Raw genomic sequence first — 576,716 nt, 5'->3', positions numbered from 1 at the left:
AGGTTCATAGTTCCTTGAAATTAGAGTCACAGATGGGATAGTGAAGAAGGTGGAGGTCGAGAGCGTGGTGTTGGAAAAGCACAGCAGGTCAGGCAGCATCCGAGGAGCAGGAGAATCAACGTTTTGGGCATAAGCCCTTCATCAGGAATGTTGCCCGAAGCATTGATTCTAATGCTGCCTGACGTGCTGTGCTTTTCCAGCACCAAGCTCTCGACTCTGATCTCCAGTATCTGCAGTCCTCACTTTCTTCTGGTGAAGATTGTGTTTGGTATGCTTGCTTGCATTAGTCTAGGAGTTAGGATGTCATGTTTTGGCTTTACAGGACATTGGTTTGGCCACTTTTGGAATACTGTGTTCAGTTCTAGTCTCCCTGGCATAAGAAAAATGTCGTTAAACTTGAAAGGGTTCAGAAAATGTTTACAAGGATGCTGCTAGGATTGCAGGGTTTGCACTAGGTGGAGGCTGAATAGGCTGGGGCTATGTTCCTTGGAGCATCGGAGGCTGAAGGTTGACCTTATAGAGGTTTATAAAATCATGAGGAACGTTGAGTGGGTGAATAGCCATGGCCTTTTCCCCAGGGTAGGGGAGTCCAAAACTAGAGGACATAGTTTTAAGATGAAAGCAGAAAGATTCAAAAAGGATCTAAGGGACAACTTTTTCACGCATGGGTGGTGCCTATATGGAATGAGCTGCCAGAGGAAGTGGTGGAGGCTGGTACAATTACAACATTTAAGAGGCATCTGGATAGGTACAGGAATAGGAAGAGTTTGGATGGAAATGGGCTAAATGCTGGCAAATGAAATGAGATTAATTTAGAATATCTAGTCGGCATGAACAAGTTGGACCAAAGTGTCTGTTTCCGTGCTGTACAACTCTAAGACTCTATAACTGGTGGGAGCAATCTGTCACCTTTTTGCTTTAGTCTTTCATGGAACATTGATTTTGCTGGTAATTTGTTACCCTCGATTACTGCTCTTGAACTGGCAGCGTTGCTCAGCAATTTCAGAGGATAGTTAAGATTTCAACATATTGTTGTGGATTTTGAGTCATATAAGCTGGACTGGGAAATGAGGCTAAGTTTCACTCCCCAAAACTGATTGATTGTTATTAAAAAACCATGAGAGTGTTATGGTCACCAGGACTGGGATTAGCTTTTAATTCCCAGGCTAAATACTGCTGTGGTTGGATTTGAACCTATGTCCACAAAGCATCCACTAGTCCATTGATATATCAATTAGATAGTTGTATGGTTGTGAGCAGGTTCTAGGGGAAAAAAACAGAAAAGAATAATTTTATCTCTGATAGAGAATCCAGCTTTATATTTTAAAATATTTCACTGCAACAATAAGTAAGATATTTATCAACCATTGAACTAGCATTACCTTAATTCTCCCAAGTGGGGACCACAGAACGAATAAGATAACTGTCTTGTCAGAGAGGTATTCACCTTTGCTGGTTTTCATCAGTCTAATTTTTACTTTGTGAAAGATCCTAAATGAACCAATGTTTCTGTTTGTTCCTAAATACTTTTAGAATGTTTTGAGTTATATAAATAATTTTATATATTTAGGAGTGGTTTCTTAATTGTAATTAGGTTCCTTCCAATTTATGCTCCAAATTTGGTTTTGATCATTGTTAACTCTACCTTTAAAAACATCCCTCCCTTATTCTAAGGACATTGATGTAACTGTCAATTTCTTGCATGTTCGCCTCTTTGATTTCCAGGACAGGAGAGTTAAGGGTAGACACTATGGCAGGCAATTAGCATCACCAAGAGAAGCAAGCAATTTGAGGATTCTGAGGCAGGCAACCAGCCTTATTGGGGAGGACAAAGCAAGGTGAAGACACCAAGACAGGCAGTCAGTGTCACTGAGTGGAGCAGGTCTGGAAAGAACCCTGCGACAGGCAATGAGAGGCAAAGTTAGAATCATTGGAGGTGATTAGAATTGCATCTTGTTTTATGACAGAGAAAGGAGCTAAATGTTCAATGAGTCTTTGCTAAGTGGTTAAGACTTATCCTATTCCTAAGTGTTAACATAGTAAACAAATTAGTGGTAAATTTAATGAAATTAATATATGGGTTGATAAATAAATAATTAATTAAAAATAATTAAGAATGACCAACTCAAGAGATGAGCCAAAGTTGCAGCACGTCGGAGTTCCTACATATCTAAATACATTTGAAGTCAATGTTTATTGACTTCAAAGGCTTAGAGTTTATGAACTGGACACTCTCCTTTATTTGGGGATGAATTGAACATAAAAGTAAAGGATGCAATGTTTCAGTTATGCAGGACATTGATGAGACCAGATTTTTAAAATTGTGTGCAGTTTGGACTTGTTAATTTGAGGAAGAATGTAAACGAGGTGTTTCAAAGGCAGTTTATTTGTTTGGTACTGGTACATGTCAGTTATCTTTTGAGGATAGGTTGGACAAGCTGGACCTGTTCCACTGGAGGTCAGAACCTGTGGAATTCTTTACTGCAAAGGGATGTTGAAGCTGTTAGGTCACCAAGGGAGAAAGGGAGAGATTTAGTCAGGAAGGGAATCAAGGTTAAGGGGGAAAAGGTAAGAAGCTGGATTTTAGGATTATCAGATCAATCACAACATGCCACACAGCAAATTTGAATCATAGAATCCCTACAGGGCATACAGAGGCCATTCAGCCCATTGAGTCTGCACCGACCCTCCAAACAGCATCCCACTCTATCCCCATAACCCCACATTTACTATAGTTAACCGTTCTTGGCTGCTCATTATGGGGTACTCTAGCATGGCCAATCCACCTGCATTTCATTGGACTGTGGAAAGGAACTGGAGCACCTGGAAGAAACGCAAAGATGGTGAAATGTGCAAACTCCATAAACTGTTGCTCAATGTTAGAATTAAGCTCATGTCCCTGGTGCTGTGAGGCAACCGTGCTAACTACCGTGCCACCATGTCATCCATAAAGAGGAGAAATGGATAGCCTATTTTTGGTTTTCTAAGTGAATAGGCAGAGGAATCAATGTTTATGAGTTTGAACAGAGAGGTGAGGTGAAAACGTGGAATTCAAAACACAAAACAGATCAGCCATGCTCTTATTAAATGGTAAAGCTGGCTCCAGGGGCTGAATGATCTCCTTACCCCATCTTGTATGTTCATAAGGATCTATGAGGTCAGTAATGTTGATTTTTTAGTGAAGGACATGCTTTGAAAGATTGCACATGGCTTTAGGCTGGAATAACTCCCTGCCATTTATAGTCCTCTTAGCTATTCCTACATTGTGCTGTCTTCCTGACATCATAAAATGAAAATGTGCTTGTGTAGTTTTTTTGGGCATGTGCCTTTATCAGTCGATCCTCATTGCTGTGAAAGATGACATCATTTTGGGTTTACCTGGATATATAACCGGATATTTGTAAACACTTCTTTTTCTTAAATAATGAGCTCTTTTGAATTATTTAAGGTTTGACTTACAAAAAAAATACATTTATCTGTCTTTATTATGGTTGTTTTGCACAATCCTTCACAAATCCTGGAGATCTGGCAAATCTACAGTAAGCAAGGTAAAGGAACTGTGTCAAGGTTTAGGGTGTATAGTTAAATCTGAAATTAGACCATATGTGAAATGATACATAATGTAGTACGTACTGAGAAAATAATCATAGAAGATGGGAAAAATATTGTTTAAACATAAAAATCTGAAAAAAAAGAGGTTAGAGAACAGAAAATGAAAAAGCAATTCAGAAGATTTCAATAAAAAGGATTTTAATTGTCACGTTAGTGAAAAAAACATGTCCGAACTTGAGGAATGTTTTACTTTCCGTTTCTCTTATCTCTCATCAGTCTGTACACTGCATTAGTCAACGTGCAACAAACATGATTTAACTATCTCATCACTCTTAATGGAGAAATGAATGTGAATGCTGTTCCACAACCAATCTAATTGCCTTCACCTCATGTTGCCTATCTGGACAGTAACACATGTGGGTCTTTCAGTCTGTCCATTGTAATGCTTATTGCCAAAAATGTGCAACACCAATTTGCTCAAGTTTACACAAAATGCAAATTTGCAGCTTCAAGGGCTTGAAATTTCACTACAATGAGACAGTGAGGGCAGCACATTGGTTCAGTGGTCAGCACTGCAATCTCATCGTGCGAGGGACCTCGGTTCAGTACTTGCATGTTCTCCCTGTGCCTTTGTGGATTTCCTCCCGATGATCCAAATTCCTCCCATAGTGCAAAGATGAGCAGATTAGTTGGATTAGCCATGGTAAACATAAGGTTCGGGGATAGGTTGAGGGAGCTAGGACTGAGTTGCTCTCCAAAGTGTCAGTGTAGACTTGATAGGCCAAATGGCCTCTATCAACACTGTAGGTTTTCTATGGTTCTACGAACTGTTCATACTCAGTATCCTGTCTTCACTAATGATTATAAAGAAATATAATGCTCAGCTTACAAAGTCAAATATCACACATTGCTACAAAAGGGAACCAGCAAGAATTCGAATAGGATTAAATTTCACTGAATTTGTTAAGTATGTGGATATTGGTCTGAATCTTCCAATTTGCAAAGAAACCTGCTGTGTTCTGAGACTAGGTGCAATACTCGTGTAGGTATTTATACATCCAATTTCCAGTTTTACCCTGCCCTGATCATTCTGCAATTGCAGAGACAGTAAAATGAGATGGCCAGAACCACAGAGGCCTGGGCTGCTTGCTGTGAACATGCCATGGTTGTTATGTGAATTTACTTGGAGATTTTCATAGCATGTTTAAAACCCGGGTGCACTTGACATAAATCAGCTGGCATGTTTGGCACAATGGCAATTGCAACAATACTCAACTCAACAGTATTCAAATCCTTCCTCTTCAAACCCAATAAGATTCAGCACCCTCACCCAACCATGTTGCTGCCCCCCCCAACCTCTGCTCCCGTCAAAATTCATTTTCCCAGACAATATTCATCCTTCCTGTCATCCCTGTCCCTATTTGGATGGGTCAGTATTGTTGGGTTGGAAGTGTGTGTGTATGTGGAGATCAGCGATGAAAGAATACGCAGTACCTGTATTGGGTGTTGACAGTTTCACTTCGTGTGGCTGGAATTGTTCTCAGCAATTGGTCTTCCAAATCTGTTTGTCCATATATTCCTGGTGGAGTCGGCATTGGAAGGGCAAAGACTCGAGCATTAGATGAATAAGTGGGCAGATTAAATTGTAGTGGCCATCAGATATGCCCTGCAAATGTTGATCATAAAATCTGGATTATTAATTTTTCAAAATTGGAAGTTGTGTTAATCTGGCAAAATGAATGGCTGCTATGCAATTTGGAATGCAGAGGAGGAAGTTCTGTAGTCAGCAATATGTTGGTGGTGGAAACCAGAGAAGACTATTCACTGTTGTTGCAGGGATGAAAGATCTCATGCCAGTGTGCCACAAGTGTCCTTTGCAGCCAACAGGGTTGTGAAAGGTTCCAACAGTTCCTGCATACTTCAGTTCTTCACAATGATATGAGCCTTTTTTGTGAAGTACTGGGTTTTAACATCCCCTCTGTACTTTCCAGTGTGAAAGCACCAGTTGAAAGCACCAGGGCTAAAGTAGCTCTGCTGTAGCACAGCACACAAACATTCCTGAGTTCCTTTATTCTTATAATGAAATCAAAATAGGGGGAAAGTTCCTAATGGAAAATACTGCGAGCACTTTCTAAAGTTAAGGAAGAGAAGTATGTTGAAGATTCTGTAAAGTTCTAACAATCATCATTGTATATGGCCATTTAGGATTTCCCATCCATTTCCTGCTGAGTTCCTGACTACCTTGGATATCTATTTTATATTAGAGTGGTGCTGGAAAAGCACAGCAGTTCAGGCAGCATCCGAGGAGTAGGAAAATCGATGCTTCGGGCCTGAAACGTCGATTTTCCTGCTCCTCGGATGCTGCCTGAACTGCTGTGCTTTTCCAGCACCACTCTAATCTAGAATCTGGTTTCCAGCATCTGCAGCCCTTGATTTTACCCTGTCTATTTTATATGAGTGTAATCCTGTTAGCACAAATTGGCCCTAATGTTTGTCATTGTGCAATATGTATTTGACATCCCACTGTCATTTTTTGGAAATCACCCTTTAGCCTATGCTTTGTTTTAAGCCAGTGCTGCTGATAACAAATATTGATGGAGAATGATGAGTCCCCACTAGTACTGCTTAAAGGGATCATGAAGTATTTACAGGTCAGTTGCCAGTTATTTATTTTGACTCCTGGTACAATTGGGATGTGCTTTCCTATACTTGTTTATGTTTTGATTTGTTGCCAGGAATTAGTCCGATCAGTGCTGAAAAATTGGTTTATAGATGTAAAATCTTGAGCTGAAATAAGTTTCTTCCAGTCATGAATGTACTGACCGGGCTTCCTCTGGGATTTGCACATGACTGGAGAATGAAAAGAGGGCATGTTAAGCAGGACAATCCGCAACAACAAAGGGGAGGAGGATAAGAAGGATTCTGAAGAGGGCATCATGTGGCAAGGATTTTAAGAAGCAGCTACATTGGTTAACAGAGTGAATGAAGGGTGTGACTCCCTAGAAATCCTTTTAAACATTGGTATCCAAGACCACAATGGCAGTAATTTGAAGTTTCAAAGCAACAGTCTGAGCTTCTGTTCCAGCACTCAAGACTTTAATGGAAGTTGCTTGTATCACAATGCAAACTGTAGCATTGTTTATCAATCAGTACATTATTATGCGATTTATTGGTATGCTGCTGGAGGTGACCAACCAATCCATCTAGGGAGAGAAGGGCTTCCAAGCTCTTCAGAAAGCCCAGTTATAACTTAGTGGCAGACTCAAAAAGCCTTGACATTGAACACAGAATTTTGACAGGGGGTCCAGTGTGCAAATATTTGGCTATGTATAGCCATCAGCTGCATTCTGTAGTATGTCTTTCTGCAACCTAACTAGTGTGCAGCCTTGCCCTGCTATGAGCTGGCCTCTTTTTGCACTACTCTGACTCTGCTCACTCTACCCAGTGATCTCACTGACTGCAGATCTCTCCTCCTACCCTAATCTGTAAAATACAGACAGCTCCCAGTTTTTATTCCGAGGTCAGGTACGCAGAGGTAAGATAAATTCAGGCTTTGTGAACACATGCTTTAAAAAAAGCCAACCTGAACTTCCCAGTTTTAGTCTAGGTCAGGAGGTGGGAACTGGTGGGCGAGTTGTGAGTTGGGCCAGATGACCCAGGAAGAGAGGAATTGGTTGTGGGTTCCTGAGGCAAGCTGGAAGAAAATGTGCAAGGGACTCCAGCACTATATTCAAAGTTTAAAAATAAAATTTGAAACATGGCAGAGTTAAGAGGTCCCACAGCCAATGGATCAGATCTAAGCTCCACTGAGCTGCCTCATCCAGCATCCAGTCATGCATGGTGATGGACAATTAAGCAACTCACTAAAAGAGGACACTCCACAAATATCCCAATTCTCAATGCTGGGTGAGTCCAATACATCTATGCAAAAGGTCATATTGAAGCATTTGCAAAAATCTTCAACCAGAAGTACCAAATAGATGATCCATCTCTACCTTCTTCAGAAATCCGCAATACCACAAATACTAATCTTCGGCCAATTTGATGCATACCTCGTGATATCAAGATATGGCTGAAGATAGTGGATATTGTAAAGGCTGTAGGTCCTAACGACATTCCAGCAATTGTATTGAAGACTTGTGCTCAAGAACAGGCTGTACCCTTACAAAGTTGTTGCAGTACAAATGCAACACAGGCATCGATCCGACAATGTGGAAACTTGCCCAGATATGTCCCTTGCATGAAAAGAGAACAAATCTAACCAGCCACTTAATGTCTTATCAGTCACCTCATGATCATCAGTAAAGTGATAAAAGGTGTTATCGACAGTGCTAATTGGCAGCATCTGTGATGTCAAGTTTGGATTCCACCAAGATCACTCAGCTCCTGACAACATCACAAGTTTGGTTCAAGCATGGAAATGAGCTGAATTTCTGAGGTGAGTATGACAGGCCTAAACATCAAGGCTACATTTAATTGGGTATGACATCAAGGAGCCCTAGCAAAACTGGAATTAATATGTATCGGGGGCCAATACCCAGATGGTTGGAGCCATACGGGACACAAAGGAAGATTGTTTTGGTTGTTGGAGATCAGTATCTCATTTCCAAGACACCACTACAGGAGTCCCTCAGGGCAATGTCCTAGGCTGAAACATCTTCAGCTGTTTCATCAATAAACCTCCGTCCATTGTAAGGTCAGAAGTAGGGATGTTCACTGATGATGGTACAATGTTCAGCACCATTCGCAACTCCTCAGATACTGAAGCAGTCAATGTTCAAATTCAACCAGGCCAAGACAAATTGTAGTTAATTAGAATGGGGAAAGATGTTTACTGATTGGAGTCGTATCTAGCAGAACAGAGGATGGTTATTGATTTTTAGGATCAGAACAACTTTCAGCCTTGAACCAATAAGTGGAAAGTAACAGTTGCACCCCAAAATTGCCAGATAATAACCATCAATGATTGGCATTCCATATATTACCATCGCTGTTTCCCCACTGTTGACATCCTAGGAAGTCAATGACCTGGACCAGCTACATATCTGGTGGAGCTACCTAAGGAAGGTCAGGGGCTCAAAATTCTTTTGCAAATAACTTTACTCTTGTGTTTCCAATGCCTGTTCATCATGTAATATGCACAAGGCAGGAGTTTGATGGAATGTCTCCACTTGTGAGAGTGGATGAAACTCAGCAATACTCAAGATGCTTGACATCATCCAGGACAGAGGAACACACTTATTTGGCACCACATTCACCAGCTTCGAAACTCATTTTCTTCACCAGAGATGCATTATGGTGGCAATGTGTACCATCTAAAACATGCACTGCCATAATTCACCAAGAATCATTTGAAAGCACCTTCCAAACTTGCAACCTCTACTACCTAGAAGGATGTGTGGGAACACCACCTGCAAGGTCTTCCTAAGTCTCTCACCCCACTGACTTGGAACAATATCAGTGTTCCTTCATTGCTGTTGGCTCAAAATCCTGATGCTCCGACTGGAACTGCAGATGTAGCTACACCCACAGACTGCTGTGGTTCAAAAAACCATCTTTACAGGGTAGTTAGGGATGGGCAATAAGGAAAGTACTATCCCACATCCAATGAATAAATAAAATTCATGTGTTTGTGCACTTTTATGTGTGAGCATACTTTTATTTCACAATTGCAAAGGATGCCTTACATCTTCGAAAGGATGGTTTTTAAAAAAATTCATTCATAAGGTGAGGCATCACTGGCTTGGCCAGCATTTATTGCAATCACTAATTGTTCACAGGGCAGGTAAGAGTCAGATAAGAATCAACCACATTGCTGGGGTCAGAAATCACATGTAGGCCAGACCAGGTAAGGATGGCAGTTCCCTGTTCTGAAAGACATTAGTGAACCAACGAGTTTTTCCATTGATTGACGTTAGTTTCTGGTCACCATTAAACTCATCATTATAGCCTTTCGTTATTGAGTTCAATAACCAGGTTATACTGGGCCTGGTTTTGGGAAATGAGCCAGACAGGTGAATGAAGTTTTAGTGGGGGAGCATTTCAGGAGTAGTGACCATAATACCCTGAGTTTTAAGATACCTCATGGCTAGGGATAACAGCAGTCCTCCGGTGAAGATGTTAAATTAAGGGATGAACTACAGCAATACTATGCAGGAACTGAAGAATTTTGATTGGAAGTGGCTGTTTGGGGGTAAATCGGACATGTGGGAGTATATCAAACGGCAGTTGATGAAAGTTCAGGAGCAAGCACGTTCCTGTGAGAATGAAGGAAAAGTATGACAAGTTATGTGAACCTTGGAAGACCAGGAATGTTATGACCTTGGTCAAAAAGAAAAAAAGAAGCATCAGTAAGGTCCTGAGGGTGGGAACTGACAAAGCCCATGAAGTAACTAAGGAAAATAGGAAAGAACTTAAACAAGGAATTAGAAGGACTAAAAGGTATCATGAAAAGTCAGTATCAAACAGGAATAAGGAAAATCTCAACGCTTTTTATACGTACATAAAAAGCAAGAGGTAGCCAGGGAAAGGGTTGGCCCACTTTATGTCGGTATTCACTGAGAGGTTAGGAAACTCGGGTTGTGTTCTCTGGAGTGGCAGAGGCTGAGGGGAGACTTGATAGAAGTCTCTAACATTATGAGATGCATAGATAGGGTTGAAGGTCAGAATCTTTCTCCCAGAGTTGAAATGTCTCATACTAGGAGCCATGCATTCAAGGTGAGAGGAGAAAAGTTCAAAGGAGATGTGAGGGGCAAGTCTTTTACACAGAGAGTGGCAGGAGTCTGTAACACACTGCCAGGAGTGGTGGGTAGAGGCAGATATGATAAGGGCATTTAAAGAACTTTTAGTTAAGCACATGAGTATTTATGGAATGGAGGGGTGTTAACCAAGGGCAGTAGAAGGGATTAGTTTAATTTAACATTATATTTGGCACAAAATCATAGGATGAAGGGACTGTTCCTGTGCAGATGCTGGAAATCTAGACTAAACATGTCTCACAGCATTTATGGAGAGAAAACAATTCATGTTTCAATCAAACTCATCTTTTCTTTGCAATAGAATAGTTGTCTTCATTAAGATGCTTTTAGCCCTGTCAGTGGTCAGAGTCTCAATTATGCCATTTCTCATGGTGATCAATACTGTCTCCTCTTTAAGGATTAAACATATAGGTGTGCTTGTTCACCTCCAATTCTTTCCTGTTGCCTGCACTTATATTCTATCCTTCTCTTGCAAGAAAGAATTGCATGAGTATATGACTGGCATTATGTTTGGTGATGTGGTTGTTGTTGTTGAATACATTGTGAGTGATCTAAGAGACTGCAATAATTCTAAACAGTGTGAGGGAGAGACAACATTAATGAATTTTAAGACCAAATGCTTATTGTTTAAAAATTACTTAAAGGTGAATGATGTTTGTGTATAGAACAGAGCAGCAGATTAATCTTGTGATGCAGTTCATAAAACATCCAATTTGAACTTGAGCTTGCTCTCACTTTGACCTACTCCTTGAACTGTACTGAGATTCATGGAACAACACAACACTGCTTGTATTGAAATGTTTAACATGCTAAAACTGCTCTCCAAGTTGTCATTGACCTTCTCCCCTCTTCTCAGCTGCATGGAGGGCCTCTCAACCTTCTGAGAATGCAAAGCATCTCTCTTCATTTTCCACACCTTGTACCATAACTTCCATGATTTGTTTAATGTCTGCAGTATCTACCCCTTCATGTATTTAGCCATTAGTCAAATTATCAATGACTTCTGAAAACATTTCACCAGCTCTTACTATCTTTAAGTTGGACTAATCATACACAGTATTGAGCGCCTTACAATGTAGTCAGAACTTGGAGGATAAACACAGCAATCATTTATAAGAACAGGCAGCATCAATTTAATTTGCTGTTTGTAAAACATTGCATTAATATGGATTAATAATATTCCCAGAGCTCCATGCCTAATTCTTGGAGTTAGGCTGTTTCTCCCCCAAGATATTCCCACTCTATATGCCTGCTAACAGAGCATCAACTTTATTCAATATGTTGGGTGCATTTACCTGCCCAGCACATTGGAAGTTCAATCGGTTGTTTAGCACACAAAAATGTGTAGAGTTTAGCTATATTCTGAGCCATCATGTCTCTTAGCATTACTACTTAATTTCAGTTGGAAGTGATGGAACAAAGTTAGGGTATGTTGAAATACATGAGTATTTTGCAAAATCAGTTTTTGTCTAACTTTCTACTCATTGATATTTCAAAACCAGATATAATGTGAAGAAAAATTTAGGATAAGGTTTTTAGCTTCCACACCATCCCACTCTTTCTTTTTCATACAACATCTTGATATATGGTTTCAGTGCAAAGTTCTATTTCAAAAGATTTTTATTTATTTGAAAGCACAGGAATTTGTACATTATACAATTGGTTGGTACAGAATGCAAGCATATGTCTCCAAAGGTCATTTCAGCAATGAAAGTGATTAAACCATTGTTCTAGTCATATATCTGTAAGACACAATGTTTAATTCAACTTGTCAGTATTATCAGGCAATACAGATTATGAAGTCAAGAACCCTGCAGCTCATTACTTCAGAACAAAAATCAGCACAGCAAAAACAGTAGGTATCTATTGTATGTGCTCTTTTAAAATGAGAGATAATGGGATTTGGAATCGAATGGTTTCATTCTCTCGGTCAATAAGATCAACCATGGACTATTTCATAACTTATTTGAAGATAGACTAAAACTCTACTTTTGGATTATCCTCCCTTTTATGTGATTCCAAAATTTGTTTTATTTTATTTGTTTTAAACAAAGTTGTGCTATTCTTAAAGGCTATGTTTTATAATTTGCTTTCCTTGCTTCCTCCTTTGACAGTTACCCATGAGTCCCTTAACATCATTCCTCTGTCAATCACTTCCAAATTCAGTTGCTATTTAACTGAACACAGGCATTACATTTCTGCTTTTAGCTTCTTTTCATCGATTTATATGATATCTACCCATTCATTTTTAATCACCTAATTCTCTGTATTATGCTGTCTTAGTGCTTTTGTCTCCATTTCTATACATTATTCAACCTAGGTATGATTATTCTTTTCAGGTGATAAGCTTAGGAATGGCAGATTGGGTTTGCCACCTTTCAAAGGATACAGTAGAATGTGGTAGGCATCACCCTTTATCTCTAGTGTACTATATACTGTCAGTCGGGATTAGCTGTCGGATTTTCCTGTTCAATACACAATTTGTATAATATTACAAGTGACTCAGCTAGTATATGACAACCAGCTTTTCACATTGAATGCAAGGCAGAAGTATCAATACAAAGCCTAAACTCTAATACCATGTTTCACAGAATATAAAATATTTGCAGGCTCCATTTCAATAGATAAAAAGCATCAACACACTAAACATTATTAAAAGTGCGCAAGGACTGCACATTTTTTGAACTGAGGGGTTACATACAGAATTTAAGGACTCTTGAAAAATTATAACCAATGCATCCCCTCCCACATTATCCTAGTCCCAAGCCTCCAATTGGCACCGCCCTCCCCTCTGACCTTTCACCTTCTCCCTCACCTTCATCCACTTGTTACTTTCCCAGGAACCTACCACCAAACCCACCCTGATGAAGGGCTTATGCCTGAAACGTTGATTCTCCTGCTCCTCGGATGCTGCCTGACCTGCTGTGCTTTTCCAGCAACACCCTCTCGACTCTGATCTCCAGCATCTGCATCCTCACTTTCTCCATCCTCTATCTTTCTAACCATAATATAGAAGTGTCAGAGTTGGACTGGGGTGGCCACAGTCAGAAGTTACACATCGCCAGGATATGGTCCAGCAGGTTTAGTTGAAATCACAAGCTTTCAGAGTGTCAGCTTTTCACCTGATGAAGGAGCAGCACACTGAAAGCTCATGATTTCAAATAAACCTATTGGATAACCTGGTGTTGTGTCCCTTCTGACTTTATCTTTACAGCCATCTCTTTTAAATCTCTAGGAACAGAACCTTACCAGACTGTGAGTAACGAGGGTTATAGTGAGATGAGTGGATGAATTAGGTGTTCAATGAGCCCTGTCTCTATGTTGAGGTCATCTCCTCACATTGAGTATACTTTTCTCAAGCAGCATGGCAAGATTCTCACTAGGCAGTGGCAAATTTCCTACCATGCTGGTGATTGCTGGTTAATCGTCTCGTTAACAGCCTTTTTTACTACGGAACCAGAGCGGATTCAAGTTGGGCTCCAAAATACTTCTATATTGGACATGAAAAACCACCTACCATCTTGGGTACGCCCATTAGGTACCGGCCATATGTGCCCCACACCCACGTACATCAACATTTGACATGTGCCAATGTATGAACTTTCATGGCACTCACCAATCCGCGAGTAGGATGATTTTCTTCTTCAATTTTGCACCTCAGACTCTACCAGCAACCATCATTGTGACACTGCAGCAAGCACACAGTGCACTCAGGGATACACATCCAGCTCATGGACCAGACCAGGCTGCATTTCTGGACTCATTACTTGCTGTTATAATGCTAACTCACTTGAGCCTACATGGATGCCTGTAACATCTCTGCTTGCATTGCTTTGCCTTTTTCCACATTGCTCCCTCAGAAGAGATATGAGGCTCGGATTACTATTGTCTTGTGGTGCACAGGCACAAAGTTAGGAAGTTTGCTGTAGTTTTCAGCTAGCTTCAGTCCAAACAAAGGCAATAACCTTCATTCAAGGTTCCTTACAAGTAAGTCTGTGCAAGTCCAGTCCCTACCTGGGGCAGTCAGCGTCAGGATCATTTGTTAATAAGAGGGTAAGGAACCAAATATTAGTCAATCCACAACCCATCTTGTGGATGTTTTGATTCCTAGAAAGAGAGAGAAGCAGGTATTATGGAAGATGAAAGCGAATGGCGTAGATATTGCTGTTGTTTCAAGTGTTTAGAGACAAAATACCTGCAGATGTTAGAATCCACGGGAGACAAGCAGGAGGCCGGAAGAACACAGCAAGCCAGGCAGCATCAGGAGGTGGAGAAGACAACATTTCAGGCATTGACTTCTCCACCTTCTGATGCTGCCTGGCTTGCTGTGTTCTTCCAGCCTCCTGCTGTCTATGTTTGTTCAAGTGGAGCAGTTTCCTGACTCAGTGAGTAGGCCTCAAAGAGGGCGTGCAGTTAGTGTTGTTCACTTGAGTAGTTGAGAGCAAATGGCAAACATGTGGCAGATACTATTGAGAATGGTGGAGCATGAGCTTTGGTGGGAAGTGAGACCAGTAGCAGAGACAATGCATGAGAGAGGCATAGCAGAGATGGTAGTCACATTTAAACTATAGAATCTGTCTTCCAGACTACTGGATATTCCTCCAGGAAGCTGCTTTAAGTTGGATGGCAACCTCAGATCAAGATGGCACAGTCTGGTGTTGTGACACCATTGCTCACCCTCTGGGAAGAATAAGTCCTGTATGTGCACCACGCCAGGTCAAAAGGACCTCCAGGACCATGTCTGCAAAGCAGGCACCAATTTTCACTGTCTGCCTGGACTGGAGTAAATGTCAAGAACCACACAGTGTAGCAGTGGACTGATAAATTGTCCAGACACACAATCGTCTTATAAATATGGCATAGACACCAGCGATGCCTGTCAATTTCGGATCTCTGGTAGGATGGGATAGAACTTGGATGTGACACTTGCTAACTGGGCTGAAACCTCAATTAAGGTGAGTTTGGTAAGATACAATGAGAAAACACACTTGGATTGGCACAGCAAGAATCGCTCGACCAACCTCAATGATGCAACTTCCAGTCTCCAAAAAAAGTCAGATTCAGCCTGAGGATGTATTCTATTTGGTCATCTTTAATTTTATTAGTCTTAGTACCTTTTCTTTTGTGATCATAGTTGTTTTAAGTTCTTTCCTCATTTTTGCATTAATAACTTGGCCTTTCTGTTCAGTTTTCTAAGTCTCCTTTTGCTGGAACTTTCCCCCTCACTACTACACTTAAAGCCCTCTCTATGTTTCTATGAATTGCAAGTACATTTATCCTAGTACAATTCAAGTAAAGACTTTTTGAATGGTACATCTCCAAATTACCCGGTAGTGGTGCCATTGTCACATGAGTCAAGATCTATTTTTACCACAGTAATCTTTGACCAATGCATTCAACTGTCAAAATCATGTTACCCTCTGCCAATTAATTTGAGGTTCAAGTAGTAATATCCTTTTGTTTTGAGAAAGCAAGTCTTCTTTATGAACCATTTTCAATATGGGGTGCTGATGATAAAGGACAGAAAATCACAATTGGTAATTAAAGTGATGAATAAACATCACAAAGGACAATACAACTAGCAAACAAAAAGTAAGCAGAAGAGATGAGAATAGGCCACTGTTAAATCAATACCAGTTTTTAAAAAAAATATATTGAGATGCTTTTTCTTCTTACTTCTGCAGCATTTAAGTTCCATTGTAGTCTCCTTGTCTGGAATTCTGTGCTGAATAAGCACTCTATGACTGTATGCATTCTGCTGAACATATAAACAAACCAATTCAAAAACACAGTTATTTTTACTGTAGAGTTCTGGTAATTCAAACATTCTACTGGATTGACTGAGTAAAGCAATTTTGAGCATCTTGATAAAGCACAGCTGCCTGCATAATTTTATCTGATGATCTGGACTCATATCAATGTAGTATCCCCTAACTTTAACTACAGAAAGCTATTGTCAAAAAGGACATGGGGCAGGGACAACCTAAAATTGATCTAAAACTAAGAATAGAAATGAATAATATCTCGGCTGTTCAAAGGAGTGTTCTGCTTATGCCTATCAAAATACAGAAACAATTTCATTGAATTTATATTATAAGCATTGGCAAAGCTGATCAGTATACATTGTCCATTGTTACATTCAGAATATCAATGTGCACAGATTCTCAGGATGACCTTTTCTAAAATGTTATTAATGTTTATTAATGCAGCTAATACAAAAATATACAGCTGATAAGAGCTAGTGTGAACATGAAAGCTTTAAATAATTTAAAAGAAAAGCAGAAATTGGTGGAAATACTCAGTAAATCTGGCAAATTTGAGCCATGTCACAATCATGGGGAAATGGAGTATTGATATTCAACATTCATTATTTGAAGTTAATCCCAAGATTTTAATGAACGAGGGATGGTTTTAAAAAGTGCATTAGTGACCTAAAATAGGGGCTGCAATCACCTGACAAGCCCAGGGAACTTGTGAAATATACAAAACTGGTTTCATTGGAATTACTCAATATAATCAAAAGGCTTCACTGTGTCTCACACCGGCACACACAGACACACACATATACACACACCATGGATGCTGGGGAAAATATAAGCACTACGGCAGTTAAGCGATAGTGTGGGGTTAAAGAAAGAGATATAACAAAAAGTAATCAAAAGGCATTGAAGCTCAATGTGGCATCAAGAAAGTTGTAAATTTGTTTTACTCTCACTTGTGTGGTAAATTCACATATTGAAGATGAAAGGGACTCTATAAATTTCCAGCTTGGAATGAGACAGAGATACCAGAATTGACAAAGAAATGGTATATTCACATCAGATTTTAAGCATTGAAACATAGAATCCCCAATATGGAAACAGGCTATTTGGCCCAAAAAAGTCCATAACAATTCTCCAGAGAGGATCTCATCTAGACTCATCCTCTCCCGTGCCCCCCCCACACACACGCACCTCCACCCTTTCCTATCCCTGCATTAAACATGGCTAATCCGCCTCACGTACACATCTTTGGGCAATGGGACAAAACCAGAGGACCCAAAAGAACCCCACACAGACACAGGGAGATCACACAAACTCCACCCAGACAATCACTTGAGGCTGTAATTGAATGCAGGCCCTTAATTTAGTGAGGCAGCTGTGCTAATCACTGAGCCACCATGCTGCCTGAGAAGGAAGGGGGGAAAACAACAAATGGACTGAAAACACCAAAGACTCTAAAAGCTCTTCTCCCTTCCTCTATCTCGATCTCAGAATATAATGCTGGTGAAAAACCAAGGAGAACTCAAGATTTTTTGCAAGTTCTGCCATTTTTGATGAAAATGGACAACAGATAAGCTTTTGGGATTCAGGTTTCACTTTTACAACGCAAACACTCATTTTAAAAAGGCAAGAGTGTAGTGCTGGAAAAGCACAGCAGGTCAGAAAGTATCCGAGGAGTAGGAGAATCTATGTTTTGGGCATAAGCCCTTCATCAGGAATGTGGCTTGTGGGCCGGGGCTGAGAGATAAATGGGAGGGGTTTGGGGATTGCGGAAAGGTAGCTGAAAAAGCGATAGGTTGATGAAAGTAAGGAAGAAGGCGATAGGTTAGAGGGGGCAGTGATGGCGGATCCACAGGGCTATACTGTGTTGGAGGTTTGGGACTGGGATAATGTGGGGGGGAGGGAAAATGAGGAAACTGTTGAAATAGATATTTATCCCGTGTGGTTGCAGAGTCTCAAGGCGGAATATGAGGCGTTCTTTTTCCAGGTGTCGGTTGGCGGTGGAGGAGGCCCAGGACCTGCTTGATGAAGTGGGAGGGGGAGTTGGCATGTCCAGTCATGGGATAGTGAGGTTGGTGGGTACGGGTGTCCCAGAGATGTTCTCTGAAGCTTTCACAAGAAAGCGTCCTGTCCCCCCGATGTAGAGGAGACCACACCGGGTGCAACGGATGACATTGGTAGAGATACAGCTAAATTTCTGATGGAAGGAAGGATCCCTTGGGGTGTTGGACATAGGTGAGGGGAGTGGTGTGGATGCAGGTTTTGCATTTCCTGCGGTGGAGTAACCAGGAGTGGGGTGTGGGCTGTAATTCTTTCTGACAGCAGCAGAGGAGGAGCAAGGAGGCAGATGCAACAGACAAAGGTGTTATTAATGGTGGTAAAGAGATGTTAAATGGGTGTACGTTAAGGTGTAAAAATGAAGACAATGTGTCCTCTCTACTAAAAGCAAAGTAAATAAGCCACAAACAAGACACGGCTGTGGAGGGGAGGGGGAGAGAACGTAACAAAAATGGTCAAACACACAGTCAGTTTCTGATGTTATGCAATTCAGTATTGAGTTCTCGAGGCTGTAAAGTATCTAAATGGAAAGTAAGGTGTTGTTCACTGAACTGGTGTCGCGCTCCATTGAAACATTGCAGCAAGCAATGGATGTGTAGATGGATTACACATTCATGGTGTAGGATTAGAAAACTGGAAATTGTGGAACCAACATAAAGTGTCGGAAGAATCTAAAATGAAAGTGGGGAGGGATTGAACAATAGGAGCAAAATAGAGACAAAATAGAAGAAAATGCATTCAGAGGGGCAGGAATAAACTGACATTGTATACCAAGGCAATCTGTTTGTGGATCTTGGGGAGGAGGTCGATAAGGCTATGTGTAGTTGGGGAAGTAGTGAGGAGCAGTTGGAAAATCTTCAGTAAGAATGAAACCCGTGATAGACCTGGAAACTACAACCCAATGTTCAGTGGTGAGGTCATTATCTGGGGTGAGATAGGAGGAGATAGAGTCATAGAGATGTATAGCATGGAAACAGACTCTTCGGCCCAACCCGTCCATGCCGACCAGATATCCCAACCCATTCTAGTCCCACCTGCCAGCACACGGCCCATATCCTTCCAAACCCTTCCTATTCATATACCCATCCAAATGCTTCTTAAATGTTGCAAGTGTACCAGCCTCCACCACATCCTCTGGCAGCTCATTCCATACACGTACCACTCTCTGCATGAAAAAGTTGTCCCTTAGGTCTCTTTTATATCTTTCCCCTCTCACCCTAAACCTGTGCCCTCTAGTTCTGGACTCCCCAACCCCAGGGAAGAGACTTGTCTATTTATCCTATCCATGTCCCTCATGATTTTGTAAACCTCTATAAGGTCACCCCTCGGCCTCTGACGCTCCAAGGAAAACAGCCCCAGCCTGTTCAGCCTCTCCCTGTAGCTCAGATCCTCCAACCCTGGCAGCATTCTTGTAAATCTTTTCTGAACCCTTTCAAGTTTCACAACATCTTTCCGATAGGAAGGAGACCAGATGTGCACGCAATATTCCAACAGTGGCCTAACCAATGTCCTGTACAGCTGCAACATGACCTCCCAACTCCTGTACTCAATACACTGACCAATAAAGGAAAGCATACCAAACGCCACCTTCACTATCCTATCTACCTGCGACTCCACTTTCAAGGAGTTATGAAGCTGTACTCCAAGGTCTCTTTGTTCAGCAATACTCCCTAGGACCTTACCATTAAGTGTATAAGTCCTGCTAAGATTTGCTTTCCCAAAATGAAGCACCTCGCATTTATCTGAATTAACCTCCATCTGCCACTTCTCAGCCCATTGGCCCATCTGGTCCAGATCATTCTGTAATCTGAGGTAACCCTCTTCACTGTCCACTGCACCTCCAATTTTGGTGTCATCTGCAAACTTACTAACTGTACCTCTTATGCTCGAATCCAAATCATTTATGTAAATGACAACAAGTAGAGGACCTAGCACTGATCCTTGTGGCACTCCACTGGTCACAGGCCTCCAGTCTGAAAAAACAACCCTCCATCACCACCCTCTGTCTTCTACCTTTGAGCCAGTTCAGTATCCAGATGGCTAGTTCTCCATGTATTCCATGAGATCTAACCATGCTAATCAGTCTCCCATGGGAAACTTTGTCGAATGCCTTACTGAAGTCCATATCGATCACGTCTACTGCTCTGCCCTCATCAATCTTCTTTGTTACTTCTTCAAAAAACTCAATCGAGTTTGTGAGACATGATTTCCCACACACAAAGCCATGTTGACTATCCTGAATCAGTCCTTGCCTTTCCAAATACATGTACATCCTGTCCCTCAGGATTCCCTCCGACAACTTGCCCACCACCGAGGTCAGACTCACCGGTCTATAGCTCCCTGGCTTGTCTTTACCGCCCTTCTTAAACAGTGGCACCACATTTGCCAACTTCCAGTCTTCCGGCACCTCACCTGTGACTATTGATGATACAAATATCTTAGCAAGAAGCCCAGCAATCACTGCTCTAGCTTCCCACAGAGTTCTCTGGTACACCTGATCAGGTCCTGGGAAATTATTCACTTTTAACCATTTCAAGACATCCAGCACTTCTCCTCTGTAATCTGGACATTTTGCAAGATGTCACCATCTATGTCCCTACAGTCAATATCTTCAATATCCTTTTCCACAGTAAATACTGATGCAAAATAATCATTTAGTGTCTCCCCCATTTTCTGTGGCTCTACGCAAAGGCTACCTTGATGATTTTTGAGGGGCCCTATTGTCTTCTAGGAGAAAGTGAGGACTGCAGATGCTGGAGATCAGAGCTGAAAATGTGTTGCTGGAAAAGCGCAGCAGGTCAGGCAGCATCCAAGGAGCAGGAGAATCGACGTTTCGGGCTTGAGCCCTTCTTCAGGAATGAGGAAGGTGTGCCAAGCAGGCTAAGATAAAAGGTAGGGAGGAGGGACTTGGGGGAGGGGCATTGGAAATGCGATAGGTGGAAGGAGGGTGATAGGCCGGAGTGGGGGTGGGGGTGGGGGCGGAGAAGTCAGGAAGAAGATTGCAGGTTAGGAAGGTGGTGCTGAGTTCGAGGGTTGGAACTGAGACAAGGTGGGGGGAGGGAAAATGAGGAAACTGGAGAAATCTGAGGGCCCTATTGTCTCCCTAGTTACCCTTTTGTCCTTAATATATTTGTAAAAACCCTTTCAATTCTCCCTAATTCTATTTGCCAAAGCTATCTCATGTCCCCTTTTTGCCCTCCTGATTTCCCTCTTAAGTATACTCCTACTTTCTTTATACTCTTCTAAGGATTCACTTGATCTATCCTGTCTATACCTGACATATGCTTCCTTCTGTTTCTTAACCAAACCCTCAACTTCTTTAGTCATCCAGCATTCCCTACACCTACCAGCCTTCCCTTTCACCCTGACAGGAATATACTTTCTCTGGATTCTTGTTATCTCATTTCTGAAGGCTTCCCATTTTCCAGCTGTCCCTTTACCTGCGAACATCTACCTCCAATCAGCTTTCGAAAGTTCTTGCCTAATACCGTCAAAATTGGCCTTTCTCTAATTTAGAACTTCAAACATCTGTTCCCTGACCGGGAATCGAACCCGGGCTGCGGCGGTGAAAGCGCCGAATCCTAATCATTTCTGAGAGTTAATCCTCAGCTTCTGCCAGGTAGAGGTCAGCCTGAGCAGATGACAGCCATGCCACTCTGAATGGCAAGTTTGATGATACTCATGATACGACCTGAAAGAATGGAGAGCAGTAGGTTCAGAGAGAGACAAGTTAGAGTGTGTGGGGGGAGCAGAAAAATAAAGGAGGTTGATGTCACGTTGATAGTTCTCAATGAAGGCATCAAATACAGGCAAAATGTCAGAGGGAGGGGTCCAGATGGAATATTGGAGATGGCTGAAAGTCCGTGTGGCAGGGAAAGATGGGCATAGAGTTGAAGACGACAGAAGTGTTCATGTCATGTGTGAAATTTAATGGGTGGAGACATAATGGGATTAAATGTAAATCCTTTGCTGATTTCTGATCATTCAGCATCAGAGAGGGGAAGGTCAGATGCTAATGTGAATGCATAGCAAGAAATCTGAATAGATGAAGAGATTGAGTTAGGGGGATGGGGAGAGGTAGAATGATCCAGAGTGTTATCAATACTGTTGAGATTTTGGAGAGGTGTTCCTAAACTGAAAGAAAGAGAAAAACTTTCTTGTTAATCCATTGGACATGGAGTGAGAACAAGATAGATTTGAGATAGCATGAGACAGTGCTGTGTGTGTGTTTTGTGTGTGTGTGTGTGTGTCGCAGCACATAATAGAGTGTAGCCCTCAAGATGTGGTGAGAACAGCTGTCTCAGCAATAGTATATGTCTCAGAGATATTTGTAAATCTGGGCAGAACTTCAGTTGGAATCCATACAGAGTAAGGTGCAGATGAAGATAGTCACTGACAAAAGAGATCTGGCTGCAAAAGTAAGTTTTAGCAACCAGTTATCCACTTTTTAAGGATGGTGATAGACAGCTGTGAAGGTGAACAAGCCAAAAGATTAAAATGGAAATCCCAAGGAGAAGAGTATACTTGGAAGAAGGAGAAATTTATTTGAAACTTGCATGACTGGTTAATAAATGTCAGCAGATCTGTTTAGAATAATATTCCACAACATCCCTCTTCCCCCACACTCTTATAAATGAGGTCTCACATATAATGGTTACATCTGAAGAGAGATTCAACCAAAAGTGCATTTTATTATTAATATGAAGACCAACAGTTTTGGTACAAATCTGCAGTTATCTTCTTTCTTTTAATCAAAGCTGAGTAGTTAGAAACATTATCCTTCAAAACAGACTTGTCCCGCTTACTGACATCAGGCCCCATTTTTCCTGGGTTTTAATTTTCAATATGCTTTGTGCCAAAGATATCAAATGCAAAATTCATACTCCTGATTTTTAGTCATGGAAGCTGTCAATTGTGACATGCCTATGCCCATTCAGACCAAAATGACACAATATTCATCATCACATCTCATCTGAATAATTTCTGCATTAGCTCCAATGCCTCCTGAATGACATGCTCCTCATCACTGCCAGAAAACTTTGTATAGGGCCCATTCAGCATTCTTGCAGGCCAGATGGTATAGCAGCCTGCTCTTTGTTAAAGACAGACACTTCGTAAAAGGGAAACTGCATAAAAAGGTTGCTCCAACGGAAAGTCTTTCTAATGATAACACCAGCCCAGATAAAGTATTCCACGTGAATGGCTATGTCACTAGAACCATTGTGTGAGCATCGATATGGGGAGAGACACCATGATCCCATGAGCAGACCCCACCACCAGGATCACCAAGGACCATTCCCAGAGGCAGAGAGGAACAGTTCATTAAGAAGATCAACTCCTGGAACCTGGACTTAATAACTAGACAGCAATGTTACAAGGTTTAATGGTCTCAAGGCTGACCAATGTTTAATGAAGTTAAAAATCACTCAACACCAGGTTATAGTCCAACAGGTTTAATTGGAAGCACACTAGCTTTTGGAGTGATGCTCCTTCATCAGGTGGTAGTGGAGGGCTCAATCCTAACACACAGAATTTATAGCAAAAACTTACAGTGTGATGTAACTGAAATTATACATTGAAAAATTGATTGTTAAGTCTTTCATCTGTTTGAATACCATGACAGTTTCACTTCTTCCATGTGTAAATCACAAAACCTTTTTTTAAAAAGTTGCATTCTCCGGTTAGCTGTTAACAATGGTGATAACTAGACAATATGTTGAAGGTGCTGGAAGAGCACAGCAGTTCAGGCAGCATCCCTGAACGGCTGTGCTCTTCCAGCACCACTAATCCGGAGTCTGGTTTCCAGCATCTGCAGTCATTGTTTTTACCTATGTTGAAGGTGTTAGCCCCCTGTGTTCTCTGTCTATGCCATGTTGTTTCGATTGATTCTAATCTAAAAAGAGAGTTAACGTAATTTTACATTAATCTATGCAGTGTTTGAGCTCAGAGTTCTACATGAATGCATGCAGCTTTTGAGCAAAGTACAATGTAACCCTGCAAGTACAAATTCACCCCACAAAATATATGTGTGCATGTGGGTCTTTGTCTGTGTGTCTGTCTGTCTGGGTTGGGGGTCGTGAGTATGAGAAAGTGTATGTATATGTAATAAGTGTAAAGTGTCTTAAGTCTGTGAGAGGGTGCATGTGAGAGTGTGGGAGTGTGTGTGTCTGTAAGGGTGTGTGTATGGGTGTTTGTGTGCGCATCTCTGTAGATGTGTGTCCGTGTATGTGTGTATAGGAGTGTGTGTGTGTGAGAGAGTGTGGGAGTGTAGGAGTGTGTGTGTGTGTATGTGTAGGAGTATCTGTGTGTGTGTAGTGCAATGGTAGTCACCTGTAATGTGGCATGAACCCAAGGTTCCGGTTGACGCCCTCCCTATGCGTACCGAACTTAGCTATCAGCCTCTGATCGGCCACTTTTCTCTGCTGCCTGTCCCGAAGTCCGCCTTGGAGGATGGTCACCTGAAGGTCTGAGGTCGAATATCCTGGACCACTGAAGTGTTCCCCAACTGTGAGGGAACTCTCCTGTCTGATGATTGATGTGCGGTGCCCATTCATCCGTTGTCATAGCTACGACAAAGGCTACAACAACGGATGAATGGGCACCGCACAACAATCATCAGACAGGAGTGTTCCCTCACAGTTGGGGATCACTTCAGTGGTCCAGGACATTCAGCCTCGGACCTTCGGGTGACCATCCTCCAAGGCGGACTTCGGGACAGGCAGCAGAGAAAAGTGGCCGAGCAGAGGCTGATAGCTAAGTTCCGTACCCATAGGGAGGGCCTCAACCAGGACCTTGGGTTCATGTCACATCACAGGTGACCACCATTGCACTACACACACACAGATACTCCTACCTACACACACACACACACACACACACACACACACACACACACACACACACACATACAAGGACACACATATACAGAGATGCGCACACAGACACCCACACACACACCCTTACAGACACATACACTCCCACACTCTCACATGCACCCTCTCACAGACTTAAGACACTCTACACTCACTACACACACACATACACTTTTTCACACTCACGACCCCCAACCCAGACAGACAGACACACACATACAAAAACCCACATGCACACATATATTTTGTGGGGTGAATTTGTACTTTCAGGGTTACATTGTACTTTGCTCAAAAACTGCATGCATTCATGTAGAACTCTGAGCTCAAACACTGTATGGATTAATGTAAACTGCGTTATCTCACCTTTTAGATTAGAATCAATCGAAACATCATGGCATAGACACAGAACACAGGGGGCTAACACCTTCAACATATTGTTCAGCTATCACCATTGTTAACAGCTAACCGGAGAATGCAACTTTTTAAAAAAGGTTTTGTGATTTACACATGAAAGAAGTGAAACAATCATGGCATTCAAACAGGTGAAAGATTTAACAGACAATCAATTTTTCAATGTATAATTTCAGTTACATCACACTGTAAATATTTGCTACAAATTCTGTGTGTTAGGATTGAGCCCTCCACTGCTACCTGATGAAGGAGCATTGCTCTGAAAGCTAGTGTGCTTCCAATTAAACTTGTTGGACTATTACCTGGTGTTGTGTGATTTTTAACTCTGTACACCCCAGTCCAACACCAGCATCTCCAAATCATAGTTTTATCAGTGACTCCTTGCCATGGGCCCAGAGGAAGAAAATGTCATCAATGTACCTGGTGTATAATGTTGTTTGGAGGTCCTACGTAGAGAAGAAGTCTTGTTCGAACCTGTGCATGAAGATGTTGGCATATTGGGCTGTAAATTGGGTCCCCACAGCTGTTCCATGTGTCTGAATGAAGAACTGTTTGTTAAAGGTGAAGATGTTGTGATTGAGGATAAAGTGGATGAGTTGTAGGATGGTGTTTGGGGATTGGCAGTTGTTGGTGTTGAGTACTGAGGCTGTTGCAGCGATGTCATCATTTTGGGGGATGCTGGTGTGGAGTGTGGAAATGTTCATTGTGATGAGGAATGTTCCTGGTTTGACTGGTCTGTGGGTGCTGAGTTTCTGTAAGAAATCCGTAGTGTCGCGACAGAAGCTGGGGATCCCTGTACAATAGGTTTCAAGATAGCTGGAGAGATTCTCACACAGGGTCTCATTGCCTGATACGATGGGACGTCCTGGTGTGTTGGCTTTGTGTATCTTTGGAAGGCAGTAGAAGTCACCTACACGAGAAGTACATGGGATGAGGTCACGTAGGGAACTCTGAAGGACTGGATCCAAAGTTCTGATCAGTGTGTTTAATTCACGGGTGTGTCTTTGGTTGGATCAGCTGGTAGTTGCCTGTAGTGTTCCTGGTTGTTCAGATGTTGGTACATCTCCTTGCAGTAATCTGTTCTATTCTGAATGACAATGGCACCTCCTTTATCTACTGGTTTGGTGACAATGTTGTGATTGGTTTTGAGAGCCTGGATGGCGTTGCATTGTGAGCGGGTGATGTTTTGCTCTACCTTGTGGGTACGGCTGAGGAATCTGGCATTTACAATTTTCCTGATGGTTTGAGCATACATGTCAAGCCCAGGGCAGCAACCCTCTGGTGGGGTCCATGTTGACACCTTCTTTGGTCACTCCTCTACAGATCCCTGTGATGACTGTTCCAGTTCATCAGTGGGCTCATTGGGATCACTGCTGGCACCTTAAGAATTCCTGGAGTCTCATTTGTCTGATGAACTCCTCCGTGTCTGCTCCAAGAACCAACAGGTCTATTTTGGTGATGGGGTAGAAGTTGCGACCCCTGCTTTGGACTTCAATCTCTTCTGGTCGAAGGTTGTGGTCCGACAAGTTGATAATAGACTTCCCCCCAGTGATAATGTTACCTACTGTGGTGCCAAGGTGGGCTTTGCTACTACTGGTGAGAATGCCAAGTTTCTCCAGTTTTTTGTTCTTGGTGTGCATGTAAGTGGTATAGTTTTGTCACCTTGTCTGTTTGGCAATGTCGCGTAATTGCACTGCTGTATCCTCAGTGCAGGATGAGAGTATGGACTCCATCTGAATTTCAGTTACATCACACTGTAAACTTTTGCTATAAATTCTGTGTCTTACAACTGTGTCCTCCACATTCACCTGATGAAGGAGCGTCGCTCTGAAAGCTAGTGTGCTTCCAATTAAACCTGTTGGACTATAACCTGGTGTTGTGTGATTTTTAACTTTGTACACCCCAGTCTAACACAGGTATCTCCAAATCAATGTTAATGAATGTATCTTTAAATGGCATTTCTACATCCAATTCCTGGCTCTCTTGGTTTCCCACTGCACCATACCCCAGTTAACTACTGGGCATTCAGGCCAATACTTAACATAGACATGCCACATTGCCTTCACACACCTAGCAATGTTGTCCCTCTCACATGAACAGCTCACTTTTTCCACATACCTCCATCTTTGCACCTGTGTCAGAAATATCGCCCAAAAGCAATGCTGCATAATCACTGACTTCCTTCCCTCAATCGTAGGGTAAGGTTACCCAAAATAGAAGGGAGGAGGCAGACCCAATATGAAACAAGGACACTTGCAACTTCTGAGTGTTAGTGAGGAGATGGTCATTGACAGCATGGAACCAGCTGCATTGGGGCCCACAGTATACAATGTCTGTGGATGCAGGCTACTTCCTCCTGAAAGACTCAACCCTAAGTTAAGCATAATCCTACTATCTGATCAGATGAACTTGGCTGCTAATGGTGTGGCTATAAATCCCATTCCCCTTCCCTCCCAAAAACATTCAGTCTTATATTTCCTACTGTCAGACTACCAATATTTGCCATCTGCATAGTCAGTACAGTCTGTAGAAGAAGAAAGTGAACAACAGAACAGGAGTAATAAAGATGCTTTGTCGCTTAATTACACTCTGAGCCACTAGTGCAGACAGTGCACCTATCTTGCACAGAAGTGTAGAGTTAGTGTCAGCATATGCCGGTTATCGAGCCAGAGGAAGAGGATGACTTACTTTCCAGCTCAAAGAAACAAGAGAGAGCAGACAAATACTACTCCAGGGGACTTAGTAGGTTAAATACTGAAATGCAGTGAACAGACATGCACAGGATGCTACGTGCATTTACTGGCCTTACCAAAGACCTCCAGTCATGGTCAAGAAATGAGGAAGAGTTGGTTTCAATCTAATAGGTGGCATGGTTTGGAGCTTGCCACCTGCGCAGCCTCTGTTCCCACCTTGTTGAAGTACTGACATTACTGCCTCCACACTTGATGCAACATACTTCTCTCCTGTTCCAAAGTGGAAGAAAGACAATTTTCTCTGACAAACACACAGGTTTACTCAAACAACTCCAAAGACTTCTGGAACGCTGTAACAAACAAAAAATCATTAATTTTTGTAAAGAAGGTGCATTTCTATTATAGGAATTATTATACAGTGTCATTTCTTTTCTCCAAGAATAGACATTACACATATTGTCAGGATCAGTATTGGCCCAATTTCAAATCAGGTAATTTAATTGGTCTGTATGATTTCAGGCTAGTGCTCAAGTTTATTGAATGTGCTTAACTGTAATCAGGGATACAGCCACGTGTCCATATCTCACTCCTTGTGCCTCCTCTAGTTGTATCTGCAATACAAAACTATAAACCATTAGAGGTATGTTGGATAGTTTTAAATAAGTAAGCCAGCAACCTATTGTACTTTAATTTTTATTTGCTTTGATGTTATGGGCTACCAAATCAGTATCACCAATTTCCACGAACATTCAATAAGAAGATGCAACCCTTAATTTCACTTATTTTTCCAGTTCTCCCACTCTTAAGAGCTTTAACTTGCATACTTTGATGCAATCATGACATTTTTTAAAAAAACCCTATTTAGCGAATTGATACACAGTGAAGTTATTCCGATCCAAAGGAAACCTTTACAGTATGTTTGACACGAATGCAACATGATTTAATTTTCTTTAATTTAGAAAAGTGATTACATGCTACTATGCTTGACCAAGAAGTGCATCCTCTGGAACATTGGACACTTTAGCAAGAGCACAATCTAGAGAAGTGCAAAAATAATCACAAAAACAGTTGGGGCGTGAGATCAAGAATAGTAAAGGGATATTATTATTGGCAATGCAGCAGTAAGAACATTTGTAATTTGCTGAATTTAATTGAATTTTGATATGCTGCAGGAAATTTTGAGATGATGATGGAAGATGGGAATGAACACTTCTGAGGCTAAATAACATCGAAGGTAGTTCAAATAAATGTGGGAGAACGTCATAGGAAACACAATTGTTGAAGCTCTAACTGTATTGCGCCAGTGGCTAAGAATTCAGGCATATTTTGTCTGGGGGTATCTGTTTTAAAACTTAGATAAACGCTAGGATGAACAACTGATAAAGTGTAAAAAATCAGATGATAGATTATTGGAAATATATTAATATGGTGATTTCCTATTATAAAAATTATACCTCTTCAAATTTTGAGAAACTGAGAAAGAAAATGAAGTAGTACAGGTGGTGTTTATTTTCCTGTCAATATACCTTTGAGACATGTCTATATCATCACTATTTCATATCACTGACCTGAAAGCATAGAGGTCCCCCATCTATCCTGGTGTATCCGAAAATGAAATGCTATTGGAACTACTCAATGCAGTTCTATTGTGATCCAAATACATAATGTTGTCTGGATTCTTATGTACCTGTAAATGAAATGTTTCGGTATAATAGATTGTATATTATAAACGTCTGTTAAATTATTCAATACTAGGACATCCACACCTACCTTATGCTGCTGGAATAACCTCTCCTGTTGGGGCAAAAATCATGTCAGTTGCAGCCAGGATTTAGGAAACAGACATTAGATGGTAAGATGAATCTGGGAATATTTGATAAGTACATGCTGAGGGAAAAAGATTCAAGTGCAATGTTAGAAGGAGCTTTGGATTGGAGAAATGTTTGCAGTTACTGTGAACTTCAAAGAACCAAAGTGAGAGCAGTGACAATTAAAATGAGGACTAAACACATACATTAGTTTCAAATAATTGAGTCCAGATGATTCTTTAGGAGTCACATCAGCTCTTTGATTGCAAAGTAATAAAAACAAGTAGTCTTTACAGATTACTGTCTATGAAGTTAGAGCTTAACACTTATGTTTTGCATGCAACATGGAATGCATGAGAGGTATGTCAAACTAGACAAATTACATTGTTTTTAACCTAGTTGATAGCCTGATCTTCGCAATGATTGGTACAAATTCTGACAGTTACTGTAGATAATGGGTTGAATTTTCAGACAAGTGGAAATCTCATGTCGATTGTCACTCTTCTTTTTTTTTAATGAAAGGAGAGCAATCCACATGATAGGAGATTTCAATCAGGACTCCTTCATAAATGCAGAGCCATACATTCATTCTGATAGTCCTTCCATAATGCAGAACGGTTAGTAGAAGACAAAACATGCCCGTTTTTGTCGTGGTCAGTTGCCTATTCTATTAAAGTCAGAATCACTGACAACAACTATCAAAGTGGCTGTCTAACAGTAAGTACATAAGGTAAGTACAAGTTTAAGGTGGTGTGATGGTAAAGTGCCAGATGAGTAAAAGATCGGTTACCATTGTGTGTCAGGTTGATATGGTGTCAGTACCTGGTAAGTAATGCCAGCAGGGTAGGCTGCCAAGTGATTAGGAGTTAGGGTGCTAGAGGTATTATGCCAGGTTCAGCTTGAGGAACAGTGGAACAAGTCCAGAGTGGGGCAAAAGGGTTGGCTTCCAGCTGAGTGAAAGGGGTTAGGTCTAGAGCAGGTGGAGATGAAAGTGATGACAGATTCTGAACAAAGGAGAAGATTTAGACCCGAGGTATAACACTCCAAATTCTCCAATTTAAAGATTTCTGGATTTGAGGAGTTGTGGAAATGTTCAGCAAAATCTTCAATTTCTGGGCAATTCCTTCAGAATTGCTCTGATGGGGATTCTTCAGAGTTCCCATGAGCAACACATGTCTGTGTTAGAATGGTGAGTTTATGACATTTGGAAAATCTGAGCTAAACGTAATCCTGGTGATTGTGAAATCTATCTTTATACCACATTAAACATGGAGCCTGAAATACTTGCACCTTGAATAAATGATTAAAATGCCATCAGATTAACTTTTGATATGAATGTTTACAGTAAACAGGAAAAAGGTTTAACAATTTTAATCTTAGTCCATTAATTTCTGTCTCATCTTGATTAGTTCAGAAGGTCAGATAACTTCATTACTTTAGGTGTTTGTGGGCTTACATTGATTACTCTGCTTAATAAACAATTAGATAGGTAAATGTTTTTGATGGCTGCTTTTTAAAAATTTCTGTATAATACTAATTTTTTTACTTTTTTTGTTTCTGGAGAGATCACTACTCCAGATTGATCTGAGTAACCTTGAGCCTGAACAGCTTAATTTGATCATTTCTGTACTGCAGTCACTATTTTGTCATGCTACTGAATGATTTTTGCTCTTTATTGTTTTGGATACGATCATTTATTATCGTGTCAGTTTGGTGTTGGCATTCATAAATTTATCATTGGCTAGTTGAGAATATGTTTTTGGAATGTTTTTAGTTATGCTGCTATCCAAGTTCTTTATCCTAGGTGAGCAACAATACAAAAGAAAGAGACAATACTGTTGCCAACAAGTGGAATAGAAATACTTAAAGTTCAAGTAAACCATTGTTCCATTCCTTGGGGCATTGATCACAGCTATTATCAGTCAACCATTATGCTCTTCAGCCATCTGCTCAAATGGAGTTGCCCTATTGTTGCTTGTCTACTTGATGAGAAAAGAAACTAAAATATTGGCCTTGCTGAATAATGTTTCATTTATCTGTTTCATGTAGATATGGAGGTCACATTGATTAATTCTGCTGATGACCTCTATGTGGAGTAAAGAGATAATAATTCTCTTTACTGCAAGAATACCTACTGGCCATGTGGAAAATTGAGCTGTGTGATCATAGTGTCAGATCACATGGAACTGAAATGTGTGTCTGGTGGATTGTGGAGATGGCATCTCTTGTGTACAGTCAAAAAAGCCTGAGTTGAAACCTAATCTTACTATGCAGTAACAATGATGACAGATTCATACAACCAGAAGCATAAGAACAAAATAGCATAAGAAATAGGAGTTAGAGTAGGCTATTCAGTCCCTCAAGCCTACCCCACTATTCTACACGATCTCTCTCCAAATAAACAATGGCCTGTCTTTTTGATTCTTCCTACCAATCTGCCACAATGTATTTAAGACTGTGATAGATAGGTTCTTGATTGTCAAGGGGATCAATGGTTATGGGGAGAAGGCGGGAGAATGGGGATGAGAAACTTATCAGCCATAATTGAATGGTGGAGCAGACTTGATAGGCTGAATGGTCTCATTTCTGCTCCGATGTCTTGGATTTTGCTCACTCACTCGATTCATCTATCGCCCCTTCCAAATTCCTTATATTCTCCTCATAATATGCCCTCTTATCTATTTCTGTATCATTAGCAAACTTGGATGCATTAGACTGTACCCTTCCTCCAAGTCACTAATATAGATAGTAAATAACTAAGGCCAAGAACTGAACTTTATAGCATTCCACTAGTTGTGTCTACCCTACCCATAAAAGATGCTATAGTCCTGTCTCTATCTTCCATATCATAACTAGCCCTCAATTCATGCTAATGCATTACTCCTGATACTGTGGGCTTCTATTTTGGGGGCAATACTAAAGGTCCTGCTATGTTTTCCTTAATAATGGATTCTAGCATCTTCCCAACAATTTAGTCAAGACTAAACATAGTTTTCTGTCCCTCTTCCTTCTGAAACAGCAATGTTACATTTGTGTTTTTTTAAAAGTTGTCAGAACCTACACAGAATCCCACGAATTCTAGAATAATTTGATCAGTACCACTATCTCTATAGTTACTTTTCTTTAAACCCTCAAATGCAGACTATCACATCCTGGCCACTTGTCTGCCTTCAATCCCATTAATGTGTCCAATATTTTGTTCCTCATGGCAGAGACTATTGAAAAACCTTTCTTCCAATGGGTATCTTGTTTATCTGTTAACCTTGGGATGTTTAGAGTACCTTCCATGATCAGAAGTGGATCATTTACCTGCCATTTCCATGTTTTTCATTACAAATTCCTCAGTCATGTACTGCAAGGCTCCTGCACTCACTTCAGCTACAATTTTACTTTTTATTCTGTAAAATCTCTAACTGTTGTTTTTTTTTACATATTTTGCCAATTTATTTTGTAATTAGTTTTTTATTAATAGTTTTCTTTAACCTTTTAGAGACAAATAGCAAAAAGCATCTGAAGTGAAAACTGGAAACAGTATAGTATGGAGGGGAAAGTGTTTTAACACCAGTTTGATCACATGACTAGCCTGGACAGGACTGACTTCAAAGCAGAAGAGCAAGGAATTTTGTCCTAAGCAAACTTAACCTTTTGGATGCCACATGGCACTATGCCAGGTTGTAAGATATCAGATCACTTGAATAAAATTCTGCTGCCAATGCCTAATGTGGCTCACAGATGCCTTGACTTGGTTATCTCGATCACGCAACACAATGGAGGTATCCTCTATGTGAAGATGAGATTTACTCCACAAGGACTGTATCGTTGTCACTCTCACTTATACCATCATGGATAAATGTAGCTATGTCAGGCAGATTAGTCATGGTGTTGTCAAGTATATTTTTTTCTTGTTGGTCCCCCATCACTGAAAGCTAAACCTGAGATCCCTGGTTTTGTGGGTGGGAGTTTGATCACACCCATTCAGGCTGCTTCTATTGTTCCAACCTTTATAAAAAAATACCCAAGGCTTCACAACTTGTTTATCTTCCCCTAGACTGCTTGTCACCTGTCCCTTAATCTCTCTCGCTAAAAGAAACAGGACAAAACATACCACAGCATCATCACAGGCTGAGCATCCTTACAGAAGCAATTTGGCATGGATAGCCCTGGAACTGACAACCGGAAGCGGCAGATACAAATCACTATAAATGCCGGAGGAAACATCACAGAAGCGCTTCACAGGAGGCTCCCAAGCACTGAGAATGTCACCTAGACAGGGGACGAAATGTCTGTAACACAAATTCCCAGCTCGGCGAGCAGAACCACGGCAACGAGCACCCGAGCTACAAATCTTATTGCTCAACCACCTGATTAAGGAGCAGAGCTCCGAAAGCTAGTATGTTTCCAATTAAACGTGTTGGACTCTAACCTGGTGTTGTGTGATTTTTAACTTTACTCAAGAATAACCACAAAGCACATGTGAAAAGACCTATATCACCTTAACATCAGTTCAAAAAGAATTGGAATCTTAAGGAATTCAAACCAAATCTTTCTCACCTTCCCTTGTGTATAGTTACGTTTACTAAAGCCTGTTAATTTTTACTCACCTTAGTGTAAGCTTGACAATAACATATTCTACATTAACCTGAATCAAGTCAGGTTTAATTGTCACGGGCATTTCAATGCAGTGCTCAAGATTGTCTGAAGAAAGGTTGCTGGACCAAAACATTAACTCTATTTTGTCTCCACAGATTCAGGCAGATCTGCAGAGTTCTATGGCAATTTCAATTTTTCTTTCTGATTTCCAGAATTTGCAATTCTTTGGGGTTTTTTTGCTCAAGGTTGTCTTCTGGTCTCCTTGCAGTTCATGAGCATATATCTAGCCCTGCTTCTGGACAAAACCTAAGCCATCAGAAGTAGTCCTGCCCAGCACTGTGTCCGGGCCTTCAATTATGATCGGTGACTATTAGCAGGTATGGCATCTTCACTGTGCCTATTCATCATTCTCCAAACTTTCAGGAGCATACATAATAACTCATTGTCATAAATATATTGATTACAAAAATGGGTTGATAGTGTTGCTATTGATTCAAACTCAGATGAGAAATATCTCATAATTTCTATAGTACATTCTAAGTGTAATGTAATGGAGCACTAAAAGTTTAGGCCCCTGTCATAATTTATCCTCCAATCTGCACGATCACTCGGTGTATGCTACCTAATCAAAAAATCTTGCACAAATTCACAATAGCTAAATAACACAGACTCAATAATCTTTTTCTTTCATTAAAATGCTTTATTAGAAACCAATGACATTTTAAGTTCATTGTTGATATAACTATACACAGTCAAAATTTCCTTTCCAGATCAGATCCTGATGACATTTATCACCTCTGAATGAATTTGCTTTGATCCATGTCAGATTTGTCATTTACCAAGAATTTAATGAAGCATGAAGAACTTCAACTCTTGACCCCAAAGTGTTACACAAGTACCACAATAATGCCTAACTTTCAAAGCTGCTGTAATGTTTTAAAAAATGCACTTCTAAGTTTGCGTGAATCTCAAGCAAACATTCATTTAAGGACAAATGGTATTACTGATTAATACTATGTTTCTTATAATTAATTTGGAAAAAAGCCAAAAAGGTAAAATAATGTGGACATTCAAGAGTTGTGAAGTAATAACTACCTTCTTGCCTGTAACCTTGCCTTATGGTTTGTGCCACGATTTGCTAATGTGTGATGTTACAGTGTGATGAATGGTCCATGATCTATTTATGGCAGTGAAGTCTTACCTTACTCTTATAACGTCTTAATTATTAGTTTACAGATGAAAGTAATTGTCTCTAAAAGCGATTAGGCTTGAGTGCCATACCTGCTCTTGAGTAACAAAAAAAGGTACTGTAGACAGCTAATTTGTAAAGAACAAATGTTTTTTTTTCTGAAATCAATTTGCAACTAAAACAGAGTCTTTGTACATATATGCATCATTTCTGTGATGATATCAGCTCTTTTGGACAGATTTCCAACATATACACAAAATTCAAATAGTGTAAATAATCGGAGGAGATTTTAATCACACCTCAAAATCCATAAAGTCACGTTAATGCAGGAAAATTATGCGCAATTAGCAACAACATTTTGGAAATCTGCCACCCATTGTGGATAACAATACTTCGAGAATAATACATAACATTATATTTAAAATAAAAAAATGTGGGTGTAACCGTTGTTACTGATTATTTTTTAATATTTATACTACTTGGGATGGATGAGGTATCTTGAAAAGTTGGCTTTTGACCATGATACAAATGTAATTATGTTCAAACCTTCCTATTGGAGGGATGTTGTGAAACTTAAAAGGGTTCAGAAAAGATTTACAAGGATGTTACCAGGGTTGGAGGATTTGAGCTATAGGGAGAGGCTGAACAGGCTGGGGCTGTTTTCCCTGGAGTGTCGGACACTGAGGGGTGACCCTACAGAGGTTTATAAAATCATGATGGGCATGGATAGGATAAATAAACAAAGTCTTTTCCTGGGGTGAGGGAGTGCAGAACTAGAGGGCATAGGTTTAGGGTAAGAGCGGAAAGATATATAAGAGACCTAAGGGGCAATGTTTTCACGCAGAGTGTGGTACGTGCTTTGAATGAGCTGCCAGAGGAAGTGGTGGAGGCTAGTACAATCACAACATTTAAAAGGCATCTGGATGGGTATATGAATAGGAAGGGTTTGGGGGGAGAATTGCTGGCTGCTGGCAGGTGGGACTAGATTGGGTTGGGATATCTGGTCGGCATGGACGAGCTGGACCGAAGGGTGTATTTCCATTCTATACATCTCTATGACTCTGAGACTCTATTTCCTAACCCGATTGCTACCTATTTGAGAACACATTCCTTTGGAACACCCAGTAACATTCATAATTTTGGGAACTATCTATTTCCCTTCATTTAAATGTTTTCAGAAAGGCTTACATATAGTAATTAGTGAATGGGTGTGTTCTCTTGTTTGGTGCCTACATTTCCATCTTTTTCCCCAGTCCAATACTAAATTATTGAAGAGTTGTTAAAGGCTAACTCCAGTTTCCAAGAGCTTACATCATATAATGAAAAGGGTGCAAATTGGGAGATTTATATCTATGACACAGGGTAAACCTTCCTGCTCAATTAACCCAGCAGCACAGAAAAAAATTTATCCTGTGCAGTAATTTGTGAAATTTTCAGAGGCCAAGAGCTATTCAAAGTAAAAATTAACAACTTTATTTCTTAAAATATAATAGAGAATAATTAACTCACAATTATTTGCACTTCTTCCTCTAACCTATCTTTTACCTTCACTTTCTACAATACTGGTCCAAGAAAGCCTCCCGATTAAGATTTATAAACAAAACTTCTTATCTCAAAACCAGGCAGCTTTTGGATCTTCTCTGTATTTTGGTCTTCTTTTCTTCTTGGGGATTCTGTTTCACAGGTTACTGATCGATAAAGGTACCTTTAAGAGAGCTATTTTTGAAGCAGTCTTTACATGCTGGTAGCTTAGCAGTTGTCCTCTCAACTGTTCACTTTTTCCCAGTCTTATACCCCAAAACATCGGATTGTGTCATTGGATTTTAAGATTGTCAATATACTCAATTCAAACTGGATTGGAGTTTAGTATTTTTGGGGTATAATTTAAACTGATTGGTCAAATTTGAATTTGTTTTTGTCTCATAGCAACTCAGCCAGTGCTGTCTGTTCTGAACCAAATGTTACATTTTAAAGTCTCCAGCACTCGGTGTGTTTGCCAAGTCCTTCACTCTCTTAAAGGTACAGTACACTTCTACATCTTCATATCACTATTTTAATTAATTTATTTTAGAATTTAGATTTGAGTGAATGGCATGTGGCTTTTGGTCAATGTATCTGAAGGGGTTTAATGATTACGTTGCAAGTATTTCTGTAGCCATGGTGATTTATTTTAACACAATATGAAAAAGGGAATTCCTGCTGTGTAATCATTTTTTTTCCATTGGGTTATATTGTACAAGTAAATAAAATTAATAGTTGTGCATCAGGCTTTCAGTTCAGAAGATCAGAGTTTTTTTTATCCTTTTGATTAAATGAAATGCTATAGCTTGTTAAAAAAAACTTTGGAGTTCAGTTTGTAGTTTAGTGAAAGTCTTGGTTGAAGCTAGATGTATAAAAAAGGTTGCTTCTAAAGAAGGAAAATAATTTAGAACTAAAACTAAACTCTTTATATACAGGTAAAACGTTTCAGACGAGAAATGTTTGGTTGAAACCCCAAAAGTGTTATTTGAAGCTGAAAATGTCTAAGGTCAATTGTACAAAGATTCAAGGAAGAGGATATCAGATTCTCGAGATGCAACAATGAAGCCAAAGCAAAACCAAGCCTTTTCAATGATAGAGTGTGAAATTCTCTTTGGAATAAATGATCTGGGAATTAATTGGAGTGTATTTTACTATGTGTTTTGAAATGTTAATTTTGTAAATGGTTTGTTTAATTCTATTTTAGCCTCATTTATTCTTTCTTACTTTTAATCCAAATTTGTAGTATAGTGTACTTTTGTTTCAATGAAAGGACAGCTCATTAAAGCAGAAAAAAAATCTATCAAGTCAGGTTTCAGACTGGAATCTGACTTAGCCAGTAATAGCATCAGCTAGGATCATAACAATTAAGAGCTGTGAAAATTATCATGTTAATAAATCTGCAAAACAGTTGACCCAATAAACCCTTTTTATATTATTGATTGGTTCAAGCCTCATGACCTAAAGTAGGTACAACTCAACCTTCAGAAATGCATAGTTTTTAATTCCCATTTCTGTTGCTATCATTATACAAGTTGCAACAATATAAATTCAGCAAATGTTTTACTAATCGGCAGAACTGTACTGATTGATCAAATATTGCAGTTGATCAAGAGGTCTACATAATCAATGTAAACATACACATTAAGTAATAGCTACATAATGCAGGGAGTATACACATCACTGCTTTACTTTATTTACAGCATAAATCACTTAAGTAATAATACAACTTTGCCTTAAATAAAACTTACCTTCTCACTCGCACCCTCAACTATTTCAGCATCACAATAATACTGTCAACCTCAGGTAAATATTTTTTGACAGCTCATTGAGAGTGCCGGTTAAAACAAACTTTGCTGCATCATGATTTGGAGATGCCGGTGTTGGACTAGGGTGTACAAAGTTAAAAATCACACAACACCAGGTTATAGTCCAACAGGTTTAATTGGAAGCACTAGCTTTCGGAGAAACGCTCCTTCATCAGGTGGTTGTGGAGGACACAATTGTAAGATACAGAATTTATAGCAAATGTTGACAGTGTGATGTAACTGAAACTATACATTGAAAAATCCCCTGATTGTTTGTTGAGTCTTTCATCTGTTAGAATACAATGATAGTTTCACTTCTTTGATATGTAAATCACAAAACTTTATTTTAAAAGTTACATTCTCAGGTTAACTGTAACAAGTGGTGTCAGTCAGATAATTTGTTGAAGGTGTTAGCCCCCTGTATTTCCTGTCTGTGCCATAATGTTTAGACTGATTCTAATCTAAAAAGTGAGTTAACAGAGTCTTGCATGGATTCATGCAGTTAATGAGCAAAGTACAATGTAACTCTGCAAGTACAAATTCAACCCCACAAACGTATATGTATATGTGTGCATGTGGTTTTCTGTGTGTGTCTGTCTGTCTGGGGTGGGGTGTTGTGAGCGTGACAGAGAGTGTATATGTGAGTGTAGAGAGTCTACGTCTGTGAGAGGATGTATGTGACGGTGTGTGTGTCTGTAGAGTGTGTGTGTGTGTCTGGGATGGGGGATTGTGAGTGTCTGTGAGAGAGAGTGTATATGTGTGTGTGTGTGAGTATAAAATGGTCTAAGTCTGTGAGAGGATGCATGTGGGAGTGTGTGTGTCTGTAGGAGTGTGTGTGAGTGTCTGTGCATGTCTGTGTATATGTATGTCTGTGTGTATACGGGTGTGTGTGTGTGTCGGAGTGTCTGTGTGTGTGTATAGTGCAGTGGTGACACCTGTGGTGTGACACTCACAACCCCCCAACCCAGACATACACACACACTCGTACAGACACACATACTCAGACATGCACCCTCTCACAGACTTAGACATTCTACACTCACATACACACACATATACACTCTCTCTCACACTCACAACCCCACCCCCACTCCAGACAGACAGACACACACTCACACAGAAACCCACATGCACACATATACGTTTGTGGGGTGAATTTGTATTTGCAGAGTTACATTGTACTTTGCTCATAAACTACATGAATCCATGCAAGACTCTGTTAACTCACTTTTGAGATTATATTCAGTCTAAACATTATGGCACAGACAGGGAACACGGGGGCAAACACCTTCAACATATTATCTGGCTGACACCAATTGTTACAGTTAACCTGAGAATGTAACTTTTAAAATAAAGTTTTGTGATTTACATATCAAAGAAGTGAAACTATCATTGCATTCTAACAGATGAAAGACTCAACAAACAATCAGGGGATTTTTCAATGTATAGTTTCAGTTACATCACACTGTCAACGTTTGCTATAAATTCTGTATCTTACAATTGTGTCCTCCACAACCACCTGATGAAGGAGCGTTTCTCCGAAAGCTAGTGCTTCCAATTAAACCTGTTGGACTATAACTTGGTGTTGTGTGATTTTTAACTTTGCTGCATCACTATACTATTTACTCAGCCTCTGGAGAAACTATCTGGGAGAATGGGTCCATGAGGATAGACAGATTGATGATGGCAAGAGCTTACTTTATGAAGCCTCCTTTGGTTTATTCCTGTTTCACTCACAATTTTACATTGTGTTTCTGGTTGGTACAGAATTATGTCATGCTTTCACCATTATGTCAGCATTTACACTGATGCTCATACTTCTGCTGGTCATTCTGATATGATCATTAAAACGTTGCTTGTATTGAGTAGCCATTCATTCGGTCAGTGAAGGGATACTGACCAGTTGAATCTCTTCTCTCCAGTAGACAGGATTTTTCTTCTGGTAAATCTTTTTCTCTATCTGCAATTAATCTGGCTCTGCCTTTCTTTATATGAACAAGGATTACCAGTAGGCCAATCAGCCCCTTGAGCCTGTCTCACTGTACAATTATGGCAGATCAGATTGTTATCTCAAATCCACATTCTCACCCAACTCTGAAATTCTTTACCACCTCACTTATCAATTCTATCTCAAAAAATATGCAGATTCCACTTCCACCACTTTTTTCATGACTCTCTGTAATAAAAGAAAGCAGTCTCGTTTCTGTTTTAAATCAGCAATCCCTTATTTTTGAACAGTGACCTCTCGTTCTAGATTCTGCCATTAGAGGAAATATCCTCTTCACTTGCTACTCTATTAGGACAATTTAAGGTTTCCTATGTTTCAATGAGGTTATTTAGAAGGACTTATTCTTCTAAACTTCAACCTGTATCAGCTGGTCTTGTCCAGCATTTCCTCATAATATAATCTCTACTGACATGATTTCCAATGTTGCATCAAAACTTATGGGTGAGATCTTAGAGGTATAAACAATGTGGGCTATGGTGAGACTTGTGGCAGAATTGGACAAGAAATCCAGCAGCCAGGGCTACCTTGCCATCGTAAGCATTTCACGCTTTTTTAATGCTTTTCATAAGCAGTGTTATAAATTGTTCACTCGGGAGATTATGGCTTTTTAAGCACCTTTGTTAATGACTCAACTCACCTCATTAATATTCAGCTTCCTAACCCACTAAAAACCTAACAAACAACTAGACTTTGAGAATGATTGACATGAAAATCACAACGCGTGCCTAACTTTAATTCAATTGCTGCTTGCACTTAAAAGACCTCCATGTTGAACCCTGCTCACCAACATCACAGGGCATACTCCTTGGGCACCAACTTCATGCACTCCACCTCCACGATCCTTGGCATCAGATATACGTCAGCATCTAGAAAACCATAATGCCACAACCTTGATCCATTTACAGGGTGCTTCTGCACTTTAATGCTGTAGCTTGGACAGGTATCACTGTAATGCTACAGTAAGGGCACTGTATTCAGGGACATATATCCAGCTCATTGACTGGGCCAGGCTGTATCACCAAGGCCTCCACTTTCTGTCATAGTGTTTGTTCACTCAGAGCATATCTGGATGGACAGAGCATCCCTGCCTTGTATTACTTTGTCATTAGGTACATTTCCTTCTCAGCCAGAGCTACTAGGTTCAAATTACTTCTGTTTTGTTGTACTACTTTTTGTTGAAACAAAGCCAGGAAGCTTGTCATGGTCACCAGAAGGCCTCAAAGTCTAAAGGAATAGCATATGTTCAAGGGTTTCCAGTACATTGAGACAAGGGCAGCCTCCAATATTAGTCCAGGGACTTAGACATGGCCAGCTAGCCACTCAAGGTAAGGATGCTGTCTAAATAAAGGATGAGGAGCCAAATATTGGGCAGTCCACCACCCACCTCAATGTTTTCAGTTCTATTGTGGGTTGTTTTCCTCATAGAATAAGAGATTGGCAAGAATTGCGGGTAATAAAAGTGGGTGGTTTAACAGTTACTTTCCATCAAAGTGGTGTGATGTCCTGAGTGAGTGAGTAGGCAGTGCAGAGGTCATGCAGGGATTGGGTGAGACCAAGTAGGGAAGCTGTTGCAGGCAATAGTAAGATCGTGATAGATCATGAGCATTGGCAGGGAGTGGGTGGAGTGTTGGAGATGGAGTGAATATGAGGTATTAAAGAGGAGTCGGCAGTACTTATGTTGGCCGAGTGGAGAAGGACATCAACATTCCTCCTACATTTTTAGGTATATTTCAGCAGGTGAGAATGCTTTGACTTGGATGAGAACCTTTGACGAACTGGTATAGTCTGGTGTCATGGATTCCCCTGCTGATCCTGGGGGAACAGGAAGGCCCAGCTCTGCACTATCCCAGTTCATACAATGTGGCACTTATTCCCCACTCCCTGTCGTGTCCAAGGCAAATGTAAAGAACTGTGCAGGGCAGCTCTATTAGGGCAATTTAGGGTCTCCTATGTGGTGGTTCAATTATACAACTGGCTTTCTAAGAAGGTTTACAATGCAAGGGATATCCTGACAGTGACAAGTTCTTCCAGAAATCGTAACATGGGCTGGAATCGAACTCAAGGGGCAATGTTTCCTCCGAGCTGCAGAGCTGCTAAAGGTCCATATCTATTAACTTCCACTTCTGGAATCTCTTCTACTCTCTTCTTCCCCTACCAGGGGAGGTCCACACAGCAGTAATAACACTTTGAGGGAACATTGATGAAGAATATTATTGGATGGAGTAGGTAGTTATTGAGTGAGTTTGGTAAGATATGACAAGCAAACCTTTTCGGTCATGTGGCAAAAACCCTCCAAACAAAACACTACAGGTCTTACTTTCAGGCTAAGGGCAAAATTTAGCCGAAAGTCTTTGGTAAGATGTGAAATTCTCTGAACATCCTTTTTCTGCCTTGCAATGAAAATTAATTATAAGCTTCAGGATATATGTTCTCTGCCTCTATTAACCGAAAAACATGCAGCCCTTTAATTCAGTGCAGTTTTTAAATTCTTGTAGCTAGATTTGATTCTCCTCCTTTGCAGTGAATTGGAGGTGAATCGTTCCTCAGTATAAATCCATCTGGAATAATACATTAGCTGAGATACCAAAGGGATAGCATAAGCATCAGAAATGTAAGCACAAGGGTTTGTACTGATTGGGGTGTACTGTGGTGCAATTACACACAGCCTTAAAGATATCATGACCATATGCTGTGGGCCTCTAAGCTTTGACACACACAGTGACCCTATTATTTCTGCTATAATTATAGAAGGTAAACAATTTATTATTGAGCAGTACAAGTTAAAGACTGTGAGCTGTTGCTTCATAAACTCCAGTTCAGCCACAAAGATACTCAATTGTATGTGACTAGTGGAGAGATGACCATTTAAGGAGCTTTTGTATCAATAAGTAATGAAGAGAATGTCTCAAAGCTCTTTAGCACTTCTTGAAAAACTACCTTCTGTGCTTTCTCAGTTCCTTTAATACCCATCCTATGCTAGGTTCCTATCTTATTCAACGCAATCATGTACCAACTCTCTGGACAACGTCCAAATGTACAAAACACTTCATTTGATTCAAATGCGTGTTTAATCATAATATTACTGATGCATCAACTAAACATGACTAAAAACGGTGACTTAAATACTTTCTTGTAAAAGGACTAAAAGTATTGTTTGGCTGGCTGTGCTGTGGCAGCCACATGGGATATCTATGTCTTTATACTGATTCTTAAAGCAGACATGTAACTTGGCTGAGCTCTGCCCTCTCTAGCTGTAACTGGCTTGTCCCACCTGCTTCTTGTCACAAATAGTGTTTTTTTTTGCATAGCAATGTTGAATAAAGTATGTGTGGATTCACATTCACAGGTGGCAGAATATGTTTACTTTATAAAGTGCCCTTATTGTACAAATCAGCCTAAGGCACATCAAAGTTGTAAAATGGATACTAGAACTTAGAAGGTCAAACTGCCAAGGTATGTTGAAACTTTTACATTTAGGGAAGAAGTAACAAGATGAAAATTTGGAGATGGGATGAGAGTTGTGGGCTGAGACTATGTGCGTTCCTTGAAAGTTACGAAAGTACACATTTAAAGGGCTTCACATGCTTTGTGTATACCATGCTGGGATACCACCTAGTAGTTATTTCTTAGGTCCATGAATCACTAGTTCCTCAAGGTTCTATATGTGCAATGATCGTCACATGTTGTTTTGCTATAATGCACATGTAAGGGTGGCATGATGGCTCAGTGGTTAGCACTGCTAACTTGCGGCACCAGGGACCCAGGTTTGATTCCAGCCTTGGGTGACGGTCTGTGTGGAGTTTGCACATTCTCCCTGTGTCTGCTGTTTCCTCCCACAATCCAAAGATGTGCAGATTAGATGAATTGGCCATGCTAAATTGCCCATAATATTCAGGGATGTGTAAGTTAGGGGTAAATGTAGAGTAGTAGGGGAATGGGTCTGTGTGGGTTACTCATTGATGGGTCGGTGTGGATTTGTTGAGCCAAATGGCCTGTTTACACACTTTGGGATTCTAAGTATTCTAACAAGGTTTGATGAAGCTCACAGGTCCAAAGTGTATACTCAAAAATTGACACATTTATGAGAACACCCAAACAAAACGAGACTCATGAAAGATGTGATCTTCTGCATGTATCAAGGAATTGGTGGATCGAATGATGGAGCAGACTCAGTGGGCCGAATGATCTAATGCTGTTCCTATACCTTATGGTACTACGGTTGAAATACTGAGCTTTCAATCAATTTTTTAGCCATGTGACAGAAAAGAGCATTGACAGCTGTAGTGTACAAATCAAAATCTAATGCAACTACAAAAAAATTCTTGTATCCCACCAGAGGTGATACATGAAATAATTAACAAACCGAAGTCTGACAATGTACGTGTTGATACAATGAATGATGAAAATGTTGTTTCACATTGTCTTCTCGTGAAAATAATGTTAACACGCCAGCTGATACGTTGGCAAAAAATTCAAAATCACTCGTCCTCAGAAAACTGGGAACTATTTGTTACTGGCCATAATTACGAAATAGCGGCAAATTCCTACCTACTAACATTGCAAGTTCTCCAAAACATGTACCCACTGATGAATATAAAATGTTCAGCATGCAACTGTTCACCAATCCAATTTTCTGAATCAATAGTACTGGAGTGTAAGTATAATTCAGATTAGAGTGGTGCTGGAAAAGCACAGCAGGTCAGGCAGCAGCTTAGGAGCAGGAACATTGATGTTTTGGGCAAAACTCCTTCATCAGGCATTCATTCCTGATGAAGGGCTTTTGCCTGAAATATCAATTTTCCTGCACCTTGGATGCTGCCTGATCAGCTTTGCTTTTCTAGCATGACTCTAATCTTGACTCTAATCTCCAGCATCTGCAATACCCACTTTTGTCTGTAAATGCAATCTGGTCCAGATATTCTAAATCTTTAATATTGCAACAACTACAACTATAGCCAGCAGTCAATGACCTCACATGGGTCACAACCTATGGAATCAGACATTAGAGACACAAAAGAAACTGGAGCAGAATATTCAAGACATGTGAAGACTGGAGTATGAAAGAAGAACAGAACATTTCATATCCTTTTGAATTTTTGGTGATAAAGTAGCTTTTTTGCTACTGTGAGAAAAATGAAACGTTAACGAAAAAATGCTGAACATCTAGCTCAGGATAAATCTACATTTGAAAAGAAAATCACACATTCTCTCAGCTTACAAACAATAATGAAAGATCTGCAAGAGAAAGGAGAAAAGCAGGATGAGGTATAATAAAACCAAGAATTACAGATGATGGAGATCTGAAACAAAATCAAAATTGCTGGAGTAACTCAGTAGGTCTGATGGCATCTGTCGAGAGAGAAACAGTTAATGTATCGAGTGCAGTGACCTTTGGCCGGCAAAGTTCGAGAGGAATGATGCTCTCATGAAAGATTTCAAGCAAAACAGAAGAAATGATACAGCCACTGTATTAGAAAACAAGAAGTCTATTAGCTTCAATAAAAAAAACAGAAATGGCTAGATAATTGTAATAACAGTAGGTATTATTAATATATAATTATTAACTAGGTTATGACAGTGAAAACAAACTGCACCAACAAAACATTAAAGTAGTTGATAGATAGTTCAGGATGTAATACTAGATGAAAACTAGATGCTTTAGAATAAACTGGAAGCTTTCAAGGAATTAAACAATAAATGCCAAGATAATGTGAACTACTCAGAAGATGAGTCAGTGGCTAATCTGGAATGACATTTGGCCATATCACATCAGGATAAGCAACCTCTGGGACAGCAGCTACAATCCTTGAAGGAAAGACTTGACAATAAAAACAAAAATAGAGAATGTCACAAATAAATGTAAAAAATCAATGAAACCTCTTGACAAAAATCACCACTTTTGAATTTGTATGGTGCATATTTCACATTATCCTGGAATGCAAAGGCACTTCAAAACAACAGTAGGAACTAGCTGTCTTACACACTAACTGAATGCTAATAACAAACAAAAAGACATTTTGCCTACCATATCATTGAATACTTACTGTTGTCAAATGATCAAGAAACAATCCTCATCATATTTTTACATTGCAATTATGGGTAACTTGAAGGTTAAAAAAAAGTAAATAAATGTCAATTTATAAAACGTTGAACTGTTTCTGTTTATGATATTCAATCCATCCCTAAGTACAATTCAAAGTCATTGTGACTTCAAGCCAAATAGGATATTGCAGAAATACAGTGTAAATATAAATCACTTCAGTATCCGTGAAGAAGTAAATGCAATGTTGATGAACTCAGTTAAACATGTGTGGCAATTAAGTTGCAACAGATCAAATGATTAATTTGTGAGCTTTAATCAAATCCACTGTGATTTGAGTCTCAGCGCCAAAAGCAAAGTAGTTTAATGTGATTGAATCCTGATGTTTTACTGAAACAGGATGTCCTTTTTGTTCTTTAATCACAAAGCATTTTTTGGAATATAAATGATCCAGCACATTCCAAACCTTTTAATAACCTAAACTTCATTTCCTCATTCATATGATGTATGAATCTCTGTGTTGGCACAATATTGGAAAAGATTTTAATATAGTAAGAGCAGTACACTTATGCTCAAGAAAGAAAACAATTAATTAGAGCATAAAAATGAGAATAGTCAATATTGATGCTGGAATCTATGCAGTACCATGGTCTCAGATGAAATATGGGGATGGAAAGCTTCTGTTGATTACCATTTACTGACCTCCACTCATCCACTCTCACTGTCCCAGTTGTGTGATGTAAATAGACAGTCTGGGTGATTTTTATCTCACATGGAAGGAACATTTGGAGTATCTATCAGAATGGTGCAATCGACTTCAGAAGACAATAGACCTATCTAAGAATGTGTTTGAAGAAGCCCAAGTCACATTCCCAGGCCATATCACTGAACATGGACAGATGGCCCCATAGGATGGGAAAGGAAATGTTAATGGGGAGTTTCCCAGATCATTGTCAAAAAAGAAGTACTATGATTCCTGGGACTGATGGTTTTTATTAGCAATTCGTACCAAAATTTAGCAGCATGGTTGCTCCACTGACTGACTTGTTGAAGAAGTACAGAACATTTCAGTGGATAGTGGACAGTCAGTAGGCATTTGACAGCCTGTAAGTTCTGTCCCAGTGTTAGCCACACCTAATTACACAAAGCCATTCAAAGTGACTATCAGTGCGAGTGATGTGGGTGTTGGTGCTATGTTCTTGCAAGAAGATGATGAGAAGGTGGACCTATTGGGAGTTTTGCCAGAAAGTTGAATATTCATCAACAGTGAGGTTTCACGATTGATGAGGAGATCTTGAGTTTGGTGTTGACATTGCAACATTTCAACATTTATGTTGCCAGTAATGTGACTGCGGTAGACAAGCAGGAGGCGAGAAGAACATAGCAAGGCAGGTAGCATCAGGAGGTGGAAATGTCATTGTTTTGGGTGTAACCCTGCTATAGGACTGGGAAGTAGGTGTAAGGGAAGCTGCAGATTAAGGGGGAAGGGGGATTGGAAGAGGTTTTTGTGTGGGGAGGGGGTTAGTGTGGTGAGGTAGGGATAGGTGAACACAAGTGGAGGGTGGGCAGCCTACAGCCCAGAGGACTCCACATTGAGTTCTCCAATTTCAAATAACCTCCCTTCCCATCTCCCAACTCCCTTCCCAGCCCCTTCCCCTCCCTTCCATTCTTCTGACCGACCCTTCCTTCCAGCTACCAACCGGATTCATTCCTCCCATTGACCAACCAGGTCGTACCCTCTACCTGTGTGCACCTATACCTATCCCATACCTCCCCCCCCCCCCCCCCCACCTTATCTGCAGCTCCCCTTGCATCCACCACCATTCCTGAAGAAGTGATACACTTGAAATGTTGACTTCTCCATCTCCTGATGCGGTCTGGCTTGCTGTGTTCTTCCAGCCCCCTGCTTGTCTACCTTGGATTACAGCATCTGCAGTTTGTTTTGTCTCAAATCGAGTAATGTGACTGAGACAATTGTATATACTGATCATAACCCTTAATGTCTTTGAAAAAATTGGAGACAAAAATAGCAGACTGTTTAAATGGAGCTTATTATTGCAGCTATTCAACTTAAAAATTATACGTATGGCAGGACAATGGAACGTAATTGCCAATGCGTTGTCACGATTTTGATGAATGAAAACTAATGAGCTAGTGGCGGAAGAAACGGATTGAAGTGGACTATGGTAGTGATTGACTCTCAGCATGCAGCCAATGTAATGTATACTTTTTGTAGTGTACTAATGGCATCAGACTAAAGGTTTTTAAAAATGAAGTTGTCTTTGAATGTTGATGGTTCTCACTTTTTAAGGGAGGGAGGAGTGACATTTACTATCGCTTTAAGAGGTATATTTTGTCCAGGTTTTTTTTAATGAAGGGAGTTTAGGACAATCTCTTCCAAGCCAATGTAGCAAACAGCTTGTGAGGCCTTGGGTTTTTTTAAAAAATGGAACAATAGAAACAGTGTGAATGGGTGGAGTCATGCTCCCACAGAACCAGGGTTTTAGTTTAGATTTCAGTTGTTGGAATTTTGAAGTTGATTGTAGAGCTGCCATATATCTCTTGCTCTCAGAATTTTCTTTCGGTATTCTTTCATTCTGCACTGGAGAAACATCACACGAGAGACAATTTATTTTACTGAGTTTACCTTTGCCAAGGATGTGTGTATGGATATTTTTATTGGAACAGTTGCTGTTTAGTAGTTAAATAACCTACTATTCTGTATAGTTTTCAAAAAGAATTTATATTATACCTTTTTTTCTTCCTTTTTTTGTATTTTAATTGTAGGCTCAGAACAAAGTGTGATTTGCTTAAAGCCAAGTAGTGTAACCAATCAAATTACATCCATAACACAGCACCTTACTTCTGCCTTTAAATAAGGTAAGAGTTAAGGTCTAGGATATCTCCTTGTTATCTCTGAAGGGGGATTGGTCTGGTCCATAGCAACTCCCTTTTACTTGCACTTGGTCCATAGCATGTTGAGGTATAAAGTACAAATGTAAAGAAGTTGCAGTTAAACCTAAAGATTTATAAGGGCCCTGTGAGGGACTTCTTGGGCCACCTTGGTACTGGCCGATTTAGCTTCGTTCTCGGAGGATACCTCCTACACATCTGTTCCTAACCAAAGGACACATTTTTTTTTAGTCAAGTTGTGGAAAAATCTACAAACCATCATGATGCAGCAACTCACCAGCCCAGGCATCTGAATCTCATCATCAGGTGCCCTATTAGTGGTCTAACCCTAATAACCCTTATAAAAGCATGCACAACATTACAGAGACATACAGCTTGGTAACAGACCCTTCGGTCCAACCACATTTCCCAAACTGAACTAGTCCCAATTGCCTGAGTTTGGTCCATATCCCTCTAAAGTTTCCTATTCATGTACCTATCCAAATGTTTTTTAAATGTTGTATCTGTACCTGCATCAACCACTTCTTCTGGCAGTTCATTCCACATACAAACCACCCTCTGTGTGAATAAGTTGCCCCTCCAGTCCCTTTTAAATCTTTCATCTCCATCCTTAAAAATATGCCCCTTAGTTTTTAACTCCCTTACCCTGGAGAAAAGACCTTTTCTCTTAATCTTATCTATGCCTCTCATGATGTTATAAACCTCCATAAGGTCACTTCTCAATCTCCTACACTCCAGTGAAAAAAGTCCTATACTATTGAGTGTCTCTCTATAACTCAAACCTTCCAGTCCCAGCAAATCTTGGTTAATCTTTTCTGAACCCTCTCCAATATAATAATATCCTTCTTGTAACAGGGTGACCAGAACAGTGCACAGTACTCCAAAAGTGGCCTCACCAATGTTTGGTATAACATCAACATAATGTCCCAACTCCGATACTCGATGGTCTGGGCAATGAAGGCGAGTGTGCTAAATGCCTTCTTAACCACTCTGTCTACCTGTGATACAAATTTCAAAGAATCATGTACCCTGAACCCCTCAGTCTCTCTGTTCAACAACACGACCGAGGGCTCCACCATTAATTCTGGAATTTCCTCCCTAATGGCATTGTGAGTCAACCCACAGCAGGTGGTCTGTAGGTACCTTCTTGAACCACTACCTTCTCAAAGGCAACTAGGGGCAGGCAATAAGCGCTGACCAGCCAGTGGCACATATATCCTTAAATGAATTTTTAAAAGTTATTTGTGCATTGTTTTCTTACAGGTAAACCATTTTGCAAAAAAGGGGTAAGATGTTTACTCATGGGATATTGCTCCAAATCATACTTCGTGGGCTAGCAAGTGCCACTGATGAAATGCACCATACTTTATCAGTGTTGTGTTTGTCAAGTTTGACATTCTGGGCACCGATAGCGAGCTCAACATTAATCACATTGAGACTCAATCAGGGAAAGGATGCAATAAGTGTTTGTGATTGATCCAAATATTTATATATGTATTGAATGTTTAAACAAGTATACATAGGAGGTGCACCGGTGTGGGCATTCATGACACTGGGATCAAGCTAAGTTTGGACATTCTGAGTTTGTCAACATGACAACATACACTAGGCTGGTTTGATAAGCGAAGGAAGATAATTTCACTGCCAAGATGGGCAAGTTAATGATAATGGCAGACTACTGGTCACTATCCCATGATCAATGCCTACCTGCCTGGCCACAATGATTGACATCCCAAGGTATCACAGGTAGACAGAGTGGTAAAGAAGGCATTTAGCACACTCGCCTTCATTGCCCAGACCAATTCACTTCTCTAAACCAAACAGAGGGACTAACTGTAATAAAAGAAATAAGATTTTATGAAAATGCATATCATGAATTTGTACCCATTGTGCGAAAGGTAAAAAAAAACAAATCTCTCAGATATAAATCTGTCACTCTGGGGTTCAAAAACACACTGTATCACAGTTTGATTATAGTGGAGCACTGATATGGGATAGCAGGGAGACCTCCAGGAAAGTGAGGAACAATTGACAAAACCAAAGCCTGGACCTTAACAATGTTGCAATATTACTCAACACCAAGTCCTCAGTTGTAAACACTGGTGATCTAATGAGCATCGTTACCCATTATGTGCTCAACTTAAAAAAGATATCAAAAGGACATCAGGCATACAGAATAAGCAATTACAGACCAAGCAAGATAAAGCTGGCCACAGCCATTGAAAGACATGTGCACGCTATTCAATGAGTTACAGGAGGAACAAAATGCCTCTAGAAAAATGTCTCAGAATGATGTACAGGTATACAATACCTACAGAGTGTGAGTGGTTGAGCAGATCAATTAATTTGGGTAAACTCCATGAAGGTGAGAGTTCTCTGTGCATAAGCACTGATCAACTGGCCTATTTGTCAAGATGGGATCTAACATTCTAGCTCTTGGGTCTAACTCATGTGAACTCAATTAATATTTGTTGCGGAGCTGACTTTGGGTAAGATGTTGGTCTGTTATGTTTAATTTCTCTGCTAACTTGATGACTGACAGAACATGTCCAACTCTTGTTTCTCAGTGAATCTAGAAGATTTCATACACTGTGTCAGCTTTGTCAGTTTTCTTCATACTGCATGCTTCTCTTGACAACATATATGTATTTATTCCTTGCTTGTACATCATATCCAGATGATTCTCTGAAATTGAAATAACGTTCTTTGCAGATGCTTTGAAAGAGATAAATGCAGATTGATTAAAAAAAAATATAGTGAATTTAGTTTTAGTTAAATTTCACTGGCAAGGTGGCAATGATGAAAAATGGCCAAAATTGGGAGACAGTGACATTATGGGCCAGTGATGTAAAATTCCAGGTTAATGTTCTCATGTGTTTGAATTCCACCATGATGGGTAGTTAAATTTGAGTTCCGTAAATGAAGAAAAAGTTAGCCTGATGGGAATTATGCTGTCTGTTGTTGTAAAAACATATCTGATTCACTTTACAGCTGGTGATGGCCTAGTGGTATTATTGTTGAGAGTGTCGTGCTGGAAAAGCACAGCAGGTCAGGCAGTATCTGAGGAGCAGGAGAATCGATGTTTCAGGCAAGAATGCTTCATCATTCCTGATGAAGATCACTTGCCAAAACGGTGATTCTCCTGCTCCTCAGATGCTGCCTGAGCTGCTGTATCTTTCCAGCACCACACTGTCGACTCTGATCTCTAGCATTTGCAGTCCTCACTTTCTCCTAGTGATACTATTAGTTGACTGTTAATCCAGAGATCTAGGTAATATTCTAGGGGCTTGGGTTCAAATCCAGCCATGGCAGATGATGGAATTTGAATTCAACTCTGAAGGAAGTCCAGCATGCACGCCTGCCCTTGAGAAAGCCCAGCACAGACTGCAGGCCTCAAGGTGAAACGCAGCACGTACTTCTGCCCTTGAGAAAGCTCAGCGCGGACTTCAGGCCTCGAGGTGATGCCCAGCACAGACTTCAGGCCTCAAGGTGAAGCCCAGCAGGGACTGTAGGCCTCAAGGTGAAACCCAGTGCAGGATCCCTGCCTCAATGAAACCTAATGTGGACTCCTTGCTTTAGAAGGACTGTAATACTGAACTTTTACCTTTTATTTATTTATTTTTCTAATTTATACTAAAGATTTTGTACCCAGATAACTTTTTACATAAGATGGTGCCAGTAATGGTGATTTTGTACTCTTTTCGTTGAACTCATGTATCTCTATACTTTAGTACATGCGACAGTAAATCTAATTTTAATTCTAATAATGATCATGAAACCATTGTAAATTGTTGGAAAAAAAGTCTGATTCATTCATGTCCTTTAGTGAAGGAAGCTGTCATCTTTACTTTGTCAGGACTACATGTGACTCCAAACCACCAGCAATGTGGTTGGCTCTTAACTGCTCTCTGGGCAATTAAGGTTGAGCAATAAATACTGGCCTAGTTAGTGATGTCCTCATCCAAATGAAGAATCTTTTTTTAAAAATAGTCCTTTAGGAGTAGACATCTGCCAACCTTACCTGGTCTAGCCTACATGTGAGTCCAGATCCCCAGCAATGTGGTTGACTCTTTTGTCATTTATATAAACGATTTGGACGTGAGCATAAGAGATATAGTTAGTAAGTTTTCAGATGACATCAAAATTGAAGGTGTAGTCGACAGCAAAGAAGGTTACATCAGATCTTGATCAGATGGGCTAATGGGCTGAGGATTGGCAGATGGAGTGTAAGTTAGATAAATGTGAGGTGCTACATTTTCAGAAAGCAAATCTTAGCAGGACTTATACACTTAATGGTAATGTCTTCGGGAATGTTGCTGAACAAAGAGACCTTGGAATGCAGATTCATAGCTCCTTGAAAGTAGAGTCATTGGTTAGGCCACTTCTGGATATTGTATGCAATTCTGGTCTCCTTCCTATCAGAAGGATGCTGTAAAACTTGAAAGGGTTCAGAAAAGATTTACAAGGACGTTGTCAGGGTTGGAGGATTTGAGTTACAGGGAGAGGTTGAATAGGCTGGGGCTGTTTTCCCTGGAGCGTCGGAGTCTGAGGGGTGACCTTAGAGAGGTTTATAAAATCATGAGGGGCATGGATAGGATAAATAGACAAAATCTCTTCCCTGGTGTGGGGGACTCCAGATCTAAAAGGCACAGGTTTAGGGTGAGAGGGTAAAGATATAAAAGAGAGCTAAGGGGCAACTTTGTCATGCAGAGGGTGGTACGTGTATGGAGTAAGCTGCCAGAGTTGGTGGTGGAGGCTAGTACAATTGCAACATTTAAAAGGCATGTGGATGGGTATATGAATGGGAAGGGTTTGGAGGGATGTGGGCCGGGTTCTGCAGGTGGGACTAGATTAGGTTGGGATATCTGGTCAGCATGGATGAGTTGGACCGAAGGGTCTGTTTCCATGCTGTATATCTCTATGACTCTATGACGTTGTAGGCAACTATGGAGGGCAACAAATTCTCGACTCACTGGTTTTGCTTACACCTCATGAACAAATAAAAACAATCGAAGAAAAGTAGCCAAGCAGCGAAAATAGCCAGACACCTGAGTGCAGCAGTATAAAGTTCATTAACACACTAGATGTGAGAGAGTGAGCACGTGGTACACAGAGCAAGAGAAAGAGAGAGAGATGCAAAGAGAACTTCAAACAACAGGCGTTCAAAGAGTGGAAAAGGCAACTGTTGTGACTAATAAAATATTTAGGAGCTGACAAAGCCCTGCTCAACATTTTCTCAGCCCCTGAAGATTGTGTCTAAACTGCAGATATATTGTATATTTCTCTTTGAAGAATGCATGTGGATAAGGTTTAAAAAAAAGTTTTAAATCCATTTGTGTGTGCTCATGAGAGTGAGTATTCTCAGGCCATTTAATGTGATATGTCCACTGCTCAGAAGAGCATCAATGCAGGTAGTGTGAAATAGTCAGTAATGCCCCTGGAGTGGAAGCTATTGCAGATGATCTACTGATCAATGAATGTGGAAAGAAAATGGTGGACCAAATAATGGAGGGTTGATGTGCTGTAAAAGATCACAGGTGAAGAAATATCCTGTAGTCACCATGAGGCTGCAGGTATAGGCTCTCTCTCATACAGAGTGCTGCAAACATATTAGAAAGGAAACAGGACAACAAAAGAACTCTCTCTCATCCTGAATGCTGGAGTTCAATTATGGTCAGAAAGAATAGGAATTCCCAAATTGCAACTTATCTGCAAAATTCAGAGACTGATTTTTTTTTTATTTCTACCTTTTCGGACTCAATTCCTATTTCTAATTTATGTGTGTGTGTATGTTACATTTCTAATTGTTCTTGTGCTTAGTAGTTAACAAAACTCATTCTTTGTTAACTCTAAAAACCTGTTTAAATTAGCCCCATTTAAAATTTGATCAAGAATAAAGTTGTGCACAATTTAAGGAATCATTCTTAAATGAACCTTGCTACAACCAACTGGAGGTTTGGATGAATAAATAAATAGTTCATGGCTCCTTAAATGAATTGTGGAATCTTTTCCATATCTGGTTACACTGCTCAATACCACTGCACACCCTTAACAGTAAGCTTCTATCTACATTCATACTTTGATGACAGATTACAGACAAGCACTGCTAGGCTTTTCACAAACTTCATAACTTGTTTAATCACATTTGTATATATTTGTCATTGTATGCCTGCTACAGCACTCACCTTGTTAGGATCTGGGCAAAATCATTTGATGTCAATAAATGAACTATGCGTTCGATTTCTAGCATCTACTATTGCATTTTTTTAAATGTTCAGTTTCAGGTTCATCTGTCAATTTCTGTAGTAGTTTCACTAAGATCTGTGATGACTTGTTCCATCGCTTTCTTCCACATCCATAGACCAGCAAATCATCAACAAAAGCTTCCACTTCAGAGAGCTCACTGACTATTTCACACTGTCTGCAATGATACATTTCAGGAGCATGGCAATATCAAATAGATTGCACAACCCCTAGATCTCCTGAATGGCATCCAGAATATCATCAGATAAGTGTTGCTTGCATCAGCTTTATTTGCCAGTAATCATCCTTCATATTAAAGGACAATAAAGAGCTTTGCCCTGGCAAGTGGTAGCAACTTTACTAAAATTGTTGGCAAAGTGTAGTGGGACCTCTCCAAAGTTTTGAAATCCTTTGTAACTAATACTAGTGCTGAGATGGTCTCATATGCTCATCTACTGAATCATAGCGTCATCATAGATTCCCTAAAGTGTGAAAGCAGGCCAAAACATTGATGACCTGTATAAGCATCTTTGTAATCTTCCATGATCTGTTCAACAGTCAATAGGTTAGTGGCCAGTGAAATACTGGAAGTCTCTTCCAAAACATGCAGTTATTTTTTTTCTCTCTTTAAACCTCCATGTCTCTCTAGCACTAAAAGTACTAGCACTGCCTATCAGGAGCAGTTCAACATTGAAATGAGAATAGTAGGATGAGTAATATACAATCATTTGGTTCTACCTTAACGTTGACAGCTTTATCTTTAATTAACTTTTTCAACATATTTCACACGTTGACTAAATTCATGATATTGTATCTAATTGGCACTTCACATTTACTTGGTGTTATCCTTCCACAATCATCATTCTAACAGTCACAAACCATTCACCACTGGTATGCAAACCTGTTGTATAGTATGGAACGATTCTGAATTGTCATACAGCGTCTTTTCAGCACTATATTTATGGTCTTGTTTTGTTTCTTTTGAGCTAAATGCATGTGTAAAAATCAATTCAGCTTCTTATATTTGGAGCACTGCACTCTCTGTGCTGGACTTTTATTTTCTTTTGTGGTGTCTTCCACAATTCTCACACCCTGTTCTCCTAACTTGAATCTCATACTGGCCCTTCTTCAAATATTCCATATTTTTTCCAACTTGGTGTGCTTGTTTGATCAAGAATGACTCAGCATAATGCAAACTCACATTTGTCTCCCAGACGAGCTGATGATTGAACTTGTTTGCCAGCTGGAGGTCAGGCCAAGATAACATGGCATTGCTTCTGTTAGTTTTTGTTTGAATACTGAATTCTTCTATTTAATTCTACTAAAGTTGCAATAAAACTTGTGAGATTGTTCAATTAGGTCTTTGGGGCCGACAATCCCTGGCAAGAGAGAACCCTGGTACATTTGCAAGCAGTCTGATTTTTTTTATTAAAGTAGAAGGATGGAGTCAATAGAGAGGGAATGAAATTTATGATGGGAGCAAAGGTGATAATTTTGAGATTTTCAAGCTTTAATTGGAGGAAGTCTCAAAACATCCAACATAAGCAGTCTGCCATTGCAAGCAGTGTTGAAGACAAAAGACATAAACTTCCAAATTTATCTCTACAGTTATTGGTGATTATGGACTGTGTATGTTTAGAGTTTGTGTGGATACTGAACTGATTTTTGCAGTGAATGTTACAAGTGGCAGGGACATTGGTGAACTAGTGGAGTGGGACAAAGTTGGTTCAAAAACAAAAGTAAGAATTTGGAAAGAGAAACAAAATAGATAAAGGTGAAAATCTAACCAGAACGAATCCTAAAATTTGAAATAAAGCTGAGAGGCATTAGAGGCAAATCTAGGAATTCTGTAATGCATGATTCACCCCCGATTCCTCAAATCCTATCCACCATCTATAAGGAATAAGTCTGTTGTGTGATAAAAATATTTCTGTTTGCTTGAATGAGGGTACAGTTCTGACAACAGTCAATAAGCAGATCAATGGAGATGGTTTCAGGTGGTATGTTTAATATGCTGAGAGGATTATTTTAACAAAAATGGATGAAATAAATTGTTAAAATGTTTGCTGTGCTGATAAAACCGTCTACTTGAAAATCTGGTTTGAACATACAAGTTAGGTATTGTTTAAATGGCAACCAATGAAGCTTTTCTTACCATATTGAGATGTGTGGGATCTTCATGTCAATTATTTTCAGGAAGGCATGAAGTGCCAATCAGGTACTGAGCGTTTTTTTTTTCCAAGGTCTTTCCTTGGATCAAGGATCCTGGAGGTAGAAGTCCAGTCTGTCAAAAACTGCTGAGCAATTGGAGGTCAACAGCTTTTCATTGCTCGGAGGTTCTATTGGTCTCAGTTGACAACAAGAAGGGAAAAATGCACAGATCACACCATCACAGGATTAACTGCGACATAATAGGCAAGAAGCTGGTGCCTCCTTTTCCCCCAGCTGCTGCCACGTCACACCGCCCCCCCACCCCGCAAAAAGAAAATTGTACCTTGCCAGGGGAAGAGTTTGAAATTTTAGATTCTGTTTGCTAATTGAACTTACATTGAGTTGCACTAATGGACATCTGCAAAATTATTGCTAAAGCATTGAATAGAGCAAGGCTTTAATTGTGGCTCCCTTGCACCCATGCAATGACTGTCCTGTCCATTTCTATTGAGACAGCTGGTGCTGCTCTATCTGCTGAGCAAGATGCAGATGATCAAGCACACCCTTTCTCCTTGTGACTCCTGTACTGTAGTGTAATCATCAGTAAAGTGACGTAAAGGTTATCAATAGTGCTTTCAAGTGTCATTTACTAAGCAATAGCCTGCTTACTGCTGCACAGCTTGGGTTTTGCCAGGCCACTCATCACCTGGCATTATTATAGCCTTTGTTATGAAGATGTGGGCGTACTGTACCTTTAAGAGAGTTAAAAGCTAGCAGAACTACTTGGCAGTAACAAGTGGTCTGAATAAGATACAATGTAATATGTGGTCCAGCAGCTCGTGTAGCCGGTTGTCTGGAGAAAAAAAACAAATTTGACTCAGGCCAATCAGTTTAAATTATAACCCAAAAAAAAACAAACTCCAATCAAGTTTGAATTTAGTATATTGACAACATTAAAAGCCAATGACACAATCTGATGCTTTGGGGGTATAAAACTGGGGAAAATTAAACAGTTGGAGGAGAACTGCCAAAAGACTAACAGACGTAGGCTGTTAGTTAGAACTCTCTGAGAGGTTCCTGTCTAGAGAAGGAGCTTGCACAGAGAAAAACATCAACACTGACCTGGAGAGCAAATCTACAGAGAAAGATATACAAAGAAAATTTGACAGCTGGCTGGTTTTGAAATTTAAATTTTTGGTAAATATTAATTGGGGGATTTTATCAGACTAGTATTATAGAAGAAAAAAATAAAATATAGGTTAGAGGAAGGAGTTGTAAATAATTGTTAGTTAATTGCTCTCTGTTATACTTTTTTAAAAAAAAGTTGGTAATTTTTATTCTTGGCCTCTCGAATTTTCACAGATTACTGCATGGGATAAATCTTTTCTGTGTTGCTGGTTTAAATGAGCAGGGGTGTTTACTCGTGCCACAACAGTTTGGGGGCTCATCGCTGGAATTTGAACTGGTTTAGACAGATTTGAATTAATTTGGGGGTATGAAAAATCCCAGCAGTCTTAAACATTTGCAGGTTAGTTACCTAAATAGAGTCATAGTAATAGAGATGTACAACACGGAAACAGACCCTTCGGTCCAACTCGTCCATGCCAACCAGACATCCCAACCCAATCTAGTCCCACCTACCAGTACCTGGCCCATATCCCTCCAAATGCTTCCTATTCATATACCCATCCAGATGCCTTTTAAATTTGCAATTGTACTAGCCTCCACCACTTCCTCTGGCAGCTCATTCCATACACATACCATCCTTTGCGTGAATAAGTTACCCCTTAGCTCTCTTTTATATCTTTCCCCTTTCACCCTAAACCTATGCCCTCTAGTTCTGGACTCCGCCCCCACCCCAGGGAAAAGACTTTGTTGATTTATCCTATCCATGCCCCTCATGATTTGATAGACCTCTATAAGGTCACCCCTTAGCCTCCGATGCTCCAGGTAAAACAGCCCTAGCCTACTCAACCTCTCCCTTCAAATAAAACATAGATGAGGCAATTTGTTTAATTTTGGAGACTTGCGGTTGATTAAATTAAAAGTGAGACAAATGGCTCTTAAAATTGCAAAAGTGGTTTTGGGATTTGAAGATGATTCTCAAATTTGCCAAGGAAGTTCAAAAGGAAAGAAAAAGACCATACTTTTAGAATTAGCAAATAAGTTAGATTTGGGTTTAACCAAGGACAAAAGTAAAGATGAAATTGTAAGGGAAGTACTCAAACAAATAGGTTTGTCAGAGAAACAGACAGGTGCAGTAGAGATAGAAAAACTTAAATTACATTTGAGGAAAATGGAGTTAGGAGATAAACAAAGGTAGAGAGAAAGAGAAACAGAGATAGGAGAGAGAGAGTGAAAGAGAATGAAAAGAGAGATATGGTTCTTAGCTGAGCAAAAGAATGAGAATTTGAACTTGAGAAGTTGAGACTTTGTCAGCCAAATCAAGTTAACAAGATGGAGATTAAAAAAGAAGGTAGTGATATATACAAATATGTCAAACCTCTGCCACGTTTTGATGAGAAAGATGTTGAAGCCTTCTTTATTTCTTTTGAAAAATTGGCTCAGCAGATGGAGTGGTCCGAGGATTTATGGGTAATGCTAATTCAGACTAAACTGGTAAGCAGAGCTAGTGAGGTATTTGCTGTGCTGTCAGATGAGGGGTCAAGAGATTATGAAGAGGTCAAACATGCTATTTTATGTGCTAATGAATTGGTACCAGAAGCATATAGACAGCCATTCAGAAACACAAAGAAGGAACCAGGTCAGACTTATGTTGAGTTTGAAATAATTAAACATAGTCATTTTGATATATGGGTCTGTGCTTTGAAAATAGATATTACCTTTGCGGTTCTACAAGAGATTATTATGCTGGAGGAGTTTAAAAACTCACTTCCAGAGATGGTAAAAATTCACGTGGAGGAACAAAAAGTTCAGGAAATGAAAAGGGCAGGAGAATTAGCAGATGACTACATGTTGGTGCATAAGAGAAGCTTCTGGCCAGAATTTCATCTTGTGAGGGATAGAAATTGGGAGAAGGGGTGATCCTACACTACGAAACCAAGAGTAGAGAGCACTGGTAAGAATTTACCACAGGACAAAAAAAAGGAAGCTGCAGAGGATGGAAAGGAGGTGAAAAGCCTCAGGTGTTTCCACTGTGGTAAAGTGGGACATGTAATGTCACAGTGCTGTACATTAAAGAAAGGCACTGTGGGAAAAGCTGTGGTCAAAGAAGCTAAGCTAGTGGCATTAGTGAAGGTAGTAAAGGACACCCCAAGAAGAGCTGAGGAGCTGCAGGAGAGTGCACAGCCTCCCCTCTGCTGTGTATGGTATTAGCATATGATCTCAATAAAGCATTTGCCTCTGTGGGGAAAGTTTACTCAGAAAGAACAGGAGGAGAAGGACAAGAAGTTATCATTTTGAGAGATATAGGATTTAACCAGTCGCTGAGAGTAAGAGTTGAGCAAATAAGCACTCTTTCTGATCTGTTACCCTAGAGTGTGGATAGATGGATAGAAATTTAGTGTTCCTCTATGTAAGATCAGGTTGAAGTGCGAACACAAAACTTGGTAGATACAGTGGGAGTGATTGACAGAGTGTCAGTTCCTGGAATTCAGTTTGTTCTTGGGAATGATTTGGCACGATACAAGGTGGGAATGACACTGCTTGTTGTGGGTAAACCCAAGGAAGACCCAGAAACTGAAGAATTAAAACAGAAATATCCTGGTATTTTCCCAGACTGTGTAGTAACAAGATCTCACTATCATAAGTCACAGCACGAAGCAAAAAGTAAAGAGAAAGATGAAGGAGTTGAGGTTCAATTAGTGGATACCCTGTTTGACATAATGGTGCAGGAACAACCTGAACAGGCAGAGGGTCTGACAGAAGTTTATCTCTGAAAGATAAGAGACTTGCAACAGCAAGACAAGACAATAAAATATCTATATGGGTGCCTACTCCGAAAAGGAGGCAGAGAATATTCTGGAGGGTTATTATCTCAAAGGTAGAATCCTAAGTGGAAATGGAGACCACGGCATGTTAGTGCAGAGGAGAAATGAGCTGAAGTACACCAGATTGTGTTGCCGGTAGCATACAGACACGAAGTATTATAGGGTAGCACATGAACTACCTGTAGGTGGTCACCTAAGGGTACAAAAGACTCAGGCTAAGGTACAAAAACATTCTTATTGGCCTGGAATGCACAGGGATGTGGTTAACTTTCTGCCATAAGTAGAATACATGTCAAATGGTAGGTAAGCCACAGGCGGTAATAAAACCAACACCTTTGTTGCCAATTCACACATTTGAAGAACCTTTCATGCGGGTTATAATTGATTGTGTAGGTCCTCTCCTGAGAACTATAAGTGGGAACCAGTACTTGTTAACCCTATAATGGATGTGTCTACCAGATTTCTGGAGGCAATTTCATTATGGAGTATTAAGGCAAAAAGATGGTAGTGGAGTTAATAGCTTTCTTCACATGGTATGGGTTCCCAGAGAGATTCAGTTAGAACAAGGGTCAAATTTTACTGCTAGGCAGTTCAAGGAGGTTATGGATAGCTTGGGATACAGTACTTTAAATCCAGTGCATATCATCCTGAATCCCAGGGAGCTTTAGAAGGGTGGCATCAGACCTTGACGACCATGTTGAGAGCATACTGTCAGGATTACCCGAATGATTGGGTTAAAGATATCCCATTCATATTGTTTGCAATTAGAGATGCCTCAAATGAATCTACTCAGTTCATTCCCTTTGAGTTAATGTTCAGGCATGAAATGAGAGGCCCTTTGAAATGAACTAAAGAAAAATTGACAGGACCAAATTTGGAGATCTCACACTTAGATTATGTATCAGAGGTGAGGGAGAGACTAAATCGAGTAGGTGAGTTAGCTTAACAGCACCTAAAGAGGTCACAGTGTAGAATGAAGCAAGTGGCAGATAAAAGCTCTGAAACTCAGACATTTTCGCGAGGGGATGATGTGTTAGTACCGTTACCAGTGATAGGAGAGCCCTTCAAAGCAAAGTTTAGTGGTCCCCATCAAATTGAGAAAAAGTTGAGTCAGGTGAACTATCTATGAAAGATGCCAGATAGAAAAAAATGGCATCGGGTATGTTACGTGAACACGTTGAAACAGTATTATCCTAGAGACAAAGAACTGGAGAAACGAGTGTTAGTTACTGCCCCGCAGAGTGAGAAATCAAATCCAGATATGTGGATTTTGAGGTTCCTCAAAATAAATTTAAAAATGAAGAAATCTTTGAGGAGTGGGATAGGTTAGTAAGCTTTTTAGATTAGATTAGATTACTTACAGTGTGGAAACAGGCCCTTCGGCCCAACAAGTCCACACCGCCCCGCCGAAGCGTAACCCACCCATACCCCTACATCTACATTTACCCCTTACCTAACACTATGGGCAATTTAGCATGGCCAATTCACCTGGCCTGCACATCTTTGGACTGTGGGAGGAAACCGGAGCACCCGGAGGAAACCCACGCAGACACGGGGAGAACGTGCAAACTCCACACAGTCAGTCGCCTGAGGCGGGAATTGAACCCGGGTCTCAGGCGCTGTGAGGCAGCAGTGCTAACCACTGTGCCACCGTGCCGCTTTCTGTCTCAGGAGCATAGAACGCAGTTGAAAAAATTATCAACACTGACCTGGAGAGCAAATCTACAGAGGAAGATATAAAAAGAAGATTCCACTGCTGGATGGTTTTGAAATTTGAATTTTTGGTAAATCTTAATCAGGGATTTTATTGGACTATTATTATAGAAGGGAAAGTAAAAGATAGATTAGAGGAAGGACTTGTAAATAGTTGTTAGTTAATTATTCTCTGTTATACTTTAAGAAATAAAGTTGTTAATTTTTTATTTTACATAGCTCTAGGCCTCTTGAATTTTCACAGATGACTGCATAGGATAAATCTTTTCTGTGTTGCTGGTTTAAATTAGGCAGGAGGGTTTTCCCCATGTCATAACACCTTGATCCAAACATGGACAAAAAAGCTCAGTTCAAGTGTTGAGGTGAGAGTGACTTCCCTTCATATAAAAGCAGCATTTGATCAAACATGGCATCAAGGAACCCGAAGAAAATTTGAAGCTAATAGAAATCTCTACTGGTTGGAGTCGCACCGAGCAAAAACAAAGTTGGTATTGTTTTTGTTGGAGATCAATCATCTCAGCCACAGAACATCACTGCATGAGTTCCTCAGGTAAAGTCCTCGACCTACCCATCTTCAGTTTTTTCATCAATGACCTTCTGTCCAACATATGATCAGATGTGGGGGTGCTCATTGCACAGTATTCAACATTATTCACACCCGCCTCAGTTACTGAAACAATACCTGTTCACATGCAGTGAGACCTGACAAATTTAAGCTACACTGATTAGTAATATTCATGCCACACATTCAGAGACCCCAAATACTACTTGACAGTCCATCGGATTATCATCACTGAATCTCTCAATATCAACATGCTAGTGTCAGCATTAACCAGACCTGTTCCTGCTATATTAATATATTAGGAAAGCAGGTCAGAGCCTGGGAATTCTGTTGTTAAAAGCTCCTGTTGTGACTCCTCAAAGCCTATCTGCAAGACACAATTCAGAAGTGTGACTAAAGATTTTCCACTGGCCCAGATGCAGCTTCAAGAAACTCAACACCATCCAGGACAAAGCAGTATGCTTAATTGGCACTCCATGCAACTGCTTGAAATGTTCATTCCTTCACCATGGATACATAAGTCTCTGCAGTATATACAAGATGTACTCCAGTAATTCACAATACAATGCCTACAACCTCTAGCTTTCAGAATGATAACGGGAAGCAGATAGATGGCATGTCACCACTTGCATGTTCCCTTTTAAGCCACATAGTATCCTGACTTGGAAATATAGATAGCTTCTCTCCAGCCCCACCCCCTCCCATTTATCTCTCCACCACCAAAGCTCCCAACCTCATTCCTGATGAAGGGCTCCTGCCTGAAACGTTGAGTTTCTGCTCCTCAGGTGCTGCCTGACCTGTTGTGCTTTTCCAGCACCACTCTAATCTTGACTTTAATCTCCAGCATCTGCAGTCCTCATTTTCACCTTGGAAATATAATTGCCATTCCTTCACAGTCAGAAGGTCAAAATTGAGGAATTCCATTCCTTACACTACTGCTGGTGTCCATACACCATATGAGACTCAGAAGTTCAAGAAGATAAGGCAGTACCATCTTCTCCAGGGCATTCAGGGTGGACAATAAACACTGGCCGAGGAGGAGAAGCCCGCAATTCCTGAGTGAATTAAAGAAATACATAGCACTTACTCATTTTTTGCTGAATTTTTTTCAGATAATTGCAAGGATATTAGTGAAACCTTGACAAGTTTGAGAAGAAAGTTTCAAATGTAATTTTCAAACTTTGAGAAGCAAATGAACAATAAAAGATGAGTATGCTTTAAGTATCACTTGAAATACTCAACAACATGTTATACTCAGTCAACTAGTCATTGTACAGGCAAGCGATTGTTAGCTCAAGTGTCAAACACCAAATGCTGTCCTGTTTTCTTAATGAGTGCTAGCAGGTAATTTAAGTCATAATAAACACCTTTATATTTTTTCTGATCACATGGACAGCCATTCCTAGGACATCTTTCACTTCCTTTACAAAAAATGTAATCTTCAGCAAAATGCAAACTAAACCTATGCTCCATCTTGGTCATTCTGGAGACTAAGCACATGTAATTAACTTCATCATCAACACCCTCAATTTATTTTGAATCGTCTGAAACTCTGGTATTATTTTGTCACACCATCATTTAGTCTTCCCTTTCTTGATTTCCAATATGACTCACTCTGTATTATACTCAGCAGTTTGGGAAAAAAAAAACTGGTTATAAAATGTGTGGGAGATATAAGTGATAATTCAAATGAGAATATACCCAAAATACCTTATATGTTTAGTTTTTATGTCCTAAATTTCATTTGACAAATAATTTTTTGTATTTCTGAAACATCTTTGGTCTAGAATTATTAATCTACACATGAATGCAATCTATTACTCTAATTATGACAGCAGGTCAGAACATTGTAGAACTTCGACATAGATATTATTCACTTCTGTATCAATATGCATATAATAATGTAACTCAGTAGGCAGTAGGTGATAGTTTCACTTTGTTTTAGAAACTCCAATTTAAACTGTTGGGTCATGACACTGAGTGCAAATAACAAAGTACTTCAGCATAAAGGAAGCCTTTGCAAAGCTGAAAGGGGAAGTCCTTCAAGTTGATTACAGATTATGTTGCAGAATATCAATGTGCATCCCTGCTTTAATGCTCTGATCCACTTTCAATGTTCTTCAGGTGCATTACACATAAAACACCCTTTACATTGAGTTACAGTGCAGAAGGCCCTGAATATGTTGCTGCATAAGTTTGCCAAACAGCTAATTCCCTGAAAAGAATTAGTTATATTTACAGATACAATTACAGCTAAAGGTGTTATCATACACATGCAGCCATTATATTTACATATCTTTTTAGAAATTGCTTTTATTGAGTTTGATGACTTTCAAAACTGATACTGAGAATTACCTGACCTTTTCCAACTGTATTTTACTCCACCCACTCTGTATGTAGTGGAAGCCATTCTGCCTCATTTTGATGCAGTTTTCTTTGGATCAAAGGTGGCAAGGTTTCAACTTGGAGATGAATGGCGATCCCCTCCCCCCCCATCCTCATTATCTTTTTTTCTCTTTCTGTCCCTCAATACTCAATGACATCTGGCACCATCTTTTTTTATCATCCCTTTTATAGCCATTAATGCCCCAGTTTATCCCCTTAGCGCATGGCTTTGCGAATTGTCATGCCTTTGTTAGCCATACACTCTCCCTATGCTGAGGCCAAAGTAATTGGCAATTGTGAAAAAAAAGCCTTCCCACAGCTCATTAATTTATTGTTGATGCAATCACAGCCTTTTATCCTCTTTCACTGTCATCCTTCACTTCGGAACTCAGTCCAATGAGCCAGATGTGAGTTCCCACTTCTCCCAGAACTCTGCAGCACTTTGATAAATGCACTAACAGTTAATACCCAGGTCCCAGGTTACTACAAAGGCTATGATGCAATCTGTGAAGTTGTATGAGGTGTCTGTGTGTGTTTTCCTAGATACAAAGTGACCTGACAGAAGCATGCAGTTCAGGTATTCTTGAACTCCAATGTGAAGTTCTGAAGGGCTGAAGTGGTGTGTGAGTTGAAGTGAAAGCCATTGTAATAATGTGTTGATGCTGGTGGTTGCATGAATGAAGGGTTAAAGAGAATGGTGTTCATGGATCATACTGGGACATGGTGGTGAAGTCAGAGTTGTCAGAAGGCCTGGAGAAATAGCAATGGGCTGCTGCCATTCTGACTTTCACATCAGGAATTGGTGCCCTCTGGGTTTCTCAGGAAGGAGAGGAGAATTGGAAGCTGCACAGAAATGAGGTGAATTTAGCTAATGATGACATGCAAACAGAGGTATCACCAATGTCCTGCACAGCCGCAACAAGATGTCCCAACTTCTAGATTAAATGAAAATAAGGTAGTCTCTGCTCATTAGTGAGGTTCAGAACTCATTATTTAAACTCTGAGAAGAAATCAGAATTTTTTTGTTAATGTGGAGAATCTGACTTTTTCATTTTCACTGTATTTTCCTAACTTTCTCACCATTGCCCATGCCACTCAAGTGAAGAGACAATACCCTCCATGGCCTGTTGTTATACCAGATCAATCGACTGAGAGGTCCAATAAATCTAATTCAAGTTGTCCCCTGAGGTGAGGGGCAGGTATAAGCAAACCAAAGCTGCGATGTTTATTGTTTAAGAACCAAGTCTCAGAGGCATATTGCCAGCAAGACCTGAATTCCCATTTAAAATTAAACACACAGGCCTATCTATACTTCAAAAGACTAAAGTAAATAGCTTTCAGCTGGTGTATGGGTCTATGCCTAAAAATGAGAACATAGTGATGAAATGATAAGGTGTTTAAAAAAGCACCTTAACAGAACTTTGATCAGATGGGTCAATGCGCCGAGGAGTGGCAGATGGAGTTTAATTTAGATAACTGTGAGGTGTTACATTTTGGAACAGCAAATCAGGGCAGAACTTATACACTTAATGGTAGGGTCCTGTGGAGTGTTACCAAACAAAGAGATTGTGGGGTGCAGGTTCATAGTTCCTTGAAAGTGGAGTCACCGGTGGTCAGGGTGGTGAAGAATGAGTTTGCACAATTACCTTCATTGATCAGTGCATTTAGTCTCGGAGTTGAGACTTCTTGTTGCGGCTGTGCAGGATATTGGTGATACCACTTTTAGAACACTGCACTCAGTTTTGGTCTCCCTGCTGTAGGAAAGATTTTGTTAAACTTGAAAGGGTTCAATAAAGATTTTCAAGGATGTTGCTGGGATTGGAGGGTTTGAGCCATGGGGAGAGGTTGAATAGGCTGAGGCTGTTTTCCCTGGAGTATCGGAGGCTGAGGGGTAACCTTATGGAGGTTTATAAAATCTTGAGGGGCATTGATAGGATAAATAGCAAGGTCTTTTTCCCAGGGTAGGGGTGTTCAAAACTAGAGAGCATGGGTTTAACATGAGAGGGGAAAAATTTAAAAGGGTCCTGAGGGGAATCTTCTTCATGCAGAGGGTGGTGTGTGTATGGAATGAGCTGCCAGAGGAAGTGGTGGAGACTGGTACAATTACAACATTTAACCGGCATCTGGATGGATATATGAATGGTATCATAGAATCTCTGCAGTGTAAAAACAGGCCATTTGGCCCAACAAGTTCACACCGACACTCCGAAGAGTAACCTACACAGATCCATTCCCCTACCTTATTATTGTCTAGTTGCCCCTGACTAATGCACCTAACCTACCCATCCCTGAACACTATGGGCAATTTGGCATGGTCAATTCACCTAACCTGCACATCTTTGGATTGTGGGAGGAAACTGGAGCACCCGGAGGAAACTCATGCAGACACAGGGAGAATGTGCAAACTCCACACAGACAGTCACCTGAGGCTGGAATCAAACCCAGGTCCCTGGAGATATGAGGCAGCAGTGCTAACCACTGAGACATTGAGTCACTGTCTGTGTGGAGTTTGCAAGTTCTCCCCGTGTCTGCGTGTTTCCTTCAGGTGCTCCAGTTTCCTCCCACAAACCAAAGATGTGCAGGTCAGGTGAATTGGTGGTGCTAAATTGCCCATAGTGTTCAGGGATGCATAGGCTAGGTGCATTAGTAAGGGATAAATAGGAAGGGTTTAAAGGGATATGGGTCAAATGCTGACAAATGTGACTAGATCAGTTTAGACTATTTGGTTGACATGGAAGGGTCTGTTTCCATGTTGTGTAACTCTGTGACAACTATGACATCTGGTGGGACAAAGAAACTGTATCATTCATGGCACTAGTAGTTGTGGCTGATGAATGCAAACTGACAAAGATACTTTTGATGCCTATGTTAGAGAGTTTGTATCAATAAAAAAAAGAGATTAAAAAGGAGAAAGCTGACATATCAAGATTGAGATCATATATATTAACTGGAAAAGCAAAACTCCAAATACAGACCTCTGGCAAACTCAATTATAAACTGTCCTCAGCACAAAAATATTACTATTACTCTATATTTTCGATCACACAGTCAATTTTGTATCCAGGTTGCTTCTGTAGTGACTGTAACAATGTCAGCCAGGAGAACCTCATAGAATATGAGTTCCCTGTTTGGGGCTGTTAGTCTGGTCCTATCAGTGAGCCCTTGCTGACAAATAACTACAGCTGTATTAGAGGTCCTGGGAGCTGGCTCTGAGGAAGCCAAGGGCTTTCCATGTTTTTAAAAAGGTGACATGGTGACTGGATACTGGCCTCTTTGGAGCTATTTCAGTGGTAATGAGAATAGGGGTAACGGTGTAACCATACAAAAGTGTCTACAAACTGAAGGCCAACTGGACTTCAAATAAATGCTATGACTGACTTTATCATTGGGAAATGCAGCAAATGGAGCATATATATTGCAGGGTATTCTGATGGAAGTGGACACCCTCGCCAGGCTGGCTGAGCTCGGGGAACACCACTTGAGTAAGGGCTATTGCATAGCCTCACTTAGGACGTATCCTGGACAGAGGGGGTCTAGGTAAAAACAATGACTGCAGATGCTGGAAACCAGATTCTGGATTAGTGGTGCTGGAAGAGCACAGCAGTTCAGGCAGCATCCAAGGAGCTTTGAAATCGACGTTTCAGGCAAAAGCCCTTCATCAGGAATTAAGGCAGTGAGCCTGAAGCGTGGAGAGATAAGCTAGAGGAGGGTGGGGGTGGGGAGAAAGTAGCATAGAGTACAATGGGTGAGTGGGGGAGGGGATGAAGGTGATAGGTCAGGGAGGAGAGGGTGGAGTGGATAGGTGGAAAAGAAGATAGGCAGGTAGGACAAGTCCGGACAAGTCATGGGGACAGTGCTGAGCTGGATGTTTAGAACTAGGGTGAGGTGGGGGAAGGGGAAATGAGGAAACTGTTGAAGTCCACATTGATGCCCTGGGGTTGAAATGTTCCGAGGCAGAAGATGAGGCGTTCTTCCTCCAGGCGTCTGGTAGTGAGGGAGTGGCGGTGAAGGAGGCCCAGGACCTCCATGTCCTCGACAGAGTGGGAGGGGGAGTTGAAATGTTGGGCCACGGGGCGGTGTGGTTGATTGGTGCGGGTGTCCCGGAGATGTTCCCTAAAGCGCTCTGCTAGGAGGCGCCCAGTCTCCCCAATGGAGAGGAGACCGGATCGGGAGCAACGGCTACAATAAATGATCTTAGTGGATGTGCAAGTAAAACTTTGATGGATGTGGAAGGTCCCTTTAGGGCCTTGGATAGAGGTGAGGGAGGAGGTGTGGGCGCAGGTTTTACAGTTCCTGCGGTGGCAGGAGAAAGTGCCAGGATGGGAGGGTGGGTTGTAGGAGGGCATGGACCTGACCAGGTAGTCACGGAGGGAACGGTCTTTGCGGAGGGCGGAAAGAGGTGGGGAGGGAACTATATCCCTGGTGGTGGGGTCTGTTTGGAGGTGATGGAAATGTCAGCGGATGATTTGGTTTATGTGAAGGTTGGTAGGGTGGAAGGTGAGCACCAGGGACGTTCTGTCCTTGTTATGGTTGGAGGGGTGGGGTCTGAGGACAGAGGTGCGGGATGTAGACGAGATGCGTTGGAGGGCATCTTTAACCACGTGGGAAGGGAAATTGTGGTCTCTAAAGAAGGAGGCCATCTGGGGTATTCTGTGGTGGAACTGGTCCTCCTGGGAGCAGATACGGCGGAGGCCGCCCCCAACGCCTCATCTTCACCATGGATATCCAATCCCTCTACACCTCCATCCGCCATGACAAGGGCCTCCAAGCCCTCCGTTTTTTCCTCTCCAGACGTCCCCAACAGTACCCTACCACTGACACTCTCATTCGTTTGGCCAAACTGGTCCTCACCCTTAACAATTTCTCCTTTGAATCCTCCCACTTCCTCCAGACCAAAGGGGTAGCCATGGGCACACGTATGGGCCCCAGCTATGCCTGTCTCTTTGTTGGCTATGTAGAACAGTTGATCTTCCATAATTACACCGGCACCACTCCCCACCTCTTCCTCCGCTACATTGATGACTGCACTGGCGCCACCTCGTGCTCCTGCGAGGAGGTTGAGTAATTCATCAACTTCACCAACACATTCCACCATGACCTTAAATTTACCTGGACCATCTCTGACACCGCCCTCCCCTTCCTGGACCTCTCCATCTCCATTAATGACAACCGACTTGACACTGACATTTTTTACAAACCCACCGACTCCCACAGCTACCTGGATTACACCTCTTCCCTCTCTACCTCTTGCAAAAATGCCATCCCAAATTCCCAATTCCTCCGCCTCCACCGGATCTGATCCCAGGAGGACCAGTTCCACCACAGAACACACCAGATGGCCTCCTTCTTTAGAGACTGCAATTTCCCTTCCCACGTGGTTAAAGATGCCCTCCAACGCATCTCGTCTACATCCCGCACCTCCGCCCTCAGACTCCACCCCTCCAAGCGTAACAGGGACAGAACGCCCCTTGTGCTCACCTTCCATCCTACCAACCTTCGCATAAACCAAATCATCCACCGACATTTCCGTCACCTCCAAACAGACCCCACCACCAGGGATATATTTCCCTCCCCACCCCTTTTTGCCTTCCGCAAAGACCGTTCCCTCCGTGACTACCTGGTCAGGTCCACGCCCCCCTACAACACACCCACCAATCCTGGCACTTTCCCCTGCAACCGCGGGAACTGTAAAACTTGTGCCCACACCTCCTCCCTCACCTCTATCCAAGGCTCTAAAGGAGCCTTCCACCTCCATCAAAGTTTTACTTGCACATCCACTCAGATCATTTATTGTATCCCGTTGCTCCCGATGCGGTCTCCTCTACTTTGGGGAGACTGGGTGTCTCCTAGCAGAGCGCTTTACAGAACATCTCCGGGACACCCGCACCAATTAACCACACCGCCCCATGGCCCAACATTTCAACTCCCCCTCCCACTCTGTCGAGAACATGGAGTTCCTGGGCCTCCTTCACTGCCACTCCCTCACTACCAGACACCTGGAGGAAGAACGCCTCATCTTCTGCCTCGGAACACTTCAACCCCAAGACATCAATGTGGACTTCAACAGTTTCCTCATTTCCCCTTCCCCCACCTCACCCTAGTTCTAAACTTCCAGCTCAGCACTGTCCCCATGACTTGTCCGGACTTGTCCTACCTGCCTATCTCCTTTTCCCCCTATCCACTCCACCCTCTCCTCCCTGACCTATCACCTTAATCCCCTCCCCCACTCACCCATTGTACTCTATGCTACTTTCTCCCCACCCCCACCCTCCTCTCGCTTATCTCTCCACGCTTCGGCCTCACTGCCTTAATTCCTGATGAAGGGCTTTTGCCCGAAACGCCGATTTCAAAGCTCCTTGGATGCTGCCTGAACTGCTGTGCTCTTCCAGCACCACTAATCCAGAGGAGCTCTAGGTCAGCCCACAGCAAAACCCCAAAACACAGCCAAGTCCCAGCTAAACAGTTAAAATTTTCTTCTGGATCTGGATCACCAAGCCATTTGCCAGTGCATGGACTCTAGGCAGCAGAAGAGTCTCATTGCATTTAAATTGAGCAAGGTCAGTGTCCATGGAATAATGAATACCCTTCAAAATCCACCTACACCTTGTTTGGAACAAATCAGAACCAATAAAAAAAACATTTGTTTAAATGGTCACCCAGTTCTAATGGAGGTCAATACCAGTGCGGTGGTTTCAGTGATCGCAAGGCCAGCCTTTTTTCAATAGATTTTAGATTATTTATCGTGTGGAAACAGGCCCTTTTGCCCAACAAGTCCACACCAACCCTCTGAAGAGCAACCCACCCAGACCCATTCCCCTATACCTAACACTATTGGCAATTTAGCATGGCCAATACACCTAACCTGCACATCTTTGTGACTGTGAGAGGAAACCTACGCAGACACAGGGAGAATGTGCAAACTCCACACAGACAGTTGCCCGAGGCAGGAATTGAACCCTGGTCTCTGGCGCTGTGAGGCAAATTTAACAAATTCATTTTGGATTCAAAGCCTTAAGTTAGTGCAAGCCCTTGGCGAGACTGAGAACCTGCACTGGGGAGCATTTACACATTAAGGTATAATTTTGTTTCCGGTTTGAGAAGCATCTGGTTCAGTTCCCACTGATTGTACTAAAAGTCCCAGGCCCAAGCTTGATGGGGTGAAATTGGTTGAGAAAGATTTACCTCGATTGGGTCAACATTTTTTGATTAGAAAATGGCTGACTGAGTAAATCCAAAGTAAATACCAGAAGTTTTTCAGAAAGATCTAGGGACTATCAACAGAGCAAGACCACCTGACATGTTGACCAGGAAACAAGACCACGATTCTGCAAGGCCTGCCCTGTGCCATTTGTCTCATGGGCAAAAATAGAACCAGAAATCAGGAAACTGGAAAGCGAAGGAAATAACAAACCAGTCCAATTTACAAATTGGGCAGCATTGCTCAGACCGAATATGAAGCCTGATGGCTCAGTTTGCCTTTGTGGGGATTTTAAACAACTTTAACAGCTGATAAATATCCAATCCTCGCATAGAGGATTTATATGCAAAGCTGACAGGGGGTCTATCCTTCACAAATTTGGACATAAGCCATGCGTACTTGCAATTGTGGTTCGATGAGGATTCTCAGAAGTATGTTATAATTAATACCCATGAGGGTTTTTATTAATATGCATTCTGCCCTTTGGGGTTTCATCAGCTTGTACAGTAAATGTTCGAGAACATTTGAAAAGGCCTGCCCCAGATCATTATTTATCTGGATGACATGCTAATAACAGAGAAGACCAATAAGGAGCACTTAGAGAACTTGGACTGAGCCAAGTGTGAAGTGTAAATAAAGAGTGACACGGTGAAGAGATACTGTCCTCTGTTGAGTTATTTCAGCCACTGTCCCTTTTATTCCACCAGTTATAACTTTTCTCACAAGTTTATTATGGAGCACTCTATTAAACACCTTCTGAAAGGCTACGTGAAGCCTATCAGCAGAATTACCCTCACCAACCCTCTCGTTACCTCTTCAAGGAATTCCAGCAAATTAATTAAGCACCATTTCCCCATTGGAAATATATCATGACTGTTCCTGATTAACCTACATTTTTTTTCCAAGTGACTACTAAGTTTATTTGTAGAAGCTACCTCACTGAAATTAAATGGACTTGTCTGTAATTGCTGTATTTATCGTTAAAACTTTTCTGAACAAGATGTTTGCAATTTATCATTCCTCTGGAATCTAGAGAAAACTAAAAGATTATGGCTAGTACCCCTGCAATTTCTGCTGTCTCTTTTCTTTCACTATTGTTAGATGCATCTCATCCAGTCTCAGAATCTTGTAAATTGTCCTTGCTTCTCCATCACCATGCCTCCATGATAGAGACAGATGCAAAGTATTCATTTCATGCCTAGACATGCTCTCTGCCTCCATATGTGATCCCTGTTTGACCCTTTATCAGTCCTCTTCTTTTTTACACACATTTACTATTTAAATGCCTTTCAAAATCTAATCTGTTGGCTGCCAGTGTTTTCTCATAAGTCCTGTCTGATTCGATAGCTTGATTTTTCATCTTCCTTATGAACATTCTATATCTGCTTGGTTCTGGATAGTGTTTTCAACCTGACAGCTGCCACATTTTATTCTTTATTCTTTCTCCTTTTGTCATTCAGGCAGCACTGGATTTATTTGTCCTATCTTTCCCTGCGGTGGGATGATACCCTAACTGTAGTGGTACTGTCTATTCTTTGAAGGAGCTCATTTCTCATTTACAGATTTTCCCAATTTTCATTCCAAACAATTTGGTCCAGTTCTGTTCTTGATCCATTGAAAATGGCTCTCTGGAAAAAGGTTGAAAAAAGCTAATTGGGTTTTGTAAAGTTGTGTAAAATCAAGATCTGTTCCAAGTGGTGTTCCAGGCAAAACAATCTGTAAGAACAGGAGTGGCGTTGTAGAGTTAAAAGAGGCAGTAACAATACATGGTGGCACAGTGGCTAGCACTGCTGCCTCACAGCATCAGGGTCCCAGGTTCGATTCTGGCCTCGGGTGACTGTCTGTGTGGAGTTTGCACATTCCCTCTGTGTGGATTTGTTCTGGTTTCCTCCCACAGTCCAAAGATGTGCAGGCCAGGAGAATTGGCCATGCTAAATTGCCTGTAGTGTTAGGTGCATTGGTTAGAGTGAAATGGGTCTGGGTGGGTTACTCTTTGGACGGTCGGTGTGGACTGGTTGGACCGAAGGGTCTGTTTCCACACTGTAGGGAATCTAATGTAATATCTGCAGAATTCCTATATTAAAAGTCATCACAGAAAGGACAGGGACAGAGGGTTAATGGTAATTAATTTTGGACTATTTGCTTTTTGCCTGTTCATCTTTAATTATTCAAGCATTTTTATTCTTTCAAAGAAAACCTTTGTTAAGTGTAAGACTTTGTTTGTTTTCTTAGCTTCTCATACTGCTCCAGTATTTTGTTTATTTTATGATAACCTGCTTCTTTGTATTGATCATTTATTCAGATCTGCTTATCTCTGTCTTGGGTTTTAAGATATTTCTTTAGTTAACTTATATTTGGTTTTTATATTAGGATACCAGAAATAGAAATGAAAACAACATGGCTGCTCTGATTCTTGACAGTTTTATGTTGTCATGCAAAGTCAAAGTTGAATCCAAAAGCTTTATTTCAATAGAGATAGGGTCTTTGACAGTTGAAATAAGGATGTTTGGAAAGGCTCCATTAGCTCTGTGAGGTTTTATATTTTGAGAAAATAGGTCAAGAGCCAAGACCCCTGCTGTAGGACACGACCAAGGTTGAAATATCGAGGAAAGGAAACAGAATAAATCAAAACATAAAACTTGACAGGTTCATCAATCTACTACCTGATCTAGTCACAAATCACGTTGATAGATGGGCTACTTCACTCCAAAGACTGACCCTGCAGAAGAACCTATAGTAACGTTTCATTTCGAAAGCTATCTAAGATTTAGCTGCAAATTTAATTCAGTGGAATGAAATGTCAAACATTTCTTATTGTGAAAACAAATTGCTATTATGAAAACTTGAATATAAATTATTTTTGCCACTTGTGTAAGTTAGTTTATGCATATTGTGTATCTTGCTACCACAATGAATAGTTGAAGCAATGGCATGAACACATTTAAATGGAAACTGGAAAGTATGTGAAGGTGAGAGGATTGGAAGGCTATGCTGATAGAGATGATGGACAGAAAAAGGAGACTCTTGTGGAGCATAAACTCCGACATAGAGGAATTGAGCTGCTTCTGTGCTGTAAATACAATTCATGCATTGTGTCTGGCTCAGTTTCAATTTCTGGATTGCAATAGCAGACTTTAATCCATATTTCCTTGAAATGTATGTGTTAGAAAGTAGCTTTTTTGTAGCTGATAGGTATTTTTTAAACACAATATGTGTTCATGATATATCTAGCTTTCTGATAAGGGTGAGGTTTTTGATGAAGCAAACAGCAGAATCTTGCTTGTAGTACAATTGGATCAGAAGTTCAGATCTCTAATATTCATCATTGATCCTTTGAATGGCAAATTTAAGATGGTTCTTTTATTTTGCTGGGCAAAACGTATCTCACTTTGTGCATGCAAACATTTCTTTAAAAGTTAATATTCAAAAACACTTTAAACATTTACATACTATTATGACTCACTTGTGAAAGAGCCCCATGACTCCCAATATCACCACAAAATTTAATGATTTAAACAAATGTATAACATCCTTAAATTTTGTCTATCTGATTTAATCAAGCCATTAGAAAACATTAACCAAGTTTGAGTATTTAACTACTGCTCATTACAAATAAGTAGATTCTAGCCACAGCTAAATAAATCTATGAACTATCAATCTATAGCTGTACCAATTGAAATTCCAATTCCCTTCTAAACCCTATCCTCACATGTAGACAGACAAAGACAAACAAAAAATGTTGGAGGGCAATATTTTGAGAAACACGGTTCACTAGCACCAGTCCAATGAAATGTTCATTTTGCTTCCCAGCCCTTCTGTTCTTGAATCTTTTTTCTCTTTTCATTTAACTTGTTTGCTGAAGGCATTGGGTGATTGGTACACAAAATAGAAAGTCTCTTAGTTGAAGACAATATCTTACAACAACTAATGGGAGAAATGGCTTTCTCAAGACTCCAAATGCTTCTACTGCATTGAAAAATAGAGACAAACTGTTTCTTCTATCTTCTGCCGCAATATCATTCATGCAACTTAAGAGCTGTTGTCAGGTGAATCAATTTTGTCCATAAGTTCATAAGACTATGAGTAATAGAAACAGACCTAGGCCATTCAGCCTCTTGAACCTGCTCCACCATTCAATATAATCATGGTTGACTTGATATTCATCATAGATTAGAGTGGTGCTGGAAAAGCACAGCAGGTCAGGCAGCATCTGAGGAGCAAGAAAATCAATGTTTCGGACAAAAGCCCTTCATCAGGAATGGAGGCAGGGAACCTCCAGGGTTGAGAGATAAATGGAGGAGGGAGTGGGGGGTGGGCTGGGGAGAAAGTAGCAAAGAGGACAATAGGTGAATGGGTGTGGGGATGGAGGTGATAGATCAGAGAGGAGGGTGGAGCAGATAGGTGGGAAGGGAGATTGGCAGGTAAGACAGGTCATGGGGATGGTGCTGAGCTGGAAGTTTGGAACTGGGGTAAGGTTGGGTGAGGGTAGATAAGGAAACTGGTGAAGTCTACATTGATGCCCTGGGGTTGAAGTGTTCTGAGGCTGAAGATGAGGCGTTCTTCCTCCAGGCGTCAGGTGATGAGGGAGTGGCAGTGGAGAAGGCCCAGGACCTGCGTGTCCTCAGCAGAGTAGAAGGGGGAGTTGAAATATTGGGCTACAGGACGGTGGGGTTGATTGGTGCGGGTGTCCAGGAGATGTTCCCTAAAGTGCTCTGCTAGGAGACGTCCAGTCTCCCCAATGTACAGGAGACTGCATCGGGAACAACGGATACAATAAGTGATATTGGTGGAAGTGCAGGTGAAACTTTGATGGATGTGGAAGGCTCCTTTGGGGCCTTGGATGGAGGTGAGGGAGGAGGTGTGGGCGCAGGCTTTGCAACTCCTGCGGTGGCAGGGGAGGGTGCCAGGAGGGGGGAGTGGATTGTTGGAGGGTGTTCAAACCTTTCCAGCTCAGCACCACCCACATGCCCTGTCCTACCTGCCAATCTCCCTTCCCACCTATCCGCTCCACCCTCCTCTCTGACCTATCACCTACATTCCCACCTCCATCCACCCATTGTACTCTTTGCTACCTTCCCCCAACATCCTCTCTGACCTATCGCCTCCATCCCCACCCCCATTTACCTATTGTGCTCTTCACTACCTTCTCCGTAGCAACCCCCCCACCTCAACATTTATCTGTCCATCCGGGAGGCTCCCTGCCTCTATTCCTGATGAAGGGCTTTTGCCTGAAATGCCAACTTTCCTGCTCCTCGAATACTGCCTGACCTGCTGTGTATTTCCAGCACCATTCTAATCTTGAGTCTAATCTTCAGCATCTGAGTCCTCACTTTCACCCTGTTTCCCATTTCCATCCACAATCAAAAGTAAAGAAAAATAGGAAGATGAAGTCTTTACAATACACTTTGTCTGCATTTTCTGCTTGTGGATTAAAATAGTTTTTAGTGGATAAGCTTCCATTTTTGATCAAAATGTTTTTTTAAACCTCTAACAATGCTTTTCAGCCTCATTCTTGGTTTTTATTGGATTTGACACAGTACCTTTTAAAGGCATGAAAATAATTACATCGCTGAGGATCTCTTCAAAACAAGGCCCATTTGCACCTCATCATTTTGGCTAAATTTAGTCTTCACAAGATTGCTACTGCAGAGTTGCTATGTCGGCACTTATCATCTAGAACGGAGGCACATTGTCCCTTAGAACTGAAGGCTACTATTGCCCTTGGTGCATTATTACAAGGCAACTTAAAAGACATCTGCCAAGCTATGTAATCTGCAGTAGAATCAAGTGTCTGTGAAGAGGCATATGCTGTGTTTGCAAGAGACAGCACTCTCATTACTTCTCTTGTGGAAAGGCAATGTCAGCTGGAAGGATGCGTAGCTCCCTCTGCATGATAGTTACCTTGCCTTCAAGAGGTCACAGGTAGGAACCATGTCAGCAAAACATCTGTTCATATCAATGCAATAACTTTCATCAAAATACAATTTTGCATTTGGTCATTGTCCAATAACATTGATACATGAGTAACCACGATCCAAGAAATTGGCATGGGGCAGGGAATTGCTGTTAGTAAGAAACTACTGTGCCATTGGTGCAAGGGCTGTGAGTTGTTACAAGGCCTTTGACCTGCCGGTTGCAGAGAAATCTCAATGCTGTACAAGATAAACATTGCCAGCACCCTTAGATAGATGATATCCAACTTCTGTCCAAACATTCACAGGAAGCCATGAACCACTGTTGAATATAAACTCAATTTAAGTATGCCACTACTAAGCTGCCGGTGTCAAATAGACTTACTGAACTCAGCAGGGCAAAAAATTGTCTTTCACTCTTGGCTCTTCGCATACAGAAATACATCTGAAAATGTTTTTGACCTTTTCTGAGCAGACTTCCAGCTATTCATTTCAGGACCATTCGTTAGATAACTGATACAAATGGGGCGAGTGCACTCTTCTTCCACTTGTATGTTGGATCATAGAATGTGCTCATTGTTGGCTAGGCCAGAAATCATTGTCTATCCCAAATTATCCTTGAACTAAAATGCTTGCAAAGCCATTTCAGAGGGCAGTCAAGAGTCATTATATTGCTTGAGGCTGGGGTTATATTCGGGTAAGGATGGCAGATTTCTTTCCTTTAAAAAGGACATTAGTGAACCACGATTTTTTTATAACGATCAATACATAGTTGCCATTAGGTGAGCTTTTAATTCCAGATTTTGTTTTTTTACAGTAGAGTTCAAATTTCACCATCTGCCATATCTCTAGAACATTTGCCTGAAGTTTTGGATTACTACTCTAGTGCTAGGACCATTACATCATCACCTCCCCACATTGAGATTCTGTAATCAATCGGGCCAATGCTATTTTTGTAAACTGTAAGGTTTGGACTGAGGAATTTTGACTCCAAAATTTGTAAAGTTTTATATTATCTACAATATAGGAAATAATGAAGAGATCGAGGCATATTTCAACAATAACAAGGCTGGCTAAATGAAAGACATATGAGCAGTACAATGTAATGTATATAATGTGAGGTGATGCACTCTGTGAGAAACAGAATAGAGAAGCAGTTATGACCCAATAGTACTATAAAAGATGGTTACAATAGTGGAGAGAAAGATCTTTGAAAATGACAGAACAAGTTGAACTTTTATTTGAAAAGCATTTAGAATACTTGGTTTCCTAAACCTGATCATTGAGCATTTAAGCAAGAAAGGCATGCTACAGATTTAAATATCAGCTAAAAAATTATATACAATTTCAGGCATAATACTGTAAGAATTAGATATTTCGGCCTGAAACAAAGAGCAGAGGAGGTTAATTAGAGTTATGTGGAGCATTTGGTGAAGATACTCTTGCTGCTGAATTTCTCCTCAGATAAGAGAAGGTAAAGTTGAAACTTAATAGACATTTTCTTAATTATAAGGGGTTTTGATATTGCAGTTACAGAAACCGGTTTCTCTGACAAATAGGTTGGTAAGCAGAGATCAGAGATTGAATATTAGAATTAGAATTAGTTTTCTTGTCACATGTACTCACACGAGTACAGTGAAATGTTTACGGGTCGACAATAATGGTGTCATCTTAGATATAAAGGAATTGAAGTGCAGATTGTTAAGTACAAATTCTCAGGAAATTATAAGAAAAATAAAGAAGTCCTTTATGCCATCTTAAGTACAAAAATACAAAATCAAGGAACAAATTAGAAAACTAAAGAAATTAAATATTCAGAATAACACTCCTTCCAACCAAGTCCACACCAGCCCTCTCCTCCAGTCCCTGCCAGGCTTCACCTTGAGTCTCTCGAAGCCAGGATTGCTGGAGGTCTGCTCTGGAACCACCTCAAGACCAGGAGTCCGCACTGAGGCCGGGAGTCCGCACTGAGGCCGGGAGTCCGCACTGAGGCCGGGAGTCCGCACTGAGGCCGGGAATCTGCACTGAGGCCGGGAGTCCGCACTGAGGCCGGGAGTCCGCACTGAGGCCGGGAGTCCGCACTGAGGCCGGGATGTCTGCACTGAGGCCACGAATCCGCACTGAGGCCGGGAATCTGCACTGGCTTCTCCTCAAGGCTCTTGTCAAAGGATTAAAGAAATCTACAATTTAGAAGTTATTTGCATGGAAAGTTGTTAAGGTCTGAAACACACTATCTGAAGGATTCTATAAAATTCCACCACATTATCACAAACATTTGACTCAATATTTGGAGAGGAGTATTTTTAAGGGTTATGGGAAAAATGATAGGGTGTGGGAATAAACTCAGCAGTTTTTTTCAAAAGGGTGAAACTGGTGTGATGGATCATATAATCTTTATATATGCTGTAAGATTCGATGAGCTTTAGTTTACATTTATTATGTTTCAGTAGACGGATGTCTAGTGGTCAGTGGGAAACCAAGAAGTCAGTACAGTCTATTTACGTGGAGGCACTGCCGAACTGTCTAATATTGTAGCTTCCAAACAATTAGAGTCATCAGTTGTGACGACCATGCATGTGATATGATTTCAACTAAGTATTTAAAGGGTTTGCAATTTGAAAGAGTATTGAGTAGGAGAGCAAAGAGAAGACAAAACATAATAGGGTTCAGACAGGCAAAGGCAGGACCTCTGCTCATTAGCACCTCCATGGTTATGTCACTGGGAGCCATGAGGACCTAGAGGGGCATGCTATTCCATGGCAATGGGAGGATGCAGCTGGCTGGGGTAACTTAGTTCACAGAGGGTGGTACGTGTATGGGATGAGCTGCCAGAGGATGTGGTGGAGGCTGGTACAATTGCAACATTTAAGAGGCATTTGGATGGGTATATGAACAGGAAGGGTTTGGAGGGATATGGGCCGGGTACTGGCAGGTGGGACTAGATTGGGTTGGGATATCTGGTTGGCATGGATGGGTTGGACTGAAGGGTCTGTTTCCGTGCTGTACATCTCAATGACTCTATGACTCTATGTCACAAAGTTCAGCAGAGGGGGTGTGGTGCTATGCCCATGGAAACAGTGTAAAAATGGTCAATTACTTGAGCAGCAGCAGCAGGAAAGATGAGCATGATTCTCTCCATCCTGATGTGACACTGGGTAAACCCCTTCTGCTAAGTAAACAAAATAAATTTGTTGAGAACCATCAGATTTGAGAACTAACACGATCGGCGAACTCCACTCACTCTGACATGGTTCAATGATATCTTTGTTGAGCATCCCCTCCACTTCTTTCTGGACCTGTCTGGTTTTGAAAGGATTAAGCCTGTAGGGGTGTTGTTTTATCGGAACAGCATTTCCCTAAGTTTGCCTCATGCACAATAGCATTTGTCCTCCCCATCTTCTTCCTGCATATGATCTCATTTTGCTGCAACAAACCTTTCAACTGTGTTCTTTGCTCCTGAGACAGAAAGTTTACTAACCTAGCCCACTCCTCAAGGACTTCCTCATTGTTTAACATACTTTGAGGCACATCAAACTCCACAACACCTGGATTTGATTCCTCACTCGACAGGGCGGTATCTACTAACACCTGTTTCTTCAGTTCCTTTCCATTATAATAAGATTTCAATATATTCACATGACATATGCGACACAGTTCTTTTCTATCCGGCATCTTTACTAGATAGTTTATCTAACTCAACTTTTTCTCAATTTGATAGGGGCCACTAAACTTGGTTTTGAAGGGATCTCTTACCACTGGTAACAATACAAGCATGTCATCCCCCTGTGTCTCAGAATTTTTATCTGCTACCTGCTTCGTTTTGTGCTGTGCCCTTTTTAGGTGCTGTTTAGCTAACTCACCGACTTGATTTAATTTCTCCCTTACCTCCGATACATAATCCAAGTGTGAAATCTCTGACTTTGGTCCTGTCAATTTTTCTCATTAATTTCAAAGGGCCTCTCACTTCATGCCCGAATATTAACTCAAAGGGATTGAACTGAGTAGATTCATTTGTGACATCTCTTATGGCAAACAATATGTATATCTTTATCCCAGTCATTCAGGTAATCCTGACAGTATGCTCTCAACATTGTCTTCAAGGTCTGATGCCACCTTTCGAAAGCTCCCTGGGATTCAGGATGATACGCACATGATTTAAAGCGCTGTATACCTAAGCTATCCATGACTTCCTTAAACAGCCTAGCAGTAAAATTAGACTCTTGATCAGACAAAATCTGTTTGGGTGACCCATACTGCCTAAAGAAAGCTATTAACTCCTCTACCACTCTTTTTGCCTTAATACTCCGTAATGAAATTGCCTCTGGAAATCTGGTAGACACATCCATTATGGTTAGCAAGTACTGGTATCCACTGTTAGTTTTAGGGATGGCACCTACACAATCAATCATTACCCATGTGAAATGTTCTTTGAATGTGGGAATTGGCAAACGGGTGCTGGTTTTATTTCCGCCTGTGTCTTACCTAATATTTGGCATGTTAGACACATACGTCAAAACTTAACAGCATCCTTGTATATTCCAAGCCAATAAAAATATTTTTGTACCTTAGCCTGAGTCTTTCATACACCTAGGTGACCTCCTACAGGTAGCTCATGTGCTAACCTGCCGTTGGCTCCATTTTTTTTAGATTACTTACTTTCATCTTAGGATTCTATTTTTTCAGATAATGACATTCCGGAATAATCTCTCTCTCCTTTTCTGAGTATGAATCAACACGTGTCTTCTTTTGTCTCGTCTTTCTGTTGCAAATTCATTAGCCTTTCAGGACAAATCACTTCTGCCTGATCTTTTGTCTGTTCAGGGTTTTCCTGAAATAGGGTGCCGGCTTTCTGAACCTCAACTCCTTCATAGAGTCATAGAGTCATACAGGTGTACAGCATGGAAACAGACCCTTCGGTCCAACCCGTCCATGCCGACCAGATATCCCAACCCAATCTAGTCCCACCTGCCAGCACCCGGCCCATATCCCTCCAAACCCTTACTATTCATATATCCATCCAAATGCCTCTTAAATGTTGCAATTGTACCAGTCTCCACGACATCCTCTGGCAGCTCATTCCATACATACTCTGCGTGAAAACGTTGTCCCTTATGTCTCTTTTATATCTTTCCCCTCTCACCCTTAATCTATGCCCTCTAGTTCTGGACTCCCCAACCCCAACAAAAAGACTTTGTCTATTTATCCTATCCATCCCCCTCATAATTTTGTAAACCTCTATAAGGTCACCCCTCAGTCTGATGCTCCAGGGAAAACAGCCCCAGCTTGTTCAGCCTCTTCCTGTAGCTCAGATCCTCCAACCCTGGCAGCATCCTTGTAAATCTTTTCTGAACCCCTTCAAGTTTCACAACATCTTTCTGATAGGAAGGAGACCAGAATTGTAAGCAATATTCCAACAGTGGCCTAACCAATGTCCTGTACAGCCGCAACATGACCTCCCAACTCCTTTACTCAATACTGTGACCAATAAAGGAAAGCTGGGCCTCTTGCTGAGATATTTGTATCATCAATAGTCACAGGTGAAGTGCTGGAAGACTGGAGGTTGGCAAACGTGGTACCACTGTTTAAGAAGGGCGGTAAAGACAAGCCAGGGAACTATAGACCGGTGAGCCTGACCTCAGTGGTGGGCAAGTTCTTCACTATCCTATCTACCTGCGACTCCACTTTCAAGGAGCTATGAACCTGCACTCCAAGGTCTCTTTGTTCAGCAACACTCTCTAGGACGTTACCATTAAGTGTATAAGTCCTGCTAAGATTTGCTTTCCCGAAATGTAGCACCTCGCACTTATCTGAATTAAACTCCATCTGCCACTTTCTGGATTAGTGGTGCTGGAAGAGCACAGCAGTTAAGGCAGCATCCGAGGAGCAGTAAAATTGATGTTTCGGGCAAAAGCCCTTCATCACAGCTGTATTCCTGATGAAGGGCCTTTGCCCAAAACATTGATTTTACTGCTCCTCGGATGCTGCCTGAACTGCTGTGCTCTTCCGCACCACTAATCCAGAATCTGGTTTCCAGCATCGGCAGTCATTGTTTTTATCCATCTGCCACTTCTCAGCCCATTGGCTCATCTGGTCCAAATCCTGTTGTAAGCTGAGGTAACCCTCTTCGCTGTCCACTACACCTCCAATTTTGGTGTCATCTGCAAACTTACTAACTGTACCTCTTATGCTCGCATCCAAATCATTTATGTAAATGACAAAAAGTAGAGGACCCAGCACCGATCCTTATGGCACTCCACTGGTCACATGCCTCCAGTCTGAAAAACAACCCTCCACCACCACCCTCTGTCTTTTACCTTTGAGTCAGTTCTGTATCCAAATGGCTAGTTCTCCCTGTATTCCATGAGATCTAACCTTGCTAATCAGTCTCCCATGGGGAACCTTGTCGAACGCCTTACTGAAGTCCATATAGATCACATCTACTGCTCTGCCCTCATCAATCTTCTTTGTTACTTCTTCAAAAAACTCAATCAATTTTGTGAGACATGATTTCCCACACACAAAGCCATGTTGACTATCCCGAATCAGTCCTTGCCTTTCTAACTACACGTACATCCTGTCCCTCAGGATTCCCTCCAACAACTTGCCCACCACTGAGGTCAGGCTCACCGGTCTATAGTTCCCTGGCTTGTCTTTACCGCCCTTCTTAAACAGTGGCACCACGTTTGCCAACCTCCAGTCTTCCAGCACTTCACCTGTGACTATTGATGATACAAATATCTCAGCAAGAGGCCCAGCAATCACTTCTCTAGCTTTCCACAGAGTTCTCGGGTACACCTGATCAGGTCCTGGGGATTTATCCACTTTTAACTGTTTCAAAGCATCCAGCAATTCCTCCTCTGTAATCTGGACATTTTGCAAGATGTTACCATCTATTTCCCTACAGTCTATATCTTCCATATCTTTTTCCACAGTAAATACTGATGCAAAATATTTTCATTTAGTATCTCCCCATTTTCTGTGGCTCCACGCAAAGGCCACCTTGCTGATCTTTGAGGGGCCCTATTCTCTCCCGAGTTACCCTTTTCTCCTGAATTTATTTGTAAAATTCCTTTGGATTCTCCTTAGTTCTATTTGCCAAAGCTATCTCATGTCCCCGTTTTGCCCTCCTGATTTCCCTTTTAATATACTCCTACTTTCTTTATACTCTTCTAAGGATTCACTCAAACCTGACATATGCTTCCTTCTTTTTCTTAACCAAACCCTCAATTTCTTTAGTCATCCAGCATTCACTATGGGGTAAAAACAATGGCTGCAGATGCTGGAAACCAGAATCTGGATTAGTGGTGCTGGAAGAGCACAGTAGTTCAGGCTCCTTGGGTGCTGCCTGAACTGCTGTGTTCTTCCAGCACCACTAATCCAGCATTCCCTATATCTACCAGCCTTCCCTTTCACCTGACAGGAATATACTTTCTCTGAATTCTTGTTATCTCATTTCTGAAGGCTTCCCATTTTCCAGCCGTCCCTTTACCTGCGAACATCTGCCTCCAATCAGCTTTCGAAAGTTCTTGCCTAATACTGTCAAAATTGGCCTTTCTCCAATTTAGGACTTCAACTTTTAGATCTGGTCTATCCTTTTCCATCATGATTTTAAAACGAAGAGAATTATGGTCGCTGGCCCCAAAGTGCTCCCCCTACTGACACCTCAGTCACCTGCTCTGCCTTATTTCCCAAGAGGAGGTGAAGTTTCCCACTTTCTCTAGTGGGTACATCCACATACTGAATCAGAAAATTGCCTTGTACACACTTAAGAAATTCCTCTCCATCTAAACCTTTAACATTATGACAGTCCCAGTCGATGTTTGGAAAGTTAAAATCCCCTACCATAACTACCCTATTATTCTTACAGATAGCTGAGATCTCCTTACAAGTTTGTTTCTCAATTTCCCTCTGACTATTGGGGGGTCTATAATACAATCCCAATAAGGTGATCATCCCTTTCTTATTTCTCAGTTCCACCCAAATAAGCTCCCTGGATGTATTTCCGGGAATATTCTCCCTCAGCATAGCTGTAATGCTATCCCTTATTAAAAATGCAACTCCCCCTCCTCTCTTGCCTCCCTTTCTATCCTTCCTGTAGCATTTGTATCCTAGAACATGAAGCTGCCAGTCCTGCCCATCCCTGAGCCATGCTTCTGTAATTGCTATGATATCCTAGTCCCATGTTCCTAACCATGCCCTGAATTCATCTGCCTTCCCTGTTAGGCCCCTTGTGTTGAAATAAATGCAGTTTAATTTATTAGTCCTACCTTGTCCCTGCCTGCCCTGACTGTTTGATTCACTTCTGTTCTCAACTGTACCAGTCTCAGATTGATCTCTTTCTTCACTATCTCCTTGGGTCTCACCCCCCTACCTTACTAGTTTAAACCCTCCCAAGCAGTTCTAGCAAATCTCCCTGCCAGTATATTAGTCCCCTTCCAATTTAGATGCAATCCGTCCTTCTTGTACAGGTCACTTCTACCCCAAAAGAGATTCCAATGATCCAAAAATGTGAATCCTTCTCCCATATACCAGCTCCTCAGCCATGCATTCATCTGCTCTGTCCTTCTATTCCTGCCCTCACTAGCTCGTAGCACTGGGAGTAATCCAGATATTACTACCCTTTAGGATGTCCTTTTTAAATTTCTGCCTAACTCTCTGTCATCTCCCTTCAGAATCTCAACCTTTTTCCTTCCTATATCATTGGTTCCAATGTGGACAATGACCTCCTGCTGGCCCCTCTCCCCCGTGAGAACATTCTACACCCTCTCTGAGACATCCTTGATCCTGGCACCAGGAAAACAACACACCATTCTGCTTTTTCTCTGCTGGCCACAGAAACATCTGTCTGTTCCTCGGACTACAGAATCCCCTAACACAATTGATCTCTTGGAAGCTGACGTACCCATCGTTGCATTAGAGCCAGTCTTAATACCAGAAACTTGGCTGTTTGTGCTACATTCCCCTAAGAATCCATCACCCCCTACATTTTCCAAAACAACATACCTGTTTGAAATGGGTATATCCACAAAAGACTCCTGCCCTAGGTGCCGACCGCTCTTACCTTTCCTGGAGTTATCCCATCTATGTGACTGTATCTGAGACTTTCCCCCCTTTCTATAACTGCCATCCATCACACACTGTTGCTGTTGCAAATTCCTCATTGCTTCTATCTGTCTCTCCAACCGATCTGATAAGATTCGCATCCAAGTGCATTTACAGCAGATATAATCCGCAGTAACCCTTAAACTCTCTTTAAACTCCCACATCCGACAAGAAGTACATATCACTACAAAGTCCATTTTTGCTCCTTCACAATCTACAGACCCAGAAAATAACACCGTCTTATTCCTCTACGGAACACTGCACCAGGTTAAATTAAGAGCTATGGCTTATATTTTAAGTTTAATCAAAAGACTTATCTCCAAAAACATATAATCAAGAAAGAACCCACTGTCGTCACAGCCTTTCTCTTGGACAGACTTAAAACAACAATTTACTTATCTGATTCTGTGTTGTGAACTTTGCCCAAACTGGATTCTCCAAGATTAGTTGTGATATTCACTGTTTGTTAATTTTCCCAGATGCACTCCGATGTCCAGCAACACATGAATTCAAAAACAGCAAAGGCAGTAACTGTGCAGGTTCTCTCTCTCTCTCTCTCTCTCTCTCTCTCTCTCTCTCTCTCTCTCCTGCACTGTCCTCACCATGTGGAGTCGCAGGTCGATAGGATAGTGAAGAAGGCGTTTGGTATGCTTTCCTTTATTGGTCAGAGTATTGAATACAGGAGTTGGGAGGTCATTGTTGGAATATTGCGTGCAATTCTGGTCTCCTTCCTATTGGAAAGACGTTGTGAAACTTGAAGGGGTTCAGAAAAGATTTACAAGGACATTGCCAGGGTTGGAGGATTTGAGCTACAGGGAGAGGCTGAACAGGCTCAAGCTGTTTTCCCTGGAGCGTCGGAGGCTGAGGGGTGACCTTATAGAGGTTTACAAAATTATGAGGAGCATGGATAGGATAAATAGACAAAGTCTTTTCCCTGGTGTGTGGGAGTCCAGAACTAGAGGGCATAGGTTTAGGGTGAGTTGGGAAAGATATAAAAGAGAATTAAGGGGCAACGTTTTCACGCAGAGGGTGGTACTTGTATGGAATGAACTGCCAGAGGATGTGGTAGAGGCTGGTACAATTGCAACATTTAAGAGGCATTTGGATGGGTATATGAATAGGAAGGGTTTGGAGGGATATGGGTCGGGTGCTGGCAGGTGGGACTTGATTGGGTTGGGATATCTGGTTGGCATGGATGGGTTGGACCAAAGGGTCTGTTTCCATGCTGTACATCTCTATGACTCATTCATGAAATATGGGTATCACTAACCAAGCCACCATTTAATGCCCATCCCTAACTATACTTGAAAAGGTGGTTCCAAGCTGCTTTCCTGAAACATTGCAGTCAATGGGATGTAGTTGTGCTTGCTGTGCTGTTAGGGAAGTGTTCCAGGATTTTACCCCAGCAACAATGAAGAAAAGATGAAATCATTCCAAGCCAGGATTGTGTGTCTTGGAGAGGAGCTTGCAGGTGGGGATACTCATATGTTAATCCTGGATATGTAAGTTGCTATTAAGGAAACTATGATGAGCTACTACAATGCATCTTGTGGATGATACACATTTCTGCCACAGTGTCTCAGTGATGAAGGGAATGGAATTTAAAGGTATTAGACAGAGTGCTAATCAAATTAGTTCCTTTATCCTTTTAGTGTTAAGCTTCTTGTGTGTTGTTGGAGCTGCACTCATCCAGGCAAGTATTTCATTCAAGAGAAAGCTAAATACAGCAGATGCTGCAAATCTAATCAACTCAGCACATCCAGCAGCATTTGTGAATAGAGAAACAGAGTTAACATTACAAATATAAAATTACTTTTCTTCAGAAATGGAGAAGAATAAGTTTTATCTGACTCAAAATTGTACCTTTCTCTCTCTCTTTTTCTCTCCACAGATACTGCTAGGTCTGCTGACTTTACCCAGCACTTCTGTTTTTGCATCATACTCCTGACTTGCACCTCAGAGATTGCCAATGGGGAGAGAGGAGGAAATTATTTGCTGCAGAATTCTCAATATGTGATGTTCTCTTCTTGCCAGGGTATTTCTATGGTTGGTTCAGTTCAGTTCAGTTTATGGCCAAAATCAGCTACCAGGATGTTGATTACAGGCCATTCAACAATAGTGATACTATTAATTTTTCAGTGGTGATGGGTAGCTTCTCTTTTGTTGGAGATTGTTATTGCCTGGCACTTAGGTAGGGTGATTGTTACTTGCCACTTGGTCAAATGCTGCCAAGGTGACTATTGCTGGCACTGCCACTTACTTCTGGAATTCAGATCTATTTTCCATTATGGACATATGCTGTAATAAGGTCAAAAGTTGAGTGAAACTGGCAGAATCAAGACTTAGCAATATTTCCTTGAAGCAGCACAGTTGCTCTGAGGGTCCGCTCATGCCTATCAAAATGTGGACGCTGTTCCCAGTCAAGACTTCCCATTTTGGAGATCATTGTCGTGCATGGACCTCTGAGATTCACACAGAAGAAAACAAAATGTGAGGGAGTGTAGCTGAGTAGGTTATTGCTCAGTGAGTTCCCTTGATAGTACCATCAACAATCTTTCTCATCACTTTTCTGACAAACTAGAGTAGACTAACAGGGCAAAAATTAATTGTATTGGATTTGTTGTGATTTCTCTGGACAGGACATATTTGGTAATTTTCCACATTGGCAGGTACATGTGAATGTTGGAGTTGTACACGAACTTGACTTAAGGTATAAAAGGTCCTGAAGCACAAATCTTCAATACTGTTCCAGAATGTTAGGAGAAAGTGAAGACTGCAGATTTTGGCAGATGTTCCAGAATGTTGGCCTGGGCTGCAGTCTATGCACTTTCCAGTGCTTTCAACCTTTTCTTGGTGTCATGTGAGTTGATCAGAAGCTGGTATATATATGTGATGCTGGGGACTTCAGGATGAGGCTGAGATGGATCATCCAATTGGCACTTCCAGCTGAAGATAGTATTAACCTACAATCAGTAACATCATGGCCTAGCATATCCCCACTCGATTAGGGCCATCAAACTAGGTGATCAATATTGGTCATTAAAGAGAGAAGAAACACATGATAGGAGCAATATCAAAATATCTCAAACTGAAGTGTCCATCCAATAAAACTGCAATGTATGGCTATTTGCATATCAAACAGGGGAAGCAGTATCCAACTGATAGAACAAATTTTAGCTCTGCAGACCTGCCACATTTGTCATGAATAGTGGTGGATTAAATATTCACATCCTCAATGATAGATGAGCTTGGCTCATCATTGCAAAATAGAAGGCTTCCTCCCAAATAAGAATTATGGTGCACCCAAAACATCAGCAGGTTTCTGTCTCCACAGAACTTGACATACCTGTTGAGGTTCTATAGGACTTCCCATTTTTATTTCTAACTTTCAGCATCCACTATCTTGCTTTTATGTTAGTTTGTCGATCGATTCATCTCCCAACTTTGGCACAAATCCCAAGTAAACCTTATAATTTCCTTTGCTTAGAGGGGTTAGTTAAAGGGAAGATACTTTGACAGAGTGGAAGCTATTGCTAATTGCCAGTATTGTGTTGGAGTTATTTAGAAACAAAGACAAGTACCAGGAACATTAATTTTGGAGGTTGAGAGGAGGAAAGAGGCTATGTTTCTGCCATCAAAGAACATCCACCAAAAGGAACGAAAATGTGTGGCCATGGTGTTTAATGCACAAAATCTGGGGCCCAGATGCTGGTACCAGAGCAGCAAAAACTATTCAATAATCTCATGCAGGCAGTGAAGGACAGTGAGTGCTTCTACAAAGCGAATTTCCAGCACTCCACCAACCTCTCATGCTGTTCAGTGCACTCCACTACCACCAAAACACCTAACTATCAGGAATAAAAACAGAAATTGCTGGAGAGACTCAAGCAGCATCTGAAAGAGAATGTAGAGTTAATGTTCCACATCCAGTGACCCTTCTTCACAATTGTTCTTAAGAAAGGTCACTAGACTTAAAACAGTAACACTGCTTTCTATCCACAGATGCTGCCAGGTAGGTTGAGTTTTTCCAGTAATTTCAGTTTTTGTTATGGATATGCAGCATTCACAGTTCTTTGTTTTATTCTAGATATCAGGATATTGCCTTAACATTCAAATACCTGACCCCATTCAGACACACTAACCAGAAAAAAAATAAAGGCTCTATATTTAAAAGAATATTTGTAGCTCAGGTTGAGGTTCAGGATGTAGGTTTGCTCGCTGAGCTGGAAGGTTCATTTCCAGACGTTTTGTCACCCTACTGCGTGCTATGAAGCTTCACCTGGAAGCCCACTGAAGATGTTACTGACTAAGGTGAAAAAACGTCTGGAAATGAACCTTCCAGCTTCGCGAGCAAACCCTATCCAGTGCACAACATTTAAAACAAAGCAAAATAATTTACTAATTGAGGGATATGTGACATTCAACAAGAATAGAAAGCTAGATAAAGGTGGACTGATAACAATGTTAAACAATGATAGAATTGGTGCAATAGTCAAAGATGAATTCAGTTCAGAAGATCAGCATGACAATTCAGTTTTAGGAATAGTAGGGCAAAGAAGCCACAAGCAGGGATGGTCTTCAAACCCTAAACAGTAACCACAAAGAACAGTAAACAAAACTTTAGTAAAGGGATGGCAATGATCAGGGGTGATTTTAATCTCCGTATAAACTGGAAAATCAGATTGCCTAGATTAAGCTGGATGTAAAGTTTACGACAGCGATGCATTCAAGCGATGCTTTCTGAAACCAACCAGGGAATGGATTACACTCTACTTGATATTGTGTAATGTGACTGGATTCATTAATGACCTTAAAGTTAAGGCATTCCTCACTTGTAGGCACCAGAATATGATTGACTTTTACATCCAGTTTGAAAGGGAAAAGAATCTGTCTGAAACCTGTATTTTAATTTTAAATGAGACAACTTTGTAGACATGAAAGCTAAGCTTATAGAGGTTTACAAAATTATGAGGGGCATGGATAGGATAAATAGACAAAGTCTTTTCCCTGGGGTCGGGGAGTCCAGAACTAGAGGGCATAGGTTTATGGTGAGAGGGGAAAGATATAAAAGAGACCTAAGGGGCAACCTTTTCACGCAGAGGGTAGTACGTGTATGGAATGAGCTGCCAGAGGATGTGGTGGAGGCTGGTACAATTGCAACATTTAACAGGTATCTGGATGGGTATATGAATAGGAAGGGTTTGGAGGGATATGGGCCAGGTGCTGGCAGGTGGGACGAGATTGGGTTGGGATATCTGGTTGGCATTGACAGGTTGGACTGAAGGGTCTGTTTCCATGCTGTACATCTCTATGACTCTATGACTCTATCTGAAATGAACTGGGATACTAGACTTGATTGATTAACAGAGACATCATGGCAATTATTTCAGGGATATTTCGGAATACTCAGAATACATATATTCCTACTGTGAAGGAAAGGATAGTAAGGGGAGAATCTACCATCTATTATCAATTAAGAATCTTAGGGAAGCATCAAACTTAAGGAAAAAGCATATAACTGAGCAGATATGAGTGGCAGGTCAGGTGCTAGCTCTTCATACTTTCTACTTATGCTGTTCTGCCTATATGGACCACAACAACTAAATCCTTCCCCACCCAGCAAGTTCCTCTCCAGCCCTGAACAAGCATATTTTTTAAGCTTACACAGCACTGCCCCAATGGATGCAATAAAATCTATTTTCCTGGCATATGACTCCTGTCATCATAAGTGAACTGATAAAATTTCAATGCCACAGCACATCTGCTTTTCACACTATGAAACAATTTGGTTAAGGTTAAGGTAATCAAAAATTATGTGTAATTTCTCTAATTCACTCCATGCAAAAGGACCAAGGTCTCCTGGTATTGTGCAACAATATACTTCTTTTTCAACAATTAAAACTGGGAGGTCAAATTAAATTTCATGATGATGCACATCTGCTTTTTGTACATAGCAGTAGGGCCTGACAAATTATATAATATATTTTCTAGCTTTGTATTTTATACATTAAAAAAACACTCACAGCTGTTACCACTTCAATTTTTTTTTCTTGGTTATAATTTTCAACACATTGATAACTAGGGTCACGTGCATGAGTGAAAAAGCTGTGCTTTTGGCTGCTGGTGCTAGCAGCTACAGTTCTGCCTTAGCCATATCATTGTGCTTAACTCATGAAAAAATAAATAATGCTGCACAGGTGAAAAGCTTCACTATTATCCAAGATGCTGAAAGTGGATACGAAATCTACAAGTGATGATATCAAAGTCATAGAGATGTACAGCATGAAAACAGACCCTTCGGTCCAACCCATCCATGCTGTGGATCATGTTTATTATGGTTTTGTCTTAATTTTTTTCTACCCTTAGAATATGCCGTAATTTAGTTTTGGTAAATCTAAATAAATCAGATATATACACACTTCATATTAATTGGCATTGGATCTTGCTTCCTCTTTTGTATATCGAATGTTGACAAAGAAAAATTCAATTCTTCTGACAGCATATTAGCTTTCTCATTTCCAGTGCATTTCCAATATGGTCATTTGAGACTCATTATTTGTTTGGCCTATATTCAGCAACAGCTAACAATGTATTTAACTAATCATAAAGAAAAATGCATTTATTTCTATTTTTCTCTGCCAGGAGTAAGCATGGCAATACAACTTGGAAAGAGTAGCGTTATAATATGCGATGGTAAGATAATTTTCATTGTCACCTCTAGTGTTTGTGTCAAAATAATATTGCACAAGGACATGCTGTGATCAAAAGGGAATTGAATGAATATGTGAAGGTAAGATATATATAGAGTTATGGGAAAAAGAGCAGAGGCATAGAATGGATTTAATACCACTTCCATAGAGTCAGTATTAGGCACAAAGGGCTGAATGATCTCCCATGTTATGAACTGTATCATTCTGAGAGTCCATAAGCCTTCTAAACATGTTTTATCGTCTTCAAAGCTTTTTCAAAATTTTACGTCGTACTATCTACCTAAAACACAAACGCTGACACAACTTTTACATCAAACAGTCAATGTGGATGTGACCATCATCATTAAGTACTGTAAATATGCAGGCTGAGGAGGCTCTGCATTAAACAGACAGGAGAAGTTGGAGGTGATGGCAATACTGAAAGCAAGATGACAATGGAAAGCTATCTAAAGATGAAATGTTATCATCTGACATTGACTCAGTTTAATGGGTTTCTCAGAGTTTGCCATTTAAAATGTTCCATCGCAGGGATTGCAAGTCAGACTAAATCAATCTCACTAATACTGGATTTGTAATGCAGGGAAATTGAAACATTTGATGACCCTCAAAATTGGTGAATTGTTCCGAACCAGACTTTACAAATAATCAATCTTGGACACCAAGTTTATGAACTAAACAATGTTTCGTTATTTATTAATGATAATGAAGCTTTAGCAGAACACAGGTGAACCACAAAGAGATCTAATTAATATCTATAATCTAAGCCCAATATCCTTTGATCCGAACCCCACTCAGACAAAGTTAAGGGGCAAATTTTTTTTAAAATTTTAAATCGTAAGTGCTTTTGAATAATCATTCCAGCGATGAATACCAAGCCTTCATGAAATTGATGGCAGGTAGATAGGATAGTGAAGAAGGCGCTTGGTATGCTTTCCTTTATTGGTCAGAGTATTGAGTACAGGAGTTGGGAGGTCATGTTGCAGTTGTATAGGATATTGGTTAGGCCACTGTTGGAATATTGTGTGCTATTTTGGTCTCCTTCCTATCGGAAAGATGTTGTGAAACTTGAAAGGGTTCAGAAAAGATTTACAAGGATGTTGCCAAGGTTGAGCTATAGGAAGAGGTTGAATAGGCTGAGGCTGTTTTCCCTGGAGCGCTGGAGGCTGAGGGGTCACCTTATAGAGGTTTAAAAATTATGAGGGGCATGGATAGGATAAATAGACAAAGTCTTTTCCCTGGGGTGGGGTAGTCCAGAACTATAGGGTCTAGGTTTAGGGTGAGAGGGGAAAGATATAAAAGAGACCTAACGGGCAATCTTTTCACGCAGTGAGTGTTAAGTGTAGAGAATGAGCTGCCAGGGGATGTGGTGGAGACGAGTACAATTGCAACATTTAAAAGGCATCTGAATGGGTATATGAATGGGAAGGGTTTGGAGGGGTATGGGCCAGGTGCTGCCAGGTGGGGCTAGATTGGGTTGGAATACCTGGTCAGCATGGACAAGTTGGACCGAAGGGTCTATTTCCATGCTGTACATCTCTCTGACACTATCACTCTATGGCTGTATTACAGACAGTTAGGCTTATATCTTACTTGAATTTCAAAGTTACCAATCAATGCAAACAGTTTCTGCAGACCTCTGGAGGCTTTTCCTTTTTTCTTGTATATGGGATTATTTTCTAACATCTTTCCCGAGTCAATAACAAGAGAATAACTAGATAGTGCAAAGCTAAAATGAACAGTTCTGCAGTATCCGAAGTGATACTGCCTCCTGGCCAAAAACTAAGTCAAAACTCAATTCACCCTTTAGATCATCTTCCGTTTTCCACATTCCCTGAGTTTGACTGGCCAGCAAGGGTCCTCCCTTCTTTGATCAATTCAACATCCAACCAATGGAGTGTCCCTGACAATGATATCTCAATGCCAGTCATGAATAGTGTTCACAAAGCAGTACTTGACTTACCTTTTTTTTCCAGCCCCAGTTTCTAATGGTAAATATCAGTCTTTTGTTCTGTTGTTTTATTTTTAATATGTGCTGCAGTTCAAAGTTCAATTTTCAACTGCAGCTCACAGATCAAAACCGAAATGAGAGAAAAAAGAAAAATAATGATTGTCTCAACAACAGTCAGCAATTATTTATTGTTTAAAACAAAAATACGGGTAAAATAAAACTCTTCATTTTGTAAGGGTTGTCCTGGAGGAGGAAATAATTATTTAAGTTGTTATATGATTAGGTCTGTATTTGGGTGAGTGAATACTAATAAAGTTTATTAAATATTCTATTGTGCTGCAGAGAGAATAAGAAAGAATTTCCTTGAAATGCTATTTATCCAGATCCAAGTTTCTCCGTGTTCAAATATCATCGTGAGATTGCTGACATCATAGTCCCTAATTATCATAATATCCTATCACACTATCACACCTTGGACCCCCTGGTTTTCTGTTCTTGCTTCTCCTGCCTCAAAGTGTCCAATCACAAAAGTCTTCACCACATTGTCCATGTATGCCCCATGAACTCCGTCACCATCCACCCTTCATCCATGCAAATCAGCAGTGGCAACCCGCCAGCCTCAGTGGATCATCACGTCTACTCTCGGACCAACTCATACCACTGCAGCCTTACAGTATGAGCTTTGTAGCTCAGAGACACTCAGAATATAGAACATAAAAACGTACAGCATAGTACAGGTCCTTAGGCCCATGATGTTGTGCTAATCTAAAAATAAAATAACCTAAACTATGCACCCCGCAATTCACTGCTATCCATGTGCATGTCCAGCAGTCACTTAAATGTCCCTAATGACTCTACTTCCACCACCACTGCTGGCAATGCATTCCATTTGTTCACAATTTTCTGCATAAACAGCCTACCCCTGACCTCTCCTCTTTCCCTTCCTCTTAACACCTTAAAACTATGACTCCTCATGGCAGTTAATCTTGCCCTGGGGCAAAGTCTCTGGCTATTGACTCGATCCATGCCTCTCATTACCTTGTACACCACGATCAGGTCACCTCTCTTCCTCCTTTTCTCCAGAGAGAAAAGTCCAAGCTTAATCAACGTCTCCTCGTAAGACAAGCCCTCCAGTCCAGGTAAATCTCATTTTCACCCTCTCCAAAGCCTCCACATCTTTCCTATAATTGGGTGACCAGAACTGGACACAATACTCCAAGTGTGGTCTCACCAGGGTCTTGTAGAGCTGCAGCAAAACCTCGCAGCTCTTAAACCTGATCCCCCTGTTAATGAAAGCCAAAACGCCATATGCTTTCTTAACAACCCTATCCACCTGGATGGCAATTTCGAGGGATCTTGCACACCAAGATCCTGCTGTTACTCTACACTGATAAGAATCCTGTCTTTAATCCTATTTTTAGCATTCAAGTTCAACATTCCAAAATGCATCACTTCGCATTTATCCAGGTTAAACTCCATCTGCCATTTCTCAGCCCTTCTCTGCATACTGTCAATGTTGCGCTGCAGTCTAAAAAAGCCCTCAATGCTATCAACCGCACCTCTAACCTTTGTGTCATTGGCATACCTACGAATCCACCCCTCAACCTCCTCATCCAAGTCATTTATAAAAACTAAAAACAGCAGAAGCCCAAGAACAGAATCCTGCGGAATGCCACTCACCACTGATCTCCAGGCAGAATACTTTCCATCTACAACCACTCTCTGCCTTCTGTCAGCCAACCAATTGTCAATCCAGACAGCCAAATCTCCCTGTATCCCATACCTCCTGACTTGATGAATGAACCTACTGTGGGGAATCTTATCAAATGCCTTGCTGAAGTCCATGTACACCTCATTCACTGCTCGACCTTCGTCAACCTGTTACTGTTACTGTTACTTCCTCAAAGAACTCAATAAGTTTTGTGAGGCATGACCTGCCCTTCACAAAGCCATGCTGACTCCCATTAATCATGCTATGCTTTTCCAAATAGTCATAAATCCTATCCCTCAGAATTTTTTCCAAAACCTTGCTGACCACAGACATAAGACTGATTGGTCTGTAATTGCCTAGGATTTCGCTATTCCCCTTCTTTAAAAGAGGAATAACATTCACCTCCCTCCAATCCTCCGGTATGACTCCCGTGGAGAGTGAGGAAGCAAAGATCTTCACCAGTGGCTTAGCAACCTCCTTTCTCACTTCCCAGAGCAGCCTGGGATAAATCTGGCCTGACCCTGGGGACTTATCAATCTTAATTGTTGCCAAACTTTCCAGCACATCAACTTCATCAATCTCGATCTGTTCAAGTCTGTTTCTCAGCTCCTCAAAGTTCTCATTCACATCAAGATCCCTTTCCTTGGTGAAAATTGAAGCAAAAATCTCATTTAGGTCTTCCCCTATCTGCTCAGACTCCACGCACAAGTTCCCTACGCTATTCCTGATCAGCCCTCCCTTCTCCCTGATCATTCTCTTATTCCTCACATCTGAGTAAAATGCCTTTCTGTTCTCCCTAATCCTTTTTCATGCCCCTCCTGACACTCCTCAGTCCAGTTTTGAGATCCTTTCTAGTAAGCCTATAATCCTCTAAAGCTGTGCTGGACCCTTGCTTCCTCCACCTTACGTAAGCTGCCTTCTTCCCTTTGACGAAAAGCTCCTCTGTTCTCATCATCCAAGGTCCTTAATCTTACCCCTTCTTGCCTGTCTCAGAGGAACAAATCTATGCATCACCCGCAACAACTGCTCCTTAAACAGTCTCCACATCTCTGCTGTGCCCTTTCTGTGGAACGATTGCTCCCAATCTGTACTTCCCAACTCCTGGCTGATAGCTTCATAATTTCTTTTTCCCCAATTAATTTTTTTCCCATGGTAACTGCTCCTTTCCCTCTCCATGGTTATGGTAAATGTGAGGCATTTGTGTTCACTGTCAGCAAAGTATTCTCCCACCACAAGATCTGACACCTGTCCTGGCTCATTACCAAGCACCAAATCCAAAATGACCTCTCCCCTTGTCGGCCTTCTACATACTGAGTAAGAAAACGCTCCTGAACACACCTGACAAAAACGGCTCCATCCAAACCATCTGCACTAAGGAGGTTCCAGTCAATATTTGGAAAGTTGAAGTCACCCATAACAAAAACCCTGCTACATCTGCACTTTTCCAAAATCTGCCGGCCTATGAGTTCTTCAATCTCCCTACTGCTATTAGGGGGTCTGTAGAAGACTCCCAATGAGGTGACTGCTCCCTGGCTGTTCCTAACTTCCACCCATACTGACTGAGTATATAAACCTCCCTCAACAACCTTCATTTCTATAGCTGTGATGCACTCTCTGATTAGCAATGACACACCCCCTCCTCTTTTTCCCCCTCCCTGTTCTTTTTAAATGTTCCAAACCCTGTGACATTTAGCAACTATTCCTGCCCCTGTGAAACCCACATCTCCGTTATGGCCACAATATCATTGTCCCAAGTACTGATCCATGCTCTAAGTTCATCACTCTTATTTCTGACACTCCTTGCATTAAAGCAGACTCACTTTAACCGATCTCTTTGTTTCATCCCCTGCCAAGCTAGTTTAAACCCTCCTGAACCACATGAGCGAATCTCCCACCCAGGACATTTGTGCCTTCCAGTTCAGGTGCAACCCGTCCTTCATGTATAGGTTCCACCTTCCCCAGAAGGTATCTGAATGGTCTAAGTATCTGAAGCCCTCCCTCCAGCTCATGGCTTGCTTGTTTCTGTCAGATTACTTTGCACACAGGGACACATGGGCATTGCATGCATCTAAACGTAATGCATCTCACAGCTCTTAGCTTCATTTCTTAGTGCGCCTTCACTTTGCACTTACATAAAAGCCACAGAGGCTAGCAGCCTTCATTGCTTTTTCATGCATAGGGAGACACAGGCAGCTTGTCACGATTTGGAGTACTGAACCATCAAAAGGTAGACATGATGCTATAAAGCATGTAAATGTCACACCTAAAACATGTGCTAGCAGCTTTTGTAGCAAATAGCATGGTCTTTGAGCAAATAGCTATGTGTGAAAATCAAAGGAGACATTTTCATTAAATGGGTCAAAGGGAACTATGCGCAGTCAGGGGTAATCACCACAGTGGGTCAAGTGACATGTCTGATCTCAGTCCAGGGAATGGCCATGGTCTGCCCCGCAGGTTAAATGCAAACAGTCCAGGGAATGGGCATGATCTGCCCCGCAGGTTAAATGCAAACAGTCCAGGGAATGGCCATGGTCTGCCCCGCAGGTTAAATGCAAACAATCCAGGGAATGGCCATGGTCAGCCATGGTCAGGTTAAATGCAAACAATCCAGGGAATGGCCATAGTCTGCCCCGCAGGTTAAATGCAAACAGTCCAGGGAATGGCCATAGTCTGCCCCGCAGGTTAAATGCAAACAATCCAGGGAATGGCCATAGTCTGCCCCGCAGGTTAAATGCAAACAATCCAGGGAATGGCCATAGTCTGCCCCGCAGGTTAAATGCAAACAGTCGAGGGAATGGCCATAGTCTGCCCCGCAGGTTAAATGCAAACAGTCCAGGGAATGGCCATAGTCTGCCCCGCAGGTTAAATGCAAACAGTCCAGGGAATGGCCATAGTCTGCCCCGCAGGTTAAATGCAAACAGTCCAGGGAATGGCCATGGTCTGCCCCGCAGGTTAAATGCAAACAGTCCAGGGATTACAAGTATTTTGGTCAGTGTGCTGTGGAGACATCAGGTGGTGGAGGGAGAGTCAGCTTCTCCTGCAGTCAGACAAATGACAGAAGATGGAAGTGCAACTAGTGGTGATGTAGGAGCAGAAGATAACAGAGAATGAAAGTGTAACCAGTTGTGATGTAGGAGCAGGACAGCTGGTAGCGTGTCACCAGTGAGTGAATAGGAAGTAGGGAGGACACCTCAGCTTAGTCATTTGGGAAAAATACTTTGAATAAACATGATGCCTGCAATAGGAAGAGGTATAGTTCTATTAGCATTAGTGTGATTGGTAGGCAATGACAGATTTAGAATGGTGATGGTCCCGGGAGCATGAAGTAGCAGAGAGAATATGGTGGCACCTAACTTTGTGAAGCAAAGAAAATCATTGACATCAATTTGCACTGTGTTTTTCACCTGGGACACTGCACTGGCACAGGCCACTATTACTATTCAAACAGTCTGATTCTGGGTTGTGGCTTTCTTTACTAGTCAGCAGGCCAATGCATTGCCCGGAACCACACCATCCAGCAACAACTCAAGGTTCTTGTCAGTGAGCCAAGGAGATAACTTAAATAAAATCCGAAAGTGATAAAGAAACTCAGCAGCAACAAAAACAGACATTGCTGGAAAAGCCCAGCAGGTCTGGCAGCATGTATGGAGATAGAAACAGAATGAACATTTCAACTCCAGCATGGCTCTTCTTCAGAAGTAAGTAATTAACTTGCCTTTCTGTCTGAAAAACCATGCCTAGCTTGTAATGTCTGAAGTGAAGCAAATGAGGGAAGCCACTAAGGGCCATGTGTACCTAGCATGATGCATCTCACTCAAAAAAACACTGTTAAACAATGGGGAAAATGCAGCCCTTTGACTTGCTCTCTTCCAGCTATGTGAGTCCTCCAGATAGCATGGGAATTATCCTGGTTTGCTATTAACATTACATCAATGAGCTAATTAATTCATTGCAATGCCACTTAAACCACTACCGTTTTTTTTTAAGTAGGCACCTCCTCAAGAAATTGAATCACTGCTATTAATGGTATAGCAAGCACAAATACATCAAGGAACAGGTGAACAGATGTGGACTTTTTGTATTTTCCGAGATTATTTTAAAACATTTCTTTGTCATTTTTCTTGCCTAGTGAGGAGTGAAGGTGTGGAGAAAGGTAAAGCCCAAGATCTTTGCTTCTGCAAATATGCCAATCTGTATTTATTTCTCCAGTAGGAGTAACTAGTGGAAAGTCAATAATGACAAATGCTGTTAGATAGAGGAACTGGGGAATACAATTCATCTCCTCAATATTGTCTACCATTGAACAAGAACATAGTGTATCTGTATCTTAACTCCATCTTGGAACCATCTCCTCTTCTGCTGTTCTCTCAGAAAAGTTTATTAATTCCAGATTGAAAATTATTAATTCCTCTGGCTGATCTTTTTAATACGAAAGTTCCAAAGCTATCAACATTTTATGAAGGACGATTTCATAACTTCTGTCCTGAGTCATCTTGCCCTGATTTAAACAGGCCTTGCCTGTTTAGATTCCCACCCACCCCATACACACACAAACTCACACCATCAACAATACCACTTATTTCTCTCTCTGCCCACCATATCAATTTCTTCCAGACTCTTAAAAAGCTCAATGAAATCACTCTGTAATGTTTTATTTTCTGGGGAAATGTAATGTAACCTCTATAATTGACCACTGAAGCTTTGGTACAACTCTGGTGAATCTTTGCTGAAGTGTTTAGAAGGCTAATAAATATAAATCATGGGACCCAGAGCCATGTCTCGTATGCCACCTGTAACCTAGGGCGTTGTATGTGCCACTGGATATGATGCCTTATCTCATATGAACATCTTACTGAATTGGAACTTTAACTACAATTTAACCACACCAAAAGTTTCAACCATTTTAATAACCACTTAATAACCACTTTAAAGTTTTAAAGAAAAGCAGAAACTGAGGTTTAAGTATTTAATTAAAGTAAACTGTCCATCCTTCTGCACAGACCTTTGCTTTTATTTTACTTGTTTCATTTTGCATGACACTAATTACACCTCTCTGTCATATTTATCAAATCATTCTCCTATCCTCTTATGATGCTTAGAATTGCATACATTTTTCATCCAGAGCAATGTCCCATCATCTTATTTACCTTATTCTTGCAGTAGAGAAGTCAGATTTTTCAGCTGGTTATTTTTACCTCCCAGCAGTTTTCTCTTCTTCCTTACTTCCCTTCAACATAGACTAATCACCAGACAGTTTTTCCTCCAGCTACCTCTCATCCTTGAGTTATTGCTCCCACTCTATTTTAATCAACACCACATACAAAACAAGTGACAGGATATATGTCATAAAATAATAAACAGGTGATGATATATATAAAACAGAAAATAAAATTGCAGTTTTTTTTTAACAGAGCAAAGCGATTCTAAGAATGTGACCAGACACTGACAGAAGATTAATTCAGGTAGCCCATTCTGCATTGACACTGCCTTTCTTGTAAATCGTTTTTTCCCTGTTTTAACTTCTTTCTTATTTTCAAAGCAAGTCTCAATGCAGCATGAAAAAGCTTGGACACAATTGTGCATATGCAAATTCTCTTGTCAAATGTATACTACAACACTTGCAAGTTGTTACTTTAATCTAATGTGTTGTTTTGCTGATGTTATTTCCAAGTAGTCTCTCTGGAGATACAAGTTTAACCATGGTAACATGTCTAATAATCCAATTAAACCATAAGGCAATTGCACCTCAATCATCAAATCAAATGGAGGTCATTGTTTCCAGAGAAGGTTGACAATGCTGGGAATAGGTTAAAACATTGCATAAAAATCCCAATTAAATGTGAAAGGAATTCAAGTATAATATGTCATAATACAATTCCTGATTGTTTAAGTTCCCTGCTCATGTCACTCGAGCCTACTTTGAAATCAATTTTGCTGTGAATACTTGGTGAATGGTCAACCATTTGAGGGTTGTGAGATTCCGAATGAACCCTGTGGATAAGTACTTGTATTGATCAGCTCTGGGCCAGATCATCCAGACTCTGGGTAGCTGGAGACCAGAGATACCCTGATAGAAGCAATTTGGGACCTCTTGGAAATCCCTGATGAGATGGTTATTGCCCAGAATGGTTAAGCTTCTGATGGGCAAGTACTCTTCAAATACTAGAGGGATAGAGTGTGTGAACTTAAATATCTCACACCAAGCACCAAGTTCATGATCTCCAGAGCAGCTGTGGACCCCATGCATCAGAACCATGGAATGTGTATACCTGCACCTCAAATTCCCAGACAGTGCTACATTCTCAAAATCTTGCTTCTCTACTGGCAGGATAGAAGTATCAACATGAGTATCCTCTCCCAGGCCAATATCGTCAGGATCGAGGCAATGCTCGCACATGACCAGCTGCAAAGAATGGGCCATATTGTCCACATGCCTGACGCGAGACTCTCTGACGGAGTGCTCTACTCCACAATAGTAAGAGGTAGAGTCATAGAGATGGACAACATGGAAAAAGACCCTTTCGTCAAACTCGTCCATGCCGACCAGATATCCTAACCCAATCTAGTCCCATCTGCCAGGACTTGATCCATATCCCTCTAAATCCTTCCTATTCATATATCCAGATGCCTTTTAAATGCTGTAATTGTACCAGCCTCCATCACTTCCTCTGGCAGTTCATTATGCACTACCCTCTCTGCATGAAAAGATTGCCCCTTAGGTCCCTTTTATAACTTTATGCTCTCACCTATGCCCTCTAGTTCTGGATTCCCCCACTCCAGGGAAAAGAACTTGTCTATTTGTCATATCCCTACCCCTCATGATTTTATAAACCTCTATAAAGTTATCCTTCAGACTCTGATACTCCAGGGAAAACAGCCCCAGCCTATTCAGCCTTTCCCTATAACTCGAATCCTCCAACCCTGACAACATTCTTGTAAATCTTTTCTGAACCCTTTCAAGTTTCACAACATCCTTCTGATAGGAAGGAGACCAGAATTGCATGCAATATTCCAACAATGGCCTAACCAATGACCTGTACAGCCACAACATGACCTCCCAACTCCTTAACTCAATACTCTAACTAATAAAAGAAAGCATACCAAACACCTTCTTCATTATCCTATCTACCTGCGACTCTATTTTCAAAGAGCTATGACTCTCACTCCAAGGTCTCTTTGTTCAGCAACGCTCCCTAGGACCTTGCCACTAAGTATATAAATCCTGCTAAGATTTGCTTTTCTAAAATGCAGCACCTCACATTTATCTAAATTAAACTCCATCTGCCACTCCTTGGTCCATTTACTCAGATGATCAAGATCCTGTTGTTTTCTGAGGTAACTTTCTTCACTGTCCACTATAACCCCAATTTTGGTGTCACATGCAAAACTTACTAAATATACCTCCTATGTTCAGATCCAAATCATTTATATAAATGATGAAAAGTAGTGGACCCAGCACCAATCCTTGTGGCACACCAGTGGTCACAGGCCTCCAGTCTGAAAAACAACCCTCCACCACCAGCTTTGTCTTCTACCTTCGAGCCAGTTCTATGTCCAAATGGCTAGTATTCCCTGTATTCCATAAGATCTAACCTTGCTCAGCAGTCTCCCATGAGGAACCTTGTCGAACACCTTATCTGAAGTCAATATAGATCATGTCCACTGTTCTGCCCTCATCAATCCTCTTTGTTATTTCTTCAAAAAATGTAATCAAGTTTTTTAGACATGATTTCCCATGCACAAAGCCGTGCTGACTGTCCTTATTCAGTCCTTGCTTTTCCAAATACATGTATATCCTATCTCTCAGGATTCCCTCCAACAACTTGCCCACCACCGATGTCAGGCTCACTGGTCTATCATTCCCTGGCTTTTCCTTACCACCTTTCTTAAATAGTGGCACTATGCCAGCCAATCTCCAGTCTTCTAGCACCTCACCTTGACTATTGATGATACAAGTATCTCAGCAAGGGGCCCAGCAATCACTTTTCGAGCTTCCCACAGAGTTCTTGGGTACACCTGATTAGGTCCTAGGACTTATCCATTTTAATGTGTTTCAAGACATCCAGGACCTCCTCATCTGTAATATAGACAGTTTTCATGATGTCACCATCCATTTCCCCACATTCGATATCTTCCATGTCCTTCTCCACGGTAAACACTGATGTAAAATATTTGTTTAGTATCTATCCTATCGCCTGAAGCTCCACACAAAGGCTGTCTTGCTGCCGTGCTGATCGTTGAGGAGCCGTATTCTCTCCCTAGTTACCCTTTTGTGTCTAATGTACTTCTAAAAATGATTTGGATTTGCCTTAAGCTAATTTGCCAAAGCTATCTCATGTCCCCTTTTTGCCCTCCTGATTTCCATGTTAAGTACGCTTCTACTGCCTTTATACTCTAAGGATTCGCTTGATCTCTGCTGCCTATACGCTTCCTTCTTTTTCTTAACCAAACCCTCAATTTCTTTAGTCGCCCAGCATTCCCTCTATCTACCAGCCTTTCCTTTCACCCCAGCAGGAATATACTGTCTCTGAACTCTCGTTCTCTTATTTCTGAAGGCTTCCCATTTTCCAGCTGTCCCTTTACCTGCAAACATCTGCACCCAATCAGCTTTTGAAAGTTCTTGCCTAATGCCATCAAAAATTTGCCTTTTTCCAACTTAGGACTTCAACTTTTAGATCTGGTCTATCCTTTTCCATCATTATTTTAAACTAATAGAATTATGGTTGCTGGCCCAAAGTGCTCCCCCACTGACACCTCAGTCACCTGCCTTGCCTTATTTTCCAAGAGTAGGTCAAGGTTTGCACCTTCTCCACTAGGTACATCCACATACCGACAAAGTTTTCTTATACACACTTAATAATTTTTTTCCATCTGAACCCTAAGAGATCATGGGAAGGGCAGAGCAATTGCTACAACAACACCTTTAAACCTTACTTAAATGAATGTGACATCCCCTCCGACACATGGAAATCAATTCCCTTGGAACACACAACCTGGAGAAGAAGCATTCCTAAAGGCACCAACCACATCGAGCATCACTGAGTGGAGCAAATGGAGGCCAAGCACAAGCAGTGGAATGAGAATCCAGAGACTCCCACCAACCTCAAACACCATCTGCCCCTCCCATGGCAGAGTTTGCGGCTCCAGGATTGGACTATTCATTCACTGCAGGACTGACCACCACCCCCCAGAGTGAAAGCAAGTCATCCTCAATCCTGTGGGACTGCTAAAGAAAGAAGAAAACACACACCTGGAATCCTCCAAAACACTATGGATTCCTGTTGGGGACTTCAAAGATTTACTTACCTTAATAATTACTAGGAAAGTTTAGGATCACTAACTTTGGGCCACTTTCTTGAAATGTTTTGAGGGGGTCTGGCCTGGTCCATAGCACTCAATGGAAGATCCCTCCCCCGTCGCCAACCCCACCCAACCTCAGACTCAGTGTCTGCTTTGCAGCACACTGCAGCTCAGTAAACCTGGTCCCTTCCCTCTAGTCAATTGCTATTTCAATACATAATCCTGTTCTCATGTTCAGAATCTTGTCTCAGGCCTGTCACTCTATTGCAGCGAGGCCCAATGCAAGGTGAAAGAACAGCACTCATTTATTGCTCAGGCACTTCACAGCCTTCTGGGTCATGAGCTTACTCCTTTGTTTTGATTTTTTTCTTACCCCAGTTTCTATATCTTGCTTTCCTGATTTTGTTTTCATTTAGATCTGACTTTTATTCTGCCATTATTTTGAAACTAAGCTTTTGCCTTCCACTACAATGACTTCCACTCCCTTTACTTTTTCACCTATTCTTTGATCTCTAACTTGAGTTCCCCTGCTGCTTGTCGATAAATGCTAAACTAGTCTGAGGAGAATATGCCAGACTCCTCCACCACCTCCTCATGCCAGACATAGTGGCAGATAATAGAGTCAGGAGACAGCTGTCCTGAAAGTCCTAAGTATTGACTGGACCCTAGTAGTTTCCTGCCATCAGGTCAAACAAGCACAAATAGACATCTTGCACACGTCTCAGCTACTGGACTCATCTTGGTTGACGAATCAATACTTCATGTTGAGCATCAGTTGGAATTAGCTGGGACATAGAATATACTCTTGGTGGGGAAATTCAAAGTCCATTACCAAGTTTGGCTCAGCAGCCTCAACTTGACCCAACTCCCCATTGACAGTGTAGCCCACGACTGATTCAACTTGCCATAGCCTGCTTGCCCAGCAATGGGAAATGTACTAACATTGCCTCCGATTTCCACCTTCCCTCAGACCTACCCTCCTCTCTTCCCATTCTTTATGTGATTTTTCTGCCTTCATTTCGGTGACAGTGACCACATAGCCATGGAGAGGGATAGAACCAAACAAGTATGGAAAGATATTTATTTAATTGGGGGAAGGGAATTTATGCTGCTATTAAACAGGAGCTGTGATGTACAAAACAATAAAAAAACAGCGAAGTGGCAATTTGTCTGTGATTGTCCCTCTTCAAAAGATTCAACTGAAACTGAAGAAATTGGGGAATGAGAAAGTAATTGATGATGTTACAATGCCAGACCAAAGTGCATCTTGAACAATAACCACAAAGCTGAAGACCTACATGTGCTAATTCTCCTAGCTTTCAGAAAATGGGATTTGATCCAAATTCCAATTTCTCGGCACTGCTGGTGAACTACTTTGATTATGGCTGACTGCATTTCCATAAATTCAGAGAAGGATTGCCCTTTGGTTGACTATATCCTGAAACTGTTTGAGCTTGATTAAACATCTCTTTTTATATTATAGTGTTAACATCCCCTTCATTGTTAACCTAGCTTATGTAGAAGATGGCTGTTTTCATTTTTTCACCCTCTAATCTGTTCAAATGTGTGTGGCAAATTTAACATTGTGTTCAACAGCCCCACTTTGAACCAAAGTCCCTAAACGTCAGCCTCTTCCAATAACGTTTATTTTTACAAACAAATATATCAAGCATTCCTGCAGTCTCATTACTATATCCTTGGCCATCTTCTGTGTTCGGCTCATCTGCTGAAAATTGACACAGTCGTGAAGAAGCAAATAAACTGCAATGCAATCGTGCTCTGCATCCTCATGATCTGTCATTTGAAAGGATTGCTCAAGTGTAGGAAAAGTAAAGGTAAAGATAGCAGTCTTGAGCGGTAGCTCATTTTCCTGAAGGTTTGAGTTCCTGTCGAAGACCAGAGTATTGTTTTCTTTCTGCATTTTTTGCTGGTGTCAAGATATTTGCAATGAATTGAAGAGGATTGTGAAGGGGTGGGGGGCAGGGGGAGGTTGGGGAGAGGTTAAATCAAGCAATGCAGCCTGAATCCTTCTTTTATATGCTTACTGCCTTTTTATGCTGCTGGTGACTGCATTCCCTTTTTAGAGAAATTGACTTCATTAAACTATTTAATTCAGGCTCCCACAGTGGAGATAATTTAAATTAACAGTTACCAGTGTGATTTCCCTCGGCTACCAACCCAAACACTCCCTTTTAATGGTTTCTAGTTCCCAGCAAAGCCCCAGCAAAACCGTGTCTGACCTTCACCACTTATCAGGAACAATCCCAAACTGGGGCCCAATATTAAGAGCTGACTGCCAAGCAGGAAACCAAAGAGTAAAATGAATATAAATTCCTGCTGTTAAATTCAGCTAGACCTCTTCATCTTTAGCATTTATCATAATTCTCCTGCACCCATATTGCCAAACCCTACCCCTACAATCCTCCCCCTACAAAGCCAAACCAGTCCTTTGACTGACAAAACCCACTTTTTACAATTTAATTCTTTGAATTTGAACTTCTGCATTTTTCATATTGGCAACAATTGCTGTAATTTTTGTCACTGTCTTCGAGCAGTTGATATCACTTAATATTTTATTGGTGGCTGGGGAAGAAGGTGAAAGTCAAAAGGTGTGGCACAGGAAAAGAACAGCAGGTCAGGCAGCATCTAAGGAGCAGAAGAGTCGACATTTAGGGCATAAGCTCTTCATCATTTCTGGTGGCTCAGTGGTTAGCACTGCTGCCTCACATCGACAGAGACCTGGGTTCAATTCTAACCTAAGGCGAATATCTGTGGAGTTTCCACATTCTCCCCATGTCTTTGTGGGTTTCCTCCAGGTGCTTTGGTTTCCTCCCACAATCCAAAGATGTGCAGGTTAGGTGAACTGGCCGTACTAAATTGCCCAGAGTGTTCAGGAATGTGTGGATAGGGTGCATTAGTCAGGGGTAAATACAGGGTAGGGGAATTGGTCTGGATGGGTTACTGTTTGGAGGGTCAGTGTAGACTTGTTGGGCTGAAGGGCCTGTTTCCACATTGTCAGGATTGTATGAAGAAGCTAAGTACTTGTGTTGATCTCTTACAATTACTTGATGTGGACAAATCTAGTCAATTCACTTCAACTAGTTTACTAAGTGTTTCTTTTATTCTTGTTACCTTGTTACAACAGGAAAATATTTCCAGCTGTTAGTGCTTATGGACCCCAAACATCCTTAACTCTTCCCCTCTTTATCCAATGAGGCCTCTGACAGCCTCAGTCCACCCTGGTCGCCCACAGCTCCATTCAGAATGAAGTGAAATCTGGACACAACTGGACAGAAATAAAATGATTTATTGCATACGGTGAGGCTGATTATTGGTCAGCACATCAGTATGCACATGAAAAACCTCTTCAAATGATCTTACAGCTGGAATTTGAAGAAAAAAACAGATTTTTTAAAGGAACTAATTGTAGAGGAATCTAAATTTTGCCATGATATTTTATCCTTATCACTCAACATTCAGAAAGTCACAGGGAAGAGTGGATTAACAAGAATTCCACAACACTCCCCCCCCCCCCCCACAAAAAAAAAGGAAATTATCAGAATGGCTGTTCCCTCCTCTTCCCACATCTGTTTTAGGCCAAATTTTGCCTCTGATTTAACAGGATAATTTTTTCTCCTTTATTCTCCCACACTTTTCAGCCAAATCTCAATTGTAAGACTTGTGTCTCTCAATTGGAAGATCATAGATTCAAGCTGTAGTGTTCACGAGCACATAATCTATGCTGACACTTCAAAGCAGTGGGCTGTTTGTACAAATTGACTGCTGTGACTGCTTATATTACAACAGTTGCTACGCTTAAATGTGTTTATTGCATGCAAAGCACTGGATATTCTGAGGCCTGAACAGTGCTTTATAAATTTATACTCTCTTTTCCTTTGCTGTCTGCTAAATGCTCTACGTAGTCATCGCTAAAGGAAGGCAATTAAGAGTTTTGAACGTTTTAAAGCTTGTTCTATTAATATTTAATTTCCACATTTTTTAAGTGCAACTGTGGTAAAAATTACTTGCTACTGGGGAATTGTATTGTGAAGCAATGCAATGTTGTGAGTGAAGAAGTGTTGTCTAGACTGACAGTTGTTGCATTGAATGCATTTTGATATGAGAATTGTCTAAGCGGATACTAGCATTATCCTTAAATAATTCAGGGTAGCTAGACATTTTCAGTAAAGCTCCAATAGAAATTTAATGCTTCAATTTGACATTCAAATTCCTGTAGTTATCTTGTCAGAACTCTTACGATTAGACTTGAAGAGTACAGCAGGTGTGTCAAATCCATGAGGAAGTGCTCACTGCAGAGGGATCACAAAATAATATTCTTTATTTCATAGAATGACCTGCATGGATACTTGCAATGAATTTCTACCTGGACAAATATAACCTCAAATCAAGCAATAAAATGAACTCATTCATGAGTAAATTGAGCCAACATTCAATTCAAAATTATCTCATTTAGTAATGGATGTAAAATTGTTCCATCTTTCTAACAGATTCCTGTTGCAATAGCTGCCAGATTGCAGTCTTGAGTAATCATAGTGCATGCCCTGTTCAAAATCAGTCGCGAGGATGAGTTGAGACTAGAGATTCACAATATTAGAATCCATTGTATTTCTCATACTCAGAGTGACCTCCACATCATTGATGATGCTGGTTCAGAATTGCCAGCTCGATGTCTGAAAATTTAAGAAAAAAACAGCTAAAGCAGACTATATATTATATCCTCTAAGGTAGCCATTGATCCAAATTCAACTAGCAAGTTCCCTTAATTAAAGTTTAAATTTAAATTATAATCCAAAGTTAAACTAGGGTAGGCAGCACTGGCCTGTGAATTGACAAGGTTGTGGAGTTTGGAACAGCGCTGATACCTATATGGCCATAATCACATTCAGGTATCATGCTAATATAGAGGTTCAACAGTATCAAGAATTTATTGTGATTGGTGACAACTCTTCTGAATCCTGGCAGCCACCAGCGAATTGCCACTTCACTCCTTCAAATGTACCATATCAAATACCTCTGTATTTTTGGCCCATACTTCTGAAAGGGTCCTCTTGTGAAATGTGGATTATATCTTTTTGGGAAGTCGATCCTTGCAGTGTAAGATTATCATTGGACTTTTACTGCACTAGCTAAAATATTTTGGACTTTCAAGGTTGCAAAGGCACTTTGATAAGTTACAGAGGCAAGTTAAGAGTGCAAGTTAGGTGGATGAGAAAGAGAGGGTTATAAGCAGATGAGTGAGGTTGGGTGTTAAATGGTGACAAGGATAGGATGGCAAATCAGTGATGGTAGTCGGGTTAGCTGGGACAGGATATGTAGGGTGGCAGGAGAGTGAGGGGATGTAGAATAAGTTGGGGAGAATCGGATCCAGGGTGTCAGGTTGAGTCAAGGGGCAAGAATTACAGTGGCAGAAGGTGGTGTTGAAAGGTTTATGCTAGGGAACAGAGAGGGTGTTGAGGTTAGGTCACATCAATGCAAGGCGCAGGGGCAGAAGAGTTGGACCGAGTTTTAACCCTCTAACTTTCCCTGACTAACTCCCAAAAAGTAAGGTAGAACAGTCCAAGTCTCTAACTCGAATTCAGAGTTGGAGACATTTGTTGGAGGGTTCTAGAAGTCAAGTCATTGCTCGCTACAAGGTTGAACTTGCTGGACAATTTCTGCATAGTTGTCATGTCGGGATTTCTGAGGGATCCCACAAATGAATCTTTCAGGGCGTGTTGCCATAATGACTACCTTCCAATCAGAGAACCTAAGCCATGGTGTTAACACTTTAAATAATGTTATCATTTCAAGGTATTTGCTGTTTAGAACAAGCTTTCTCGATTATACATTCATATGTTTTAGATATACCTTTTAATTTTTTGATACATCATTTCTGGCCTTGAACTAAACGTTGCTGAGTTCAGAACACATATTATTTGAATATTTGCTTTAATTGAATGGGGATGAAGAATGAGGCCTTGGAAATTTGGTTATATGAATCCATTTTCCAATTTAGATAGGCTTTGAACATACTCAGTAGAGCGGAGATTCACACGGATGATCCCTGGAATGACAGGTCTAGCATATGAGGAACGGCTGAGGATACTGGGATTGTATTCGTTGGAGTTTAGAAGATTAAGGGGAGATGTAATAGAGACGTACAAAATAATACATGGCTTTGAAAAGGTGGATGCTAGAAAATTGTTTCTGTTAGGCGAGGAGACTAGGACCCGTGGACACAGCCTTAGAATTAGAGGGGGTCATTTCAGATCGGAAATGCGGAGACATTTCTTCAGCCAGAGAGTGGTGGGCCTGTGGAATTCATTGCCACGGAGTGCAGTGGAAGCCGGGACGCTAAATGTCTTCAAGGCCGAGATTGATAGGTTCTTGTTGTCTAGAGGAATTAAGGGCTACGGGGAGAACGCTGGCAAGTGGAGCTGAAATGCGCATCAGCCATGATTGAATGGCGGAGTGGACTCGATGGGCCGAATGGCCTTACTTCCACTCCTATGTCTTATGGTCTTATAGAATAATTTGAAATCTTGTCAGATGTAACTGCGTCTGTTGTCGTATCTTCTTCAGAAATTGGTCTTGGGCTTTTGTTGTTGCCTACTTCCTTTCTTCTATGACCTATTTCTGACTTAACAGTTTGTAAAAGGAGAGCTACACTCTGAAGTTATAATATGTTGGGAATAATAGTATAACTGAGATTTAATCTATTGCACTATGGAATCTGCAGAATCTAATACAGTGCCTAAGCTTAGTTCAGATCATTTGTAATGGTCATGTTTTGTTTACTCTATAATGCTAAGATAGCAATCAGCTTAGTGGTAAAACATGGTTGCTAAATTATTTGTTCTGAATAGTAAGTAAGTAGCTTAATGGCCACCAGCTGTCCCAAATATTGGACATAATTATGATCATTAATTTAACTGGAATTCCAGCTGGCAAATGGTGCTGTTGACAGTGATTTTCAACTTGCCATTTCTCAAAATTTATTGAGTTAAAGTACATTATTTCGCTATTTTTACATTGCGAGCACTTGGAATCAAACAATATTAATTCGTCCATAAATGACTTTCACAATTACTCTATGAGTCAGCAGAAGAGTTAATGAGTCCTTTATGGAAATTGTGACTAAAAGTTTTGGTGAATTCTCTTAACAACAGTATTTCCTATCAATACCTATTTCAAGACAACAAACATTTAAAAAGTTCTGGCTTGACAATGGCTCGATAACTCAATGATCCTTTTATAACGTGCATTTGGTTCACAATCCATTTTCCCATCTGCAGTAATTCTTGTGAGCTCAAAATCACCAGTAATACGCCATGCTCTAATGTAAACAATTCTAATCCCAATTATATTTTTCTTAACCTTTTCATCAGCATTTAGATATGTTTTATGTTAATCCAAATTGCTGTTATCAAAAGCTGTTTGGAAATGTATTCAGTCAGGACTGCAGTTAAACCAAGTTTCCCAATGTAATTAATTGACTGGATTGTGCTTGATTGTCTTGGCCACCTGAAACCTTTCCTGGGATATTGCCCTATTGATCTGGGTATTACAACGGGGAAAGGCCATTATACTGCGATGTATTCCAGCCTCTGTCTCTTTTCGAACTGCTCATTTCACTGCTTGGAAGAGTAAATTGGTGTAGAAGGATGTGTTATGAATTTTTCATGCTATGTTGGGATGTATTATTCATGATCATAGTCCTTGGTAGGGAGTGGATAAGTAGAAGCAGTGGAAACTGGAGACAAAAATAATCTTCTGTTAGCAATAAGAGCACAGATGAACTCTCCATACTGCCATCTGTACACGTTGTTCTGATCTACGTATATTGTTTTTACATTTTAGCACACAGCAGATAGATATGTTTCAAAAAACTGAATGCATTGGGAAAAATACTCACATCAATTAAATATCTAATTTTACTGTATACCTTGAAAAGTTATATTTTTTGATTTTTAGTTTTCTCTTATAGCTATTTTCAGTTTCCCATAAACTAAGTGTACATATCTTCATGAAATATCATTGGTGGAAGGCAGAAGCAGGTTTTAGTCGACTTTTCTACTAAATCCTGAAAAATGACAATAGGAAAATAGATACATAATATCACAGTCATTCTTCTGCATTAAATGTTTTGGAAGAGATTTGCTTTGGTTACTAGGACTAGCAAAATTATTAGCCAAAAAAGTTGGCTTGAGTAAGGAGATTGAGATTATATCTTGGATGTACATGATTATGACAGATTTAAGTAAAGTAGAGAAAGAAACATTATTCCCGTTAGTTGAAAGTACAAGGACCAGGGACACAGATTTATGGTTCAAGGCAGGAGATTATATCTGACATAAAAATGCTCAAATATGTTCTGCAGTTGCTGATTGTTGGGGAAAAAAAATCTGATTCACTAATGTTCTTTAGGGAAGGAAACTGCCATCCTCACTTGGTCAGGCCTACATGTGACTTCAGACCCCCAGCAATGTGGCTGACCCTTAACTACCCTCTGGGCAATTAGGGACAGGCAATATATACTGGATTAGTGGTCTGGACGAGCGCAGCAGTTCAGGCAGCATCCAATATGCTGGCCTAGCCAGTGACACCCTCATCCCATGAATGCATTTTAAAAATTCCAGCAAAAACTCACTAAATAATAAAAAAAAATTGGAACTCAGAAACAAAATCGGGAAACTATCAACAGCCCTGGCAGCATCTGTGGAGAGAGTACAGAGTTTATGTTTTGGGTCTAGTGACCATTTTCTCAGAACACTGAAGGTCTCCTGACTTTGATTGCAGTGATGGCCTTCTATTCCTGAAGTAAAGATTTCTGATCATTCAAACTTTTGGATTATTTCGTGAAAAATGTGGTTAGTTTACTATATCATTCTACAAAACTTATTTTAAATCACTGTACCCAATAATATTCTGAAGCCTCTATGAAACTATTAGCATGCATTTAGTAAGTCATTCATGTTTCTATTGTGTTCTCCAATAATGCAGTGCTCCAGATACACAATGTTCCAAGAAAAGATGTTTGCATTTGCCGGAACATTGTTCTTCGTCTTGTTCAATTTGATTCAAGGCCTATTATTCATTTTAAAAAAGCATTAGTGTCTCTGACCAGTCTATGTGTTCTCTATTATTTCCCTTGATAGCATTTGTTATGAGTCTCTTGGCTTGGTTCAGCAATTTTAGTTTTTAAAGACTGATAAACGAATATCGCTTCATCAGCGCTTTTCTAATTTCCCAAGGTATGCTGGTTCAATGTCAAATTTGAAACTACGTTAGGAGGATTTTTCTTGTCCTACAGTCTGATATGAGGAAGACACTTTTTTTTTCCCACAATGAGCGGAGAAGATCTCAAACTTGCCGTCTAAAAGAGTAGTGGAAGTGGAGATGAATAATAATTTCTTGTGGAAATTGAGTGGGCACCTGAAGGAAATAAACTTGAAGGTCTCTGGGAATGGAGCAAGGAAATCAGACTGATTGAATTATTCTAAAGAGAGCTGACATGGACTGGAAATACCAATTGACCTCCTTCTGTGGCATGATGATTCTATAATTCATGTATGTTGCATTTTCACTGTTTATTTGAATCAAGTTGTGGAGGAGCCGGTTTTGGATTGGGGTGGACAAAGTTAAAAATCACACAACACCAGGGTTATAGTCCAGCAGGTTTATTTGGAAGCAGTAGCTTTCAGAGTACTGCTCCTTCATCAGGTAGGTACCTGATGAAGAAACAGTGCTCTGAAAGCTAGTGCTTCCAAATAAACGTGTAGGATTATAACCTGGTGTTATTTGAATCAAGGATAGGATCAATTTAACCTCACACCAGATAAAAAAAGTTGTTAGAGCAATGTCACTCATATCAGTGTTAACATACTTAATTGTTTCAGAAATCTTTAACATATATTTCCACTACAGATTTCAAGCAGATTTCATTATATGACTAGATTATTAAAGAATAGAGAATTTACTTTTTTTTATCATTAATTTGAAACCCTCAGGGGTGGAGTTTTTTTTTAATGTTAGTATAAAATAGGAGAGACAGCTCATTCACATGTCTCCCCGCTTCTATTTAACTACTACCCTTTAATACTACCACGAAATCAAATATGTGGACCTACACACTAGTGGTCCCCAACCTCTCTCCACTATTCCTACTAATTTGCAAATTGGAACCTGAGTATTACAATGGCAAGCATAAAGGGAATACAATATGCACATGAGACTTTTAAGATTAATAAAGACAAATTTGAGATTCATCATTCAATTGAACATTTTCCAAGCAAGATCAAATCAAAGAGTCAGGAGTGTGGTGCTGGAAAAGCACAGCAGGTCAGGCAGCATCCAAGGAGCAGGAAAATTGACGCTTCGGGCAAAAGCCCTTCCTGACTAACTTTTCCAGCACCACACTCTTGACTCTAATCTCCAGCATCTGCAGTACTCCTGTTCGTTTAGTCAATTCAATGAATACCAAGTGATCTTTGGAAAGAAAGTATGAATTCAACTCCAACATCCCTAGCCATAGATAAACAAAACCTTTGACAGCCAACTACAAGACCTTAATGAAGAAGAAAGCAGTAAGATCAACATTTAACTATAAATATATATATAGATTGCTCAGCTTATTACCTGAAATTATCCATGTGAAATGTCACAGGATCAGTAAGGGATTTAAACATTTAACCAAAGGCACAAAAAAAACTTCACAATATGTTTCAAAACACCAATTTCATTTTAATATGCATTGTCTTTGTACTCTGTAACTTCTCATGTGCAGTCAACTAGAGTTTGGTGGAATGTAACTATTTACATTTTGTCAGTGTGGAGCTGTAATATATATCACACACTATATGGTTCAATGTTACGAGATTCCATCTGATCAGCTTGAAGAGTAATTTCAACAAAGTCCTTATTTATCTTCTCTGGACTCTTCTGCAAAAGTCTGCTTCTGAAAAGTGTTGTTTTCTCTTCTCGTTGAACATACTTCATATTTCTCAAGATTGTATTTGTTCCTTTTCATGGATTGTGAGATAACAAAAACTTTATACGTACATGATGGCTACAATAATCTTTAATTGGTGAAGACATTTATTTCGAGATATTCTTCAGTTAATGCCAAAGGGATTGGCTGGACACCTTTTATATAACAATTATAACTACAAGTTAATAAATGCATGAAAATACAGCATTTATGTTTTTGGGAACTGCTGCTATCTTTGGCATCCCAAAGTGTTTCAAGTCTAATTAACATATGTAGCCGTGGATGAAGTATAGATAAAATCAGCAGCTTTTGACACAATTTACACAAAGCACAAGCTGACAAGAGCGATAATATCACCTCTTTCCAGGTCATGCATATTATTACTCTCTGTCTTCATGTTATCATGCACTTTTGATTTTGATAAACAGATCCCAACAGAACAAGTACAGTGCTGGACCCCTAGCGGTTTTGCTGTATACAAGCAAACTTTTTATCTCCATTGACTTAACAACTTTGTAGCACACACTTGCGTGAAGGCAGTCAATGATAGTGAACCATGTTCCTCCTTATCTGCCATGTCCAATATATGTTTGTTCTTATCAAACAACTTTCACTGCAGTGCTGACGTAGAATTTTCATAATTGCGATTTTTATTGTTAAACTGGATGGTGCAAAAAGGAAAAAGAACCTTGTTCAGAGCTGTGCCTGTTGCTTCTCCATGTCTTACTTCTTGCTTTTTGGATTTGAAGAGAATGCCCTTTTACAAAATGCTACAGGCCTGCAATTCCCCCAAATTTTCTGCCTCATCCTTCTTCTGTAGAGGAAGGCTTTATATGACAGTGAAGAATCTTTCCATATTTATGAGGGCCAGAAATATGTATCATTTGAATGTTGGTCACCGAAGGGATGGGAGCTGGGTTGTCCTGAAGTGCTGGAATATTTTTGACTTAATGTGTGACAGTGGACACAAAATGAAGGAATGAGACTGAAACCTGGTCAGCATGGACGAGATGGACCATAGGACCTGTTTCTGTACTGTATGACTCTACGACTCTGTGACTGGGAGGAACAGATCATAATGCTGACATTTGATGCAAGGTATAAAGATGATTTGACAGAATTTCTTGAGACAGGACAGTTACATGCTCTGTACACTGCTGATGACATTTATAGAGGTCATCAATGGATGTTAAGCTGCTGCCCAATGCCCTTCTTAGCCATATCCATCTCATAGAAGAAAACTACTTGATACAAAAAGATTTCCAAAAAAGAATAAGAGCTTTGACTTTTGCCAGATCATACGCAAACTTGTCTTTAACTGAGAACACTCCAAACAATAAGTTATGCTTTAAACAAGCTGCAAGTCTGTGCACACTCACATGAACTTGGATTAAAAAATATAACAGGATTGGACAGTGTGTTTGCTCCAACCACAATATATCTATCCAGTTCACCTTCAGTTCACAGATGAAGTGTGAACTATCAATAAAGACCGGCCATTGTATCTTGTCAGTTTTTTTTCTTCAGGATGTGGTTGTTAATGGCCTTATTGGTCATTCCTAGTTGCCCTTCGAGATGTGGTGATGAGCCAACTTCTTGAATTATTGCACTGTGTGTGTTGAAGTAGCTGCGACTTAGTAATAGTTTTTCTTGTTTCTGAGTCGCAAGGCTCCTGGTTCAAGTTCGGCTTGGAAGCTTGTACACCAAAATCAAGGCTGCCAACCAGACACAGTGCTGTCATCTGGATGATATCAAAGTCCCATCTTCTTGCTTAGAAGCATATAAAACAGCCTAGAACTACTTTGAAGAAGAAGGTATAGTTATCCCCAATATTTATCTCTCAGTTAGCATCACAAGAAAAAAAAACAGATCAACTCTCATATCACATTGCTTGGTATGGGTGTTGACTGCTGGGTTTATAACAGTGATGATTGAAGCACTTTGATTCGCTGTGAAATGTGTTATATGACAAGTCTTTTTTGTAAGCCCCATGATACTGTTAGATATAAACTTTCAGGTTTTGAGATCTGGTCACAATGAATGAACAGGATATCCATATTCAAGTCAGGATAATGTGTGAGTTGCAGAACAACTTGCAAGTGGTGGTGTTCCAATGTGCCTAACACCCTTATTTTTATACATGGTGGAGGTTGTTGGTTTCTCAGGTGCTGCCAAAGAAACCTTAGCAATGTAATTGCCACGCAAGTTCACACCATCTGCAGTGAAGAACTCTGTTTGCTTATAAATATACAACTTTGTGCCATGCTAATTTAATATGACCCAAAACCAGTGAACATAGAGGACGTTGGCAAAACAGTACAAGATTAAGAATCTGCCACTGTCAACCATTTCACTATCCTATTGTGTTCAAATTTCACATAAAAAATTGTGACAGGAGTTGCTGCAACTGAATTTCAACATGTATGACATTAGAAAATCTGCAGATTGACAGCTATTTTAGCTTATAGAACTTTGCAGGGCAATATTCAAAATCTGGAAAATGGACCTCTGATGTATGTATTCTAAATAAAGAATTCAGCAAGGGAAACTGAACCTGAGAGTTAACCCTAACAAATTCTGTTGCTGCTCCGAGTACCTGTCAGGCTGAATTTCATGAGGCAGTTATCTTTGTTACAGCTATAGTTACATGGAAACTGCGATTAGACCACCTAGATACGAAATTACTGAATGTCATTTTTTGCCACAACAATAAATTTCAACAGATTTCTTTGAGCCAATGTCACACTTCAGAATTTCTAGTTTTTATATCCTCATTTTGTCAGTGTTTTACCACGTAACTTAATACTCAGAAGGTTAGCAATTATAATTCTCTCATAAATACTGTAAACAATTTTATACACAGGACCATTGTCAAAGATACTGAGTTACAAGTAACAGTGAATGCACTCTGGTTTTCTGTTATCTTTTTAATCATTACTTAACTTGTTCTAGTCTGCCTTACCCAGTGAACTCTTGATTGATCCATTATTATTTCTTCCTTTGAAAAGAGAATTGACAGTTATCACTCTGGAATCAATCAATCAGTGTTGAGTCTAACCAATATTATATGCTTATGGGTTTAATGAGAGTATGAAACATTTGTTATACTGCAAAAAACATACAACTTCAATAACTGATAAACTGTTCAGGTTGAGCAGGAGGACTGGCATAGTTGAACAGATTTTCTTTATTCTGCATCCACTTCTCAGTACATAAGACTTCTTCACTGCTTAAACCTTTCAGGACTATTTCACTGGAGTCTTACTTCAAAATTCTTTTTTTAAAGACCAGGAACTGAGCTCCTCCAAAAGAATTTTATCTCAAATTCTTTGCAGCGTTGGCCACCTAGATCAATTATTTACAATGCCTTTTTCACCATAAGGTATACTTTATTTCAAAACTTATGAAGCATCTAGTTCTGTGTCTAATCTTGGGTTGAAACTTCTGCATTTAATGTAAGTCAACTGCCATAAGTTTTTGAGTCTTCATATTTGCCTCCAAGCACTTCAAGTTGACATTATTTGTAATGATTTCACAATCAGTTATTTATGTCTGATGCTCTTCATAAGATCTGTTAACAAGCTGTTCATATTGGCCAATCACTTCAGCTGTTCTCATTCCTTGTCAAGCTATTGAATGATACTGTTGTTCACTCAAAACATTTTTATTTTACATCCATTAATACACTTGTGTTTCAGCGAGCATCCTGATTCAGCAAGGTGACACAAATAGCCTGGCTGGGATCATTTCCATTGTTGCTCACATTAAGTATCTATAGACTCTAGTCTCATTTTTGCAAGAGGCCTTGTTTATCCATGGATTCCTTCTCACGTTTGCAATCATCACCAATGACTGATTAGTCCACTAGTCTCATTTCTATGGAATTCAGCAATTTCCAGTGAAAATAAATCTGCAGCACTAACTCATTCTTTTACCCATTTGAAGCTGTTATTATATATAAGAAACATACAACTAATTTGTAACAACTCTTTCACCAAATTTTTAAAAACTTTTTCTGTCCTCCCTTATCCAGTGAGTTTCCTTTTATTTAGGTCTCACAGATTTCTGATAGTTAAATTGAACAATAACAATCAAATTGCAATCATAAACTTTGTTCTGACTTTAAAAGATTCTGATTAAATGCTTAACAGAGATCCAAAATTTGATTTGATTTTAGTTATTCATGGGTTGTGGATGTTACTAGTTGGGCTAATATTTATTGCCTATCCCTAATTCCCCAAAGAACAGTTAAGTCAACCACATTTCTGTGGACCAGAAGTCACATACAATATAATAGGTAATGCACTTATGACCAGATCAAGTAAGAATGTAAGATTTCCTTTTCTCAAGGACACTAGTGAAGAAGATGAGTTTTTCCTTTGGTAATCAGCAACAATTTGATGGGCATCATTAGAGTTTTACTTCCAGATCATTATTGATTACAAATACCAACTTCTGCTGTGGCAGGATTGGAAACTAGGTTCCCAGAGCATTATATGGGTTTCTGGATTACTAGCCGAGAGTGTGGTGCTGGAAAAGCACAGCAGGTCAGGCAGATCCGAGGAGCAGAAAAATCGACACTTTGGGTATAAACCTTTCATCTCTGGATTACTAATCTGGCAATAATAGCACTAGGCCATTGGCTATTGTGCTGTACACAGTAGTTAGAGTAAAATAGTTGTCAAATCTGCAGTGTGACATGTGCACCTTGTGTACATGTGGTTTCCTTCCCACATAACAAGTCCATTACCCATTTCATTACATGTGACTCCAAAACTCTGAACTGATTCAGAAATGTTATTTGAATACTTCAATAATTGTCTGCTCTAGTTGTTGGTCGATTCTGTAAAATCAGTCTATCCATGACTCACCATATGACAAACTTGCCAACAAGTTCAGATTTTAGCAGTTAGCAAAACCCCATAGAAACGTACTTTAAAGAGTTAATCACCTCTGTACAAGTTATATATCATTTTTAATGATAATTGTACCACAGACAATTTCTACATCAAAACCTAGTGTGAAAATAATTTCTAATTTGGCTATCTATTTCTCCCTTCTATATTTAAACTCATTTATATCCTATTTTGTAATATTTTTACTTCCATTGTATTTGTCTAAATCCATTTCTTTAATTATTACAGTTATGATTTTTAATTAATAAAAATAAGTCTTCAATCCCAAATATCAAAGGTGAGAGTAGTGTCCAATCCACTGCACTGCCTATTTCCCTAAATAAACCGTTTCATTGTCAATTTAGTTATGTATTAAGAAAATTTGAATTGTCTTGGTGTGAAGGGCATACCCATTTCAAACTACTATGACAATTAAAACATTTTACTTTAATTTTTTTTTCATTTTTCATATAATTTCTCATGGTATTAATCTAGCTCTCCTGGGGGCTGGTATTCATACTTCCTTTTGTACTTATTCACTCAACAAAGTTGAGCCAGAAAAATCATCTCAGTAATAAAGAACGGCTATGGAGTATCATAAGTTCATTGTGATAATGTGACTGATAAGAGATGTCAATATGATGATCTTCCACGGTAATACTTCAGGAAAAAAAACGAATATATTTTAATACACGAGGAGCTGATCCATAACATACGAATAATGAAGAGCTGCTTGCTTATGTTAATGCATTATGATATACTTTGTGGTGAAAAATTCAGACAAACTAAAATATTACTCTTACAAACATAATGAGAAGTTTCAACAGAAAAAATAATTGCTTAACTTCACAACTCAGGCCTGGTGGGAAAAATAAAAATCAGGAATTCACAATTACAAAGATCATCATTACGGATGAATAAGCAATTTCATTTGTGTATAACCAGCTTTTGATTTGGCTGTAGGCTGAATCCAGATAATATCAGACAGCTTGCTACTGGATTACCAAAATATTGTGGATTTGGAAATTGATCAGGGCAGCTGACAGTATAGCTACTTGGCCCGTTTATTTCTTATGGTTTCTTTTTTGTAAATAACTTGCAGCTCATTAAAGGACCAAGAGTCAGAGGACACAGATTTAGAAAAACAAAATGATGTGAGAAAAAAATAATTTTCAAAGTTTCTTGTTAGACTAAAGGGTGAAAGGTTATCAAAGATAGGTGGGAATGTGGATTTGAGGTAAAAACACATCAGACGCAATCTTAACTAATGGCTGGGCAAGTTCGAGGAGCTAAATAACTTACTCTTCATAATTTGCATATGTATGTGTATGTATATATGTTGATGTTCTTATCTGATTTTGTTGAGGCTAAACATGCTGCAACAGCATTCCACAGATTAATCATCTGAATGGTAGTCAATGTTCATAACTGGCAGCCTTACCATGATGATGTGCTGGAATACAGTGACACTTAGAAGCTTCACTTGAAGCTCTATTTAGACAATTACAGTTGACTATTTCATTGATAAATCTTGCAAAATGCGAATTTGTAAAAGTATAAGTAACATTCGAAGGCAAACAGTACCACAAGGACAAGCTTAGTACAAAACAGCAAAAGTGAAGTTTCCTTCCCCAAGATGAAATGTGAAATCATGAGATTTCCATGGATGTATGGTCTCTGTATAGATGGACTTCACTACTTGCTGAGAAAGAAAACCAAGCTAATGCGTTAGTGAAGTGCCAAGTAACTTTTGAGAGGCTGGAAAAAAATTTTGTCAGCAAACCAGTGTTAACCACAGTATATTTTACAAAGCTCTTAAAGCAAGTAATTGATGTTAGTGACCTGGGGGTAGGTACAGTTTTTCTAAAAGGCTAAATCAACACCAAAAACGAGAGTGTACAATAGAAAAACAAACCTGGGATTGCTACAGACTTAAACATTTTGCAGTGTGTGTCTTCTTTCATATCGACAGGAAGACACTAGAATATAACTCTTTGGTTTTTGTGGAATAATTCATAAACCACAATGCCACCGCATTTCTATTGATTTTATTGTCATATTCCTATCATTCAAAAATTGCATGTATTGTAGGTAAAGCCAATGCAATTGCTGATGGTTTGTCTGAAATTTAACTTTACTTTGAACTATCTGAGTACCAAGAATGGCACTGGGTGTAAAGACCAGTTAAATATAATGAGCAAATGAGAGTGAGTGTGAATGTCTTTAAAAATAAAAATTCTGATTTAGTTACACTTGAATAAAAAGGTTCTTAACTTCTCCAAGTTTGGAGGTATTAAGGAGATGCTTCATTATTAATATTTGATTCTATGAGGATCCATGTTTGGAGGATTGCAGACATCGATTCATTTGAAAAAAAGAAGAAATACCTGAATAATCTTGAAAATGTTGGAAATCTAAACATAAACAGAAATTGCTGGAAAAACTCAGCAGGTCTGGTAGCATTGATATAGAGAAAGCAGAGTTAATATTCAGGTCCAGTGATCCTTTATCAGAACCAGATGAAGAAATACTTGAACTTAGTTTTTTTTTACAAGGCTCTCTAACAGGACATTAGGACATTCTTTAAAGACACTCTTTGGAAGTTACACGGCCCAAGTTCAATGCTTGGACATGTTTACATCTGGGTTTATGATGGCCTGGTGTTAAATTCTATTTGGATATTGATTGGAGTTCAGTTAGGGTATGGCCTGGTGACAGAGAGAAAGCATTCAGCTCTTCCACTGCCTTTCCGAGAAAACACCTTTGTAGCATGGGATGTGAAAAATTGATGCAGTTTTCCTGAAGACCCTCTAAATTCTTAATTCCCGAATAAACCACATTTGCAAAGATTTCAGTGACAACAGCCCAGGTTAAGTAAAACCTATCTACATTTGACAGAATGCTGATATTGTCCAGATTTTGTGAGAACATTAAAAACTAGATTTTCCCTCTTTTCCTCTGACGTTACTTCTATGTTTCTGACCAAAATTTTACCTCATAATTTAAATGTCATCTTATTAGTAGCCTTGCAGTTCCATGTCCATGACATCTTTTCCATGACCCCTTTCCTGTATCTGAAATATTGTACACTATGCACCTATTAAGAAAGTTAACAATGCACCCTTTCTTGATGAGCTGGGAACATACTGCTCTAGGAAGCTCTCCTGTATGTAACCCAAGAACACTTGCCCTTGTTGCTGTGTACAATATAAGTAGCATGCTTATAGTTGGATAAATGAAAGCTCTCTTTAAACTATGCTATAATATTAGCATCTCTCTGTAATTTCCCTGAAGATTTGTTCTTCTACGCCCTTTCCTCGAATTAGCGTTGAAAATTAGACGATGTTTTTACTTGATTTTACAACTAGCTATTTGGGTTTAGCCATGCTCAAAGTTGAGCCCTATGTTATGCCATTATAGATTAGAGGAGTTTTGAAGTGCAAAGCTTGAATGAAATTAGATACATCGGGGCTCATCTGTGAGGTTGGCAATTACGTGGATAGCACCTTCAGAGAGTTGGTCACACTGCAACTTAAGAGCCTAGAGAAAGAATTGGACTAGGTGACCACCAGGCAATCCAAGAGAAACAGGCAAATAGTGCACAAATCCCCTGGAATTACACTCACAAATCAGTTTTCTGTTTTGGAAACTGATGAGGGCACCGGTTCTGCAGCAGAGTGCACGACACACACTTGTGGTTCTGCAAGTAGCTTAGCTGTAAAGGAGGAGTCGGAGCAGAAGAGAGGATGAGCAGTAGTGATGGGAACATTTATTAATTAGGGGACTGGATAGCATTTCTTTGGCTGTCAATGTGACTCTCGGATGGTATATTGCATCCTTGCTGCCAGAGTCCAGGATATCACAAGGCATTCTAAAGAGATCAGCCAGAATTAATTGTCTATGTTGGTACCAACAAGTTGGTGGGAAAGGGAAGATTGCCCTGTAATCGGAATTTAGGGAGCTCGGTACAAAGTTAACAAGAAGGACTTCAAATTTCTGGATTCTTCCCAGTGCCACAAGCAAGTCAGTCCAGAAATAGAAGGATAAGGCAGATGAGTGAGTGGCTGGAAAGATGGTACAGGAAGAGGGTTTTAGATTCTTGGAACATCAGGGCTTGCTCTCTGGAAAATGGCACCTGTACAATCTGGATAGATTATACCTGAACAGCACTGGGCTGTGTTTCTTGCAGGATGTTTTGTTAGTAGTGTTGGAAAGCTTTAGAGTAAATTTCCAAGAGGGGCATGGGAGCCAAGGGAGAATAGTTGAGGGAAAGACCAGTTTACATACAATACTTGGAAATGCAGTTGGAACTAGGATAGAAGGTAGCTAGTTAGTAGGAGAAATGAAAGTAAAGAAGAAAAAAAATTAAGGCCCAATCAGGGTTACTGTAGATGTATGTGGATGCACAATATGTAATAAGTAAGATTGTGAAGTTACAGATACAGGTTGTCATGGGAAATTTTGATATTATGCTGATGTCAGAAACTTAGGTCAAGGAAGGGTCAGACTAGATGTTAAATATTCCTAGGTACAAGGTATTCAGAAAGGATAGCAAAGGAAGGAAAGGGAGGAGTAGGCATATCGGTTCAGGAGTACTAGGAAAGAGGATGCCTCAGAGGGTCCAACCATAGAAACAATCTGGCAAGAACTAAGGAACAAAAAGGATGCAATATAGCCCATTCACCACTAATTGGAGAAAAGTATGCAGAAGAACAAATCTGCAGGAAAATTATGGACAGCTGCCAACATTACAACATAGGAATAAAGGGAATCTTCAGTTATCCAAGCATAACATGAGATACTTGTAATTTACGGTACAACAAGGGACAAATGTTCCTGGGTTGCATGCAAGAGTGCTTCCTACAGCTGTATGTTTCCAGTTCATCGAGAAAGGATGCATTGTTGACTTTTTAAAATAGTTGCAGAGTGTACAAGAGCAAGGAGGTGATGTTGAACTCATACTAGACACCTGGTAGACCTCAGCTAGAGCTCTGTGTGTAGTTCTGGGTACCATAATACAGGGGAATGTGAATGCATTAGAGAGAGTGCAGAAGAATAGTTCCAGGAAAGAGGGTCTTCAGTTTTGAGGATGGATTAAAGAATTGGAACTACTTTCCTTCGAGCGAAGAAGGCTGAAGAGATCTTATAGAGGTTTTCAAAATCATGGATGGTCTGGATAGAGTAGAAACTGTTTCTGCTTGTTAAAGGAATTAGAAAAGAGGCCATGGATTTAAAGATTAGATTTGCACGAGAAGCAAAGAATTAGGATATGGAATATACTGCCTGGGAAACTAGTGGGTACAAGTTCAGTTGAGACATTCAAGAGATAATTTGGATAAAATAATGTGCAACATGATGGGGAAAAGGCACCAGGTGAGGATGCTTATTTAATGAGCTGGTACAAACACCATAAGCTGGATAGTGTTTTTCTGCACCATAGGGTTTTTTAAAATTCTGTAAATACTCTTAGCTAAGTTATAAAATCTTAATTGATGACAAAGGGGTCCTCGGTTGTGCTTGACCTAACAAGGTACTAACAACTCGTAATAATGAATTAATTGGAATTTATTAAGCTACCTTTTATAAATATTTAATGTATGTGCAAAAAGGCAACATAGAAACTTGGTATCCTGCAAGGCTCGGGTTTTTTATTTGACTGTTGCCAGCATAGGCGGTGTTTTTATTCTCGTCTCTCTAAGGTAACTTTATGTTAAATTGAATCTCATAAGAACTACCTTATAGAAGGAATGGTAAAACAGTGCCATCAAGTATTCTGAGCTTCCAACATTTATTCTTAATTTTGAAGGTGTCTTATCACCTACTGGGAAATGATTCAGATTAACTTTCTATTGGCTTAAGATGAGGGTATCATCAGGTATTACCCCACCTTAAAGTCATGTAGCCGAAACAAATGTCCAGCTCATTTTCTCTGGGCTCCAGAAATGAACATTTCATTGTGTGAGCCAATGATACACCCTTTTAACTACAGAGAAGTTGTACAACCAATGTTACATCCTCATCAATAATGCTAACTATCATAAAACCAATCACCTCAACACTCCCCAGAATTCTAAGCAATTTAGAACACATTTTTCAAGTAAAATATCAAGATGTTCTTTTTAAAACAGATGCTTTGTTCAAGAAAAGCAGTTAATTGAACAAGTCAGCTATCAAACTGAAATGTTTTCAGATGAGCACAGAAAGATTTCAAAATACATGACTGTTTGTAATCTGTTCAAGGTGCTAAGTTCAAAAGTTTTATTATTTCCTTGAAACTGCAATGGACACCTTGACTTGCACCCACTGTAATAAAACAGTCAGAATCGCTTAGCTGAGACCTTTCAGCACCTTTAGTTAATTTAAGCCCATTCTTGTAAGAAGCTGTCCTAATCATCCTCAAAATTCAAACTAAATTGTTTAAAAGGTAACTGATGTAAAATCAGAAATGTGACTTTAAGTTCGTGCAGTACCTTAAATATTGCACTAGCTGTGTTATTGAAAACTTACACAGTTAGCAAATATGTTTTATTGAGCTAAGAAGATGGTCAGGCAAGGGGATAGTTCAGTCAAGGAAGTATTCTGGTTGAGTCAGATTCAGCTGTGTCAGCAAGGTTAGAGGCACGGAGGAGTCAGGAGGCTAGTCAGTTCCAAGGATGGTGATGGTAGAAATGTTCAGTCCACATTGGGCATCGGGAAAAGTGATTGAGGGACCTGCTGTTGTGCTCAGTTTAATTATTCTGAGTTAAACCAGGTATTAGCCAGCAAAGCATTTCTTGGGTAAGTAACTTGTCAGTTCCACATACCTAAACCAAATATCTGAGCCTTAGCTCAGTGTTCGAGACAATCACAGAGGATCCGTGAGATTGAAAACCAGTCCACCCAGAGTTTTCCCATCCCAGATAAATACAGTGCATGTGTGTATGCCAGGTCACCTGCAGAAGCCTGACAACAAGCTCAAGTCCAGATTGCACTGCTCTGAAAGCAGACGATTTGGACCATTCTGTCATTATGACATTTACTTTCTTCAACAAATTATTCTGAAAGATTAAGAAACCTTTAGAAAGAGATTTCAGTCATGGCCCGAATTTAAACTAGTATGGAGAGGGAAGGAAAGTGTTTCAAGTAGCATTGTAAAGCACACCAACCCAAACAATAATCTATTTGATATTTTAATGGTACCACAACTTAAGATATATTTAAATCAGTTGAATTAACACTAGGAAACGTTTAAACTTAGCGAGTTTTGAGAAGATTTGTAGCTCAGCTTGAGGTTCTGGATGTAGGTTTGCTCGCTGAGCTGGAAGGTACATTTCCAGACGTTTTGTCATCCTACTCGATAATATCTTCAGTGGGCCTCTGGACAAAGCACTGTTGATAATTCCTGAATTCTATTTATATGTTTGGGTTTTTGGGGGGTTAGTGATGTCATTTCCCATGGTGACATCATTTCCTGTGGTGATGTCATTTCTTGTTCTTTTTCTGAGGGACAGGTAGATGGGGTCTAACTCGATGTATGTGTTGATAGAGTTCTGGTTGGGATGCCAAGCTTCTAGGAGTTATCTGTTTGGCTTGTCCTAGAATGGATGTGTTGTCCCAGTGAAAGTGGTGTTCTTCCTCATCTGTATGTGAGGATACTAGTGAGAGAGGGTCATTTCATTTTGTGGTCAGTTGATGTTCATGTATCCTGGTGGCTCGTTTTCTGCCTGCTTGTCCAATGTAGTGTTTGTTACAGTCTTTGCACAGTATTTTGTAAATATCATTAGTTTTGCTTGTTGTCTGTGGAGGGTATTTCAAATTCATTAGTTGCTGTTTAAGTGTATTGGTGGGTTTGTGGGCTACCATGTTGCCAAGGGATATGAGTAGTCTGACAGCCATTTATGAGATGTCTTTGATTTAGGGGAGAGTGGCTAGGGTTACCAGATGTGTTTTGTCTGCTTGTTTGAGTTTGTTGCTGAGAAATCTGCGGACTGTGTTCATGGGGTATCTGTTCTTTTTGAATACACTGTATAGGTGATTTTCCTCTGCTCTGCATAGTTCCTCTGTGCTGCAGCATGTGGTAGCTCATTGGAATAATGTTCTGATGCAGCTTCGTTTGTGGGTGTTGGGGTGATTGCTTCTGTAGTTCAATATTTGGTCCATATGTGTTGTTTTCCTGTAGATGCTGATTTGAAGTTCCCCATTGGCTGTTTGCTCTACTGTAACATCTAGGAATGGCAGCTTGTTGTTGTTTTCCTCCTCTTTAGTGAATTTTATGCCAGTAAGGGTATTCTTGATAGTCTTGAAGGTTTCCTCTAACTTGTTTCGCTAAGAGATGACAATGTAGCAGATCCAAAGTTTGGACTGAATGCTTGGCAGAGCTGTTTTTTCAAGTCTCTGCATTACTGCCTCTGCTAAGAACTCTGATATTGGAGACCCATGGGTGTTCCGTTGGTTTGTCTGTAGGTTTTGTTGTTGAAGGTGATGTGTGTGGTAAGGCATAGGTACACTAGCTTGACAATACTGTCTTTGCTAATGAAGTTAGTTGTGTTTGGTGTATGTGTCTTTGGGTCTTCGAATAGTGTAGTCAGTGTTTCTTTGGAGAGGTTAATGTTGATTGATGTCAACAGGGCTGTTACATCAAAGGAGCAAGTGAGGACTGCAGATGCTGGAGATCAAAGCTGAAAATGTGTTGCTGGAAAAGCGCAGCAGGTAAGGCAGCATCCAAGGAGCAGGAGAATTGACATTTCGGGCATGAGCCCTTCTTCAGGAAACGTCGATTCTCCTGCTCCTTGGATGCTGCCTAACCTGCTGCACTTTTCCAGCAGCACATTTTCAGCTGTTATATCAAAGGAGACCATTATTTTATCCTCTTCTATCTTAATGTCTTTGATGGTCTTCAGGAATTCTTGGGTAGAGTGGATGGAGTGATGTGAGTCTTCTACTAAGTGTTTTTGTCTTTGGTTTAGCTCCTTGACCAATCTGTAAGTTGGTGTTCCAGGTAGTGAGACTATGGGTCTGTGGGGGGCTCCTGGTTTGTGAATTTTGGGTAATCTGTGGAAGTGTGGTGTGTTGGAATCATCTGGTTTCATTTTTTGGAAGTCGGTCTTATTTATTTCTCTGGATTTCTGAAGTCTTTTGAGTAGGGCTGTGATTTGGTTCTCTATTCGTGGGATAGGGTCTATCACCACTTGTTGGTAAGTATTGGTATCTGTAAGTAGTGCGCTCGCTTTTTCAATGTAGTCTATTCGATTTAGATTGACTGTCAAGCATCCTTTGTCTGCAGATAGGATAATAATAATCTACGGATTACCCAAAATTCACAAACTATTTTAATTGAGAAAATTTATCAAAAGCGCATGATGCTTGCAACTAAGAATAATTGCAGCAGCCAACAAAATATATGCATTTCACAATAAGACAATAATAGAATGTAATGAAGCTCTCTGTAATTTAATTCCTTAAACTCTGCTACTTCAATTGTAAATAGAGAATTGTGCATATGAAGTGGTGCAACAAAGGTATAAAGCAACAATCATGTTCAGTCCCATTTCAGACTCCATGGATACTGAAACAGTCTTTGCCTACATACTGGAAGACTTGGGCAACATTCTGAAGTGGCATGACAACTGGTAAATAATATTCACCACGCAACTGATCATCTCCAACATTAGAGAATCTAACCAACAATGCTTGATATTCAATGGCATTATGATTGCTGAAGCCCTACCATCCACATTTTGAATTTTTCCATTGATCAGAAACATAACTGGTCTGGGCATATAAATACAATGGCTATAAGAAAATAAGAAGTAGGAGCAGGACTCGGCCATCTGACTGCTTGAACCTGCTCCATCATTCAATAAGATTATGGATGATCTTTTTATGGACTGAGCTTCACTTACCCACTTGCTCACCATAATCCTTAATTCTTTTACTGGTCAAAAATCAATCTATCTTTTCCTTAAAAGCATTCAACAAGGTAGCCTCAATTGTTTCACTGGGCAGGAATTCCATAGAAGAAGTTCCTCCTCAACTCAGTCCTGAATCTGCTTCCTCTTACTTTGAGGCTATCCCCCCTTGTTCTAGTTTCCCCTGCCAGTGGAAACAACCACCCTGCTTCTATCTTATCTACTCCCTTCATAATGTTATATATTTCTATGATATTCTACCTTGTTCTTCTAAATTCCAATGAGTATAATCCCAGTCTACAATACTGGCCTATCTGATCAAGATCCTGTTGTAATCTGAGGTAACCTTCTTCATTGTTCACTACACCTCCAATTTTGGTGTCATCTGCAAACTTACTAACTGTACCTCTTATGTTCACACCCAAATCATTTCTATAAATGATGAAAAGTAGAGGACCCAGCACTGATCCTTGTGGCACTCCACTGGTCACAGGCCTCCAGTCTGAAAAACAGCCCTCCACCACCACCCTCTGTCTTCTACCTTATTGAATCTTTTTTCTCCAGCTATGGAGTGTGCAATTCATTTAGGCATAGAGTTGACAGCGGAAGAGGAGACCATTTAACCCATCTAGATCTACTTTATTTCCAAACAAAAACAACACACTGCAGGTTCTATTTTAAAAAAAGATGAAAATATTAATTAGGTCAGACATCATCTTCAGAAGATAGTCTCAGCATTTCCTCTGTTCCAAACTACTTCCAAACTCTGGCAGTTTCATTGTATCCACCCATCACTTTCACTATTCAAATATTTATCCAATTATACTTAAATAAAATGCTCAAATGTTAGTCATACAAATATACAAGTCGGGAGCAGAAGTAAACCATTGTGCCCCTCGAATCTGCTCTGTTATTCAGTAAGATAATGGCTGATCTCTTTGTGCTCAGAATTCCTAATTCTCCTGATCATTTTTTAGTCATCAAGGGAATCAAAAATTATCTACTTCTACCTTAAAAATATTTAATAACCCCCGCTTCAACTGTCTTCTGAGGCAGAGAGTTCCAGAGTCACACAACTCTCTGATAGAAAAGAACTTCTACTGATCTCAGTCATACAATGGCTACCCCTAATTGTCTGAAAGTATCCCCTGTGTCTGGATTCATACACAAGAGGAAACCTTGTCTTCACATCCACCTTGCAAGATCATTACAAACTTCATTCAAATCACCCATCACATTTCTCAATCTCTGGGGAAAAAACTTAGGCTGAGTACTCTTAGACCTCTCTCCATCCTCATTGCTGGTAGATGTCACTGCACTCCCTCAGGCTGCCTAAAATGGACAGACTAACAGATTTCAGGAGCTACACTACCACTGGTCTTTCCACAGGTGAGCTGACAGGTGTGTTTGGTCAGCTTTCTAGTCAATGATTGAGATCCTCAACTTTGTATTAAAATGCCACACATTAAGCAGATAGTCTGTCTACTTTTTCAGGTGAATCTAAAATAATTCCATGATACTGTTTAAGAAAACTAATAAACATTTATCATTCAATTAACATCATACTAATCATTTGGTCAATATTGCATTGCAACCTGCATGATGTAACCAAGTCCTTGATCTAGCTGGATTCACATGGGTCAAAGTAGATTCCAATGGAACTAATTGGATTCACACAAACCAAACCAGGTTCAAATAGAACTGATATGGACCTAACCAAATTCACATCAGTAACTGTTTTCACTTACATTCCAACTATATTTCAAAAGTAACTATTTAATTGGTTGTAAGGCAGTTTGGATCACATGAAGTTTCAAAATATGTTATATAAATGCCACTGTTTTCTTTCTCTTTTCTTTCTGTAGCATAGGAGAGTGCTCATTATAATTTCCTATTAGTGTTTTCTTCTCTTTTAACACAAACATATGGATAATGTGATTTGGAAATGTGTTTGTCTAATCTAGAGATATTGTAATTGGAAACTAATCAGCATCATCTCAAATGACCTGCCTTTGCAAGCAGCAAGAACATCTGTTTTAAATTCTTGTGAATATGCAGTGATTGGAACCTATCTCTATTTTTCACTAGACAGCTAAAGCAATAGTAAAGCTTTGCCCATCCAGCAAGGAAGAGGCTGGAGCTGAAAGAATCCCAAAGTTGTAAGTCATTTTTATTTTACTGCTGTGGTTGTAGGAGTAGGAAGTCAATGTGGAAACCATGCAGAAACTAACTTATTTGATGAAAAATAACATAATTTTTCTGCTACCATTTGAAACTGAATTTTGAAGAGAGATTTCAAACTTGAATATTGCTGAAAGGAAAAACATATTGTTGAAGCTTTTCATCTTATACCCATTAGGAAAAGGCAAGAATGCCAAAAGTTAAGCCATCTGAACAATTGAGGTGGAAAGAATGCGGATGAGTTGCCATGGAGAAAACAATGAGAATCTGGAGGCTCCTTCTGCTTCCAAGTAGTTCAAAATAGGCACAAATCTTGAATATATTCCTTTGTTTCTCGCTGTGAAAGAATGCATATTACTGTGTTCCTAAAACAGTGAGGAGATCCATAAAGGAGCTAAGTGTGGCAAAATTGGTATTTTCTCTGTTGGTATTCAGTTAATTTTCACTATAACTTTGTCCTTCATGACAGGTAGCTTTTGACAGTTCTCCCCTTTATAGGTGGCATTTCGATTACTTGAGGGTTGATAACGGATCACATTATTGTGCTTGCATCATGCCTTGCTGACAATTATTCACAATATTTTCTGGCAATTGGACAGCTCAAATATTCTGTTAGAGGGCCATTAATTTCAAACCAAAGTCAGATTGATACCATTTTGCGGAAAAACATGTTTTCAGCCCCAAGGCAAAATCAAGGTAATTTAAGGAACGTAGCATACCGTTCATCCTCTCAATTCTTGCATACTAAATAATTAAATAACTTGCATGATAACAAGGATACTGATTTTTTTTATATAATAAAAATTTTTGAACAGTTTTTGGGGTTTTGTTCATTATTCATTTACTATGTCTCTGGGGATGTGATTTGTTAGTAGTAATTCCTATAGAGTGCTGAATGCTTTATTTTTATCCAGAACATAATTTAAGCATGTTTACACCATGACTGCGGTCAACTGAATTATAATTATTATCGTTATCTTTTCAGCAGACCAACCATTTGCTTGTCTGAGTATCACTGTTATTATTCTAGTTAACACATATTTGATGATTCTGTTTACCTGTCTACCAATAAATTCCAACCTGATACAGGCAGCAATTATCCTTTGCATTGCTAAAGCTACAGCCTTTTTGTCTCTTTCCACTGCATAATGGCTGTTTTTGGTCAGATGATCCAATGGAGTATATTTATACCTTAGCGTAAGCATTAATATGGCCAGCCACTGAGTAGTTACCTCATGAATTTTAATTTGAGTACTGCCTACCTCCTGCCTTTTGCTTTTAGTTCATTGACCTTTAGAAGTGTACATTAACAAGGTACCCACTGCACACAGCTGCTTTTAGCAAAAACAGAATTCAAATGCACATTGTTTCTATCTTAAGTTTCATAAAGTGCATGTATTTAATCATTGATGCAAATTTCAGAAATGTAGAAGTTCTTAGCATAAAGGATTACAACTCATATCAGTGCAGAAAATTGCTAGAGAAAGAACATTATATCGAGTAAAATGGACAGTAGCACAAATCAGGCAATAATAATTCAAACGTGTTTGACACTTTTTAAAAATATATTTTTATTGAAATATCAGATTTTTAAATATTACAAGTACAAAACAATACAATTCAAAACAGTACAAAAAAAACAAATTTTAAAAAAATCCCTGACATACCCTCCTGTACAAATGTATAAACAAATATAGTAAAATATATAAAAAAAACAAACTGGCTATTTAACTAAATAAATAATAACCAACAACAAACTAATAACTAGTAATAACTCAGCCCAGCCAAACAAAACGCTCAACATTCACAGTTCCTCTTCCCTGGATATTGGATTCGTAAAACACAATCGTTATGGCTATATAAAAGCCCTTGTTAGTGTGGCAGATAAATCTGTGTCCAGGTATTCCAAAAAGTGCTGCCATGTCTTGTAAAAATTCTCAGTTTTGTGGTGTACCATATTTGTGAGGAATATGCTTCAGGGAAATATGCTTCATAACAATCTTCCACCAACCCGACAGGCCTGGGGGGTGTCCAACCTAGCAAGATATTCTTTCTTGCACAGAATGTGAGAATATTGAAAAGTTTTTTCTTATGCGCATCTGCAAGCCTAAAAGGAGAGAGATAGGGTTCTTCTCCACCCCGACACCCAAAGTCCTCTCCATTGCTTTCCAATATGTTTGAAGCCTATCGCAAGACCAGAGACAATGGGTAAGAGTGCCCGTGCAGACCTTGCACTTGGGGCATGCTGAAGATACCTCTGGTTTAAATTTTGACAAATGGTCCAGAGCCAAATGGACCCTGTGGATAACTTTCAATTGTAAAGCGTGGGTCCTATTGCAAATTAATATCTTCCTTGCATTCTCCCAAATATCGTCCCATGCCTCTGAGGAGACATCAGCGTCCAGCTCTTTTTCCCACATCTTGCAGAGTGGATAAAACTCATCTGAGAGGGCACCGCCCAATTGATGATATAAAGGGAAAAAAAACTATAGCAGAGAGGTATCAGAAGGTATTCTAACTCATACTTGTACAAAGTAAGTAATTAACTAACTAAGCAGAGATGGCTGGGCAGGTGATGTGCTGTTGCTGTATGATGTGGGAGCTGGCTGATCCCATTGTGAATGGCAGTGACCACATCTGCAGCAAGTGTTGGTTGCTGGAAGAACTCCGGCTCAGAGTTGATGATCTGGAATCTGAGCTTCAAACGCTGCGGCACATCCGGGAGGGGGAGAGTTACCTGGATGCTTTGTTTCAGAAGGCAGTCACACCTGGGAGATTAAGTAATTCACATTCAGCTAGTGATCAGGCACAAAAGAGTGTGACTGTAAGTGAGGCAGGTAGGGGGAACCAGAGTTCAGGAGTGGAGGAGCCTCAGCCCTTGACCTTGTCCAACAGGTACGAGATTCTTGCTCCCTGTTCGGATGAGGAAAAGGGCTCTGGACAGGATGAGCCAACTGACCAAGGCACCATGGTGCAGAAGGCCATTCAAGAGGGGGGAGCTAATAGACAAGTAGTGGTTATAGGGGATTCTATAATTAGGGGACAGATAGTATCCTTTGCAAGCCGGATCGGGAGTCTCGCATGGTGTGTTGCCTGCCCGGTGCCAGGGTGCGAGACATCTCTGACCAGCTTGAAAGGATATTGGAGCGGGAGGGGGAGGATCCAGTTGTTGTGGTCCACGTTGGTACCAACAACATAGGCAAGACTAGGGTGGACGACCTGTTTGGGCATTATGAAGCACTCGGCAGGAAATTGAAGCACAGGTCCTCAAGGGTCATAATCTCCGGATTACTGCCCGAGCCACGTGCCAATTGGCATAGGGACAAGAAAATTAGGCAAGTAAACACGTGGCTAAGGGATTGGTGTGGGAAAGAGGGATTCCACTTCATGGGGCATTGGCATCAGTTTTGGAACAGGGGGGATCTGTACCGTTGGGACGGTCTCCACCTGAACAGATCAGGTACCAATGTTCTAGCTAAGAGGATAAATAGGGTGGTCAGTAGGACTTTAAACTTCTGAGTTGGGGGGAAGGGAAAGTGAAAGCGACAGGGAGTATGGAGGTAAATGGAAAGATAAGCAGCAGGATAGCATGTTTCCAGGCGGATTTAAAATTGAGGCAGACTGAGAATGCAGAAAAAAGCAAGGATAACTTAGGACATATGACTTCCAACATCTCTAATGATAAGGAAGTTAGCATTAAGGCACTTTACCTGAATGCTCGTAGCATTCATAACAAAGCCGATGAACTAATGGCACAGATAATAGTGAATGATTATGATGTAGTAGGCATCACAGAGACTTGGTTACAGGGGGGTCAGGACTGGCAGTTAAACCTCCATGGTTTTTCAACTTATCGAAAAGACAGAGAGGTGGGCAGAGGGGGTGGGGTTGCCTTGTTAGTTAAGAACAAAATTAAATCTATGGTATTGAATGACATGGCGTCGGATGATGTGGAGTCTGTGTGGGTGGAATTGAGGAACCACAAAGGCAAAAAAAAACATAATTGGAGTTGTGTATACACCTCCTAACAGTGGTCAGGACCAGGGACACAACATGTACCGGGAAATAGAGAAGGCATGTCAGAAAGGCAAGGTTACATTGATCATGGGAGACTTCAATACGCAGGTGGACTGGGTAAATAATGTTGCTAGTGGATCTAAAGAAAGGGAATTCATGGAATGCTTACAGGATGGCTTTTTGGAACAGCTTGTCATGGAGCCCACAAGAGAGCAGGCTATTCTGGACCTAGTGCTTTGCAATGAACCAGACTCTATAAAAGATCTTAAAGTAAGGGAATCCTTAGGAAGTAGCGACCATAATATGGTAGAGTTCAGTCTGGAGTTTGAAAGGGAGAAGGCAAAATCGGATGTAATGGTGTTATAGTTGAATAAAGGTAATTATGAGGGCATGAGAGAGGAACTGACTAAAATAGACTGGAAGCAGAGGCTAACCGGGAAGACAGTAGAGCAAAAATGACAGGAGTTTGTAGGTATAATTGAGGACACTGTACAGAGGTTCATTCCCAAGAAAAGAAAGATTAACCGGGGAGGGATTAGACAACCTTGGCTGACAAAGGAAGTCAGGAAATCTATTAAAGAAAAAGAGAGATCCTATAAAGTGGCTAAGAACAGTGGGAAATCAGAAGATTGGGAAGGATACAAAAGCAAACAGAGGATAACAAAGAGTGTAATAAGAAATGAGAGGATCAAATATGAAGGTAGGCTAGCCAGTAATATTAGAAATAATAGTAAAAGTTTCTTTCAGTACATAAGAAACAAACGACAGCAAAAGTAGACATTGGGCCACTTCAAACTGATGCAGGAAGCCTAGTGATAGGAGATAAGGAAATAGCAGGAGAACTTAACAAGTACTTTGCGTCAGTTTTCACAGTGGAAGACATGAGTAATATCCCAAAAATTAAAGGGTGTCACGGGGCTGAGTTGAGTATGGTTGCCATTACGAAAGAGATAGTGCTAGAAAAGTTAAAAAGTCTTAAAATTGATAAATCTCCTGGCCCCGATGGGATACACCCTAGAGTTTTGAGAGAGGTGGCTGAGGAAATAGCAGAGGCATTGGTTGAGAACTTTCAAGAGTCACTGGAGTCAGGAAAGGTCCCGGATGATTGGAAGATGGCTGTTGTAACCCCCTTGTTCAAGAAAGGATCAAGGCAAAAGATGGAAAATTATAGGCCAATCAGCTTAACCTCAGTTGTTGGTAAAATTCTAGAATCCATCATTAAGGATGAGGTTTCTAAATTCTTGGAAGAGTAGAGTCTGATTAGGACAAGTCAACATGGATTTAGTAAAGGGAGGTCATGCCTGACAAACCTGTTGGAATTTTTTGAAGAGGTAACAAGTAGGTTAGACCAGGGAAACCCAGTGGATGTGGTCTATCTAGACTTTCAAAAGGCCTTTGATAAGGTGCCACACGGGAGGCTGCTGAGCAAGGTGAGGGCCCATGGTGTTCGAGGTGAGCTGCTGGGATGGATTGAGGATTGACCGTCTAACAGAGGGCAGAGAGTTGGGATAAAAGGTGACGAGCGGTGTCCCGCAAGGTTCGGTGCTGGGGCCACAGCTGTTCGCATTATATATTAATGATTTGGATGAGGGAACCGGGGGCATTCTAGCAAAGTTTGCCGATGATACGAAGTTAGGTGGACAGGCAGGTAGTACTGAGGAAGTGGGGAGGCTACAGAAGGATCTAGACAGTTTGGGAGAGTGGTCCAGGAAATGGCTGATGGAATTTAACGTGAGCAAGTGCGAGGTCTTGCACTTTGGCAAAAAGAATAAAAGCATGGACTACTTTCTAAATGGTGAGAAAATTAATGAAGCCAAAGCACAAAGGGATCTGGGAGTGCTAGTCGAGGATTCTCTAAAGGTAAACATGCAGGTTGAGTCTGTGATTAAGAAAGCGAATGCAATGTTGTCTCTTATCTCAAGAGGGTTGGAATATAAAAGCAGAGATGTACTACTAAGACTTTATAAAGCTCTGGTTAGGCCCCATTTGGAGTACTGTGTCCAGTTTTGGTCCCCACACCTCAGGAAGGACATACTGGCACTGGAACGTGTCCAGCGGAGATTCACATGGATGATCCCTGGAATGACAGGTCTATCATATGTGGAACAGCTGAGGATACTGGGATTGTATTCGTTGGAGTTTAGAAGATTAAGGGGAGACTTAATAGAGACGTACAAAATAATACATGGCTTGGAAAAGGTGGATGCTAGGAAATTGTTTCCGTTAGACGAGGAGACTAGGACCCGTGGACACAGCCTTAGAATTAGAGGGGGTCATTTCTGAACAGAAATGCGGAGACATTTCTTCAGCCAGAGAGTGGTGGGCCTGTGGAATTCATTGCCACGGAGTGCAGTGGAAGCCGGGACGCTAAATGTCTTCAAGGCCGAGATTGATAGATTCTTGTTGTCTAGAGGAATTAAGGGCTACGGGGAGAATGCTGGTAAGTGGAGCTGAAATGCCCATCAGCCATGATTGAATGGCGGAGTGGACTCGATGGGCCGAATGGCCTTACTTCCACTCCTATGTCTTATGGTCTTATGGTCTTATGGTCTTATTGCATTAGGTGATGCACTGAAACTGCTGGATTTGTCAACAAAATTAGGATATCATCTACATAGAACAAAATCTTGTGTAATTTTGACCCCACTGCTGGAGCTGATATATTCGGTCCCCATGAATGGCCTCCGTCAATGGTACAATCACCAACATAAAAAGCAATGATGAAAGGGGAACAGCCCTGTCGGCTGCCCCTAAACATATTAAAATTGGTTGATCATACCCCGTTGATGATGACTGCTGCGAGAGGGCCAACGTTGCCAACCAGTCTAGAGTATAGAAATGGTACAGCCACTCAACTCATTCAAATGCCTTCTCTGCATCTAGAGAAATCACCAGTCTCTATATTGACTGCTGTTGTCATGCTTGAATTACATTAAGCAGTCTCCTAACATTATTGGAGAATCTGCGAGCCTTTATAAAGCCTGTCTGATCCTCTTTAATAATAAAAGGAAACACAGTCTCCAGCCTTAAGGTGAGAGTCTTAGGGAGGATTTTAAAGTCCACATTTAAGAGTGAGATGGACCTGTACAAAGCACAGTCTTCCGGGTCCTTTCCTTTTTTAAGGATAAGTGAAATATTGGCCTCTCTCAGAGATGGTGGGAGACAAGCATGACTGTATGAATCATTAAACACATTGAGCATCAAGCCTGACAGTATACTTATAAATTCCTTATAGAATTCACTGGGAAATCCGTCAGGACCATGCGCCTTTCCATGCTGAAGCTGCCTCACAGCTTCCTGCACTTCTTGCTCTGATAAAGGGGCATTGAGAAAGGACTGTTGTTTGGGAGTCACACCCGGGAGCTTCAGATCCCTAAGAAAGCATTCCATTTTGGCCTGCCCCTTCTCACAATCCTCGGATTGATATAACTAAGAGTAAAATCTCTGGAATGCCACCTTAATCTTTTTAGAATCACACGTTAGGTTCCCAGACCCTTCCCTAATTGCCGTAATGGCTTGTAGGGCACTCGTCTTTCTGGCAAGGTACACAATGTATTTGCCTGGCTTGTAACCATGTCCATATGACCTTTGCTTAGCAAAGGTCTGCTGCTTCTTTGCCGTTTGCGTGAGCATGGATTTTAGTGCAGATCGCAGTGCCGTAATCCTCTGTAGTTTTGACCAACGAGGGTCTGTCAAAGTAAGCCTTCTCGGCTGCCTTCAACTGTGCTTCAAGGAGATGTTGCTGCTCATTCTTCTGCCACTTGCTACTGGCAGAATATGAAATAACTAACCCTCTAGTATAGTCTTTGGCAGTTTCCAGAGAACGGATGAGCTATCAACCGAGCTTATGTTAATGTCTAAGAATGCCTGAAATTCCCTAAAGAAATACTCCACAAACTTCTTATCCTTGCCAGTACCTCAAATACACTGTACGTCTTTAATCTTAACCAAGAGGTACACTGGAGCATGATCAGAGATGGTAATATTACCAATCATACAAGATGCCACCAAATCCAGGGTTACCGCAGGGGTCAGAAAAAAATCAATCCTGGTGTGACATTTGTGCGGATTGAAGAAAAACATAAAATCACTGCCTGTAGAGTAGGGACGCCTCCAGATGTCTACCAACCCTAAATCCACATACAGACCAACTAACTGTTTAGTTTGTACAGAGGGTATTGAGGGACCTTTGTGCAACCTGTCTACTATGGGATCCATGAGACAGTTAAAATCTCCCCCTATAATGATATGCTGGGACTCGAGACTTATCCATTTAGAAAAAGCGTCTACCAAAAATTTAGGGGGTTAGCTGGATGGGAATAAACATTTAAAATACCATATTCTTCCCCATTTTTCAAGGCTTTAAGAATTACTAACCTCCTGTGTGTGTCTTTAACACACCCCACAAATTAAATGGGAGATTTTTCCTAACCAATATAGCCACTCCCCTACTTCTGGTATTAAATGATGAAAAATAAACTTGGTCTAAGCTATTCTGCTGTAATTTCAGATGCTCCTTGTCATCTAAGTGTGTCTCCTGTAACAAAGCAATATCCACCTTCTCCTTTCTAAGACTCGAGGGTACCTTCTTTCTCTTAATTGGTGAGTGACTTTCCTTGATATTCCAGGTACACCATCTAATCAAATCATTAGCCATAACCTTCTGCAATAACATTTAAATTCCAGACGGGAGGAACCTGAACCACAAATCATGGAGTTTTAGTGTCACATGATCCACCAAATATAAAAACTACATAAACTAAAACCACAACATTTAACAAACTTTCAAAACTATTGAAAATAAAAAACAACAAAAACCAAAAAACAAACCAACATATAAAGCACCAACAGTGCTGGGTAGGGGAACCCAGAGGGAGCAACTACCCATCCCAAATTGGGATGGGTAATTAGGCATCTAACCATCCCACCCATCTTCACTTCTCCCGTCTAGAGCCACACCGCAAACACAAGCAGAAAAGAATAAACACCCCATAGCCTACCAGTATGAATAAAAAACATATTCTTTTAAAAAAAGGGAATAAATACCCCACCCATCCCTTGGTATATCCTAACTTAGAAATTGAAAATGTATATCTCAATCGCTGCCAATCATAGTTTAAACCAAATTATTATCAATAGACAAAAAAAAGGATAAAGCTCCAACCAGACTGCCTCCGTTTCTTTTACAGAATGATAAACACATACCCAAACAACACTATTTACACATACTAAAATTATTCAAATTAGGTTAGTTTGTCCACAAAGTCTCTTGCCTTCTCCGACGTGTCAAAGAGATGTATGGATCCATCTAAGGTGAATCGTAGCACTGCCGGCTACCTCAGGGAGTACTGAATCCCAAGCTCCCTCAGTCTTCTCTTGACATCGTCGTAAGATTTTCGTTTCTGGATCACCACCGCTGAAAAGTCCTGAAAGAACATGATCTTGGAGTCCTTATAAATTAGGGCCTTTGGATTGTTCCCCTGGACTCTGGAAGCCTCCATGACTCTCTCCTTATCCCGGTAATGAATGGAACCTCACCAGGAGAGGACGAGGACGTTGACCCGATCTCCGCGCTGCGACCCAGTGAGCCCTCTCTATCTTCAATCTTCTCATGCCAACCTCCAAGTCAAGGAATTTCAGCAGCCAATCCTCAACAAATTCTGCAGGCTGCTCACCTCCCTTATCCTCAGGCAGACCGATGATCCAAATGTTTTTTCTCCTGTTCCTGTTCTCAAGATCATCCACTTGGTCATACAAATTACAGACCTGCGTTTCCAGGGCTCGGATCCTATCCTTGGATGAAATGGCATCAGCTTCCACCACTGTGACCCTGTGCTCCACCTCATCCATCCTCTTCTTCAGGTCTCCCAGCTGCTGCTCATGCTTCTGCAGCATGAGAGAGACTGGAGCCAGCTTCTCTTCAATCTGTTTCCCCAGCATCTCGTGAGATTTCGAGAGCTCGTTCACCAGGGTCTGGAAAGTTATTGGCTCCGAGGATCCTGTAGGCTGAACTGCAGACCCGGCCTCGGATGCTCCTCCTCTCTTTTTTGGCATCTCTGAACCGCTGGAAACACAGGTAAGTTAATTTTCAGACATTATTTGGGACACCACGATCTATCTGGAGTCCCAAGATATCATGACGGCCTGGGTTGGGCGGGTTAAAGGTTTGTCCTGCTTGTGCTGTGATGCGGAGCTCTGCAGTGCGATCTTTTCAGATCACCACCATCTTGGATTGCTGTGTTTGACACTTTGCTTGTTTCCTTTTTCATTTGCTGCTTGTTTGCTATCAACTATTGCATGACAGCTCAAGACCAAATTCACACTCACAAGTATTGATGAATGCCATGTGTTCAAAAAGCACCCAAATCTAAGTGTGTTTAATATCTACATAAAGTAAAGGTGAGGGTAGAGAGGCGTGGGGATCATTTAATGAAATTTTTAAGAATTTGAAAGGGTAATTTTGTAAAGCCACAAATGTCATTCCACCAACGTGAAAATTGCTCATATATAATCTGGACACAAAAAGCAGCTCAAATCCGACCTGGCCAATAACAGTCCTATCATCAGCAAATTGATGAAAATGGTTGTCATGTGATATTTTTGAAGGAAGTAACTAGATCACTGATGCTTAGCTCTGATCTCATTGCAGCCTTCATCCAAGCATCGACAAAAGAGGTGAATTCCAGAGGTGAGATGAGAGTGACTGCCCTTGATATAGAGGCAGCATTTGATCATGTATGGTTTGGAAAAATTGAGCAATGCTCCGGTCAATGGGAATTGAGGAAAGCTCTCCACTGGACTCATACTTTCACAAAGGAAAATTGTTGTAGTTGTTGGAAGTCAGTCATCTCAACTCCAGGGTGTCACTGCAGGAGATTCTCAACATCCTGTCCTCGACCTATCGACCTTCAGCTGCTTCATCCTGTTTTTTGTTCATCATTAGGTCATAACTGGGATGATCACTGATGCTGAGTAAAATTTGTCATTCCTCAGATACTGAAGCAGTTCATGTGTGCACTCAGAAAGACCTGGACAACAATCCAGGCTTGGGCTAATCAGTGGCAAGTAATACCATAACGTGCAAGTACCAGGCAATGACAATCTCCAACAAGTGAACATGTAACCATCTGCCCTTGATGTTCAATGGCACTGCTATCACTGAATTCCCCCACCATCAAAAGCTTGGGGATTACCCTTCACCAGAAACTGAAGTGGACCAACCATATGAATACCGTGGAGATAAGAGCAGGTCAGAGACAAAAAATTGTGATATGTAAAAATCACATCATGTCTCTTCAATATCTGTTCACTGTTCGTAAGTCACAGGTCATGAGTGTGATGGAATACCCCCTATCTGCTTTGATGAATGGAGCACCAAAATTCAAGGAGCTGGACACTATCCAGGATAAAGTAGCCCATGTGTTTGCCATGGGGAAAGTGAGGACTGCAGATGTTGGAGATCAGAGCTGAAAATGTGTTGCTGGAAAAGCACAACAGGTCAGGCAGCATCCAAGGAGCAGGAGAATCGACGTTTCGGGCATGAGCCCTTCTTCAGGAATGTGTTTGTCATCCCAACCATCTTCAACATTCACTCCTTCACTGTTACTTCACAAGAGCAACATTGTACACTCTCTACAATATGCACATCAGTAACTCATCAAGGCACCTCAGTCAGCATGATCCAAACCCATGAGCGCTATCATGTAGAAGGACCAGGCAGCAGATATGTGAGAATGCCACTACCTACAAGTTCCCATCCAAGCCACTCAAATCATCCTGACTCAGAACCATCCAACTGTTCCTGAACTGTCTCTGGGTCAAAACCCAGGAACTCCTTTCCTTAAACCACATTAGATGTACCTATACCTCAAAGACTACAGAGTTTTAAGAATGAAGCTTATTTTACAGTCTCCAGGACAATTAGAAAAGGTCAATAAATGCTAGCCTAACCAGTGACACCTACATCCCATGAATGAATTTTGAATTTTGAAAAATAATAATGTTGGATCATTCGCTCTGGTCAATGAAAAAACCTGACTTGTCCATAATTTGAGGATTAGCAAGTATTGTACGAAAGTGAAGATGAGTTTATTTTGCATAAAATGTTAGTTGAAGCAGGAAATCATAGAATCCATACAGTGTGGAAACAGCCCATTTGGCCCAACAAGTGCACACCAACCCTCTGAGAAGTAACCCACCCAAGACCCATTCCCCTAGCCCAATATTCTACACTTACCCCTGATTAATACACATCCCTGAACACTATGGGCAATTTAACATGGCCAATTCACTCAACCTGCACATCTTTGGATTGTGGGAGGAAACCCACGCAGACATAGTGAGAATGTGCAGACTCCACACAGACAGTCATCCGAGGCTGGAATCAAACCCAGGTCCATGGCACTATGAGGCAGCAGTGCTAACCACTGAACCACTGTGCCACCCAAATGTATTGTTTTAATGGCTGATGAAATCAAGTTAGTTCAGACATGTATGAACAACTGAGATAAACAATTGAAATGTCAAACGATGCAGGAATAGAGAACAGTAATGACAATTGGGTAGAAAAGTCTGGTGTGGAACTAACATTGGCATTGCATAGTGACCAGAAAAAAACACTTCTGTGTTGAAGTTTGAAGGATTATATTCAGGAATTGACTGTGAATAGAATACATTGGTCTTTTGCCAATTTCCTCTTCTTTCCTGTGGAGAAGCGCCTGCCCCCGCTTGCTGTCCCAGCTGGCATGGGTGACATTAGGAATACAAACTTGAGTTTTTTTTTTCCCTATGGCACAGCATGTAACTGCATGCTGAACCTAACTTTGTTATTCAGTATTTCTTTTACAGTTCATGATTTGCTAGTTTCTTGGCCGATCTTGAACACTGCATCTTGCATTGAGAAATTTTAGTTTTAATTCTTGCATCAATGTATTTTGCTCAGCACAAAGCTGGACCCAATCAATGACCGCTAGCCACAAGTTTCCTTGTCGATGGAGTTTGCCATCCAATGTTTTCCAGCAACTCACAATGATCAGAGCTCTGTGATCTACATACAGACCAGTTAGAAAGCATAGATCTGCTTTGCAATGTGCACTGCCGACTAACTTTGAATGCTTGCAGCAGATACATTGCATGCAGTCAAGAGTGTGGTGCTGGAAGAGCACAGCAGTTAAGGCAGCATCCAACAAGCAGGAAAATTGACATTTTGGGCAAAGGCCCTCATCGATTCTCCTGCTCCTCAGATGCTGCCTGACTTGTTGCGCTTTTCTAGCGCCGCATCCTTGAATCAAATCTCCAGCACCTGCACTTTCGCCACATTGCATGTAATGTTAGTCACCAATCTCCTGGACTGAACCAGGCTGCATCTCAGGGATTGCTCACTTGCAGCCTTATCACCAGTATCCATGCCTTGCCAATTAGCTCAGTCACACAATCCAGCAGCTTGCCTTGCTATTCAGCAGTCACCAGTCAGGGGGATCTATACATGGCTGTTTGGTAGTTTAAAATGTCACTTTTTTTCACCTGCAGCATGTGTTTACAGAAAACACATTGCATAAACAGTGTGGAGGCAAACCTACCTCAAACCGTTGGGCAAGTGGTCCTCAGGATTGGGGGAAAGAGGGATGCAGCTGGGGTGGAGGCAGCCAGTGGAGACCATTGGCCCTGGAGGTTTGTTTGTGCAACCTTGAGACTGTTTTTGTCAGAATACTGGACCCTTCTCGACTTAAACTTCCAAGGGTTGGAAGGGGTCAGGTACAGTAGGGGGAGGGGGTTTGGTACGGTGGTGGTGGGGCAGCCACCATTGGAGAGTTATGAGAGGGGCCTTTGTTTGATTCCCTTCAACTAGCCGCCTCCTGGCTCTGCCCTGTCTCCTTGAGAGGATGGGCTACCGAGTGTGCACCTGTTCCCACTGTGGTCAATGCCTTTGCTCCTAAGACCAATGACTGGAGTGATGGAGTGCAAGTATTGGCACCTCACCAGTAGCCCCTGAGGGGACTGTGTCTGGGTCTCCATGCCAGCTGCCAACCTGCTTACAGAGACAGAAAGGCTGTCAGATTTGCTGCACTGTTGCAGCTTCTGGACAATTAAAGCCATTGCCTCCAACTTCCCTGTCTGCAGCTATCTTCCCTGTGCCTGTGGATGATATCCCTTGTTGCCAACTCCACAGGCTCCCTCCTGCCCCGGGGCTAAGCAGATGCCTGGGCTTTGGCAATCCACCGAGTCCACCATATCTTCCCAGGCCAGCTCGAGTGCTTTCATAGTGAGGCACTCCCCTGATTGTGCTCCTAAACTTTCTAATGTTAACATTCCCACCAAGGTGTGGGAGGTGGGGTAGCGTGGTAGGTGAGAGGTTCAGGAGGCAGCTGAGTCAATGTGTTGTCAAAGGCCTCAGAATTCTCTTGCTCAGAGGCCAAGGAGGTGGCAGCTAGTGGAGCAAGTTGTTTCTTTGTGGAAGTAGGCCTCGGACTGCTGGTGCTTACAAGGCAAAAGAGAGAGAAGGCATCGCAGACAGTGATTGGAAGTGGTGTACAATAAGTGAGAGTGACAGCAGGGATCATGTGGGAGTTATAGTGAAATGGGGAGTGGAATATACTCGGTTGGCAGGATATGGATGGCTCTGCATCACCACAACAATGATCTTTAATGTCACGTGCCAGAGTCAGGATTCCCTCCTCATAGGGCATGAGGAGTCTATGCTTGGGCACCCCTCCACTTACTCAGGCCCCTACTGCCTTAGTGTGGGTTGCTTCCTCCTGTAATGAGAGAAAGGAAGAGATTGAGTGGCCTCAAAGTGGGGTTAGTAAAGTTGTTACTGCTGATGCGGGTGGGGAAATTTGAGAGGTATTCAGAGGGATTGAGTAGGTAGTGCAGGGGTCATACAGGGTTAGGCCAGTGGGAGTTTGAGGTCAAATGAAAGTGAGTGAGGAAAGGTGCTGTGAGAAATAGTGCTGTTGGCAAATTATAAGCCTTGGTGGATGGTGGGTGTAGTAGCAGAGATAGCATGAGCATGAGGTAATAGAGGGAAGAGCGTGGCACTTTCTCTGCTCTGTCAGAGTAAGTTATTGGCATTCTTACAGCATGGCTGACTGTTCCTTCAGTCGATGGAGAGCTCACTATCCCAGTTAGTGACCTTGGACTAGGCTGGCAGGGTCTTCTGGTGTGGTGCCCTCTGTCAGTCCTCTGGGGAGAGGAACCCCGTCCTTTGCTCCATCAGAGCCTCTAGGTCTCTGTAACAGAATAGTGGTGCCACCTTCTCCTTCTTCAGCATATGCTTAGATTCTGTCCCTGAATGACTAGGGAAGCTTCACAATGTCAGTGTTTGTCTGGATGCAGACTCCAGTGATGTTAATCTTTCAGCAGAAACCAAATCAGTGGTGAATTCTTCTGGGAATGACGCACAGTGAGTTTGAATTAGATGAGAAGGGTGTCATAAGGCAGGGTAGCTAGTTAATAAGGTGAGTTTGATAAGATAGAGTGATAATTCTGGTTGGCTTCATTCTTGCTTCAGAGCAAGAAACATTCCAACAAACTTGATGCAAGTTGCACTTAGCCAAAAAAACATAGGTTTCAGCCCATAACCATTTTGGTACAGAGGACATTTTCTCCCTCAACTTATCATGCTCTGATATCAGATGTAGCCTCACTTTGATCCTGTGATGTTAATGCTCTTCTGCTAGGGAGTGCCCTGTCAGATCATAGATAGTCATCCTACAGTTTGCTCCTGATAATTCAAAGTAATTTTCTCATTCCAAATTAAGTACCCCATCATTGAAATAATCTCATTAATAATAAAAAAGTCAGAATTTAAGGTATAAAAATATTGAATTAATAAAAGTTGGAACTCAGCAATAATGAGCCAAAAGGATACATTTTCTGGTGCTAATACTCACGAGTTGTTCAGTGTAAGCTTTGTGCTTGACCAGAGGAGGAGGGATAGACCTATTGGATTTTTCCTTCTCCAGGATAATTATGGATTGGCAAGAATTACTGACTTTGCCAAGTTTGTGCACATTCGATGTCAATGAATAAATTTATTTAAAAAAAAAGCTTTGGACAGCATGATTTCCATATTGCAGGCTGTCTACAGCTGTCAATGAAGTAGCTAGCCGAGGTCTGCAATTGCCTCTGTCCTGGTCCTGGGAGTGCAGGGATAATGCCTGGATTGTAGCCAGGCCATTATTCCATTGGTATATTAGTCTATAGGTACAGTAGGCACCAAAAGTAATATGCACCACAAAGTAATCTTTCTGGCTGCCTCATATATCTTATATTATATCAACCATAAGGCTTACTAAAATTAACTCTCGCATTCAGTTTCCATTGGCCTGTCAATCTGTTGAAAATTCTATTGCTTGCATTGAAAAACTTTTATTTGTTAATTTCTGGTGTAAAAGTATACTTTGGAAGAGCCCCTTTCAATTTTAGCTGTTTCTCAAGTTTCATGATCTTCTGATTTTTTTAAAAAGCTTAAACTATGAAACAGTTCTCAGAAGATACAGCCTCTGCCTTGTAAATTGAATGCATAGAGCTTTGTTTATTCTTTCTAGCTGGATAAGCTCAACAAAATTTCCTCTATTGTCAACAAATCCTTCAAAGAGCTGTTTTAGTACATTTAAATATTATTCAAGAAGGAAATTGTTGCACAATGTCCATCTGAGCAGACTTACAGTTTAAGATGTGGAGTTAATATCGACAGTCAGTCTTGGAAGAATGCCTTGAATTCTCATTAATCTCAAGTCACTTTCTCCTTCCCAGAATATGATAGTATAACAAGGAACATGATCGAGAAGCCTCACATTCCAGTCACTGGTATACAATGTATCACGTGACAGCACGGGATGTCTTCTTTCTTTAGGCTTGGAGGTCTACCATATCAGGACATGAGTAAACAGAACAGAGTGCTTAACAGTGTAAATATATGGCCTGAATCGTGCAAATAGTAGTGAAGTGGAATTATATGCTACTGATTGTGTTGAAAATCTTAGCTTTCTTATAGGCTGTAGCTGGATCTTTCATTGACAAGGTGAATGGGACATCAAGGGAGGAGAGGCACTTTTAAAGGAAAAGAAACCACCTTTGATGTTATGAGATGAAGATATGTCCCGTTCGGTATTCATAGAGTCATCGAGTTACAGAGATGTACAGCACAGAAACAGACCCTTCAGTCCAACTCATCCATGTCAGCCTAGATAAATCTTGTCCCATTTTACAGCATTTGGCCCATATTCCTCTAAACCCTTCCTAGTCATATACCCATCCAGATCCCTTTAAAATATTTTTATTTTACCAGCCTCCACCACTTCCTCTAGCAGCTCATTCCATAAGTAGAACATAAAACATTACAGTTCAGTACAGGTCCTTCGGCTCTTGATGTTGCACCAACCTGTGGAATCAATCTGAAGCCTATCTATCCTACACTATTTCATTTCATCCATATGTGGTAAAAACAATAACTGCAGATGCTGGAAACCAAATACTGGATTAGTGGTGCTGGAAGAGCACAGCAGTTCAGGCAGCATCCAACGAGCACCACTAATCCAGCATTTCATCCATATGCCTATCCAATGATCATTTAACTGCCCTTAAAGTTGGCGAGTCTACTGCTGTTGCAGGCAGTGAGTTCCTCACCCTTACTACTCTCTGAGTAAAGAAACTACCTCAGAGAGTACATGCACCACTGTCTGCGTGAAAAACTTGCTCCTTAGGCACCTTTTAAATCTTTCCCATCTCAACTAAAGCCTACACCCTCTAGTTTTGAACTCTGCTACCCTTGGGGAAAAAACCTTGTCTATTTACCTCATGATTTTATAAACCTCTATAAGGTCACCCTTAGCCTCCGATGCTCCAGGGAAAATAGCCCCAGACTATTCAGTCTCTCTTTATAGTTCAAATCATCCAAATTTGGCAAAATCCTCTTTAAGGTTTTCTGAACCTTTTCAAGTTTCACAGCATCCGTCCTTTAGCAAGGAGACAGTATTCCAAAAATGGCCTAACCAATGTCCTGCAACATGACCTCCCAACTTCTATACTCAATGCACTGACCAATAAAGGCAAGCATACCAAATGCCTTCTTCACTAACCTATCTATCTGCGACTCCACTTTCAAGGAACTAAGAACCTGCACTCCAAAGTCTCTTCATTCAGCTACACTCCCCAGGAGCTTATCATAAGTGTATATGTCCTGCCCTGATTTGTCTTTCCAAAATGCAGCACCTCACATTTATCTAAATTAAACTCCATCTGACACTTCTCAGCCCATTGGCCCATCTGATCAAGATCCTGTTGTGCTCTGAGGTCACCTTCTTGGCTGTCCACTACACCTCCAATTTTGGTGTCATCTGCAAACCTACTAACCAAACCTCATCTGTAAACCTACCACATCCAAATCATTCATTCAGCTCAATGATGGATAAGTGTTTTCAATCAGTTTAAGTGTTTTTTCTTTAAGCTACTTTTATTTCTAGCCACCCTCCACGCTGTCTCACTAACTGACCCGGCAGTTCAGCTCTGCTCCAATCCCAGTACCACACATCCTAAATTCACCAGCATCCTCAGCTTTCTCACTCTCCCAATCCCAGTACCTACAGTACCACTCGCATCACTCTCCTCCACCCTTCCATCTACACGCCTCTGACTTTGATGGTCATATCTAGCTTTAATTCCTGTTGTTCAACTAATTGAAAGAAAATATTGTTAAGCCAGGTATAGGCTATCCGAAGATATTCATCAAATCAGAAGGACGGGAGACGGGGTTATTGGCCTGGTGAATGGAGCTGAGAATGGCAGGAGGAGTGAGCGATCAGTCACAGGAGGTTTTGGCCCATCAAGGATTTATCCACATTTAGAGAGCTCAGAAACAGCTAAAAATCAAAGTCCCTCTTAACTTGAAGGCCAATGTTTCACCAGAAGGCAGACAAGACTCTGCATCACAGTCGGTTCTGCAATAATGGGGTAGTTGCATTCTCGTGCAATCCTGTGATACACGAAAATCACGCAGCAGCAGCAGCACCACTTAACTAATGGGGTCAGAATCACGATACAACCAATTCACACTTTAAACATTTGTGCTTTAGAAACAGTGTCCCCAATTCATCAATCATATTACAGCAAATTCATAGTAAAGAAACACACATTGGAGCAGAATGACCTGTACTCACAAAAGTTGCCTTCCCTTGCCCCATACCGACATCAGAAAGACTCAGAAACTGAAAAGAATAATAAACCGAATTCTCTGCTATTTTGAGAGTCATGGAGGTATAGAGATGTACAACACAGAAACAGACCCTTCGGTCCAACTTGTCCATGCGGACCAGATATCCTAACCCAATTTAGTCCCACCTGCCAGCACCCAGCCCATATCCCTCCAAACCCTTCCTGTTCATATACCCATCCAGATGCCTATATTGGGAAAGTAAGGCAAGAATGAAAAAATCAGGTTTCTGTCCTCAAGAATAAGTTCCCACTATTCCTCCAAGGATCTTGAGTCATAGTGATATACGGCACAGGCATAGTGACATAGTATATCACTATGTCCAACTTGTCCATGCCAACCAGATATCCTAACGTAAACCAGTCCCATTTGCCAACAATGAGGCCATATCACTGCAAACCCTTCCTATTCACATACCCATCCAGATGCCTTTTAAATGTTGTAGTTGTACTAGGCTCCACCACTTCCTCTGGCAGCTCATTCCATACATGCACCACCCTCTGAGTGGAAAAGTTGCCCCTTAGGTCCCTTTTAAGCTTTTCCCCTCTCACCCTAAACCTATGCCTCTGCTTCTGGACTCCCCCACCCAAGAGAAAATACCTTGACTATTTATCCTATCCATGCCCCTCATAATTTTATACACCTCTATAAGGTCACCCCTCAGCCTCTGATGGTCCAGGAAAAATAGCCCCAGCCTATTTCACCTTTCCCTGTAGCTCAAATCCTCCAATCCTAGCAACATCCTTGTAAATCTTTTCTGAACCCTTTCAAGTTTTACAACATCTTTCTAATAGGAGGGAGACCATAATTGTATGCCACTTCCACAAGTGGCCGAACCAATGTTCTATACAGTTGCAACATGACTGCCCCACTCATATACTCAATGGTCTGTCCAAAAACGAAAAGCATACCAAACACCTTCTCCACTACCCTACCTACCTGCGACTCCACTTTCAAGGTACTATGAATCTACACTCCAAAGTCTCTTTGTTTAGCAACAATCTCCAGGACATTACCATTAAGTGTATAAGTCCTGCTCTGATTTGCCTTTCCAAAATGCAGTATTTCACATATATCTAAATTAAACTTCATCTGCCACTCCTCAGCCCATTGGCCCATCTGATCAAATTTGCATTGTAATCTGAGGTAACCTTCATCAGTGTCCATTGCACCTCCAATTTTGGTGTCACCTGCAAACTTACTAACCACACCTATGTTCACATCTAAATCATTTATATAAATGCCACAAAGCAGTGGATCCAGCACCAATCTTTGTGGCACTCCGTTGGTCATAGATGTCCAGTCTGTGAAGCGACCCCTCCACCATCACCCATTGTCTTCTACCTTCAAGCCAGTTCTGTATCCAAATGGCTGGTTCTCCCTGTACTCCAGGTGATCTAACCTTGCTGACCAGTCTCCCATGAACAACCTTGTTGAATGCCTGACTGAAGTCCATATATATCACATCCACCACTCTGCCCTCATTAATCCTCTTTGTTACTTCAAAAAACTCAATCAAGTTGGGACATGATTTCCCACACACAAAACCATGTTGACTATCTCTAATCAGTCCTTTCCTTTCCAAATACATGTAAATCCTGTCCCTGAGGATTTCCTTCAAAAACTTGCCCACCATGATGTCAGGCTCACCTGTCCATAGTTCCCTGGCTTTTCCTTACCACTAGGTGGTGAGTTTTGAATATCAAAAGGAGCAGAGACTACCCTATTTTCATCTGCTTAGATATTATTATTAGCAAACCTCACCTCATTTCTAATCAACTCCTAATTCTTCCATCCTTTCCTGTGAAACAAGATGGCACAAAGAGTGACTAGCTGCTGGCTTCTGCAGGCCTTCACACAGTGCCCCCACATTCCTATTTCCTTCTATGCTCCTTGGGCACATTCTCTTCCATCCTTCATCAACATAAGTGGGCATCACCAAACTACCAGCTCATCATCTTGCTGCTCACACATCACTTCAGCCCTTCAGGACATCACTTTGGAGCTCAGAGAGACTGATGGCTTGCATGCTTCTGTCAGGCCACTTTGCCCACAGGGCCATACATCCACCTTACAAATCTGCACAGGACGCATCTTGTAGCTTTAGCTTACTTTCTTAGCACTCACTCACTTTATGCTTGCATTGAGCTGCTGGCCTCTCTGTTGCATTCCTTTACAGCACATCAGCTTTTCAGTACTAATCTACACCCTCTCTAGTTTTCACTGCATTTTAGCATGGAGAAAAGAGACAAGGTGCTGAACAGTCAAGGGACTGGTCTTATTGCTTACAGCACTACACTATGCCATTGTCACACCTATAGTATCTTGTGGCAAACATGCAGCATCCAGTAAATGGCTATGTCTGAAAGTCAAGGGGCACTAGTTTTCAATAAAGAGAAAGTCAGTCAGCGGGTAGCGCCACACTCAATCAAAGGGGTTATCTGATTTCATTCCAGGGAATTGTCCATGGTCAGGCAGACACTCGTTAATCATTGTCCTTGCAGTCTGAAGATTGAGCCACAGTCAGTCCCGCAGGTCAAGTACAATCAATCTGCAGTTTACAGAGAGGCCAATCAGGCGTTATGGAGACTATCCAGGGACTAGACTGTTCTTAGTTGGGCTGTTCTGCCTAGTTCATTAATGGTGAGTCCATGGTGAGTCTTGGGAATTTAAGCATTAATGGTCAAGGGTTTATTAGGGGCAGTTTTGAGGAAAGTGGGAACTGAAAAAAGGGTTCATTGGGCTGGATAGTTGAAGGAATGATGATAGCAAAAGGATGTAATTAAAGATACAAGAGTGAAAAGTCATAAAGCATAGCGGGGACTGAAATCACCTAGGGGATGGGGCAGGTGGATTCTTATAAATCACAATCACTCTACTCTCAACATGAGAACATTTGGCCAATAGTGTGTGGCAAATCACAAACCCATGGGATCAGGGATTAAAACAGTTGAATTAACAGTATATAAAGGGGATGAATGGAAATGGGAGGGAAATCATGAGGATGCAAGAAGAACAGCTACTGAAGTGCAATTCTGTATGCATCATGCTGCACAGACTACCAGCTCAAACATCTGAGCTAGAGCCTGTGCTCCAAGAAACAACTGGGGACCCCTGCACCATCTTCAAATCCTCAACCCATAACTCCATTCAGGATGTAACTGATTAAATCTTCTTCAGAGCACAGCTCCCTATATCATTTCTCTAAGATGAGGACAGGCATGTAGCTTATGATTCTCCACCATAGCTGGCTTCCCTCAGATACAGTGCTCTGCAGATTACTTTGAGAGAGCTCTATTACCAGCCTGCTCAATCAAAAAGCCTTCTACCCTATTGGTCACATTATATATGGCCACTGATGGCAAGTTTTGGAGCTTGGTGTCAGATATCCTGGAAGACACTAGAGCCTTTATACAACAGAGAATTCACAGATTCTCAACTTCACAGTACATGAATGACTGCTGAGAGACAAGGGCTATCCCCTCTAGCATAGTTCATGTCACAAAATCCCCAGACAGACTCGGATACAACACTGCTCATCCTTCCACCCAGACCAGAGTAAACACATTCATTAAGATGAGGATTCAAATACTTGAACTGCTCCTTGCACTATAGCCCAGAAAGGTGTGTGTGCACTGCACCACTGTGTCCTTCATAATTGGAGCTGACAAAAGGGAAATGTCCTGGATGCAGAAATACTGGGGATCAAGAGCAATTCACTGAAAATCAGGATGAGAATATTAACAGGCCATTGACTGGGTGAGACATCTAAGAGAGCATCTTAAAGCTTGCAGAGGTAACTAAGAAGATTGATGAGGGCAGAGCGGTGGACGTGATCTCTCTGGACTTCAGTAAGTCTTTCAACAGGGTTCCTCATGGGAAACTGGTTAGCATGGTTAGATCTCATGGAAAAAAGGGAGAACTAGCCATTTGGATACAGAACTGGCTCAAAGGTAGAAGACAGAGGGTGGTGGTGGAGGATTGTTTTCAGACTGGAGGCCTGTGACCAGAGAAGCGCCACAAGGATCGGTGCTGGGTCCACTACTTTTCATCATTTACATAAATTATTTGAATGTGAGCATAAGAGGAATAGTTAGTAAGTTTGCAGATGACACCAAAATTGGAGGTGTAGTGGACAGTGAGGAAGGTTACCTCAGAATACAACAGGATCTTGATCAAACAAACCAATGGGATGAGAAATTGCAGAGGAGTTTACTTTTGATAAATGCAAAATGCTGCTTTTTGGAAAAGCAAATTTTAGCAGGACTTTACATTTAATGGTAAGGTCCTAGATAGTGTTGCTGAACAAAAAGACCTTGGAGTGCAGTTTCATAGCTCCTTGAAAGTAGAGTCACAGGTAGAGAGGACAGTGAAGAAGGCGTTTGGTATGCTGTCCTTTATTGGTCAGAGTATTGAGTACAGGATTGGGAGGCAATGCTGCAGCTGTACAGGACATTGGTTAGGCCACTTTTGGAATATTGCGTGCAATTCTGATGTCCTTCCTATCGGAAAGATTTTGTGAAATTTGAAAGGGTTCAGAAAAGATTTACAAGGATGTTGCCAGAGTTGGAGGTTTGGAGCTACAGGGGGAGGTTGAACAGGCTGAGGCTGTTTTCCCTGGAGTGTCAGAGGCTGAAGAGTGACCTTATGGAGATTTATAAAATCGTGATGGGTACAGATAGGATAAATAGACAAAGTCTTTTCCCTGGGGTCGGGGAGTCCAGAACTAGAGGGCATAGGTTTAGGGTGAGAGGGGAAAGATATAAAAGAGACCTAAGGGGCAACATTTTCATGCAGAGGGTGATACGTGTATGGAATGAGCTGCCAGAGGAAGTGGTGGAGGCTAGTACAATTGCAACATTTAACAGACATCTGGATGGGTATATGAATAGGAAGGGTTTGGAGGGATATGGGCCGGGTGCTGGCAGGTCCGACTAGATTGGATTGGGATAACTGGTCGGCATGACGGGTTGAACCAGTGGGTCTATTTCTGTGCTGTACATCTCTATTACTCTGTGACTATCACTCTATGCACCATCAAGCACAAGGTGGGCAGATGGAACCTCATTGAAACCCACTTCTGGAATGATGGGTTTGGACTTCCTTTCATTTTATGACTTTCTGCTAGTTATATGGCAAGAAGGCCCATAGTACAAGGAGAATTTGTTCTTTCCGCACACCTTGCTGTTGCTGAATAAATGTTTTCTTGTCAACATGAATGCATGTGTGTTAGCTTTAGGAAACCTCACCTTGAACTATCTGTAAACTACATCAGTCAGGAGATAGCAGCTGATAGTGTGACAAGTCAAGTCGGACAGTGTTGAATTAAGTTTAGATGGCTTTTAAGGCTTTGGTCAGCTCTTGATATCTATATGTTATGCAGTGAAATCTCTCATTATGGACAACAGGTCTAAAGCAATCTTGAGGTGGCTCCTTTTCATCAACACCACCACCCCTTACCCCCACCCCAACCCACCAGCAGTACAGATCTACATCAGAAAAGTGAGGGTTGAACTTGCCTTTCAGTGACGTTGGTCGAACCACACATTGGGAAGAGCAGTTCCCGCCATAGCATCTGAGGTGCTGTGGAGCTGGTCTTTAATCATGGCGACAGCAAAGTCCAGGCAGAGGCGAGCATTTCTGCATTTCCTGCCACATGATTCCATGGTGCTGGTGCCGTACAGGCCAGCTGCACAATTAATGAACTGAAGACCAGATAATTGCATGACAGACCCCATTGACTTTGGCCGTGCCAGGCAATCCTCCATCAATGTCACTCGGTAGAACACGTTATCAAAAAATTTGGAACATTTATTCCAATATCTTGAACAACAAGCTATCACAATGTATTTCTATTAAAGAAATCTATTTCTCATATTGACAGAACATAATTGGGATTAAAAATGGCACCCCATATCCAACAACCCCTTCTCTGCCACATTGTTAAATCTGAACCATTTTACATCTAAGGGAAGCCTTCCTAAGTAACTGTTTCAAGCTGACAGTTTTCTACTTACAAGAATATTGTGTGTACTATTGAAAGTAAATGGTTTACTGACTTAAAGAAAAATCAGTACAGAGGGGAAAAAAAATCAATCATTGCGATAACTGTGTACAGCTCAATTCAAATAGGGTTTACATGGAAAGTTTGCCTGCTTTGTTTGATTGCAGTTACATCAAGGCCTTCCATCAGACTCTGCAAGCAAAAAAACATCTTCCTACAAGAGTGCCATCTCATAAAGCAATGTGGACAGAAGCAGTCATTGTAGAATCAGCCTCAGAAGAGTTCTGGCTTTGATTTGAAATCAAAAACATTGAAAGCAGCATTGCTTTTGTACCTTATAGGGAATTTTTGAAAATGTAACATAATTTGTACATTATTTGTAATATTACTGTTTGGAAACATAACTTGCAGATGCTTTCAAAATGTGTACATTATTTTCAATATTACTGTTTCGAAAATAACTTGCAGATGCTTTCAGAATTTATGTAGTATCCCAATACAGTTGTTGAAGGATCATATAATTAACACTACAACAGCACATTTTTCACAAAGGGATGCAAAATGCATCATTTGTCTGCTGATTCATTGCTGCCTAAAGGGAATGTTATGTGGTAGTCTTGGGAACAGGAAGATCATATAAGAGATTAATTGTGATGAAACATCTTCCACAATTATCACCACTGCAAAGGAAAGTTAATTTCTTACATTTAATTTTCTTCTCCATGCTTGCAAATATGTGTATTATTGATGTGCATATAATCAAGAATTGTTTTGATTATTTTTCATTGAAAATGGTATTTTCCTTTAAGTTGTTGGAATGTAGAAGTTGTGATTTTGAAAAATCCCCAAGTTTCAAACTTACGCAATGTTTTCAGGATTTATTGAAAACTCTTATTAAAAATACTTCCCTGAGTACAAATAAATGTGTAAATTGATATTTCAAAAACTGCATGTCAATAAGGAGGGATTAGGTACTTTCTTGGCAAAGCTTAAGCTTCAGAATCGAACGGAGCTTAAACAGACCAAAGTGAAATAAAAATTGGAGCAGTCTAACTACCTCAAAGAAATTGCTAGTTGAAAGTTCCAATTAGCAATACTTGCATCATAAAATATAGCCTTGGGGCAGAATTTTTCCCTTCTTCTGAAAGCTGTGGGCAGCCCTGAGTCTGTTGGGAAAACACAATGAGTACTAAATGAGTTTCTTGGCATTGAGAAAAGGAAGTCCAGTTCTGCCCCCAAGAAATGCAAAACAGAAGAATTGTGAGTTCTCTAATACAAGTTCTATACATTCTGAATGAGATGACAAAAAGGTAAGGCAAGGAAGAGATGCTGTGATTATCTGAATAGGGCAAAAATTAGTGATTGAGTGCTAAGAGAGCAAATGCATCCTGAGATGCACCCAGGTCCAATCCATGAAAGGGCTACCTGTTCCTGTCCTGGCAGCAGCATTCCAATGAAAGGTGCCAGTACACTTCAACCGCAGCATTGAAATAGGGAACTATATTATAAGTGGGTCAGGGATGCACCATGATGATTTGGTGAGGTTGGTGTGTATCTGATGCTAACTTCAGTTGATGGGTAGTATAGGCAGTTTCTGGAAATGCCCTGAGATATCGGTGCCTACAATCAAAAATGGCGTAAGTGGCAAATTGGATCTGCCAACTTACATATCAGGAATTGTCTCCATTTAATTTGTTTCTAGCAGTTGGCAGAATAGGAACTGCATGTCAATGAGGAGGGATTATGTACGACAGAAATGTAAATAAAAGCAAATAGGTCTCCCCCCACTTAATATCAAGATTATTGTCATGCAATTTCAAACTTGGGGGCAGAACTGGACTTCCTTTTCTCGATGCCAAGAAACTCATTTAGTACTCACTGTGTTTTCCCAACAGACTCATGACTGCCCACAGCTTTCAGAGGCTGGGAAAAATTCTGCCGCAAGGCTATATTTTATGATGCGAGTATTGCTAGTTGGAACTTTCAACTAGCAATTTCTTTGAGGTAGTTAGACTGCTCCAATTTTTATTTCACTTTGGTCTGTTTAAGCTCTGTTCGATTCTGAAGCTTAAGCTTTGCCAAGAAAGTCTGTTTCTCTATAAGCTTAGTAGTTTGGTCCTCTTCCTCTTCACTGACAGAAGCTTGGAGTGTTTCCACAGATTGTCGATGCATCTCAACTTAATGATTTAATTTGGGCTAAAGTATGTATTCTTGTCTGGTTAGCATTTATTAGTTCTGTTGCTGAATTACCAATTTCCGCCAAAAACAAAGTTTTTTGGTCCCCAGCAGCATCTTTGCCTTTAGACAGTTACCTGCTAGGGTGGTGTGTTTTGAAACCTTCAATATGTCTCTGACAAACCACCTGAAAAATAGTACATCTTAAGGCATGCATGACTTTCAGCATGGGTGGCTGAGCAGAGTTTGTATTGATATGAAACTTTCCTACCAAAGAAATATTCGGAGCAACAGCCTCAACTCTTTGTGGGTTCTGCCTTGCTGGCACTTTAATTGGCTGTTGATTATCAAGCTGGACAGATTCACAGTTAGTGGGCCCACCCCGGAGAAAATCTCTGCTCTTCCTCCGATATAAATTTGTTCTGCTTGTGAAGTTCAACCGATATGGTCATGTGCTCTGCTTGTGATCACAAAATATCTGGAAGTCCTTCACCCTGCACCTGCATTACAGCATGGTTCTATATGAGGTCCATTTTCAAGGATCTACCTTCCAAATTATTCCAAGCAATGCAATAAATAATTTATAAAATAATCCATGGTTTTCCTCTGGCTCCTGGTTGTTCCAACTAAACTTGGCTCAAACTATAGTGGTGTTTTGGTTTGAACTGAATTAGGAGTCAAAGGCTTTAATTAACTTGTCGTATGTTGCATTGTCCTGTGCTTGGTGGGTAATGGCCTCAGCACTCTCACCAATTGCATATAATACATTGACCTTGTCTTTGTTTGGTTTTTTATTGAAACCCAGATTAGGACAGTCTCTGCTAAAGCTGTTAGTGCTGCTGTGCCTAATAGGTAGCCTGGTTCTCCCGAGGGTCTGATTAAAGCAAGGTTGTATTTCTACTGTGTGCTACAATGCAGCTCTATTCTGGTTTCACTCTTGGCACTCCTAATCCTTTATAATATTGTTTGGGCCTAATTCCTGCCAGAAAGATCCTTTAATATAATTGACTATATTCTGTTTCGTTATGTGCTTTCTGCGGTGGACTCATAAAATGCTCTTTCCTTCCCTATCTGTAAAGACTTCTGTATGCATACACTGCGGTCCTCTTTATGATTAATTTTCTTTACAATTAATTTCCTTGTATAAACCTACCACATATTCTGCTGTGGGCTTTCTTCCATATGATTTTAACTGTCATACAGACAGTTCAGGTTCAGGTGCATGGTTCAGGTGTCTAGCTGTGCTTGCTGAAGCTCATTCTGTCCTATCACTGCTGAGTTTCTTTTCAGATTTTTTGCTGGTATCGTGGTTTGGATTGCTGGCTTGACCTTGCTCTTTACCCATAAGAATGTGTTGATTTGGGGTGATTGTTGCCATTTGCCTCCTATTCCATGGATCTTGAAACAATATTGTAAGGAAAGATCCACAATCTTGTTAAATAACCATCAACAGGCTTCATTAAACATAACTATAAGCAAGAGACATTAGAAGGGACGTCTGAAATCCTACAGATGCTGCTTCCAGATATATATGAAACGACGCCACTATTATATATCTCTTTCCACATATGCTCACTAACTTATGCTAGAGTAAATCTTTTACACCACAGGAATTTTATGGTATCTTGATCAAGTGTGACATTAAGGAGTCCAAATATTATTGAAATACATGCAAAGCTGGGGAAATCTTCCACTGGTTTGAGACACACTGAGCACAAGTATGATCAGTGGAGACTTGTCATGTGAACCTCAAGATAGTGCAATAGGAGTTTCTTTTGGGACCAAGGATCTTCAGTTCCTTCTTAATTATCTTCTTTTCAGAACATATTTAGAATCGGAGATGATGTCTAATATCTACATAGACTTCAGGTCCATTTGCAATTTCTCAGACAGTGAAGCAACGTATGATTGCATATAGTTAGACCTAAAGAACATTAAGGTTTAGAGTGATATGCTGCAAGTAACATTTTAACAACGTAACTCCAAAAAGAAACAACCTAGCCATTTCTCCTTGGTTATAAATTTTACTACTAGTGCTGAGCTTTTCATTAGGAGAAAGTGAGGACTGCAGATGCTGGAGGTCAGAGACAAACAGTGAGGTGCTGTTAAAGCACAGCAGGTCAGGCAGCATCTGAGGAGCAGGAGAATACACTTTTGGAGCAATTAAGAGCCTATGCACCAAAAGTCAACTCTCCTGCGCTTTGGATGCTGCCTGACCAGCTGTGCTTTTCCAGTGCCACACTTTTTGACTCTGAGCTTCTCATAGTCAATATCATAGGGTTAACGATAATGAAAATATTAACTGAGTCAGCCACATAAGTGCTATAGCTACAAGATTAGCTCAAAGGCTAGGAATTCTGTGGTGAGTGTCTCATTTCCTGTTTCCAAATCCTTTCCATTATCCGCAAGGGACAAGTGAAAAGTGTGATTCGGTACGCACCAATGGTCCAGGAGAGTGCTGAGCATAATAGTGGCCTGCTTCCTTGCCAGTTTTTTCAGCATAGGCACACATTGACAGCAGTGTGTGCCTTCAGCAGGATGCACTATAGCAACTTGCCAAGACTCATTTGAAAACATCTTCCAAACCCACAATGTCTACCACCTAAAAGCATTAGGGTGGCAGACCAACACTTGACAGATCCCCTCCAAGTCACACAGCATTCTGACTTGGAAATATATCTCCACTTATTTATCATTGCTGAGTCAAACTCCTGGAACTTCCTCTTTGTGAGTTCTGTGGATGTCCCTATATCCCAAGGACTACATTGTTTCATGACGGAGCGATGCTCCAAAATCCAGTGTGCTTCCAATTAAACCTGTTGGACTATAACCTGGTGTTGTGTGATTTTTAACTTTTGTTTCAAGAAGGTAGTTTACTACAACCTGAGCAAGATCAATTAGGGACAGCCAGCAACTACTGGCCTTGTCATCAAAGCTCACATCCTCTAATCAAATGAAAGTAGTAATTAGTTATTTGACAGTCTTTACAATCAAATTTGTATGCGTAAAGCAAGGTGCATGGTTGGCAAACTGGAAATGCATTGTTAATTACATTTTTCTGCAGATTGCTATAAAGAAACTCAGCATACATGGGCTTGGAACAGTGAGTCAGTGCCCTGACTACTGAGCTAGCTTGGTATTATTGCATTGAATTATACACAGTGCTATGCTTACAATTGTGGTTTCAGATGTGTGGGTATGTGTCTGACATGGGTCAACATCACTGCACAATATTATTCATCATTGTATGCTGAAAGGATCCATTAATCTGCTACTTAAAACAGCACAAATCCTACTTTATACAAAGCATTACTGAAACTTACTTAGGATCTCTAAGGAATCAAAAGAAATAAAACTTCCTCAAATAGAAAATAATTTTAATAAAACCTTTCACAGCTGGTAATCATATTTGATTGCTTCCAACACAATGAATGTATGCCATTGTTTATTAGCAATTATGTTACTTTTGGGATCAATGCCAGTGACTTTGGAATTTTTAATAAATGTCCAAATCAATTCAATCCATGAAGCTGTTCGTCTGTTCCATTATATTTCTGGCAACCACAACAGCTGTTGTTTCAGAGACAGCAAGGTAAAAAAGTTTCACGCATTAACATTCTGCTTAAATCCAAACTCATTGCTGCAAGAGGTTGTCAAACAAATGCAATACATTGTTCATTGAACATGAGAAAGTCAATTTAATAAAGCTTGAAGTTTGACTGTTCTCCATGTAAGAAACTCAAAGTTCCTGACTCCAGAACTGGATAGCTTTAGATCTATACACAATAGATCAAGTAATCACTCACAATCAGAAACATTACTGCACACGTACCCTCTTATCAGTGAGTTATAAAAGGAGATCAAAGCTGATACAGGAAACTGAGCTCATTGAACTAGTTGTGTTGTGGTTCTGTTCGCCGAGCTGGGAATTTGTCTTGCAAACGTTTCGTCCCCTGTCTAGGTGATATCCTCAGTGCTTGGGAACCTCCTGTGAAGCGCTTCTGTGCTGTTTTCTCCGGTATTTATAGTGGCCTGTCTCTGCCGCTTCCGGTTGTCAGTTCGAGCTGTCCGTTGCAGTGGCCAGTATATTGGGTCCAGGTCGATGTGTTTGTTGATAGAGTCTGTGGATGAGTGCCATGCCTCTAGGAATTCCCTGGCTGTTCTCTGTTTGGCTTGCCCTATAATGGTAGTGTTGTCCCAGTCGAATTCATGTTGCTTGTTGTCTGTGTGTGTGGCTACTAAGGATAGCTGGTCGTGTCGTTTCGTGGCTAGTTGGTGTTCGTGTATACGGATCGTTAACTGTCTTCCTGTTTGTCCTATGTAGTGTTTTGTGCAGTCCTTGCATGGGATTTTGTACACTACATTAGTTTTGCTCATGTTGGGTAACGGGTCCTTCGTTCTGGTGAGTTGTTGTCTGAGCGTGGCTGTTGGTTTGTGTGCTGTTATGAGTCCTAGTGGTCGCAGTAGTCTGGCTGTCAGTTCAGAAATGCTCCTGATGTATGGTAGTGTGGCTAGTCCTTTGGGTTGCGGCATGTCTTCGCTCCGTTGTCTCTCGGGCGAACAGAACCACAACAACGAGCACCCGAGCTACAAATCTTCTACCAAACTTTGAACTAGTTGTGTTGCAAAGTATTCAAAGGTTACTGGCCTATCTAAATTAGCAATGCCACAGAAGAGCTTTATGCCTTGCTGTAATTTGTGTTTCAAACTGGAGCCAGGTTCACCAAATATGAGAAGAAAGCATAATTGATCCGTGGTTGTTTTTTATTTAATTGTGACATCTTGATAGCTGTCTTATATTCCAGAACTTGAACTGAATTCAGATATTATTTTCCTTGATGCAAGACTATCACAAATAAATTGTAAGTATCATCAGCTATATATGTGATATTAATTATTCTTTGTTTCTAATATCTTTTCCAAATCACACTAATAACAGGCAGAGCTCAGCAATCCCATAATCAACATAACCGATGTAAGCTCTGTTGTCCCAATACATCCAGCTATGGACTAAAATGAAAAATTAAATAGCTGAGAGGAGGTAGAGGTTCCATAAATATCTCTGGTCGATGATGAAGGAGCACAGCACTTCAATGCAAATGATAAGTCTGAAGTATTTGCAGCCATCCTCAGTCAGAAGTTCAAAATGAACAACTTATTTTGACCTCCCCCTGAGATCTCCAGCATCACATATGCCATTCTTCAACCAAATTGGTTCCCTCCATGTGATATCAAAAAGTTACTGATGTCACGACACTGCAAAGGCTATTGGTCCGAACCACATTCTGGCTATAGTATCGAAGACTTCTGCTCCAGAACTAGGCTTTATGCATGGAAAATCATGTCTCACTAACTTGATTGCATTTTTTGAAGAAGTAATGAAAAGGAATGATGAGGGCAGAGCGGTCAACGTGATCTATATGGACATCAGTAAGGTGTTCAACAAGGTTCCTCAAGGTATACTGGTTAGCACGGTGAGATCTCATGGAATACCGGGAGAACTCGCCACTTGGATACAGAACTGGCTCAAAGGTAGAAGTCAGAGGATGGTGGTGGAGGGTTGTTTTTCAGAGTGGAGGCCTGTGACCAGTGGAGTGCCACAAGAATCGGTGCTGGGTCCTCTACGTTTTGTCATTTACATAAATGATTTGGATGTGAACATAGGAGGTATATTTAGTAAGTTTGCAGATGACATCAAGATTGGAGGTATAATACATAGCAAAGAAGGTTACTTCAGAGCACAATGGGAGCCGAATCAGATGGGCTACTGGGCCAAGGAGAGGCAGATGGAGTTTAATTTTGATAAATATAAGGTGCTGCATTTTGGAAAAGCAAATCAGGGCAGGACTTACACACTTATTGGTAACGTCCTGTGGAGTGTTGCTGAACAATGGGACCTCTGAGTGTACAGGTTCATATTTCCTTGAAATTGAAGCCATTGGTTAAGAGGATAGTGAAGGCGGCATTTGGTATGCTTGCCTTTATTGGTCAGTGCATTGAGTATAGGAGTTGGGAGGTCATGTTGTGGCTGTACGGGACACTGGTTACACCACTTTGGAATATTGTGTGCATTTCTTGTCTCCCGGCTATAAGGAGGATGTTTTAAAATTTGAAAGGATTCAGAAAAGCTTTATAAGGATGTTACCAGGGTTGGACAGTTTGAGCTGTAGGGAGAAGTTGAATAGACTGGGGCTATTTTCCCTAGAGTGTCAGAAACTGAGGGATGACCTTATAGAGGTTTAAAAAATCATAAGGGGAGTGGATAGAGTGAGTAGCCAAGCTGTTCCCTGTGGGGCAGGTGAGTACAATGAAAATGTACAAGTTGCCACTTAGGTACAAATTCTTAGGAAAGAATTAGAAAAATAAAAGAAATAAGAAGTCCAACATTACAGACCTTCATACCATCTTAGGTGCAAAAGTATAAAATTGTGGAAAAACAAAGAAATCAAATGCTTTGAATAAGAATAACAATTCTTCCAACCTAATCTCCTCCAGCACCTCGTCTTCAGACTGTGCAGGGCTTTGCCTTCAGTCTGCACTAGTCTACACCTCCAGACAATGCTTTCACCTTGAGGCTTTCGAGACCAAGAGTCTGCTCTGATTCCCCTTGAAGCTGAGAGTGTACACTGATTCCCATCGAAGCTGGGAGTCTGCTCTGATTCCCTTCGAGGATGGGAGTCTGCTCTGATTCCCCCCCGAAGCCGGGACTCTGCTCTGATTCTCCGTGAGGTTAGGAGTCTGCTCTGATTCACCTTGAGGCCGTGAGTCTGCTCTGATTCCCCCCGAAGCCAGGAGTCTGCTCTGATTCCCGAGGTCGCGAGTCTGCTCTGATTCCCTTCGAGGTCAGGAGTCTGCTCTGATTTACTTCAAGGTGAGGAGTCTGCTCTGATTCCTCTCGAGGTCAGGAGACTTCTCTGATTCCCCTCGCAGCCGGGAGTCTGCTCTGATTCCCCTCAAAGCTGGGAGTTTGTGCTGAGGCCAGGATTCTGCATAGAGACCAGAAGTCCATGCTGAGACTGGGAGCCCATGATGACTTCACGAGAGGCTCGAGAATGAGATGTAAGAAGGAAAACCAAACATAAGAAGATAAAGGAAGAAAAGAGCTCCATCTGCTGCTTCTGTGTCATTTCCTTTTTTTCTTTTCTTCTGCTCCAGCTGAGGAGTCCTACTCTGCCGCCATCTTGGATTTGGGCTAATAAAAAAAATCAGGCAAAGACATCTACAGTTACATAAGGCAATAATTCTGCAAATTATTGTTAAAGTTGCAGTGGTGTCATCCAGCCTGGTGATGTCATACCATCTTTGGATACAACAAGGAAGAAAACACTTACTTTAACAGTACAGCTGTCTTCTTTGATAGACATTCATGAGATTAAAGATCCCAAAATGATGCTGTAAAGATCATGATGCACCAAATTTGAAATTTCACATTAATGAATACAGTAGTAGTTATCTTATTGGGTTCTGCTTACTGACCATTGGCAGCTGATGATTGGAATAGATTTTTAGGCCTACTCCTTCTTTATAGTAACTTTAATCAATTATTTCACAGTCACTATTACACACCTAAGGGCATGTGAGACTGAAAAATGTGCCTCGAGACCCCTCATATTTTTGACACTTAATGATCCTATTTTCATTTTCTTGTAAATATTTTTAATTAAACTGTACAGACATATCAGGATCTTCCTCAATTCCACCCTCCCAGTCACCAACGAGCTCCTTCCAGAATCAGAGGGCAATTTTATCCATTAAGAGGCACTACAGACATGATCTTCAGTGCACAAGTTTTCAACATAAACACAAGGAACAGCATCAATTATTGCTTATGTCCTTTTTCACTTTCAACTGTCAACCCTGAAGGTTAACGGAGTACTCTTCTCAAATTTAGGTGTCCTCATAATTTGTTGCTATCTTTCACTTCAGCCACAATGATATGAAAACCCTAATCATCATCAAATGGCATGGCCAAAGATCCTACCTCAGTAAAGACTGGCGCCAAACAAAAATGCGTCATCTATTATGACCATTGAATTTTACCAGATGGATCTCATGTCATTGCTGGCAATGGTGGTAGTGTTCCTCCCTCTGCTCAGAGGCTCTGTGTTCAAGTCCCACCTATGGCACAGATGTATCATAGAACATCTGAAAGTGTTTATTAAAAATCATCATCCAAATGTATAAAGTCTCTTGCATTGTAATGGACATATCTTCACCTTTGGGCCAGGTGGTTCAGGTCAAAAAATACCTTTGATTAAAATATATATAAAATTTACAAAATACTCAGCCAAAAGGAAAGTAGTGAGTGTATTTGACTGGAAAACAAGCTCCTTGTGAAGAAATAAGCTCAACCAAATTGTTTTGATCTTGGTATGTGTTTCACTAATGTGCTTGGTGGCTCTCAAACAGGTGCCATCTGATCTGTTCTGGCTGGGGCTGCAGATAGTGAACTGGATAAATCAGACATCTCAAAACTCATGTTTCTTGGAGTTGAAGTAAATCACCTGAAATAACTCCACAGAGACCAGTATCCTGTCACCAAGTCTTTCTTTATTTACATGCGGAGAGACCTTGGCACTGATCCAGCTCCCTCAGAGCCAGCTCTCCAAGTGAACAGAACCTCTGACACTGCTGTTTTTATCTGTCAGCTCGGGCTCCCTGATTTTACTAGATTAACAGCCCCAATCAGGGAACTCCTAGTCCATGAGGTCTACCTGGCTGACCTTGTTACAATCATTATATCACTCTTAATCATCATTCGCCTGAGAAGGATAGAAGAGTGTTTTGAATGCAGGGCAGGGATTTGGCTGTGTTTTAAAATAAATTCTGATATATTGTGTGTGGTTTTTTTTGTGTACCAGCTGTGCACTTCTATCTCAGACCAGTCTCTCGTCTTTCTTGTGCAAAACACCTTGTAGACTGCACTTAACACAAAACATAAATTGAAATTTATTGACTGTTGTGATTACATTATTAGTATAAAATACCAAACATCTCACAAGTATCTCTAAATTCTCACAATTCCTCTTAGTTATCTCAAATCATTGCTCCTAATATTATTTGAATGCTCAAATTTCACTAATTCTCCCAGGTCTTCAAGATAGTTAGATTGAATATATCAAACATCTGAAATTTTGGTATTTTTAATCAAGCATGCTGATATTGTTAACAGTTTGCAGGATATGTAAACCTGTAAAGTCTCTTTATCCTCACGCCTGTAAGTGACAGATGGTGCTGTAAACTGTAAGATTAGAATGGCACTTCTTTATAAATGCTTATTTTCAAATTTGTTTTGACAACTTCACCATTGCTTCAGCCAAGAGGGTAAGTTGTGGAATGTCATAACATTGTTCACAGTGTTCTCTGTGTCTGATTACCAGGAGATTTACTCACAATTTCATCCTTCCTGGATGTGCTTCATGCCATTACAATGAGGAACAGCAGCCAGTAGAATACAAAGTAACTGATCACAATTACATAATTCAGTGCTGAACCATCCTGAGACTTGATACCATAATATCCTACATTCTAGGGTTTGCTTGTTCATACGAATGGATTAGACATACTGGGCTAGTCAGGATCCAGTCAGGGACCCCACAGGAGGAAGTGTGAGTTGAAAGCATATGTGGCTGGGGAACGTGACCACCCTTGCATCTTCCATGTGGCTGTGAATTCTTGTTGTTTCCCCATAACCTTGCACAATTTTCAAATAAAAATCCATGTTGTTTTTCTCCACTTTATTCCATGAAATATATCTTCACTCACAAGTCTTTTGTGTTGCACTGTATTAGAGGTCTATGCTCATCACATTCCATGAAGGATGAGTCAGAGTCAAAAAGACATCTGCCTGTTTCCTGATGCTACCCTGAAGATGGAGGTTTATGTTCCCCTCTCACTGCCAGTGGTTTGTGGGTGATATGTAGGGGCCTGTTAAATCCCCTGAGTGTCCCCATTGGCTTCTCACCCACTTCAAACTCTTCACCATTTTATGGCGGGATGGATGATACCTATTAGCCAACCTGTCAGTGCTCCAGTTAAGGTTCTTAAGAAATCCACTAATGGAATTCTGAAGGCCATTTCAGACTCAGTCTGAATTTTCAGGTTGGCAGGCAGAATTTATCAGTAGAGAAGTTTGGATGGGTGACACTGGAGGCCTTTGGCTGGAAGGTGAGGTACATCCCCAGCAACTGCCTCCTCCAAAATCGGACAAACCTCACAAGGCCTGCTTTCGACTCCTCCACTATCTCCATCCCAATGGGTGTTCCATCCCAATTTGAAATCTCCACAAACAGCGCCCTCTACACACCCGTGTGCGTTTTATCTCCCCTCTCCACCTGAGATCCCCTCACTTTCATGGACTCTGGGCTTGGACTCCAAGATGTGGGGCTGATTTTAACAAAGGGGCAGACTCCTATTCTAATTTAATTGTAAGTCTGGAAATAACAGTTAGCCTAATTGTATCTGTATTGATTGTTGTAAAATATACCGATTTACTCATGCTCTTTGGGGAAGGAAATCTGTTGTCTCTCTCTCTCTAGTCTTGCTCATATTTCAGTCTAGGCCCATAGCAATGTGGTTAACTCTCAACTGCCCCTGAAATTACCTTGAGAACTAATGAGTTCAAGAGGGCCTAGGGATGAGTAACAAATCAGTGATGTACGCACTACTCCCAAACAGGAATTAAAGTATCAATAACTAGATTTATTAAATGGGCACAGTCATAATTGTTAGTTCAGTAGGAGGTGTTAAACAGAACTGAGTTATTAAACAATTGTAACTAAATCCAAAGTCAAACAGGAAATTGTTCAATTTATAAAATGATTGCTTATCAGTTATTATTACGATTAGAGAAATGTTCCAGAATTAAGTTGCTACTTTTCTGCTCTCTCTGACAATGTGATATTAAATTATTTTAAGCAAATGTGTAGATGTCATCTTCTAAAGTTTCAGACTACTTTGTTTGAAAAGGATCTTTGTATTAATTTCACCAAAGTTAAATATTAAAGTGAATAATATTAAAGTGAAATTTATTTCTTTAGATTAAGGGAAAAAATTGTTTTTATATTATGTTTTTAACAAACAGCAGTTGTCTCAAAGTACTTTACAATTAGAAGCTTCTTAAAATATTGTGATATTTGAAATGTAATGGCCAATTTGCTCACAGTAAGATCCCACAAACAGCAATATAATAATGACCAAAGAGTGATTGTGGTGAGAAGGAAGCCATTAAGTACATGGAGTTCACTAGCTCTCTGTGGAACCAACCTGTAGACCTAATGACTCATTGTTTGTGATAATTATAACTGAGGGATAAATATTGGCCAAAATTCCTGTTTTTCTTTGAAACTGCCTTTGGATTTTTTTGCATGCACCTGAGACGAAAGAAGAGATCTGGGTTTCATGAGGACAGCACCTCTGACAGTGCAATACTATTTCAGCATTGCACTGAAGAATCAGCCTCAAATTTGAAGGTGGAGGTTTATCTGAGGTCAGGCTCACATACCTGGAACGAAAGCCTGCTAACACAAGTTTGCCATGCACTTGAAGATTGAATTTTTTTTTCAGTAAAGAGTAAATATGACTTGATTATGCAAAACAGTAATTAAATTATATTCTGAATGAGATTAGTTGCAAATACACATGTAGTTGTGCACGTGTGTGTGTGTGTGTGTCTGTATATTTAGATTTAAACCAGAAGGCCTTTTGGACCAGTTGACAATAGTTACATGGTTGCTGCTACATGGTTTTAGAATTGTTTGTGTTGAACTTTGTAGTCTTGTAGTTGGTTTGATCTTATTTGGGGTATCATTTAGTATTTTAAAAATGATCATTAGTCATGAGGAGGTGACTTATATTCTCGAGTCAGAGGTATATATTGCTTATTGGTACCGTCCTATCTTGGTATGAAGATCTAGAGAGTTGGCAAACTAAAAGGAACAAATAATCATACAAGGATTGATCTTATGAAGTGATTGGCATGTTAAAGGATGAATCGGGCACAGTAGGAAATGGTGTCACTATCATGGCCATTATTTTAAAGAAATTAATCAGGAATTAGGTGTAGACAACCTTGATAATTCAAGATTGAAAATGAAATGTTCTTGCACAATTCATACATTAATAACTTACGAGAGGATAAGATGGCTCTGATCACACACAATGTGTCATGACTGGTATGGTTTACTAAGGCCTAGATTTTCATGCTTTGATGCACAAGAGGAAGATCAAAGTCAGAAGAACTTCAGTGAACAGAAGAGCAAAAATGAAAGTGATACAACTGGCAGAGTTAACCTAAGGGATGAGGTTAAAAAGGCAGGGACTTCATTAACTGGGGGGACAGGATTGAAACCATGCTGTTGGCATAACTCTGCTTTGAAAACAGCTTGATTTGATTTGATTTGACTTATGACTGTCATATGTACCTAAGTATAGTGATCAGTTTTGTTTTGCGTGCAGTACAGGCAGATCATAATATATAAAGATGCAAAGATCATAGGGTGATTGAACAGAACAAGGAATAAAAAGTTACAGCTGCAAAGAAGGTATACATAAAGCATGATCAACATTAAATTTGTAATTTGAGGAGTCCATTCAAAAGTCCAATAACAGCGGAGAAGAAACTGTTCTTGAGCCTTTTGTATTTTTTGCTTGACGGAAGGGGTTGGGAGAGACTATAACAGGTGGGGTCTTTGATGAAGTTGGCTGCCTTTCTAAGGAGTTAAGAAGTGTAGATGGGGTCAATAGATGGGAGGTTGGCTTGCACGATGACTAGGCTATGTTCACAACCTTCTGTTGTTTCTTACAATCCTGGACAGAGTAATTGCTGTGTCAAATTCTGATGCATCCAGATAGAATATATTCTATGGTGCATCTGTAAATGTTGGTGAGGGTCCTTAGGACATACTAACCCCCACAGACCAGAACTGGTGAATTGGCATCCAGATTTGGCTAGACTGAAAAATCATTACTTTTATTTTGCATTTGTTATGAAGCATGTGAAAATATATTTGTACCTGGCTTTGCACTTGCAATTAATCAGGATTAGCAAGCTTTCAGAGGAGCTCTTTCAAAATCATATAACTGTAATTGACATTGGTCCTTCACATACAATAAAAGTGAATCTCAAAACATGCTATCAATAAGCTAATTTGATATAATGTGGGACATCTGCCCCTCAATGAGAGGAAAGTCCACTCTCTGAAGCTGCTGAAAAATCTACAAGCATTCCAGAATGCAGTCCCCAATGGATCCTGGAGCTCGGTAAGTCAGAGGCAATGGGTGGGGAGTGTTTGAGCATCTTCAGGGGAAAACAATGGAGTGAGGGGTTAGCTTTAAAGTTGACATGGGAGGAAAGGAGGGGAATACTATCTTCTGGGGGGGTGTCCTTGATATGAAAAACAAGTTGATCCTGTTTAAGTAATATTTTCTTTGTAGTGTTATTAATCCGGGCACATTTTTACAGTGTTTGAAACTAAATTCAGAATCTGTTTTGGAAATAGAAGCATTGTGTATTTATTTCAGTTTCTTGGTGCATTTTGATCCATCCTGGGGTAATGATTTGAAGCCTCACTCTAATTTTCTTGGCTGTATCAACTACTTCCAAAACATGCTTTATTGCACACGAACCCTTTGTGCTAATATCATGCAGATTAACTTGTTCAATGAATTGCTTCAAATCATGTTATGAAACCCACTTAAATTGGTCTGCATTCCCAGGTGTTTGTTGATTGTAATGATAGGACTGCGTTTTGATTTACTATGATTGAATAAAGAAACCTCAGTCAAGGCCATTTGAATATTTGCAAATCCCGGTTACAAGCTAATTTTTCTAGTTCCTGATTATTGCCAAATTGATTGAGTGTCAGTCATAACAGATTTTTTAAAAAGTTGCAGGCAAACAATTAATTGGTGAGATATGTATAAACCTTTCTGTAATGATTTGGATCTTTGACGGATGACACTTTGAGCAAACAAAAATAACAAGATTGATTGGAATCTGAAATAAAGATGGAATGCTTGAAAACTTTTTAAAAGTCAGTCAGAAATTGTGAAAACAGAAAAAGAGAGGACCACTTTAATTAAATAATGAGGTAGGTTGTGTGGGGAACTGACTTCATCTATCACTCTCAATATTACGCTTGCTACTAACCTAAAACTGGGCTACAGATGGTGCTAGCCCACTGCAATTAAAATCCAAAAATCTTCGTTACAACACTAAAGGATGCCATTTGACCCATTAGTTCTTTGCTGGCTATCTGAAAAAAAAATATTCAGCTGATGCTACCCTCCAGACCTTTTCCCACTGTCATGAATTGTTTTGTTTCAGTCATTTTGCAAATCCCTTTGACACACCATGTTTGAGTCTGCCTTCATCACACTCTCAGTCAATATATTTCAGATTCTAAGTACTTGCTATGTAAAAAAAAATCTTGCTCATGTCACCTTTGATTCTTTTGGCAGTTAACAGCATCAGTATCGTATACTTCTCTACTCTTCTGCTAGTAGGTAGTTTTCCCCTATCTACGGTCTTGATCGCTTCTGTTAAATTCCTCTGAAGCCCTTCTACTGTCATTGAAACAACTCTCATAAATCTCACAAAAAGAAGCTCAACATAATAATCCATGTCACATCAGTTTTTTGGATATGCAGGGTTAGGAGGTGTGAGATGTCTTATGAGGTCATGGTTCTGACTGAATAATGCTGGAGATTGAATTGAGCTCCAAATAGCATGATGGTGCCATAAGGACTTGGATACGGAAAGCCAACCTTGTAATTTTGAAGAGTGCTTTCCCATAGTCTTTGGAACAATGTCTGACTTAATGTAACCTGTAGCTGGATGCTATCATGCAATAAACAACATTTTGTTCAACGCAAGAGACTACTTTTTGTTCAGACCCATTATTAGTTTTCCTCTACCACTGTAAACTCACTCAACCCTCAGAGTCAGTCAACAAAATGAAATAAAGGCAGCAAACCGCCCTGACAGAAGCTGGCAGTGATTGACATCAATGTATGTACAACACAGGGCAGTTGTGATAGTTTCCAATATTTTAATTTGTCAATTTTTCATTAGAACTGGAATATATTACAGAGGAATAGCTTCCAAGCAAGTTCAGTGCTCAGGAAAACGATAGGGAAGATAAGACAAAACCAAAGGACAATAAAGTGGAGAGTAGGCAGAATTAAATAATGGAAATGATGGCAGTGCAAGGAAAAAAAGGATATTAATAAGACAAAGATCTAGAAGATATGTAAATGTTTAAAGTAGAACTACCTCAGTTGTTTGGTTTGTTCCACAGGCATTGGTAACAATTCTGTACAAACAGAGGTAATCATGAATGTGTAAGGCTGAGAAGTCTAAGGCTGAGAGCACTGAAAAACAGTCATCTAGACGCGAAACATTAACTTACGCTCTCTCCATGGATGCTGTCTGACCCGCTGTGACTTCCAGCATTTTTTTGTTTTCAGTACAGAATCCAGCTTCTGCAGTAGTTTGCTCATCTAAGAGTTGGAGTGGAGGGGAAGAGAAAATTTTGTAGGAGGAAGGTGCTTTGACAGAATAATCATGAGATTGGTGAATATATATTTAGAAAGTGTAGACATGATACACAAAGCAGTGAGGCTGAGAAATAGTTAAGGTAAAATGGACAAGGCTATAAAGAAATTTAAAAGTCAGGATATGAATTCTGAATTCAACTTAGAAAAGCATTAGCAAAAACTGGAACTGAACTGTGCTATTTGGAGATCACTTTCTTATTTAAATTCTTAATATTTATATTGACAAAAAAATGCCACTTCAATGTTAACTATAGTAGGTTTTAGGCAGAATTAACATATACCTCAAAAGCTTTTATATTTGGTGTAAGTTGGAGAGGAATCAATAGGTTGGTCAGGAAGTAATCCAAGATGGTGCCTGAGAAGGGCTCCTTAGCTGGAACTCATCCACATTGTCAGTTTATTTTCATTTTCTCTCTTTTCACTTTGGTTTCCTTCTTTCTTCTTACCTCCTGTCCTTGAGCCTCGAGTGAAGTCATTACGGAATCCTGGCCTCAGCACGGACTCCTGGATTTGAGACCATCGAGGTGATGCCAGTGCAGATTCCCAGTCTCAGCATGGACATCCAGCCTCAGCACGGACTCCCGGCCTCAGCACAGACTCCTGGATTCGAGACCATCGAAGTGATGCCAGGGCAGATTTCTGGCCTTGGGGCAGATTCCCAGCCTCAGCGTTGACTCCTGGTCTTAGCGCAGACTCCCAGCCTCAACATTTATTCCCGGTTATGGCGCGGACTCCCGGAATTAGCATGGATTCTCAGACTCACCACGGACCCCCGGCCTCAGCAAGGACTCCTGGTCTCAGCATAGACACCTGGACTCAGTACAGACTCCCGGCCTTGGCACAGACTCCTGACTTCGGCACTGACTCCTGGTCTCCAAGCCTTGAGGTAAATCCAGAGCAGACTCCTAGCCTGAGGTAAATCCAGAGCAGACTCCTGGCCTTGAGGTAAATCCAGAGCAGACTTCCGGCCTTGAGGTAAATCCAGACCAGACCCCTAGCCTTGAGGTAAATCCAGACCAGACTCCTGGCCTTGACGTAAATCCAGAGCAGGCTCCCAGCCTTGAGGTAAATCCAGAGCGGACTCCCGGCCTTGAAGTAAATCCAGAGTGGACTCCCGGCCTTGAGGTAAATCCAGACCGGACTCCCAGCCTTGAGAGTGTTGAGGTGAAGCCTGGCGTGGTATGGAGGTGAGGGTCAGCACGGAGTGGGTTGGATGGTCTGTTGTTCTGAACTTTTTATTTCTTTATTTTTCTGATTTATTCCTTTGATTTTGTACTTCTGTACCTAAGACAGTGCAAACGTCCGTAATGCTGGATAAGAATCTGCACCTAGGTATCTTTGTATCTAAGATGGTGCCATAAGTGGTGACCCACGATGTGGTCTTAGTCTTCTTATCATCCCTTTGGGCAAACTGAAAGTCAGATACACCTGTGAGTTTTGCATTCTGCATGACCAATAGGCATCAATGTAGTGTACACAATGAAACGAATTGCCCCAAACACCCTAAATCATTCCGTGCAGGATAATGAGTGTAACCATTAGTGCCCGTGAAGCAATAGCAATATCTTTGCATTCACATCACTGCAGCTTGATTACGAAGTTTACCTTAAACTGGGATTACCTGTACATAGTGGAGTAGTAGTTCACCAAGCCTTGGATTGGAGAAAGAATTTGCAATGCTGTATTTGCAGCTACACAGAGACTAGCAGACACAGCTGATTGTGAAAGGTTCACATAAGTTCACAGATGTGGAGAACTGTTTCTAATGTCATGTCACCCATGTTAACAGTGTGCCTTCAAAAGGTGGCAGGCAGGATGGAGGTGGAAGACATGACTGCCTCTGCAGTGACCTGTGAAGAGACTCCTGAGGGACCTCGACCTCTGCTGAGTGCCTACTGGTACCTCCCTATCTCTGTGTGAGGACCGGGACCTGGAGAGTTGTAGGCTTGTACCCCTGGCCCCTTGCTGTTTGTGCAGAGATTTAAAGCCTAAGGTGATGAATTGTGCAAATATCCAACAGTGACAGGGTCTTCTGGACCTGCTTCTCCATAGCAGCTGCCAATTTGTGCCTGGAGGCAGCTAGAAGATCGCACGCCAGAGGAATCATGGTGCAGTCCTGCAACCTCTGTGTCAGTTTGCCCACTGCCTCCGAGAGCCTGCCTACTGCTGTGATATCTGCTTCTGCATTCTGATGAAGTCCTTGATTGGCAACACCATGAGGTCTCCTTCTGCCCGGGGCTGAGCAAGTCTCTGGAGGTACTTTGAGTCCCAGTAACCTGGGGCATTCGTCCTTGACCAGCTATAAGGAAAAGCAGTGATGTCCTTCCCAGTAGTTGCTCTTAACTCCAATTTGGAATAAAATATCCATTGAAGTGTCAGTACTGGAGCTAGTGGTGGGATACAGGAGGCAGGTGTGCCAATGATTCTTCTAAGACATCCTCGAAGGTGAAGAACAGTCTCCTCTTGATCACAGGACCCATGTTGCTTGTACCTATTAGACACAAAAGGAAGAATGTCATGGCCAATGGGTAGAATTTATCACATTTTGACATTAAATGTAGATTGGGGGTAATGGGGAAGACAGCATCACAATGGGCAATAGTTCTTACTTGGTTACTGGATCATGAATGTTTCAGCCTCTTCACAGGAGCTGTCCTGGTCCTCATTGATGAAGACCAACATAGTGGCTGAGGAGCTGAATGTCACAAAATCATGAGACCATATTGAAGCAGAAATAGACCATTCAGCCCATTGGGTCTTCTCCACATTTAATCATGTCTGATATGTCTCAATCCCATTCTCCTGCCTTCTCCCTATAACCTTTGATTCCCCCTATTACATCAAACCACAGTTCTGAGGAAGGATCACTTAACCCAACATGTTAAGTCTGATTTTTCTTCACAGATGCTGCCAGACCTGCTGAGCTTTTCCAGCAATTTCTGTTTTTGTTTCAGTTATGTAGCACCTGCAGTTCTTCTGGCTTTTAAGAACCGATCTATCTCTGTCTCAAAGATACTCAATGACTTGACCTCCATAGCCTTCTGTGGCAATGGGTTCCACAAAATCACCACTCTCTGGCTAAGGAAATTTCTCCTTATCTCAATTTGAAAGTTTGAAATGTCAGGCACATTTCCACCTGTATTGGCTATCTTGGCTTTGCTTTATCCAGGAGTGAGAGAAGGGGAAAAAGATTGAAATAAACATGGGTGGCACATCTGTTATGCTGGTGCAGGTGAGAAAAGAGCAGTGAGGTGCCCCAAGTGAGAGATTAGGTAGCACTGAGGGAATACAGAATTAGTAACGTAGAGAGTTTGGGGTGGGTCAGAGTGAATAAAGGAAGGTAATGTATATTATAGTGAGGGTGGCAGAGAATGAATCTTGATGGGAGGTGGACACAGTAGCAGAGAAAGAGGGAGTGTGAGGTTGCAGGATGGAGATGGTGGCACTCGCCACTTGGCAAAGTTCAGGAGGTAATTGACTTCCTTGCAGGACTGCAGAATGTTCCTCCAGATTGCTGATTCTGCATTAACCTGGTAGCACCCTTTGTCTAGCTGGCAGGGTCTGGTGGCATGGCCTCCTCTGGCAGTGCCCAGGGAAAAGAATGTCCCTCTCCTTCACCACCATTTCTACCAGGACTTCTGGGTTCCTGTCTGAGGAACCAAGCACCAATTTCCCTTTTTCTGCCACGTTCAAAGCAAATAAATCAAGCTGTGCAGGGTAGCTCGGAACTGCTAGCGCCTGGCCACACACACAACAATGCTTTATCATGTTGCAGGTACCTGCGATGTTGGTTTATCCCAGGTCATCCAGCCAATAATGAGTAGTTCCTGCTATGCAAATGGGAGAACCAGCATTGAACAAGACAGACACTGTAGAGATCTGGGAGGTATATATCGAGGTGAGTTTGGGACAGTTGCACAGGTAAACATACTATGCCTCTCGGAAAGAAGCCCTCATGAAATGCAACAAAAATTACATTTATCCAAACTATGTTCCAGCCACTTATTTTTTTAAAGGCAATGAACTGGAACATCTGTGGAAATTCTAGCAGACTTTGTTCATGTAGTTTGCGTTCTGTTCAATGTTCAATAAACTGAACTGATTTTCTCTATTTAGAAATTCTGTCTTTGTATTAAATATTTAGTGATAATTACTGAATGTATTCCAGAAACTCTCATTACGTTAACATTGCACACTATATATATGTGTGTGTGGATATGTCTCCTACTGTTGTCCTATCTCTGTCTTACTGTTAACCCAAGTATGTGCTGCAATTTTGTCATCTCAATTGTGCACCCTTGTGGATATATGTCACTCTTATTAAACAACATGAGAGCGAATCTACTGTAGAAGAAGTAAATGCCTTAAGTGATAATCATTCATTTAAATAGTTACTCCTTCAGTGCAAATCAGGATAAAATGTGATTGTTCATTTGCAGATAAATACACATATTTTAAAACTTGTGTTTATAATATATAGTCTGACCCAATGAAGCTAAATACCATTGCATGCAGAATCGATTTGAAAAGAAAGCTAATAAATAAAACCTTAAAACGGACTAATTTGCAAATATTTATATCACACCCGATTTAACAGAATTGTAACAAAAATAGACAATAATCAACACTTTTAAACTGAGGTAATATTTTATTCTAGTTAGTAAAATGTAATAGTGAAGTGATAATTAATAGTATTTTAAACATGGAAGTGCATAAATCTCTAGGGCTAGAATATGGTCTGTGCCATTTCTTTGTATTTGATGGATGTGATTTCTGACTTGTCCAGATCAATTATGGTGAAGGGAGGCAGCACATAAATTTGGCGCTATCATCTAATTAACATAATTGTAGCATTCAGTCAAGGGTTGGCATGCTGCTGGTTTTGGTCTGCACTCAGCATTTGGCACGGCCAGATTTCTGCTCTTAAACCGACGCTGTCAAAGAGTCCGCAGTAAATTTCAGAATGCTGCCCTTAATTATCATTACTGCAATTGTTATGATAATTGCAAACATGGACTCTTGGTGTTCACCTCCTACCATCTGATTTCAATACCTGAGACCTTGATGGATTGAATGAAGTGGGCAAATAATGAGGAAAATTGATTGCCTGACCACAGATTGCAGCAACCTGTATTAACTTTAGGGTAAACAGACCACCAGGTCTAAACATGGCCAGACTCTTGACTAACTTGCAAGGATAGCCAGGACTGATTAGTAACTGGACCTCTGTGTAGTTTTCCAGCAACCTACTACTCATTCCCTGACTGTTTGCATCACACATGCAGGACTGATCATGGCCACTTCCCCACACGATAGTGGAAAATTGTCCTAATATGACCTGTATAAAAGAAACAGGACAAATCCAAACTGACCAATTACCGCCCCATCAGACAATTCTCCCTTATCAGTAAAGTATGGAAGGTTGCAAGGGGTGTTAATGTGGCACGGTGGTAGTATCCCTATCTTTGAGTCAGGAGGCCCAGATTCAAGTCCTACCTGTTCCAGAGGTGTGTAATAACATTATTGAGCAGGTTGATTGAGAAAATAGGTTTTAAAAAGTACAAGAATGTGTCATTAACATTTGTGTAAGCAATAGCCTCCTCACTGACTCTCAGTTTGAGTTCTGCCAGGAACGCTCAGTTTATAATCTCACTTACAACCTCATTCCAAACCTGAGCAAAACATGTGATTTCCAGTGGTGAGGTAACAGAGACTGACTTTGACATACATTTGACCAAGTATGGTACAAAGGACATTGGGCAAAACTGGAGTCAATGGGAGTCAGGGCAAAATCTCCAATGCTTGGAGTTAAACTTGGTTCATAGGTGCATAATAGTTCCTGACCATCAATCACCTTAGCTTCAAGCTCTGCAGCAGTTCCTCAGGTAGTATCCTAGGCCCAAGTATCTTCCAAAGATTTCTTCAATGAGTTTCCCTCCATCAGAAAGGGGCTGTTCATTTATGAGTACACAATGCTCAATACCATTTGTGACCTGTCAGTTACTGAAGCACTCCAAGTCCAAATGCAACAAGACCTGGACAATATCCAGGCTTGGACTGACAAGTGACAAGTAACACTAGTGTCACACAGTGCCATGCAATCTACAATTATCTCCAACAGGAGAGAATCTAACCTCTGTCTCTTGAAACTCAGTACCTTTACTCAATGCCCCCTAAATAAATTTGGGTGTTTACCATTGACCAGATACTGAACTTGGCTTACTGTATAAATACTATGGCTACAAGAGCAGGTCATAGTCTAGGAATCCAACAGTAGGTAACTCACCTTCTGACTTCCCTAGGCCTGTCAACTAACTGTGAGGCAAAAGTCAGAAGGGTAATGGAATACTCCCCACTTGAATGGATGTTTGCAACTCTAACAACACTTAAGAAAGTTGACAGCATTCCAGACAAAGCAGCCCATTTGATTGGGATGATATACTTAAATATTAATTCCCTTCTCCACTGATGCTTAGCAGCCGTATTGTGTGTAAGATGTAGTATGGAAATTTATTCATAAGCCTTAAACAGTACTTTCCAAAGCCATGACCACTACCATCCAAAAAAACAAAGGCACCTGATACCTGCAAGTTACCCTCCAGGTGCCTCGCCATCCTGACTTGGAAACATATCACTACTCCTTGAGTTTTGCATTCCTGGAATTCATTCCCGAACAGGATTATGGATGTCCCTTTAACAACTGACTGTAGCAGTTCAAGAGTACAGCTTACTACCATATTTTCAACGGCAACTAGATACTGGCCCAGCCAGAGACACATATATCCCCTGAATATATTGAAAACTTCTCACCATACCCCATGTCATTCTGGCATTGGGAGAATCTCCGTAATGTCTTTGAGCTTTGATTTCTGTTTTCGCTAATTAATTTAATGGATCCTCTCTCCTTATTCCCAGATATCAGTTCGAAAAAGATTGAATCCTGTAGAGTCACTTGGGAATTCCTAAAACCAAACAGTAATAAGATAATTCTTTTTTGCCCAATCATTAGGGTAGTCTTAAAAATAAGCTCGAATCATGGGTTTTATATTTTGATGTTTTCTTTCCAATGAGCTAAAGATGTGAATTATTCTTATGCCAAACTATTCATTTGCTCTTTAAATAATTAAGACATAAAATGTGACCCTTTGCCTGATTTCTTTTTTCTTTGAATAATCCATTTCTTGGAACAAAAGAATCATCTAACTTCTGGACAACTATTGTGCTATAGTTTTCCCCAAAGACATTATTTCAGGAAACCTTGTTCCAACTACCATAATGATTGAAAACTTCCTATTTCTGTATTTTTTCAAAAAATATTTTATTTCATGTTTTCTATAGACATTTAAGCATCAGCAAACCTGTCCCTTTATATCAGGCTCAATACTGATAGAGATAATTTGTGTCACAATTTCAAATGTACCATGTCAATCAGTTGTGGATCCTTATTTGTAAATTATTTTAGGTTTTAGAACCTCCACCACAAGGAGTCTTTCTTGTTGTGATCGGGTTTTGATGGGGCATACCCATCAGTATCAAGCCTGATGTTGAGGGACAGGTTTGCTGATGCCTGAAGGTTAAGGGTCCTTCTCTTTGACACCATGAATTATATCAGCACAAACATTCTTAGTGAGTTTAGATTTTGGCTGGTCAAGATAATTATGAAGAAGTGAATTGCAGTCTCCTGTTCTGTTGGTGCTTTGCAGAGATCATTAAATGTCATGTTAGCCTCCTGGCTAACTTATCCATTGACATGGACCTTTAAAAGTGAACTAACAGTGGCAAGTCAGGAGAGCACAGACTAAGACCAAATCTGACTGTAGCTGAAGAGCTCACTTCTGGTTTTAGGTAAGGATTTTACACAATATATTAAGATCCCACCAAATAATTCATTGAAAATTAGTGTTGGAGTTGACAGCATAAGTTTAAGTGGGGATTTGGGTTTTGCTACTATCTGAATTGTATGGCATGTCTCTCAAAATTTCACCATAATTTTGTATCTTTCTAGCCAATTTTTTTTAATACTTCCACCAGAATATTATTAATACCTAAGTGACCTGCCTTTGAAATTTCATGAGCCACTTATAAAAGACTGTTACAATACTCAAATAGAACAATCTGATGCCCTTTCTTTATTTGATGATATTTGAACTGATCTCGATTGCATCGTTAACATTTTGTCTTTTAAATAATAGCATTCACGAACTGGTTTTTATTCGATTATTGAGTTAGCTGTTGGACACAGCATTCTCATTTCAGGATTGATCTATTCCATTTCTATTGAAGAATATTCACATATTCAGGTCAACTCCATTCTCCTATCCTTCACATCTTTTACTTACATTTTTGAAGATAGTGTTAGATAGTTCCTTTTCCTGTCTAAATTCTATGAGGTTGAGATCTCGTTATAACAGAGTTACGGTACAATCCAAATCTTTCATCCGTAATATCTCAGTTTCTTTTACTATATTGCTTTTCTCATCACCTTCAACAGGCCCAATGTTTTCGAATCACCCAGTTCATTCTGCATGATAAAATCAATTTCTCTGATCGGAAATTGCTGCACCAATCCAACCATAACTTCTCCACTGTCAACGGCACATTTTAATCTAGCCCTGTATAATTAGAAAAAATTAAATGACTACAAATGTTGGAAATGTTCTGATGAAGAATCATATCGGACTCAAAATTCTGTTTCTGTCTCCACCACTGCTGCCAGACTTGCTGAAACTCTTCAGAATTTCTGTTATTACCAAAATTAATACTTTTTTCCTTCATTAGCTCCTCTAGAAGATAAGCTGTGTTATTAGTGACTCATAGCTTCCTATATCTGTCAATATCTTCATTGGTTTGCTTCCTTTATTAAAAAAATAAGAAAGTACCTTCACTTTGAAATAAAACATTCAAATTTCCAGTGGTCTGATTCTCTTCATCTGTAATTAAAGGAGATTTTCTCTCTCTTTCTAGTGAGTTCCAAGAAAACACATTCACTTATACCAATGCGACAGTTTTAATGACCATTTCATTTTCTGATGCACTCTTTTCTAAGGATTTCACCTGTAACAACAACCTCAAATTTGTAGCATCAGTGGCAATCACATGTCAAAGATTATTTCTGTATTAAGAGAAAATGGTCACTTTGAGAAATGACTTAAGAGTTAACGTTTGTTGTTTAGAATGGTTTAATTTAAAATAAGGACAATAACTTTTTTACGGTGGGTGGAGATGTTGCGTTTAATTGTTATGTATTTCTGTCAACTGTTCATTGTGTTCTGTCAGTAAATTCTGTGGGTGTGGCTGCAGAAACCCAACTAAGCATGAGGCTGCACATATTTTGAAGCATTTTACTAAACATTCGTGTTCACATTTAGAAACTTGTGGGTTGTATCTTTGCACATCACTTAAGTGCAATCCTCAAGGGGTATATTCCCACTTTACACCCTCCTCAGCTTCTAGCTCATCCTCATTTTACTACCTAGTGTTACTGATATCATTGATGGTGTCACCGTTTGTCTTTACTTTCCATCTCAGCCTCTTTCCTGTCACAAATCTTACCCTTGTAATTTTCTCCTTTCAAAGTGCCAACAGCTGCTGTCTACCCAGTCACAAGAGCACCAGCAGGAGGAGACTAACAGGATTATACTGATGAAATACCCCATCATTTGAGCAGTCGGGGAAACAGCACTGACAATGACTCTGTGCATCTCTGAAAGGCTATTATAAAGTTGTGCTTGGCACATATTGACACATAAGTGGGCTGCAGGATGTCTCATGAGCCATCTCACTGTGAGTGAGGTCACAGACTAGTCCTGCCACAAGAGATTCTAATGAGGATCTTGATGGTATGTGATATAGAAGAACACTGATGAGTGTCACACTGTATTGCTGAATATATTGACGGCCAGCCAGACAGCTTCTGTCACCTAAGGAGTGTGGAGGAATCCAGCTTTAATTTGTCATGGAGATATTTTCTCTCTGCACATTCAGTTCTCTTTGTGTTGCAGATCCAGAGACATCATTACTGCTGTCCTTACCAAACTCTCTGCCTTCTTTGAGAGGAAGCAACAACACTTGCTTCTAAGTCAAAAAAACTCGCAATAACATCTCAAGAAACACTCCAGATTACTTACAAATACTTTGAAATAAGATGGATGATTCAAAATTAACTGACCTGCAAGTTGGCTGCCTGAGGCTTTATTGGAATAGAAATATCAGGCCCCTCTTGAAGCTCAATGCTTGTTTGTTGGTGAGTAACAACAAAAATCATCCAATGAACTAGTGTGGTCCATACTGGAAGCTGGATGTCAATCAGCTGGTCGGGCTATGTGATATCTCAATAGGACAGTACACATGTTTCTAAATCAGGTCAGAAATAGGCAGCATGGTGGCTCAGCAGTAAACACTGCTGCCTCACAGTTCCAGGACCTGGGTTCAATTCTATCCTTGGGTGACTGTGGAGTTTGCACATTTTCCCTGTGTCTGTGTTGGTTTCTTTCGAGTGGTTTGGTTTTCTCCCACAGTCCAAAGATGTGCAGGTTAGGTGAACTGATCATGCTAAATTGTTCATAGTGTTCAGGGATTTATAGTCTAGGTGGATTAGCCACGGGAAATGCAAGAGAATAATGATGTACTTTCAAGAGAACATAGACAGGAAGGCAGAGTGGATAGACTCATGGTATATAAAATCTAAAACAGAAAAACATAAGAGGAGGACTATTTTCAATAGAAAGGGTGAGAATAAAAATACAACTGTAACCAATCAACATAGAAAGATGCAAGAAAAGAGACCTGGAGGTGTTTGTGAGTGACCTCCTCAAAAACATTTAGTGGAGGGCAGTAAATGCTGTTCAGCAAAGCCCATATCTCCAGAATGGATACAAAGGGCATTGTAGGTGGTGGTAGTTCAGAGTAACAAAGCAGTTCCTAAAGCTCTGTAATCCAAAACTTCCTAAGTGGAGAAACAGAACAAAAAGCCAGAAAGTTATGCTAACCAGGTTTACAAGACTTGTTCAATCCCAGCTGGAGTTTTGTTTCAAATGTTCACTTCAACTCAGAATCATAGAATTCTTGATGAAAGCCTTGGCAAGGATACTGAAGAGATTTGCAGGAATGAGGAATTTCAGTTATCTTGACAAACTGGAGAAATTGGGGTCCTCCTCAACATAAAGATTAAAAGGATATTTGAAAAAAAATGTTTTACATCATCAGAGTTTAGATAGATTCAATATCTAAACCAGTATCCATAACCATAGGGGAAAAAATTTAACAAAAAAAACGAGCCAACTGAGAACGAAACAGCATGTGGTTCGAACATGGGATGCACTACCTGATGAAGTGGTTGGTATAATCACAACTATCAAAAGGGAATCACATAAATACTTGAAAAAGTTAAAATGGGTGCAATGTGGGAGAAAGAGCGAGGATTTCAGATAGATTGAACTTTGAAAGAGCCAGTACAGCTTTAAATTGTCTCTATGCTGAACTATTCTAGAAATCTATGACTGCCTGAAATACTTAGTCTTGTTAAGTTCTTCTTAAATATATCAAATGACCAACTATATTGCCTATACCATGGAAAACACTCCAGTTTGCTTCACTGAGGGTTGAGTAGAAAAAGCAACATTAATATTGTCCAATAAAAGCGAAACAATTGTGGCATTGTCAGTTATATTATTCTGACATCTGAACATATACATACAGTTGAAAAGCTGAGAGCCCCAAGGGGCATCTAATGAAGATGACATGTGACATTGTTGATTTTAGTGATTTCACAATTAGTCATTCAGGAGTATGGTGATGACAGTGCTGTTGGTGACTGGTTTCTCACTATTGTGTGCTCACTTCTGTTTATATTGTCAGCTCCTAACAGAATAGCATTTCACCTTGACTTTTCATGTTTTTAATAGTTAGTGAAATACATTTGCTGTAAAAACACAATTCAGATTTCTTGTTGAGGATGTTGTGATGCAATAGTTGGTGACTATTCCAAACACTAATTTAATCGAGGGTGTTGTTAATTCTCTCAATATAAGAGGCAATTTTAGTTTGTCCACCTTGGTAAAAGTTCAAGAGTGAGCCATTAAATTAATCAGATGATTTATTCCCTAACATCCCACTGCAATGCCATTGAGCTGAACCTTATGATATTTTAGATGTAATTTTTGTCTGGTTTTATGGAGCATTTCTTTCTGTTTGTGAAATATCATCCCAAACTTGACTTATTAAATATGTACACCACCCCTATGGCTTCCTCTTTGATCTGATGTTAGCCTAATTCTCACACTCACTGGAGCTGGAAGTATTCACCGCTCCAATGATATACTGGCATTGCTCGTGCCAGCACCTTGTTTGGAAGGCCATTGTGACCCCAGCTCAAGTACTGTCAGTTTGGAACTACCCTCCATGGATTGTGGTGTTTGCCCTAGATATAACAGATAAGGCAAATTGATGACCTATGTTATGCACAGGGAGTTGGAAATCTTGGTTATGCAGTAGAGGGACAGCTTCTTCCCACAGGACTACCAGAACTGAATATGAAACCAGATCCTGCCAGCCTGGTTGAGATTGCCACCCAGATCAGTGCAGTCACAACCATTTGGGTGGGTACCCAGCTCTGCTGCAAGAAAGTCAATGACCTACTCTATTCCACCAGAGCAAGTGAATTCATCTTCTTTCTGCAATCTCACACACACATTAGCTCTGCCACTGGATACACCTCCCAGCAAGGCTCATGCTCTACCATTTTCATTATTAAATGCAAACTTTTCCCTCACTTACTCTCACCCACTGAATTGCCCCACACCTTGCATGGCCTCTGCTCTGTCAACTCACTCCCTCAGGGCTCCGACCAGATTGCCCCCACTTGCACCAGCATTAGCAGCTGTACCACCTCCTTCTATTTCACTTAGTCCCTCATTTTCTCTAATTCCAAAAGAAAATGGCCCATAATAGGGTAAAAAGAGCATAGAGTTTGTGGAATGTCTGACATTTGGCTCTTGACCCCAAAAGAGGAGAGGATCTTGATGTTGACCTTGTGAACGTCAAGGCACTGGACTGATATCAGAGACTGTCTTTGACTTAGAGCTGGGACCCATTGACTGAGGAGCATATCTCTTAATTTGAGTAAGAATTACTCACCTTAGAATTTGAGACATGGCCATTTTCCTGAAACATATGCAGTGTGATACATATGCTACTGGTATGTGGCCCAGGTGTAATTAACATTGCATGGTGTCATAAAGCAGCATGCCCACCCCATTATATGACAAGAAGCTTCCTGGTTTTGGGTCTGAACTAAAAATCAACTCAAGACACAGTAAAGTACATTTGTTAATCCTGGTTGAGAGGGCAAAACACTAAAAGGTGAGGCAGGAATGCTGTTAGAAGGCAAGTAGGCATTAAATGAGTGAGTACTAAGAGAGCAAGTAAGCAGCTCTGAGATGCAGCCTAGTCCAAACTGTGAGCTTGGTCCCTGTCCTTACAGCAGCATTCCAATGATAGTTGCTGGTCCACTCCAAAATGTAGCATGGAAGGTGCAGAAGAATAGTAATGCAGATGGGCGATGTGCCGCAATAGCATGGAGAGGCTGGCATGTGTGAGATGTCAACATTCATGGATGCTGGGTGCATGCACCCATCATTTATGGAGTGTGTCCTGAGATGTTGGTGCCTGGTTTTCAAGATAGAGATCTGGAGGAATAAGCAGTGAGCTTAGAAATTATCAGGAATTGTCAGCATCTCATTTATAACCAGCACTGTGGTAGAATAGGTAATTGCGTATTGGTGAACCAATTTTAAGTATTATTGAGGGTGATAATCGATGATAAACCCTGTCTTAATGCCTCTTGCCACTTACTAACAAGAATATATCATCTTGACGTCTTGCACTTAGTCGTGTAATTTGTTGCTTCTGATATGAGGGATGGCTGGAAAATGGGAAGCCTTCAGAAATGAGATAACAAGAATCCAGAGAAAGTATATTCCTGTCAGGGTGAAAGGGAAGGCTGGTGGATATAGGGAATGCTGGATGACTAAAGAAATTGAGGGTTTGGTTAAGAAAAAGAAGGAAGCATATGTCAGGTATAAACAGTGAATCGAGTGAATCCTTAGAAGAGTATAAAGAAACTAAGAGTAGACTTAAGAGGGAAATCAGCAGGGAAAAACGGGGACATGAGATAGCTTTGGCAAATAGAATTAAAGAGAATCCAAAGGGTTTTTACAAATATATTAAGGACAAAAGGCTAACTAGGGAGAGAATAGGGCCCTCAAAGATCAGCAAGGCGGCCTTTGTGTGGAGCCACAAAAAATGGGGGAGATACAAAATGAATATTTTGCATAAGTATTTACTGTGGAAAAGGATATGGAAGATATAGAATGTAGGGAAATAGATGGTGACATCTTGCAAAATGTCCAGATTACAGAGGAGGAAGTGCTGGATGTCTTGAAACGGTTAAAAGTGGATAAATCCCCAGGACCTGATCAGATGTACCCAGAAACTCTGTGGGGAGCTAGAGAAGTGATTGCTGGGCCTCTTGCTGAGATATTTGTATCATCAATAGTCACAGGTGAGGTGCTGGAAGACTGGAGGTTGGCAAACGTGGTGCCACTGTTTAAGAAGGGCGGTAAAGACAAGCCAGGGAACTATAGACCAGTGAGCCTGACCTCAGTGGTGGGCAAGTTGTTGGAGGGAATCCTGAGGGACAGGATGAACATGTAGTTGGAAAGGCAAGGACTGATTCGGGATAGTCAACATGGCTTTGTGCATGGGAAATCATGTCTCACAAACTTGATTGAGGCTTTTGAAGAAGTAACAAAGAAGATTGCTGAGGGCAGAGCAGTAGATGTGATTTATATGGACTTCAGTAAGGCGTTCGACAAGGTTCCCCATGGGGGACTGATTAGTAAGGTTAGATCTCTTGGAATACAGGGAGAACTAGCCATTTGGATACAGAACTGGCTCAAACGTAGAAGACAGAGGGTGGTGGTGGAGGGTTGTTTTTCAGACTGGAGGCCTGTGACCATTGGAGTGCCACAAGGATTGGTGCTGGGTCCACTACGTTTTGTCATTTACATAAATGATCTGGGTGTGAGTATAAGATGTACAGTTAGTAAGTTTGCAGATGACACCAAAATTTGAAGTGTAGTGGATAGCGAAGAGAGTTACCTCTGATTACAATAGGATCTGGACTAGATGGGCCAATGGGCTGAGAAGTGGCAGATGGAGTTTAATTCAGATAAATGTGAGGTGCTGCATTTTGGGAAAGCAGGACTTATACACTTAATGGTAAGGTCCTAGGGAGTATTGCTGAACAAAGAGACCTTGGAGTGCAGGTTCATAGCTCCTTGAAAGTGGAGTCGGAGGTAGATAGGATAGTGAAGAAGGTGTTTGGTATGCTTTCCTTTATTGGTTAGAGTATTGAGTACCAGAGTTGGGAGGTCATGTTGCGGCTGTACAGGGCATTGGTTAGGCCACTGTTGGAATATTGCGTACAATTCTGGTCTCCTTCCTATCAGAAAGATGTTGTGAAACTTGAAAGGGTTCAGAAAAGATTTACAGAGATGTTGCCAGGGTTGGACGATCTGAGCTGCAGGGAGAGGCTGAACAGGCTGGGGATGTTTTCCCTAGAGCGTCAGAGGCTGAGGAGTGACCTTATAGAGATTTACAAAACTATGAGGGGCATGGATAGGATAAATAGACAAAGTCTTTTTGTTGGGGTCTGGGAGTCCAGAACTAGAGGGCATAGGTTTAGGGTGAGAGGGAAAGATATAAAAGAGACCTAAGGGCAACCTTTTCACGCAGTGGGTGGTACGTGTATGGAATAAGCTCCCAGAGGATGTGGTGGGGACTGGTATAATTGCAACATTTAAGAGGCATTTGGATGGGTATATGAATAGGAAGGGTTTGGAGGGATATGGGCCGGGTGCTGGCAGGTGGGACTAGATTGGGTTGGGATATCTGGTCGGCATGGACGGGTTGGACTGAAGGGTCTGTTTCCTTGCTGTACATCTCTATGACTCTATGATACCAAGAAAGGCCTCACTTGATCTCTCTTGATTCTCCCAAATGTTATATGATAGTCTAAGTCATTCAAGGCTCTGGAAGATTCCACCCAATGTATTTTATTTCATTAAAACTTTCTCTCTGTTTCTCTCTCCACACATTCTGCCACATGTGCTGAGTACTTCCAGCATTTTCACCTTTTTGACTTCTAATTTCCAACAGCTGCATTATTTTGCCTTTGTCATTTAATCCAAGTTGTTTTCCTGAGCAAGTACACCAGCTGAAAGGTGGTGACTTTTTTTTTTGAACTTGCAGATTGAGTTCCAATTATAACATTAAGGCCAGACTACAATCTTAAACATTGCCTGAGTATAGAAATCAGGCATGTGATTAGGAGCCAGAATCAGATAAGGATCTTTTAGTTATGTTTATGTTTCCTTCCTGCACTGAGACTCAGGTCCTAGCTAATTAGCAGTAGTGGAGGAGAAGCCAAAATTGGTGCTCAAAGAAAAGAGGCAATTGCCAACGTTGCAAGATCTGATTTATTGAATGATTGGAATGGGTACAAATTCCTACTACTTAGGCATCAATTCAAAGATCATCAGGAGCGCGTGATAACACATCTTTCTTTATTAAGATCTCGTGTTAGACTTTTTCTCCAGCTAAAACCGGTGATATCATCAGTTGGATGGAGCCTAATGTGCTCTCAGGTTTAACCCTTCCAGAACTACTACCTCATTCAGCAACAGCATACAGCTAAAGCTCAGAAAAGAAAATTTCCTGGTCTTGCTCTATTAAGTTGGGGTGTAGGTCTCGTGCTCATATTGTCCCTGCCCAATTGGATTCCTATCCCAGTTAAAAGCTGGGCCTTTATATATATGGTATGTGTATTGCCTTACATGTTAAGATTTTTATTTGGAATTTTCAAGCAATTATTTAAGTTTGTGTTAAGTTTCATTTAACATAAATACCTAAATTCCTTATAATCTACATCTTTTATCTTTTAAATCCACATTATTGAATACTTTAAATAATGTTGAGCCATTTACAATATAAAAAAATTAAGTGAGTATTATATAACTACTTATTTAACACAACAGTGAGACCAGTGTCCTTGGAATTTAGATTGCAGAAAAAGGTGTGAAGTATCTGTTAAACCTAATGCTATTGGAGTCTTATTTGATTTGTTGGAGCCTTATTTTTACGAACTTATTTTTACTGTTCTGTTCTGACTGTAGGCAAAAGTGTAGGATTTACATTCGTAGAAACACTTGAGACTATTTATGATGTGCAGCCAGGGAGAATAGTAAACCAGGATAAATAAAACATTTCTACCATTTGGTTTCACACACAGGGGATTACACAAAGGATATTTTGCTAGTGACAGTGAGGTATCGTCAATGTTTTACAGACATGAAAGATCCATAACTCACACATTACCATGGCACTACTCTGTTGCAGTGTAAGTTTTTGCCTTGAAGATATAGTGTGCTATAAAAGATCATTTTAATTATCTAGATATTATGATAGGAGACATTATTGTGTCCTCCTATAGTGAGCCATTGACTAATTGTTCACTTTCATATTTATAAGGGCAAAAGAGATCTTGTGACATTTTCCTGTGAAATAACAGCTCCTCTTTAAGGTGGAATGCCTATTCTGTTGCTTTGGTACCACCTGAACAACAAGAAAGTACATACCCATTGTAATAAATGATGAACATTCCCACTATGTTGCAGGGAAGGTCACCGGTAAAGCTGGCGAAGATGGCTAGGCCTAGTATACTAGTTTATCTCTCCACTCTGGAGGCTCCCTGCCTCTATTCCTGATGAAGGGCTTTTTCCCGAATAGTCGATTTTCCTGCTCTTCAGATGCTGCCTGACCTGCTGTGCTTTTCCAGCACCACTCTGATCTAAACTCTGGCTTCCAGTATCTGCAATCCTCACTTTTGCCTAGAATACAATCTTGAGGAATTTCTAAAAGTGATATTTGGACTGAAGATGATTAATCTCCAACAACCATAACCATTATCCTTTGCGTTTGGAATGAGTCCTATCACTAGAGTATTTTACCTGTGATGCCCATTGACCTGAAATTTATTAGGGCTCTTTGATTTATGTTACCTTGATGTCAAGGTTAGTTCTCCTCACCTCTGGATTCAGTTCCTCAGCTTGTGTCCATTTTGTCAGGAAGAATGAGGAGGAGATATATAAACTAAAGACTACAGTCTTAAGCAGGTTACAGAAACAAAGAGAGTCCAGGAAAGTATATGGTGGAGGGTCAAGTTGAAAAGTGACTATGAAGGTATACAAAATCCTGGGCTTTATCAATCAACATAAAGGCTGAATTTTCTGCTGCAGCTTAGTCTGTATCATCATCCAGGCAGTTTTGGTATTAGTTGTCCAACCTTTCACTGTTTTGTGAATGTGCCATGACTGCACTCAAACTATCCTTATAGCCAGCATATTGTGTAAAATTCTGTTTTCCAAAGCATGATTCAAAATCAGCAGGGGCTAATCTGTTCTCATTCCACTGAGATAAATTGAGGTTTTTTGTTTTAAATTAATGATTGCTTATTGTCCTTTAGCACTGCTGACCTAAGTCATATGAAATTATCATCACTTTCCCTAAAATATCCCCCACTGACATTTAATGCCCTTAATTCATGTCATACCTCTGAAGCAGACTTAACACTACCACTTTGCTCTGTGGGACAGAAACATTCTATTCAAGAATACTGATAAGTATGAGATGATGCACTTTGGAAGAAGTAACTATGCAAATGAGTATTCAATGAACAGTAGAACACTAGGAAGCTCAAAGGGATCTTGAGATACTCTTCTGCAGAATTAGTAAAATTAATGGAGTTATGAAAGATAGTCACCATATTCTGTAATCAAAACTTTCAACACTCAATGCTGAAGATAATCAGGTCCTGGCAATATTAACTTACACTCCCATTAATTTTTCCAAATATACTTTTTTTTATTAATACTAATTTATTTCAGTTCCACCCTTTCACTAGACTCTTGGATCTTACTTACTTCTCAATGAAGACAGATACAACATACCAAGTTTCCTTGTCATTTCTCTATTTATCCAAAGTTTTCCTGTAACTGTATGTAATGGATCCACATTTGTCTTTGCTAGTCTTTTCTTTTTTACATAATATACATGCACATTCTGTTCTCTCTTTATCAATTTCTTGCACCTCAATTGTTGAATTCTAAAATTCTTCTAATCTTCAGGTGTTCTACCTTTTTGAACAACTTTATAAGCCTTTTGTTTGTTCATTCATGGGATTTGAGCATTGTTGGCTGGGCCACAGTTGATTGTCCTTCCTTAGTGGTGATGAGCTGTGTTCTCAAATCAATGCTGTCTATTTCCAGTAGGTATCCCTCCAATGCTGTTAGGAAAGGAATTAGGATTTTGAACCCAATGACACCAAAGGAACAGCACTACTTTTCCAAGTCGGGGAGGTGTGTGGTTTGGAGGAGAACTTAAACATATTGGTATTCCCATATATGTGTTGTCCTTGTCCTTCTAAATGGTGGTGGTTGTATAAGGTGTTATCTTTGGAGCTTTGAGAATTTCTGCACTTCATCGTGCAGGTGGTACACACTGTTGCTACTAAGATTCAGTAGGAAAGGGAGTGAATGTTTGTGGATATGTTGCCACTCAAGTAGGCTGCTTTGGTCTGGATGGTGCTAGGTGTCTTGAGTATTGTTGGAGCTATACTCATCTAGGCATATGTAGTATATTTCATCACATTCCTAACTTGTGCCTTGTACATGGTATACAGTTTTTAGGAAGCCATAAGGTGAGTTGCTTATTGCAGGATTCCTAGCCTCTGAACTATTCTTGTAGCTATAGTATGTATATAGCTTGTCCAGTTTAGTTTCTGGTCATGGTAACTGTCATGGATCATAGAGATGTACAGCATGGAAACAGACCCTTTGGTCCAACGCATCCATGCCGACCAGATATCCCAACCCAATCTAGTCTCACCTGCCAGCACCTGGCCCATATCCCTCCAAACCCTTCCTGTTCATATACCCATCCAAATGCCTCTTAAATGTTGCAATTGTACCAACCTCCACCACTTCCTCTGGCAGATCAAAATGGATTCTTAGTCATCATTCGACTTCAAATCTCAGATGTTTACTAAATTCAAATGCCACCATCGGGTTTTGAACCTAGGTCTCCAGAACATGACCAGGGTCTTTGGATTAATAGACTAGTGATAATACCACTAGGCCATTGCCTCCCTCTCAAGATGGTGATACTGGAGATTCAGTGATTATAATATCAGTGAACGTCAAAGAGCAATGATTTGATTCTCTCTTGTTGGAGATGTTCATTGCCTAGCACTTGTGTGGTGTAAATGTTAATTGCCACTTTTCTAGCAAAAAAAAATCTAGATATTGTTCAGCTCTTACTGAATTTGAACATGGAGTGATTTGGTATTTGAGGAGTTGTTAATGGTGCTGAATATAATCATTAGTGAACATCTAACCTTATGCTTGTGGGAAGGTCACTGATGAAGCAGCTGAAGATGGTTGGGTTTAGGACACTATCCTGAGGAACTCCTGCAGAGATGTTCTGTAGCTGAGATGACTGACCTCTCATAAGCACAACAATTTTCCGTGTAACTGCAATGGGTGGAGAGATTTTCCTGACTCCTATTGACTCCAGTTTTGCTAGGATTCATTCATTGGCAATTGGTGCCCTAGCTAAACCAAGCTTTAACTTAGCATTCCATGTTTTTCTTGTGTAGAATGGGACCTCATTTAACCATTCCACATTAGTAACTAACCTTCTGCAAATGTGAACACATCTCTACATGAAAACAATGGAGAGGTCATAAGCATCACTAAGGTGACCGAGGTCGGACCAGGAGTTTCACTATGTCAGATTCTAGGTTAGAGTGGTGCTGGAAAAGCACAGCAGTTCAGGCAGCATCTGAGGAGCAGGGCTTCTGCACGAAACGTCGATTTTCCTGCTCCTCGGATGCTGCCTGAATTGCTGTGCTTTTCCAGCACCACTCTAATCTAGAATCTGGTTTCCAGCATCTGCAGTCCTTGTTTTTTTACTTAGTTTCACTATATCAGCCTGATGAGGAAGACCAGAAGTTCCCCTCCATCAGTTTGAGGGAGGAACTTGTAACTGTATCTTGGTATATGTAACAATAATAAGTCAAATCACATCAAAGGCTGTAGGTACTGAAATCACCAAGGCCTGCCCCCAAAGACTACCACAAACAAACCTGGGACACTGGGATGAAGGAGTGTGCTGCCTGTACCTCTCATTCTTACAGAATTCTCTAGGATCAGTAAAGCTATCCAGTCTGTCACAGGTCATATATTTCCTTTCTCTATATTTATTAACTCAGAAAACCCAACTAGAAAGGAACATAATTTATTGCTGAATTAATGATTCTCTATGGGCCATGTAGGAATTATCACACTATCTAATTAGCTCATGTACTGTATCTAAGCTGCTGCTTCTCAATAAACTATCAGAAACATTCTACAAAAAATATCATTGACTGCTCAGAGATTACGGTGATCACAAAGCCCCTAAAACGAAACCTTGATGCCACAGTTGGTCAAGTACAGCCATGATGTCCAAGGCTGTCCCTCTCACCTCCCCTCTGGGATTCAGCTCTTTCGTCCATGTCTGAGACACTCTGGCAGAACCCAACCTGAGTATTAGTGAGCAGGTTATTGCTAAGCCAGTACTCCTTGACAGCACTGTCGGTGACTCCTTCTATTACTTTACTGATGTGGGGTAGGAATTGATTGGTTTGCATTTGTTCAACTTTTGGTTATGGAACATATCTGGACAATTATCCACAGTTTCATGTAGATGCCAATTGTGTACTGGAGCAATTTGGTTAGGGGCATGACAAGTTCTGGAGCACATCTGCAGTACAGTTGCTGGAATGTTGTCAGGTCTCATTGCTTTTGCAGTATCCAGTGCCATCAATAAGGACAGGTACCAAGCTCATTGTTTGGACCAGGATTCATCTCAGGCCCGCTTGCTGATTTTTTTACTGTTCACTCATCATGCAGCTACTTGAACGTTCACAGTATCTCAACCTTGCCTTTTAGTGCAGGCACAAAATCAGGAAGATTGTTATGTTGTCAGCAGACTCCTGTCAAGAGGGCACAGATGTAGCTGCACATTGGCATGCTGTATCAGTGTTACAGCTGCATTATGTGCCAGTAGCATGTGCTTCAAGTAAGTGGGCATGCTCTATCATCAGAGGGGAGTAGTAGTCAGTCACATGAAGAGATCTTCAGTCAGAGGCTTCTGTCACAGTAAATCAGGGGCAGCCTCCAATCTAAGTTCAGGAATTTTGGCAAATCAGTCTCTCAGGTTGTTCAGGATCAATGTCCTCAAAGGGGATGAAGAAATAAATGTCAGTCACCTCAATGCTCTTTGTGGCTCCTTTGGCCCCATTTTGGTCAATTTTCTCCTGAACTGACAGAAACGGAGAGCGTGAACAATGTGAAAAAGTGAGACGTAGTTGTTAGTGCTGATGGGGGAGAGATGTTCCAAGTGAGTGAGTAGGAGGTACACAGGGCATGTACAATATTGGTTTGAGGGGGTTGGGTAATTGAAAGCAAATAAGGATAGATGTTGGATGCAATAGTAAGGAGTAAAAGGGCATTGGATATGGTTGATGGTGGGTACAGTAGCAGAGATAGAGTATGAGCTAGCAGAGAGAGGTTGATAAGATTTACCCTGACAGAACAGAGGACATTATTGACCTTTTTTCCTTAAGGTGCAGGGCATTTCTCCACACCAAGAGACCTCATTGGCCTAGACAGCAAACCTTGGATCAGCTGTTAGTGTCTGGTGTTGTGCCCTCCACTGCCTGCCCAGGAGGAATTGGACAGCCTCCTGTGTACCATCCTATCCATCAGGACTTCAAGGTCAGTGTCCACAAAGCACGATGGCTTCTTTAAATCATCTTCTTGCAGTAGAAGGGAAGCCTTTCAGTCCAACGAGAAACCATCCAAGGCATCAATCTATTGAATTTGTAAAGCACAAGACATTTTGAACTTTTTTATTTCTTCATCCCCTTTTTTTAAATGCTTATGTGTATATTGATCCCTATTATGCATCTATGTTTGTGAAGTTCAGACTATTTTTTAAATCTATTTTTTATTTACATTGGATGTCAAGGAAAATATATTGATATATCCTGTAGGCATGACGATTCTACACTTTAAGAAAAAAAACACTTCTTTTCTTGCTGTGAAAACTGATGAATGGTAAGTTGGCTGCCATTAGGTCTCCTGACAACTTCTGGAAAACTCCAAAATACATTTAACTAAACAGTGTCTCTCTGTAGTACCCTATGCCTGCTATTGTCAAGGTTTACTCCAAAACAAAGGATTATTCCTGCGAACAAAGGATAGCTACCAAGAACGTTTGCCCACAATAAAGTACCAGAGTCCCCCATCTATCTTCCCTTGTATATCAATGGCTTTTTGATCAAAATTGCTTCATTACTGTGAAATATTGTCAATTGCCTTCATTGTGTACCATGATTTTGAGAGCCTTTTGTTATGACACTCTGAGGCAATCTGCAGAAACAAATCAGTAAGATGACCACTGCAGAAACCAAACTGTAACATTTTCCCTTTGAAGAGCAGCATGACTTGAATTATTTTACGATATTGGAACCAGTTTACCAGAATACTCTAAGTTTATCTGCAACTGGTCTTCTGGTTATAAGAATATCCAAGGATGCCTACACAATATGTTAAGTAGCCTTTTACCACCGAGAGACTGAAAGGTGTTTGAAGTTCAGACATCAACACTTACCAGCCTTCAACTGCACTGTGAGATTTCCTTTCATAATTAGACTCCTACAGACACTATTCTGTTTGGTTCTAATATTTGGTAGAAGTTCAGACCTTATTTTAATTGCGTCTTTCTTTTGTGTTTCTTGAGTGTTTGATGTATTGATAAATATTTTCAGGTTGAGTGTTTGTTTGTGAATAAATAATTCTATTTAATTCCATGAAAATCTACTGCTAGTTATTTTTAATTGATTTGATTTGATTTATTATTGTCACATATACCTATGGAGAGTGAAAAGTTTTATTTTGTGTGTAATACAGGCAGATCACAACATATAAAGACATGCACATCAGAGGGTGTTTAGACAGAGCAAGAGAAACAAGGTTACAGCTGCACTGGAGGTGCATAAAAGCAAGACCAACTTAGATTTAAGACTAGATAGTTCTATTCACCAGTCTAATAACAGTGGGAAAGAAGCTGTTCTTGAACCTGTTGGCACATGTGTTTAAGCTTCTGTATTTTCTGCCTGATGGAAGAGGTTAGAAGATAATATAACAGGATGGCAGGTGTCTTTGATGCTGGCTGCCTTTTCATGGCAATGAGATGTGTAGATGGAGTCCATGGATGGGAGGTCTGCTTCTGTGATGATCTGGGCTGTGTCCACAGCTTTCTGTTGTTTCTTATGGTCCTGGGCAGAGCAGTTGCCAGAACAAGCTGTTATGCAGCTAGATAGAATGCTTCCCATGGTGCATCTATAAAAGTTGATGGGGGGGTCCTTATAGCCATGAGGCTCCTGAGGATGAAGAGGTGTTATTATGCCTCCTTGACTGTAACATCTGCGTGGGAGGACCAAGACCGATTGTTGGTTATTGTCACTCTTCGGAACTTGACGCGATCCACTCTTTCCACCTCACCTCTGTTGATATACATGGTGGAGTGTCCTCCTTGTCCTTTCTTCCTGGGAGTCAATGAACAGTTCTTTTGTTTTTCTGACATTGAGGGAGAGATTGTTATCACTGCATCACATCACAAAACATTCTATCTCCTTCCTGTATTCTAACTCGTCATTGTTTTAATATCTGGTCGACAATGATGGTATCATCAGCGAACTTGTAGACGGTGTTCAGATGATGTTTGGCCACACAGTTGTGATTGTACAGATAGCACAGAAGGGGGCTGAGAATGCATCCTTGTGAGTCTCTGGTGTTGAGGATTATCAGGGAAGATGTGCTACTGTCTATCTTCACCGATTGCAGTCTGTAAGTTAGGAAGCTGAGGATCCATTTGCATATGGCGGAGCCGAGAAGTAGGTCTCAGAGTTTGGAGATTAGTCTGGTTGAGATTGTAGTGTTGAAAGTGGAGCTGTAGTCAGTAAGCGGAAGCCTGATGTATGAATAAATATTTTCAGGTTGAGTGTTTGTTTGTGAATAAACAATTATTCTGTTTAGTTCCATGAAAATCTACTGCTAGTATTAAGTATCTTTTGTTGTTCAGATGTTGCAGGGATGACTGTACATCTGAGGAAATGGTGTCTGCTGTGGACCTGTTGTGTAAATTGCAGGGGATTGAGGCATGTTGGGAGGCTGGAGCTGATGTGGACCATGACCAGCCTCTCGAAGTACTTCATGATTATGGAGGTCAGAGCCACTGGGCAATAGTCACTGAGGCGCATTGCATGTGTTTTCTTTGGTATTGGGGTGATAGTGGTCTTCTTCAAGCAGGTGGAGACTTCAGATTACAACAAGGAGAGGTTAAAGATGTCAGTGACTCCCACCAGTTGGTCCACATAGGATCTGAGAGTACTGCTGGGCACTCTGTCTGGGTGTGCTGTATTCCTTGGCTTGGCTGCTGGGAAGACCGATCTGATGTCTACAGCGATGACGCAGAGAACAGCTGTGTCTGGGGCTGTCTGGGCAGGGGTCACTGCGGCACTGGCATTCTGCTCGAATCGACTATAGACAGCATCAGGGGGGATGCGTCTTTGTCCGTTATTTTGATCTGTTTCTTTTGTATCCGTTATGTTGTATAGGACCTGCCACAGGGGTTTGGTGTCTCTGTGGTTGGTTTGGGCCTCTAACTTAGTCCGGTACTGTCTCTTGGCATCTCTACTGGCCTTGTGGAGGTCACATCTGGATTTTCTGGAAAGATCTGGGTCATCCGACTTGAATACCACACGCCTGGTCTTCAGTAGGCAATGAATTTCCTGGTTCATCTAAGGCTTCCAGCTGAGGAATGTACAGATTGACCTCTTTGGAATGCAGTCCTCAAATGCTTACCAATGAAGTCGGTGACAGTGGTGGCATACTCATCTAGGTTGACCACTCACTAATGAGCACTTCAAAACACACTTCAGACCTACTAACGTTAAACCATTCTGATTGCAGAAGAAGTGATGAAGAATTGGAGGTATCCATCTTTCTCTTTCACCCCTGCAGTAGCAAGACACTGTTCATTTTTACTTTTAAAAATTTAATCAGTGTGTGGGTTTTTTACAGTCACAACAATTGAACAGTTAACCACACTTAATTGTCAAATATTCACTTTGTCAAAACATTGTTGTGTTCAAATTTGGAATAAGAACAAAGGAGAGCCATTCTATTACTCCCCATCTGATCATAAAATTATTTTTTGACCTGGGTTTTCTTGCAATAGTCATATAAAAACTGTATTGTTCAGTCTCAAACACACAAAGGGGTGGTATATACCAAGAGCACCTCCTCTTTAAGAGATGGAAGTGCTTTTAAATAATTTAGTCAGTGATGGACAGAATTGATGCTTGTAGATGTGGTGAGAATCAAACTAGCTGCTTCATCCAGGATGGTGTCAAACATTTTGAGTATTGTTGGAGCTGCAGCCATTCAGGCAACACTCAAGAACATAAAAACTAAGAGCAGGAGTAGGTCATCTGGCCCATTGATCCTGCTCTGCCATTCAATGGGATCGTCGCTGATCTTTATGTGAACTCAGCTCTACTTACCCGCCCGCTCACTTTAACCCTTAATTTCATTACTGTTCACAAATCTATCTTTGTCTTAAAAACATACAAAAAGTTAGCCTCAACTGCTTCACTAGGCAGGGAATTCCACCAATTCACAACCCTTTGGGTAAAGAAGTTTCTCTTCAACTCAATCCTGAATCTGCTCCCCCTTGTTTTGAGCAATACCCTCTGGTTCTAATTTCACCTATTAACGGAAACAACCTCCCTGCTTCTCTCTTATCAGTTCCCTTCATAATTTTATATGTTTCAATAAGATCCCTCCTCATTCTTCTAAATTCCAAAGAGTATAGTCCCAGTTTACGAAATCTCTCCTCATAAGCCAACCCTCTCAACCTAGTGAACTTCCTCTATACTCCCTCTCATGTGAGTACATCCTTCCTCAAGTAAGGAGACCAAAACTGTACACAGTATCCCAGGTGTGGCCTCACCAGCATCTCCCTGTTTTAAACTCCATCCCTCGAACAATGAAGGACAATATTCTATTTCCCTTCTTAATTACTTGCTGCAACTACATACCAACTTTTTATGATTTATGCACAAGGACACCCAAGTCCCTCTGCACAGCATTTAAATAATAGTCCATTTTGCTGTTATTCCAACCAAAATGTATGACTTCATATTTACTAACATTGTACGCCACCTGCCATACCCTTGTCCACTTACTTAAGCTATTGATATCCCTCGGCAGACTTTCAGTGTCCTCTGCTCACTTTGCTCTACAATTCATCCTCGTGTCATCTGTGAATTTTGACACACTACACTTGGTCCCCAGTCGGAAATATTCTATCACACTCATGACTTGTGCCTTGTAGATGGTGATCAGGCTTTGGGTAGTTAGGAGGTGAATTACTTGACATAGTAGACCTAACCTCTAACCTGCTGTTGTCGTCATTCTGTTCATGTAGTGAACCCATTTAAGCTTCTAGTCAGTGGTAAACCTCAGTATTTTGATAGTGGGGGATTTTGTGATGATATGGAATTGAATATCATGGGGCATGTCATTAGATTATCTCTAATTTGAGATGGTCTTTGCCTGGCATTTGTGTGGCACAAATATTTTCACCAATTGTCAGCCTAAGCTGAGGTATTGATTAAATCTTGTTGCATTTGAATATAGACTGCCACAGTGTGTGAGGATTCTCGATAATGCTTAACATTGCGCAAACATTGGTGAATATCCCTACTTCTGATGTTATGATGAAGGGAAGGTCATTGATGAAGCAGCTAAAGATGACTGGGCCTTGGACACTACTCTGAGAAACTCCTGCAGAGATGTCCTGGAGCTGAGATGACTGACCTTCAACAAAAACTATCATCTTTCATTGTGTCAGATATGACTCCAACTAGCAGAGAGTTTGCCCCCTGATACCCACTGATTCCCAATGATTCCAGTTTTGCTAGGGCTCCTGGATGCCACACTCATTGGATGTCAAGGGCAGTCACTTTCACCTCTGGAATTTAGCTCTTTTGTCCATTTTTGAACCAAGGATATAATGAGGTCAGGAGCTGAGTGGGTCTAGCTGAACCCAAACTGGGCATCACTGAGCAGGTTATTGCTGAGCGGGTGCTGCTTGATAGCACCGGTAATGTTACCTCCCATTACTTTACTGATGAATCAGAGTGGATTGATGGGGTGGTAATTGGTTGGGTTGGGCTTGTCCTGCTTTTTGTACTCAGATTCTACGTGGGCAATTCACGACATTGTTGGATGCATTGTCAGTGTTGAAACTGATTTGGAAATTTGGCTAGAGGAGCAGGAAGTTCTGGAGCACAAGTCTTCAGTATTATTGTCAAGGCTTGTAGCTTATTTACAATATCCCCAATCTCCAACAGTTTCTTGGTATCATGTGCAGTGAATCAAATTGGCTGCCTCAGGTGACTGACTGTGTGGAGTTTGCACATTCTCCCCGTGTCTGCGTGGGTTTCCTCCGGGTGCTCCGGTTTCCTCCCACAGTTCAAAGATGTGCAGGTCAGGTGAATTGGCCATGCTAAATTGCCCGTAGTGTTAGGTAAGGGGTAAATGTAGGGGCATGGGTGGGTTGCGCTTCGGCGGGTCGGTGTGGACTTGTTGGGCCGAAGGGCCTGTTTCCACACTGTAATGTAATCTAATCTAATCTAAAGGTATCTGTGTTGCAGGAGACCACTGGAGGAGGTGAGATGGATCATTCACTCTGCACTTCTGGCCAAAGATTACTGTGAATGCTTCAGCCCTATCCTTTGAACCGATGTTCTAAGCTCTTCCATCATTGAGGATGGAGATATTAGTGGACCCTCCTCCTCCAGTCACACTATATGATTTTTCTCATGTTTAGTTCGTAGAAAATTTTCTTTCACCAAAGAAAACCTTGTAGTTGACTGTTTCATTTCGATCTAGAGCGCTGTTTTAATTGAAGTGGTAAGTACCTGCCTGTAAAAAGAACTTAAAAATCTTTGTTGTGGCCAACCAAGATGGTAGAGGTACAAAGAGGAAAGAGCGATACATTGCTTATCACCAGATTCCAACAGTGTGAAAATGTATTTTTCCACATTAACATTGCTTCATTTTCCAATTGCTTTAAATCTGATACTCAATACTTCTACGTACAGGAAAACATTTCCCCCATCTACTCTCTCCAGATCCTTCATGATTTTGAATACTTCCGTCAAGTCATCCCTGCAGGTTTCTCTTCTCCAAGGGAAATAATCCCAACTTTTCTTATATTTCTACGTGACTGAATTTTCTCATCTCTGGAACTATACTGATTAATCATTTTTGTACCTTCTTTAGCACCTTTGCATCCTTCCTAAAATATGATGCCCAGAACTGGATGCAATTCTCCTTTTCATGCTGAACTAGTGTTTTGGCCAGGTTTAACATAACCTTCTGATTTTTGTTCTCCATGCCCTATGGATATCGTCCAGGAAGTCATAAGCTTTAGGCCCTCATCCTGCCACTTTCAATTATTTATGCAATATTCACCCAGTTCCTCTGAACCTGCAACTTTTTTTTTATAATTTTTCTTTTCTTTTATATTGTCTCTCTGTAGTCTTCTGACCAAAATGAATCATTTTACACTTCTCTGCATTAAAATTCATTTGAGATTTATTAACCCATTTCCCCAACTTGCCTATACCTCTTTAAATATTTAAGGTATCTTCCTCAGGGTTCACAATATTTCCAAGTTTTGCATCACCTTCACATTTTGAAATTGTGCCCTGTACACCAAAGTCTATGTTATTGATTTATCATGAAGAGCACCTGTCTTAACACCGACAGAAAAATACAATACAAATTTTCCTCTCGTCTGAACAACAATAATTTACCACTACTCTGTTTCCTGTCATATGCGCATTTTGTTAAATCTGTTTTGCTGTCCCTTTTATTTCTTGAACTATTACTAACTTTAGTTTCAGATGCTCTTTCCCAAAAAGAACAAACAAGTGAACCTTCCACAACCAGCTTGTTTACATGACTTTGTGCACTTGTAACAGTGCAGTATCTTACCTGTTAGTTACGATTGATGACTCTTAAGCTTTGCATTATTGTCTCACTCATTTGAAAAAGAGGGAAGTTAGTATTTCCTACAGTGATGGATCAATGTTTAATGACAGATTGTGATTCTTTGCCACAAAATTAATTGGGTAAGTTCAGCCATGAAATGGTTATTGTTGGTGCAGGAGATTTTTAACTGAAAGAAATTGAAATGTGAAAACGTAGGTGTTCTGTTGCATTAACAAATACACTTCACATTCCAATTATTTTTGACCTGTATTCCTGGCTGAGTATCCAAGTTAGCCTGCTGATAAACAGAAGACTGTCTGAAAACGTGTCTGCGTTTGCTTTCAAATATGCAACCACTCATGTTTGCAAGTTAATGACATTTGGGTGGAGAATACTGACTTACTCTGAAAAGAGAAATGATGTTCGTGCTGCATCATGACTTGATGCACCAGTAAAAGTGAAGAAAATTCAATTTGTGCACCAGGGCTTTAACAATTGTAATGAAGATTTTGTCATCATGAAAATAAAGGACTGCATTTGGTGTAACATGCACAAATACATTTGAATTCACAAAGTGATTAAAAAGTACGACTCTTTTTGGTTAACAGTTTACTAAAATATTGAATGTTTGCAAAATGAAAGTCAATTCTTTGAACTTAAGTTTGCTGCAATAAAATAATTGTAACCTGATGTACATGGGATAATTTTTTTCTTACTGTGCTAGGTTATAAAGCAAAATCAGAATGGAGGATTAGACTACTGCAAAAAAAAAATTCCCTTGATGTTCCTTTGTGTTGCATGCAGCTGATTCTTTGCTTCCAGCATGGGTGGGTGGAAACTTTGACCATTTATCATTCACAATGATCTTAAACAGGGTTTTTCACATTATGGGCTTAATTAGCACTTGTATCTCCTCATTCACCTGCTAATTTATCACTTGGACCATGTTCCAGATGACAACATCTCACATTATACAGCTTAAACCAAAGATGTGTTGATCATTAAAAATGTTTTGTCATGAAGGAAACTATATATTTGTAAGAAGCAATGGCACAATTCAACTTTAATATCTTTTGGATGTTGATGTAATATTCAATGCTGAAATTGTTCAAGCCAATTTGGGATTCAGAGGAAAGAATATTAAAACATAACAGACCACAAAGCAGAATTTGCAATAGTAATATTATATATGTAGCTATAAATTGTGTAGACACATCAAGTACTTATTCAAGTACGTATGGACAATGTCTATTTCAGTAATTAAGAGTGATTTTATACGATATTTTTAAAAAGTATCCACAGAAAGTGAAGGTACCCATACTTTCATTTGTTTTCCATTTCTAGTTACCCTTGAAAGAGATAGTAGGTTTTCTTCTTGAACTGCTAAATTTGTGTGATGAAGGTACCCAAAATGTTGTGAGGCAAAGAGTTCTAGCATTAGGATTATAGCCAAATCACAATGAATACATGCTTAAGTCAGGACAGTGTGGACTTAGAGGGAAACTTGATTGTGATGCTTTTGCCAATGCACCTACCTCTTGGACTTTCTGGGTGGTGGAGGTATTGAGTGTGGGGAGGTGCTACTGAAGGAACTTTGGTAAATTGCTTAAAGGCATCTTATAAATAATACACACATGCAGAATTTATCAATAATGAATAGAGGTACCACTCAAATGAGCTCCTTCGTCCAAGATGAGATCAAGCTCCTTAAGTGTTGGTGCAGTTGCACCTATTCAAACAAGTGGAGGGTATTCTGTAGGACAGATCATGCACGACAAGTTTCATTGAATTGTACAGTGTAATAACAAAAGAAGAGAGTTGGGGATATTTGTTGATGAGAGTGATTTTTATAAGATACTGGGAATTCTGTGGCAACTAATTCATCTCCAAATTTCCCAAAGCTGAATGCCTGATTTGATTGAAATTTCCAAGCTAATGGAGTGACTTGATTGCATAGGGAGATAGAAATTATTTCTGCTGTTTGTGAAATCTCAGAATGGAATTGCTCTCTCAGACATTTGGCAAATATGGCCTCATTTCCTTATCCCCTTCATTGTCCTCCTCTTCCTTCCCTTGCCCTACTCTACAAGGTCTCTCATCATTTTGCTGCTCTTGCTTAACTCCCAAAGTAATTGTCAGCAGAATATCCATGTTTGGACTAACTTGCTTTAGCACAAACATAATCTGAACAGAAAAGTATTTCACCATAAGTCAGACTACTTCCTGTCAAATATTCAAATGTTAGCCATTCAGAGGAATGCTCCAAAATATTATTTACATATAGTCCACAATTCCTTTACATAGCAGAGTTCAGCTTGTCTGAGAAATGTGGGGTTTAAAAATGGTAGCACTGGCATGTGTGTTGTATCCTGATTGACAAAATAACTCTCATGCTGCTGTAGTCATTGGCAGCTCTTTTTTTTAAAATAGGATCATGTGCTCTTATCTTCAGGAGTGCATGAATGCATTCTGGAATGTTAGGATTTGGCTTTAGACTAAATCCTTTCTTTGGTTGCAAAGCATAACAGTTGATGTCTCAAGAATTCCCATGACTTCTGTCAGCATTTCCCAAGAGTTCAGCTATGCAGTCAGCATCGCCACTCACAAGAAGACCTACTTCTATTTATTCCCTCATACCTTCACTTATGATCAACCTTCATGTTTAAGCTAAAATACACAAATTTACCTTAATGGAACTTTTGAAATTTATTTTTAAATAATGTTTTAATTGCTTGAATAAAAGTTACTGAGCAAAGTAATCTGGAGATATAGTTAGCATACAAAATTAGGCTTTTTCTTTTTCTGCTCATTGTATTAACATACACTGAAAATATGTTTTGTTTTTTTTCTCTCTTTTATTTCAATTGTAATTCTTTTTCCCTGACACCTAGCTCAATAATGGCTGTTAGTGTCATAGAGATGTACAGCATGGAAACAGACCCTTTGGTCCAACCTGTCCATGCCAACCAGATATCCCAACACAATCTAGCCCCATCTGCCAGCACCTGGCCCATATCCCTCCAACCCTTCCTATTCATATACCCATCCAAAACCCTTTTATATGTTGAAATTGTACCAGCCTCCACCACATCCTCTGGCAGCTCATTCCATACACATACCACCCCCTGTGTGAAAAAGTTACCCCTTAGGTCTCTTTTATTTCTTTCCCCTCTCACCCCAAACCTGTGCCTCTAGGTCTGGACTCCCCGATCTCAGGGAAAAGACTTTGTCTATTTATCCTATCCATGCCTCTCATAATTTTGTAAACCTCTATAAGGTCACCCCTCAGTGTCCGACACTCCAGGGAAAACAACCTCTCCCTGTAGATCAAATCCTCCAACCCTGGCAACATCCTTGTAAATCTTTTCTGAACCCTTTCAAGTTTCAGAACATCTTTCCAATAGGAAGGAGACCAGTTGCACTCTTTCTCTCCACAGCCCTTTGAACACAAATGCTAAATTTTATAGAATATAAGAAGTCAGATTATTGAGTAACAGGGTGACTGATGGTGTCTGCATAAATTTGTCGCTCTTCTGTTACACAATGACACCTTTAACATCTAACGGGCCTCTTGTAGTGCTATCTGAAGGAGGAGCAGATAATGCAAGTATTTTAAATTATTTTCCATGAAATGTATCACTCCCATAATAAATGTAATAGAATGGTCATTCAAATATGATTTTTTTTTAACGAATCAACTCTACATTGAGAAATCTACAATATTGAGAAGGTTCAAGAAGGAAACAAAGAAAACACATCAAGTTGCATGGGTTTGTCAATGAAAATAAAGACCTGTGTGATGGTTAAAATAAAAAATAAACTGGAATGAGGAAAACTCCTATGGCATAAATAGTGCCTTTGGAAAAAGTAGGAAGAGTTTTTCAATCTAAAGAAGTGCTTTTAAACTAGTAAAGAATAAAGGGGCAACAGGAATTATTAGTGGCATTGGAAAAACACAAATGAGTCAGAGCAGTGTTGAGGACCAAGACCCATAGCGTAATGCAATATCTAATTTTGTCTTCTTATGACGCCTCAATGCTATCACAGCTTGCTGACAGCTCATGAAGACATCATTAAATCTTACTTGAGCATCTTTGTCTGCCAGTTTTTGATTTTTTTTTTGTTTTTTTCTTTCATCTCTTGCTTTTTGACATTTCATTTGCTTTAATTTATCAACTCCTTTCCGATTAGTAAACAAAGTAAGTCACATTACTTTGTTTATTCACAGATTGTGTGCTTTATCCTTTTCCTGTCGAAATACGTACCAATTAAAAATGTGTGTGGTTGTTGTTATTGAAGTACCTTAATGATCATGAGAATAATCTCAAATTCAGTTTATGTGGATATTTATGGGCAACTGGTGGCAGCAGCAGTTGCATTTCCATTAATAGGTGGAACAGCTGGTCATCCTTTACTGCTTTTAACTCTCTTCCGACAGTGATGCATTGAAATTCCAGGAAATCAGTGGTGGGAAAATAATTGACAGGTTGCAACAGATGAGCATCAATGCCTGAATGTCTTCATGACTGCTACAGAAGGCAGCCACAAATAAATCAGTTGTGTGCAAAGGTATTTTGAGACACAGGATGTTAGCAGAATGGTTTAAAAGACCAGACAACTCTGAGAGTGATGACAGCTCTAGAATGATGGCAGAAGATTTAGAAATGACACGATTCTGAGGGAAAGTGTTCACAAACAGCTGTAAGTGTTTCCTATATTCTTAAAGGAGCTCAGAAAGGAAGGAAAACATTAGATTACAAGAAATAGAGATATTCCAGAAGAATTTAAAGTGGTTTGGTCACATTTGCTCGGTATATTCTGATGTTTTATGGCTTCCATGCATTCAGTGATGTTATTATACTAATACCCTGATATAAATGAATGTCTTATAGATAGCACAATTGTGACAACACAAAATCTAAATTTCATTACATAAACTCAAAAGGGTGGAGATCAGGGCAATGAATGAATGTGCATATTGTGTTAGGTGACCTGTATTTGCCTTAAGCTACAGAGTACATCACCCTGAATGTTACTTCTTAATTTGGACTTTTGAAAAGCAATAATAGGCAAGCTAAAATTCACATTCCTATTTAGGAAATACTTGATTGCCCTGCTAATACCTGCAAACATAACAAGACAGAATGATCTAGTACTGTGGTGGTAATAGCAAAATTTCTAACTCAAGTGGAGAGTTATTAACATCATTTTTAGAAAGTAATTTCTATTGTTATGTTTCAGAAGAGTCAGAATGGTGTAGAATAAGAGCTGTGCTGAGACTAAAGTTCAGCATAGAAAATGGGAATTAGCTGAGGCAAGGGCAATAATTCTGGAAATTACGATACAGAGCTTTGTTTGGAGCATAAACTAAACTGTAGAATGTTGGATGTGGAAAAAGCCTTTGAATCAAAATGAACTTTGAATAATTGCTCTTTAACATTCCTTTGATCACTATTCACAAAGTGACTTCCTAACCCCTAAACTGTAAATCCCACAAGCAAATTGGAGCTTGCATTATCCGCAAGCAATTTTTCACTTTGAAAGGAAGATAAGAACATAGGACATCACAGCAGGAGTAGGGCGTTTGCCCCATGAGCCTGCTCAGGCGAACAACTAGGTCATAGCTAGTGTTTTAATTCAACATATTTTTTCTTGCACTATCTCCATATCCCTTAGTATCTTTAATATCTAAAAGTGCAGAATTCTCTGATACTAAGTTTCCACTGCCCTCCAGTGTGAAGAGTTCCAAAGATTAGCTGCTTTCCAAGTGAAGGAATTCTTTTTCACCACAGTTTTAAATCATTTACCCCTTGTTCTGAGACTCTGTTCTTGTGGCACTGACTGTTCCATCCCCCTTCCCAGCCGGGGGAAACGTCCTTTCTGCATTCATCCTGTTGGGCAGTGGAAGAATTTTGTACTCTTCAATGAGATCTCCGCTTGTTATTCTGAACTCGAGAGAATTCAGGCTCAGAGTCCAAATCTTTTGGTTGAGAACATAGAACAATACAGCACAGAACAGGCCCTTCGGACCTCAATGTTGCACCAACCTGTGAACTATTCTCAGCTCGTCCCCCTACACTATCTCATCATCATCCATGTGCTTATCCAAGAATTGTTTAAATCTCCCTAATGTGGCTAAGTTAACTACATTGGCAGGCAGGGCATTCCACACCCTTACCAGTCTCTGAGTAAAGAATCTGCCTCTGACATCTGTCTTAAATCTATGACCCCTCAATTTGTATCTTTGCCCCCTCGTACAAGCTGATGTCATCATCCTAGGAAAAAGACTTTCACTGTTTACCCTACCTAATCCTCTGATCCTCTTGCATGTCTCTATCAAATCCCCACTTAGCCTTCTTCTTTCCAATGAGAGCAGACCCAAGTCTCTCAGCCTTTCCTCATAAGACCTTCCCTCCAGATCAGGCAACATCCTGGTAAATCTCCTCTGCACCTTTTCCAATGCTTCCACAGCCTTCTTGTAATGGGGCAACTAGAACTGTGCACAATATTCCAAGTGCGGCTGTGTTAGTGTTTTGTATAGTTGCAACATGATGTTACAGCTCCAGAACCCAATCCCTCTACCAATGAAACCTAGCACACCGTATGCCTTCTTAACAGCACTATCAACCTGGGTGGCAACTTTCAGGGATCTATGCACATGGACTCCAAGATCCCTCGGCACATCCACACTATCCAGAATCTTTCCATTGACCCAGTATTCTGCCTTCCTGTTATTCTTCCCAAAGTGCATCACCTCACATTTAGCTGCATTGAACTCCATTTGCCACCTCTCAGCCCAATTCTGCATTTTATCTAAGTCCCCCTATAACATTCTTCCAAACTGTCCACTACTCCACTGACTTTAGGTCATCTGCAAACATACTAACCCATCCACCTTTGCCTGCATCTAAGTCATTTATACAAATGACAAAACAGCAGTGGTCCCTTGTGGCACACCACTAGTAACCGGACTCCAAGCTGAATATTTTCCATCCACCTCCACTTGCTGCCTTCTTACCAAAAGCCAGTTTCTAATCCAAACTGCTAAATCACCCTCAATTCCATGCCCCTGCATTTTCTCCAACAGCTTACCATGTGGAACCTTATCAAAGACTTTACTGAAGTCCATGTATACCACGTCAGCTGCCCTACCCTCATCCACATGCTTTTGGTCACCTTCTCAAACAACTCAATGAGGTGAGACATGACCTGCCATGATGAAACCAAGGGTTGACTATCTTGAACAGGGCACAACGCTTGCAATCCTCCAAACCTCTGTTATTAAACCTGTAGACAATGACAACTCAAAGACCAAAGCCAAAATCTTGAACACCTCCTCCCTCGCTTCCCAGAGAATCCTCGGATAAATCCCATCCAGCCCAGGGGACTTGTCTACTTTCACTCCTTCTAGAACTGATAACACTTCTTCCTTACTAACCTCAATCATTTCTAGTCTAATATCCTGTATCTTATTCTTCTCCTCTACAATATTCTCCTTTTCCTAAGTGAAAACCTATGAGAAATATTCATTTAGCACCTCTCTGATATCCACAGGGTTCACGCACCACTTCCCACTCTGCCTTTGACTGGCCCTATTCCTACCATTATCATCCTTTTATTCCTCACATACTGACAGAAAGTTTTAGGGTTCTCCTTTAATCTACCTGCTAAAGACTGTTCATGTCCTCTCTTTGCTCTTCTTAACTCTCTCTTTAAATCCTTCCTTGCTAATCTGTAACTCTCTATTGCCTCATTTGAACCATCTCAACGTCACATAAGCCTTCTTCTTCTGCTTAACAAAAGATGCAATTTCTGTAGTAAACCATGGTTCCCTTACCTTATTACTTTCTCCCTGCCAAACAGGGACATACCTATCAAAGACACGCAATATCTTTGCCTTAAACCAGCTCCACCTTTCGATTGTCCCCGTCCACTGCATTTTGCTACCCTACTCTATGCATCCTTAGTCTTGCCTAATCACATTATAATTGCCCTTGCCCCATCGATAAATCTTGCCTTGTGGCATGCACCGATTCCTTTCCATCGCGAAACTAAACGTAACCGAATTATGGTCACTCCCTCCAAAGTGCTCACTTACCACTAAATCAAATACCTGGCCTTGTTCATTACCAAGCACCAGATCCAGTGTGGCCTCCCCTCTTGTTGGCCCTTCAAGGAAACCCTCCTACACATATTGGACAAAAACTGATTCATCCGACCTACTAGATTTCACATTGGCGCCACATCGTGCTCCTGCGAGGAGGTTGAGCAATTCATCAACTTCACCAACACATTCCACCCTGACCTTAAATTTACCTGGACCATCTCTGACACCTCCCTCCCCTTCCTGGACCTCTCCATCTTCACGAATGATGACCGACTTGACACCGACATTTTTTGCAAACCAACCCACTCCCACAGCTACCTGGATTACATCTCTTCCCACCCTACCTCCTGCAAAAATGCCATCCCATATTTCCAATTCCTCTGCCTCTGCCGTATCTGCTCCCAGGAGGACCAGTTCCACCACAGAATACACCAGATGGCTCCTTCTTTAGAGACTGCAATTTTCCTTCCTACGTGTTTAAAGATGCCCTCCAACGCATCTCGTCCACATCCCTCACCTCCGTCCTCAGACCCCACCCCTCCAACCATAACAAGATCAGAATGCCCCTGGTGCTCACCTTCCACCCTACCAACCTTCGCATAAACCAAATCATCCGCTGACATTTCCGTCACCTCCAAACAGACCCCACCACCAGGGATATATTTCCCTCCCCACCCCTTTCCGCCTTCCGCAAAGACCGTTCCCTCCATGACTACCTGGTCAGGTCTATGCCCCCCTACAACCCACCCTCCCTCACACCCTCCCCTGCCACTGCAGGAATTGCAAAACCTGCGCCCACACCTCCTCCCTCACCACGATCCAATGCCCTAAAGGAGCCTTCCACATCCATCAAAGTTTTACCTGCACATCCACCAATGTCAATTATTGTATCCGTTGCTCCCGATGCGGTCTTCTCTACAATGGGGAGACTGGATGCCTCCTAGCAGAGTGCTTTAGGGAACCCGCACCAATCAACCACACCATCCTGTGGCCGAACATTTCAACTCCCCCTCCCACTCTGCAGAGGACATGGAGGTCCTGGGCCTCCTTCACTGCTGCTCGCTCACCACCAGACGCCTGGAGGAAGAACGCCTCATCTTCCACCGCGGAACACTTCAACCCCAGGGCATCAATGTGGACTTCAACAGTTTCCTCATTTCCCCTTCCCCCACCTCACCCCAGTTCCAAACTTGCAGCTCAGCACTGTCTCCATGACTTGTCCTACCTGCCTATCTTCTTTTCTACCTATCCAATCCACCCTCCCCCCTGCCCCCGACCTACCACCTTCATCCCCTCCCCCACTCACCTATTGTACTTTATGCTACTTTCTCCCCACCCCCACCCTCCTCTCACTTATCTCTCCACCCTTCAAACTCTCTGTCTGTATTCCTGATGAAGGGCTTTTGCCCGAAATGTCGATTTTACTGCTCCTCGGATGCTGCCTGAACTGCTGTGCTCTTCCAGCACCACTAATCCAGAATACTAGATTTATAGTCCAGTCAATGTTGAGTAAGTTAAAGACCTCATAATGACCATTCTGCTCCTTTCACTCCTGTCCAGAATTGGTTTGCCAATCCTCTCCTCCATATCTCTGGAACTCCTCGGAGGCCTATACAAAACTCCCAGCAGTGTGACCTCTCCTCTCCTGTTTCTAACCTCAGCCCATACTACCTCAGTAGACAAGTCCTCATCAAAAGTTCTTTCAGCCACAGTTACACTGTCCTCGACCACAAGGTCACACTTCCCCCTCTTTTACTGGCTTATTACAAGAGGTTTTGAATAAAGGTGTAAAAATGTCTTGCTGCCATTGTGTAGAGCCTTGGTGAGATGGCCTTTGGTGTAGTATGTACAGTTTTGTCTCCTTACCGAAGGAAGTATGTACTTGTCATAGAGGGAGTGCAACAAAGGTTCACTAATCTGTTTCCTGGGATGGTGGGATAATTTTATGATGAGAGATTTGGACTCTGGGCCTGAATTCTCTAGAGTTTTGAAGAATAAGCGGAGATCCTTCCCTCAGAATAGTGTCATTTTTAGATCTTTTATCATCATTCTAGAGCCGTCATCACTCTCAGAGCTGTCTGGTCTTTTAAACCTTTCTGTTAACATCCTGTTTCTGAAAATACCAACATACAAATTGCCTTCCTAATTACTTGCTGCACCTGCACGTAGCTTTCAGATAACAAGGAGCTCAGGTTTCTTTGCACCTTGACACTTCCAAATCTCTTATTATTTAGGAAATGCCCTAAATTTCTATTTTCCCTGTCAAAATGGATGCATTAATATTTTTGAATGTTCTATTTCATCTGTCTTGTTCTTGTCTGTCCAAATCCCATTAAAGACTCTCTGCGTCCTCCCCACAACTCATATTCCAGCCCAGTTTTATTTCTGCAGTGGTCATGGGTGAGGGTCTGCGTGTGTGTGTGGGGGAGAAGAAACAGTAGAAAGCTGTACCATGAAGGCTCATGGGGGTATTTGTGCAAAAAATACAGAAAGCTAGCACACAGGTGCAGCAGGTAATCAGAAAGGCTAATTGAATATTGTCCTTTATTTCAAGGGGGTTGGAGTATCACAAGAGGGAAATCTTACTGCAACTACAAGGTTCTGGTGACACCGGATCTAGAGTATTGTGAGAAGTTCAGGTCCCCTTTATGGAATTGAAGTCAGTTTGGAGAATATTCACATGAATGAACCCCATTCATGAAGGGTATGAGCAAATGTTAAACAGGTTGGTACTCTACTCTTTGAAATTTAGAAGATTAAGAAGTGATCTCATTGAAGCATGGGGCTACACAGTGGCTCAGTGGTTAGCACTGCTGCCTCACAGTGCCAGGGACCCGGGTTTGATTCCAGCCTCGGGTGACTGTCTGTGTGGAGTCTGCACATTCTCCCCGTGTCTGCGTGGGTTTCCACCAGGTGCTCCAGTTTCCTCCCACAATCCAAAGATGTGCAGGTCAAGTGAATTGGCCGTAATAAATTGTTAATAGTGTTAGATGCATTAGTCAGGGGTAAATGTAAAGGAATGGGTCTGGGTGGGTTATTCTTTGGAGAGTCGGTGTGGACTTGTTGGGCCAAAGGGCCTGTTTCCATACTGTAGGGAATCTAATCCATTCTTAAGGGGCTTTACAGGGTAAATGTCAAGAGAATGTTTCTCCTAATGAGAAAATCTTGTACCAGAATGCATTGATTTAGGATAAAGGGCAATTAATGTAAGACTGAGATGAAGAGGAATCTCTTCTCTCAGATGATTGTGAGATTGTGAGATTCTTCTCTCAGATGATCCTTCAAATTCCTTGTCACAGAGAGCTGTGGGAGCAGAATGCATGTGTATATTTAAGGCTGAGATAGACAGATTCTTGATCAGTGGGGAAATCATGGGTTGGTTGAAAGGGCAGGAAAGTGGATGTGAGAAATGTCAAATCAGCCATGATCCTGCTGAATGGCAAGGTAGGCTCATTGGGATGAATGGTCTAATCTGCTTCCTATTTCTTATGATGTTATAGTCTTATGGTCAAATCTTTTTGCAAAGATATTGGATCAGGTTGTGCCAAGATTGATCTAATCCTCCTTGTACAACTCCCAACTACTGAATCCAATCTTGCCAGGGCATGTAACAATGGATAGCTCTGTTAGTACTTTGGTAACTGAACTGTGCACCACAATCAATCTCCCTCCTGACCCGACCCAACTTAACTCTCCTCTCCCACCATCCTCTAAACCAACATGACTGGCCTAACCTAATTATCCTGACCCAACTGCCTGACTCTATTCCTCTAACCTTGCCTACTGCTTCAAACCAATTACATCTCCATGTGATCTGACCCAGCATGTGATCTGACCTGATTACCCACTTGCCCACTAAATCACCTATTCACTCATACAATCGCCCATTCACTTACATGAGAGACAAAAGAAAACTTTTTAAAACTTCATTGAATCCAAAAGGTAATGTTGGAGAAAAGCTTCTCTTTGCCCATCTTCTATACTCGTCAGTCTTGCTCTTGAAAGGTGCTGACCCATCGCCGCTCCACTTGGATGAGAAATCCTGGCTGCAAGAGCTCGGAAAGGGAACAGTGCAGAAAACTTTGCAGACAGCAGCAATGAGATGCTGGTCTCTGGAAGAGCTCACCTTCATTTTGCATCCTCTGGCTCTCTCCAACCATGTTTTGCAACCCTCCATGCTACTTCTTCTCTTCTGCTGTCAAGATTCCCAGCTGTCAGCTGTCCAATATCAATCAAATGATTTGAATTTATAATAGCATTCTGAATCAACAATAATCCCACAGATTTAGAATATGCAGACTTTAAAAAATCATTAGCTGGGATAAATGTCAGATAAATATATGGAGGAAAATATGGCTAGGGCTCTCACTCCAGAAATGCCTATTGAAATATCACATGTAATGGAAAGGATTTGACTCACAGCCTGCTAACTTTCAAGATTTGTACATGTACAAAAGCGACTTGAGTAAAAATGTTGTAAGACACCTGACTCCTGGTGAATTCTATCACACTCCTTGGAGAATCAAGAAGTATGTTATTCGACATAAAGCTCCCAACCACTGTTTTGATGTAGCGACAGTACTTGTGTTGCTGATTCACTTAAGAGGAGTAACTGATGACTGTCTGGATTAAGTAGTTTCAGAGCCCGCTGGAGTTGGAAAAACAGCGGGTTTGCTTCTGCTTGCTCCACAACAATAAAAAAAAGAGTTAAAAATAAACTCAACACTTAACTTTTGGTGTTGACTACAGGGAGTGCTGAAGAATCCTGTGAAGAGTGGATTTCTTCAACTGCATTTTTATGAAAGTGTCTGTGAGCATCTGTTATACTTCAATAACATATTTAAGGTTCCCAACAATTAACAACAGGATTGATGTCTGCACAGACTGGACACAGAGAGTGCAATTTGCCCCTACCTAGAGGTGGCAAGAAGGAGAAAGATTTGGACAGGTTTCCATGGAGAGAAACTGACCCCCTTCTTGTCACCTCTGCAACAAAGTTACAAGCAAGAGCAAAGGGTGATGTTCTCAACTCACAAATAATTTAATCCCGTAAGTGGTCAATTAATGATCTGTTAAGGGCCTTAATACACCACCATCCTGATTATCAGCCTCTCCAGTGGCTCAAGGGGTGTCTAGATTGGGAAACCATGGCAACTTAACTGCCAGGTTGTGGGGGAGGGCTTCCACTTCGTCACTTGTTCATGAGATCTGAATGTCATTGGCTGGACCTACATTTATTACCCATCCCTAATTGCCTCCAATCCACAGACTTACTCAGACCATTTCAGAGGAAGTCTAAGAGTCAACCATATTGCTGAGGGTCTGGATATTTCCTTCAATAAATAGACATTAATGAATCAGATGGGTTTTTGCAACATTCAACATAGTTACATGATTGCCATTGGGCTCAATTTCAGTTCAAGATTTTTATTGAATTCAAATGTCATGGTGGGATTTGAACCTATGTTCCCAGAACATTAGCCTGTGGTTCTGGATTGCTACAGTCATAGAGCCATAGAGATCTACAGACAGATACAGACCCATCAGTCCAACTCGTCCATGCCAACCATTTATCCCAACCCAATCCAATCCTAGTTGCCAGCACTCGGCCCATATTCCCCCAAACCCTTCCTATTCAGATACCCATTCAGATGCCTTTTAAATATTGCAATTGTACTAGCCTCCACAACTTCCTCTGGCAGCTCATTCCATATACACATCAAGTCTCTGTGTGAAAACATTGCCCCTTAGGTCCATTTTATACCTTTCCCTCTCACTCTAAACTTATGCCCTCGAATTCTGGACTCCCCCACCCCAGACTCTGTCTATTTATCCTATCCATGCCCCTCATGATTTTATAAACCTCTGTAAGGTCACCCCTCAGCCTCCGACACTCCAGGGAAAATAGCCTAGCCTATTCAACATCTCCCTGCAGCTCAAACCCTCTAAACTGAGCAACATCCTTGTAAATCTTTTCTGAACATTTTCAAGTTTCACAACATCCTTCTGATAGGAAGGAGACCAGAATTGCATGCAATATTCAAACAGTGGCCTAACCAACCTCCTGTATAGCCACAACCTCCCAACTTCTATACTCAATACCCTGACCAATAAAGGAAAGCATATCAAATGCCATCTTCACTATCCTATCTACCTGCACTCCAATATCTCTTTGTTCAGCAGCACTCCCTAGGACCTTACCATTAAGTGTATAAGTCCTGCTAAGGTTTGTTTTCCCAAACTGCAACACCTCACATTTCCCTAAATTAAACTCCATTTGCCACTTCTCAGCCCATTGGCCCATCGGATATGGATCCCGTTGTAATCTGAGGTAACCTTCTTCGCTGTCCACTACACCTCCAATTTTGGTGTCATCTGCAAACATACTAACTATACCTCCTATGCTCAGATCCAAATCATTTATATAAATGACGAAAAGTAATGGACCCAGCACCGACCCTTGCAGCATTCCACTGGTCACAGGCCTCCGGTTTGAAAAGCAACCCTCCACCATCACTCTCTGTCTTCTAGCTTCGAGCCAGTTCTGTATCCATAAGGCTAGTTCTCCCTGTATTCCATGAGATCTAACCTTGCTCACTCGTCTCCCATGGGGAACCTTGTCGAATTCCTCACTGAAATCCATATAAATCATATCTAACACTCTGCTCTCATCAATCCTCTATGTTACTTTTTCAAAAAACTCAATCAAGTTCATGTCTTGTCTTGCCGTGAGATTACAACTTTGCCACCGCTTTGGAGCAATTTGAAGCAGGAATGAGGGAACAATAAGTTGGCTTTTGAAAACTGTTGACTTCAACCCCTGCCTCCCTGCTCTCCACAATGCCCATCTCATGAAGAGAAAAGGAACTTACTTAATAGCTAACAGACCTCATCTAGAGTAGGTCTGAACCAACAAACATTTAGGCAAGGCCAACAGCTTCTGGTCACTCTGGTTGCTGATGTCCAAGCTTTTGATAGACATCTTATCACTTAAAGAGTGAATTGGCTGATGGTCAGGTGAGTTGGTTCCTCGTGAGACATCATGTCAGTCATCACCTCATATACTTGCTCAAAACTTTAACAAAAGTTGGGAAAATCTCACTCATGATGTCCTCTTGCTGAATGGGTATATTTTAGCATTGCAAAACATTGATGCATTGTATGACAATTCATTTGTCTCTTCTCTGCAATATTAAGTTGGCTGATTTTTTTCTCATTAGAGATATAATCGATCATTAATTTTTTTATGCATCCTTGAATTTAAATCATATCTCTTTCCTTAGTTTATGGAAGCACCACTGAAGTTAGATCATTGACGTACAAAAACACAAACAAATTAGTGATCTCTTCAAGTCTGATTTTAAGAGCAGTTCCATCACTTTGATAGCCACCTGCATGTCAGTACTGTGATAAGGGGAAATGGGTTCAGTCACTTGGTGAAATGTAAATCTTCCTGAGTTATTGGAACCATATACATTTCATATTAACAAAAGTAATTAATCAGGATGATTAGCTAAATGTTGGAAACCGAGCTATAGATTGTGAGGGACAAGGAAAAGCTTTCTGCAATCCTTCCTTTGAAGATTAAATAGTGAGTTGAATCTTTGGTAAGAGTGATGATGTAGTATTGCAATCACTTAATACAATGCAGTACAGTCATCATAATCGCCTGACACCAAGAAGCCCAGTTGGAAAAGACTGTATTCACCTTGGGGTGTGATATGACAAATTTCACCAAATAGAATCTCCTTTACTAGAGTATCAGAATTGTTTCTTCATAGGACAAATCAATATCTGCAGCTATTACACAGGAGGAGAGGGAATTCTGTATCATTGACTGTGAATGCCAGAGAACTTTGCCAAAAGTTTCTACTCTGGTCCTTTGGAATAAAACTTGACCTCTGCTGATTATTTATAGCTTAATGAAAAGGCTAGTTCTAGTTTATATTATTGGCTGCATATTCTGTGCAGAGAAATAAACCTGGCTGCCTTATATTCTCACCATATCATCTTTTATAAAACAGTCAATTCATCTTTTTAAAAGAAGTTACTTATACACTGAAACTGCATGTTACAATGTTGCAATGATTATGTATCTTCTTGTCAAATATCACCTTCTGTCTGTATTCCCAAGTCCTGTATGTTTTATAATTGAGGTACATATTATCATCCAGCAGCAAAAAAAAAGAATTAAAACAATAACATGGAGTATATTTTGCAAACATGCCTGAATAATCCTGAAGTATATCTAAAATATACGATATGGCTTTCCTGAGTCAATGCTCAAGGACACTAGATCAGCAGAATGAGTTTTGGAAAATCAAGCACTTTGCAGGTCATACCTGTAAAGGAAGCCACCTAAATCTCCTTCCTTAAATGAAGCAGGCTATATTTACCCACACACAACTCAAATGCCTGACTTCGTAATAACCACTGTCCAACCAAAGAGTATCCTCCTTATCAAACTGTGAAACAAAATTATGAGAGCATAAATAGTATAAATTCAACATACTTTCTCTGCTTACCTTTAATGAGCCGAACAAGAATGGTCATGAGAGTATATGCAAATATTCTGAATATTTCATTAAGTTTTAGTTGCATCAGTGCAAAGCACTGTTTGTACAAATGTGTTAAATTGTAAAAATAAATTAAAGCTAGCAGACTGTCAGAATAACTAGACTTCATATTAACTCTCCTGGGATGTCATCGATTTGACCTTCTTTTATAAAGCTGTCAGGACACATCATTGCTCTGACTAGATCCACCATGTAATAGCATTAGATTTCTGAGGCTCTATAAAATTTAAGTAACTGCACTTTGCTTCCTTAGCTTCACAGCAAGGTTTTAAATAATTTATTAAAAAATAAAACGTCAAGGAGCGAGCCAAGCACCTGTGAAATCATTCTGACTGCTTTAATGAAATTGCTAAACAGAATGATAATTTATTTCTATTTTTGTTGGAATGTCTCTATAGTAAAGACCACAATGCTTGATTCCTGGAGTAGACCCATGGGATCATATGGATTGATAGTTTTAGAATCCTTCCAATAATGATGTCCATTGACTTCAATAAAAAGTAGGATCAGATGGCTTTCAAAGTTAACACTGCACCTGATGTCATCAGTTTCGGACTGGTGAGTTAGGTTTTTGCGTTAACTGAGTAGAGTAACTAGGGAGAGAATAGGGCCCCTCAAAGATCAGCAACTTGCAGAGGTTTATAAAATTGTGAGGGGCATGGATAGGATAAATAGACAAAGTCTCTTCCCTGGGGTGGGGAGTCCAGAACTAGAGGATATAGGTTTAGGGTGAGAGGGGAAAGATATGAAAAGGACCTAAGGGACATCTTTTTCACGCAGAGGGTGGTATGTGTATGGAATGAGCTGCCAGGGGAAGTGGTGGAGGCCAGTACAATTTCAATGTTTCAAATACATCTGGATGGGTATATGAATGGAAAGGGTTTGGAGGAATATGGGCCGTGCGCTGGCAGGAGGAACTACATTGGGTTGGGATACCTGGTCGGCATGGATGAATTGGACCGAAGGGTCTGTTTCCGTGCTGTACATCTCTATGACTCTATGACTCTAAGTGTTGACACATCATAAGAATGCTACATAATATTTGCACAAGGGAGGTTCCTGGGGAGAACTGCTCCTTTGGCTCTGACATCATGTGCTCAGTGATGTCAAGAACACATATAATGCAATCAACTGGTTATGATTTTCAATCCTTTCATTTTAAGGGTTGGGAAAATACAAACTGTCGGCCCACAATTATATGATAAACACTAGGAATACGTGCTAGGAATATTAAAGTGAGAAAACTTGCCATTATCATGTAGCAGACACATACTGCTTACACAACTGCTGCTACAATCAAAGACTGCAATTATATTTCACTCCCAATCTGATGCTGTACAGCATGTCAAACACAATGACCAGCATTACACAGTCAATGCAATTTGGAGGCCATAAGATATAAACACAATATTCCAGTTCCTTTCTGATTATTGATGCTGTCAGGAAAAAGTGCAGAAGGATCTGCTTTTAAGAATGTTAAAAATGATCATGATATTTCTGGAACGGTCAGTGAACCAACTGAACACCTTTTTCAATGCAGATTTTTTTAAAAATCTGAACTGAATTATACAAAAAATTTGTTTTGCTAAACATGTGTCTAACCTTGATTCAGCCAAATTTGGAAAGCTCCAAAGAGTCTATCTTGCTTTTTATAAAAAGACATAGAAACTTTGGTGAGGCTGCAAAATGATTTTCAGAAGTGATGCCAAACATATGAGGTTATACTTCAAACTAGAAAAGGATGAGCAACTCTGTCTCTGTTCTATGGAAAAGAGGATCCTGAGGGGTTGAGTAAAAGATAGCTTTAAAATAATGAAGGATAATTACAGGGTAGACATAGAGAGAATGTTTCCTCCATGGTGAAGTGAAAAACTAGAGAACACCATTAAATAAATGCCAAAAAAAAAGGAAATTCAGGAAATCATTTGACCCAGAAACTCCACAGTCAGATAGCTGTTGGTGTAGTGTAGACTGGAGTTGCCTTTTGGAACTATACACAATCTCGAGCATAGCTGACTATGTGGGAAATGCCGGGAAATTTAAACTTTCAATGGGCAATTCCATGCATATGGAAACTTCCAAAAAACCTCTTAGTGTCAGACAATTTAAAGGGTTCTGCCTCACTTATGCTGAGCAGTTCCCAAGGAAAGAATAGAGGGTTAAAAATCTACTCCAATTCCTGGGCAACCATTAAACTAAAGCTTCACATCACCACTATCCATCTCTAACTACAGCAACTCCAATCCTGACACCTCGGATCTGACTTCTCCTCTCCATCTCCACCTCAACCAACCACACATTGCACCCACCTATCCCTGGTGGACTCAAAGCCCACCCTAACTGGATCAACCATTGCAGATCCAGTATCCACTCACACCCTGAACCTCACACCATCCCCCCACTGACTTGGTACCCTCTCCCGTCCATCTGAAACCCTAGTATCTTACCCATCATCAGCTACCTTATCTGTCACCCTAGCCCCTTATTTATTTTTCACACTTTATACTTTGCACACTGTAAAAGCCTTTAGAACCTTCAGGTTTAAAATATGGCAGCAAAAGGGTCATGTCTTGCCCTGTGACACTAATTCTCTACTGAGTTCTTTCTCTGGGCTTTCTTCAAACGGTGTATTTGGGACAAGCCACAGTCAGGTGGAAAATCACCAACAAGTATGCAAGTAACTTCAAATTGGCCAAATCTTTCTGTCAGTAATCAGAATGTCTGGGTCTATGTTAGTCCTGGAGAGCCGAGAATCTAGAATTGACTAATACCAGGAATAGTTGAGGCGAATAATATAGATTAATTAAAGGGAAGCTAGATACACATTTGAAGGACAAGTGCAGAGAGGGTTGATTATTGTTTGATGAGGAAAGGCAAATGACTCAAATGACACATTCACCTGATGAAGGAGCGGCGCTCTGAAAGCTAGTGTGCTTCCAATTAAACCTGTTGAACTATAACCTGGTGTTGTGTGATTTTTAACTTTGTGAACCCCAGTCCAACACCGGGATCTCCAAATCATGACTCAAAGTGGAGTATACATGCAGGCATGGGTGTTTGTCGTGAATGATCTGTTTCTGTTCTGTACAATCTAGATAATTCAAACATCATAAACCATGTTGGCTGGCTGTAGTCCAACTGGATAGAAGGACCTGACTCTAGAACTTCTGTATTGATACATAATTAAAAGGCACTTTGCACCTGTTCAATAACGTGAGCAATCCAAAATCCTCAGCAAAAGAATATGAGGCCATCAACAACAACAACAAAGCTAAGAAGCTTTGAAGCTTTACACAATGTTATGCAAATTCCTTCATTCAGTTCAAAGCTTTTTGAACTAATTGAATATTAAAACAAGACTCATGTCTAGATGTTTGCATTGTGTTTGTTTTCCCTTTTCTTATCTGCATTACAAACTCTTTTCCAGCTTGCAGTCATCAAGGATTATCAGTACAGTATTTCTCCTTTGTTGGTATTAGATCAATTTTATCATCAAATCTCAGTTGTAAATCTTCATTTAGAAATCAATTTATTGTCATACTTTCTAAGAAGATGTTGAACAGATCAAATGATAAAATTCAGCCCTATTTTGTGATCCCATAGTCTTCAGATAGTCTAAGACCACATGTGCCCCACAAGTTATGCTACAAGACCTCTCAAAAATGTCAATGCAAGGGCTCATGGGAATTTCCTGGAATGTTTGAACTTCTGGTAGATAATTCCCCTGTTTCTTAGGACAATCCAAAAAAAGATTCTGAACTGAAAACCTCAGACAGACACAATTTAGTTAACTAGATAGTTACCCAGGAACTGTCGGACAGGAAAAGCCTAGTCTGGTGCCTGGAAACTAAATATTGACTTCTCCCACTCAACTTCCCTCTTGTGCCCCCTCCCAGCCTGACTTCACAGTAACCTGGCCTAATCCAATTCCACCAGTTGACTCCTCACTTGATTACTTGGATCTACCATGACCCAATCTGATAAGCTCCCAAGGCAACCACTGAATACCCCATGACTCAGACCTAATCACCTCTTTCAACATGTCTGACTATAACTGAACCCACCTCAGTTGTCTCTAATCTACCGTTCATCTTATTTACCTATCACACCTATCGACTCAGCCACTTACCTTATGTATCCTACACCTTGTATACTTATCTTTCGTCGTAGTTTTCCACATAAGTTTTGGCATATTTCAACTCCTTTAATTACCAGATTGAAATAGATAATGTAGTGAAAAGCAGATGTGACTTTAATGGGAATTCTCTGCACTGTTCCCTCTGTAGATTGTTGCAATGAGTTGTTTCAGAAGGAGCTCACTCAGAAAAATTAGATGAAAGCGAATATGATTTTTTTTGACTGATGTGTGACAAAAGTAAGCTTTCTGAACCTAATCAGGGAATGTGTAGCTGTTAATCTAAGCTATTCTGTGATATCACTATTGTATCATGTATTTTAGCCAGAATAATTCGAAAACAGTTCACATTTTATATTATCGAGTTGTGCGCAATTCTACATTTCTATTAGTGTGATGAAATTAGTAAGATAATTAAGTAGAAAATTAGTTTATTGAAAAATCATGTTGGTGGCATGTGTCACATTTTGATGTTGGTAAAAATAAAACAAGTTATCACAGTTCATGTTGAAGACCATCTTTAATAAAGCTATAAATTAATAAAGGCATTACAAAATTATGAACATAATATAAAACTTACAAAACATTGCAAAATGCTAGTCATTGTAATTTACAGAATAAAATTAAAGGTCTACTTCCCAAATGCAGCATTCAAGGACAGGCTGAATTTCACCGATGCAGATTTGAGGAGATTGATGGTAGCTTGCAAATCTGGTGCAGGGTGGCAACAACACTGCAGTCACTTCATGTATGTATATAGTTGTCAGTTGTTTATGTGCCATAAATAAACTGAGGTTAAAAGGGCTAGAGAAAGACTAGTTTAATATTGACACAAGAGAGTGGTTGATATTTGATAAGATAAACAGCCAATGTAAGGTAGATGTAAACACCAAGGGGGCATTCACATGTCTTCACTTGACTCCATCATGCCAAAGATTTCAACTAGTCAACAAACGTCCTCGTATACAAAGCAGTTGTTGCCATATTATCCTATACTAGAGTGAGACTAGGACTGTGAATCAGCAACACAAAAGAGAGCTAGAGATGTTCCATCAGCAATGCTTCTACCATATCCTTGTGATTCAATTGAGGATGATCATGAAAAAACTCACCCGCAGTCCTGAAGAAGGGTTACATCCAAAACATCAACTTCTGCACCTGCTGATGCTGCCTGGCTTGCTGTGTTCTTCCAGCCTCCTGCCTGTCTGCTTTAGTATTGCCTTGAAGCCAGCCCCACTAAGTCCTGTTGTCTCAACTCGCAAGTGGACAATAGTCCAGGAGAGAACAAAGAAAACATTTCAAAAACATCTGAAGCTTTCGGGTAAGTGCAGCTGTGTTGATATTGATGACTTGGTAGAGATGTACTATCAAACCATCAAATTGCATCATTTTTTTGGATCCAAACACTTTTTGACAAAGTGGCAAGGAAAGGAGAGGAAGATATCCTGCACTCTGAATTCCATTTCATCATTGGATTGTCTGCTCATGTCCACAAAATTATCTGAGTTAAGACTAAATCTGTTCAATCACATGAAGGCTATACACTCTGAGGAGACATCAGTCTTGAATTTCTTTTTGATTTATTTGTGGGATTTGGGTGTCACCAGCTGGGCCAGCATTTGTTGCCTATCCTAATAGCACCTGAACTAAATAGCTTGTAGGCTTTTTCAGAAGGCAGTTACAAGTCAACTTCATTGTTGTGAGTCTGAAGTCACATGCAAACAGATCAGACAGAGAAAGTAAATTTCCTCCCCTAAAGGAAATTAGTAGACCAGATAGGTTTTTGTGACAATCAGCAGTGGTTACCATTATGATAGCTTTTATTCCCTTATTTTGTTTCCCTAAGTTCAAAGTTTGCCATTTGTCATGGTGAAATTCAGACCCATGTTCCCACAAATACAACCTGGGCTTCTCAAACACTAGTCCAGTGACATTACCACTGGATTACCACCTTCACTTGAATTGCAATGCAGCTGATCATGATGAAAGGACCACTGGTCTTTGAGCTCTCTATGACCCAATGTGCTGAAAGTTTACCTCAAACTGTAAAAGAGTACTCAGGGAATCCACAAAAACCTGGAAGTCGTGACATTTACTGCTTAGTGAATTGACATCACATTAAGGGAATAGAGTAAAATATTCAGTACCAGAGTTTTTCAAGGACTCTGACTGTACTTAAAGCAATTCATTCATTAAGGTAAGAAAAATGGCAATAGCAGCTCAAAGATGCCTGAAGATGAAGCTTTGGTGCACTGCTGCAGAAGGTTTTCATCGAATGATGGCCTGCACCCATCTAATTCTGGTCTTTTCAAAATGTCTTATTTCAATTGCTCCAGTGCTGGTGCCTGATTTTCCAGCTGCCTTAAAACATATCAATCCAATTAAACTTTTGATTGCTTGCCCTCTTAGCCCAGGCCTTCTGGTTTCTCAAGCATTTGAAATCAAACCTACAGCTCAGGATGTGCTTTGGGACCCCGTGGAATTCCCAAAGAGCTGACTGTCATGGGAATCTATTATTCCTGATGAAGGGCTTTTGCCCGAAACGTCGATTTCGCTGCTCGTTGGATGCTGCCTGAACTGCTGTGCTCTTCCAGCACCACTAATCCAGTATTTGGTTTTCAGCATCTGCAGTCATTGTTTTTACTTTGTTGATTTTAACCCTACTGCGAATCCTCTTGCAAGGATGCCTGCCTTGAAGAAGTTTTCCTCCTCTCTCTACAAGAATCTCAGGGAGTCTCTCTCCCACTGCAACTCCCAGGTCATTTCCTCTGCTCTGAAGCTCTTCAACCATGTTGTGAAACAAACTCGGTACCACAGCCACATTTGCTTCCTCAGTGCATGCCTCCGTAACCAACTCATCCCACACGGACTCCAGACCACCTTTAAACCAGCAGAGTTCGGACCCGAACAGGACAAACAGTACAGACTACAGATTCCTCATCTCCCCTTCCCCACCTCATCCTAGTTTCAAACTTCCAGCTCAGTAACTGTCTCCTTGACTTGTCCGGACTTGTCCAACCTGCCTATCTTCTTTTCCACCTATCCACTCCACCCACTCTTCCTTGACCTATCACCTTCATCTCCTCCCCCTCTCACCCATTGTACTCTATGCTACTTTCTCCCCACCTCCACCCTCCTCTAGCTTATCTCTCCACGCTTCAGGCTCACTGCCTTATTCCTGATGAAGGGCTTTTGCCCGAAACGTCGATTTCGCTGCTCGTTGGATGCTGCCTGAACTGCTGTGCTCTTCCAGCACCACTAATCCAGTATTTGGTTTTCAGCATCTGCAGTCATTGTTTTTACCTTGTCATGGGAATCGCTGAGGAACTTCTGAAGAGGGATTTCCGAGCTGCTTGGGACTCTCTGGAAAAGTCTGACTGAGAGCTACAGTTGGAGACTTCAGACAATTCAATGAAACTTATTTGAAAAGTTGCCCAGGAAATGTTAGACAGATTAAAACCTAATCTAACTCCTCTCGAGCTGCAGAACTATCTCCCCAAATTCCTCACACTCATTCCCCTCAATCCTGCTAGGGCCCCAACTAACTCCTTCAGATCCCCTGCAGTTACATCACCAAGCTCAGCCACACGAACAAGCCCCCCCACCATGCAACTCCCAGACCTCCGACTACCCCTCCTAATCACATGAACCCCCAACAACCCAACTGCATCCCTGATCAGATCTGAGTACCCCCAACATCTGATACCACGAACCAGACCTGATTCTACATTGATGCCCAACTAGTCCCCTACTCTACTCCCCAATCTGACCTGAGTGACTCCAAACACTGAGCTGACTATCCTCCTCACACACCTACCATCTCACCTATCTGCTACCTTACCTACCTATCACCCTAACCAACTACCTCACCTACCCTTCCCCAGTCCACATATGTCACTCAACTGTGCCCAACCTTCCAAACTCATTTATTCATTCACTCACCAATTTCTAACATTTATTAACTCACCTTGAGCATTCGTCACCTGGACATTTCAATGTATCTTCCGGCAACCGGTGAGCAGTCTTAGAACATTACAGTGCAGTACAGGCCCTTTGACCCTCGATGTTGCACCGACCTGCAGACCAATCTGAAGCCCATCTAGCCTACATTATTCCATTCTCATCCATTTGCCTATCCAAATGCCCTGAAAGTTGATGAGTCTACTGCTGTTGCAAGCAGTGTGTTCCACGCCCCTAATACACTCTGAGTAAAGAAACTATCTCTGACATCTGTCCAATATCTATCACCCCTCAATTTAAAGCTTTGTCCCCTCATGCTAACCATCGCTATCTGAGGAAAAAGGCTCTCACTATCCAACGTATCTAACCCTCTGATTATCTGATGTGTCTCAATTAAGTCACCTCTTAATCTTCTTCTCTCTAATGAAAATAAACTCAAGTCACTCAGCCTTTCCACGTAAGACCTTCCCTCCATACCAGGCAGCATCCTAGTAAATCTCCTCTGAACCCTTTCCAAAGCTGCCACGTCCTTCCTATAATGCGGTGCCCAGAACTGTACACAATACTCCAAATGTGGCTGCACCAGAGTTTTGCACAACTGCAACATGATCTCATGGTTCTGAAACTCAATCCGTCTACCAGTAAAAGCTAACACACCGTATGCCTTTTTAACAACCCTATCAACTTGGGTTGCAACTTTCAAATATCTATGTACCTGGACACCGAGATCTCTCTGCTCATTACACTACCAAGAATCTTACAATTAGCCCAGTATTCTGCATTCCTGTCATTCCTTGCAAAGTGAATCACCTCATACTTTTCTGCATTTAACTCCATTTGCCACCTCTCAGCCCAGCTCTGCAGCTTATCTATATCTCTCTATGACTTACAACTTCCTTCATCACTATCCACAAATCTACCGACCTTAATGTAATTCACAAATTTACTAACCCATCCTTCTATGCCTTCATCCAAATCATTTATGAAAATTACAAACAACAGTGGATCCAAAACAGATCCTTGTGGTACCCCACTCATAACTGAACTGCAGGATGAGCATTTCCCATCAAACACCACTCTGTCTTCTTTCAGCTCATCAATTTCTGATCCAAACTGCTTAATCGCCTTCAATCTCATGTCTCCATATTTTGTGCAATAGCCAACCATGGGGAACCTTATCAAACACCTTACTGAAATCTATATACACCACACCTGTTTGGTCACCTGTTCAAAGAACTCAGTAAGGTTTGTGAAGCACGACCTACCCTTCACAAAACCATACTGACTATCCCTCATCAACTTATTTATTTCTAGATGATTATAAATCCTATCTCTTTCTAACCTTTTCCAACATTTTACCCTCAACCGAAATAAGGCTCACAAATCTATAATTTCCAGGGTTGTCTCTACTCTCCTTCTTGAACAAAGGAACAACATTTGCTTATCCTCCAGTCTTCTGGCACTAGTTCTGTTGAGAATGATGGCACGGTGGCTCAGTGGTTAGCACTGCTACCTCACAGCACCAGGGACCCGGGTTCAATTCCCACTTTGGGCGACTGTGTGGAGTTTGCATAATCTCCCAGTGTCTGCGTGGGTTTCCTTTCGGTGCTCCGGTTTCCTCACACAATCCAAAGATGTGCAGGTTAGGTGAATTGGCCAGGCTAAATTGCCCATAGTGTTAGGTACGTTAGTCAGGGGTAAATGGTTCTGGCTGGGTTGCTCTTCGAAGGGTTGGTTTGGACTTGTTGGACTGAAGGGTCTGTTTCCACACTGTAGGGAATCTAATCTAAAACCAAATCATAAAGATCAAAGACAAAGGCTCTGCAATCTCCTCCCTGGCTTCCCAGAGAATCCTCGGATAAATCCCATCTGGCCCAGGGGACTTACCTATTTTCACCCTTTCCAGACTTGCTAACACCTCTTCTTTATGCACCTCAGTCCCATCTAGTCTAGTAGCCTGTATCTCAGTATTCTTCTTGACCACATTGTCTTTTTCTTGTGTGAATACTGATGAAAAGTATTAGAACATAGAACATAGAACATTACAGCACAGTACAGGCCCTTTGGCCTTCGATGTTGTGCTGTCCTGTCATACTAATCTGAAGCCCATCCCACTTACACTATTCCATGTACACCCATTTGCCTGTCCAATGATGACTTAAATGCACTTAAACTTGGTGATTCTACTACCGTTGCAGGCAAAGCATTCTATACCCTTATTACTCTCTAAGTAAAGAAACTACCTCTGACACCTGTCTTATACCTATCTCCCCTCACTTTAAAGTTGTGTCCCCTCATGTTTGCTGTCCCCATACTTGGAAAAAGGCTCTCCCTGTCCACCCTATCTAACCCTCTGATTATCTTGTATGTCTCTATTCATTTAGCACTTCCCCTAACTCCTCTGGATCCACGCACAACTTATCACTACTACCCTTGATTGGTCCTAATCTTACTTTAGTCATTCTTTTTCTCCTGATCTTCCTATAGAAAGCCTTAGGGTTTTCCTTGATCCTATCTGCCAATGAGTACTCATGTCCCATCCTGGCTCTTCTTAGCTCACTCTTTCAGTCTTTCCTGACTAATCTGTAACTCTCAAGTGACCTAACTGAGCCATCACACCTCATCATATCATAACCTTTCTTCTTCCTCGTGACAAGACATTCAACTTCCTTAGTAAACTACAGCTCCCGCGCTCAACAACTTCCTCCCTGCCTGATAGGTGCATACTTATCAAGGATCTCCAGTAGCTGGTCCTTTAATAAGGTTCACATTTCAATTGTGCCCATCCCCTGCAGTTTCCTTCCCATTCCTATGCATCCCAAATCTTGCCTAATCCCATCATAATTGCCATTCCCCCAGCTATAACTTTTGCCCTGCGGCACATAACTATCCCTATCCATCGCTAAAGTAAACATAACCGAATTGTGGTCACTATTAGCAAAGTGCCCACCTGCCTCCAAATCTAACACCTGGCTGGGTTCATTACCCAGTACCAAATCTAATGTGGCCTTGCCCTTTGTTGGCCTGTCAACGTACTGTGTCAGGAAACCCTCCTGCACACATTGGACAAAAACTGACCCATCTAAAGTACTTGAACTATAGTATTCCCAGTCAATATTTGGAAAGTTAAAAAGCCCGTAACAACCTCCCTGTCACTGTCCCTCCTATTGAGGATCACCTTTGCTATCCTTTCCTCTACATCTCTGGAACTATTTGGAGGCCTATAGAAAACTCCCAACAGTGTAACATCACCATTCCTGTTTCTAATCTCAATCCATACTACCTCAGTAGAAGAGTTCTCAACCATCCTTTCTGCAACCATAACACTGTCCTTGACTAGCAGTTCCACACCACCCCCTCTTATACCATTTTCTCTGTTCTGACTGAAACATCTAAGTCCCGGAACCCGCAATAACCATTCCGGTCCCTGCTCTACACATGTCCCTGAAATGACCACAACATCAAAATCCCAGGTACCAACCCATGCTGCAAGTTTACCCACCTTCTCCCAGATGCTCCTGGTGTTGAAGTAGACACACTGCAAACCAACTTCTTGCTTGCCGGCGCCTTCTTGCAATCTTGAAATCTTAGTTCTGATTTCACTACTCTCATCCTCCCTTACACCTGAACAACAATTCATGTTCCCATCCCCCTGTTAAATTAGTTTAAACCCTCCTGAAGATCATTCGCAAATTTCTCCCCCAGGATATTGGCACCTCTCTGGAACCCACCCCCCAACAGTGTCCAAAACAGTATACTTGTTGTTGAGGAGAACGCCACGGGGGGATCCCTGCAAAGCCTGCTGCTTCCTTTTCCATCCCCTGACAGTAACCCATCTACCTCCTTTTCTCCCTAAAGGTCCTGAGATGAATTTCTCCAATTGAAGTTTTGCACCGTGTTCAATTCTGGTCTCCCTGCAGTAGGAAAGATGTCATGAAACTTGAAAGGGTTCAGAAAAGATTTATGAGGACATTGACTGGGTTGGAGGGTTTGACCAATAGGGAGAGGCTGAATAGGCTGGGGTTGTTTTCCCTGGAACAACAGAGGCTGAGGGGTGAATTTACAGAATCTTATAAAATCATGAAGGGCATTGATAGGGTGACTAACCAAGATCCTTTCCCTGGGGTGGGGGAGTCCAAAACTAGAGGGCTTGAGGCGAGATTTAAAAGGGACCTAAGGGGCAACTATTTCATGCAGAGAGTGGTGCATGTATGAAGTGAGCTGGCAGAGGAAATGGTGGAGGCTGGTACAATTACAACATTTAAAAGGCATTTGGATGTGTATATGAATAGCAAGGGTTGAGATGGATATGGCTCAAGTGCTGATGGGCAAATGGGACTAGATTAATTTAGGATATCTGGTCGGCATGGACAAGTTGGACTGAAGGGTCTGTTTCCATGCTCTACAGCTCTCTGACTCTGCTGTTCTGCAGAAACATGACTCAAAAGATCTGACAAGGAATGTTGGGCATCAACAAGATAGGAAAACAATAAGAAATGCAGCAATCCTTATGTGCCTTTGGGTCATGAGATTTAATTTTTCTGGGATGCTAGCATTGATGGTAAGCCCAGCATTTGTAGCCAATCTTGAATTATCATTGAGAAGGTGGTGGGGAGCCACCATATTGTATCGCTGCACGTGAGGATGCATCCACAATAGTACAAGGAAAGGAGTTCCAGGATTTAGATCCAGAAATGGTGGGGGAATGGTAACACAATTCCATGTGGGATGGTGATGACTTACAAAGGAACTTGTTGTCTTCTGTAGTGCTTCCATGCATCTCCTAGCTTTATGACTTCATGTCATGGAGCTGAAGATTTGGAAGGTGCTGTTAATGAAGGCTCAATTTGTAATATTTCTAAGAAACACCTTGGGGTACACTTTTCAGTGAAGAACACAATAACAATGTAATTTAATGTTGTTATTAATTCAGTATGAAACAGAGAGCCATCGCCTGTCAATCATATCATGGAGCAAAGTTATGAAAAGATGAATATAGTATTATTTGTAAGCTGATTGTAGAAACAGTTAATGAAAAGTAATTTGCAAATTTCTTTGGAGTAGTGAGTAAAATGCTTGGTATTGCCGTATATAAACTTACAATATTTTACAGCATCGCCTCACTTTTTGCTTAGTGCAACATTACAAGAGAAATATAAAGAGCGCTCTAACTTATCACCTATTTCCAAGTGCAAAGCATCTCCTTGCTTCTGTAAGGTACACTGCTACTGCCATAAAATGGCGCTGTACCATCAACAATAGAAACTTGCTGCCTTAAATAGGTAAGCAATGGAGAGTAAAGGAAGAACAAATCTATCAAAGAAGGAAAATACATAAAGGAAGAAAAATGATGAGATAGTAAAGGGATGTGCCTAAAAGGAAAGGCAAGCTGGAATGGGATTTCTGAACGTTTGTGCTTCAGAAACCTTCCAAACTAAGCAATAAAAAATCCCCACATTCCCTAGAAATAACACAAATAATTATAGTGTTTATTCTTATTTTACTTACTTAATGTGTAAATTCTTATTTATGTTCAGTAACAACTGTCAATGCACAGAAGTGTCTCTGACAAACACAAATTCAACCTGGTTAATGGTCACCCTGGCTTGATACTTTGTTCTAATCCATGTTACTGCTGAAAATCCAGCTCTCCGTAGCTAGGTTGTACGAAACAGGTCCAACAGTGCAGCAGAAAGAGCAATGCTGCATTAATCAGAATATCATACCAAAATATCTCCAATGGTGTTTTACTGAACTTGGTTCTGAGACAGAACAGTCTACCAAAGTGTTAATACACTTTCCTAAGAGTTTTGATGGCTTTTCTAACTTCCATTCTCTTAATCTGTAGGCCACAGATGTGAGTGGCTCGTTGTCCTGCTGAAAGTTTTAAAAATGATGAAATTTGTTGAGCAGACCAGAAAAGTATGCTAGTACCTTGTTTGATAATGTGAGAGGAAACATTTCTGTTACTCTCTGTTTTAGTACTGTCACCATTCCCACTCTCCTCAAAACACTAACCTTTTATTCATCTTTTCGCATAAGCTACCACCTCATCTGAAACCCCTCTTTCCCCTTCAATATCACCGATTTAATCGTCATCTTCAAAATTCAGATTTGTGTCCCTGCTATAGTATTGAAACAACATTTATCAAAGTCACAGCCATCATCTTATAGTCTCCTTATCCATCTTAATTTTTTGTCTCCTTATCCATCTTAATTGATAAATTTGATCACCCCATTCTCTTTAATATCTCACCACAGTTTCTAGCAGGTGGGGCTGCTGTTCCATTTTTATCTATCCAATCAAAGCCAGAGGATCATCATCAATGGCTTCCTTCCTGCTTTCATACAATTACCTTTGGTGTTCCCAAAGGATCCTTAGGCCCCTTTTATTTCTCTTGTTGGTTCTCAGCAACATTGCATGGCAATACAATGTCAGTTTTCACACTTCCACTGACACTGTCAAGTTCTATCTTGCCATCAAATTTTCAGAGTGCATTCATGCAATCATATATAAGCAGACATTTCATCAGTTAAATACTGTGAGTACCAAATCCATTCTACTTGGTTCCTCATCATAAACCAGAGCTGCACAGCCAACTCCACTCATCTCTTTGACAGAAGTTTGATGCTGAACCAGAGTGTTTGCAACTCTGAGTCACATCTGACCATAAACTTAGCTTTCAATTAGATAACCTCACCAAGACTGTATATTTTCACTTTTGCAATATTGTCTCATTTGGCTCCTGTCTCAGTATATTTGCTGCTGAATCCCTCAACCATACCTTTGTTATATCCAGGCTTGACCATTCTCATCTACTTGTGGCTGGCCTGTAAACATGACAAGACATTGACAATTATTTTTCCTATGTCCTAGTTTACATCAGGTTATCCCTGTGATTGCTGTCTTATGTCAGCACCCAGTTAAGCAATGCCTTAATTGCTATTGAAATACAATGCCTCAGGATGCTATATAAATACAATTGCTATTGAATGATAAAATGCAATATCCAAAACATTTCTCAACTTTCACCTTCATTGTAGAAACCTGGAAGGAGGAATGTCCTCCACAAGACTGAGCAAGTTGACAGGATAACTTTTGCTGTTCCAAATTTAAAAAAGCACTTTAAATTTTTAGAAGTATATATTGGGATTGTTAGTGTAAAACATGTACAGGTGCAAATAAAGCACGCTAAAATTATTTGACTTTGCCCTTTTTCACAGTACAACAATTTTAATGTGAAGATTTTGCTTGTGAAATTATAACTCTGCCTTTTATCTTTCATATTGTTACGGATAATAACCTTCAGTTAAAGAAAAAGGACATTACGCAGAAAAATTTAATCTAATGGTTTTTGAGTGGGTAGCAAGTTAAAACAGCTGAAATTGTTGATGTGTTGTGAAGCTAGTGGGACAGGCAGTTTTGCTATTTTGATAAGTAACCTGTTTATTAGCATTCCTTTAACCCTGGGTTATGAATTTAACCATGCATATATGAATTCCATTGTCTTTCTGGAATTTGCAAGGAAAAGCAAAGTGAGGGAATATTGATGGGATTGATGCAGCTATACCTTGGATGACAGGTGAGCAAGCAACAGACACAAGTGACCATCTAACACAAGTTATTAAAGAGTGGTTAAATTTATAGCAGCAGCTTTCAGAAGGTTGAAACCCCATCAGGCCCTTCAGGTGGTAGCTCGGGTGATGTGTGCTATCTTGGAAGAAGATATGATGGTTATGCATTGAGAGTGGCCATCAATGTCATTACAGTTCCTAATACCTTCAGCTTGAGCTCCTACCATAGATTTACGTCTGATTTACTGCCACAAGTGTATCTCCCAAGTAATGGATGCTGTGTCAATCAGGATCAGCATTTATATACACTTCGTTATTAATGAATTCTGTCTGCTTGAGCAGGCAATTGGATTTACTGCTCTGGCTGGATTGCAAGGAGATATAGGCTGTAAGCATGATAATCACAGTATCCCCAGATCATCCAGGAACAGTCGTCAACTGAAAGGAATTTCAAAGATCACATGTGCCTCAAAGCTTCCAGGGAACCATAATGATGTCTTTATCCTGCACAAGGCAAGGTCTCCCAGACATTTGCATCTGGAAGCAGACTCAACAAATGGCACTTTGGAGGCAAGGGCTACCGTCTAAAGATTTGACATCTAATACCTGTTAGGGGAGCTAAGCTTGATACCTAGAAAAGTTATGTTAAGTTACTGAGATGCAAGAATCATATGTGAACAAGCAATTAGAAAGGTGAAGGTATGATTCAGATACCCAGACACATCTTGAAGTGCTGCGGCAAATTACTGCAGATGCTTGAATCTAAAATGAAAACTAAAAATGGTGGAAATCACAGCAGGTCAGGCAGTATCCATGAAAAGAGAGTAAGCTAACATTTGAGTATGGATAACTCTTTCGGATGACACTCATATCAACTCTGAGGAACAGTCACCTAGACTTGAAATGTTAGCTTGCTCTCTCTTCATGGATACTGCCTGGGATTTCCACCATTTTCGTTTTGTTTTCAGTACGTCTTGGATTGCCCTTCAGTAGTAGGATTTCCAATCATAATGACACATTATACAGTGTCTTGTACAACATTGCACAATCTGTACAACTGGGGCCACTCGAAGTGGAAGATGATGAACTTGATCAATGGAGGTGGAGGTTGCAAAGAAATAACAGAAGTGACAGGAGCAGCTGGCGAAGTGTATTAACCAAAGCATGTTTAGCCATGTATACAGCTATCTGCATGTTTATGTTGGTCTGATTCAAACACACGTCATTTCTGTTGAGGCAATTAAGTTCATCTGACACACAAATTCTGAATCCAGTGTGCTTATTTCCAGATACTATTACAAGGTAATCCTGTCATCAGTAATCTATCATTCTCACGGTCACCCATTGCTCATATTCAATTCTTATTATTCCATCCTTTGAAAAGCAGACAAAAATGAGTTCAATAGGACTATGCAGCAGTGAAATCAATCAATTTTACACTGCATAAACATGAAACAAAACTGTGACCATAAAACATTGCGTTAAACACACATGTAAATATCCTTTGTGCAATTAAAACCTTTCCTTTTATACTACTCCGCTTTGCAGCAGTGCTGTAGCTTCAGCAGAGTTGTTAGGGCCTGTGTCCTTTACTTGGCTGTTGAGACAAACTTGGCCATGTCTCCTGGGTTTGAAACATTACGCCCAGGCCCCTGCAAATATTATCCTACATCTGCCTTCACAGTGACAGACTCAGTACTCACCATAGGAGGCAGTGTTTGGGTCGAGATGTGAGTTGGGGTAGAGGGTAGGTGTGGGGGTGGGGGGGTGGAGGGGTGGAATGGGGAAGGAGTTAGAATTGGAGCCACCTCGCCAGAGGCCCCAATTCCTTCACTCTTTCTTCATCTTGCTTCTCCTGACCAACTAGAAATTCTCTGAAAGCTAAGAGATACAGAGAATTTGCTTCACTGACAATGGTCAACTGAGTCAAGCCTTCTCTCCATTCTCAGTCAGCTGATATGCTCAGCCTACAGGCCATCAGCAAAGGTCAGCATGAATTCATTCTTCACGCAGGTGGCCAGTGTTTCCATGGATGTAGACGTCAATGTAGAGACTTGAGACAACAGCCAGATGCACGCAACCATCTTTGCTAAACACAGTCCCTTGGGAATGATTGACAAATTTTCACACATGTTCTGCTCCAGAATATTCCTCTTTGGTAATGTTCACCAGGTCTCAGCATCTGCATACAGTTTTAAAGCTTGGAGTGTTACCTCTGACAGGGACATTCTGTTGTTGTCCCTGTTTTTAGCACTTGCTCCTGCTCACCTGTGACATTAGTTCACCATGTAACAACTCCCCATCTTGGTGGCCAGTTAGTCGAAGCTGGTGTGAATAAATTTGTCATGATGCATCTGGAGAAGGAGTGTCATTCTCTGAGAAACTTTCATCCTTCTCCAACACCATCTCATGAGAGATGCTTGAGAGATCAGAAACCTGTGTGAGATCAGAAACATAACTTAGAACTGGCAAGCTGATAGGATTATAACTAAACATTGCAGAAATTGTCATTTTGTTTCCTGCTAACATTAAATCAACATGCAATGTAATTCAGATTATTAATTTGTTTATCATGGAGAGACCAACATTCGTGGAGGACCATTGTAAGGCATAAATGCGACAGTGCAATAAGCTGAAGGTCAGTGTCTAGTGGTTGCAGATAGGATGTGAGGTGCAAATTTGTATCCTGACCCAGTAAGATGGTACCCCTGTAAAGCCTCCTGGTTTGTGGGATGCAGTTGGAAGCAAGGGATGGCAGTGTGATGGGGTGGTGGGGGGTGTGGTGAGAGTGGGTAGTTGCACATGAATGTCACAAGTTCAGTATAACATTTATCAAGGCGATTCAGTCCATTGAGGTCATAGTACATTCGTTACAATTTGATATTCCTTCCTGGGATAAGAACTCTCTTGGGATGCTTTGTCAAGGATAGATTGTGATTGTACAGACATGATTGAAGCCTCACACTCTAGCTGTAGCTCCTCTGAAATTTCCAGCCACACCTGCCTGTTTTCAGGGGCAGGAATCACACTCTCTTTGGTGAGAGAGCAATTTATTCTCTTTCTCCATTCACTCCACTGTACCATCTCCAAGGCCATCTCACTGAAACGGGATCTCACCTTCCCACTTGATCTTCCATCTCTGCAGGTTTTGTCAATGTCCACAAACCTCTAACATCCTTGAAGTTCAATCCTCACAGAAGGGAAGCTGAGAGGAACTGGAATGGATTGTAATCGAGATTCCATGGCATATTTTGTTGAAATTAATCTCAATGTCCAGGTCAATATTTATCTGTCCGTGCAATGTCTGTGCAAATTTGCTGCTGCTTTTCCTGCATTCCAAAAAAATAATGACCTAAAATGTATTTAATTAGCTATAAAGTGCCAGTTAATAGCCTGTGATCATGAAAGGTGCGATTTAGATCCAAATCCATAGTTCTTTCTTTACTCTTTACCTCTCTCGAGGTCAGAGTAACCTGGAAGTCAGTTTCAAATACAACGGCAAGATTAGGAGCCGTTGCTAGATGGTGCTGACCTCACTTGCGATGAATGGCTTCAAAGTTAAAATTTACATCTGTAAACCCTGCTTGCCAATTACATTTATTTGCAAGTGTTTGCATTTAAGTTATCAACAATGTGCCCTGTTTTCTCAAATTCCTTTTGAATTAGTTTAGGTATTAAGTGTTGCCCCTGCACCCAAGTCATGCTTTTTTGTTACTCCTCTCGGTTAATTGCGACCTGAATTTCACTCACACCAACTGGGACTTACAGGCGTGGAATGCAAGGGAGAAGCATAGATTTGGTAGCAGAGGTAGACTTGTGTGAGACAAAGAGGAACTTAAGATAAAATGAGACAGGTTTTTAATTGAGTGCATTTGTGTGATGAAGCACCAATGTAGACACAGCAAGAAAAGGAGTGATGGGTAAAACAGGATATATAGTGCCAGACAAGAAAGGATTTTGTTCTCAGAAAGTTTTAAGTTTTTGATGGGGTAGAAGGTGGACATCTAGCTGGGTGGATCTTAGAGAAACCAAGTCTAGATATCACAAATCAGTGGATACAGATTTTGTCAGGAGTGTCAAAAGGATTTATCATTGGCAGGGGTAATGTTACACTGAAAGAGGGTTTTTTTTACAGACATGAATGATGGCACTTTTTGCTTAGTGTAAACAATGGGAATTGAAGTTGAGTCCAAGGTCAAATTGGCCAGTTCAGCCTGAACAAAAGTGATCAGGGCCACTTTTCTTTAATAGTCAAAACAGGTTTGCAATTAATGTTCATTATTCACAACCATTGACCATACCAAAGCACTTTACAGCTAATGAAATATAGTCATTGTTTAAATGGGAAATGCAGCCACCTATCTGTGCCCAGTAAGGTTCCACAAACAGCAGTCTGACAATGGCCTTGTAATCTATTTTAATGATCTGACTTAATGAATAAGTATGGACTAAGATACCATGCAAAACATTTCTTCTTCAAAGTAGTCCCACAGGTTTTTATAAGTGCTCCAAAAACACAGACACTGTCTCACTTTAATGCTTCATCTGAAAAGGCAGCAAGGCCAACAATGTAGCACTGTACTCACGACTGCATTGGAGTGGCAGCTCCAGACCTGGAGTAGATCTTGAACCTAGAATCTTATGACTTAGCAGCAAGAGTGTTACCAAAGGAACCACAGTTGAATCCTTCCTGTGAATGCCTGCAAGTGTATTTTCATTTCGTCGTATATTAATGGATCAAACTTTATTGTGAGAATCTTTGCCTTTTTTCATCAGTTTGAAAGCCTCTTTCAGATAATCTGTCGTAAATTCATTTCTTATCCATCTATCTGCCTTTCATTTTTATTCTCACATTCCTGCATATGATCTGTAGAAGCAAGCTCAGTTTCATCTCTAAGGTCATTATTTGCTCTTCGTTCGCCTTTCACAGGTTACTGGACTGCTTTTTCTAGACCTGTAACATTACCCCTGGCTCATTAAAGTTTTACAGTTTTCTTGTACTGCAAATTGATTTTTCAATTCTGTCCAAAAGTACTCTGAGCTCATTAGTTTTGCTGGCTCACACCAATCAAACATTGCTGTGATTCTTCATTGCATATTGAGAATCTCCTCAAAGCTATTCCCACGTGACCAACATTTGTATGCAGGGTTTCAACTGCATTCCAGGAGCAACTTTGTGAAAATATCTTGTTTAAAGTCTTCAACTTGAAAGAGAGACTGGGAAAGTAAAGCTGTCCATGACCACTTCTTCATATAAAATTGAAGTAACAAGGGCAATTTTCTTGACCTAGCTCTCACACCCATGGAATTTCTAAAGTTTATCTGATTCACTATTAATTCTGGCCATTTTTGATGCATCTCTGTAGCCACTGAAAATAGACCTCAGGCCCACTAGATTCATTAACAAGGGGCCAAAGACCTGTTTTAGGCTCCCCCAGCAAAATTGATTCTGAGTGCCCACTGTGTAAAGTTCAGTCCATGTTAAAACTCATAAAAATATTAGTATGGGATCAAAAGTGTTCTCTGACTCTGCATTCTCCTGATCATCTCACTTTCCTAATTTATTTCTGGTACATCTTCTGAGATTTATCTGTTAGAGAAGCATGGAACGCAGAGCTCTTATCTTCAGCTGGGTGAGTGTCTGTGGAGGTGTGACAAACAATAACTCAATGAATATTCATGATGCCCAACATTATCTCAGTTCAGGTGTGTATTAGACTCTCATACTTCAAATTAGATGCTGACACATTTCTGTCCCATTGTCGATTAAATCTATTACATCTACTCATCTCCTCCTTAAGAGCCACAAAGTATAGACAACTTCATTCTTTTTACTATTTCCTGATGGCCCATAAATCCATCTTAGTTATTGGTGCTGTTATCAGGGAAAAAATGTTCATTTCCTGAATGATTTATGTTGGAGTGTGCTGTTCACAGTAAGCTGTTATTTTCTTCTTGAAAGAATGATCAAAAATGATCATTTTAGTTGCATTTGTCAACTTAAAACTTTTCCATGATATTGATTTGCTCTTGGAAATCTGTTTTTCCAAACTTGTCACCTTTAATGTATGCACTAATGTATACAGTTGATTAATACCTAATGCTATGGGCTATGAAGCCAAAATTCAGGATGCAAATTGTTGTATCATTTGAAATATCCAGATTTATTATTATTAGTTCACCCTGAGAACACCATCTCGCATTTACTGTGATTTTGTGTTTCTGTAACCTATCCATCACATTTTCAGTATCTTAACAACAATCTTTTTGTATTCCATGACTTGATATGGATAAGTGTTTGTTCTAAATTGTCTCCTTTCAGGAAATCAGTCATGAACATGAACCATGGGGTCTGAACAATGTTAGCTTTGTTACAATCGGTGGCAGAATTGGGTGACAAGTTTGATGAGGCTCGTCTTGATGTTGAGATCATCTCACTGTATTAATTATGCTTGTCATAAGCAATGTCAGGAGATTGCTTTGTCAGCAGTACTGAGAGGGCAATTGTTAAATTCCTTGATAATGCCACAAATAGCCCCTTAATATTCAGTTTACTGTCTTGCCAAACAAACTAGGTATTGAGAAAACTCAATGAGGAAATCAGAGAAGCTCCTGATGGATTCAACTCAATGCTTGCTCTGAACAACCTCTATGTTGGAAACTGGGCATCAAGATCTTAGGACATGCACTCCTGCATCCACAGACATTGGCATCCAACATGTGGCAATCTCTTAGATCCCTCATGGCACATCTCCAATCCAATTACAGTATGTTTCTGAACTTCAGTGCTGCACTTTGGGCTGTACCAGTGACTATCATTGTCATGCTGCAGTGAACCCCTGTGCACTCAGTGTTACACGCCCAGCTCATCGATTGGACCAGGCTATATCTCAGGGCTCTCATAGAACTCACAAGCTCTGATGTTCAGGGCATCCTTGCTTTACCCTGTTGCACATGCCCCCTCAGCCAGTGATACCTGTGGGCGGCTCGGTGGCACAGTGGTTAGCACTGCTGCCTCACAGCGCCAGAGACCCGGGTTCAATTCCCACCTCAGGCGACTGACTGTGTGGAGTTTGCACATTCTCCCCGTGTCTGCGTGGGTTTCCTCCGGGTGCTCCGGTTTCCTCCCACAGTCCAAAGATGTGCAGGGCAGGTGAATTGGCCATGCTAAATTGTCCGTAATGTTAGGTAAGGGGTAGATATAGGGATATGGGTGGGTTGCGCTTCGGCGGGGCGGTGTGGACTTGTTGGGGCCGAAGGGCCTGTTTCCACACTGTAAGTAATCTAATCTAATCTAACCTGACTCATATTACGCTGTCTTGCTATGTTGTTTAGCACAGATATAAAGCAAGGAAGCATGTTACAGTTGTCAGCAGGCCTCAGAGAAGTCAAGGGGGGGATAGCCTTCACTCAGAGGTTCCTGGCACATAATGAAGAGCCAAATGACTTGCAACACAGCACCATCTTGACTCTTTCTGCATTGTGCTGTGGTGCTTTCTTCATGGAATGAGAGATGGGAAAGCAGTACAGGAGATGAAAGTGGATGGTACAGCTATTACTGTGGGTGTAGTTGGGAGGTGTCCTGGACTATTGAGTAGGCAGCAAGACAGCATGTGGAGTTATTGGTGTTGGAGGTTGGGGTGGGTGAGGGTGAGTGATAGATGTAAGCAACAGTAAGAGTAGTAGATAATGAGCCTTGGTAGGGGGTAGGGATAATAGCAGAGATAGTGTGATTGTGAGGTGTTGGAGAGAGATGGAGGCAATTACACTGGGAGATGAAGAAAGACATTGACCTTATTTCTTCTGTTGAAGTATTTTTTCCACAAATGCAGATAACACAAGTTTCAGTAAAATGGTAGAGGCTTTAGTATCAGACAGCTGATGAGAGATTCTCAGTGACCCCAAAGGAATCGTGTAGCCTACATGTGGTGGTACTTCTCTATGAACCTCTGCTTTATATATGAAGGCAGGATATTTTATAGGAATGATACAGAGGTCAACAAGTCACATGGTTAACTGCCATTACATTGTTTAAGACAGGTAATTACAATTTTACAATGCCCAGTGATTGCCGATTTCCTGTGATAACTAGTAAATGGTTTACAGGGACTGGTTATCATATTCTTCATAACCATGTATTGATGGATAACGATTTAGACAGAAGGACTTTGCTTTGTTCTCATTGTTGGATTCACATGCCCGTGTTAATAGGCAGGGGAAACATGATAATGGGAACAGGAGGTAGTTAATAAGGTTATGGCCAAGGCTATCAGGCTTGTCCAGGGAGGACAAACACCTTTGCCTGAGGCTGCAAGTGAAACCCACATGTTTGGCTCCAGAGGATTCTGTTCTCTGTGACTCAGCCAGCCCCCCGCTGTAATGTCCCGTCTCATTCTGTAAGAGGACAGGCATGCAATCGATATTGCAGTGAGTCCTTTTAGCCGTGGAATGGTTAACTCTTGAATTCCCAATATGTCATGACAGAGAATTAAAAATGGAACTTATTCTTTTATGGCTTTCTATCTTCCTCATTCCCTCCTATTGATCATTCAATGGTCAACCAGGTCCCCTCAGAGGCTATAACGTAAACACTCGGACAACAATGGCCATAAGCACTGGAGCACTACAATGCAGGTGATTATAATTAATATGGTAAGTCTGGTATGTAGCAGCACGCCTCCCAGTTCTCCAAGAATGCCCCCTAGTGGCCACCCCTCTGTGCCATTGCTAAAACCATTGTCAATAGTTTGGAGAGTCTGGACTTCGTGTTTGATGTGTTTCGAGAGGTTGGTGATAATAGTGGACTCATCAGGAATGTTGGTACAGCACTACTCCCCAACAACAGCACAGGTACCACTCTCCTTGGCTAGCAGGACGTCCAGGGCCAAGCGATTCTGTAGGGCCCCACAGTCCTAACTGCAAGTAGCTCTGCATTAATTTCAGTGAGGGCACTAGCCATATCATTGGTAATCCTTTCCCATATGGTCCTGAGCTGGCTAAGTTCTTGGGCATGGAAATATATTCCTGTTGGAGGATAGAACATCCCCGCCCAGGTGAGGAACCCGATGAGGGACCTTCTGGGTCTCGGGGTGAGGGTAAGTTGTCCAAAGTGCAAATGAGGGATACAGTGTACTCCAAGTAACACAACCCCCTCCAATCGGAGAAAGGCCAGGTGTAGGCTTTTGACCTGCAAATAAAATATGTGCCATTGTAAGCTGTTAAGGTGGCATGTGGGCACATACCCAACAGCGAGTGTCTCTCTCCGTCACACGGGCTGCCTGGTAGGCCAGGTGCAAAAAGGTATTATGCGTAGGTGTGTCAGTTTGAAATCCCTCTGTTCCCAAGGCGACATTCCCCAAAATCACCAAAGGCACAAGTATGGAAAACAGCTTTGTTTTTAATCGGTGTCGGTTTCCGAGCTGATTCTTTTGCAGTTGGTTCTGTGTATCCACCGGGGCTGCCCTTGTAATTTCACGGCCATGGAGGTGGTCAGCAGCACCTGAAATGGTCCTTTCCATCTTGGTCCCAAGCTTCTTTCGTTCCCAGTCTTTTATCAGGACAAAATCCCCTGGCTCGGCAGTGGGGTAGTCCCCTTCAGGCAGATCATCACTCTTTTGGTAAGCCTGGCGTACCTGCAAATGCAAACTTTGGAGAGATTTAGTTAGCCCCTGCAGGTACACTCACACCTCCTCTCCCAGGGTGTTCATATCCAATGTCTTGGAGAGGGGAGGTCGGACTATCCCAGGTCCCCATGGGATCCTCATGGGCTTCCCGTAAACCACCTCAGCTGGAGACAGACCTGTCTTGCTTGAAGGGGTTACCTTCATTTGGAACAGAACCAAGGGGAGGACCTTCAACCAGCTGAGGCTGGTTTCCCGCTTTAGCTTTGCCAACTTATTTTTTTAAGGTGCCAGTTGCTCATTCCACTACTCCAGCCACTTTTGGGTGGTGAGTGCAGTGGAATTGTTGTTTTATCGCTAGTTCCCGGCAGATCCCCTGGTTAATTTTAGCCAGAAGTATGGCCTATTGTCTGAGCTTATTGTCCCTGGGAGTCCATAGCGGGCAATTATTAACCTCAACAATATTTTTGCCACAGTTTCAACCGTATTATCTGTTGTTGGGATTGCCTCAATCCATCTGCTGAAGACTCTTCCCAAACAATACTTATAACATTGTACCCTGGGTATTATGGACTAAGCAGGCCACTCAAACATTCTTAAGCAGGCAGCCTCAGACCATAACTTTGCAATTTGTTTCAGTAAGTGTACAGTGAAAAGTACCCAGAGTAAGATAGACTACTAGATTTTAAAACAGACAAAAATTTATTCACAAAATTACGCAATGAAACGCAAAGAACAGAATAAAGAATCCCTACAGAACTCAGCCTATCCAACTAGACTTACTTATGCTGTTTCAAATGTACACAACAGTCCCAGTAAGCAAACTCCCTTTAAAAACCAGTGTAAATGGAGCACATGCTTACAGGTTGAAGTTGAAGGGCAGAAAGAGAGAGAGAGAGAGATTCCACACAGCTTCTGTGTGGAACTTCTCACCGGTTCAAGACTGAACTAAACTGCTCAGCTCAGCTAGAGAGCTGACCATGCCCCTCTCTTTATTCAGGTCAAAACTAAAACATGACCACTTTGGCCTGAAGTCTCATCTGTTTACATATAAACAAAAGGCCTCTCAAAATCCTTTTCATCTCTGTACCAAACCAGACTGATCGGAGTCTGGCCTGGTTTATTACACCTCTGAAAAAAATCAAAGACAGAGTATCCTTGAGCCAACGAACAGCTTTTGGAAAAAAAAGGGACTAGCTTTGTGACGTGCAAATTCTATGAAATCCAGTTGGAGACAATAGAAAGACCCACCAGGCAAGGGGCTAGTCCCAGAACTGCAAAGTATCCCTTTTCCAGCATTTATCTTTTTGTGGATCAAGCATGCTTTGGCTCATTTCTCAGCCATTTTCTGGGAATCAAGGTGCCATCAGGTTTGTAGTAAAGTGCTGACCATTGTCTCCTTGTGCAGGTGTGTACAGTTACGTATATAATCCATCAATATTGATAAAAGCAAAGAAGGAACACAGACCTGTCCGGCAAAGGTCATCCACAGATTGGTACGAACATCAAAGGTTCGCCCCATCTGTGACCACAGTCTGTGTTCCTCTGCACGGGTGTTCCCTGTAAGTGGCATATCTCACCCAGATCTCACCCATTTCGAGCTAGGTGTTGCTGTGTGCCCAGTGGGACCAGGAAAGCAGGGTGTAAGGCTGTCTGCTTGGCAGCGGTATCTACTTGCACATTGGAGATTCTGTCAGTGGCTGAATACTTGATCACCGCTAGGTTGGACGGTAATTACGAGGCCTGCAAGAGATTATGCACAAAATGCTGAAATTTGTCTATTTACTCTATCCATGACCCTCATGATTTTATAAACCTCTATAAGATCACCCTCAGACTCTGACGCCTCAGGGAAAACAGCCCCACCCTAATCAACCTCTCCCAATAGCTCAATTCCTCCAACCCTGGCAACATCCTTGTAAATCTTTTCTGAACCCTTTCAAGTTTCACAACATCTTTCCAATAGGAAGAAGACCAGAACTGCACGCAATACTCCAAATGTGGCCTGACCAATGTCCTGTACAGTCGAAACATGACCTTCCAACTCCTGTATTCAATACTCTGGCCAATAAGGGAAAGCATACACTTTCTTCACTACCCTATCTACCTGTGACTCTACTTTCAAACAGCTATGAACCTGCACTCCAAAATCTTTTTGTTCAGCAACATTCCCCAGGACCTTACCATTAAGTGTATAAGTCCTGCTAAGATTTCCTTTCCCAAAGTGCAGTACCTTGCATTTATCGGAATTAAACTCCATCTGCCACTCCTCAGCCCATTGGCTCATCGGATCAAGATCCTGTTGTAATCTGAGGTAACCTTCTTATTTGTCCACTACACCTCCAATTTTGGTGTCATCTGCAAACTTACTAACTATTTCCCCTATGCTGACATCCAAATTTATATAAATAATGAAAAGTACTGGTCCAGCACTGATCCTTGTGGCACTCCACTGGTCACAGGCCTCCAGTCTGAAAAACAACCTTCCACCACCACCTTCTACCTTCTTCTACCTTCTTCTACCAGTCTTCTACCTTCGAGACAGTTCTGTATCCAAATGGCTAGTTCTCCCTGTATTGTATACGATCTAACCTTGCTAACCAGTCTCCCACAGGGAACCTTTTCAAACGCCTTTTTGAAGTCCAGATAGATCATGTCTACCGCTCTGCCCTCAACAATCCTCTTTGTTACATCTTCAAAAAACTCAATTGCGAGACATGATTTCCCATGCACAAAGCCATGTTGACTATCCCTAATCATTCATTGCCTTCCTGAATACATGTACAACCTGTCCCTCAGGATTTCCAGGATAAATGTCAGTAACTATGAGGACCACTTCCAGAAGAACAATGCAACAATGTTTGTCCTTAGTCGCAATGGGCATGAGGTTGCTTGTGAATTCTGGAGTATGTGCTAAGTGCATATTGTTCTTGGAATTGGAAATGGTTAGATAGGATGGAAATCAGACATGAAAGACACCATAGAGGTAAGGTAGATTGTTACTGAGTTATGTTTGGTTAGATACGTCAAGAGAATTTGTTAGGTCTTGCAGGCCTCCAAAGCAATCAATGATATTTGGACTTTGCTAAAATGACCTAAGCTTCACTCCCATGTTACTCTATTCAGTTTAGATATATAATTGGATGGTCCACTTTTTTTTGATCTTCCCAATAAGGATTGAGCAATATCTCAAAAATAATTATTAAGTTTTCCAGTGAGCTTTTCAAACACATAGGGTTATCTGTATGTGTCACTTCTCAGTGCATCTATGAAGACCAGTTTCAATATGAAAGTACATGAAAAAGTTTTAACATGGTTCCACTGCCAACACTTTTCCTCCACCAATTTCCCATAATTGTATTAGTTCTTCTTCCTTGAGAGAAGCTGTCTTCTGATGACATCATTCCACAATATTCCCATCTCTGGAGACATGTACCAGGTATATTTTAAAATTCCAGCTCTTTCAGAATTGTAACTATATTCAATAGTACCATCGAAGATGCCTTTAGTACATTAATTGCCAGCAAACCTTTGATGTATCATAGAATTCCTAAAAGTGCAGAAAGAAGTCATTCAGCCCATTGATTCTGCACTGACCTTCTGAAGAGCTTCCCACCCGGACCCAGCCACCCCACCTTGTCCCTGTAACCCCAGATTTACCATGGGTAACTCACTCATCCTGCACATCTTTGTACTGTGGGTGGAAGCCCACGCAGATACAAGGAGAATATGCAAACACCTCACAGATGATCACACGAGGTTGGAATTGAACCTGGGTCCCTGGCGCTGTGCTTCTTATTGCTATTATTCTGAAATGAAATGGGAAATACTGCCCACATGAAGTCTTTAGCAGATGTGAAGTACAGTCTGTTAAACAAGAATAGGTTTATTACATAATACTTCATAAGGCCATAAGGAACAGGGACAGGATGAAACCTTTCAGCCTATTGAGCCTACTCTTCCATTCAATAGAATCATGGCTGATCTGACATTCCTCATGTCCACTCTCCTGCCCTAGCCCTATTAATTCCCCTGCTGATGAAGAATCTAGCTATCTCAGACTTAAATATACACAAGGACTCTGCCCCCACAGCTCTCTGTGGCAAAGAGTTCCAAAGACTCACAACTTCTGAGACAAGAAATTCCTCCTCATTTCAGTCTTAAATCATTGTCCTTTGTTCTGAGACTATGTCCTCTGGTCCTAGACTCCCCCATGACAGGAAAAATTCTCTCATCATTCACCCTGTAAAGCCCCTTAAGAATTCAATATGCTTCAATAGCTAGTTACATTACCACTGAGTTGCAGGAAAATCCTTTGTAAGACCTCAGGCTATACTTCAGAGGAAGTATATATTATTGTCAGCTACAAAGATTTAACAGCTAACTTGAACCGAGCTAGAACCAATTAACTTTTCCCAGGAATAGTCCTATAAATCCTGATGACTGGTGTTTATCTCATGATGTCAGTTCAACCACTCAGTTACTAACTGCCTATGACAACAGTGAACATTGTTGAGGATGATAGGCCGTTATGTGGATATAATTAAAACAAAGGCTAAATAACCATATTGCAGGTGTCTGAGTCAGAATCCCGAGAAATGATATGGTGTGGCAGGCATTATCACACTAAGTTTACCTCAGATTGACTTGGGTGTGTAAAGAGTCTTACAAATTATGAGCAACAGGTGAATTTAGGCATATCATATGGCTACTTTGGAGAATCCACATGAGCAATATTCTGGCACCAACAGGATGCTGCTATGAAGCCAAAATGACTATCATACAAATGAATAATATGTGTTGATGAGATGCCAGGTAGGTAGGCCATGTGCCCCAATGACTGGCTGATTTTATTCAAGATTTTTTTTCAAGATCACATTCATTTGAATGTCTGCAATGGGCTGCGTGCTGCAACTGTGCTTGCAAGCCTCAAAAAATCGCATCCAACATTAGATTTGCTTCTGCTATAAATAATCCTGACTATACTAAGATTTATGAGATGCTGGAGATTAGAGTCGAGAGTATGGTGCTGGAAAAGCACAGCAGATCAGGCAGCATCCGAGGAGCAGGAGGATCGACGTTTCAGGCATAAGCCCGTCATCAGGAATGAGACCTCGTTTCTGATGAAGGGCTTATGTCCGAAATGTCAATTCTCCTGCTCCTTGGATGCTGCCTGATCTGCTGTGCTTTTTCCAGCACCACACTGTGTTAAAAATTATATTGGAATGGAATTTAAGTTTATCATGTTGAGTTCATAGTGATTTATTTGCACATGTTACATATAGTCATGCCACAGGATCCAATTCTTTGTCGGTTTTAAAAAAAAAAGCATACATTGCACCGTTCTCATTCATGAAAGGTTATGGAAACTGTAAACCCTACTGCATTAATCTTGTAATGCTGTGATCAACTGAAGTCAACATAAATCCAGTCTGCTAACTAGGATTGACAGCTAGCAGTTCCTGTTCTATGCTGGCATTGCTCCAATATATTAGAAACTTTTTTCTCTGCTGTATAAGTTAATGTTCCCTTCCTAAATCTGGTTTATTAGATTACTTCAATTAGATTACTTCAGTTAGATTAGATTAGATTACTTACAGTGTGGAAACAGGCCCTTCGACCCAACAAGTCCACACCAACCTGCCGAAGACCAACCCACCCAAACACATTCCCCTACATTTACCCTTTCACCTAACACTATGGGCAATTTAGCATGGCCAATTCACCTAACCTGCACATCTTTGGACTGTGGGAGGAAACCGGAGCACCCGGAGGAAACCCACGCAGACACTGGGAGAATGTGCAAACTCCCACAGACAGTTGCCTGAGGTTGTAATTGAACCAGTGTCTCTGGCGCTGTGAGGCAGCAGTGCTAACCACTGTGCCACCCAAGAACCAGAAACAACAATCCAGTTTTGTTTTAAAGACAATATGAACATACCTGGCAGCAGAAATTGGGTGGATCTTTAGGATTCAGGAAACACAAGCAAAGGAAAAGTATAAATCTATGTCATTAACACAAGATTAGGAGGAGGATGCCTGCACAGCTAAACTGAAAAGTTCTGCGCACTGCGTTAATGTGATTGTGAGACATACGCAATCCAATTGAACTAAAATAATTTAACTCGTATGATCAGGACTGAAGCAATTTAAATTTGGAAATTCAGAGCATACTTGTTTTTCTGTAGTGACAGCTCATGGTCTTAAACAAACAAGTTCAGGCCACCATCAAATGATCTAGAAAATTTGTTCAACAAAAATATTGTCAAGCATGGAAGGTTTTATGAATGTGGTAAACAGCTGCTCTCATGCATCTATCGAGAGTCTTATCTTACCAATCTTCATGGTTTTCTGCTCAGTTGTAATTGAAAATAATCCTCGAATTTTTGTTTTGCCATCAATAATGGATTGAAAAATGTCTACATTACCTTTTTTAATGTTCTTCCTATGAAGATAATAACACGTCTGGCTGGTCAGTTTTGATATTTTCAGATTAATATAATCTGGGTCAACCAGGAAATATGTCCCACGGAACATGTTAATTAGTTTGAAATGTATTACTGAATAGAAATACAATAGGTAATGTCCTGCCAGGTTGCAACAATTAAGAAATCTTTCCAGTTTTCTTGTTAGCTGAAGAAACAACAGAAGAAGGGGAGATTATGATAATCCAAGTTAATAAATATAATCAGCAACACTGAAGTACTGAGATTTTGATTGGATAGGAACAAAGTTGGAGAATGTAAAAGTAATTTTCGTGCAGAGTTTGTGTCGAGATAGAAGAAGAGATGATGTGGAGGTGCCTGTGTTGAATTGGGGTGGAAAAAGTTAAGAATCACATGACACCTGCCTATTTGAAAATACGAGATTTCAGAAAACTGCTCCTCTGTTGGGTAGTTAGTGGGGCAAGATACATAGGATACAGAATTTCTAAGTAAAAGATCAACATGTCATACAACTGATGCGATCAAGAGAGGAATTGTCTCAAGCCCAAGGCAGAGATTTTAATCATGGATTATAGCTATCTACTGAAATATTATTCCAGTTTTCATGTGTTGTTATTTCTTACTGTTCCCTTAAATCATTGGATTTTAAAAAGTAGCTAACCATAGAAACAACCATATATTAAATTTGTCAGAAAAAGTTTATTATATATAATTCTCAAGCAGATAAGAGAGGGAAAACTCTTGGATTAACATGATATTAAAGGGAGTTAAGGTTATAATAAGAGAAGACTGGAAAATGAAACTGAGACCCCGATCAACACACTCATTAATTTTATTGTATCATAGAGCAACTTTGAAGGGCTGAATATCCTATTTCTGCTTCAATGTTATGTTCCCATTTCACTGCCATTTTATGGATCGATGCTGGTGACAACCTTTCACACTGATACTAATTTAGATAATTGGACAGAAGGTTAAATTTACATATATTCATTAGAATCAAATGCTCATACTGGAACAAAGAGATAGATCATGCATATTGGACATCTGGACTGACAGTTTCAACCACATTTATATGGTCATTTCAGCTACACCAAACTGCTGAAAATTGGGTCTGCAGACTCGTTTCTCCATCTTAACAGTGAATGGTGGTCACCAATCATGTATAAAGGTATATAATCAGCCAATTTGCCCATTAAGCTAGCTATGGATAAGTTTTGGGTAGGGATGCAAATTAATGGAAGAAGATAGGTGTCAATCTGTTGTTGTGGAATTAAATATGTAATTCTGTTCCACCTTAAAATTGGTGAAAAACAAAACATACCTACTCTTTACTATCCATAAATGGTCCCCTAAATGAACATGGGTTAAATGGTGTGCAGATTCAGCAAAACTGAGTTCGTATAAGAGCACATGTTCTGCCTAGTTTTGTTCAATGCAGCACCAAGATACTGAAACTTGTAATACGCCCCTGGTAATTTATTCCAAGGATCTATTAACTGTTCCATCTTTATCAAGCTGTCAATATTTTGGCACACTTGACTACACTACTCTCCTTCCAGCTGCATGGCGCTAACACACCTCTGGTTCCATTATCATCTAAATCATCATAGCCAGCAAATAGCCTGCATTGGTTTATCTTGTGGATGCTACATCACTATCTCTGATATCTATGAAGGGCCTATCCTTGCTAATTCCTATTTGTCATGTGCACACTACCCTTCAGTGACAGCATTCCAAAACACAAACTCAAGTTTCCCATGTATACCAAAGACATTTAAGTTTTACTTCATCAGTACCATTCTCACCCTTCCACTGGGGCTAAATGATCAGCCTCCTTGTGGATGAGCAGAAATTTCTTTTGACTAAATATTGGAAGAACAAGGCAATTGATTTCAATCCTCGTCTGAAATTTAGTTCCTAGAGCAACAAATTCTATCTTCCTTGCTGGAAACATTTTGAGGCTAAATTAAAATATTTACAATCTTGATGTGATATTTGCCCAAGAGATAATCTGTTAGAAACAGACTTGATCCATCGCATGGCTGTCTAGTTTTACCTCCATAACATCGCATTTTTTCCTGAGTTTACCCCTGCCTCAGCACATCTGCTGTTGAAATTTGCATTCATGTCCCTTTCACCATTGGAACTAACTATTCCAGTTGTCTCCTTGCCACTCTCCTATCTGCCCTCCATTAACTTCATAAATTGTACCAAGCCTTATTCACTCACCATCCCTTCTTGACCTCGTTAATCACCACGAGCTCCTGGTCTGGCAATGCCTTGATTTCCAAATTAGCATACTTCATTTCATGTTCTTCCATGTCCCTTTCCTATCTCATTAATTTCTTTCAGTCCACAACCCTCTCCAGTCCTGCAAATTAATTGGGCGGCACGGTGGCACAGTGGTTAGCACTGCTGCCTCACAGCGTCAGAGACCCGGGTTCAATGCCCGCCTCAGGCGACTCTCTGTGTGGAGTTTGCACATTCTCCCCGTGTCTGCGTGGGTTTCCTCCGGGTGCTCCGGTTTCCTCCCACACCCCAAAGATGTGCAGGTCAGGTGAATTGGCCATGCTAAATTACCCATAGTGTTAGGTAAGAGGTAGATGTAGGGGTATGGGTGGGTTGCGCTTCGGCGGGGCGGTGTGGACTTGTTGGGCCAAAGGGCCTGTTTCCACACTGTAAGTAATCTAATCTAATTAATTCTGGCTTCTCGAACATCACTGATTTTTAATTGCTCCACCATTGAAGGCCATGCTTTTGATTGTCTCAGGCTATAATTGCTGGAATGTCCCTCATACACCTTTCTGTCTGTGCAACCCTCAATCCCCTTTTAAGATGCTACTTAAAACCTACTTCCTTGACCAAGCTTCTGGCCATTTATCTGACCTGTATTTGAGTTGTCAAATTTTATTTGGTTGTATTTCTACAAAGTGCTTTGGGATACAGCCATATAAATCCAAGAACAATTGTTATTTCAGGCAGGTTCTCAGAAGTCACCAATTGCCAATTTGGCAGCTAGCCCCATCTCTGGAGAGAACAGAGATTGCGCTTGGCCAAATCAGGCTGGGAAATTTGTCCTCCTTGAAAAATATTATGCCAAAAATGTGTAACAATGACCAAGTTATTCCTGTACATAAAAACAAAATACTGCAGGTATCTATTTTATGCAACTTGAATCTTGAGTTCTATTGTCTGTAATATTGTTTTATTAGCTTAAGAAGAAATTTTCCATTTGTGAACATTAATTCAGCTCTGTGCTTTCAAATTTCACACAAAGTATATTCACCAGAGTGCAAAGGGCAAGGGGGATGGATGACTAATGCAGCAGCTCAGTGTTATTTGCTAACATTGATAGCAGCTCTGATTGAATGGGAGTTGCTCCTGACCTTTTCCAACACATTTATTTTGGAATCTAAAGCAACACGATTTTAGCAAAATAACCTATTGGTTAGTATCAATCAAGCAGCTTTTCTTCTCCAGTAATTTCTGTCAAAAATTCAGAAAAGTAAATGACGGTGAATGATATCAGCCCATGCTCTTCGCTTTAGTATGCGGCACTGTCAATCAAAAAATTGTGCCTTTGCATAATGTTCTTTAAAATTGAACCATTAAAGAGGTGTTAAAATGATCATTTAGAGAGTATTGTTTCTTCAATTATTTCAGAAAGACTGTCAAGTCCACAGGGCTCGATTTAATCTTGCCACAGCAACAGGTTTGACAGATGGGTTATGTTAAATCCAGCACAGAACTTGCCTGCTGATTTCCTTCTTGCCCTTACACTTACCAAACTTATATCAGGAAGCCCACCTGCCAGTGGACCTTGCAGATTTCCTTACGTGGGCTGTGGTGGTCATGGGAGTGCTGCCTAAATGGGTAATCTCAAAGGTATTTTATGAGGATACCCTTCCTCTATGTTTTATCCTCTGTGGCTGCTCTCACCCCATGGCATCTAAAATCCCAGGCCTACACCCCCAACCTTTCCCAGGTCCTGACAGCTTGTCACCAAGTGAAATTAGAAAATGATTCAGTGCTGCCCGGCTAAAGTGATGGATTATTTACTCTCCCAGGTGGGGCTTCTTGGTCCAGAACCACCTCAGACTATTAAGACCCCTGGTCCCCTCCATAGGCCCTCCAAACCATCTCCCTGGCTTTTTAGCTGGTTCTGTGGATGGAAAATCCTATATAATTTAGCCTACAGAGTCTGAGGAGCAGGAGAGTCGACATTTCGGGTTGGGACCCTTCATCAGTCCTGATGAAGGGTCCTGAACTGAAATATCTACTCTCCTGCACCACCGATGCTGCTTGACCTGCTGTGTTTTTTCCAGCTCCCTACTTCATCAACTCTGACTTTCCAGTATCTGCAGTCCTCACTATCTTCAGCCTACAGAGTCGGGCAGACATTAAGCCCTAATTGGGCAGTTTCTAGACAATGGTAGAATTCTACATTTTATACCTGAATTAATTATTTTGAGGTTTTTTCTCATTAAAGCACAAAACACTATGAAAGTTATATTGTGACAGCGTGATCCCATTTTACTGTAACAACAGAGATTTTCGATCTCAAAGCTAGTTTCTGCAATTAGGAGCAGGTCTGTCATTGTTGAAGCTTCTGTCAGAGCATGTTGGCTCAGTAAATGAAAGGCACAACATCAATATCATTGCAAAAGCTTTTGTTGCTTAGCAACACACAACCACTAAGTCAGTTACTGTTAGTTCAAATGAGTCTTATTGTATATTTTAGATTTCACCTGCATTAAGAAGGTCAGTGATACTTATTTGTATGATTATCGTTGTTGCATAAAGCATGATCATTATTACGTTAGACTAAATCTTCAAAATAATTAAAATATAACTGTTGATGATAACGTACACAGCAATTGTTCGCTAGTTCCAATGAGGTGAGATTCTATTTCCTTGGAAACTGTAATTTCTCCAATTCAAAGGTTTTGGGATCAAGCCATTTCTGAATTTCAGAATTTTTGGATCATAGAATGATGTGTTTTGCACTGTTAAGCCCTCCCAAATGTGGGCCAGCCTTTGAAGTAACTAGTTTGCCCCACCTGAGATTTGTCCCCTTCCCTTTTCCCCTCCTGCTCCAGGTGTACTCAAAGCGCATGTTGGAACATATAACCACAACTGTGCAAACCAGCAAATTATGCGGATATAAATATTCACCTGAAATATTAAATGGTGACAAAACATTATAAAACTATATTAAAAATTGTTTTACTCAACCAACAAGTTCCATGTTTCCTCTCACAACGTACTATTCTGAAATGATACCAAGTGGTTGTGTTGTAAGTCCGTAAAATGTTCATGTTAGCTCAAAAGTATCCAGACAACTGGTGTTTCCAGGCAATAGATTTCTGCTTTGGATGGACATAGTGTATAATGAACAAACAAATTTAAAATGTGAATCTTGGAGCTTTGTGCATGCCATTCATTCTCATGGACCTACCCATTCATTATAGCAATCTCGATTTTCACTGAAATAAAGAGATATTAATAAATTAACCATTTGATTTGTCAAGTCAAACATAGAATTGTGCCAAAATTTGTTTCAAAATATATTTTTGCACTGATATCCAACAGAATCACTTGCAAGTGATTGTATTAGAAGACAGAAACTAAAAAAATTTTTCAGTGAAAAATTTGATGAGGCCATGAAGGAGTTTTAGGGAATATGATAAATGATTAACCTGTGTCAGTGTATTACCATGTTAGCAGCAGAGAAACATCATCTTGACTCCTGATTTACATGATTGTAATGTGCGGCCCACGTTTGGGCTGCTGCACACCTCAGGAGGGTAGCCCAAGTTCGTGGAAGGTTGTTGCAACTTAAAGCAACATATATCTCTAAAAGAGGAAATGTTTTCAGGTTATAGCAGGTGTTAGAAGTGGCGAGAGAAGTTTGTTACTCATGTAAGACAAATGGTTATGATGCAACAAGGCAGAGATCATGCACCAAGGTTTCTTGATGTGGCAATGGAGATTTTTGTGTAGAAAGTGGACAGAAACATTGTGTGGAATAAAGGGTTATGTCAATTGTTGCAGTTGATGCAGTTGTCATGTTTCAGCTGATTGGTTGATGTTGGACAGTGGATAGATTCATAGGCCAATCCGTTGGCCTTTTTAGTACTCATGTGCTCTATGTTTATACAGTCAAGCAGATTTTAGAACTTGTGAATTAATCACTTGTTTGCCTTTGAAAATTACTTTGCTAGAGTGTTCTAGTTTGACTCTGACTGAATAGAAAGAACATGTTTGCTTAGGGACTTGTTTATTTGTTTTGTGTTGCAGCTAGACATAATAGCTTGCTCAATTACCTTGTTTAGTCGTGACCAAAATGAATGAAATCAATGCAGAATAAATCTTTAAGCTCAGAATTGACAATATCCACATATATGTCTAGGGAACTATCTTATGTGTTAGGTCAATCAGCAATAATCATCTGTGAGCATGGACTTTGAAATCATAGCCTTGTTGACACTGTAGCTGTTCAAGGGCACTTGAGAGAGGTTTTTGGTATAATTTCCAGCAGTTTGTGGAACGATTACCAAAAAGATGCATCTGGAACATTTGTTGTCCAAAATTAAGCAAAAGCTTCCATTTTTATTTTGGAATTATCTGCTTGAACTGCCAAAAGGATTTTTGAGCCAAACAGAATTGACTCATCTTCATGTCATATGTACACTCTGAGGTCTTTCTGGGATACATCTATTTCTAATGCAGTAAGCTTGGAGGGATCATAATTGTAAAGAATACATTTGTTGGTGAGCTTCCTGGCACATGGATTCTGGGTAATCCAAGATGGAAGATGGGAAAAAGTTGTGGATGAAAGAGCAACAGCTTTTTTGAGGAATTTTAGGTGTTGGAGCTGATTTCCTGGAGTTCCAGGAACAGTAATTACTGATTTATAAGCTACTGTATTGTTTTGGAACTTTGAAGGAGAAATGGTCACAACAATGGTACTTTAAAAAGGATGAAGACAGACAAAGGCAGGGATCCCATTATCAGGGAAAGAAACCTACACTGTTGTCTGACAGAGCAGTGAATCTGTAGGGTTACTGCTTTTGCTGTTAGAGTTCAAGCATCTCTGGACATCCGAGTGCATCTAAGAAAAACTAAAAAAAAACGAAATTCACAACTGACCTTGGAGGCACCTGTGTGGGAGATATTATAGCATGGGAGAAGCTAAGTGCATAGTTTTTTAGTGTAACCTTGCTTTAAATCTGCAACAGTGAGTAGAGTGGATTCCTTTCTGATTATATATTTTATTATTGAGATCTGTCTCTTGATTAAATTTTAAAAATATAAAACGTAGGTACTAATTTAGCCTGGAGCAGCGTTTTTAGAGCAGTAAGACTATGATCTTTTATAGGGTCTTCAGATTTTTAAGGACCAAAGGTGGCCTTTAGTAGAATGATGTGCTCATCCCGTCAGATGTAGGAATTTAGGGAGAGTTTCCATGTTACTGCTGATTATGTCTGCAGGAAATGTTATTGGTTGTGAATCTTATCGTATTGCTTAGGTCAGTTGGAGCGGCAGTTAGAAACAATAAGGAATTTACGGGAGCTAGAAGGTGTGATCAATGGCAGTTATAGGAAGAGAGAAAAGCCACAGAAACACAGTCAGGTGGATGGGTTAACTCCAGGAAAGGTAGGAGGGGTAGACAGGTACTGCAGAAATCTCTTGTGGCTATTCTTATCTCAAATAAGTATACTGTTTTGGAAAATGTAGGGGGTGATGAACTCTCGGGAATGTAGCACGAACAGTCAAGTTTCTGGTACCAAGACTGGTTGTAATGTATTGAGGGATACGTCAGGTTCCAAATCACTGCTCCATGCTAACTTAGTACCTGTGCTTTATATTTTTTAAATTGAACCAAGAGACAGATATCAATAAAACATATAATCAACAAAAGAACCCACTCAGGGCAGGCAGGCACAAAGCAGAGAACAAGGTAGGACTGATAAATTAAATTTATTTCAATACAAGAGGCCTAACAGGGAAAGCAGATGAACTCCGGGCATGGTTAAGAACATGGGACTGGGATATCTTAGCAATTACAGAAACATGACTTAGGGATGGACAAGGACTGGCAGCTTAATGTTCCAAGATACAAATGCAACAAGAAGGACAGGAAGAGGGGAAAGAGAGGAGGGGATGTAACTTTTTTGATATGAGATAACATTACGGCTGTACTGAGAAAGGATATTCCTGCAAATACATCTAGGAATTTATTTGGGTGGAACTGAGAAGTCAGATTGGGATGAACAGCTTATCGGGGTTGTATTATAGACCCCCTAATAGTCAGTGGGAAATTGAAAAACAAATTTGTAAAGAGATCTCAGTTATCTGTAAGAATGATAGAGTGTTAATGGTAGGAGATTTTAACTTTCCAAACATAGACTGGGACTGCCATAGTGTTAAGGGTTCAGATGGAGAGGAATTTGTCAGGTGTGTACAAGAAAAAATTCTGATTCAGTATGTGGATGTACCTAATAGAGAAGGTGCAAAACTTGACCTACTCTTGGGAAATAAGGTAGGGAAGGTGACTGAGGTATCAGTGGGGGAGCACATTGGGGCCAGTGACAGTAATTCAATGTTCTAGGAACCTAGCAGGAAAGACAGTAGGACAGCAATGGCAGGAGTTTCTGGAAGTAATTCAGAGGACACAGCAGAGTTCATCCTGGGAAAAAATAAGCATGGTATAGGGAGGATGAAGCAACCATGACTGACTGACTAGGGAAGTCGGGGATAGCATAAAAGCAAAGGAGAAAGCATATAATGTAGTTAAGGGCAGTGAGAAACCAGATGATTGGGAAGCTTATAAAGAACAACAGAGAGCAACAAAAGAAGAAATAAGGAAGGAGGAGATTAAATATAAAGGAAGATTGTAAGTTCTTTGGATATATGAAGAAAAAAAGAGAGGCAAAAGTGGACATTGGACCACTAGAAAATGACGGTGGAGAGAAATGACGGTGGGGAACAAGGAAATGGCTGAGGAACTGAACAATTACTTCCTGTCTGTCTTCACAGTGGAAGACACAAGTCATATCCCAAAAATTCAAGAGAGCGAGGGGGCAGAGCTGAGTATGGTGGCCATCACCAAGGAGAAGGTGCTAGAAAAACTGAATGGTCTGAAGGTGGATAAATCACCTGGCCCAGATGGAGCAGAAATGAAGAGATAGTGGAAGCATTAGTAGTGATCTTTCAGGAATCACTAGAATCAGAAAGAGTCCCAGAGGACTGGAAAATCACTGACATGACACGTCTGTTTTAAAAAGGAGTACGGCAAAAGAGGGAAATTTACAGACCTCGGTCATGGTTAAGGTCCTGGAATCTATTGTGAAGGATGAGATTTCTAAATACTTGGAAGTGTATGGTAAAATAGGGCAAAGTCAGCATGGTTTCATCAAGGGGAAATCATGCCTGACAAATCTTCCAGAATTCTTTGACGAATTAATAAGCAGGTTAGACCAAGGAGAGCCAATGGCTGTTATCTATCTGGACTTTAAGAAAGCCTTTAACAAGGTACCGTAAAGGAAGCTATTGAGTAAGATGAGGGCCCATGGTGTTAGAGGTAAGATGCTAGTATGGATAGAGCTTGGCTGTTTGGCAGAAAGCAGAGAGTGGGGATAAAATAATCTCTCTCAGGATGGCAGCCGGTGACAACTGGAGTTCTGCAAGGTTCAGTTTTGGTATCACAACTTTTCACTTTATATATTAACAATCTAGATGAAGGAACCAAGGGAATTCTGGCTAAGTTTGCAGATGATACAAAGATATGTAGAGGGACAGGCATCTTTGAGGAGGCGGGGAGTCTGCAGAAGGATTTGGACAGGTTAGGAGAGTGGGCAAAGAAGTGACAGATGTAGTACAATATGGGAAGTTGTGAGGTCGTGCACGTTGGTAGGAAGAATAGAGAGATGGACTATCTTCTAAATGGGGAACAAATTCAGAAGTCTGAAGTACAAAGAGACTTGGGAGTTCTAGTCTAGGATTCTCTCAAGGTAAACTTGCAGGGTGAGTCAGTAGCTAGGAAGGCAAATGCACTGATGGCATTTATTTTGAGATGACTTGAATATAAAAGCAGAGATGTACTTCTGAGGCTCTGGTCAGAATACATTTGGAGTATTGTGTGCAGTTTTGGGCCCCATATCTCATTAAGGATGTGCTGGCCTTGGAGTGTGTTCAGAGGGGGTTCATGAGAATGGTCCCAGGAATGAAAAGCTTAACATACGAGGAACGTTTGAGGACCATTGGTCTATATTTGATGGAGTTTAGAAGAGTGAGGGGGGGATCTAATTGAAATGTACAGAATACTGAATCGCCTGGACAGAGTAGATTTTGGGAAGATGTTCCCATTGGTGGGAGAGACTAGGATTCGAGGGCACAGCCTTAGATTAAAGAAAATACCTTTTAAAACAGAGATAAGGAGGAACTTCTTCAGCCAGCAGCTGGTGAATCTATGGAATTCATTACCACAGAAGGCTGTGGAGGTCGGCTTATTGAGTACACTCAAGACTGAGATAGATATGTTCTTGAGTATCAAGGGTTCAGGGAAGAAAGTGGGAGAATAAAGCTTATCAGCCATGATTGAGTGGCAGAGCAGACTCAATGGGCTGAATGGTGTAATTTCTGCTCCTATATCTTCTGGTTTTCGGTATAGTCAGCAGAGATTGAGTGAATCCTGAGAACAGTATAATGGCAGTAAGAGTATACTTAAGCGAGACTAATTAGGAATAGTCAACATGGCTTTGTGCATGGGAAATCATGCCTCACTAACTTGATTGGGTTTTTTGAAGAAGTAACCAAGAGGATTATAGAGGGCAGAGTGGTGGACATGATCTATATGGACTTCAGTAAGCCGTTCACAAGATTTCTCATGATAGACCACTTAGCAAGGTTAGATCTCATGGAATACAGGGAGAACTAGCCATTTGGGTACACGACTGGCTTGAAAATAGAAAACAGAGTAGTGATGGAAGGGTGCTTTTCAGAGTGGAGGCCTGTGATCAGTGATGTGCCACAAGGATCATTGCTGGGTCCACTGCTTTCTGCCATTTATATAAATGATTTGGATGTGACCGTAGGAGACATGGTGAGTAAGTTTGCAGATGACAAAATTAGAGGTATAGTGGAGAGCGAAGAACGTTACCTCAATGTACAACACGATTTTGATACGATGGGCCTGTGGGCCGAGGATTGGCAGACAGAGTTTAATTCAGAGAAAAGTGAGGTGCTGCATTTTAGAAAGGCATATCAGGGCAGGACTGATACACTTATTGCTTAGGTCCTGGGGTGTGTTGCTGAACAAAGAGACCTTAGAAGACAGGTACATAGTTCCTTTAAAGTGGAGTGGAAGATAGGTAGGATAGTGAAGAAGGCATTTGGTATGGTTTTCTTTATTGGTCAGAGCAACAAGTAAAGGAGTTGGAAGGTCATGTTATGGCTGTACAGGACATTGGTTAGGCCACAGTTGGCATAATATGTGCAATTGTGGTCTCCCTCCTATTGGAAGGATGTTGTGAAAATTGAAAGGGTTCAGAAAAGAATTGCAAGGATTGCCAGGGTTGGAGGGTTTGAGCTATTGGGAGGGGCTGAATAGGACATGGCTATTTTGTCTGGAGTGTCAGAGACTGAGGGGTGACCTTACAGAGGTTTTTAAACTCATGCTGGTCATGGATAGGTAAATAGCCAAGGTCCAGAGGTAGAGGACATAGCTTTAGGGTAAGTGTATGACTTTATGATTCTATGACTATATGAAATATCAGATCTTGAAGAGAAGATGTTTTGGTCAGAAAATTTATATATTGGGAGATGAAACATTGACTAAACCAAAACACCTTTGTAAGTGAGCTTTCCTTGTCATTGACAAAATTTGGAGATCTATTTTGATGAGTTCAGATCCAGTACTGTTTGAAAAGTAGATTGACTTGAAAAAAGTGTAGCTCATGTTGATTTGAGATCTTATGTTGTTGACAAAATGACCACATGTTCTTGTTGCTGCCATGTGTTGAGGAATGTTTGTCTTATTCACATATTTCGTTCTTCCAAGAACTGCAACATCATTAGTGATATAGAAACATTCTGGTGCACTCTGTATGATGCAGCTCCTGGCTAAGAGATAATCCAAAAAGTAACCCACAAAATTAGTATCTACTGAAAGGTCTTCTGAATGTTGACCTGTGACTCTGGGAAAGAGCTATGGGCTACAATCCGTTCTCAGCATTAAGCTTGGAAAAATGCTTCACACCTAAAATCTTGGGGTTAAGTTTTTCCAGGGTGGGAATCTTTGTGTGAATATTTCTGTCACGCAATGTTCAGTCATAGAGTCATAGAGATGTACAGCATGGAAACAGATCCTTCGTTCCAACCCGTCCATTCTGACCAGATATCCCAACTCAATCTAGTCCCACCTGCCAGCCCCAGCCCATATCCCTCCAACCCTTCCTATTCATATACCCATCCAAATCCCTTTTATATGTTGAAATTGTACCAGCCTCCACCACATCCTCTGGCAGCTCATTCCATACACGTACCACCCTCTGCGTGAAAAAGTTGCCCCTTAGGTCTCTTTTATATCTTTCCCCTCTCACCCTAAACCTATGCCCTCGAGTTCCGGACTCCCCAACCCCAGGGAAAATATTTTGTCTACTTATCCAATCCATGCACCTCATAATTTTGTAAACTGTTATAAGGTCACCCCTCAGCAACGCTCCAGAGAAAACAACCCCAGCCTGTTCAGCCTCTCCCTGTAGCTCAGATCCTCCAACCCTGGTAACATCCTTGTAAATCTTTTCTGCACTCTTTCAAGTTTCACAACATCTTTCCAATAGGAAGGAGACCAGAATTGCACGCAATATTCCAACAGTGGCCTGACCAATGTCCTATACAGCTGCAATATGACCTCCCAACTCCTTTACTCAATACTCTGACCAATAAAGGAAAGCATACCAAACGCCGTCTTCACTATCCTATCTACCTGTGACTCCACTTTCAAGGAGCTATGAACTTGCACTCCAAAGTCTCTTTGTTCAGCAACACTCCCTAGGACCTTACCATTAAGTGTATAAGTCCTACTAAGATTTGCTTTCCCAAAATGCAGCACCTCGCATTTATCTGAATTAAACTCCATCTGCCACTTCTCAGCCCATTGGCCCATCTAGTTCAGATCCTGTTGTAATCTGAGGTAACCCTCTTTGCTGTCCACTACAATTCCAATTTTAGTGTCATCTGCAAACTTTCTAACTGTACCTCTTATGCTTGCATCCAAATCTTTTATGTAAATGACAAAAAGTAGAGGGCCCAGCACCGATCCTTGTGGCACTCCACTGGTCACAGGCCTCCAGTCTGAAAAACAACCCTCCACCACCATCCTCTGTCTTCTATCTTTGAGCCAGTTCTGTATCCAAATGGCTACTTCTCCCTGTTTTCCATGAGATCTAAGCTTGCTAATCAGTCTCCCATGGGGAACCTTGTCGAACGCCTTACTGAAGTCCATATAAATCACATCTACTGCCCTGCCCTCATCAATCTTCTTTGTTACTTCTTCATAAAACTCAATCAAGTTTGTGAGACATGATTTCCCACGCACAAAACCATGTTGACTGTCCTGAATAGCCTTTCCAACTACATGTATATCCTGTCCCTCAGGATTCCCTCCAACAACTTGCCCACCACCGAAGTCAGACTCACTGGTCTATAGTTCCCTAGCTTCTCTTTATCGCCCTTCTTAAACAGTGGCAGCACATTGGCCAACCTCCAGTCTTCCGGCACCTCACATGTGACCAACGATGATACAAATATCTCAGCAAGAGGCCCAGCAATCACTTCTCTAGCTTCCCACAGAGTTCTCGGGTACACCTGATCAGGTCCTGGGGATTTATCCACTTTTAACCATTTCAAGACACTTCCTCCTCTGTAATCTGGACATTTTGCAAGATGTCACTATCTATTTCCCTACAGTCGATATCTTCCATATCGTTTTCCACAGTAAATACTGATGCAAAATATTCATTTAATATCTCCTCCATTTTCTGTGACCACACAAAGGTCTTTGAGGGGTCCCATTCTCTCCCTAGTTACCCTTTTGTCCTTAATATATTTGTAAAAACCCTTTGGATTCTCCTTAATTCTACTTGCCAAAGCTATCTCATGTCCCTGTTTTGCCCTCCTGATTTCCCTCTTAAGTATACTCCTACTTTCTTTATACTCTTCCAAGGATTCACTCGATTTATCCTTTCTATAACTGACAGATGCTTCTTTCTTTTACTTAACCAAACCCTCAATTTCTTTATAGTCATCCAGCATTCCCTATACCTACCAGCCTTCCCTTTCACCCAGACAGGAATATACTTTCTCTGGATTCTTGTTATCTCATTTTTGAAGGCTTCCCATTTTCCAGCCGTCCCTTTACCTGCGAACATCTGCCTCCAATCAGCTTTCGAAAGTTCTTGCCTAATACCATCAAAATTGGCCTTTCTCAAATTAAGAACTTCAACTTTTAGATCTGGTCTATCCTTTTCCATCACTATGTTAAAACTAATAGAATTATGGTCGCTGGCCCCAAAGTGCTCCCCCACTGACACCTCAGTCACCTGCTCTGCCTTATTTCCCAAGTATAGGTCAAGTTTTGCAACTTCTCTAGTAGGTACATCCACATACTGAATCAGAAAATTGTCTTGCACATACTTAACAAATTCCTCTCCATCTAAACCTTTAACACTATGGCAGTCCCAGTCGATGTTTAGACAGTTAAAATCCCCTACTATAACTACCCTATTATTCTTACAGATAGCTGAGATCTCCTTACAAGTTTGTTTCTCAATTTTTCTCTGACTATTGGGGGGTCTATAATACAATCGCAATAAGGTGATCATCCCTTTCTTATTTCTCAGTTCCACCCAAATAACTTCCCTGGATGTATTTCAGGGAATATCCTCCCTCAGCACAGCTGTAATGCTATCCCTTGTCAAAAACATCACTACCCCTCCCCTCCTGCCTCGCTTTCTATCCTTCCTGTAGCATTTGTATCCTGGAACAATAAGCTGCCAGTCCTGCCCATCCCTGAGCCATGTTTCCATAGTTGCTATGATATCGCAATCCCACATTCCTAACTATGCCCTGAGTTCATCTGCCTTCCCTGTTAGGCCTCTTGCATTGAAATAAATGCAGTTTAAATTTATTAGTCCTATCTTGTCCCTGCCTGCCCTGACTGTTTGACTTGCTTCTGTTCTCAGCTGTACCCGTCTCAGATTGATCTCTTTCCTCACTATCTCCCTGGGTCCTCAGGTTCCCCCCCCCCCCTCCCCCACCTTACTAGTTTAAATCCTCCTAAGCAGTTCTAACAAATTTCCCTGCCTGTATATTAGTCCCCTTCCAATTTAGGTGCAATCTGTCCTTCTTGTACAGGTCACTTCTACCCCAAAAGAGATTCCAATAATCCAAAAATGTGAATTCTTCTCACATACACCAGCTCCTCAGTCATGCATTCATCTGCTCTATCCTCCTATTCCTGCCCTCACTAGCTCATAGCACTGGGAGTAATCCAGATATTGCTACCCTTGAGGACCTCCTTTTTAAATTTCTACCTAACTCTCTGTAATATCCCTTCAGAGTCTCAACCTTTTCCTTTCCAATGTCATTGGTTCCAATGTGGACAATGACCTCCTGCTGGCCCCTCTCCCCCGTGAGAACATTCTGCACCCTCTCTGAGACATCCTTGATCCTGGCACCAGGGAAACAACACACCATTCTGCTTTTTCTCTGCTGGCCACAGAAACGTCTGTCTGTACCTCTGACTACAGAATCCCCTAACACAATTGATCTCTTGGAAGCCGACGTATCCCTCATTGCATTAGAGCCAGTCTCAATACCAGAAACTTGGCTGTTCATGCTATGTTCCCCTGAGAATTCATCACCCCCTACATTTTCCAAAACAGCATACCTGTTTGAAATGGGTATATCCACAAAAGACTCCTGCCCTAGGTGCTGACCTCTCTCACCCTTCCTGGAGTTAACCAATCTCTGTGACTGTATCTGAGACTTTCCCCAGTTCCAATAACTGCCATCCATCACATACCGTAGCTGTTGCAAATTCCTCATTGCTCCTATCTGTCTCTCCAACTGATCCACTCGATCTGATAAGATTTGCATCCAACAGCATTTATGGCAGATATAATCCGCAGTAACCCTTAAACTCTCTTTAAACTCCCACATCTGACAAGAAGTGCATATCACTGCAAAGTCCATTTTTGCTCCTTCACAATCTACAGACCCAGAAAATAACACCGTCTTATTCCTCTACAAACACTGCCCCAGGTTAAATTAATAGCTATGGCTTATATTTTAAGTTTAATCAAGAGACTTATCTCCAAAAACATATAATCAAGAAAGAATCCACTATACTCACCACTGCAGCCTCTCTCTTGGACAGACTTAAAACAACAATTAACTTATCTGATTCTGTGCTGTGAACTTCACCCAACAGTTCCTCCAAGATTAGTTGTGAATTTCACTGTTTGTTAATTTTCCCAGATGCACTCCGATGTCCAGCGATACACGAATTCAAACAGCAAAGCCGGTAACTGTGCGGGTTCTCTCTCTCTCTCCTGCACTGTCCTCACCATGTGCTTCCTTTGTCTGGTCTTCTCCCTTTTAAACTGCTGTTGTTTTGACTTTTTTTTCCAAAGTTCCAAAACAATGCAACAGCATATAAAACAGTAATTGCTGCTCCTGGAATTTGAGGAAATCACCTCCAACACCTCAAAAAAAATGAGCATCTCTTACAGCCAGAAATCTTTAGATTAGGTTACATTACAGCATGGAAACACGCCCTTCGGCCCAACAACTCCACACCTATCCGCCGAAGCGCAACCCACCCATGCCCCTAAATTTTCCCCCTGACCTGCACATCTTTGGACTGTGGGAGGAAACCAAAGCACCCGGAGGAAACCCACACAGACACAGGGAGAACATGCAAACTCCACACAGTCAGTCACCTGAGGCAGGAATTGAACCCAGGTCTCAGGCACTGTGAGGCAGCAGTGCTAACCACTGTGCCACCGTCCCATCCTTCATCTGGGATTACCTAGAATCCCTGCTTTATAACCCAGTCACCTTGGTTTCAAATGTACAAATACCTCTTTTCAAAACAGAACTCATAAAGTTGTATCTATCAGTGTGATGCTGCACTTTATGTATTATGTTATTTAGTAGCAAAGAACATAAGTCCTGTTTGTGCTGTTTCAATAATATAAATGATGACAGGTGCCTGAGAAGCCCTATTGAGATTTAAGACAAAAATGCCAATTCATTCCCACTTGCTAAGCTGTTGATTTGTATGTGGATGCACCACATTGTGCCAGTTCCCTACATAAATTTAATTTCCCTACTCCACTCTAGGACACAACACTCACTTCCACCCTCCTTATTGGACCAGATATCTCCTACCCTGCCACTCCCCAAACATTGCATCATTTAGTGAGCACCCTTACACCCTGTCATCTTCCTCATCTACCAGCCTATCATCCCAGGACCCTTGCCTCACATTTATCTTCTGTATTGCAGTTTTACAGCAGCTGTCAATGTGGGTGACTGTGATTCTGGAACTTTCATTTAAGAATCCCTATCTGACTGTTGTGGAAAAAGGTTGGCGATTGGAGATTGAATGGAAATATGCTCTGCATTTCTATATTAGATTACACTCCCCCTCTTTTTTCTGTGAAACCAGAGCTCACATTTCTGATAGAGGATTCTGATCAGAAGTACAGACCATGCTTCCATTCTGATGGTTTTATGTTAGATTGCACTCCTTACAAAGTTCAGCCCAATGTTTCAATCTATAATATTTGACTGTAGAAGAAAGATGGCAAATAGGATGTAATGGAATCATATCAAGGGGAGGTATTCATGAATTGTTTCTAATTTTCTCTCACTATACTGGTGGATCTATCTTCCAATCAATGGTAAGCTGCCTGCAATGGAACTACAATCTGAATTAATATCCTGAATAAATATATAATGAGTGGCTGAATCAATATCATTTGCTTATTTAATCATCCAAAGTCAAAATTACTCTCCACCTTTCTTCAAAACAGTCAGACAATACAAATTGGAGATTAAGATGTCCAGCAAACAAGAAAAGGTGATAATTCCAATAATTAATAGTCCTCATTATAATTAGTTCCATGCAAACAAATTATTTACTCCCTGGCCATAATATAAAGATATTTAATTTGATTTACCTAGCCAAGGCTTCTTGGAATTTAATTTTTTTTCCAGATTTTAATAATTAGATCAGTTAGATTGGAAATCCAACTTAGAGGGTTAAGCAAAATGGAATATCATTAAAGCAATTCTGATGTGCAAGGATGCCCTATCAGTCCATGATTCAAAAAATGACAAATTGTGGAAGAAAACCAACCATGGCACACTGGAAAGTCCACTTATCTTTAAACAAAGTATTTTTTGACAGTTAAAGAAAATGCCTCTCTCAAATTTGGTTTTGAGTTCTGCCAAGATCAACGAAAATTGATTTCACCCCAGTTAATATGTCTTATCTACCTTTAGTTAGTAATAGATGATATGACTCAAAGTTAAAGTGAGAACATGGAGCATAAGAATTGGAGGAGTCTATTCAGCCCATTGAGCCTACACCACTATTTAACATGATTATTGCTGATTGAATATTTCAATGCCATTTAATCACAGAGTCCTGACAGTCCTTTCCATTATTGATGACAAAAAATGATAACTCCTTTAAAAATGCATAAAAGCTCAGCTTCCACAATCCCCTGGGGTAGGATAATTCCAAAGATTCACCATCCTCAGAGTGAAGATCATTGTCCTCATCTCTATGATAAATGGAATGCCCCTTATTTCTAAATTATGTCCCTTGGTTCTGGACTGCCCAACCTGGTGAAACATCTTATCTGCATCTATCCTGTCTGTTTGTTTCTTAATTTGGTTGGTTCCAATGAGATTACCTCTTATTCTCTAAAACTCTAGAGAGTACAGGCCCAGTTTACCCAATTTCTATTCATAGGGCATTCCCACCATCCTGTGAACAAGTTTGGTGAACTATTGTCTATGGCAATAGTATCTTTCCGAAGACAAAAACTGCACAAAGTACACCAGATGCAGTTAACCCAGTTCCAGTGCATAATTACTGATATATAATAAAACTTATCTTGTTACCTAAGATAAGAGCCTCTTCTTCTGAGATTTATTAATATCCATCCTCTACCACAGATTAGTTAACAATCCCATAGATGAGTGTACAATGAAGGATGGGTGGCAGCCCAGGCATCACATCGTATTGTAAAAGTAATATCTTTAATGGGCAACTAACCTGTTATTGTGTGATTTGTGTCACTGTAGTAAGTTAAGCTCACCTTTACTATGTCCACTTCCAAGGTGAAATAGAATTCATGGAAAAGTAATCAACTGGTATAAATAACATTACAGGCTTAGACAAGCTGGATCTATTTACATTAGAGATATTCAGGGACAATTGATTTGAGACATTTAAAATAACGAAAAGTGTAGACTGCATCTGTGTGGGGAGTTAATTTGAATTAGATAGTTTCAGATGAACAACAAGCCATATGAAGATAAGTTAGTCTCCAAAAACACGGAATTAGATTAGATGTCAGGTGATTCTTCTTTCCACAAAGGGTTGAGAAACTCTCCAACAAGTTTTCTGTTCTTGTAATGAGGGCAGATTTGCTACAAAGTGAGCTTGACAATTTTCATCGTGAGATGATGTCATTTGCAGAGAAATGGTAAATAGAGATATTGGATTATGTGCCTCATGGTTACTGTGGCCTTATGAAATCATTTTGATTTCCTTTAAGAGTGTGAGATGTATTTCCCTAGAATTTGTTTACATCTGCATTTGCCTAGACTTGTTTTGAGTCAGTTCTGCTGAAATGTTATCAAATTGAAATTAAAAATGGTCAAATTTGATTGTGTCTTGAGTGATGTGGGCACGTGGAATGAGAAAAAAAATTCTCACTGTCAAGAAAAAACATTTGTGATTTTCCCATAATGTTTAAATGGTGAGTTCTGAATCTTGCTAATGAGCACTAACCATCTTATTTTCATACATTTGTATCTTACTAATCAATAATCTTACCTCATTTCTATACAGCTCTCCATGATCCTTCCCCCTCCCATACTGACAACTAGATGGTGCTCATTCCTAATGTTTCTGTCAGAGCAGTTACCTAGTTCTACAGATCACTGTTTCCTTCTGCAGGCCTTCATCCAACTGCACCACAATCACCAGCATTTCCCTGCATGGTCCATGGAAGCCAGCTTGTCCATCTTTCCTCCGTGCAACTCGGAATTTTATTTATTTGTTTATATGTGGGATGTGGGCTGGCTAACATTTCTTAACTGTCCCTAGCTGCCCTTGAGAAGGTGGTGGTGAGCTGCCTTCTTGAACCGCTACAGTCCGCCTGTCAGTGAGTATTGTGGTTGACCCACAATACCATGAGAGAAGGAATTCCAGGATTTGGACCCAGTGACAGTGAAGGAATGGCGATATATTTCCAAGTCAGGATGGTGAGTGGGTGGGAGGGTTCCTAGCCCCTGACATATTCTTGTAGCCACTGTGTTTATGTAGTGAGTCAGTTGAGTTTCTGATCAATGATAACTCATAGGATGGTGATAGTGGGGAATTCAGTGATGATAACACCATTGAATGTCAAGCGGCAGTGGTTAGATTGTCTCTTATTCGTGATGGCCATAGGCAGGCACTTGTGTGGCATGAATGTTACTTGCCACTTGTCAGCAGGGGTATGGATATAGTCCAGATCTTGTTGAATTTGAACATGGACTGCTTCAGTGTCAGAGGAGTTGTGAATGGTGCTCAATAGTGTGCAGTCATTGGCAAACATCCCCACTTCTGACCTTATGGTGGAAGGAAGGTCATTGATTCATCAGCTGAAGATGGTTGGGCCTAGGACACTACTGTCAGGCACTCCTGCAGAGATGTCCAGGAGCTGAGATGACTGACCTCAAAGAACCATGATCATCTTGCACTGTGTCAGGTATGACTCCAACTACTGGAGAGTTTGTCCCCAATACCCATTGATTCCAATTTTGTTAAGAGTCCTTGATGCCACAATTGGTTGAATGTAGCCTTGATGTCAAGGGCTGTCACTCTCACCTCCCCTCAGGAATTCAGATCTTTTGTCCATGTTTGAACCAAGGCTATAATGAGGTCAGGAGCTGAGTGGCCCTGGTGGAGCCCAAACTGGGTGTCACTGAGCAGGTGCAGCTTGATAGCACTGCTGATGGCACCTTCTATTACTTTACTGATGATCGGGAGTAGGCTGATGTGGCAGTAATTGGCTGGGTTGGATTCTTCCTGCTTTTTTTTAATGTATAGAACATGCCTGGTCAATTTTCCACATTGCTGGGTAGATGCCAGTGTTGTAACTGTACTGGAACAGCTTGGCTAGGGGAGTGGCAAGTTCTGGACACAGGTCTTCAGTACTATTGCTGGAATGTTGTCAGGGCCCACAGCATTTGCAGTATCCAGTGTCTCCAACCATTACTTGATATCAGGGAATCAGCCACCAGCCTCACCACATGATCATGGCTGCTTTCCAAGCAACTCACACACCATGTTGTTCTTTTAGGACATCACTTGGGAGCTTCAGGCAATTCTGCCTTTCATACTTTTCTCAGGTTGTTTTTACATAAACAGATGTATATGTATCTCATGTTTCTATAAAGAATGCCTGTTATATCTGCATCTTACTTTCCTTGAGTTCACTCCTTGTGAAAGGTAGTGCGAGCTAAAGGCAATGCGTACGGAGGCTCCGAGGTTTTACCTGACAACCAGGTGTAGCCTGGTGCTGACGGTGTTCACCACAAGCCATGTTCCTTGGTATCACTGCACTCTAACTGCAAGGGAAGTGCCTGGGATAATATCCAGAGTGGCTGGATTCAATGTTGGTTTGATGGCTGAAAGCATGGACTCTACAACATGATGGACAATAGGACTCAAGCATGGGTTGCAAACTCCAGCTACTTTCAATGTGCAGTATGATAACATCCATAGGAAATGCATTCAGAGTGTATGTACCTAGGTATAAACAGCAATCAAAGACAATTTGCACCATGTATTTGATGCTTGAAAATTGATCATGGCCATGTCAATGGTGTCGACATTAGTGGCAATGATGTAAAAAGAGGCGAATGCTGACCAAACATGAATCATATCTTGTATCACATGCAATAGTGCTGAGGTAGAGATAATCATTGCATCATCTGTCGTGCAAGCAATACAAAGGACTCTACTGAACGCATTGGTAAGATTGATGTGGGTCTGGGATGGGAAGGGTTCAAAGTTCATCAGGCACTCCCTTCTTGATGTCATGTGTTGACTACTTAGTTGCCACAGTACCATCACCAAGTTGGTATAAATGCTGAGGCTTAAGCTCAATGAATGATGGAGGTATGGCCCTCATCATTGGGGTGCTGTATGGCTCATTGTATGAAGATGTGTGTGCAGTCTTTGTGTGCAGGGTATGCCACTACTGAGTGTTCTCAGGCTTGGAACTGTTTTGATCCATATATTCCCAACATTAGTTCCGTCCACTGTTATAAAGTCGAAAGAGTGCATGGTCACTTTAAGACAGAATTTAGGGTACAACAACGACTGCCAATGTACAAAGCAGCTGGGAGATGAGCTGATCCAAAACAGAGACATGTAACAATTGGCTGTTAAGTGGATACCTGAGTTTTAGTTGCTGTTTTGACAACAATTCAAAGTTAACCAATTAATTTAAATTATATCCAGGATATCAAAACATAATTGAATTTATTGTATTGACAACATCAGACCAACGAGGGGGTATGACATTGGGGGTTAAAACAAGGGCATTTTGAAAATTAGTCAGTGCAACTGCCATCCGAAGAAATAAATATGTTGGTCTCAAAGAAATCTCAGAAGGCACTATCTATCAGAAGGCACTTTTCCGGTAAAAGCAGTAAAAATGTAAGCAGATGATTCTGGGAGAAGACAGCAATTCGGAAGACTGAAAAGAAGACTGCATAACAAACTGAATGGGCTTTGAGAGACTGTTTAAAAATTATGTTATTGGAGCAGCATTTTAATAGAGTTGGGGATCAGATCATGATTAGTTGAGGAAAGGGGGCTTGGATTTGTTAATAGTTTTTGTGTAGTGTTCATTGTCCGAGTTAGAGAAATAAATTGTTTTTTTTTAAAACAATGGAAATCAGGGGTTTTCTTTCACTCACTGATACTTTTAGCAGGTTACTAGGTGAGGCAAGCTTTTCTGGATTTTCTAGTTTTAATTAGCAGAGGGATTCAACCTCTGTCATAACGCCACAAATTTACTAATCAGACTACCCACATTCTTTTATGCATATTAGAAACAACAGGTGTCCCAGCACTGTACCCTGCAGACCACCAGTGGTCACAGATCTCCAGTCAAAAAAAACAGCTGTTCATCACTACTCTCTGTCTGCTATGAGCAAGCCAGTTCTGTATTCATCATATCAGCTCACTGTGGATCCCATGTGACTTTATCTTCTGTATCACCCTGCCATAAGGGACCTGGTCAAAGATCTTGTGAAAGTGCATGTAAAAAACATCACCACATCCTTGCCCTCAATCATCTTTGTCACTTTCTCAAAAAACTTAATCAAGTTTATGAGACATGACCTCCCTCCCCAACAAAGCCATGCTGCTGATCACTAATAAATTCATATTTTTGTTTCGAAATGTGAATAAATCCTGACCTAAGAACCTTCTCCAATAATTTCCCTACTACTGACATAAGACTCACTGGCCTGTAATTTCCTGGATTATCCCTGTTGCCCTTATTAAACAAAGGAGCAACACTGCCTATTCTTCAGTCCTCTGGGATTTCTTCTGTGTCTAAAAAGGATATAAAGGTTTTGTACAAGGTCCCAGCAATTTCCTCCCTTGCTTGCCTCAGTATTCTGGGATAAATCTCAATGCATTTTAAAACACCTAACACCACTTTTATATTCACCATGTCCTTCTCCTTCATAAATACTAATTTATTAAGAACTTCATCTTTATTAAGAATTCATTAAGAACTTCATCTACTTCCTTTGGCTCCACACAAAAATTCCTTCCTTTGTCCTTGAGTGAACCTACATTTTCCCTACCTATCCTCTTGCTCCTTATATATGTCAAAAAGCCTTGGGACTTTACTTATTCTTATTTGCCAAAGACATTTCACGGCCCCTTTTAGCTTTCCTAATTCTTTGTTTAAATGCTTTCCTGCATTCTTTATATTTTTTTGAAGTGCTGTTTCCCAAATCTTATAAATGCCACTTTTCTCTTTTGGACTCAGCTCACAGTTTGTCTTGTCATCCAAGGTCCCTCTCCTTTATTTTCATAGCAACATGCTGGCTCTGAACTCTCATCAACTTTGCTGAATTGCTATTGCCTATTTTCTTCACTTAAAACAGGAGCAATAAGTTTATATGTTTAATAGCATCAGCAGCTTAATTAAGGAGATGTTTACTCCACAGCAAGGTTAGAGCACCCAAAACCCTGTTGGCATTATCATTACATCACATGATTGGACTCTTAAAGTGACAGTCCACCATACTTGCAAAATACACAACATCCCTCTTGCTTTTCAGCACAGGTTCCTGCAATGAAGTTATTCACAATATTTGCAATCCTATATACAACAGTCAATAGGTAAGAGGACATCGACTCCATTATGGCTGTCAGCACAACTCACTGTTTATTTTGCTTGTTGGTTTTAACCACTGGTATTTTAAGTGTTATGTGATCATCATAATTCATTGTCTTTCAACTGAATGTTTGGAGATTTGTGTAATGCCATGGTATTTCTCCATTAAAATACTCTTTCCCTCAGATTCTCCAGTTATCGTTTTGTGCTCAGGTATACCTGGATCTTTATTTGGTAGAGTTATTTGTGGATTTTCAATTAATATCATCACAATTTATTAATTGTCAATTGAGTAATTCTGGTTGTGAATAGATAATCGGCACGTCTTCTCACATAATATATGTGGTGCAAGAGACCGGTCCAGTCTGTGCTACAATGATGGTTGGGACCCACTGTTCATTAGTGGTGTAATTCTTCACCAACTCTTCTTGACCTTTTTGGAAAATGCAATGTTTGGCCTTGTTCTCATACAGGAGAAGGTGAGGACTGCAGATGCTGGAGATCAGAATCGAGAGTGTGGTGTTGGAAAGACACAGCAGGTCAGTCAGCATCCGAAGAGCAGGATCTTTGATGTTTCGGGAATAAGCCCTTCATCAGGAATGAGGCTTGTGGGCCGGAGGCTGAGAGATAAATGGAGGGGGTGGGGTTGGGAGGAAGGTAGCTGGGAATGCAATAGGTAGATGAAAATGGGGGAGAAGGTGATAGGTCGGAGAGGAGGGTGGAGCAGATAGATGGGAAAGGCAATGGACAGGTCAAGAGGGCAGCGTCAAGATGGAGACTTGGGACTGGGAAAATATGGGGGGGTGGGGGAGGGAAAAAGGGAAAATGAGGAAGCTGTTGAAATCCACATTTATCCCATCTGGTTGCAGGGTCCCAAGGCAGAATATGAAGCATTCTTCCTCCAGGCGTTGGGTGGTAGCATTTTGGCGATGGAGGAGGCCCAGGTCCTGTATGCCCTTGACAGAGTGGGAGGGGGAGGGGGAGTTGAAGCGTTCAGCCACAGGGCTGCGGGGTTGGTTGGTGCGGGTGTCCAAGAGATGTTCTCTGAAATGATCTGTAAGTAGGTGTCCTGTCTCCCCAATGCAGAGGAGACCACATCGGGTGCAACGGATATAATCGGTGATATGGGTGGAGGTACGGGTAAATTTCTGTAGGATATGGAAGGATCGTTTGGGGCCTTGAATGGAGTTGAGGGAGGAGTTGTGGGTGTAGGTTCTGCACTTCCTGCGGTGACAGGGAAAGGTGCCAGGAGGGTGGTGTGGACTGGTGGGTGGAGGGGGGGGAAGGCACTTGGATCTGACTGGGAACTTCTGGAGGGAATGGTCTCTCCGAAACACTGAAGGGGTGGGGAGGGAAATATATCTGGTGCCTGCTTGTAGGTGGCAGAAGTAGGGGAAGAAAATGTGATGTATCCGGAGGTTGATAGGGTGGAAGGTGAAGACTGGGGGCTTTGTCCTTATTGATTGGGAGGGATGGTGTTCAATGGCGGAGGCACAGGAAGTGAGGTTCGATGACATGTGAGAGGGGAAATTGTGATCTTTGAAGAAGGAGGCCATCTGGGATTTTCTACGGCAGAATTAGTCATTCTAGGAACAGATGCGGTTGTGGCGGAGCAATTGGGAATAAGGGATGACATTTTTACAGGAGGTAGGTTGGGACGAGGTGTAATCCAGGTAGCTGTGGAGTCAGTGGGCTTATAGTAGATGTCCATGGTTAGTCGGTCGCCAGAGATGGAAATGGAGAGGTCCAGGAAGGGGAGGAAGGTATTCGAGTTGGTCCAGGTGAATTTGAGGTTGAGGTGAAAGGTGTTAGTGAAGTTGATGAACTGTCCAAGCTGCTCATGGGAGCACGGGGTAGTGCCAATACTGTCATTGATGTAGTGGAGGTATAGGTGGGAGGTGGTGCCGGTGTAATTGCGGAGGTTTGACTGTTCCATGTACCAGACAAAGAGACAAGCATAGCAGTAGGCCATGCAGGTGCCCACGGCCACCCCTTTGGTTTGGCGGAAGTGGGAGGATTAGAAGGAGAAGTTTTTGAGGGTGAGGACCAGATCAGCCAGGCGGATGAGGGTGTCAGTGGAACAGCATGAGAGGAAGAAACAGCGGGCTTGGAGACCTTCGTCATGGTGGATTGATGTGCGCAGGGACTGGATGTCCATGGTGAAGATGAGGCGTTGAGGGCTGAGCAAACAAAAACCTTGGAGGAAGTGAAGGGTGTCTCAAATGTAGGTGGGGACTTCTTAGACTAAGGGGGACAGGACAGTGTTGAGGTAGGAAGAGATGAGCTCAGTGGAACAGAGGCAGACTGAGACATTGGGTCAACCAGGGAAGTCAGGTTTGTGGATGAACACTTCAACTCCCCCTCCCACATTGCCAAGAACACGAAGGTCGTGGGCCTCCTCCATCGCCAAATCTTTACCACCCAACACCTGGAGGAAGGATGCCTCATCTTCTGCCTTGGGACCATGCAACCACACAGGACAAATGTGGATTTCACCAGTTTTCTCATTTCCCCTCCCCTTACATTATCCCAGTCTCAAGCCTCTAACTTGGCACCTCCCTCTTGACCTGTCCATTGCCTTTCCCATCAACTCCTCCATCTACCTATCGTATTGTCAGCTACATTTCCCCCAACCCCACACTCCCTCCCATTTATCTCTCTGTCTCCTGGCCCACAAGTCTCATTCCTGATGAAGGGCTTATGCCTGAAACATCAATTTTCCTGCTCCTTGGATGCTGCCTGACCTATTATGTCTTTCCAGCGCCACACTCTCGACCTTGTTCTCATGGAAAACCTTATTATATTGTTTCCTGTCAGAAACCTCATGGGCAGTTTCAGCAAATCAAATAGGTAAAAACAATAACTGCAGATGCTGGAAACCAAATTCTGGATTAGAGTGGGGCTGAAAAAGCATAGCAGTTCAGGCAGCATCCGAGGAGCAGGAAGATCGATGTTTCAGACAAAAGCCCTTCATCAGGAATAGAGGCAGAGTGCCTGCAGGGTGGAGAGATAAATGAGAGGACTCCATCCCGCAGGCACTCTGCCTCTATTCCTGATGAAGGGCTTTTGTCCGAAACGTCGATCTTCCTGCTCCTCAGATGCTGCCTGTACAGCTATGCTTTTCCAGCATCACTCTAATCCAGAATCAGCAAATCAAATGCCATGCACAACTGACATTTTACAATGAGCGATGTTGGAGAACTTTGGGTTGTACAATGGTTTGTGTTCTGAGATGTTAACAAAAATTAGCTCAGTCTTTTGGATAGTGATCCTTGTTCTCAAGTTACCTTCATGGAATATTTCATTGTCTCAACAAAACTTTCTGTCAAACCATTTGTGACTTGGTGATAAGTAGGTTCTGTGGGAACTGGGTGTCATGGCTGAACAAGCATATGGTTTCTACCACAACAGGTGGGTGCTGTGGGACTGGGGTGCACTATCACCTCACAAAATTAAATGTTGATTTGAATTTGGTAAAATCATTTTGCAGTTGATTTTCAGTATTATTTCTATTTGAGATGGTTTATCTGAAATTATGTTTTATTTTAGTAGCAGAAAGGAGTATTGGTGGCAGCAACTATACCTTAACCACCCAGATCCCAATATGACACTGAGAAGATGACATTCCCACATTGTCACTAACTTAACTGGGCCACTGCTGCTGTGGCCTCCGGTTGCCTAGCAGTTCTCAGAGGGGGAGGGGTTGAAGTTCCTTGAACCTATGCAAGATCTGCTACTGGCCAAAGTGCCTGATTAGCACTTAATACAGTGAGCCTCCTCCATAGAAATCAATACAGGGCTCAATCCAACTCTTCTGCTCGTAGGGAGCTCATAGTTTAGATCAAAAGAAACTATTTCCACCAATTGGTAGCCGAGAACTTGGGGCATGGTCACAAAATTAGAGCCATATCAACTTTGGAAACAGTTTTACACACAAAGGAATGTCAGAAGTTTGGAACTTCTCTTCCTGATATTCAAGCAATTGTTAATCATAAATTTTATTCAGAGGGCAAACACATAAGGTCACAGATCAGCCATGATCTCATTGACTGGTGGAACAGGTTCAAAGAACTAAATAATCTATCCTTGTTCCAATATTCCAGTGTTCTTATGTTCATTTGGTCAGTTTGACAGTACTGCAATGAAGGTGCCCAGTAAATCTATGGTGGAATGAATTGGCTCCAATCTCTGCTTGATGCCTTGTGCCAGAGTGAAACCAGGCTGTCTGATAGATCTATTAATGCACCATGTATCTCAGTAGCACATTCATCAAGGTCTTTCTGTAGTCCACCCCAACATCTCAGTTGTTTGCAGCTGACCTCGCCTTCAGGCTGTCCTATGCCTGCCTGGCTGCAGACCACACAAGTCCAGGTACTTACCACATGCATATTCCAATGTTAAGTAATCTCTCATTCTCACATTTGGCCAAAATCTGACCGGGAAGCTGTACGTATTAGTTGAGTGACTCTTCTTCTTAAAGCTTTTTCCTTCCTATCCTCCTTTCACATGTTCCTGCTGTCCTCTGTCGTCTGAAAAAAAAAGTATGAGGGAGACTGGGCAAGAAGAGAAGGAGAGGAAATCAGGATGTTCACGGCTACTCCAATTGCAATTTCTGATTCCTGGCAGCTTTCACAAGCAGGGTGAGGAGTGTGTGGAGAAAGTGTGCAATACAATGACTGACTCCATCCAGGATGGCCTCAGCATCACTAACTCTGTAACGCTGCTTCCTCCATGAAGTGCTGGACAGTTTCCTCCTTGACACTGGGTGAATGTACTCAGTCTGGTTGGTTCACCTTTGCCTTCAAGATGCAAGGCAGATTGTCAGTGACTGTGTGTCTGTGAGTTTAGATGATGCCTGTGACAGCTGAAAAATTGGAGGAATTTTTAAGACAGCCAGAGGTCTAGTATGCTTTAAAAGTGTGTGTCCCCGTGCTGTGGTGTAAGTATTTTACAGGCAAGTCCTGAGTGTGAAGATGTTATGTGTACTGACCAATGTGAGAAGTAGGTACAGTGGTAAGATGCGCTGTTATACTTATCTTGACCACTCGACCAGGTCATTAACAATTTTGTGGCACTCCTGTTGGGTTTGTGGAACCACACTCTGGGAAATTCCTGCCTTTGCCACATATCAGGGTTCTCTGTGTTACTGAACAGTGTTCCTTGTTGACCTCCTTTCTAGTTTCTATGGTGTGAGTCGAAAATCAAGGAGCTATTTCCTTCCCCTGGTGTTCCATAGCTTCGTTGTCAGTGGCCAAAAGCAATAGCCTGCAGTGCAGTGTTGAAATTTTCCTTTTATAGGGACTATGCCTTTGAAAATGGAAGGGTACTTGAAACATGGAAAGGAGGTCTATAATATGGATTAGGAGCCACATCTCTTCCTGTTGTAGTCCTGAAAATAATTTGGATCAGCAAATGTTATATCTTGTCCATTCCATTTCTAAATGGCACAAAAATACTTTAAAACATGAACCACATAGCTAGAAATTAGGATAAGTGAATTTTAACCCCAAGGAGTTTTCAGATATTTAAGTTCTTCTCCCGACCCCACCCCACTCCGTGCTGACATCCTCATAGCTAGCAAAGAAATGAGAGAACTAGCAAGATTCATTTAAATGGGTTTGATTGCAAGTTATGCCAGTCAGGATACTGTGCATCAATGTATTACATAAACAGTTCCTCTAATTGCAAATGACCTAGAACTTTAGAACCAACTCATCCTTTGCGATATGTCAATTATGTATGTTCATCATTAAGAATTGACCTTCTCTATCAGATCTATCTGATTTCAATTTTGTGTTGTTTTGAGGTGTAAGTTTGTCTTCATTAAGCTCTACATTATTGCTTTAATAGTGGTGGGAAAATGCACATGGAGCATAATTAAAGCCACCAGATCTTTCCTTGTATTTGTGGTTTGCAATGACACCAACTGGGCAGCTACTTTGGTATAAGAAATACAAGTAGATTTTGCAGTTAGTAATTTTGACTTTTCTTATCAATCAGCACAGTAAACTTCCAGGGATGTTTAAATGGAAAATGATTGTGATTACATACAGAGGCCAAGTAATCAGAAATATTTCTCTTATCCACCTCTTGCATCTCTTCAAAATGCTGGCAGCCATAACTTGCACTACAGTGGGAGGCTGATCAAAGATGGGCTATGTGAATAAGGTGAACAGCTTGAGCTGTGCTGAGGTATTGAACTGTGTGTCAACCAATTACTTAAGGAAATGAAAGACCATTTGAGCTAGCATTTATAGCAAACAAGTTACTATTAACAATAGAGAAGCTATTCTTGAGAGACTAAGACTGCAAACTCCACACAAGGACCAAAGAGTAATTGGCTGTGTTAGAAGTGATCAAGATAGGAGCCCTGCTGGTTTATTACTGACCAACTTTCTTTTATCCCTCATTTAATCCCCTGTAATTAAAGTAAGGCCCTAGAAAACAGACCGCCAGTAAACATTGATACAATACTGATACAATGCTTCTTGCATCTGAGGAAGAAGAGAATACAAATGTGCAAGCCATTTAAAGTGGCTCAGTAAATGTTTTGTGGCAACATTTTATAAAATAAAAATGTTGTGGGCTATACAAGAGAAATAAAATGGCTTAAATAAAAATAACCAATGTTTGTTAAGTTCCAGGAGGCTTTCCATTGAAATGATGTGACAACACAATGGATGAAGCACAGCTTATTGATGTTATTTTTGACAGTTTAGAAAATTGTGTTGCTGTTAGAAAATAAACTGTATATACCATAGACCTTCTTCTTAAAATTCTTTACAGTTTTGCTTTTCCAAATATAACACCAAAAATGAACAAGTCAAGATTTACTCCAGCATCTTGGTGGAAAAACATCAGAGGTCAAGGGCAACATAGTCCCTGGAGGAGGAAGTCATTTGGATTGGACAGGTGAATAGATGAGGAAAGGGCGAGAGAAGAGAAAGAAAAAGGCAGCAAATCAATACAGAGAAGAAGAATTAGGTGAAACTGATGGAACAGTTGTGGGGAGAGGAGATTACTAAGAGGGAATAAAAACATGACAAAGGAAGTGGAGGAAATAGTAAATTGTAACTTTTTATCTTTGACAGATTACTCTCCAGTTTGAACACAAGATATACAAGACATAAGGTGCTAACATTAACACCTAGACTGAATACTGATGATTTATAAATGTTAGCAAGAAACTTTTCTAATATTATAAAAAATTGCAAATAATCAGGCATTATCTTTTGTCAGTTTTGCCAATCAGCAATTGACCAAATTGTCCAGCTATAACACAGATTCATTCCTTACAAAGACTTTTATAAAGTGAGCAGAATACTTCATTGACATTTTCATGCTGTTCCTTCATAATACATGGAAGGATATTCATCTAATAAGGTAGCCAATTCTTTGTTTTGGACAATCAGAGGCATTTGATAAGGGTCCGTAAGGCAAGGTAAGGACTAATGGAATGGGGTGTAATATATTGTTGTGGATAGAGGGTTGATTAATGGACAGCAAGCAAGTAGTAGATATAAAATGGGTATTTTCAAGTTGGCAGAGCAGAAATGGAATGTTGCAAGAATCAGTGCCTGGACTTCAACTATTAACAATATTTATCAATGCATTAGATAGAAATAGAACAATACATTGAAGTTTGATGTCAATACAAAGTTACATGTGAATGTAAGCAGTGGGAAGACCGAAAAGCTACAAAGTGATATTGACAGTTAAGTGAGTATGAATCAAGGTCGCAGATGGAGTATAATATGGGGAAGAATTAAAAGGTAAGAATTGAAAAAGAGAATATTTTTGAAAGACATAAAACTTGTAAACATCAATGGTCAAGGGGATGGTATATTCATACAAAGAACAGAGGAAGTTACCATTCACGTACATGTTTAATGAACAATACACTTAATTCCAGGCAATACAGTGAAGGTTCACCAGATTAGGTTCTGGGGTGAGGATGCTGTCCTGATATAGCCAGAGTAAATTAAATCTATATTCTTTGGAGGTTAGAAGATTAAGAGGTGATTTCATTGAAACATATAAGATTGTTAACAACTTAGCAGGATAGACACTGAGAGGCTGATTCCTTATGCTAGGGAGTCTAGAACATAAGAGCACAATCTCATTTTAAGGGACCAATCACACAGGATTAAAATGAGGAAAAGTTCCTTTACTGACATGGTGGTGACCCTTTGAAATTTGATACTTCTAAAGCCCAAAGAGTTATGGCTGCACCATCATTGAATATATTTTAGATTAAAAAAAAACATTATCTTAGCCTCCCATGGAATTGAGAGATATGGGCAGTCAGCGGGAAGTGGAGGTTAAGATAAAGATTAGGCATCATCTTGTTGAAAGGCAGTGCAGGCTGGATGGATCTACTCCTGATCTGATTTCTTCTGTTCTTAGAAACCCTGAAATTACTGATTTCTTGTTACTTTGTGAACTCATAAAAGAGATTACCTGAGAAGGAAAATACATTTCATTTGAGAGTTAGTTTCTCTGTTACTCAAAAGAAGACAATTCTCTGACGTCATTGATTCCTATCGATTCAGTTTGAGTCAATTACTGTATGATTCAAAAGATTCTATATAGCACCTAACACAGGTGAGTTTGCAATTTTAAAACTTGTTCATTCAAGTTGACTTTGTAGTACCTGATACCACACCTCTATTTGTTAAAAATGTTTATCATTTATTGATTTCAACCCCAATTTATAAATTTTGATTCTTTTGTTAAATACTTTGTGTTAAAAGTTGTTACCTTCTATCACAGACCATGCAGTGAGTGTTTTTGTTTAATTAGCCTATTTTTCTAATCAGGTTGGTAAAAACAATGACTACAGATGCTGGAAACCAGATTCTGGATTAGTGGTGCTGGAAGAGCACAGCAGTTCAGGCAGCATCCAAGTAGCTTCGAAATCGATGTTTCGGGCAAAAGCCCTTCATCAGGAATAAAGGCAGTGAGCCTGAAGTGTGGAGAGATAAGCTAGAGGAGATTGGGGGTGGGGAGAAAGTAGCATAGAGTACAAGGGGTGAGTGGGGGAGGGGATGAAGGTGATAGGTCAAGGAGGAGAGGGTGGAGTGGATAGGTGGAAAAGAAGATAGGCAGGTAGGACAAGTCCAGACAAGTCATGGAGACAGTTACTGAGCTGGAAGTTTAGAACTAGGGTGAGGTGGGGGAAGGGGAAATGAGGAAACTGTTGAAGTCCACATTGATGCCCTGGGGTTGAAGTGTTCCGAGGCGGAAGATGAGGTGTTCTTCCTCCAGGCGTCTGGTGGTGAGGGAGCAGCGGTGAAGGAGGCCCAGGACCTCCATGTCCTCGGCAGAGTGGGAGGTCCAGGAAGGGGAGGGAGGTGTCAGAGATGGTCCAGGTAAATTTAAGGTCAGGGTGGAATGTGTTGGTGAAGTTGATGAATTGCTCAACCTCCTCGCGGGAGCACGAGGTGGCGCCAGTGCAGTCATCAATGTAGTGGAGGAAGAGGAGGATGTGCAAGTAAAACTTTGGATGTGGAAGGCTCCTTTAGGGCCTTGGATAGAGGTGAGGGAGGAGGTGTGGGCGCAGGTTTTACAGTTCCTGCGGTGGCAGGGGAAAGTGCCAGGATTGTTTGCGGGCGTGGACCTGACCAGGTAGTCGCAGAGGGAACAGTCTTTGCGGAAGGTGGAAAGGGATGGGGAGGGAAATATATCACTGGTAGTGGGGTCTGTTTGGAGGTGGCGGAAATGTCGGCGGATGATTTGGTTTATGCGAAGGTTGGTAGGGTGGAAGGTGAGCACCAGGGGCGTTCTGTCCTTATTACGGTAGGAGGGGTGGGGTCTGAGGGCGGAGGTGCGGGATGTAGATGAGATGCGTTCCCTCCTCTAGCTTATCTTCCACGCTTCAGGCTCACTGCCTTTATTCCTGATGAAGGGCTTTTGCCCGAAACATCGATTTCGAAGCTACTTGGATGCTGCCTGAACTGCTGTGCTCTTCCAGCACCACTAATCCAGAATCTGGTTTCCAGCATCTGCAGTCATTGTTTTTACCGAGTTGATTTTAACCCTACTGTGAATCCTCTTGCAAGGATGCCTGCCTTGAAGAAGTTTTCCTCTTCTCTCTACAAGAATCTTAGGGAGTCCCTCTCCCACTGCAACTCCCAGGTCATTTCCTCTGCCCTGAAGCTCTTCAACCATGTCCTGAAACAAACTCGCTACCACAGCCACATTTGCTTCCTCAGTGCCTGCCTCCATAACCAACTCATCCCACACGGACTCCGAACCACCTTTAAGCCAGCAGAGTTTGGACCCGAACAGGACAAACAGTACAGACTATAGATTCAAAACCTGCAACAGTTCTCCTTCAAGATCCTCTGCTCCACGCTTGCAGCAATGCGCCGGTACCTAACCTCTCTACAGTCAGCCCTGCCTCAGCTGAGGGCCACACTCTCTCAGAATTGCAAAGGACCCACACTGTACGACATCCTCAGGAGAATTCATACTCTCAACAAACATTATTTCAATTCCATCTCAAACATCAAAAACTGTAAGTACAACAAACTTTTATCCACCCACCTCCATAACCAGCGCTCCTCAAACATTCCAGAAGATTCCCCTGGCCTCAGAACCTATTCCACCATTAGCCATGCGGTTGATGCAGCTGCCACCCCCATGCTGATTGCTGATATCACTTCCGCCCCATCATGGCCACTCCCACAACCACTTCCACCCCTCACAATTCCTCATGCATCACACCTGACATCACTTCTGCCCTTCACATCATCGCTGATGCCACACACTCAGTGACCTCCACCACCCCTACTGCCGTGGTCACCACCACTTCCACCCCCACCAGCACCACTCACCTGCATTCTGCTGACATGTCCCCCACAGACCCCACTGTCACTATCCCCAGCCCCCAGAACCCCAAGGGGAACATTACCCCTGCTCATGACTCCACCCCCATTCCCCTCACCATCACACCCACTCCAGTTACAGGTTCCACCCCCACTCCCAGCTCTACACCCACACCAGATCCCAGCTCCCAGCCCTGCCGAGTTTTCACCATCCCCCCAGACCTCCCCCTTACTGAGGATGAATGATCAGTCCTCAGCAAAGGTCTCAGCATGCTCCTGCCCCACTGAACTCATCTCTACCTACCTCGACACTGTCCTATCCCCCCTAGTCCAGGGACTCCCCACATACGTTCGAGACACCACCCACCCCTCCACCTCCTCCAAGACTTCCGTTTCCCCGGCCCCCAAAGCCTCATCTTCACCACGGATATCCAATCCCTCTACACCTCCATCCGCCATGACCAGGGCCTCCAAGCCCTCCGTTTTTTCCTCTCCAGACGTCCCCAACAGTACCCTTCTACCGACACTCTCATTCGTTTGGCCGAACTGGTCCTCACCCTTAACAATTTCTCCTTTGAATCCTCCCACTTCCTCCAGACCAAAGGGGTGGCCATGGGCACACGTATGGGCCCCAGCTATGCCTGTCTCTTTGTTGGCTACGTAGAACAGCCGATCTTCCGTAATTACACCAGCACCACTCCCGACCTCTTCCTCCGCTACATTGATGACTGCACTGGCGCCACCTCGTGCTCCCGCGAGGAGGTTGAGCAATTCATCAACTTCACCAACACATTCCACCCTGACCTTAAATTTACCTGGACCATCTCTGACACCTCCCTCCCCTTCCTGGACCTCTCCATCTCCATTAATGACGACCGACTTGACACTGACATTTTTTACAAACCCACCGACTCCCACAGTTACCTGGATTACACCTCTTCCCTCTCTACCTCTTGCAAAAATGCCATCCCGTATTCCCAATTCCTCTGTCTCCGCCGGATCTGCTCCCAGGAGGACCAGTTCCACCACAGAACACACCAAATGGCGTCCTTCTTTAGAGACCGTAATTTCCCTTCCCACGTGGTTAAAGATGCCCTCCAACGCATCTCGTCCACATCCTGCACCTCCGCCCTCAGACCCCACCCCTCCAACCGTAATAAGGACAGAACGCCCCTGGTGTTCACCTTCCACCCTACCAACCTTCGCATAAGCCAAATCATCTGCCAACATTTCCGCCACCTCCAAACAGACCCCACTACCAGGGATATATTTCCCTCCCCACCCCTTTCCACCTTCCGCAAAGACCATTCTCTCTGCGACTACCTGGTCAGGTCCACGCCCCCCTACAACCCACCCTCCCATTCTGGCACTTTCCCCTGCCACCGCAGGAACTGTAAAACCTGCGCCCACACCTCCTCCCTCACCTCTATCCAAGGCTCTAAAGGAGCCTTCCACATCCATCAAAGTTTTACTTGCACATCTACTAATATCATTTATTGTATCCGTTGCTCCCGATGGGGTCTCCTCTACATTGGGGAGACTGGGCGCCTCCTAGCAGAGCGCTTTAGGGAACATCTCCGGCACACCCGCACCAATCAACCACACCACCCCGTGGCCCAACATTTCAACTCCCCCTCCCACTCTGCCGAGGACATGGAGGTCCTGGGCCTCCTTCACCACTGCTCCCTCACCACCAGACGCCTGGAGGAAGAACACCTCATCTTCCGCCTCGGAACACTTCAACCCCAAGGCATCAATGTGGACTTCAACAGTTTCCTCATTTCCCCTTCCCCCACCTCACCCTCGTTCTAAACTTCCAGCTCAGTAACTGTCTCCATGACTTGTCTGGACTTGTCCTACCTGCCTATCTTCTTTTCCACCTATCCACTCCACCCTCTCCTCCTTGACCTATCACCTTCATCCCCTCCCCCACTCACCCCTTGTACTCTATGCTACTTTCTTCCCACCCCCACCCTCCTCCAGCTTATCTCTCCATGCTTCAGGCTCACTGCCTTTATTTCTGATGAAGGGCTTTTGCCCAAAACGTCGATTTCGAAGCTACTTGGATGCTGCCTGAACTGCTGTGCTCTTCCAGCACCACTAATCCAGAATATGTTTCTAATCAGCCTGTTCATAGATGTTATTACATACCTCCGGAACTGGAAAGTTATAGTGATTGGAACCAAGTGGGCACCATTGACTGTGAGATTCTTGTTGGGTTTGTTAACCTGGGCCAATTCGGAAACCCTAGCTGATCAATATAACCACGGGAGTCAGAATCTCCTCAGTTCAGAGGACTGACTACTGACTGGCCACAACCTACTGTGCACAAGTAAATAAAAGAGTAACTTAGTGATGGGATACGGGCATCTGTGCAGTTATTTCACCAAGTCCCTTGGTTCATGGGTAGGGGCACATAATCGTGATAACAAGTTAGTTTCATTTAACAAGCCTTTTGGTCTTCATCATATAGCTTGTTCAAATTCCATCTCTTACTGCATCCTTGTTTGCAATAAATAGCATTTTGTATTTCATTTTTGAGCTATCATGTTCCTGGGTTGGATAACCTCACAAATATCACCCATACATTTTGATTTACACAATGTTATTTATTCAATGTATCTCTGTTTTTCACCTATATTGTTCTTCGTGGTAGTGAGACTCACTGGATCATACTGTTTCTCCTAAATTTCTGTTTGGATTTATTAATGACCATCTAATATTTAGGATCCTAGTTCTGGTTTCCATTGCAAATGGAAACAATTTCTCAACATTTACTCTGTCAAATGTTTTCATAACCTTCAACATTTTGCTTTCAGTTCTGAGATTACCCTTCAATATTCTTTGCATTTTCTTAAGTACCTCTTTTCTTTGATACAATTTCATGAACAGAATAGTTCTCAGAATTGTCATATCCTAACAGATATTCTACCAGCTCACTTATCTGTTTTTTGATGCTATTCCTCCAGAAATGAACTCCAGTGCTTGTTTTATTTTTAATGATCTTATTAACAATGTGACGTGCACTCAGCCTCCAGCAGCATATCTTTATCTGATGTGGCAATGCTCATGTTAGCCCTTGTAATGTAAGAAGCTAAGGCATGGATAATATGGTATGACAGATCCAACATATACTTATTAAAAACTCAGTATTAAGGACAAAGATTGGATTCACAAACACAGAAGAGGCTTTGGTATTAAGCTCTTTGGTTACAAAGAACAGTATGCTTTTATCAGTGTGTCAAACTTCAAATGATCCAATGTAAGGTGGTGCTTGAGAGCTTTATAACCTTAAGACACATGTTATGTTATAGTGATTATATTGTGAGCATGTTTCTAAAGACATACTGACATGCTGCGGCTCTAAAGACATTCTGTTTCTAAAGACATAATGACAATACATTGTTTGATACTTCCAATATATGTGTATTCATATCCCAAGTTCCTTTGTCTTATTTTCCTTCTGAATTCAACTTTCCACTGAGTTTTTGATATTCTATTCCTTCTATTGAAATACGCCACATCTCATTTGCCTTTATTTTTGGAATTTTTGCAATTACATATCTATTCTATCTGACTAGCAGATTCCCTCAAACAGCATAGCCCTTCAGTTGATCCAATGAACCAAGATGCAGACCATGCATGGTGCATGGCTGGTTATTAACTACAGTGCTAACGGCAGGAACCATGGAAGGTCCAAGCAACAGCAAGCACTTCTGCCACTGGTGCGTGCAAGAAAGCGCTGAGAAGGCATGTTGCATACTTACCGAAGTGAGCACTCAATTGCATTCAATAAATTGTGAGAATACTCAGAGAGAAACTTTCCAAGAAATTTGTCAAAATTGGCTCTTCGCTAAATTTTGAGAACATTCAGCCTGTTGTTTCTGTTATAATATACTCAAGATATACTCTAGCCTGAAATAACTGCTCATGGAAAAACTTTAAGGGTTGGAGGTTATTTGACATTAGTATGCATTCCATAGTAGGTAAAGCGGACTAGTTTCCCTTAGTGCTCTCTTAGTTAAGTTTGAAGCTGACAATAAGTTTGGGCAGGTTTATTTTACTGGAAGAGGAAAAGTGGATGTGGTGGGAAAGATAGTGGAAACCAAGAACATGATAGGGTAGAAAAGCTGACGATGGACGCAGTAAAATGAAAGCCAGTATAAAACTCATGGTGTCTCCTGTGGGAAGCAGGCCAACAGCACATAATCCATGAATCAATATCCCGGGAGTAAGAAGGCCTGCATGCCAAATGTTGCCAGCCATTTAGAACTCTACTGAGCAGCAGCACCACAGTGGCTACTGCTGGAACCATACTCACCGAAGGTCCAGAATCTTGGAGTGTCCTAGAGGCTTCCCATTTCCAGATGTTGGCACCTTCAGTCATGCACTGTGTGCCAGTGAAATCAGTACTTCTGGGAGATAACAAGTAACTCCACACAGGTTCTCATTTCATGCTCGCCACATGCTGACATGCCAACTCATCGCTGCATCAATGTGATAATAGGAAGAGAATTAGCAAGTAGGCATTCATTGTCAGTCAGCTGGCAGCAGAGTGTAAAGGTTGTCCTTGGGGCTTCCTGCAACAGAGTTAACCAAGATGGAGAAGGAGGTGGTGGCTTCCCCCATTAGGCTCCCCTCCTCCGTACCACCATTCCATCTGATTAAATGCCATTTTGCTACTAAGTGTACTATGGAAGACAGCACAGAATAGCACCGTATGTTTCCTCTTGTGGAGATCAAAACAAAGAGCTAAAGGTGAAGAAATGTGAGTTGGGTGTTGAAGAAATGTGAAATAGGCTAATCTGATAGAAGTGATCTATAAAACATTTTGCAAATGTATATAGAATGCCATGTCCAATAGTTTGATAAAAACTATATTAACATGTAAATAGGTACACAGAAACATGTAAAGGGATGAAGAGTCAAGCCGGTCAATCACAGAACGCAATCAGACAGTGTCAAAAATCCCAACCTAGAGATCAGGATTCTCTACTATTGTATCATAGGGATAGCTTACATCATGAATCTGATAACTTGCCAATGACACATTGCAGATACTGTAACTTAAACTATTAAAACTGCATGGCACCTTCAAGCATCAAGTTTAAATGTCTTACATTGTAGTCAACAGAGTCCAGTTACAGTTGAGATATTCAAATTATGCATTCATATAGAAGAATGTTAATTGTCATTTAATAACCTCTGTCTGAACAGTTATTATAATTGTCCTTTACTCTGCAGTGGTGCTAGTTGAGCTAACGTGCATGTTATGAATAAAGTTAATTTAGCACTGTGTCTAATACCTTCTGTGATGACACTAATGAGGCGCTAGCTGATCCCATTCAGGTTTAAGCAGTAATTCCATGGTGAGTAGCTCAGGGCAAATTTGTTAATATACTTTAGATTGTGTCATGTAAATTAGTTCATACGCACGCTCAATTGGACATCTTATAATCTTCATGTAGGTAAGATCTTGTCCAGATACTTGGTAAAGCTAGAACAAACAAAATTGGAGAAATAATGGCTTAGCTCCATTGATGTACACTGAGTATAATCTTAATAATATATATCATGCACATTTCTGTGTTTTTTTCTATAACTCATATTATTGTTATCAATGAAATAAGGTAGGTAAGTTTGGAATATTACATTTATCCATGAAAGGGTAATTAGGGTTAGAGTCTGGTGGTATGCTACCCCAATTAGTACATGCATACATGAGTAAAAACTTTACATATATATAAATGATTAGTTGAGAAATTAGAAAGCATGCTTCGTATGTTTACAGATAACACCAAAATTGATGGTATTGTGGACACTGAAGAAGATTATCTACAACATCAAAGGGATCTTGATCAATGGTGCCAAAGGGCTGAGGAGCGGCAGTTGGAGTTTAATTTTGATAAATGCAAGGTATTACATTTTTCGCAAGACAAGGGCAAGACTTATACGGTTAATGGTAGGGTTCTGGGGAGTGTTGTCGAACAGAGAGATCCAGACACATAGTTCTTTGATAGTTGCATCAGAGGTAGACAGGGTGGTTGAAAAGGCATTTAACACACTTGCTTTCATTGCTCAGACCATTGAGTATAGGAGTTGGCACATCATGATGCTGTTGTACAGGGCATTGGTGAGGATATATTTGGAGTAATGCAATAAGTTCTGGTTGTCATGCTTTAGGAAGGGCATTATTATGGAGAGGGTGAAAAGATTTACATGTTGTTACTGGGACTGGAGGGTTTGAGAAATAAGGAGAGGCTGGATGGGCTGGAACTTTTTTCACTGGAGCATAGGAGGTTGAGGGATGACCTTTATAGTGGTTTACAAAATCATGAAAAGCATAGCTATAGTGAATAGCAGTGATATTTTCCCTAGGGTAAGGGCAGTTCAAAGCTACAGGGCATATTTTTAAGGTGAGAGGAGAAAGATTTAAAAAGGACCTGCGACGCAACTTTTTTTTTAAACAGAGGGTGGTTCATAAGCCAGAGGAAATGGTAGAAGCAGGTACAGTTACACTTAAAAGACAAAATAAAAAGCGAAAGAACTGCAGATGCTATAAAAAAAAACAAAAACAGAAGTTGCTGCAACATCTCAGCATGTCTGGCAGCATCTGTGAAGAGAAATCAGAGTTAACGTTTTGGGTCCAGTGTCACTTCCACAGAACAGGGTCCATTCTGAGGAAGGGTTACCAGACCCGAACCATGAACTCTGATTTCTCTTCACAGATGCTGCCAAACCAACTTAAATTTTCTAGTAACTTCTGTTTGTGTATGTACATTTTAAAAAATCTTTGGACAGGGACTTCAATAGGAAAGGTTTGGAGGAATATGGGCCAAACACAGGCAAGTGAGACTAGTTTAGTTTTGGAAACTTGACTGGTATGGATGAGTTGGATCAAAACATCTGTTTTCATGCTGTATAACTCTAAGACTCTATAAGATGGCATTCAGCAGAGCACATACCTCTGCTACATGTTTATTCAATATTATTATAATTATCGCTGCTCTTCTTTGAGGTTTATGGACAGAACACATTTGAAAATACATATTAAGAACTGTATCATTTGGTCCCTTAAGCTTGTACTATCATTCTCCAAAATCATGGCAGATATGGGAGGGTCATGATCAGCAACAGGGACAGAAACCATGGTCCTAGTGCTCCTCCTGATCTGGCTCACCTACCCTGCCTCTGAACTGGGTTCAGCAGTCTGGCCTCACTTCCGACATCAATCCAAGTACAGTGACCCTAATCCCCAATCCATGTAGATCGGCCCCACCCCAACAACTAAAGCACAGTGGATCACATCTTCAATCCAGGTAGAGTGGGTCCCTTAGCTCCCCAAACCCTAGTTATTGGGCTCTCCTGTATCATTTTGTCCTGGACTCTGATTGTGACATCAACTTCACATTCCTGGTCAACCCTGAAAACTTATGACTCCTTTGATAGTCATAATTCTATCTACCTCTCCATTTAAAAAAAAAACTCAGTGCCTCTGTCTCTATTGTTCTCTGGGGAAGAGGGTTCCAAAGACTAATAACATTCTGAGGGAAAAAGATTGTCTTCAATTTCATCTCAAATAGGATGACCCTTTTTTTTTCACTATGTCCCGGAGTTCTAATCTCTTCCATAAGTGGAAACATCCTTTCAAACTGTACAAATTTCTTAATAACAGAACACTACTAGCGACCCCTCAACCCAAGGTATCAGTGCGTGAACATGTTCTGAACTGTTTCTAATGAATTTGTATCCTTTCTGAAATAAGGAGACTAACAAAGTACACAATACGTCAACTGTAGTCTTATCAATTCTTGAATATCTGTGTCAAAACATCCACATATTTACTTTTCACTACCTTTGCAATAGATGACAATGTTCATCTTGCTTTTCTGATTACTTTACACACTAACTGCATACTAACTTCATATGATTCCTGTACTCAGACATTCACATCCCTCTGCATGTCAGAATTCTGCAAACAGGTAGGAATTTTCCCGCATGGTTGAGAGATTATAATTATAATTATATATCTGAAAAGTAGAATGAGACAGATTTTCCAAAGACTGGCAATCATAGTCAGATTGTCACACTGCTTTTTGTTATTGCCAAGAAATATCTCCACCTTTCTGACAGGAGATTCTGATCAGGGCTCCTATATAAATTTGGTGCATATTTTAAAACTGGCACATCTCTTGTAGCATGGAATAGACAAAGGGAGTCAAACCTTGCCCTCTTTAGGGCAGTAGTTATCAGATTCTGTGGGTGAAATGATCAACTCACCAGACTGACAGCTCTGGTGAAGCAGTTAGTATATAAGTCTGAGGTGAGAGTGCCAGGTGAGTACCACTGCAATGGAACCCCCAAACTTTACTGATTTAAATGAATACTTTTGAAAGATTTTGTGTGGAGGAATTTCCCATCAGAACCTTAAATTTCTGGCCAATTTCCTTGGAGATTTCTACAACAGAGATCCTGCAGCCTCTTATTCTGCGGCTCCATCTATACTGCAGAAATGATAACCTGGCCATCGGAAAATCCAAGCCAAAGAATATTCGTATTAAAAACTTCCATTTCACTGGAAGGTTTCATGGCAAACTATTTCCAAAGAGCTGCTCAATACGTCTACTCCTATTTCGAGAGCTATGACAAATTTCACCACAGCAACTGGGGCAATCTGCAACCTACTAAAATAAAGATGATATTTGATTTTAAAAATCCACAAAATTCTTTTAAAAAAGTAAAGTTGCCGTCTCTCCCAATGTTAATGGATCTTTGAAAGAATTCCAGGATCCAATTCCAGATCAATGCCTTCGCCAAAAACTCGTTAATTCCTCCCTTGACTATATCTGATCTAAATATCAAATTTTGTTAAAATTTGTATTATTGTTATCACAATATATTGACTTTAGACAAACAGGCCAACAAACAAGGGCAAAAACGTTACTTACATCCACCATCAATGGGGAGTTAAATAAACTCTTTGCTTCATGTAAGGGGCAGTTTGTCTAAATTGAATTGCTACAGGAGTTGATTAACTTTTTAAAATTTTCTTTGATTGTTGATGTTTTTTTGACAATTACTTGTTACCTGCAGATTATTTCCTTCCTCGTAAATCAGGTTGGGATTGTGGAGTGAAAGTGACTATGTGGATAAGATTGGACTAATACAGTGCATTGGATCAGATTACTTAGGGTACTTAGTGGACAGAAACGTCAGCTGAGATAACACAGTGGTTTAATGGTTAGCACTGCTACCTCACAGCGCCAGGGACTCAGGTTCAGTTCCTTGGGCTGCTGTCTATGTGGAGTTTGCACATTCTCCTCGTGTCAGTGTGGGTTTTCTCTCCCAGTCCAGATGTGTGCAGATTAGGCACACTATAGTGTCCAGGAATGTGCAGGCTAGGTGGATTAGCCACAGGTGGTGCAGGGATGGTGTGGCTCTAGGTGGGATCTCTTCACAGGGTCAGTGTTGACTTGTTGTGCTAAATGGACTGTTTCTACACTGCAGGGATTCTACGATTTCCCTGGAATTTTAATGGGCATGAGTGGTGAAGTCAAAATAGAGAGGAAGAACTTATGGTGTTTGATACAGGATAATGCCAGGTGAGAGAAATCAAATTGTTTGCTGTGAAAAGCATCAACAAATTCTAGTACAATGATTCAGATGAAAAAATAAATAGAAATAGATGTGCATAGCCTGGAGAATTTTGGGCTTTTTCCATTGAGTTCTTTGGCGGGAAACACAGTCTCAAAATAGTTCAATTTTGTGGGCTATGTCACACAACCTGTGAGCAACTGAAACGTATGTAATGCCATATTGGAGTAAGTGATATTTATGTATCACTGGCATCTGCCTTAAATAGTCCCTTGCATGTGTTAATAAGGACATCATTCTAAAACTGATTTTAAAAAAACACCTTTGTTGAACTTGCACAACTTCTAACTAGGTTTTTTTTTTGAGTGTACAACAGCCTGACTTGCATTTGTTAAATTTGCTGCTGCAACTCCCAGAAGATAGATATATCTTTCACTTGTCTAAATGTGGAACCAGGAGCAGCAGGAGTGCTCCTCATGGTGACATTGTGTTCTTGCTCTGTAACAGCCTTCCCTATGGAGTTTTGAGAGAACAGTTGTTAATATCTGAACTATCAAATCATGCTTTCAACCAAAGTAGAGGACCATACCAGGATACCTGGTTAGTGCTTGCCACTCTGTGGAATTGTATTGATTAGGACTGAGCTTCAGGCCTTGTCTTATAGCTCTTTCCAAGAGAGCTGAGTGTTTGTTACCCAAAACAAATTTCTCTCTCCTTTGAGTCAGGTCCAGCTGATATAAACTGCAGCATCATCAAAGGTATCTGTCAGCTGCTTGGCCATATCTGATAGAAAGACATCCCTTTGATGCTAGGAAAAGGCTTCTGACAGCAAATTATGCCCAGGGGAACGTAGAGTGGTTTTAATGAATCTCGTGCAAATGGAGAGTGGGTTCTACCACTCTATTTCCCCTACCCCCACCTTACCCCAGTTCCAACCTTCCAGTTCAACACCATCCTCATGACTGGTCCTATCTGCCAATCTTCAGTCCCACCTATCCGCTCCACCCTCCTCTCTGACCTATTATCTTCATCCCCGCCCCCATCCACCCATTGTACTCTTTGCTACCTTCCTCCACCTTCCTCTCTGACCTATCACCTTCATCCTCACCGCCATCCACCTATAGTACTCTTTGCTACCTTCTCCCCAACCCCACCCCTCTCCCATTTATCTCTCCAGTCTGGAGGTTCTCTGCTTTTGCCTGAAATATTGATTTTCCTGCTCCTCGGATGCTGCCTGACTGGCTGTGCTTTTCTACCACCACTCTAATGTAGACTCGAGGTGTAGGGCAGCTGGTATGCACCTACAACAACTGTTTAGGAAGGCAAATTGAATGTTGTTGATTATTGCAATGAAAATCAAGTAATGTTCACATCAAGCAAAAGATTTTAAGATGCCAGTGAGCCAACATTCCTCTATAAATGTTGTAGAATTGGACCAATGATGAAACACAGAGCCTCATGTATAACGTAGGACAAAGGAATATAGAACTTTGGAGCAGAAGTCCATTTGGTTCTTTTTAGACCTGTTCAACTATTCAAAAGGTAAACGTAAAGTCACCATAATCCGACCAAACCATAAGGCTATTCTCTCAGAGATGGAGAGAGGGAGGAGAGATTGGTGGTGGTTTTACCTGACAGTCATGACAGGTCATGTGAGAGAAAAGGTTGAGAAGGACAGTTCTTTCTGGTCACCTAAGCCAATGCAGGAATTGAACCTACACTTTTGATATCATGCTGCATTTCAAACCAGCCATCCAGCCAACTGAGCAAGGGTTCAACTCACCTCCAACTTTTGCCATGCTTTACATAATGAAAATATTGATGGGTAATTCAAATAGCACCAACCACAACATCATGTTCAGCAACATTCCTGATTTTTTTTTTTGTCTATCACTGACCATCACATTGTCCACTTTGATAACATAAAAGTAAAATAACCAGAATTTCACATTTAATCACATCTCATATTTATTCAGTACAAAACACATTATAATTAGACACATAGATCTCAGAGCTGAGAATGGCTGCTCTTCATTTGATATTTGATTTTCAGAAACTTGCAAAGGGAATTCAAGTGAGAGTGGGTCACTTTCTTGGCATGACTGTGGTTTAAGGTCTAATTCTTACATGCTTAGAGCAAGAGTGAGCAGGTCTATTGATGTATCGACTTCGGTTTAGTAAGGAGATTTACTCCCCTTTATTATCAGATTGATGTTTAAAGTCTGCCAAAACCTACATTTGCTTTGACAATTCTTGCACATCTTGTCAATATAAACAGCTCAAGAGAATGTGCTGCTGAAATAATTAACCTGATCCACTGTTAAAACTCTGGTCATGGACTAAAACCTTGAGTTTGAGGTCGGGCTTTCTGGATGCTGGTTGACACATAATTTCAGTTTATTCCATGTTGACCATAAGGCTTAAGTTGTCAAAAGTATTGGAAAAATGCCCACATTGCATTGCAGGATAAGCATGACTAGCTTGTCACCATCAGCAAATATACAATCATTGGTAAACAGAAAATTGTGACGTATGACTTTGGAGACCTTGGTCTTTGCCTGCAGCCATCTCAAATCTAACAGCATCTCATCCAAGTGGTATATGATTGCAATATGGGATCACCAACATACAAGTATCAGAGAGCATGGTAAAGAGTGTGGGCACTAGCACACAGCCCTGTTTAATCCCATTAGTAACTGGGAATAGGACCAAAAGATTCACCAGAATCCAGGGTGTGTGTGAGCATGTTGTCATGGAGCTGTAATGAATTTCTCAGAAAGCCATATTTTTTTCAGTACTTTCCAATGGCTAGCTATATCAAAGGTTTTGGTCACATCGCCAAATGTAGTTCAGAAGCGCATGCTCTGTTCCGGAATTTCTCTTCAAGCCATCTAACTGCAAGCATCATATCAGCAGTTCTTTAGACATTTCTGAAACCATACTGATTCTCTGGCAGCACGTCCTATTGCACTTAATGGCTCAGAAGGATTCTGCTCATGATTTTGCCAGTGATAGAGAGGAGCAAGAATCCTATGGCCAGTTCCTTTCTGCTTCTACAGGTGGACAGTAGAGGTATGCTTTTCTTCTTGCTTCTGCATTAACTGATAGAGGTTGGTTAACTTCTTGACCTGGCTCTGACCTCCAACAATTTAGACTTTCTTAAAATCTCAGCAGAGGTAATAATTCTTTTTCTGAACTAAGTAGGTATGAAATGCTAGTTTTTACATTTATCCTGCACACTAATATCTGGAATTAACATGAGTTAAGCATCAATTAATAGGGAATTTGTGGTGTGATATAAAGGATAAATTGCACATTAAGTGGGAGAAAAAAATTAGCTCAGCATGCCACTCAGATTTTACTGAGCACGCTCAGTCACAAAAGGGTGGAATCTTCTGGGAACAAAGGCAGTGGGAGCACAATCAAGAAAGGTGTTTAGTTAAGCAGGATTGTCACGTACCAGAACCCTACCACCTTCCCGTGTTCACTGGAATGAAGTTCTGGGCGAGAAGATCCCTTATTCACCTTCCTTAACCAAAGCCATTTAACACCCTTAGGTGATTAAATAATGCACTTATTTCAGCTTCCAGCAATAAGCAAAAGCAGCAGCTTATCCAGCTGGCTGACCAGTGTGGACCATTGTCAATTGGAGAGTGAGTCTACACTACACTAACCTATGCATGATAAGTAGACTTACAGTGCAGTAATCCTTGTGGTTCCTACCATAATAGATCACCCCAAACTACATTGATCTTTTCCTTGGTGGCTCCTCCATTCTGGGTTATGCGTTGGGTGTTGGGGGTTGATGTTATACATGACTGACCAGGGCATTCTTCATGGTGCAGCTGAGCACTGGATTGGCCAGAGCTCTTAGCACCTGGTACTTCCTCACTCAGAGTTCTAACATAGGTGAAAAGCCCACCATAAAACAACAGCCTGATTGTCTGAAATTACAGTGTACTTCACATCCTGTCAAATCATGGGCTTCTCTAAACTGTCCCACTTTCAGACTCTTTAAAAAAATGGGAAGATACCACCTCAAACTATTCAAAACTCAGTTTATTTCATGAACAATGCCAGTTCCACTCCTTCGAGGAGCTGGTCTCTTCCCCAGCTGTTAGCAGTACATGATTCCCATAAGCATGGTCTACATTATAAATGCCTACTGCTGCAGATCCTGCACAATTCAATCTGGATGGGATATCTTTCAGCAACATAAACTGCTGCAGCATTTTATCATAAACTTCTGAATATGAACTCTGGCTTCTTTGATCTTCTTCAGCTGAGTTGTACTGCACCATTGGACTGATCAGCTGCCATCGCCCAACCTGAACGGAACTGTATCCTTTTCTATATTTCAACTAGGTTCAGTTATTAGAGGAAAGTAAAACAAAGAACTATGGGTGCTTGAAATCTAAAGCAATAAACAAATTGCTGCCAGACCTACTCAGTTCCTTCAGCATCAGCAGAGAGAAAGCAGAGTTAATATTTCCAGTTCTTAGCTAGAAAAATGTGGTCTATATGCTGAAGACAGATGTTGGGGATGGGAGAAGGAGTAATGGAGGTGTGGAAAGAGTTAGTAGAGGGGGTGAGAGGGGGTGAGGGGGGTGAGAGGCATGGATGATAGCATGCCAACAAGAAAGAGAAGCTAATACTGAGGACTGTAAGTTGATAAAATGAGTTGGCTGTGTTAAAAGCCGGCCATGTCACAGGGTCTAGGTGCTGAGGTGGGCAAAGGGCACAGAAGATGGTGTTCAAGTTCTTAAATTATTGAACACAATATTGAGACCTGAAGGCTGCAAGGTTCCGAGCAGCTCATTTTCCATTTAGTGGAATTTGAGTTCAATAAAAATCTGGAATTAAAGATTGAATGATAATCATTACCAAGGCATTGTGGGCCATCAATAGCAGTAAGTAAAATTCAACACAACTTGCAACCTCTTGGTTCACATAACATTCACTCTACCGAGACAATTAAGTAAGCAGGTTAATCCTTGTTCACTAAAAAAGAGTGCAAGGAGGGCATACCAGGGATAGTAGAAAATCATCTTAGCCTCCTCGAGAGATGTCCAGTGTCACAGATGCAAGACTTGAGCAAGTTTGATTCTATCTATCTACAATATAAATAACAGTTGAAGGCACTGGATACTGCAAAGGTTGTGGACCCTGACAACATTCTAGCAATGGTGCTGAATACTTGTGCTCCATAACTTTCTGTGTCCCCAGTCAAGCTGCTGCATACAGCTATAACACTGACATCTACCCAACAATGTGGAAAATTGTCCTGGAATGTCCTGAACACAAAAACAGGAGAAATACATCCCAACTACTTACTGCATCATCAGTCTATTCTCGATCATCATTAAAGCAACAGAAAGTGTCAGCATTGTAGGTCTACCTACAGTAAATGAACTATTGTGGTTCATGAAGACAGATTGCCATCATCTTCTCAAGGGTAAGTAGCAATAAAGGCTGGTTCAGCTAGAGAAGCCTAGCTTGCAAACTGTTCATTTACCACCAGAGGACTTGGGACAGATGATAGATGGTCGATCATAGAAAGGTTATGAACAAAACTTGAAGGTTACTTGGATTGTAGTGGGGAGAGTTTCACATTGTCTCCCATCCTGAACTATCTTGGTCCAGTGTAAGACAAGTCTAGATGACTGGAGACTCAGTAGAGACATTCAGACACAACCCAGAAGATCAGGGTATCTTCTGTGCATTGCTGATTTCTAAGTGTTCCGCACAACTGTTCTGACTTAACTTCAAGCATTTTATGATAAGGAGGTGCCGGTGTTGGACTGAGTTGGACAAACTTTGAAGTTACATGACATCAGGTTGGAGTACAACAGGTTTATTTGAAACCACAAGCTTTCAGAATGCTGCTCCTCCATCAGGTGAAGTAAACATCAGGTAAGGAGCAGCATTCTGAAAGCTTGTGATTTCAAATAAACCTATTGAACTATAACCTGGTGTCATGTGATTTCTGACTCAAGCTATTTAGACCTTAGATTGGTCACATCTGCCCAGTCCACATAATCGGTGTTGGCTTGCCAGTGTTAACTTAATAGACAAATCCCTGAGTTACTGAGGGTAAAAGACCTGATTGCTAATCACACTGGTAGAGAGCTATAGGTAACAGCTGGATGAAGGTGAGAAACAAAACAGAATTTGAAAGCCCAAGGAAAGCAGCAAACTCACCTGGGAGATGATATCTCTCTCTCTTTATGCCCCTTTTCATGTCATATGTACTTTCTCTACTTTTGTGTGACACATCACCAGTCACAATGATGTGATGGTAGCTCAGTTCATCAGAGAACAGCATCAAAAGCAAGTTAACATACAGGTCCTTTGAGTTTGAGTTTCCGGGCAACTGAAGCAAGCTACTGCGACAACATGAGGCAGCATTAGTTGTTTGACCTATCTGCCAGTGAGCTTGTCACAGTAATTCACAGCATGGAGAAATCAGTTCCAAATTTAGATAGGGTTTCATGTAAAGCTTGGAAATGATTCCATACAATATGAAATGCATGGTCTGCATTATGGTCACATTGGTAGTACTCACCTTAACAGTGCCTCTGTTGACACAGCTGCAGTGGAATCTTGAATGCCTGATCTCTTATCTAAAGGCCAGGGCTGATGGTTCCTGAACTCTGTTCATGTGAACAGCTAAAGTAATGGTGCGACAGGCACAGTCCCAGGAAAGTAGCAGAAATGTATGCTGGCTGCACTGCCTGAGTAACTTTCATCAGGCACTCGCAATGTATACCTAACATCCAAAACCCAATTCCTTTATTTTAAGCAATGTGACCTCATCAGTGGTATATGTGATCAGATTAACATATTAATATATAATTATAATAATCTTTCACCTAAAATGATGTTCAATTTACACTGCACAGACAAATGAAGGTTGTCCAAGGAAATTCATTGGGAAGGTTGGGGACTCATTCATTCAAATAAGTTCCTTAAAGGGCAAAAATACATTTTTTTTCAAATTGTCCCCAAAGCATTTAATTGGGTCCATAAACTGGTTTTACTGGAAAGGCCTTCTGTTTTGTAAGTTTGAAATTTTGCCCAAACAATTGCTGTTGGCTTTCAGATTCATAGGGAGTGAAGGAATTTCTCTTATGCTTCTAAACATGCAGTGCCCCTGAAATAGCAAAGGAGAAATTATGAGGGTCCTGTAAATACAGATATATTAAGTCTGAGATCAATATTGTAGGACTTACCGAGAGTTTTCAATGATTATCATTTCTACACTACCTCTCCTTCAAATGTCAGGCTGCAATAAGTGGTGTGCCATTCACTGTCTCATGATCTGCTCACAACATCTGTCCTTAGGACAGATCTTGTATAGAAGTGAAGGTTTTACCATCACTGCAATCCTTATGGGAAATGATCTCTGCAAGAATTAACAGTTTCATAAGTTTCTGTATGGAATAAAAGCAACATATGCCTGGACACACAGCATTCTTCAGATGGTTGTGTTCTCTGAAGTTCAAACTCTCATACATGAGATCCATTTGAGCAACATGTTTCTTCAGGTTAACCCTGTAGACCCCACAGTGAGGAAAATTTTGAATGTAATTGATGTTTGCAAACATTGCCATGCATTTTGTTGACCATTGTCAAAACAAAAGACAATAATGATGTCTGTCTTGTACTTTTCACTTTTCTGGGAAGTCAATATGCTCATATTTATTGTTTAGTCATAAAACTGTCCAAAAAAAAATGCTTTGTGGACCTTCTTGCAGGCACGCAGTGAGAGTGCCGGTATGATATTGTTCGCAAAGGAATGTCAGGACTTTGATGCAAAACTGATGATAGAATGGGGTTAATGTTTATGTTAGGACTATTTCAAACTTAGAGACGAATTGTAGGTTATGACATTCCCATGGTGCTGTTGGTTTGTCCTTGTCATTGGTAGTGGTTATTGGACTAAGACATATTAAATGAAACCTGATTTAAACCTTAATGGTGATGGGACATTGAATTATAGAGTTATTTACAGCACAAAATGAGATTACTTAGTCTATCAATTCAAAGGCAACTCATCAGTAAAAAATTCAGTCTGTTTCATTCAACACCCCTCACTCTATATCCCATGCCCCAAACCACCACACCTTCAACCTCAACCTCTGCAATCCCTGTTACAGAGAGGTAGCATTATGATCCATCTGTCACAAGGTAACATATCCATGCCCTACCTTTGCAACCATGGTGTTGATCTGACTGGTGAAGTTGAATCTGAAGTTAACACTAACCGTTAGGATGTGAGGCACATGATGAGTATGGGATCTTTGGCCATTGGATGATGATTGCTTGCCACTTGTGTGACATAAAAATGAAAGGTACTAATAGATCCCCAATGACACTGTTCAGATAACATCTGTTTTATGATAGCAGATATATTACACAATGCTGTGAGCAATGTATTCTTTTATTGTGTAAGTGGCGCTGCATATAGGGAAATGATCCTCGAAGACATGCACATCTTTTTTGGCATAATGCCCCAGCCAATAAAAGTTTTGTTCTTATCACTGAGAAATGTTTGTGGATTGTTTATCATTGTAAGTGTCTTGCTCAAGTTCGGCCTGAAAACTTCCCTTGGTCAAAACAGCCAAACGACATAACTGGCTTAAATGGGCATTGCTGTCTAACTTTTTTCTGTATGAAACATTGTTTGATACTTCAAACTGTGACAAATGCTCTTAGAACTCTTCTATAGGTAATAATTAATTTCCTATTTTGCAAATAGGAAGCCAAGATTAAGTGTTCTCTTCATATTGAACAGGATTAGAGGGCAGAGTATGACAGAGACCTGCCATACAACTATGATTCAATTCCCATTTTAAAGTCAAATGTCCCTTCATTACTGTGCAAACAAATTTCATAGGTTATGATGTAATCATTTATAAGTAAATTGAAAATCATATGATGATTGTGAAGCAATGAAATAAAGAAACAGGGATTTTTATAAAGTAGAAACTGAGAAAGTAAGGTGGTGAAAAACTGAAGAGTATCATGCCATTTTTAGAAAAGAAATGATATATATGTATATAGTGTGACAAGTTTTGATAAGGAATTTTAAACCTGGTAATTTAAAATGATTCAAGATTAATTAATCTCTTCATAATTAACAAGCATCTAGACAACAATGACCATAGAATGATAGAATTTCACGTTCTGTTCAAGCATGAGAAAGATGGTTATAAAATTGGTGTTTTAAAATTAAAGATGATGTTTTAAACCAACGTCTTAACTTAGTATGATTTTTATTTGGTCCTCCCTAGAATCTTAATATCCCTTGCCAAATGCTTGAAAGCAAATAGTACACCTCACCTGTAATGCAGCCATTCCAAGGACATACCATCCCAAGATGTACCATGTGTGCTCTGTCTGAAGAATGAGAAGTGAGAAAAAGATGGTCTTTCACTCTCTGAAGGATAATATGGTCACAGGAGTGTGAAATGACCTTCGTTCAGAATGTCAAGATGCAGAATCAGCTGGTTAGACAATAATCATGGCTGGCTTTAATAAATTTAAAGACTGGATATGTCATGGTGTCAAATGTAGCCTGGAAAATGAGTTTATTTTGTCTCTTTGGGACAATTTCTTAGATAAGTATATTCTAGGCCAACCAGGGAATAGACCATTTTAAAATGATACAAGATTAATTAATCCCCTCATAAGACAACAGTGATCAAAGAGTCATAGAGACGTACAGCACGGAAACAGACTCTTCGGTCCAACTCGTCCATGCCAACCAGATATCCTAACCTAATGTTTTTGCCAGCACTTGGCCCATATGCCTCTAAACCCTTCCTAATCATATACCATCCATATGCCTTTTAAATGTTAGAATTGTACCAGTGTCCACTACTTCCTCTGGCAGCTCATTCCACACCCGTACCACCCTCTGTGTGGAAAAGTTGCCCCTTAAAATTTAAAAAGGTTAAATTTCTCCCCTCTCACCCTAAACCTATGCCTGCTTGTTCTGGACTCTCCAGTCCCAGGGAAAAGATAGCTTTTTACTCTATCCATGTCCGTCATGATTTTATAAACCTCTACAAGGTCACCCTCAGCCTCTGATTCTGAATACAGCCCCAGACTATTCAGTCTCTCCCAGTAGCTCAGATCCTGCAACCCTGCAAACATCCTTGTAAATCTTTTCTGAACCCTTTCACGTTTCACAACATCCTTCCGATAAGAGAGAGACCAGAATTGCACACAATATTGCAAAAGTGGTCTACCAATGTTCTGTACAGCCGCAACATGACCTCCCAACTCCATGCCAAACATAATGCCAAACTAAACTAGTCCCACCTGCCTGCTCCTGGCCCATATCCCTCCAAACCTTTCCTATTCATGTACTTATCCAAATATCTTTTAAATGTTGTAATTGTACTCACATGCATACTTTCTCAGGAAGTTTATTTCACGAACCACTGTGTAAAAGAATTGCCTAAAATGACTTCTTTAAACCTCTATCCTCTCACCTTAAAAATGTGCCCCCTAGTCTTGAAATCCTCTCATCCCAGGAAAAAGACAACTACCATTAACTCTATCTATACCTCTCATTAAATAAACTTCTATCAGATCACCTCTCAACCTTCTAGCTCCAATGAAAGAAGTCCCAATCTATTCATCTTTTCTTTATAACTTAAGCCTTCTGTACCTGGCAACATCCTGGTAAATCCCTTCTGAACTCTGTCCTGCTTGGTAATATCCTTTTGATAACTGGGTGACCAGAACTGGACACAGTATTCGAGAAGAGGCCTCACTAATGTCCCATATGACTTCAACATGACTTCCCAACTCCTATATTCAAAGGATTGAGCAATGAAGCCAAGTCTGCCAACTGCCTTTTTAACTACCCGGTCTATCCTTGTTGCAATCTTCAAAGAATTATGTACCTGCACCACTAGGTCCTATCATTAATTGTATAAGCCCTACCCTTGTTTGTTGTACCAAAGTGCAAAATCTCTCATTTATCCAGATTGAGCTCCATCTGCCATTTTTTAGCCCGTTGACCCATGTGATAAAGATCCCATTGTAATCTTATAAAACCTTCTTCACTGTCTACTATGCCATCAATTTTGGTGTCATCTGCAATCTTACTTAGCCATGTCTTCTATATTCTCACCCAAATAATTTATATAAATGACAAACAAAAGTGGACCTAGCACTGATCTTTGTGGAACACTGCTGGTCACAGGCCTCTAGTCCAAAGAGCAACCCTCCACCATTATTCTCTGTCTCCTGCCGTTCAGCCAATTATGTATACAATTAGCAAGCTCACCCTGAATTCCACGTGACCTAACTTTACTAATTAGTTTAGAATGAGGAATCTTTTCAAAGACTTTACTAAAATCCAAGTAACAACATGATGGAATTTCATATTCAATTCAAGCATGAGAAAAGTAGATATAAAGTTAGTCTTTTAAAATTCAAGGTGAGGTTTTAAACCAATATCCATATGCCTCCTGATGGATGTAAAATATCCCATTGCACTATTTTGAAGGAAATTAGGGAATTAATTCCCAGTGTCCTGACATATATGAATTTCAATTGAATAGGTAGCAATTAGCAACTTGCTATTTGTGGGACCTTACTTTGTATATAAGTGTTGCAATATATTCCACAATATATCAATAACTATAGTTGAAGAGCACTTCATTAGCTATAAAGTCCTTTGGGATCTCCATTTGTTGTGAAAATTACTTCATAATTACAATGTTAGTCACTCTTCTATGATGGTATTGATCTTCAATGGTATACAATCAATGGTCTACAATCTGGCCTCAATGTTATTGGATGCTCCTACTTTGTACACACATGCTTAGAGCTTACCAAACTTAAAAGATATAAACAAAAGCAGAAATTGCTGGTGAAACTCAGCAAGTCTGGCAATATCTGTGGGGAAAAGAAAGCAGAAGTAACATTTTGAGTCCATTGATTCTTTATCAGAAATGGACAGTCACTGACTCCAAGCATTAACTCTGCTTTCTTCCACAGATGCTGCCAGACTAAGTGACTCTTTCGAGTCAAGATGAGAGTGGTGCTGGAAAAGCACAGCCGGTCAGGCAGCATCTGAGGAGCAGGAAAATCGATGTTTCAGGGAGGAGCCCTTCATCAGGAACCATTCCTGCACCACTCTAATCTTGACTCTGATCTTCAGCATCTGCAGTCCTCACTTTTGCCGACTGACTCTTCAGCAATTTCCATTTTTTTGTTTAGGTCTCCCGCATCCACAGTTTTTTGTTTTATTAAAAGGCATAATAATGCTTTTATCTACACTGAAGTTCATTTACCACTCATTACTCCATTCAAATAATTAGTCAGAATTTTCCTGTTACTGATTTAGTTATTTGACGTGGGTCAAAATGTTTCAATTTTCCTATGTTTCAGAAATCTGAAAATCTAAATATTTACTGAAAGAGTGAAATTTCAAATTTCACATTTTAAAAGCATTTTTATTGCATGTATTGACAACACAATGAAAACAGTACAGATTCCAGCATCTGCAATAATTTCCTCCTATAATGAAAACAGTTGCATCTATTATAAGTTGAACTTCCTAACTCAAATTTCCTACAATCTCCCTTTGTCTTACATGCAAAAGCTTCAAGTCAGATACTTACCAGAAATGGAAAGTGTAACAGCTTGATCTGAGGAATATGTCATATATTCGTATCACAGTTGGGATCTTTTGGGACTTGCAGTAAGGTTACCCTTCGAATCTCCTCCAACCATCCCACATTACTCTTCCAGTTCAACACTAAGTACAGCTATGTCTGAAGAATAACGAAAGTCTGAAGATCTCATGTTCTTTAACTTTGAAGCCTTGCATCTATAGACACTTCCTCTCACTGTCTCTCATCCCTTTCAGCTTAGCTATCTCAGATATCTAACTCGCTAAGTTAAATCCTTCAATTATCAGTGCTTTTAAAACTCAACTGAATCCTACTTGACAGAATTGTCTTCTGAATTAAACCCAAACTGCTTGAACATAGAACTATAACCTTGAACATGCTCATTCTTATTTTTAATTTGCTGTTCACACTTTTTGCAAGAAATCTTTTAAAGAAACTTGGATCTGAAATGGAACAATACCCCCAATATGAAACATTTCCCCAAAAGCATATTGCAATCTAAAATCTCAACTTCATTGCAAATTTTTGTGTAATTTGCAAACTGTGAATAACAATAATGAAGTAAAATAATGGCTCCCACAATATTCCATGAATGACCAGACCTCTGTAAACATTTCATTTTTGATGCTAACCCTTCACTCAAGACTTAACCAGTTTATTATCCCATGTAACATTGTGTACAAATCATTTCCTAGAAAATGCAATATTTTCCAATAGTCATCACTATGATACTTTACTGAAGACTTACAGGCAATTAACATCTACAATAACCTTTGAACTGGCATTTTTCATTAATCTTTTCATTTGTTTAAAGAATTATTCCAGATTCATTAGGCAGAACCTTCATTTCTTAAAGCCAAATTATGATTTTCTAACAATTTCCGACCTTTCCAACTGATCATAAATCATATGCTTGATATTGCCTTCCAGTATCTTGCTTGCAACTGATGTTTACAATTCCCAGGGTTAAATGTCTTTCAGTGGTTAAGTATTAAGATGCATGAGCTCCTCCCATCTTTTTGAATTCAAGCATTAACATTAAATTACCTGCAGCATGATTTAGCTATAAGCTGATATAGACATCACTGTTTCCCCACACATGAACACTTAGTGTCACTCCAAGGTAAGTGGTAATGAATAAAGCCAAGAAATTATTCCCCAATTTATTAAGAAAAAAAAGTCTATGGATAAGAAAATGGACATTATCATACATATTTTTCTTTTGTCATAAGACATCTTCACTGCTTGAGACTTAACTGAAACATCAAGATTGCAAGTAGTTGTTCATGGGAACAGGGTTGTTGTGATGGGAAGCCAGTCCTTGAGCAAAGGAAAATTTGGGGTGAGAAATTATGGCACAGGAATTTGAGGTTGGACTGGCAGGGGATTACAGCTGTTTGTCTCAGTGCTTCTTTTACATTTAAATACATTTGGGGCAGTAAAGTCAATGACAGCAAGGCAAAATCCCTATTGCTGATGTGGTTGTACAATGGCACATATCTGGTCCTGAGAACATTCACCTCAGAGCTCAGCTTCACAGAACAGACTATGTAGTTCACATGGAGCATTCCTGCATACCAAAGGCAGTATTCCACAACCCACACAGCATAAGACATCTCAAACTCAACTAAACATGATGTGAAAGTCAATCGCAGATCCAGAAAGTTGGACTCCACTTTGTGGAGAAAAAAAAATGACAGGACAGTTCCAATGGAGACATATTTCATTAAGAAATCTCAACATTTGAGAACACAGACACTGCATAGACAGTGCCTTCAACCACCCCTCTAACAGTGAGCCCACATATAATATTTGTAATTGGACCAACAAATTAGATTTGGCCTAACATGATACATGAGACAACATAAATCTAGATGGTGAACAAATGGTCTTCTTGCTGAATATCCATCTGTCAAAATGCTGGAAAAGCCCATAATTTCTGTTTAGGCTACTTGTAGATTTAGATACTTATTTTCAGTCCATTGGTTGAGTAAGTCTTCCAGAGCAGTACCTACTTCTGACATCATGAGAATTTGGTTTTGAAGTTTTTCATATCTCTGAACCTATTTTACTGAAGCATACAACAAACACCAAGGCTAAACTTTGGCTTAACTCATGATCCTCTACAGTGTGTTTGTCCTACACCACAAGGATTGCAGAGATTCAAGAAAGTAGCTTATCACCATGACAATCAGGATGAGGAATAAATGCTAGCCTATCCAGAAACACCCATGAATGGATAATAAAAAAAACCTTATCGCACCTAAATTTGTTTAGCCATTTTTTCTGACTAATTAATCATAACTGGATCATCTTTTGTAAATCTTCCTGGAATTCCTAGAAAACCTTCAAGTTCATTAAGAGCTGGCCATATTTCAGTATTTAACTCCTTTGCATTGAAGACTTTTGGCCTAAGAATTGTGGCATTGACATCAGAGTACATTAAAAAAAATGTTGTTACCTGTTATTGGTGCCCGAGGAGAAATAAGATCCTTCATTCCCATGTCAAATGGTCTTATGGTCAGATGTTGCAACATTTTTTCCACAACTTTCAACATTTTCAGTCATTCTGCATTAGAATAAACAGTTGAAGAGCCTTCTGTCTTGTTCCTTGATTTGGTAATATTGGTCACACTGGGATGCAGGTTGCACAGGATTATCAGAGGAGCCATCTTTTACTGTTTGAAAATATGCCAATCTGTATTACATGCTCAAATAACAATGGAAAAGAAAAATCATACCTTATTAGTTCAATATCAATGATTGGATGTCAACACTGGACATCAGATTTGTAACTGGTCAAAATTACTAAATTGTGAGTTTGCATTACTTGTATTTGTCATTTAGTTTGTGGCAGAGTTTACTTTCTATTAAGGCAGCTTCACTCCAAAGGACAAGGGCTTTCGTGACATAAATTCCTTGCATAAAATGCTCTGACAATGCAATTTAGCTGCATAGTTCTTCTGAAGCCAGTTTCAGAGTGATGCAGCCAAAGATTGTTGGCGTGAGTTCACAAACATGCAAAGGAATATTGTAACATCTACTGATCCCAATATTGATTTGGTACACAATCTTCCATTCAGGATCACACAGGTCCCATTGTCACAAAGCTAATTCCCTTTATTTTATTCTTTTTATTCTAAAAGCTGTTCCTTAGCTCAAGGAGACTCTGCCCTTGATTTTTTTTTCAGAGGGGTAATAAACCAGGCCAGATTCTGATCAGACTGATTTGGTACAAAGATGAAAAGGATTTTAAGAGGCCTTTTGTTTATATGTAAATAAATGAGACTTCAGGTCAAAGTGGTCATGCTTTAGAAGGTCCTTGGACTCCTCCATCGCCAGACCATCGCAACACGACGGTTGGAGGAAGAGCGCCTCATCTTCCGCCTAGGAACCCTCCAACCACAAGGGATGAACTCAGATTTCTCCAGTTTCCTCATTTCCCCTCCCCCCACCTTGTCTCAGTCAAATCCCTCGAACTCAGCACCACCTTCCTAACCTGCAATCTTCTTCCTGACCTCTCCGCCCCCACCCCCACTCCTGGCTATGACCCTCACCTTGACCTCCTTCCACCTATCGCATTTCCAACGCCCCTCCCCCAAGTCCCTCCTCCCTACCTTTTATCTTAGCCTGCTGGACACTTTCCTCATTCCTGAAGAAGGGCTCATACCTGAAACATCAATTCTCCTGCTCCTTGGATGCTGTCTGACCTGCTGCGCTTTTCCAGCAACACATTTTCAGCTCTAGTTACAACTAGTCTTGGGAAATGAAGCACAAATAGCAGAGAGTAGCTGTGTGCAGAGGAGAAGGGCAGAAAACCCCAGGTTTTTAGGGATCACTTCTATCTTCACTTCAGCCAGGAGCATTGTCTCAGATACCTGTGTTTGCCCAAGATGGTAGTTATACAATGTGATCTGCAGGCATGCAATACAGCAATAACAGCGCTGCCCATGGTCCTCAATGTTACTGTCACTCTTGATTTCTGAATAGGAAGGATGCCACTGGCAACATCTGTAATTCAATGTCAATGGACACAATGGAAAAGTGAGTGAGACCCTGGAGAAATGGAACATGGCCTTCATCATCTCCTCATTGATATAGGAGAAATAATAACTTGTCTTTGCCAACTGATCATAAGACAGTGGATGTATGGACCACCATGTTAGTGGGAAAATGGTAAAACTGCAATTGCAAAGCCTTTCAATCCTCTAATGTGGATTTACTATGTGCCCATACCTGGAAAGTCATTAGATTAAATGCAGGATACTCTGACAGCTGCTGTGATGCACACATCCTATGCCATTTAGCTGTACCCACCATCTTTGGGCTTCTTCATAGGATCAGAACAGCATAATTAAGTCTAGTTGGATAGGCTGAGTTCCATAAGGGGTTCTTTATTCTGTTCTTTGTGTTTCATTGTGTAATTTTATGAATACATTTTTGTCTTTTAAAATCTAATAGTCAACCTAGCTGCAAGATGAAAAGGATAGGCGCACATGACCTCCCCATACCACTTGATCATGGAAGCACAATGAGAGCTATGTAGCCATCAATGATATCATCAAGCAAACGATCAGCATGCTTAAATTGTTAGTATATATTTGGAAATGGGAGTGGGGAAGGAATAAACAATAGGTGGAGGTGGAGCTTGGATAGAGAAAACAACAGCTGGACAAAGGAATGGGTAAAGGTCAGCCGGGGAAAGTGAATGGCTGCTAATGGAGATCATGAATAGCTGACAATGGGATGGGTATGGGCTCAGCCCATGTGATGGAAACATCTGGTGTATGGGAGTTGGGGTAAGGACATGGGAGAAGACTTTTAGGCTTTAAAAAATTACAGAATTTGATATTGAGTCTGGAGGCTGCAGAGTCCACAAAGTGCAAAATAAGATGCTGTAGTTCCAGCTTGCACTGAGCTTCACTGGAGCACTGTAGCAAGCCTGAGACAGAGATGTTGGACAGAAACGTGGTGGTGTGTTGAAGTGCCAGGCAACTAGAAGCTCAGGATCATTTATGCAGACAGAACGTAAGTGTTCTGCAAAGTGGTCACCTAATCTGTATTTTGCCTCCAATGTAGAGGAGACCACATTGTGAGCAGTGAATACTGTAGACTAGATTAAGTGAAATGCAGGTAAAGCACTGCTTCAACTGGAAGATATTCTTGGAACCTTAGATGGTGTAGAGGGAGGAAGTAAATGGGCAAGTGTTACACATTCTGCAATTACAGGGAAAGGTGTGGTGGGAGTGTGGGGGCATGTTGGTAGTGAGGGGGGAGTGAAGCACAGTGTCCTGGAGGGAACAGTCCCTGCAGAATGCTGACAAGGAAGGTGAGGAGAATATGTATCTGGTGATGGCAACTTGCTGGAGGTGGCAGAAATGGTGGCTAATGATCCTTTGGATGTGGATGCTTATGAGGTGGTACGTGATAACCAGGAGGACATTTTCCCTGGTCTGTTGCTGCACTAGCTGTCCTGTACCTTGGAACAGAGGCTTCCTGAGATTGTTCCAATAGGTTAGAGAATGCTGAGGTCCACAATGAGTTCAGAAATGGGTGTTCTGGAAATGACTGTTCTAGGAATACAAGACAGGATCAGGGTCACATACAAAAGAACAATGGTTAGTATCTCCCTGTACAAAGTCAGGCCAACACCCAATGAGAGAGGATGATCTAGAAATTACTTTACACTTCGAATACATAGTTAAGGCATTAGACGAGTATTTTAGTGTGAAGAGGAATCTTGTGATGCAACAGGTAAAATTTATCAAAAATCACAGAGGTGAGGGGAATTGATTTTTCACCAACCTACACATCTTAGGTATAGATATAAATGAGCTCAGGTCATCATTGGTGGCCAAGATGAAAAGTTATTTGATTTTGTTCAGTCAGAAGTGGAGCTCATGCGAGAGCAAAGGATCCAATATATGGTACAAGCAAAGGTTTGGTCCAAGAAATGAGGCAATCGCCTGAGGCAACATGAAGGCTTCCTCCGAGATAGTTAATGGCATGGCTACCCACCTGAAAGCCCACGACAGCAGGAAAGATCCTCTATATCCATACTCAGATGTAAAACGTTTGATTCAAGGCAACACTGCGAACATTATGAGCGCCCAGCAATGGAATTCTGTAAAAGTAGGCCATTTCAAACGATATCGCAGGCTTGTAAATTATATCTCAGCACAGAAGCAAAGAAGAAATCCAATCAAGGAAAACAACAAGGCAAAAGAATACATTTACGAGATGAAAGACAAGCAAGCCAGTTATGGTTTTAGGTGAAGTTGAAGGAAGCCAGTAGAGGTTCTGGAACAGTTGCTGGAAAAGCTCAGCAGGTTTGGCAGCAGCTGTGAAGAGAAATCAAAGTTAATATTTTGGGTCTGGTGACCCTTCCTCCGAATGCAGTAGAGGTTCTAAAGTATCATCTCAAATGTAAAAGGGTTTTAATACAGAACTTAAATCAGATGTAATGGCAGCTGTTTCAATATTTGCTTCCAGTTTGCCAGAGTTAAAATCTGTGGATTTTCAACTAGAGAATTTCAAATTGCAAGGTCCAGGAGTACAGGATTGTATGAAATTGGTTGATCACTATGTTCAGCCACAAGCAGTGACAGATCAAAAAGATTCACTGTCTTGAGGAGCTAAGGCGCATCATTGTTAAGCAGAAATACATGTATCCAATTACGTCTCCTAGAAACAGTGAGTGCAATGCTCCACACGGAAATAATTTCATCAGGAGTTGGTATGATTTTTTTTAGGGTTTAGGAGACCCCCCCAAAAAAATCTATATTAAAGTACAGAAAGATACCAAGATAATAAGCTTTCAAATCCTGGAAGCACAGCTTACCCATTATCAGAGAAAGTAAAAGCACAACTAGACAGTGTGTAATCCCACCAGTGACAGAGCCAATAATGTAATGCTCAGGGTTGTTCTTAATTCTGAAATTCAATCCCAACCAGCAAGTAGGGAGCCCCTGTACTCAGATGGAAATGTATGAGGTAGAGCACCTTTGCTCTCTCAACTCATCCCTGACAAATTCTGGGTAAGGCCCTGTTATGGACTTCCTGCCTGGAAGCCAATCAAGGGCCCCTTAAGGCTTGTCTCAGCACTTTTGCTTTTCAGCCAGCAGTAGGCTAAGCCTAGTAGATATTCCTTCAGGCCTGAGAGTGGTTCCTCATACTTGGGAAGCCTATGCTCAGAAAGGAAGCATGGCATGGACTGGACAAGGCTGAAGAATCATCACCTGCCCTAAAAACCAACCTGCTTTTCACCAGGGCCTCCCCAATGCTAAGGTAAGCACACCTTATCAATCTTCACTTCAGCCTCTAGTGATGATGAGATAGCCGGGGCCATCCCCATCAGTAGCAGGGACCACCATTTCAAGTTGTGCTGCAGGTAATGGCCAGTTACCAGTCTCTGATTGGCCAGCTACCTTTAGAGGTGGGATGTCTCCCTCCGCTCTGACCACATAAGTACCTCAGTATTAACTCAGACCAGGGTGGGAAGGAAGGTCATGGCATAGTTACCACTGAATCTTTAATTGATGGAGAGACCCACCACCTCAGGCATAAAACTCCATTCACAACTAACAATTTTAGACCTGTTCTGAATTTATTAAAATTCCTCTCTCTACATTCAAAGGTTAGCCCCTAACAAGTTTGATTCAGATTCAATGGTAACGTGGCAAATGTTCATCAATTACTTGCAAATATGAACATATCCTACTGATGCAAGGACCAGAACTTAGTGCTCTTTCCTGAGGTAAGTTAGGTATTGGGGGTATTTAATCGGGTAATAGGCTGGCAGGTGAGAATCTCACTCATGTCCAGGACAGGAAGGTGTATGGGTGGCTTTATGGCCCTAAACAATTAATGATCACTTGGGGGCTTACCTTGCAGTCACTGCCAATCAATTAGCTATGGGTATCATAGTCATCATTCAGAAAGTCCAAAAAGCAAACCCTGGTGTGTTTCCTTGTGGGCTCATTGGGATACTTCTCATTTTCAGGAATTTTTGATCTGCTGGATAGGCCCAGCATTGGGAAGAGTAGGGGATTACTGTTGAAAGCAACCCCCTTTTGAAAGCTACTCCCTTCTCTTCTGACACACCTGCCTTCCATGACCAGCAAACTATCCTCATTCTATCCTCACTGACCTGTAATCCAGTTCTCTTGCTGATTTGGCCTTTCTGCTGAGTGCATTAATGGCAGATACCAACATTGTCCCGGTGATGATGACAGCAATAATGAACTAGAAGAAAGTGAGGACTGCAGATGCTGGGGATCAGAGCTGAAGGGTGTGCTGCCGGAAAAGCTCAGCAGGTTGGGCAGCATCAGAGAAGCAGGAGCATTGATATTTTGGGCAAAAGCCCTTCATCAAGAATGAGGCTTGTGAGTCAAGGGGGTGGAAAGATAAATGGGGGGGCGGGGGGGGGGGGGCAGGGGGGCAGTGGTGTATAGGGCTGGGGGAAAGGTAGCTGAGAGTGCAATAGGTAGGTGAAGGTGGGGATCATGGTAATAGGTCAGAGGGAAGGATGAAGCGGAGAGGTAGGAAGGAAGATGGATACGTAGAACAGGTCATGATGGTGGTGCCAAGTTAGAGGGTTGGATCTAGGATAAGATGGTGAGGATGGGTAATGAGGAAACTGGTGAAATTCCATATTGTGGTTGAAGGGTCCCGAGGTGGAAAATGAGGTGTTATTCCTGAAGACATCAGGTGGTAAGGTTTTGGTGATGGAGGAGGCCCAGGACTGCAGGCCTCTGTCAGGTAGTTTTCATGGTAAGATTTCTGCACCTGATCCTGGGAAATGTCCAGCTGGCTAACTGTCACTTACTGTGGAAACCTTCCCCAGCAGAGACAACCTGGGGCTCTCTAACACTTGGATTAAATTTCTACCAAAGACTTCACCTATGACTGAAACTTAATTTCTTTTTGGTTGCCTGAAATGGTGGGTAGAAATCAAGGCCTGTTAATGTTAGCATATTTAAATATAAATTGGTTGGTTATTTTGTGTTCATTTTCTTTAACAGTGTTAAAATCTGTGCTAGAATCATTCGAGTTCCTTTTCCCTACATCCTTCATTGGTCCTGCTTTTTATAATCTTCACTTTGCTCTAAGAAACTGTACGTTGAATAATTAGAAAGAAAACTCTCTGGAAAATTGATTATCTCGATAGTTTGACCCTGTAAGACCTCATTTAATTTCACCCCTCATCTTGAAGTGCAGATAAGAGAGGGTTCAGTTGCAGTTTAACCTGTGGAGGGGATTTCCACATTTTGTTGCCCTAGCTATCGTGACCACACATACTTTTCATCATGTAAGAAACCTTCAGAAAGTGCTTTCATTTTCTCATGCAGATTATCAGCATTTACACCTCCAGCCTCCTTTCTCTTCCACCAGCAGAACTCAACCATTGGGCCTAATTGTTCCAATCTCCCAGAGATAGCTGTTGAATTGACTACCTACAAGACATTGCACCACTGGGTGGGGTGCGGAGAATATCATGGTCAGGATCTGCATAAGGTCCCGAAAGCAAAAAGCTTTCTGTCGGAACATTCTGGCCTTAATTTCCAAAAAGCATGTGACCACTTTATTCCACCAATCCAAACAATACTACCTCATGCTTACCTTGATTAAAATTCACTTGCCAATTATGTTCCTTTTTTAAAAATTCACTTGTGGGATATGGCTGTTACCGCTGGCCAATATCTATTGTCTTCCCTCGTTGCCATTGAGAAGGTGGTGGTGAACTGTCTTCTTGAACTGCTGCAATCCATGTGCTGTAGGTAGACTCTCAGTGCCATTAGAGGGGGAATTCTAGGACTTAGGTCCAGCAATACCGCAGGAATGGTGAATATTTTCAAGTCAAGACAGTAAGTGGCTTGAGGGGGTCTTGCAGGTGATGATGTTCCCATGTATCTGCTGTCCTTGTGCTTCTAGATGGAAGTGGTCATGGATTTGGAAGATGCTGTCCATGGAACAATTTCTGCAGTGCATCTTGTACATGGTACACACTGCTGCTACTGAGTGTCCATGATGGAGGGATGGGATGTCAACAAAGGCTTATAGGGCAAATGTCATGTAAAACTGGAAACAACAAATCAGAACTAATGAATAATACACAACCAACATCTCCCCAACTCTGGCAAAATTGCATTTTGATACTTGTCACCATTTTTTTGGTTAGCAACCCAGAATTTGAAGATATATTTTGGTGCAGTCCACTTATGTGTTCATTGATCTCAAACTGATTAACCCAGCTCTGAGAATTCTGGATGTAGGGGAAGCTCTAGAGAAGCTGAGGAAAATGGAAACAATTTTCTGAATTAGAAATGTGAGCATTAGTGATGAGGCAGTGTAGACATTACTTTGATGCACATATTTTTAATGTGATGTCTATCTAATAATTTAGCAGTTTTAGGATGAGATATTTTCAATAACAATTACAATTACATGTATGGTTCTGTGCATTTGTATCTGAAGTAAAACAAAAATCGCTATTGACAAAATGCAATTGCTTTCCAATACCAGCATGAGACCAGTAGTAGCATCAAATCAGCTGAAAATACCTTTTTATTCTAGAGCTGCAAATCATATTCTCCCTTCCACAAAAATACATAACAAAAAAACCACGAATAAAGCTACAAAGAAAATTCAGATAGATTAAAAGAGGAAACTAGCTCAGAACATAAAAACAGATAGCAAAAGTTTCAACACATACATAAAACAAAATGAGTGACCAAGGTAAACATTGGTCATTTGGAGGATGAGAAGAGGGATTTAAATAATGGGAAATGAGGAAATGGCCAAGGTGTTGAACAGGTATTTTCTATCAGTCTTCACAGTGAAAGACACAAGTAACATGCCAATAATTTATGGCAAGGAGGATATGGCAGCTGGGGACCTAAAAAACTATCATTATCGATAAAGAGGTAGCGTGGGTAAGTTAGTGGGGCTAAAGGTAGACTAGTTTCCTGGCCCTGATAGAATGCAACCCAGGTTACTAAGAGAGCTGGCAGAGGAAATAGTAAATGCACTTGTGGTAACTTACCAAAATTCTCTGGAATATGGTGCAGTTCCGGCAGATTGGAAAACAGCAAATGTGATGCCACTATATTAAAAAATGAGGCAGACAAAAGGCAGACAAATAGAGTCCTGTTAGCTTAATTTCCATAATGGATAAAGTGCTTGAATCCAGAATTAAGAAATAAATAGTGAGAGATCTGGATAGAAACTGTCCCATTGGGTAGATGCAGCACGAGTTCATGAGAAGCAGGTCATATTTAACTAACTTATTGGACTTCCTTGAGGACATTACAAGTTGGTGGATAATGGGGAACTGGTAGATGTGGTCTATTTGGATTTCCAGAAGGCTATCGATAAGATAAGTATGCATTTACGGGTCATGTATTAGTGGTGTGCCTCAGGGATCAGAGTTGGGGCCACACTTATTTATAATTTACATAGGTGATGTAGTGTTGGGGACCAAGTGTAGGACTTCAAATTTTACAGATGACACTAAGATGAATAGTAGAACAAAGTGTGTAGAGGATACTTAAAGCCTGCAGAGGGAAGTAGGTTAACAAAGTGGGCATGGGTTCAGCAGATGGAGTATAATGTTGGTAACTGTAAGGTCTGGCAAGAATAACAGCAAACTGGACTATTATTTAAAAGGTGAAAAGTTGCAGCATACTGCTGTGCAGAGGTACCTGGGTGTCTGTGCATGAATCACAAAAAGTTGGTTTGTAGGTAATTACAGCAGGTAATTAAGAAGGCAAATAGAATATTGTCCTTCGTTGCTGGAGGGATGGAGTTTAAAAATAGGGAGGTTATGCTGCCACTGTATAGGGTGCTGGTGAGGCCACACCTGTGTACAGTTTTGGTCTCCTTACTTGAGAAAGGATGTACTGGCACTAGAGGGGGTGCAGAGGAAATTCATTAGGTTGATTCTGAAATTGACAGGATTGGCTTATGAGAGGAGACTGAGTAGGCTGGGACTATACTCATTAGAATTTAGAAGAATTGGGGGTGGGGGGGTGTCGTGGTGTGATCTTATAGAAATATATAAAATTATGAAGGGAATAGACAGGATAGAAGCAGGAAAGTTGTTTCCACTAGTGGGTGAAACTAGATCTAGGGGGTACTGCCTCAAATTAATGGGAAGTAGATATTAGATTGAGTGAACAAGTTCCTTCTCAACTCAGTGTTGTGAATCTGTGGAATTCCCTGCCCAGTGAAGCAGTTGAGGCTACCTCATTGAATGTTTTTAAAGCAAAGGTTGATCGATTTTTGACCAGCAAAGGAATTAAGGGTTAAGGTGAGTGGGTGGGCGAGTGAAGCTGAATCCGTGAAAAAAATGTCCATGACCTTATTGAATGGCAGATGGCTCACTCCTTATGCTCTGTCCAACATGTACATGCAGAATGTCACTCCTCAACTAGTAAATCTTTTATCTTTGGAACTATAGGTGGAAACACAACACTCACACAGCCTTCAAAACACTGTTTATGTTTATAAAATGTCAACAGATCTGTTAAACCACCTGAGTACATTTTAACCTTGGCTGACATTCCATGCTGTTTGTGTGAACCTGTTGGTCGAGTTCCTCTGCAATGTCTACTTTTGGTGCTTTCTAGAATCAAATCAAGTCTTAACTTTGAAATTGCATTCCTAATATTGGACTGATATGAAATGGAAAGCACATTCTATTGTTGAGGGAATGGCAGCATGACTGTATGGAAGGGCAGTAACATTTGCTATTGGCAAAAAGCAAGTTATAAATATCCCATAAATTAGGGAACCATACAATAGAATTCCAAAAGAATAACACCATACTCACAGAAAAAAGATACTTGGCCCATTGTATCCATGAAGAAAGGGAGGACTGCAGATGCTGAAGATCAGAGCTGAAAATGTGTTGCTGGAAAAGCGCAGCAGGTCAGGCAGCATCCAAAGAACAGGAGAATTGACGTTTCGGGCTTATGCCCGAAACGTCGATTCTCCTGTTCCTTGGATGCTGCCTGACCTGCTGCGCTTTTCCAGCAACACATTTTCACCATTGTGTCCATGTCAGCAATGTACAAGACTATTGAGCCCAACTCCCTTGCTTTCCCGATAGCTCTGCAAGATTTTCTTTTTCTTTTCAGATAACGTATACTTCTGAAACTTATCAAAATAACACATTCAAGATCTAACTTTTATTTCTAACCATTCTTACAAAATATTCAATTTGTTTTCTTCACTGATACTCCATTTGTTAATTAGATTGATTCTTTTTTTTGCCAATGAATACGAAGGTTGTATTTTTCATCAGGATGCAAGCATCCATTTTGAAGCATTTTGTACTTACGTACTTCATTCAATTACAAGTGAATTTCTATTGTCCTAATTTTCTTTGGCCTCTAGCAGCAAGAGCTCCCAGGTCTGACAAACGTGATATGGCAGATCTATCCAGGGCTTCTGTGTTTCAGTGCTGCTGTGATCTTTTACAATGGCTCCCTCTATGGGATGTTCATTTGCTTATTATGATTCTCTACCCTTTCTGTTGTTGTTCTACATACCCCACACCGAACAAGCATAACATGTATTAGTTTCCAAAGACACTGAATTTAAAACCACAATTATATCTTCATTCAATAGGATATAATGACAATTTTAAATTATTTTGTTGAAGGGAGGGCCAATTTAAATCATTACATAAATTCAGCAGAATTCTTCCTGCAAAAATCTAACAAGCAAATAATATCTTAAAATTATTATATACTCACAAAATAACCTAATCCACTGCTGTTGCTCAGAGTACTGAATAGAGTGTATATGAGGATGTTTCCACTAGTAAGAAATACGAAACCAAAGGGCACAGACTCAGAGTGAAGGGACAACCCTTTAGAACTGAGAGGAGCAGGAATTTCTTTAACCGGAGGGCAGTTATTCTGTGGAATTCGCTGCCGCAGAAGGCTTTTGAGGGTAAGCTATTGAATGTATTTGAGGTAGAGATAGATAGGTTCTTGGTTGGTAAGGGGATTAAGGGTAACAAGTAGAAGCAGGGAAATGAGGTTGAAAACATGTCAGTCACGATCAAATAGCAGAGCAGACTCAATGGGCTAAATTGCCTAAATCTGCTCCAATATCTTTTAGTCTTATGATCTCATGTCATATTCAGCACTAAAGAACTGTACTCAAACAGTTTGTGCGAAGTGATTTAATTGTAGATCATATTCTGAATGTTGTTTAAAGATTAATTATAAATGAGATTCTCTGTACATTGTCCTCTTGTAAATCCCAGTCTATTCTTTTGAATGGCGCCACGTTATCAAGGTCATTAAATGAATAAAAATTGCTAACTTCCTTTCCCTTAGCTTTATAACTACAATGCTTTGAAGTGTGATGGACAGACATTCAGCAGAAAATTATCTTTGAAATGACATCAGCAATGCACTCTTGACCGTACATCCTACTTTCTGTTCATAATATGGGCTGAATCTTTAAGGGCCCAGTAGACCAGGATAAATGTGGATGTGCATGTAAATTCATTCCAGCAAAGGATGATATCTAATTTTCCAGGACGACTCTCTATGCTAGAAGTGTCAAGTTACCCTTAGCCACCTGACAGTAGTGTCTCAGCAGAAGAATGAGGCTACTTGCACTCCAAAATGAATTTGCAGCCCTGTCTGACTTCCCACAGGCCTCAGTATGGAGGTCAGCATGCAACCTGGGAGCTGTATTTATAACAACAATAGGAACAAATTACCGAATAACTAAAAAATAAGCAAGGAAAACAATAGTCGCAAATAGAGAAAAGAGAAAGAGGAAGTTGAACAATGAGTTGTTCAGCAGACAGCTATCCCATAGCACTTCATGATTTTTGCTGGAACTTTGACTTTTGAAACCTTTAATACAGCTCCCATATTTCATCAAAGACAAAATGCCAGAATATAGAGTCAGAGATGTACAGCACAGAAACAGACCCTTTGGTCCAACCCATCCATGCCGACCAGATATCCCAACCCAATCTAGTCCCACCTGTCAGCACCTGGCTCATATCCCTCCAAACTCTTACTATTCATATATCCATCCAGATGCCTCTTAAATGTTGCAATTGTACCAGCCTCCACCACATCCTCTGGCAGCTCATTCCATACACGTACCACTCTCTGCGTGAAAAGGTTGTCCCTTAGGTCTCTTTTATATCTTTTCCCTCTCACCCTAAACCTATGCCCTCTAGTTCCGGGCTTCCTGACCCCAGGGAAAAGACCTTGTCTATTTATCCTATCCATGCCCCTCATAATTTTGTGAACCTCTATAAGGTCACCCCTCAGCCTCCGATGCTCCAGGGAAAACAGCCCAGCCTGTTCAGCCTCTCACTGTAGCTCAGATCCTCCAACCCTGGCAACATCCTTGTAAATCTTTTCTGAACCCTTTCAAGTTTCACAACATCTTTCCGATAGGAAGGAGACCAGAGTTGCACGCAATATTCCAACAGTGGCCTAACCAGTGTCCTGTACAGCCGCAACATGACCTCCCAACTCCTTTACTCAATACTGTGACCAATAAAAGAAAGCATACCAAACACCTTCTTCACTATCCTATCTACCTGCGACTCCACTTTCAAGGAGCTATGAACCTACACTCCAAGGTTTCTTTGTTCAGCAACACTCCCTAGGACATTACCATTAAGTGTATAAGTCCTGCTAAGATTTGCTTTCCCAAAATGCAGCACCTCACATTTATCTGAATTAAACTCCATCTGCCACTTCTCAGCCCATTGGACCATCTGGTCCAGAGGGTAATCTGAGGTAACCCTCTTCACTGACCACTACACCTCCAATTTTGGTGTCATCTGCAAACTTACTAACTGTACCTCTTATGCTCGCATCCAAATAATTTATGTAAATGACAAAAAGTAGAGGGCCCAGCACTGATCCTTGTGGCACTCCACTGGTCACAGGCCTCCAGTCTGAAAAACAACCCTCCACCACCACCCTCTGTCTTCTACCTTTGAGACAGTTCTGCATCCAAATGGCTAGTTCTCTCTGTATTCCATGAGATCTAACCTTGCTAATCAGTCTCCCATGGGGAACCTTATCGATCGCCTTACTGAAGTCCATATATATCACATCCACTGCTCTGCCCTCATCAATCCTCTTTGTTACTTCTTCAAAAAACTCAATCAAGTTTGTGAGACATGATTTCCCACACACAAAGCTATATTGACTATCCCAAATCAGTCCTTGCCTTTCCAAATACATGTACATCCTGTCCCTCAGGATTCCCTCCACTGCGGTCAGGCTCACCGGTCTATAGTTCCCTGGCTTGTCTTTACCACCCTTCTTAAACAGTGGTACCACGTTTGCCAACTTCCAGTCTCTGGCAACTTACCTGTAACTATCGATGATACAAATATGCATAAGACTTAATTCATTATTTTTATTATTAAAGTTTAGGCTAATTGAAAGACTAAAAACAACCTAACTTTCAAAAGCATGGTGCATCATCTGGAATACAAAAGTTCCAAAAACACAGAAATTTGATATTGAATACCATGCAATCTATTCTGATCTATATTATGAAAAGATTACTTTTTCTTATTACTGTAAATCATACAGGATTAGTTAATAAAACCTTTAGCCTCAGCAGTTTCTGTACGTGGGATGTGATTAATTATGTGGTATAATAGAAGATAAGAAGTTAAAGATTGTTTCACGTGATATTTTATGGTCCAAATTAGAATTGTCACGAATTGAGTATTTTTAAATTACCTGCAGGTCTCAAGGATGCCTTGCAATACGTTGTGTAAAAGCTAAGAGCTGAAACTATCAACAGTATCTGCTCAGTTCACTGTCTATAATTGACTTTTGGATGCAAAGCCTTTTGTGAATCACTCAACTTTGTGTAACTGAAGTCTGCCACTCTCAGATAATTTACTCCTTTTCCTTTTAAAATGTTGTCCGGTGAACACATCAAAGGTTTAATGACTTCAAGATACATAAAGTACATCAACATAACAATAGAAAATGCTATAAATATGCAATAGAGAAAAATAGGAATTATCTTTCATCAGAACAATGGCAGTTAAACTTGATATTTAATCATTTATTCTGTTTTACTTGCAAGTTATTTGCTCATATGTGGGTTTCTCACCAATGTAGGACCTATTTCTAGATGGTCCATGACATTGTTTTAGCTTCCCTTGAGTGTAATATTATAATGTACTCCATGTTACGCGCCTGTCAAAAATGCCTCTGATTTGGACCACAAGCTGGAGGAAAATCCATAAAATCATTTTTCAAAAATATATGTCTGTCTTTAGTGTAATTTCTAACATAGTACAGAGATAAATATTTTTTGCCATTCTGAAAATTAAATGAAAGATTTCAAGAGGTATTACTTTCCTGATTTGCTGTCTATAAATCCTTCAATTTGATTTTTTTGCCAACATTTTGCTGGCATCATTGTTGATATAACCAAGGCAGCCCCTGGATTTATGTGAGCACCCTTGCTTCATTGTTGATCACAAAGTCAGGCTGTGGTGCTGTGACAGGAGTTCAGGTGGTGCCTATTAGCTGAAGAAATTGGGTGCGTATGTTATTTGACTTGAAGCCAAATGCTACAAATGTCAGGCATGGAACTGTACTACAGGTGAGCCAGGGTGCAGTAAAACACAGGAAGCTGTTTGGAGGGCAGTCCAATGTCTTCCTGCCATATGGTACATTACTACTGGTGGGAACCTCAGCAATACGGCCACCCATCAGGCAGACAATTAAGCCTAATTAACAGCCACCACATATCCATGCATGGGAATTTTACCCATATGGTATTAATGTGACACGGAGAAACCTCCAAGGTAAGCCCTGGCAAGCACCTACTAACTTCCTACTGAAAAACCCTTCTTTAACAGGTGATCATGACAAATGAAAATGCATCCCCAGATCCAGGGAATGCCTCTGTGTCTGAAGTGCTTCTTGTACACAATAACCAGTAACAGCCATCACCATATACTAGGATTGCTGCTGCTGAAGCTGTGCCAGCCCTCAGCCAGGGCCCCCATTCCTTCCAGAAACTGGCAAGTCTTGAATTATTCTGGATTATTTGTCAGGACTCAGATGTACAACTCAGTGAATAATGGAGCAGATGGAATTTCTCAGCGTCTCTACCTCAACAAGTGAAATGTATTTTGCAGTTTACAGAGGCAATATGACTTTAACTGGCTCAATAAACATTATAGCAAAAAAAACCTAATGTATTTGTTACCAGTAATTCAAAACTTTACTTCATAGGCACATAATACTGGGAAAAAAAATGGTATTTTGCTGCAAACAAACCTGACCATTACAAACATCTGTATCAGATAAGCGTCACTTGGATTGTGTATAAATCTTTGTGCACAGATCACATTAATCCCAATAATTATGATTGAGGAAAATGATCTTAATTTATTGATCTTTTTTATTAATTTGGCTGGAAGTCTGTTTAACATTAAACTCCATGTGAGGAAAAAGTTGCTTTTATTAGTCTTAAAAGTTACTTCTTTATTAATTAGTCAGGTTCCTCAAGTTTGATTCCAAAGTTTACTTACAAGTAACATTCTATGTTAGCTTTCCTTAAGTCCTTTACAAGTAGGTAAAATTAGATCTCAAATATATCCTTTCTTGACTGAAAAGTCCAAGATCTTTTCCTCTATCCTCTTAAGTCAGATCCTTGAAGCTGTAGGAGATTGCAAAGCTAAGGAAGGACATGGTCATGAACAGACTTAAGCATAAATCTCACAGCTTTAAATTGGAGATATTTGGAACTCAGAGTCAAAACAGCTCAGCAAGGACATGAATGATGGATGAATGGGATTTGGTGTGGGATTAATCAAAGTTTTGTATGAACAAAGGGGGAAGTAAGCCATCTGTGTAAGATAGATGTCATGGAGTCAAAAAGTACCTGAGAGTTACAGACTGACTAGTTTAATGTGAGACAGAAGCCAAGTGGCTGGATGAATTTCATGTTAAGGGTACTAAGCTGGTGATGGAGTTGGCAAAAAGGATGGCATAATCTTCTGGGTGTTCAATTGAAGATAATTGTAAATGCATGGAAGAAAGTGGCTATAGAGAAATCGAGAGGAAGTCAGTGCTGAGCTGAGGTACTCTGGTTATCATTTCATAAGGAAAGAAAGCAAAACATTCTCAGGAGTTATTATGAAAACATGAAGTGCACCATATAGGGGAGAGCATTCATATCTCTCTCAACTACAATTGTTTTGTGATTTTGTATTATACTTACATTATCAAGGTTTGTATCATGCACACAAATTAAGTTGAGCATTAATATTAAAGTTAAAATTGGGAAATAACACTATTTTGTCAAGATAAATCTGAAAAAAATATATTATTTGCACTTTATGGAAACTATCTGATTTTCATTCTATTAATATCAATGGGATAAAAAAATGGAGGGTTCCGTAAAAAATTGTGAATACCCTCTTCCAGATTTTTGTGAAAGAAAAACATTACCAAATTAATATCTTTGGACTGGAAGACTTTTTTTTTGTGGTGTTCCCCAGGGATTGGTGTTCAGACCCTTGGTTTTTCTGATATGTATTAATGCCCTGTTGTATAGGATGAAATTTCAAAATTTTTGGATGATATAAAATATGGAAATATAAGAACGATAATGTGTTACTTCAAAAGGATGGAGACAGGTTGCTGGAATGAGCAGGCACATAGCAGATGAAATTTAATACAGACAAATGTGAAACTTTTTCTTGGTTGGAGGAAAATGAAGAGATCGTATAAAATAGGTGGTACTGTTCTAATGGAGCTGCAATGTGGAGAACCTAGGCATTTTTGTGAATAAGTTATTGAAGGTGGCAAAACTAGATTTAGCAAACAGTTCATAAAGTATACAGCATCCTTAGCTTCACTGATAGAGGAACAGAGTATAAAGGAAAGAAGCTTATGCTAAAACTTGCATAACATGCTGGTTTGGTCTCAATTGGAGTGTTACATTCAGATCTGTGCACAGACTCAAAATATATGAAACATTGAAGAGTGCATAAGAAAATTCATAAAATTTCTTCCAAGACTTCAATTATATCAGTAGGTTGAAGTGGTTTCGCCTATTTTCCTCAGATAAGACAATGTTGAGAGGAGATTTGAAGGAGCAATACCAAATTGTGTGGTGTTTAGACAGAGTAAAGACAGGAACAAAATATTCTCATTATTGGAAGAATCAAGAACTAGAGAACAAATTTAAAACAATTCACAGATAAAATATTAAACAAGGAAAATCATTTTTTTTAATTGTAAGATTTCAGGATACCAAATGTATTACCTAAGATTGTGATAGAGGCAGATTTAATTGAATCTTGTAAGAGGTAGACACAAAGATAGGTGGAAAGACAATTGATGAGGATAACAGAGTCTATCAAAGAATATAGACAGATACAGTGAGCAAAAACCTGGAGAAAATATAATGCAGGGTAATGTGAAATTATGGACTTTCGCAAAAAGAGTAGATGAGCTGAATATTATGTAAATAGAGAATACTGCACAAATGACAGAACAGAGGGATTTGAGAGCCCTCATCCATAAATCACAAAAAACTAGCATCCTGGTTCAGTGGGTAATAGGAAAGGCACATAATATGCTAGCCTTCATTACATAGAGAATGGAAGGTAAAAGTAGGGAGATTTTGCTAAAACTATACAAAGGCCCTAGTCAGACTATAGATAGGATATAGTGAACAGTTTGGACCCCATATGTAATGAAAGATATACTGGATATATTGGAAGCAGTCCAGAGAAAGTTCATTAGGCTGACACCAGGTATGGCAGGGCTGTCTTATGAAGAGAAGTTGAGTAGATTCAGACTAAACTCATTGTAAAACTGAAGAATGAGAAGCTACCATTATTTAAGCATAATTAATACTAAGAGGACTTGACAGGGTAGTTCAGAAAGCCTGTTACTCCTTGTTGGAGAGTATGGAATCAGAGGACATAATCTTACCATTAAGCAGTACCACTTTAAAGACAGAGATGAGGGACAATTCCTTGCTCAGAGGGTTGTGAATCTGTGGAATTCTTTACCACAGAGGGTTGGTGAGGTTTGGTCATTAAATATACTCACAGCAGAAAAAGAAAGATTTTCAATCAGTAAGGGAATCACAGGATATGGGGAAATGTTGGAGCAGACTTGATAAGCTTAATCACCTACTTATCTTCCATGTTTTATGGTCTGATGGTTTCTGGTCTTAGAGATAATTGGTCACTTATCTGAGAAAGTAGAATGTGCAAAGCTATGGGGAGCAGGCTGACAGGTGGCACTGGATAAGTTGCTCCTTCAGATATTCATGCCCAAGATCAATTTCAGTATTCTTTGGAACATAGTTGAACTTGTAGGCTCAGCTGGTCCTCCTTTCTATGCATTGTAAGGACAATATCAGACAGCAAACTCAGCCGAGGTAGCTTAACCATAATAATTGAATTCAAAGCTCTGTAAGGACCTCCTGAAATGCAGGTGTAAATATCCTAAATATTCTGCAAGTGGTTTGCAGAGGTCTCAAACAGGAACCTGAAAGGTTGGCGATTACTGAATGCCAATGTCCTTGGAGAAAGGGGTGAGTATGGCTAGTCTCATGGATTGTACTCTAAGGGTTTATTGTGTGGTGAGGATATTCATAGCCAGTACTAAGTGAATGTCATTGAATATCCATTCTGACGTCTATGTCAAAAATTCTCAGCATGTAATTTGCTCATGGTGGGCACTGGAATGGAAAGTTGCATCATAACGAGGCAGGTTGTATAATTACTACGGTCATTAACAAGTGACAATTCCATCTTAATAAGCTGCTGCCTAACAACAAATCCCTTCAATGCCTGGAACTTAGTTAAAAAATGTAGTGAGTTCATCTCAATACCACAAGGTCTTGCTGCTAATCTTGCTCGATTCTGCCATGTTTTGCATCATAGCTCACGCTGAGCAGACCCCAAAAGATTCCACCTCACATGAAAATTGACGCTTTTATCTCTACACCTCAACCTGTTGTCAAAAAATTGAAAATTTGTGTTCTACCTAATTAAATCACTTAATGTGCCTTCCTTCTATCCACTGAGGACTCCTATTCAGTGCTGAAACCATCCATTCAGTGATTCGGTAGTATTTAACATCAACAAATACATCTTAAATTATTGTCACTTTTGAGATAAGATTGCAAATGGTTCAATTTTCTTTTTATTTTTAAATAAAGGAGTTAAGCTTGGCAGAAATAATAAAATTCTGCAACAAGAAAAGTCCTAATTTCCTCAATACAGGTAAATGTAACCAATAATTTGCCAGGTTTAGTGGTGAGAAGGAGATTCTGTTTGGTTAAAAACGTACTCTACAAACTGTGCAGACATGGTGTAATTAAAATACACTTCTGGGAATTTGCTGGATTTGGAAAAAAATAACCCCAAGTATCAGTATTGATGTTGAGTCTCACCCAAAGTACCTTTCTCTATTTAATGCCAACAGTACAATTCATGTATTTCAATCACTTTGTAATTAATATGAGAGTACAAGCAGTGAGGTTTTTTAGATCTCTTCCAAAGTCTTTCGCTTCAAAAATTGTGGTACTGTATTTCCAATACTTATGTCTTACTACCTTTCTATTTATCCCACTGGTGACTGCAGCTTCTATCTGACACATTGAACATTTGCAGTACAGCAGAGCTGGGAAATTTTAAAATCCAATCATGCAGTCATGGATTAGCAAGAGCTTCAGTTCACTACACTAGAATCTCTTGTTATATGAAGATGCACAGGGGAAATCAAAGCTTCATCCTGATATCTTTCCAAACCTTCATTTATACTCCACTCATATGAATCCGACAACGTGAGCATAGTTTTTAAAATCTGGTATGACAGGAATGTCAAAGTCACCACCTGTCACTCATTCTGAATCACTATTCAAAATGTTTTCTTACTGAAATGTTATCAACTGCCCTGGGTAGTTGATGAAAAAAAGCAAGATTAAACCCTGAATTAATTTGGTCCCATGCATACTCAGAGAAATGTCTTGGCTTGTGTGGTCCCAGCAGAGCAATCAGCCATAGCTTGGCTGGCATTTCATATGATGATTATACAAATAAAAAATGCCAATTTATCATTTGAAGACACATATAAATCCCTGACTACTTTCAGACATCTGCCAACTGAAAAGCTGATAGTTTCCATAGGTTTAGGATTTGGGAAAACAAAGGGTTAATTTAATATTGAGATACCAGTCTCCATTTTGATGTAATAGTTCTGCTGACCCCAGAGCATTACATCTAAGAAACATCGACACTTTTTTACTCTCTGCTTCTCACTGGGTCAGACAGCTGGCAGTTTCCAGTGACTTTGCCAGGAAAGTAGGAAAGTTTTGTAGGAAAGTTTTCTGGTCTGAGGGAATTGAGGTGGATGTCTTCTCCATGTGACTTCAACTTCTGAAGAGCTGCCCAAACCTGTCCTGGGATCTTTCAGCTCAGTCACCACCAGCCATATGGTAACATGAGAGTCACTGGTGAAGCACACCACACTGTTGGTATGGGATTTGTATCATGGTCACCTCTATGACACTGAGTTTTGTGAGGCATAACATCTGTCAGCACCAAATCTTCAGGGTCTAAGTGAGGAATTCCTGAATCAAAATAATTTTGGAGATCTTTGAATTTTTCATGAGTCTGGAATGATTAAAAACACTTTTGCTTTCATTTTGATTTGATTGTTGCAGGTGGCTAGCTTTTGGACTGAACCTAATCATTATTCCACACCATTTCAACTGTCCCATCCTTGAGTTAATATTTTTAAGAGCATGCACGATATTCCATGTGGACCTGTATTATTGCAATTCTTCTGCATCCAAACTAAGGAACAAAGTTCACACAATGGTGTTGAGTGTGCAAAAGGGTCCTTGGAATGATGTTCATCAGATCTGATGTCAGCTTGCTATATGATGTTGCCTCCCACATTTTCTGGATTATTGTGCTGTGGGAAAATAGTTGGAGGCCTGAAAAACCTGTCTTCCTGAAGGAGGGCGGTGTCGCAGTTTGAGTTTTTTTTTATTTGATTTAGTTTATTATTGTCATATTTACCGAGGTACAGTGAAATGTTTGGTTTTGTGTGCAATGCAGGCAGATCAAAGTTCATATGGGTAATAGAACAGAGCGAGGAATACAATGTCGCAGCTGCGGAGAAGGTACATAAAGAATGTGATCAACGTTAAATTTAAAATTTGAGAGGTCCAATCAGAAGTTTAATAACATTGGAGACAATTTTTTTAAAACTTGAAAGCTTTTTTGCCTGAGGCAGTATCTGTTAACTATAATCAATCTGGCCCTAAAACTCTTCAAACTTAGACTTTTTGGAATCACTGCTTTTGTGACCTCTCTAAAAAAAGAAGCCAAGGACAGCATAACCTTTTGAAAGGAGCAGCATCATCACATCTCCCTCCTTAAAAAAAACAATACGCAAAGATGGCTTCATTTCAAACCCCCTTAATTCTGAATTATTAATACACTACAACACCCAGAAACATGACATTGATTATAAACATGCAAACAGGCACAACTACATCCTGTTTCAGTCTGTTTTACTCCTGCTACCGAATGTCTCTGTTTCTCATTCAAGTCTCGACAAGGCATTGGCAATCACTTTTTCTCGTCCTGCCTCATGCACAATTTTCAAGTTGAAAAGTTGTAACAAAAAGCTCCATTTAAACAGTCTGGAATTATTGTCCTTAAGTCTCCTTTTCAACTGTCGAATATTTCTGCTGATGAACGTTCAATTTCCTGGAGAACTACCCAATGGTTCTTCCTATTTTCTCGATGTCTTCCTGGAAGAGCACAGCACTGCTGTCCACATCATTTGCATTGATAACTACCTTTAGCGTGGCTAATACTGGGGCAGCTAACACAGCTTTCAGGTTGTCAAATGTCTTCTGACAGTTTGCTGTCCACTGAAACTTTGTGCCTTTCTTTAGCAATTCAGTGAGTGGAGAAGCCACACTGCTAAACTTTGGTACCCAATTATCTTTGTTTTTGCGTCCCATGTGTGTGTCCAATAACATGGCCCAAGACGGTGACTTGGGCTTTGGCAAATTCACTTTTGGCCAGATTTATCAGCAAGCCTGTTTATCACAAAGTCAATTGAACAAGTCTGATACATGTTATAAATATTCCTTCCATGTGTGACTAAAAATCACCATGATTTGGAAATGCCGGTGTTGGACTGGTGTGCACAAAGTTAAAAATCATACAACACTAGGTTATAGTCCAACAGGTTAAATTGTCACACAACCACCTGATGAAGGCGCGTTGCTCCGAAAGCCAGTGTGCTTCCAATTAAACCTGTTGGACTATAACCTGGTGTTGTGTGATTTTTAACTAAAAATCACCAGGTCATCAATGTATATGAGACAATTGGGTAATTGGCAATGATTTTATTAGTTAGTCTCTGAAACGTGGCTGGCACATTTTTCATACCAAATGACATGACTTTAAAAGATACAGTCCATTCGGTGCTATGAAAGCCAAAATTGTCTTTGCTCCTTCAGACAGAGGTACCTGCCAGTATCCTTTGAGCAAGTCTAACTTAGAAATATAAACTGCTTATCCCACCTTTTCAACACAGTCTTCCTAATGCAGAATTCATTATGCATCAGTCTTTGTAATTGTATTGACTCTGTGATAGTCATTGAAGAGTTTGCTGCTGGAAAAGCACAGCTGGTCAGGCAGGAAAATCAATGTTTTGAGCATAAGCTCTTCATAGGAGTGAACCTTGTGGCCTAAGGGGGCTGAAAAATAAATTGGGGTGGGGGGTGGTGTTGCTGGAGGGGTAGCTGGGAGTGGAATAGGTAGATGAAGATGAGGGATGAAAGTGATAGATCAGGGAGGAGGGTGGAGCAGATAGGTGGGAAGGAAGTCCACATATAACCGTTGGGTACCATCTGGTTTTTGCTCCATTACTACAGGTGAGCTCCAGTCACTGTAACCCACTTCGATTATGTCATCTTGGAGCATGTGTTCAATCTCCTTTGAACCTTTGCCAACTTTAGAAGGTTATACCTAAATGGATGTTGCTTAATCAGAACAGCATCTCCTGTATCTATATCATGTATAATTAGGTTAGTACTTCCCAGCTTATTTACACATATCTCCCCAAGTTATAGAAATGACTCTTCCAGGTCATTTCAACTTTCTTCTGGAAGTTAACTCAATAATTTATCCTAATGTTTGACAACTTCTTCATTTCCAATTTAATTTGAGGAATGTCCAATTCAGAATCCTCTGAACTCGATTCTTCACTCTGTGTTGTAACCAATAACACAGTTTCCTTTGGATTTCCTTACCTGTCAAAATACCTTTTGAGCACATTCACATGACACATTCTGTGAAATTTCTTTTTGTTTGGAGTCCTTGCCAAATAGCTCAGCTCACTTAATTTCTTTCAACTTGATAAGGTCCACCAAACCTTGTTTTTAAAAATTCACCTATCACTGGAAGTAACATTAACATCTTATCCGCAATAAAAAAATTGTGAATTTTTGATATCTTGTCTGCTTCCTGTTTCATTGTATGTTGTGATACTTTTAAATGCTGTCTCGCCAACTCCCCCACTCTATTTAATCATTCCCAAAAATTTGACACATAGTACAAATATGTGGTCTCTAACTTCTGACTTATCAATTTCTCCTTAATCAATTTTAGCGGTCCTCTCACTTCATACCCAAAAAGTAATTCAAATGGATTTGGTCGATTCATTTGGTGCATCTCTGATTGCAAAATATACAAATGGAGTTCCTTTATCCCAATCATCTGGATAGTCTTGACTATAAACCCTCAACATGGTCATTAGTGTTTGATGCCACCTTTCTAGCGCTCCCTGAGATTCTGGATGGTATGCAGTAGATTTAAATTGTTTTATTCCTAAGCTGTCCATAACTTCCTTGAATAATTTTGACGTGAGGTTTGACCCTTGATCTGATTATGTCTCTGTGGGTAGTCCATATTTCGTGAAATATTTGGATAATTCCTCGACAATTCTTTTAGCTGTGATATTGCATAATGGGACAGCCTCTGGAAATCTGGTGGATACATCCATTATTGTTAACACATACTGATTTCCACTTTTTGTTTTAGGTAGGGGTCCTACACAATCAATTAAGACTCTTGTGAAAGATTCCTCAAATGTAGGAATAGGTATTAAAGCTATGGGTTTTATTACTGCCTGTAGTTTTCCAATTACCTGACATGTATGATTCGTCTGGCAAAATTCAACTACATCCTTATTCAGTCCAGGCCAGTAAAAATGTTTTTGTATTTTAGCTTGTGTTTTTCTCACTCTTAAATGACCCCCTACTGGTAGTCCATGTGCCACCCGCAATACCTCCTTTGTATAACTCATTGGCAATACGACTTGATGAACTTTTACCCATTTCTCATCTGCTTGAATATGTAATGGTCTCCATTTCCTCATTAAGACATCATTTTTAAGATATTAACATTCAGGAACACATTTGGATTCTTCTCCCATGTATGCCTTTTGATACAATTGTTTTAAATTTCCATCTTTCTGCTGTTACTCAGTTAATTTATCTGAACTAAAGATGTCAGCTTTGTCATCTATCTGCGCCTGGTTTGTTTCAACCATTTGATCAAATAAGGTCTATGCTAATTCCACTTCAATTTTCTTAACTATATATTTGATCTCTCCTGTTTCAATTGGTGACTTTGTGACCTCATTACCACATAGTCTGGAAACATTCTTGGATATGTGTCCTGTAATTCAGTTGCCTGAGTTTCCACTTGGCTTTTCAACCACAGTCGGCAGCATCCCTACCTGTGAACCGCCTATATCATTAGCAAGAACAAATTGTATTCCTGAAGCTGAGAGTTTGTCCAATACTCCTACCGAGGCTTCTCCACTCCTCACTGGATACTCTACCTCACTCTACATAATAGAGCACTTCTTGTCTCACTGTGAATTCCCATTGCTTACACCTTATCTGGCAATAGTCCTTCAGAGGCACATATCTCTTCATCTTTTGACATCACAGATTGAGAGGATCCTGCATCTCTTAATATTGCAACCTCTTTGCTTGCTGCTTCTGGCCTATGCAAATAAACTTTACCTTCACAGGTATATGGTTTCAGATGATCTGGCATTTCGTCCTTAACCAACCTCCAACCAGCTTGTACATGCTGGTGCAGCTTTCTAGCCTCCACTGTGCTTTCCGTTACCACTACAACAAAACTCACTGGTTTATCCTGTTTTCCTACATCTGGCTTCCCAGTGCTTTTCCTAACTAATAACACTGTGATTTCATGTGGCCTACGTTATTACAGTGAGAACACTGGAGCTTTTTAACTTCTCTTTCCCCTTCAAGAGTTTCTTTTTACCCTGTGGTAAGTTATCCTTATGATCTTCACCGAGATCTATCTTTTCCCTTTCCATATGAAGATTCTCCAATTTCTATCCCTCATGGATTGAAATTGATTTTGGAAGACAAACTTTGATTTATGGATCAACTCATAACCATCAGCCATTTCAGCTCTTCCACATGAGTTCTCACTAGTTCAGGAAGTGAATTTTTGAACTCCTCCAAAATTATCATCTCTCTCAGAGCGTCATAGGTTTGCTCTATTTTTAATGCCCTTATCCACCTATCAAAATTATTTTGTTCAATCCTTTCAAACTCAGTGTAGGTTTGACCACGGTCCCTTCTTAGATTACTGAAATGTTATGTTGTCTGTAGACTTCGGGCACAAGGTCATATGCACTTAAGGTGGCTTTCTTCACCTCCTCATACGCCCCAGATTCCTCCTTTGATAGTGGTGCAAATACCCCACTAGCTCTACCTAAAAGTTTTGTTTGAATCAACAAAACCCACATGGTCATTGGCCACTGCATTTGTTTAGCCACCTTTTCAAATGAGATGATATAGGCTTCTACATCCTTCTCATCAAATTTAGGCAATGCTTGAATATAGTTAAACAGTATCCACTTGGGATTAAGGAGAAACAGAAGATGATGGCAGTTTATTTCTGCCAACCTTCACAAGGAGGCAAGTGTGACAGTGTCGGGTGCTTAGACAGCAGCTTGGCACAGTTAAGATGCCATCAACCCCACCAGCTCACACAATGAGAGCTGAATGTCTTCCCATGAGCCCTATGACATTGTGTCTAAAGGAACCAAGGGGTTTAAAATCATTTTCTTTTATGATTCAGTATGTAAATAAAAGCTACATGGGGATTCAGGTAGCCTTAGTGTCTCTCTCTTGTGTCAGAGAGCATTATTAGGAGTTGTTGAACAAAGAAAAAGAGAGAATGTTAGAAATACTTAGCTCTGGAGGTATTCATAAAGACAGAAGCAGCATTAATGGTCCTGACTTTGTTCCCAAGTTGGGTACCTAGTGATGGGAGAATTTCCAATTCCATGAGCCTATTCTTTAAAAATGGCTACCTGATTTTCCTGTTTTCAGTACGGGAGTGGGAATGGATTGAATGCTGGGATAGGTGATTGAGGAAGATGTAGGAGAATGGGAAAAACAGGATGAAATTGTAGCATTCAAAACCAAGATTGTTTTTTTGACTAATTTTCCACAGATTAAAAGGTCTGGGCTCTTAAACAGCTTTATAGTCTGGGAAAGTCCTTTTGATAGTCTTGATTGTTTTCTTTGACAACTTTGACACTTCTTTCACAGCATTTTTTTATAGCTTGACAGTTCACAATGTATCGATGTACTTTATACCCAACAATGTGTAATTTTCACAATCCAAAAGGGAATGCTTTATCCACAAGAGGTAGCTTGCTCACTGAATGTCTGCCTTACGGCCACCAAAGGGCAGCTTAATGCTCCAAAATGTGTCACAGGACCAAATCTAAATGGAACTTTACTTCTTTAACTAGATACCTGGCTACCAGGTCCACAAGTTTCATACACGCTATAAGACCATACGAAATCATTGTAGGTCTTTTGGCCACTTGAGCCTGCTGTTCCATTCAATAGAAACATGGCTGATCCAACATTCCTCATATCCACTTTCCTGCATTTTCTCAGAAGCCTTGATTCTGAGAAATGGTGGTCAAGAGTCTCTCTCACTCTCAACCTTATATATACACCATTACTCTAGCCCCATGGCTCTCTGTGGTAAGGAACTCCAAAGACTTGCAACCCTAAGAGAGAAAATATTCTTCCTTATCTTGGTATTAAATTTACACTCCTTTATTCTGAGACCAGGTCCTCTGGTCCTGGACTCTCTCACAAGGACTCTCTCACACTTCCCCTCAGTATTCATCCTGTCAAGCCCCTTATAAACCATAGAACATAGAACATTATAGCGCAGTACTGGCCCTTCAACCCTCAATGTTGTGCTGACCTGTAAAAATAAAATGATGCCCACATATTCTACACCATTCCGTTATTATCCATATGTATTTCCAATGCCCATTTGAATGCCCTTAAAGTCACCATATGGAACCTTATCAAACCTTAAAGTCTACTACTGTTGCAGGCTGGCCATTCCACACTGCTACTACTCTCTGAGTGAAGAAACTACCTCTAATATCTGGCCTAAATCTATCACCCCTCAATTTTAAAGCTATGTCCCCTCATGTTAGCCTTCACTATCTGAGGAAAATGTCTCTCACTGCCCACCCGATCTAACCCTCTTATTATCTTATACGTCTCAATTAAGTCACCCCTCAACCTTCTTCTCTCTAACGAAAACAGCCTCAGTTCCCTCAGCCTTTCCTCATAAGACCTTCCTTCCATACCAGACAACATCCTAGTAAATCTCCTCTGAACCCTTTCCAAAGCTTCCACATCCTTCTTATAATGGGGTGACCAGAACTGCATGCAATACTCCAGGTGCGGCCTTACCAGTGTCTTGTATAGCTGAAGCATGACCTCATGGCTCCAAAACTCAATCCCCCAACCAATAAATGCCAACATACTATATGAGTTCTTAACAAACCTATCAACCACAATGGCAATTTCAGGAATTTATGCACCTGGACACCGAGATCTCTCAGTTCATCTACACTGCCGAGAATTTTACCTTTAACCCAGTACTCTGCATTCCTGTTATTTCTTCCAAAGTGAACTGCCTCACTTTTCCACATTAAACTCTATTTGCCACTTCTCAGTCCACCTCTGCATCTTATCTATGTCCCTTTGTAACCCACCGCATCCTTCCGCACTATCCACAACTCTGCCTACCTTAGTGTCATCCACAAATTTACTAACCCATCCTTCTATGCCCACATTCAGATCATTTATAAAAATGACAAACAGTAGTGACCCCAAAACAAATCCTTGCAGCACACCATAGTAGCTGAGCTCGAGGATGAACATTTCCCATTAACCAGAACCCTCTGTCTTCTTTCAGCTAGTCAATTTCTGATCCAAGCCACTAAATCACCTTCAATCCCAAAATTCTGTATCTTGTGTAATAGCTTACCATATGGAACCTTATCAAACGTCTTGTTAAAGTCCATATACACCACATCAACCACTTTACCTTCATCCACCTGTTTAGTCACCTTCTCACAAGGACTCAACCAGATTAGTGAGGCATGACCTATCCTTCACAAAACCATGTTGACTATCCCTAACTAATTATTCCTTTCCAGATAATTATAAACCTTATAGCCTTTTCCAACACCTTCTACACAATTGAAGTCAGGCTCACAGGCCTATAATTACCAGGATTGTCACGACTCCCCTTCTTAAACAAGGGAACAACATTTGCTATCCTCCAGTCTTCTGGCACTATTCCTATCGACAATAATGACATAAAGATCAAAGCCAAAGACTCTGTAATCTCCTCCCTGGCTTCCCAGAGAATCCGAGGATAAATCCCATCTGGTCCAGGGACCTTAGCTAATTTCAGATCTTCCAAAATTGCTAAAACCTCCCCATTGTCAACTGCAATCTCATCTAGGCAAAAGTGAAGACTACAGATACTGGAGATCAGCGTCTAGATTAAAGTGGAGCTGGTAAAGCACAGCAGGTCAGGCAGCATCCGAGGAGCAGGAAAATCGCCGTTTCAAGCAAAAGCCCTTCATCAGAATTTCATCTAATCTAGTAGCCTGTATCTCCATATTCTCACTAACATTGCCCTCTTCCAAGGTGAATACTGATGAAAAGTATTCATTAAGCGCTTCCCCTTTATCATCAGATTCCACACACGACTTTCCACTACTATCTTTGATTAGGCCCAATCATTCTTTTATTACTGATATACCTATAGAAGGCCTTAGAGTTTTCCTTGATTCTATCCGCCAACAACTTCTCACGCCCCATCCTGGATCTTCTTAGCTCCCTCTTTAGATCTTTTCTGGCAAACCTATAACACTCAAGCCCCCTATCTGTGCCTTCATGCCTCATCTTCACATAAGCCTTCTTCTTCCTCTTGACAAGAACTTTGACATCTTTCGTAAACCATGGCTCCTTCTCTCGACAACTACCTCCTTGCCTGATAGGTATATATTTATCAAGGACCCGCAGTATCTGTTCTTTGAATGAGCTCCACATTTCAAGTGTGTCCATCCCCTGCAGTTTTTTTCCCCTTCCTATGCATCCTAATTCTTGCCTAATCACATCATAATTGCCTTTCCCCCAGTTATTACTCTTTCCCTGTGGTATATACTTATCCCTGCCCATTGCTATTGTAAATGTAACAGAATTATGGTCACTACTGCCAAAGTGCTCACCTACCTCCAAATCTAACACCTGGTCAGATTCATTCCCCAGTATCAAATCCAAAATGGCATTGCCTCTTGTTGGCCTGTCTATATACTGTGTCAGAAAACCCTCCTGCACACATTGAACAAAAACTGACCCATCTAAATTACTTGAACTATAGTATTCCCAGTCAATATTGGGAAAGTTAAAGACCCCATATCAACTATCCTGTTACTCTCGCTCCTATCGAGAATCACCTTTGCTATCCTTTCCTCTACGTCCCTAGAACAATTTGGAGGCATGTAGAAAACTCCCAACAGAGTGACCTCTCCTTTCCCGTTTCTAACCTCAGCCCAAACTACCTCAGTGGATGAGTCCTCAAAAGTTCTCTCAGCTGCTAAATCCTGGAATCCGCAATGACTATTCCTATTCCCTCCCCTAGGCATGTCTCTGAAATGGCCACAACATCGAAATCCCAGGTACCAACCCATGCTGCAAATTCACCCACCTTATTCTGGATGCTCCAGACATTGAAATACACACATTTCAACCAACATCCTGGTTGCCGGTACTCTCTCGCGACTTGTAAACCTATGCCTGACCTGACCACCTTCAACCTCCTGTACAATGGCACTACAATTCAGGTTCCCATCCCCCTGCAGCATTATCCCCTCCCTGCCACCGCCCTTCCCTCCAGAACAGCATTAGCAAATGCTCCCCCCCCTCCCCAGGACCCCAGGACATGGTACCCCTCTTGTTCAGACCATCTATTTGCAGAGGTCCCACCTTTCCCAGAAAAAGCTCCAATTATCCAAGAATCCAAAACCCTCCCTCCTGTACCATCCCTGCAACCACGTGTTCAGTTTCTATCTCTCTCTGTTACTAACTTCACTAGCATGCTGCACAAGCGACAAACCAGAGATAACAACTCTTTGTTCCAGCTCTAAGCTTCCATCCTAGCTCACTGAATTACTGCCTTAGATTCCCACCTTTCTTCCCACCCATGTTGTTGGTGCCTATGTGGACCACGACTTGAGGCTGCTCCCCCTCATCCTCAAGGATCCCGAAAATGCAATCAGAAACCCTGGCACCTGGGAGGTAACAAATCAATTGTGAGTCTCTCTCATTCCCACAAAATCTCCAATCTGTCCCCCTAACTAAGGAGTGCCTAATGACTAAAGCTGTCTTCCTCTTCCACCTTTTCTTCAGAGCAATAGGGAGAGACTCTGTGCCGGAGGTCTCTGCCCCATTGCTTACCCCTAGTAAGGTCATTCCCCCCCCCCCAATCGTATCCTTGTTGATGAGGGGAACCACCACAGGAGATCCCTACATTACCTGCTAGTTCTTTTTCCTACCCCTGATGGTAACGCATCTACCTTCTTCACGTGGCTGTGGAGTAACTACCTCCTTGTAGCTCCTTTCAATAAGCCCATCCGCCTCCCAAATGATCCAGCTCCAGTTCCCTAACATGGTTCTTGAGGAGCTAGAGTTGGGTGCACTTCCCACAAATGAAGTCAGCAGGGATACTAGTGGTGACCCTTACCTCCCACATACTGCAGGAGGAATATTCAACTGCCCTAACCTCCATTTCCACTATTCTAAATTCCCAAATAGACCGCTAAAAAAAGAAACACACAAAAAAACACTTACCACCTTGCCAAATGACGCACAGAACTTTTGTTTTGGTGAGTGGAGGAGGAGGGTAGGAGACATTACCGAGTCGAATCCTAAATGTTTCATTGAGATCACCTCTCATCCTTCTAAACTCCAATGAGTAGAGTTCTAATCTGTTTAACCTTTGCTCATGAGACAATGTTTCTATACTTATCCTCGTGAAGCTTCTCTGAGCTACCTTCAGTGAAATGATATTTTCCTTAAGTAAGGGTCTCAAAACTGGTATGGTCTCACCAGCACCTTGTACAGTTAACAGTAAGATTTCCATACTCTTATAGTCCAACCCCCCCCCCCTGAAATAAGGGCCCTCCCAATTACCTGCTGCACCTGGATGCTGGCTCTGTGTTTTGTGCCCAAGAAGCTCCAAGTCCCTGTATGTTGTAGCTTTCTGCAGTTTTTCTCCATTTAAATCATATTCTTTTGTTCTCCCTTCCAAAATGAACAAAAACACATTTCCTAAATTTCCCATATACTCCATTTGCCAACCATTTCCCCATTTAATTAATCTCTTAATATCCCTCTGTTTGTATCCATCTCGCAACCTACCTTTTCACCATTTTTTTTTGTATCGTTCACAGATTTTGCTGCAGTACAATTACTTGCTTCCTCCAAATCATGAACATTAATTGCAAACTGTTGTGGTCTCAGCACTGATCCCTAGTTACAGGTCACCAACCTGAACGAGAACCACTTATCACCACTTGCAGTTTCTTGCCCGTTTGCTAATTCTGTACTCATGTCAACATATTGCCTCCAACACCTGTTCTGCTCTACACAACAGATTTCAGATACCTATCTCAACAAATCACACCTGAGTCAGCTGATGATTTAAATAACCAGCTTGCTCTATAAGCCATGCATGTGTAAGTCTTCACCGACTTTATACATGCCATTGTGCCTCAGCTGCAGCGGGACTAGTGATTTCTGGGCACTTTTGCTATTTCTGACAGAGTGGAGTAGCAGTGGAGAGCAAAAATCTAGATCAATGCTTAAAGTCAATACTACTTTGTTAGCACGCTTCATCTCTGTGTTAAAGCCCATTGCTTTTGTGGTTTTAAATAAGTGTTGCTTTAAGAGGATGAAGCATGTTCTGTGAAAGAAAGATGAGGAACTGTGTGCTGAATGTTACTTTGCATGGTTTGCTGCAGATGTGAAACTTCTTGTTGCCCTGTTCCGTGTTCCTGGAAGTGGGAGAGTTTGTTGTCTGTGTGCCACCTCCCATGGTCCAAGCAAGTGTCTTATACAAGTCCAGTATCCTGCTGCTTTTTTAAAAAAATTCATTCATGGGACATGGGTGCTACTAGCTGGCAAGCATTCATTGCCTGTCCCTATTTGGCCTTGAGAAGGAAGTGGTGAGCTGATCTCCAGGCACAGATGATTGTCAATCACTATCCAACTCAGTCAATCTGTCAATATTGTGAAAAAATGGCAGGCACTAGCATTTTCATTGCCTTGAGAAATGGAGATGGTCAGAAAAACATGTGCTGAAAATTATAGAGTTGTAGCTTTCTTTTAAAATATTTGGCTAAATTTACACTAGGAGGCAGATCATATGAGTCATGCTGATTTCTGGTTTGCAAACTAGTCTTCAAAAGGGGAGGTGATAGCACAGGAGAGTTACAGCACATAATGATGCCATCATGTTTGTATTGCTCACCAAGGGAACACCATGTCTTGATGCCATTCTCTTCCCTTTTCCCCATGTCCTTACACATTATAATAAGCATTGGATGTCGTCTTGAAGATGTCAAATGGAATCTGCCTCCAACACACGTCCAGGATGTGCATGCTAAACCAAAACTATTTGTTGAGTCATTCTGATTTTCTCACAATACATTTGCTTCTTTTGCAATCGTTTTGAATCTGCACCATCTTCTTCTTATACAAGCAGAAAAGTATCTCCCCATCTATTTGATAGAGCCAGGTCATTATTTTCAAACTTCTATTGGAACTCGTCTTTGCTTCTTCTCCCCAAAGAGAATAATCCTACATTCTCACTTGATCATTGAAAATCAAGATTCTCCGCCTTGTGAACCATTCTTGTAAATGTTTTTTCTTCATTGTCTCCAATGAACCTACATTCTTTTTCTCATGATGTCTCAAACTGTACACAAAAAGGAAGCTGAGGTCCAAACAAGTATCTTATACAAGTTCAGCATAACCTACTTGTTCTTGTACTCAATGACCATACTAGTAAAGGCTGGGATATTGCATTCCTTATTAACTGATCTTTCCCTTGCCCTATCACCATCAATGATTTGTGCACTACTTCAAGGTCCCTCTGCTCCTGCATCTCAATTAGAACACAGCCTTTATTTTATATTCAAAAATAAATACGGAAATTGCTGGAAAAGCTCAGCAGGTCTGGCAGCAAGTGTGAAGTGCAATTTGAGTTAACATTTTGGATCAAGTGACCCTTCCTCAGAACCTGTGCAAGATCCTGTGAATCTGCTGGGAAGAAAGACTCAACCATCCCCAAGCATCAAAGCACTGACCCCCTTGATCGCCAATGTGCTGGGCACGTCATCCACATAGGCAAAAGTGAGGACTGCAGATGCTGCAAATCAGAGCCTAAATTAGAGTGGTGCTAGTAAAGCACAGCAGGTCAGGCAGCATCCGAGGAGCAGGAAAATTGACGTTTCGGGCAAAAGCCATTCGTCAGGGCCTGAAACATCGATTTTCCTGCTCTTCAGATGCTGCTTGACTTGCTGTGCTTTTCCAGCACCACATCATCCATATGACTGACACAAGACTCCCCAAGCAGGTGATCTACTCCCAGCTCCAAAACGGCAGGTGAGCCCTGGGTGGACAGAGGAAGTGCTTTAGGATACCTTCAAGGCCTCACTGGCAAAGTAAGACATGCCCACAGACCCCTGGGAATTACTGGCCCAAGACCATCCAATGTGGAGGAGGAGCATTAGGAGGGCATTGAGCACCTCAAGACTTGTTATCAGGAAAATGTGGAAGCCAGGCACAAACAATGAAAGGAGCACACTACCACACCAACATCCCATCCACCCTTTCCCACAACCACCTTCTGCCCAAATGTAACAGAACCTGCGCAAGCCACATTCATCTGCACAGCCACCTACGGACTCACCCTGAGAGTGGAACAGAGTCAGCCTCATCTGAAAGGGACTGCCAATGAATGAATAATACCTGGATCAAGCTGCTTGTTTTAAATGTTATATGGAGTGAATCAAATTAGCTGAAGACTGGCATCTATGATGCTAAGGACTTCAGGAGAAGGTCAGAATGAATCATCCACTCAGCATTTCAAGCTGAAGATTGTTGCAAATGTTTCACCCTTATCTTACAGCAGGGTGCCCCATCATTGGGTACAGGGACTTTTTTTTCCCTTTCATTCACAGAATGAGGGCGTTGCTAGCTAGGCTAGCATTTATTACCTAGCAGGCAATTAAGAGTCAACTACATTGCTATGGGTCTGGAGTCACCTGTAGGCCAGACCAGGTAAGGATGGCTGTTTCCTTCATTCAAGGAATTAGTGAACCAGGTGGGTTTTCCTGACCATTGAGAATGGTTGCATGCCTGTTATTAGACTCTTAATTCCAGACTTTTATTGAATTCAGATTCCACCAACTATTGTGGCAGGATTTGAATAAGATCCCGAGAACATCATTTGGGTCCCTAGATTAATGATCCAATGAAAATACCATTAGGCCATCACCTCCTCTGAGCTTTGATCTCAAATGAGTTATCTAGTTACCTATCACTATTCACAACTGGATATGGCTGGACTGCAGAGCTTAAAGCTGATTTGTTAGCTGTGTAATTTCTTGACCTTGTCGATCAGTTGCTGCTTATGCTACTTGGTGTCCAATTAGTCCTATTGTGTAGCTTTAAAGCTTACCCTAGATATCACTTTTCATACATAAATCAGGAAAATGTTGATGGCTGTTCAATTGCACTGAATATTAATCACCAAACTCAAACATTTAAAAAGTATTACTTTTCCAAATTAGATTTAAGAGGAGAAATGCTGGATGATTAATCTTTTTCTCACTTCTCCTGTCATTATTTATGTTAGCTGTTGTCTCTCCCTGATACCCTGGTTAAATTTGTTTGGCTGAATATAGACACGCAAGCAAAGACAGAATTGTACATTCCAAAATTTATGAATGTTTGTTTACCAATTAAGGTTTCATTATTGTCACAAGAGGCACACAGAAAATGTTTTGGAGTTGGGGGGCAATTCTTCATTTTCTGACTCTAAAGCAATCAATTGCACAGTTTAAAAATAATACAAATCTAACTTTTGAGAGGGGCAGGCTTGGTTGCTGCTTCAGTTATCATCATCAACCCAAAGATGGGGCATTGTGCTTAAAGAGGCTTTTGATATGTAGGGATCTTAATACTGATTCTAGGCAGCTGATAGGGTACAAAATGGACTGCATCATTTTAACAGTATTATGGAGGTATGTACAAATTAGCTGGTGAGCAGGACAAAGACAAAAATGACACCTTAACTTGGTGAGGTCCTTGCTGGCCTGCACAATAACTGTTAAATAACCAGGGTCTAGGATGGGAAACCTTTCCACTAGTTTGGTCTTGGTCACGATTGTAACTCTTCATGAATGCAGCCTCCTCTTTGTGGCACTCTGATGGCCTCTTGGCCAGCTGCAGCAAGGTCACTTCCTCTGAGTTGGTAGCCTAAGCACACAACTGGGTGCCAACTGCTCTGCTACCTGTAAAATACTAGCAAATTCCTCCCTAATTCAGACTCTTGATGGAAATTATTAATTGGCTGTCTACCTATGCGGAATGGACTGCAACCGATCTGCTTTCCAGCACACCAGTGGGAACTGTCCAAAGCAGTGGGAACCATTTCCAGCTGTCATGGACTCCGCACTCTAATTTCGCCACAACAGGGCTGGAAGAAAAAAAGACCAACTGAAGTATGTAAAATGGTCAAGGCTCCCTCACATTCCAAAACTGGAAGCACTATCATTTTTGCTGATTGTTCATTCCAAAGCAAATGGAATAGAAAGCATTTTTCTTGCTGTTTGGACACAGAGCAAAGATGAAACATCAATCCTCAGAGGACAGATACATGTTGCAGGTGTTAGGAAAACTGCAGTCTCCTATATTCTCTTATCAGGGGATGATTAAAGTCAAAATTGTTGCGTGAGGCATCCATTATTTTCGCAACTACTTTTAGTTCATATTCAACAAAACAAACACTAGTGTTGACTATAGCTATTCTGCTATTTGGGATTTCAACCCTGACATCATCCTAACATGTTTCAGCTTGTTGAGAATGTTACTGAACGGAAGATCACAGGGGCTGGTGAATTTCAGCTCTCCCTCAAACTACACTATTTATTGCCATGGGTATTAATTACCCGTAGTCCTTTATTCTGGGTCATCCACTTATGTTGCTGTTTGTTGAGAGCTACAGCAGCAAATTGTCACTTTTACAATTTTACTTTTACACAGAGAATTTGAATGACTAAACCTATGAGCAATTGACACTTTTAAAAAGTGATTTAGCTAAAATAGTGCGATAAATTGCAAAGGATTTTGCACAATATTAATAAATCTTACAGAATTTCCTGTTCAAGATGTATTGTAATATGATTCACATTGTTAAGAAAATCTGATATGCAGCTCTCTTCAACAGATAAATGTTAGCTGGTGTGGAGCTGAAGGTTGTTATAGCTGTCCCAATCGATCAGCTTGTTGAGTACATGCTGTACAGGCTAAATTTTCAGATGCGACCACATGCAGCAACAGAAGCAGATGAGACCAGAAAATATTAGCACTGGCCTAGATGCTGCTTTCCAGGTGCTGTTACCGTTGCCAACTACTCTCATTAAGAAGTTATTCCTGGTTGCTGCTGAGAGTTTTATGAAAATGCATGGACTACTCTCACTGTCTGAGATAGACCAGATGAAGAGAGACTCATACTGAGTTGGGAGCCATACTGTGTCAAGGGAATTACCCCAGACCCACAAAAAATTAAGCGGTGCTAGGCGTATCATGCAATGACAGACAAATGCCCTTGACATGGTTGAAGAGAATTGACAGCAGTCGAGCAGTGCAAAGTGCCATCACCTGCCTGGCATCAGGGAGGCAGAGATCAGTGGATATCCCTGGCAAGGACGATGCATCGACCAGTTGACCATAATGAGGGCAGCAGCTGGAAATAGGGGCATCTCTGACAGATTTTGAATCCAGTGATGATGAGGAAGGATGGACCCACAGGTTTAGGCAGGGCAGGCGAAAGGAATGAGACAGTGCAGAGATGTGAAGGCCATAGCATTAGTATATGATCTACAGCCAAAACAAAACTATCTGCAGATGATTGAGATTGCAACTCAGCAGGAAAATGATTGCAGATATCTATGCATTCGTCAGAGCATATCTCACAGCACTGGCTCCAAAATCCTGTCAGTAGGACACATAGAACTGTGACCTTGAATTTCTTTGCTGCTGTGTTCTGGTTGCAATCTTGGTTAGAATCTTGAAAGTAGTTGCACACCACTATATCTTGCTGGTCACTGATAACCTTTTTGACCAGACTAGGGAGTTGGTTAGCTCAGTTGGCTGAATGGCTGGTTTGTGATGCAGGATGATGCCAACAGCATGGGTTCATTTTCGACATTGGCTACGGTTACATGAAGAACTTTCCTTTCCAACCCCTCCATTTGCCTGAGACATGGTGACCCACAAGGTAAATCACCTCCAGTCATCCCTCTCTCATGAGAGAGCAACTGTAAGACATCGGAGCAGAAACTAGACTCATTGAGTCTGCTCCACCATTCAATCATGGCTGATAGGTTTTCAACCCCATTTACCTGCTTTCTCCCTGTAACCTTGATCCCCTTCGCAATCAAGGACTTACCTATCTCTGTTTTAAATATACTCAATGGCCAGGCTCCCACAGCCTTCTGTGGCAGTGAATTCCACAGATTCACCACTCTCTGACTGAAGAAATTTCTCTTTATCTCCATTCTAAACGGTCTTTCCTATAGAGTCATAGAGTCATAGAGATGTACAGCACCGAAACAGACCATTCAGTCCAACTTGTTGATACCAACCAGATATTCCAACCCAATCTAGTCCCACCTGTCAGCACCCATATCCCTCCAATCTATTCCCATTCATATACCCATCCAGATGCCTTTTAAATGTTGCAATTGTACGAGCCTCTACTATTTCCTCTGGCAGCTCATTCCATAAATGTACCACCCTCTGCATGAAAAAGTTGCCCCTCAGGTCTCTTTTATATTTTTCTTCTCTTACCTGAAACCTACGCCCTCTAATTCTGGACTCCCCTACCCCAGGAAAAGACCTTGTCTATTTATCCTATCCATGTCCCTCATGATTTTATTAATCTCTATAAGGTCACCCCTCAGCCTCTGATCCTCCAAGGAAAACAGCCTCAGCCTATTCAACCTCTCCCTGTAGCTCAAATTCTCAAACATTGGCAACATCCTTGTAAATCTTTTCTGAACCCTTACAACTTTCACAACATCCTTCCAATAGGAAGGAGGCCAGAATTGCATGCAATACTCCAACAGTGGCCTAATTAATGTCCTGTAAAGCCGTAACATGACCTCCCAACTCCTGTACTCAATACTCTGACCAATAAAGGAAAGCATACCAAACGCCTTCTTCGCTATCCTATCTATCTGTGACTCCACTTTCAAGGATGAGGGCCTGAACCTACACTCCAAGGTCTCTTTGTTCAGCAACATTCTCTAGAAACTTACCATTAAGCCCTTCTAAGATTTGCTTTCCCAAAAGTCAACATCTCACATTTAGATTTGGATTAGTTTAGATTTCCTACAGCGTGGAAACAGGCCCTTCAGCACAACAAGTCCACACCGACCTTCCAAAGAGTAACCCACCCAGACCCATTTCCCTCTGACTAATGCACCTAACACTATGGGCAACTTAGCATGGCCTATTCACCCTGCACATCTTTGGACTGTAGCAGGAAACCGGATTACCCGGAGGAAACCCACGCAGACACGGGGAAGATGTACAAACTCCCCACAGACGGTCGCCCAAGTCAGGAATCGAACCTGGGACCCTGGTGCTGTGAGGCAGCAGTGCTAACCACTGAGCCATCTATCTAAATGTATCCATCTATCCCAATTTATCTAAATTAATCTCCATCTGCCACTCCTCAGCCCATTGGTCCATCTGATCAAGATCCCATTGTAATCTGAGGTAACCTTCTTCGCTGTCCACAACACCTCCAATTTTGGTGCCATCTGCAAACTTACTAACTGTACCTCTTATGCTCCCACCCAAATCATTTATATAAATGATAAAAAGTAGTGGACCCAGCTCTGATCCTTGTGGCACTCCACTGGTCACAGGCGTCCAGTCTGAAAAGCAATCCTCCACCACCACCCTCTGTCTTTTAACTGAACCAGTTCTGTATCCAAATAGCTAGTTCTTCCTGTATTCCATAAGATCTAACCTTGCTAACCAGTCTACAATGGGAAACCTGGTCAAACGCCTTACTGAAATCCATATAGATCATATCTACTGCTCTGCCCTCATCAATCCTCTTTGTTACTTCTTCAAAAAACTCACTCAAGGTTGAAAGACATGGTTTCCCACGCGCAAAGCCATACTGACTATCCCTAATCAGTCCTTGCTTTTCCAAATACATGTACATCCTGTCCCTCAGGATTCCCTCCAACAGCTTTTCCACCACTAAGGTCAGGCTCACTGGTCTATTGATCCCTGGCTTGTCCTTATAACCTTTCCTAAATAGTGACACCACGTTAGCCTACCTCCAGTCTTCTGGCACCTCACCTGTGACTATCGATGATACAAATATCTCAGCAAGAGCCCAGCAATCACTTCCCTAGCTTCTCACAGAGTTCTAGGATGCATCTGATCAGGTCTTAGGGATTTATCCACCTTTATGCATTTCAAGACATCCAGCACATCCTTCTCTGTAATATGGATATTTTTGAAGATGTCACCATCTACTTCCTACATTCTATGTCTTCCATATTCTTTTCCACATAAACACAGATACAAAATACTCGTTTAGTATCTCCCCCCATCTCCTGCGTCTCCACACAATGGCTGCCTTGCTGATCTTTGAAGGGCCCTATTTTCTCCCTAGTTACCCTTTTGTCCTTAATGTATTTGTGAGAACGCTTTGGATTCTCCTTAACTATATAACTATTTATTCAGCTTTCAGGCCCTCATCCTTTGTTTAGCGATGTCGTTGGTATCTCCACGTTATGAAACCATTGGCTGTTTACCCTCCAGCTCCAGGATGTCCTGTAGCCGCTCCATGATGGTATGAATCCTGGAACCAGTGAGGTAACATACCATACAGGATTAATGCCTGCGGCCACAGGATTGCCTGTATGTACCCCTGACTATTGAATCCCCTGACACTATAGCCCTGTAACTCTCTATCCTCCCATTCTGTGTAGCAGAGCTATCTGTCTAAGGCTATGCTCTCAGATCCTCATCTCCCCTAACAATGGAAACATCTTCCCAACATCCACTCTGTCCAGGCTGTTCAGTATTCTGTAAGTTTCAAGATCGCTCCTCAACCTTCTAAACTCCATTGAGTATCGTCCCAGAATCCTCAAACTTTTGTCATATGTTAAGCCTTTCATTCCTGGGATAATTCTCGTGAGCCTCCTCTGGATCCACTCCAGGGCCAATATAGTTTGATACAGCTATGGTGACTCTATCTTTTGACAAGAGTTGAACAGTACTTTTGATCTGTAGATTTGGGCTTGCAAGGATAAAATGCATACATCACTGGATACCCACAAGTTCTGTACCTTATTGTTTGCAGCCTTGTGGCCATAAATATGGCAATGACCAGATACTGAGATCCATTAGCAACAAGGGCTTCCAGTTCTTCAATGTCTAACTAATCTTCTGCTGTAATAATAGCTACTCCCATACAGACACTCACTTTCCTGGCTGTATGATCAACAATAGCTTTTAATTTCAGAATTTATTAAATTCAAATTTCACAATCTTCCATGGTGGCATTCAAACCTATGTTGTCAAAACATTAGCCTGGACCTCGGATTACTAGTAGAGTGACATTATGTTTGTATCATCCTCTTCCCATATCTCTGTCTATAAAGTAATCAATGATTTTCCAATTGTCTTGAGGAAGAGATTTCAAAAGATTCACATCCTCTGAATGCAGAAATTTCCATTCTGTTACTAATGATGAAATATGCTGCATTTCTTCTTGTCCTTTCTGCTAAGCTCTTGCCCTCACACTCAGCTTGTCCAAATTCATTTGAAGTCTTTTTATGTCTCCCTCAAAACTTATATTTCCACCCAGTTTGAGTTATCAGCAAACTTAGAAGTATTATTTTGGTCTACAAACTATTGTGATTTTAGATGTGTTCATTGAGCAACTTAATGGATTGCAAGCAGCATATAAACAGGTAACCACTGAGGAGTCTAAGTGGACCAGGCAGATAATGCAAGATTCCCTATGGGTATTGCACTTCCCAACCAGTATTCAGTTCTGAAGGCTGGTGAAATTGACGGTTGCTTTGCTAAGTGCAACTAGAGCCAAATCCTGACCACAATACATATGCAGAAGGCCAGGAAGAGGATTAGGACATCAATGTCAACAAATGAATTTATGTTCTGTAGTCAGAGGTAATGAGACTAGGAAATATATTAGATAAAGGACCTCAATGGTGGTCATTTCCAGTTTACTCCTAATGCTAAGGCCTAGTGGGGATAGAAATGGGTGGCAAGAACAGATGAATGCGTTGGTTGCAGAGGAATCACAGCTTTAGATTCTTGGAATGTTGGTCTAGTTCTGGTGGAGGTAGGACTGTATAGACTAGACAAGTTCTATCTGAACAGAATCAACATCACGATCATTGCAAGAGGATTTGCACTTACTATTAGAGTTGGTTTAAACTAACTTTACAGGAATGTGGAAACCTGAAAATACTAGAAAATATAAGCAAGGTGTGCAGAGCATCAACAAGAACAGATATATCAGAGTAGGAAATCGTACTTGACCTAGTCAGACGAAGAGAAAATTAAATAAGGTCAAAATTATGTTTACTACTGGATGCATAGAACATGCTAAATAAGGCTGATGGGTTGCATGTAAAAATGATGTTAGGGCAATAATGGTGACACCTAATTCAATGAAGTTTAAAGTTTGGAGAAATAAATTAATACATTGTACAACTGTGGTTTACCGTAATCGCATGACCTCTACCATCCTTTGCTTTCACTTTTGGATGAGTAATCATTAAAATACATGAGATGAAACATAATGTAAACAGCGTTCAGCTGAAGTTGTGTGAATTTTTAGAGCTATAAGACATCCAGATATGTAAGCAACAGCAAGGAAAAAAATAGAGCAGCAGCCTGCAACTTTAAATTACTGCACAATTCAGAATAGCTATAAATTTGCCAGTCCGTAGTGCTGTGGAAATGAAAAAATATTATGAGATATAATTGGAGTTTCTTCCAAAATCAGTGGCAAAGATATGAAGTAACTACATTGTTAAATAAGATGCCTAAACTACTCAGTTACAACGGTTATCAGTGCTGGGCAAACAGTGCTCCAAACTGCATTGCATACCATATCTTATTGAAAAGCAGCAAATTTAAACTGTAGAAGTTCTGAAGGCTTTGAAGAGCATGTGTTCAATACCAGAACTCCAGGCCAAAGGAAGAATATTGATCAGTATGTGATGACACTGAACCTCCAAATCAAATCCTTGATGTAAAGAAACACTTATGTGTATGCAAATAAGGAGTAGGAATAGGCTTGCTCCACCATTTAATAAGATTATGAAATTGCAGCCTCAATTCCATATTCTCACCACTCCGCAATATCGTGATCACAGAACATCTGAATGTTAGTAGATTGGAACCCTTTCCTGTTGATGAATTCTGCAGTGCTGTGATATGGCCCTCTCAGTGTCACATTAGTGCAGTCAATGGCACCCTGCACCTGGGGGAAGCCAACTATATTCCTAAATCCCATTGTCCAGGCTGTAGCACTAACCTCATCAGGAAACCAAATGAACCAATGTAATCTTTGAGAAATTGCGTTGGTCACTATTCTAGTTCAGTTGTGGATGCAGCACCCAGAGATCCCATGTAGATCTCCAGTCACTCTCCAGAAGGAACCAATAGACAATAGACAATAGACAATAGACAGTAGATGCAGGAGTAGGCCATTCTGCCCTTCGAGCCTGCACCGCCATTCAATATGATCATGGCTGATCATTCCTAATCAGTATCCTGTTCCAGCCTTATCTCCATACCCCTTGACTCCACTATCTTTAAGAGCTCTATCCAATTCTTTCTTAAATGAATCCAGAGACTGGGCCTCCACTGCCCTCTGGGGCAGAGCATTCCACACAGCCACCACTCTCTAGGTGAAGTAGTTTCTCCTCATCTCTGTCCTAAATGGTCTACCCCATATTTTTAAGTTGTGTCCTCTGGTTCGGCACTCCCCCATCAACGGAAATATGTTCCCTCCTGCCAGAGTGTCCAGTCCTTTCATAATCCTATACGTTTCAATCAGATCCCCTCTCAGTCTTCTAAACTCAAGGGTATACAAGCCCAATCGCTTCAGTCTTTCCGTGTAAGGCAATCCTGCCATTCCAGGAATTGACCTCGTGAACCTACGCTGCACTCCCTCAATAGCCAGAATGTCTTTCCTCAAATTTGGAGACCAGAACTGTACACAGTACTCCAGGTGTGGTCTCACCAGGGCCCTGTACAGCTGCAGAAGCACCTCTGCAGAAGCATACAGCTACATAGAAGCAGAGACATTCATAGCCATTGAGAGAGGATGGCATCTCAGTCTTGCTGCCCTCAGGTCCAACTTCAGCATCCAGCAATGTTCCAACAACTTCCTTTCCTGGAATGTATACAGCCTGGGTCAATGATGTGCCTCACTCATTGCCAGGAAATAGAATTGGGATTGGAACTTCAGGGACTCCTGTGCACCCCACTTAGCTTGCCGGTCTGTATGATGATGGCATCTCCCGGAGTGCTGCTCGTCCTCCATGTCGATCTGTTGCTGCTTCTGGGATTGCTGTCAACTGTGGTCCTCCTGCATTCTTCTTTACCTTCATAAGTGGGCAGCAATCGTGACCAACATACCACCCAGCAGTTGGGCCCAACACTATTGGTGGAAATCACCAAGATGGGATCCAAAAGAGTGAAAGGGTTTCTTAGATCTCACAATAGTGGTATACCCTGTAGATGAGGATAAGCACACTTCTCCCTACAATGAAATATTCTGCCCCCGAATAAAACTGGACATGGTGCTGTCACCTGTCCACGTTTAGCCTCAGTATGTGCAATAACTCACCGAAGGTGCTGGACCAGCTGAGTGACCATCCAATGTCATCAAGAAGGGAATGCCTTCAATCCTCACCATTTCTACCTCAGATCCCATTAAACACTCAACTTCTCACTGCATTCCTGGATTCCTCCATTTTTTTTACCAGGTAACCAACCTCCTCATGGCTCCATGTTCATCTTAAACTTGCACTACCACAGTTCATTTCCATCTAGCCCCACCATGTGAAAACCCATCTTATTTTCAAACGCTGGCACTATGCATTAATAATCTCCATCCTATCCTTTATACTTTCCCAGGATTCCCAAGGTCATGTCACTTCTCCCACTCCCGTAGCCTGCCATACCATTTGATGTAGTTCTACATAACCTCATACATCTAAATCTTCCCACCATTACTGTCCTTAGCACCAGCTGTACAAAAATCTCTGCTTTCTCCATCAGCCTTGAACCTCTTCCCCTTTTTGGCAGTGATAGCCCACTGCCCCTAGAGGACCACCACTCTCCCCTCCTTGAACACTACTGAAATATTGATGAATGGAACCCCATGACTATATATATATTATATATATATATATATTCACCCAGAAATCTGACCAACTTAGATCTGACAGACCAGACCCCTCACCGCTGACAGGCAATACACAATTGTCCTATTTGCTTGTGACGGTTCTATGGACTGAACACTGAACAACTCTCTACAGTGTACAAGGACTGATCTCCCATCTGTCAGCATTTCACACAGATGTCTGACAAAGCCCTGGCCTGTGTTAGACAGTGTCCTTATCTGCCAGCTCTGGGACACACAGACTGACAGCGTTCCACAACCCCCACCCCTCGATTAGACTAAGGAACTGCATCCATCAATTCCGAACGTGGCCATTTGGTTTAATAAACAAGCAGAGCTTTGCCATGGAGGTAGCTGGCACATGCAATAGGTGTCACATCAACACCTTAGTGTGCCATTCACAAAGATATCCTTCCCCGACTGGATGGATTCCAAACAGCACCTCAATGCTGACTTAGAGGACTTTCAGATGGGATATAACTATAAGCGGGTTAATTGTGTGACCTGGTGGTTTGTCTGTGATCAGACGTTACGTGTGTGGGGGAGTGTCAGCTAAACCAATTATGTCCTGTCAACAATTTGGCTTTGTAGCTGCTGGGTCACAATTATTTGGCCAGATTGCCCACAGTTATCTCAGCGAACAGTGACCTTTCAAAGATAGTATGGGCATGAGAGATGTTGGTCTTTCAATGGATACACACCGAGCAATATTATGGGGCTGCAATCAAATGTGAGCAATGCTATAGGGATGGGGTAGGTAGTTAAAGAGGCAGGTTTGGTAAACTGTAGCGAAAGAACCTGCTAGGCTTCGTGGTGAAAATCCCTCCAAAAGACTTAACACAACTTGAACTTTGCCAAAATAATGTAAACCGCAACCAATATTTTTTGTACATCAATGTTAATTTTTTTAAAATTGGGTAACCTGTAACTGCAAATGCTAGTGCAAGGGGGCAATGTTTGAAGTCATGCTTCAGAGTATTTTGAACCATGGCTCACCATAAGAGAATAGGGTGGATCTCTAAATGGTGGGTTTAGGTGGAAATGAGCTGTAATAGTGCAAGTTTAAGAGGAACATGGAGCCATGAGGAGGGTGTTTACCTGGCTGTAATTTGCACTTTATTTTCAGAATTGGTAGTTAGTAAAACTCATTACAAGAATCAGAACTGTTTACTAAATATTTTGAGACACTCAAAGCTCAGAAAGGACAGGAAAGGAAAGGACTGAAGGTGGAATGGTGATATTGATGAAGAGAACATATGAGCGCCAGAGAAAAGGGCAGAATATAAATGCTCAGTGTTATGTAACCAGAGAAGTACCATTATAGTACTGAGTGTATCCTATAGATCACCATCTAGTGGCAAAGCTATAGATGAACAAATTTAAAATGGAATTAAAGAGAATTGGTTGAACTGTAGAACAGCTTTAATAAAGGACTTTCATTATCTGATTGTAAACTGAGATAATAATCATGTAAAAGGCAGAGAGGACTTAGAGTTTATAAAGTTATGTTCTTGTTTCTGGCACAAAAAAAAATGGAACAGCAGAATTGGGTCCTGCAGGTCAGATTTATCACGTGTAAGGAAAGGAACATTTTGAGGAAAGCCTTCACGATATCATCAGACTGAGGGAAGGACAATAAGCAATCATCAATAAAATTATATCATTTGAGCAAAGCTAATTTCAAAGGGGTGAGAATCGATTTGATGCAGATAAATCGGAAACAAAAATTGGCTGGAAAAATTTAAAGGAACAAAGGACTGCCTAAGAAGGTGTGATAGTCAGGTATGGTTGAGGTGCATTAGCACAGGGGGATTGGTCGCTCAAACTAATCCAATGATCTCAGAATGGCAACAGCTAAAGTGCAAAGTATGGTTCTGATAGATTTCACTTGAACAATGCAACTGAGACTGGCCTTCATGTTCTACATAGTTTCATCAGTGAGTAACCCTCATGCACAGTAATCAATCAGATCAATATCATTTGCTCTCTGGTAAACAAAAACTACTTAATGATCCATGATGTATGCTTTCTGCGACAGTAATCAATAATTCTTATCAGCTTTGCAAATCTTTTTTTTTGTTTTAGTCTGACTAGGAAATAAAAGTGTTCACAACGAACCAATACTATGCTCCACAGAAGGCTGATTTATTAATCTTAAGTCTTGATCATTAACTCAACCAACCTTGAGATCATAGATCATGTCATGTTAGACAACATGCCAGATTTGAAAGAAGTATGACTTAACTGTTACATTGCTGTGAATTGATTGTTTATTTTTGTTCATTCAGGAAGGTGGGTGTCACTGGCTGATCTAGCATTCATAGCCCATCCCAACTTGAATTCAAATAAGTGGAGGTGAACCACCTTGCTGAACCACTACTGTCTATTTGGTGTAAGTAGACTTACAATGCTGATCGAAGGGGATTATAATCCAGCATAGTGAAGGAGCAGCAATTTATCAAATCAGGATGGTGAGTGGCACCAACTTACAATTAGTGGTGTTACCAAGTATCTATTGTCCTTAACCCTCTGGATAGTAGTGGGTTTAGGTTTAGAAGGTGCTATTAAATGAGCCTTGAAGAATTTTTGCTATGCGTCTTGTAGATGGTACACATTACTGTTACTGCATTGATGGTGAAGGGAATGAATGTTTAAGGATATAATGGAAATCAAGTGGCTGTTTTGTCCTGGATGGTGTCAAACTTCTTGAATGTTGCAATCATCCAGAAAAGTATATCTTGTTGAAGATGGCCATTGCCCAGCCCTTGTGTGTGCAAAAGTTACTTATCACTTGTCAGTCCAAGCCTGGATATTGCTGCAGTTGGGCACAAGCAGCTTTAGTATCTGAGGAGTGATAAATAGTACTGAATATTGTGCAATCATCAGTGAACATACCCACTTCAGAACTTATGATGAAGGGAAGGTCACTGATGAAGTAGCCAAAGATGTTTGGGTCTAGGATATGACCTTGAGAAACTTAGAGTCATAGAGTCCTACAGCATGGAAACAGACACTTCAGTCCAACTCTTCCATGCCGACCAGATATCCTAAATAAATCTAATCCCATTTTCCAGCACTTGGCTACATCCCTCTAAGCCCTTCCCATCCAGGTGCCTTTTAAATGTTATAATTGAACCAACCTCTACCACTTCCTCTGGCAGCTCATTGCAAACACATGCCACCTTCTGTGTGAAAAGGTTGCTCCTTGCTCCCTTTTAAATCTTTCCCCTCTCACCTTAAACCTCTCTACTTTTGGGCTCCCTTATCCTGGGAAAAAGATATTCACCCTCTCCATGCCCCTCATGATTTTATAAACTTCTATAAGGTCACCCCCTCAGCTTCAGATGCTCCAGGGAAAATAGTCTAAGCCTATTCAGCCTCTCCCTATAGCTCAAATTCTTTAAGCCCAGCAACATTTTTATAAACATTTCATGCACCCTTTTAAGTCCAACAACACCGTACCAATAGCAGCAAGACCAGCACTGAATGCAGAATTGATACCTGCAGAGATTGAGATGGAACTGAGATGACTGATCTCCAATAAACACAACAATCTTCAGGTATGATTCCAACCAGTGGAGATTTTGCCTCCTGATATTCACTTCAGTTTTGCTAAGGTTCTTTGATGCCACACTCAGTCAAATGAGGCCTTAATGTGGCTGTCACTCTCATCTTGCCTCTGGAATTCAGCTCTTTTGTCCATGCTTGAACCAAAGCTGTAATGAGGACAGGACTTGAGTGACCCTGGTAGAACTCAAACTGGTCATTGCTGAGCAGGTTATTGCTGAGCTGGTGGTGTTTGCTAGTACAATTGATGACACCATCCATCACTTTACCAACGATCGAGAGTGGACTGATGGGGTGGTAATTGACTGGGTTTGATTTGTCCTGTTTTTAGTGTAGAGCACATACCTAATCAATTTTCAACGTTGTTGAGTAGAAGCCAATGCTGTCACTGTATGGACTAGCTCCGCTCGGGGTATGGCACGTTCTGGAGCACAAGTCTTCAGTCTTATTGCCAGGATATTGCTACGGCCCAAAATCTCTTCAGTATCTAAAATTTAGCATCTACAATGCTGAGGAATCTGAATGAATTTGAAATTGGCACTTGTCTCAGGTTGAAAAATGTGTTGCTGGAAAAGTGCAGCAGATCAGGCAGCATCCAAGGAGCAGGAGAATTGACGTTTTGGGTATAAGCCCTTTTTCAGCTCTGATATCCAGCATCTACAGTCCTCACATTCTCCTACTTGTCTCAGGTTATACGTTTGACCTATTATGATTAGAAAACATGAATTTTGTTTGTAATGCATTGCTCATTATTTCATATTTTCTTCTCTTTATTATGTATAATTTATATTTGAACATCTTCAGAAAATCTGGAATAACATATACTCTTAATTTTCATACTTCATATGTCAATATTGCCCATGGTCAGGGTAGCAGCACCCTCACTAGAATAAGCTCATAAAGCTAAATTAATTATTAACCACTATAGTGTGCAATTATCTTATACAAGAGCCCAAAGTAGTACTGACCTGCTTATCAGCATCATCTTAACAACAGAAATAAAGACAAATTAAAACTCCACCATAACTGTTTCAGGAAATCACTTTGTATTTTTTCATTTTTCCCAATGCTACTCTTGGGACATGATGTAGAATCTTTTGAAATTTCATGCCAAGCTTGGCTAAAGGAAGACAAATAACTGCTCAATACTCAAGTGATATTGTCTCAATTCGAGGCACAATTAGGCCTCTGGAATCCTGTCAAGATTTTTTTTTAGTTCTTTTTCAGCAGTCTGTCTGCCTTTATGCTCTGCTTGATTTTTGCTGGTTTACTTTTTTAACCACTTGAGTTAATGAAGGCTAAAACCACATTTCTCCATTAACCAGGTTGCAAGACAAGCAAGAGTCAAAGGAATCAGTAGAAGATTGTCGCATTGTTATTAATGTAAACTATAATTTGCAGTCAGCCATGGCATTTAAGTTAGCACTGGTTAATTAACCAGAAAACCTAATGTAGGGATTTCCCAGTATTCTTAAAGTATACAGGGTGAGAAGCAATCTCTAACACCTCCTTTAGTTTCACTCTATTATTTTTCAGTTCCGTTCTGATTCTGCTTGGAGTAAAATCTATACAAGCTTTTCTCCTCCCATCAGAGGTGTTTTTCAATAATAATAATAAAGTAATAATTCTAGATTATTAGTATGCTGACTATACAAACATTTCAAGCAACAGATAATTGTGCAAACAAAATGATAATGGGCTGTACAGAGGCTACAGCTTACCATATCATCAATAAATGATGATCTTTCAGATCCTCTAGCTCTCACTTCAGCTATATCCATCTTTTGAATAGCACTTACTAAATGTTATTCCTCCCTGGGCTTCATTTTTATTCATCCACATTCCACATCATTCTTTAGTTTAATTTGACTTTCTCTGGCAGGTGTCATTGCGTTTAACACAATCTTGATTGTTTCTAAGTTAATTTCTCTGTGGAATATATGTCAATACAAAGTTATATTGTTGACTCGCACCACAGGCCACTTTAACAACTTCATGTTGCACTCTCCTGGTAATTGGCCATGTCCGAGATTTGTTACTTGGTGAAAGTTCACCATGCATTTCTACAGGTTAGTCATTTCATTGTAACAACTTACTGCAGTATTCCATTTCATACCAGATACAAGTCTTTTCTAAACAAAAACACAAGTTGCTGGAAAAGCAACATCAATGAAGAGAAATCAAAATTAATGTTTCAGGTACAGTGACCCTTTCTCCGAGCTGTCTTTCCTAGACGTTCAGCTGATTTAATCAAAAGATTAGGGCAGGTGTTGTTTTGATACTTGGACTTCTTTGCTCCTCTCTTCCAGCGTGGTCTCAATGACTTGGAAAGTGACCAGGCTATCACATGTTATTATCTTATGAGATTCATAAGCAAAGATATAAACGTATTCAATGGAAAGCAATCAATGGCTATTGCTCTTGCATCTACACTTGCCCTATTTTCTCTACAAATCTCATTCAAATTTAATGAAGTGATTTTCTCTTTCACTTTCCTCAATTTCCTCCCATACTATTTTGCACGTGCTCTTAATTATCATTCCAACCAATCATGACTCTGAAGAAAAGTGACTATCCAATACAACATTGTCACAATAAATTCAAAGCAAAAATGAAACATTCTCATGAGATTTTATCTATTAACAAATTGTGGTTAAACTTTGGTTTATGCAACCTTTAATTTCTAGAAAAAATAAACTGTTATTTTGTGCTGACCAATTTTTATATTTTAAAATTACTCTTTTTTTTAAAGATGAATATTGTTAAGCAAATAGATTCTCTCACTGTTCAATTTCATATCCACCGTTAATATTTTTTTCATACCAAGGAGCCACAAAAATTGTTTTATATCTATATTTTCATGGGAGTTTTATTATCCTCTTGTATCTCAAATAAACCCATCCTACTTGAGTAGTTGAAACTACAATTCCTATCAGTTTCATAATTCTAATATCTGATTGACAATATCTTTACCATCGGGACTGTACTAGGGACAAGGGAGTAATTGGGCATTATTAAATTTTAAGTTTTCAAATTGATAGACATGGTTGGATGAATTAACCATTTTATATCTTAACTATAGTCACAATGGATTTTGCCTGTTTTTTTTACTATGCGACTATAATTTCAGGGTTGTGAAAATATTGATAACAAATTGAGTAGTCATCAAACTTTGCACCATATGTTATGATTCAGACTAAGGTTTTGCCTTTTAGACACTTGATCTTAACCCTTTCAAATTATTCATTATCAGGGGTGACACGGTGGCTCGATGGTTAGCACTGCTGCATCACAGTCAAGATTAGAGTCGTGCTGGAAAAGCCCAGCTGGCCAGGCAGCATCCAAGGAGCAGGAAAATCGACATTTCAGGCAGGAGCCCTTCCTGCTCCACAGATGCTGCCTGACCTGCCATGTATTTCCAGCACCATTCTAATCTTGACTCTAATCTCCAGCATCTGTAGTCCTCACTTTCGCCTGCTGCCTCACAGTGCCAGGCCCCTGGGTTCAATGCCAGCCTAAGGTGGAATCCCAGTCTGTGCGGAATTTGCACATTCTCACAGTATTTGCGTGGGTTTTCTCCAGGTGTTTGGGTTTCTTCCCACAGTCCAAAAATGTGCAGGTGAGGTGGATTGGCCATGCTAAATTGCCTATAGTGTCCAGGGATATGTAGGTTTGGTGGATTAGCAATGGGAAATGCAAGGTTTCAGGGATAGGATGGGGGAATGAGTCTGGGTGGGATGTCCTTGGAGAGTTGGTGTGGACTTCATGGGCTGAATGGCCTGTTTCCACACTGTAAGAATTCTATGATTTTGAGACTGGAGTGACATTTTCAGTTATTCACAATATAGGAATCGGTACTGGACTTCCCTTCTGCTCTTCTTCCTTTTCCAGTTTTCCAAACAATTGCACATTTTAAAGAGCCAGCAGCATGCAAGGGATACATATGTAGCTTTGCAGTGGGGAAAGTTTTACAGTGAGGAAACACATTGTCAGTTTCCAATGCTGCAGCTATGAATTGGCTATATAAGAGCTTCCTGGTGAAATGGGAATATTCCATATCACTGTTGCTACATTCCTTTCAAACACCATTGCCATAGATGTGAATTAAAAATGGTTAGGGTTTTTTTTTCCAAATTTAATATTCACTTCTAAATGTTTCACGTTTTAATCAGTTTCACTCACTGTGAATGCCCAAGGATGATTACTGATGTGTATGCAACATTGGATGATTTGAAGATAAAGCTTTTTTGGAATGCTTACTTTGTGGTATATTTTATTTTTGCACTGTTACTAAGTGTAGACAGCTATTGAAACACAAGAACAGGAATAGACTAAGTTAAAAATCATACAACACCAGGTTATTGTCCAACAGGTTTATTCAGATGCACTAGCTTTTGGAGCACTGCTCCTTCATCAGGTGGTTGTGGAGTATAAGATCATAAGGCACAGTATTTATAGTAAAAGATTACAGTGTCATGCAATAGACTTGTATATGTGTGCGTGCATGAGAGAGTGTGTGTGCATATGAGTGTGTGAGTGTGAGTACACATAGAAGAGTGTGTGTTTGCATGTGTGAAAGCTTGGTAAAATGTGTGTGTGGGTGTGATGGTGCGCAAGCCTGTGGGAGGATGTGTGCTTGGGTCTAAGTGCAGGGGTGTATGTGTGTGTGTATGAGAGGTAGCATTTGTCTGAGAGAGGGTCTATGTGAGTGTGTTTTGTGTGTGTGTGTATGAGAGAGAGTGCGTATAGTATAGTGGGGTCTCACACACACACATATAAGTCTATAGGGTGAATTTGTATTTATAGAATTATATTTGCAGATGCATTCTATTTTGCTCAAAAATGCATAATCTGCAGGCAGTCAGTACATGTAATATTTTGTAAATTCCCTTTGGGAAATAGAACCAGTCTGAGTCAAATACAGGATATAGACAGACTCTGACCTCACACCTTTAATGCATTGTCTGAACTGAGATGTCACCTTTTGTTATAAAACCTTAAGTTATCTTTAGAAAGTAACTTAAAAGAAGATCTGGGATGTAAACATTAATGAACCGAAACCTGCAATCCATTCTAAAAGATGAAAGACATAACAATCCAAAGTTTGGTAGAAGATTTGTAGCTCGGGTGCTCGTTGTTGTGGTACTGTTCGCCGAGCTGGGAATTTGTCTTGCAAACGTTTCGTCCCCTGTCTAGGTGACATCCTCAGTGCTTGGGAGCCTCCTGTGAAGCGCTTCTGTGCTGTTTTCTCCAGTATTTATAGTGGCCTGTCTCTGCCGCTTCCGGTTGTCAGTTTGAGCTGTCTGCTGTAGTGGCCGGTATATTGGGTCCAGGTTGATGTGTTTGTTGATAGAGTCTGTGGATGAGTGCCATGCCTCTAGGAATTCCCTGGCTGTTCTCTGTTTGGCTTGCCCTATAATGGTAGTGTTGTCCCAGTCGAATTCATGTTGCTTGTCGTCTGTGTGTGTGGCTACTAAGGATAGCTGGTCGTGATAGCTGGATTTTTTTTTGTACACTACATTAGTTTACAATGTAGTGTACAAAATCCCATGCAAGGACTGCACAAAACACTACATCGGACAAACAGGAAGACAGTTAACGATCCGTATACATGAACACCAACTAGCCACGAAACGACACGGCCAGCTATCCTTAGTAGCCACACACACAGACGACAAGCAACATGAATTCGACTGGGACAACACTACCATTATAGGGCAAGCCAAACAGAGAACAGCCAGGGAATTCCTAGAGGCATGGCACTCATCCACAGACTCTATCAACAAATACATCGACCTGGACCCAATATACCGGCCACTGCAGTGGACAGCTCGAACTGACAACCGGAAGCGGCAGAGACAGGCCACTATAAATACCGGAGAAAACAGCACAGAAGCGCTTCACAGGAGGGTCCCAAGCACTGAGGATGTCACCTGGACAGGGGACGAAACGTTTGCAAGACAAATTCCCAGCTCGGCGAACAGAACCACAACACATAACAATCCAGGTTTGTTCAATATATCATTTCAGTTGCATGACAGTATAATCTTTTACTATAAATTCTGTGTCTTATGATCTTATACTTTGCATTGGAAAGCTGGAAAAGGAAGAAGAGCAGAAGGGGAGCCCAGTACAGATTCCACTTGAAGAAGGAGTGGCGTACCGAAAGCTAGTGCTTCCAAATAAACCTGTCAGTCTATAACATGGTGTTTTGTGATTTTTAATTTTGTCCACCCCAATCCAACACTGGATCCTCTATATCAGGAATACATTATTCAGCTCACTGAGCCTGCTCTACCATTTAGTATGATCATATATGATCAAACACTTCAAAGCCTGGTATGCCACTTGTAATTAGAAAAATGTCTAGCTTTACCTTAATCAATCTCAAAGGTTAAGCTTCCATTGACCTCTGTGGTAGAGAATTCCTCAGAATAAAATAACTCTGTTCATCTTGGACCTAAGTAGCATTCACCTTATTTTTAAGTTGTGCATGTGGTTCTAGAGCCCCTAAATAGGGGAAAAAATGTACTTGTATTTATGTCTAGGTATGTTGTACATTTCAGTGAGATCACATCTCACTTGATCATGAACAGGATGATCGGTCATAAATAGCTGGTAAGTAGTGGCACACTTGCTGACTGGGGAATTGAGGTTGTATTAACTGGAACACATCCACAGTTAGATGGATCAATCATAATCAATCCAACCAGAATCTTGATGAAGGGCTTTTGCCCGAAACGTTGATACTCCCTGCTCCTCGGATGATGCCTGACCTGCTGTGCTTTTCCAGCACCATACTCTCAACTCCGATCCTCAGAATCAGCAGTCCTCACTTTCTCCCAGAAATTGGCCATGTTGGTCTAATTTTCTTCTTCCTCTCCCACCTCCTTAGTTCTTATTCTATTCTCGGTCACAAGAAATGTTTCATCATGACTGTGAGGATATGCAGGGGGTAGCAAAACACAACGAACCATGATGTGATCTGCTGAGTAATGCAAAACTCCTCTGGAATAGTCCAGGCAGTCAGGGCACTGCTTGATGTCAGAATCCTGGAGCTATTAAATCAATGTTTTATGACGTCTGTGTGCATATTAGAAATGTACAAGTGTGATTCAGCTTTTCTTTTATTAATTCACAGGACGCGGGCATTGCTGGCTAGGTCAGCATGTATTACCTTCATTATTAAGAGTCAGTCACATTGCTGTAGGTCTAGAATCACCAGGGGATTTCATAGAATTGCTAGAGTGTGGAAGCAAACCATTCAATACAGCAAGCCCATAATTAACCCTCCAAAGAGCATCCCAGCCAGACCCACCCACTACCCTTAACCCTGCATTTCCCATGGCTAATCCACCTAAACTGCACATCTCTAGACACTATGAGCAATTTAGCATGGTCAATCCACCTAACCTGCACAGCTTTGGACTGTGGCAAGAAACTGGAACACTTGGAGGAAACCCACACAGACACAGGGAGAATGTGCAAACTCCACACTGACAGTGACCCGAGGCTGGAATAGAATCCAGGTTCCTGACGCTGAGGCAGCAGTACTAACCACTGAGCAGCCACACCACTGTTTTCTCCTGTAACCTTTGATTGCCCAAATGTGCTAAAGCTGTGCTATCTTGGTGGCTACTGCAAGGTTGATGGTGAATTTCAGTAGAGAAAGCCAAAACTCACTTCCAGGATAATCTTAAGCAGATCTGCTCCTTTCAGGATCAACCTTGAACCACAGTATTTCGTTATGGGGTGCAGCGATTAATGTTATCTGATGATAGGTGGCAGCAAGGTTGCTGGCAGAGTAGTGAGTGTGGATCCTTAGCAATCCTGGTATCATGTTGGCCGACAGTTTTCTAATAGCTGTAAAATGCTTCAAGCTCTTGTGAACATTGGTACTTGCAACCAGGTGTAAGCATTCTTCAATGGCTTTACTTAGAGCTTCCCCGAGACAGTAGATAGATTCTGTTTGTGCTGCAATGAAAGCTGACAAATTAACCTCCATGATTACAGCATGGATGGGGCCACTGGTTGCTACTTCCACAATGGAAATGAGTCTCATCTTACTCCTGCACCATTCTCAGGCCAGGTTGTAGTTATTTGATAGATAAAAGGAGATAGACAGAAGGGAAACATTTCAGCGAGTGGAGGAATAAGAGGATATAAAGCCTGTTGCTTCTAAATTGCAAGAAAAACATGGGATCAGAGTGAAGGGGGATGTGAGAAGCAGGTGTGAACAAGTTAATCTTGGAGGGTTTGAGCTCTGTTGCTGGTCATTACCTTGAGCTCTAATGGAGCTTTAATTCTAGGCCATACATTGTATCCCATTGGTCTTGTGCCTGTGCCACTTCAGTTAGTCCTTGCTACAGTTTTTGCACTCTCTGTGCTGAAAGAGAAAAGATCTCCATGGGTATGTGTGGTGCAATGTACATGGTGATATTTCCATTGTGGTTGAATGTGGCCAGAGTGCAGATTGTGGGTGTGAGGGTGAATGAAACTATGAATGTTAGGTATGAGTTGTCCTTCACAGAGATTGTTGCTCAGTAACTGGGGAAGGATTGATTTGTGCATTGAGCAGTGTGTCAGGCTGGTGATTCATTTGCAACATTCAGACATATGAACAGATTCTCACTCACCCAAGGTCATTCATGCAATGTCATAAAACCCTTTGTGGCACTCTCATACTCTTCAGGGCTTGAATTCTGGCACTGAGCAAGATGGCTGTCAGTTCCCTCAGTCTTCTCAGCATCTATCTCTAAGGCTTCCTCACCTCAGGTGTATCACTAACCTCTCTCTTCCTGTTCAGATCACGTACCAGCGTTCACTGTGTGTCAGGGAATCTGAAGCCCACTGTGTACCAGGCTAGGTCATTCCTAGCTCTTTTTCAGAGGAAAGTCATTACTTGATTGACTTCCACTATCCACTGTAAACAAATCTCTGTACTTTAAGAGATTTTAAAATGTACTGGCTTTTTGCATCCAATTCTGCTTCCCCTGTGTAGGCCTGAAGCACGTCACCTAGAGCTGGCTGTATGCTGTAATCATGTAAATGAGCAAACTACACAAGTCTTCATGCTTTCTGGTTTGCAAGTAATAGACATAGGCTAATTGTGCAATACAATTCTCATGCCATTTCTAGGTCTTATTGAATGTCATTATTGAAATATACCAAAGAGGATAATTGGACCTAACACAGCTTAAAATGGGAAGTCAAAGAAGTCAATATCTATGGAGGGAAAAACATTGTTAACATTTCAGATTGGTGACCTTTTCAACAGGACTGGGAAATATTTGAAATGTAATAGTTTGAAGCAAGTACAGAGGCAACAAAAAGGGGAAGAGGAAAGGCAAGTGCTCTGCAGAAAATGTCAGTGTAGAAGATGGTGCAGTCAGAATTGATTTGAAGGAGATGCAGAAACTGGGAAAATGAAACAGATATGGATGTAGGATGGAGAAAATACAGTCAAGAAATTGTGGGGAGTTACTGAGCACCCAATAGACATTGGTTGACAGTTTATTCCTGGGATTGGGATAGAAAGTTGAAAAACAGGGAGATAGTTAGAGAAGACTATGGGAACGTAAACATGGGACAGAGTGGAAGGGGTGCACTGAAATTTTGTCCATGTCTAATATAGAATGGGGTCATAGCTCATATTTGTTGGAAGTTCATTGACTCCCATAGTGACCATGAGCCAAGTAAAACAACTATTACTGTTACTTTAAGCTGCCACTGATGTAAAAAATGCTGATCCTGTTGGTATTGCATGTCCTCTCACCTGCATGATGAGGAATCTATTTGGTTATCCTCAGTCTGTGTGCAAATTCAAGGAAAAGCATCTCATGACTTCCTCTTTGCAGGAATTGAATTGAGTCAAAATCAATGAAGGAACATGTTAGTTTGTGAAAACTCACATAGCACTAATTTTCTTTGTGACTTGTTAAAGAGGATGTGAGACATGGGGGAAATAGATGACTCCAAAAGGATCACACGGTAGTTGGAAGTGGCAACAGCTGACATCACCTGGGAAGAATCAGCATAAACTGATCCACAGCAAGGGATTTCAGGGCAAGTATGAGTTAGATTTAATGGAACAAGAGTGGGCAGCAAGAGAAGGTGGTGATAACAGAGAAAGAACAAGAATCCATTGGAAAGAACATTCACTGATAGCCATCCTCTGCTGTAGACTAATCATTAAAGGATGGGAAACATTTGCAAGAACTAATGTGTTGATTGAAGAAGTCCAACAATCTTACGCAGATGCATGACATCCATCTGGTGCCAAATATGTACCACCTTCTATTCTGCTGCCAGCTGTCCAGCAAACCAAAAGGGTGAAATTATTTGCTGTGATGAATGAAACATTGGCCCAGGACAGGTTATGTAATGGTTTCCTATCCATAGGTAAAATTACAGAATATTTATGGTGCAGAAGGAGACCATTCAGCCCAATGTAGCTGCTTCATCTGAGTATTTTGACATAGTGGCAATCACCTGTTTTACCTATAATTCTGCACATGGTGTCAATTTAAGTCATCTTACATCCTCTTACATGCCTCAATTTGAGTATAGGAGTTGGGAGGTCATGTTGCAGCTGTACAGGACATTAATTAGGCCATTTTTAGAATACTGCATGCAATTCTAGTCACCCTGCTATTGGAAAGATGTTGTGAAACTTGAAAGGGTTCAGAAAAGATTTACAAGGATGTTGTTAGGATTTTAGAGTTGAAGCTACAGGGAGAGGCTGAGTAGGCTGGGACTGTTTTCCCTGGAGTGAGGGGTGACCTTATAGAGGTTTATAACATTATGAGTGGCATGGATTGGGTAAATAGATGAGGTCTTTTCCCGGCATTGGGGAGCCCAGGACTAGAGGGCATAGGTTTAAGGTGAGAGGGGAAAGATACAAAAGGAACAAAGCAGCAACATTCTCGCGTAGAGGGTGGTGCATGTATGGAAGGAGCTGCCAGAGCAAGTGGTGGAGGCTGGCACAATTGCAACATTCAAAAGGCATCAGCATAGGTATATGAATAGGAAGGGTTTAGAGGGATACAGAACAAATGCTGGCAAATGTGTTATGATACGGGGTAAACCCTCCTGCCTAATTTAAAACAGAAACACAGAAAAGATTTATCCCATGCAGTAATCTGTGAAAATTCGATAGGCCAAGAACTATTTAAAGTAAAAATTAACAACTTTATTTCTTAAAGTAAAACAGAAAATAATTACAACTCCTTCCTCTCACTTATCTTTTACTTGCCCTTCTATAGTACTAGAGTGGTGCTGGAGAACCACAGCAGGTCAGGCAGCATTGGAGGATCAGGAAAATCAACATTTCAGGCAAAAGCCCATCATCAGGAATAGAGCTTTTTTTATTGTTAAGGGTGAGAACCAGTTCAGCCAAACAAATAAGCATGTGAGTGGAAGGGTACTGTTGGGGGCATCAGGAGAGGAAGAAACAGAGGGCTTGGTGGCCCTGGTCATGGTGGATGGAGGTGTAGAGAGATTGGATGTCCACGGTGAAGATGAGGCATTGAGGGCAGGGGAAACAGAAGTCTTGGAGGTGGTGGAGGGCATGGGTGGTATCTCAAACATATATGGGGAGTTCCTGGACTAGGGGGGATAGGACAGTATCGAGGGTAGGCAGAGATGAGTTCAGTGGGGCAGGAGCAGGCTGAGACAATGGGTCAGCTGGGGTGGTCAGGCTTGTGGATCTTGGGAAGCAGGTAGAATCGGGTGGTGCAGGGGTTCCTGGACCATGAGGTTGGAAGCTGTGGGTGGGAGATCTCCTGAGGTGATGAGGTTCTCTATGGTCTGGGAGATGATGGTTTGGTGATGGAGAGGTGGGGTCATGGTCGAAGGGGTGGTAGGAGGAGGTGTCTTTAAGTTGGCGTCTGGCTTCAGTGGTTTAGAGGTCAGTGTGCCAAACTACCACTGCACCCCCTTTATCTGCTGGTTTGATGATGATGCTCTATTCCTGATAAAGGGAGTTTTCCCGAAACATTGATTTTCCTGATCCTCGGATGCTGCCTGACCTGCTGTGCTTTTCCAGCACCACTCTGGTCTAAACTCTGGGTTCCAGCATCTGCAGTCTTCACTTTTGCTTCTATAGTACTAGTCTGGTAAAGATTTACCAAAATTCAAATTTCGAAACCAGCCAGCAGTCGAATTTGCTTTTTCTATTATCTTCTGTAGATTTGCTCTCCAGGTCGGTGTTGATATTTTTCTCAGGTACCTACCAGAGTGTTCAGACTAGCAGCCTACATCTGTTGGTCTTTTGGCAGTTTTCCCCCAACTGTTCAACTTTCCCCAGTCTTATACCCTCAAAGCATTGGATTGTCTCATCGGCTTTTAATATTCTCAATATAATAAATTCAAATGTGTTTGGAGTTTGTTATTTTTTGTGGGTATAATTTAAACTGATCTGCCTAATTTGCGTTTGTTTTTGTCTCCAGGCAACCATCTACACTAGCTGCTGGACCACGTACTGCTATGTATCTTACTGAGAATTCTTGATGTTGTCAGGTAGTTCTGCTAGCTTTTAACTTTCTTAAAGTTACAGTACAGCCACATCTTCATAACAAATGGGACTAGATTTATTTAGGATACCTGGTCAGAATAGGTATGTTGGACCAAAGAGTCTGTTTCCATGCTGTGCATCTGTATGAATCTGTGACTTGAGAAACCTGCCTTCATCACAATTGAAGTAAGTACTTTCTAGGCCTGAACCACTCACTGTATGAAGTATTTTTTTTCTCTGAACCATGCAGTTGCTTCATTTGCAAAATATTTGGTTTTTGGTTCTTGTTTATCTTAAAAGCAGAAACAGTTTTCCTCATCTATTCTATGAAGACCCCTCATGATTTTGAAAACTTCAAACAGATATCCTCTTAGCCTTTTTTTCTCTAAGGAAAACTGTCAGAACTTCTCCAAATTTTATCTCTTGAATGCACAGGTAACTCTGAAATAAACACAGGTCTACAAATATAGTTCCGTGCAAACATTGACAGCTTGTGGCTGAGTTTAGCTGGGTCTCACTTTATAGCACACAGTTGGTACAATTCTGATATTACCCTGATTATGGTCATCTGATATCCAGCCATTAATGCAGGTTTATGGATAATATTGATGTGAACAGTCTGCCTCATGGTAACATCATTCCTTTATTCTTCATCTTTTCTCACTTAAATCAGAAAGTCATAATATAAAAGACTTCCTATTGGAATATTCAACTTGTACATTATTGGTCTTGCAATTTGTCATCACCATTATGACAAGCATCTAGAGTAATTTTACATAAGAAAGACAAAAAATAATCTGCCAAAAGTTTTCAATCAAATGACTTTCAGTGCACAGATTTTTTAAAAAGGGGCACTCAGCCCTTGCTGAGCACATCCAGATATGACTATTGCACAGAAAATTGCTGATGAGAATAAACAAATTGCTGCTTTGTTTATGTGAAAGTCAATTAGATTTATTGTAATACGGTTATAATGCTCTTGTCTGTCTTGGTGACAACTTTTCCCCTCGTAGGATGCATGGACTCAATGATTCTGACCTATGATTCTCCAACTCCATGATCTATTAAACTACTGTTACCAAACACAGCCTGATATCGATACCACTCTAGTGACACCTGTAGCTTCTGTAATTATCTTCAGCAATCTGGGCAAATACCCTGAGATCTCTCCTTAAATCCTTCCATTGTTACATTTCTCTTTTTAGTTTATGAGTTTTTTTTTCAGATGTAAAATCGCCATGATTCACTTCCTGAAATTTTGAAGGTTACACTTCAGTGTCCAATGTTTATCGGTATTAAAAACTCATAAAATGTCACTGAAGTCAATGAAAATCAAGACTAATGCAATTGAAGAAAGTCATTTGGTACCTCAGGCCTGTCCTTCCTCAAACCATGAAGATCTGGACATGACTTTAAGAATAATTAATTGATTCAATTTTATTCAATATTGTGTAAAATAAGTAACCATAGGTAGAATTTTCACAAACATAAACCTGAGATTCCCTAAGCATCTGTAGCCCATCAAAAATAACTCTTGCCTAAAATAACTGTCATTCTTGCATGGTGACTAAGACTATGAACTGAATATTTAAAGAAATCTAAAGTTTAGGCAGAATAACAAGGTGTAAACATATGTGGTGTTACGTTGATACTAATGCACTTATCCCATCTGATTAAGGGAGGATCTCAGATTGGGAGATCGGTGTATGCAATATATTCAGTTAGAACAAAGAAACAGCAGATAAGGACCCTGCTTCATGCCTGAGTCTACCCAGATTAAGTGTGTCACCCTTAATGGTCTCATCTTGCCACTTGATGATATTCAAGAAGCAGCAGGTAAAGTAGTAATCGCACACAAAGCCCAATTTACAAAACATTGCTGAGGTTACTTCTGGACTCAGCTTTTGTCTATTTTAAAAAGGTTATTGGTCCCATGCTATTCATGACCTAAAGTTTGCAGTCTGGCCTAGGATCTCAACATAGTATTGGCAAGGAGAAAGGGAGGACTGCAGATGCTGGAGATCAGAGTCAAAGGTGTGGCACTGGAAAAGCACAGCAGGTTAGGCAGCATCTGAGGAGCAGGTGAGTCAACGTTTCAGGTATAAGCTCCTCATTAGGAATGTGGGGGGCTTGGGCTTATAACATAATTTAACACAATTCCCACATTGTTCACCTCATATGTGGAATCAAATCCCTCAATACCAATCCCATCATAATTCATGAATGGCCTGTACCTTTTGGCTATCCAAGGCTTCTGTCTGGCTAGTTTGCAATTGCTCCTACTGCTGCTGCCTACAATGGACAGCTGCAAGCCTCTGATCAAGTCAACTCTCAGTTCTTGGCTGAGCAACTGGGATTTTCACCCCAATGGCTTTGATGCAAGAGGAGGTTTGGTGCTGGCCACTTTGGTGTCTGAGACACACTTGATACCTGTGGACCTTTCCCAAATAAGGCCATATGGGACTTACAGCAGCTTTTTGGTCAGTGGGTGAGACCACATTATCTGCATTGAATACCAGTTACACATACAAATTAGGGGCAGAAGATAATCATTCAGACCCTGAAGTCAGCTCCACCATTCATTCAATGGAATCATGGTTAATCTGCTTACATACCAAATTCTGTATTTACGTCTAACCTAATAATCCTCAATAACTTTGCCTAACAATAATCTATCTACCTCTGCCTCAAAAATATTCAATGACCCTGTCTCCACTCAATTCTGAGTTCAAAATTCTACAGTCTTCTAAGAGGCAAATCTCTCACAATCTGTATCCTAAAAGGTCAATGCCTAATTTCGAACAGTCTTCTCTAGTTCTGGACTCATCAGTAAAAGTAATTATTCTTTTCGTGTTCACTTGTCAAGAATTTTCAGGATATCATAAACTTCAATTAAGTCAACCCTAGCTCTTCTGAATTCTTCTGAAAACAATCTAATCAATCTTTCCTCAAGGACAACTTGTTCATTCCAGTTATCAAGCTTGTAAACATTTATGAAACCACCTCTAACGCATCTATGCCCCTGCCTCAGTAGAGTGACCAAAACTATACAGTGATTAAAATGTGGGATTACAAATGCATTGTATAACTGAATCATTTAATACTTACTGTCATGATCAATTCTTCACACAATAAAGACGAACATGCCCTGAGCCTTCCTGATTAGATATTACAGCTGCTTACCAATGTTTGTGTTTTATGCATAGGTCACCCAGATCCCCCATGACTCAGAATTTTACAGTTATTCTCAGCTCGGCTAATACTCTGCATTTTATTCTTCCTCCCAAAGTGAACAGTTTCACATTTTGTCACATCTTCTCTCATATGACCTACGTATACAAGTCTGTATCTTTGTTTTATCATCTGAAAAAGAGACTCTTCTACCTATATTTGTGTCATCTGCAAATTTAGCCAACATGCCTTTGATCTTCTCATCTAAGTCAAGGATACAAATTGTAAAAATTTCAGACTCCAGCAGAGACTCACATTCGACCCCACTTGCTACTTACTGTTATTCTGAAAGCTGGCATACTACTGGGTTCAAATTTCTGCAACTGGCATTTAATGATACTTTCATTACTATTACTGAGAAGAGCTTATCAATTACTGATTATTGGAAGTGTTGCCTTAAATTGCATTTAAATTCTACCAGTTATCATGGGGTGGAATTTGAATCCATGCTCTTGATCATTAAACTAGCTCTCTGAAGTACCAATCCAGCAATATTACTAGTATTCTAACTCTAGACTCTGATATGCCACTAATATCCTAGGTATAAGTGCGAACAATAGATTTGTTGAAGTAAATGGCATATTTTTAATAATCAAAAATTTGTTTACAATTTATGATGAAGGTATTCATAAAGAATGTTCACTTGTGTGTGTGAATTATGGTCAAGGAAGAAAGTGCTCAATAGGAAGTTGCAAGTGCTGCTAAGCAATTTGTGTAATTCCTTATAGAATTAAGTTGTTTGCTTTGTCGGCCAACTATAGGGATTAACAGTTTATCGAGTGTAGTAACCAAGAATAACAAATAGACCACATGTGGTACACAGCCAAATCGAAAGACCCTGGTCATTAGCATGTTAGTTTGCTGCTCACTTAAAGATGACTCTGCCAGTCAAGTCTAAGTCTGGTTCCTGGACTACATTTTAAAACAAGAAATGTCCATTCTCCACAAGTCAGTTGATGAAAAAAATACTGTCAAAAATAAGAAAGAACTGCACTAATAAAGTGCTTAGAAATGTTGCCTGCAGCTTGACTAAAAGAGATTTGTCTGAGTACTAATGTAATGCATTACACTTGTATACAGCTGTAGTCTAATGTGACCACTCTTCACAGATGGTTACCCAGGAGAGTAGATGAAATGGTGCTGTTTTAAATAACCTCTAGATTCTTATCAAACATCCAGTTGGATTGTGACCAAGTTCTATTCATGGGCAATTGTAATGTGGTATTGCAATTTTCTGCATAAAATCTAGATTGTAACATGTTGCAGAGTCCCTCCTCATCGTATTTTAATCATCAGTGGTAACCAGACAGTAAGGTAAATATAGCCATTGAGGTTCAGTGGTAGAATGGTCGATTATCATACTGAGATGAGTTAGCTGATCTCAATCATGTTAGTTGTGGCAGTACAGCAACAGGAGCCAACGGCCTAGGCTAAAGAAGCATGAAACATAATCTTCAAAAGATTCCTACTCCAGATTATTATTCAACAACTGCAAGAAAGTGAGCATATAAAATTGGTAAGATTGAGCTAGGTCATTGTGCTACCATTTGTCAAATAGGTTGCCAGTGCTACAGATGAACAAGTCAAAAATAGGTGCTTGAGAGAGCGAGGGTGGCCAGCACTGTCAGAAATGAAAACTGGAAAGAAAAGATTAAAAACAGGAAGAGTTATGTTAATAAAAGGCAGCTATGACCAAGAAATTATGTCATGTGTATTAGAAATCAGATTATGACTTTAAGGATTTAAATAGTGTAAATGCCTGACAGAAACAAATCAAGTGCTAAATATTTTGCACATAAGGAGGATCTAAGTGGTATAGCAATTGTTAATTATTTTAAAAACTTTTTAAAATTACCCATTCTCGAAAATAAGTCCTGTACAGTCTTTCTCCAATGACACTTCCTTCAAGGTTAGTCAGTTAATAATCCTTCCTGAGAATGGGGCAATGTGAATAACTGTTTACATGACCTCTTTGATCTTCCAGCCACTGCTCTAGAAATAGAAGATGCTTGATCCTATTAGGTTCACTTGATTGACACATTGCTTTATATCCAGGCATTATTCTGCTTATTCTCATGTGGGCCAATATCCCAAGAACATCAGACCCCAGGACCATTGACCATAATCAATAAAGGTTTATCATTATTTGTCAAGGAGGAATCAAAGGATTACAACAATAAAGTGAACTTGTTTTTATATCCCAAAGTAAATCTATTTGTTGAATAGCCATTGGCATTGAAATATTAACAGTGAAAAAGTAATCAAGTATGGTTAAATATTTGGATTGTTGGTAATTTTACTGACCAATTAATTTGGACAGGAACTTGACACCTCTATGCAGTTAATAAAATTTTACATGTTTCGATAGACATTCATTAGGACCAAAAGTTCTCCGCCAGTGAAGAAGAGTAGTTATCCAATTAGCATTTGAAGCCATCAGTGCTGTAATTCACATTCTAATTGTGTTTAATATCAGTGGTACATTTACATCAGTGCATTCATTTTGCTTTTAAAAAATGTACCAATGTCCAAAATAAATATTTAAAGCACATTATGCATCATGAAGCAGGACAATGATTTTTCTTTTAATGTTGCTACTTGGTTTGCTATGCAATTATTCCATTTTCATTACATTGTAAAATTAGTGTATTTTTGTTGATTATTTAGGACAATCTTTAATTGCAACATTTCGTAGAAAAAAACCCATTGCTGACACCTTTCAGCTAGTATTCTGTTGGACGAGTAAACAAATTAGAATTGACGCAAATGTCTCGTTGGTTTAAACCAAATTTAAACTAGAGCTCTGAAGGCCTATTTTTAGCAAAGACACAACTTTGCACTGTTGTTGTTTGTGATGATATTGGTCAAATCTACTATTCGAGTAAGCTGACAAAACCTTGAGGTGATGACTGGCAAGTTACAAATTGATGGCAGGACCCTGGGTAGTTTGTGGAACCGAGAGATTGAAGGGTTCAGGGGCATAATCCTTTGAAATTCGCAGCACAGCTAGAGAGGGTGTTTCACACGCTTGCCTCCATTTCTCAATCCTTTCAGTGGGACATTGTGCTGAGGTTATACAGAACATTAAGAAGGCCTTTTCTGGAATGCTGTGTGCAGTTCTTGTTGTTCTGCTGTGGGAAGGATAGTATTAAACAATTTACCAGAATGTTGCTGGGAATGGAAGGTTTGAGATTTTAAAAAATTGGCTGGATAGGCTGGGACATTAATCACAGGAGCTTAGAGGTTAAGGGGTGACCTTGCTGAAGTTTATAAAATCAACTTTTCACCTTGGGTGGGGGAGTTCAAAACTAGGATCATATTTTTAAGGTGAGAAGAGAAAGTTTTAGAAAGGACATGAGGGGTAACTTTTTGACAGAGAGTTGTTTGTGTCTGCAAGGAACTGCCAGAGGAAGTGAGGATGTAGGTACAGTTACAACATTTAAAAGACATTTGGACAGGTACATGAATAGGAAATGTTTAGAGGGTTATGGGCTAAACACAGGCAAGTAGGACGAGTTTACTTTGGGAACATGGTCAGCATGGACTAGTTAGATTGAGGGGCCTGTTTCCATGCTGTATGACTCTATGATTCCACAACTATGATCAATCTTGCATGTTTACTGTTTATTATATCTCAGATAAATCTTTAGGGAGTAGCACACAGGCTATTGGCCTGCTATGCCTCAAAGGTGGCCTGTAATATTGACATAATTTGTTTCAATTATTTTTCATATGCAATCAGACTGCTTCTTATTATTATAAAAGATGTATAACTTTGAAAAGCCCCTCTAAGAATTAAAACATGGGGAAAAATAGAATTTTCAAAACTGCCTATCTCTGGGAGCAGTGTTTTTGATGGAATATTCATTGGATCTTTGCTGATATTTCATTAATTAGGTCCAAATTATACATAGAAAAGTAGAGCACAGAACAGGCCCTTTGGCCCATGACGTTGTGCCAAGGTACATAAGATAAACTGCTTATATTCATTCAAATCTCCACATCCAACTTAACTCAAGAAATAGTGCAACACAGCCCGATGTAGCTGATGTTCATAAACTAGAATATTCCAGTTATCTGAATTATCCAGAATATCTAATCTCTCCTTAAATAATGGCAATTTGCTTATCCACAAGTACTGAGGTTAATTGTAGAACACTATCCCTTATCCTGGTTCTGATCAACGAACTTTGAATTCCATTTGTGTTCATGCACGCAGGTCACAATTACAAATCAAAATAGGACATATAAAAAAGAACACTTACTATTTAGGAAAATGCAATAGAAGGGTTTTTTCTTCAAGTTTTTTTTAAAATAAGGTGTTGTGTTTTCTTTCCAGAGAGCCCTACTCATGGTCGGCTCTGGAGAAAATTTATTTTGCTTCGATCGATTTATTGACGAAGAGTCATTTTTTTATTCAATTAATCACCAAAGTGGTTTATTTTATTTAAGTTCAATATGTTTGACATATATATATATTTATTTTATTCCATTTTAACATTGTTCATTGTCAGTAATGAAAGGTAGCTTATTTTATATAAAAGGTGTTCTTGAAACTTTCTTTAGACTTAGTATTATTGAGGCAATATATGAAATACAGAATGAGATGGCTAATAGATTTAGAGAAGTTAGTACACAGCAGGATCAGTCAAATAGATGGATGACTGTCGGGAAAGGTAAAAAGTTAGTTCAAAAGTCTCCGGTGATTATTCCTCTATCAAATAGATATTCAGTTTTTGGAACTATACAAGAGGAAAGTCTCTCTGAGGAAAATGGAAGGGACAGTCAGTTATTGTCTTGCACTTGGAATAATTCTTATTTTAGGCAGCATTTGACAAAACTGAACAGAAGTATTGTTATTGGGGACTCTCCAGCCAGGGTCATAGATAAGAGATTTTGTGGCAGTGTATGTAAATTTAGGATTGTTTGTTGCTTTTCTGGTGCTAGGATTAAGGAAATCTATTAAGCATATTGTTAAAAGTGAGATTGAGAAACCAGTAATTTTTGTACACATTGGTAGGACTTACATTTTTAGGGAAAAGATTAAGACAGTACAGAGTAAATTTAACAGGTTAGGCCGAAGATTTAAAAAACAGACCCTTAAAAGTAATCATTTCTGGTTTTACTCTCAATGCTAAACTCAAACAAGGGAAGAACAAAACGTTAAAGGAGGTAAATCAAAGGCTGAAGAGCCGGTGTATTGTTCAGGGATTAAGGTTTTTGGTCAATTAGAATGTCTTTTGGGATAGAAAAGATCTGTTCAAAAATGATGGGTCTAACCTAAACTGAAAAGGGACCAATATCTTAGTAGAGAGTCAGAGTATGTAGTAACTCTAAAGAACTAAATTGCTTTTATTTCAGTGCAAGGGGTCTCACAGGTAAGGGTGATGAACTTAGAGCATGTTTAAGAACAAGGGATTGGGACATCATAGCTATTACAGAAACTTGGCTGAGAGATGGACAAGACTGACAGCTCAATATTCTGGGTTTTAGATACTATAGGAAGGATAGAAAAGGTGGCAAGAAAAGAAGGGATGTGACATTTTTGATTTAGGAAAATATTACTACAGTAATGAGGGAAGATGTTTCTGAAAATTCTTCCAGTGAAAATATATAGGTAGAAATTACAAATGAGAAAGGAAAGATTTGATAGGATTGTATGATAGCCCCCAATAGTAAGAGGGAAATTGAGAAGCAAATATGTAGGGAGAACTTGGATATGTGTAAGCATAATAAGGTTATAATAATGGGAGATTTTAATTTTCCAAACATTGGCTGGGGCTACCTTAGAGTTAAAGATTTGGATGGTGAAGAGTTTGTCAAATGCGTTCAAGAAAATTTTCTTTATCAATACTTGGATGCTTTAACTCGAGAAGGAGCAAACTAGACCTTCTTTTGGGCAATAAGGTAGGGCAGGTGACTGAAGTAAAAGTGGGGAACACTTTGGGTCCAGTGGTCATAATTCTATTAGTTTCAAAATAGTTATGGAAAAAGGATAGGCCTTACATAAAAATTAATGATGTTAATTGGAGCAAGACACATTTTAATGGTATGAGACAAGAACTTTCATAAGTTGATTGGATTAGACTGTTCGCAGGTAATAGGACATCTGACAAGTGGGATGGTTTCAACAGTGTGATGAGAGTTCAGAGCATTTTGGTGAAGGGTAAGGCTTGAAAAATTAAGGAACAATAGATGAATAAAGATATTGAGGTTTCCATCAAGGATAAAAGAGTACTTTGTTTTAATATATTCAATTGAATCAGTTAATCAATATAAAGAGTGCCAGGGCATTCTTAAGACAGAAATCAGGAAGACAAAGAGGAGATATGCGATAGCATTGGATTATCCTTAATCTTATCTGCCAAACAGATTCTACAAATACATTAAGAGCAAGAAGGCAACTAGAGAGAAGTCAAAGCCTCTTAAAGATCAAGGAACTTGTCTTTGTGTTGAACCCCAGGAGATGGGAGAGATACCAAATGAATATTTCAGGTCAGTTTTTACTGTGGAGAAACAAATGGAGTTGAGGGAATGCAGAGAAATGTACTTTGATGTTTGAAAAACAGTTCACATTACAGAAGAGGAAGTTTGGGAGGTCTTAAAGAATATAAAGATGGGTCAATCTCCAGGACCTGATCTAATATATCCCAGAACACTGTGGGAAGTAAGGGAGAAAATTATCAGACCCCTTGCAGAAATATTTGCATCAGCTATAACTATGGGTGAAGTGTTTGATGACTGGAGGATGGCTAATACAGTCATAGAGTCACAGAGATGTACAGCACGGAAACAAACCCTTTGGTCCAACTCGTCCATGCCGACCAGATATCCCAACCCAATCTTGTCCCACCTGCCAGCACCCAGCCCATATCCCTCCAAACCCTTCCTATTTGTAAACCCATCCAAATGCCTTTTAAATGTTGCAACTGTACCAGCCTCCACCACTTCCTCTGGCAGCTCATTCCAATTATGTACTGCCCTCTGAATGAAAAAGTTGCCCCTTAGGTCCCTTTTATATCTTTCCCATCTCACCCTAAACCTATGCCCTCTAGTTCTGGACTCCCCGACCCCAGGGAAACGCTTTTGTCTATTTATCCTATCCCTGCCCCTCATGATTTTATAAGCTGTCTATAAGGTCACCCCTCAGCCTCCAATGCTCCAGGGAAAACAGCCCCGGCCTGTTCAGCTTCTCACAGAAGCTCAAATCCTCCAACCCTGGCACCATCCTTGTAAATCTTTTCTGAACACCTTCAAGTTTCACAACATCTTTCCGATAGGAAGGAGACCAGAATTGCATGCAATATTCCAACAATGGTCTAATCAATGTCCTGTACAGCTGGGAAATGACCTCCCAACTCCTGTATTCAATAATCTGCCCGATAAAGGAAAGCTTACCAAACACCTTCTTCACTATCCTTATCTACCTGCGACTTCACTTTCAAGGAGCAATGAACTTGCATTCCAAGGTCTCTTTGTTTAGCAACACTCCCTAGGACCTTACCATTAAGTGTGTAATTCCTGCTAAGATTTGCTTTCCCAAAATACAGCACCTTGCATTTATCTGAATTGAATTCCATCTGCCACTTCTTAGCACATTGGCCCATCTGGTCAGGATCCTGTTGTAATCTCAGGTAACCTTCTAATGTTGTCCCTTTGTTTAAGAAGTGTTGTCAGGAGAAACCGGGGAACTATAGACCTGTGAGTCTAACTTTGGTTGTGATTAAATTGTTGGAGATGAGTATGAAGATGAGGCTTCGTGGACATTTAGAAAGGCAAAGATTGATTATGAGGAAAGATCCCAAAAGGATTACGGATCACGAACCCACTTAGGTCGACCCACAACACAGACTATGCAGAGAGACTTTGCCATCATACCTCTCATAAACTCCTCAATCATCTCATGCACCCACTCTATAGCAGGCACCACAACCTTGAAATTCAGATGGAGTCCACACTCACAGCCTGCACACAGGATACATCAGTACAATTACGTGACCAAGCAGTAAAGATTGATTAGAATTGTCAGCATGGCTTTGTGTAAAGAAAACTGTGTCTCACAAACTTGATTGAGTTTTTTGAGGAAGTTATCAAAAAGATTGATGAGGACAGAGTGATAGACGTTGTTAACTGGATTTTAATAAAGTCTTCAACAAGGATCTGCATGGTAGAATGATTAGTAAAGTTAGGCCAAGTGGAATTCAGGGTGAGCTTACCAATTGGATACATAATTGGCCTAATGGCAGGAGACAGAGTAATGGTAATGGGTTGCTTTTCGGACTGGAGGCCTGTGACCAGTGGTGTGCCACAGCAATTGGTGCTGGGTTCTCTTTTCTTTGTCACTTATAGACATGATTTAGATGAGAATATAGTAGGCATGGTTAATAGGTTTGAGGATGACACCAAAATTGTCATCCGCAAACTTACTGGTGACATCAGTGACAGTGAAGAAGGTTTTCTAAGACAACAAAGGGATCTTGATCAAATAGGTCTATGGGTTGAAAATAGCAGATGGAATTCCATCTGAATAAATGTGAGGTATTGCATTTTGGTACAACAAACAAGGGTAGGGCTTATACAATTACTGACAGGAACTTGAGTAGTGTTGTAAAACAGAGGGACCTAGGGATGCAGGTACATAATTTTTTGACGTTTGTGTCACATATAGACAGGGTGGTTAAAAACGCTTTTAGCAGACATGTCCCCATTGCTCAGTCCTTTGAGTATAGGAGTTGGGAAGTCATGTGGAGGTTGTACAGGGCATTGGTGAGTCCTCTAACTTCCCAACTCCCAAAGTGTCAGAATACATCTGTAGTAACTCATATTCCTTTCATTGACTTGTTTCAATACATTTAATCCAAATTTCTCAGAAATCACATTGAGTGAGTTCAAATTCTTGAGATGAATTTAACTTCATAAAGTTAATGACAAATGACAAAAATCAAATAAATGTGATATAATATTCAATTTCAAAAGCTTAATTTCTGACAAAGCTTTAGTTTTGAATTTTCAATCTACACACAATTTATGGGGAGGCATTGGGGTGAAGGCGTGTTGGATGAGGGAGTGATGGGTATAGCTAAGTGTTTTTAGGTTTTTACTTGTTAGTGTTAGTAAAAATAAACTGACCCAGCGACTATGTTATATTTGAATTTCTATTCTGCAGAAATAGCCTTCATGGTATCATTTTATGAGTCCATCTGCTTGCAAGGAGCCTTAGAAAATCAAGCATAGTGCATACTCAAATGTCTCATTTGCACTGTCACTGAGTGAATCTCTTCATTCGCAGCTTGGTTACATAAAATTAACCTTCCATTTCTTGCTTCCTTTTAGCCTTCTCCATTAAAAATAAATTGGCCTAGAAAGTCAATGGAGCCACATCTGTTATTCAAGCATTAAAATGATACCTGAGCTTCCAGTAATGCAGGCCAGAAATAGATACATTGTGAGTTGCAAGTGCACCTGCCACAATACTAGTGTAGAAAAATATTCAGTCAGCCATAATTGCACCTGAAACATGTATAACCCAAGCAGGCCTATCGTCTGTATGAGAACCATTCTTTAGAATTGGGAAGCACTGAATTCCATGTTCTGGGCCACCTGTGTTCAGAAAAATCTGATCTACTATGGCCTCAATGACAAACCTATGGATAATCAAAGTCTTTTTTGAAAATACCAACCTAAACTCAAATTGTCAGTTTCCATTTAACTCATTATTAAAATTGCGGACTGTTTTTGTTTATTATTTATCCCTCACTAGACTGACCAACATCATGATCACCACCATTCCATCTTCAGTCTTGGTCTTCTCATTGTTGCCCATCTAATCTCTACCTGTTCCTGTCACATCCTCTCACTCACGATCCTCCTCCTTTTAATCAATTACATCAGGGCTACAGTGTCCAATTTTTAACTTCTTCCCTGATGAGCCACCTAGCATCACCAACAAGAGTCCAAGTCCCCCAACCTCATTTATAATGAGGCCCAAAGCCCAATATTGGGTGCATTTCAGACCTAACTAAAAGATTCCTGAGACTGGACAATTTGGTCTGAACACTGAACTAATTGTCCAAACATAGGATCATTTCTTGCTATCAATTCCCTTGGGAGAATATTATGATAGAATGTAATCAAATACTTGCAAGTTCAATGATTTACTTGACACAACTTAAGACTTCTAAATGGCAGAATCAACATTTCCCCTTTTCTCAAAGCTCACTGTATCACATTAATCCCCCTTTTGAAATATGGTGCAAGAAATCTACACAATGATTTCAAATACAGCTTTACTGATGAATCAGATAGCTTCTTTTAACTTACAGTTATATGTCCTTGAAATTCTATAACTACTCACTTCTGTAGAATCAGTAAACATCATTGCTTTCTCCAAGTGGAAAGCCGTACAAAACAGGCATTGTTTAATTGTGATTAACTGTGGCACAAGCAGAGACTATGAAATAAAGTATATAATGCTTGAGAAAATTTCAGCCACATTTACCTATATAATTTATATGAGCAGGAAACAATAAGGATACAAGTGGTCAAACTACATTTCTCTCTTTAGCATGTACAAATCATCCCTTTTCTTTCTCCAGTATCTTCTGTGTCTGGAGATTCCTTGGCAATCCCTTTCCTGTAAACGAATCGTTGCCAGCATGCCTTTATAACTTAATTATTCCTAGTCATGGTGCATGTAATAGAACTGTTGTTCTAATCAATCCTATGAAGACAGAAAATGTTACATCTTGGTACCACAGTTTTCTGAACATAAATAAGAAAAACAAATTATTAAATTGCAGGCTGAATTTGACCAAAAATCACCCAAGTGTCAATTTTGGCACATTTCATGAAGGGGTTCTCTTCAGGAGCCGTAATATGTTTTCTCACCTAGCTTCCAAAATTCATTTCAACCCCTGTTAACCCCAACCCCCACCCATCATGGTGCCCTGTTCATATTCTCCCACTGATCAGATGGGAACCCTGACCATTGCTAGCATCTCCCTAGATTCCTGGCACCGACATTATTTTTAAAGTATAGTCATGCCCATGTCCACCACTTCTTCAGAAAGTTCATTCTACATGCAAACAACCCATTTTGTATTTAATAAACATCTCTCCTCTCATCTTAAAAATGTGCCCCCAGTCTTGAAATTCTCCATTCCAGGCAAAAGACAACTACCACTAATCTTATCTTTAATCCAAAGAGATTCTACAAGTACATTCAGAGAAATGGGGATAACTAGAGAGAGGGTAAAGCCCCTTAAAGATCAAGCTGGTCATCTTTGTGTTGAACTCCAGGAGATGGGAGAGATACTAAATGAATATTTCAGGTCAGTTTTTACTGTGGAAAAAGAAATGGAGGCAAGAGAATGCAAGGAAAAAGAATTGATGTTTTTAAAACAGTTCATATTACAGAAGAGAAAGTTTGGGAGATCTTAGAGAGTATAAAAGGTGGATAAATCTCTGGAACTTGGTCTAATCTACCTCGAAACATTGTGAGAGTAAGGGAGAAAATTGTGAGACCCCTTGCAGAAATATTTGCATCATCTATAATTACAAATGAGGTGCCTGATGACTGAGGGTGGCTAATGTTGTACCTTTGTTTAAGAAGTATTCTTAGGAGAATCCAGAGAACAGTAAACGTGTGAGTCTGACCAGTTGTGGGTAAATTATTGGAGGTGATTATAAAAGATGAGATGTGTGGACTCTTAGAAAGGCAAAAATCGATTAAGGATAGTCAGCATGGTTTTGTGCAAGGAAAATCATGTCTCACAGACTTAGATTGAGTTATTTGAGGAAAGTACCAAAACAAATTGATGATGGTAGAGTGATAGATGTTGTTTACTTGGACTTTAGTAAAGCCTTCGAGAAGGTTCCGCATGGTAAACTAATTAGTAAAAATTAGTGAAATTCAGGGTGTGCTTGCCAATTGGCTTAACAGCAGGATACAGAGAGTAATGGTGGTGGAGTGTTGTTTTACAGACTGGAGGTCTGCCACCAGCAGTGCTCCACAGTAATTAGTTATAAGTCCTCTTTCGTTTGTCATTTATATGAGTGATTTAGATGAAAATATGGAAGGCTTGATTAGTAAGTTTGCAGACGACACCAAAATTGGAAGCATAGAAAATCTTCTTCACAGTCTACGAAGTTTACAAGAGGATTTTGATCAAATGGGTCAATGGGCTGATAAATGGCAGATGGAATTCAGTCTGGATAAATGCAGGTATGTTGGTATATCGTAACAGCAGAAAGCACACCATTTTCTACCTTGTTACATCTGTGCTATGACAGCAAGAAGGTCTTCAGTTGAGAAGATTGTCTACCAGAACTGCAGGCTCCTGTGCCGACAGAAAATGCAATCATTTTAATCAGTACATTGTTCTAAGAAAAAAAGTTTACAAAGCAGAGCTAATAGCTTTCAAAGAAGAGCACCATTCAAGATATAAACGGAACCCCAAAAAATGAAGAACTCGGTTTCTTTGGAGAAATTAAAGGAAACCAAAGAGCAAAAAAAAATTAATGTAGAGATCAACAGACACCCAACCAATTTACGACCAGTCACAGGAACAGAAAGGTCGCTACTGTATAATGAGGTAGAATAACTCAATTAAGTAGCATTGTACCTTTCATCCATTTGATTGCAAAGGTCTAGGAGGGATCAAGCTGAAAATAAAAAGGCATAGCTGAAATACAAAAACTGAAATATCTTTTAAACATTTGTTTACTGCACAGGACAAAGAATGCTGATTGTAAAGCAGAAGAGCATTGTAGAGATCTGTAAATAATTTACACGTGGACAAACTTGGTGTAAAAAATCTAAGACAATAGGCTAAATTTGAGCTGGAGGGAGAGGGGAAAAATATCAGCCGAATTTTGGGTAGTTTAATAGAAGGTTTCTCAGTGGAGTCTAGAGATTTTTCTCATGCTAATCTCCACACCTTGCCTCATTAGCTTTACACCACACTTCTGCAGTTCCCTGCTCATGAAATCACTCACTCAGCAATAATGACTGCTGGCACTTCCCAGAATTCCTGGTTTGGCACTTCTTTAAAGTCTGGCCATCTACCAGGTCAAGCTCTGCCAAGCAGGCGCTACCCTTCATAGTGCACATAGTGGTAGGGGAACAAAAAGTAAAGCTTCTGAAGGCACATAAATGGCATGGATGACACTTGTTTCAAATGCAAGTTCATTATCATAAATGTAACATTATGGTTGTCTGATTGACGGTCATTTTTAGTGCAGCTGCAAGAACGAAGCTACACAGCTTATTTATCCCTAATGTTATCCCGTCTTAGAGTCCTGTTTAAGGGAGTGCTACTCTTTCATTAACACCCAGTGTCGCATAACATCATGTCATTAGCGATTTTTGAGAAGATTTGTAGCTCAGGTTGAGATCAGTATGTAAGTTAGCTCACTGAGCTTGAAGGTTTGTTTTCAGATGTATTGTCACAAAATGACATCACCCACCTTAAGAAACCAAGACCTATAAATAGAGAGCTGGGACATACCACCAGCGGTCACTGGAAACTCTCACTGATGATGTTACCCAGTATAGTGTCAAAACGTCTGAAAACAAACCTTCCAGCTCAGCGAGCTAAATTACATAGTTATCATGTCTTTATTCAATGTAGAAGGATCACACACACTAGAAAGCCTTCAAGCAATTAAAAACATTCACCTTTATTCAATAGCAGAAAAAAACAAAGAGAACAAACAATTAAAGTCTATTTTTTGCTTCTGAGAATAAACAGTGATAACTTCACATTTGATCAACAAACTTAAGTCAATAAGCGATCACTGCAGCCAGCTCACATCTTCTGGAATCAGGTGTTGACTTAAGCCTAAATAAAAACTGAAAGAAACGTGGATGCTATAAATCAGAAACAAAAGCAGAAATTACTGGAACTGAGTCTGAGGAAGGGTCACTCAACCTAAAACACAAACTCCGACTTCTCTACACAGATGCCGCCAGACCTGCTGAGCTTTTCCAGCAATTTCTGTTTTTGTGCTCAGCAGGTCTGGCAGCATCTGTGCAGAGAAATCAGAGTTTGTGTTTCAAGTCAATGATCCTTCCTCAGACTCAGTTCCTGATGAGCTTTTCCAGCAATTTCTGCTTTCATTTCTGACTAAGGCTGTCTGGCTTGTTCTACCTGACATTTCACTGCTCTCAGATGCTGAAGGCAATGATCGTCCTGCTAATGTCCTATCTTCTTTCTTGAAAGATTGCTGCCACTCTTCAAATATTTTAGTCCCTATCACATTCTTTCTTTCTTGACTGCAGTTGTGCAGACTGAAGCATGCGAGGATTATGCAGCATACTGTTTGATAGGCTGCAAGACCCCTAATCTCACCCACACCCCCTGATCTAAGCATCATCTTTAGCAAGTCTGTAGTCTGCTTCATGAAGGTTCTGGTGAAAGAAAAGGCTGCAAATGAAACTGGAAGGACCATCCTCTATCATTCCAGGGACCAAAAACAACAACAGCAGCAGCAGCATCCCCAGCCCTGTCCTGGTGACCTTCTCCTTGGCCATATCTGGCGGTTAATGCCAAACTTTGTAGAGGTCAGATATGGGCAAGGAATGTTCCTTCTGATTCTTACATACTGTCACTACCCCCACCCAACTGATAGACCTCGAAGTTGTGCATTACTTGGAGAAAGTATCAAGGGAGCAGAATGTTCTCTGGGGGTTGGGGGAGTCTTCAATATCCACCAAAAGTGGATAGCAGTATTACTGATCAAGCTGGTCGAGTCTAAAGGACATAGAGGTTAGAAAGCTCAGAGCAGCAGCAACATTGTCTTTCTTTCCAAGAACTAATAAAGTACTCCTCTTCCTCTTTCCCCACAGGAAATGTTAATGACCTGGAGAATGAACTATCCCTCTCCTTGATAATGCCTGACCGGTGCTTTGTATTTTTATTATTTATTCCAGAGCCACACTAAAATTAAAAAGAAGTTTGGGGTTGTTGATTTCTGAAATAAGTCATAAGATTTAAAAACAAAACAAAAGTGTAATGCTGGGCACAGATGACTGAGCAATATTACTCACCGAAGAATTTTAAACAAATACTGGATTTTCCCTGCCATTGCCCACAGATCACAAATTGAGTACATGAATAAATAATATGCTCAGCTACTACAAATAGAAAATAAATTGATGTCCTTCATTTTCTGTAGTTGCATGAATAACTAAAATCTATGCATGCAAACCCCTATAGTCATATAAATAAGCAATTAAGTGTGAGTCACTTGTATGTATAAGTAAATCAGTTTGCATCTTCAGCTTCTGGCACTCATGATATGGCGATTGAATAGTTGATCTTAAACCGTATACCCAATGTATGCCAGTAATTACAAATAGCTCATGAAATCTAATTTCATATTTATATGCAACTTGTGTCAGGTTAGTTGGGGAGAGACAAAATTAGAAGATAAAGTGTTTCCTTGTGAAATCTTTACTTGACGTGTCACACCTATTATGTAAACAGCCAAAGTAATTAATTCGAAGGATCCCAATGACTAACTTTTTGCAGTGTTAGTTTAACAGAATGATGTTAGGCAAGGGACTTGGATAACAGCCTGAACTACTTCCGTTTTTTTATTGCATGAACCTACGAATGAACTTGCAAATGGATATCTTTATTCAGCATTTCATCTAGAAATCTCTACTTTTGATAATCCTGTACTCCTTTAGTGTTGGCTGAACTGAAACAGGGGCATGCGTCCATTACAATCCAGAAATATGCTGCTTACCATAGTTGTACAATGAAAGAAAATGTTTTAGCCCTCTCCCTGTGCAAATGAGAGGATTAATGTCTAGGCAGTAGTGAAATTAATGGAAGGTTTAGTGAAGGACGATGGCCTAGTAGTATTACCACTAGGCTATTAATCCAGAGACCCAGGTAATGTTCTGGGGACCCAGGTTTGAATCCCACCATGGTAGATGGTGGAATTTGTATTCATAAAAATATGGAATTAAAGGGTCCAATGATGATGACAAAACCATTGTCCATTGTCAGAAAAAAAAACGATCTGGTTCACTCCTGCAGGGAAGGAAATCTGTTATCCTTATATCTGGCCTACATGTGACTCCAGACCCATAGCAATGTGGTTAACTCTTGATTTCCCTCTAAAATGGCCGAGCAAGCCATTCAGTTGTACCGATCGCTACAATGTTTCAAAGAAATGAAACTGGATGGTTCGCCTGGCATCGACCTAGGCACCAGAAAAGACAATAGTTGTAACAGGGGTTGACCCCGCAAAGTCCACCTTACTAACATCTGGGGGCTAGTGCCAAAATTGGGATAGCTGTCTCACAGATTAGTCAAGCAACAGCCTGACATAGTCATACTCATGGAATCATAACTTACAGACAATGTCCCAGACACCACCATCACCACACCTGGACATATCCTGTCTCACCAGCAAGACAGATCCAGCAAAGGTGACAGCACAGTGGTATATAGTCGGGAGGGAGTTGCTCTGGGAATCTCAACATTGACTCTGGACCCCAGGAGCTCTCATGGCTTCAGGTTAAACTGCTGATTACCATGTACCTCCCTCAGCTGATGAATTGGTACTCCTCCATGTTGAACAACATAGAACCATGGAACACTTACAGTGTGGAAACAGGCCATTTGGCCCAACAAGTCCACATCGACTTTATGAAAAGTAAACCTCATCAACCTATCCCCCTACTTCCCTGAACACTATGGATAATTTAGCAGAGCCAATCTACCTAACCTGCACATCTTTGGAGCACCTGGAGAAAACATTTGCAGATATGGGGAGAATGTGCAAATTCCACACAGACAGTCATCCAAAGCTAGAATTGAACCTGGGACACTGGCGCGAAGAGGCAGCAGTGTTAACCATTAAATCACTGTGCCACGCAACACTTAGAGGAAGCTCTGAGCCTGGCAAGGACATAAAATGTACTCTGGGAGGGGGATTTCAATGTTTGGCAGCAGGACTACAGACTGAGCTAGTTGGGTCCTAAAGGACATAGCTGCTAGACTGGGTCTGTGGCAGGTAGAGAAGGAACCAAAAAGAGGGAAAAACATACTTGATCTCATCTTTACCAGTCTGCCAGCTGCAGAGGCATCTGTCTAGGACAGTATCGGTAAGAGTAACCACTGCACAATCCTTGTGGAGATAAAATCCTGTCTTCACATTGAGAATAGCCTCCAACATGTTGTGTGACACTATTAACGTGCTAAATGGGACAGATTTTGAACAGATCTAGCAACTGAAGATCGGGCATCTATGAGGTGTAGTGGGCCATCAGTAGCAGCAGAATTGTACGCCAGCACAATCTGCAACCTCATGGCTTGGCATATCATTATCGTTAAACATTATCATCAAGCCAGGGCATCAACCCTGGTTCAATGGAGAGGGCAGGAGGGCATGCCAGGAGCAAAACCAGAAAATGAGATGTCAACCTGGTAAAGCTACTTAACAAGATTACATTCATGCCAAACAGCATAAGCAGCAAGTGGTAGACAGAGCTAAGCAATTCCACCAACAAATCAGATCTAAGCTCTGCAGTTCTGCTACATCTAGTCGTGAATGGTGGTGGATGTTTAAACAACTCACCAGAGGAGGAGGTTCCACAAATATCCCCATCCTCAATGATGGAAGAGCCCAACACGTCAGTGCAAAAGATAAGGCTGAAGTGCTGAGTGGATGATCCATCTCGGTCTCCTCCAATGGTTCAGTCTTCAGCCAATTGAATTCATTCCACATGATATCATGAAATGGTTAAAGACACTAGATATGGCAAAGACTATGGGGCCTGACAACATTCTGGCAATAGTAATGAAGACTTGAGCTCCAGAACTTGCATCTCCCCTAGCCAAGCCATTCCAGTACAGTTACAACACTGGCATCTAACCAACAATGTGGAAAATTGGCCAAGTGTGTCCTGTTATAAAAAGCAAGACAAATCCAACTCAGCTAATTACCACCTCAGTTTACTCTTAATCATCAGTAAAGTGATGGAAGGTGTCATCAACAGTGTTATCAAGCAGCATCTGCTCAGTGATACCCAGTTTGGGTTTCACCAGGATTAACCATTTCCGGACCTCATTACAGCCTTGGTTCAAATATGGTCAAAAGAGTTGAATTTCAGAGTTGAGGTGAGAGTGACAGCCCTTGATATCCAGACTGCATTCAACCAAATGTGGCATCAAGGAGCCCTAGCAAAATTGGAATCAAAGGGTATCAGCGGGCAAATGCTCTGGTGGTTGGAGTCAGACCTGACACAATGGATGATGATTGTGGTTGTTGGAGGTCAGTCACCTCAGCTCCAGGACATCTCTGCAGGGGTTCCTCAGGGTAGTGTCCTCAGCCCAACCATCTTTAGCTGCTTCATCAATGACCTTCCATCCATCATATGGTCAGATGTGAGGATGTTCACCGATGAGTGCACAGTGTTCAGCACCATTTGCAACTCCTCAGACACTGAATCAGTCTGTGTCCAAATGCAACAAGATCTGTACAATATCCAGCCTTGGGCTAACAAGTAGCAATGACATTTGTGTGACACAAATGCTAAACAATGACCATCACCAACAAGAGATTATCTAACCACCGCCCTTGATATTCATTGGTGTTATCATCACTGAATCCTCCACGATCAACATCCTGGGAGTTATCATTGATCAGAAACTTAACTGGACTCACCACAGTTATACTGCAGCTACAAGAACAGGTCAGAGGTTAGGAATACAGCAGTGAGTAACTCACTTCCCTGACTCCCAAAAGCTTGTCCAGCATCTCCAAGGCACAAGTCAGAGTGTGATGGAATACTCACCATTTGCCTAGATGAGTGCAGCTCCAACAACACTCAAGAAGCTTGACACCTGTTTAATTGACACCACATCCACAAGCATCCACTCCCTCCACCTTTGACACTCAGTAGCAGCAGTGTATACTATCTACAAGATATACTGCAGAAATACCTCAGACAGCACCTTCCAAACCCAAGACCACTTCCACTCGAAGGACAAGGGCAGCATACATGGTACACCACCATCTTCAACTTCCCTTCCAAGCCACTCACCATCCTGCCTTGAAAATATATCACCATCCCTTCACTGTTGCTGGATCATAATCCTGGAATTCCCTCCCTAATGGCATTGTGGGTCAACCCACAGCAGGTGGACTGCAACGGCTCAAGAAGGCAGCTCACCACCACCTTCTCGAGGACATGTAGGGACGGGGCAATAAATGCTGGTCAGCCAGTGATGCCACATCCCAGAAAAATGAATAAATAAAGAAAAAGAATTTGGTTAAATCTGTTTTAGATTGGTTTTCTTGTACCAAAAATAATTCCATTCAGGAAAACCAGATCTACTTATAAGCTAATTGGCGGCTCTTAAAGGAGCCATTCGAAACCACAAATGTTTGTTTGTTTAAAAATATTTAATGTGGAACTAGGAATGCAGAAGTTATTTACAATGATGGCTCATTGTTTGCCATGTGAATCACTGAATTTCCAGATGGCAAAGATCCATTCAGCAAAGTGGAGAATTGGAATTTGTTTGCAATAAGTAATACAACATTCATGTACTCAATTGAAAAGATTTCTTCCATTAGGAAGTACAAGATATTTTGGATTCCCAGTGGAGAGAGAAACTAAGAGGTTCACAGTCATGCTCTATTTACATGAAAATAAGATTAAAGCCAAATGTTATTCAGTAAACAAGGACATTTCTGATAAAAGGTAGCAGTTAATAGACAGAAGATGGTGAAAACATTATATAGAAATTGGACTTTTGCTTCTTGAGTGAATCAGAAGAAACACTTCTAAAAGGTAGTCCCTAAAATGATTACATTGATCTTAATTATGCAGCAATCTCTGGACAGTATGGGGTTCTGCAGGAGTCAAGGAAGCATGAAATTTATAGAGCCAAAGAATCATACAGCATAGGAACAGACCCTTCGGCACAACTTGTCCATACTGACTTTGTTTCCTCAACTAAACTAGTCCCATTTGCCTGCATGTGGCCCACACCCCTCTAAAATATTCCTAGCCATTTATCTGTCCAACTAGCTTTTAAATGTTGTACCAGCCTCCACCACTTCCTTTGGCAGTCCATTCCAAATATGCACCACCCTCTGTGTGAAAAAGTTGCCCCTCACATCCCTTTTAAACTTCTCCCCTTTCACCTTAAACCAACGCCTCTCAGTTTAGGCTCCCTACCCTGGGGAAAAGACCTTGGCTATTCACTTTATTGAATCCCCTCATTATTTTATAAATTTCTACAAGATTACCCCTCAACCTCCTATGCTCTAAGAAAAAGGCCCAGCCTCTCCCTTTAACTCAAACCCTTCAGCTTTGGTAACATCCCTGGAAATTTTTTTTGCATCCTCTACCAATTTAATAATTTAAGAATTGTACGCAGTATTCCAAATGTGGCCTTGCTAATGTCTTGTACAGTCACATCATTTACATTTAGAATTTACGTAGTATATTTTTAACAAAGATGTCCTACAGCACTTCACTATTAGTGGTGTACATTTTAAAGTCTGAAGTAGATTTAGTTGTTTCAAAAAACTGCAAGAATGCTTGAAGTAGCACAAGACCTATTAGCCTATATTAAATAGGAAATTAAATGATAGACTCTAAACTGTATAGTTGAGAAGTGTAGCAATAATTTCAAAACTACAGGCAGATGTCACATGACACTATATTATCGTCCAACAGGTTTATATGAAATCAGAAGTTTTTGGAACGAAGCACCTTCATCAGGTGCAGTGAGAGAGAAGCATACAGATACAAAATGTATAGGCAGCGAGATCAAAAGATCATACAACTGGTATGGAGTGTTGAGTAATAAGTCACTGCAGGTCATCGAAAGTGTCAGACTGTGTGAGTAAAGTGTTAACAGCAGAGTAACAAGTGAAGAGATGATCTATAATCTGATTGAAGCAGAGAGATAATTACAAAAAAATTAAAAATAAGGTCATGCTGGAGACAAACCAAATGACTGGATTAATATGGTAGGTACAAGAGTCGCATGCCAAGGGTCTAACCAAAGTGATAAGTAATCCAAAACTATACAAATTAATTAATGTAGAGTGATCATAACAAATTATCAAGGTGATGGTGTCAAAACTGTACAGTAAGGAAGATTTTACAGATATAGAACAGTGTGGTGGGGTTACATGTAGCGCGACATGAACCCAAGATCACGGTTGAGGTACGGAACATGGCTGTCAGTTTTTGGTCATTGATTCTGTGTTGTTGTGTATCCCAAAGGCAACTTTGGAGGATGCTTACCCTTCAAAGGCTGAATGTCCTTGACCGCTAAAGTATACCCTGACTGGGAGGGAATATTTCTCTCTGGCAATTGTTGTGTTGTATCCATTCACCCATTGTCATGGTGTCTACACAGTCTCACCAATATATGGGGCAAGCTTACCTGCAGCATATGAGATAGACAACATTCGGCCAAGTCACATGAGTACCTCCCATGTACATAGTGGGTGGTGTTCCCATGCGTGATGGTAGTAATTATGTCGATGATCTGGCATGTCTTGCAGAGGTTGCTATAGTAAGATTGTGTGGTGTTGTGGCTGATGCTGTCCTGAAAGCTGGGTAGTTTGCTGCGAACAATGATCTGTTTAAGTTCTGGCAGTTGTTTGAAGGTGAGAAGTGGAGGTGTAGGGATGATCTTGGTGAGATGCTCATTGTGACATGTTGAAGGCTGTGACGAACATAGCATTGTCCCTCTGCTTCGGGGAAGCACTGGATGATGAAGGGTACTTTATCGGTTGTATCCTGTGTCTGTCTTCTCAGGGCGTCATTAGGATTTTTCACTGTGGCACGTTAGGTTTAGCGATGTTTGGGTTGAGCATCGTATCCCCTTCTTGAGAGGACGTTCTTCAAATCTTTCGATATCTGTCGCGTTCCTCCTCATCTGAGCAGATCCTGCATGTGTGCACAGGGTAGTAATGAGAACATCACTTGTTGGAAACTTTATAATAAACAGTCACTTTTCCTTATTTAAAGCAATTTGTCTCAACTCACTCCAAGTTTTTAATGAATTCCACCAGGGGAAAATCAGATAAAATCCTGGAATCCAAAGATGTGGCCCTAGAATTTGGTTTCAAATGAAGAAATGGAGCTAGATCATATCAGAAGGTGGGGAGAGTTGAATTCTGCAGGACTTAGTCATTTGGAATCTAATGTTTCTCATTTGACCTAATTGACAAATAAACAAGGATTGGTTGTGAAGTGATCAATCTTGCTGATGAGAAACATTATCACAAGATTGTAGTTCTGATTAGATTCGAGTTCTCACAGTGTGGAAACAGGCCCTTCGGCCCAACAAGTACACACCGCCCCGCCGAAGCGCAACCCACCCATACTCCTACATTTACCCCTTACCTAACACTACGAGCAATTTAGCATGGCCAATTCACCTGACCTGCACATCTTTGGACTGTGGGAGGAAACCGGAGCACCCAGAGGAAACCCACACAGACACAGGGAGAACGTGCAAACTCCACACAGTCAGTCGCCTGAGGTGGGAATTGAACCAAGGTGTCTAGCGCTGTGAGGCAGCAATGCTAACCACTGTGCCACCTACAAAGAGAAACTGGAATTTTAACTCCAAAGAATACCCCTGAGTTGAGAGCAAATGGAAACTAAGAGCTGTTGTTTTTACTTGAGCAGCAGCATGATATGACTGCAACATGCAAGCCTGTGGCTTAATGGAGATGGCTGTATGCCAGTGAGAAACCTACAGACCAAAGCCATAGATTACCTCATTGGATATGGGTAGGTGTTATTGGTGCAATTAAAATAAATTTGAATTAGATTGTAAACCACTTTCCATCTATATCTTATTGAGCAGGATAACTTTATGGAACATGGAAAATAGGGACATGTTGGAGCAGCAGCAGCTCAGGTAGGCATCTTAACTCACCCTATTCAGACAAGTCCTAATGCACCTTTGATACGGGTGAAACTTAAACCCAAGCCTTCTGACCGGAGGTAGGATCACTTCCACTGTGCTTCATGCACTGTCCAGAATGGCAGTGGTAGGATTATAGCAACTAGCTGCCTGAGGAAGTGGTGGAGGCTAGTACAATTACAACATTTAAAAAGCATCTGGATGGGCATTTGAATATGAAGGGTTTGGAGGGATATGGGCCAAGTGCTCGCAGGTGGGACTGGATTGGGTTGGAACATCTAGTTGGCATAGACAAGTTGGATGGAAGTGTCTGTTTCTGTGCTGAACATCTCTGTGACTCTCTGACATGTATATGCAGCTGGGATCAAGTGAATTCTTTAAGTACAGAGGGTTTCAGAGTACAGTTAAGAGAGAAACCAGGAGGGCTAAAAGGGAACATGAGATGGCATTGACAGATAAGGTCAATGAGAATCCAAAAAGATTCTCATTAAGGTACATTAAGGTAAAAGAGTAAATAGGGAGAGAATAGAGACTCTAAAATATCAACAGTATAATCTACATGCAAACCACAACAGGTGGGTGAGATCCTAAATAAACGTTTCTTGTCTGTATTTACCGTTGAGAAAGGTATGGATGTTAGGTAACTTGGGGAAATAAATAATAGTGTCTTGAAGGATGTCTACATTACAGAATGTAATGCTGTAGACCACTTGGCTACAGTACGCAGGTGGGTATTTTAAGCTCATCATTGCTCCAACTGAACAAAATCTCACTTATTGTATTTCATGTCTCACTTCCCCCAAGTAAATATATTTGGCTGGATGCAGTTTATTTTCTGTCTTTACAGCATTGGAAACTTTCAAACATATTTAACGCAGGTCCAATGATGGAAGTATTCGGAGGGAAGCACTTTGGGACAAGTGACCACATAATTCCATTTGTTTCAAAATAGCTATGAAAAAGGATTGATCTGGTCCACAAGTTAAAGTTTTAGATAGGAACTTACAAAAGTTGATTGGGGGAGGATGCTTGCAAGCAAAGGGACATCTGGTAAGTGGGAGGCTTTCATAAATGAGTTAATGAGGGTTTAGGGCCAGCATCTTCTTGTTAGAATTAAGGCTGGCAGGTGAAGGGAACATTCAATGACTAGAGTTATTGAGGCCCTGGTCTTGCAAAAGAAGGAGACATATGGAAGGATGTCGTGAAACTTGAAAGGGCTCAGAAAAGATTTACAAGGATGTTGCCAGGTTTGGAGGATTTGAACTACAGGGATTTGTTGAATAGGCTGGGGCTGTTTACCTTAGAGCATAGGAGGCTGAGGTGCGACCTTACAGAGGTTTATAAAATCATGAGGGGCATGGATAGGATAAATAGACAAAGTCTCTTCCCTGGGGTGGAGGAGTCCAGAACTAGAGGGCATAGGTTTAGGGTGAGAGGGGAAAGATATAAAAGAGACCTAAGGGGCAACTTTTTCACACAGAGGGTGATATGTGTATGGAATGAGCTGCCAGAGGAAGTGGTGGAGGCTAGTGGACAGTGAAGAATGTTATCTGGGAAAGTAGCGAGATCTTGATCAACTGGGCCAGTCAGCTGAGAAATGTGTTATAACACGGGGTAAACTCTCCTGCTTTAAAACTAGCAAGATAGAAAAGATTTATTCTGTGCAATAATCTGTGAAAATCTGATAGGCTAAGAACTTGTTAAAGTAAAAATTACCAACTTTATTTCTTAAAATATAACAGAGAGTAATTAACTAACAACTATTTACAGTTCCTTCATCTAACCTATCTGTTACCTTCCCTTCTATAATATTAGTCTGATAAAACTCCCAATTAAGATTTACAAAATAATACTCAATAGCATGGTGGCACAGTGGTTAGCACTGCTGCCTCACAGTGCCAGGGACCTGGGTTCAATTCCCATCTCAGGCAACTGTCTGTGTGGAGTTTGCACGTTCTCCCTGTGTCTGCATGGGTTTCCTCTGTGTGCTCCGGTTTCTTCCCACAGTCCAAAGATGTGCAGGTTAGGTGAATTGGCCATGCTAAATTGCCTGTGGTGAAGGGGTAAATGTAGGGTTGCTCTTTGGCGGGTAGATGTGGACGTGTTGGGCTGAAGGGCCTGTTTCTACATTAAGTAATCTAATCATCTCAAAACCAGGCAGGATCTTCTTCACAGGCTACTGATCGATAAAGTACTTTTAAGAGAGCTATTTTTCAGGCAATCTTTACCTGCTGGTAGCTTGGGTACACCACTAAAGCATCACATTGTGTCATTAGCTTTTAAGATTGTCAATATACTCAATTCAAACTGGATTGGAGTTTGATATTTTTCGGGGTATAGTTGAAACTGATTGGCCTAATTCGAATCTGTTTTGTCATTTCCAGGCAACCAGTTAATTTAGCTTTTGGCCAAGTGTTACATTGTTACCCTATTGAGAACACTTGGTGCTGTCAAGTAGCTCTACCAGCTTTTGACTCTCTTAAAAGGTACAGTACACGCACATCTTCATAACAAATGGCAGATGGAGTTTAATTTAGATCAATGTGAGGTGTCGGATTTTGGTAAGGCAAGTCAGGGCAGGACTTACACAGTCAATGATAGGGCCCTGGGTAGTGTTATAGAACAAAGAAATCTAGGGGTACAGATCCTTGAAAATGGAGTCACAGGTAGACATGGGGTAAAGAAGGCTTTCAGCATGTAAGCTTTCATCGGTCAGAGCTTTGAGTAGAGGAGATGGGACATTTTGTTGCAGATGTACATGACATTGGTGAGGCCACCTTGGGAGTACTGCCTGCGATTCTGGTTGCCCGATATAGAAAGGATATTGTTAAATTAGAAAGAGTATGGAAAAGATCTACTAGGATGATACCTGGAGTGGAGGGTTTGACTTATAAAGAGAAGTTGGACAGGCTGGGACTCTTTCTCCTGGAGTGAAGGAGTCTGAGGAGTGACCTTATAGAGGCATAAAAATCATAAGAGGCATAGATGAGGTAGATAGCGACAGTTTTTCCCCATGGTAGTGGAGAATACAACTAGAGGGTACAGATTTGAGTGGAGAGATACAAAAGGGTCCAGAGGGATAGGTTTTTTTCACACAGAGGGTCTGTAATAGGCTGCTAGAGGTGGTGGTGGAAGCAAGTAGAGTTTTGTCATTTTAAGAAGCATTTTATACAGGTACATAGATGGGATCAGTATGGAGCGATATGGACTAAAAGCAGACAAATGGGACTAGTTTAAATTGTGAAAACTGGAGAGCATGGACAAGTTGGGCTGAGGGGCCTATTGTCATACTGCAGACCTCTATTACTCTATAAGAGGGTCATGATTGTGTCAACTTGGATATGTTTAGTAATGTAACTGAAGAGAAAGACCATAGCCATCCATGGTAACAGTATGCCTACAGGTAGTGGGATTGCAGGTAGAAGCTGACACAGGGGCACATCACTCTTTTGGATGAGGAAATCAGAGGGGAAAATGCCTGTCTGTCACATGAAGATTGGGCATCCATCAATAGACCATTAATTTCCAGCTTATGTTTTGCATGGACAATTATAACTTGATTGACAAAAAGCAGTCTAATTTGATTGGGTTTCATAGATTATGAATTTCATTCAAAACATTGCTGATTCTGATCACAATTTTGATATCACTCTCAGGCTTAAGAACTAATCTAAGGCAGTCTCCTCAACAAAAGGTAAGTAAGAGAACTGGGAAATAATCCATTCACCAACAGAATTATCCAAACCTTACATTCATGAACATGGACAAAATGTTGAATCGTACCATGAGATGCCAAATGCTATCTGTGTAAGTTTAGTATTGATTCATAGAGTCATAGAGATATACAGCATGGAAACAGACCCTTCGGTCCAACCAGTCCATGCTGACCAGATACCCTAACCAATCTTGTTCCACCTGCCAGCACCCGGCCGATATCCCTCAACCGTTCCTATTCATAGACCCATCCAAATGTCTTTTAAATGTTGCAATTGTACCACCACTTCCTCTGGCAGCTCATTCCATACACGTACCACCCTCTGTGTGATAAAGTTGCCCCTTAGGTCTTTTTTATATCTTTCCCCTCTCACCCTAAACCTATGTCCTCTAGTTCTGGACTCTCCCACCCCAGGGAAAAGACTTTGTCTATTTATCCTATCCATATCCCTCATAATTTTGTAAACCTCTATAAGGTCACCCTTCAGCCTCTGATGCTCCAGGGAAAACAGTGCCAAGATAGAAAGGTGACCAGAATTGCATACAATATTCCAACAGTGGCCTAACCAATGTCCTGGACAGCCGCAACATCACCTCCCAACTCCTGTACTCCATACTCTACCCAATAAAGGAAAGCATACCAAACGCCTTCTTCACTATCCTATCTACATACAACTCCACTTTCAAGGAGCTCTGAACCTGCACTCCAAGGTCTCTTTGTTCAGCAACACTCCCTAGGACCTTACCATTAAGTGTATAAGTCCTGCTAAGATTTGCTTTCCCAAAATGCAGCACCTCACATTTATATGAATTAAACTCCATCTGCCACTTCTCAGCCCATTGGCCCATCTGGTCAAGATACTGTTGTAATCTGTGGTAACCCTCTTCGCTGCCCACTACACCTCCAATTTTGGGGTCATCTGCAAATTTACTAACCATACCTCTTGTGCTCGCATCCAAATCATTTATATAAATGATAAAAAGTAGAGAACCCAACACCGATCCTTGTGAACTCCACTGGTCACATGCCTCTAGTCTGAAAAACAACCCTCCACCACCACCCTCTGTCTTCTACCTTTGAGCCAGTTCTGTATCCAAATGGCTTGTTCTCCCTGCATTCCATGAGATCTAACGTTGCTAACCAGTCTCCCATGGGGAACCTTGTCGAACTCCTTACTGAAGTCTACATAGATCACATGTACCACTCTTCTCTCATCATTGCTCTTTGTTACTTCCTCAAAAAACTCAAATCAAGTTTGTGAGACATGATTTCCCAAGCACAAAGCCATGTTCACTTTCCCTAATCAGTCCTCGCCTTTCCAAATACACTTACATCCTGTCCCTGAGGATTCACTCCAAGAACTTGCCCACCACCAATGTCAGGCTCACTGGTCTATAGTTCCCTGGCTCGTCCTTACCACCTTTCTTAAATAGTAGCCCCACATTAGCCAATCTTCAGTTTTCCAGCACCTCACCTATGACCATCAATGATGCAAATATCTCAGTAAGAGGCCCAGCAATCACTTCTCTAGCTTCCCAGAGAGCTCTAATATATACCTGATCAGATCTTGGGGATTTATCCACTTTTAGCATTTCAAAACTTCCAGCACTTCCTCTTCTGTAATATGGACATTTTGCAAGGTGTCACCGTCTATTTCCCTACATTCTATATCTTCCACGTCCTTTTCCACAGTAAATATTGATGTAAAATACTCATTTAGTATCTCCCCCATCTCTGAAGGCTGCACACAAAGGCCACCTTGCAGACCTTTGAGGGGCCCTATTCTCTCCCTAGTTACCTTTCTTTCCTTAATGTATTTATAAAAACACTTTGGATTCTCAATAATTCTATTTGCCAATGCTATCTCATGTCCCCTTTATTGTCCTCTGATATACCTCTTAAGTATACTCCTACTGCCTTTATACTCTTCTTAGGATTCATTCGATCTATCCTGTCTATATCTGACATATACTTCCTTCTTTTTCTTACCCAAACGCTCAATTTCTTTAGTCATCCAGCATTCCCGATGCCTACCAGCCTTTCCTTTCACCCTGACAGGAATATACTTTCTCTGGATTTTCATTATCTCATTTCTGAAGGCTTCCCATTTTCCAGCTGTCCCTTTACCTGCGAACATTTTCCCCAATCAACTTTTGAAAGTTCTTGCCTAATACCGTCAAAATTGGCCTTTCTCCAATTTAGAACTTCAACTTTTAGATCTGATCTATCCTTTTCCATCACAATTTTAAATCTATTGGAATTATGGTCATTGGCCCCAAAGTGCTCCCCCACTGACACCTCAGTCACCTGCCCTGTCTTATTTCCCAAGTGTAGGTCAAGTTTTGTGTCTTCTCTAAGTAGGTACATCCACATACTGAATCAGAAAATTGTCTTGTACACACTTAACAAATGCCTCTCTATCTAGACCCTCAACACTATGGCAGTCCCAGTCGATGTTTGCAAAATTAAAATCCCAGACCATAACTACCCTATTATTCTTACAGATAGCTGAGATCTCCTTACAAGTTTGTTTCTCAATTTCCCTCTGACTATTGGAGGGTCTATAATACAATCCCAATAAGGTGATCATCCCTTTCTTATTTCTCAGTTCCACCCAAATAACGTCCCTGGATGTATTTCCAGGAATATCCTCCCTCACCACAGCTGTAATGCTATCCCTTATCAAAAACACTACTCCCCCTCCTCTCTTGCCTCCCTTTCTATCCTTCCTGTAGCATTTGTATCCTGGAATAATTAAGCTGCCAGTCCTGCCCATTCTTGAGCCATGTTTCTGTGATTGCTATGATATCCCAGTCCCATTTTCCTAACCATGCCCTGAGTTCATCTGCCTTCCCTGTTCGGCCCCTTGTATTGAAATAAATGCAGTTTAATTTATTAGTCCTACCTTGTCCCTGCCTGTCCTGACTGTTTGACTCACTTCTTTTCTCAGCTGTTCCAGTCTCAGATTGATGTCTTCCCTCACTATCTCCCTGCTCCCTCCCCCTCCACCCCCCCACCAACCTTACTAGTTTAAATCTTCCCAAACAGCTCTAGCAAATCTCCCTTCCAATTTAGGTGCAATCTGTCCTTCTTGTACAGGTCACTTATCCCTCAAAAGAGATTCCAACAATCCAAAAATGTGAATCCTTCTCCCATACACCAGCTCCTCAGCCATGCATTCATCTGCTCTATCTCCTATTCCTGCCCTTACTAGCTCATAGCACTGGGAGTAATCCAGATGTTACTACTCTCGAGGACCTCCTTTTTAAATTCCTGCCTAACTCTCTGTAATCTCCCTTCAGAATTTCAACCTTTTCCCTTCCTATGTTGTTGGTTTCAATGTGTACAATGACCTCCTGCTGGCCCTGTCCCCCTTGAGAACATTCTGCACCCTCTCTGAGACATCCTTGATCCTGGCACCAGGGAAGCAACACACCATTCTTATTTTTTGCTGCTGAAACCTCTGTCTGTACCTCGGACTAGAGAGAGAGTCCCCTAACACAATTGATCTCTTGGAACCCGACGTACCCCTTATTGCATTAGAGCCAGTCTCAATACCAGAAACTTGGCTGTTCATGCTACGTTCCCCTGTAAATCGATCACCCGCTACATTTTCCAAAACAGCATACTTGTTTGAAATGGGGATAGCCACAGACGATTCCTGCATTAGCTGCCTACCTCTCTTAACCTGGAGTTAACCCATCTATGTGACTGTATCTGAGACCTTCCCCCCTTCCTATAGCTGCTATCCATCACATACTGTTACTGTTGCAAACTCCTCATTACCTCTAACTGTCTCTCCAACTGATCCATTCGATCTGATATGATTCGCAACCAACATCATTTATTGCATTTAATCCGCAGTAACCCTTAAAATCTCTTTAAACTCCCACATCTGACAAGAAGCGCATATCACTCTACCACAGGCTATTTTTGCTCCTTCACAATTTACAGACTCAGAAAATAATGCTATCTTATTCCTCGACAAACACTGCCCCAGGTTAAATTAATAGTAATTGCTTATATTTTAAGTGTAATCAAGAAACATATTTCAAAAAATAATCATCAAGAAAGAACCCATTCTAGACACTACTGCAGACTTTCTGTAGGTCACTTAAAACAATTAACTTACCTGTTTCTATGCTGTGGACTTTGCCCAAACAGTTCCTCCAAGATCAGTTGTGAATTTCACGGTTTGTTAATTTTCTCAGACGCACTCCGATGTCCAGCGATACATGATTTCAAACAGCAAAGGCAGTAACTGTGCAGATACACTGTGGTGTCAACCTGGGTGCATTTTTATTTCAATTGTTTTCTGTTCCACTTTTGACTTCTTTCCAAAATTTATCTGTGTATAAGGTTCTATATCCTACTTGCCTTCCTTGAAATGTGATCCAAGTGAATCAATCATTTTTTTGTTATTTCTGTGAGCCATGGCAGTAGTTCCAAGGGTTTCAAACTTGGTACCTGACTAGCCAGTGGTCTGTGATGTTCAGGAAGCTGGGAAGAGGTCATGAGATAGTTCTGCTAAATAAAGTTGAATTAGTACTGCACTGTAGTTTCAAAGTTCAAGGCGTGGAATAAGTTTGGGTAGAACCAAGAAACAGGAAGGGGCAGAGAACATTGGGAATTAGCACCAAACAGCAGCAGTAATAAACTAGGAGGTGCATGGAACAAGAATAGTGGTAATCATGGTGAATTGCAATCTGCATATCAACTCAGTAAACCTCTGATTTTAAAGTTGTGGAGGATGATTTAAAGAATCAAAAAAGGAATGGGGTTATTTTAGATCTCCTATTGTGCAATGAAAAATGGTTAATCTTACTACAAATCAGCCTTTTGTTAAGAGTAACCATGATATTGACGTTAAACATTAAGATTTAAAGTAATATATTTCAATCATTTATCAATCTTAATTAGGTAAAAACAAGGGCTGCAGATGCTGGAAACCAGAGTTTAGATCAGAGTGGTGCTGGAAAAGCACAACAGGTCAGGCAGCATCCAAGGAACAGGAAAATCAATGTTTCAGGCAAAAGCCATTCAATAGGAATAGAGCCTTGTTTAGATTTAAAGATCTGAAGGCAAAATTAGCTATGGTGGATTGGAAAATCACATTAAGAGCTATGACAGCATTAGTTGACATTTTAAAGAGCTAGTTATAGTTTACAATAGTTTCTGGATTTTTGTACAGTAAAGGAAATTGCTCTAATCAAACATTACAAAATAAAATGTTAGTCTGTTAAAAGTGAAGGGAGGAGAACTTATAATGGGTAATAGTATTGAAAAAGGATCTAAACTAGACAACTATCTTGTACCTGCCATCACGGAAGAACATTTCTGACAACCTCTCAAATATAGAAAGAATAAATGGGATCTAGAAATAATTTAAATCTGTTCTAATGATGCCATCTTCTGCAGGGAGGGCTTTGGAAATGTCCACCATTTTTCCTCAATGAAGGATTCTCCAAAACCGTGTTTGACAGGGCTCTCATCTGTAACCATTCCACTTCCTGTAGTTCTGCCCTCACTCTTCCCCATCTCTTTCTCAACACTACTCGGGTCCCAGTCCTCATTTTCCACCCCACCAGCCTCCGCATCCAAAGAATCATAAGTCATCATTTCTATTACCTCTGACAGGCTACCGTGATCAGGCACATATTTGCCTCCCCTCTCTTGTCAGCATTCCATGGGGACTGTTTCCTCTGAGACACACTGGTCCACTCCTCCTCTACTCGCGACATTTCTCCACACCCACATGGCACCTTCCTACGCATCTGCAGAAGGTGCAACACTTGCCTTTTTACATCCTCCTTTCTCACTATCCACGGCCCCAAACACACCTTTGAGGTGAAGCAGAGATTTGCCTGCACTTTACTCAATCTGGTTTACCATATTTGCTGCTCACACCTCCACACTGGGGAAATAAAATATAGAACGAGTGACCACTTTGTAGACAATCAACGCTGTGTTCGTAAAAACGACCTTGAGTTTCCAATTGCCTGTCAGTTCAACCCCATTGTATTTGCAGATCAATATCTCTGTCTTCATCCTATTGCAGTGCTCCAGCAAAACTCAACATAAGCTGGAGGAACTATAGAATCATACAGTCATATGGCACGATCAAAAGACCTTCTGTCCAAACCCATCCATACCAAACATAATCCCAAACTAAACCCGTCCTACCTCCTTGCTCCTGGCTCATATCCCTCCAAATCTTTCCTATTCATGAACTTATCCAAGTGTATTTTAAACACTAACTGTGCCCACATTGTACATGGAGCCACTGTCTGTGTAAATAAAATTTGCCCCTCATGTTTTTTTAAAATCTCTTTGCCCTCATATTAAAAATGTGCCCCCTCACCTTGAAATCCCCAAATCCAAAGGTAAAGACACTAACTATTATCCCTATCTATACCCCTCATAATTTTATAAACCTCTATAAGGTCACCTCTCAACCTCCTACCCTCCAGTGAAAAAGGCCCCGGCCTCATATCTCTTCTTCTAGCTAGGTATCTTGCAGCCTTCAGGACTCAACATTGAGTTTAACAATTTTGGAGCATGAACACCTTTGTTCCCTATCTCAGAAAGCATCCCATATCATGACAAGACCTCGGGCTGTGGGAGCAGGTAATAGATGGGTACTAAATGCTAGCCTGGCTAACTATACCCACATAATGAGTGAGCCTTAAAAGCAAACTCCTGAAATGCAGTTTTGAGTTTCTTGTTTGACTGTGCTGTTTCTCCTGATGGATTGTAGTCCCCCTTCAACCCTTTAAAGACTCTTCCCCTTTGACTTTCACGCATCACTATTTACTTGAAGACTCACTGTGTGCTTGACATATAAATAGCTAGCACATGCTGCAGCACAGTGACCTGTCAACACTTGATATGATGAAAATACTTGGCTAATCAGAGCTGCTACCATCGCAAGCGGCTTACCTTTCTGTTTGCATTAAAAAGTAAGCTAAACTTCATCCTGTATTATAGGCTGGCTGCTGCTAAAATTGGTGAGTGTCACAAAATTAGGATAATAGCATAAAACACATGCCATGTCAATGCAAAAGAAGCCTCAGTTAATATGTGAAATACATGTTTTCCATGCATGCAATGTAACCAGGCCAAAGCATGCAAGTCATAATTATCAGAAGGCTCTAAATCAGCTTAAGACCATAAGACCATAAGACATAGGAGTGGAAGTAAGGCCATTCGGCCCATCGAGTCCACTCCGCCATTCAATCATGGCTGATGCGCATTTCAGCTCCACTTGCCAGCGTTCTCCCCGTAGCCCTTAATTCCTCTAGACAACAAGAACCTATCAATCTCGGCCTTGAAGACATTTAGCGTCCCGGCTTCCACTGCACTCCGTGGCAATGAATTCCACAGGCCCACCACTCTCTAGCTGAAGAAATGTCTCCGCATTTCCGTTCTGAAATGACCCCCTCTAATTCTAAGGCTGTGTCCACGGGTCCTAGTCTCCTCGCCTAACAGAAACAATTTTCTAGCATCCACCTTTTCAAAGCCATGTATTATTTTGTACGTCTCTATTAGATCTCCCCTTAATCTTCTAAACTCTTGATGGATGGAAAAGGCCTGAACTAGTCTAAAAGCAGACATGAGGCTGGTGGTTTGCTGAAGAAAAGTTCTCCACATAGTGTGCCAAGGAGCAACCAGGGATGTTCTTCAAAAGTAGTTACATGATAGCTTGGACAGCAATTCGATGATCTATAACCACCAGACACCTGGTCTGATTTACATGTCAGGAATTTGTATTATCTCGTTCCTTCTGGAGGTGAGTCGAATTGAAAATGGAATTTAATTAGGTGAGTTGAGCCTTCAATGAGATACAAATGCATGAAAATAAGGTGGTTGCCATTCAAGTAAACTATCAAATTCACTATTTAAGGCTTGAGGAAAAAAATCAAAAAAACTGTTCTTGTCATCGAGAATCTGGTCTTTTAATGCTCAGTCTATTTTGTCTTCCTCACTATTACTCTTGCCACACCAGAGAGGGGAAATCTGCAACCTATGTGTTGAGATGGCAAGTCACAAATTTTAGGCAATGCGCATTGCTGTTAACTGAATGGTCTCCTCAAATCCTTGATTTTTAATTATTCAATTATTTAATTATTGAAATGTATGTATGAAATATATTTGTTTTATATCTAGTTTTGTGTGCATTCAATGGTGATGTGTATTAAGATAACTTTTCCTTTTATCTCCATTCAGTAATACACCAATTCATTTTATTTTGACATCAAAGACACTTCTCTAGCTTCAACGTCAATGGATTTTGTAGTCCCTTTCTTCCAATATATTTGGAAAAAGAATAATTATTTTGCACTCGGCTGCTTGTACTTGAAACGAGCTAATAGAAGCTCCCAATATTAAACCAGACTAAAGAAAGAAAGTGGACATTCCCATCCTGAATATTATATACTGTATTGGAATTAGATTTAGGACTGGCAGCCAATGGTTTGCCCTTAGACTATTCATTAACATAAGAAAACAGGAAATACTGATGCTTGAAAAAAAGTGAAAGCATGAACATTTTTATCAACAACTGCAGCACCCTGACTAGTATCTTCTCTGTTACAAAAGCAAAATACTGTGAATGTAGGTAATGAGATTAAACACAGGAAATGGTCATCACTGCAGGCGGCACCTGTAAAGAAATAACCAATCAGCTTTCAAGGCAATCGCCCCATGTCTTCACTACATCAATCTGCCAACAGAACGTTTACACCATGACAAATTATGACTCAAACCATTTTGCAAAAATGGTTGCAAGAACTAAAAGGTGTACTTTTTAAACTTCTCTGATTGTTGGGGCTGATGAGTGTGATGTTAACGTTGTTTCTGAGATTTGACCAGTATGTTTCCACAACAGTCATGTAACTGTACAACAGTCCAATCTGTAACTTAAACACTGGTGAATTGCCCTCTTAGAGCCAGCAGAGACCTCATTTATGGTGCCACTCATCTGTGGACCATAGGGATATTGGTGCCCTTGTTTTGTTTGACTTATTGGAAGATGTTCCAGCTCCCTGACTGCCTTTTCACACTTATTCTTCCTATCCTTTTACTAAAGTTGAGATCTAGTACAGTAGATCAATTGGTTCCCCATTAACCTCAGCATATTACCTCAAAAAAATCAAATAGATTGTAATCGTAAATTGATTTTCCTTTGACAAAACTAGGTTAACCTATTTTCTAGGCCTATTACATAATATTTTTAATAATAGTTTCTTCTGACATCTTCCAATCTTGTGCACTAATGTTTGCATATATACATAGTGAAGACACCTTTCAAACATTGCAAGTAACAATGTTACTGTAAAACTGTGCATAGAGTATTAACTGTATCATTTTGGCTTGGAGAATTGGCCTTATTCTCCTATTGGTCCAATAAGCTTGCTACCTGAAGTTAAAAAAAATATTTTAAAGAAATATATGTGATTCAAAGTAATAGTAGTGTAAATATCATTGTAAAATAACCTGGTAGTATAAGATTTATTTTCTGATTTATACAATTGCACTTCTGAGCTGATTTCTCAAAATGATTCATCTGCAGAAGCAGACATTATTCTATTATTTTACAGAAAATTAAATGTTACGACCACCAACCTCTAAATCTATATTAGTTTTTTTAAAAAATCTACAGCAATCAGTGTGGTAGCAGGAGGTGACCTTTCTGAAGAACATTCTAATTACAATAGCCAGTATTTTAATCTTCATAAGTAGGTATATTAGTCACTTTTATAACAACTAAAACTGATCAAGTGTTAAATAAATAACAAATGAAAAATTATCTTAACATTAAAAATCACCTCATTATTTATGACTGGCTTTATTTGGTTTGGTTGAGCTCTGGAATTACTTCAAATAAGACTCCAGAGGATTTAAATCCAATGTCATGCAGTATTAAAAAATCACTTCATTCACAGTTAATACAAAATTTGTGGACATGCTCCTGAAAACAGTGTCATAAATTTTGGAGAAGTTTAGTTCATTCAGTTGAAATAATATGTGATATTCTGCTCATAATTGATCAATAATATGGAGAATACATAATTTTGCAAACCATAACACCATTTGCGACATAATAAATGATGCACCATTAGTTTATCTGTGCTTCATAGTAGGTTGAATCATCAAAGAACAGGCACAAATGAATGTAACATGTACTCTACTGTTATATTTATTGCTTTCTTCTATTTGGAAACGTATTATGCTACAGTTCATGAATCTTTTAAGAAGGCAAGTAATATAACTAGTCACCTATTTTCAGATGTATACCACTGATAATTATCAGGATTTCAATTGCATAAGTTAGCATTCTTTTAATGTCACAACCATTTAATGAAAATCATAAAGCAGTTTCATTACTTTAAAAATTGTTTTTGTTTGTTCAGCATATCTTTTCTCTTTAGTGAATTTCAGTGAATACAAGCTGGAAGGATTCACAGGGTGATTATGAACTCTTTGACTTCATCATGGATGTTCCCTTGTGTTCATTACATCCTGGGTCAGCACTTCAACCTGAAGTATTCAAGTTTTGAGAAAGGGGTGCTACTTGTCTGAACCGTAACTTCTGGATTGTCAAAAAAAAAACTCAGTTCAAGTACAAAAACAGAAATCAGAGTTAATATTTCAGGTCCAGTGACTGAAGTTCTTTCGTTCAGGTGAAGGGTCACTGGATCGGAAAGGTTAACTGATTTCTTTCCACAGATGCTGCCAGACCTGCTGAACCTTTCCAGCAATTTCTGTTTTTGTTTCTGATTTCCAGCATCTGCAATTCTTTGATTTTGTTTTCATCAATTCAAGCAATTGAGTGATAAGAAGTGATTTGACCTTATCAGTACACAATGGGACTGGAAAGATCACATGTGATGTCATGATAAAGGGGTGATCACGACTGGGGGCTATGACAAGTGAAGAAGCTGATAAAAATTTTAATTCAAGACAAGCTCCTGGGAAACTAAATCTCAACCTGCCTTGAGGTCATGGAATAAAGCCAGATTCATCTGGTTATTATGTCAAACAACCCATTTGTGGTAAACTACTTGGAATTGTAGCTTTTAATTTTTAATATTACATAACAGCAATAAATGTTATAATATTAAAACAACTTGAATTCAGATGGAGGATGTATGATGTGTGACTGGTGCTACAACATAACCATTCTTTCAAGCAGAGGAGAAAATAGCTTATTTTTAGTTGTCGTCATGAGTATGACTTTGGAGATTTTTAATTGGGCCATTTATCCAGTAAAATGGTTGCTTGTGGAATGGTTGCTAAAGCAATATTTATCATGTTAGTGCAGATTTTTTTTTCTGGGTATATGGAAAAAGAAACAGTCGCTGAAGTTTTAACATTGAACACATTCTGTTGTGTAAAGGGACTGACATGGTCCAGTTACAGAGTCCTAGTCATACAGTATGGAAACAGACACTCTGGTCCAATGAGTCCATGCTAAATAATGTTCCCAAACTAAACTAGTCCCACATGCCTATATTTGGCCCATTTCCCTACAAACCTTACCTATTCATGCACTATTGTTAAACTTAACTGTACTTGCATCTAGCACTTCAGGCAGTTAATTCCATACACTAATCACTGTGTAAAAAGAAAAAAGTTGACCCTCATGTCCTTTTTTAAAACTTTTCTTCTCTCATCTTAAAAATATGCCCCCTAGTTTTCAATTCCCCATCTTCGGGAAAAGAGCTTTGTTATTCACCTTATCTATAACCCTCATGACTTTATAAACATCTAGAAGGTCACTCCTCAACCTCGTATGCTCCAGTGAAAGAAGTCCCAGCCTAGCCAACCTATTTTTATAACTCAAACCCTCCATTCCTGGCAACAGCCTGGTGAATCTTTTCTGAATCCACTACAGTTGAACAAAGTCCTGTCTATAACAGGACAACCACCCTGTCTTCCTCTGACACAACCTTCAAAGAATTATATACCTGAATCTCCAGGGTTTGTCTGTTCTACAACACTACCCTGTGTCTTACTATTAATTGTTTCAGTCCTGCCTTTTGTTTTACCAAAAATACAAACCTCACATTTATCCAAATTAAACTCCAATTGCCAGTCTTCTGTCCATTGACCCAATTGATCAAGATCTCTTTTTTACCTTAGATAACCTCCTTCACTGTTACAACACAGCATGAGCCTTTCTGTTAATTAAACTAAACACCCAGAAAAGTTCACTTTGCCTCATAATCTGTTAAAGTATGAGTGACAGAACTCCCAAATCCCATTCTTTAAAGAAAATAATATCAATTTATTCTTTAACTCTAAAAGTGAACATTAAATAACAACTATTCACTACTCTAAGCCTCCCTTTCTCTTAACTGCTTATTACCTGCCTCCAACTCTGTAACAATACAGTTCCAAAAAAAACACTTGTTAATATTACATCAACTTAATTTCAAAACCGTACAGAGGCTCACACTTTCGGTGTCTTGCTTCTTCTGGCTGAAGATCTCCCTGGGTTGTCGTCTTTTTTTTACTGCAAACATGTTTCATATGAAAAGATACCTTTCATAGAGAGTGTTCCAAATTTCTTGAGTCTGTCTCAATGGCAGTTGCACTGTGATTTTCAAAATGCCTGCCTTTTTGATATTTACAACATCATATTGCCTCATTGGATCAATTTAGTGTTAGAATCCCAGGGCATAAATTAAACTGAATAAATTTGAGTTATTGTCAAAATAGCAACCAACTCAGTATCCATTTCACACAAATGTTCGATATTTTCAGTTTTCCAGTATACCCTGAGACTGTTCTCCAGTCATAAACACAGTTGCTTATAAGCTCTCAATGCAGAACAACATTCACACTCTCCTAAAAGTATATGCCTTCAACTTCATAAAAACTGTCCACTATACTTTCAATTTGGTTTCATTTGCAAATGTACTAACCATGCCTCCTATATTTGCATCTAAATCATTTATATAAATGACAAACAAAAGTGGACCCAGCACCAATCCCTGCAAAACACATCTCTCGCCACAGACCTCCAGTCCAAAACACACCCCTCCACCACCACCTTCTCTCTCCTGCCGTATAGCCAATCTTGTATTCAATTGGCAATCTCATCCTGAATCCCACCTGATTTGATTTTATTAATTGGTCTACGATGCAGAACCATATCAAAGGCTTTACTAAAGTATTCTGCCCTTATCAATCATTTTGGTAACTTAATCAAAAACGTAATCAAGTTTGAGAGATATAATTTCCCTCACACAAAACCATGCTGACTATTCCTTATCATTCCTTGCCTTTCCAAACTCATGTAAATCCTATCTTTCAGAATCACCTCCAACAATTTACTCACACCCCCCGAAGTCAGGCTGATGGGTTTATAGTTCCCAGGCTTCTCCTTACATCCTTTCTTATATAAAGACACAACATCAATCACTCCCTCATCCTCTGGCACCTCACATGTTATTATAAGTGATACCAATATTTTCGCTCGGAGATCCGCGATCTCCTCCCTAACTTCCCAAAACTTCTTTGGATACATTTGATCAGGTCCCAGAATTTATCTTTATATTTTTCAAAACTTCCAGCACTTCTACTTCCTTAATATAAACTGTTTTCAAAACATTACTATTCATTCCCCTGAGTTCTTTAGCCTCCAATTCTTTCTCCACGGTAAAAATTAATGCAAAACATTCATTCAAAATTTTGCCCATCTTCTGAGGTTCAACACAAAAATGATTTGTTTTTCTTTCAGGGGCCCTTCTCTCTCTCGCTCTCTCTCTCTCTCTCTCTCTCTCTCTCTCTCCCCAGTTGCTCTTTTGCTCTTAATGTACTTCGAGATTCTCTTAGGATTATCTGCCAAGTCTATCTCCTATTCCCTCTTTGGCTTGCTGATTTCCACTCTTCATACTCTTCAAAAGATTCATTTGATCCCAGTTGTCTATATCTAATATGATTTTTTTTGTTCTTGATGAGAATCTCTTTCTTTATTCATCCATTTTTCCCTAATCTTTCCCTAATCAAGATTACCTTTCTCTCTAACAGGAACACAATTTCTCCATTTATCACACTATTAAAAGCATCCCACTTGCCAGTTCTCCCTTTACCTACAAACAGTCCACTCCAATCAACTTTTGAAAGTTCTTGTCTCATACCATTAAAATTTGCCTTACTCTGATTAAGAACTTTTATATAAGGTTAAAATTGTTTTCTTGGGATAATTATGATGGGCTGGATTTTTTTTGAAATAACAAAACATGTCTGTTTTAATTTTGAATAATGTGGCTTCAGATCAAGTTTTCTTTGAATTCAGAACAATGTCATATTTTAATTATGAAGCTAACTAACTCCCTTGTCAGTTCTCAATTTGTGGTAATAAGGCATTTACTTTTGTGGAATGAAAACAGTGTTTCAGAAGTCTGTCATGAATCCTATATATTAATATTTTTTGCATATGAACGTCCTACCTACAAAAGATTTTTCATGTCAGCTTAATTATGGCCTTGCATTATGATACCATTTCCAGAAAGTATTACATGGCTTGAGTGAAATTTATGGTCTCACCAACTTTTCAAGTTTCACAAACTGCACTGACTGACTGTGAATTTGGGCAGATCCCAAGGTAAGACTTAAGAATTGCAATGCTGGATTACCTCATGCTTCTGATGCTTGTGCCCGACAAGCTGTTTATTTAATTGAGTGCAGCACACAGCCTCTATTAATTAATGCTTGAGCAGAAAGCACAAAATTCAGGTTAGCATACTTTTCAAGCCAACTTACATTATTCCAAGTCAGTCTTTGCTGGTTAGACATGTGCATGGGTCGTACAGAGGAGTTATGAACCATGACATTAACTATGTTACCATTATCTGCTTTATCTTGGTGGCTCAAATGTGAATTACACTTTGTACTGACACAGAATGAATGAGTTATGACTACTGCCAGGATACTGACCATTTCCTAATGATATATTGCACATGGTTGTACACCAGCTGGGCAATGAATAAGTGGTAACTATTTAGTCATGGTCAACCTCAGCGTTGTCATTCAGCACATGTAAAACAATGCTTGTACAGCTAATGGTATTCTGCATTACCGAAAAGTCTGCAATCATTGCACAGCCAAATGCTTACATTCTCTTTCCGATCTGGAAAGTGTGACTGAAGTTTACAAGGATATTCATCTGTTGGAATACAAAGCATCTACAATCACATTTGTACAGTAGTGGATGGGAACTGGAAAGTTTGGAAGTTTTGCCTGTTCCAGACTGGATGGAGTATAAAAGTTCCTAGCTGTCTTCGCAGCCATTGGCCATGCTGTCTTCGCCCTACACTGACATGTCAGTGGTGGCAGGAGCAGGTGACAGATTTCAGAAAATACCTCCTTTAGTGAAACAGAACTCCAATGACGTGAATGGGTTCCTTCAAACCTCAAGTGATCCAAAGTGGATATGAGATCAGTTTACTGGTCCAACTAGAACAGTCTTGCTGACTATAGGATACAAAGCTTATTGCATGAAAGCATATATTTTAAAGGTTACTTGAACATGACCTATATTCCTACCAATCCTGTTCAAAGCACATTAGCCCCAGGTCTGTCACCTTCTTTACTTTGATCAAGACTTTGTGACATTTTCACAGACTGGTATACTTTATCTCCTCAGTCATTATCCCCCATAGTTTTTTTTTCACTTGTTTATATATTTACATATAACACAACCACGTTTCACCCCAGATCCTAGACTTTACAAAAATTAGATGATGTGAAGGTTTCAGTATGCTCTCTATTTGGACTTGAAACATGAGTAGTTTGTTGGTAGAAGATGGTAGACTTAGAGTCATAAAGTTGTACAACACAGAAACAGACCCTTCAATCCAACTTGTTCTTGCTGACCAGTTATCCAAAATTAATCTAGTCCCATTTACCAGCATTTGACCCATATCCCTCTGAACTCTTCCTAGTTGTGTAAATGTGAACATAGCTTTTATGTATTTATAATTGTACCAGCCTTCACCACTTCCTCTGGAAGCTCATTCCATACATGCACCACCCTCTGCGTGAAAATCTGCCCCTTAGGTCCATTTTAAATTTTTCTTCTCTCACCTTAAATCTAAGCCCTCTAGTTTTGCACTCCCCTAATCTGGGGGAAAGACCTTGACTATTCATTCTATCCATGCCCCTCATGATTTTATAAAACTTCTACAAGGTCACCCCTCAGCCTCTGATGCTCCAGGGAAAATAGCCTCAGCCTCTGCCTTTGGCTCATATCCTCCAACCCTTGCAACATCTTTGTAAAGTTTTTCTTAACCCTTTCAAGTTTCACAACAGCCTTCCTACAGCAGGGAGACCAGAATTGAACACAGTATTCCAATGTTCTAACCAATGTCCTGTACAGCCACAACATGACCTGCCAACTCCTATACTCAATGGACTGACAAATAAAGGCAAGCATGCAAAGTGCTGCCTTCACTCTCCTATCTATCTGCAACTCCATTTTCAAGGAACTATGAATCTGCACTCCAAGGTCTCTTTATTCAGCAACACTCCCCAAGACCTTACAATTAAGTGTTTAAGTCCTGCCCTCATTTGCCTTGCAAAATGAAACACCTTGCATTTATCTAACTTAAACTCCATCTGCCCAATGGCCCAGTTGATCAAGGTCCCATCGTAATCTGAGGTACATTTCTTTGCTGTCGACAACATCTCCAATTTTGGTGTCATCTGCAATAGTGCTAACTATACCTGCTATGTTCACATTCAAATCATCCATATAAATGACAAAAAGCAGTGGACCCAGCACTGATCCTTGTGGCACAGTCTGAAATGCTATGAGGAATGATAACAACAAACATTCTAATGACATAAATTGAAGATGTGGTGCATACAACTCACAGAAAGCAGCACAAAGAAGAGACAAGCAATATGCAAAGATCCAAGATACTGTAAAGAAAACAAATCGCAAACTATAGCAGGGACTGTACCAACAGCAATAAAGATGAAACATGCAACAAGGTTTGTGAGAAAGAAATGCAAGATGTTAAATACATTTAGTTCAAGAGTAAATTCAGTTCAAGACTTCAGACCATCAGGATGACAGTTCAAGTCTATTACATGTCTCTTCTGACATTGGTAAATTTCTGGTGGATGTGGAAGGATCCCTTGGGGCATTGGATGGAGGTAAAGGGAGTGATGTGGGCACAGATTTTTCACTTCCTGTGGTGGCAGGGAAAGGTGCCAGGAGTGGGGTGTGGTCTGGTGGGGGCGTGGACCTGACGAGGGATTCGCGGAGGGAATGGTCTGTCTGGAACGCTGATGGGGTGGGGAGGGAAATATATCTAGTGGGATCCATTTGGAAGTGGCAGAAGTTGAAGAGGATGATGCGATGTATGTGGAGGTTGCTGGGGTGGAAGATGAGGACCAAGGGGGTTCTATCCTTGTTGCTTTGGGAGGGGTGGGATTCAAGGGCAGTGGTGCGGGAAGTGGAGGAGATGCACTGGAGGGCATCGTCAAACATGTGGGAAGGGATGTTGTGATCATGAAAGAAGGAGGCCATCTGGAACTTTCTGAGGTGGAATTGGTATTCCTGGGAACAGATGCGGTGGAGGCAGAGGAATTGGGAAGAAGCAATGGCGTTCTTACAGGAGGTAGGGTAGGAAGATGTGTAGTCTAGATAGCTGTGGGAGTCGGTGGGCTTGTAATAGATGTCTGTGGTTACTTGGTTGCTGGAGACAGTGATGGAGAGGTACAGGAAGGTGAGGGAGATGTCCCAGATGGTCCAGGTGAATTTGAGGTCAAGGTGGAAGGTGTTCGTAAAGTTGATGAACTGTTCAACCTCCTCATGGGAGCATGAGGTGGCGCTGATACAGTCATTGATGCAGCGGAGGAACAGGTGGGGGATGATGTTGGGGTAACTGCGGAAGATGAACTGTTCCAATTACCTGACAAATGTCCTCTCACATGAACCATCTCAGACACCTCCCTCCCCTTCCATACCAAATACTTTCATCACTATCTGATCTAGCTATGAATCTACTTTCAAGGAGCTATGAACCTTTACTCCAAGGTCTCTTTGTTAGCAACACTCCCTCGGACTGTACCATCAAGTGTATGAGTCATGCTCTGATTTCTTATCTAAAAGTCCCTTAACCGCCCCAATTGTATCTGCTTCCACCACTACCTCTGGCAGCGCATTCCAAGTACCTACGTCTCTGTGTAAAGACACTTGCCCTTCACATCTCCTTTGAATTTTCACCTCTTACCTTAACGCATGCCCCCTAGTATTATCCTTTTCTCCAGTCTAGGGAGAGTCTCCAACATTATGTCTTGATCTTCCCACGCTTGCCTCTGCAGGCTGACATGTCCATTGTGGTTGATACAGTGGATGTTTCTTTTCTGAATGTGGCTCAGCAGTTGCATGGCCTCCAGCAGCCTTCTGTGCATCAGAGCCTGGATGTGTCTTTCTCCACTGACTGTGTAAAATTGCCAGTGCTGCGTTCACCAGATAAATTAGGCTGTATGCAGGGAGACTTGCCAAGATGAATGTCTATTTCTGTGCACGTGGCCATCATTCCAAGGCCTCCTAAGTTTTTATTACAATCTCCATCTGAGGATGGTGCTGCTACTGCTGGCTGAATCTGTGGCCTCTTGTGCTTGGCTGTCTATTGTTGACCACTCAGATCTCTGAAAGAAAAAGTAAAAGAACTAGCTGGTGAAGGTGTCACAATCCAACGTGTATACAAATATGAGAAAGTAGCTGCATGCCAGAGAAGAGCAAACAATGTCCTTCGCTGACTTCTGCATGGAACTAGAAAGGGTCCTCAGCCAGCAGCTTTGATGCCTGGTTCTCTGGGGAGTGAGGATGTGGCAATCCACTGCCCATTGGCCAGTCTGGGCCCCCTCCTTTTGTTGTTTTAGGGCGTCTTCTCCTGCAATGAGAGAGAAGGCAATATTTAATTTGAGTAGATGCGTAGCCATGTGAAGTGATGAATCCTCTCCAGTAAGTGAGCTGAAAACCCTATACTCAGTGTTAGGATGCAGGCAATATAAGGTTGGTGTGATCCTGTATTTTTTAAAAGAAAAATGTTTTTGATAGACATGATGCTGGCATTTGCAGTGGAAAAGTTAGAATGACTGCTGCGTGTTTGAATGTCCGCTCGCAGTGACAAGGTGGTGACACTTATCATTGTAAAGATTGAATCCCTATAGAACCATAGAATCCCTACAGTGTGGATTGGCTACAGCTCTGCAGCCCAACAAGTCCACACTGACCCTCCGAAGAGTAAACCGCCCAGACCCATTCTCCTATCCTATTATCCTAACTTTATCCCTGACAACTGCACCTAACCTACACATCCCAGAACACTATGGGCAATTTAGCATGGCCAATTCACCTAACCTGCACATCTTTGGACTGTGGGAGGAAACCGGAACACTCGGAGGAAACCCACGGGGAGCATGTGCAAACTCCACACAGACAGTCGCCTGAGGTTGGAATCAAATCCAGGTGCCTGGTGCTTTGAGGCAGCAATGCTAACCACTGAGCCACCATGCCGCACCGTGAAGTTCTTCTCCATCCTCTTTCTGCCCCATGTCTGTGTTCTTTGCTGGTCATGGGCGCTGATTTCCTCTACAATCTCAACCCAGGCTTTCTGAGGATGTCTTGGTGTCATCCCTGAGGAAGATCAAGACCATCTCCCTTCTTTCAGTCCTGACAACCTGGGGCAAAACCTTTAGCAACGTGACTGTGAACTACATGGCTAGCTTGTGACAGCTCTGCAGCAGCCCAAAGGAGTAGGGAAACAAACACAGGCTACTGTTTGCAGTGAGTGACGGGCTGCCTGGATAGTGTTTTTTTATTATTAATTCGTTCACAGGATCTGGGCATGATTGGTGTAACCATTGTCCAACCCTGATTGTGCAGAGGGCAGTTGAAAGTCAACCACATTCCTGTGGGTCTGGAGTCACATGTAGGCCAGACCCTGTAAGAACAATTTCCTTCCTTAAGGGCCATTAGTGAACCAAATGGAATTTTTCCTGACAATGATTTCATGGTCATCATTGCACTTCTAATTACAGATTTTTATTGAATACACATTCCACCATCTGCCAGGTCAGGATTTGAATCCAGGTCCCCGGAACATACATTAATGGTCTAGCACTAATACCACCAGACCATTGCCTCCCCTGGTTTTACAATGCTTGAAACTTCTCTCCTGGAAGATCCTAGTGGGTGAAAGCTTTTGCTGCCCTGTCTCTCACAATTCTCATTTAACTCAACTAGCAACAGATAAAAAACCGAAAAAGCGAAAGATTGTTCCAGGCAATGGAGGAAGTAATGTCCCCAAACACCCTTAATGCCATTATTGAACTCAGCATGGAAAATCCAGGCTTTTTTAAATTGACTGTTACTAGAGCGTTTTTAAAAAAGAATCCTGATTTTATTAAAATGGTATTACCATCAATTGTTGAGTATCAGCATTTAATTTGTGTAGCACAAATAAAACAGTTGGTCTATGCAAGTCGTGATTTCCAAAGACCAGCTTGATTGTGAAAATTGTAGCATTTACAGTGTTTCGTATAATTAAAGATTATTCACCAACTTTGGTTGAGGAACGGAATATTTGATTTGATACAGATTTTTCAATTATAAGATTAGATGTTACTTAGAATGCTAACACAACTGATATTTTAGTCAGCATGGTCTTGGGTCTCAAAGGAACAGTCTGTTCTTGCTCTTAGCATTCACCTTTCCCCATTATCAAAAATAACTTCTCAGTAAATAACAGAGCTGTCTGCTTTCAGCACAGAATTTAGGAGTGTCTGTGTTTTCTGAACTTGATCAATACTTGGAAATGTTGATGTCAATAGCGGAAATCAATCCATATCACATTGCAGGCAAGTTTACTTCCCTCGCTGCATAATATATCAGGGAGTAAGTGTTGAAAATTTATTGGCGGCTGTACCAACAGCTGCTCAGGCTGTAAGTTCTGAATCCCCTTGTAAGCTTATTTTTCTCTTTTTTCCCTCCTCCAGAATGTTCATCAATGCTGGGCTCTTTAATCAAGCTTCTCATTATCTTGTCAAGAAGTGTGGTGCTGGAAAAGCACAGCAGGTCAGGCAACTTCCGAGGAGCAGGAGAGTCGACGTTTCAGGCATAAGCCCTTCATCATTCCTGACATGAAGGACTCATGCCCGAAATATTGACTCTCCTGCTCCTCGGATGCTGCCTGACCTGCTGTGCTTTTCCAGTGCCACACTTTGCAATTCTGATTCTCCAGCATTTGCAGTACTCATTTTCTCCCTTCACATTATCTATCCTCATATTTCCTTGAGTCTCAGTGTCAAGTTTTATTCCTTTCTGCTCCTGTGAAGTTCCTCGAGATCTTTTAAACACACAAAAGGACCTACATAAAGATGGCTGTTGTTGCAAAGTCCCCTCATATTTGAAATTTTGGAAGGTAGCAACCATATCATTTTTTAAAAAAATCCTTGGTAGATGGACGTAAAAAAAATTTGACCTTTTGTTTTAGATCTTCCAATTTCCCTCCCTCTCTCTTCTTCGCTCCTGCACTGTGGGTCTTGATTTAGTTTGTCATACACAATGTTAAAAGTTTTTCAATAAGCAAATGCCCAATAAGTAAATTCTTTAATTGTTAGGGGTAAGTACTGAAAGCCGAGATAGAGAGCGTTAAGAAATGCTTTCTATTAAAATCCGAATGTTTTTCATTAACGAGAATCCAGAGAAAGTATATTCCTGTCAGGGTGAAAGGAAAGGCTGGTAGGTATAGGGAATGCTGGATGACTAAAGAAATTGAGGGTTTGGTTAAGAAAAAGAAGGAAGCATATGTCAGGTATAGACAGGATAGATCGAGTGAATTCTTAGAAGAGTATAAAGGCAGTAGGAGTATACTTAAGAGGGAAATCAGGAGGGCAAAAAGGGGACATAAGATAGCTTTGGCAAATAAAATTAAGGAGAATCCAAAGGGTTTTTACAAATACATTAAGGACAAAAAGGGTGACTAGCGAGAGAATAAGGCCCCTCAAAGTTCAACAAGGTGGCCTTTGTGTGAAGCCGCAGAAAATGGAGGAGATACTAAATGAGTATTTTGCATCAGTATTTACTGTGGAAAAGGATATGGAAGATATAGAATGTAGGGAAATAGATGGTGACACCATATTACAGTGGAGGAAGTGCTGGATGTCTTGAAACACATAAAGGTGGATAGGTCCCCAGGACCTGATCAGGTGTACCCAAGAACTCTGTGGGAAGCTAGACAAGTGATTGCTGGGCCTCTTGCTGAGATATTTGTATCATAGATAGTCACAGGTGAGGTGCCAAAAGACTGGAGATTGGCTAACGTGGTGCCATTGTTTAAGAAGGGTGGTAAGGACAAGCCAGGGAACTATAGACCTGTGAGCCTGACGTCAGTGGTGGGCAAGTTGTTGGAAGGAGTCCTGAGGGACAGGATGTACATGTATTTGGAAAGGCAAGGACTGATTAGGGATAGTCAACATGACTTTGTGCATGGGAAATCATGTCTGACAAACTTGATTAAGTTTTTTGAGGAAGTAACAAAGAGGATTGATGAGAGCAAAGCGATAGATGTGATTGATATGGACTGCATAAGGCATTCAACAAGGTTTCCCATGGGAGACTGGCTAGCAAGGTTCGATCTCATGGAATACAGGGAGAACGAGCCGATTGGATAAAGAACTGGCTCAAAGGTAGAAGACAGAGGCTGGTAGTGGAGGTTTGTTTTTCAGACTGGAGGCCTGTGACCAGTGGAGTGCCACTAGGATTGGTGCTGGGTCCTCTACTTTTTGTCATTTACATAAGAGTACAGTTAGTAAGTTTTCAGATGACACCAAAATTGGAGGTGTAGTGGACAGCAAAGAGGATTACCTTAGATTACAACAGGATCTTGACCAGATGGACCAATGGGATGAGAAGTGGCAGATGGAGTTTAATTCAGATAAATGCAAGGTTCTGCATTTTGGGAGAGCAAATCTTAGCAGGACTTACACACTTAATGGTAAGGTCATAGGGAGTGCTGCTGAACAAAGAGATCTTGGAGTGCAGGTTCATAGCTCCTTGAAAGTGGAGTCGCAGGTAGATAGGATAGTGAAGAAGGCATTTGGTATGCTTTCCTTTATTGGTCAGAGTATGGAGTACAGGAGTTGGGGGGTCATGTTGCGGCTGTACAGGACATTGGTTAGGCCACTGTTGGAATATTGCGTGCAATTCTAGTCTCCGTCCTATTGGAAAGATATTGTGAAACTTGAAAGGGTTCAGAAAGGAATTACAAGGATGTTGCCAGGGTTGAAGAATTTGAGATATAAGGAGAGGCTGAACAGGCTTGGGCTTTTTTCCCTGGAGCGTTGGAGGCTGAGGGGTGACCTTATAGAAGTTTACAAAATTATAAGAAGCATGGATAGGATAAATAGACAAAGTTTTTTCCCTGGGTTGGGGGTGTCCAGAACTAGAGGGCATAGGTTTAAGGTGAGAGGGGCAAGATATGAAAGAGAACTAAGGGGCAACTTTTTCATGCAGAGGGTGGTACGTGTATGGAATGAGCTGCCAGAGGAAGTAGTGGAGGCTGGTATAATTACAACATTTGAAAGGCATTTGGATGGGTATATGAATAGGAAGGGTTTGGAGGGATATGGGCCGGGTGCTGACAGGTGGGACTAGATTGGGTTGGGATATCTGGTCAGCATGGACAGGTTGGACCAAAGGGTCTGCTTCTATGCTGTACATCTCTATGACTCTAATTTTGCAGATAACAAAGACTTACTCTTTGAAATAAGAGAAACTAAGTTTTGTTTTCTTATTTAAGTGGCTGGGATCTTTTCACCCTTTAATTACCTGTGCACAGTACAGTAACTGTGACCAACCAGCTCAGAGTCTACCACATGAACAGAGGAGATGTTAATCTCCTGGTTATTTTGGTCAGCCAAGACTTTCCTGTTTGGGGTTGTTAATCTGGACCAATGAATGACCTTGTAATCAATGAAGTCAACCTGATTCCAATTACTACAGCTACTTTGTGTACCCAAAGGATAAGTAAAGTGAGTAAGGAGTTTGGAGATAAAATGGGTGTGTATTTTTTTTTGGTTTTATATCCTTTTCAGACTATAGTAACTGAGCCTTACTCTGATATCAGAGCAGAGGCTGGTTGTTGAGAAATGAGTGAGTGGTTTATCCTAATTTGATTAGGTTTATTTAAAGTTTTTGTATGGTAGGTCAGTTTGATCTTATGGAACATGTGCCCTGCAGAATGTGGTAGATTGTGGATTTGCTTGGCATGAATGCATCTGTGGTAAGTGTCATGAGCTGCACAAACTTGAACTCTGGGTTTTGCACTCCAAGAACTTGAGTTGAATCATTGGGATGCCTTGGTGAGTCAGACAGCTTTGTGAATAGTTCAGTAAGGGAGGTGATCACACTGCAGGTTAGGAGTGTACAGATATGGAGAGGAAATGGCAGGCCACCTAATAGTTTTTGAGAGCTGTGCAGGTGGAGCAGGAATTTGCTGAGTCTATCTTGCTTGCTAATCAGCTTCCTATTTTGGATACCAATGATGGTTTCTCAGATGAGTGCAGGGAAATCTCAGGCACCAAGGGTAATGCAACTGTAAAGGAGGGGAGGAGGCTGAGTGAAAGGGAAACAGTGAGAGGAGATTGCATAGGCAGGGGATCAAACAACTAGTAAATATGACTCCAGATGGAATGTTTCCTTTCTGGTGTCAGGGTCACAAATTACAGAGCAGCTATAGGACATCCTTCTGGGGGAGTGTGAACCACCAAAAGTTGTGGTTCACCCCAGTACCAAAAATATAGCTGGAAAAGGGGATGAGCTCTTGAATAAAGTATAAAATGTCCAGAAAAAAATCTCAGAATTATACTCAGTGGTGAGTACAAAAATAGAAGGTTGATTTGAGCATGTGGCTATAGAATTGGTATTGGAAGGAGGCCATCAGATATCTGAGGCATTTGGGTCTGGTTTAGAGGTAGATAGGATGTGTGCAAGCTGGAAGGGTTACACTTTGACAGGACCCTTATTAATATTTACACAGGAAGATTTGCTGGGGTTCAAAAGATTTGGGAAGTTGAGAACCAAAGGGGTAACTCCAAATTGGAACAAAGGAAAGATAACAACAAAAAGTAACAATTAAGTGAATCTAAAACATGTAAAAAGTATGTATGTAAGTTGGAATTTTGAATAATGTCCATAAAACAAGTTAAGGGAATCCAACTGATACTACAACTTTAAAAATACAATTTTTAATGAATATGATTTAATTTCCATTATGAAACAAGGCTGCAGGGTGAGTAAGACAAGGAACTAAATATTCAAGGCCTTTGTAACATTTCAGAAGAACTGGCAAAAAGGAAGAGGAGGTGATATTATGTTGATAATGAGGGATGGGATCAGTATGCAAATGAGGAAGGATCATCAAGGAATGAAAAAAAAATGTGGAATCTTTTTAAGTGAAATTTAAGACACCGTGATGGGCAACAAACACTTGTAGGAATGGTCTATTTGTTACTGCATGGCGTTAATCAGGAAATTAAAGAATCGTGCTGTTATCATCTCCGCTATTAGATGAGTCCTGAATTAAACCCTGAATGAAATCTGGATGATAGGCTGTATTTTGTTTTCTTATATTCTGTGGTGGTCTTCCACTGAAACATGAACACAAGGCTTCAGATTCTATTTATAGAAACAAAATAGAAGTTTATTCCACAAGAAATAAATATGAAAATAAACCAAATTGTTACATATTACACACACATTGTGAATGAAACTCAACATTGGCAGTAGCTGTTTGGAGAACAGAGTCAAGTTTTCGAGTTCAGGGATTCTTCCTCAATGTTAACTCTGCTTTCTCTCCACAACTGTCACAACTGCTGAGTTTCAGAAGCGATTTCTGTTTATATTTCAGATCTCCAGCTACTACAGTTCATTGTTTTATTTATCTACAGGTATATTTTGAAGTCTATCAGAAAAAAAATCTCATCCACACCTCCCAAACCATTATTTCACCGTTACTCAAAAGTCCAGAGAAATGACTTGCCTTTAAAAATCTGTAGATTTGAGTTAACTGTTTCTCCATATTATTCCCATGATCTGAGACCTTTTCTCTGGACCACACTCTCAACTGAGAGCTTAGACTTTAGTCTTTTAATAATATACAACATGCTAACCAAACATTCCTGGCCTGAAAGCTTCATAAAGTAACTGCTCTGAACAAACTCCTTTTTTTTTCCATGATAAACTATATTTATTTTGAACTGCCCAATAGCTTTTTGTGCTATACTTGTAAATTTGCTCCCCTATCTTCTGTAAAGTTAATGACTTAATGTTTTCTCACCTTTCATAAACTAGTAAAGTACTGGAGGGGGAAGAAAACAAAACTTTCATTAACATTCCAGGAGACAGTTGTTTAAATATGGTGTTTCTGGAAATACTGACAGAGTTGATATTTAATAAAAGTTAATGAAAATGTGTAAGCCTCCTTGTAAATATCAATCTGTAACCTTAACCTTATCTTCAAATGAAGATCTCACAATATTTGAGCCAGCTTAATAAGCAATTAAAATTAAAATTGCTATTGACAAAGAAGACCTCAGCACAATAAAACACGTCAGGTCCGACCAATGAACTTTGAGAAATCTTGATAAACTAGTCAAGACTCAAATCAATTATGAGTGAAACACAAGATCAAAATATAACTAGGAATTTGTCTTTGAGCAAAAAATTGAAAATGCAATTCATCACTTCTTAAGTAGATTCAGAGTCCAGAAAAGTTAGCAGTAGATAACAACAATATTAAAAAGTTGTTGATGACTATTTCTCACCAGTTCTGATTTTCAGTTCTCATTCACTTGTGTGGAAGCACCTCCGTTTTGATGTCTTGCCTACATTGCTGCAACCACATCTGCCTATAACGTTGCTGAGGCTTCAAAATGATCACTCTTGTGAATTGGTCTGCAGCAGCAAGAACCTGCCCATCTTAATCAGATGGCAAGCCTGATGATCATCAATTAGGTGTTTAATCCTAGGTGGACTTCTATGGTAATTCTGCTGCTGACAAGAAACTGCATTCTCTTACTGTGTGGCTGTTTCAACAAGCATTGTAAAATGTAGGCCCAACTCTCTTATTTCCATCTGCTGGAGCAAGTATTGATCATTTAAAGCAAAAGAGAAATGTTTTTATAATTCATCAGCTCACAAACATTGAGTATCAAGGAAGGTTTCTTCCCCCACCCGCCCCCAAGGCCTAGTGAGTTGTCTAGCTGAAATGTAATAAGTTTGCCTCATTAGCTATCTACACTACCACCTACGGTTCCCTCATACCTATCCCCACTCCACCACACACCCTCACTGCAATAAAGTGCCACTGCCAGGATGGACTGAATGGAATGACATTCATGTCATTGGTGCTACCTTTAAATTTCCATCTAGCCCTCAGACAGGCTTTGTCACTCGAGAGCTGTACAGAATGGTTCTGCCATTTGCTCTCTATGCACAGACAAGGAGGAAGTTGGCACCTTGCTTTGTGAACGGAGACCAGGAGGTCCTGGTGGACTGTGTAGCAGCAAGGAGGGATGTCCTGTATTTTTCTTTCCCTCCAGGGAAGCCAGTAGAATCTACAACACTCGAATGCCAGGCTGATAATGGGTTGCCAATCATGTGTCAGTGTACTCTCAGCCATCTGGAGAAGGGGCAAGGGGAGGACAAGAAAAAATTCTGGCTGTAACAGGCTGTTTTCTTTTTCTTTTGAGATATTTCAGGTGTTGGAGATGATTGTTTTGAATTCCAGGAGCAGCAATTAGTGTTTTATATGCTGTTGCACTATCTTGGAACTTTTGCAGGAAAATAAAAGTCAAAATAACAGTGTTTTTAAAAGGGAGAGGGACAGACAAAGGCAGCACATGGTGAAGTCAGTGTAGGGAGAGAGCGAGAGTAAAAATACACCATTGCTAACTGATACAGCAGTGAACCTGCACAGTTACTGCCTTTGCTGTTTGAATTCATGTATCACCGAACATTGGAGTGCATCTGGAAAAATTAACAAACTGTGAAATTCACAACTGATCTTGGAGGAAATTGTTTGGGAGAGATCACAGCACAGGGTCAGAAAAGTGAGTAGTTTTAAGTGTGGCCTTGGGGCCTTGCTGTAAGTCTGCAGGAGTGAATAGAGTGGGTTCTTTCTTGATTATTTGTTTTATTGAGATGTGTTTCTTGATTAAACTTTAAGCCATAAGTGTTAAGTTAGCCTGGAACAGTTGTTTTGTGTACAGGAACAAGATGGTGCTATTTTCTGGGTCTGCAGATTGGGAAAAGCAAAAGTGGCCCTTAATAGAGTGATATGCTCTTCTTGTCAGATGCGGGAGTTTAGGGAGAGTTTACGTGTTACTGAGGATTATATCTGCAATAAATGCTGTTGGTTGTAAATCCTATCAGCTCAAATGGATCGGTTGGAGAGACAGTTAGAGGCAATGAGGAATTTACAAGAGCAAGGGGATGTGATGGATGGCAGTTATTGGAAGGGGAAAAATACAGATACGGTCACATAGATGGGTTAACTCCAGGAAAGGTAAGAGTAGTAAGCAGGTAGTGTAGGAGTGTTCTTTGGCTATTCCCATTTCAAACAATTATGCTGTTTTGGAAAATGGAGGGGATGATGGATTCTTACAGGAATGTAGCATGAACATCCAAGTTTCTGGTATTGAGACTGGCTCTAACGCAATGAGGTGTACATCAGGTTCCAAGAGATCAGTTGTGTTAGGGGACCCTCTAGTCGTATCTATGGCCAGTAGTGAAAAATCAGAATGGTGTATTGCTTCCCTGATGTCAGGATCAAGGATGTCTCCGAGACGGTTCTCCAGGGGGAGAGCACCCAGCAGGAGGACACATTCTCTTCTGATGTCGTTGGTTACAATGTTGAGATTCTAAAAGGAGATTAGAGATTAGGCAGGAATTTAAAAAGGAGGCCCTTGAGTAGTAATATCTGGATTACTCCCGGTGCTATGGGTTCATGAGGGCAGGAATAGGAAGATAGAGCAGATGAATGTATGGCTGAGGAACGGGTGTATGGGGGAATGATTCACATTTTTGGATCATTGGAATCTCTTTTGGGGTAGAAGTGACCTGTACAAGAAGGATGCATTGCACCTAAATTGGAAGGGGACTATAGATCACCAATAGTCAGAGGGAAATTGAGAAACAAACTTGTAAGGTGATCTCAGTTATCTGTAAGAATAATAGGGTGGTTATGGTGGGGATTTTAACTTTCCAAACATAAACTGGGACTGCCATAGTGTTAAGGGTTTAGATGGAGAGGAATTTCTTAAATGTGTACAAGACAATTTTCTGATTCAGTACGTAGAGTACCTACTAGAGAAAGTGCAAAACTTGACCACCTCTTGGGAAATAAGGCCGGACAGGTGCCTGAGGTGTCAGTGGGGGAGCACTTTGGGGCCAGCAACCATAATTCCATTAGACTTAAAATAGTGATGGAAAAGGATAGACCAGATCTAAAAGTTGAAGTTCTAAATTGGAGAAAGGCCAATTTTGTTATTAGGCAAAAACTTTCAAAAGCTGATTGGGGGCAGATGTTCACAGGTAAAGGGAGGGCTAGAAAATGGGAAGCCTTCAGAAATGAGATAATGAGAATCCAGAGAAAGTATATTCCTGTTAGGGTGAAAGGGAAGGCTGGTAGGTATAGGGAATGCTGGGTGACTAAAGAAATTGAGGGTTTGGTTAAGAAAAAGAAGGAAGCATATGTCAGGTATAGACAGGATACATCAAGTGAATCCTTTAGAGTAAAAAGACAGCAGGGAAATCAGGAGGGCAAAAAGGGGATATGAGTTAGCTTTGGATTCTCCTTAACCCTATTTCCAAAGTGTTTTTACAAATATATTAAGGACAAAAAGGTAACGAGGGAAAGAATAGGGCCCCTCAAAGATCAACAAGATAGCCTTTGTGTGGAGCCACAGGAGATGGGGGAGATACTAAATGAGTATTTTACATCAGTGTTTACTTTTGGAAAAGGATGTGGAAGATATAGAATGTAGAGAAGTAAATGGTGACATCTTGAAAAATGTCCATATTACAGAGGAGGAAGGGCTGGATGTTTTGAAATGCATAAAAGTGGATAACTCCCCAGGACCAGATCAGGTGTATCCTAGAACTCTGTGGGAAGCTAGAGAAGTGATTGCTGGGCCTCTTGCTGAGATAATTGTATCATCAATTGTCACAAGTGAGGTGCTGGAAGACTGGAGGTTGGCTAACATGGTGCCATTATTTAAGAAAGATGGTAAGGACAAGCCAGGGAAGTGTCAGCCAATGAGCCTGACATTGGTGGTGAGCAGGTTGTTGGAGTGAATCCTCAGGGCAGGATGTTACATGTATTTGGAAAGGCAAGGACTGATTAGGGATAGTCAACTTGGCTTTGTGTTTGGGAAATCATGTCTCACAAACTTGATTTGAGTTTGTTTTTGAAGAAGTAACAAAGAGGATTGTGGGCAGAGTGATAGATGTGATCTATATTAACCTCAGCAAGGCATTCGACAAGTTGCTCCATGGGAGACTGGTTACTGACCAACTCCCACAGCTACCTAGACTACACCTCCTCCCACCCTGTCCCCTGTAAAAATGCCATCCCATATTCCCAATTCCTTCGACTCCGCCGCATCTGCTCCCAGGACGACAAGTTCCAATACCATACAACCTAGATGGCCTCTTTCTTCAAAGACCACAATTTCCACCTAGACATGATCGACGATGCTCTCCACCGCATCTCCTCCACTTCCCGCTCCTCTGCCCTTGAACCCCGCCCCTCCAATTGCCACCAGGACAGAACCCCACTGGTCCTCACCTACCACCCCACCAACCTCCATATACATCGTATCATCCGTCGTCATTTCCACCACCTCCAAACGGACCCACCACCAGGGTTATATTTCCCTCCCCTCCCCTATCAGCGTTCTGAAAAGACCACTCCCTCCGTGACTCCCTTGTCAGGTCCACATCCCCCACCAACCCAACATCAACTCCTGGCACCTTCCCCTGCAACCACAAGAAATGCAAAACTTGCGCCCACACCTCCCCCTTACTTCCCTCCAAGGCCCCAAAGGATCCTTCCATATCCGCCACAAATTCACCTGCACCTCCACACACATAATTTAATGCATCCGCTGCACCCGATGTGGCCTCCTCTATATTGGGGAGACAGGCCACCTACTTGTGGAACGTTTCAGAGAACACCTCTGGGACACCTGGACCAACCAACCCAACCAACCCAACCACCCCTTGGCTCAACACTTCAACTCCCCCTCCCAATCCACCAAGGACATGCAGGTCCTTGGACTCCTCCATCGCCAGACCATAGCAAAACGACGGCTGGAGGAAGAGCGCCTCATCTTCCGCCTAGGAACCCTCCAACCACAAGGGATGAACTCAGATTTCTCCAGTTTCCTCATTTCCCCTCCCCCCACCTTGTTTCAGTCCCAACCCTCGAACTCAGCATCGCCTTCCTAACCTGCAATCTTCTTCCTGACCTCTCCGTCCCCACCCCCACTCCGGCCTATCACCCTCACCTTAGCCTCCTTCCACTTATCGCATTTCCAACGCCCCTCCCTCAAGTCCATCCTCCCTACCTTTTATCTTAGCCTACTGGGCACACTTTCCTTATTCCTGAAGAAGGGCTCATGCACGAAACGTTGATTCTCCTGCTCCTTGGATGCTGCCTGACCTGCTGCGTTTTTCCAGCAACACATTTTCAGCTGTGATCTCCAGCATCTGCAGTCCTCACTTTCTCCTCCTACAAGGTTAGATTTCATGGAAAACAGAGAACTAGCCATTTGGATACAGAACTGGCTCAAAGGTAGAAGATGGAGGGTCTTGGTGGAGGGTTGTTTTTCAGACTGCAGGCCTGTGACCAGTGGAGTGCCACAAGGTTCAGTGCTGAGTCCACTACATTTCATCATTTTTATATAAGACCATAAGACATAGGAGTGGAAGTAAGGCCATTCGGCCCATCGAGTCCACTCCGCCATTCAATCATGGCTGATGGGCATTTCAACTTCACTTACCCGCATTCTCCCTGTAGCCCTTAATTCCTTGTGACATCAAGAATTTATCAATCTCTGCCTTGAAGACATTTAGCGTCCCGGCCTCCACTGCACTCTGCGGCAATGAATTCCATAGGCCCACCACTCCCTGGCTGAAGAAATGTCTCCGCATTTCTGTTCTGAATTTATCCCCTCTAATTCTAAGGCTGTGTCCACGGGTCCTAGTCTCCTCGCCTAACGGAAACAATTTCCTAGCGTCCACCCTTTCCAAGCCATTTATTATCTTGTAAGTTTCTATTAGATCTCCCCTTAATCTTCTAAACTCCAATGAATACAATCCCAGGATCCTCAGCCGTTCGTCATATGTTAGACCTACCATTCCAGGGATCATCCGTGTGAATCTCCGCTGGACACGCTCCAGTGCCAGTATGTCCACCCTGAGGTGAGGGGACCAAAACTGGACACAGTACTCCAAATGGGGCCTAACCAGAGCTTTATAAAGTCTCAGTATCACAACGCTGCTTTTATATTCCAACGTTCTTGAGATAAATGACATCATTGCATTCACTTTCTTAATCATGGACTCAACCTGCATGTTGACCTTTACAGAATCCTCGACTAGCACTCCCAGATCCCTTTGTACTTTGGCTTTATGAATTTTCTCACCGTTCAGAAAGTAGTCCATGCTTGTATTCTTTTTTCCAAAGTGCAAGACCTTGCATTTGCTCACATTGAATTCCATCAGCCATTTCCTGGACCACTCTCCCAAACTATCTCGATCCTTCTGCAGCCTCCCCACTTCCTCACTACTACCTGCCTGTCCACCTAATTTCGTATCATTGGCAAACATCGTTAGAATGCCCCCAGTCGCTTCATCTAGATCATTTAATATATAACGTGAACAGCTGCGGCCTCAACACTGAACCCTGCGAGACACCGCTTGTCACCGGCTGCCATTCCGAAAAAGAACCTTTTATCCCAATTCTCTACCTTCTGTCAGACAGCCAATCCTCAATCCATACCAATAGCTTACCTTAAACACCATGGGCCCTCACCTTTCTCAACAGACTCCCATGTGGCACCTTATCAAAGGCCTTTTGGAAGTCTAGATAGACCACATCCACTGGGTTTCCCTGGTCTAACCTACTTATCACCTTTTCAAAGAATACTAACAGGTTTGTCAGGCACGACCTCCCCTTACTAAATCCATGTTGACTTTTTCTAATCCGACCCTGCTCTTCCAAGAATTTAGAAACTTTATCCTTAATGATGGATTCTAAAATTTTACTAACAACCAAGGTTAGGCTAATTGGCCTATAATTTTCCATTAGATTAGATTACTTACAGTGTGGAAACAGGCCCTTCGGCCCAACAAGTCCACACCGCACCCGCCAAAGCGCAACCCACCCATACCCCTACATCTACACCTTACCTAACACTACGGGCAATTTAGCATGGCCAATTCAACTGACCTGCACATCTTTGGAGTGTGGGAGGAAACCGGAGCACTCGGAGGAAACCCACGCAGACACGGGGAGAACGTGCAAACTCCACACAGAGAGTCACTGAGGCGGGAATTGAACCCGGGTCTCTGGCGCTGTGAGGCAGCAATGCTAACCACTGTGCCACCGTGCCGTCCATCTTTTGTCTTGATCCTCCCTTGAATAAGGGGGTTACAACAGCAATCTTCCAATCATCCGGGACTTTTCCAGACTCCAGTGACTTTTGAAAGATCTCAACCAACGCCTCCGCTATTTCCTCAGCCACCTCCCTCAGAACTCTAGGATGGAGCCCATTGGGGCCAGGAGATTTATCAATTTTAAGACCTTTTAGCTTTTCTAGCAGTTTCTCTTTTGTAATGGCAACCAACTCAACTCAGCCCCCTGACTCCCTTTAATTGTTGGGATATTACTCTTGCCTTCCACTGTGAAGACTGACGCAAAGTACTTATTAAGTTTTCCAGCTATTTCCTTATCTCCCATCACTAGGCTTCCAGCATCAGTTTGAAGTGGCCCAATGTCTACTTTTGCCTGTCGTTTGTTTCTTTAGTATTGAAAGAAACTTTTACTATTATTTCTAATATTACTGGCTAGCCTACCTTCATATTTGATCCTCTCCTTCCTTATTTCTCTCTTTGTTATCCTCTGTTTATTTTTGTAGCCTTCCCAATCTTCTGATTTCCCAGTGCTCTTGGCCACTTTATAGGATCTCTCTTTTTCTTTAATACATTTCCTGACTTCCTTTGTCAGCCATGGCTGTCTAATCCCTCCCCGGATAATCTTTCTTTTCTTGGGGATGAACCTCTGTACAGTGTCCTCAACTTTACCCACAAACTCCTGCCAATTTTGCTCTACTGTCTTCCCTGCTAGGCTCTGCTTCCAGTCTATTTTCGTCAGTTCCTCTCTCATGCCCTCATAATTACCTTTAAATTAACTGTAACACCATTACATTCGATTTTGCCTTCTCTCTTTCAAACTCCAGACTGAACTCTACCATATTATGATTGCTGCTTCCTAAGTGTTCCCTTACTTTAAGATATTTAATAAAGTCTAGTTCATTACATAGCACTAGGTCCAGAATAGCCTGCTCCCTTGTGGGCTCCATGACAAGCTGTTCTAAAAAGCCTTCCTGTAAGCATTCCATGAATTCCCTTTCTTTGGATCCACTGGCAACATTATTTACCCAGTCCACCTGCATATTGAAGTCTCCCATGATCACCGTGACCTTGCCTTTCTGACATGCCTTCTCTATTTCCCGGTACATGTTGCGCCCCTGGTCCTGACCACTGTTAGGAGGTCTGTATATAACTCCCATTATGGTTATTTTGCCTTTGTGGTTCCTCAATTCCACCCACACAGACTCCACATCATCCGATGCTATGTCATTCAGTGCCATAGATTTAATTTTGTTCTTAACTAACAAGGCAACCACGCCCCCTCTGCCCGCCTCCCTGTCTTTTCAATAAATTGAAAATCCTTGGAATTGTAACTGCCAGTCCTGACCTCCCTGTAACCACGTCTCTGTGATGCCCACCACATCATAATCATTCACGATGGTCTGTGCCATTAGTTCATCTACTTTGTTACCAATGCTACGAGCATTCAGGTAAAGTGCCTTAATGCTAACTTTCTTATCATTAGAGATATTGGAAGTCATAAGATGTAATAAGTTATCCTTCCTTTTTGCTGCATTCCCAGTCTACCTCAAGTTTAAATCCACCTGGACACTTGCTATCCTGCTGCTTATCTTTCCATTTAACTCCATACTGAGTCACTTTCACTTTCCCTTCCCCCCCCCCCCCCAACTCAGAAGTTTAAAGTCCTACTGACCACCCTATTGATCCTCTTCGTTAGAACATTGGTACCTGATCAGTTCAGGTGGAGATGGTCCCAACATTACAGATCCCCCCGGTTCCAAAACTGATGCCAATGCCCCATGAAGTGGAATCCCTCTTTCCCACACCAATCCCTTAGCCACGTGTTTACTTCCCTAATTTTCTTATCCCTACGTCAATTGGTACGTGGCTCGGGCAGTAATCCGGAGATTATGACCCTTGTGGATCTGTACTTCAATTTCCTTCCTAGTGCTTGATAATCCCCAAACAAGTCCTCCATCCTAGCTTTGCCTATGTTGTTAGTCCCAACGTGGGCCACAACAGCTGGATCCTCCCCCTCCCACTCCAATATCCTTTCAAGCCGGTCGGAGATGTCCCGCACCCTCGCACTGGGCAGGCAATACGCCATGCGAGACTCCCGATCCGGCTTGCAAAGGATACTATCTGTCCCCCTAATTATAGAATCCCCTATAACAACTACTTGTCTTTTTGCTCCCCCTCTTGAATGGCCTTCTGAACCATGGTGCTGTGCTCAGTTGGCTCATCCTGTCCAGAGCCCTTTTCCTCATCCGTAGAGGAAGCAAGAATCTCATAACTGTTGGACAAGGTCAAGGGCTGAGGCTCCTGCACTCCTGAACTCAGGTTCCCCCTACCTGTCTCACTTACAGTCACACTCTGATGTCCCTGATCACTAACTGAATGTGAATTACTTAATCTCCCAGGTGTGACTGCCTCCTGAAACAAAGCGTCCAGGTAACTCTCCCCCTCCCGGATGTGCCGCAGTGTTTGAAGCTCAGATTCCAGATCATCAACTCTGAGCCGGAGTTCTTCCAGCAACCAACACTTGCTGCAGATGTGGTCACTGCCATTCACAATGGGATCAGCCAGCTCCCACATCATACAGTCACAGCACACCACCTGACCAGCCATCTCTGCTTAGTTAATTACTTTATTACTTTGTATAAATTTGAGTTAAAATACTTTCTGATACCTCTCTGCTATAGTCTTTTTCTAAAAACCAATTAATAGATAAACCAAAAAAGTAAATTTTTAACCAGTCACTGATAAAGAAATAGAGGTTACTTCAGATTACAACAGGATCTTGATCAGATGGGCCAATGGGTTGAGGAATGGCAGCTGGAGTTTAATTGAGATAAATGCGAGGTGCTGCATTTCGGGAAAGCAAATCTTAGCAGGACTTATACACTTAATGGTAAGGTCCTCATGAGTGTTGCTGAATAAACCGACCTTGAAGTGCAGGTTCATAGCTCCTTGAAAGTGGAGTCGCAGTTAGGTAGGATAGTGAAGAAGGTGTTTGGTATGCTTTCCTTTATTGGTCAGAGTATTGAGTACAGGCCGCTTTTTGAATATTTCATGCAATTTTGGTCTCCTTCCTATTGGTAGGATGTTGTAAAACTTGAAAGGATTCAGAAAAGATTTACAAGGATGTTGTCAGGGTTGGAGGATTTGAGCTATAGGGAGAGGCTGAACAGGCTGGGGCTGTTTTCCCTGGAGCGTCAGAGGTTGAGGGGTGACCTTATAGAGGTTTACAAAATTATGAGGGGCATGGATAGGATAAATAGACAAGGTCTTTTCCCTGATGTGGGGGAGTCCAGAACTAGAGGGCATCAGTTTAGGGTGAGAGGGGAAAGATATAAAATTGACCTAAGGGGCAACTTTTTCACATGGAGGGTGATGCATGTGTGGAATGGGCTGTCAAAGGAAGTGATGGAGGCTGGTACGATTGCAACATTTAAAAGGCACCTGGATGGGTATATGAATAGGAAGGGTTTAGAGGGATATAGGCTGGGTGATGGCTGGTAGGACTAGATTGGGATGGGATATCTGGTCAGCATGGATAAGCTGAACCAATGTCTGTTTCTGTGCTGTACATCTCTATGACTCTAAGTGCACGTTTGAGTGGGAAGGAGGTGATCAATGGAATTGAAGAGCGGAATTAAGGGAGATGAAATTGGGTGGCACAGCTTATACTTTGGTTCAGATGGGGAGGTGTCCCGAGCGGGTGAATAGTCAATGCTGAGGGCTTGCAGGGTTATTGCTGCTGTGCGTTAGGCTGAGTGAGAGTAATTCTACAATAGGGCAAAAAGAATCAAGAGAGGTAGTTGGTTGCATGACATTGAGCTTCTTCCATCTTATGAGGACAGCATATTGACCCTGACAGCCCTGGCCAGCTGACTAATCATGTCCAAGCCCATGGACTCATAATGGAGACTCATAATGTTTCTGACCTTCGTATGCAGGGAACCCCTGACCAACAGCTGTCTCCTTTGACTTGACTGAGGGCATCTAACAAGCTTCTTGGCTTTGTCTATGACAAGACAATACAGCAGTTCTGTGAGCCTTGTATTTTTGGCTGAAAGGTGAAAATAAAGACTGGGCAGAGATACTGTCAATATCCAGTTTGGCTCAGAATGAGGCAGTGTTAACAGAGCAAGCAAACAGACTGGAGAGGCAGCCTGGTCCAGTCCATTAACTATGCACATGTCCATGAGTACAAAGTGCCTTGCAATAGTCCTTGATAGTTGCTGATATATACATTTGAAATACAGGAGCAACTTGCACGTGAATGTGCTGTGAGGACTTTTCGAGGCTGGTATGTGTTGGATGCCAATATCGATTGACACGGATACATGTGGCTATAATTAAGACATGCATACTGAGCTGGCAGTGCCTAGCCTCCCACACAGAAGTCCTTTAGGAGCAAGCAGCACGCTGAGTGAACTGGCAACCGCTCTGACTTCCACATCGAGAGCTGTTGATATCTCTTTTGCTCATGATGGATGTAGAATTTAAAAACCTGCATTACAATAAGGCAAACTAACAACATTAAAACTCAAAAGAACTCTGCATGCTGTAAATCAGAAGCAAAAACAGAATTGCTGAAAAAGCTCAGCAAGTTTGGCAGCATCTGTGAAGAGAAATCAGAGTTAACATTTTGGGTCGGTGGCCCTCCCTCAGAACTGATGGTAGCTAGGAAAATGTTGGTTTTAATGCAGAAGATAGGATGGGGGAGAGGATAAGGAGTAGACGATAGGTGGGGATCGAGCACAAAGAGACAAGAACAGTTGGACAGACAAAGGAATGGATAACAATCTGGCTAGGAGGGTCACTAGCTGTTAATGGAGACTTTAGTGGCTGACAATGTGTATAATAACAGACTATGTGATCACAAGGCCTGGTGTATGGGGGTGGGGTTGGGTGCTGGGAGCTGGGACATACAAGAGTTCAAGTCTAAAATTATTGAACTCCATATTGAGTCCAGAGGCTGCAGGGTTCCCAAGTGGAAAATGAAGTATTGATCTTCCAGCTTACACTGAGCTTCACTGGGGCACTGCAGCAAACGTGAGTCAGACATTGACCAGGGAACAGAGTAGTGTGTTAAAGTGGCAAGCAACTGGAAGCTCAAGTAATTTTTGCAGGCAGAATGTAGGTGTTGGGCAAAGTGGTCACCCAGTCTACACTTCATTTTCCCAGTGTGGAGGAGACCACATTGTGAGCAGTGAATGCAGTAGGCTAGATTGTGAGAAGTGCAGATAAAGCACTGCTTCACCTGGATTGTATGTTTGGGCCCTTGGAGGAGGGAGAAAGTAAATGGATAAGTGTTACACTTTTGCAGGGGAACATGCCATGGGGCTATGAGTGAAGGAAGTGTGGACGAGGGTGTCTTTGAGGAAAGTGTACAGGGGAGGGGAATATGTGTCTGGTGGTGGAAATGGTGGCTGATGACCTGGGTGTGGATGCTAGTGGGATGGTAGGAAAGGATAAGGGGAACCCTATCGCTGTTGTAGGAAGAGAGGGGATGACAACAGGAGTGCATTGGATGGGTTGGACACGATTGAGGGGCCGGTCAACAACAGTACTGGGGGATCCTCTGTTGAGGAAGCAGGTGGACATTTTGGAAGTTCCCTTGTTGAAGTTAGCCTTATCAGACTAAATGCAATGGAGACAGAAGAACTGGGGGAATGGAATAGAATCTTTACAGGAAGCAGGGCGCAATGATACATAGTTCAGGTAACTGTGGGAATTGATGGTTTTACAGTGAATATTAGTGGCCAGTCTGTCTCCAGAAATGGATGTTGAGGAAGGTTGGAGTCAGAACTAGACCAGGTGGAAGTAAGGGTGGGGTGGATATTAGAAGCAAAATTGATGAAACAACCCTAATTCTGGATGATAGGGAAGCAGCACTGATATAATTGAATCATAGAAGAAAGGGTTGGGGGCTGGAATTGGACTGGAACAAGGAATATTCCACATACCCCATGCACATATCCATGGCCACCCATCTGAATTGAAGACAATGAGAGGAATTAAGAGAAATTGTTAAGGGTGAGGATGAACTCGGCCAGGTGGAGGAGGCTGGTGGTAGGTGGGAACAGTCCAGGCCTTGCTTCCAGGAAGAAGCAGAGAGCCCAAAGACAATCATGATAAAGGTTGAACATGTAGAGGGATTGGTGAAGAGGTGGCAACAGGAGTCTGCTAACTGGAAGTTTGTAAACTGGTAAAAAAAGTGTCAGTCTGCCCTTGCACACAACCCATTGTCAGCTACTAACAGTCTCCGTTAACCGTTATTCACCCTCCCAGCCAGATTGTTATCCATTCCTTTGTCTGCCCAACTGTTCTCTCTTTGGGGTCTATCTTCACTTATCATTTTCTCCTTATCCCCTCCCCCACCCTATCTTCTGCATAAAACTGACATTTTCCTAACTACCATCAGTTCTGAGGAAGGGTTGCTGGACATGAAAACTTAACTCTGATTTCTTTTCACAAATGCTGCCAGACCTGCTGAGCTTTTCCAGCAATTTGTTAATAACATTATTATTAAGCAATAATCCCCCTTTAATGAGCAACTTTCAACTGCCAAGAGAAACATTTGGAAACTTTTAAAAAATTCAATGAGTTGGTTCTGACAATGAGAAAGGCCTCATTTGCCCTATTTGCATGATTTCAATTTGTTGTGGAGTCATCATGCATCACGATCCCTGTTAGCAGATCTGCCCAAGGTTTTAATCCATAGAATCCCATTGTTCCACAATGCCTAAGTTGCTGACAGAATATGTTTCTTTTCTTTCTGCTAATTGATACCTTCATGAAAACAACTGAGATAGAAATTTTGATAGAAACACGTAAAACATTTGAACAATATCCTCCATGATAATTTCCACATTTTTACATGTAAAATTGATTAAATGTATTCTGTGTTGTTTAGCTGGGCCTTACATCCTTTAAGGTTAAGACCTGAAGATATTCATGGGAATGCTACAGTTTGAGAACACTGGGGAATCTGAGAGCACAGAGCAACATGGGCTGTGTTGAGAACAGAGTTTAAAACTTAAGCCAAAATTAATAATACATTGTTTAGCTTTGTCATGCAAGAATATGGTATTAACAATGTGATGTAATTAACATGTCTGATTTAAAACTACCCTTCTTTGATCATAACTCTACTCACTCCAAGACCGGCACACACACAATTGTTTTGGAGATGATGTAGGGTATAATTGGGCTGGAATCAGACCTGTGGAAGCCATATTGATGGGGTGGGTAGTTAGTGCGGTGAGTTTGATAAGGTACAGTGAGAACCCACAAACGCTTATGGCAGACATGCATCCAAAAAACTTGATGCAATCAGACTTATCCAAAAAAACTATGATTCAGCCCACAGAATATTTCTAATAATCCAAAGGGTGTGTGCAAATTATTAAATTAATGTAACGGTCACACTTGTAGCTTCTCTTCTACAAATACAACTAACAATAATAAATTTGTATTGAGACGTGAAAACTGACACATAATCAATATAATCTTGATTGCATCATTTTACCTCTATCAACATTTAAAAATACTGGGAACACTGACCTTTAAGACAGAAGACTTGGAAATGCTATTCTGACATTGAAAAGTATCCTTCTAATTTTCAATAGAACATTACTGGAGATTGCTGATAAATATCCATTAACTACCAGTAGCCAGATTAGCTTTTACATGTTCAATAGAGACAGATAATTCCTTGCACTTATTTCACTCATTTAGTCAATGCAGTTTATTATTCTGTACAAACTAAAGTTTCTATCACTCATTTGTCCTCTTATGCCATTGCAGTAATTGTAGGTTACTAATATTTCAGTTCTTTAGCAATCTTGCATCTAATTAGTGTAATTTTGAATGTACAGTCATGTTGCTATTCAACTGTTAAGCTAAAAGATGAAGAGATATTCTGACAAATCCTATTATTGGTATAATTACCTTTTTTCTTACTATTCCAGAAACCTGAAATTGCCACTAATTAGTTCAAATATGTAACTAACACATTGGCAATTGTTTTTCTGATGCCTTAATGCCCATAACTTTTTTTTTAATATCTATGTACTGATCAATCTACTCAGTGATGTTATTTCACACTTCTGCAGCAGGTGGGTGTTGAACCCAGGCTTCCTGGTTTGGAGGCGGGGACGCTACAGCTGCACCACAAGATACCTAACCATATTTGAATTTAAGATGGTGATGAAGTCAGCATGACTAAGGGGAAGAGGAGGCAGGGAGCAGATGATGAATGCAAAGGGACAGGTGGTCTGAGATGCATTTGTCTTAATGAGAGAAGTGTGGTAGGTAAGGCAGATGAGCTTAGAGCGTGGATTAGTACCTGGGAGTATGTTGTTATTGCTATTACTGAGACTTAGTTGAAGGAAGGGCAAGATTGGCAATTTAAATGTCCCAGGATATCAACGCTTCGGGGGATGGAGAGGGAAGTAAGATGTGGAGGAGTTGCATTACTAGTCAGAGAGGACATCACAGCTTTGCTGAATGAGGGCAATATGGGCAGAGCTCAGAAATAGGAAGGGTGCAGTAACAATGTTGTAGCTGTACTACAGGCCTCCCAACAGTGAGCGTGAGATGGAGGTACAAATATGTAGACTGATTATGGAAAGATGCAGGAGCAACAGGGTGGTGGTGATGGGAGATGTTAGTTTTCCCAACATTGACTGGGATTCACTCAGTGTTAGATGATTAGATGGAGCAGAATTTCTAAGGCACTTCCAGAAGGGTCTTATAGAGCAGTATGGAAATAGTCAAACTCGAAAGGGCCATACTGGACTTAGTGTTGGGGAATGAGCCTGGCCAGGTGGTTAAAGTTTCAGTAGGGGATTACTTTGGGAATAGTGAACACAATTCCATAATGTTTAGAATATTCATGGACAAAGACGAGAATGGTTCTAAAGGAAGAGTGCTATATTTGGGGTGGGGGTGGGTGGGGAGAAGGAAGAGGGGGAAGCCAACATTAGCAAAATTCAGCAGGAGCTGTGGAATCTGGATTGGGAGCAGATGTTTGGGGGTGAATCTACATTTGATATGTGGGAAGTTTTTAAGGAGAGGTTGATTAGAGTGCAGGGCAGACATGTCCCTGTGACAAATGAGGGATAGAAATGGAAAGATTAGCGAACCATGGATAACAGGTAAAATTGAGAGTAGCTAAGAGAAAAAAGGAAGTAACCCCAAGGTCTAGGTGACTGAAAACAAATGAAGCTTTGTCCGAATATCGGGAAAGTAGGACCAATCTGAAATGAGGAATTAAGAGGGCTAAAAGGAATCATGAAATATCTTCAGCAAACAGTGCTAAGGAAAATCCCAAAGCCTTTTATTTGCATATAATGTTATGAAGTTGAAGGCGTGTACTGTACCTTTAAGAGTGAATGCTGTCCTGAATTAAGAGCTGACAAGCATCTGTGATTAATGGGTAGCAGTCTGTGTACTGGAAAATTGAAAAAAATTAACATTTTGCTGTGAAATGTATACCAGAGTTGGTTGCTGTTTTGACGACAATTCCAATCTCAACAAGCATTAAAATTACACCCCAGGATACTAAAATCCACTCAAGTTTGATTTTATTTTTTGTCAACCTCTAACCAATAAAACGTTCTAATGTGGCAGATATAAAAAAGGCAGGCATTTTGAAAACTGCAGACAGAGCAACTGCCATCAACACAGATCCAACAAATAAGGAAACATTCTATCAAAGGTACATTTTCATATGACTAAGGCAGAAGTCTAGCCAGGGAGATCTTTAGCCAGAAGGAGAAAGACACCTAATATTACAACCGCTGTGTGGTTTGAAATGAAGTTGATATAATTTTAATAAGTGTCTTATTGGAACAGTATGCTGCTATAGAGTTGGAAGCAGGAAAGAAAATAGGGGGCTTAGAGTTGTGAATAGGTTTTGTTTAATGTTCACTTTTAGAGTTAAAGAATAAATTGATATTTTCTTTTGTGGAATTTGGGAATTCTCCGTCACTCATACTTTAACAGATTACAAGGTGAGGTGAGCTTTTCTGGGTGTTTGGGGTAATTAACAGAAGAGTTCACTGCCACGTCATAACAATAAGGTGCAAGAGGGTAACTAGAGGAAGGGTTGGCTCACGCAAGGACAAAGGAGGAAAGATATGCGTGGAGTCAGAAAATGGGTGAGATTCTTAATGAGCACTTTGCATCGGTATTCCCCAAGGAAAGGGATGTGATGAATGTTGCAGTTCGGGATAAATGTTGGACTAGGAGAAAGTGAGAACTGCAGATGATGGAGATCAGAGTCAAAAAGTGTGGTGCTGTAAAAGTACAGCCAGTCAGGCAGCATCCAAGGAGCAGGAGAGTCAATGTTTTGAGTATAAGCTCTACATCAGGAAAAATAAGCTTTTTCATCAGGATGAAGAGATTAATGCTCAAAATGTCAACTGTCCTGGTCCTCTTCCTGCTGCCTGACTGGCTGTGCTTCTCCAGCACCACACTTTTTGACAAGGATGTTTGATTATTCTTGATGAAGTTGGCATAAGGAGGGAGCAAGTGTTGGTATTCTAGAAGGGATTAAGACTGACAAGTATCCAGGTTCAGATGGGGATCTATCCCAGGTTACTGAGGAAAGCAAGGGAAGAAATAGCTGGGTCCTTAACAGATATCTTTGCAGCATCTTTGAACATGGATAAGGTCCCAGAGGACTGGAGAATTGCTAATGTTGTCCCCTTGTTTAAGAAGGGTAGCAAGGCTAATCCAGGTAATTATGGACTGGTCAACCTGACATCAGTGGTAGGGAAGCTACTGGAGAAGATACGGAGGGCTATGATCTGTTTACTTTTGGAAGAAAAGGGAAGAAAGGAATCTGTGAAAGGCAGCATGGCTTTGTGCAGGAAAGGTCACATCTTACCACCTTAATAGAATTCTTTGAGCAAGTGACAAAGTTGATCAAGGGAAGGGCTGTAGATGTCACATACATGGACTTCAGTCAGGCGTTTTGATTAGGTTCCCCATGGTATGCTAATAGAGGACATGAAGTCGCATGGGGTATATTAGCCAGATGGATCGAGAACTAGCTGGGCAACAGGAGACAGTAATATTGGAATGGAGTTTCTCAAAATGGAGAACTATGACCAGTGGCATTCCACAGGGATCTGTGCTGGGCCCACTGCTGTTTGTGATATCCATAAATTATTTGGAGGAATGTATTAGCAAGTTTGTAGATGACACTGAGATGGTAGAGTAGGAGATAGTGAAGGGGACTGCCAGAATGCAGCAGAACATATCGTATGTACTCGAATAATCGCTGATCTCATGTAAAGGCCGACCCCTATTTTTGGCCAAATAGTCTAGAATTTTCTGTATGTCATGTAAAAGTTGACTCTAGTTCTTCACAGAATGTTTTGAGTCAGTGTGCTGGCTGTCACGATCACTCCAGCTTTCTAGTCTGTTGGTTGCTCCAGTTTGCTCCCAGTCTTCCAGTCCAAATGGCTGTTGTTCTGTTCCAGATTTTCAGAATTACCATAATTTGTTTTATTTTCTTTATTCATTTAGAGATCAGTAGGGTTTCTGCGACTGATACAGGGTGAATTTTGACGGGCATGAATTTCAGCCCCTCAAAAGTTGTATCCATGCAATAGTTGACCCCATAAATATAACCTGAAAAAGTAGTGGAAAAAGCTGAGTATATGTGGTAGATTGGAGAGTTGGGTGGAGAAATGGCAGATGGAGTTCAATCTGGGCAAATGCGGGGTGATGTATTTTGGAAGATCCAATTCTAGAGTGAACTGTATGGTAAATGGACTGTTGCGAAACTTGAAAGGGTTCAGAAAAGATTTACAAGGATGTTGCCAAGGTTGGAGGATCTGAGCAACAGGGAGAGGCTCTACAGGCTGGGGCTGTTTTCCCTGGAGCATCTGAGGCTGAGGGGTGACCTTATAGAGGTTTACAAAATTATGAGGGGCATGAATAGGATAAATAGACAAAGTCCTTTCCCTGGGGTTGGGGAGTCCTTAACTAGAGGGCATAGGTTTAGGGTGAGAGGGGAAAGATATAAAAGAGATCTAAGGAGCAACTTTTTCATGCAGAGGGTGATACGTGTATGGAATGAGCTGCCAGAGGGTGTGGTGGAGGCTGGTACAATTGCAACATTTAAGAGGCATTTGGATGGGTATATGAATAGGAAGGGTTTGGAGGGATATGGGCCGGGTGCTGTCAGGTGGGACTAGTCTGGGTTGGGATATCTGGTTGGCATGGACGGGTTGGACTGTTTCTGTGCTGTACATTTCTGACCAGCCCTGGGGAAAATTTGATGTACAGAGAGATCTGGGTGTTCAGGTCCATTGTTCCCTGAAGGTGGCAACACAGGTCAATAGTGGGGTCAAGAAGGCATGCCTTCCTTCATCGGATGGAGTATTGAATACAAAATTATGAGAGGTGTAGACAGGGTGGATAGCAAAAAGCCTTTTCCCAGAGTGGGGGATTCAATTACTAGGGGTCATGAACTCAAGGTGAGAGAGGAAAGGTTTTAGAGGAGATATGTGTTGAAAGTTCTTTACCAGAGCGTGATGGGTATCTGGAATGCATTGCCAGCAGAGATGGTAGAGGCATAACGATAGCGTTATTTAAGATGTAACGAGACAGATACATGAATGGGCAGGGAGCAGAGGGATACAGATCCTTAGAAAATAGGTTCAGATGGAGGATCTGGATTGGCACAGGCTTGGAGGGCTGAAGGGGCTATTCATGTGCTTTTCTTTGTGCTGTAAAAATTTAGTCCAAAGCATGAATGCTGCAGTGAATCAAATTCTGACCTTCAACAAGGCATTGAAGTTACCTTTAAAGCACACATGTAGAAAATAGTTGATGCTAAATAACTAATTTACCAAGAAAGCTAACAATTTCATCTTAGTCACTAAAATATTAATCTCTGATTATTGTACTTGGATCATTTGACTTTTAGGGATATGACTTGGGAAGCATATGGAGTCAGATGCTAATTCCCATGCTGGATGTACCTTGCTGATTTTGAAGGGCCAACCTGTTTTAACATCGAGTTACAAATTGCCGGATTCAAGGCTCTGACCTCCTGATCTGACCTCCAGAAAATGAGTTGTGTTTGGAGTTCTGATTGGAGTGGGTGGAGACCCTGGAGTGGGTGGAAGAGGTTCAATTTATTTTTGAGGGCCTGAGAAGTGTAGCCTTATTCTGGTGGAGCCTGCAAAGATAACAGAATCCTCACCCTCCGAAGGCCTCAGATCTTCTGCTCAGTTCCTACCTAAAATAGCCAGTAGCGTTCATCTTGCATTGTCTTATCCCAATTTTAATGTGAAGATGGACCTACCACGCTGACAATTTAGACAGGTGATGAAATTGCAGCCAGCCTCATTAGTATTACAAAGGCTATAAAGCTGCTGATGCCATTTTGATGTTTTGACTCTCTTGCCGATGCACCCTCAACTTGACTTCCAGCTGTTTAGCATAAGATAATAAGAGAAATTTTCATTCCTATGTTTGCTATTGAAATGGTAAATTGTGTGACATACTTGTCAACTCCAAATATGTCTCAGTGACGCGACAAAGGATCACCGTTGCCTGATTTTATTTCTGTAAGTATTCAACAAGCTGTACATAAAACCTAAAAGCTGAACCAATAATTACTGCACAGGAGTTGCATTTTTTTTTAACCTCACCAAACATAATGACCATGTTGCTTTGGAAAATTATCACTGTTGTTATTGTTACCACCAAATGTTAAGTAAATTGTTGCACCAAACAAAATGTCCACTGTTATTCACAAAATGTGAGTCAGCTATTTGATGTTACATTGCTGTATCTTGCACTTTGATTAGTATGCAAACAGGATGATTTCACAGTCATAAAGTCATATAGCATATAATCAGGCCCTTCGGCCCACCATGTTTATAACAACCAACACACACCAAACTACACTATTCCAATTTACCTGCATTTGGTCCATAGTTTGCTGGCATTATAAGTAATCATCCAGATGGTTCTTCAATGTTGCTAGAGTACCTGCTTCCACAGATCTTTGTGGCACACCACTGGTCACAGGCTTCCAATTACAAAGACAATGTGCTTCTGTCACTCTTGCCCTTTTATTTGGAAGCCAGTTTTGGATCCAGTTTGCCAACTCATCTTGAATCTCATGAGCTCTTATCTTTTTGGACCAGCTTTCTATATGAATTTTGTCAAAGGCCTTCCTGAATTCCTTGGAGAAAATTAGGACGGTAGATGCTACAGTGTCCAAGTCAAAAAGGGTGGTGCTGGAAAAGCGTAGCAAGTCAGGCAGCATCCTAGCAGCAGGAGAGTTGACATTTCGGGGATAAACCCTTCATTAGAAATGTGGAGGGGGGAGAGGGGCTGAAAGATAAATAGGGTGTTGGGGTGGAGGGAAGGTAGGTGGGAAGGCAATAGATAGATGCAGGTGGGGGGTGCTAATAGGGGTAGGTTGGTGGGTAGGGTGGAGTGGATAGTAGGGAAGGAAGATGGACAGGTCAAGACAATGGTGGTGATTTGGAAAATAGTGAAGATTGTTGACTGCTATATGGTTAAAAGGTACCAAGGTGGAAAATGATGACTGGAGGAAAAACACCTCAGGTGGCTTGGATTTGGTGATGGAGGAGGCCCAGGACTTGCATATCCTTGGTGGAGTGGGAGGGGGAGTTGAAGTGGTCAGCCACAGGGTAGTGGGGTTGTTTGGTGCGTGTGCCCCAGAGATGTTCCCTGAAATGCTGAATTCAATGTAAACCACATCAACTGCATTACCCTGATGAATATATTTAGTTACCTTCGACAAGAAACTCAACCAAGTAGGTCAGATAGGATTTCTTTCTGTAAACAATCCCTGCCTTTTATAAATATTGATTTAATCCTATCCTTCAGAAGTTTTTATTGTGGTTGGCACCAAAATTGGTGGCATTGTCGATGGTGAACGATGTTTTCTAAGACAAAGTGATCTTGACTAAATGGTTCAATGCATAGAAAATTGGCAGATGGTGTTCAATCTGGATAAATGCAAAATACAGGTGGTTCTGCTATAATGCCCATTTTCTTAATGGGAATTCGCTGTTTTGCAATTGATGAACTGGGGGCACTGTTTCTAAAATGCAAACTCTTAAAATGTGTGTTGGCTGTAACGCGATTACATCGTCAACACTTGAAGTGCTGTTTCTAAAGCACAATTTTTCTATAATATTGGTTTGCATAAGAACACAACCAACACATTATAGAAGAACTACATATTGCATTTTGGTACAATAGATAAGGGTATGGCTTATACAATTAATGGTAGGATCTTGGGTAGTATTGTAGAACAAAGGAGCCAGGAGGTTCAGGCACGTTACTCTTTGAAGTTTGTCTCATATAGAGAGGGTGGTTAAAAAGGCTTTTAGCAATCTTGCCTTCATAGCTCAGTCCTTTAAGTATAAAAGTATGGTCCTCACCTTCCATCCCACCAATCCCTCCAGATAGAATGCATCAGCCTCTGCCATTTCAGCCACCTACAATCCGACCCCACCATCAGAGATATATTTCCCTCTCACCCCATCAGCATTCCACAGAGACCATTCCTTCTGTGACTCCCTCATTAGGTCCATGCCTCCCACCAACCCATCCTCCCTCCTGGCACATTCCTTTGCTACTACAACAGGTATAAAACCCGCACCAACACCTCCCCCAATAATTCCATCCAAGGCCATAAAGGATCCTACCACATCAGACAGAGATTTCTCTGCACATCCAAACACTTCATCTACTGTGTCCACCACCCTGTGGCCAACCACTTCAACACCCCCTCCCATTCTGCCAAGGACATTCAAGTGCTGAGCCTCCTCCATTGTCAAATCCTATCCACCTGACGCCTGGAGGAAGAACGTCTCATCTTCTTCCTTGGAATTCCTCAAACACATGGCATCAATGGCAATTTCACCAGTTTCCTCATCGCCCTTGCCCCACTTCCTCCAGATCCAATCCTCCAACTCTGCACTGCCCTCATGACCTGTCCTACCTGTCCATCTTCCTTTCTACCTATCCCTCCATCCTCCTCTCTGATCTATCACAATCACCTCCCACCTACATCCAACTATCAGCTTCCAAGCTACCTTCTTTTAGCCCCCTGCCCCAACCCTAGCCCACACTCCTATTTGTCTCTCAGCCACTAAGCTCTGTCCCCACATTCCTGATGCAAGGCTTATGCCTGAAACATCAACTCTCCTGCTATTTGGGTGCTGCATGACCTGCTTTACTTTTCCAGTGCCAAACTTTCAACTCTGATCTCCAGCATCTGTGTCCTCACTTCCTCCTACAGGAGTCAGGAAGTCATGTTGAGATTGTATGGGACATTGATGAGGTCTCTCCTAAAATAGTGTGTACATTTCTGGTCGCCCAATTATCGCAAGGATATTATGAAACTGGAGGGGGCTTGGAAGAGACTGACTGACTAGGTTGTTGCAGGGTATGGAAGGTTTGAATGGAGAAAGGCTGGATAGGTTTGGCATTTTTTTCACTGGAACAAAAGAGATTGAGAGGCAACTTATAGATGTCTATAAAATAATCTGGTATAGACAGTTAATGGCAGTTGTCTTTTTCCCAAGGATGGGGGATATTAAAGACTAGGGGGCACATTCTTTAGGTGAGAGGAGAGAGATTTAACAAAGGTATGAGGAGCAATTGTTTTTTTAAGAAGGTGATTTGCATGTGGAATGAATTTCCTGAGGAAGTGGTGGATGTGGGTAAAATTGAAACATATATTTGGATAAATACATGAAATGGGAAAGGTTTGAAGGAATATGGGCCAGGACCAGACAGGTGGGACTAGTTTAGTTTGGGATTATGTTTGGCACGGACTAGTTGGACCGTGATGTATGACTCTATAAGAAATTTACAATTTCTTCGCCTCCACCTCCTGCCCCACCCAAAATAAATACCATCAGCTCATTAAAGATATGACCTTTGCCTGGCTTAGTCTGGCAGAGTTTGACATTATCTTGTGCTCCTGTGAGAAGAACTGATTTCTGTGTTGGCTGAGTTGTAGCCAGTATGTACTGCTGTCTGTTAGAACTGCTTCCTGAAATGGCTGGCTAAAAGACCATGGTACTGTTGGAGAGACCTATGACTTCCTGAATGACTCAGTGATGCAACCCGGCCTTGTGTTGTTGGGTCGTGAGTTGTGTCCTTGCTGGTAGGCCAATCTCCTCTTTAAAGATAAGAAGAAAAAAATCATTATCTGCTGTGCATTGTCAAACTTTCTGCAGTACGGAGGGATGGCCTTACAATCTGCAGAAGTAACAGTCCTGATCTGATAAAGAGGAAGTTGAGGAAGGAGCAGAGCAGGCGGATCTGCAGTTTAAGGGTTCTGAACCAGATACAAGGTCAATGATAAATGATAGAGGACTGAGAGGTTTTCATTCTCATAAGTTTCCAACAGGCATGTTGATATTTATGAGCCTATGTTTTTTGACTTTACACCCACAGGATTTTTTAATCTCCTCACAAAAGCAACTCTTCATTGTCCATAAACAAACTGCTCCATCCTTGCTTCTCCAACTATGGAGAGGTCAGTACCCTGCTGTCAGCATTCCAGGATTGCTACTTATTCTGTAGCACCTACATAACTAACCAAGCGACAACATTAAAGTCCTCCACATGAATAAACAACACAAAGTTTCTGATTCCACATGATTGAGGGGAGTGGCCTTTTTGATAAGGGATAGTATTACAGCTGTGCTGAGGGAGGGTATTCCTGGAAATACATTCCTGGAAATAAGGGATGATCACCTTATTGGGACTGGATTATAGACACCCTAATAGTCAGAGGGAAATTGAGAAACAAACTTGTAAGGAGATCTCGGCTTGTTGGGCCGAAGGGCCTGTTTCCACACTGTAAGTAATCTAATCTAATTTATCTGTAAGAATTATAGGGTGGTTATGGGAGGGGATTTTAGCTTTCCAAACATAGACTGGGACTGCCATACTGTTAAGCATTTAGATGGAGAGGAATTTAAGTGTGTACAAGACAATTTTCTGATTCAGTATGTGGATGTGCCTACTCGAAGGTGCAAAACTTGACCTACTCTTGGAGAATAAGGCAGGGCACGTGACTGAGGTATCAGTGGGGGAGCATTTTTGGGGCCAGCGACCATAATTCCATTAGATTTAAAACAGTGATGGAAAAGGAAAGACCAGATCTAAAAGTTGAAGTTCTAAATTGGAGAAAGGCCAATTTTGATAGTATTAGGCGAGGAATTTCGAAAACTGACTGGGGCAGATGTTCACAGGTAAAGGGACGGCTGGAAAATGGGAAGCCTTCAGAAATGAAATAACGTGAGTCCAGAGAAAGTATATTCCTGTCAGGGTGAAAGGAAAGGCTGGTAGGCATAGGGAATGCTGGATGACTGACTGAAGAAATTGAAGGTTTGGTTAAAAGAAGGAAGCATATGGAAGGTATAGACAGGATAGATCCAATGAATGTTTAGAGTATAAAGGCAGTAGGAGTATACTTAAGAGGGAAATCAGGAGGGCAAAAAGGGAACATGAGATAGCTTTGGCAAATAGAATTAAGGGGAATCCAAAGGATCTTTACAAATACATTAAGGACAAAAAGGTAACTAGGTAGACAATAGGGCCCCTCAAACATTGATCAAGATAACCTTTGTGTGGAGCCGCAGAAAATGGGGGGGATACTAAATGAGTATTTTGCATCAGTATTTACTGTGGAAAATGATATGGAAGATATAGACTGTAGGGAAATAGATGGTGACACCTTGCAAAATGTCCAGATTACAGACAAGGAAGTGCTGGATGTCTTGAAATGCATAAAGGTAGATAAATCCCCAGGACCTGATCACGTGTATCCAAGAACTCTGTGGGAAGCTAGAGAAGTGATTGCTGGGCCTCTTGCTGAGAGATTTGTATCATCAATTGTCACAAGTGAGGTGCTGGAAGACTGGAGGTTGGCAAACGTGGTGCCACTGTTTAATCATGGCAGTAAGGACAAGCCAGGGAACTATAGACCAGTGAACCTGATGTCAGTGGTGGGCAAGTTGTTGGAGGGAATCCTGAGGGACAGGATGTACATGTGGGGAAATAATGTCTCAAACTTGATTGAGTTTTTTGAAGAAGTAACAAAGAGGACTGATTAGGGCAGAGCGGTAGATGTGATCTATATAGACTTCATTAAAGTGTTCAACAAGGTTCCCCATGGGAGACTGGTTAGCAAGGTTAGATCTCACAAAATACAGGGAGAACTCACCATTCGGATACAGAACTGGCTCAGAATGAGAAGACAGAGGGTGGTGGAGGGTTGTTTTTCAGACTGGAGGCCTGTGACCAGTGGAGTGCCACAAGGATCTGTGCTGGGTCCTCTACTTTTTGTCATTTATACAAATTATTTGGATGCGAGCATAAGAAGTATGGTTAGTAAGTTTGTAGATGACACCAAAATTGGAGGTGTAGTGGACAGGAAAGAAGGTTACCTTAGATTACAAAAGGATCTTGATCAGATGGGCCAATAGGCTGAGAAGTGGCAGATTGGGTTTACTTTAGATAAATGCAAGGTGCTGCATTTTGGAAAAGCAAATCTTAGCAGGACTTATACACTTAATGGTAAGGTCCTAGGGAGTGTTGCTGAACAAAGAGACCTTACAGTGCAAGTTCATAGCTCCTTGAAAGTAGAGTCACAGGTAGATAGGACAGTGAAGAAGACGTTTGGTGTGCTTTCCTTTATTGGTCAGAGTATTGAGTACAGGAGTTGGGAGGTCATGTTGCGGCTCTACTGGACATTGGTTAGGCCACTGTTGGAATATTGCGTGAAATTCTGGTCTTTCTATCGGAAAGATGTTGTGAAACTTGAAAGGGTTCAGAAAAGATTTACAAGGATGTTGCTAGGGTTGGAGGATTTGAGCTATGGGGAGAGGCTGAACAGGCTGGGGCTGTTTTCTCTGGAGCGTCGGAGGCTGAGGGGTGACCTTACAGAGGTTTATGAAATCATGAGGGGCATGGATAGGATAAATAGGCAAAGTCTTTTTCCCTGGGGTCGGGGAGTCCAGAACTAGAGGGCATAGGTTTAGGGTGAGAAGGGATAGATATAAAAGAGACCTAAGTGACAACTTTTTCACACAGAGGGTGGTACGTGTATGGAATGAGCTACCAGAGGATGTGGTGGAGACTGGTACAATTGCAACATTTAAGAGGTATCTGGATGGGTATATGAATAGGAAGGGTTTGGAGGGATATGTGCCGGGTGCTGGCAGGTGGGACTAGATTGGGTTGGGATATTTGGTTGGCATGGACGGGTTGGACCAAAGGGTCTGTTTCCATGCTGTACATCTCTATGACTCTATGGTAAATAACAATTATGAGGGATGTACATTTGTATACCTAAATAGCTGTCCAAAGTTTGATGGGCCTTCGCAAAAGTGATTGGGTCACTCGCAGAGGGGCTGAGGAATGGCTTAATTAAAAGAAAAATAATTCAGATCTGAAATAAAAATAGAATATGCTGGTGGAACTCAGTAGGGTCTGGTAGCAAATGTGGAGACAGACATAGATTTAACATTTTTAGTCCACAGAATCTTCTGAAGAGCAGGATTCAGCATTTTCTGTTTTTGTGCACAGCCATAGCTCAGAAAAACAATCAGCATCTTGAAAGGTGTTGCCTGAAAAAGCAATTCTCAATTTTCTGGTGGGACGTCCAGGTATCATATCCTCCTATTGGGTGGTCATAGTCATACAGCCCATTACAAATATGAGGGTCTACTGGTCTAAACACTTTTATACCAGCCATTGATTGGTCAGCTGAATCTGGATCTCCATGGTAGTTACCAACCACTGCATGTAGAAAACCAAACGCTTACCCATTGATCTGCCATCATTTGCTCATGCCTGTACACTGTCTCATGATGCATCTCCAATCTGTTCTGTGTGATCATGACTAGAGGCCAGCTATAGGCCTGGGGATCAGCATGGGTCAGATTCCCAAGTTTCAGGGTCTCACAGGCTCCATCAGCTGTTCTGAAGTGTCTGGGAACTGCTCACTGGAAGTGTGCCTCATCTAAAGTGACAATATCTGCTGTAGTGCAGGATGCAGGAGAAAGATGGAACAGTGCACCCCTGATGTTTTGGTGTCACTTCCTTTCTTCAGAAGTAGACACTGCAGGATTACGGGCAATGGAGCAGCGGTCCCTCCAGAGTGTGAGGACTGTATTGGATAACAGAATTAGGTTCATGATACTCTTATAGTCCTCTGTGACACACCTCCTTATTGTTCACCAGCTTAAGCCTTCCTCAGTCTCTTTGCAGAATCATGCTAGAATCCCTACAGTATGAAAGCAGGCTGACCTACAAAGAGCATCCAGTTCCATCCCTCTACCCTATCCCTATAATGCTGCATTTTCTGTGGCTAATCCACCTAACCTTCATATGTTTGGATTGTGGGAGGAAACCCATGTAGACATGGGGAGAATATGCAGACTCCACATAGACAGACAGTGACCCAAGGCTGGAATGGAATTCTGGTCTCTGGGGCAGTGAGGCAGAAGTGCTAAACACTGAGCTGCCGTGTTGCTTACTGCACTCAATTCATCCTCTGATTGTCCAACAGCCACACCCTGCCCTCCAAGTGTACAAAGTCAAAAATCACACAACACCAGGTTTAATTGGAAGCACTAGCTTTTGGAGTAAAAGTTCCACATTCTCAAGTAACATTCACTTTTAACTTTAATGTAACTTTTAACAAAAATTTTGCGATTTACATATGAAAAAGGTGAAACTAACATGGTCATTCCAACAGATGAGAGACTTAACAAACAATCAAGGTATTTTTCAATGTATAATTTCAGTTATATCATACTGTAAACTTTTGCTATAAATTCTGTGTCTTACAATCGTGTACTCCACAACCACCTCATGAAGGAGCAGCAGTCTGAAAGCTCCCACTTAGACCTGTTGGACTAAACCCAGTGTCGTGTAATTTTTAACTTTGTACACCCCAGTCCAACACCAGCATCTCCAAACCATGGCTTCCGAAGTGTCAATGTCCTAATATTGAGCGTGTTTTGACCTGTTCTCTACTTTGTCATCCATGTTTCTTGCAAACAGTCAAGGGGCAATGAGTCATTTCTCATTAAGTGAATGCAATTCCAACAGGAATGTATTTGACAATTTGGCCTCCTGGTTGATATCCACTCTTTTTTTCTCCCACCACTTCAACCCATGTGCAACCAGACCTTGTGATCCATCTGCGACTGAGGGTTTCACTTGCCTACCCACTCCTGTCCCACACTAGGTCACATTGCATAAGAGACATAACATTTGAACCATCCCATTATCCTCACCCTGCTGATCTGAATGAGCTTATCGATCCTCTGTCCACCCCAATGGCATCTGTGCATCCCAAAGTTTCTAACAATTGCTGACACTGCCACCCAGGCTTCCTATGTCAACAGGAAGACCTCCTGCTGCAGCCAGCTGGGAAATGCACACTTCCCAAGGAGCCAGGAAGACCAACTGGAGGGATGATTTCTCATTGAACTGGTGCCATGCACTCTCCTCGTGAGGATGAGCACTCGTGAAGGAGTTCTGGGTGGATTCAGTTGAAAGAAAAGCCTTTGAAGTTGGAACTGTATTCAGGAGTGAGATTCTTCCACAGTGACAATGGTGCTTCCTTGTTGGCACACTGCAGCTGAACCTGGGGGGCTATTTAAATATAAGATTAGAGTGGTGCTGGAAAAGCACAGCAGGTCAGGCAGCATCTGAGGAGTAGGAGAATCGATGTTTTGGGCAAAAGCCCTTCATCAGGAAACGTCAATATTCCTGCTCCTTGGATGCAGCCTGACCTGTGCTTTTCCAGCACCACTCTAATCTTGACTCTAATCTACAGTACCCACTTCTGCCTTGCTGTTTAACTACAGTCCACTGACTCCAACAGCAAATGGCAGATTTGGGAACCTCTTTCCGAGATCCATCACATAATAATGTGGCCGCTGCGTATCACAAACACACAGCTGCAGCAAAGCTCTCACTTCGAAATCCATCACCTGGCACTTTTGCTACATAGGATGACTGAATTCTGCTCTCATTCCTTGAATTCTCAATCCAGACCTTGGGAATAATCAATTCATGTAACACATTCTGTAAACTGTTGTGCCCTTTTATCACAATGATGCAAAAAAAGTTTCATTTATTAACTCTGAGTAAAGCAATATGCAGCTGTCTATCATTTTAGGTTTGAGCCTTGGGGGCAGATTCTCTAAGGTGGAGTTTGTGGTAGTTTGCACCAGGTTCATCCGTATAATGCAGACAAAAGATCACAGAAACTCAAGCGTATGTAAATTAAGCTTCTGTATTTTTTTAACAGGTTTAACTATCACTTTGCTCGAAACCTGCTTCACCCACAAACTTGACACGTCCCCAGATTGAAATAATGAGGTTAGCAAGTTTCCATATGTAGTCATCAAAGAGAGACTTCAAATTGAGCATGTTTTCTTTGCCAAACATAAACATCCATTTAAGCTGCAAAACTGCCATGGTTTACCACACTTAAATAGATCAATTGCATTGGTTGATTGAAGAGTTAGTATCTATTATAATGGAAATTTCATTAACACAATTTCAAGCATAATTTGTATCCAATCTCCCCACTTCACACAAAGTAGAAACTCAGTATTTGCATGTTTTATCGCAACAAAAGAAAGGTTTCTACCCCAAGAGCATACCGATTTCCACAGCCTATCAGCTCGATTTCATTGCAGCATTGTCAACAATCATTTAGAATGCAATCCTGAAAATTATTTGAATATCTAGCTGCAGGCTTTCTGATGTAATGATTTTGTTTTAAAACCTTCAGCATAGTCTACAAATGCCTCATATTGTTCTCAAGTGTTATGACAACTAAATAATTTATTCCAATTTTAATTTGTTTCAATCTGGATTTCTTCAACATAGCCAATTAAATGCAAAGACACTGATTTCTCTATTAAGGATTATGCGAACACTTAAAACATTCTGAATAAGAGAACTCCAGGAAAGATGCCAGATCAATTGATTCAAAATAGAACTAAAAGGTAACCTAGTTATAAATTCCCAGAGGGCTTTCACATACTGCTTACTAATGAGAGACCGCATCCTACATTATACATGATACTTTGCTGTTTGTCTTCAATCACAGTAAAACCATTGCAAATCCCTTGAAATAATGATTATCAGAAAGTCAGCAAATGAATGTTCTCCCCATCAATCTCCTAACAGTGATAAATAGGGATTGTTTGTATCACTGAGGATTTACGTGAACCAAAAACTTGAATTTGCAGGCATCTTTACATGATGTTTCATGATTGTCAACTATGAAGTTGAAGAAAATTCTGAAATTATTGTTATATCTCTTACTCAGTATGTGCATTGTTTTGGAAACCTTTTCATCACCTATTGTATTGTTGATTTCAACATAGGTGAAAACAATCTGCTGGATGAGCAAAATAGTAAATCCTTGTAACTAGATAGTACTATTTTTCCTCCTTTGATGACTTTGAAGGAAGAGGTCGCTAAAAGGAAAACTATTGAAAACTAGATTGAAAAGGATCAATATGTTTATTGTCTTGCGCTGTTTTTGAATGAAGATTCAATGTTTGCTAAAACCTCAGCCATGTTACCCATGCAGTGAAATTGTAATGAAACTGTTTTGAAATTATCTTTTAAAATTGAGTAATTCCAAGAATTCACTACCTGGCTGATTTTAAATATGGTGAGATTTGAGTGCAATTATGTTAATGTGCTAAACTGTGTAACTAAAATGCATAATGAACTCTCAATTTAAAGAACACTGCTGATATTTAGAGTACCTCTGAAAGCAATGTATGCCTTGGCAGTGGGAATGTATGTGGGAAGGTGTCAGGTCTGTGTGGAGTTTGCACATTCTCCCGTATCTATGTGGATTTCTTCTGGGTGCTTTAGTTTCCTCCCACAATCTGAAGATATGCAGGTTAGGTGGACTAGCCATGCCAAATTGCTCATAGTGCTCAGAGAATTGGAAGCTTACATGGATTAGCCATAGGAGATGCAGAGATGGGGGTGGGGAGGGGGTCTGAGTGGGATGCTGTTCTGAAGGTCAGTGTAGGCGCAATGGTCCGAATGGCCTGTTTCTGCACTGTAGGAACCCAGAATTCTATGATTCTGTTCTAAAACACTGAAGGGTCAGTCCTTAACCGGTGAAACTAAATCACAACTTGCCTCTTTATTGAAAAAACTTGACCAGCTACTCAAAGTGAGTGGATGAAAGAATAGTCACTTCAGTACGTTCAACAAAAAATGCAAAGTGTTTACAGGTTTAAATACAACCTATTTTGATGAACAAGTCCAAGGATTTTTTTTGTATTTTTAAATACTTAAGGAATCAATGGTAATCCTAAGGGATTCAAGAAATATATGATTGGTATGGAAAGATGGAACTCAGAAGATGAAATTGAATAGCAGAGCAGGCCCAAAAGGCCAAATGATCTACGTCTGATATTTCTTTCATTCTTAATTTTTTTTTGTGTATTAAATAGGTCCTGCGAAAGATCTGCTGCAAGAAAAATTGAAGTCAGTTGCCTTTGGAACAATCTCCTGCTAATAATCAATATAACCATTCTATTTTCTGATTGTTTTGCCCTTTTACTGCCTAGATTTGCTTTGCTTGCATTTTGTCTTTTCTTAAATCTCGGAATGAAATAGCCTGCTAATGGAAATACTTTTGGATTCTCATACTTAATTAAAAATAAAAATTTTTAATACTCCATTTTTCCTTTAGAGAACATCATCTTGATACAGCATAATTAAAGGCACATGGTGTTAAATTTAGTGCCATGTAAAATCTAGTGCCATACGTAGTGGGGCTACGGATGTCCTACAGCTTTTCCTGTGATGAATAACTGGTCACTTACCATGTAGCCTGCATGCGTAACTGCTGGAAATGCCACATGCTAATGCACCCTCGACATGACCCAAAGGTCTTTAATCAATATTATCATCATCACACCCATGGCAATAGCATGCTGATGCCATGCCTGGAGACAAAATTTGGTCAGCACAGTGGCAGGTGGCATCTTTGTTACACATTCCTGAAACAACAGGTTGATAGAAAGCAAGATACAATCTGTTTTTGCATCATTCAAAGGGATTGTCATTACACTGAAGGTTAAGAGAGTTATAACTACTAATACTCAGGTTAAGCTTTTGAAGCATTGTTTTGTTTCTCTTGTGCTGTGGTAGCAACTATGATAATTGCCACAGATTACACCCTGGATCACACTCAAAATAATGGGCTTCATGCTCTGTGCAAAGCCTTGAAAAATATTTGAACTGGAATCCTCCATGTTCCTCACCAGTGAATGATTGATGCTCTCGGGCTGACCTGTCAAGGCACCAGGCATCTAAGCAAGCATCATGATAGGTTTCTCCCTTTATTTTGCTGCAGCAGTGTCCTGTGATTTCCTTGTTGCAGAATTCATCTGAAACTTTGTCTTTGTAAGAGTTCAGAAATAGCAAAAACTGTTCCGCTGACCTGCCTGTAACTCACCTATACCTACATGCAAATCCCAACTCTAGATCAGCCTCTAATGTTCAACTTCAGTATCTGAGCGGATGGCTGGGACTGCAAGGTCACCTGAGCTTGCTCTTCCTCTTGCTCTGGCTACTTTTGAAGCCTAGGTAGCCACAAGTTTCTGGCTACCTGAAAACACACAAAAAAGGGAGGGCTGTGATGTGAGAGAGAGAGAGAGAGACTGTGGGGAGGACAACAGGAGTTCTATGGACACTCAGGCTAAAGTTTCTACATTATAGCCTCTCTTAGATTGAGAGTAAAGAGTGAGTAGAGAAGCTACTTAAGGCAGCATTGCACAATTCAGTTTGGCTTTGGCAGTGTCAGGTGCTATCTTTGTGATATTATTTCCAAGGTTGTTCAACTACCTCCTCAGGATACTGGGAGGTTGCAGGTGTTTATTCCCCATCTGTTTTCCCAATTTTACTGCTAGTTCTATTTCACCTTCTCCAGCAGGGAGGTCAGAAGGGCAGTATCTGGGTATTTACATACTTGGTGTATGTGGTTGCCACAGAGGTATACTTATGGGTTTGTATAGCTGTAGAAAGTTGAGTCTCTGTGTTTCTGCTGTAGGTGTGATTGGAAAACTATACGTGGGTAAAATGTAATGTAACAATACAAGTCAAGGTCTGCTGCTGGATGAGTGATGAGGGTGTGTTTTTGCTTTGTTTTTCCTTACAGTCACACCTAGCTCATTTCCGAACAGGAAACAAGATTGAGATTCTATTCATTTGAAGATGTGTTCTAGATGTGGTTAAGGATTCCTCTGCAGACTATTAGAGTTTCAGCAACTATTGTTACAGGTAAGCATATTGGTACACCCTTGCAATATGTGCCAGAGGAAAACTGTGAAATGGCTGCTCATCCCATATTTTACAACCTGGTATTTGCTAATTAGCATGTTCCCTCTTAAACTGATATCACAATATTATGTACTGAGCAGCACGACAAATAGTTGATGTGGATGATCTGAGCTGTGATGGACAGATACATTCACTTACCTGTTCTGTCTTGAAGACTGGCCCCTCTCCTGTCTTTCATTTGGATGGTCAATGTCTTCAGCATAAAACCATCCAAGTCGGGAGCACTTTCACTGGCATGGTGGAACAGATTCCTTGACCTTGAGTGCCTGAAGTGATTTTCCAGAATTGTAGGCCTGTGCTTATAAAATGGGAAGGCTGCCTGGAGCATATTGTTGGCTTACCGTACTTCGCCTCTCTGGTACACCAAGCCAGCCAGAAAGTAGTGCCACAAAGTGAGGAATTCACTGAGGGGCACCTACTTCCATGGAGGTGAGGTGAGTGCTTCGACTTACTGCTTTCAATCAGTAGGAACACCATCTCTAATTCGTGGTCACTTCCTCTAACATTTGTCTCCAAGCTGTGCATCTGAACAGCCATTCAGCGATTCCACATGCTGCAATTGACATACTGATGTCGTAAGAACATTTGAATTAGGGTTTCAGAAGACACTGCTGTGCACAAATCCTGGAAGTCTGCACATCAAAAGAAATAATGATAGGAATTGTTGACTCCCTTCCCCTAGCCCTCATCTCTCCACCCCAATGTCCTCAAGATGGGGCTATCTAATTTGTAGCCCTGCGTGACAGGAGCAGCTTTTTTGGAAATTAACAAATTCATGCTTAGCATCAAATTTCTGCAATACAACTATTGCTAAGTCCAGTTATTCAAAAAGCAAATCACACTTCCCTGATAATTCAAATGGGTTTGAAAAAAAGAGGTGTTACAAGTACAAATCTGTGATAAAAGTTTTTAAATTAGTAAAACAAAGATGTTTGATTGACCAACTTGCTTGTATGAAAGTACATAGACCAAGACCTATATTCATGAAACCAGATAAACAAATTGTTTCATCAAACAGACAGAAATGCAAAATAATTCCTCTTTAGATCACAATTATCTTGATACAAGTATCATTACAAGTCCAGTATTCAATTTTTTTTTGCTCATTACTGCAATTGTTTTCAAGATTTGGTTTAAAATGCCACTCCTATTACTGCTGACAGAAGTAGCTGAATCACTTGGCCACAGAATCAAAAATATAGATCAGAAAAGCCCAAATGTCATTGACTAAATTAATAAGTTGAATTACAAGAAAGATGCTAATAGATCTTTTGCAAGGAAGGCAATTCCTTTTACTTGTGATTTATTGGATGAAAATACAATGACTTCTTACATGAAAGATGTGATATAAATACAAAATGTTCTTCACAGGGTGCTGCATGGAAGTATTATTAAACCAAGGGTTAAAGGCTAAACCACGAAGGAGATATCAGGCCAGCTAGTCAAAAGCTTGGCCAAAGAGGTAGTTTGAAACAGGGTCGAAAGGAGAAAGGTGGGTTGAGAATCTTTGGAATTTCCTTCCTTAAAAGGCAGTGGTTGCAGAAGCTACTTTTTCAGGCAGCAGCAGCAGATCGATTCTTGATTACCAGCAGGATGGAAGGTGATCAGAGGCATGCAGGAGTGTGGAGCTGAGGTTAGAAATGTGATCTGTTCATATTGAATGGCAGAGAAGGCTCAAAGGCTGAATGGTCTTCTCTTGTTCATTTTTTGTGTTCAAGATACAGTAGTGAAGGAATTTCAAAATTTGGGACCTTGCAGCTGAGGGTACTAATGATTGAGCAACTAAGATTGGGAGCTAACATCAGTTAAGCTCTGATATCTCATGCAGTTGTATGGCTGGAGGTCATTACAGAAGTAGATAGGGGTCCATAGAGGGATTTGTAAGCTAGAATGAGAATTTTTTTTTTAAAAGTATTGCTTGATTGGGAACTTATAGCGAGCAGAAAATAAGAGGTGAATGAGATTTGATGTGGGTTAGAACATGGGCAGTATGGTTTTTGATTTACCTCCAGTTTACGAAGGGACAATGTGGGTGGCCAATCAAGAATGGAGAGAAAAACTCAAGTCTAGAAGTAAGAAAAGTGTGGATATAGCTTTTAGCAGCAGCTGAGTGTCAGAACTGCTACAATTCTATACTTCATATAGAAAAGGATTTCCAACATTTTAACCCACTCTCAGTGAAGAAATGACAATGTATTTTTAAGTCAGAATGGTGCATAGCTGAGAGGGAACTTGCAAGTGGCTGTGTTCCCAAATGTATGCTATTCTCATTCTTCTAGATGGTCGAGGACATGGGTTTGAAAGAGGCTGTTGAAGGAACCTTGTCGAGCTGCTGTAGTGCATCGTGTAGATGGTACACATTGCTGCTTCTGTGTGTCAGTCACAAACATTGAAGGTGGTGGATCAGGTGCCAGTGAAGCAGACTGTTTTGTTCTGGATCATGTTGAAATTCTTGAATGTTCTTAGAGCTGCAAAAATCAAAGCAAGTGGATAGTATTCCACCAGATCCATGACTTGTGCCTTTCAGATAGTGGACAGGCACTGGTGAGACAGGCAGTGAATTAGGCACTGCAAAAATCTAATCTCTGACCTGCTCCCATAGCTACAGTATTTGTGTGGCTAGTTCATATTACCTGATCATTGTAACATTGTTACTTGAAAGTTTGAACACCAATTGTTGGTACATTTTCTATATTAAAATGTTAAACAAACTTTCAAGATATTAAGTTGGCTAAAAGATGCTTTGCAAAGTCTTTAGGTCATTATTGGCACTATAGGCAACAACTCACCCAGGCTTCTTCCCATACACCCTACAGAGTTTATCAATTAGTAGGACAAGCAGGTAATGAAAACACAGAAATCTGCAGGGTGCCCTTCAAATCACGCACCATTTGAACTTGGTCCCTGCATCAAAATCTGACAACCCCCTTTCTGCCAGATTTCTGGGTGTCTCTGCACTCCATGGAGGGCAGCTATTCAAGAAGACAGCTCACCACCACCGCCTCAAGAATGATTAGGGGTGGGCAATATCTACTCATCTACCAGTGGGGTCCATATTCCATAAACAAAAATAAATGGAACTCTTTCTTTTCACAAGGAAAGGGTTTGTGATGTGACTTAGCCAGTGGCCAACTCAAATGTTTGCTGTAACAGTCTGTAGTAAACAGATGCATAACACCCAGCCCTTTGCAGTTTGAGTTGTTCGATTGGATACTGAGGCATAACAAGGGACTAGTGCTGTCTCAGTGCAGTATGAAGCACCAAAAGGATGTTAATGGAAAATTTCTCAGAAGAAGAATTCTCAGACTGAGTAATAACTTGATCATCTTCATAAGGAATTGGCATTCCTGAAATTATTCATTTGTCTGAAACACGTGGACTATATTGACAGTAACATGCAGCAAAATGATTCAACGGAAGGTGCTCACTGTTTCATCCCTGATTTATTGCTAATGTTGTCATCAGGGAAATTTGGATGCATTTTAGCTTTCACAGAGAGGAAGATATCAGAATCTCATTCAAAACAATATTGACCTCTTTATTGACCCAACAGTAATCAGCAACACTGAGTCTGCTGGAAATACATAAGACATAGAGGGTTAGCTGCCAAGTGTGCAAATGTCATGATCACTCGAAGATAGAAAATCTGAACCGAGCTTGGAAATTCTGGAAGTGTCTGGCTATTAGGTTGCTTCCATCCTCTGAGCCACTCCAGCGCCATGCCCAGTGCTCCTCTTATTGATGATGCTCTTGAAGCAATATATGATGGTTACCCTTGTATTCCTACTTAGAGGATTCCTGTCTCTCCTACAATTTCTCCTCGGGCAGAAAGCTAGCCATCAGATGACATGATCCCCTCTCACTAGTATCCTTACATGCAGATGAGGAAGGACACCACTTCAAATGGGACAACACTTCCGTCCTCGGACAAGCCAAACAGAGACATGCATGAGAATTCCTAGAAGCATGGCATTCCAACCAAACACATTGACTTGCACCCCATTTACCACCCCCTGAGAAAAAAAACACGAGATGACCTCGCCATAGGAAATGATGTCACCACAGGAAATGACATCACCAACCTAAGGAAACCAAAACATGTAAATAGAAAGCAGGAAACACCAGCAGTGTTTTGTCCGGAGGCTCGCTGAAGATGTTATCTAGTATGGTGACGAAATGCCTGAAAATGAACCTTGCAGCTCAGCAAACAAACCTACATCCAGAGTTTCTCCTCATCCAATATAGTCCCTCTTTGATAACTTTGGAGAGTGCAGCGCAGTGCAATGATGCTCAACAGCCTGTCTGGCCTGTAATGCATCGTTCCATTTAATTAGTGCAGGCATGTGGCGTGTTTCACAGTGGCTCTTGTCAAAGTATGGACAGCATTGAACATTAGCTCTGAGGTAATCTGACAATTTATGATAGAAATCAGGAACCTCTGTCACCATCCTTGTGTGAAGTGAGGGCCTTTAAAAGGCTGGTACTTGTGAATGCTCCAGTAAGTACAAATCACGACAGTTCCCTGGATATGCAGTGCAGAGTAAGAAAATGTCACCTGTTGTTATGATGCATTTTAATAGGATTGGAGTGAAATCCTTTCCTTGATAGAAACACTGTTGATTAGAATGTTACAACCAACAGTGATCGTGCACTTTGAGTTGAGCTGTACTATTCCCAAAGTCCTACCAAGTGATAGAATCATATTGTAAGGTATGCACAGTACTACAAGTTACCAGACTTTCAAACCAGTGTTGTATAGGTTTCTGTATAAACAAAATTATTTATCATAAGTAATTGGATTGTAGCTACAATTAAACAGACATAAACCATTCACACACAAACGTTACCAAGAAAAATTCTAATCCTCTCAAACACTTTCTTACACACATGTACAGACAAACAAGTAAGCAAAGTAGATTATTGGCAGAGATTGTGAAAAAAAAATGAGAATGCAGTTTGGTGGATTTTCCTTCTGGTTTTGATGTTGAGATGATCTTTCTTTTGATAACCGGACCCTTCAGCTGACATTTTCTGGAAATTTCCATTGGCTTGTAACAAAATTCACTTGCTTAAAAAAAGTTCACTTGTAAAATGTCTGAATTATTAATTCAGAAGTCACAGCTCATGCAAAATGCTGCAGGAAAGGGAACTGGTATTGACAAAGTCCAGCTTTTATTTTACTGCAGAAAACAGGTAGATTCTGCTGTCGAGAACAACAGCACATCCTTCTGTGTCTTTCTCGCACTCTCTCTCTGTTTCTGTAATTAGTTTCCAGTTCTAACTTGCTCTGTTACCGGAGAACCAATCAGCTTTACTTTTTTAAAAACAAAACTCCTCAGCTGATTGCTCTCACATTGCTGGAAGCAAAAACCTCAAAAAACAGAACTCTGATATCAAACACTCCATGCCTCTCAATTTATACAGATTTCATTTCAATTTTAGAACTGATTTATTCCATTAATTTTTCTGATCAATTTGGTCAGATTCCAACTTGTATTTGCCTAAGTGACTTGCAGTCTCCACCCAAACCCCTTGATTTACCTTCTCCATTCTCTTTTTCACTATCATCTTTGGTACCAATGACTCTGCATTCTGCTCTCTTCCCACCCCTCTTTTTGGTACTTTGTGCCCTCTTTACCTCTGGAGTCAGTCTCCTCAGCAGCCATATGTCCTTATTGGCACTGCACCTGCCCATTCTGAGGGCAGAGTGACCATGACCTGCCTTGGCCCCTACCCCCTTCCAACTCCAGATGTGCAGTCCCTTTGTATGCACTACCAAGTCCCACCCACCTGCATGTACATTTTAGTATTTCCTAGAGCCCTAAGCATTCTCTTCCTCCTTCAGTACTCACTTCGTGGCTGTCCATCTGAGCTAAGATAGAGCATAGAACATTACAGCGCAGTACAGGCCCTTTGGCCCTCAATGGTTTCACAGGTTGACACAACAATCTGAAGTCCATCTAACCTACACTATTTCATTCCCGTCCATTTGCCTATCCAATGACCATTTAAATACCCTTAAAGTTGGCGAGTCTACTACTATTGCACGCAGTGCGTTCCACACCCCTACTACCGTCTGAGTAAAGAAACTACCTCTGACATCTGTCCAATATCTATCACCCTTCAATTTAAAGCTATGTTCCCTTGTGCTAGCCATCACCATCAGAGGAAAAAAGCTCTCTATCTAAACCTCTAATTATGGGATATGTCTCAATTCAGTCACCTCTCAACCTTCTTCCCTCTAACAAAAATCGTCTCAAGTCCCTCGCCTTTCCTCGTAAGACCTTCCCTCCATACCAAGCAACATCCTAGTAAATCTCCTCTGAACTCTTTCCAAAGCTTCCACATGTGGAAGATGTGTAGGTGCTGGTGTTGGACTGGGGTGGACAAAGTCAAAAATCACACAACACCAGGTTTTGGTCCAAAACGCTAGCTACCTGATTAAGGAGCAGCGGTCTAAAAGCTTGTACTTCCAAATGAACCTGTTGGACTATAACCTGGTGTCGTGTGATTTTTAACTTCATCTGAGCCAAAGAAATGAGCAGCAGCTAGCATATTCATTGTCCATCTGTGCTTAAGCAACAGATAAAAGCCAGAAGGTCTGTAGCTGACCATGTCTGTTAATGCCAACTCTAAGTCAAGAAGTGAGTCTGGCCAATGATAAGAAACTTAACGTTCTGAAGCTGCTGCATTGTATGTATGGAGGATCCAGGAAGGCCATTGTCAATGACAAGGGAGGGACCTGCTGCTATTGGAGCAGTTTCAAGGGAAGTGAAGGAAAGGAAGATTGCAAGCACAGCTCAGCTCAGCCGGACTTGACTCTGAGGGTTTAACTTGAATTCAGACTCCAAGAAAGCTCCTCCATTTTTAGTGTTACGTTTTTGAGCCATTGCGTTTCTCTGGTGGGGTGAAGTTAATTGGAAGGCAAGTTAATATAGCAAGTTATGAAATTAATGAATATAAATGGGCACTAATGGCCTTCTCACCACCCGATGATGATTTTAATCTCTCTACCTAAAGAAAGGAGAATGTCATTGCCAGAGTTTATCTTAATGGTGAGAAATCCCTTTTTGGACTCTTGCCGATTTCCAACACCTTTATTCTCACCACCTCGAGGGGTGGGGCGTGGAATTCTTAAACTACATTTTTGAGAAAAAATTTCATAATTTTTAATTGCTTTTCATTCCTCACTATTATTCTGGCTGCTTCTTGTATTAGTGTAAATACCTTTTTAGTCCTTTTTCCTTATTGTTAGCATCCTCTACCATTTTCTTAATTGTTCACACTACTGTAGCAAAATATTTTCTTTCTGATTTACTAAGTCTTGTTTCTAACATTGTCTACTATTCTATTTTTGAAGCCCCCTTTATCTATAGCAACATCTTGAGAATTTTGATTAGATTATGTGCTGCCATTGTGTTAAAAGTAATGATCGTGTTGTAAGGGTACTGCTGACTTTGTCAAAATGTATTTCATTAGCTGTTTACAGAAAATTATTCATCAGTAGTGTTTTCAATGAATGTGTTCTTGCTGAAGGTGTTTTGCCTTGTTATTTTGTGGCCTGAGATCTGAGCTTCAATAAGAAATGTCGACAATATGTGAAGAATTCCACACACTGTGGCTGACTCAGACTAACAATGACAATACCACAGAAGCTTGCACTTACTGGTTCAATCAATTATTTGCTGACGGCCTTTCTACTAAAACATATAACCTGACCATTTGCTAAGCACAGTATACTATAGCATCAACAATTTCTCCCTTGCTTGAAAACAACATTTGACAATGAGGGAACTTCATTAATATCCCATTAGCTTTACATGTAGCATGTACTTTATTACACTGGTTTGACATTTTTTTTGCACTAGAAAGCCCTATTTTCAAAAGGAGAAGGCATGGTCTGTCTTACTGTTCATGGTCAACACATTGTGTAGGGAAAGCTTGGCATGTATACCCAATTTTGATAATTTAACTGCAAGGTTTTGTGAGTTCAAAAATAAAGATTATTTGCTGCCACACATCTAAATGAGTTAAATACAATCACACAGACATTTAGATTCAGCCGTGCACAAACTAAGATTGAATACAGATTAAGTCAGCATACTTTTACAGATCACAGTATCAGAGTCTCTGATTTGTAAATGCCAGTCCCTTGTAGCAACGTCTACTTTTGTGAATGGTTTTAATGGTTTAAGATTGAAGTACAGGTCTTATAAGGAAAAATGCTCACAGCAGTCTGTGAGATTTCATTTATTCAAATATCTCCAAGTGAAGGTGGAAATGAAAGAAATACTTTGGCTCCCTGATACCTAGCAGCTGGTTTCAAGGGTTGGCTAAAAATTGATGGTTCTGCTGGTTTTATTGGTTCTCTTAGCTGTTATTTTAAACACACAATTTTTAAAAAATCCGTTTCCAGGTGATATTTCTCAAGTTTAAGCTCTTTCCCAAATAAGGTGTGATGTTCATGTTGTTTCCACATCCTGGGTTGTAGGTTAACAATTCTGAGGGTCACCCAGTCCTGAATGGAAGGTAAAAGAGTCCTTGTGATGCAAAATAAAGTTGATAGTGATAACTTATTTGCATCATAACAGATGGCACAATGGCTCAGTGGTTGGCACTGCTGCCTCACAGCACCAGGAACCCAGGTTAGATTCCAGCCTAGGGCAACTGTCTGTGTGGAGTTTGCACATTCTCCCTGTGTCTGTGTGGGTTTATTCTCACAGTCCTAAGATGTGCAGGTCAGGTGATTTAGCCATTCTAAATTGCTTGTAGTATTAGGTGCATTAGTCAGAGGGAAATGGGTTTGGGTGGGTTACTCTTTGGAAGGTCGGTGTGGACTTGTTGGGCCGAAGGGCCTGTTTCCAAGCTGTAGGCAATATTATTCTGTTTCTGTCTTTCATTTTGCCCAGAATGGAACATGAAACTCCAAATCCTTTTCTGTTAACCTATCTTTCACCAATGAGATATATGAATTCCAGTTCTGAACCTGAAACATTAACTCTGCTTTGTCTTTGCAGATGCTGCTAGACCTGCTGGGTTTCTCCAGCAATTTGATTTTTGTCTGAATTCCATAGATAGCTTTAAGTGACCAGATGAAATTAGATTTTCACCTGACTGCGTACTGTCTGAAGTGCAAATACCAAATGTCATATGTTTTGCAACACCTATCTTAACAATTCATTTGTGCCCCATTTAAAGTGATAAAGTTCATGCGTGAAATGATGTTCAAACACACAATGTGAACTCCGAACTTGTGCAATTACATATTCCTCATAGTGGTGGCAGCAATGTGTTGCATGGTTTATAGGAAGCAGTTCCTCAGCCATAACATCAAGGAAATGTATGTGGTTTGAGCAATTCTAAATTTCTGTAAATTACTGCTTCCCAAATTGTTAGCCATTTTGCATTTTCACTATGAGTGGTACTGAAATTAATAATGTTAAAACATAATTAGAATGTGGTAAAACTAGTGATTAATGAATTTTACATGTTCTCAGTCATCCATTTATCCAAGCTTCTAACCCCGCTTACGCTGAGGATTTAATTTTGTTTTGGTTCCTTACTCTCATTGGAATTTGACTACTATCTTTAGTGACAAGTGGATTTGTATCGAATGTCCAGAATTGCAGAGAACTTGGGTTTTGGGAAGGCAAGCAGTAAACATTGTTCAAGGCTGCTCGAGGTGAAGCAATGTTCCACTCATAAGAATTAGGAAACGCTATGAATCTAGAATCCTAAAGCCAACCTTTCAGAGCAAACTCAAATCCCTTTGAAAATAAAATGTTCAATATGACACAGAATACATAAATGTAGCTCCATTATTGAGGAATATGTAATTATTGATAATGGCTTAATGGTAGTAAAAACCTCCAGTAAATGATTGATTATTTTGGAGATGGTCAAATAGGTATAGTATTGACAAACTTTCTCGAACATAATTTCTTAATGAAGTAGAGGGCTATGGGCAATACTCAGTAACTCCATGAAACTGAAGAAAAAATATATTGTGAAAAGCCCAGTTCATCTCTGTTGTACAGCTTTGGGATTGATCAAGGTTTACTAGAGATGAGAGAATTTGGATATGCTATATGTATCAATTGGCATTAGCTAAAATTCTGGGTAGAATCTTGTGCCCTTTCCCCATGGCAGGTTTGGTGGTGGTTGGAGCACATAATCAGGTAGAAGGCTAGTCATTCCTGCCTCCAACCCAATTAGGTCAATGATGGCAAGGTCCTTTGATGATCTTCAGGCTTTACAATCTATCGAGGACCTGAATTGGGAATTATCTCCTCTTACTTGACAAGTGTTGGAAGTCGGTGAGCTTGCCATAAAATCATAAAACATTGGAACTAAAGTCGGTGAGTTGGCACCTTGAGAGTACTCTACCAGTCAGTGAAAATCATGGCTGATCTGATAATCAACAAATTCATATTCTTGTCTTTCCCCATAAACTTTGATATACTTACTGATTGGAAATACATCGATCACAGACTTGAATATACTTAATGACCCAACCTCAACAGCTCTCTGCACTAAAGAATTCAACACATTGACAAGCCTCTGAGAGAAGAAACACTTCCTCATCTCTCTCCTAACTAGGCAACCCCTCACAATGACCTTATGCTCTCTGGTCCTAGACTCTCTCCCACCAGGGCAAACAAAGTTATGCACTTACCCTATCAACCTCCCTGAGAATCTTACATACTTCAATAAGATCTCCTCTCATTCTTCCAAACTCCATTGACTGTAGGTCGGAATTACTCGTCCTTTGCTCATAATGCAATGCCTCCATAACAGGGATCAACCTCATGACCAGCCTCGGGCAACTGTGCAAACTCCACACAGACATTTTCCCCGTGTCTGCGTGGGTTTCCTCCGGGTGCTCCGGTTTCCTCCCATAGTCCAAAGATGTGCTGGTCAGGTGAATTGGCCTTGCTAAATTGCCCGTAGTGTTAGGTGCATTAATCAGAGGGAAATGGGTCTGGGTGGGTTACTCTTCAGAGGGTCTGTGGACTGGTTGGGCCAAAGGGCCTGTTTCCACACTGTAGGGAATCTAATCATTTAAAAAAAGCTTCTGTGGGAATGTCTTCAATGCCAGAATATCTTTCTATATCGATAAGGAGACCAAAACTGTTCAGCATATTTCAGGTGTGGGCTAATTAGTGCCTTGCATAATTTTAGCAAAACCTCCTTATTTTTATATTCTGTTCCCTTTGAAACAAAATCTAATATTCTGTTTTCTTTTTTATTACCTGCTGAATTTGTATGCTAGCTTTTTGTGATTTATGCATAAGGACTCCTAGATCCCTTTATATTGTAGCTTTCTGCAGTACTTCTCAATTAAATAATATTCAGCTGCTCTTCCTGGTAAAGGGCAGACCTAATTTTTTTTCCATTTTACGTTCCAAGTGCCAAGCTTTTGCTTAGCTTGCCCATCTCCCTTTTGAGGACATTTTATATCATCCTCACCACTTGCCTTCCCATCTGGTTTTGTATCACAGGCAAATCTGAAGACTGGGAGCTCAATAATCAAGGGTATTCAACATTCTGGGTGCACAGACAAAAACGAAGAGGGGGTAGTATTGCTTTATTAATAAAGAAAGATATCAGTGAGTTGGGTGGGGGAAAAAAGGAATACAAATTGGAGGAAATCCTGCATGGGAATGGTCCAAAGACCCCAAAGAGTTGCCTCACTGTAGGACAAAATATAAATCAGAAAATTAACAGTTTGTAAGAAGGGCATGACAATTGTCATTTCTGCATATTGACTGGACAAATCGGATTGTCCAGTCTGATAGAGGTGATTGACAAATTTCTATAGTGCACCAGGAACTGCTTCATAGATAAGTATGCTGCAGAACTTACCCAGGAACAACCTGTATTAGATCTAGTGATGTGTAATATGATAGATTTGTAAGAGACCTTGTGTAAGAATCCTCTTCTGAGTAATGATCACAATAATAGTAGAAATTCAATTTCAGTTTTGGATGTCAAACCAGTGTCCTCAATGTAAATAAGGGTAATTATAGAGTTGTGAACTAAGGGTTGTCTGAAATGGGCTGGGCAAAATGGACTAGAGGAAAAGTCCATGCATGATCAGTGGCAGTCACTACGCAGATATTTCATAATATTCGGCCAAAATGTATTCTTGACCAAAAAGATTCACTGAGAAGGGTTAACAAACATGGTCACAGAGAATATCTGATCAAATATAAGGCATACAAAGACAGTGGTAGGAGAAAGTGAGGACTGCAGATGCTGGAGATCAGTGTCAAAAAGAGCGGTGTTGGAAAATCATAGCAGGTCAGGCAGCATCCGAGGAGCAGGAGAGTTGACATTTCGAGCATAAGATCTTCATCAGAAAGAAGATTCCTGATGAAGAGCTGATGCTTGAAACATAGACTCTCCTGCTCCTTGAATGCTGCCTAACTGGCTGTGATTTTCCAGCACCACACGTCTTGACAAAGATAGTGGTAGGCTAGAGGAGTGGGATACTTTTTCCGTCGCCTCCGCCTCCGAGCTTACTTTCACAATCGGGATTCCCGCCCACCTTCCGAGGACCCCTTTGCCCACCTCCAACACACTGCATCCAGCTGGACACCCCACGCTGGCCTATTACCTGCCCTCGACCTCTTCATTTCCAACTGCCGCCGGGACATTAACCGCCGCAACCTGTCTACCTCCCTCCCCCACTCCAACCTCTCACCCTCACAATGCGCAGCCCTCCAATCCCTCTGCTCCAATCCCAACCTCACCATCAAGCCAGCGGATAAAGGAGGCGCAGTGGTAGTCTGGCGCACTGACCTCTACACCGCTGAAGCCAAACGCCAACTCGAGGACACCTCTTCCTACTGCCCCCTCGACCATGACCCCACCCCCCATCACCAAACCATCATCTCCCAGACCATACAGAACCTCATCACCTCAGGAGATCTCCCATCCACAGCTTCCAACCTCATAATCCGGGAACCCCGCACTGCCCGGTTCTACCTCCTACCCAAGATCCACAAGCCTGACCACCCTGGCTGACCCATTGTCTCAGCATGCTCCTGGCCCACTGAACTCATCTCTACCTACCTCGACACTGTCCTATCCCCACCTCCCCTAGTCCAGGAACTCCCCACATACGTTCGAGACACCACCCACCCCCTCCACCTCCTCCAAGACTTCCGTTTCCCCGGCCCCAACACCTCATCTTCACCATGGATATCCAATCCCTCTACACCTCCATCCGCCATGACCAGGGCCTCCAAGCCCTCCGTTTTTCCCTCTCCAGACGTCCCCAACAGTACCCTTCCACCGACACTCTCATTCGTTTGGCTGAACTGGTCCTCACCCTTAACAATTTCTCCTTTGAATCCTCCCACTTCCTCCAGACCAAAGGGATAGCCATGGGCACACGTATGGGCCCCAGCTATGCCTGTCTTTTTGTTGGCTATGCAGAGCAGTTGATCTTCTGTAATTACACCAGCACCACTCCCCACCTCTTCCTCCGCTACATTGATGACTGCATTGGCGCCACCTCGTACTCCCACGAGGAGGTCGAGCAATTCATCAACTTCACCAACACATTCCACCATGACCTTAAATTTACCTGGACCATCTCTGACACCTCCCTCCCCTTCCTGGACCTCTCCATCTCCATTAATGACGATCGACTTGACATTGACATTTTTTACAAACCCACCAACTCCCACAGCTACCTGGATTACACCTCTTCCCACCCTACCTCTTGCAAGAATGCCATCCTGTATTCCCAATTCCTCCACCTCCGCCGTATCTGCTCCCAGGAGGACCAGTTCCACCACAGAACACACCAGATGGCCTCCTTCTTTAGAGATCGCAATTTCCCTTCCCACGTGGTTAAAGATGCCCTCCAACACATCTCGTCCACATCCCGCACCTCCGCCCTCAGATCCCACCCCTCCAACGGTAACAAGGACAGAATGCCCCTGGTGCTCACCTTCCACCCTACCAACCTTCGCATAAACCAAATCATCCACCGATATTTCCATCACCTCCAAACAGACCCCACCACCAGGAATATATTTCCCTCCTCACCCATTTCCACCTTCTGCAAAGACCGTTCCCTCCGTGACTACCTGGTCAGGTCCACGCCCCCCTACAACCCACCCTCCCATCCTTGCACTTTCCCCTGCCACCGCAGGAACTGTAAAACCTGCGCCCACACCTCCTCCCTCACCTCTATCCAAGGCCCTAAAGGAGCCTTCCACGTTCATCAAAGGTTTACTTGCACATCCACTAATATCATTTATTGTATCCGTTGCTGCCGATGCGGTCTCCTCTACATTGGGGAGACTGGGTGCCTCCTCGCAGAGCGCTTTAGGGAACATCTCCGGGACACCCGCACCAATCAACCACACCGCCCCGTGGCCAAACATTTCAACCCCCCCTCCCACTCTGCCGAGGACATGGAGGTCCTGGGCCTCCTTCACCGCCGCTCCCTCACCACCAGATGCCTGGAGGAAGAACGCCTCATCTTCCGCCTCGGAACACTTCAACCCCAGGGCATCAATGTGGACTTCAACAGTTTCCTCATTTCCCCTTCCCCCACCTCACCCTAGTTCCAAACTTCCAGCTCAGTAACTGTCCCCATGACTTCTCCAGACCTGTCCTACCTGCCTATCTCCTTTTCCACCTATCCACTCCACCCTCTCCTCCCTGACCTATCATCTTCATCCCCTCCCCCACTCACCCATTGTACACTATGCTACTTTCTCCCCACCCCCACCCTCCTCTAGCTTATCTCTCCACGCTTCAGGCTCACTGCCTTTATTCCTGATGAAGGGCTTTTGCCCAAAACATCAATTTCGAAGCTCCTTGGATGCTGCCTGAACTGCTGTGCTCTTCCAGCACCACTAATCCAGAATCTGGTTTCCAGCATCTTCAGTCATTGTTTTTACCTACTTTCAGGAACCAGCAGTTAATGAGTGTAAAACTAATAAACTAAGAAAATCATGAAAGTAAATTAGCAAGAAATGGAAGAAAAGCAAGACCTTCTACATGTATATAAAAAGAAAGGGAGTAGCTAAAATGAGCTTGAGACTCTTTGAGAATGCAACTGGAGAATTGATAATGAGGAACAAGTAAATGACAGTTAATTTAAACCAATACTTTACATCTATCTTGATCGTGGAGGACACTATGTAAATATTCCAAAGATAACAGACAATTAAGTATGAAAGGTAAGGAAGAAACTGATAAAAATTCTATCACAAGAAATGAAGTATTTGCCAAGCAATGGGACTAAATGCAGTCAAGTCACCAGGACCTGGCGACCTGCATTCAAGGGCTTTCAAGTAAGTGGCTGCAGAGCAGCGGAGGCATTGATCAAATACTTTAGACTTGACTGAATTCTAGGAAGATTTAAGTGGACTGTTCAAGGATGGAGGGAGACAGAAAGCAAGAAATTAGCCAAACATCTCTCATTGGAAACAGATTAGAGTCAATTAGTAAGCAAGAAATAGTAACAGGACATTTGGAAAAGTTTAATGAATTCACATGGATTCAATGTGGCCTTAAGAAAGGGAAATCATATATGACAAATTTGCTAGACTTCTTTGAGGGTGTAACAAACAGAACTGATAGAGAGGAATCAGTAGATCTTGCTAGCACTTTTTAAACTTTTGAGAAGGCGTTTAATTAGGTGTCACATAAAAGGTTATTCCACACAATAAGAGCTCCATTCTTGAGCCTGTTCACAAGTTGCTTTGTGTGCAAGTCAGACCACAATGCAGGAAAATATAAAATAACCATTCACAATTACAAAATTGATTTGGAGGTGCTGGTATTGGACTGGGATGTACAAAGTTAAAAATCACAACACTAGGCTATAGTCCAACAGGTTTATTTGGAAGCACTAGCTCTCAGAGCACTGCTCCTTCACCTCCACAGCCACCTGATGAAGGAGCAGCACACCGAAAGCTACTGTTTCCAAATAAACCTGTCAGACTTTAACCTGGTGTTGTGTGATTTTTAACATATTCCCCTCTCCATCTTCTTGAATGTAACATTTCAGTATCCATGCTAAATCCTACACCCAGCTGTTGTCTTATTAAGTAGTATTAATATGTGGTAAGTTGTCAAATGCCTTCTGGAAATTCAAATATGTTGCACACACTGCCACCCCTTTATTTATCCTCTTGTTACTTCCTCAAAGAATTCTGGTAAATTTGTCAGGCATCATTTTCCCTTCCAGAAGCCAGGATGCTTCTGCCTAATTATTTTGGGATGGATTTTCCACTGGGCAGACTATACATGCAGGATTGATGACAGAAGTTGAGTATTGCAGCAGACACTGCGTCCCCGCCCGCCCTCCAGCTCCAAACTTCCTAGACCTAACATCCTGCACCAGGATACAATACCCACTCCCCTCCTGGGATCTGATCTCCAGGCCCCCCCCGCTCCCCCCCGCTCCCCCCCCCCCCCACCCCCAAGCCAAGAACTTGCCACCCCTTTCTGCTGCATCTAACCCCCTGACCAACTGCTGCTGCCAACCAACATTGTGGAAGTCAAAATGCCAGAGTCCCACTCACCCTTCTCATCCCCAGTTGGACCCATTTTCTCCAGCCCACTCCAACCTACCTGAAATACTTTGCTACTCCCCTATGCCACCTTGCACCACAGCACCCGACCTCCACCTGAGCTGGCATCTCTCTCAGCTGGCACCTTGCTCCCACCCCCAACTGGGCACCCTACCTACTTGACACTGTTAACTCCCACCCATCCATCCATCCATCTGACACCTTAATATCAGGCCTCATTCCTGATGAAGGGCTTTTTCCCGAAATGTTGATTTTCCTGCTCCTGGGATGCTGCATGGTCAGCTGTGCTTTTCCAGCACCACACTAATCTACACACTAACATCACACTTATCTTACATACTTAGCTTTTGAAAGTAGCTCTCAAATTGGCTGTCAGGATCATTACATTTCAAAATACATCAGCTGACAGCTTTGAGATGGGGTATGGTTTGCCTTCCTCTGACAGGTCTGTACTACAAATGAATGCACGGATTGGAAGTACAGTTCTGCCTTACTGGGGACGACCTGAACTCCCAGAAACATAAAGCTACCTTCTTTCTTTACAAGAGGGTCAGAATGGTACTAGATCACCACTCTCTGGAAACTCCAGTCCATAATGTATATCTAAATGTTCTGCCATTACACGTTTCACAATATACTCCACTATTTTTCCAATTACAGATACTAAGCTAACTGGTCCATAGTTAGCTGGGTTTTTTGATCTCCTTTCTTTTTCAGCTAAAGATGTTCTGTGGGGGTTGCTTGTGAGTTCATGGAATGAGGGGTGGGAAGGATTCCTTGTGTAAAGGCACTCAGTATCAGGTTGGGCCACCTGTCATTGAGAAGGGGGGGGGGGCTATGGTCCTGAGAGTTACCCTTGCTGACATCTCTGCCAGCCCCTCTCCTCTTGACATCTACCTCTCAACTCCTGCCACTTCCTGTGATCATTTATTATTTCCCTGAAAGAGTCCTGAATCTGTGAAATTCACTACCTCAGAGTGTAGTGGATGCTGGAATATTGAGTAAATTTGACAGACCCAAGACAGACAATTTTTAAATTAGTAGGGGATTTACTGAGATCAGGCAGGAGAGTTGAATTGAGGCTGAGATGAGATCCGCAATGACTGGGTCAATTGACAGAGCAGGCTCAAAGGGCTGAATTATCCTACTCATGGTTCTTGTGTTCTTATATCACTGGCCTGTTGTTCTCAGAATTTACATGGGTATCATACCAAAAGCAGCCACCACCTCTCCTGTGGCACTGCAGCTCAATAGAGTTTCTGGCCCCTGTTTGGTCATAAGCCTTTGGAAGGTGAGACTTCAGCCCCTGTTGTACTTGATCCCAGGGGAAGGTCCACAGCATATCTACCATATATCTGATTAGCACAAGATATGGCCAGTTTTTCCAAAAAGAGGTAATGTGAAACTCTAGTCAGATCATCTAGTCAGCTGACAATCAAAATCACTGTGGTATCCACAAGATTCTGCCCTCTTAGACTAGTATAAAATGCACCTCAATTTTCATACACAGTATATTTTTCTCAAACAAGTTCTAACTTACTCTGCATTACTCTTTATGGATAATTACTAAAATCTGCATTGTCCTGTAATATGGGGAAAATAAAATTGCTGTTTGGTATTATTCCGACTGCTATGCCAAATGGTTTCCATAGCAATACAAGATAAGTGTTAAGAAGTGAGAAAAGCTGGTGATGTGAAAAGACATCTGTTTATAATTTGAGATGGTCAACACAAAGACAGACAATATATACTTTGCCTGCGTCAAGAAGAAAAAAAATCTTTTCATCTTTTGTACATTTTTAATCACATAATATATTTAAAAATGCATTTATGTAGTGCCTTCCATAATTTTAAGAAACAGTTTCCAGCTAATGAAATACTTTTAAAGCATTGCCATTGTTGTGGTGTTATATAGTCAGCAGCCAACCTGTACACAGCAAGCTCCTAAACCATATCGATGTTATAAAGATTATTGTATTTTTCTTAATAATCTTGTTAACTTTCTAAACATTGAAATGCAGAAAGCTACAGCACTTTCCAGCATTTGTTCCATATCCCTGCAAGTTATGCATGTTGCATGAATTGAGGTTGTGTTTGGATGTATGCAATTTGATGATGTCACAGTCTTGCGCCGAGAATCAGAAATCTAACTCAAGATCCCAAATGGGTCAGACGTATTGTCTAGCGCTCTTGACTTTAATAATAGCATCTAACCAATTAATGTAACTTGTACCTGTTGCAAATATGCATTAAACGACTTGTGCGAAAGCAAGGTAATCTTCTTGTGAAGACACACAAGTGGTTTACCTTCTACTACTGCTACCCAAACAGATCCTTCACTTACCATCTCATCCGAAAACTGGCACTTAAAACATTACCTAAACTGCAGTATATTGTACTCGAGCATCTGAAAAGGGATTTTTAAACCAACCCTTCTGACTCAGAATTGAAAATGTTGCCTCTTGAGCCAACTGATAATGGTTAAATAAAAGTTTTCAGTGCTTCTTCACAAAGAGGTACTCAAATAAAATGTTTCACTTGGCCAAAAGATATCAGGGCAGATTAGATTCCCTGGTAACAGGCCCTTCGGCCCAACAACTCCACACCAACTCTCCCAGACCCATTTCCCTCTGACTAATGCACCCTTCCGTGCTGTTCATCTCTATGACTGCATAATACTATGGACAATTTAGCATGACCAATTCACCTGACTTGCACATCTTTGGACTATGGGAGGAAACCAGAGCAAACCCACACAGACACTAGGAGAATGTGCAAACTCCACACAGTCAGTCGTTCAAGGCTGGAATCGAACCCAGGTACCTGGTGCTACAGCAGTGCTAACCACTGAGCCACTGTGCTGCCCAAAAGCGGCTGACAAAAGATTTGGAGAAAGAAGTAAGTTTTATAAAAGCTCTTCAATGGTGTGTAAAATGGTGCATGAATTTAAGAAAATGGACTCAAAGTGGCTAAATGCAAGACCATCGATGGTGAGGTGAAGTAATAGGCAGGAAACACAAGAGGTTGTGATTATGTGAGCAAAGTGGGGAGGTTACAGCAAAAGAAAGGAGCAAGCAAAAGAAAACAACAAAAATCTGAGACTATTAAAGGTAGAAACATGAAAGAATTGAGGGCCAGTTTAAGTCAATTAGAATATTCATGATAAACGGCAGGATTAGATGCAGAATAGAATAGATATAGATGTCTTTTGGCTAAGACGAAGGATAGAAGACTGCTAGGATAGTATTGGAACGTGCAAATGTATCGTGACAATGACATGGATGAGGGTTTCAGCAGCAAATAATCCTTGGAAGTGGCTGAAATAAAGCAGGAAAATAGAGATGAGAATTATCAGAGCCATGATCTTGTTGAATGGTAGAATGGATTCAATGGGCCAAATAGTTTACTTCTGCTCCAATGTCTTACAGAAATTGATGGCCTTTGTGACCATAGGAATGAATTTGAAGCTGCAAGGATAGCTTGAGGCCAAAAAGGATATTGATGGTGAAGAGTCTCATTCACACTGAAAGGGAAATGGAATTAATTTCTTCATTTCAGTTTTTGAATTGTCACAATATCAAATAAGTATTTTAATGGTCAACCTCTTAACTAACTGAGATAACAGTCAGAAATTTCTCTTTCAGCTCCTGCACTATCGGCTCCAAATCATAAAAGACATTCTCAAACATTGATCATGGGGGCACAACCCTTCCCATCCTTGACACATTATAGCTACTGACCACACTATTAACTGCACTATACAACCTTTTTCTGAAATTCATGCACAGGTAGTGGTGGGTAAAGATAAATTCCACCTAGTACAAGTTGAAATGTTAAAAAAGTAATTTGCTAACATAGAAGCAATGCTGGGACCAAGAGACATAGAGGAGAGCGAGTATGACATCTTTGTGAAAGTTGACCCCTAGCCTGCATAATATGTCACTATTTGTCATCATACAGATGGAGGAGAACAAAGGCCTCAAACCTATTCTATCAGGAAATGGCACATTCTGAAGACAGAACATTGCCAGAAGTGCTATGATTAAATGGATATGAATGGAAACAATCAAGAGCAATCCCTTCTGAGATGAAGTTCTAGGTGAGCAGGCACTCCTCGAGGGGAGAGAGTGGTATATAGTAATGTCACTGGATTAGTAGTCCAGAACAAAAACAAAAATCACTGGAGGAACTCAACAAGGTCTGGCAGCATCTGTGGACAGAAAGCAGATTTTCAACAATTTTTGTTTTTGTTTCAGATTTCTATCTTTTACAGTTCTTATTTAATTTTGTTTTAGTAACCCAGAACCCCAGGTTAATGTTCTGGACACATGGGTACAAATCCCATCATAACAGATAATGACATTTTAATTCAGCAAAATATCTGGAAGGGGTCAAAGTTAGCCTACTGGTGCCCATGTCACCATTATCGTTAAAACATGTCCAGTAATGTCCAAGGAAATCTGCCATCCTTGTCTAATCTGGCCTACATATGACTCCAGACCCACAACAATGTGGTTTACTTAACTGCCTGCTGAGCAATTAAGAATGGTCAAATAAATGTTAGCCTGTACAGCACATCCTGTGAATGAATTTCAGAAAAAGATGGATAGTGTATTTAATAGCATGGTCAGTAATTACAATGTGTAGAGGATAGGAAGGGTTGTGCCCCTGTGATTAATGATTGAGAATGTCTTTTATGATTTGGAGCTAATAGTGTAGGAGTTGAAAGAAAAATTGCTGGAAATGTTATCTCAGTCAGGTGAGGAGTTGACCATTAAAATACTTATTTGATATTGTGACATAGCAAAAACCAAAATGAAGAGATCTAAGTTGTTCTTGTGGAAAATGATGGGATTTGAACAGAAGAAACATATTCTACAACTTTGAGAAACATTAACATTGGAACAGGGAGAGTGTATTTGTTATTAGATTAATAACCTTAAAGCCTCCCATCATGCTAATTTGAATGTTGTTTAAAATATCTGGAAATAAAAGTGACCATGCAGCCATTAGATTCGAGTTAAAAACCCATATAGTTCACTGATGTCTCTTATTGGAAACAAAACCTTGATATTTTTTAACCAATTGAACCAAAACTCCAGGTTAAAGATTATAATGTCCTCTGAAATTACCAAGCAAGATATTCTGTTGGTTCATTCCACCTTCTTAGGGCTACTAAAGATGGACAACAAATATTGGGCTAGTGCTTGAGATGAGCTTCAAGTATAAGAAGTGTTTGTTGGAAAGAATGGTCAAATGTGAGTCACTGAAGAAGGGCTATTGATAGAATTAAAACTTACAACAATCCTGGAGGGTGGAGAGTTATTTACAGTGCCAGTATGTCATCAATCGTGGGCAGTTAAATGAGAAAAAGTATTTACTTTTGCAAAATGAAACATACCTCACAATGCAGCTGATTCATTCCTCATGACACTGGTGAAACATAATTTACTGTCAACACTAATAAAACTAAAATTGTCTATTTGAGTCTCTTTGTTGCACAAAAAATGCGTTAAACAATCCAAAGGTCTCCTCTGCTAAAGCATTTTGCACATTGTAGAATGTAGTTATCTATTTCATTTCAGGTTTATTATGGTTTTGATGTTTGTTCAGCATACTTTGACAACATAGTAATAAAGAAACAACAAAAAATATTAAATAGTACCTTTAACTTAATGAAATATTTCAAACACTTTACAATAGCGTTATAAAACAAAATGTCACACCAAGTCACATTAAGATATATCTAATTTCCAATCCAAATCAAACAAAAATATACATAATTTCCCAATTATTTTTCAAGTCTGACCTCTGATGAAAGTTCTTTCCAGAATCACTCAGCACAGCAAATGTCTCTGAGAATTTTTTTTTGAGAGAACTTTTGTAGAAGACATAGCATTTCTTTACAGAACTAGTCACTGTATTCCCTTGAGTAAATGTTTTAATGTGTCAGCAAAATGATAGAAGGTTTCTTTCAACCATGCTGTCAAATGGCCCTTGCTCAGCAATGACCTGTTCACTGACAACTTAGATCCTGACTTCATTACAGCCTTGCTCCAAAAATGAACAAAAAAGCTGAATGCAGAGGCTAGGTGAGAGTGATTACTCTTGACATCCAGGCAGCAGCAAGCTGCCTAGCATTTGGAATTGGAGAAAACTCTATTAGTTGGAGTCATACCTATCACAAAGAAAGATGGTAGTGTTGTTGGAGATCTCCCTTCTAATATGAGGATTTAATTACAGGAGTTCTTCAAAGTAGCTAGTGACCTAGGCCTAACCACACTTAGTTGCTACATCAGGATAAAGTATACATCATAACATTAGAAGTGGGGATGCTCACTGATCATTACATAATGTTTAGTCCCATCCTTACTCTCTCAGGTGTTGAAGCTATCCATGTCCATGGATGAAAAGACTCTTCATATTTACTCCTTTTTAAACATTCATGTTTGAGGATTGTAAACAGTGGTTCATTTGGATACCTGAACTTTAATTTGAACAGGTGATTCTCAGACAGTGGTACATCTCCTTTGCAAAACCACTTATTGGAAGTCAAATGGCTTGCATCTATTAACTGGTTACTACCTGGGTTCCAAACGTTTGGATATTGTTTGGAATTCAGATGGGGGAACAGGCTGATGAGAAAGATATATGACTCAATCTATATTCTCCTCCTTGTTTTGAAAAATATTCTGAGATTGCAGATTGTAGTGAACACAATTCCTTATTGACACCTCTAATCCTTTCATTTATCACCTTAAATCTGTGTCCTCTGGTAACTGACTTCTCCATAGGGGGAAAAGGTCTTCCCTTACCCCTCTATTCCAGCCACTTCTCATTTTACACACTTTGATTAATTTACCTTTGGTCTAAGGAAATAAGCCCTTGTCTGTCCAATCTTTTGTTATAGCTACAATTTTCAAACCCTATCGCATTCTTGTAAATCTACTCCATGCTTTCTTCAGATTGATTATGCCCTCCCTTTAATGTGTTCACTAGAATTGGACACAAAATTCCAGCTTTGGTCTAACCAGTCTCTTATATGGTCCCAGCATTATACCCTTACTGTTGCTTTCTGTACCTTGCCCAATGAAAGAAAGCACTGGTGTGCCTTTGTTCTCAGCATGTCTTCCTGTCCTGCTTCCTTCAATGAATCTGTGGACATGCATTCCAAGGTCTTTCACTTCCTCTATTCTCCTCAATACCTGCCTATTTATTATACATTCCCATAGTTTCTCTCCAAATGCATAATCTGGCACTTCCCTGGATTGAATTCTATTTGCCACTTTATCACCCATTCAACCAAACCATTGGTATCATCCTGCAGTCAACAACCATCTTCTTCACTATCAAATATCTGCCCACTATTTGTGTGCTGTCTATAAATTTCCTATTGGTGTCTGTCATATTTAAGTCAAAATCAGAAATATATATAGTACAAACAGTAAGAGAACTAACACCGAGTCCTGAGGATCACCACTGGAAGCTGCTTCCGATTTGCAAAATCATCCATTGACCGTTACTTTTTCTCGTGTCACTAATCCAATTGTGGGTGGAACTCACCACATTCTCTAGTATTCCTTGGCTTTCTTTTCCTTAATCAGCCTGCCACTCAGGATCTTGTCAAATTCCATACCAAATCCTATTATCAGTATCTACTGCACTACTCTTAACAATCTCCTTGGTACTTCCTCAGCGAATTCACATTATTTGTAAGAAAGGACAGACTGTCAACAAATGCATGCAGCACACCCCTGACTTATCCATAACTTTCCACCTAATGGTCAATCTTATCTCAATATTGATTGCATTAATTTGCCCACCACCATGTTCAGATTGACCAACCTATGAATATTTGACCTATCTCTCAAGCCCATTTTGAATAATAGTACATTTGCAAACTTCCATTCCTCTGTCACTTTACATGTGTCTAGTGAGGAGTGGAAAATGTTCCTCCTTGGCTTCCTTTAGCATCCAAGGATATAATTCCCCAACCTTGCTTATTTATTCACCTTCAAGGAAGCCAGTTCCTCCAGTACTTCCCTTGTCATTGTGCTTAATTTGTTTAATATTTCACACTCTTCTTCTACTAAAACGTTTGCATCATCCCTCTCATTTGTGAAGACTGAAACATAATATTAATTAACTCTGTCTATATCTTCTCCATCCATGCACAAGTTACTATACACATCTCTGATAGGCCCTTTTTTCAGTCATCCACTAGCTCTTAATGCACTGATGAAACATCTTCAGATTTCCTTATGTTTACCAACCTTTGATTTCATATCCTATCTTTTCTTTCCTAATTTCCTTTTACACTACACCCGTGTAATTTGTATACTTTTTCAGCTTCCTAAAGTATCACTTGTTGATATTTTCATGAGCACTACTTTGCTGCTTTGCCTTACCTTGTAAGCTTCTGGGTAACCAGACAATTCAAGATTTGGCAGTACTATTTTTTTTGTTTGCAGAGATGTCTCCACTATGCTTATAGAAGCTTACTTTTGAATGCCTCCCACTGATCTCCAACTGACTTTCTTTCAAGCAGCTGTAATCATTCCATTTTTGCCTGATCATCTTTTAGTTTTGTCAAATTTGTTTTCTACCAAATCTTACATCGTGCTGTGGGGCAGCATGGTGGCTCAGTGGTTAGTACTGCTGCCCTGCAGTGCCAGGGACCTGGGTTCGATTCCAGCCTCAGGCAACTGTCTGTATGGAGTTTGCACATTCTCCCCATGTCTGTGTGCTCTGGTTTCCTCCCACAGTCCAAAGATGTGCAGGTCAGGTGAATTGGCCATGCTAAATTGCCCATAATGATAGGTGCAGGAATAGGGAAATGGGTCTGGGTGGGTTACTCTCCAGAGGGTTGGTGTGGACTTGTTAGACCGAAGGACCTGTTTTTGCACTGTGGGAATCTAATCTCACCAATTTAGAACTGTTGCTTCTATACTATCTTTGCCTCTTTCTATAATGATGTTTAATGTAACTGCATAGTGATTATGGTCTCCAAAAAGCTTTCCACTATTACATCATCCACCTACTCTGTTTCATTTCTTAAATCGAATTGAGAAATGTGCCCTGGCTTGTTGTGTTCATTACATGTTGGCCAGAATGTTGTTCCAGAATTTTGTGTCTTTCAGGCTGTTTGTGTCATAGTTGATATTTGGGTAGTGAAAGTCCTTGACGATTATTGCTCTATTGTTTTTGCACTCAGAAATTTATCTAAATATTTGGTCTTCTAAGTCTCTCTCTCCATTTTGGAGGCTGGAGTACATATCTAACAGTGTGGCTGCTCTTGCTTTGTTTCTGAGCTGAAAACATATGGCCTCATCTGAGCTTCATTTAATATATCATCCCTCCTCATAGCTTTGACTTTTCAAGGATCTGGCTTCAGAATTAGATTTCCAACAAATGCATGTCCAACTCCTTGAGTGTATTCAGCAATGTTTATCTCTTCATCGTCTCTCACCTTAACATTTTTACCTTTCAAAATTTGTTTCGATGTAATGCTTTAGATCATAATGAAAAGATGAAAGTTTGATGTAAACAATACCTACAAAACAATGATTCTAAATTAGTATTAATAAAAGGGACATTTTGAAAATGTTTCAGTGGACAGATATCAGTGCCTGCAGCTGTTTAATAAGATTGCTATTGTTTCAAAGCAGCAAGGAAAACAGGGATTAAAGAGCAAACTAGCTTGTTTTCTCAAAACATGATGGTTGAAGAGAAACCGTCAATAACTGTTCACATGTTCTGATGACTCCTCTAATTGTGAAAAAAAGGTGAACAGGAGCCATAGAATCTTGAACTTAGTTTAGATCTTGGGTCTTTTCTCATCATCAATAGAAGCCCAGATTTTCCAACAGGCAGATATTCATTATTCCTGTGTAGATGGGAATTCTGCATTGTGCTGCTGCAGAATCCCCAACATAGCTAACTGCAAAGAAAGTGCCTGGAACATTGAAAATTCAGCTGGACAATTGCCCTATGGTTGGAACCCTCAAAAAGTCTCTAATTAAATCAGAGAGCTCGAAAGAATTTAGGTGAAATAGTTTCTCAGGAATAGTTAAACCATTAACTGCATTTGATCTCTTAGCAGTCATTCAACTAACTTCATATTTACCTCACACATACTCAGCTATATCTCTCCCAGACCCTTATACCTAATCCCCACTCCCATCCAGACCCTGGCCTGACACAACTAGGAACTGAGCCCACATGTCCTGCCCTGCTTCAACCAATTTCACATCCTTGCCCCACCACCTGCACATACTCCCCTTTTGCTCCACTCCAGACTTGTGCCCTCTTCATCCCTTTACCAGGCCTGTCCACCATCATAACACCCAACACCTCACCCCAGGCAGACTGAATTAGAGCTGATACCCCCACTGTGTCACTGCTTCATCTGTGACCGCCTTCCCCTGCCTGTTAGTCTCCTCCAAACATCCTCCACCACCAAATCCAACCCATTGCCCATTTCCTGTCCCCTGACATGATTCACTGCTCTCTCCCACTTCAAATCTGAGCCCTCTTCGTCCCTGCTAGACCCAACCCTGCCTGCAACTGAACACACACCCTGCTCCTGCTCCCACTAGTCCAGACAGGTCTTGACCCCAAATACAACCTGAGCTGACACCATCACCAGATCCCCAACTCCCTGCTGAATGTCCTGGCAGTGATGAGTACAGCCACCTCTGATAAGAGGATAACCAGAATGAGTGGTGTGCCTCAGAGGTTTGATGCATGGGTAAAAAGGCAAGTTGTAGAGAATAGTATAAGAAATCCTGAAAGTGTCAAGAAATGCACCAAAATTTGCTCTTAGGTGATTTCTCATAAAATGTAGACCATTAAATAAGGTTTTATTAACTTTACCCTGTTGAAAATGTGTTTCCAAATGGCCTGATTTACACATGAAGCTAGGATCCAGGCATTAGCAAATTATTAAAGTACAGGTTGCCAGATGTGCTCATGGTCAATAAACGAAGGTGGCAAGCAAATAATTAGATTAGATTCACTACAGTGTGGAAACAGGCCCTTTTGCCCAACAAGTCTACACCAACCCTCTGAAGAGTAACCCACCAGACCCATTCCCCTACATTTTACCCCTGACTAATGCACCTAACACTTTGGGCAATTTAGAATGGCCAATTAACCTGGCCTGCACATCTTTGGATTGTGGGACCGAAGGGCCTGTTTCCTCCCACAATCCAAAAATGTGCAGGTTAGGTGAATTGGCCATGCTAAATTGTCTGTAGTGTTAGGTGAAGGGGTCTGGGTCTGGGTGTGTTGCGCTTCGGCGGGTCAGTGTGGATTTGTTGGGCCAAAGGGCCTGTTTCCACACTAAGTAATCTAAAGTAATATAAATCTAAAAGTGGAGCACCCGGAAAAAACCCATGCAACACGGGGAGAATGTGCAAACTCCACACAGACAGTTGTCCAAGGTGGGAATCAAACCCAGGTCCCTGGTACTTTGAGGCAACAGTGCTAACTACTGAGCCACTGTGCCACCCAGAGGGTCAATGCTGAAGGAAGGCTTGCTGTGCCACATATAATCCAAGCAACGCTCAATGGTCACTCAGTTACTCCCATTTAGGTGACAGTGACTGATTGAGTCCCACTTTGGTTTATTTTAAGGATAAACATTTCAGGAAATCTGTTTTAAAAGTAAAATTACTGATGACAAAACAATGGTGACTTGAGGCTTTTGGGCCAGTTCAACACTCTCACTCCCAGTCTCAGCATTGAGAGAGCGGGCAATGTTGGAGACTTAGTGCTGGGGGAGTGCTGCATTGTCAGATGGTCAGTGCTGAGGAAGAGCCACACATTCAGAGGGTCAGTGCTGACAGAGCACTGCACTGTCGGAGGGTCAGCACTGAGTGAGCGGGCACTGTCGGAGGATCAGTGCTGAGGGAATGCCGCACTGTTGGAGGGTCTGTGCTGAGGGAGTGCCACACTGTCAGTGGTGCTACCTTTAAGGATGTGACACTAACCAGTTTCCCTTTTTGTCCTCTCAGGTGGATGTAAAATGTCCCACGACCTCTACTTCCTGATGAATCATAAGGGAGATCTCCTGGGAAGGTGGAACTTCGTGTTTCCCAGTCTTGGAAGAGGCCGCATTTCTGGTGTGTATGGAGCCCGATGACCTGATCTGAGTGAATACAAATGCAGAAGGGAAGGTGTGGCAGTGTGTGAAGGTGCTAAAATTGGTACTGTTTCAGCAACTCCCAGCTAAACCGATCAGCAATGAACTGCCAGAGGGAGTGACAGATGCTGGTAGTTAACACATTTAAAAGCCATTTAGGTAAATAGATTAGATTAGATTATTTACAGTGTGGAAACAGGCCCTTCGGCCCAACAAGTCCACACTGCCCCGCCGAAGCGCAACCCACCCATACCCCTACATCTACCCCTTACCTAACACTACGGGCAATTTAGCATGGCCAATTCACCTGACCTGCACATCTTTGGACTGTGGGAGGAAACCCACGCAGACACGGGGGGAATGTGCAAACTCCACACAGTCAGTCGCCTGAGGCGGGAATTGAACCCGGGTCTCTGGTGCTGTGAGGCAGCAGTGCTAACCACTGTGCCACCGTGTCACCAAGTACATGAATAGGAAAGCTTTGGAGGGATATGGGCCAGGAGCAGGCAGGTGAGACTAGTTTAGTCTGGGTTGATGTTGGGCACGGACTGATTGGACCGTGCTATATGACTCTGTGACTGTTGTATACTCAGTAGTATCTTTACCGTCTCTGTCCATATTCACCCTCCTCCAGCCCTCTGGCGAGACAGATGAATCACAATCCCCCCATCAGCTACAGACCTGTTGCTGCACCCTCATCCCACAGTGAGCTAATCATGAGGTTCACGCACTCTTACACAATCAACCACTGCAGGAGGAGAAAGAGCAAGGCAGCTATGGGCAAAGTGCAGGACATCAGCTCACCAGCAGCTATGAAATCACTAAGACAGGTCAGAGTGGACAGTATTCACCTCAGGTATCAGATATTCAGGGTTGATCCTCATTGAGGGGTTTAATAATGAAGGATTTGACAGGGTTGATAGAGAGAAACCACTTCCTCTGGTTTGGGGCTGTCTAGAATTCAGGAGCATGCTGAACCTTAAAACTTGAGCTCTGTCGATGAGAGTTGATCCCAGGAAATACCTTTTCTACAAAGGGCAGTGGAATTCTAGAGCTCGCTCACCCTATTGTCCTCAACTCTGGACCACTCCCAAAGAAAAAACTGTCAGGATTGGCAGTTGGGTATCAATTAAAAATTTCAAAACCGAGGCTTTTGTTGGGCCAGTGAGATTAAAGGTGACAGAACTGAGGTAGGTAGGTAGATTTCAGACACACATCACCAAGCCACCAGGGGTCCAGGCTCAAGGGGTTCATTGATCTCATAAGTTCCTGTGATGCCTCAAGGGGCCTCAGTTACAATGTGGTGGAGTCACCTTCCCCCTCCTCCAGCCTGTCACACAGGAACAGGAGGCTATTCAGCCCCTCCTCCTCCAGTCTGTTGCACAGAAACAGGAGGCCATTCAGCTCTTTGTGCGTATTGTACCACCCACTGGTTAACTTGCTAAACTCCAGGCATTTTATGTTACATCTCTTCTGCTCTGCTCAGAATCCAGGAAACATACAGGGCAATGTCTCTGAAGCTAATACATACAGCCTGAGCACTGTGAAGTGTGACTTACTGGCCAAATCCTCTCATTTGGCGTCCCCAGGACTCTGAGAACGCAGCACAGCTGCTCAATGTCATTCTCACCCGGAAACAGTGGCAAGTTATTCAGGAGCTCCCCGCAGATGTAGCCCACTGCTCAATTCTGAGACATGCCTGAAAAAATGAAGTTCAAACACAGCAAGCCTACCTGTATGAGGTTGATGAATCTGAAGCAAATCAAGGATGAAGATAGGTGCTAGTAATGGGATGAATGCATATCCGTGAGGAATGGATACTTGGACAGTGATGTACTAGCAATTTAAGCAGAACTATTCTGGCTCAAAGATGCTATTTTTAAGCAACATGCATTTTAGGTGGTGATCTTCTCCAGCCTTATTAAGCTCCATTCAATAACTTTGATTACCTTGAAAAAATCCAAACTACCATCCCCTGTGTTCAAATAAATCCAAGTTTAGAAAGGAGCTTTAAAACAAGTGTTGTGAAGAAGGACAACAGTGGTAAATTTAATATGCATAAAGTTCTAGTATTCATTTTAAACTTCCATCTGTACACCTACAAAAGTGAGCTGAGATCTTTTGAGTTGAGCCATTGCTGTCTCATTGTTAAATTAGTGCAGTATGGACCCATTTTACACTGAAAATCAATGCAATGCATACCGATTTCTACATAGAAGTTTTGTGAAATATATCTTTCTTTAAAGATTGGGAGATTAAAATGTTAATTTAATAGTTTGTTAATGAGGACATATCCTGTTAAAGTGCTGAATACAGAAGCTGAAGTTTCTTCAGTCGACCATCATGCATTTTAAATTAGCTGCTAACTCATTTGAGGAATTGCTCTAATATTCCTTTGAAATCCAGATTGGATTTGAATACAGCTGTTTAGCTGGTCTACTGTTTGCCATGTAGGAGCAAAGCATCATTTCTTAGGACAGAACAATTAGTTCTAAATTTCAGTAATGAAATTCTTGGCAGTAATCCTTTAATTCACAATAACAGGGGATTAACTGATCACATATTTCAAGGTAATGATCTGGGCATGCATCCAGATTGATCATGATGCTGGCATAGCCATTGTATTTCTATGTAATTGATGAGCATATTGTGGACAGCAGAGATGAGATGTACAATAGCTGAAATTTTTCTCCCTTCCATTTGCCTGACAGATAACAGTCTACAAATGACTACTTTATCACATAGGAACTCTAAATTAGACTATGATTAATAACATCAAACTGCTAACTATTCAAGTTCAATACCACTAATTGTTCCACAGAATATGCAACGGATAACAAATATTCTGGAAAAATATCAATGTTTTCATTGTAATAGTCCCTTTCCATAACATGATTCAGCTTCAGCCTCAGTATCTTATGAATCAATGTATCTCATGTGTCTGTGCATGACAGTATTACAGTGACCACTGCACAGTCCTTATGGAAAGCAAATACCATCTGCACATTCAAGTCATGTTCCATCATATTATGGGACACCACCCTCATGCTAAATGTAATAGATTCAGTACAGAACTAGCAACCCAGAATGGATATTCATGGGAAACTGTGGACTACCACCAGCAGCGGCAATTATTTTCATTCATACCTATAGCCTCTTTTTTTTTAGCATATCTCTGATCCTATTATTGCCATCAAGCCAGGAGATGAATCCAGATAGAACAATGAGGCAGGAGTGCATCAAAGAAGCATCACCATGCATATCTAAAAATGAGGTGTTAATTTGGAGAAGCAACAAAACAGAACTACATGCAAGTTCAACAGTGGATGAAATATGCAGTCGAGCTAAGTAAGACCACAACAAACACACAGATCAAAGCTTTGAGCTATGCGATACCCATCATCAACATCTGGAGGTTACCATTAACCAAAAACAAAGCTATACCAGTCATATAAATGCAAGAATGAATTGGAAACTGAATTCTGATCTGGGTAGCTCACCACCTGAGTTTTTAACATCAGTCCAATATCCATACGACGCAAATCAGGAGTATGATAAAATTCTCCACTTTCCTTGATTGAGTACAGCTCCAGCAATACTCAAGAAGTGAAGCAGCCAGCTCAATTGGCAACTAATCTATTACCTGAAATATTCACTTCCTCCACCACTGATAATAGTCTTTATGATTTTGAAAATAAACTGCAATAAACCACCTACCTTGACACTACATCTCAAACCTATGGCTTCCACCACCTGGAAGGACAAAGGCAGCAGAAGCATATGAACACCATCCGCAGGTTCCCTTTGAAATACCACACCGTCCTCACTTGGGACTTTCTCATTGTTCCTTCACTGCTCCTTCATTATTGCTGAGTTAAAATTCTGGAACTTCTTCCTAACAACACTATGGCTTTATCAATACCAGCTGCATTTCAGCAATTCAAGAAAGTGTTCTTCACCTTCTCAAAGGCAATTAGGGTAAGCTACAATATAATAAAAACAAAGTTAAAATGTTCTTATCAGAAGAAAATGAAAAGCCAATAAGAATATTTAGGAATTACAGAAGAAAATCTTGCATGCTGAATTTAATGTAGGTTATGTAATAACTCCTGTTAAGTTATTATTTAAATGGGAAGCAGATTCAAAGTGCAGAGGGATCTGAATGTCTGTGCATGAATCACAGAATGTGAGTAAGTAGGTGCAGCATATAATAAGAAAGGCAAATGGAATCCTGGCATTTATTGCAAAAGGACTGGATTCTAAAAGTAAACAAGTGTTGTTACAATTATATAAAGCACGGGTGAGACCACTGGAGTATTGGGTCCAGTTTTTGTTTCCTTACTTGAGGAAAGATGTTGTGGCACTGGAGGCAGTTCAGAGGAGGTTCACCAGGTTGATTCCAGGGATTCGAGGTGTATTGTATGAGGAACAGTTGAATAGCTTGGAATTGTACTCGCTGGAGTTCAGAAGAATGGAGGGGAATCTAATTGAGCTTATAAAGTGCTGAAGGGGATTGATAAGGTAAATGTTGAACAGATGTTCCCTCTCATGGGACAGTCTCAAGCAAGAGCTGAGAAGAAACTACCTCTCTCAGGGATTTGTAAATTTATTGAACTCACCAGAATGCAGTGAAGGCAGAATCAATCAATAGATTCAAGAAAGAATTAGATATGTTTCTGATGAAAAGTGGGATATAGGGCTATGGGGGATTAGGCAGGAAAGTGGAGTTAAGATCAGGATAAGATCAGCCATGATCATGTTACAGGTAAATGGCGGAGTGGGTTTGAAGGGCTGAATTGCCTACTCTTGCTTGTAATTCCTATGTTCCTCTGTTCTTCTTTGATTCTCACATATATCCACTTTGGATATATAAGACATGAGATTTTAAATATGTGGGACTTTATGTTGACTTGAAGTTATTCGTGAAGCTTTTAATCATAGTAATATTGTGGCGTACTAACTACACAGTAATGATTTTACAAACCTATAGACCATCATAGATAGGGCTGCTGCTCAGCCTCAGCCACCTTCTCTCGCCCTTTCACATCAGCCCTGTACTCTCATGAGGAACACAGTGAGTCATAGTCATGAAGGACCCTGCCAGGGACACTGTGAGTCATTGTTTATCTTCTTGGGACCACTGTGCTACCTCTGGATGTCACTGACATCCATTGGTTATAATCAATATACTAAAGACACCTTAACGTCAATTTAGTATGAGCTGGTAAACCTGACTCACAGAATTACCTCAGTCACAGTACAGAAGGAGGCCAATTGGCTCAGTGTATACGCAGGGGATTCCTGAATATTTTGACTTAATGCCAAACTCGTTCCTTCTTCCTTCAACCTGCATGTTGTTATTTAAGTTATCAACCAATGCCCTCTTGAATGCTTTAGTTTTCTGAAATGCAAATTCTGTTCAGATCCAAAAGTAAGACAAAATAAACTTCTGCTTTCAATATGTCTGAAAAAATCAGATGGATATCCATTCTTCCCTAAACAATATTGAAATTTAAGTCTCTTATATAGGTCTTCAGCATCATTCATTTCTGTGCACTCTTAGCCCTTCTCATTTAGGGATGTTACAGACATAAGCATCCTGTCAAAATGAAATGTGCATTACTCAGTACTGAGCCAGAACAAGCTATTTACTCTCTTTCGCTCTTACACTTTTGCTCTCTTTCGTGCAGGTATGGTGTCTGTATTTGTAGTGTATACATGGTATACAACGAAGTAACCTTCTTATGAGGAGTCCACTGTGGGAATCTGGTAGGGCCTTGTGCATTAAAGTTGAGAATAGAAGATACATTCAGTGCAAGGCTATCTAAATAGTTAATTCTTCATACAGTTTTTTTAAAATAAAAACCTAGATTTCAAACATTAGTTTTATGAAGTGCTACTCTGTCCATACAGACTGGTGATTTTTAAGTGGAAATTCAAATTTCTAGTCATTAGCTGAAAAAAATGGCATATTGGCTTTTCTCATTTTAAAAACTTTTACTGTTTCAAGTGTTTTTTAAAAAATGTTATTGATTAAATACGTTTTTTTTAAAGATAGGCATCTCATATGCTCCACAAATACACAGTGCATTGTTGTTTTTCATACATCACAGTCTCCATGGATCACAGTTCTTAACAACAGCAGTTCACAATTGCCCCCAGGTTCCTGTAGGTTGCTTCCTTCTTTAAAAACTTTGCCAGTAGGGTAACTTCTAATTATAGAGATGCCTTTTTTGAGAGGGTTACATTACAGGTATTTTTCCTTTACCTCCAATCTCCCAGCCTCCTTTACCTCCTCACAAACTCAATCTTCAATCTCCAATAAGTTCCAATCCACATTTTGAGATTTACCAGTAATAAGGCCTTAACAGAAAAAAGGCCCATTAATGTACTCAAGACAGGCAGGAATTCCACCAACCCAAAATGTTTCACATCCGCTCACATCTCTTAAAGTCTCCCAAAATGAACAACATTTGGAAGATAGACCTCTACACCTAATAAATGGACTGTTTCTGGTTTCAAACCTATTATCATTATTAATTTCTTTGGTTTCTTCTCCAGATTTACCTACTAATTGCAATTTTTAGGTTTTTATGTAAATTGACTTTCTGTATTTCTTATGGTTAAACTGTTTTGTATGAGCTGGTTGGCATTATTTTGTATGATCTTACAGTTTATATATTCAACTTGCCTTTCATTATCATGTTATTCACTGCTTAAAGCAAGTGATTTTGGATTCATTGTTGAGTTTTTGTTTTATTGAGCAGGACATTGGTTGGTCATATCATTCATAATTTGATGCTTAGGCCATTATGCTTTGAAGACTGTTTGATTCTGGCAATCTGAAACAAAATGACTTCTATACTAAAAAATCAAACCAGTATTAGCTCTGACCTGAAATTGGCGTGAATTCTGTTTGGAGCCATAAATCACCAAATTCCAAGTCCTTAATGACAATGATGTAAACAGCGGTGCTGATTTGGACACTTAAAGAATTTGTCAGTATACCAGTAACAGGATTCACAAACCTCAATTGCGGACACATTCCTCGTCTTGCAATCTTATTAATGCTATCAAGTATATATTGAAAGAGAGATAAAAGCAGTGTTTCAGATTTACTGAAGATGTTGATGCTGCAAAATATGGCAGGGTTTATTTAATCAACATCTATAGCTGATGGGCTTCCATATAAAAATTATTTATGAGTGTGGAATAAAAACGATATTTCAATTCATTAGGATCTCAAACCAACATTTGCTGAGATAAAGTCTGCACAACCAGTGCATGTTATTGATTCTTGTAGTGTCTTCTTCTGAAATTAGATCACTGCCTATAACTGTCGCAGCTTCACAATAACTGCTAAATGCTGAATCTCTTGCACTTAGAACTCTTATCCCCCGTGCACAAAACAGGGGAAAAAGTCAGAGATGTGATACCAAATGTGATGCTACATTTTTATTATGCTCAGATTCCACAGCTTTTCCCTAGGGAAACGGAATAAATGTCCATATAATAAGTGTATAACAAACAATATCGGAGTAATAAGGTAGAAGGTGCATTCTTGCCTCTCTCACTTTAGTTTTCTCCACCAAGATCAAAAAGATGAAGAAAAGGTATTAACCTAAAACATTAACTCTGTACTTCTGTCCACAAATGCTGGCAGACCTACTGAATATTTCCAGAGCAAGCTTTATTGTAGAAAAGACATGCTCGCCAATTAAATGAGTGTTTAACTGTTTAAATGCTGTGAATGTAAAAGACACACAAAATAAGAAAAACCTTGCAACTTTAATTCATACTGTGAAATTCACATGGTAGAATGTGGCCTTGATCTCGCAGCTGCCATTCTCTCTCCCTCTCTGGAATTCAGCTCTTTTGTCCATGTTTGAACCAAGGTTGTAATAAGGTCATGAGCTAAGTAGCCCTGGTGGTTCCCAAACTGGGTGTCACAGAGCAGGTTATTGCTGAGCAGGTGCTGCTTGATAGCACTGTTGTTAATACCTTCCATCACTTTACTGATGATTGAGTGTAAACTGATTGGGTTGGATTGGATTTGTCTTACTTTTTTTTTTACAGGATACCTGGTCACTTTTCTCCATTGTCAGGTAGATGCTAGCACTGTAACTAGAACAGCTCGGCTAGGGGAGCACATGCTCTGGAGCACAAGTCTTCAATACTATTGCTGGAATATTGTCAGGGTCCATTGCTTTTGCAGTATCCAGTACCTCCAACTGTTTCTTGATGTCTTGAAGACTGATATCTGTAATGCTGGGAACCGCTGGAGGAGCTCCACTTAGCACTTCTAGCTGAACTGTCTAATCAATTGTCTAACTGTCCTTATTATTTGTGATGATCTAGCATTATTAACCAGGATGAGAATAACATTCTTTAAATAGGATTACTGATTTAATGTTATTCCAGAACTATTCTGCTTGATATTGAATTCAATATATTTTAAGGCCCCAAAAACCTGACTCAATTTAATTTTCATCTTTAATCATGTTACTAACATAACCCTCCAGTTCTACAATATTTGATCCCCCCTCAAAAGTCAGCCTTTTCCAGCAAAATAATTCTCACTAAAAATAACTACCTTCAAAGAATCATTCAGGCAATAAACAGTTTTATTTACTTTCTAGATATTCCCTTCTGTACTACATAGCTTTTCAGGCAAGTTCAGAAATATTGCTCTGAAAGTTATTACCATGTAGAAACAGCTGATTTTGTTAATTGATCTATACTCAAACTCTCTTTTCAAAACCTCATGCAACAAACCTCTCTTTAACTTTATAAATACCATCCACAAAGATCTTTTCAACATAAAGCAATCTATGTGACAAATTGGCTGTCCTCTATCTAGTACTTCAGAATAAACCCCAAATTCCTTCTGATAATCATATCCCTTTTGTTTTGCTTCTTTCATTCATTTATTCCCAAATGTATTACCAATTACCAAAGCTTTATGATCATGAGGGCTTCTGATTCTCATCCTAATGTTAAGGTTGTACTGTAGCCCTCACTGTATAGTCTGTTCAAGCTGTGGCATCTACTTAGACTTCTGAGAATACGACTGTAAGATCTCTCTCACTCTCACACACATAGATACACACAGCTGGGACAGATTCTCGAGGAGGAACTTGTTTTAGAATCCAAGAATTATTTGTAGACACACTATTAGATGTCACATTGTATTTTCGTACTTCCCATTCTTTTCCCCTTTCTGCCAAGCCATGAATCTTACTTTTTAATCATCATCATCAACAACATTTAACCAGCATTTGATTTACAAGTAGCTTTTCCTGCAAGGCCCAAAATATGAATGCATAAATTCTCTGGAACGTATATCACTAAAGTTCCTATTCAAGACGGTGGATGGGCACAGTGGTTAGCACTGCTGCCTCACAGTGCCAGAGACTCAGGTTCATTTCCCGCCTGAGGCGACTATCTGTTTGTACATTGTCTGTGTGGGTTTCCTCCGGGTGCTCCAGTTTCTTCCCACAGTCCATAAATGTGCAGTTTAGGTGAATTGGCCATGCTAAATTGCCCGTAGTTGTAGGGGAATGGGACTGGGTTGGTTGCTCTTCGGAGGGTTGGTCTGGACTTGTTGGGCTGGAGGGCCTGTTTCCACACTGTAAGTAATCTAATCTAATCTAATACAGTTGACCTTTGAATTTATAGCCCTCTTCTGCACATCATGGTCACTCTCCTTATCACCATCCTGTCTGGGATCTATTAGTTCCTTAGTAGCTTAATGGCAAAGTACATGAGCTTGTGAAGTAAAACATGCTCTATTGTCTTCTATTAGCTACATGGAATCTTGGAAATTGTAAGCAGTCCCAAATAATCCTAAGAAATTAAACTGCTTGATTACCATGTTGAATAACCACTGCCTGATTATCAAAATTTATCTTAGCAGCATCTTTCTCCTCCTTATAGTCATTTTCTTATAATATCTCAAATTTCCTTGGTTGAAATCTATCTTGAATGGTCTTACAGAATAAAGTAAAGCTCTTCAATTGCTTACTAACAGCTCAGTCTTGAAAGTTCTCCACCATGGAAAGCATTCAAATGTAAAGAAAGAAGATAAACTAATTATTACCTTCTCAGAAAGGAGAACTATCACCCAGCACAGGAGGCAATTTAGGACTTCTTCCATAGTGTCACTCATAGAGACTATAACCTCCAATAATCTGAAACAATTTATTTGCAAGAACCATCCGTGTCAGTGCAACTGTTAACTCCTACAGCGTTGTCGATGTGCTCATATTTTGTGCAGCATTTCATTGATCACTGATTGTTTTCACAGGATCCATTACAGAAATGTTCTTTATCTATATTATTCCCCTCCATTACAGTCAGGAACTTAGCCAATGTCCATGTTGATCTCAAAAACCAGTGTCATGTGTCCATAACTCTTTCTATTTTGATGTTTTGTCCTTGCTATGCATTACTGTAAATTTGACTAAATCTAAATCTATGCCTATAAGCATAGAATGGAATTATTTCTATTCTTGTCCAATACATTCTGATCCATGGTAACAACCATCATATGGTACTCTTTGCAGGTTTCACACTTTACACTATCACATTTTGTGATCCTCATGTACTCTTAATCAACCATGGTTTGTCTTTTAGGAAGAATTAACTATTAATATTAAAAATTTGGAAAGAAGAGTATTAAAATTACCTTTGTAACTTTAAGACAATTTGCTTTTATTTTCTCTCTCATTCTCATCACCCTATGTCATTAATATTTCTCCAGCGGTGATGTGAAACATCAGGTACTGTTGAGGGGATGTACTAAAGCCCTGATTGAACAAACTGCAGATTCACTGTTTTCCCAAGATAATTGCCTCATTAGGGCCACAATCCAGGTTCACTTGTGCCTTTTTCACTGAAAGCTTATTCAGCAGAGAGGAACCTCACAAGAAAGTACATCAGGACTGATAATGTAACTCAATCCAACTACTTAAATGAAATTACAACTCTCTTCAGTGTCATCAGTGTGCTTATTATCACCAAATCTAAACATAGAACTTCCATACGCATTTACCTTACAATGATTCTCACTACTTAGTGAATCTGGAAAAAATAATTAACCAATGTGTTCCTCATACTATTGAGATACAAACACGAAAACAACCCACTTGAATTAGTACACACGCGCACACACACACTTCTCCCCCCTTTGTGGTGAGTATAATTTGTTCCAATTGATCATTATCATATCCTCCAAAAGCAGGATATTGGATCTTGTGTCATTTTGAACATCCTGTTTTTTTACTTTGGGTAGTTCATTACATCTTGCTATTTTGAGGCATGCATGAGGCATGAGGTTCATTCATCTGTTAATGACATTCCAATCCTGTTTTTTGCTGCGAAACTAAAGAGGTATTCAGCCTCTGTTACTCACACCAAAGAGATTGACACCTTTAGAAAGATATTCCAATTTCCAGTTACTGATTGGAATGATCACACAAGATTTCAATGATTTTTACTGTTGTAAGAAATATTAACCAAGGACTATTTTTTAGTTTGCAATTTCTATTTCAATCTGCAGAGAGATTGCTCAGTTAAACTTTCAGAATAATTGAAAGTTCCCATCACAGCCAAACTTTAGTCTGTCCTCTGAATGGACTTTCCATAAGGGTCACCCAGGAAATCCTTCCCTCAAGCCAGATATGATTAAATCTTCCAAATTATTTTAAGTACTCACATCTTGGTCTTTTCAATTCAAGCACAATCTCCCAATCCTATTCTGTGTAGTGAACAATAGAGACTGACTGCCTCTTTCCTTTGTCTCTTAGATTTGTGTAGACTGACTGTGCCTGTTGAGTTCAGGGATAGGTTGCAGTGGTTTCCCATGGGCCAGCCCTTCCTAAAACTCTTCCCCATGGAAATATGAATGGCATGGTCTTTGTTTTAAAGAATGAAATACAAATTAGTTATTGCATGGACATCCAACTCCACAATATCTTAAAATTAAATTCAGTTAAAATTATGACTCCTTGTAAAACCTAACATTTCTAATGCCACTTTGTGTGACTTGAAGACCAACCGTCTAACCAAAATCAGCACAGGTATTCTTGTCATTGTCTACTATTCAATATGTTGTATCCTCTTCCCAGCAAATCAAACTATCATGCCCCCTTCAGCCACACCTTTAACAACAAAGCCACCTAAACTTAGTGACTGTCAGGACTCAGAAGACCACGATATCCCCTTATGTTGTCCACAGGTGTTTCTCTGGACCTGCATCTTGGACAACAGTGCACCAACATCTCAGGGCAAGTCACATGGGCAGTGACCACAACCTCACCTCCCTCCACCACAGCCACAGACATTGGTTATGAACGCTCACCAGCCTCAGTGAATCATCATGATTATATCCAATCTATTGTTATCATGGTTCTGTACTTCAGTGTCATACTTTGGAGCACAATGACACATTTTGCTTCAAGGACACTTTCTATGCAGGGACAGGCACCTAATGCCTACACTGGACCAGAGAGTTTCTCTGGGCTTGTTGCTTGGTCTCTTGGTACTCATTCACTTTGCACTGACTTGTATGCTCAAAGCATTTCTGCTGACCTTTATCTTTTTGTGCTTTTCCCCCTCAGCCAGAACTCAGAAACTCACAGTCCTTCTGCCTTGCCTTGTTATTTAGCAGAGACACAGTTCCAGACAGCTAGTTATAACTGACAGCAGTGGTCAGTCAAGGCAGTTGCTGTACCATACTGTCAATCTAATCACCCTTTTTCTATTTATGTATTTACAGAATACCTTGGGATTTTGTGTAATGTTTACTGCCAATCTTTTCTATTAATCCCTTTTGGCATTTGTTACTTGCTTTTTCACCTCCCTTCTGAGCCTTTTCTATCCAGCTTGGTTCTAAATTCTATTTACTACTGACATGATCATGACTACACTTATTCTTCTATAACTAACTTATAGAGTCATAGGTTCATACAGCATGGAAACAGATCCGTCGGTCCAACTCATCTGTGCCAACAAGACACCCCAATCTGTCCTAGTCCCATTTGCCAGCATTCAGCTCATATCTCTCTCAGCCCTTCTTACTCATGCATCCACCATTATACTAGCCTCCACCACTTCTTCTGACAGCTCGTTATATGCATGCACTATCCCCTGCATGAAAAAGTTACCCCTCAGGTCCTTTCTAAATCTTTCCTCTTTCACCTTAAACATATGGCTTCTCATTTTGGACTCCCATACCGTGGGAAAAAAATACTTTGGCTATTCATCCTATCTCTGCTCCTCATGATTTAAAAAACCTCTATCAGTCATCCCTCAGCCTCTGACACTCCAGTAGAAAGCCCAAGCCTATTCAGCTCAAACCCTCCTGTCCCAGCAACACCCTTGTAAAGCTTTTCTGCATCCTCTCAAGTTTAAAAGCATCCTTCCTATAGAAGAGTGACCAGAATTATACACAGTATTCCAAAAGTGGCCTCCCTGATATATTGTACAGCCCATAACATGACACCCTAACTCCTATAACTCAAATGTTCTGACCAATGAAGGCAAACATGCAAATGCAACCTTTCACCACTCTGTCTATAAGTGACTCCACGTTCGAGGAACTGTGCACCTTCAGTCACAGGTCTCTCTGTTCAGCAACACTCCCCAGGACCTTGCTATTAACTGTATCAATCCTGCCCTGGTTTGTCTTTTCAAAATGCAACATCTCACAATTATCTAAATAGCACTCTATCTGCCCCTCCCTGGCCCATTGGCACAACTGACCAAGGTTTTGTTGTACTCTCATATGATTTTTTTTTCACTGTCCATACACCACCTATTTTAGTGTTATCTACAAATTACTAACTGTACCTCCTACATTTACAAATCATTTATATGAATAACAAAAAACGGTGGACCTAGCACTGATCCTTGTGGCACATCACTGGTCACAGGTCTCCAGTCCAAAAAGCAACCCGCTACCACCACCCTCTGTCTCCTACCTTCAAGCCAATTTTGCATCAAATTGGCTAGCTCTCCCTCAATCCCACGTGATTTAACCTTATTAACCATCCAGAACCTTTTTGAAGACTTTGCTGAAGTCCATATAGTCAATGTCTACTGCTCTGCCTTCATCAATCTTCTTTGTCAACTTGTTCTCTATTTCCTTTGTTGTCAGATAATTATGGATTTGTTTGCCTTATCTTTCATTTTGAGGGATTAAACCTTGGGTGTATCTGATTCATCTCCTCTTTGAAGGTAGCCCATTGTTTGGTTAACAATGTTTCAGGTAACATTAGGTTCCAGTCTGTCTAGTCCAACTTTATTCTTGTCCTGTTGAAGTCCGCTGTCTACCAATTGATCAGTCTTACTTTGCATTGACCATAGTGATTCTCCACTATCATGCTAAAACTCATGATTCAATGCCCAATGGTGTTTGATATACTTGCCCCATCTCATTGCCAAGAACCAGGTGGAAAGGTTCTGCCTTTCTTGTTGGACCAGACTCAAATTGCTGTGAGAAATCCCCCTGAATATAATCTAGGAGTATTTATTTTTCTCTGTCCTTAACAGTACTACTATCCTATTCTACTTTGAGGTAATTAAAGTCCCCCATTACAGTTACTCTATGATGTTACAACTCTGTCTAATTTCCTTGCGGGTTTGTTTCTCTACATCCATCCCACCGGTTGGTAATTTATATATTCAATGCATTATAATTGAACTCAAGCCAAATTAATTCCTTGAACCTTCTGTACTATCATAATTCTCTAGCACTGTCATACTCGCCTAAGCAATACAACTTTCTTGTCTTCTTTTTCAGCTTTCCTAACTTTCTTGAATGCCTTGCAACCAGGAGTATTTACTGTCCAGTTCTGCACTTCCTTGAGCCAGATGTCCATCATCACAGCAACATCATAATACAGTATGGCAATCTGTGGCTGTAAATTCCCAAACTTAGTAACAATACACTGAACATTCATATGCATTTAGTGCGACCCTGATTTAGATTGCATTACCTTCTCACTAATGTTGACTCCAATCATTTTGTGCACCTTCGCAATACTCTGATTTTCTCTGAATTCTATGAACAGTGTAAATTTAGTTTCAATCAACAAAGAAAAATGCCCCTCAATAAATGTATTCCTTGCTTTATTTTTTCAGATGCAATCCGTCAAACCTGTACTGGTGTCATTTTCCAAAGACCTAGTTCCAGCGTGCAAGAATATAAAGCCCTCCCTGTTACATCATCTTGTCAGCCATAAATTCATCTGCCTCATCTTCCTACTTTCATGTGGCACTGAGTGCAATCCAAATGTTACTACTTTTAGGTCCTTCTTGCAAATCTTCTACTTAGGTCCCTAAATTCTGATTACAGGACCACATTTCCCCTTACTAATTATCTAGTTTGTACAAATCTGGATCACAAATGTTGGCTGTTCTCTCTTTAAAGATGAAAATAGTGCAACATTGTTGTCTTCTTTTTATTCGGAAGCAAAAAGATCTTGTTCACTGAATACTTGGCTTTAACAACAGGGAGGTAACGTCATTCTGGATTCACATTGATGACAGTAAAAATGCCTGTTTATTTCTCTAATTAAAAATTCCTTCAATACTAGCCTTCTACTCCTCTTCTGTCCCGTACATACAGCAGGGCTACCTAAGAAGGGGCCTTAGAAAAACATCACTATCTCCAGTATCCAGAATGGAAAACCATTCTGGCCAGCAGGATTTCTCAAGACATCTGCACTACTCACCTGTTTTCTTCTTGGTAGCTCTGTAACCTATCTCCACATATCCAATTCTTATGCTGATCATGTAGTTCAAACTCTGAATATATCAGATGTAGGCACATTTACATGTGCTTTCTGGCATTTTCCTGATAGGCCACTGGGATTGTAACCTCTGCTCACAAACTATGTTTTCCTTAAATTCAATCTTTAACTTTAGGCAACCATCCTCTGCCACTATGTTGGTGAAAGGGAAAAACAAGGACAGTCTTTACTGGGAATAGATTTATTCTCAAAGTGAAATATCACAGGTATACATCCGACTTCACTCAACTCTTGTGTCATTCAGTGGCTTTTCATGTGTGATCAGCCAAACATCCATCAATATTCTCACCTTTTATGTATTACATTTCACTTGATACATTTCACACAGTGCGGTGGCCAATGGGAAAGAGGTCAAGGGCTGATGCAGGTCATTTAAATTGCAGACGAGTGGAAGCTCTGGGTTGATGTTGACAGACAGAGATAAGATATTCTGCAAAGGGCCATGATATCTTCTGCAATTTTAAATTCTCACGTGTTCTACCCTCTAACCCTAACCCTATTTATTTTGTTTTCTAACGTCATCCCTCTCGCTGCCTCCATACTTGCTTAAACTCAGTTATAAATCTAATCTTTTCTACTCCTCATGAAAGGGGATCAGCTTAAAAACTTAACTGTGCTCCAAGCTTCACCAATACTGAGTAACCCCTGCATATTCTGTGTTTAATTCAGTACTGTATTCTCCGATTTAAAGAAGAAGCACTTGCTAATAGAGTCAATTAAAATCTCTGTGGCAGTACTGGCCAAGACTCACCACCCTAAAATGCATAAGCTAAAGTTTCTACAGTGACAGGAGCCCCAACAATCATGATTCATCAAGTTAAATTGATGCCAACATCACACAAAAACTAAAATATTGCAGATGCTGGGAATTAAAAAGAAAATGCTGGAAATATTCAGCAGGTCAAGTAGCACGGGTGTCCAGAAAAAAAATGTTAACAGATCAGACCTACATTTGATCTTTCCTTGTTCACTTTGAAAAGCATATTTTGTATTTGCATTGTTCATACAATAACGTCCCCTAATTACCATCTTTGTATAAAACCAGTCCTCAGTATTTTTTTTTAATGTTTCTTTTAGTGTATTCTCTTTGAATTAATAATTAGTGTTGTGCATCTAGCTTATGCTGTCTCCAATGGATACCTATGGTTTGTGCTGTCAGAGCTTGCTGGTGCATTGGAAAGTGTCGTGAAAGCTCTGAAGACTTGCATTCCAGTCTTGTGGCAATGTTTATTAGTATTCTATCAAGATTTTGACATTGATGCCACATTCTCTTGATGAGTACATGAATACTCCTTGGGTGTAATCAGTAAGTGATTTTAATGCTTTATCCACTGCTTAATAATGAGAAAAAAACAGACTTGTTTAATGTTACCATGTTCAAAGCGATTAATTTTAATTCCGCTGTCATGCTTTTAACCATGATGCTGTCCACCAATTTTAAAAATTGTTTGAGAAGTGACAAGTGAATTTAATTGAACCGTACGAAATAGGAAAAGGAGTAAACTGTTCAGCTTCCCATGACTTCTCCACCATTCAACAGGATCCGATATGCTTCACATCCAGCTTTCTCCATTTTCTCCATAATCCTTCATTCCCCTAGTGCTCCAGAATCTATCTGTCTCAGCCTTAAATATACACAAGGACTCTCTTCCCTCAGCTCTCTGTGGTATGGATTTCCAAAGACTCTAAACCTCTAAGAGAAGAAATTCCTCCTCATCTCAATCTTAAAGTAGCACCACGTAATTCTGAGACTATGCCTTCTAGGCCTAGAGCTTTCCATGAGGGGGAATGTTCTTTCAGAACTTTATCTTGCCCAGCCCCTTAAGAATCCCATTTATTTCAATGAGATTACCTCTTTATCTCCTATATTCTAATTAGTAGAGTCTCAATCTATTTATCATAGAATCATTGAAACCCTACAGTGTGGGGACAGGCCATTTGGCCCAACAAGTCCACACCAATCCTCCGAAGTGTATCCCACCCAGAACCCATTCCCACATCTAGTACTCTACATTTCCCCTAACTCATGCTTTTAACCTACACATTGCTGAACACTGTGGGCAATTTAGTATGGCCAATCCACCTAACCTGCACATCTCTGGACTATGGGAGGACTGTGGACTATGGGAGGATTATGAGAGCACCCGGAGAAAACCGGGTGCAGAGACGGGGAGGATGTACAAACTCCACACAATCACCCAAGGCTGGAACTGAACCTGAGTCCCTGGCACTGTGAGGCAGCAGTGCTAACAACTGAGCCACCATGCTCATAAAATCATTCTCCTATTTTGGGAGCATCCTAGTGAACCTTCTCTGAACTGCATCCAATGAAATAATACTATTTATTAGATAAAGAAACCAAATATTCATAGAACTCCAATGTTAGCACCTTGCACCATAGCAGCAAGACCTCCCTACTCTTGTACTTCAAACCCGTTGAAATAAGGACCAGCATTCCATAAGCTTTCCTGATTAGCTTTTGCACCTGGGTTCCAGCTTCCTATGTTTCATGCACAAGTATCTTCAAGTTCCCTTCTGTTGCAGCTTTCTGCAGTTTATCTCCATTTACATGTTGGCAGGAAACCTGACAGACGTCGAAATAAGTGTCTGCTAACCTCCTAATGGATTAACAAGACCAAATGGAACCTCCCCCACCCCCCCAGAGAGATGTTGCCAAAAATAAACCCGAAATCGAAAAGTTGTTTAAAATTAGAGAAGTAAAGAATAACACAAATGTAATTTGTTTTGTTCCTGAAAAGAAATGTATTGAAGTTTTCCATCTTACTGTCATCAAACCAGTTCTCAAGAATATCAATTTGAGGGGAAAACCTACATTTATATTGCTTGAGTGGAGATGCTGATTGATTGGCAAGGTTGATCTGATTGGTAGTGGTGTTGTTTTGGAGTGAGCATGTTATTTTGTTTCTCAATGTTCCATTTAATGAACTCCCCTGGCATTTGTAATTAAATTCAGAGTTAGTAGCAAAAAGGAACCACCACAAGTACTATTTAGAGAGATCAACAAGCACTTTCATATTAGTTACTAATTGAATGCAAAAAGTGTTTGGTACTTTGTATTATTTTTATAATGTTGGCAAAATTCGGAGGCAGTAATCCATTAGTAATCCAGAACCTTAAGATAATGTTTTGAGGATTTGGTTTGAAATCCCACAATGGCATTTGATGAAATTTGAAGTCAATAAAAATCTGGAATTAAACATAAATATGCTACTTGACAGCAATTATCATTGTTGAATTTTGATAAAAATCCATCTGGTTCTAGGAAAGGAAATCTTCCACCTTTGATGTCATACAAACCAGACTAGGTAATGTGGTTGACTCTTAACTGCTCTCTGGGCAGTTAGTGGGGAGTAATAAATGTCAGCCCAGAGCCAATGATGCCCATATGCCATGAACAAATAAAATTAAAGCTTACAGGAATCATTGTTTTGTGTGGTAAAGATCTTGATTCTCAATTCAAGGTTTCTGATCAGGGCATTAGCTTTCAGTCCTGGGTGTTGTACTTTGTATCCCCTTGGCCAGCAGCATGACAGGGAGAATGAGAAAAAATAATAAGTTTCTCAAAGAAGGAGGAAGAGGAGGGACACAATAGTTCTCAGAAGGAAAATTCAGATTCCAATAGACTTGTCAGGAAACATTCTCTTATCCCAAACTCTGTGCTTTGTCTGTTTCACCAAGGAGGTATTCAGGAAATCTTCAATCCAACATTTGTTGCAGACTTAGTAGGTTAAGAATAGCATTACCAGTGACTGCAGATGTGAACAGGAACTCAAACATCTGTATATCAGTCTTTTTACCCTCTGGAACAGGCAGAATCTCCCAACATCTCACAGCACTATTCAGCTTTGTCTCAGGAAAGCCACTGTACTACTGTCTGCAATGAGTTGGGAATACATTTCATTCTATCTAGCCAGAGAGAAGCTGGCAGACAAACATGGAGCTTTGCCACTTTTGCAGGCTATTGACTGGAGTCACATCACTTTACAGGCAGTGTATACAAATTCCAAAACGTACCTCAAATGCAAAGGTATCCACTCCGTCACTATCTAGTTCAAGTACCACACACTCATGCAATTCAGTGTCTAGGGACCTAGCAGCAGATATAATGTCCTTATTCTATACCATACCACTCTACTATCAGTGCTTGGGTCAGCATGAGAAAGCACAATGTGGCAAAGGCTATGCAGAAACCACCTATATAATGACACTGTTGCACAACTTATCCATATGTAGTCAGCCCGTTTATAACAAGAGCCACGTTGCTGCATTAAATGTAATCAGACAAGGCATTAATGATTAAACAATGCTTCCCCTGTCCAAATGGTTCTGGAGCAGTCCTACGGTATACTGTCCAGAATGTATTTCACTATATCTGGTTGTCTGCCCTAATACACTCAAGCCAGCTTTCACAAGCTCACAGTCCTTGCAATGATAGGTAGGGGAAGAAAGCAAAGGTAGAAGAAAGAGAAGAGGAGGAGGTAACCATCACAGTCTCTTTCTTGGGACTGAGTCCATTAACAATTCATTCAATGACAAATGAAGACCAATTTATCAACAATCCTGTGCCTTCTCTGATGCTGCTGCTCCTTTAACAAGCTTATGTTGTCCTTGATTTCTTTCTCAGATGATTCATAAAAGCAGAATTGCAGAGAGGTCTAGGTTTGAAAGGTTTTCAGGCCAATTTGATTATAGCGAACAGATACTGCCTAAGGCAAAAGGCTCTCATGTTTGAAAAAAACACTTGTAGAATGAAAGGGGAATGGCCAGTTCTCCCAGCTCAGCTTATCTCTGGTTTGGTTTGGTTTTAACAGTCTGGCTGTTCACTGAAAGCAGTCAGTTAGTTGTGAAGCTGCTGGACCCAGGAGAAACAGGTCCATGCTGACCGTTCCATTCTCTGACTTTTCTCCTATAAGACCCTATGTTGGATTTTTCTTTTTTTTTTGCAAAGCGGTATTTATGGGAATTGTTGCAAGTATTCAGAACAGCATTGTTAAGTTGAGATAGTCTGTTGAGTTTTCAGATAGGTTAAGTTATTCTATATTCTGTTCTCTTTAGTTTGTATTTCATTTGGTAATCTTGAAAATAAATTCTGTTTTGTTTATAACTAAATGGTTGGGCCAGCTGCATCTCTCCTGGAATATCCACTATATACCTGCTTAAAACATCTTGCAAAGTTAGAGTCTGGGCTACTTTCTTGAAATGTTTTGAGGAAATCTGGCCTAGTTCTTAACACTTCCCATCTTAGTGACTTGCACATGTCAGCTTGGTCACAACACTGAAATAAACCTAATACAACACAAATACTCCAAACCAGCTTCATCAATCAACCCATCCAATGTTCTGTCCAAAAGTCATTTAGTCAAAGAATATGCCCTTGCACTTTTCCATAGTCTCTATCTTGTGAGTACTTTTGCCAGGCCAAGTACTCCTACATAGTGTTACTCCTTTTGGTTACAGCATGCCTCAGGAAAAAAATGTTAGCTTTGAAGGTGGCTTTGGTTCTGACATTTGAAGCTGCCTTTGCATCGTTTTGGCACGTATGACAGCTATTTAGGTTGATTAACAGGCAACAGCCATGACACTGGCAGAGTGTCAGAGTTGGGAGAATGAATGCTATCATCCTGAGAGAAAACTACAGGTTCAGCCTCCATGATGACGTTACTAATTTGTCAGTGTGATGCCTCAGTAATGCAAGAAATCTGTTAGAGGACAGATTGTGGAACTGCTGTCAGACATTGCAAACCCTTTTCAACTCTATCCACAGCTGATGATGTGGTCTCTGGATCTAAAGAAGTGAAGTTAGCTATTTTCACTTTAGAAATGGTGGGTTCCAAGCTCTTCAAAACGTTGTCTACAGTTTGGGGCCTGAGTTCTCATTTTTCCTTGATAAACTGCAAACTTATTAATATCGTGTCAAAATGCCAAGCATTTAGGGTAGTGTGCCATAAGTCATTTTCTGTATATCATCCAAACAATATCCTTATCAGATTCCTCTGAAGCAGAAATCAAGTTGATTATGCCACCTGGCAGCTGGCACCATTACCACTTGCCCTGGCTGCAGGCAGGGCTTGGGAGTGTGAAGGAGGAAAGGCGGGTGGACAGGTGGAGTCAGAGCTCAGAGAGAAGAGAGAGAGAAAGAAGAAAGGGTCGACAGACAAAAGGATTGTTGATAGTATGTCAGGGAAGAGGTGAATCTAGATAGATAATATTGGGGATTGTGAGAAGTTAGAACTGGGTTGGTTGTATCAAAAGCAACCTATTTCTTTCCATGAGCTGCCATTTTGGGGTTAGGTAATGAATATGGAGAAGCTGTTCATGGTCTGAAATTGTTAAACATGATGTGGAGTCCTGAGGTCTATAAGGACTATCTCCAGTTATCAACATAAATACTACCTTTTCCTTCAAATCTTCAAGAAGATTTACTTGAGTCAAAATATTGAATTTGTTTTTTCTCCACACATGCCGCCTGGCCTGTTGAGTTTCTTCAACAATTTCTGTTTGCTTAGCTCATACAGTGTCTCACCACCTGAAAATCCCAACTTTTATCTGGCCTCAAAACAACACACAGCATCAATATCTGAGCTGCAAACGATGTACCTGAGAGTGAGTGATGGTGTTTGCTCTTCATCAGTTCCTGTTGCATCTTGTACATTTTGCATGACCAGCGCAATGTTTTTATATTTGTTTCATATTTGTTGCTGGTCATTTGACTCTTAATTACAGTTTTTACCCCAATTCAGAATCCTTGTAATGTGAGTGCAGTGTTCATTTTATGAGTGAGAAATGGGCTCCAGAACACCAACATGAGCAGTACCAAGTGCACTCTGATTCCATGCTGCATGCTGTATTGAGTAGGGATTCTGTTGCCACCCACTTCTAATAGAAGAGCATTGACTTGAAATATTTAAATCTGTTCGTCTCCCAGGTTTCTGCCTAATTTGCAGAATATTCCCTGCATTTTCTGCTTTTAATACAAAAAAAGTAGTTCAGTCTTGTTCTAAATTTAGTGGACCACAACTGATTAACAACTACATTTCTTAACATTTCCTTATTCTATTGTGCAGAGTGAGGGCTCTTGAAAAGTCTTCACCTCCATTTTAATATATTTTTAATAACAAAGCAGTATACTTCTGATTCGAAGAAAAGCTGCTATGTGCAGATAAGCAGTTAAATGCAAATTACTACCAATGGATGATAGCAGAGTTTAGAATACCAAGAAGGAAAAAACATCACTATGAAATCTTTTCCCAAGGTGCCAAGGGAAACTTCAGATTTGCAGCAGGTGATAGCAAGCTAACTTGCATTTTACAGTGGCTTACATTTAGAGTGACTCTTAATTATCATGAGGTTCCTTATGTTACTGAAAACATGTGATTTTGGAATAATTTATAGAGACTGAGTCTTTTGTTGTGGAAATCATTATCTTGTGCCTTTGTGTAATAATAAAATTAACCAATGACAGTTGTACTAAACTTCTGACTTTGAGATACAAAGTCTGCCCTCAGTTAAGAAAATAAAATCAGGGCAAACATATTTTAACTTGAAGATTCTTCATCTTGTCAATAATAGCAAAATACTGTAGATGCTGGAAATCTGGAATACAAAGAAAAACTGCTGGTAAAACTCAACAGGTCTGGTAGCACCTTGGAAAGCTAAATAGAGTTAACATTTAAAAACATTAAGTTTCTATCACTCTCACACATGCTGTCAGATACTTGGTCTTGGTCATCTAAGATTCATTGTAACATTGTCAGGAGATGCTATACAATCACTATTTCAAATGGAAACTTCTGTTAAAAAAATGTTACAAGTTGTGAAGGCATCTGAAAAACTGTTTTAACTAGTGATCTTTGTCCTGTTGAAGGACTTGTAGATGTTTTCCTTAAAGCACTGCATCATGGTTCTGAATGTGCTCCCAAAGCGGTGCTCATTGGAGAAGCTAAAGGTATAGGGTGGTATGGTGGCTTAGTGGTTAGCACTGCTGCCTCATAGCACCAGGGTCCTGGGTTCAATTCCCACCTCGGGCAACTGTCTGCGTGGAGTTTGCATATTCTCCCCATGTCTGCGTGGGTTTCCTCTGGGTGCTCCAGTTTCCTCCCACAGTCCAAAAATGTGCAGGTTAGTGAATTGGCCATAGTGTTAGGTGCATTAGTTAGGGGGGGGTGGGTTGGTGTGGACTTGTTGGACCAAGGGGCCTGTTTCCACACTGTAGGGAATCTAATCTAATTTTGATTCAAGATTTTACAGTTACAATGTTCAATAGACATTTAAATAAATACATATAAATGATTGGAGGGATGTGGGACTAGTTTATTTTGGAACTATGGTCATCATAGACTGGTTGAAAAGAAGGGTCTGTTTCTGTTCTGTATGACTCTATGCCTATAACAATAGAGTTGTTATATTATTCCAGAATTATTTAAGAGCAATACTGTTCCACACAAATTTTATACGCACACACACATATAGAATGCCACATTTTTCACTTTTACACTACAGTCAGCTTATTTTACAACAATGTATCAGCTGCAGCACATACTGTATTCAGAGAAATATATTTGATGGAGCTCTAGCATTTGATTCTGAACTTGTTTTAAATGTAACCTATTTTTCTAATCAACTTAGTCAGAGACATTATCACACACCCCTCTGGAGCAGATGGGACTTGAACCCAGTCCTCCTGGTCCAAAGTTTCACACTATATCACATATAGGGTATGTCAAACTTTTGTCGAAGAGGTACATTCTAAGTTGCTTCTCAAAGAGGACAATGAAGTTAATGAAGATGGAAAGATTTAAGGAGGGATGTCTCAAGCGTAAGGTCATATCAACTGAAAGCATAGGCTTATCTTTTAAAGGTCTAACATGCCAAAATTGAGGAGAACTGATATTTTTGAGAGTTGTAGAAAGAGAGGTGCTAGACCATTAAAAGATGAGCAAATAGGATTTGACTTTTGAAAGTAAACTAATTTTCAACCAGTGTAGGTCAGTGAGCAGAATTCTGACAGGTGAATTACCACACAATTGTCACACCCCAGAATGACAGCTACCAAGCAGCTTTATGAACATATACATTTATTTATTATCTTTCAAGTAAAGCATTTCTCTTGACTAAATTAATTATAAAATAATTCTGTTCTTTCATTAAAAAAGATGAATTGACCTCATGTTTGTATAAGAGGTTTGACCTCAGTAGAAAATATTACTCTATAGGAACCTGGTTTTTCCTCTTTGAGATATGAATTGCAAGACTGGAGATTTCTCACCATAGCAAATCTGCCTCCTACCTGGTAGTGCCCTTCCACATTAGTTTCACAGTGCGATAGTGAAGTTGGACTGGAGTTGGGGTTACTAGCACCTAATGCAAACTTAAGCCAGAAACAGAGGTTGGCACATATTGAGGTGGCAGATTGGACGACCCACCTCTGTTCACTGAGACATCAGCCCGGTTCTGAATATCAGTACAGACACAATGGTCCTCAATCTTTGTCGACACCAACTCATCATATCCCCCATCTCACCATCTCCATCCACTCTCCTCCCACTCACCATACTAATCCTCCCCCACCATATCCTTCATCCTGTCATATCCTCTATGCCCTTTACCCAGTATAATGAACAGAGCTCAAGAACTCCATAATGGTATCGGAAAGTCATTGAGATATCATGGATCTGTAAAATGAAAATAAAATGAGCATCCAACCTCAACTTCAAAAAAGTGTTAAACCTTCTCGGATTTCATAAGACTGTCAATAAAACACAAAACCATTCAAATTCTGTTTGCAAAAACAACCTTAACTAGTCATAAAATTGTCAAAATGTATAAACATTTGCGAACTACTTTATAAAATATATAACTGTGTTAAGAGGCCACATAAGTGTCAAACATGTCTTTCTCACATTTCCATCAATGAGCCCTCCTCAGCTGAATCTATTAATAGATTTTAGGCTCAGCCAAATGATTATTATGAGACTTCATTGGACAGTTGTATCAATAAAATCGTCACAACCGGATACATTGCTTCCAGTGTTTCAGAATCTGAATGGATGGCTGACCTGTCAATCAAAGAACTCAGATGTCTGTTGCATTATTTCAAACACTAAATCACTGGCTACCTGACAATCAATAAGAGCCTAGCCCATGGTACACACTGATATTCGAATCCCAATAACTGTTGAAAGCAATAATGTTCCATTATTAATCAGTGCAGTAAAAACACACATAACATCTCATGCAGAATTGTATTATAACGTGACGTCAATAGCAACTTTTAACTGAGTTGTCAAAAGATACCCAACTCTAAAATCAATGTTCCCCTTAGTCCATGACACTTCTCAGCTGATGTGAAACACATCTGTTTCAGAAACTGAATGGAGCTGCCAACATAGGATCACAACCAGCACTCTTATCCCATAGCCTTCAAAATACCACTTGATGGGAATGAAGGCAGAATTCTGGGGATTGAGTCTCATTACTTATCTGGCTAACATGGGTTTGCCTAATATTAGGGCACTGAAAGACAGCCTTAGATATGTAGTTCTTGATATAATTTGCTAGCGCGGAAACAAATTTTAAGATTTCATGATAGAATATATTATAGTCTGCTGCTAATTAGGTGCACTCTTCTTTGAGAGATCTTTGCTCATCTATGAGATTGGCAGTACATGAATAATGAACCAATTTGAAGCTTGCAATATACAAAGCTTTCAGTTTTAAAATCAACCTTCTTGTCAGTTATGCACGGCAATTGCGGCAATGGTCTTACCATAAATACACTTCACAGAACTATTGAATCCAGATCAGATTTGCATAAAATCATGTTCCAGAGTGTATTATGATTTCCTTATGTACAAGTGAGAATAAACTAACGAAATCCAGAGATAATCAGTAAAAGTGCAAATTGTTCATATAAATTGGGTGAGCTTTCAGTTGTCACGCCTCCACAAGTGCCTTAGCTATTTGAAGAAAGAAATACAAGCATACATGCCTTGCCAGTATTGGCCCAAAAGTAAATTTGGGAGTGTAGGATAGAATAGTTGGTATAATAACCATTATGAATTTGTCACACTACACCGAGCTCCTTGTAGTATAAAAGGGCAAGAAGAACAAACAAGAAAATATTTGAAATCATTAAAACATATGGAATAATAATCACAGGAACTTGTGAATATATCAAATAAACTGGCATGAAAAGGTTGTGAAATAGGAAAAGGGAATCTATACAGTGAGCTTTCTTACCCAATGGGTAAAAAGAAATTCTAAGAAGAAGGCTATCAACTGAATGTGGTAATAGGTGAATAATCAAAGGATTTGAAAACAGTAATTATGGGAGAGCGGCTAGGTAATCAGACACAGGTTTAATTTAAAGATTGAGGAGGACATATGAAGGACAAAGACCAAAGTAATCAGAATTATTAAAGGTCAGAAGGAAGCCAATTCAGCACTCCACTTAATGCCATCCTTCCTTCTTCACCTTGTAACCCTACACACTGCTCCTTTTCAAATAGCAGTCTAACTCTCCTTTGAAACTAAAGCTGATATTTCTCTCATAATGTTTTTGTTGAATTTTGTCAATTCCTTTATATCTATGCTTTCTTATTATTGATCCTTTCACAAGTGGAAACAGTTCCATCAGATTAAGTCTGTCCAGACGCCTTATGATCTTGAGTACCTCTATTAGATCTCTGAGTTTCTTTTCTCAAAAGAATACAATTCTAACTTTTTCAAGCTATCCCATTAACTGATGTTTCTCATCCCTGAACCTTTCATGCGGATCTCTTCGGCACCATTCTTTCTAATCTGTGGCATCCAGAACTACATGTTTGATCCGGCTAAGATCAAATATAAATATAAATTAGCTAAAAAGATCATTCTGATGGGTTAAGAATGGAACAAAGGAAAATAAACTATTACAATATTACTGGCTATGCACTAGAACAGCAGTTGAAATAATTTAAAATGCTGATTAATAGAGACCAGGAAAATATATATTTCATTACGAAGCATGAATGACCTAGACTGTGTAGGGAGAAATCATGGATTAACAATTAAATTAGTCAAAATTGAAACTAAAGAAAATGTCATACACTCAGTTCATAGACAAACGAAAGAATGACAAAAGAAAATATGAAGTAGTCATGAAACCAATTAAAAAATAGCTGGACAAATAGAAACTAGACAATTAAATTGTCAAGGACTATAACAAGAAATAGTTTTCTCTAGGCATCCAAATTACAAATGAACGATCAGAATATGCAATGGGTCATTAATATTCACAAAAATGCAAATGCAAAGACAAGAAAGTGACAGTCATATTAAGCAATTATTTTCAGTATTTATAAGCATCCATGACTTTGAAAAGGAAAGCAAAAATATATAAAGAGTCATACAGAACAGAAACAGATCCTTTGGTTCAAATACATAGCCAACAAACAGATGCCTTTTTTTTCCCCTGATATCGTAATGACCCCAACCATATTTTTAAAAAATCTATTTTCTGACAAACCTGTTCAGCAATGTTATGACACGCCTCTACAAGAGGTGGATCTGGCTCAAAGGTAGGGACACTACAACTGCGCCATGGACAACATCACCATATTGATTTTAAGATGGTGATGCAAATTTGTCCAAAGCAATTAAACCACAAATAGACTCATTGAATCATACAGCACAAAACACACCATTTAGTCAAACTTGCCCATGTCGGCCAAGTTTCCCAAACTAAACTAGTCCTATTTGTCTCCATTTGGCCCACCTCCCTCTAAACCCTTTTCTATTCATGTACCTGTCTAAATGTATTTTAAATGGTGTACAATATCTCCATATACTACTTCATCTGACAGTTCATTCCACATATGAACCACCCTCTGTGTGAAAAAGTTGCTTCTCAGGTGCCTTTTAAATCTTTGTCCTCTCACTTTAAAATTGTGCCCTCTAGTTTTGAACTCCCCTACCCTGGAAAAAAGACCTTTGATATTCACCGTAGATATGCCTCTCATATAGAACATAGAACAATATAGTACAGTACAGGCCCTTCGGCCCTTGATGTCATGCCAGCCTTTTATCCTACTCTAAGATCAAACGAACCTACAAACCCTTCATTGTACTACCATCCAAATACCTATCCAAGAGTCACTTAACTTGTCCCTAACGTGTCTGACTCTACTACTACCGCAAGCAGTGCGTTCCATGCACCCACCACTCTCTGTGTAAAGAATGAATCTATGACATCTTCCCTAAACCTTCCTCCAATCACCTTAAAATTACACCCCCTTGTGATAGCCATTTCTGCCCTGGGAAAATAGTCTCTGATGATTTTATAAACTTCTGTAATATCATCTCTCAACCTCCTACACTCCAGTGAAAACTATCTCAGCCTATCCAGCCTCTCATTATAACTTGAACTTGCCAGATCCGGCTACATCCATGTAAATCTCTTCTCACCCTTTCCAATTTAAGATAAAAATAAAAACCATCATTAATAGACCAATCATACTGAGAGGGGCTAACATCTCAGGTCTGAATTTATCAATATTAAAAGAAGTTAGAAAAGGGATGCTTCCACATTTAACTCCTTTATCGTCAGATTGTGCAACATGGAGCAAATTACCAAAAATCTGAAGATACTATTCAGCCAAGTTCAATTATCACATTTAAAACACTGTCTGAGGATCCCATTGCTTTACTCTCTGATATTCTTCTGATTGAGTGGCTGTCACTGTATGAGTACTCAGCTGGTAGAATTATAGATCCATAAAATGGTCTCCACAGTCGGGGATCATTCTGCCCATCTTATCTATGCCAACTCAAAGACAGACAAATGCCCTTTCTTATCCCATCTTCCTGCACACAGCCCATAGCTCTGAAGCTTATAACACTTAAGGTGCAGATTTAGGCACTTTTAAAAAAGAGTTTAGGGTCTCTGTCTCCACCACTAAGTCAGGCATTGAATTTTAGACACTCACCAGTCTGTATGTAAAAAGGTTTTTCCTTACATCCCCTGGTAATCCTTCTGCCACTTAGCATCAATCTATGATGTTGACAAGGGAAATGGGTTCCTCCTATCTACTTTATCTCCACCCCTCACAATTTTGTACACCACAACCATATATACCTCTCAGCTTTCTCTGTCCTGAGGAAAACAACTCCAACCTTGCCCAACTCTCTTCGTAGCTACAATTGTCCAGTCATGACAACATTCTAACAAAATGTCTCTAAATTTTCTCCAGGCAATTATGTCCTTCCTGTAATGTAGTGACCAGAACTGCACAATGCTCCAGTTGTGACCTCACCAATGTCTTATACAGTTTCATCATTATATCCCTATTGTGTATTCAGTATCTCAGCCCATGAAGGAGAGCATTCCATATGCCTTCTCCACAACCTTATCCACTTGTACTACTACCTTTGGGGATCTACTACTACTTGTTTGCCAAGATCTCACTTCATCTACCCCTCTTAGTATATTCCCATTTATTGTGTACTCCCTTTTGGCTGTTTAACCTCTGTAAATGCATTACCTCTCACTTATCAGAGTTGATCTCTATCTGCCGCTTTCCTGCCCACTCCACCAACCCAACTATATCATTTTAGACCTTACAGCTGTCCTCTTCACTATCCACCATGTGGCCAATTTTTGTGTCTTCTGCAAATTTCCCAATGTACCTCCACATTTAAGTCCAAATCTTTAATAATAAAAAACAAACAGCAGGGGTCCAAATTCTGAGCCCTGCAGAATACCACTTGAAACAGTTTTGCATTTGCAAGAGCAGCCATCAATTATTACCTTTTCTTTCCTGTTATGAAGCCAACTTTGGATCAAAGTCCATAAATTACCCTGTATCCCATGGACTTTTACATTTTTGACCAGTCTGGCACTGGGGACCTTTTCAAATGCTTTACTAAAATCCATGTAAATAACATCCACTGCACTACTCTCATTGATCCTCCTTGTCACTTCCTCAAAGAATTCAAGCAAATTTGTAAGCCGTGACCTTCCTTTAATGAAGCCATGCTGATTATCCCAGACTAATCCATGCCTTTCTAAATAACAGTTTATCCAGTCTCTCAGGATTGATTCTAACAAATTTCCAACCAATGAAGAAAGACTAATTGGCTTATAATTGTTTCGCATTTTCTTTTTACCCATTTAAACAATGGAACCACATTTGCATTCGTCCATCTCACCTTATCCAGTGAAGATTGGAAAATAATCCTCGGTGTACCTGTTATTTTCTCCCTTACCTCCTTCAAAATCCTAGGGAACAATCTATCTAGCCCAGGTGACTACTCCACTTTCAAGGATTCCAACTCCTCTAACTTCATCTCTTAATTACGATGGTTATTTTGATCAAAATTCCATACTATTCTGCTAGATTACTATACCTATATCATCCCTTTGTGAACGCAGAGACAAAAATAAAACAAATCTTTTAAAATTCTTCCCATGTCCTCTGCATCTTCACAAAAATTCCCTTCTTCATCTCTGATAAATTCCACTTTTTCCTTAATTGTCCCTTTGTTCTTTATATCCTGGAAAAACATTTTTCTTTTTATTTTATCTTGCTTGCTAATATTTTTCCATACCCTCTCCTTGATTTCTTTATTTCTTTTTTCACTCGATCCCTGCAGTTTCTCTTCCTGTAGGCTTTCTATAGAGTTGATTATTTTTAGTGCCTGGAGCATTCTCAGGGCATCTCAGCAAGAAATTGAACTGTCAGTTGATGGTCTTCCGGGTAGCCATTCTCTTACATGTTCAACTCCTTTACATTATTTTTCACTAATTGTGGAGGAGACTGACATTCCTGCTGAACAGTCCAGTTAGGTCACCTCAGCAACACGCTACATTTGAAAAATATCCAGTGAAAATTGCCACTTACTATTTGTACAGATTTTACATCTGTAATTGTCAAATGAAGTGAAACATAGCTAAGTATGAGGGAGTGCATTTTATTGGAAGAAGCAGGTAGCCTTCCTTTGAAAATAAATATCTAAATGTTGTTCGGAAATACAGGAACCTAGCAGTAGAAATGCAGTGACACAGTTCATTAAGATTAAAAAGAAAACTACACTGGAATCATAGAACGGCTACAGTATAGAAGGAGATCGTTCGGCCCGACGAGTCCATTTTAGCTCTGTGCAAAAGCAGCTCAGCTAGTTATATTTCATTGTTTTTTTTCCCCCACTGCCTCACGTTTTTTATGTTTAAGTACTGATCTGTTCACCTTTGGAATGCCACTGAATTTGCTGTCCTCAGACGACAAGATCATAAGCTCCAGTAGCAGAATTAGGCCATTCAGCCTAGTGAGTCTTCTCCAGCACTTGTTTGTGGCTGCCACATTTCTGAGCCCCAATTTCCTGCCTTCTCCCCGTGATCTTTGATCGCCTTACTAATCAAAAGCCCATCTCCACAGCTTTCTGTGGCAATGTGGGTTCCACAGATTCATCACCCTCAAACCTATCACCACTCTTCAAGCAGCATCTTTCAGAATTAAACATAAAATACTCTCCACTTAGGACCAAAACAAAACTTTATGAAGGCCCATTGTACCTTCTTTGCTTTTATGATCCATGTCATGTATTCAGCTTAAGGTTCTGCTTCCGGTCACAACCAACCTTGCACATGTTCACATTGTCCTTTTAATTCCATGATCTCCTATTTTCCTCACAAATGTGTTGTGTGGCATTTTATAAGATGCCTTTTTGGAATTCCAACCACATTTCATCTATATGAAGGAGCAGCACTCCAGAAGCAAACGCTTGCAAATAAACCTGTTGGCCTATAACAAGGTGGTTTATGATTTTAACCTCATTTTAAAAATTTAAAGCAAGTTAGTTAAATGTGATTTTCTTTATTAAATCAATATCAGCTTTCCTCGGCTAATCCATATCTGTCAAAGTAACTGTCAATTTTGTCTTGAATTATTATTCCTATAATGCCTTTCTGCTGCAAGATTAAACTGGTTGGTACACAGTTTATTTATTTGTGTACTTTTTTTCAAAAGGATGCATGCAATAATTGCAGTTCTCTTGTCCTCTGGCATCACCTCCATATTATTACAACGCCAACATGAGAAGTACACTCAAAATCAAGCCCCAATATTCCACAAGACAAACCAAACTGTAACTATCTTATTTAATTACCAAAATGGTCAATGTGTTTTTCTTTATTGCTGTTATTTAGAATAATAGAGACTTCAACAAAGTTTATTTTATAACCTCAAAAAATCTTGCTTGTTAGAAGCAGAAGTTATTCTTACATTAAAAGGCAAAACTGGTTAACAATGATGCTACAATGCAAAATTAGGCATTTCCTCTTTATCGCAAAAATACGTAATGACATGACAGACAAGGCAATACAACGCCATAGAGATGATGTGAGTTTATAAAAGAACAAAAAGGAAAAAAACCAAGAGCCCAAACTCAAAAGATTAAAAAATGGGATTTCTTTGGAATTAGATTAAGTTTTATTATCACATGTACTCACGTGTAAAGTGAAGTTTACAAATTGCCACTTAAGGCACCATTTTAGGTGCAAAGGTACCTCGGTACAGATTCTTAAGTACAAATTCTTACGGGGAAGAAAATTACAAAAATAAAGAAATAAAATATCCAGCATTATACAGCATAGGAATAAATTAGAAAAATAAAGAAATATGAAATTCAGAATAACGTTCCTTCCAACCCAGTCCATGCCAGCACCTAGACTCCAGACAGCTTTGAGCTTCACCTTGAGGCTCTCTAGGCCAGGAGACCCCTCTAGAATCATCTCAAGGCCAGAAGTCCACACTGAGGCCACACTAGACCAAGAGATCGCTATGTCCGATGGAGAGATCTCCAACCAGGCCAAGAGATCTCCATGCCAGGTCAACACTGTGGCCATGAGTTCAGGATATCACTGAGAAGAAAGAGGGAAAAACAACACAAAAGAGAGAAAAAGAAATGGACGAAGCAGACAACTTCCAGCTGAGCAGTCCTACTCCACCACCATTTTGGATATTTTCATAAGAGCTGTGGATTTCTGGTTGAGAAATGCAGATGAGATTGAAATGCTGACAGCCATAGAATCAACAAGGTCTCCAAATCATACATGAATGCAGATGAGAGTCAGTTAGAAATTCCAATATTTAATCTAATCAGGTCCTCGCAATAGTTCAACCAAGACAGGGAGAGAGACCCTCACTGCTGGTTCTGCTTTAGGATTTTCACCTTTGTTTAGGAGAGACAGAGTCTCGCTGTCTGTTATTAGACTAAACATAAGAAATAAGAGCAGGAGTAGACCATTCAGTAAGCACCATTCAAGTAGACCATGGCTGTTTGGATTGTGCCTGCACTCCACTGGACAATTAGGTAGAAAATTCCAACCTTCCAGAGAATAAATTCCTCTTCATTTCCATTTTAAATTGTAACATTCCCTAGTCAGACACTGAGTCACTTAGTTCTAGCTTCCCCAAAACAGGAAATATCTTCTATCTATCTAATGCGTCAAGCCTCACTGGAATTCTACATGTATTAGTAATTTCTAATTGTCATCCTTCTAAACTTTAGTGGAAGATCTACTGAGTCAACTTTTCCCTATGAGAAAACATGTTCAATCCATGAATCAACTTAGCAAGCTATCTTTGAACTGCTGAATGCAAGCATATGTCCACTTTAAAAAGCGCATAAAATAGTAAACACAACGTAATGATAACCAAATGCATTCCAATACTTGGGTTTAATGTTTCGTATGTTGCCTACAACATTGACTCAACCTACGTAAGATAGTACATTCTCAAAAGTTAACCATCAGCATGAACTAAATGATGAAATATAGGTACATCTGTGAATTTTGGTCCTTCAGCTTGAGATGTAACACACGCTGCTTTAGGTATAGTCTCACCAATGGAGAAAGTGAGGACTGCAGACGCTGTAAATCAGAGCCAAGAGTGTGGTGCTGGAAAAGCACAGCAAGTCAGGCAGCATCCGAGGAGCAGGAGAATCGATGTTTCGGACAAAAGCATCGATTCTCCTGCTCCTCAGATGTTGCCCGACCTGCTGTGATTTTCTACCACCATACTCTCAGCAATGGTCTTACCAACGCCCTGTATAATTGTAACAAGATTTCCATACTTTTAGGCAAGGCAAATTTTGCTACTCACAACACAAAATGACAGTTTGAAAAATAATCTAGTCACCTTGCTTCAAGGAAAATGGAATGTTCATGTTGTTGATGTACATGATGCTACTTTGATTTAATCAGAGATATGTGTGCAGGACGTGAGAACGAGTAGAATGGAAGCACACTCCTACAATCAATATAATGTAAGTTAGAATGTTATGAAAGAGTTTGTAAGGACATTCTAAAAGTGAGGGAGAGTCACTGCTAGACAAGGACAAGATATAGATGCATTAGATTAGTAATGGTGTAAGATACAAAAATAGAAACTGCTGGAGAAACTCAGAAGGTCAGTAATATCCACGGAATTAATGTTTCAAACCCAGTGACCTTCTTCAGGACGGACTGGACTTGAAATGTTAACTGTACTTTCTCTCCATAGGGCTGTGAGACATGCTGAGTTTCTCCAGCAATTTCTGTTCAAGTTTCCAACATCCACAGTTAGTTGCTTTATTTTAGTGATGATCAATGCCTAGTTAATGTATCTGGTCCAGGGGGATGAGAAGTGTCACTTACGTGGGGGTCAGGTCATGGATGTCTCCCATTCCTCTCGGAGAATCCTGTGTCTTCTGTTGCCAGTGCAAGCAGACTTTCCACAGAAGGGCTGAGAACACAGGCATGCAGCACTGGTCCTATGTTGCTCTGAACTGTTTTGGGATGTCTTTTCCTGTAATGGTATAATTAAAGGAAACAAGTGGGTGGCCACAGCTGGGGGAGGAATGATGAGGTTTTCTGAGGGAGTGAGGAAGGCATGCAGGGTTAGTGCTGTGGGAAGCTGTGGGGAAACAAGAGCAAGTGAAAGATGGTGTTCCATGTAGCATCAGGGATGTCAAAGCAGAAGCATTGATGGCACAGGTAAATGTAAGGTAGACATGAGCAGAACTTTGCAGTTACCCTGGCAGAATAGAGAAGATCACTGACCTTCCTCGTGCTTGGTCCCTCAGTCCACCCCAGAGATGGGACTAACCCAGGTGGTGGTCTCTGGCCATACGTTTGGTATCCTTTGCTGGTCCTCCAGGCAGAGGACTCCTCTCTTTTCCATCATTATGTTCACAAGGAACTGTGGGTTCTCCTTAGAAGTGCCAGTATCCCCTTCTCTCCTCACTCCTTTCACAGTCAAGCAGCACACCTTTGAGATGGTAGTTCTCTTGTTGGTGCACTGTGGACTTTGGCTGCAAAAAGAGATGCTGGTTTTATGGAGGACCTCCATTGAGTGGAGAGTTTCTCCAGGAATGGCATGTGGTAAGATGGGATGGAAATCAGACATGATTCGCACCATGAGGTTTCAATTGATGTGGTGATTTTAGTGAATTTGAATTTCATTCTGTAATTAAATTTAGCATCCTGTTATAATGTAAGGTGTACTTAGTACTATTTGGTATTGGCTTTATAAACAAATTTAAGATTCAGTTTAAAAATGTGAAGATTGAGAAGAAGGAAGTATAAAATATAAGTAATATTTACAATGTTTGCTATTTATGAGATGGCTATATAGTGCAGCATCAAACTGTTTGCTGTCAATCCTACATTTTTCCCCTGTGACAGATTTCACTGTTTCATACTGACATTTAAAAATTGTATTTTATCAGTTAGTCTGTCATTTTTCATGTTATGTGGCTTTGTATTGTGTTCTATCTGCTTCATCAAGGAGATAGCTAAAGAGTAAATCAATTGATGGTTAAAGCTCCACAAAGGTTATCTCATTTATGGGCTATTGCTGTTGGACCAGTTTAATGCTAAAAGCTTTCAGTTGAAAGTGTCTTCCACTAATCTGTTTCTATTTTCGCTCACACATTTTGAAAATAGTTGAAGAAAATCACAGATGAAATCCTGAGATGTTTCTGTCAAAATTCCCTATTACCACCGCATTTGCTATCTTTTGATAATAAGACAGTAGAATTGTGTATGTTACTGGCTTAAATCAACTCTTGACATTTACCATCAATTTAGTTACTTGTGTAGTCAATTATTTATTCATTCCCTGAGTTGTAACAGGCCATTTTATGAAAATATATTTTTAAAAAACCCACATCTGATTGAATAGGGTTCAGTCTAAATATTTACACTGATGATAATGCAAACATTGGTCTGAGGTTTGCAGCAAAAATAAAGTTAATGAAGCTTTGTCAATCCTCAATCACTCCCTGGGCCACTGGCAATATGTGCCTACCTGCCCCAGTGGGAATTAAAGGGCACTTGATCCAGAGAGTAATTGTTGTCAACAATAATATGCCAAGAAAATCTGAGCCTCCTGAGGTAGTGGTGCTCTGTGATGCCAGAAAGCTGATCCTCTGCCAGCGACCTTCTGCTGGGGTGTCACAACCTTTAAGCTGGAGCACTGTGTTCATCCCCTCTGCCCTGTGGAGGAGGGGATGCAGATTAAAGAGAAGAAAGCTGCTACTTCTCCTGACGTTGTTGCAACTGGTCCTTATGGTGGTGTTGCTGCTGCTGGTGCAGATTCTCTTGCACCTCATCAGCGATCCAATGCAGAGCGGTATTATCAGCTCTCATGCTGACTGCTGTGAAGTGCGTACCTATATCAATACAGCAAAACATCCAAGGTAGCAGAAATGACTTATAAATTGAGCGAGATTCCTGGCAAAACAGCAACACCACAGTCTTGAACAAATCCTGTGAGTAAAAGCCTTTTACTGTGACAAGGTAGCAGCTGTCCTGGGAGAGCATTAAAGAATTTCCATCCTGTCAGTTCCACAGACCTTTTAATTCCCAATGTGTTCTTGCTTTTTTGACCCTAATGAAGATCAGGCAGCCTGAGAAATTGGTGTGCTAATACTTAAACCTAAAATGCAGAATTACCTTTTCAATTATTCGTCACTTAACTTGTATATGATAATCACCCATATGTCTATTTCACTGAGATTTCCCACAAGCTTTGAACTACACACTGGTTAAATCCAGAGGTCAATGGGGTCATGTTGAACTCTGGAGAGACTGGCATTATTTCCTTCTTTTCTCCATCACGTCAGTATGTGCACAAACACAGAATGTCCTCTTTCTAGCCCTATAGCACCAATGTACCCCAATAACTCATTCTTTGGCTCAGCATTCATTTTTGAATAATGTCACAGCAATGCATTAATTGGTGCATTGGTTGTCATCTTCTGAAAAATGGACTCTTCAGCATCAGTCTCATGGAGAAGAGGTGGAACTGCTTGTCACTGCCGACACTGCTAGATGTGGCTATTTGGTTGAAGCACAGACAATGTTTGCAACATGTTGTTGTTATGAACCAGGCCAACACCACTTCTAATATGGATGTAGGTTTGCTCGCTGAGCTGGAAGGTTTGTTTTCAGACATTTTGTCACCATACTAGGTAACATCATCAGTGAGCCTTCAGATGAAGCACTGGTGACATGGCCCGCTTTCTATATTTGTGTTTAGGTTTCTTTGAATTGGGGTGATGTCATTTCCTGTGGTGACATCATTTCCCATAGTGATGTATTTTTCCTGTTTTTTTTCTCAGCGGGTGGTAAATGGGATCCAACTCAATGTATTTGTTGATAATGTTCCATTTGGAATATCATGCTTCTCGGAATTCTCTGTTTGGCTTGTCCTAGGATGGATGTGTTGTCCAGTCGAAGTGGTGTCCTTCCTCATCTGTATGTAAGGATACTGGTGAGAGTAGGTCATGTGTTTTTGTGGCTAATTGGTGTTCATGTATCCTGATGGCTAGTTTTCTGCTTGTTTTCCAATGTTGTGTTTGTTACAGTTCTTGCAAGATATTTTAAAAATGACATTAACTTTGTTGTCTGTATAGGGTCTTTCAAGTTCATTAGCTGCTGTTTTAGTGTGTTGGTGGAACATTATTTCAACCAGTCACTAGACACTGCAGCACAGAGGAACTACACAGAGCAGAGGAAATCATCTATATAGTGTATTCGAAAAGAACAGGTACCCAATGAACACAGTCCACCGACTTCTCAGCAACAAACTCCAACAAGCAGACAAAACACCTCCAGAAACCCTAGCCACTCTTCCCTACAACAAAGATATCTCAGAAATGACGACCAGACTACTCAGACCTCTTGGCAACATGGTAGTCCATAAACTCAACACACTAATACAGCTGTTAAACTACCATCCAACCTTGCCACACAATATTTGTTTGCCTTAACCTGACTGCCATCTTACTTGATCCCTCCATCCATCCAGGCTGCTTCTAATGTTCCTACTTTTGCAAAAAAAGAGCTCAAGTCCTCACAGGCTGCTTACTCTCATGGCTCTGCGCAAACTGCTTGTCATCTCTGCCCTAAAGCTTCTCTTTAAAAAAAAGGACAAAGTGCACCTCTTCAAGCCATAGTATCATCACAGTGTAGGCGTGACATTGATATAGCACAATACCATGCAGTAACATCGCCATCCTGATGGTTCAGTGATCACAAGCATGATAAGCTTCCCGCCTCCCCTTCTATGCTAGAACGCAACACAAGCCACTGAAGCTAGCAGCTTCTCAGCAAGTGTAAAGTCAGTGAGCACTAAGAAAATAAGTTAAAATTTATAAGATGCGAACTGTGTAGATGCAAGAGATGGATTTTGTCCCTGCTCTCAAAACAAACTGGCAAAGGATGGCAGTTGTAGGTGTCCCTGAGTTCCAATGTGAAGTGTTCTTAGAGAGCACTCTTTGGACTGAGCGCGGATATGATGATGTAGTGAGGCTGGTGGTTGGCAGATGCCAAACTCATGGGGATGAACAGTGAGGAAGGATGGTGTTCATGGAGCATGCAAGGACATTGTCATTAAGACAGAATTGGGTGAAAGCCCAGGCAAACAAACAATGAGCAGCTGCCACCAGATAGTCACTCTGACTCTTATGTTAGAAAATACTGCTGTCTAGATTCTCATGGAAGGAGGCAAGGGCCATATGAGTTAGGCAGTTTCAGCTAATAATAAGATAAAAATGCATCATAATAAGGTAGCCGCCAATTAAAGCTTAAGGGGAAAATAGCAATATTTTTTGTCAAATTTAAGGTTCTAATTTTTCTTGTTTTTTTCTGTACTATCCCAAATTTCTTGGCATTGCCCACCCTATTCCAGGGAAGCTAAAATTCCACCCACAGTTTCTTAGTAATATCCAAGGCAAAGATGTGAAAAAAAAGAATACTTTTTATGGCCAAAGGCTTGCTCGTGAGTCATTTAAAATTGACTCTCACTCAAAGGATAATAAATATACAAGTCTACATACAAAAATATTAATTGTGGGCAACTTAGAATTGGTCATGACAATAGTGAGATCTCCAAGTGGAAGCTTAGGACATGCATGGCACAGTGGCTTAATGCTGCCTCACAGCACCAGGGACCCAAACTCAATTCCAGCCTCTAGCAACTTGTCTGTGTGGAGTTTGCACATTCTCCCTATGTCTGTGTGAATTTCCTCTGGGTGCTGTGGTTTCAGTGCAAAGGATTTTGGGTTAGATGGATTTGCCATGCTAAATTGCCTTGTAGTGTCCAAGGATTTGCAATCGAGGTGAATTAGCCATAAGAAATGCAGAGTTACAGAAACAGGGGAATGGGAGTGGGTGTGGGTGGGATGCACTTTGGAGGATGGGTATGGATGGGCCAAATGGCCAGCTCCCACACTGTAGGGATTCTATGCCTCCAATTTAAATGTGCAATGCAAATCAAGATGTTATCTCTTCAAAACATGATTCATTGTGTACCTTTGGAGGCTCAACTCTACTTTTTCACAGGTGTACAAGAGTTAAAAACAAGCACATTTTTAAAAACTATTTTTAATCATTACCTCAGAGTTACTCTTTTGGAATTATGTGATCCTTGACATTTTATAGGCATATAGCACTAAACTGACAGATATCAGCAAGTGTAAGTATTATGGAGTAAGCATTTACTTTTTATTTATGAATATTGTGTATGTCTGCATCCATTTCATTTTAATATCATTTGATTCTGTGCCACAATATAATGAATAATAACTAGCGTTAATCATTTTTGAACATGCACCAGTTATCTTCTCATTCATCCTACTATCAAAATTTTGCAAAATGAAATGTTAGGAGGATGAATAATTTATTATTAAGAGAGGAGAGGTTTAGTGAATAAAGTCTATGAAGTTGAAAATTGATGGTTTTATAAATACAGTGGCAGTTGACTGTAAAAACTCAATAGATTGCTTTCAAGGCTATGATTAAGAATATCAAACTTAGTCAACAGCATGACAGAGCAAAAGAATATTAAAAAGTAAATGGCCTACTTAAGTTATGTTTCCTGATGAAAAGCAATCCTCTGCACAGAACTGATACTTTGAACTGAGTATTAAATTTTAAAAATGGATGGTTTGAGACCAATTGAAGATGAAAAAAAAACAAGAAATCTGAAACAGGAAACAAATTGGGCTCAAGCCTGTCCAAATCTGATTCAGCAAAAGTAGGGCCAGGGACAAGCTGGGTGCCTTGAGTTTAACAACCCTCTTTCTATTTTTAAATGCAGTTAGCTGGGTTTCCTGGACCCCAGGAATTTTAAAAGTTCAAAGAAAGTGAAAAATGTTGAATCTGTGAAGTAAGTGGCTATGGTCTAGGAAGAACAAAAGCATTTCCTCCAAGCTCATCAATAATCCAGTTAACAATGAACTGTCTGCCGCACACTCCCTTTTCAACTCCTGATCCTTTCATCACCATCCAACCTTGCCAAACAATATTTGTCTGCCTCAACCTGACTGCCATCTGACTTGATCCCTGGCCATTGGCACCAACTGCACCTATCAATCATCGACTGCTCCAACTGCTGACCAATTCTTCATCTTAAGGAGTTCATTTAAGTTTAAATAATTAAATATTCACTCACTGTCAGGAATCATTGGAGGAAAATGAAAATGAGATGATCACTTTTAAAAACCATTGCTGGATGTACTAAATTTAGCTTTCAGTTTTCTCTATGATATCAGAACCAACCTCTGCACTGCCTCTCCATGTACTTCCAGCATATCTCTGTGAATACCAGCAATGTACATTTACTATTTTGACTTCATTTCACCCATGGTCATATGTTGTCCAAGTAACCACATCAGTTCAAGTGAGAAAGAACAATGAATAAAAGTAGGTAAGGTAATTAAATTAGTATGATTGTTTACAGTAAAAGAAATGAATATCTAGCAAAAAGATATTTTACAGATTCAAGCACCTGAAAAGCAATTATTATATTGTTTTCTCCCAGACACTACTGGTATTTACAGAGATAAGCTAGGAGTACAGGGAGAGGTAGTGCAGAGGTTGGTTCTGATATCATAGAGAAAACTGAAAGCTAAATTTAGTGCATCCACCGATGGTTTTTAAAATACTCACCTCATTATCATTTTCCTCCAACGTTCACTGCTTCCTGACAGTGAATGAATATTTAATTATTTAAACGGCCAAACTGAAGATGCAATTTGGAGAAATCTGAAGTTGGAAGCAATGGAAGAAATACTTCAAATGAAGAATTAGGATTATCACAAATTGAGCTTTGCTTTAATGCCACCTCCGTAAGTACAGCTGGGAGCAGTAAGAAGCCGGGGGAAGGGATTACTCCCTAGCAACTAGAAGAAGAAACCTGCTGCTAACACCAACGAGATTGGCAGCAGAAGCACCGTATCATGCTCTTGGAGTCAGAGCCATTCTGCTTCTTATATCAAAAAAAGTTCAGAGGCACTTGAGAGGTCACAACATTTTTAACAGCGATGGTAACAAACTGTGAGGCGATATCAATTTGGAAAAGATGGACAGGCCAGAACTCTTTTGTCCTGAACTGAAAATTTCGGTGAGCTTTAATGATACTAGTCAGAACTGCAAATGTGATGGGTAGGGAGACTTCACAAAGCATGTGCTGACATTTTTACTTCCTGCCCTGGGCTTGAGTTTAGTGGAAAAAGGTGGCAGCTTGTCAGTGGTAGAGTAGCATGCCATGGATACTCATTAGCACAGCAAAAGTAAGTAAGTGGCACTTGGGTAACTTGATCCTCCTGTTTCCTGATAGTTCAAAGTTGGGTACAACCAGCAACGTTCTGTCTTTGTCTAACTGAAGAGCACAAGCGAAGAAAGCAGGTACGGCAGAGACCGTGATTTTTCAGGTTCTCAAAGGGCACAGAGTGTGGGCTTGCAAGAGGGTACATTAATGTTCAGAAAACACAGAAAGGCGTGTTTAGGGGCAGAACAGCAGAACTGTCTGAAGGGCGATCAGTCCTATTATGCTAGGGTCTGATAATACAGTGGTCTCACTCTTTGTGCCCATTGAAAGCAACTCACCATATATGGCAGATCAGCAGTGATGGAAAGGAGCATGCCTTTGAAATAGGGCAGGTTCTTATGTAGACCAATGGTCTCTGAGAGAGGGTTGAGGGAAAGTAAGGGCAGATTAATGATGATGGTTAGAAGCTCCAGGATGATTGGACATAGTAATGGGGTAATGTTGGATTTGTCTTGGGAGGTGTGCAGAAGCCTAAGTGTAACAGGGGAACAGGAGAGGCAGGTAGGCTCCAGTTACAGGTTTCTGTCTAGTGAATTGTCTAATAAGAAACAATACCTTTTTGGCACTATTAGGACACCTTTCTCTCAAAAATCAGATTATGAGAGGTTCTGTGGTATTGGAAGAATTCTGGGTGTGGCCTGTGCATGGTCAATGATCAAATACAGCTGCTAAAGAAATGAAAGTTGTGTCAACAGAGATGCTCATATTCTTGCTTGCTTTTTTCACATGTTCACTCTGGCTCTACAATGACTTCCTTTCACCTAGTCATTCAGTAGTCAGGGATGATAAAGGGAAGGATTTACCATACAAGGGACTTAGTCACTCAGCAATGTGGGCCATAATTAATTACCACAAGGAAATAAAGTAAGCTACAAATAAAACATAAAAATTACAGCACTGGTCTGATTTGGTGTTCCATTTCCAGATTCACAAGGTGGGATTGGACCAGTTTAATCCTCAAGAACACAAAATATAGGAGCAGAAGTAGACTGCTGCACCATTCGGTGAGATCATAACTGATCTGAGAATCCTCATTACACCTTCCTGACGTTTCTCCATAACCCTTGATTTCTTTACCAATTAAAATTCTGTCTATCTCAGTCTTGAATATACTTAATGACCCAGTTTCTGCACCTTTCTGTAGTAAATAATTCCACAGATTAAGTACCCTCTGAGATAAGAAATTATTCATCATCTCTGTCCAAAAGGGAGATCCTTTGTTCTGAGATTATGCCCTCTTTGCCTTAGAATTTACCACAACTGTAAACAGCTTTTCTATATCACCTGTCAAGTCCTGTAAAAATCTCAACATGGTCAAATGGTCTCCTCTCATTCTTCTAAACTCCAAAGAATTACAGACCCAACCTACTCAACCTCTCCTCATAAAGCAATGCACCCATACCCCGGATGAACCTAGTGAACCTACTCTGGACTGCCTCTGAAATAACTCCGAAGAGGCCGATATCTTGTCACCAAGTCAACCTTTATTTACATGCACACAGGACTTGGCACTGGTCTGGCTTTCTCAGAGCCAGCTCTCAGAGTGAACAGAACCTCAGGCAATCCTGTTTATAGCTGTCAGCCAGGGCTCCCTAATTGGACCAGATTAACGGCCCCAGTCAGGGAACTTATATTCTATCAGGTCAACCTGGCTGATCACATTACAATCACTACAGCCTCCAATTCCAAAATATCTTTCCTTATATATAAGGGACCATAACTATTCATTCTATTCTGGGTGCAGCCCAATTTATCTAGGAGAAAGTGAGGACTGCAGCTGCTGGAGATCAGAGCTGAAAATGTGTTGCTGGAAAAGCGCAGCAGGTCAGGCAGCATCCAAGGAGCAGGAGAATCGATGTTTCAGGCATGAGCCCTTCTTCAGGAAGCACCTGAAGAAGGGCTCATGCCCAAAACATCGATTCTCCAGCTCCTTGGATGCTGCCTGACCTGCTGCGTTTTTCCAGCAACACATTTTCAGCAGCCCAATTTATGCTGTGTATAGTTTTAGCAAGCCTTTCTTATTTTTGCACTCCATTCGCTCTGAACCAAAGACTAATATTTCATTGTCCTTTCCTGTTATCGCTGAACTTGTACGCTAGTGTTTTCTGATTTGTACATGAGGACACCTGAACCCTCTGTGTCATAGTTTGTTGAAATCTTTCTCCATGTAAATAATGTTCAGCTCCTTTATTGTTCCTGCTAAAGTGCAGAACTTCACATTTCCCCATGTTACATTCAATTTGCCAACTTAATATGTCCATGTTCTTCTGCAGGGTCCCTGTGTCATTGCCATCCTTTGCCTTCTCATCTATTTTTGAGTCATCTGCAAACTTAGTGATAGTGCATCCACTTCCCTCAAGCAAGTCATTGAAATATGTTGCAAATACTTATGTCCCCAGCATTGATTCCTGTAGCACTCCATTAGTTACAGGTTGCCATCCTGAAAATGACTCTTTTATACCAACTCTCTGTCCTCTGTAATTGAGCCAATCCTTTATCCATGCTAATGTATGCCACCCAACACCATTGGCTGTTATATTAGTAAGAAGCATTATATGCGGTACATTGTCAAATGTCTTTTGGAAGTGCAAAAATATTATGTCTACCAGTTTCCCTTTATCTCTTCTGTTTGTTAGTTCCTCACATAATTCTAATAAATTATTAGGCATGCTTTCCTTTCATTCCCAATTTTTACTGGTTTCAGCTTTATGTTCTCAGCTGGCAACAGCTGAGATAGAAAGAGGTTAAGAGAGAGAGAGACACACAAGCCATATTTGTTGCTGAAGAGAATTGATACATCAGCGTGTGTACAGTATGCCCAAAAACTACCTATAGATGACTGGAAGACTCTGTCAGAGATGGCTAACACTTTGATGGGAGGTCATCACTGTCTTGCATGGACATGCTCCTACAACATGACCTGCAGCTCTTTGCTATTGGAGAAAATCCCATGCCAGTCTCACAAGCTAACTGTAGTTCTAAACCTCTATTACAGATGTTCATTTCAGGACTCTATGGGTCATGTGTGACATTTCCCAGGCTCCACCACAAAGGAGCACACAAAATCCGATCTCTGCCTTGTTCAGAAGGATTTTTAAAAATCTGTAGATTCTCAACTATACTGAACACTTGGCTTTGGTGTCATCACTTAATTCCTACAGGAATAGGGCATAATTGACTGCACATGGGTTGCCATTAGGACTGTCTAAGAAATATGGAAAAATGATATTTTGTAATTTAGATTTACTTGATGCTTCATATCCTGAAACAAAGTATTACGGTCAACTTTTTGGCTTTGAGAAAATGTGATTACTAATGGAGTCATAGGCTATTTAGGGATTGGCAGTGAAGTGGAGTTAAGGCCACAATCAGAGCAGCTATAAAATTATTGGATGGCAAGCAAGCTTAATGGGCCAAAAGGCTTTCTCCTGCTCATATTTCAAACTTGTTCTGCAACTAAGACCACAATTAGATTCACCTATAACAATGAAATAACTTTGAATAAAGGAGGGGGAAGGTTTTTTTTAGAATTAATTCTTCATTTTAATCCAATTGAATTCCATACTTGTTTTACAATGCCCTAACTCGATATTCAAACCTTTCATTTTTTTGTTGGGATTGGGGTGGGGGAGTGGGGATGATGTCCATATATCCTAAAAGGATAAAAGCAAACAAAGCAGAATAACTGTTCCATCTGCTTTTATCAGTTGGATTTCTCACAGAATTGCATTTCTGGTGGACCAGTTCATTGAATAGAATGGTGAAATGATAAAGAGGTATCAGATGATATAAAAGTCTATGTATATGTACTTGCACACACTTTAAAGTTACAGAATCAGCATCTATTTCAAGGACCTGGAAGCCCATTTCAAAATTACTACCTCTATCTTAAATTACATGATAGAAAACTTTCTATCGAAAAATATGCTGATTTAAATTCTCTCAAATCCTTCCTGTTTGAACAGCAGATTGTGTGACATCTGCACTGTAGCCAACTGCTTGACAGTGATATGTAGAGTAATAGAGAGAATTGATGAAAGATCTATCAAGGTGATAGCAGAACTGAAATGTTTTTTTTTACTATCAAGAGTGACTGAATGACTGAGTAATTTTTTTTAGAAAGAGAAGGCTGATGGACGATCTAATCAGGTAGACAGAGAAAAGATGTTTTCACTTGTAGGGGATTCAGAAACTCAGGATCATAAATATAAGACAGTTGTTAATGTCTGATGGAGAAATAAGAAGAAACATCTTACCACAAAGTATTGCTGGAACTGCCACAAAGAGTAGTTGAGACAAATAGCATGGGAACTTTTAATGCATGCTAGATAAATGCATGAGACAAAAGTTATTAGAATGCAGATCAGGAAGTTAAATGAAGATGTATGAGTTGAGATTTATGTGAGATATAAAAACCAGCATGTTCTAGTTAGTCTGAATGACGTGTTGCTATACTATACATTCACTGGGTAAACCTTATGTTTGTTGCAGTAGTCACACCACTGGGCCAATGGTACAGCCCCATTTGGGACATTGTGGCTCTCAGATGTATATTTCTCTGCTGGCAGTCAATTAATGGGCTGCTCTCTTATTAAGAGCTGTCCGTGTGAGATGACTGGTAAATTAGTTGGCTAAACTGTGCCACCTGGGGAAGATGTCTCAGGTGTATGGCAGCATTGTTGTCACAAGTGTGGCATTACCACCGGAGACATCTTAGGAGGAACAAATAAAGCCAAGAAAGCACGGCCTTCTCCAAGCTTACACGACAGAACCCACTAATAGATTGTCAGACTCACCCAGCAGTTTTATCCTGTGGAGGTGGCTCACTACACACCCCACACTGTGGGCAAAATAGCAGCAGAGGTGATTGTTGTGCCTCAGAGTTCTGCAAAGGTGATGCACTGTCTTTTATGTGTTTTAGTGTCAGGTCAGGGTCCTCCAACACTGCATCTGGTATGGGCAGCATACAGCAGCTCACTATTTGTGCCCGGAGCATCTCGGAAGAGATTCATTCTCTTCTTCAGGGTACAAAGGCATTGAGCCAATGACATCTGCCGTGTCCATCTCGATTCAAAGGTATCTTTAATGCTTGACAGAGAGGGAGAACCCATGGGTTCTGGAACATTTGAAAGGCAGTTGAGGAACTGGGCTTGTTTTGCTCCTGCACCATTTGTGAATTTGCAGGAGTTTTGTATAGTCCACATGCTTGCTCAGGACCATCACACCTATCTGAGCTTTATACGTCATTGGATCTGGCCTTGCATTGACCATGCCTTTTACTCATTCAGGACAATTCCTGTGGTTCCTGCATCAAACTTCATCCTCTGATGTTAGCTGACTCTCTCACTTCCCTGCTGACAAATGATGGCATGTTATCTGTGACCAATATGTTTGGGAGCCTGTGTATTGCAAAAGATGTGCGCAAATATTCTATCATCATCCCCGTGTTTGACAAATGAACTGTGCACTTTCAGAATGGGTGTCTACAATAACTAAGATCCTATAGTGGGGAACCTTTACAGATTAAGGGAACAATTTCAGTTCCAGTCTCTTATGAGAGGCAGCTGGTACAGTTACCACTGACTGTATAAGGCTTGCACCCAAGCTTGCTGGTGCAAAATTGGTTGAGAAAGGTTCACCTAGATTGGCTTAACACTTTTCAATTAGAAAATGGCTGACCTCGTTACAATCATTACACCACACAGTGAGTCGACTGGGAACTGCATGCCATTTTCTTGTTGCTGGTATAATGATAAGTTGATAGTGGGCACTTCCTTTTGCCATTTGCCAGCTTTGTCATCTTCCAGTCTATCACAAAGGGCTGGTAAACTTCAGCTCAGTGTAACTCCTTAATGGTGATGTAGCCATAGTCATATTTTTAGAACAATTTGCTCAGGGATTTGGAAATAGCTTTGAGGCAACCGAGCCGAGAAAGTCCTGGGAAATGACATCAGGTTGGAATCCCATTTGACCTGATGTTGAGATCTAGCTGTAAAAATGTGAGAGTTGAAGAGAGGATCTATAAAGAGAAGATCTCTTCTCTGGACATATCCGAATGCTTCAGGAAGATTAAGCCTTTATTGTAAATCATTGTTGATGTTTCTCGACTCCTGGAATAAGACTTTTTTTTCCCCAATGGAGCAGGTGAGCACAGATTGGCAATGACCAATATGGTGCTTATCATTTGAGGGTAACCCATTCCTCCTCTGCTGGACTTTCAGTCTCTCACCAAGTGGTATATTCTTTACTCCCAAAAAAAAAAGCAAAAGCAGAAAGTTGTAAATGTGCAGAATGAGAAGAGGAGAGAAGGTCATTGTTTGCAGAAAGCCATTGTATATTAAAGAAATATGAGATCAACGGGCTGAGGGGGAGTGTGAACATTTGCTGCTTAAATGGGAAGATGACGTTCTTAGAGCAAAATGAATGGAATTGCAACATGTGTTGTCCTGTGCTGTGCAGAAGAATACCATAAGCATCACAGTGTTGGAAATGTTCTATCATTACCTGCCATGCCTTCCTGAGGTCTGCGATCCTCTTTATGTTCTGTCTCCAAGTTGGAAAAAACACACCACTTGACCATTTCTTCCATCCAGACCTTGGGACAGCTCCCCACTATTCAGTCTTTTACTCCCTCCAGATTAGAGTGAGAAACCAAGGAGCAGCCTTTTGCCCGAAACGTCGATTGTCTCACTCTTCGGCTGCTGTCTGACCTGCTGCAGCACCACACTCTCGGCTCTAATCTTCAGCATTTGCAGTCCTCACTTTCTCCTAATTGATTCTACTATAAGAGCCTGATCTTCTGACACACTCGGATATGTCCAGAGAAGTGATCTTCTGCCTCTAGACCCTGTTTTTGACTCTCACATTTTTACAGCTAGGTATCATTGTCAGATCAAATTAGGTTTCCAACCTGATGTCATTTCCCAGGGCTTTCCTGACTCAGTTGCCTCAAGGCTATTTCCAAATCCCTGAGCAAATTGTCCTGAAAAGATTCTAGTACAGAGGGTGAAGACAGTCAGATTTCCAGTACCAAAAATGGTTCCGCTGTTCCAACAGAGACTGAGGGATAAGATTCCATCCAGTGACTTTGGGCTGGTAGGTCTATGATAAATTATGTTACTTTTAAACCAAAGTAGAATAACACAGACATTTCATTTCTGAGCCTCTTAATTCAAATCTAAAATAATAGGGTTTACATATGATTTACATGAGGGTATTGTTCTTTTTTGCTTTAAATCTACATTATACTGTTACGATTTACTTGGAGTGGAGTGGAAGGAAAAATGTCAGCTTTTGAACAGTCAGCTGTAAAAAAATGTGTCACTGTCAGTGTCCCTTTGTCATTGCTGGGGCCTTGTATACAATGGAAAGTTATGGTTATTATACATATGTTTTTTGGTCAAATAACATGAGGGGCTGGGTCACTGATTTTTCATTAAATTATTTTTGAATGGGCTACCACTGACACACAATCTAAAGATTCATACAATATCCTCAAAACCTCCAAAGATCACTTGCTTGTGCAATTTATAGTGTAGTGTGTAACTAATATAACATAAAGTATAATAAATTTTTTTCCTACTGCTCTCAGGACATAAATAAAGAATATCTGTGTCTAGAATCTAATTCAGTGTTGATTCCCTTGTGATGTTTGGGAGAACAGAAGTCATCACTCAAGCATTCAAACCATGCTGAGATATAAAAAACAACAGGCAAGTTATTAGAAAACAATAACACAAAAGATGGTACTAAATACATTGATGTAGTGGATTTTTTTGTAGAAAGTCTTTTGCTTCAGAAACATCATTATGTGTATAACCTGTTACTTTGATGAGCTTTCTAATTTGTTTATTTCTTGAGAGAATGCAAATTATAATTCTGTTGAATATCTGGTCAATGACAAAAACAAAATAATGATAGACCACCTGGACGTGGTTGAATGGATCTGATATTTCCCCAACTACAAACGGACCCCGTCACCAGAGAAATATTTCCCTTTCCATCCCCACACAATTTCTGTTCCCTCCATGACTACCTGGTCAGATCCACGCCCCCTAACAACCCACCCTTGCCTCCTGGCACCTTCCCCTGCTATTGCAGGAATTGCAAAACCTGCACCCACCCCTTCCCCTCACCCCCATGGCCCAAAGGAGCCTTCCACATCCATCAGAGTTTCACTTGCACTTCCACACATGTCCTTTACTGTATCCATTGCTCCCAATGTGGTCTCCTCTTTATTGGGCAGACAGGATGTCTACTTGCATAGTGCTTCAGAGAACATTTCTGGGACACCCGCACTAACCAACCCCACCGCCCCATGGCCGAGCATTTCAACTCCTCCTCCCACTCTGCTGAGGACATGCAGGTCCTGCGCCTCCTCCATCACCACTCCCTTACCACCTGATGCCTGGAGGAAGAATGCCTTAACTTCTGCCTTGGGGCCCTTTAACCCCATGGCACCAAAGTGGATTTCACCAGTTTCCTCGTTTCCCTCCCTCCCACCTTACCCCAGTTCCAACCTTCAGCTCAGCACCATCTTCACGACCTGTCCCACCTGTCAATCTTCCTTCTGATCTATCCGCTCCACCGTCCCCTCCGACCTATCACCTTCACCTCACCTCCAGCCACATATTGAACTCTCAGTTACCTCCCCCCAAGCCCCTCCCCATCCCAGTTATCTCTCTACCCCCTCAGATCCCAGCTTCATTTCTGATGATGGGCTTTTGCCCGAAACGTCGGTTTTCCAGTTCCTCAGATGCTGCCTGACCTGCTGTCCTTTTCCAGCACCACACTAATCTTGAACGGATCTACAGCAGACTCATGAGGCACATACATGCTTTCATACCGTGTCTCTCCCTTAATAAAGTTGCAAAATGTTTAAATGTAAAAGATTACGTATCTCTCCAGTTACTCATCAGGTATTTGTAAATCAGGGTTCTGAGGAAGCGTCACTCGACCCAAAACGTTAACTCTGATTTCTCTCCACAAATGCTGCCAGACCTGCTGAGCTTTTCCACAAATTTCAGTTTTTGTTCTTGATTTACAGTACCCACAGTTCTTTTGGTTTTAATTTGTAAGTCTTGATTGGAGCAATCTAACTTGTAATTCGACATTGAGTTATACAGCTCTCTATTGTAAGTCATCAGTTTTCATGGAAATAATGGAAACCTTTGTATCAGAAGTTTGATAGCTTAGAGGAAGTCAGAAATGAAGTAAATCTAGCATATCATTAGTTGGTGACAAGGGTTGATTATTGTGCAATTTGAAAATATGTGCTCAAGCAATGATTATGTTTCATTTCTTTAATATTTTACCCCATTTCAGACAGCAATTCTGTGATTTCACTCCATCATCCTGTAAATATTACAGTGTCTGTGTAGATACTATTCACTGCTGCCATTAGAATATCATTGCTCTGTTATTACTCTTGCTCACTTTTCAGTTTCTTAATATCATTCAAATGTGTTGTCTTCATTTAACGTGTTAATAGCAACAAAAACTATTATTTGTGCAATATTTTTGATAAGACATATAGCCAAAGCAAATTAACCTCCCTAACCAGTACCAGACTTTGAGAATAATCAATAGCAGACATCAGGTTTACACCTTAAACAAAAGATGTAATAATTTATTATAAAAAATCATAGCTTTAACAGAACAAAGTTAAACCACAAGATAATCTAACCTTAATGTCTATGTTTATGGGTGGCACAGTGGCACAGTGGTGAGCACTGCTGCCTCACAACACCAGAGGCCCGGGTTCAATTCCTGCCTCAGGCGACTCTCTGTGTGGAGTTTTCACATTCTCCCCGTGTCTGCGAGGGTTTTCTCTGGGTGCTCCGGTTTCCTCCCACAATCCAAAAATGGGCAGGTTGGTGAATTGGCCATGCTAAATTGCCCGTAGTGTTAGGTGAAGGGGTAAATGTAGGGGAATGGGTCTGGGTGAGTTGCGCTTTGGCAGGTTGGTATGGACTTGTTGGGCCGAAGGGCCTGTTTCCACACTGTAAGTAATCTAATCTAATAATTTGACTCCAATCTTCTTTGATTCTAGCCCCGCACTCATACCACGACAGACCAGCTGCAGACCGAAGCTTCAAGAGAGTTCGGAGGTTGGGGTGAATATAATGGCCATCACTAAGGAGAAGGTGATGGGGAAGCTGAAAGGTCCATACATGAATGAATCACATGGCCCACATGAATTACACCCCAGAGTTGTGAAGGAGATAGCAGAGGAGTTTGTACAGGCATTGGTGGTGATCTATCAAGAATGACTGGAATCAGGAAGCATCCCAAAGAACTTGAAAATGGCTAAATGTAGCACCCTGTTTAAGAAGGAAGGGAGGCAGAAGCCAAGAAAATATATTCTGGCTAGTTGGACCATTGTCGTTGGTGGAATTTTAGAGTCCATTGATAAGGATGAGATTCCGGAATACTTGGAAGTCCACTGCTTCATAAAGCTAAGATCATTCCTGACAAATCTGTTGGAATTCTCTGAGGAGGTAGCAAGCAAGTTGGACAAAGGAGGACTGGTGAATATGATCCATTTAGATTTCCAGAAGGTCTTTGACAAAGTGCTGCATAGGAGGTTGCTAAATATGACAAGAGCCCTTGGCGTTAGGGGCAAGGTGGATAGAAGATTGACCACTTGGCAGAAGGCAGAGAGTGGGGATACAGTTTGTTTTTCAGGATAGCAGCAGATGAGTTCTGCACGGTCTGTATTGGGACCCCAACTATTCACCGTATACATTAGCAATTTGGAGACAGGAACTGATGGTATTGTTGCTAGTGTGAAAATGGAATACAGATAATGGAGAGGGCTGGGTAGTGGTGAGGAATTGGGAAGACTGCAGAAGGACATGGAGAGATTAGGACATTGGGCAGAGAATTAGAAGGTGGAATAAATGTGGGAAAACATGAGGTTATGCACTTTCGTAGGAGGAAGAGAGGGGTAAACTATTTTTTTTTAAAATTGGGACAGACTTCAAAAATCTGAAGCATAAAGGGACCTGGGAGTCCTAGTTCAGGATTCTTAGTTCAGGATTCTTCTAAGGTTAACATGCAAGTTCATTTGGCAGTTAGGAAGACAAATGTAATGTTAGTATGTATTGCAAGAGGGATAGAAAACAAGAATTGAGATGTACTCCCGAAGCTGTATCCGACTCTGGACTGCACTTTGAATAATGTGAGCAGTTTTAGGTCCTGTATCTAAGGAAGGATGTGCTGGTGTTGGAGGGGATCTTGAGGAGGTTTAAAGAATTATCCTGGGGATAAAGGACTTGTCATATGAGGAGTGCTTGAGGACTCGGAGTCTGTACTCAATGGAGTTCAGAAGAATGCAATTGGAAGCAAAACTGATGCTATTTTTTCCAATTCCAGACAAAAGCAGGTAGCAGCACTGAAGATGTAATTGATGTATTGAAGAATGGGTTTAGAACAAAGGACATGAGTAGAACTAGAACAAAGTCTAGTGCTTTCCACAAATAAATGGACATAGCTGGGATTCCTGCAAGAAGCTATAGCCACACCTTTGACCTGGAGAAAATGAGATGAATTAAAAGAGAATTCATTCAAAGTAAGAATGAGCTCAGCCAGGTGAAGGAAGGTGATGAAGAATGGAGAATGTATAAGTCTCTTTTTCAAAGAAGAAGTGGACAGCCTAATGGGGAATGGACATATAAAGGGATTGTACATCCATGGTGAACAGGAAGTAAGTGGAGCCTGAAAACTAGGAATTTTAGAACCGATGTAGAACATCAGAAGAATCACTAATATAAGTGGGGAGAGACTGACCTATCCTATCATGACCCTACTTTTCCCTTATATACAGAAACTTTCATGGTCCTGTTTTATGTCAGCAAAAGGAATTCATACATACGTTATGCTTTTTGCAAAATAAAGGTTTGTGGAGACATCCAAACTCTGTTCCATTCCCATAGCAATAACCTGACCAATCGGAATCTCCCTGCCTGGTCTGAGAATTAAGATTGACAGTTAACTGTTCTTCTTGCATCTTCAAGATGGCGGCCAACCAATCCGCATGGTTTCCACAAGCTGTAACATCTTTCTTTTAATGTCTGTTTATTGTGTCCTAGTTTTGATGAAGGCTTCAACCTCTAGTCTCCATTTAGCAATGGTTATATATTAATGACTGGATTTTGGTGAACTGGGCACAACCTTTAAATTTGCAGATGACACAAAATTTTGAAGTACTTTGGATTGTGAGGATCGTTGTAAATTTTAAAAAGGAGAAAAACATATAAGAGGAATAGGCTGGCAAGTGATATAGTAAGGTTAGAGAAGTGTGAAGCAATTAATTTCATGATAAAAACAGGGAGCTGCAATATAGATAAAGAGTGTAATTCTAAATGGAGTGCAGGAGCAGAATAATCTGGATGAATATGCGTACATATCACTGAAAATTACAGGACAAGTTGGGAGTCTGATTAACAGAAAGTAGAGGATCGAAGACTTTATCATTTAAAACATAGAGTTCATAGAACATAGAATGCAGGAGGCTGTGATAAACTGTAAAACAAAATATGATTTCAGCCTCATCTGGACCATTGCATCCAGTTCTGGGCACCATATTTTATGAAGAAGCAGATAATGCAATAAACCTTTCAGGAAAGTTAAAAATCACACAACACCAGGTTATAATCCAACAGGTTTATTTGGAAGCACTAGCTTTTGGAGCGCCCCATCTTCATCCGGTGGTTGTAGAGGATAAGATCATAAGACACAGAATTTATAGCAAAAGATTGCAGTGTTACATAGTGTTATATTGAACAAACCTGGATTGTTAAGTCTTTCATCACTTAGAATGGGTTGCATGCTTCGGTTCATTAATTTGCAAGTCCCAGAACTTCTTTTAAATCACATTCTCAAGATAATTTAAGGTTTTACAACAAGAGGTGGCATCTCAGCTCAGACAATGCATTAAATTGTGAGTCAGATTGGTTCTATTTCCAAAGTGGAATTTACAAAGTATTACATGAATTGATTGCCTGCATTGACTGCCTGCAGATTATGCATTTTTTGAACAAAATAGAATGTATCTGCAAATATAATTCTGCAAATACAAATTTACCCCATAGACCTATATGTGTGTGTGCATGCATGAGAGAGAGAGAAAGAGCAAGCGAGAAAGAGCGTGCATGTGAGTGTGTGCGTGTGAGTCTGAGTGCATATAGGAGAGTGTGCTTGTGTGTGTGAAAGCTTGGTAAAGTGCGTGTAACCATGAGAGTGTGAGTGCATGTGACAGAGTGTGTGTTTGCATATTTGCAAGCTTACCAGTGTTGTGGTCAATGTTGCCCTGCAAGCTGGGCAGTTTGCTGCGAACAATCGTCTGTTTAAGGTTTAGCACATGTTTAAAGGCAAGAAGTGGAGGTGTTGGGAAGGTCATGGTGAGATGCTCATCCTCATCGATAGTGTGTTGCAGGCTGCAAAGAACATGATGTCATTTTTCAGCTCATGGGAAGTACTGGACAATGAAGAATACCCTATCGGTTGCTACCTGTCTCTGTCTCGTGAGGAGGTCACCTTTTGTTGTAAAACCTTAAGTTATCTTGAGAATGTGATTTAAAGGAAGTTCTGGGACTTGCATATTAATGAACCGAAGCATGCAACCCATTCTAAGTGATGAAAGACTGAACAATCCAGGTTTGTGGTACATCAGAACTGCCGATTAATAAATTGAGCATTGTACCCTGTTCTTATGAGTTGGTACAACCACCTGATGAAGGAGCGGTGCTCTGAAAGCTAGTGCTTCCAATTAAGCCTGTTGCACTATAACCTGGTGTTGTGTGATTTGTAACTTTGCTCTTATGAGACCATTCTTGAGCACCTTCAGGTGTCCGTCGCATCCCTCCTCATCTGAACATATCCTGATTAGGTGTAGGGCTTTTCCGTAGGGGATGGCTGTTTTAATAATGAGTCCAGAGGAAGAAAATATCATCAATATATCTCCTGTATGGTGTTGGTTGAAGGCCCTGTGCAGCAAAGAAGTCTTGTTCAACTTGAGCATGAAAATTGGAGTGCAAATTTGATCTCCATGGCTGTTTGATGACAATGCTGTGATTGTTTTTGACAGCATGGATGGCTTTGAATTGTGATTGAGTGGTTGCTCTACTTTGTGGGTGCGGCTGATGAATCTGCATTCAACCAGCAGATGAACCATTCAGAATAGCACAGATTACTGCAAGGAAATGTACTGACAACCGAACAACTAGGAACGCTACAGGCAACTACTGGCTGACCTGACCAAAGAACATACCTGTGAACTAAACACATTGATCAAAACTTCTGATCCAGTCCTTCAAGGTTCTCTACATGCTCACATCCCACATACTTCTTGTCTGGGGGACTTCTATTGTCTTCCGAAGTACACATATCATATCAGGCAATGGGACCATGTGTGAGAACCTCTCTGGCTATGTTGAAGGCATTGTGAAACCCATTGAACAGGGGACCCCCAGCTTCTGTTGCGACCATGACAGAGTGCTTACAGAAACTCAGCACCCATGGACCAGTCGAACTGAGAACGTTACTCGTCACAATGGACGTTTCCGCACTCTATACCAGCAACCCCCATGTTGACGGCATCGCGGCAACAGCCTCAGTATTCAACATCAACAACTGCTAATCTCCAAACACTGTCCTACAACTAATCTGTTTAATCCTCAATCACAACATTTTCACTTTTGGCAACCAGTTCTTCATCCAGAAACACAAAACAGCCATAGGGACCAAATTTGCACTGCAATATACCAACATTTTCATGCACAGGTTCGAACAAGACATCTTCTCAACGCAGGACCTCCAACCAACACTCTACACCAGGCACGCTGACGACATTTTCTTCCTCTGGACCCATGACGAGGAATCACTGAAACAACTACACAGGGATATTAACAAGTTTCATCCCCCATCAGATTCACCATGGACTACACTCTCATATCTGTCTCATTCTTGGACACGTGCATCTCCATCATGGTTGGGCACCTCAGAACCTCACTCTACTGCAAATCCATGGATAACCTCATAATGATACATACTAGTAGCTTCCACCCGAAACATTAAAACAGCCATCCCCTACGGACAAGCCCTAAGCATGCACAGGATCTGTTTACATGAGGAGGAACGTGATGGACACTTGAAGGTGGTCATTGATGCCCTCATAAGAACAGGGTACGATGCTCAACTCATCAATCACCAGTTCTGATGTGCAACGGTGAGAAACCGCAATAACTTCCTTTGAAGACCGACATGAGCTACAACCGACAGGGTACCCTTCATTGCCTAGTACTTCCTGGGAGCTGAAAAATTATACCATGTTCTTTGCAGCCTGCAACACATTATCGATGAGGATGAGCCCATCACCAAGATCTTCCCTATGCCTCCACTTCTCGCCTTTAAACAACTGCCAAACCTTAAATATATAATTGTTTGTAACAAGCTGTCCAGCCTTCAGGGCAACATCGAACAGAACACCATAAACCTTGTTATGTCAACCACAGCAAGATGTGTCAGAGTGTTGACACAGATACCACCATTACCCGTGGGGACACCACCCACCATGTATGTTGCAGGTACTCATGTGACTTGGCCAATATTGTCTATCTCATACCCTGCAGCAAGGATGCCCTGAGGCATGGTACATTGGTGAGACCAAACAGATGTTATGATAACAGATGAATGGACAACAATCAACAGACAACTTTGTTCACTCCCATTCAGGGAACACTTCAGCAATCGGGGAATTTGGCCTCAGATCTTTGGGTGACCTTCCTCCAAGGTATCTTTGGGATAAGCAACACTGCAAACTGGCCAAGCAGAGGCTGATTGCCAAGTTCAGTACCCAAGGGAGTAGCCCCAACTGGGGCCTTGAGCTCATATCACACTACAGGTGAACCGATGCACTACACACAGACACACACACACACACTCGCACTCACATTCACACTCACATGCTCATGCAGACCCTCTCTCATACACACACACTCTCACACACACATGGAAGTACAGCTCCCACACTCATACCCACGCAAACACACACTCTCAGAGACCTATACTCCATCACACCCACACACACACACTTTACCAAGCTTTCACTCACGCAAACACATACTCTCCTATGTGCACTCACACTCACACGGACACATTCATGTGCATGCACTCACTCTCTGTCTCTCTGTCTCTGTCTCTGTCTCTCTCTCTCATGCATGCACATGCACATATTAGTCTATGGGGTGAATTTGTACTTGCAGAATTATATTTGCAGATACATTGTATTTTGCTCAAAAATGCATAATCTGTAGGCAGTCAATACATGTAATATTTTGTAAATTCCGCTTTGGAAATAGAACCAGTCTGACTCAAGATTGGGATACAGACAGGCTCTGACCTAACACTGTAATGCATTGTCTGAGCTATCACCTTTTGTTATAAAACCTTAAGTTATCTTGATAATGTGACTTAAAAGAAGTTCTAGGGTGTACATATTAATAAACTGAAACCTGCAATCCATTCTAAAAGATGAAAGACTTAACAATCCAGGTTTGTTCCATGTTTCACTGTATGCGACTGTAATCTTTTGCTGTAAATTCTGTGTCTTATTATTTTATACTTTACAACAACCTGGTGAAGGAGTATCGCTTTGACAGCTAGTGCTTCCAAATAAACCTGTTGGACTATAACCTGGTGTTGTGTGATTTTCAACTTTGTCCACCCAACTCCAACACCAGCTCCTCCACATCATGGCCTTCAAGATTTGTTCTAGGGATGAGGAGCTTCCAATACTTAGATCAGAGAACTTTGAGTGTTCTTCTCAAAGAACAGAAGATTGAGAAGAGATTTGATAGATGTATTCAAACTCATTAGGGTCCAGAAATAGGTTAGAGGGAGATACTGTTCACATTTGTGGAAAGAACAAAAGGACACCAATTCTAAGTAATTGGCAAAGAAAGCACCAATAACATAAGGAAAAACATGTTTAATGCAGCGAATAGGTTCAGGAATGCCTGTCAGCATGTAGTGGAGGCAGAGTATTAATGGCTTTCAGGAAAGAATTGGATTACTCACTGAAGAAGAAAAATTTGCTGAGCTATCAGGAAAAAACAGAAAAGGTAACTCTAGGCAAACTCAGCCTACAGAGGAGATGTCAGTGCTTTAGATACACTAATCAGTTTATATATCAAAACACACTACTCAAGCTCTCTTGTTGGTGAGGTGCACAAAGGTACATCTGATTAGTTCTTCCAATGCTTACCGTTATTTCCCTTACACAAGCCAACACCCATACTGAACAGTTTGTATGTGGTTCGAATACCACAGGGTTTAGTTCTCATTCTGGCTGAGGTAGCCTTGGGTGCTTTCTCCTGAACTTGCACTGCATGAAATTTAAAGTAAAAATTATGCTTTGGCAACCCTCAAAAATCCAGATGCTACCTGATGAAGAAGTGACTGGTTGATACTAACATTGACTTTAAAATATCTATAGACTCTAAGAATGCTGAGGGTGCTATGTGTTGTGATCATGGTAAATCTGAAGTAACATATTAGTGACAATACTGTGGTCTTATAACCTAGGCACACAAAAGTGTTATCAATGAGTTGAATTTTTGGAGATTCAGTCCTTTGCCTTATTTAATAATAAAACCAAAAATTGTGAATGCTGGAAATCTGAAACAAACATATAAACTGCTGGAGAAACTTAACAGGTGTGGCAACATCTGTGAAGAGAAAACAGAATCAACTTTTCAGGTCCAGTGAGGTAAAAACAATGATTGCAGATGCTGGAAACCAGATTCTGGATTATTGGTGCTGGAAGAGCACAGCAGTTCAGGCAGCATCCAAGGAGCTTTGAAATCGATGTTTTGGGCAAAAGCCCTTCATCAGGAATAAAGGCAGTGAGCCTGAAGCGTGGAGAGATAAGCGTAGAGGAGCAGATGGAATTGAAATATTGTTTGTTGAGAGTATGAATTCTCCTGAGGATGTCATACAGAGTGGGTCCTTTGCAATTCTGAGAGAGTGTGGCCCTCAGCTGAGGCAGGGCTGACTGTAGAGAGGTTAGGTGCCAGCGCATTGCTGCAAGCGTGGAGCGGAGGATCTTGAAGGAGAACTGTTGCTGGTGTTTTTGAATCTGTAGTCTGTACTGTTTGTCCTGTTCGGGTCCGAACTCTGCTGGTTTAAAGTTGGTCCGGAGTCCGTGTGGGATGAGTTGGTTACAGAGGCAGGCACTGAGGAAGCAAATGTGGCTGTGGTACCGAGTTTGTTTCACGACATGGTTGAAGAGCTTCAGGGCAGAGGAAATGACCTGGGAGTTGCAGTGATAGAGGAACTCCCTGAGATTCTTGTAGAGAGAGGAGGAAAACTTCTTCAAGGCAGGCATCCTTGCAAGAGGATTCGCAGGAGGGTTAAAATCAACGAGGTAGAAACAATGACTGCAGATGGTGGAAACCAGATTCTGGATTAGTGGTGCTGGAAGAGCACAGCAGTTCAGGCAGCATCAAGGAGCTTCAAAATCGATGTTTCGGGCAAAAGCCCTTCATCAGGAATAAAGGCAGTGAGCCTGAAGCGTGGAGAGATAAACTAGAGGAGCTGGTCCTTTTCAGGTCCAGTGACCCTTCACAACTCAATGTGACTGATATCTAGGTAGATGCTTAAAATCTCTTGATATCTTTGAAGAAGAACAGTAAGTTCTCTTCGCATCTTAGTCCACCACTCTCTCTCCAACAGAGTTATCAACTGAGTGTGAGTCCTCACCGTTTCCAAAATGGCTTCTGTATTTGCCTGGACACCAGATATGTCACTTTCAGGCCATCAGTATCTGTAATGCTCCTTACAATATTGTGAATGCTATGTGGTATGATATAAAGTCAAATATTTATTTTCTTGTAATAACTCACATATATGCACCTATTAATGTATCATTAAGCACAGATTTAGTGATAGCTCTTAAAAGGAATGCCTGGTTTACGTGAGTATGATACATTTTAAAATCCGTAAACCTTAACAGAAAGTACTGAACATGATTTGATGTCAAGTTTTATTGTGCATTCGATGAAAGGTGTTAATCAATTTCCCTACAGTTCCTCCCAAAACAAAAACAGCTCATGGCTCTATCTAGAGGACAAATCTATTTTATTTTAATTCTCACAAGGGATTTAGGAGAGGAGGAGTCATCACTCAAAGAGATCCAAACAGGACTGAAGTGCTATAATATTCAACTGGCAGTTACCAAGGATAGGGTAACATGGAATATGACAGCCTCCAGGTATGTTGAATAATTTTTATTGCTTTGGGTCCATAAACACAGTAACAGACAGTTTTATATCAGAGGCAGTGAGTGCTGTAAATGCAGTAACAATATTTCACAAATAGAATTTATTTGAGAATTGAGGATTTTGTACATTGGAACCTGGCTGTAATTATTCAGTTATCGAGTGACAAAACTAGTGATAAAAAGTGTTCTTCAAAATGTAATACACTTATTCAGAGTTTTAATGGAATCGTTTGAAAATATCAAAGATATGATTTTTTGTGAAACATTGGCTAGTTTTAATATAACATGAACAATATCTTGGTGCCATCATGTTGGAGAAATTTGCCCAATAGAGTAGAGATCACAAAACACAGCTCAAAGTGTAATTGACAAACAGTTTATTGCAAGTGATATCGCTGGAAGAGAAACTGACACAGAACTGACAGTCTGTACAGGTAGATCAGAATTTCTCTTCCCAGAGCTGAGGATGAGACCAATTTTTTTTATAATGCTGTACAATGACACTGATTAAGAAATGGGGAAAATACAGTGTATCTGGAAATGGAGTAATCTAGTTACAATGATGCTGATCAAAAACCAGTTATTGGATTAATGTCCTGACAGTATCAATGGTTCCATTCCTCTTCACAGGTTGGTTTTACTGTCTCCTCTGAATAGGTGCTTCCATTGCCCTGTTCCTGGAGCCTCTCTGTCTGACCTACTCTTTGTGTGGATTTGGTATTGCTGGGTTGTGAAACTGCCCATGGGACTTTGAGATATCTGTGGTGCTCTGTCGTTGTTAGCAAGCTTAAAGTGTATTCTCTTGTCTGCATTGGCTATCTGATTTGGCTTGTGAGCCTGCTTGGGAATTCTGGGTGTTTTTTGGTGAGGGGAACTGACGGTAATAGGATTGCACATAGGCATGAGAAACACAGTTAGATGGCCACGGCTAGCGCTATAAGGCCGATAACGATAGCAATGAGAACTATCAGTCCCTGCAGTAGGGCTGTGCCCATGGCCCCAGCCAGGAGGCTACCCAGTCCCATAAGTCCCAACTGGAGTTCTGATCATACAGAACAGAAGCTGCCTGCCAGATATGTTGGGCCAGGTCTGTGATGTTTTCACTGAGGTCAGGAATGTAAGTGCAGCAGTCAGCACCAATGAGGGCTCATGTGCCCCCTTTTGCAGGGAGCAGGTAGTCCACGGCCATCCTGTTCTGCAGAGCCACAGTATGGGTAGAAACAGCCTCCACATTCAGCTGGGCGAGTGCGTCTGCTGTGGAGTTCGCCACCTCCCCTAGTGTGGCTGCGAGTTTGTGGGCTTCTACCTGTAACCGCAGGGTTGCAGAGTGGGGTGACATCAGGTAGAGAGCTGCTTCAATAGCAGCGAGGGCTCATCTGCTGTGGGTCATGGGCTTTGGGAAGGGAGGGGACTAGGAATGATACATGAATAGTACGGCATACCTAACATAACAGCTCTCAGTCCAGGATACCGGCAACCAGGGTAGGCTTTGCGGCCACAGATAAAATAGGTGCCATTGTAGGGCCAGAGATGGCGGGTCTGGGTCCCTGTCCAGATGGTGAGGAAGGTGGTGTTCTGGCTGGTCATATTGAGGACCTATAGGTTTAAAATGCAGCCTTCTGCAGCAGATCGTCGTGCTGCGGGAGTTAGGACCAGGGAGTCAGTGCACTGGGTCCAGCCAGCCTCCCATTCGGGTGGCTGTGTGCTTTTGAAACAGATGGATCCCACAGGTGGCCTGTGTGTGCTGGTGTCAGCAATGGTCAGGGCTGGGGTACATGGGAGAGGTTGTAGGCCGAGTAAAACTACCCTTTTTATTTGTGGAGGTGGCACCCCGCAGACCTCCAGCGGGCTGGTCTGTTGTTCCCATAGTTGGGCATGGCCAGTGTGGTAACTTCAGGGGACTTGTCTGGGTCTAGCCACCACTCCACCATGTCAGAGGTATTTACTGGGATTGAGGCTAAGGGAATGCCCCCCGTGAGAGTGGACAGGCATCCTAGTGCAGACCCAGCAGCGGGTCTGGTTAAACCTATGGGCATACCCATTGGCCATTTTCAGGAAGGTGTTGGCCCGTAAGACACGGCGGGTTATGAAATGTGCTGCTCCTTGTCCCTGTTTACCAGCAAGCCACAGTGGACGGACAGATCAGGCTGAGGGTGCTGATAGCAATGGCTGCCGTGAGCAGTTGGATCCATCCTTGGTGGTTGGAGTGATGTCTTCCTCTGTGTGGTCCCTGTTCATAGGTTATGGAACCCTCTTGCAGTAGGTGGCATATGTCCATTCGGGCCGTCCTTCCAGTTTTACAGCAGATCGGGTCGTCATCAGGATCAGGTATGGGCCTTTCCACCTTGTTCTTGCAGTTTACCTATTTACCATGCCTTTTCTGGGCAGTCTTGTTCATTTTCGGCCCCAGGCCTTCCTGGTTGGGGTTGCCCAGCTCACATAGCTGGCATCTCCCAGCAGAGGGTGAATGTCCGTGCCCCCATGGCGTCCTGGACGTCTTGGGTCAATTTGTAAGTGCTGTATTTCACTTTCGAGGAAAAGCAGAAAGAGAGAGAGCTCACAAAACACAGGCAGTGAGTGACAGGTTAGGCAATAAAAGTTACTCAAGTGTTTAATCCCTGATCACAAAGTAAACAAACACTTAAGTGTTGAACAAACATGGCCAGATGGGACACCTGAAATTAACAAGCAAGCACTCATTAACAAGCAGACACACCCAACACAGGACAGGACAAAGTGCAGTTGGGGCCCCAGTCAATTTTGTTTGAGCTGTGGATCTATCAGTAGTAAAGTGAGAATTTGAGGAGCAGTCTCTCCATGTATTATGCCTAACTTTCTCTGCCCCACTGTCTTTCTCCTGGTCAGATCAGAATTGTGACAGAAGTCTTGGCTCAAAGCAGATCATGCATGGGCCAAATTGATGTTTGTTGTAAATATTTTAGGTAATTAATTTAGCACAGCTGATGACTTCCACAAACCCAGTCCACTCTGTCTAGTACTGAATTACCGGCTGCCAGTTAAACTTACTTTCCCACCAGACAACCTCCACGGGCCCAGACACGGCAGCTTAAAATTCAGTTAACAATTTAGGAGCCAAGAAACTACCTCTACAGGACAAAACCACTACTCACATTCCAAATTGCAGCAGCAGCCGGCTGCCAATTAGTTAAATTTGGTAATTAATTTATTCACTTACTAGACTACGTCCACAGGCCGAGTTCTGGCACAATTTAGGAGCCAAGTGACTGCCTCCACAGGCCGAAGCCACTACTCAACTTCCAAATTGCAGTAGCTGAAGCCAATTCACCACAGATCAGAATTGTGGCCACCCTCTGCAGTTGTCCAGTCTTTCTCTGATCTGACCCACTGGGCAGGGCTGGACGCCAGGTATCAATTGGGTTAAATTTAAAATGTGAGGTTTGCTTACCCTGTTGAGAAAGAAAAAGGGCCTCTGACTAACACCAAACTGTCGGAGAAATTTGCCCATTAGATTAGAGATCACAAAACACAGCTCAAAGTGAAATTGACAAACAGTTTATTGCAAGCGATATCGCTGGAAGAGAAACTGACTAGGCTGATACAGAACTGACAGGTAAATCAGATTTCTCTTCCCAGAGCTGGGGATGACACCAGTATTTTATAATAATGCTGCACAATAAGGCTGATCAGGAAATGGGGAAAATACCATGTATCTGGAAATGGAGTAATCTAATTGCAAGGATGCTAATTGGAAAACGGTTATCGGATGAATGTCCTGTTCCTTCACACAATGCAATGTCCTGACAGTATCAATGGTTCCATTCCTCTTCACAGATAGGTATTAATGTCTCCTCTGAAGTGGTGAGGTACTTCCATTGCCCTGTTCCTGGAGCATGTCCTTGCTGGTGCCTCTCTGTCTGACCTGCTCTTTGTGTGGATTTGGTATTGTTGGGTTGTGAAACTGTCCTTGGGGCTTTGAGATATCTGTGGTGATCTGTCATTGTTAGCAAGTTTAAAGTGTATTCCCTTGTCTGCATGGGCTGTCTGATTTGGCTTGTGAGCCTGCTTGGGAATTCTGGGTGTTTTTTTAGGACAGTTTGGCCAATTTTGCTTTTGTGGGCCTATCGTGAATTGACAGATCTTTTCCCACACATCATTTGTTGGGTTGGCTCACATTTATCAACAAAAAGAGTCACATTGTCCATTCTGATATAAAGGGTTGATGACCACAGTTCAGAGTACATATGCTGAACTGAATACTGGCTATGAGAACAGGAGCACCTATAATTTTACATTTCAAATGTACGCAAACTTGGTGTTACTCATTTTAATGAGTGAGATGATAGATTTCTCCTGCAGTTTCTCAGTTAGTATATTTATAATGTTAGACATGATGCAATTATTTTGGCTTGGTGTTACCATTTGGTGAGAAAGATGGTGCAGTTTAAGTTATTGCCAAGTAACTCAAGCAGTTGATCATACAGCATGCTACTTTCATGGTTATGCTATTTTAAATAAGGTGGGGCAAGGGGAAATCACAAATAAGCCATAATTAGGAAATTAGTGTATGTATACTGACTTTCAATGCTAGTGCATTCCCGCATCATAGATGCAGAACATACCCTCTGTGACATTATGGAAGTTAATAGTCCATAGAGGAGTTGAAATTATTTCACAAGCTGAAGAGTGAAATGAAGCAATTCCTAAACATCTCAACGTAAATTGTGTTACTGCTTTGGACCAGCTTCCAGAGTGTGTTATACCATAATTAATGTCACTTCCAGTTATATTTTACACATTGAAGGGCATTGAATTTTCCAGATGAGGTATTTTATACCTGCCATTCTGTCTGCCTAGGAGACTTACACACCAGAAGCACTACCTACAGCACTCTATACTTGTGCAAAACATTTCCACAAGAATACTTTTTTCTAAAGTACACTGTTTTTTGTTGTATGTTTCAATTGAACCTTCACTGCTGTTTACAGTAACCTGTAATATGGTACTAAACTTTGAATCAGAATAAAACGTCAAATAGGATATTAAGCAAAATAAGTAATTCTAATCTGAAGCCATTTCATACATAGAGATGAGGGAGATTTTCATCTTATTACTTGCTGATTTATAAACCGCCTGATATTTATAGCCATTGAGATCAATGGAAATTCAAATTGAGTTGCATTCACACGAAACCGAACAGCCACACTGGCAATATTAAGCTGGATGTCAAGTTGAAAATCAACTGCAATATTGAATGCACTTCTGTTGCTTTGATCAGATTAAGTTACTATCTTGATAGTCTAGTACTCAGTCCTGAGAGGTATTTGTCTGCAAGAAGGAGTGGGAGAACGTTCTCTCCATTGGCTGAAAGTTTCCCTTCCCTCTTTGCTTCTGGCCCCCGTAATCCTGCTCTGTTGATGGACCAATCCTGCAACACCACACTCTCCCTCAAACACTTAACTTTTCTTTGGGTGGCTCCACAATCCTCAAGGTCCAGGAGACACTATACTGGTCATAGGCATGTGCCACTGCTATCTCTCCAAAGTTGTTAAATGCTAGACCTGCCATCCTCTAATTGGCTGGTAGCTGTTGGTAACCACAATACTGTATTCAATGGTTTCCTGCTAGGAGAAGGTCCTCTGGTATCCTCATAAGCACCTGATATGCACAAGCTCTGGTAACCTTCTTTTGAAGAGTTTAAGCAAGTTTCTGAGCACTTTTTCAGGCAGTGCAAGAAACACCTGCCAATATTAGAAGTTTGTGTCTGATATATTTATTTATAAAGTCCAGGATGTGTTATATCCTAACCATTTTCTCAATGTGCCTTACCGCTTTCACTGATTTTTACATCTATACCTACAGATCTCTTTATCCCCCTCTTTCTTTAGAATTAATTCCAGCGTTGTTCACTTTCTTTTTTCCTCCCTTCAAAATCTATCACTTTGACATGTCGACATTTTACTGGTCTCATGTCTATCCTTTTCATCAGTCTATCTCTGTCTTCCTGAGATCCAGACTTGTATTTACAATAATTCCAAGTTGTGTTATTTGAAAATTTCAAAACTGCTTCCTGCATACCCATGTCCGGGTCAGTAATATACATCAGGCCATGTAGTTCCTCAATATTGACGCTTGGAGAATCCCAATCCATACGTTCCTCTTTACCTTTCTAAACTTTCTCTCCTTGACCTCAGCTCTGTCACAAGCCTTTATAATCTACATCCCTCTCCCAGTCCTGATCTCCCCCATTTCCCCCTCATATCCAGTCTTTCTAATTTCCTGGAGCCCTTCTCTGTGAGACTTTCTGATCTCCTTCATGTAATTCTCACGGTCTTTCAGATCTCCATCACCCTATCACTCCCCAATGCCCCCAACACGCACCCCCCCCCCCCCCCCCCCAGTGTTTCTGATCTCCTCCACCAGACCTTCTGATTTGTCTTTACCCAGTCTTTCCAAACTCCCACCTTCTGACCATTTAGATCTCGCTGGTTGGCCTTTCCAATTAATCCACTCAACCTTTTTTATCTCACCCCTACCCGACCTGTTTTTCCACAAACAGCAGAAAATACAGGATAATTTGTCAATCTTAAATTTGTCTTTTTGTTAAGCACAGATAATAAGGGATGTAGGGCACAGGTCAGCCAGGCTTTCATTGAACTGAGGGAACAGATATAAGGTGCTGAATGCCAACTTCTGTTGCTCTGAACCCTAATCTCTATGATCTCCTTCTGTAGCCTGCCAGTGCAGGCTTTCTCACATGCAAAGAATCAACTTTTCAATGTGGCTGAATATTGGCAGGAAAATTGACAAAAAGTTGCAAAGTAAACTCTGGCTTTCCTGCATTTGTACTGCTTCATCCCTCCCCTGCCCACGCTTAGCAAATGCCCACAAACAAAAGCAGAAACTGCTGGAAAAGTTCAGCAGGTCTGGCAAATCAGTTTAACATTTCTGATCAAGTGACCCTTCCTCTGAACTAGCCAATGCTCTCTTCTTATTGATCCATGAATTTTGAACTTTGTTTTTCAAGACCTCATTTTATATGTCAGTGAACCATAGCAAATATATTGAATTTTTTTTATACTCAAAGTAAATGTTATGAATAAATTTTATAATGGAAAGTCCTTGCCAAGGTTACATTGTGAACAACTGATCATGTATTTTATGAAATAGTTTATGCATAAACTGTAACATCATATTCAGAGATGAGAGAAATTAATTTCAAAACAAACTGAAATAATGGATATTTACCTTCTGAGCTTGTTCTATATAATAACATAGTTACTATGCCCAATATTTTTTCTACGCATTAACAGTATGGAGAAAGCAATTGCTAGGCCAGCATTATTGCCCACCCCTAATTGTCCAGAGGGCAGTTAAGAGTCAACAACATTGCTGTGGGTCTGGAGTCACAGGTGGGCCAGATCAGGTAAGGATGGCATCTTCCTTCACTAAAGGACAATTGTGAACTAGCTGCATTTGTCCAACAGTCAATTCATGGTCATCATTAGGCTCTTAATTGCAGACTTTTTATTGAATTCAAATTTTACCACCTGCCATAGTGGGACTCGAACCCAGGCTCTCTGGATGAATAGTGCCACTTGGCCATCATCACCATATTAAAGAACAACAATCATCTTAGTTATTCCTATTAGTGTATCTTTGTTTTAATTTTGGCTTTTTCTCCTCAAGGACATTCAATAAAAGATACAAAGTACCATGAATTGCAAATGAAAACCTGAAAACCTCTATTGAAATAGTTTCTTACATATTAGAACTTGAGATAAAGGGGTAATCTTAAATGATAAAGCTTGTATAAGCCCACAGAATACTCAATAGTTTAGGGTGCCCCATTAAGTATCTCAAAACATACAGGAACTGTAGTGTAGATTCTCCAATATAATGTCAGGGATAGAAAACTAGAGTTATATCAAGAGACTTGTTTTAATAGGACTGCTTTTATTGGATGAAAGGAAGCTTTGAGGAGATTTAATAGAGAACCTTTGTGTTGTTAAGAGTCTTGCTTGGTTGGAAAAGAAAAAAAACTCAGTTCTCTGGCTTAGGTGCCTTTAGAAATTAGTAACTTATGTAAAATCATTGAGGAAAGAGTTTAGGAGAAATGTCTTTACAAAGAGATTGGACAGAGAATAGAATGCTTTGTCACAGAAACAGAATAAATTTTCAGTGAAAAGTGGAGAAATATTTCAAGTAGAGAAGGATGCAAGGCTATTGAGTGAGAGAAAGAGAGAAGAGACAGTGCAGAACCCATGCTGATTGAATAGATCCCTGGCTACCTCTTATTCTGTATACCCTAATGTTGTCATCAATTCATATGTTGACCTTTGTTTGTAGCTTATGTTACATCAAGAAAATAGCTGAATAAAATTCACATTTTCTCCGCAGTATTTCTTTCTGTCTAATGCCTGGAAATGAATTGGATCAGAATGTAAAGCATTATGCTTAATGTTCAGGTTGTAAGTTTGCTCACTGAGCTGGAAGGTTTGTTCTCAGATGTTTCATCACTATGCTGGGTAACATCATCAGTGAGCATCCGTTGAAGCGCTGGTGTTATGTCTTGGCCTGTTGTGATGGGTGATATCACTTCTGTTTTTTTCTGAAAGGTTGGTAAATGGGCTCCAAATTGATATGTTTGTAATGGAGTTCTGAGTTGAAGGCCAGGCCTCCAGGAATTCCCATGTGCATCTTTGTTTAACCTGTCCCAGGATGGATGTATTGTCCCAGTCGAACTGGTGTCCCTTGTTGTCTGTGTGTAAGGATACTAATGATAGTTGGTCTTTCTTTGGTGCCTAGTTGCTGCTCGTGTATCCTAATGGCTAGTTTCCTGCCCATCTGTCCGATGTAATGTTTGTTGCAGTCCTTACAGGGTATTTTATATGTGACAATAATTCTGCTGGTTATTGGCACAGGGTCCTTTAGATTCATCAAGGGTTGTTTCAGTGTGTTGATAGGTCTGTGGGCTACCATGATGCCAAGGGGCTGGAGTAGTCTGGTCGTCATCTCTGAGATGTCTTTAATGTACGGCAGGGTGGCTAGAGTCTCTGGGCATGTTGTATCTTCTTGTTTAGGTTTGTTGTGTAACAATTGGCAGACTATGCTTATCGGGTACCTGTTGTTCTTGAATAGGTTGTATGGGTGTTTTCTTCTGCTGCTCATAGTTCCTGAGTGCTGCAGTTTGTTGTGGCTTGTTTAAATAATATTCTGATGCAGCTCTGTTTGTGGGTGTATAATAAAACAAAGAATTGTGGGTGCTGGAGATCTGAAACACACAAAAACAGAAATTGCTAGAGAAACCTGGTAGGTCTGGCAGCATCTATGGATAGAAAAAAGAGTTAATGTTTTGAGACTTCTTCAGAACAGTTTTAGTTTGGTTGTATACTAATACAGCCTTTACAAAAGGAGTTTGAATAGAATTACCCTTAACCATGGATCCAATTAATATGAAACCTGAAAATAAGCTAAATTTCTGTTTTTATACCATGGACACTTCTAGATGTGATTTTACTTTATTTTGTGCTGTAATGAGTCAACACAATCTCTATTTGTTTTAAACACAAGTTAGTCAATAAAAAGGTAAGACCTCGCAATTACTGTTTGTGGAATAGCATATGTTTTTAATTATGATTTTTTAATGGAATTTATTCTTCACTTCCAATGGAGGACACAGTAATTAACGTCATGGCAATGGTAATAATATACACCTTGATACCAATGTGATTAAAAATATTCCATATTTGTCCTGTCTGGATGTGACTCACTTGTGAATTTTTTGCTTGTGTACTGTTTAGACAGATGAATAGCTATAAGCATTGGACTGCACTTTCTTCAGTTCATTATTTTTATGAAATTAAAAATAGATATGAGTAAAAAGGGAGCATGCCAATGAAAATCATAGTGGATCACTTTCTATATTTCCCATTGTTCAGAATTTCACAGTCTCTGGACTTACACAAAGAAACCTTGTCAAACATCATTGGAAGGAATCAATTTTTTGGATAACACAATTTCATAAGGGGCAGCAGGTTCTGTAGAAGAAAGCAAGAATTTACATTGGAACATATAGACTTATAAGTAAGAAGTAACTGCGTTAGATGGAGTTCAATATGAGAAAGTGAGTTATTCATTTGAATGCAAGAAAGACAAATCAGAATAGTTTATTGATGGTGTCGACTTAGAGCTACGGAGGAGCAAAAAATACTGCTCTTGAACCTGACATGAAAAAATCCAGTTCCTAGAGCTAACTCTAATGAAATAACAGAATGCAGGTTTAAAGATCATTGAGAAGACACCATCAGGGAAAAAAAAATACACACAAGTTGCTTTGATTTGAAAGGCACAGCTTGAAAAGAAGGTGGAAGCAAACTCAACTACAACTTTAAAAGGGAATTAGAGAAATACTTGGAAAGGAAAAGTTTTCAGACTTCTACAGAATGGACAGTAGTATGGGAATAATTGGATAGCTCTCACAAAGAACTGACCCAGATGTAATTGGCCAAATAGCTCCTTCCATGCTGCATCATTTGGTAATTCTCAAAGGGCCTGGAATTCAAACGTGACAAAATGATACTTCAGTATTACGAAGGGTGAATTTTTTTTCCCATTTTAGTTAGTGTTTTATCGACTGAGATAAACACTATGCCTTGCAGCAACTTTCCTTCTACAACCTTCTCCTGTTCACCTCATCAATGATGCAACTGGGCATTTCAGACTGGCTGTGTCTGATGTCACGGACGCAGAAGATGATCCTGTAGTCTCAACCATTAATGACTGCTAAAATACACAGGCAGGTATAGGAGCGAAATCAGGTTTGTCATTGACCCATAGATGCTTTGAATGACACGTAATTATGAATAACATTGCACTTTATGAAAACATCCCCTATAGTCTCTTTGACATTTCAGCTTCCTTCTTCTGAGCACCGTTATACAACTATTAAATTCTCTACTTTTTCACCGAAGCCCATGGTTTTGCAAATTCCCTGTGCTTGATGATCCTGCACCCACCCCATGGAGAAGCCAGAGTGACTGTGATGTTTATTACCACCACTCCTGGACCTGCTTATCAATGCGGTTTCATCTTTCTATCTGGAATTGCTCCCTGTCATTGTAATCATTCTTCAATAACCCAATGCACTAAATCCCATCTCCAGACATGACTTGGCAATTTTCCCCAGAACTCCATGGACTGCCCTTGATTAGGCCCTCTGACCATAATTTCCCAAACTGTAGGACTGACTGTAGTCCAACCTTCTGGACTGACTTGGTGGGATAGCCCGAGCTGAGCACAGCAGAGCCCTCAGACCGATGTCTCCAGAGACCTTGTTCTGACTTACCTATAGCAACTGGACTGCTCCTACTTGATCTGTATTACTAACCATGGTCCAATTCTGGACTGCAAGCACATGTTTCACTGCACTTTGATAGGGCCACGTACCTGTCTGAATTTGTCAAATATCTATACTGGAATCAGACAAGCCTCTTGAATGACTGCAGCAACATTTTGTAACTGACTGTATTCCCCTTTGGCTCCATTAAGGACTGCTCTATTTTGACTTTCCCACATAACCATTCACACAGCATATTTGCAAAGTAAGCTGCTGGCACATGCTACAGGTATGCAGAATTGTCATCACCATGAGACTGTTCGTGTCAACATAGTTTACGGAACGGTTGTTTTCTTTTCCTTTTTTTTTGTAAATATTTCTAATGATGTATATATATATTAGCTACATTGCCTGTATAATAGTTAAAAATCACACAAGCTACCTGATGAAGAACCACCCCTTCAAAAGCTGGTGCTTCCAAATAAACATGTTGGACTATAACCTGGTGTTGTGTGATTTTTAACTTTGTCTACCCCAGTCCAACACCGGCTCCTCCACAGCATGTATAATAGTTATAATTTTTGGACGTATATTGTCAAAGGGAGTGTTGAAATTAAGGGGCAAGGTGTTATGTATGCAGTTGGGCATGTGCTGATCCTTTAAGAGAACAGGTCAGGTGACTTGGAAGAGGGAGCTAGGGGAGGCGGTCTAAAACTGACTGTGGAGCTGAGCGACCTACAATAATATATTTGCTGTTCAGGTTTACCGATTGTTTACCTCATAAGAACACTGTGGGGTGGCACGATAGCTCAGTGGTTAGCACTACTGCCTCAAAGCACCAGGGACCTGGGTTTAATTCCTGCATTGGGTGACTGTCTGTGTGGAGTTTGCACATTCCCCCTGTGTTTGCGTGGGTTTCCTCCAGGTGCTCTGGTTTCCTCCCACAGTCCAAAGATCTGCAGATTAGGTGAATTGGCCAAAATGTTAGGTGTATTAGTCAGGGGTAAACCTAGGTTAGGGGTCTGGGTGGATTATTCTTTGGAGGGCCGGTATAGGCTGAAGGGCCTGCTTCCATACTATCGGGAATCTAATCTAAAATATAAGGAGTAGGACATCTGGCCCATCCAGCCTGCTTTGCCATTCAATAAGATCATGGCTGACATTTTTGTGGACTCAGCTCCATTTACCCACCCGTTCAACAGAACCCATAATTCCTTTGCTGTTCAAAAATCAATCAATCTTTTCCTCAAAGCCATGCAACAAGGCAACTTCAACTGCTCCACTGGGCAGGGAATTCCACAGATTCACAACCTTTTGGGTAAAGAATTTCATCTTCAACCCATGTTGTTTTCATGGTTCTAGTAAACCGCAATATGATGAAAATATATCCCTGCATTCTGAAGTAAAATATTGAAGGATTGAAGTGATGTGAGAGTTATCTAAGGATGGATATGATGACATTGGGGATCATGTGATTAGTTTGTCTCTGCTGATTTGTGTGGACAAATAGTTGAGGAGGTTGGTGGCTGTGAAACACACAGAGATGTTGTGGTGAAGAGATCATTAGGTGGTGGCCAGGACAAACATTCGGTAGGCTGCAGCTAGCAAGAACTTGGTCTGATTTCCATGATGGAATTTTGTGATGTTGGGTTTTTCAGGAAAGGAGAGGAGAATTAAAAATAGCACAGAAATGAGAAGAGTTGGGCATTTAATAAGGTGTATATTCACAGAAATAAGGCAGTCACTGCTGAAGGAGTGAACATTGTGTAGGAAGGATGTTGTGAAACTTGAAATGGTTCAGAAATTATTTAAAAGGAATTTGGAGGCTTTGTGTTATAGGGAGCAGCTGGCTGGGCTGGGACTGTATTCCCTGGAGCATCAGAGGCTGAGGGGTGACCTTTCCAGAGGTTATAAAATCATGAAGGACATAGATAGGGTAAATAGACAAATCTTCCCTGGGGTGGGGGAGTCCAGTACTAGAGGACATAGGTTTAAGGTGACAGAGGAAATATTTAAATGGGACCTAAGGCGCAACGTTTTAGTGCAAAGGGTGGTGCGTGTATGGAATGAGATGGAAGAGAAAGTGGTGAAGGCTGGTACAGTTGCAACATTTAAAATGCATCAGGATGGGTATGTGAATAGGAAGGGTTTAGAGGCATCTGGTCAAATGCTGGCAAAAAGGGACTAGATTAATTTAGGGTGTCTGGTCTGCATGGATAATTTGGACTGAAGGGTCTGATTCCATGCTGTACATCTCTATGAAGTCACTATACAGTGATTAAGGGAAAAAAATGGAGATTTGTATCTCATTGTCACTGTTCTAAATTCTTCATTCTCAGCGTATTTTCCCACCTTCCCACCATTAACTGCATCAAATGAAGGAAGGAAAAAGTGAAAAGCTCCAATTAAAATTTAATGAGAGGCATCAAATCTCATGAAAGAGATGTTCATTTTAGATGAGGTATATTGCAGATTTAGCAGAACAAGACCACAGTTTATAGGGTTACTGTAGTCATTTCAATCAGGGTGAGGTAGATCTCATTGAATATGAGATCCTTGATGGGGGTCAGTACACATGGACAATCAGGGAGCCCTGGCTGATACATGTAAACAGGAAATTCAGAAGGCCTCCTCAGTCCAGGGAGTGGCTTTGAACTGGCTGGTCAGACCCCATGTACACATGTAAAGGGCATGGGCTATCAATCTCTCTGCAGTTATTTCAGTTACATTATGAGTGAAGGTTAACTTGGCCTGTGTTCTTTTAA

The sequence above is a fragment of the Chiloscyllium punctatum genome, chromosome 4 (assembly GCF_047496795.1).
Source record: "Chiloscyllium punctatum isolate Juve2018m chromosome 4, sChiPun1.3, whole genome shotgun sequence".
In the NCBI taxonomy this organism is placed as follows: domain Eukaryota; kingdom Metazoa; phylum Chordata; class Chondrichthyes; order Orectolobiformes; family Hemiscylliidae; genus Chiloscyllium; species Chiloscyllium punctatum.
Note: the sequence above shows the minus strand (reverse complement) of the source record.